At 40.3% G+C, this 429,197-nt stretch overlaps 1 protein-coding gene and 1 pseudogene across 2 annotated transcripts; one reads left to right on the forward strand and one right to left on the reverse strand.

Annotated features, from left to right (window-relative positions):
• Positions 1-102,601: 102,601 nt before the first annotated feature.
• ZFAND3 (zinc finger AN1-type containing 3) lies at positions 102,602-427,811 on the forward strand. 2 transcript variants are annotated; one of them, XM_072731513.1, is made up of 6 exons: positions 102,602-102,993; positions 204,690-204,730; positions 344,673-344,855; positions 367,185-367,250; positions 394,931-395,098; positions 425,422-427,811. In XM_072731513.1, exons 2-6 carry the CDS (start codon positions 204,703-204,705, stop codon positions 425,574-425,576), a joined length of 600 nt encoding a protein of 199 aa, XP_072587614.1. In that variant the 5' UTR covers positions 102,602-102,993; positions 204,690-204,702; the 3' UTR covers positions 425,577-427,811. The 2 variants fall into 2 exon arrangements, with proteins under 2 accessions (XP_072587614.1, XP_072587607.1); XM_072731506.1 differs by lacking the exon at positions 102,602-102,993 and adding an exon at positions 103,623-103,788.
• LOC112914153 (large ribosomal subunit protein eL43-like) lies at positions 193,654-197,178 on the reverse strand (annotated as a pseudogene).
• Positions 427,812-429,197: the final 1,386 nt, after the last annotated feature.

Raw genomic sequence — 429,197 nt, forward strand, 5'->3', positions numbered from 1 at the left:
AAGTTTGAGTCGTTTGAAAAATACTCGCGCTCTCGGCAAGGCCGGGGCTGCGGCGCGGGCGCCGCTCGCCGCCTCCGCCCGCCGTGCTGGGCTCCCGCCGTCTGGCCGCGGCCGCCGCGCTCCCGGCTCGCTGCTCTCCGGAGGGCCGGGCTGCGCCGCGCCCCAAGTTGGTCGTCCCCGCCCCCGCCCGGCGGCCTCGGCCGGCGGGGGCCCCCAGCGCCAGCGGGCGGGGCCGGGCCGGGCTCCGGGCGCGGCGGCCGCTGGGCTCGGGGCCGCGGGAGCGCTCGGCTCGCTCGGCAACTTGGGCTTCGCTGTGCTGCTTCCCCCTCGGAGCTTTTCATTCCGCGCTCCCCCGCCTCCCCCCGCCTCCCCCCTCCCCCCGCCTCCCGCCTCCCCCCGCCTCCCCCCCCCTCCTCCCTCCCTCCTCCCTCCTCCTCGCGTCTCCTCGTTCGGTCTCTCGCTCTCCCACCCTTTGTCGCTCGCTCTCCTGTTTGATTCCCCTCCAGTTAAAAAAAGGAGCCAATTAAAGGCAGCCCAGCTCGCCCGGCCCAGCCTCTGTCCAATTTCCTCGCCTCCCCCAGGACCAATTAGAGAAAACAAAACAGGGCTGGGGGAAGCGGACCGCCCGCTTCCTGCTCTCCGTCTCCCCGTCTCTCCCTCTTTCTTTCGGCCCCTCCCCCTCCTCTCCCTCTCTCCGCCGCCCCCCCCACCCCCGGCAGGAAAATGTCAGAAAGCAGAAATGGATCCATCTATCCCGAGGACAGTGGCGGAGGGACGTGGGCTTCGGCGCGGGCTCCGCAGCCGCGCGCTCGCCGCTCGCTCCCCGCCCGCCCTGCACGCCCAGACCGCGGCCGAGCCGGCGCACCGACTCCGGGACCCGCGGGGCCCGCACGGCCGCTCGCCCGGGACCGCAGCCTGCGGGCACCGCACACTTTGTGAATGTTTCGCACTTTCGGTGGTCGGAGCTAGAGCGGGGTCGGAGGGAAAGGCCACCGGGCGCGCGCCCTTGGGGGCCCTGCAGGCGCGGGAGCTGCGGGTCTGCAGGGCGGTCTGCGCGGCCCCGGAGTCCCCCCGCCCCCGGCCGAGCCCCCGGCCGAGCCCCCGGCCGAGCCCCCGCCCCCTTCCTGGCGGCCTCGGCCTCTCCCCGCGTAGGGCGTGGGGGCCACGGCCACCGCCGCTGCTGGGGCCGGGGCGGGGAGCGCGCGCTCCGAGCCTGCCCTTGCCTCGGCCCACAGGTTGCCAACAGGTTTGCCCGCAGGACCCGGCTGCCGGAGCCCCCCTGGGCCACCGCGTGCTCCCCGGCTCGCCCCGGCCTCGCCCCCATCCAGCCTCTCCGTAGGACCTCAGGCGCCCCCAAGCGCCCCAGGGGCGCACTCTCTTCCCGCAGCCCAGCCGCGGCCGGCTCCCGCTGCGGGGGCAGGCGCTCCGGGACTCCGCGACCTCGCCCCGGCCCCGGCCCCGGCCCCCGCCCCGGCCCCGGCCCCGGCCCCGGCCCCGGCCCTCGGAGCGGGGCTGGGAAGCGTGCGCCTCCCAGACGCCGGCGGGGAGGGGGCGCGGGCCTCCGCTGCGCCTCCGTGGCCGTGTCCCCACGCCGGTCCTGCTAATCTCACCTGCTCCACCTGTCGCCGTTATCTATCTCGGCTTGTGGGGACGGTATCAGGGCGGCCCGCGGGAGCGCGGACTACCGCAGCAGCTCACAAGCCAGATTATTAACCCTTCTTCCCTGAACTGTTCAGTTCATCTTGGCTGTGATGGTGGTTCCACGACTCTATGCGTTTGCCAAAACTCAGAGAACTTACACCAAAAAATACTTCATTTTTCAATATGTAAATTAAAACACAAATTTCAAAAATAATAACAATAAAATCCACCCCATCTCAGACCCTCTTTCTGCTAGGTTCTCTCCCCCCCCCCCCCACCCCCGTCCTCAAGGGACTGACTTCTCACGGGAAAACGAGCCGGGCAGCAGTGGGAGATGCTGGATGCTGGGAGAAATGCCAGGCCGCCGTGGGGGGTATGCCACCTTTCTGTCCATCCTGGGAAGTCTGAAAACATCAGAAGAATCTTATTCTCCAGCCCACTTCCAACTGATTAGCTCCTTCTTTATCCCCTCCCCCTTGGTCTCTCCACTTCCTTTCCTGTGGATCCAAGGCTGAATAAGGGGACCCGTCTTAGTGCTGGGCAGAATCTAGCAGGATCTAGCAGGACACTTGTTAAATGAATGGATGAATGATGCCCATCATAGGCCAGATACCACAGACCTAGGATACCCTCAATGCAGCCACCCTTTCTACTCCCCACCCCGCAACCGTTACCTGGAGGAAAAAAAACCATTTTCTGCTCCATTGGGCTACAGAGCTATCAGGCCTCTTCCCACCTACCTCCCCTACCCAGTCTAAACAGGAAGTGGCACCAATTGAGGGTGTGCTGATGACTATTTTCTTTTATTGTCATTTTTCCCTTGTTCAAAAATTCCTAGAAACCTTCACCACCTCCAGGAAGCTCTCATGGAGTGATCATGGTGATTCCTGCTCTCCTTGGCTTTGCCCATTCTGAGTTGAATGAGCATATATCCACGCCAGAGGAGACTGCCTTCCTATTTTCCAACCATCTGGTCCAAACCCCAAGACAGCAGTTAATTGCTCCTCTTTGGCCTTGGGATGTTTTACCGGGGGACAGGGAATCCCTACTGACCCAGCTGACAAACTCAGCTCTTGAGTTTGCCCTCTCTGAACACATATAGTGGCCTGAAGGACAGAGAAGACTCATGGTCAAGGAGAGACCAGGAGGAGGGGGGAGCAGGGCTGGGATTGAACATTTGCAGTAGCGAATTCACTTGTGAATTTTCTGCAGCTAATTGTATGCAGTGTAAGTATCCTGACAGCCAGTTGGTGTGTGCCTGTGAGTTCAGCCATCTCCTCCCCCAAGTGGGCCTGGCTTGCTGCCTCTGACAGAGCCCTGTATCTGACAAGAGAAGGCAACCAGTGGGCACCTGGGTGGCTCAGTGGTTGAACGTCTGCCTTTGATTCACATCATGATCCCAGGGTCCTGGGATCAAGCCCCGCATTGGGCTCCCTGCGTGGAGCCTGCTTCTCCCTCTGCCTGTATCTCTGCTTCTCTATGTGTGTCTCTCATGAATGAATGAATGAATGAATGAATGAATAAATAAATAAATAAATAAATCTTTTTTAAAAAGGTGGGGCCACCTTCGTGGCTCAGTGGTTGAGCATCTATCTGCCTTTGGCTCAGGTCGTGATCCTGGGGTCCTCAGATCGAGTCCCACATCGGGCTCCCCACAGGGAGCCTGCTTCTCCCTCTGCCTATGTCTCTGTCTCTCTCTGTGTGTCTTTCATGAATAAATAAATAAAATCTTTAAAAAGGGGGGGGGGGAGGCAACCAAGAGAAGGAAAAAGCACTAGACTTGGGAGCCATCAATCCAACCTTCCAGTTGTAACCTCCGTAAGCCTCGGATTCCCCAGCTATAAAGTGGGCAGATCCCTATCTCACAGAGTGGTTGTGAGATGTGAGTAATAACAGCTGATACCACAGGCCTTCATGTGGATAGCTATTTAATCCTCATAACAACTATGGGAGATAGGGCCATTATTCTCCTAGAATAACATAGAACGATTTAGTGACTTCACATAGCGGTTATGTGGCTTTGACCTAGGTAGCTTGGCCCTTCCACCTTGTTCTTTCCCACTGCTCTATACTGAAGGAATGAAAGGGCCTAGGTGCCTAGTAAATGTTTCACAAGAAGTGTTCCCTATTCTTGTCACACACAGAGAACAATTCACCGGGCCCCAAAATGGGCTTTTGAGGGGTGGCACATGAGCTCTCAACCACTGGACCTGAGGCCAGCTGAGGCTGGGCTTCCTGGAGGCTCAGTGGTCAGCACTGACTGCCAACTCCTGGGTTCCACCCGAGACACTCTAAGAAAAACACTATTCTTTTGCCCCAGAGAAAGCCCAGCCCTTGGGCTCCAGGATGTTTCTGGAACTAGCTGCTGATTGATGGGGTGTATGATGTTTGACACGCCAGGGAACCAGGAAACCCAGACCTTGGCCAAGCAGGGCAGCTTTTGTTGTGAGAGCTCCTTTCTAGAAATCTCCCCCATCTCCTCCTGCCTGAGGGAACTCAGAGCCTGGGAGAAGAGAGGAGAGGGAGTAAGAAGGAGAGAGAGAGAGACACAGAGAGAGGAAGTCTGCGGGAATGGTGCCGCCACTTGCAAGGGAAATTGTCTCTGAAAATCATACAATGGCAGATATCGATTCAATCTCAAGGCAAAACACTTTCTGGTCAGGTGGGGTGAAGGCTGGCTGGGGTGTGTGTGGGGAGGTGAAGACCGAGGAGAGTTATGACCCCGCTGAAAGACCAGTTTATTAATTCAGTCTCTAACAAATAGCCAATTAATGGTTCCAGCTGCTAATTAGTAAGCAGTTAACTCCTGTTATAAAATGTGCTGCTCCAGACTAGTGACAATGCAATCCCACAGTGACAGCCTTGGTGAGGAGGGGTCCCGGAGACTTCTGATGCCCAGGTTCTGTAGCAATCCCCCCCACACCCCTCCCCACCTTATTCCAAACTGCCAGCGGACCCTCAGTTCTGGAATGCAGGCTTCCTGTGAGCAGGGACCCTGGCTGGTCAGCATGTATTCACTTAACAAGTTATATCCTACTATGTGTCAGGCTCTACTTGAGCCACTGCCAAGTCATTGTGAGTAAAACAGCTAAGAACCTCTGCCCTCAGGGAGCTTATATTCTAGGGAAGAGACAGACTATGCAAATAAGGAAAATAGATCATTTTTTAGACAGCAAGGAAAATGCTAGACGAGGAGTAGGCAATGACAGAGCATCCAGACCAGATTCCATTCACCTTGGTGTCATGACCTTAAGGAAGACAGAGGTCAACTCATGCCAGTCTCTGTGGGGTGAGCACTGAAGGGAGAGGGGGCGGCAAGTGTAAAGGCCCTAGGATGATGAGGAGGACTTGATGCAACTGAAGAGGTGATGGGAGCATAGTAGATGCTGAGATCAGAGAGGTTGAGGGGATAGGTCGTTTGGGCCTTGGGGTCATTGCAGGAGGTTGGGTTTTACTCCGAGTAAATGGGAGCTATGGTAGGGTTTTGATCAGAAGAGGGAGAGAGGGGCACCTGGGTGCTTCAGTGGTTGAGCGTCCACCTTTGGCTCAGGTCATGATGCCAGGGTCCTGGTATTGGGTCCCGCATGGGCTTCCTGTGAGGAGCCTGGTTCTCCCTCTGCCTGTGTCTGTGCCTCTCTCTGTGTGTCTCTCACGAGTAAATAAATAAAATCTTAAAAAAAAAAAAAAAAGAAGAAGAAGAGGAAGAAGAGGGAGAGGATCTGACTTTAATTTAGCAGGCTCTGTTAAGGAACTGATTGAAGGGAGTGCCACAGTATCCCTAGCACCTGCTAGGCCCTTACTTAGTGGGTGATCAGTAAATGCCTAGCATATGAATTGGCACCTAAAAATGGATGGGGCTAGATTTGTGAGACATGGAAACATACTCATTTTTGAAAGTCCTATTTAAATGGATCCTCTTGTAAATTATTTTACAACCACCAAGGGTCCTCTCAACATTTCACCTTTCCAAGGAATTCCACACCCACTACCCTGCTTGATCCTTCAAATGTTCCTTTCAGTTATGACACCTCCTCCATTTTACAGATGTGAACACTGAGCCAAAGAGACATTTGCCAACTGGCTTAACAATTACTTATTGAAAATACCAGTCCTAGAACGATGATGGTGGAGATACAAGAGACAAGAGTCCCTCCCCCCGTCTGGCCACCTTTCCACAAGGGTGTCATGTCTCCCTTTGTGATCTTCCCTCTCCAGGCTCCAGATTCTCATTTTCACAATAAACAGATGTGCCTCACCGGGCTCTGAGATGGCTCCCAGCCCAGACTCCAAAGGCTTGTGAGCCCTGTCCGTGGCCTGTTATCTAGATGCCACCATTTCTCAAGTGAGGGTCACCTCAGCTGTCCCAAGCTCCCTTTGTCCACACTAATGTTGGAACAGGGGAGGTTTCGTTTAACTTTTTTGAGCTGATGGTTCATTGGATCAAAAGTAGTTTGGTTTTAACACCAGCTTGGAAAACACATGGTCTTCCCACTCTGCGTGGGTGTAAAGAGCACTGATTTACCCAGCTCTTCCCCACTGAGTGGGTCTGGGAAGGGGGTGAATGGGCTGGAAAAGTCAGATTCTCCTGGCTATTTATTAATTCAACAAATATTCATTGTGCCTTCACCATACTGGGTATTCTGCTGGAGACATCCAGCAAGTAAAGACAAGTCTTGCCCTCAGGGAGCCCCAGTCTGAGGGAGGAGATGCTACTATAGTTATGGATCCTGGTACAAAAATAGAGTCAGGCTATACATCTAGGAGCAGATACACTGTCATGGTAATAATCGCTATGTGGGTAAGGGCCAAGGGGATGGGGAACAAGGAAGACATCCTTCTGGTTACTCTGACTCCTTGGCTCTGACTCCAAGATTGTTTCCTCCTTTAAGCCTGGTAGCCTGCAGCCTTCCAAGTTTCAACCAAGCTCAAGGGAAGGAGGCTGGTGTTTTATTTGGGTATTTTCTCCTAATGCAAATGTCTCTCTGGGCTCCTGGGAACCAGGCCTGTTTGAAGGTAAGACTGTGAAGCTGGCATGTAGCAGTCAGCACCTGGAGGGAAGAAAACCCACCGTCTCAGGGACCAGGCCCCAGCCCAGCAACACACCCCTCTTCCCCACCTCAGTCCGCTAGTCTCCCGAGGGACACATCTGGCTAAGAGCTGGAGATGAGCAGCTGGAGATGAGCAGCTCTCCCAAGGCTCACCTGCTTGCTCTTGGGGATGTCACCCCGGGCCCCGGGCTCTGTTCCTACCTGTGCCGTGATCTCTAGGACAGGGTGGGGTGTCCTACTCCTACTGGGGCACTCCCAGCACCCGGGGCAAGGCTGAGCCCGCGGCAGCCACCTGATGTTTGCTCATTAAGACAGCCTGATTTGGTCGAGGCTAACTCAAACAAAAATAGGCTCCAGGCAAACCCCGAATTACCAGGCTAAGGGAAGCCCAAATTATCCAGACAATATGTAGATTAGGGACAAATATAAATAATAAGTATATAAGAAGAGGTACAGGCTGAGGGGAGGCATATTCTTAGGGAAGGAGAGTAGGCCAGGGAGGGGCAGGAGGTTTTGGGAAACCCTGTGCTAACACGGGGCAGGGGAAGGGACCCCTCACACCTGCCTCATTCTGGGATGCTCTCTAGGAGGCCGGGGTGTGAGTCAGGTGCGCCTCCTGAAGGCCCGGTTCTCGGCCCTGCCAGGCTGGAGGGGGCTCTGTCCTCGCATGTGCCCGCCCCCGCCCCGCCTCGGCCTCACCTTCTCCAGGGCAGCTCCCCGAAACAGCATCCACTGCTCCAGCTTGAAGAGTCAGGCAGGGACCTGCGGGGCCGCGGGGCCGGGGGGCAGGAGGGGGGCGAAGCTGAAGTCCTGTGAGGGAACCCGCCAGAGCTGGGCCCGAGGACAGAGCAGGGGTTTCTTCTTGCTTTCCTTCTGTTTAACTCCCCGCACCACCACCCCCCCCAGCAAATTCTTGTTCCTTTTGTCATCACCCTCTTTTTGATCCATGCAAAGGGTAAAAGCAGGAAATCTGGAGTGGAATGATCATAGGCGCACACACACACACACACACACACACACGCACACGCACGGACCAGACAGCTGCGCGGCACACACTCCAGGGGGCGCCATTTACACAGAATACGGCAGGAATGCGCCCACCTCCCACCCGGGTGTGCAAAGGGGTGGGCCTGCTGCAGCGCCCCCTGCTCGGAGCCAACCCCAGGATCAAGCTGGTGTCATCCCACCCTGTACCTCAATCCCCTCCTCTTCACATCCCCACCCACCTCTCCACCCCCCTCTGGCCCCTCACCCTCCAGGCCAAGCCAGGCCTAATGGCCCCACCCCCGCAGGACGCTGGGACCCCAGATGGTGTCCCGGGCCACCTGGCAGGCTCATTGTTCCGCACACAGGACGAGCCCTGGAGATTCGCTGTCTTTCTGATGAACCCTTGGCATTATCTGGCCCGCCTGGCTCTGCGCATGTTTGCTCTGAGTCCACCATCCAGGGCCAATGGCGGCCCCATCTGGCCCTGGGTGAGGCAGGGGGTACCCAAGGGACCCTCCCACTCAGCCCCACTTCTCACCCTTTTGGTCCTATAACCCAGGGCTTAACTGAAAGACTAGGTGTGTGATCACATAACAATAAATGCCCTTCTGACCATGAAGGAGGTAAGGAGCTTCATCATCTTCCTTTTGGAGATGGGGGATGAGGACTGAGGAACAGAGAGGTTTAGTCACTCCTCCAAGATCACACAGCTAGTAAGTGGTAAAACTGATGATCGAATTGGAGAGTCTGGCTCCAGAGCCTATAGAGTCCATACCCTTCACCATTCTTTGGTGCTGCCTCTGACACAGAAGGGGGGCCTACAGCTACCATCCTAGGGCTGCACCAACTGACACATAGCCACAAGCCACTAGTTGCTATTTGAGTTTAAATTAAGTAAAATTTAAAATTCAGTCACACTGGCCACTTTTCAAGGCCTTAATTGTCACGCAGGACCAGTGGCTACCCTACTGGACAATACAGAGCTAGAATACCTCCCTCATCATAGGAGTTTAATTGAGAGCAGTGCTTAGGAGTCCTTAACTTTAACCCCGGCTCTCCGGCTTACTAGCTGAGCAAGTGTGGGCAGGTCACTTAACGTCTCTGTGTCTGTTTCCTGGTGGGTCAAAGGGTGGTAAGAATAGTGCCGACTCCCCAGAGCTATTAGGGGGGTCGAATGAGAAAATGCATACAAAGTGCTCAGTCCAGTGCTTGGCACATAGTAGGTGTTCTAGAAATTCTGAGTTTTCATATTAGGAAGCATAGTTCGGTCCTTCATTTAACTAAGTAGGTAGCTAAGACCAGAGAAACTAAGCAACTGGCCCAAAGCCATGCAGTACATCAAATGTCAAAAGCTGGAGCTCCAGCTTTTCTTTTTCCTCTGCCACAGGGCCTAATGCTACCACTACAGCTGATAAAGGACTTCCACATTTGACCCTCCCTGAAACGCTGGGAGACAGTTAAATGGAGTTTTATCAGACCCCCCCCTCCGCCATTTTACAGATTAGGAAACTAAGACACAGAAAGGGTGAAGGAGCTTCTTCTGAGGTTGTGATGCCGTTGAGTAGCAGGGTAGGTACATGTTAGTACTGGTCACTGTTCTTTCCCCTGGTCCATTCTCCACCATCAGTGAAAATTAATGTGTGGGTGTTGCGGGGGGAGTGTTTGCGTGTGTGTTCTTCATTTGTTCACTGTGCAGAGTTCAGGGACCTGTTGTCCACTATAGATAGAATATAAATTGCATAAATAATATTAATATGGTCTCAGTTATGTAAAAAGCCATATACAGAATAAAGATGAGAAGATAGATAATGCCATTTTAATGATTATCGTGGGCGATTAGATTATGGTGATTTGCATTTCTGTCTTCATATGTTTCTATTTTTCCCCAATTTCCTACAAGCAGTATGTATTAGTTTTACAATTAGAAGTAAACAAATGTGATTTTCAAATATATTTTTTAAAAAATATTAAATTCCTCCAATGTTTCCCCTGTGGTCTCCTTGGCCCTCAAAACACTCAGGAGGCCTTCCCCGGGTTTGGCTTTGCCTGGCCAGGCCTGCCAGCAGACAGGAGGCCTGCATGTGCCTCTCATCCAGAGGCCCTCAGGTCCCTTTGCACTGGAGTGGGTTTGAATTTACTCAGCAACATCCACATGCAATAAATGTCATACTGTTTTATTTTTTCAAGTCAAATAAATCCCAATCCCAAGTCTCCAATTGCCAGAGTGCAGAGAAATCAGCCTTAGTTATGTTTGGGAGGGGGAAGCCTCAGGTCACAGAAGAATCTGGGACCCAGGAGAAGAGGCCTGAGGCCTTGTGGTTGCCATGGTAATTGACTCCTGTCACCTTGGCTCCTGAACCCTGGGCCAGGCCTCTCTGGACAGCCTCTGAGGTCTCCACAGCAGCCCTCTCAATGACTACAAGTGGGCCTGGAACCCCCCTGGGCCTCAGAGTTTATCATGCAGCTGCCACAAATATCCCCATCTGGCACACAGGCCAGAGAGACACAAGGCCCCAAACAAAGGCTCCCAAATCTCGGTCCTTCCCTGGCTGAGAGGCCTCTCTCCTTGCTCCCTCCTAGTCCAACCACTTTCCTCATTCCTTCTCCAATCCTCTCTCTCTTCAACCCTCCTCAGGATACCTCCACCTCCCAAATATAACTGGGGGGAGAGGGGGCAGGAATCCCTGCTGCTTTGACCACAAAACCCAAAGCTCTGGACTTAGACGCTGACCTCAGTTCCTTTCTTAGGATGGAGGAGGAGGAATGTCTGTCACTATTCCAAGTGAAGTGGGAAAAATACCAAATAATATCTCAGTATAGATCCTTCCTCTACAATTCATGCCTTGAGTGATGGCTTCTCAGCTCTTTCCTTGTGAGGTCAAATTGAGGCAGTCAAGCATTTATATGCCAAGGGATGTGGAATGGAGTCATGAAAGGCCCACCTCCCCATTCCTAGGACTCAGGTGGGGGAAGGGATGTCTGAAGGGGAAGCCCAGAAATTGGAGTCAGAGAGACTGAAGTGTTAGACCCAAAATTGGTGTTCATCAAATATCTTTTGTATGTGAGTCTAATCTTGGGCTCAGTCCTTCACATCTCGAAGCCTTACCATCTTTATCTGTAAAAAGGGCATCCATTCATTCAACTACTGTGTCATGATTACCACACACTGTTCCAGGCACAGAGGATATACCAGTGAACATGCCAACATCCCTGTCTACCATGTTAGTGGGTAGGATTGTTAAGGTTGTTATATCATATCAGGTCTAGTAGATGCTGTGGGTGCTCAGCCCGCATCCTCTCATATTCACTAACACTCTGACTTCTAAATGCAGCACCCAATTAGAGGGTGCCTTTGCTCAAGCCTTCTTTGCCTACCCACATAGCGACCAGAAGAGCCAGGGACTCCCAGCTCCCTGGGAGCAGCCCTCAGCTGGTGACTCACACAGCTGGTACATAAATACCCCGGTTCCCTCACCCCTCAGGCAGGATGCCTCTGAGGTGTGTGTCCCACACCAGCTCCCAGTTCCCCAGCAGGATTGGGCTCCAGTTCCCCACAGTCTCTGGATAAAAAAATGCAAGTTATTGGCTGCCTTCCCTTCCCTATTATCACTTCCCCATTCTCTCGTGGGTGTTTCCTCGTAACACCCAAAACTCCTTGCTCTCAGATACTTGTCTCGGGTCTGCTCTGGGGAAATCCAACTCAAGACATCAGATTATGGGTGGCGCTATTAGAACAAAATTAAAATGGTACAAGGGGATGGAGAACGAGGAATGGTATCACTTTAGGCAGGATAGTCGGGGAAGGTCCTTCTGAGGAGATGTTCAGTTCAATCAAGGACCTGAGGGAAGTCAGCGAGGGAAACGAGTAGGTATCTGGAGGCAAGGGTGTTCCAGGCAGAGGGAACAGCAAGTACAAAGGCCCTGAGGTGGAAACACCTGAGAGCACTGTGATGATGGTAACACCTGCCCAACCAGCTTGTGGAAAGGATTCCTTGAGGTAGTCTGTGTGAACTGGAAATCCCTGGACGCGGAGGAGCTATTAGGGCTTTTTAAATTCCCTTTCTAGAGCCCACGAGCTCTTTTCGGGGATGGCTCAGCTTCTGCCCTGCCTGAGTTGCTATGCTCTGCACCTCCCCCCTCTGTGCTCACCCAGCCTCTCTGGCCTGGAGCAGGGCTTGGTTTTTCCAATAACTCATTAGTGCAGCTTTTGTCATGATTGAAGAAACAAAAGACCCAACAAGAAAACTGCATTCAGCGACATTACAGATTATTTATGAGAAAATGCAAAGCAGCCTCAGCACTGGAGGAATCCCGGGGGAGGCAGGAAGGCCCTGGGGGGCGAGGGTGGACTGGGATGACTTGGATCTGCCTGGTGCTGGCCACTCATGCCCCTGCCTGACACAGACACATCTCTTCTCTCCTCCCACCTCCCACTGCCAAAGCCAGCCATGAGTCATCGTTGCCCCAGCCACTTGATTTAATTTCACCCACTCATCCAGCCCTCCAGCTATTCATTTATTTATGTATTCACTGTTTCATTCATTCATTTAGACGAGTATTGAGGGCCTACTATGTGCCAGGCACTAGCTGATGTCACATTTATGGAGCACAGACATGAGTCAGTAATTATATACCAGAACCAGCTCATCCCAGCTCACAGAGCTGATGGTATATATCTCTTCCCAACTTCACCTGCAGGGGTATTACGTTGGTAGCTTTAACATGGTGGCAGTATTTATACTACAGAAATTGGCAAGGGGTCCAGAGCAGGCCTTTCCCCCCAGAGACCTGGTTGTTAAACATTTACCAACACACCACTGTACCAGGCCTTGGTGTCTCGGGCCACATAGAGCTGAACCCCAAGAATCAATGGCCTAATTCAGAGAAGGACATTGACTAAGTTTTTTTTTTTCCTAGAGACTTATTTATTTATTTGAGAGACAGAGAAAGAGAGAGTGCAAGTGGAGGAGGAGCACAGGGAGAGAGACAGAGAGAGAATCTCAAGGCAGCCCCCTTCCCCTGCTGAGAGCAGAGCTGGACTGTGGGGCTCTCTCTCACAACCCTGAGATCATGACCTGAGCTAAAGTCAACAGTCGGGTGCTTAACCGACTGAGCCACCCAGGTGCCCTGACATTGACCAAGTTGTTGGTTTTTTTTAAGATTTTATTTATTTGAGAGTGAGAGAGCACACGAGGGAGAAAGACAATGAGTGTGGGGGAAGGGCAGAGAGAGAGGGAGAAACAGACTCCCTGCTGAGCAGGGAACCTAGTGCGGGGCTCAATCTGAGAACCCAGAGATCATGACTTGAGCCGAAGGCAGATGCTTAACCGACTGAGCCACCCAGGCGCCCCAACCAAGGTTTTTTTTTTTTAAGATTTTATTTATTTATTCATGAGAGACACACAGAGAGAGAGGCAGAGACAGGCAGAGGAAGAAGCAGGCTTCGAGGGAAACCCAATGCAGGACTCAATCCTGGACCCCAGGGTCATGCCCTGAGCCCAAGGCAGATGCTCAACCGCTGAGCCACCCAAGTGTCCCAAGGACAGAGAATTTAATTCTATTAGGTGAGACCTAAGAAGGCATTATATGTGGGGTGCACTTGAGCTGAGACTTTAGGGACAGATGAGATGTCAGCCTGAACGGAGGGTGTTCTGGGTGGTGGGAGCGGTTATAGCAAAGCTCTAGAGGAGCACCAGGCAGTGTGTTCACTCCACCCAGATAAAAGTGCCGCAGCAGGAGCTTGCTCCCACCCACTACCTTCCCAATCACAGAGCAAATGTGCTCTGCCTTCTGGAGTTAAAAATTGATGTTGTAAGTACTGGAACGTCCAGGAGAGACTGCTGGTTGGACAGTGGGTCCCGAGAGCCAAGGATGTGTCTCCTCCCTTCCCCTTCTCCCAACCTTCTCATCACCATTCCTTCTCAAGGAAAGTCCTGATCTATAGGGAAAATGTCTACAATGTGTGAAAGGGGCAGGCAAGAGGCCACCATCAACCCACCCTCAGCACCACCGACATCGCTACCACCAGTGTGAGCCATGGTGTGTAGGCACCAGGCTGGCCTCGCCATCACCCCTGCCCATCAATTTTCCTTGTGTGGCTCACTGGTGCTGTTAAGCAGCTCATACAGACATGCACGCATATGCTTGGCTTCCAGATATCAGGACAGACACCAAAGAAACCTACATGCTCCAAGTGTTCCAATGATCTCTACTGCATATAAGAGGAGGCTTCTCAAAGATTTCATATTTGCCACCTCTTTACTCAAGGAAATAGTTGAGACTTCCCCACATGTGCACACCCACAGATGTATATACACGTGCCAGTAGAAGCAAGTGGATATCTAGTATGCAGCCCCTGAGTGCCAAGCCATTGCACATGATCCAGCACGGGCAGGAGGGAAGCCACTGTCCATTTAGCCTCAACGATCCTGACCTGGTGAGCCAGTGGCAGCACACCTGACCCACATCTTCCCAGCCACTCTGCCAGCCTCACCCCTCTTGTTTGAGAGGAACCGAGAACTTCCCACCAGGTCAAGGCAGCCTCCCCCTCACCTTCCCTGATCTGTCACCAGCCCCCTCCAGGGAGGGGACATAGAGTGTGACAGTGCATTGCATGTGTAGAACACCTCTTTGTCCTCAGAATACTGACTTGTATGCTCTCACTTCATCCTGGCCACCCTGTGGGTGGGGTTAGTGTCTCCAGTCTGCAGATGAGGAAGCAGGCCGTGGGCAACACACGAGGTGAAGCTAGAACCAGAACCCAGGTGCTCTGATCCAGACGTTTCATCCACATAGCTATGCATTAAGTCCTAGATGCTGTGCCAAACCCCAGAGATTCAATCCTGAGCACCAAGAGCAATACTACTAAGTGCCAAAATAATAATAATAATAATAATAATAATAATAATAATAATGACTCAGTTTGATGGAGTACGTGTCCAACATGATCTAGACCTTCACCACATCCCCCTGAGAGGTACTACATTTACCCCCACCTTTCAGCCAAGGACACTCAGCATACCACCTGTGCTGAAGGAGTTCACCGTGAGCTCAGGGTCACTCAGGTCAGCCCAGGACCTCTACTCTTCCAGATGACTGAAGCTAAGGTTCTTGGGTGGGACGAAGGAGTATACTGGGAACATACTGTTTTAAAATGCTCTAGGGCAAAATAAATTAATAAAAATTAAAATAAAATAAAATAAAATAAAATAAAATAAAATAAAATAAAATAAAATAAAATGCTCTAGGGCTGGGCAGCCCGGGTGGCTCAGCGGTTTAGCGCTGCCTTTGGCCCAGGGCGTGATACTGGGGAACCAGGGATCGAGTCCCATGTCGGGCTCCCTGCATGGAGCCTGCTTCTCCCTCTGTCTGTGTCTCTGCCTCTCTTTCTCTCTCTCTGTCTCTCATGAATAAATAAATAAAGTCTTTAAAAAAATAAAATAAAAATAAAAACACTCCAGGGGTGAGCAGTGTGTACATTAGAGCACAGGCACCTGAGGGGTCCCAAGGGCACACTGAGGGTCTTTGGGGACAGCTTTAGCAGTATTCTCTGGGCCTCAGCTCTCAGGCCCTGCTTTTGTCCTTTTCACGCCTACCCTGCCCCTCCCCCCATGTGAGCTCCTCTGCTCCATGGCTCTGATCACCAAGCACAGGCTCTGATCACCACCCACACTCTGTGACAGACAGCAAGGTGTGAGGTCGGGCCAGTGCCCTAGAGTCAGGCTGCTGCTCCTTGCCTATGTGACCGGGGTGAGCTAACTCACCTCTCTGTGCCCCACCTCTTTGTAAACCAAGTCTAGTTATAGTGATAATACAGCAAATTCTTCCAGAGTGCTTACGTTCTGAGAGGCATTATTCTCAACACCTTACATGTATTAACTCACTTAATCTTTACCACATCCCTGTGAGGCTGGCTTTTAGCACAGGGCCTAGGGCACTGCGTGCACTTGGTAATTGTTAGCTGTTATGAGGTACATCATCAGCCCTGGGCTCCCTGAGGCTGCCCACCTCTGTGCTTAAAATTTAAAAGCTCCTGTGTTTATTGCAGTGAATGGCTCACCATTTCCCCCATGACCCAGGCAGATACCTGGGACCAAACCCTGAGCTCTAACTCTCCTCTTAGAATCCACATCCAAGTCCTGCAGGTTCTGCTTCCTCCACGTCTGTCATTTCCCTTCATCTCCATCCCTTCTGTCCATTTCCTCCTCCCACCACTGTGGCTTCTTCCATGTGACTCTGCTGATTTCTCACCTGGATTATGCAAAGGCTTCCTAGAGCTCCCTGCTTCCAGCCCACACACCCTGCAAACCATCTTCTTGCTCTGCCAGAGATTTCCCAATCATAAATCCAGTGCAAATCCCTTTGTTGCTCTCCATAGCTTCCAGGATCAAGTTCAGATTCTTCAGCTTAGCACATGGCACTCTGAAAGATCTGGGCCCTGCCTTTCTTCCCTCGGCTCCCCCCCCCCACACTGAAATATGGGCACTGCAGTCATGCCGGTTTATTCCTCTGGGCCTTTGGGCGTGCGTTTCCCATCCCCCTTTGTCTAACCACATCCCTCAGGATTCAGCTTAGGCTACATCTTTTCCCAGAAATCTTCCTGGAACTCCACTGATTGCATTTCCTCCTTGCTCCTAGGGTAATATCCTTGACCCATTGAGATTATAGTGACAAATTCTAGGGGCACCTGGATGGCTCAATCAGTTAAGCATCTGCCTGCAGCTCAGGTCATGATCTCATTGTCCTAGGATCAAGCCCCACAGGTTCCCTGCTCAGCAGGAAATCTGCTTCTCCCTCTCCCTCTGCCCCTCCCCCTACCCCTGCTCTCTCTCTCTCTCAAATAAATAAATAAAATTTTCCAAAAAAAATGACATTATTTGTGTGTTCTCCCACCAAACACAGATGTCACCTGGAGGCAGATGGCTAAAAGCACAGTCACTGCAGTCAAATGGCACCAGGTCCGCCATTTATTTATTAATTTCAGCTCCACCACTTAGTAGCTGTGTAATCTCGGACAAGTTACCCTCTCTGAGTCTGTTTCCTTGTGTCCAGTATGAGGTTAATTACAGTACTTGCCACATAAAATAGGTGTAAGGATTGAGATATAGTAGGAAAAGTGCTTAGCACAGTGTCTGGTACAATCCAAGTACTCAAAAAATGTTAGACATTAATTATGATACCTGGTACAAGGCGTAGTGGACAAATGAGCTCCACTGGCTTCTACTTAGGGGAAAGGCAGGCAAATAAGGTAAGGAGGTCCCAAATAAAGGAACAAACTTTAAATAATGTAGGCAGACAAGAAGAATGACAAATGCCCACTACAATCTACCTCTTGCCTGCCTGACATCAACATACACCTTCTTCCATTCTTAAACTTACCCACCATAGGACCTCCACCAATAACCTGCTTCTGTCTAACATAATGTAATTTATTCCTCACAAATGAAAACTTATCCTTTTCCCTAAAGGGAGACAACCCAAAATCACATTGGTAGTTCCACCAGGATAACTGGCATACCCATTCTTCTTCCAATTCCATCATGATCTCATCTTGATATTCTATAATCTATGCAACAAATTGTAATACAGCCATCAAAAACATCACTATATAAAAATAATAGGGGATGAGGATGGGAGAAAAAAGGAAATTTTATTAAAATAGATCAACATACCTGTCTCAAAGCAAGGAGAACAATGTGGGTGAATACTGTAGTTCTCATTCCTGCATCTAATCACAAGACCATAGCTGGTATTTGTCATTTTATCCCTTCTCCCATTTGCCTATCACAAGTACATCAGCTGGTCAGACTTCTTTACCTGGTAGGCCAATCTTACCCTCTGTTGGGAGAAAGCTGAGTCTTAGATGGCATTGCCTGTTTGTGTTGCTGTGGTCTTCCATTAACATTTACCACTTGACCTAGAAGTACTAAGAAATACCCCATCCACCTCCCTGCCCCATTGTTTCCCAGTGATAATTAGAGTTGCCCCAGCCAACACTGAAATCCCCCTTGTGCATAAGAAATAGAAGGGCCTGGTGATGAACTCAACTTCCAGTTCAGTGGAGTTATTTTGTCCCCCTGGTGGAAGCATTTCTGCCTTGGGTATTCTGACTTCTAAATCAGCAAAGCCTAGAGTCATGTGGTTGGAAGAAAAAAACTTGCAAATGGATCTTTAGGTAGAAAAGTGGGAGGGGTCTGGACTGGAGATGTGAATTTGGGTTCCATCATTACCTTGAAATGGGTTGCCCCAGAGAGCCTGAAGATGAAGACAAGAAGAGGGAGCTAAGAACAGATTCCTGGGGAACATTGCCTTGCAAGAGTTCAGTAGGAGAAACAGGGCACTGGGGAGCCATGCAGGGTCGAGTGGTCTTTCGAGTAGAATCCAACCCTCTCTTTAATGACCCTTCCAACCTCTAGGTAAAAGCATCCCATCCAGGGGTAGGCATGTCAAGACTTCATTCTCCTTGGATAGAGCTCACATCCCCTAAGTCACATGTAGACCCAGTGTTACAACATAATAATGTTTTCCCAGCATTTCTCAGAAATTCTTTCTTGAGTTCAAAATCCCAAGAAAAGTGAGTCAAGAAAACTGAAAAATGGAAAAAAAGTATTATAATTCCCCTGCAAGAATTAAAGCTTCATAATCAACAAAGAGATGTCATTGGTTTGTAGGGTCAACTGATGTCAAATTGAAAACAAAAGCTATAAACAGCCCTACTCCATGGAATTGAAGGTTAAGGTCAATATCTCTGGGAACTGGGACAGGAGCTCATAGGGGAGAAGCAGTCTTGCTTGTAGCTATTGCCATTATATCAACGTATGTTTGTGGTCCTTTGTACTGCCATGATGAGACAGTCTTACAAATTAAATAAATATTAAGAAGTTTATAGGCATATATACTTGATTCAAATCCTATTAGCAATATCCCAAGAAGTAAGTTTTGGAAGCAAAATAAGCCCTTAAATGGGCAATTTTGGTATGTAAAGTGCTGTTTGCCTTGCTTGAATCTGAATGTTACAGTCTTCAGATAGTAACCAGGCATGATCACTGACACTTGCCAGGGCTTGGATACTCACTATGGAAGAAATGTAAAGAGAAGAAAATAGGAATGTTGTAGAATTCTTGGACATGAAATCAGAAACTGGTCTAAAATCTGAATAAGCGGGGATCCCTGGGTGGCGCAGCGGTTTGGCGCCTGCCTCTGGCCCAGGGCGCGATCCTGGAGACCCGGGATCGAGTCCCACATCGGGCTCCCGGTGCATGGAGCCTGCTTCTCCCTCCGCCTGTGTCTCTGCCTCTCTCTCTCTCTATGACTATCATAAATAAATAAAAAATTAAAAAAAAATAAATAAATAAAATCTGAATAAGCAAAAGCAGTATCAATTTCAGTGGCAAAAAAAAAAAAAATCAAGACAAGCACACAATGAATTTTCATTGTTTAAAAAATAAAGAGAGAGGGGTGCCTGGGTGGCACAATCTGGTAGGCTACTGACTCGGTTTCAGCTCAGATGGTGATCTCAGGGTCTTGAGACCAAGCCCTGTGTGAGGGAGGCTCTGTACTCTGTGTAGAGTCTACTGAAGATTCTCTCCCTCCCTCTGTCCCACCCGCCTGTGCTCTCTTTCTCTAAAATAAATAAATAAATCCTTTTTTTTTTAAGGGCTTGTATGAAGCACCATGTGCCCTAACACCCAAACTGAAGACACTTTTGAACATTTGCTTGATGATTCAAACAATGTCAACAAAAAAAGGTTTTCTTTTTCTATATCTGGAATATTTGTTTCAAATAAAGATCAAGACTGTTGGGTAAATTAATGTTTAATGTGTTTAAAATTTTTCATTTAATATTTAATGAAAAAATTTTAATATTAAATCTTTCTGTTATCTTATAATTTTCATTTGTCATTAATTTTGTGTTCATATTTCTTTATTTGATGTTTTCTCTTATCAAATGTCTATTTCAGGTAGGGAGCAATTTTACATGCTGTTGAAATACATAATCTTGTCATAATAATGATAAACCATACATTTAACCTTATGTCTTTTTTAAAACAAAAGATCTCTAAAACTTTTAGCATAACCCTATTACAGAAAAATGATTCACTGTTTATTATTTATTATCACTCATTTAAAATATGTAAATACAATGTTATGGAAAATACAGAATAATTTATGATTTCAGGATTTTCCAAGAATTCTCAGGATTCCAATTTCTCATTGCCAAACACCCCCAAATTAGTAGCTGTCAGAAATCTGGAAACAAGGGCACCTAGGCGACTCCGTCGGTTAAGCATCCTACTCTTGGTTTCTGCTCAGGTCATGATCTCAGGGTCCTGGAATCGAGCCCTCTGTTAGGTTCCGCACTCAGCAGAGAGTCAGCTTCTCCCTCTCCCTCTGCTCCTTCCCCTGACTTGTGCTGTCTCTCTCCCTTTCTCTCTTTTATAAACAAACAGATAAATAAATAGATAAATAAATAAATAAATAAATAAATAAATAAATAAATAAATAAATAAAATCTTAAAAAAAAAAAGGAAAGAAATCTGGAAACACTATGCAGACATGTGGCATCACCCCTGGTTGGAGCCCTTGGGTATATCCAGCCACAGGGATACTGGAATAGGATGGAGAGGGCAATTTTGCCCCATACCAGTCCCAAGTAACTTCCATTTTATTGTAGGGTGAGTTCGTTCTTACTCTTTTTGCCTTTCCTCTTCATGTTGATTCGTGTCACTCCCCACCATACACCCAGATTTGACAACACTCATTTAATAAGAATCCATTTCTTTCTTCTTATTTATTTATTTGAAAGAAAGAGAGAGCAGGAGCAGGGCTGGGGAGGGGCGGAGGGAGAGAAAGAAGCAGATTTCCCGGTGAGGAGGGAGCCCAACTCGGGGCTCGATCCCAGGACCCTGAGATCACAACCTGAGCGGAAGGCAGACACCTACCCAACTGAGCCACCCAGGCGCCCCGTAAGAATCCATTTCTTGTGCTCCCCAAAACTCTTAAGCTCCGTGATACCATCTAATAACTATAACTGCATCTAATAACTCCTCCTGGAGAGGAGGTGCCTCTCTGCTGGAGGCAATAGGATCTAAGGCTGACACACTCTACCTTCATCCTGATTATCTCCTCAGGCTGGAGAGGGCTGATATTAGCAAAATGCCTGCCCCAAACATCTGGTACCTCTGGGCACAGTGTAATGATAGCTGTGATCAGTGTCACTGTTCTTGGTAATCTGTTGCTTTGGTGTCCCCGATGCAGTCCGCCTCCATGCACCATGGCTTTGTGTACTCCCCTCCCACACTGATTCTGCACCAACCTGAGACCTGCCTTAACCAATAGAACATGGCGGAAGGAATGTTGGCTCAGTCCCTGGCTAAAATTCCTTAAGAAAGCCTGTAGCCCTGGTTTGTGCTAGCTTGCAAGGGCTGATTGTTAAATTTTGAGGAATTTTATGAGTTGATCAACATCAAGTTGGTAGCTTGAAATTTGTCTTGCTGGTAGTATGGATATCACAGAAATTGGCAAATACTAAAAATCAAGGGCCTTCCCTCCATCATTCCCGTCCTTCCTTCCTTTTTCCTCCTTTTTTTTTTTCTGTAAAGCCAGTTACCAGCACACCACTGCCTGATGGCTTCCACTTTGATCTCTTCTGAGCCCTGAACCACACATAAGTTCAGTCACCTTTCAGGAAAGACCACTAGGTGGAAAAGCCCCATGGGAAGGAAAAGACCCTAGGACTACATGAAGGAGAACCAACGAAGCCAGATAAATGACCCAGTGAAGCCATTCCAACCAGCCTCCAGCCTTTTGAGCCCTCCTAGCTGAAGTGAAGTGTCCCACCTATGGATGAAGAGGCCTTAGACATTCCAGTCTTGGGATCAGAGATGAGTTGCCCCTGGCATAACCTGTCTGAATTTCTGATCCACAGAACTGTGATCAAATCAAAGATTTAAACCACTAAGTTTTGGGGTACTTTAGGATGCATCAATAGAAAGAACCACCATCAATCCTGAGGCAAGGGGCCAGATGGACCTGCGTCCCTTGTCACTGTCTCTTTATTAGCTGGCTTCTTATCTCTTTCCATATTATCTGGCTCCAGGAAGCACCCCAGCTCTCTATACCCCAAGGGGGGTTCCCTTTAGCCCTTGAGCCACTCCAATCCTCCAGGGATCCCAGAGGGCACCCCTGCTCACATCCCTCCCCCATCCCACTTAAGCAGACAGGGAGATGCAGAGTGAGGTTCTGCTAGGGAGGCCCATATGGAGCTGAGAGAAGAAAGGAGTCCCTTCCCCTCCCTGTTGACATTTGAAAAGGACAAAATTAGGAGGAAGGTAAATGTTACTGTTCTTTTCTCCCAGGGATGAGGGAAGAGAGAGGCTGACCTAGGGTTCTGATTGTTTCAGGTTTGGCGAGGGTGCTATGTTGGGCATGAGATCACTGTAGGATGAGGGGGGCATTGCTGGTGGGTTAGCATCCTGCTGTATTAATAATAGCATAGTGCTTGCCGTGTGCTAGGGACACCGATAAGGCTTTTATATATCTTGTCTCATTTAAACTTACAGTCCTACCTGGAGACTCCACGGTTACCTCTGTTTTCCCTCCAAGGAGACAGGGCCCGGAGAAGTCACCTGGTATGTTAAGTCTGCTCGGACTGCTGTGACTAAATTCCACAAACTGGGTGTTTTCAATGGCAGATATTTGTTTTCTCATAGTTTTAAAGTCTGGAAGCCCAGAATCAAGTCACTGGCGGGGTTGGTTCCTGGTGGGATCTCTCTCCTTGGCTTATATCATACCTTCTCTCTGTGTCCTCACCTGACCTTCCCTCTGTGCACACATGAAGAGAGAGAGAGAGAGAGAGAGAGAGAGAGAGAGGGAGAGGGAGAGGGAGAGAGATTATGAGAGAGAGAGAAAGAGAGAGAGAGAGAGATCTGGTGTCTCTTCATCTTCTTATAAGGACATCAGTCCTATCATATTAGGGCCCCACCCTATGGCCCCCTATAACCTCAATTACCTCCTTAAATGTTCTATTCCCAAGAATCAGGTTAAGAATTGTGTTCAAAAGCCAGTAAAAGGCCATGCTCAGCAGATTTGTGTGACCTAGACCAGGTGATACTGGCTAAGGGAAGACAGGACCAGTTTCAATGAAATCCTGGGTGCAGTTGGTGTCCTGGGGACCTGTTTCCTGTCTTCAAGGCTGGTGGGGCCACCTGCATATCCAGGACTGTGAGGCTGACCTGGACCAAGTATTTTGACCTGCTGGCCCTGGTTAGTAAGTGGGAAGGACTGATTCTAAAGTCAAGCCAGTGTACCCTTAATCCCTCTGGCTTCCATCTTGGCCTTCACACTGGTGCTCCACCCCCTTTCCCCAGCACGTGTGGGCAGGCTGGGCATCGCCGGGAGCCAGGTGCCTGCTGCACCCAGAGGCAATTTATGAACTGTGGGTATTTTGTCTGTTTACTTGAAAGCACAAAAATTTGTCACTTGTGTGGGTAATTTGCTGCTAATTACGAGCTTACAATCTGCAGATAGGAAAATCAGGGCCAACGTGCGCTTCTTGAGGAAGAGGAAAATTATCCCAAGTACTGTGTAATTATACACTTAGCGGGCACAGTGCTCCCAGCCCTCACCCTTCCCATGAAGGGCTGACAGTGCAGGGTGAGTTTGCACACATGCCCACTGAGGCTCCCCCCTGGGGAGGGGAGGCCTGCCTGCTGCCAAAGCCCTGAGACACCAGGCCGCTCAGCCTCATCCCTTCCCTCCTCTGCTGAACCCAGAACAGAGATGAGGAAAAAAACTGGGGTACCTCCCTCAGGGAGCATCTGGTCTGATGGAGAAGACACAGATCCTGTCCATAGGAGCACTGCTCTGACTGGGGGTACAGTAGGCCTGCCCTCCTCCAGCAACCCCTGATCTGACATCGGGCCAGATACCAGGTGAGAGCCATGGGTGAGCCCTGTGTCTGTCAGACAAGGACCCCCAAGTTTGGTGGGGAGGGAGTGCTCTTGCTTCAGGGAGCTCTCTGATGAGAAACGCATGGTTGGGAGACCCTAGTTTCATGGGGAGAGACACAAGCTCCTGCTTACAAAGGCCCCAATTCCTTTTTTTTTTTTTTTTTAAGTAGGCTCAGCATGGGGCCCAATGCAGGGCTTGAAATCACAACCCTGAGATCAAGACCTGAGCTGAGATCAAGAGTCGGATGCCAACCAACTGAGCCACCCAGGCGCCCCACAAGGGCTCCAATTCTGATAGAGGAGAAACAGCTGCTGCCCTCAGGAAGCACTTGGTCTGATGGGAGAGGCAAGCTCTTGCCTCGAGGAGTCCCTGGTCTGATGGTGGAGACAAATGCCTACTCTCCGAGTACAATTTGATGGGGAGACAGAGCCCCTGATTTACAGTTGTCTCTGAGCTTCTTTCTGTCCATCTCCATGAAAAAGGATCAATGTGACAGTGAGACTCAGGTTAGCACATTCATCACCCCACCCCACTCTGGAAGGTCTTTCCCAACCCCCAAAGCCTTGCTGTAGATACACTCCACACCCTCTCCTCCTAGACCCTCATACCTTTCAGATCTCTTCCAGCCATCCCTGGATGATGAGGCAGGTGATCCTAGAAACTCTCTCCTTTCTTCTCTTCTTGATCCCTTTTATTTGCTGCCCTAAATCATTCATGATTTTCAATAAAGGCCTCTGTGGTCCCCTCCCCTCCTCCTGCAGAAAATATTATTTAACAGAAAGGTGACAGTTATGTAATTTAGTCTTGGTCTCCATTATTGATGAACTTGACCATGAAATATTTAGGCTCCTCCATGTTCCACCATTCAGGGTCTGACAGTAACAGTGTCACATTCCAGTTTATCCTTGTGGAAAACGTGTCAATCAGAAACACCCTGCCTCACCCTCTAAGGCTGCATACCCCTGCTCAGCACAAACCCCAGCTCTCTCACTTCAGGGATCAACCTAGGAGCCCTTCTAGATAGGAAGGGTTGTTTTGTCCCCAGAGATCCCATCTCACCTTCCTGCCAGCAAAGTGGCCAGAGCCCATGGAGGAGCCTGTGAATTCAAGACAGCATGAAATAGAAGGGAAAGAGAGGGAGGGAGGGTAGGTGGGAGGAAAGCATCAGGTCTTCAGTATCTGTAAGCGCTGGCATTGTGTTAACTCGTTTAAAAATTTCTCCCACCAACTCCACAAGGTAGGTATTGTTATAATCCATTTGCATTTGAGGAAACAGGGGCTCTGAGAGGATAAGACGCTTTCCTAAGGCCACTCAGCTAGCCGGTGGTAGAGCTGAAATGGAACACTGATGGAGCTAGCAAGCCTCTGTTGTTTCTACCCCATGGTGGGAACAGATCCTGCCAGAAGACACAGCTTGGTCAACATAACACACTCATTCAGTGACTACCCGTCCCACGTTCTTTCTGTTCTGGATCTTATTTCTTAGCTGAGAATTCCAAGTGCAGTGAGAGGGAGGCAGGAGAGGAAAGAGAAGACAAAGTACTTGTCCTCAAAGAGGACAGGGTTCTAGCCTAATGGGGGAGACTGTATCCTTGAGGTGTCAATGTTACTGTTCTCCCGAGTGGGAATGAGCTGCAACTGGGGAAACTGAGGCCTGAGTATAATCTTCCTGCCCTGGATGCCGGAAGGAAGAACTTTGGGCCTTTTAACATGGCACAACCTTTCAGGCCGCTCTGTAACCAACCCCCTGGCCATGCTGAGCCCCTAAAAGTCATTGAGAAGATCTCCTTCCTCCTAGCTTTGCAGGTCCACCGTCTGTGTGTCTGTCCCTGGCTGCAGATGATTGATAAGCAGCTCTGGTGTGTGTGAAAATATGCATTAGGCTAATTGCATGCTAATTAAACAGATGAGGCCATTACGGCTGCTTGGGGCCCATCTGTGCTCTGGGCCATCCCAGGGTGGCTGGCAGGGCTGGGGTCTTCGAGATACTAAGGACCCCAGGCTGGCTGGGTGGGGTGGACAAGGTGACCCTCAGAGGGAGCTGAAATGTCAGGCTGAAGAGGACTGGCAAATGGAGTTTCCAGGCATCTGAATATAAGGAAGAGCTTTCTAACTATGAGTCACCAGCAGTTGACTAATGGTAATGAGCTCCCCGTTGTTGGAGCTAAGCAAGCAGATAAATGAGGATCCCTTCAGCATTTTGTAGAGAAAGGAGTGAATGAATTATGTCATTGCTTCCATTGCCAAGATTCTAGGTTCCTATGATACCGGACTAGCGGCTCTCAGCTTTCCTGCCACCCCCTCAGCCATCTCCTGCCCACACAGGGAACAGGGAGGAATCTGGAGATCTGCTTCTCCCCACCGAATGAGGACACATATGGGAGGTGCCCCGTGGGTCCCAGAGCTCAGGAAGGAGAGATGGGACCCCGTGAAGATGCCCCCGCGTCTCAGCCCCCTTCCTGCCCCTGCAGGAGAGAGGCTCCTGCGAGGGTCTGGGAACGAGCTCATTTCATTTCACCGTCTGGCGCCTCATGTGTAAATATTTCATATCCCCATTGAATATTTTGGGATGATTATGAATTCTTGATGTGATAAGAACCTTGGTATGTATGAGATGCAGTCAGCCGCCGGGAGGGGAGGCTCAGGGGAGGGCAAATCAGATCAATCATTACATACCGTGAGCCCACAACAAACCAGCCAGCACCCGCACACCTCACTTCTTGGCCACCATGTATGTGCCAACTGCACGCCGCCCAATCTCCCACATACCACAGACATGCCAGCCACACACCAGCACACACCTAACTACAGGTCACCACCCCAGCCACGCACCACGAATGCAACACCCACATGCCAAAGCATGTCACCCATAGTCCATGCAATGACCCTCTGGTCCTGGCAGTCATCGCTGTTGTCATCACTGCCTGCCAACCACGTGGTATGCCATCATTCCCAGAGGACCTCCAGTGCCTGCGTCCTGTAGGTCAGGGCAGGGATCATGACCTTGCAGTAACTACAGCACAGAGAGGGGAAACCATTATCCCAAGAGCTCAAACTACTCTTAGGCAGTAAGTTCTCATTTCCTTGTGTAACAAAAGCAAACTATCATGTGATAATTAAAATGTCTAGCCCGTTAAGGGTAAGGAAAAAGAGCAGGAGTGCCGATGAAACCAGACTGGCTGAGTGCTGCTAATACCAAAACTGAGCAAGGATGCATGGCAGCCTGTTAGAGTATTCTCTTTACCTGGGGATGTATTTGAAATTTTCCATGATAAAGCTTGTGTGTTTTTTTAAGTGCAGTCCACATCTTGACAGAGAGGAACTTTATTACAATTTTTAAAAGATTTTATTTATTTATCTGTGAGAGACACACACACAGAGAGGCAGAGACACAGGCAGAGGGAGAAGCAGGCTCCCTACAGGAAGCCTGATGTGGGACTCGATCCCAGGACCCTGGGATCGCGACCTGAGCCAAAGGCAGACGCTGAACCACTGAGCCACCCAGGCGCCCCACCTTCTTACAAATTTGAAGCATCTTGCTGGCTGCCTGTCCCAGGTGGGGCCCAACTCTGCTGTGAAAAGAGGAGGGACAAGTTTCATTTATTTCTCTTCTGTTCCCCCAGGAGACCCCCCCCTTTACTTTCACTAATCTTCATCCACTTCTGTCCCTCTGGGTTTCAGGGTGGGGAGGTTTGGGACAGGAAAGATATTCCTTGCCTGGTTCGGTGGAGTATTCTAGTGGAAGTTTCCTGGGGCTCAGCATGTGTACAAAGCTGCCTGTCCTCTAGTGGGAACCCGTTGCTGGGCTTTCTCATCCATCATTGTTCCCTGATGTGGGGGTGGCACTCTCCAGCTGTCATTTCATCTGCCCTCCATCTCAGGGCATCTGTTGGCCCACCCCTTTGAAAAGAATGTAAATCAATCCCAGTTGGCCCCCGGATGCTCCATGGGAAGTCCTCAGCATCTTTGGCTCTAACAAACACTGACTCATCATCAAAACAGGTAGCTAGGAGCAGCCCCTGATCCTTTAGATTTTCCAGGCACAATTCCTAAACCCAGTCACCATATCCTACACTCCACATATGGGAGATGAGGCTCAGTTGACTCCCTCAGCCTCCCCACCTCTCTGATGGCCTAGAGGTGAATAGTCAGCAGTGAGGGCCAGCTCTTGGCCACCTCCTTCATAGGTTCTGCTGGGGTAGTCTTGCACCCCAATTTGGATGGGGACTAGTTGGCACCCTGTAACTTGGGGCTTCAACTGAGACAGAAAGAGTGCCACTTAAGTTGGCATTATCCTATGATTACTGAGCAGGAAGTGATTCACGTCATTGGAGAGAGACAGGAAGTGCTCTAAGAGATCAAAGGAGGGAGATGGGTCTTCTGTACTTCCCCACTTGAAGTGTAGGTAGTGTTCCGATATGTCCGGATAAGAGAGGCAGAGAAGGGAGGCCCACCAGGAAGAAGAGCATAGAAAAGGCTCGGAGGTGGGAAATAGAGGAACATATGCCTGACACAGTATGCAGTTCAGTGATCTGCTATGCTTAGCACGCTGCTGCTATGCTAGCACAGAACAAGGGAAGGAGGATGAGGAGAGGCAAGGTGGGAACATGAGTGCTCTGGGTCTAATCACGGACAGCCTTGAATGCCAAGTGAAGGAGTGTGGATTTTACTAAGGAATGCCGTTGCTCTACCAAGGATCATCTTAGGTGGGCTCCCTGAAAGCAGAGACCAGGACAGGTAACTCAATGATGTGATTACTCAGGGAAAACTCTCAGGAGAAAGTGAGGAGCAGCGGTTACAGTAGGGGAAGGGGCTAAGCAAGAATGTGGTCTCCGCCCAATGTCTGACTTTTGCCTGATCCCCCCAGAAGCTCTGGAGGATGAATTATACCACAGACTTAACCATGCTTTGAGGCAAGGGGGTTGGCCTTTTGTACACTGAATCAGTCAGTCTTTGGCTGTGGGCTGTCCTTGATACTGAGGACATAACCTCCTAGAAAAAGATGGCTCCCATTGGCCCAGAGCAATTCTCCAAAGAAGGAACAGTTGTGAGTTATCAGTCAATGCTCACAGCAGCTGGAGGATGAGCACATCTGCCAAATAAAGGGGATTTGCTGGGCCATCAGCAGGGTTCCCTACAAAGGAGGTTTGTTTAGGTTTTTAGCTAGGGAGCAGTGGGATATCACATGATAGCTGTGCAATGGAATTAATATCCTGTGTAAGATGGATTGGAGGCATGGGGTCATGAGATCCAGAATGAGGGTCTAAACCAAGAAGGTGAGGAGGAGTGCCTGGGTGGCTCAGTTGGTTGATCATCTTACTCTTGATTTCAGCTCAGGTCATGATCTCAGGGTCATGGGATCAAGCCCTGTGTTGGGCTCTGTGCTTAGCGTGGAGTCTGTTTGTCCCTCTCCCTCTGCTCTTCTTCCACCCCTTTCTGTTTCTCTCTATATATCTCTCCCCCTCTAATAAACAAAATATTTTTAAAAAAACAACAACTAAGAAGGTAGGGGACAGAGGGAAGAGAGGGACAAGTGAGTGAGACTAAAGAATAGAAGTTGGCACTGATTTGCCACAGAGTGGATGAGGATGAAGCTCTGACTTCAAGTCTGGGGGAAGGACACCTGCCAGAAGCATAGGCGTGAGAAGGAAGGTGATCATCTCTGTTTGGAACGTGTTGAGTTTGAGGTGCCAGTAGATCGCTGTATTGGTTTCCTAGGGCCGCTGTAACAAATTAACACAAACTTGGATAACCTAGAACAACAGAAATGTATTCTCTCACAGTTCTGGAGGCTAGAAGTTCAAAATTTAGGTGTAGCAGGGCCATATTCCCTCCATATGCTCTAAGAAAAAGAAGAGATCCCCCTTGCCAATTCCTAGATTCTGAGGTTTACCAGCAATCCTTGGTGTTCCTTGGCTTGGAGACATATCACTCCAACCTCTGTCTCTTTTGACACATGGTGTTCTCCCTGCATCTGTGTCCACATTTCTCTCTTCTTAGGACACATCTGTCATTGGATTTAGGTCTTATGTTTTTTTTAATATGATTTTATTTATTTATTCATGAGAGACACACAGAGAGAGGCAGAGACATAGGCAGAGGGAGAAGCAGGCTCTCTGGGGGGAGAGCCTGATGCGGGACTCCATCCCAGGACCCCAGGATCATGACTTAAGCTGAAGGCAGACACTCAACCACTGAGCCATCCAGGCACCACTTAGGGTGCTCTGAGCTCTCTTAGGGCCTATCTTAATCTAGTAATGATTACATCTGCCAAACATACAATTTCCAAATAAAAACATATTCAACAGACAAAGGGAAATAGCGGTTTCCAGCTCTCACTGATCTCCGAGTCACCTCACCACACCTTGTCTACTCTCTCGGTGCCTCCACCACTTGCATAACCAATGCCCTGTGTTAAGTTCCTCCTGTCTGAAACATCTGGAGTGGCTTCTGTTTTCCTGTTTGGACTCTCAGAGCCAGTCCTCTAGAGCCACCATGCTAGGGGAGGACAAAGGAGCCTTTTCACTCCAAAGCTCTCTCTATTTCTCTTCGGGCTCCCCTCCCATTACAGTTCATCCATCAGGCAGTCACTTCTCAGTTAGTGACTATTTGTTGAGTCCCTTCCATGTACAGGTTTATGATTCGTATGGGTCATGGTGCCCTGAGGCACCTCAGTGATCTCACAGAGGCACAGTGGGACATTTTAATTTTTCTTTCTTTTTTTTTTTAAAGATTTTATTTATTTATTCACAGAGACACACAGAGAGAGGCAGAGACACAGACAGAGGGAGAAGCAGGCTCCATGCAGGAAGTCCGACACAGACTCGATCCCTGGTCTCCAGGATCATACCCCGGGCTGCAGGCGGCACTAAACCGCTGCGCCACCGGGGCTGCCCACATTTTAAATTTTCGAAGATAACACAGCAACATCCGTTGTACACCATGCAGGCCTCTAGCTTGAGGTGGTTCACATTCACACCAAGTATTAGTTTGTGTTGCATTCCTTTTGGTGATGTTGCAGAGATAGATTTTCACCCACGTAAAAATCAACATAGAATGGGAAATCAGGATGAAGGTGTTGGCATCTGCTCTGATTCCAAGGTTTGAGAAGTTGTGCAGTGTCCAACAGCTGCACACTTCTTACAAGTAAATAAGTGCAGTTAAGAATAAAATAAACTGGGCAGCCCAGATAGCTCAATGGTTTAGCGCTGCCTTCAGCCCAGAGCCTGATCCTAGAGACCCAGAGTCAAGTCCCACGTCAGGCTCCCTGCATGGAGCCTGCTTCTCCCTCTGCCTGTGTCTCTGCCTCTCTCTCTCTCTGTGTGTCTCTCATGAATAAATAAATAAAATCCTTAAAAAAAGAATAAAATAAGCTATTTTTTCTTTTAATCTATGTGTATTATTTTTTGCAAATGACTACTATGTTGTTAGAACACAAATATTTAAGTTGTTTGGATATAACTACTGAATAAATGGAAACGTTAGTGTTTCTTTCAATCGAGGGACATCATGAGAAAAAAATGAAGACACTAAGGATACTGTGAACCAAGAAAATTCAAGAATCTCAAGAACAAGGATAGCCACAGTAGACAGACGACAAGGTCCCTGCCCCCAAGGATCTCATAGTTTAGAGGTGAAGGCAGATATATTAGTGAAGGCAGTCATCTTTTGCTGCGTAACAAATTACCACAAACTTAGAAGCTTAAAACAATACACATTCCTTACTTCACAGTTTCTGTGGACCCAGAGTCCAGCATGGCTTCTCTGTGTCCTCTACTCATAGTCCCACGAGGCTACATCAGGGCATCAGCTGGGCTGCATTCTCAGCAGAGGTTTGACTGGAGAAAGATCTAATTTCAAGTTCAAACCATAATAATATCCATGTAGAGGTGGAACTCCAGGTGACTTGCTTCTTTGAGTCCAACAGAAGTCCCTGACTTCAAGGAGGTCCCCCAGTCCCTTTTTAAGAAGACTTAACCTGATTAAGTAAGGCCAACCTAGAATAATCTCCTTTTTTATTAACCACAAATCAATGGATTTGGGACTGTGAAACCCTGTTGCCCTTGACATAGTCTATTGATTAGAAACAAATCACAGGTCCCACCTACACTCAAGAGGTGTGACTCAGGGAGAAGTCATCCTGGGGTGTGTCTGTCACAGCAGGAATTAAAGAGTTAAAAGGTGATGGTTGTTACAAAAGGAAAGGCGCCAGGTGCTATGAGATATAGAACCCAGTCTGGATGAGGTAGGGATAGTCTCATGAGGCAGTGATGCTTGTGCTGAAACCTGAAGTTCAAACAGGAATTATATAGGCCATCATAATTGGAGGCAGAATGCTCCAGGAAGATAAAATGGCATGTGCAAAGGTCCTGGGGGCAGAGAAAGCTGGATGAGTTAAAATAACTTAAAGACTAGTATGACTCAGGCAGCCTGGGTGGCCCAGTGGTTTAGCGCCACTTTCAGCCCAGGGCCTGATCCTGGGGACCCAGGATGGAGTCCCGCGTCAGGCTCCCTGCATGGAGACTGCTTCTTCCTCTGCCTGTGTCTCTGCCTCTCTCTCTCTCTCTCTCTCTCTCTCTCTGAGTCTCTCATGAATAAATAAATAAAATCTTAAAAAAAAAAAAAAAGACTAGTATGATTGGCACACAGAGAGATGGGAGAAGATTTGGAGTGGACATAAATGCTTCCCAACCCCAGCTCCTAGTTTCTTCACAGCCACCAAGCAGCCAGTTGTTGCTGAAGTTAATACGAGCACCAATAAACCACAGCCACCCAAAAAACCTGAACAGCAGTTACCTCTGCAAGGGCTATTACTAGGGAGGAGCACAAGGGTGCCTTTAGAGGTGCCAGGAATGTTATAGCTCTTGCTCTGAGTGATGGTTGCATGAGTGTGTACATTTGTCAAAGGTCATTGACTTAGATTTAAGATTAGGGCACTTGAAGGTATACAAATTATACCTCAGTAAAGTGCCATTATGTAAAAGCAAACAAACTACAGCCACAGGGTTGGTCCACCAACGCACCAGCTCCAGGAGGCTACAATCCTGACAACAGCCAAGCGCTTCCAAAACCATGCCGTGGGTCCCCAGGGAGGAAGGACCCAAGATGCTCAAGGGCTCAGTCTGGTCAACACGCACTCAAGTACCTGGTCTGCCACACCTGTGACTGGCCAGGAGGAGGCGCAGGGTTGTAGAAGCCACTTCCCCTGCCTCCAGGGACTCACAGTCTAGGAGGGAAGATCAACTCCAGAACTGACTGCAATAGACAGCAGAGAGAATTTCTGGTAACTGCTATAGGCAAGGGCCCAGGAAGAAGTGGTTAATTCCATTTGGGGCTCATAGAAGCACTTGAAGGGAGAGGCATTTAAATGGGTCTTTGTCTGGGGCACCTGGGTGACTCAGTTGGTTAAGTGGTTGACTCTTGATTTCAGCTCAGGTCATGATCTCAGGGTTCTGAGATCGAGCCCCATGTCAGGCTCTGCACTGGGTGTGAAGTCTGATTAATATTCTCTCTCTCCAACTCCCCTTGCCCCTCCCCCCACCAGCTCTCTCTGTCTAAAAATAAAATAAATAAATGGGTCTCTGTCAGGTGGTATCAGAGTTTTCTAATTGTTTCCCGGTATCCTCTTTTCTTTTCTTCCATAGTATATTGTAAGACCTTAGGTCAGATTTTTAGGTACACAATTCAAAATAGACAAATTTTCCCACCCTCCCTTGCGGCTTGCTAATAGGATATAAGTGGAAAAACACTGTGGTACCTCTGGTAGCCTTCTTTTAAAGCAGTTACACGTGCCCTTTGTAGAGGTTGCTTTTAGGTGACAGGTTTGAGCAATGGAATGCTAATTGAGCCAGAAGGGCCCACAGTGACCACAGACCACCGCCACTGACCAGCAAGCTGAATGCAAACAGCCTCATGAAGTGACCCACCTTGAAAGCTATAGGCCATAACTAACCAGTGGGCTACTCACAAAATAGGGGAAACTCCATATGTCCCCACACTGTCACTCTACCCTGTAACTGTGGCCCCACCACCACCACCACCTCAGAGAAGGCAGTCTCACCTCTGCCATCCTGCGCACTGCTCCCTTACAAAATATTCAACAAATTTCTATTTTGTTCTGTGTTGGGTGATTTCTTTTACCACCTGTACTGCTGACCCCCACCCGATCAGATTCCTATGCAACTTTTGCCCAATTTGCTACATAGAACACAGAGGTGATGGCTGGAGTTCTGGCTGTTGCCTTGGATCATGAGAATGGGAACCACACCCGAGGGATGACAAACCAGTAACTAGAATGAGTCTAGATCCCTGAGGACTTCATGAAGCAAAGCTCCATCTGCATTTCTACATAAAAGAGAAATAACATCTATCTTTAGTCACTATCATGGAGTCTATTATTTGCAGCTGTACTTGATGCTCACTAATAAAATGAGTAGGAATGGGATAGGTAGAAATCAAGGATGGGGCAAGGAAGAGTGAGGGACAAATGTGTGAAAGTGCTTAGTGTATTCTTGAAAGTTGCCACACCCAGGGCGATGCTTAGGCAGAGGGTTCATGGTGAGGGAAGTGAACACAGGGAGACTCAGTGGAAGGAGTTGGTTGGGACCAATTCCAGTGAGTTCACAGGTGCCTTCCCGAGTAGTCTGGACTTTTTATTCGGGTTAGGGTTTGAAGGGTGGATGAGAGACAGAACACGATGAAAGGCAAAGAGTCCTTGTGAGAGGGCCAGGGGGCTGGCTGGTGGGGATAGAGAGGAGGAGGGAGAAAGAAGAGAGAATCAGGATAGAAGCCCCTGGACCCACATGATTATAGTGGGAGCTGGATGTGACTCCCAAGTTTCTGGATAAAGGGACTGAAAGGGCCAGTTGAGGGTTTATGGATTGCAGAAGGATAATCTAATTTGCAGAAGAATATTATGACAAATTGATAAAGACAAATTGAATTTGAGGTTCCGGCAGGAGAGCCTAGTGGAAGTGTCCAGTACACACAAGGGGAACTGCTGGCTGGTGTCCTTGGAGAAAGATCAGGACAAGGAATAGGGATTTATTTGGGACGCTTGCTTGGTGGCAACACAGAAGTTGAAGACAAGAGAATCAAAGAGATCACACAAGGGAGGCAGGTGGTACCAAAATTAAATTCTGCTGGGGATGGAGTCCCAGGCGGGCTGCCTGTATTTAATGGGGGGGGGGGGGCGGGGATAGAGGGAGGAGTGAGCAAAGGAGAAGGGGAAAGAGGGGCCGTTAAAGATGTAGGAGAAGTGAATGAATTCAGTGTCAGCAAAATGGAAGGAGTGAGAGGTTCAAGAAGGAAGTAGATGGAGACACCTGGGTGGCTTAGGAGTTGATCGTCTGCCTCCGGCTCAGAACATGATCTTGGAGTTTCAAGATCAAGTCCCACATCGGGCTCCCTGCATGGAGCCTGCTTCGCCCTCTGCCTGTGTCTCTGCCTCTCTCTGTGTCTCTCATGAATAAATAAATAAAATCTTTAAAAAAAAAAAAAAAGGAAGGAGATGGATACAAAATGTCAATGTCATGCAAAGGGAGGAGCTCACAGGTAGGGCTGGGGAGAGGGCCACAGCCTCCCCTTCAGAAATAGACACCCCGGGATCCCTGGGTGGCGCAGCCGCTTAGCGCCTGCCTTTGGCTCAGGGCGCGATCCTGGAGACCCGGGATCGAATCCCACATCAGGCTCCCGGTGCATGGAGCCTGCTTCTCCCTCTGCCTGTGTCTCTGCCTCTCTCTCTCTCTGTGACTATCATAAATAAATAAAAATTAAAAAAAAAAAAAAAAAGAAATAGACACCCCGTCCCATACTTTATCCCCGAAGCTTATTTACCTTCACTCTCGTCCAAGCTCTGCCATTGGCAGCCATCCAAGCATGGAAAACACCTTGATTCTTTCAACACAAAGTTCATTTTAAAAAGCTTTTGTGTAGTTTTTTGTTTTGTTTTGTTTTGTTTTTTAATGCAGCCAGTCATACAGTCTTACCTATTTGACAGAGTAACATTTCTGTATCCACTTACTATTTCTCACCTGACAAAAGCTTCTCAGGGACAGGTGTTCCTTGACAATGTGCACGCTGGACAGTGCATTTGCAAGTCAGGAGTGTGCGTCCGAGAGTGTGCACGCACACATGCATGTGCACACACATGGACTTCCACACGCTCAGTGTCAGGGCCCCGTCAGGCCAGGCCTGAGATCTGATTGGGGCGGCAACACGTCACCATGTGACAGCTGTGTGTCTTGTAGATTATTGCTTAGCGCAGTGTGTTCCAACCAGGTCGTGGGCTCCTAATGGACAGGAATAATGACTTCCACCTCCTCTTTCCCGTATCCCTCACTCTCCAGTGGTGCACTGGGCACAAACACAGCGGTACACTACCCCCAGCCCCCCTGCACAGAGAGTACTCAAGCGACTGCCCAGACTTCTCCTGACTGGATGCCATGAACCCCTCTTCTGTGAGAATTTGAACTAGTCCCCCAGTGCCCCTGACTCTTCAAGCTGCTAAGAGGAGACCTGGAGAGAGGCATGTACTTGATGCGCCAAAGGGAACACCCAGAGGCCATAGCTCAGCCGTAAGGCCACAGCGTCCGTCCCCTGCGATCACTAACTCAATTGCCATTTGCAGCGCCTCAGGTGACTCACGTGCACAGGAAGTGTGGACGACAATCACGCCAGCCTCTCCTGCCCCGAACCCCAAGAGCTGTCTGAGCAACCCCTGCACAGCCCCTGGAGACTCTCACACCCCTGACCCTGTCCGTTGCATCTCCTCTAAACCTTACAGATTTAGATAAGATTTTAACACTTCCTGGCTTCTACATAGTAATAACCAGTATCTATGGAGCGCATGTGTGTCCTAAGACCTGCACATGCACAATCTCATTAAATCCTTCAACAACCCTGTGAGGACCATGCTCTTCCTACCTGCATCTCATTTTCCGGGTGACGTGATATGTCTGGCACTGGTTTGAAAATACTCAAACAAGCGCAAGAATGGAGGCTGGGAGAGATGAAACAAGATTAGAAAAACATTAATAAATTGTAGAAACTGGGTGGTGAGTACATAGGAGCTCATTATGACAATTCTGTGTATGCTTGAAATTTTCCGTAATAAAAAGTAAAATTATATATATATATATAATAAAAGTAAAATTATAAAATAAACTTATAAAATTATAAAAATAAAGAAACAGGACTGGCACATAGTATGTGCTCATTAAGTGTTTTTTGTCATCTCATAAGGATGAAATAAGATCACGTATGTGAAGCTACTATAATTCCTGTACTCCAGGGTCGGGTGGTTGCCTTTTACTGCTGCTGCTGTTACTACCACTACTACTACCACTGCCACCACTGAGGGCGGACCCCTCCTTCTGCCCTATTGCCCTGCCCTTTGCCAACAGCTTCCTCCTCCTGGACCAGCCTCCCGTCCTAGTCTCCACCCACTAGCTCCCTTCCGGGATGCGCCCCAGTACCCTGCCACCTGCCCTTGAAATGACCGCGTGGCTGGATGGTGTGAGTGAGGACGTGTTCCCCATCTCCCTGTGTGTCCGGGAGCTCCAGACAGCAGGTGCAATGGGGGCCCTCAGAGCATCTCTCCCCCATCCCGCAAGCATCTTTGCAGCCAGACGCTGTGGGAACCATGGCCCTCACCACCTCTGCCCGACACCCACCCTGGGGCCTGGGGTGCTGCTGAGCTGTGGTGCTAACGGGAGACAGTGAGCCTAGGAAGCAGCCAGAGTGGCCTTGACCACTCAGGGCCCCGGGTGGTGGGGGAGGCCCGGAGGCAGAGAGACTGGGGGCAGGACCACATGGCCAGGACAGTGCTTGCCCCAGAGATTAGGCCGGGCCACACGGCACGGGCTGGGGGCTCCCCTGGGGGCCCCTCCCAACATCCCAGACGCCCACAGCAGAGGGCGGCCTCCGCAGGCTCTAATTTTAACCCCAAGGAAGGTGCCAATCGTTCATTTTCAAAGCTGTTTCAAAGTGACTCTGATAAGCAAATTGCTGGCAGCCCTGGTGGGTGATTATTCCTGCATTAATCAGGAGGAAATTATGCCAGTTACTGATTAACTAATTATAGCAATCAGATCGGCTGGGAGAACAGGGCAGGAAGGGGAGGCCAAGGTAAACACAACCTGTGAAAGGTGAAGGAGGCAATTTGGGGAGGGGGCAGAGGGCAGAGATGGGAGGTCTTCCTCCTGTCTCTCCTGGCCCAAACCACTCACCCCAGCTGGGTGCCCCTGGGGCCAGAGCTGGGTGCCCTGGCTGATGGTGGGAGGCAAGGTCCAGGCTCTGGGATTACTGCCTACTGGGGCAAGAGGAATCATTCCCTACTGCGGGATGAACCAGGTCCCCGACCCTTTAGGAGACCCCTTTCTGGGAAAGGAGGCTGAGATTCCTACACCTAGCCCACCCCCACCTGGCCAGGGTGAGTCAGGACCTGGCCATTAAGACATCGGCTGAGAACAGGGAAACAAGTGACAGAAGAGGTGAGCATGGCAGCCAGGGCTTCAGAACACTGACCCCAGAAGTCACCTGGTCAGCCTGGTAAAAGGTCATCTATCTGCCTCTGCCCACTGGCTTGTCTCCCCCAGCCAGAAAGGAGAAAGAACCCTGATCGCCCTCCCAGCCTTCAGCCACACAGCCCACCATCCGCTTGGGAAGGCTTGTGGTAGATCCTTCCAGAATCCTCTGCGCTCATCACCTGACCTCCTGCCTCCCAAATGCTTCTGTTCATGTTTGTGCATGTGGGACACAGTTAGGGCCTGGTTCAGGTTGTCTGACTGCCACTTGGCTCAGTGCAGAAGGTATTACCAAATGAGATGCAGATTATGGACATTAAGAAGCCAGAGGACAAGGAGGGGCAGCTGTTCTTCTTTCCATGGCCTCTAACTGTGGGAAGAGGATAAATGGCTTGTGCTTTCTGACCACACAGGACTTGGGAGGAGCTGTGGGGTCCCCAGGGAGGCCACTGCTAGCTTCTGAGTGTGTGTGTGTGTTGGAGTCCAGTGTCCAGTTAGGGTGATTTATAAGCTGGATTTATAGGGTTCCCATTATTAGGCTAGAATCTTGCTCCTCTGCATGGGAAGCCTGTCTGTGTTCCCTATGCAGAGTTCAGGATGATTTCTCTTCCTGGGGTGGCAGGACTCAGGGAACGGGTGCCAAAGGATGGGTGGGCGGGAGGATGGCTGCCCAGCCAGAAGCTGTACAGGCAGGCTGCCAAAGCACGTATTGACTGGCAATGGGGTCATGGGGTAAGGGCCTCTCCCATCATTTGGCACCTGTTCTTTTCAGGGTCCTAGAAAACTACATCTGCCCATGTCCCTCTCCAACCCCACAAGGGTGATTCAAGGTCCTGCAGACAGAGGAAGTCCCTTCTGATCAATGAGAATGAGCCAGCAGCAAAGACACTGCCCAGATGGTGAGCTCCTAGAGGAGCCACAGAAGAACATGCTGGGGAAAGGGGATATCGCTTAAGGGACACCAAACTTCTGTCCTCCTCCTTCTCCCCTTGTTCCTCCAGCTTCCACATCAGGGCTGGTGAGAGAATGGGCTGGGACTCGCCCGACCTGTCCTGGACTGGGCCACGGGGCTGGACGAAGGATTTGAGCAGCATTGACTCCACCTGAGTGGAGGAGAGTTAGGATGGAAGAGAAAAAGATCCCAGGCCCAGCCATCTGATAGTCAATAATTACTACCATTTATCGAGTGCCTACTGGGATGTCTGGGTGGCTCAGTGGTTGAGCATCTGCCTTCGGCTCAGGTTGTGAACCCGGGGTCCTGGGATGGAGTCCCGCATGGGGCTCCCCCACAGGGAGCTTGCTTCTCCCTCTGCCTATGTTTCTGCCTCTTTCTGTGTCTCTCATGAATAAATAAATAACATATTTTTTTAAAAAGAGTCTTTATTGAGTGCCTACTGTATGCTGACCCATATCATGAGCTCTGATTTACAGATGGGGAAACACCAGAAAGCTAAGTAATTTACCCAAGTATTATTCCTTGAACCCAGGCCTGCCTGGCTCCTTGTGCCACTTCACAATACTGTCACCCACTCCTGTAAAATGGAGAATGATGGTACTGACCTCACAGGTTGATGTGAGCATGAAATGAGATGTTGCTTGCAGGCAGTATCTGGCACATTCACTGAACACCTATAATGAAACAATTACTATCATAAGTGCTGGTGGATATAAGCACATGAATGTTCCAGGCCTACCCCTGCCCTTGAGGAGCTCCTGATCTACTGGGGAATGCATCTGGTGGATGCAGAAGAGATGAATCACCAGATGGCACAGCAGCAGAGGTACAAGGAGAGGGGTGATCACCCAGGGCAAAGAAGGAAGATTTCTCCCAGGAAATGACTTTTGAGCGGCATCTGTAAAGATAAAGTGAGGAGCAGAAAGGGCATTTTAGGAAGAGGAACCAGAATATACTGAGTCATGGAGGCAGGAAGTTTGCAGGGAAAAGTGAATGGTTCATAACAAAAAAGTGCGGCCATAGCAAGGTGTACAGGAGAGGGAAGAAACTGCAAAGTGTGGCCCAGCAAAATCTGAGGGGGCTTTGAATGCCATGCTAAGAGATTATACTAGAATAAGCAGCAATCCGGGGGTTTTTATTTTAAGATTTTATTTATTCACGAGAGACACAGAGAGGCAGAGACATAGGCAGAGGGAGAAGCAGCCTCCCTGCAGGGAGCCCGATGTGGGACTCGATCCTAGAACTCCGGGATCACTCCCTGAGCCAAAGGCAGATGCTCAACCACTGAGCCACCCAGGTGTCCCCAATCAGAGAGGGTTTTTAAGAAATATGTTATTGGAGTTCTTTATTACGAAAGCAACAAAGTAATACCTTTTTAAAAAAGATTTTATTTATTTATTCAAGAGAGAGAGAGAGAGCATGAGGAGGAGATAGAGAGGGACAAGCAGATCTGCACTGAGCACAGAGCCAACGTGGGGCTTGATCCCATGACCCTGAGATCATGACCTGAGCAGAAAATTAAAAGTCAGACGTTTAACCGACTGGACCACTCAGGTGCCCCAATACATTTTTAATAATAATTTAGATAGATGAAGCATTAAGTGTAGGCTATAAAAAATTGATATTTGACTCTTCCCAAACCTCTTCCCTAAAGTGATCAATATGAAGTTTCCTTCTCCAGGGCAAAGGCAATTAGTTGTCCCCTGTATCTATACTCTTTTTTCCTAAGACGTTCAGCTGAGTAGTTGGCCCCTGGGAATAAAGACTATATTTCCCAGCCTCCCTTGCATCTAAGTGTAGCTATGGGACTAGGTTCTGGTGAATGGCATGTAGCCAGAATTAATGTATGTGACTTTAAAGAACTGACCTTTTAAGCAAAGAAGACATGCTACTCTTGGTGCCTTCTTCCTTCCTGGTGGTTAGGATGTTGAAGCTAAAGCAGCCATCCCGGGCCATGGATGGCCTTGGGAATGGAAGCCAGTCGTGGTGGATAGAAGAAACCTGGAGGACTTCCTGGAGTAGAGCTACCACACCAGCCCTGAACCACTTACCTCTAGAACTTTCAGTGAGAGAGAAGTAAACTTTATGTTGTTTTAAAAAGCTATTGTTTTGTGGTCTTTATGTTTCTGTTTTTCACAACTTAACCTGACCCTAATCTGACCTCTCCAAGTGCTTTAATTTACCTAACCCCCAATTACAAGTATATACAAATTTTTAAAAATGAAATCCAAATACACATTTTATTCCACAACTTGATTTTCTCATGTGTGACTTTCCAAGTCAACCATTAAGCTTCCCTCCTTTTTAACAGTTGCATGATATTCCAAAATTGGACCACGGTTTAGCCAACCATTCTCCTATTAATGGACATTCATTTTTCTAGGGTTTGGTTTTTTGTTTGTTTGTTTGTTTGTTTGTTTGTTTTTGTTTTTGCTATTACCAACAACATTGGATATCATATACAAGATTCTTGTGGCCTGTTTTTTTCTGTTGGATTAACTCCTCAACAATAGGCTTGGTGCAGAGACTGTCCACCGAGACCAAACCTGCTCCTGAATCCTGAGCCATGAACGCAATAGGAGGCCTTATTTAGATGACTTCATAGGCTAATAAGGAGCTCTTCTTTTCCCCCTGCTGCTCCTGTTCCTTCTCCTCTCTCTTAGAGGTTCTCCTTTGATCAATATACAAGTGGCTGTACTCCACAGGCAGAGAGAAGACTTGGCCACCTCCAGGAGTTGGCCACTCAGAGACCCTAAGAGACAGAAGCTCCTGGAAGCAGGTCACTTCTCCAAAGCAAGTCCTAAGGGGCCCTGGTCCTCTGAGGAGGGAGTGAAGGAGCCCTGAGACATAGGACAAGGAGTTCAGAAAAGAATACTTGGGATCCACAGACAAAACCTTAAGCAGAACCCCAAAAGACCAAAGCTCAAGGTTCCTGGCTCCTTCCATCATCACATGCTGTGCAATCTTGGGCTAGCCTCCCACTTCCCTCAGCCTCTGCATCCTCACTTTAGATGGGGGCACCATTTACTGTATCTTTAGCTCAGGGTAGGCCTTGTATGGATCTTCCTAGCACAGGGCTGTCTCCCATGCCACCCCCAGCCCACCCCCCACCACCTTGCTCTCCTACTGTCCTCTCTTTCATGTGGCCCAGAAGAGGGGGAGTGGTGTCCTCTCCCTCAGTTTCCTTCCAATTCAGGTTTGAGGCTGTCATCTCTGTTCCCTGGGCAGGTAGCAGGGATACACTGCTCCTCCAGAAAAATAGCTGCAAGTACAGTGAAAGGAGCCCCCGGTAGAGCTCAGGCATGCTGTCAGGGGGCGATTTAGGACGATTGCTTTCCGCCCAGCACATTGTTTCACTGCAGCAAATATTTCCTCAGCACTGCTACAAGACGTCCATTTGGGAAACCACAGCGGGCCTGCAGGCCCTGCTCTCAGCCAGAAAAGAGGTGGGCGGGCCCTGCTGATGACCGGAGTAAATCTGAGCTCACAATTAAAATCTCTTTAGAGATTGCAGCCAAGTGACTGATGGATAGGACCCCGGGTTCCATCCGTCCCCCACTATGCTCCTCCGCCAAGACAGATATCGACAGGGCATCATAAATAGCTTCAGATATCCAGGGCCTGGGAGGCTGGCGGGAGGCGTGGTGGAGCAATTCAAGGAAAGGGCTGAACTGGGGGCTCTGCTCTGCAGGGTCCGAGTTGGGGAGTCTGTGCAAATCATCTTGGATGGGTAGAACAGGTATTTTTGGAAGCTGAGGCCCAGGCCATGCAACGCCAGACTTTCTGGACTCGAACATCCTTTGCTCATGTTCACACTTAGCAGCCGACCAGCATGCCCTTGCCTTCCCCCAACACGGATGGTAGCCCGACTGCACCACCATCCTCATCACTTCAGTGTACACCAGTCTGACAGCCTGACCCCCTATCCCCAGAACCCACCTCCTTTGCTAGAAGGCTCCCTCTGACCACCAGAGCTTGATTTGCGGTCTATGCAGCAGGCTGAGAGTGTGGGAAAAGTGATTTCCTAGGGTGGCCCTCACCAATGATTGGTGGGAGGCAACGGGAGTATAAATACTCCAGCCCCCTCACCACTCAGTTGCCACCTCTCTGTGATGTGCTCTACACAGTCTCCCAGAGCCTCCCAGAAGGAGCGTGCCCCCCCCACGCCCACCGCGGTGACCTGCTCCATGAGGTGCCTGTATGGACTCCTCCCCTTCCTTCCAGGGCTCCCTTCCTCACTCCTCTACTTGGGATTCCCCCACTTAGCTACCTTTACTCTTTCCCTTGTCTTCAGGTCTGCTTCTGGGAGAGTCCAAATCAAGACATCTCCTCATCTTTGAATTCTCAGCCCAGCTTGCTCCCCGCCCAGGAAGGATGCCTCTCCCACTCCCTGTGTGTGCCGCATCCAACCCTAGTACACACTGTCACGGCACCTGTCAGTGCCCAAACCAGTTTCCCCAGCTAGAGACAGGAGTCACCTGTGGGCAGGAACATGGCTTTGTACCAGCTGTATGGCTACTGGGGCCTACTCAGTACACAGATGGGGCCCACTAGCTGTTTAATGAGTAATTAACTGAATGAATAAGCCAGTGAGTGTATTAAGTGTTCTTGTCAATTAAGGGAATGGCGATGAGGAACCTTTTCTTCCTGTGAAAAAAGAAATAAGCCAGGAAGAGTCGCATGAACAAAGGGCAGCTTCCCTGAGCTCTGTTTTGTTTGAAGCAAGGACCATAAAGCATTTTATCGATCTGCCTTGTAAATTAAGAACAGGAAACGTACAGCCATTCAATAAATAAAACATAATAAAAACACTTCAGTTCCAAAGTATGGCTAATTAGGGGAGACAAACAGAGAGAACAAAGAGGGAACGGGAAGGGGAAATGAAAGACAGGCCCCAGAAGCTGGGCCGGGTCAGAGACGGTGAGACAGAGACCGCAAGACAGAGACAGCGCAAAATTCCCCCCGGTGGCGGCCACGCAGGGAGGAGTCCGCAGTGAGGTCGCTCGGCAGCTGGGGACACCCCAGAGGCTGGGCCAGAAGAAAGGCAGCTCTCTGCCACGTTTGGGGGCAGCGAATAAAGCTGCCCAGTTCAGACCTGGAAGGACAGTGCTCTTTCCTCTGAGTCCTTGAAAGGAGAACTCTTGGGGCAGGTCAACACCAAACAGGATATGAGATTGATTCTTCATGGTTAGAGATGAGGCGAGGCTGGAACGCAGAAAGCCAGTCATGGGTGGCTGGACAGCTCCATTAGGTACTCTAATGCCTAAGGCAGACTAAGCACCTCCTGCCTGCCAGGCTCTATGGGCTCAGTGCTCTGTGTGCACACATGTATTTATTTATTTTAAAGATCCACGAGAGACACAGAAAGGCAGAGACCCAGGCGAAGGGAGAAGCAGGCTCCACGCAGGGAGCCCGATGCGGGATTCGATCCCAGGTCTCCAGGATCACACCCTGGATTCAAGGCAGGTGCTCAACCTCTGAACCACCCAAGCGTCCCGCATACGTGTATTTAAATGCTGTAACAACTCTCATGAGACAGGGACTGTTATTATCCCTATTTCACAGATTGGAAAACTGAGGCTCAGAGACATTGAGTAACTCACCAGATGTGTCACACAGAAAGGAAGTGATAGAATAGGCAAAATCTAACACCACGTCATCTGACTCCAGAACCTGTGCCTGAAACCCTGCTGCCGCACTGAAGGGAGCGTAAAGGCCGCACAGGGAATGGAGACGGCAGGTGTAGAGGGCACATGGAGAGACAAGTCTCTTACATACTGTGGCCTCTGAGACATCCAGCCCTACCCCCACTTCTTTCTCTATGACCATTTTGTATTTTTTTCTAACCTGTAATAAGTTTAATTTGCCTACTGGGCCACAGAGGATCTAAAAAGCAAGGAAAGATGGGAGAAGGGAGGTTTACATTTTGCCCGAAGGCTTGACATTTGCCAGTTTGAGGCTGTTGGAGGGAATGTGGGCTGGGAATCTAGAAAGATGAGGACAGCAGCTTCTATGGGTGCCATCCTTCTGTGTCATTTCCTGCCAGTTCATGTGTGCAACCAGGATGCTTACACCTGCCCAAAACAAGGTCATCGAGGACCTCCCCACCCCAGAACCTTGGACTTGACTTTTATGAGCTCATACTTTCCCCCAGCATCACTCACATCCATGCAAATTTTCTCAGCCCTTCAGATCCTACTCTGGTTCTTTGGGGTGTACAGGCTGGAGTATCCCCCTTTCCTCTTCTTCTGTATTTCTGTCTAGCCCAGAACTAGTTGGTCTCGTGCCCAGGAGATCAAGGCTCAGGGCAGAAGGCCAAGAGCTCAAGATACTGCTGTCCTCTTAGGAAAGAAGTCAGGGAAGGACCTCCTATACCCAGTGAACCCCTATGGACCTAATATATTCCAATCGAAAGAGAACACTTCTTTTTTTTTAAGATTTTATTTATTTATTCATGAGAGACAGAGAGAGAGAGGGGGAGAGGCAGAGACACAGGCAGAGGGAGAAGCAGGCTCCACGCAGGGAGCCCGATGTGGGACTCCATCCCGGGACTCCAGGATCACACCCCAGGCTGAAGGCAGCGCTAAACCACTGAGCCACCCTGACTGCCCCAAAAAGAACACTTCTAAATTGAAGAAGGGAATATAAGAAATTAAAAAGTTGGAAAAGATTTTATTATTATGTGTCTTAATCCCCAACCCCAAAATAACATCAGCCAAAAGTGAAAAACCCCTTACCTGCGCCTGCTTTGGCCCATTGTCCCCCACCCCCCATGTGAGCTCCAACCTCAGCCTTCACCCAAGCTTGGTCCCACCTTTCATTCCTGGCCCAGACCAAGCCAAGCTTCTTCTGAGGTTCCCCGAGGAACCTCACTGACTTCCCCAGTGAATTTTAATTGCCTGACAAAAGTAATACCAATATTTATAAGGAAACAAACACAGATACCATAAATAAATATATTACTGACTCATTGAATTAATTAGTGTTTAATTACTTGAAATTACCATCAGTTACTATCAATTACTTAAACAACAAATGCATTCTTTCTTCATTACAGATGGCAATTCCCAGGGTGAAATCCAGGGATCTTAGGCCCCATCAGATCTCACCTGGCCCTTCCCACAGTACTTCCTTCTTTTATTCATGCATTCACTTCTTCATCACACATTAATGAACTTTTTTGATATGCCAAGCTTGGTTCTAGGCATTGAGGATACAACAGAGGGCAAAAACAGGCAAAATCCCTGTCCTCGTGGATCTTACAATCCAATGGGTAAAGATAAACAAACACAAATTATATGGTTTTAGAAGGTGATAAGTGGGATACAGAAAAAGAAGCAGAAAGAGGGATGGAGTGTGGGAAGTGGAGAGGTGGGGGTGATATTTAAGTAGTGCAGTCAGGAGCGATGACCTGACCATCTTCCCTTTGCCTCTCCAGATCCACTCTTCACCCTCTTTACCCTTCAGCCAGTTCTATGACCCTGGAGGCTGACCCACATGGACCTCATCACCCTGCTCCCTGGCTTCTATTAAGTATGGCCAATGGGAACTCCCACAGGAAATCAGAAGTTGGAGAGTCCACAGGCTGGTTGTCTCCTTCCCATTCAACTGCTCCACTCAGTCGTCTGGCCTTGGGACAGGGTCAGCTCCTCACTGTGAATAGCCTAGGGCCCTTGCCCCATCCTTGCAGTTTCTAGACCCCCTGCCCACATCTCTGTAAGCCCTCCTCGAAGGATCTGAATTTGAATGTGCCATCTGTTTCCTGCAGGGACCTGACAGATAGTGATGGCTTCATTGATGAGGTGACATTCGAACAGAGGTCTGAAGGAGATGAAGGAACAAGCTGTGGGGATATCTGGGAGGAAGTTTTTCCAGGCACAGGGAACAGGTGAGTACAAAAGCCAGACACAGGACTGGGCTTGGCATCTTTGTGGCTGTTGCAGAGTGAGTGAGGAGAGAATAATAGAGACAAGGTCAGCGAGAAGGCAGGAGGCCAGGTCAGGTAGGATAGGCATCTAAGACTTTGGCTTTTATTCTGAGTGAATAGGAACCCACTGCAACATTTGAAGCAGAGAAATGACTTGGTCAGCTACACATTTAGAAGGGCCACTTTGGTGGCTATGTTGAGAATAGGCTATGGTGGAAGGGGACACCACTTAGGCGAGTATCATAGTCAGCCAGGCAAGATACCAGTGGTGGCTTGGACACGGTTGGGAGTAGAGGAGGTGGTGAGAAACAGCCACAGTCTTGACACATCTTGAGTAGAGCCAACAAGATTTGCTAATGGATTGGAGTGAGTTTCTGGCCCAAGCAACTGAAAGGATTCACAGGGATGGAGAAGGCATTGGGAGAAGCAGGTTTTGGGGGGAAGATCCAGAGCTTAAGTTGGGACATGTTTAGGATGTGCTCAGCCTAAAATATTGGAGCACAGTGTCCTAGTTGCTGGGAAGCAGCTTGCCACCCCCACCCCAAGCACAGGCAGCTCCTGTCTCAGTCCCCAAGCTGGCCAAAGACATCCCCACGACCCCGTCCTGTCCCCTCTATCCCCTTCCCTATTGCTGGCTCTCCTTTCCTTCTGACTGAAATCCCAAAGCTGCCTGAACTCCCCTCTCTCCCTGGCCCAGCCCCTCATGCTCTCCATTCAGTGGCAGAGTGCCCAGGTATGGTTGCCTTCTGGGGCACAGGCAGGGAAGGAATGAAGGAACTTAGGAGAAGATTCCTGCCCACTACAGTGGAGGAGGAGGGAGCTTATTTTCCTCTCCCCGCACCTTAGGAAGCTTGTGCCAAAAAATAAATGTGGATCGAGAATAACCCCAATCTCAGTTGGGTCAGAGCAATCAAAATGTAATTGGGTTTGTGAATAACTAATGTTTACACTGATGTTGTCCTAATAGGACGTTGAGACCTGGAGATATGACTGCTGCCTCTGCTTAGTGAGGAACTTGGGTTTTCACAGAAACTGGGTCAGGCAGCAGAGGGTAGAGAGGGAAGCCACTGTCCTGGACTAGGTGGCCAGGATGGGGAGGTCCAGGAGATGCTCTGGGCAGGCACAAGGAGCCCATCATTTGGAGAACTGAGTGTTTAGGAGAGCAGTTTCACCCTGGAATAATCATAATTATGATAATCATTTAATGTGCCATGTGTCGAGCATCTATGGTGGGCCAGACACTTTGTTATCCCTAGAGCATCCCTACAGTTATTACCTACAGTGAGGTGAATTTTACTATCCCCTCTTTACAGATAAGGCTACTGAGGCACAGGAAAGCATCATACGGGCTCTGGGCCTCTCATGTGGTCAGTGATACAGCGAATTCAAGGTCAAGTCGGTCTAGAGCTAAGCTCCTCTCATGATCTCACTCTGTCTGTCTCCATAGAACCAGGGAAGCCAAACAAGGACTACTTCCTCCAGGAGCCATGGAGGTCCCTTATGGCAGCCAAAGTCAGGAGCAGAGGTAGAAGCAGCCATACAAGTTCTGATTACCTTGTTTCTCTGAGCCAAACTAAAGTGGGTAATGAAGCCCGGCTGGTAATTACCTTCCTGTTGGTGATAATGTCAGCGATGGTGGTGATGGTGACACTGTCTGCCGCAGCATGAGGGTGATGTCACCGGTGATGATGTTAGTCTTATGTCTTATGGGTGGCAGCAGTGCCTGGGGTGGTGGGAGGGGCGATACCATGAGTGGGTGTTGGGGTGCTTAGTGATCCTGTTCGTGCCGGCTTAGCTGTGGCAGAACGAGTGGTGTCTGTCACTGTGGTCCCGGAGATGCTGCTGGAGCCCTCCTAGGAAGCTGGACTCGGGTTGGCATTGTTGCTAGCGCCTTGCCCCACCCCCCACCAGAAGCCCCTCGGCCCCCTCCCGCCCTCAGTGAAGGGGACAGGGCTCAGGGCCTCCTGTAGAACTGGCTTTATTGCGTTCCCTGTTCTGGACAGTGTAAGCAATGTCCCTGCTTCTCCAGACGGACAAATGTGATAAATAACCAGGGAGGACAAGTGGGAGGAGGCGGCCAAGCCACCAGAAGTAATAAGTCTCTGTCCACCCGTGTGGCAGGCTCATTACAGAAAGCTCTAGGGCTATACCCACTGCCTGGCCCAGGGCTCAGAAGAGCCCTCATTGTGGACTCCCAGCCCTGATGGCTCTGCAGCACAGCACTCCTGGTGTGCCTCACCCTTGCAGCCTCTCTCTCTGCACACCAGGCCTAGCACATTCAATCCACCCCACAGCTGCATCCAGAGGCTCAGGCCTCTCTTCCCCCAACCCCAAAAATCCAGGAAGGCATTTGATGAGGGTTTTCTAAATGTCTTTGGAGATAGGATAGACAAATATGAGCTGGGTGGCAGACCAGTTAGATGCATTCGATTGCAACATACCCATAAAGACCTGGGTTCAAATTCAGCACTGGTATTTAGGGGGCACGTGACTTTGGCTATTCACTTAACCTCTCCTCATCTATAAAACAGAGATGGTAATGTGCACTTTGCTTCTTTAGAATGAAAATCTGAGAGGATATATGTAAACTCCTTGTTTTAATAATAATAGTTAATATTTATGTGCCTTCTATGAGCCTGGTACAGGTCTTTACATAAATTACCTCATTTAATTCACACATTGATGCTGTGTGGTTAGGTACTAGCCTATCCCTCTTTGATAGATAAGGACACTGAAGCACAAAGACGCTACTTAATTTGTCTAATGACACATTGCTAGTGATTGGTAGAACTGGTATTGGAACCCAAGTGGTCTGAGGTCAGCACCTCTTTACCATCAGATTGCCAACTTCGCATGCATCAGGCACTCAATCATGCATATTCATGGAGCAGCTCCTATTTTAAGCCAGACTCATGGAGTCCTCCCAACTCTAAGATATACATAACATTTGCATGGAATACTACATTTGATAAACTAATTTCTCCTTTTTTAAAAAGATTTTTATTTATTCATTTATTTATTTATTTTAGAGACAGAGTGTGTGCGAGCAGGAGGGGCAGAGGAAGAGAATCTCAAGCAGACTCTATGCTGAGTGTGGCCCCGTGCTGGGCTCGATCTCACAACCCTGAGATTTCTACCCACACAGAAAACAAGAGTCAAATGCTGAACCAACTGTGCCACCCAGGTGCCCCAATAAACGCTTTCTCATTTAACCCCAGAAAACCCTGTGAAATGGGTATTATCTATATTTCCTTGAGGAGAGAATAGATTCCCCCAAAAAGCTAAGTGACTTATCCAAGATAGCACATTCAGAAGCAGCAAAGCTAGTGTCCACACTTGGGGTTTCTGACAAGGACCCCCAAAGTCGCCCCAGCAAGACTATTGGGGTGGCCCCTTCTGCCCTGTTCCTGTCCACACATGTGGTTTCTGGATCGTCTCATCCCCCACACAGCCTCACCACTTTTCAAGAGCAACACTAGAAACAATGACAACAGGAATCAATGGCCCCTCAGCGTGTGGCTCCTCACATCACCTAAAGGGACAACTCTTCCCTCGCAGTTGTCTCCGTGGATCAAATACAATCATCTGCAAAAATAATTAGCTGAAGTTAAGAGCAGAGTCAGTGCATATCCAGAATATAAAAAAGAAACGACTACAAATCAGTAAGAAAAAGGCAGACAACCCAATAGAAAAATGAGCAAACTATTTATACAGACACATCACAAAAGAGGCCATCCAAATGGCCAATAAGCACAAGAGAAGGTGCTCCACATCATTAGGCATTAGGGAAATGCAAATGCAAGGAGATACTGCATCACACCCACAGAAGGGATAAAATTAAAAAGATCGACAAACCAAATGTTGGTGGGAATGTTCATATATTTCTAGTGGGAGTATGAAATGATACAACTACTTTCCCAAACTGTTTGGCAAAATCTATAAAATGCATACATCATGACCCAGAGATTCTGCTCCTAGGGATAGATTTAAAATACGAGTGCATATGTGCACTAAATTATAAATAACAGAGTGTTCATAGCAGTGCTATTCATAATCACCTCAACTGGAAACAACCCTATTCATCAGCAGTAGAATGGATTAGTAAATTGTGCCGTATGTGTGTAATGGAATATTACGCATCCATGAGAATGAGCATCTACAACTATGCACGATATGGGTGAGTGTTGTGGGTGATACTGGGTAAAAGAAACCAGACACAAAAGCATCTGTCCTCTGTGATTCATTTACACAAAGTCAAAAAGGAGAGAAGCTAAATCTAGGATGTGAGAAGTTATGAGGGGGTTACTCTTGGCAGGGGACAGTGACTAGGAAGATTGAGGGGGTCTTGGGGGGCCAGTATTGTTCCATTTCTTCAATTGGGGGCTGTACATTTATGATCTGGGGCTGTTGCTAAATGCATGCTTCAGCAAAAAGTTGTGTGTTTGTGGGGTTTTTAAGCGTGGTATCTGTGGCCGGAGAGCAGAATGCACTCTTCTTTTCTTGATGGAATTGCCAGACTGACAGAGAGGAAACTGTGTCAGACACAGTGTCTGGGCTTCACTGAGGAATATGACAAGGCATCTTACGGTGTCCTTATGAACGAGATGGACAAATACGGCTGGGTGATCGTGTAATTAGGTGAATTGAACCACTGTCGCCAAAGGGTGCTGACTAAGGAATATGTGTCCACCTGGAGGGAAACTTCTCATGCCCTGGGGCTCTGTCCTTGTCCTGGGCAGTCGAACCCTGTTACCTAGGACTGCAATGAAGACATAACAGACAGGCTTATCACACTCAGGGACAACATGAAAGCCGGGAGGGAGAGAGAACAGCTCATGATAGAAGCAAGATCCAAAATGATTTTGGCAGAATGGCCAAGTGAAGCAAATCTAATAAGATGAAATTGAGTCAAAAAAAAAAAAAAAAGTTGAAATTGAGTCAAGGATCTGCACAAGGCATTGTATCTCAGACTCAAAGCTAACTTCGTGGGAACAAGATGGGGCAAGGGATCATAACTTTACAGCCACAGCTCTGTGAATTCAGGGTATAAATTCCCCTAGAACAGGGACCCTCCTTTTGTGTCCCAGGATCCCCAGGCCCACCTCAGGCCCTGGCACAAGACAAAGCACTCAGAAATAGTTGCTAAGTTAATCCTTTACTGGAGGGTGGAGCAGTGCCTGGTTGTGACACCCTGGCCCCAAGGTCATACGAGGGAACCAAAGGATGTGCAAACCTGGATGTCCTGCTCTGGCAGGTGGCCTCAGCAGCCTACCACTTGGTTCTGAACCCTTTTAAAGTGATGGAGACAAACGAATACTGGTTCAGATAAGAAGTTGGGACCTGTACTTGAGGAACCTTTGAAGGCACTGGCCATATTTAACCAGCAAAAGAGAAGTCTAGGGGTGGAAGGAGGAGGGATAATGATCAGAGTCCTCAAAAACCTGCTGGGCTTCCCTTCCCTTGGGGCCTCCTAGCCCACAGACACAGATGAATTCACCATGGAGCTGATACAGCTTCTGCCTCAAGGCCCCTCACTTGAAATAGGCCCCTTCCAAGATTCTCAGAGTTGACAAAAACGTTCACATGGTCACACAGCTTTGTAAAATCTGCAAACACAGATATTTTAATCCTAACCAGTTAAGATCCCCTTCTCTTTCCACTTTGACTTGCCCTTCATCACACTATCCCTCATGTTGAATGGTGCCAGAGTGGCCGTGGCATCTATGGGATGGAGTTCAGGGGAAACTAGGGAAGGGACCCATTTGGGTTAGGTTTAGTGGATATGTTTAGCTGATTCACAGTCACCTCCATGTTATAGCTGCATTATTGCTGGCTGTCCTGGTGCAGGGATGACATTCAGGAGTACTCCTACCATCCGTTCAGCAATGGGATGCAACAGAGCAGAGTCAGAGGGCCAGAATCCATGTGAATATGCCTCGTAAGCCTGACACTAGAACTGTGTGGCTTGTGGGGAAGAAATAAAGTGTGAGATGTAGGAAGCCAAAACCAGAACACCAAACAAAGCCAAACCCCTCAGGGTGGTTCTGTGCAAGATGTCACTAATTCCCTATGGCCCTAAGGCCTGGAACAGAAACCAAAGGGCAGAGGTGTGGGCTGCATACAACTAGAGAGTTTCTGCGCAAAGAAGAACAGATCTCTTACTCTGTGCATGTCTGCATCTTCTCAGGATCCAGCACTTTGTGGCATTACTACTTTTGTCTCAAGTGTGGATGGAGTGAGCACCTTGTCACCAGAAGATGTTAAGAAATGGGCTAGTAACCACCTACCAAGGATGTTGAAGGAGGGCGTTCAAGAACCAAATGGGGGGCACCTGGGTGACTCAGTGGTTGAGCATCCCAGGGTCCTGGGATCGAGTCCTGCATCAGGCTCCATGCGGGGAGCCTGCTTCTCCCTCTGCCTGTGTCTCTGTCTCTCTCTGTGTCTCTCATGAATAAATAAATAAAAGCTAAAAAAAAAAAAATAACCAAATGGAAAGGCTTGCCTTCTCTGACCTCGAGTGTCCAAAGTTCCAGCCAGTTCATTCAGGGGGCCAATGCCTGGCTAGTACTTTCAAAGGACAAGCATTGATTGTGCAGTGACTCTTCACTCCTTGGAACATCTCAAAGCAAAATTTTGAAAGATTTATTTTTTGACAGTTATAGTAAAACACACATAATAGAAAATTTACCATTTTAACCCTTTCTAAGTGTATAATTCAATAGTGTTAGGTATAGTCACATTATTCTAACAACCCTAGAACTTCCCCCTTAACAACTTCTAGCTTTGGAGCGAGTGAGGGGCTGGTGTATCTTCAAGCTGAGGGACCACCCATTACCACTCCCATCTTGGTGGTACTCCCAGGAGTCACAGGCCCCCACCGTTCCTGTCCTTGCTCCTGTGGCCACACCCCTCCGGGCTTCCTACAGTTCCCTGCAGGGGACAGCTGTGATCATGGCCGAGAGAGCCCTGGCGCTTACCCAGATAGGGCGGGGGGACTGTTACTACACATACACCGAGCTCCTGGCCATCTCGCGGCGCTTCAAGCAGAACCCCAATGAGCTCATGATTACCTGGATCCTGCGGGTGTATGACCAGGGAGGCCCAGCCCTGTCCCTGAATTCTGGAGAGCTGGCCCTGCTGGGTGACCTGACCAGCGATGCCATCTTCAACTACCACTGTAAGACCCTGCGAGGTGGCTGCAAGGCACTGCTCACCTGGCTGCTGCTGGCCTGGCGCCAGTGCTGGGAATCCTTCCTGCACTTCGAGGCCACCGAGCTGCCCTTCCGCCCCTGGACCACCATGGAGGAGGGCATCCAGCTGGTGAGGGAGCTGGGCATGCTTGACTGGATCTACCGTGAGCCACCGTCACCTCCTGCAGCAGATCAGGGGCCCAGGCCTGCGCCCGAGGATGTTCCCTTCACACAGGGCCTCCAGCGGCGCCTGCTGACAGCCGCACCCTCTGAGCTGCGGCTCTCACTGGTCAGCCTGCTGGTCAAGGGCATGACGGTGCTGGAGGCGGTGATGGAGATCCAGACCATCGCCGATGTGGGCCTGCTCTGGCGCCAGAGCCAGCCAGGCCGAGCCAAGCTCATGTTGGGGCCCAACCCAACACGCAAAGATCTCATGGGCTGGCTGCTGAGCCATGGCGTGCCCAAGGAGAGGGTGGACAAGCAGCCCACCAAGGTCCTCCTGGAGCTGTACATTAAAGAGGCCAAGCGCAGCCGCAGCCACCCTGCCTACATGCTGGGGGAGGAGCAGCCCCCACCACCCCCCTACTCAGACCAGGCCTGTGGGGAGGAACCACCTGTGCCCATGCATCATGACTAGGCCTCCCAGGCCTGGTCTTCCAGATGGTTCAATTCCAGGGGAGACACAGTCTGAGCCAGTGCCTCCCAAGCACCCGCAGCATGGACTGAGGACTGGCCCATCTGCCTGTTCTCCAGCTTCCCTGGGGCAAACCGCCCCATTACTGTATCAGAAGAAAGGAAATGTTCTTGCCTCCTGGCCACCTTACAGGTGTCTCCAGCCAGAGCATTGGAGGCCAGCAAGCTAGCTGGTGGCCCTGGGTGCCTTATTTCCCCAGGGCACAACCTGCTCACCTGCTCTGTTGAGGTCTGGTACATTTCAATTTCAGCCTGATTAATTGGCACATAGGGTGGGCACCCAGCCCTCTGCCACACAGGCCCCCAAAGCACTACAGGCCAAGTGGGGAGACCCCACAGCCCATGACATGAAAGCACCTTGAAATTTGCACCCTTAAGGTATTTTTAAATGCAGTGTTTTTATCTAATAATTTAAGCATATGCAACACTTTGGTTTTAACGGATGCTTTGTTCTCTTGGAATGACGTTTCTCTTAAGACTTTTTTTTTCCGATTCCTTTCCCTTTTAAAGTGGGCTTTTGCTGTTTGCCCACCTGGAGAGGGGGCAGTCAGCCCCATCTGATTTCTCTAAGTGGATGTGTGACCTCTGACCAGCCAGTGTCTGTCACAACTGGGTTAAAAGTGTCAGCACCAAGAATCAGGTTCATGACAGATGGCCACCATGGCAGGCCATGCTAGGCACATTGCACTAATTAAAAAGCGTGAGCATTAATAAAATAAATAAAAATAAAAAAAAAAACAACTTCTAGAACTTCCTCATCTATAACCGAATCTCAACAACCACCCTTTCCCTCTGCCAACCACTGTTTACTTCCTGTCACTATGAATTTGACTGCTCCTGATTCCTCATATAAATGAAGTCATAGAGTGTTTTGTTTTTTGCAACTATTCAGGGCTTTTATTTTTGCATTACCTAAAATGAGGCACCATTTACAAATAGTAAACTGCATAAATCTTGAGCATAAAGCTCAGGAACTTTTGACCTAGACAGACATGGGTGTTACCACCATCCAAATCAAGATATGGCCCATCTAGAGCCACGGAAGGCGACTGAGAACCCCATCCCACTCCCATCTCCACCCCCCGCAAGGCAACCACTATTCTGACTTCTGCCAAAGTTGTTTATAGTAGGGATGCCTGGGTGGCTCAGTGGTTGAGTGTCTGCCTTCGGCTCAGGTCGTGATCCCAGGGTCCTGGGATGGAGTCCCGCATCAGGCTCCATGCGGGGAGCCTGCTTCTCCCTCCCTCCTCCAAGGAGCCTTCTTCTCTCCTTCTTCCTGTGTCTCTACCTCTCTCTCTCTGTGTCTCTCATGAATAAATAAATAAATAAAATCTTTAAAAAAAATAACAGGTTATTCTGAACCATGGTTTTCTCAGCTATAAAGTGGGGATGCTAATATCTACAACACAGGATGCTTTGGAATGGGATCAAATAAAATAGCTTACGAGAGCAAGCCCAGAATAGACTCAGTATGTGCTGGTTGACTATGAGTGGCCTCCTCTTATAGTGGTGCCATGGAAGGATGATGCAGGAAGGGTACTGTTCCTTGAGTATAATGGGGGATCCCCAGTTATAGAGGACTCTGAGGACAAAGGTCTATGGGGGGATGATGGGGAGTAGCACCACTGCCGGGAAACTCTGGTCAAACCAGCTGAGTTACCAGCCATAGATCCTGGCCCACACACCCACAAGGAGACCCACACGTGCCTTGCTGGTCTAGCCACATGAGACTCTAAGTCCCATGAACAATGGGATGGTGACTGCATTGTTCACCATGTACGCTATAGTTCAATGTTCTCCAAAGTAAGCAGGCATCAGAATTACCAGGTGACTGATGAAAACAGAGTTTTCTAGGTTCTATCCCAAGTTTCTGATTTAGGGTCTCTAGTACCAGGCTTGACAATGTTCATTTCCCATAGTGCTGACACTGTTGGTCTAGAGCCCACACTCTGAGAGCCACTGGTATGGTAGAACCTGATTCCTTGCCTATATCCCCTGTCCTAAGGCAGGCACACCATCTCTCAGCTATTGGGAACAGTGGCTGCTCAGGGCTTCCAGCTGTCCCCTTGCGGGAGTATCACCCTCTGCCGATGGGAAGCACCTTGTTTTCTGGAGGTCACCCATCCCCTATAGTCAGTCCATGGCCAGTGACCGATTGATGAGGGGGTAAAACGGCTGGCCCTCCTCTCAAAGAGGGAGACAATATTGTGGTATGGCCTATGCTCCAGAGCCTCCCACACATCAGGCCAAGGTTAGACGTTAGCAGAGATCCTTGCACAGCTCCTGCTACAGACAAAATAATTGTGTCCCCCTCAAAAATTCTTATGTTAAAGCCCTAATTCCCAATCTAATGGTATTTGGAAGTAGAACTTTTGAGAGCTAATTAGGTTTGGATTAGTTCATGAGAGTGGGACTTTCATAATAGGATTTGGGCCTTTATAAGAAGAGGAAGAGAGAGACATTTCTCTCTCCAGGAGCGTGCACAGAAGAAAGGCCATGTCAATACACAGTGAGAAGGCGGGACACCTGCAAGCCAGGAAGACAGTTCTAATCAGATACCAAATCTGTCAGCACCTGATCTTGGACTTCTCAGCCTCCAGAAGTCCAAGAAGTCCAGAATTGTGTGAAATACATCTCTGCTGTTTAAGCCACGAGTCTTGTGGTATTCTGTTTTAGCAGCTCCGGCAAATGAAGACAGCCTCCTCCTCTACAAGGTGTTCCTGAAAAGCAAGCACTCCTTAATGAACCACGTGTGTCTGAATCCTTGGCTCAGGCTCTGCTTTCAGACCTGCTTAACATAATTCATTGAATGACTGAACAAGTATGAGACATACCAGGCTTGTGAAGATGACTCCCTGCCCCCACCACCCCAACCCTCTCAGACTGCAGGGACCCAGGGTCCATGTGGCTGAGGTTGGCAGGGCCTCCCAGGCTTTAACCCAGTTGGAGTTGCTGCAGTCTCTGCGAGATGCTGCCGATGACTGCCTTGGGCTTCTGGATGGATTAATTAATTACCGCCAGCACCAGCAAGAGAAAGCAGCCAGCCTGACAGCTCCAGGCTGCTGGCAGGCCTGCAGGGCCCCTCCCAGGCCCTCTTGGCAGGTGAGGTCTTCATTTCCCAGTACTTGGCAGAGTCAGGAGTGGGGGAATGGGTAGGACTGAATGCAGTGGGGGGCATAGTTAGGAGAAAGAGGTCACAGAGGAGAAAGGCTGGAACATTGGCATTTCTTAGGCAACACCTCCTCCCCCCACCCACCCCAGCCAGGGTCTCTGTGGAGAAGTAATCCTGCTGTCCAGATAGTGGAACTGACATCTTGAGAGGCACAGAGATTTGCCTAAAGTCACTTGGGAGTGGGGAGGCCCATAGGCCCTCTGCCTCCCAACCTGACTTTTGGCCAACTTTGGAGTGTGCGTGGTAAGGGTAGAGGGACAGAATTTTTGGTAACTTCTCTCCCTCTTCTCCTCCTGCTATTAACCCTCCCTATCAGCAGATGCCTTCCCAGCCTGAGACAGACCAGGGAGAGGAGAGTTCCGAGTCCTGAGAAATGTCCTGTGTATACTCCAGGAAGGGGCTGGGAATGCTGAGGTGCCCATGCCCACCTACGAGTTTCACTGCGGTTTCCCTCCCTCCACCCCATCATCTCCCACCCTGTGGCCTGGACTGAGCTGATAGTTGTGGGACTGATAGGAATGACAGCTGCACTCATGATTAATCCCTAGAACTACTCTTGGAGGAAAGGTGAATAGGGAGTGGGGGTGGCAGGGGAAGCCAAACTGGGGGGCATCACTCTTCAGCTAAATGGGAGGGCCCCCAAGGCCAGCTCTGGGTGTGATGTTTCTAGGGGGCCTTCTGGGGTTTTCTTTGTTGCCCTGCACACAACTCTGCTACAGTAACAAGTCTGACATTGGTGTTCATTAGGCACGCTAAGGGGCTGTCCCTTAAAGGGGAAAGGAGAATTCACCTCTCTGTGCCTCAGATTTTCCATCTCTAAAGTGGGAACAGCAAGGATGCTGATCTCAGCTGTGGTTGGGAAGACCTACTGTGTGAACACATGCGGAGCAGTTAGAACAGTGCTGGGCACGCAGGAAGTACTGTCAGTGTAGCTATTACCAAACTTCATCAAATCTAAGCTGTCATGGTTCGGACGCACCATGATTTCATGTACCTCTAAGAAAAATAAAACACTGCTGAAAATAACTAAAATTCACTGCTTGAAAGGCTTATCCTAATTTCATAAACGTTAAAGTTGGCGGGGGGAAGTGTTTTTAAGAAAGATGAAGTACAGCATTATTCTCATCCTTATCACTCCCTAACTGAGGCACTTAGCCACCCCCCAACACCAGCTGTGCACCAGGTGCTAAAGAAACATTTGTTGAGTGAATGAATGACTGGACAGCAACACGAGTATGAGGAAGGCAGGGGGCCCAGCACCTCTGGGAAGGCCCCACTCACCATCTTTCTCCCCCACAGGCTCCCAACTCCTCCCTGTGGAGTTGGGCCTTACCCAAGGCCCTTTGAGCATCTGCCCATCCCCCTTCGTCCCAATCAGATGACCAAACGCCTTGCTTGACATGCTCCCAACCAGTTAATTGGGTAGGCCGGCCAATGGCCCCTCACCCAACACCCACATAACCTGGCCCAAATAAAGCACACCTTCTCTGTTGGACCCTCAAAAGTGACCATTCACAGGAAAGTGCAATTAAAAGGACTTCCTGGGGACACCTGGGTGGCTCAGGGGTTGAGCATCTGCCTTCAGCTCAAGGTGTGATCCCCGAGTCCCGGGATCAAGTCCCATGTCCGGCTCCCAGCAGGGAAGCCTGTTTCTCCCTCTGCCTGTGCCTCTGCCTCTGTCTGTGTCTCTCATGAATAAGTAAATAAAATCTCGAAGAAAAAAATGGATTTCTTGGCTCCTGGGTAATGCTGGGGCCACAGAGAAATGCTGGAGAGGAGGGGAGCACAGGAGGAAGGGAAACAGTGTCTCTCTCTCTCCCCCTTTTCTTCTCCTCAACTCTCTAAAAGGAGATTCAAATCCTAGCTGGCATCAGCAGCATGACGTTGGCCATGTTACTGAACTTCTCAGAGGCTCAGTTTTCCTATCTGTAAAATGGGGTATAACAATAGTAGTTCCTTGCTGCCCTTGGTGAGGGGGCCAAAGAAAACAATGCATGGTGAGGGGGTGTCTGGCCCAGCGCCTCCCTTCTCTTCCTCTAACTTCCCCTTACTCCTCAACTTCCTCACTTGCTCCTTCCTCTCTCATCCTACCCCACCCTAACCCTGCCCTAATACCTGCTCAATGCCAAGGCAGATTCCTTTTCCTTCACCCCCTTAGATACACTTTAAATCCTGCAGGGAGGGAGGGGGCGCCCACGGCTGGTAGAAGTCTGGAGCTGGGGGCAGAAGGGAGCATCCTCACACTGGGAATCTGCACTCTGGCTATTCCCACAAAGATTTAATCTGTGTCTTAATGGGCTGCAGTCTCCTCCGTAAAAGCCCTGAAGTGCCTTTTTATTTTTTAAAAAAATAAAAGTTGCTGATTGTGTCTGGTGCTTCCTGGGGCATGGCAAGGGAAAAGGGAGAGGGGAAGAGAAGAGGAAGAGGTGGCGGGCCTTTGGGACTGTCAGATCCTGCTTCTCCCTCGGTTCCTATCTCCAGGACCAACATGGCCTGGTGGGTGGTGAGGAGGTGGCTACCCCTGGCTGATCTGGAGAAAGCAGCTGTGGCCTGAAATACTGGACCCCGCCCCGCCCCGTGTCCCTGGATCCCATTCTCCTGGGAAAACAGAGATCATTGGAATGCAGCCATTCAACTCAATTTTACCAAGAGCTCCCACTGAGAAGAACTCCTCCACTGTGTCCCCTGGGGCTTTGGGGGAGCAGGAGAGGAATGTGAAGAGGAAAGGCTTCACCAACTTCACCAACACTGAGTTGGCCTCTACTGGAGAAAGGCAACCGGCAGCCCTTTCTGCTTCCCTCTCCCCTCCCTCCACCCCACACAGCACCTGCTCAGCATCCCCTTCAAAGCTCACCACAGAGCCCTGAGCTAAGACCTTGGCCTCCACCACCACTGCATCTCTAGCTCCTCCCAGGATCCCTCTTTTTTTTTTTTTTTTTTTTAAAGATTTTATTTATTCATGAGAGAGACACACACAGAGAGAGGCAGAGACACAGGCAGAGGGAGAAGCAGGCTCCATGCGCGGAGCCTGACGTGGGACTAGATCCCAGGACTCCAGCATCACGCCCTGGGCTGAAGGCAGGCACTAAACCACTGAGCCATCCAGGGATCCTCCCAGGATCCTGCCAGGATCCTTCTTACTGCTCTTTGTGTCTTCCTAACTGAAAGATCCCTATGTCCCCCAATATTGAAAGTGGAGACTGCCACGGAGCCCAGAGTAGTGTGTTTGTGAGAAACACCAATTTGCAGAACTCCCAAACAATGACTCTCAGTATCAAGATCTCTCCTTCCAGGGACACCTGGGTGGCTCAGTGGTTGAGCGTCTCTGCCTTTGGTTCAGGTCATGATCCTGGGCCGGGATCGAGTCCCACATCAGGGTCCCTGCATGGAGCCTGCTTCTCCCTCTGCCTGTGTCTCTACCTCTCTTTCTGTGTCTCTCATGAATAAATAAAATCCAAAAACAAAAACTTCTGATGATGATTTAAAAAAAAAAACCTCTTCTTCCAACAGATAATGTTCTGAGCCCAGGTGGCCCAGGTGGTTAGTTCCAATAGGGATAACAGATGCATATCTGAGCAATCAGTTCAGTGCTGATCAAGATTACTTGTAACACTGCACATAAAAGTGAAAACAGGGGGATCCCTGGGTGGTGCAGTGGTTTGGCGCCTGCCTTTGGCCCAGGCTGCGATCCTGGAGACTCGGGATCGAGTCCCACATCGGGCTCCCGGTGCATGGAGCCTGCTTCTCCCTCTGCCTGTGTCTCTGCCTCTCTCTCTCTCTCTCTCTCTCTGTGACTATCATAAATAAATAAAAAAAAATTAAAAAGTGAAAACAGTAAAGTTCCCAGTTTTCCTTCTGTTGAGGCTTTTAATGTCTTATCTCACCATGCTCTCCTCACTCCACTGGGCATAGAAGATTGTGCCTATTAGCCAAATGGGGAAATTGAGGCAGGGGGCTATAAACCAAGGACCAGGTTATATACCCCAGGAATTAGATATTCAACCAAGCCAAGGTGAGTCATCATTAAGTTCCACTTCTCCTGCCCTAATCTTCTATCATTTTTTTCTATGTCTCCAGCCCAGTTTTAGGATCTTTTAAGTGGAGAGTTGTCTTAGAAGTTGTCTTGCCAAATACCCATCCCCCCCCTTCACTGTGGTTCTCTGGAGATACTTTGAACCATTGATAACAAATGTAGACGCCTACAGGAGGAAGCCAGGTGGGAAACATAAATGTGCAAAACAGACCAGGTGTAGCACTGCAGGGAATAGTGAGGCCTATGGCCTTCTTTCTAGTAATCAAACTCAAACAATTAAAATTAAGAATATAAATCTTCTGATTAAACAAAGTGAGTGCACACATTTATTTCTGCTCCTTTCAAAAACGTCGCTAAATGATGATTAAAGATTTTTTTTAAAGATTTATTTGTTTTACAAAGAGAGAGAGTGTGTGTGAGCTTGGGGGGTGGGCAGAGGCAGAGGGAGAGGGAGAGATTCTCAAGCAGTCTCCCCACTGAGCACAGAGTCTCACTCAAGTGGATCCCATGACCCTGAGATCATGACCTAAGCCGAAATCAAGAGTCAGACACTCAAGGGACACCTGGGTGGCTCAGCAGTTGAGCATCTGCCTTTGGCTCAGTGCCTGATCCCTTAATCTGGGATCAAGTGCTGCATTGGGCTCCTTGTGGGGAGCCTGCTTTTCCCTCTGCCTATGTCTCTGCCTCCCTCTCTCTCTGTCTCTCATGAATAAATAAATAAAATATTTAAAAAAAAAAGAATTGGACATTCAACCTACCAAGCCACCCAAGCACCCCTTAAATATCTTTTTACAGCAAAAAAATAAATAAATAAAAATAAAAATAAAATCACAAAAAGAAAATGGAAGAATTGATAGCAGATGAGAGGTATCATTGAAATTTTGGAAGTCAGAAAGCTGACAAACAGGTGGTAATGGATTTTTACTATAAAAAGCAGCGTGTGAAGCCCACAAGCTAAAGGAATTATGCCAACAAGCCAGACAATTCACATTATGGGAAGGCTGGAGGACCAGGTACTAATGAAGACAGGAATGAAGAGGAAGGCTGAAAACTGGAAGACTAATTTTAAAAGTCTCTAGTAGGAACAGTTAGGCCCTCAGGTCTCCTTCAGACTTACCAGGTACCCTATCCCCAACTCAGCGGAAGCCTAGAGCTTTATTCACAGGAGATGTTGAACCAAAGGGCCTCTGGTCTCAGGGATAACAGGCCAGCTGGAAGTAAGGTGCTATATAAGTTTCCTAGGGCTGCCATGACAAATGATCACAAATGGGTGGCTTGAAACAACAGAAATTTATTCTCTCACAGTTCTAGAGGTCTGAAGAATGAAATCAAGGTGTCAGCAGGGCTGTGCTCCCTCCAAAGGCTCTAGGGCAGCATCCTCCCTTGTCCCTTCTAACTTCCAGTGGATCCAAGGGTTCCTTGGCTTATGACTACATAACTCCAAACTCTGCTTCTATCCTTACATGGATATCTCCTCTTCTCTGTGTGCCTTTTCTCTGGATGTCACTTATAGGACATCTATCATTGAATGTAGAGCCCACCTTGTTACTCCAGAATAACCTCCTCCCAAGATCCCTAGCTTAATTACATCTAAAAAGATCCTCTTTCCAAGTATGTTCACATTGACGGGTTCAGGGAATTACAAGATGGACATCTTTTAGGGGGCCAAACAACTCACTGTAGGTTGTTTTACTGGGAGAGATGATAAGTGAAAGTCTGGACTCCAACTCTGTTCTCCTGCTCAGTTCTAAGCATGCTTAGAATCTCCTCCCTGGAGAAACCAACTATCTCAAGAGAAAAGTGTATGTATGCTGACAGTGGGCATCTGCCAATGAAAGAGCTACGTCTCCACTGGATCACCTACCCATGAGGCTCACTGGTTGACAGCCTTTCCCACAGATCTGTCAAATGATTTCCTAGTAACTCACTTTTAAGTATAAACAGATAGCTGGGATCACTACAGGTGTGCAAAAAGTCTTCAATTTGAAAGATGAAGACCAAACAGAAAAAAGGAAAAAAAGGAAAAAAAGGAAATCTGACAAAGTGGAAATCATGCAGGAAGCAGATGAAAACTTTCAAACTAAAAAGCAATATAAAAATTATTTCCAAAGAAGGCCGCCTGGGTGGCTCAGTGGGTTAAGTACCTGACTCTTGATTTCAGCTCAGTTCATGATTTCAGGGTCATGAGATTGAGCCCACGTCAGGCTCTGCATTCAGCAGGAAGTCTGCTTGAGATTCTTTCTCTCTGCCTCTCCCCCTGCTTGTGTTCTCTCTCCCTCTCCCTCTCTCTCCCTTGCTCTCTCTAAAATAAATAAATCTTTTAAAAAAAGATTTCCAGAGAGATGAGAATATGTTGTATTTATGTAATAAAAATAAAATACTATAAAAGGAATCATTCAGAAAGCATGTTTTCTTAAAAATGAAAAATAATTGAGGCAGCTGGGTGGCTCAGTTGGTTAAGTGCCTCCAGCTCAGGCCCTGATCTCAGGGTCCTGGAAGCAGGGAGCTTGCTTCTCCCTTTCCCACTGCCCCTCCCCCCACTTGTATTCTCTCACCCGCTCACTCTCTCTCTTAAATCAATATGATCTCTTAAAAAATGAAAAAAATGTAAAAAGATAGCTTCTTAACTTCAATATAAAAGTGTAGAAATAAATTTATGGAACTCTCCCACAAAGTACAACAAAAAGACAAAGAGTGGGAAAATAGGAGAGAAAAACTAAGAACACTCAAAGATCAGTTGAGGAGATCCAACATATGTCTTATAAAAGTATCAGAAAAAGAAAAACAGAAAATATAGAAGGAAGAAAATAAGGAAAGAAGTAATACAAGATAAATTCCCAGTACTAAGAGACATGCTTGAGATCATCCAGAACTGTGAACAAAAAAAGGACCTCTATAAAGCCATATAATTATAAAATTTCAAAACACTAGTGATAAAAAAAGAAACCCTAAAAGTGTCTAGAGATTAAAAAAAAAATAGGTCACCTGCAAAGAGAAAAGAATCAGAATGGACTCAGATTCTTCAAGCATAGTAGTAGAAGCTAGAAAGCAATGAATCAAACACATTCTAAATTTGAGGGACATGGCTTTCTATCTAGAATTCCATACCCAGCAAAACTACGAACCAACGTGATGAGAGAATAAAGACATTTCAGACATTCAAGATTGGAATATGTGTATCTATATATCCCTGCCAGGAGCCTAGAGTCTCCTGATCCTGTTTATTTAAAATGTTAATTTTGGCTCATTATTATATTGGTTTCCTATTGCTGCTGTACCAGATTACTGCAAGTGTGGTGACTCAAGACAATACAAATTTATTATTTTACATGACTGTAAGGACAGAGTCTGACATCAAGCTCACTGAGCAAAAACCCAGGTGTCAACAGGACTTCATTCACTTCTGGAGACTCAAAGGAAAAATCTACATTCTTGCTTTTCCCAGCCTTTATAGGCTGCCTGCATTCTGTGGCTCCTAGCCCCATTCCATCTTCAAAGCCAGAGTATCTTCATCATTTCACAGTACATCACATCATGTCACTCTAACTCTGCTCTTGCCTTTATATTTTCTTCCCTGATTCAGGCTCTTTTGCTTTTTTCTTCTACTTTTGAGGACCCTTGTGATGACAGTGGTCCCATCTGGACACCCCAGGTTCATCTCCCTAACTTAAGGTCAGGTAATTAATAATAGGAATTCCAACTGCAGCCCTAATTCTCCTTTACCATATAACTTAACCCATTCACAGGTTCTGGGGATTAAGACACAGACCTTGAGGGGTGGGGTGCATTATTCTTCCTACGACAATCATGGATTTTGTTTTGCATTAAATTGGATTTTTTTTTAAGATTTTATTTATTTATTCATGAGAGACACAGAGAGAGGCAGAGACATAGGCAGAGGGAGAAGCAGGCTCCCTGTGAGGAGCCCGATGAGGGACTCGATCTCAGGACCTCAGGATCATGACCTGAGCCAAAGGCAGGCACTCAACCACTGAGCTACTCAGGCATCCTTAACTTTGATTTTTTTAAATATTGCATGAAAATGTTATTTCTCTTAATTACTGGGCTGGGTTTTTGGGGTTGTTTTTGTATTTTGTTTTTGGTTTGGGGGATTTTTTTGTGTGTATGCTCCTTAAATTTGTTCCTGAGCTGAGTATCCTAATCCAGGCTCTATCTATTTTTCCTTCTTTGCCCACTCCTTCCAGCCTCAGGCCAAGCTCAATGAAACATCTTGGGCCTCAGGCTGCCCAAACTCCAGACACATTCTGCAGGCCCTTTCTCAGCTATACATTTCTCTGCTCCAATTTGAAAGGTAGGTGCTCAGTTGCCAAGTCAGAGAAGGGAGAAAGAAGAAGCTGTTCAGTTCCTCCCCGGGCCCCAGGGAGGAGCCAGGACCCCACTTCTACACACCTGATCCCCCCTCAGGGCTGCAGAGATAGCCAGCCTTACAGCCTGGCAGCAAGCAGGGCAGATGGAGGCTAGAGGTGGGGGGAGTGGATAGGAGAGATGAAAGAGGATCCTGACACTCCCTGAAGGTCAGGGGCAGCCAGTGGTGTCTGGGCCACCGCAGGGGTGGGGGGGCAGTGCTGGAAAGCTGATGCTGCCCGCACACTGGAGAGGCCCCTGGGAGGCAGAGATCTGATCCTCAGCCATTCCAGCAATGTCACAAAGGACGCCGCTGGGTGGGGGTTTGGAACAGAAGAGGAGGAAAAGACTGGGAAATGGGGGTCTCCATACCAGAGAAGGGGGGCAGAGGGAGAGGGGAGTGGCAGGAGACAGGGTGCCCTCTGGGTGTTCCCTCCATGCTGCCCTCAGAGGCATGGGTTACTGGCAGCTGTGGATTTTCTAGTGGAGTGAGAGGATGGAGCAGGTCCTATTCCCACTCCAACCATCACCACCAAGCCTGGCTCCACCCTCTGAACCCATTAAATGAGAACCAGATGTAGGGATCCCTGGGTGGCTCAGCGGTTTGGCACCTGCCTTTGGCCCCGGGGGCTCGATCCTGGATTCCTGGGATCGAATCCCACCCACGTCGGGCTCCCGGCAGGGAGCCTGCTTCTCTCTCCTGTGTCTCTGCCTCTCTCTCTCTCTCTATGTCTATCATAAATAAATAAATAAATCTTTAAAAAAAAAAAAAAAAAAAGAGAACCAGATGCAAATGAAGGGGCTGAGTCATAAGGGCATTGAAGTTGGTAAGTTTTCTACCAAGAGCACTGAGGGAAGGTCACAGATAACTAGCACGTGGAGAGAGGTAGGCAGGAGGTGGGGATATTCAGAGAATCAGGCACAGAAAGGAGACAGAGACTGAGTGGCTAGAGGGGAAGGGGCTGAGTGGGGGAGGGGAATTTGCACCGCCTGAAAGGGTTGGAGGGTAGGGGGAGTTGGAGCCTGGCATGGGCCCCTCAGGACTGGGGACTGCCCTGGGCTCTGGAGAGGGTGGGGCAGGTTGCAACTTGAACAGGACTTTCTCTGAGCCTCCAGCTGCCTGAACCCCTCACTTCTGGGCGGTGATGGGGAGAGGGGCCGGCTGGGAGGGTGCCAGAGCGGCTGGCAAGCCGAGGGGTCAGAAGTCCTGGTTGTGGTGACAGAGGTCACAGTGCCTGGCCCTCCCCTGGGGCTAATCAGAGGCTTTGAGCACAGAACTGTCAACTTATTACTCAAAGGACCCAAGCTGTTGACCCACAGCTAATCACTAATGGTTTGCATATTTTGCATATCATTTGCATTCTCCTGGGGGTCTCTGGAAACCTCTGCAATCACTCCCTAGAGGCCCCTGCCCCTGTCTCGCAGGTCCCCTCCTGTGTCCCCCAGGCCCATTTTCCTGCTCTGCTGCCTCATCTGAGATCAGAAAGCACAGGTCACGGGTGGGGGCATCTCTAAACACTATGGGCACAGCAGGGGCTGCAGGGTCAGCTGGGAGCAGCTGGGGGCACCTTGAAAGGGGGTGACCAAGACCTGTCTGGTGATTAATCCTCCTGCTAATGGAGGCTTCACTGTCACTGGGGCTTTTAAGGAAACTCAGGGAAGCCCTTTAGTGCCATCAGAGCCGTCTCTGAGGTCCTCAGCGAGCTCATTAGCGGCCCTCCACCTCCTAATTAGCAGCCCCTCCCCTGAATGGCTGCAGGAGGGGAAGAAAGCTTTGTGGGCCCTTTAAGGCCCAAGGACCTGGGCAGAGCTGCAGCAGCCTCCACTGCTCCCCCACCCAGGACCACTCACCTAATTCTCCAAAACGGAGCACAGCCGCCCCTGCCTCACTCCCAAAGCACACCTGCAGCTGGAAGGAATTTGTACTCATCCAGGCCATCCTAGACAAGGAAAGCAGGGTCCAGAGAGGCCCCCAGAGGCCACTCAGGCCATGGGAGAAAGCCACCTTGGAGTCAACTGTCCCAGCACTGTCCCCACAGCATCCCCAGCCTCCTGTCTCCTCTGCTTCCTCCCCGCCCTGCCCAGCATTAGGGAAGGCAGCCCCTTCTCTAAGGGCTTTAGAAGGCAGGCAGGCCACTGACCTGGTTAGGACCTATCCCTGCCCAAAGGCCAAATGTTACAATCCCTGGGAATTTCCTATCAGCCCCAAACATTGGGGTTCTCCAATATTTGGGGCAAGAGCAAATGAGGTGACCCAGTTCACTTTCAGAAGTATCTGTAAAGCTCCCCATTACCTGATGCAAGGCAGTTTACAGCAAGGCAGGCCTCTCTAGGGGGAAAATCATGTGCAGAGAGTGGCAGTCATAATTCCCTGACAGAGGCTGCCCAGAAGGAAGGATTGAGCACAGGAAAGACTTCACATTCTATTTATTCCACAAATAGGAGCATCCACCCTGAGCCAGATCCTCTGCTGGGTGTGAGAAGACTCAGAAGTAAGAGAGACATATCTTTACTCTCAGGCCAAATGAATGAATGATTTGGAGCAAATCTTTTAAAATTATTCTGTGACTCAGTTTCCCCAGGTGTAAAATGAAAACTATTCCTTTTTTTTTTTTTTTAATGAAAACCATTCCTGATGCTCTAGGAAGCCTGAAAGGCCATAGAGAATTGGATCTCAGGAAGCAATTTTTTTTTTAAGATTTTATTTATTTATTCATGAGAGACACAGGCAGGCTCCTCGCAGGGAGCCTGATGTGGGACTTGATCCCAGGACTCCAGGATCACACCCTGGGCCGAAGGTAGGTGCTAAACCGCTGAGCCACCCAGGGATCCCCTCAGGAAGCAGTTATGGATGACGGTAGAAATGATAGTAAAAGTAACGCAATATCTGCCATGTGAATGCTCGATTAACGGTCATCAACATTATGATTATTTTGTTGTGGTGGTTGCTATTGAGAAGGCTTTCTGACCTCAGAATCCTGGCTGGCAATTATATACTGCAACCTCCTTTCCCAGCTCCCAACAGATTACAGATAGAGGAAATGGCATTTATTAAGCACCTACTGTGTACCAGGTGCTACATTGGTCTCTTTGCATGTGTTATCTCATTTGATCCTTGTGATCATCTAACAGGACAGTCAACAGTTCACATCTTCCCTCTCTCTCTTTTTGGAGATGAGGAAATTGGGGCTCAGAGAAGCTAAGTGCCTTGCTAAAAGATTCTGCACCCACAATTCCAATGTATGAGTAGAATGGTGGCAGGGTTGAGGCAGGGGAGGAGGGTGGCACATTCCTTACACACCACAAAGCAATTCTCCATGACACCAACTGGATACCTACAGTTCAACTCAATTCTGACACAATCTACCTGGAGACAGCAGCAGACCCCACAGGTTAAAGGCTCTGTCCCATAAGACTGCCCCCTATGCCTTAGCCCCCCACTTCAGATGCCAATCACAAGACAAAGTTGTTAGCTATGCTTTTGGCCAGTTGGCTATAGACTGGAGGTTCCCACAACCCCCTCTTTGGGTTTGATTAATTTGATAGAGTGGCTCACAGAACTCAGGAAACCTGTTTAAATCTCTCAATTACACATTTATTACAAAGAATACTCAAAGATATGAATTGACAGGCAGATGAAGAGACACATATGAACAAAGGAACTTCTGTCCTTTGGGACCCACCATGGTGGCATGTGGGAGTTCTTGAACCTCCCCTTTTTGGGGTTTTTATGGAGTCTCCATTATATAGGCACGATTAATTAAATGATTGATTTGACTTCTAGCCCTTCTCTCCACCCGGGGAAATCAGGAGGTGGGACTGGAAAGTTCTGACCTTTTATTCAGGTTGAGTCCCCTGGCAACCAACCCCTGTCCTTCAAAGATTTCCAAAAGTCACCCCATTAACATAAACACAGGTGTGGTGGAAAGGGGCTTGTTACAAGACCCCCACATCACCTTTGTGGCTCTGAAACTATTTCGAGCACTGAGGACAAGAATCTAAACATTATGACAAGAGATGCTCTTATTACTCAGGGAAATCCAAGCATTTTGGGAGCTGTGAGCCAGAAATCATGGACAAAGACAAAACATATTTCTTCCAAATCACAATATCGCACTTGCCTGAGGTAACACTGCTCTCAATGTGCAGAGAATAACAGATACAAGAATGTTTATGGAGCTTTATTCATAATAGCCAAAACCTAAAACAACCCAGAAATCTGTCAAGGGAAGAATGGTTGAGGGGCACCTGGGTGGCCAGTCGGCTGTGTCAGACCCTCAGATTGTGATCTCGGGGTCGTGAGTTCAAGCCCTGCGTGGTTGGGCCCCACGCTCCACAGGGAGTAGTCTGCTTATGATTTTTCTGTTCCTCTCCTTCTGCCCCTCCCACTTGTGTTCTCTTTCGCTCTCTCCAGAATAAATAAAACATTTAAAAAGAGAGAGAGAAGAATGGTTGAATGAGCCGTCATACAATGGAGTACCCGATAGCAATGAAAACCAGTGAGTTACTTCTACAAACAACAACTTGGATGAATCTCCCAGACATAATGCTGAGCAAAAGAAACCAGGTACAAAGGGGTATGTGCTGTATGGGTTCTATTTACATGAAGTTCACTAACAAGGAAACCTAATCTGATAGATATCAGAGTGATAGTTACCTCCCGGCGGTAGGGGGTAGGGTGGGCATAGACTGGGACTGTGGCTCAGGGGATGTTTGGGGTGCTGGAACTGTTTTCTGTTGAGATCTAAGTGATTGATGGTTACAAGAGTATGTGTATGTATATAACAACTCTACAAACTCCACTGTAAAGGTTTCCCTCCACAAAAAGAAAAAAGAAAATGAATAAATAAGTAAGTAAATAAATGTGTAATATGTTATCATTTACAAAGAGGCGGGGCTAAGATTGGGTAGCCAAGAAAACTCTGGCATTGCATCCTGGCAGGGAGCAGGGACGGAGAGGCAGACCCTGACCTTCTCTCCCTTGCTTTGGAGGGAGAGGCCCTGAGCCTCGGCTGAGAGGGAGGCCTGTTCGCATCCTGCGCTCCTCTCCTCCCCTCGGGGAAGGCGCTGGCCAGGACCGGGCACAGGGGCACCCCTCCTCTAGGCCTCCAGTGGGGGTGACTTGGGTGGGATCACATTCTCAGTCTGTCAGGGAGGAGGCAGGGTCCTGCTGGGAGCCTGGCCGGCTGGGGAAGACGTTTCTGTGCATTTTGATGGGTCATGAAGAGCATCCCCCCTGAGTGCCGGATGATATGCCGGCGCATGTCCCAGCTGGGGGGACGCGGGACCGGGAGGCTGGCGCACCCGCGCGTCTCCCCAGGGGGTCCCGACGCAGCCCTCCCGCAGAGGCAGGGGGCAGGGCGGGAGGGCAAGCCCGGCAAGCCCGCGGCCTGGCACCCCAACACCCACGCCGACGTCTTTCCTCAGCTCGCCTGGGATCTCGGGGCGCACCTCTGCTCCCGCTCCCCTGGCCCGGTCGGGCGGCTCCGGCTCCCAGCCCTCGCCCCGCCGCCCCCCTGCGCCCCGCGCCCCGCCCGCTCCCCGGGCGGTGGCTCCTGTCCCGCCCAAGGTAAATAATGGAAATCAATTTGTCAGCCGGCACACGCAGCCCAGCCGGCGCAGCGGGGCCGAGGAGCAGAGCAGGTGAGATAACGGTTCTCCCTAAGGAACCCTCTGCTTATCCCTGGAGGCTGGTGGGCTGACCGCGGCGCGCAGGAGCCCGTCCCACGCGCTCCCCAAACCGCTCTCTGGAAGGCAAAGCCGGGACAGGCGCTCGCTAGGTTAACGAGTCACCCTTTGGGTTTGGGGACAGGATTTCTCATCAGGAGCACTCCCTTCCCCTTCGGGGACACCTGGGTGGCTCAGTGGTTGAGAGTCTGCCTTTGGCTCGGGTCGCGACCCCAGGGTCCTGGGATCGAGTCCTGCATCGGGCTCCCTGCGAGGAGGCTGCTTCTCCCTCTGCCTGTGTCTCTGCCTCTCTCTCTCTCTCTCTGTATCTCTCATGAATAAATAAATAAAATCTTAAAAAAAAGGGGGGGGGGGAGCACTCACCCAGGCCCCTGATTCTCTCCTGGGCCCAGACACCCCTCAGAGGGAATACTCTCCACCAGGTCAGGGGGAAGCAGGTGTGGAGAGGAAGCCACTGCCCAACAGGGGAAAAAAACGTAACATTCTAGAACACACCAGGCACTCTGCTTAGACATGCAACTCAGGAGCACACATTGAATCCTCGCAGCCACCCTAGAAACGAAGTCCCATGATTATTCCCATTTGCCCAGAAAACTAAGAACATAAGCAACTTGTCCGGTATCTGAGAGAAGAATTGCCAGCACCCCAAGGCAGATATGCAAACTTCCTCATCCCAGCAGGAGGCTGGAGGGGAGCCATGGGTGGGGGGATTTGAGGACTGCACCCATCAGTCATGGCAGGAAACACAGAGCACACTTAAAGGTTTAATTGAAGGCATAAATGAAGGAACTATTTGTGGAAGTGTGGGCAGCTTTAAAGAAATGAGTAAGACGTGCTGAAGCACCCAGGCCTGGTGGAGAAAAACCGAAGGGGGATGGGAGGGAAGGGGAGGGAAGGGGCAAGAGCTGTAGCTACAGAGAACTGGCAGCCCGGTGGAGAAATGCAGCCTGGACCCGAACTGCCTGGCAAAAGGAGGGAGGGGGGTCCCCTAAATACCCTGGCCTTTCTCTTGTACTGCTCTCAGATCACTGCTAGTGTCTCCATTCTGCCCTGCCCATGTAGAAGCCAGAGAGCAGAGACCAGAAGATGCAGATATAGAGGTCTGCTTTCTGGGGCACAAAGCAAAGTGAATCTGAAGGGAAGCAAATAACCCAGTCCCAGATGGGAAGTTCTCTTGGGGCAGGGCGGGTAAGGGGGATAGATTTCTGAGAAAGGGCCAATCAGATCCAATAGAGAATGGGGATCGTAGAGGGGAGAGGAAGGGAGCCCCAGACAAGGGGAGGTACTAAGTTTGGGCATCCTTAGGCTTAGACATCAGCTGGGGAACCAGAGAAACCCCCATAGAACTGGGAACACTCAAGAAATGGCTGAAAAACTAGCCAGGAGAGAGTGAGTGGTTCCCTGGAGAATGGGAGTCTGCCTGCAAGTGTGGAGGAGGGAGAAGGAGTAGGAGCTAGCTGAGTGATTACCAGGCTCCAGGCACTGACATGCTTGCAAAGGGATGAGGGAGGGCAGAGCTGGGTGGCGGAGGGGGCACCCAGTGTGCATCAGAGCATCCAGGTAGGAAAAGGTGTGGGGAGTGGAGGAGGGGGATGGTGTCTTCTAATCCACTGCCCCTCCCTGTGTTTTGGAGATGAAGGAATGTGGGCAGAAAAGCCTGTGATTGCCCTATGTCCACATGGTGATGCTGATGCTGAGCCAGTGAGCATGTGAGGCCTCAGGCCCGAAGGATAGATACCCAGCTGGCCTCCCCGCTATTCCTGTGGTCCCTCATTTTATCCATCCTCCCTCCACACAGCAGCCACCGGGATCTCTCCAAAACACAGGCAGGATCACCTCAGTCACTCTTTTTTTTTTTTTTTTTTCCTCAGTCACTCTTGAATCCCTTCCATGCTCCCCACTGCACGGCTCAAGTCCAAAGCCCTTTGCTCCTCCATGGCTGACAAGGCGAGCCCCCTCCCTGACCTCACCAGTGTCTTTCCCACCTCACCCCCATATAGAATCATGAAGTGCCCAGATTGTCTTCCCCCATACACACATTGTCCCCTCAGCTTAAAATTATCTTCCCTCCCTGCTGGTATCCCATCTGGCTAATGTCCACTTGGCCTCACTATAGACATCACTTCCTTCCGTAGCCTTTTCTGCCACTCCCTTGGCTTTCTATTTTAAAACATAGTTCCTCCATTACAAAACTTCTTATGCAACAAAAGTACTTGCCTATGTTCTTATCCTCAACTCACCTTGACTATAAACCCCATGAGGGCAGAAACCTTTGGACTGACTTGTGCACTGTTATAAGACACTGCCTAGTGAGGTACCCAGCACTGAGTAGGTGCTTTGGATATATGTTACAATCCACACAAGATAATAGTATACAGCTGTATAAAAATGAGGAAAACGTGACAGGTACTCATGTAGAACCACCTCCAAGATACCTATGAAGAGTTCAGGACAGCGTATGTTTGTGTAAAGCATAGGAAAATAGAATATATGTGCATCTATGGGTCTATACATATCTTCAGAAGGAGACTCAAGAAATGGATGAAGTGGGTTGTCCCTGAGAACTAGGTGGTTGGGGGTAGGGGTGGAACATGTTTGTGGCTTTGAGATTTGGGGACCTATTCATTAAAAATAAAATTAAAACAAACTGGGAAATATCCGATAATTAAATGGATGGCCCAGAAGCCCTGGAGTGTGGAATGTGGAATGCTCAGACCAAGCCCTGGGTTTGGTTGGAGCAACTTGCCACTGCCAGCCACTCTTCCAGATGTCCAGATCCTGGGCCCGCTGCCAGTCACCTGGTGAGGGTACCCTGGTTGTGCCAGGTGCCATCTTAGATCCAGAGGGGTTGGTGCAGACAGGAAGCAGATGAATGGGTGAAGAGGATCTAAGAGGGATTTCTCAGGAGTTCAGGGGACAGGCAAGGAGGTCAGGTTGGAGTGAGTCTCTTTGCTCCCTGACCTCCTTTAGCCTCTCCATTTCCAATGAGGACAGAGAAAAGGGTGGGGAATAAACTCTAATAGGAAGGATGGATGGGTGCCTGGGTGGTTTAGTTGGTTGAACGTCTTCCTTCGTCTCAAGTCATGATCCCAGGGTCCTGGGATAAAGCCCCACTTTGGGTTCCCTGCTCATCAAGGAGCCTGCTTCTTCCTCTCTCCTCTGCCATTGCCCCATTTGTGTTCTCTGGTTCTCTCTCTCTCTCTGTCAAATAAATAAAATCTTAAAAAAGAAAAAAAAGGCAGGATGGAAGTTAGAGGGCAGAGAGAACTTGCTGGAAGGAAAGACTGAGCTGTTTCTCTGTCCTGCTGGGCTGGCTGGAGGGCAGGCGTTGTGTCTCTTCACCCTTTCCCAGGCAGCAGATGGACCATAGATGTTGCTTCCCCACAAACGGGGTCAACCAGTTACCACCTCCTCCCTCCACTGTTCACCAACAGAGCAGCCCCATCCTTTTCTCTGCACAGGGCTGCCTCCCAGGCCTGGTGTCTCCTGCCCTGGCTTCCACTCTCAGCTCTCCCAGGCCAACAAACACACACATCCTCTGAAAGCAAAAACCCGTATAATGAATTGAACGGAAAGGGTTCTGAACCACCACAGGTAGCAGGCAGAGGCCTAGAAGGAGGGTCGCGGGAAAGAGGGTGTCACAAAGACAGAAAAGCAGGAAAGCTTCCAGCTCTCTTCTCCCTCAGTGTGGGATGAAAGGAAAGTCAGAGCTGTCCGAGTACTCCCCCCACAGGGGCCCAGTCACCACATACTGCTCCTCCTCACACATAGGTGCCCAGGCCAAGGGGCCACAGCCCATCCTTCTCTGAGAGACGCCCTGGAGCAGGTATCCCCAGACTCCAGCATCCTACTCCGGCCCCTGGGCGCCCTCATTGGGATGGGAGATGCTGGGCTTCTGGCCAACTGCCCACTAACTCACCGGGAGACCTTCCACAGGCAGCTCGATTCTCAGGGCTTCTTTCCTCAGCAGTAAAATCCAATAAACCTTGGAGGTTTGAACAAGGTAAAGCGCCTACAAGCGCTTTGAACACTGTCTCTTCTTTAACAGAAGATGGCAGATCTTTATTTGGATTTGCTGATTGTTAATGCTGTTTGTTTTGCACGGTGTGTCAGGAGAGAACCCCAGGATACAACCCCACAAACCGGGGATAATATTCCTTCAAGGTGATTTAGGAGATGGCTAAGGGAAGGAGGTGCTCATCTGCTCCTAGAACAACAGGCAAGAGACTGAGTGGGTGCCTGTCCTGCCCTCTCACCTGGGAGAGTGGAGAGCCCCAGATTCTCCCCACCTGCTTAGGCACCCCCCACCTCCCCCTTGGGCAAAGCTTCCATTTATCCATTCTGCTTCAGGTGGCCATTAGGAGCAGTGAGTACTGAGGGAATTCCGGGGAGTGGTGGGTAAACATTACAATTATTATTTTAATTGAGATATAACATCTATGCAGCAAAGTATATGAATCTTAAGAGTGCGGCTCAATGAAGATTTTTTAAAAAGAATTTTAAATGTATATATTTGACAGAGAGAGAAAGCGAGAGAGTCAGAGCACAAGCCAGGGGAGGGGCAGAGGGAGAGGGAGGAGCAGGCCCTCCGCTGAGCAGGGAGCCCAATGCAGGGCTCAGGGCTTGATCCCAGGACCCTGGGATCATGACTGGAACCAAAGACAGATGTTTAACCAACTGATCCATCCAGGCGCCCCTCAATGAATCTTTACATATGTATATGTATATAACCACTGCCTACATCAAAATATAGAATATTTCCACATTTCCAGAACTTTGGGAGGTATATGCCCCTTCCGAGGCAACAGCCCTCCAAAGGTAGCCACTAATGTGATTTCTACTGCCACAAGTTGGGGATCCCTGGGTGGCGCAGCGGTTTGGCGCCTGCCTTTGGCCCAGGGCGCGATCCTGGAGACCCGGGATCGAATCCCACATCAGGCTCCCGGCGCATGGAGCCTGCTTCTCCCTCTGCCTCTCTCTCTTTCTCTCTGTATGACTATCATAAATAAATAAAATTAAAAAAAAAAATTCTACTGCCACAAGTTAATTTTGCCTCTTATTGAACTTTATATAAGTTGAATCATACAGTACATGATGTTTTTGCACCTGGCTTCTTTCACTCAACATTATATCTGTGAGATCCATCCATGTTGTTGCATGTGGTCATCGGAATTCTTTTTCATTACTGAGCAGTATTTTATTGCATGAATGTAAATATACATGATATCTAAATAATCATAATCCATTCAACTTCACATTAGTGGATATTTATGTTGCTTTCAGTTGTTGGCTATTATGAATGAAGCTGCTCTGAACATGCTTGTGGTTGTCTTTTGATGAATCCATTAACATTATTTTGAGACACACACTTGACTTTTAAAATAAGTAACAACATACCACTTTCCACTTCTTCCCACTGAGCTGTGCCATGCTGGGATGAGATTATCAGAGCTCTGCATGTGGATGTGTCTGTGAGAGGAGAGGGCAGCCACCTGGACAGACCCAACAAGCCTCCAACCACAGCCGTGAATCTTCACGCCACCCCTGGCGCAGCTGAGCCCCTGGCCAAGGTCCATACCCATTACCTAAGGGCAAGAATAGCAGAAAAGGTTCTTAAAACCTGCTTGCGTGTGTCTAGCATGGGTTTTACGGGACAGATACTATTTCACAGATGAGGATACAGAGATCTGGGGAGGCTGAATGACCTGGGTTCTAATGTTGGCTCTGCCAACCGCTAACTGTGTGGCTGTGGATGGGTTTATTTAAGTTCTCTGAGCCTCCATTTTCTCACCTAGAAAAATAGGAATAATAATATTTACCTCATAGGGTTGTCAAGTGAATTAAATAGCAGATGTAAATCACCTCTCATAGTACTTGGCATTTATAATAATGATTTTTTTCTTGTTTACTTTCTGCTCAAGGTCACACAGCATGTAAGCAGGAAAAAAATGAGAATCAGAGCTCTTAAAGGGAAGGGAGAGGAGTGGAAAAGAACATTTTCGAATGCCAAATTAGAGACCTTGGTCATGCTTTGTGTCTCTGTATTCTCAGGACCCAGCATAATACCTAGCATACTATTGGCCCTCAATAAATGCTTATTGCGTCACTGAACAGAGGAGCAAACAAATAGACCCACGCATTCACATGAATATTGCTTTTAAGCCTTGTTTTAGACGGGTTACCAACCGGGATTTATTGGAATGGAGAAATTGGCTGAATGGGACCACAGGGTTGTCCCTGGCAGACTTTCACCTCAGCCAGGAAGGGTTTCTTGGCCCACTAGATAAGGCTGGGTTAGAGAATATATGTCAGGAAGCAGGGAGAAGGGGGCTGTAGAGAAGAGGAAGAGGCACTGGGAGAAGGGAAACCGTACGGACAGTGAATGGACATGTTTCACCGGGACATGTTAGGTATGGAGGCTTTGGGGGACTCAGCGTACAGGTGTCTGGGGCAAGAGGTCAGCCAGGGCGCCTGGGAGATAAAGTTGCCGGCTTTGCCCTCTAGAAGCCTGGGGCCGGGGATCCCTGGGTGGCGCAGCGGTTTGGCGCCTGCCTTTGGCCCAGGGCGCGATCCTGGAGACCCGGGATCAGATCCCACATCAGGCTCCCGGTGCATGGAGCCTGCTTCTCCCTCTGCCTGTGTCTCTGCCTCTCTCTCTATCTCTCTGTGACTATCATAAATAAATAAAAATTAAAAAAAAAAATTTAGAAGCCTGGGGCCGGGCAAGCAGGTTTGCAAAGAATGTGCAGCAAGGCCCGGCAAGACAGTCAGGGATTCCTGCCCCCACCTCACGGAGGTGGGGAATGTTCTCTTGCTCATTCATCCTTTGGGATGACTCATGGCTGAGCTATCATGAGTGCAGAAGGTTCCGGGGAGGAGGGCTGCTGCCTCGCCCATCTGTGCACAGGCAGTCCTGGCAGCCTCGCAGCGCGAGTGTTCCCAGGCTGGCCACAGGGGGGCGAAAGGGAGCCAGGCCTGACGCTCCGGCCATCTGGGCGATTGTAGCTCCAGGAGGAGCACTGGACTGGGAGTCTGGGGCCTGGGTGCTAGTCCTTCCTGGGCCTCCTATATACTGGCCACCCTGGGCAAGTGACTTTCTCCCTCTGCACCTCAGTTAACTCCCTTTGCACCTCAGTGATGGTACCCTTCCTGCCTAAAACCAGGATGTCTCATTTGTTATTTGGGTTTATGCCTCAGGTTGCATAAGTCAGGGAAGTCTTCCTGGGTGATATATGTAGTTAATCATACCTCCAGTCTGATTCTCCGGAAAGACTAAGGGAAACTGCTTTCCTTGAGGTCATGTCTCACAAATCCATAGGGATGCAGAAAGGGAATGAGAAGAACGTGATGGCACCAGGCAGACTGTGCTAAATGCTTTGCTTTCAGCCTCTCTGTGCATCCTCACAACTACCCTTAAGGCTAGACTTAAAGATGATGGGCATCTTTTCTGATTTTTTGCTTTTGTGCTGAGCTACACGTTATATGCAATAAAGTACCCTAACCTTACATGCACATACAGCTTCATGGATCTCTACCTATGTATACTCCTGTGTAACCACCCAGATCAAGATGCAGAGCGTTCTTCTAGTGCCCCAAAAGGCTCCCACGTGCTTCATTCCAGTCAGTACCCACCAAAGGTAACCTTTATTCTGACTTCAAAATACTATTTTTGCCCATTACACAGATGAGGATGCTTGAGGCTCAGCAATACGAAGTGACTTGCCCTAGCTATTCGTGGCTAGAAATAGCACTACTGATGCTTTTGGAGCGATTGAGTGTGTGGAGAATTTGAACGAGGTTGCAAGTGCTAGAGCCTTGCGGCACCATTCAGCAGCTGTCCAGCCTGCTCCTACCTACCCTCCACATGGCAGCCAGTGTCAGGCAGGGAGCATCTTGGTTTCCACTGGCTGAGGCTGTGTCCTCCCTCCACCCCTCCTGTTCATCCGAGCTGGTGCCAGAGTGCCTCACCTTGACCAGAAGTCTCCCCCACCCCCCCCACCCCCCACCCCCTGCCCCAGGAAAACAGAACAAAGTCAATTCCAGAGGGCTTAAGCTTGCAAGCCTTTACTTAAGAAGTGATTGAGACTTCAAACTAGGAGTGAAATCCAGCAATTTCCTGTTAGTAGCTGGTGATCTCTCTTCATGGCCCAGCACTAGGCCACTTTGGGTGCTCGAGACTGTCATGAGGAAATCTTGCTTCTTCCGGGTCCTCTCTGGCACCCTGTCTGGGCTTAGGCTATAAGACTGTGGCCCTTGGAGCTATCACTCAGGAAGTGACCCCAGTCTTTCCAGGAGCCTTGTCTCAACCTCCTTCTCTGAGAAGATGCTCTGGCCAATAGCACCACAGGTATTTGCTAGTCCCTCACATGGAGGTTGTCCATCCCTGTAAGGACAACCCAGAACCTGTGTTTTAATGCACACATTTGTATTGATCTTGATCTCAGAACTCTCCTTATCACCAACCCCTAACAGGCTTCACTCCTTTAAAATTTTGTAATCACCTTGCCCTGTGCTCCTGATTATAGGAAAGAGCGTGATCTACCAAAAGGAACACTGGCCCCAGTGTTTATGGAAATGAGCTTGAGTTTTAGCTCTGGCAATTTCTCTGCTGTGTAACACCGGGTAGATTACTTATCCTTTCTGCTGCAAAGACTGCTAGTGTTGCCTCTCTTCTTCTACAGAAACAGAACTTCCAAATTTTAGCTTGGCACATAGCCACTCAGGAGACATTTCCCAGGTTCTCTTGTATCTAGGTGGTCATATGACTAAGTTCTAGATATAAGCAGATATGTCATGTGGCAGCCTGGGGAAGCTTCCTTCAAAATCAAGCGTCCTGGGGTAGCCCCAGTGGCGCAGCAGTTTAGCTCCACCTGCAGCCCAGGGCATGATCCTGGAGACCCTGGATCAAGTCCCACGTCAGGCCCTCTGCTTGGAGCCTGCTTCTCCCTCTGCCTGTGTCTTTGCCTCTCTTTCTCTCTGTCTCCATGAATAAATAAATAAAATCTTAAAAAAAAAACACAAAAACAAAATCAAGCGTCCTTTGCCCTCTTCTTCATATGTCTTTCATCTCTCTCCTACCTGGAACAAAGATGTGATGGCTGGAGCTCTAGCCACCATCTTGGGCCATGATAACTAGGGCTACGCTCTAGGAATGGTAGAGCAGTAAACTCTGAGGATTTGATGCAGCAGAGCTGCCTTACCAGCCTGGACAGCTCACCTCTGGACTTTCACATAAGCAAGAAGTAACCTCTCATGGGGTCTTTCTTACTTGCAACAGAACCTATTCCTAACTAGTATATCCTCTAAGCCTCAGATCCCTGACCTATAAAATGGAGATAACAATGCATGCCTTGAAGGCTACTCTGAGAAACATTAAGGAGGGTAACATACCAAAAGAACCTGGCGTGCATAGTAAATACTCATAAAATCTGCCCACATACCCCATCCCAATGTCTACATTCAGGTCAGAACTGAGCATCCCCCTTCACTTGGCACTGGAGATTTAGAAATAGAAGATACAGTCACTATCCTCAGGGACTCTCAGTCCATGGAAATCAGATAAGTAAAACAGACAGGGTTGCCAGTGCTCAGTTGGTGGAACTGTCATCAAAGCACAGAGGAGGAGTGCCAGAGAGAAGAGCAGGTTTAGTGCAGACCGAACGGAATGGATAGGGCCAGGGGAGGCTTTGCAGAGGAAGTGATGCTGGAGCCAAGTCTCAAAAGTGGAGGAGGAGTCAGCTGAGAGGGAAGGCATCCTGGTAGAGGACACCAAATGTGTGAAGGCATGGGGGCGTGGCTGTGTGAGCTGTACATGGAACTTCAGGAAGCCATTAGGACCGAAGCCCAAGTGGGAGGAAGCAGCTGCAAGATTTGAAGGCCTTGCCTGCCATAAACTATCTCTTTTTTGGCCACAGGAGCCAGAGTACCTGCTTGACCTTGATTAATGACAGGTGACTGAAGCAGGAGAGGGTGTGTGTGTGTGTGTGTGTGTGTGTGTGTGTGCGCGTTAGAGAGGGAACATATATACAAGCATACACATGCACAGAGAATAAGATTATATACGTATCTTAGAGTGTGTTTGTAGTTCTCTGGTTGCAAACAACAAAAACTAATCTAAGGAAGAAAGGGGAAATATATTAAAGGCAGAGGAATGTCTATGAAATCCATAGTTACCATCACAGCTGGGCCCTAATGTGCCAGATCTGTGCCCAAAAGGGGTCAGATTATAGGACTAGCCTGAAGTCAGGTCTGACTCAGACTCTCTAGGACTCTCTTTCTCTCTCCCATTTTTTTTTTTTTTAAAGATTTATTAGAGAGAGTACACTAGAGTGGGGGAGGAGCAGAATCCCTGAGAGAGAATCCCTAAGCAGACTCCATGCTGAGTGAGGAGTGCACCCCAAGGGGCTCCATCCCAGGACCCTGAGATCCTGACCTGGCCAAAATCAAGAGTTGGCTGTTTGATAGACTGGGCCAGCCAGGTGCCACTCTTTCTCCCAATTTCAGATGCCTAGGCAGAGCCTCCAATTGTTGAAGCACAGAGTGGGTGCCATCCCTGATCCGATCCCAGAGGCCAATGGACAGGGCCGTAGCAAACCACGCTGGCCCTGGAGACCATCCCTGTGAAAGGTTTGGGGAGTAATGAAGGCTTGGGTATCCAGCCCGCCCAGGATTGTGGGACATAAGAAAGAGGAGTCTCAGAATCCAAGATGAGATCAAGGTGTACACATTCCCAATTCAGTGTCTTATAACGTATAACAATGATGTCATAATACTAAAGAATAAGCAAATAATAATGTAATAGTATGAACCATGTCATACCAAGGACTTATTCTACTGCTGGGTGCTATTATAAACATTTTAAGTGTATTAACTCATTTATTTGTTTATTTGTTTGTTTGTTTAAGAGAGAGAGAGAGAGCTTGCACATGGGTGAGCCAGAGGAAGGTGGTGCAAGGAAGAGAGAGAGAGAGAGAATCTCAAGCAGACTCCCTACCCAGCACAGAGCCTGAAGCAGAGCTCCATCTCATGACCCTGAGATCATGACCTGAGCTTAAATCAAGAGTCAAAAGCTCAACTGACTGAGTCACCCAGGTGCCCCTTTAACTCATTTATTCTTCAAAACAGCCCCAGGGTAGGTATTATCACACTCACTTTACAGATGAGGACACTGAGGCTCAGAGTGCTTTATTTACTTAGTCAAGTTTACAAAACCAGACGCTGGAGGTTGAATCCAGGTGGCAAGGGGCCAGACCATGCTTTTGTAAGCATGGCCCTTTACTTCCCTACCCTGACAATGCTATGAAGATTCTTCTGTGTGTGCCGGCATGTGCATTTGAGCCTTGGCCCCCAACCCACATGCTTATGCACACACACACCCACACACACGGCATGACTTGACTTGGGTGTGTACCATTCTCTCTTTGGCTCCCAGCCCAGGCTCAATTACAGAAAAGTGCCTGGGATAAAATGCTTGGCCTGGCTGCTTGGAGTCTATATCAGTTCTCACATCAGTGCCAATTGTCCCTAGGCCAAATTGTCCCAAACCTTTATGCTTTCTCTTTTCTCCTCTGTCATCAAACCTGTTCCCATGGAAATATTTGGAACTCATTTTCACAAACATGCAAATGACTGAAAAGAACTTAAGATACTTACCCTAGACTTAATGGTCCTTTAAAAACCAATGCCATGCTCTTTCTCTAACATCATCCATGGCTCCCCATTTATTTCTGAACAAAACCCAAGCTCTAGCCTAGCATTCAAGCCCCTCCAGCATGGAGTCTGAAGCTTCTTTTCAGCCTTATCTTCCTTCATATCACCAGCTATACCATTATTGCTCCCTTTTTTATGAATGAGGAAACTAAGGCACAAGGAAGTAATAAACTCATTTCCTCTGGCTCCTCTGGGTCAGTGCAGGCCCCTATTGGTCTCCCCACCCCTTTTTTTTTAATTCATGAGAGACACAGAGAGAGGCAGAGACACAGGCAAAGGGAGAAGCAAGCTCCCTGAGGGGAGCCAGATGTGGGACTTGATCCCAGGACCCTGGGATCACGACCTGAGCCAAAGGCAGATGCTCAACCACTGAGCCACTCAGGCGTCCCCCTGTTGGTCCCATTTTGATTCTCTCCCCCCAACTTTTTGTTCCTTGGCCAACTTTTGAACATAGGCCTCTCCTTCTGCCTCCCAGTCCTGTCCTATCTTTCTGTTTCTGTCGGTCTCTTCTTCCCTCTTCTGTTTAGCGAACACTCGTGTGCACACACACTTCTCACTCCAATCACTCATCATCTATCAAAGTCGAAAGGGGGAACTGGCATTGTGACCCAACTGCTGTGCCATCAGCAAAGTGCTAATGCCTCATTCTGGAGGCAGCTGTTAGGGAGGAGGCTGGGGGTGTGAACACCTGGGGTTGGGTTGGGGGGAGACAGGGTCAAGGGCCGTGTCCTGGTGGGCACAACCTCCATGAATCCTATGTGTCCTGAATGGGCTTTAGAGTGATAGAGGCATGGATTTAAAGCTCAGCTCTCCAGGAAGGGTATGGAGGGTGACCTGGATTCCTTGCAGTCCACTTCTAATTTCTTGATAGGAAGCCATGGGGTCCATGAGATTCCCATGTATGCCAGGCCCAGGCCCTCATCCCTGAAGATGAGGCTCCATCCAGAGCTGGGAGGCAGAGACAGCCCAAGGAGGCTGTAGCCAGAGGGAGCAGACAGTCAGAGGCCAGGGCAACCCTGAGTTTCATCCAGAGAGGAACTCTGTAGAGGAGCTGGAGGGGCCAGAGCAACTGTGGTCCTTCCCACTGTGCTGTAAACCCACCGCTTTCCCCCTGTCCTCAAGAGGGCGATGCACAGGGTCTTCCAGCACGGAGTGATCAAGGCTGCTGTTCCGCACACCTGGCAGGGGCAGAGGCTATACTCAGAAGTCACTGCCATGCTGATGGACTGATGCAAAGATACACGCAGTGCTCACCCTTCAATCTGCCAGTGGATTCTCCATCATCTGCATCGGGGTCTCCATGGCAAGATTAGCAGGGAAAAAAGTCAAATAAGCCCAAAGACTCAGCACAAATGCATTTGGGTCCAGATCAGCACATTTTGATAAGTTAGTGAACCTAACAGCCATGAGTCAAATAAACAACCTATGAACATAAAGCTGGTCGATGGACGTTCCCCAGGTTATGAACGCACTTTTGGACTCTAGAAATCAGAAATTCTGCCAGGAACAGACTTTGGCAAGAGGTAGATAGAAATATAGCAAACACATAGACACAAATCAGATTATGATGGAATCCAAGGATGGGAGGTGGGATTTTAATTCTTTATGATAATGAATTTGCAGGGAGGTGGGAGCCTCTCCGGCTCCTGGACTTCCGGGCTCACTCTGTGTTGCAACTGTAAATCATTTTATTTGATTTTTTTCTGCGTAAGCTGGAATGCTCTGGTGAGACCTTCTTCAGGAGCTCACGAAAGCTTTAAGAGATTTATAAATAGAGTTAAAATCCCAGATTGTTTCCTCACAGTTTGGTTCTGTAAATTGAAATAGCTGAAGGGAGAAGTGGAAGGCCATGTTGGAGTGGAGACTCGCCTCCCCCAGCCCCTCTCCCAGAGCAAATTCATTGCTAATGCCTTTGCTATCAGAACTTCTGAATGCTGCAAGTTAATGCTTCTTTCCCTTCCTGGCTTTCTCCTGACCGAGGCCCAAGTGGGCAGTGCCCTGGGAGGGTCTTGGCCCAGCCTCCAACCTACCTGGGCGCTATGGCCTTGAGTAAAAGGAAGATAATGAAGAATTCTGATATCCCAGTCTGTAAAAAGTGCTGGGGGCCTGGTTCTATTGGAAAATTGCCTCCTTTTTGGACTTTCCTTCTTTTGGGAATCTTCTCTTGGCAAGAAATTTGTCCCTCCTTGGAGAATCCCAATCTATTGAGAACTCCTTCACCTGGGGGCATCCTTACCAATGGAGAAATCTTTCTGGGTTTCTGGTTGGGCCAGGTAAACTAGAGGACTAGTGTGGGAGAGGGTGGAGGGAGGCTTCTGGATGAAAGAGATCAGAGTTTCTCTGGTCCTGATCCCAGGGTCCTGGGATTGAGCCCTGCATGGGGCTCCCTGCTTGGCGAGGAGCCTGCTTCTTCCTCTCCCTCTGCAGCTCCCCGACTTGTTCTCTCTCACTCTCTCTCTGTCAAATAAAAAAAATAAAATCTTAAAAAAAAAAAAAGAAAGGAAAAAAGAAAAGAAAAGAAAAGAAAAGAAAAGAAAAAAGAAAAGAAAAGAAAGAAAAGAAAAGAAAAGAAAAGAAAAGAAAAGAAAAGAAAAGAAAAGAAAAGAAAAGAAAAGAAAAGAAACCATATTGGGAGATAGCGTGGGTGACACTGGCAAGAGTGAAGGACACATGTGTACCAGAGGACTTCGTAGTCCACTCCTCCATTAGACTACCCTCTTTCTCCGGTCCCCCACTCTCTTTTAGGAGAACTTCCCAGCTACAGGTGATGTTCCCCCACTGGAGACATTTGACAACGTCTGGTGACATTTCTAGCTAACACAACTGGGGGAGTGGATGCTAATAGCATCTAGTGGTGGACACTAGGGATTCTATTAAACATTCTACAATGCTGTCCCCCACAACAAAGATTTATCCAGCTCAGAATGATAATAACTTTGAGGCTGAGAAACCCTGTTCTGGGGCAACGGAGCCCTTTCCGTGGAAGGGTGAGTGGACCCAGAGATCAAGTCCTGGTGAAGGAGCCATCTGTGGCTCTTGGCTTGGTGGGCAAAGAAAAAGCCATTCTGCCCTGTTCTGAAGCTTCAAAAATTTGAGAGTGATGGGGGCAGTGTCTCCATCTATGGGGGCAGTATCTCCAGCAATTAGGTGGTCCAGGTTGGCTTGGTCTGAGATGGAAGAAGAAAGAGTAGAAGTGACACGATTCCATCCCACCCCACCCCACCCCGCCACATAGATCAATCGGGACAATGCCTCCTTGTCCTTCCAGAGCAGGAGTTGGGGGATGTGGGTGAGGGGGGCACAAAGCTGGCCACACTGCTATTGTCTGGGTTTCTTTCTCCACAGCTGATCTCAGGGGCAGCATTACTGCAGCCCATTACGGCCCTAACCAGAGACAAATACAGTAGCATTAATTTAATTTTATTTACATTTCAGAGTCATTTAGAGGGAATAAATTGAACCAAAGTTGATTGAAAGTGTCCTACAGGATAGGCCCTGAGCTTCCTCAGGCTGCCAGGCCTTGATGAATGATGGCAGCAGCTTTTGCCCAGAGCACCAGTCTCCCTGGGAGGCTCGGCAGGAAGCAAGAAGCAGTGAGGGGGCAGCTTGTTCCCAGAAGTGGCGGAAGGGGCCCAGCCCCTTTTCACATCATTCCCCTCCACCAAATCTTTAAACAATTTGTCCTATCTTCCCTCCAGTTTCCCTCATAGGCCTAGGATGCCTTCCTCCCGCAAATCCATCCTTTAATTCCATTCACTACACCTTGCATGAGTGCAGCCCTGACACGTTCTAAGTTCTGGGGATATAGAAATGGACAAGCCACCTTCATGGACTTTGGAGTCCAGGCTCAATATCCAGGTTCACTAATTAAGTGTTTTTTGAGCAGGACAACTTATTTAAATTCTCTGGTTCTCACTTTCTTCATCTTTATATTTTTCTTTTCTTTTCTTTTCTTTTTTTTTTTTTTGGATATTTTTCTTTTAAGACTTTTATTTGTTTACTTTGGAGAAAGCACAGAGGCAGAGGGAGAAGCAGGCTCCTCGCCAAGCAGGGAGCCCCATGCAGGGCTCAATCCCAGGACCCTGGGATCAGGACTAGAGCCAAAGGCAGAAGCTTAACCAACTGAGCCACCCACGTGTGCCCCTTCCCCCATTATAGTTCCTTAAAACATATTAACACTGTTCTAACATAAGTAAGGAATGACCATCCAACCTTTGCACTAAACACCAGAAACCCTGATCTCTTTCATCCAGAAGCCTCCCTCCACCCTCTCCCACACTAGTCCTCTAGTTTACCTGGCCCAACCAGAAACCCAGAAAGATTTCTCCATTGGTAAGGATGCCCCCAGGTGAAGGAGTTCTCAATAGATTGGGATTCTCCAAGGAGGGACAAATTTCTTGCCAAGAGAAGATTCCCAAAAGAAGGAAAGTCCAAAAAGGAGGCAATTTTCCAATAGAACCAGGCCCCCAGCACTTTTTACAGACTGGGCTATCTCCCCCTGAGCAGGCAGCCTGATATGGGGCTTGACCCCAGGACCCCAAGGGCCTCAGAGCACAACTTGAGCTGAAGGCAGATGCTCAACCAACTGAGCCTCCCCCACTCCTCAGTTTGTCTTTAAAATGAGACTACAGCAGGAAAAACAAAAGTGCTATTTTTAAAAAGCTGAGATTCTCTTCTGCCTCTTAAGTAGGTGGTTCTTTAATTTGGGAAGACACCTTGAGGAGTCTCGGTAGGTGATTTTGGTGGGAAAGAGGAGGTGCCCTGGGTTCAGCCTGGTTGGGGAGCCAGAGACTAATGGAAATGAATTGCTTTGCATAACGAAGTAGGGGGAGTAGGAGGCCCAGAAAGAGGGAAAGATAGAAAGGCCAGGAGGATCTGAAGCTGAGTGTGCAAGGTGGCTGCATGCCAGTCACTTTTATTAAAAACATGCTACTGGGCAGCCAGGGTGGCTCAGTTTAGCGCTGATTTCGGCCCAGGGTGTGATCCTGGAGATGCAGGATCGAGTCCCATGTCAGGCTCCGTGCATGCTTCTCCCTCTGCCTCTCTCTGTCTCTCATGAATAAATAAATAAAATATTTTTTTAAAAAATAAATTAAAATAAATAAATAAAAACATGGTACTCCTGTGTTATCAACTTGAGGTGGGAGCTGAATGCTGCCACCTTCATTCTCCCTTATATACCCAGGTGTATATACGTGCTCATGCTCATGTGTAAATTAAATTGCACATTTAAGTTTTGCACACTTTACTTGCTATATATGTTATATTTCCATAAAAACAAACAAAAGATAGGGAACAACAGGACTTTAGAAAATTTCAGAACTACGAGACCTTCAGCACAATCCCTGTACCCATCTGCCCTCATTCTCACCCTGCCCCTGGCAGCCACAAATTTACTTTCTGTCTCTATGGATTTGCCTTCTATGGGCATTTCATATTAATGGAGTTGTAAAATGTATGGACTTTTGCATCTTTCACCAAACATAATGTTTTTAAGGTTCATTCATGTTGGAGCATGCAACAGTGCTTCTTTCCTCTAACTGCTGAATAGAATTCCTATGTAGGGGTATACTGTTCATTAGTTAATGAATATTTGAGATGTTACCACTTTTGGGCTATTTTTTAATACACTTTTTGGCTATTATGAATAATGTTGCTATAAACATTTATCTTTCTGCAGCCATACGTATACTTTAATTTCTCTTGGTGGGTAGATACCTAGAAGTGGACTTTGTTGGGTTATACAGTAGACTTACGGTGAGTCTATTAAGAAACTGCCAAACTACTTTCCAGAGTGGCCATGCCATTTTGCATGCCTACCAGCCATACGCATGGGTATGGTTCTCCTACATCCTCACTGAGATTTGTTATCATCTGTCTTTTTGGTTATAGTCTTAGTGTATGTGAAGTTGTGTCACATTTTGGTTTTGATTTGCATTTCCCTAATGACTATTGGTGTCAAGCATTGTTCTACATGCTTGTTAGCTATTCAGATATCTTCTTTGGTGAAATGTGTATTTTAAATCTTTTTCCATTTTCGAACTAGATTAGTGGTCTTCTTCTTATTTTTTAAATATTTTATTTATTTATTTATTTGAGAGAGTGAGCAAGAACATGAGCAGGAAGAGGGAGAGGGAGAAGCAGACTCCTCCCGCTGAGAAGGGAGCCTGACACCAAGACCTTGGGATCATGACCTGAGCTGAAGGCAGATGCTTAATGGCTGAGCTACTCAGGTGCCTGTCTTTTGATTATTGAATTTCAAGAATTATTCCTATTTTCAGGATACCAATCCTTTGTTAAACGTATGATTTGCAAATATTTTCTACCAGTCTATGACTTGTCTTTTCATTTTTTTTAATGGTACCCTTTAAAGCACACATTTTTATGGACTTCTCTTAAATGGAACCAAAATAAACTGCTATTGTGGTTAGGCCACTGTCATTTGGATGTTAGGTTATAAGCAGAAAAATAACTGATGCAAGGCTCTTTCCCTTTTCTAGGCAAGATGTCCCATGGGCCATGCAGTGAGAACAGCATGCTACAGGAGCATGAAAGGGAAAATACAGAATTCTCAGGGACACTGGGGAATGAAGCTTCTTGGGGTAGTTGGCAGTCAAGTTAGGAGACATTTCTTCCTTTTTTTTTTTTTTTTAAGGTTTTATCTATTCATTCATGAGAGACACACAGAGAGAGGCAGAGACACAGGCAGAGGGAGAAGCAGGCTCCACGCAGGAAGCCCAATGTGGGACCCAATCCCAGGACTCCAGGATCACGCCCTGTGCTGAAGGTGGGTGCCAAACCGCTGAGTCACCCAGGGATCCTCCCTTCACCAGTTTTTAGAACAAAATCTATCAGTCTCTGTATTTTGTGCAAAAAATTTCAGGGGTAGACTCCAAATGCTTTCCTAGGGGAAGAACTCCCACTCACAGCACACAGCTTCGTAAGCCCTCCATTGAATCAGACTCTTCCTCAAAATTGCTCTCTGGCTTGGTTGCCAACCTGGAAACTTCTCCTTGCTGTCCTAAAGCCTGGCTCCCTTTCTAGGGGGCTCACTTTCTGGGATCTCTCCTACTTTGGTTGCAGAGCCCACAGTTAGCCCCAGGTGCCACTATTAACTTTGCACTTTCCCACCCATTACATCCAGGTCCTACTGCATGGGTAGTAAGTCAGTTTGTTCTGGCCACAGCTACCCAGAATGAGTGTGAGGGATCTTCCACTGGCCAATTCCTCTGATATTTGAGAGATCTCAGATTCTTGAGTATCTTTTCTTCTACATTCCAAATATACCTTTATTGAGTGCCAACCATGTGGCATGCTCTGTGCCAAGTGTTTTAACTCTGTCATGCCATTTAATCCTCATAGTAGTCATTGGTATCAGTAAGCCATTGCACAAGGGAGATAACCAAGACTCTGAAAGGATAAATGGCTCATCAGGTCCCACAGCTGATGGAGGATGAAGCCAGGTTAACCCAGGTCTGTCGGGCTTCAAAAGTTACCATCTTGTTCTGGCCACTACACATTGACCACCTTTGGATGCTTCTCTTCTGTCAGTCTTTAGACTCGGTACTGTTGGTAACTCCTCTAGACTCCTATCATTCCTTTGTCAGTGCCCTGCCCACCCCCCGCTCCCCCACCCCCGCCCCACTGGAGCATTAGCTTGAACAAGCCTCTAACTTCAATACCCATCCCCACTCCATAGCCTGGAAACTTCCTGAGATTGAGATTATATCTCAGATTACCTGATATTATATCTCAGAGTATCACCAGATTAGGAGGCCTCTACCACCACCATCACTAAAGGCAGGCTCTATGATGCTTCCTTTCTCTGAATCCCTCACCACCTTTGGCAAATTTATTTTTTGAACTTTTTTTGAGGCAAGACAATCATAAGGAAAAGAGCACAAGTCATATATCCACAGTTAATAAATTCACTCAAACTGAATGCATCTGTGTAGCCAGCACCAAAATCAAGAAATAGGATAGTATCCATCACTACCCCTTCAGGGGTCCCTCCAGGAACCCCCCCTTCCAGTCACTCCCTATGCCCGGCCCTGTAAGAGTGACCATTCTCCTCTCAACAGCAGAGGCTAGTTATGCCTGTTCCTGAATTTGATATAAATGGAATCGTGTAGTAGGTATTGTGTATCTGACTTCTGCTCAACATAAATTTTATATTAATTATTCCTATTGTTGTGTGTAGGAGTACTTTGTTCGTTCTCATTCCGGGAAAACTTGAGAGGAGATGGAAATTAAATATCATGCACTTTGGAATCAGAGACATGGTCTCAAATCCTGGCTCTACCACTTGAAAATAAGTCCCGGGGCAGCTCATTTAGACACAAGAACTTTGGTTTCTTCATCTAAAGGATAAGGAAGATATTTTTCTTGCATTGTAGCTGTAAGATTTATATTAACTACAATAACCAACATGTATAAAGCACCTACTACCGTTACTGGCATACAGAAGGTACTCAAAACAGTAGCATTATTATTTTTCCATGACTTATTTGCTAAATGCCCTTTGAGAAGGAAATAGAACCACAATGGTTTTGAACTCCCAATGTTCACATCCACACCTGTGCATACACATGTGCACACACACAGTTTCACACCTGTGTGTACCAGCTTGTACCTGTGTGTATATGCATACATTGCTATCAGCATGAGCAGTATGCAGATTTTTCATTCCAGCAGCTCTTTCAAGAAAGACACACCAGATGGGATTGGGTCTGCTACATGACTGAACAGCCTCCACATCAGAAAGTCATAATCACTGAATCCATCATGTGGTACAGCCCTGGTGAGGGCACGACTCCTCATCCTGCCCGATGGGCCATGGAGGAATGCATCCTCCTCCAGAGCAGAGAACAGACATGGACAGGCAGTTGCCAGGCAGTGAAGCCAAGAGAACAGATGGCAGCTGCACAGCCTCCTCCTAGGCCCACTCCCTGGCTGCTGCGGGAGAAGCCCAGGTGGCAAAGATCCTGTGGATACCTCCCTCTCTTCACCAGGCTATCCCCGCACTCTGCCTCTTAATGGGCTTTGGAGTAAAATAGACCACACTGCAAATAGACCACACGGGTGAGCCACCTGGCTCACCACCTACTAGCTGTGTAAAATCAGGCAGGATGAGTAGCCTCTCTGACTGCCCTGAACAGAACCCTAACCTTCTTTTTTTTTTTAATTTTTAAAGATTTTATTTATTTATTCATAGAGACAGAGAGAGGCAGAAGAGAAGCAGGCATCATACAGAGAGAGCCTGATGTGGGACTCGATCCAGGGTCTCCAGGATCACACCCTTGGCTGCAGGCGGCACTAAACCACTGTGCCACCAGGGCTGCCCGAACCCTAATCTTCTAATCCCAGTTGTAATCTTATCTCTGTTCCCTAGCTCCTAATTGAAAGGCATCTAGCCTTCCTCGATTAATCAAAGACTTTGGAAGAAATCCCTGTATAATTTTACCAAATATCATAATAAATCCCCCATCCAAACTGTCCCCAGCTACAGCAGACTCTGTAGATGACTCACCCATGTCCTCTGGACCTTAAGGCTTTCGAGTTAAGTGATCCCACTAATTTCCAATAGCCAGTCCTTTCACCTCTTTGCCTGAGGGCTTTCTCTGAAACCAGGGAAGTCTGCTCTGCCAGAAAAAGGTGGGTTGAAGGGATGTGAGCAGCTGTCAACTATGAACAAAAGTGGGTGTATAAATACCCAGTCCCCTGAGCCTTCAGCTGGGATTTGGGATTACTTCAAGGTCTGATTTTGCACAGTACTCATAGGACTGATTACTGAGCTCTGGTCACTCCCAGCTATAGCTGGCTTGACAACACACCCCTTTATTGCCCACACTGCCATCCCTAGAAGTGTTCTCTGTGCCCCCTGATCTCTGTCTCAGAGTCAAGTTTTGGTGGAGGATCCAGACTAAGACACCAGCCTTAGCCTTTCAGCCCTATCCTAGACAGCTAAGCCTCTTTCCTGACACAAGCATTTCCCTGAGCTACTAACTCTGCATACTCCGACTCCCTCACCTGATCCCTCCAACTCTGCCTCCTTCCCAAATGTCATCCTACATATGAATTCTAACCTTTGTTTCCCTAATCACTCCTACTTGGTTCTTCTCATTGGGTCAGTTCTCAAAGCCCAACCTGCCACATGCAGTTCCAGTCACTGAAAATTACCTAGGTGAACTTGAACAAGCAACTTGATGAGAAATTCAGGCCAGTCCCTGGGGGCTGACAGAGGTACAGGGCCACGGTCTCTGGTTGCTTTTCTACCTCTAGACAGAAAATTGGGAAGGCTGAGACATATGTCCTGGATGATTCACCCAGAGGAGCTCAGGGCTGGTTCAGGGGCTGACCTATGTCATTTGCCTCATAGATGTGCCTGCCCAAGATGAGATGGGGTTGGGCAGGTGGAGAACGTGGGGTTCTCTCACTTTTGCGCCCTCATCTCCTGTGATTTCCTATCTTTTCCACCCTTTCTCTCCTTATCTTCTTTTTTTAACCTATAAGTAGCAACTAGAGGCTTTAGGAAAAGTGCCATGTTGGCAATTCAAACATTAGCCAAGGTTAATTCACATAGTTCCCTTGGATTTTAGACTCTTCAAAGTCAAAAGCCTAGATATACCTGAGAAACAAAGAAATAATTTGCAGTCCACATGACAAAAGGTTAATATTCTTAATATTGACATTAATACCTTAACCTAAATAAGAAAAAATATTTGTAGAAAAACAGACCAAAGACATAAACAGATAATACAAATGGATAACAAACACAAAAATAAATCCAAATTCAAATTTTTTTTTCAAATTCAAATTTGAAAGTCATATATATATATATGAAAAAATAAAATAACTTGAACCTCATTAATAACCAAAAATGCAAATTAAAACATCCATTAGGTACTATTTTTTTACCTTTTACATTGGCAATGATTAAAAAAAGTAATGACATCCCAAGGCTACTGAGGTATGGGGAAATTAGCCTTCTTATTCACTGCTGAAGGGAGTATAAATTGGTACAACTTTTTCTGGAGGAAAATTTGGCCATACATAACAAATGTTAAATGGTATTGCAGTTCTTTTTCTAAAAAATTTATCTGAGACACTAAAAGGACAAACAAGCAAATGTTCACTGTAAAACTTTTTATAAATGCAGGGGGCACCTGGGTGGCTCAGGCAGTTAGGCATCTACCTTCTGCTCAGGTCATGATTGCAGTGATGTCAGGGTCCTGGGATCAACAAGAAGTCTGCTTCTCCTCCTTCTGCTCCTCCCCAACAATCCCCATACCCCACCTTGCTCTCACTCTCTTAAATAAATAAATAAATAAATAATCTTTAAACATTTTATTAAAGACATTATTAAGACATTCAGAAAAACTTTTTAAAAAGGATTTTATTTATTTGAGGGACAGAGAGAGAGTGCACAAGCAGGAAGAGGAGCAGGAGAGGGACAAGCAGACTCTATGTGGGGATCGATCCCATGACCCTTAGATCATGACCGAAGCTGAAACCAGAGTCAGAGGCCCACCAGACCAAGCCACCCAGATGTCCCTCAGAAAAGCTTAATTGGGACACCTAGGTGGCTTAGTGGCTGAGTGTCTGCCTTCAGCTCAGGTTCTGATCCCAGGCTCTGTTATCAAGTCCCACATTGAGCTCCCTGCAAGGAGCTTGCTTCTCCCTCTGCCCGTGTCTCTGCCTCTGTGTCTCTCAATGAATAAATAAATCTTAAAAAAAAAAACACATGAAACTTTTTAATTGCCTGCTTCCACCAGTAGAGGATAAGCACCCCTAGAGTAGGGAAACTTTATGTCTCATTCAGCACTGTATCCTTAATGCCTAAAACAGTGCCTAACACATAGTAGGTGCTCAGAAAGTATCTGCTGAATGAATAAATGAATGAATAAGATAAATGAATCAAAAAGAGATACATTAAATGGTGTATCCATATAATAGAGAGGTCAGCAACCATTAAAAATAAATGGATAATAATAATAGTGAATGTTTATTGAGCTTGCACTGTATGCCACATACTATGCTTAGATTGACTTCATGGATTATATAATTTAACCCTCACAGTACATTTAGGACATAGGTAGATACTATTATGCATACTCAGGACTTTTCTCACTGAAGTGTACTAAAACCTAACCCAAATTAGCTCAGGAAAAAAAAAAAAGGAATTTATTGGTCCATGTTACTGAAAAGTCCAGACAGTAGTTATGGCTTCAGGCTTGTTGGATTCAAGGACTCAAAATAATGCCTTGATGACTTAGTCTTTCTCTTTCCATCTCTTGTCTTTCTTCTATGTTGGCTTGATTTCCAGCCTGCCTCCACATGGTCACATGGTGAGTCCCTCAGTAGTTTTGGACATATATGTTCCTAAGGACACTTGATCTCAGAAGGTGAGGCTAGCGAGTTAGCTCACAGAGAGCCCTGGTGTTCCCAAAGCCAATATGAATTTCTGTGGCCAGAAGGATGGGGGCTCCCTAACTAAATCTATTATGCAGATATCTCTGAGAAGGCTTGAGAACAGAAGTAGGACCACCAAAGAGAAGCTGGGCAGATGAAAAGCATAGCTCACTACAGATGCCTCCTGTAACAGCTGAAGAAACTGAGGCACAAGCAGGCTAAGTAACTTCCCTAGAGTCTCAGAGCTGGTAGGTGGTAGAAACAGGTATCTTGACTTTGGAGCCCATGATTTTAGTGTGATGGGTTAATAGTATGTGCTAACTTGATTGGGCCATGGGAGTGCCCAGGTATGGAGTTAAACATTTTAGGTGTGTCTGGGAGGTTTTTTCTGGATGCAATTAACATTTGAATCCGTGGATTGAGTAAAGCAGATTTCCCTCCCAATGTGGGCTGGCCCTATTCAACTTGTTAAAGGCCTGAGTAGATCAAAAGGCTGAGAAGGAAGAATTTACTCTCTGCCTGATGGTCTTTAGTGGAACATCAATCTTCTTTTCAGACTCATACTGGAATTTCTACCATTGGCTCTCCTGGTTTTTAAGCCTCCAGACTGCAGATCTAGGGACTTCTCAGCCTCCATATTTGCATGGACCAATTCCTTACAATGAATTTTATATATATATATATATATATATATACACACACACATATATATGTATAAATATGTGTGTGTCCATGTATGTGTGTATATATATATATATGCATACATATAATGTAAATAAAGAAATTAAAATAAGCCTCATATATATGGTTATGCAGCTATGCAGCTGATCCTTGAAAAATGGGGGGGGGGGGTGTGGAGATTAGGAATGCTGACCTCTCCCTATAGTCAAAAATTTGCATTTAACTTTTGACTTCCCCAAAACTTAACTACTCATAGCTTACTATTGACTTACCAATAACATAAACAATTAACATGTATTTTGTATATCATATGCTGTGTCCTTAAAATAAAGTAAGCTGGAGAAAAGAAAATGCTGTTATGAAAATCGTAAGGAAGAGAAAATACATTTATAGTACTGTACTGCATAAAAAAAAAATCCTCATATAAATGGACCTGAATAGTTAAAACCTGTGTCATTCAGGGTCAACCATACTTTATAAAATACATATATATACATATGCTGTATACATATATACATATATGTATACATATACATATACACACATATATATACTATATATATATATATATATATAGTTTCATATATATCTTTTTTTTAAAATGTAGGCTCCATGCCCAGTACGCAGGGCTTGAATTATGGACCCTGAGCTCAAGACCTGAGCCAAGATCAAGACCTGAGCTGACACCAAGAGCTGAACACTTAACCAACTGAGCCACCCAGGTGCCCCTGCTTTCATATATATCTTAATAGAATATACATATATATCCTATATATCTCCAGAGAACCCTAATAATTTAGCTACAGACAATACTGCAAAGCCAAATGCATGGATGTGGAAGATGTCCATGACATATTTCTTTTTTTTTTTTTCATGACATATTTCTAAGTTAAAAATCAGCAGAATATACTCTGTGTTACGTGACCCATTTATATAACAGTATACAAATGAAAAGCCTGGAAGGCTATATAACAAACTGCTAACAAAGAGTCTCTCTAGGGAGTGGTATTAGGGAGGACTTTTGCTTTCTTATTATTTCAAATTTTTTTTTCCCCCACAAAGGTCAAGTATTTCTGGGAAAAACAGTATTTCCATTCTTGAAAAGAAATTTAAAAGTCAGTAAAATCAAATTTCACACCAAGATGGGTGTGAGCAGCAGGGAAATCAGCAATTGCTTCACGAACATGGGAACATGAGACGTGAAATGGCAGCATTCTCTCCTCCCCTCCCCTCTCCTCTCCATTGCACTCTTCATTTTATTTAATTTATTTTTAGTTTCCTGAGAAGGTCTGGAGATGGTATGCTTGGTTGCTCTTCTTTTCCCTTGGCTCTGAGAGTTTATCCATGCCAAGTGGACCGTAAGTGACTAAAAGAATCAACTGCACATCAGAAAACTGGAGGCCAGAAGTAACCTTAGGGGGGTCTAGTTCAGTGACTTAAAAAAATTCTGTTTTTTTTTTTTTTTCCTTTTGGAAAAGCAAGTGCAGAAAGAGAGCAGAAACCAGAATTCTTGCTCTCTGAGAACGTGGTTTGAAAGACACTCATCTAATCTAATCCTATCATTTTCAGAAAGATTTCAGATTTTCTGCTCTTGGCCAGCTATATCATACATTCCTAAGTCTATAGAGGTGACTTGGATTGCATCTTTTCTGGACTTTAAGAGGCTGAACAATTCCTGAATTAGGTAAACAGGACATGTTGTGACTGGGCAAAGTCACCGCCTTCTCTGCAGGTGAGAGATGCCCCATTTTCTCTTTCCTAGCAGCCCAAGGCCCTTTTTCTTTTTTAGGGTTACTAAACCTGGCTCCCATTCTCCCCAGGGGTCCAGAGTGTTGTATGATTCTCTGTTCCCAGGAGAGGGAACATAAGGAACATAAGAAAGAGGAACTGAGGAAAATAACTTAATGGCAAGGCAAGGAGGCTTTGTTAAACTCATAGAATTAGGGTTGGGATTAGGTCTGAAATTTAGGATTATCTTTTACAGATAATGTTAGGATTAGGATGAAGATGGAGGCTAGGGTTTGGATTGGACATTGGGACTAATACCAAGGTAGAATGAAGGATGATGATGGAAGGTTTGAACTGGGAGTTAAAGCTGTTGGGTAAGAATTAGAGTGTAAGTTGGACGACCATCAATGCTTTCTCTCAGGTCTCCACAAGTGTCTCCTTTTGGCCATCTCTTGCAGTGCTAAGGTCTTTGGACTCAGTATTACCAAGAAAGCAGCCCTTGAGAGCCCCTGCCTGTGAGTACCATAGCTCTTTCCCACACAACCTCACTTGCTCCTTCAAGAGCTCTGCCTGCTGAAGCATTAATGTTATCCTTTATTAGACCCACGTAGATGGCTCCTTTCAGGCCAATGGTGATTGCAAAGTACCCCCAAGAGTCACATCACAGGTTCATCTGGAATGTAATCGACGCTAGGAAATAGTCAAGACAATTATAACATAAGCACTTCTGTCAATTACCCTATACTTTGGTACCCTACTTTGATGATGCCCTGAAATGTTATGTCTTCTCTGAGCTTTCAGCCAACTAAGTGGGCATGTTCAGGAACTGGTTCAAGGACTCTTCTGATAGAAACCTTGGGAACTAAGAGTGAAAAGTTAGCCAAGGAAGCAAGAGGAAGTAAAGTAAATGAAGACTGGTTCTCATTTATACAACTCAGTGTGAGGAGAAGGTTCACAGTGAGTTTCAATGTCTTCTAGGGACGGTGAGAGTGATTAGACAATCTCCCAGGATAGTCCGAATAGGGTGTCAATTCATATATGGGGTTCACATTGATTTTTTTTTAATTCAACAAATATTTATTAATGTCTACCAAATGTGTCCCGGGCGTTGTATGTGGTGAGCAAACCAGACATGATCTTTGGAGAGAAAACACACAAATAAATATTTAATTATAAATCATGATAGGTTCTGCAAAGAAGAATAAAATGGGGCAACATAATTTTGGGGCTGGGGATCAAAGCAAGCTTATTTGAGGGAATGCCGTTTGATTTTTAGGCCTGAAATACTTTAAGTAGGAGTTAATTTGATGGAAAATTTTTGAACATGTCCACTGTTCTTTATACTTTTTGATTTCAGGCTGCAATTTACTCTTTTTTTGGTGTGTGGTAGACACCTTTTAGAATCTTTGCCAAGAACACAACTGACCTTCTTTGTGAACCAAAGGCTACAAGAATGAGCCTCTGGCAGTCATGTTTGCATTACAAAACAGAGACTTGACTGGCCCAAAGCAACTTTATCAAGAATAGACAACCTGACATAAATTTGACCAGTAAGGTTCTTCCCCCTGGTTACTGGGATTCATAGATAACTGATTAATTTCTGCTGGTTCTTGAAGTGAAGCCAGGGAAGCTTGAACAGTCACGTTCTACTGTGTTCCCCAAAAAGCAGTGAAAACACATCTGTAGAGTGACACAGAGACAGGAGAACATGTGACCAGAGAGAAAAAGAGATAATGAGAAACTAGGCTACTTGGCTTCTGTATTTTATTTTTATTTATTTATTTTTTATTTATGATAGTCACACAGAGAGAGAGAGAGAGGGAGAGACAGAAGCAGGCTCTATGCACCAGGAGCCCAACGTGGGATTCGATCCCGGGTCTCCAGGATCGCGCCCTGGGCCAAAGGCAGGCGCTAAACCGCTGCACCACCCAGAGATCCCGGCTTCTGTATTTTAGATCCCTCTTCCAGTCCTTCATGAGATCTATTTGCTCTCTGTGTCCTTGGGTTCTTTAAGATTATTTCCTTCAATAAATTACTAATTAATGATTTTTTGCATGAAGTTTCAGTGGTTTCTGTTCTTTGCAGATGAAAGAGGTTTGACTAAGAAAGACTTCTTATCAGATTAGCTCTTCCATTTAGCAAACGTGGGCTGAGTTGGCTTCCATCCCACAGAGACTTGTGGATCCCACAGGCACACAGATAATGCACAAACATAATGGTATATATAGAAATAAAATACCACTTGGTAATAAAATTAATCTAGGTAATAGCCTCCAAGGGTCTTGTATCCCCACTGGGTTGAGGGTACTCAGCAGCTATTTCTAAGAGCCAAACCTTTTGGAGCTAGGTTTTGTGATAAGAGACAAACATGTATATGTCTTGGTCCTACAACAGAGATTATGTGGGTAGAGGAAGGTGGGACCAATTTTGCCTTGTCAGAGGTACGGAAGGTACTGAAGAGAAAACATAGGCCCGAAGGGGCAGTAGGAGTGTGCTGGGCAAGAGAGGGAAAGAGCAGTGGGGCAGAGGGGAATATGGGGCACAAGGCCTTAGAAAACCTTGTGCACATATTGAGTACTTGGAAAATGCTTGTTAAAATGAATAACTGGCAGACAGACAGGTAGGCAAGCAGTCTGGAATTTGACAAACAATCACAGTTTATACTGCATCTTCCTTTTGGTTTTAGGATTTTCTTTTCCATATATAAAGGATCATCAAGATGCCAATAGAGAAAGAATCCCACTTAATCTTCATCTGTTAAACTCAAAGGCTGTAAGTCTTTCATGACTGTGGCAATTTTACGTCAGCTTAAGTGAAGATTTAAGGGCTGTGTGAGCCCAGCGGAAGCTAGGTGTGTTGTACGGTCTCATCCATTCTGTGGATTCTTGACAAAAATATTTATTGAAGGCTTGTAAAAAATCACAAAGTTGAAACTCAGTATTACGAAAACCAGCACTCTCATTTTGGGGTGTGCTGGCTGTAAATGACTTGACTTCTGCAATCAATTAGCAGCATCTCTAAGAGGATGCTAAGCTGTGATCTTTGCTCTTTAGAGGCCAAAGGAGGTGACACACACGTTAACGAGTCCACAGATCATGCACAAACATAACTGTAGCTATAGAAATAAAATAGTAACATTTGGTAATAACATTGATCTAGGTAATACCCCCTGTGAGGTCTCATATTCCCGCCGAGTTGGGGGTATACAGCAGCTTTTTCTAAGAGCCAGGAAAGCTTCCTGCAAGCAGCTGGCACCTAGACTTTGGCCCACAAGGGTCTCGGCTGTGGGTCGCCTCTCCAGGAGATTATGGTACAAGTTTCCCCCGCGTAGAGATTGGTCATTCACAATCTCCTGCTCACGAACGGCTGGAGCTCAGCATGGGTTCAAGATCAAAGACACGGAGTGCTAAACGCTTATTTTTTAGTGGCTCGAACTTCTTTTGGTTACATCAGTTTTCATCACGGATTCGGCCACAGCGCTCCCCCCAGAAACCAAACCCGTCCACTCTAGAAAAAGAGGCTTTCGGGCGCCCGGGGGGCTCAGCGGTTGAGCATCTGCCTTCGGCTCAGGGCGTGATCCCGGGGTCCTGGGATCCAGTCCCGCATCGGGCTCCCCGCAGGGAGCCTGCTGCTCCCTCTGCCTGGGTCTCTGCCTCTCTCTGTGTCTCATGATTAAATAAATGAACCTTTAAAAAAAAAAAAAAAAAGAGGCTTTCCCTGCCAAGGCACAGGTTGTGGACTCGCGTCTCCGAGGCTGGGGGCACCGACGAGAGGGGAGGGGCGCGGGACGGGACGGAGACGCTGCCCTCCCGCCCTTCCTGGGGCGGGGGAGGGGAGGAAGGGGGAGGGGGGGAGGAGGGACGTTTCCCAGAAGTTCCTTCCAGCCAAGAGGAGACCAGTTGTCTGGGTGGAACTGAAGAGTGGGTCGGGTGCCGGGCCACTGGGAAGAGAGAGACTCCTAGGGGACTGGCAGTTAGCGGAGAAGAGGCCCCGCAGCAGCCAGTTCCGGGCCCTCCCTGCAGGCGAGGACCCCCACGGCCCTGCAAAACGCGAGACCCACTTCCGGGTTTGGAAGCGCTCCCTCCTGGCCCCTCCCACACCCGGTTACGGGGTCTCCGGGCGCATGCGCAGCACTCGTCCGCCGCTCCGGGACCGGCCCGACTTACCCTAAACAACTAATCTGCTCCTCCCCCTCCCGCTTGGGCCGTACCATTCGTTTTTTTTGGGGGGGGAGGCAACGCGCCTCAGAGTAGTCAGAAGCCTGCTCCCCTTCTTCCGACGGGGAGAAGGTAAGTTCGCCTCAGATTTTAAAAGTTCCGAGAATACGGGAGCCTCAGAGGCCCGTCGCCGAGTGATAGCCCGACGCTCTCGGCTCAGCGCAGAGCCCAGTAGTCTTCCTTTGAGGAGCTGAACAAAGTGGCACGCCCGGATCCCAGCTGATCAGCTGCTGGGCTTTGGCGGCGGCTCCCCCGGGCGAGACCATTGTGACTCCTTGGGAGGGGTGCGTGAGGAGGGGAGGGGGCGGAGCGGCCATTGTCCGGTCAGCGCAGCCTCCGGGGGAGGGGAGAGTGACGGAGCGAGCGGGTCCCAGGGCTTCCCAGCGGCCGCTGCTACGCCAGAGCCGGCGGGGGCCTCAGGTGCGTCCCGGCGCCGCCGCACGGGACACCGCTCTGGCTGCGAGCGGCGGTGGGAGCCGCCGAGGGCGCCGGGTCTCCCCTGGTCCCCCGCACGCCCCTCCTCCTCGGCTCCCCTCCCTCTCCTCTCCGCGCCTCCCCCGGCCCCCCCGTCTCTGCAGGCCGAGTGGTGCGGCCCGCCTCCAGCTGACCGGCCTGGAATCCCGGCTCGGAGCCCCGGACTCGCGCCCGCCCGCGCGCCCGCTCCCTCCCCCTCCCCCCGCCCCGAGCCCCCCGCCGCCGCCGCCGCCGCCGCCGCCGCCGCCTCCTTCGAGCGGGGCCCGGGCCCAGCCGCCGCCGCCGCCGCCGCCGCCGCCGAGCTCCGCCGCCGCCGAGCACCATGGGAGACGCCGGGAGCGAGCGCAGCAAAGCGCCCAGCCTGCCGCCTCGCTGTCCCTGCGGCTTCTGGGGGTAAGTGTCCGGCCGGGTGGGGGCGGGGGCGGGGGCCGGGGCCGGGGGCGCGAGCGCGGGCGCGGGGGCTGCCGGCCAGGCCTCGGGGCGGCGGGAGGCCGGAACCCTGGGGGCTGGGCCCGAGCCGGGCCTGCTGGGAGGGGGCAGGGGCCGCGTCTCGGGGAGGGGCGCTGGGTGGGGAGCCGGAGGTGGGCAGAGGAGGCCCTGCCCGGGGTGCACTGCCACCCTCCGGGACCCTCCTGCCTGGGGTTTGGGCCCGCCGGGGCCGCCCGGGCCGCGGGGGAGGGGGGCAGGGCAGCAGGAAGGGATGAGGGGGCGGTGTTGGCACCTCCGGGTGGAGCTGGGGTGCCCCTCTCCCTTGGCATGTGGAGGCGGCCAGCCCTCCCTCCCCGCCTTGGTAGGAGTTGGTGCCCAGGCACCAGGAGGGTATTTCCTCTGACTTTTTCACCTCCTCCCCCTCCCGGTCCCCCAGAGGCTTGCATCATCACTTCCTAAATTATATCCCAGTGCCCTATTTGCTTTTAGGAAGCTGTTCACACGTCACCCATTAAAAAAAAAAAAAAATCCAGCCCGGAACCCAGGCTGGGGTAAAGTTATAAGATTGTGGAGGTCTCACCTTTATTTCAAACACGTTTTAGAAGATTTGTAAAATTTCCTTGTCAAACCCCCCCCAAAAAAACAAAAAATAAAACTCAAGGCAGCCTGGCTTGGGAACGTGAGAGCCAGTTTGCTCAATTGGCTCAGATTCCTCTCTCTCCCTCCTTTTTTTTTCTTTCTTTTTTTTTTTGATGATAAAAATATTCACATTGGCCAGCCTGCATTATTACTTAGCCATCTTGTGTTAGAGTGAAAAAATATGAGGTGGGAAATCAACTTTTCCACCACCTATAGTTATATTTTAAATTCTCCTCGTAGGGCTTGAGTTTCATGAATTACCGCCCCTCTTACCTAACAGGTGCCTCCATCTTACCTTACAATTCTAATTGTAAGGAAACCAGAGACTTTAAAGGAATTTTGTGATTGAGCCCCCTTTTTAAAAATTTTTTCCAAAGACCTAGTATATTTCAAGGTGCATATAGACAGTAAGGAAATGATTATTTCTGAGAACATCTTGGGAAAATGTATTGAACTATTTTATTTTTGCTACTTCTTAGATAGCCCAGGTACAGATTAATTAAGTCTGATTTTGGGGAGTGCAGAGAAAAATTAGAAAGTGGATCTTAATGTAGTTTTCTGTGGAATTTGCCCGATTCAAGGTGGTGACAAAGAAATAGATCGTCATTTTCTCATCTTTCTGCCTTTTCTTTCTCAGTAATTCCTGGTGGAAAGACGTTATCAAAAATAAGTTATGGTATTACCAAAAGTTCTGAACATGTGAAAATATTTTAGGTTTTATAGCCTTCCTAATAAGTGGACTGTCTGCTAAGCACTTTCAGGGACAGTCTCATTCCCACAGAATTTTAGATCCATTATCTCTATGGATGAGGAAGTTGAGGCTTAAGGGGGTGGATAACTTGCCCCTTGCTTACAGGGAGCTTAGGGTGGAGCTGGTGAGCTCTTCAGAGTGCTTAGTACCATCACGTTTATGACATCAATCTCCTGCTCTGGAAAAATCTGGAGTCACAAGCCTCTGATTGTAACTCATAAGAAGACATGTGGCTCAAAGAAAGTAGCTGCCAGTGGCAACTAATGCCCAGGATGTATCAGAGGCTTGTTTCCTGGCAACCTGTTTATGTCCTTGGGACTATTATCGTGAGTGGAACCCTTATTGAAAGACTTAGAGCAAGATGTAGAAACTAAGGAAACGGAATAGCCTTTTACTATTAGCTAGCAGAGTTCTGAATGATGCCAAGAAAGTTTGATACGTGCAGGGAGGCATAGTTAAATCCATACCATACTCGACCCATAAGCAATCAGGCCTGCTTCTTTGATGGTCTCAGTCAGGCCCTTTTTATGAACTGCAGTTTGCCTAATAGGAGTTGTGAGCACAAAACTAATATTTTTATGTTGAGAAGTGTTCTTCTTCTTCTTTTTTTAAATGTGTAACGCTTTAACCTTTTCAAAAGCAGTTTGTGGGTAGCTGTGTAATTTGCATTTTATACCAAAGTGTCACGATATTGCTGCCTAGTTTTATCATAACTGGCTTTGAGCATGTGTGTTCCTTAGTGTATGGGTCACTTCCATACTATGTTCATTAAGTAAACTTGAATATATTCAATAGATAATTGAGTGCCTGTGATATAATGGTGGGCAAGGGGGCACTGGCCCCATCTGGGGACAGAGGGCATATGGAAGTAAAGTGACAGAATATTGTGTGTTAGCATTGGTACAGGGTACTATGGGAGGGGCACTTAGCCTAGTTGACGTGGAGGTAGAGGAAAGTAGCCTGGAGGAAGTGGCACTAGCCTACACCTGCCGGAAGGATAGGAGAGAATGGAAATAGAAGAGTTTCTTTCAGGCGGAGGGAAGAGCATGGGTGAAGGCCTGGAAAAGAGAAAGAGCACTCTACATTTCAGGAACCAAAAATTCATTGGGGTGGATTGGTAGATTGTGAGGGGGGATCGGCTAGAGATGGTGAGAGCAATTGGTGATGGAGGGCTCTGTAGGTAAGGCCTAGGTCTTTGGACTTTTATCTTGAGTTCATTTACTAAGGAACTATGGAAGAACCTTGAGCAGATAGTGATGGGACTTTCTTTAATGTAGAAGATCGGATAGTGTTGAGAGTGGGTATGATTGTATCAGTGTGATGTTTTTTATGTTCATGTGGTGTTGCCAGAGGTACAGAAGTCTTGTCTGGAAGAGTAACCCAGAATAGGGATGATTATGTGTAGTAGCCAGGGAGAATGGAAAGACCTAGGTAGATGTGAAAGCAGTTCAGGAGCTATCTTTTGCCTTTTCTTTTGATGAAAATGAAGGTGAGTGTGTTACCTGAAAACTTTAGTCAGCATTGCAGTCTGTGGAAGCCGTAGGTCTCTAAAATCAGCTAGCCACGGTCCACACCCAGATCTTTGCAGAGGAGCCTCTCAGCAGAATGTTCTGGCATTATAGTAGACTAAAGGCAGTTCCTTAGGATTGCTCTTCTCTTTAATGACTTGGGCTGCTGGACTGGCTGCCTGGCATTGTCCAGTCAGGACACCAGGGGCTTGGTTAAATAGAACTGTGAGGTCTTGCTTGTTGGAATGTAATTAGAAAGTGGAATGACAGGAGCATACAGTGCAAATGTGAGAGTGCTTGAACAAGTAAAGTTTCTGCTTCTCCTCTCTCCTCCTCTTGGTTTATATTGTATAATTGTGTGCAGGTCATTAAGTTACTATTTTATAGAGACCATCTCTCCACTGGGAAATGTTGCTACCTTGGAAATTGTTGAAGATTTACCTCTTTATAAAAGTTGGAAGGTGTTTGCATGGTGTATACAATTTTTTTTTTTTTTTTATTTACTTATGATAGAGAGGGAGAGAGAGAGAGGCAGAGACACAGGCAGAGGGAGAAGCAGGCCCCATGCACCAGGAGCCCGGCGTGGGATTCGATCCCGGGTCTCCAGGATCGCGCCCTGGGCCAAAGGCAGGCGCCAAACCGCTGCGCCACCCAGGGATCCCTACAATGTTTTTATAGTTAATGATCATGAACAGTTTTTTTTTCTCAGATACGTACTTACAACTTTTAGTGAAATGGGAGCATTTTCTTGGCTCATTTTTAGGCATTCTGTAATCATGGGAAAAACATACTAGTTTGTAATAGTCAACTCTGGAGTAAAATAGTATTTAAGTTGAAATGTATTCATACACAAAAGCCCTTTAAACTACACAGATATTATTAGTTGAAGTTACATATTACATTATTTAGACATTTAAAATGTACTGATACATGTAAATTCACAGATATTTTCAAAAGTTGTTGAAAGAGCAGACAATATTCCAAAAAAGAGAGAAAGAAGACTAAGACACTAATATGCTGAATATATTGCGGGATAAATAAAAAAGGATAATTAGGGGAAAGATGGATTTCTTAAAAAAATCTATATTAAGTATAAAAATCCAATCATTGATATTTAGCTCTTATAATTGGAGACAATCTCTATTGTAATACATGGAAACTTTGGAAACTACTATTTCTTTATTTTTTAAAAAATATTTTATTTTTATTTATTCATGGGAGACACAGAGAGAGACACAGAAACATAAGCAGAGGGAGAAGCAGGCTTCCTGCAGGGAGCCCGAAATGGGACTCGATCTCGGGACCCCCTGGATCACACCCTGGGCTGAAGGCAGGCACTAAACTGCTGAGCCATCCAGGATCCCACTTTCATAAATAATTTTAAAGTATAGTTGACATAAATGTTTAGTCTCATATTTAGGGCATAATGGAGTATTTAAATATGGAATTTATTTGGTAAACTATTCATTGTTTTTGATAAAAAATAAGCTCTTGTGTCATAAATATTATATGGATACAGTTTTTTAGAGAAATAGATAATATCAAAGGTATTTTATCTTTGTGGTCTATTCTGTTGAAGCATTTTATTCACTAACTATATCTGCTAGATAAAAATAAATAAATTTTTAAAAATGGTGCTAGGCAGAGATCAAGAGTAATGTCACTAACTGTATTCCATTCCTAAAGATGTTACTAGTAGAAAGTTGAAAATATAAGATGATTTGTTTTATTCCATTTTACTTTTGGGAATCACAAAGTATTGACTAGTTAACTTAAATAGAATCACTATATATTTTTTTCCTCCCTCTGAGCCCAGGCCTTTGGAATTGATGTAGAACTCTGTTTCTGTCACTTTGTGAGTCATCTGGCTAGTGTGCTTGGCTCCGAACAGTGTGTGGCCCTGGATTCTTCGGTCTCAGACTCCCAATTAGAACATGTTGCCACACTTTAACCAACTTAACCTGGGCTTTCAAGTTCAAGTGAACACAGCATGAATTACTAGTTAATCAGTAGAATGTTTATTCCAGTGATGTCACTAATTATCCCTTGATTATAAAGTCCCCTTAAACAGTCCCTTAAAAACAGAACCGCTCATTTGTGCAGTTTTACTTTGCGTCTTTGAGTATTGTGCACACCTGAAGATGCGACATGATGTAATGAAGTATTCACCGTCTGTATGTTTATCTACTTGCCCCATTTTCCTGATTACATTTGGGTATTCAGAAAACATAAAATTTGTCCCATTGATGTGATGGAACACAGGGAGATAATTTTTAAAAAAGATTTTTCTTTGAGAGAGAGCATGTGAGCACAAACAGTTTTTGGGGGTGAGGAGGCAGAGGGAGAAGCAGACCCCCCTCTCCCCCACACTGAGCAGGGAGCAGGATGTAGGGCTCAATCCTAGGACTCTGGGATCATGACTTGAGCCAAAGGCAGATACTTAACGACTGAGCCACCTAGGCCCCATTTTCTTTCTTTTCTTCTTTCTTTCTTTTCTTTCTTTTCTTTCTTTTCTTTCTTTTCTTTCTTTTCTTTCTTTTCCTTCTTTTCTTTCTTCCTAAGAAACCATGGTCTTTGTTTTTATACTGGTTTGAGGCGATAGCTTTTTAGAGTCAGATCCAGTTAACATACAGGACATATAACTCTCTTGGTATTATTCTTTTCTCCCATTCACCCTGCTTCTGCCTAAAAAGGAGAACTCAGTACTGAAAAGTTTTGACTAAAAATCTCTTCTTAATCCTTAATGGTATTAAACTTAACATTAGTTTTCATCGACTAACCTTTATCTAGACACAGAAATCAGAGGGCTGTCTTTTTTTTTTTTTTTTTTTTTTTTTTAGATTTATTTATTTAGAGAGAACACAAGAGCTCCAGCAAGAGCATGAGTGGGAGGGGCAGAGGAAGAGGGAGAAAGAATTTCAAGCAGACTCTGCCCTGTGCCTGGAGGTGGAGCCCGGCACAGGGCCCTATCTCATGACCCTGAGATCCCAACCTGAGCTGAAAACAAGAGTTAGGACACTTGCTTAACTGCACCACTCAGGTGCCCTGGGCTAAGAATCTTTTGAAATGAGTAAAGTTATTGAAAAAAAAAAAAAAAAAACCGAGCATGTTAGATATTATTTACCAAGAACAGAGTACTAAGACTGTGAGAACTAATATAATTTGGATTTTTATTAGATCATAAAAGGGTTGTGTGTGTGCAAATTGATTCAGAGTTTCAGAATCTTGTAATCATAAATAAAGATTGAGGTTAAACATTCTTTTTTTCTTTTTGAAGGAAGGTAAAGCTTGGTATCTCAACAAAGCCATGCATAGGAGGTGACTGGTCACAACCCAATACTTGTATAATTTTAATGAAACTCTTGAAAAATTGTCTAGATTGAAGCTTGTTGGGTGTTGTGGGACTTGTGTCTGAGTGGTTTTGTAAAACACTCCAGCTGGGTGGGTGACACTAATATCACTCGGTTCTGCTAGAGACTCTGAGAACCAGACTGATCATGTTCTGGACTCGGTTTCTGTATAACAGGATTAGGTTGGTGAATGAGATATTTTAGAAGAAGAAATTTACTGTGTGTGTTAAATGCAGTAGAGACGTTAGCAACTTTGTTTTAAAAACCAAAATCTAAGAACATATTCTAGAATTGTGCTTGGCCGTATGGTAGCCACTAGCTACGTATAACAATTTAAATTCATACTAATTAAAATAAAACATTCATTTCTTCAGTTACGCTATCTACATGTTAAGTATTACTAGCTCAGTAGTTAACCTTTTGAGGAACACAGATATAGAATAGTTTATCCTCCCAGAAGGTTCTTCTGGACAGTGTTGACAGAAGAACACTGTTGAAGAACCTGTTGACCTGATAGACAACCAGGATTTTCAAGGCAATTTTTGTTGTTGAGATCTAATTGACATTCAAGCCTATTTTCTTATGAGTTCTTCAGACCCCTGTTTTCTTGTCTTTTGAAAATGAGAGACTTGTTTAATTTAGCTCTAAGTTTTTTTCCAGCTCTAACATTTTATTTCCATTGGGGGAAGCAATGCTGTTGTTAGTTCAGATTACTGGAACGTGTTCCTTTGATCAGTTTTGAGAATTAAGGTGTCACTACCAGTTAGTCCATAATTTCCATATATTATTTTTCATCTTACCTTTTTTTTTTTTTTTAAGATTTCATTCTTAGAGCAAGAGAGAGAGAGGCAGAGATACAGGCAGAGGGAGAAGCAGGCACCATGCAGGGAGCCTGATGTGGGACTGGATCCCAGGTCTCCAGGATCATACCCTGGGCTGCAGGCGGCACTAAACCGCTGCGCCACCAGGGCTGCCCAGTGAGAGACTTTTTGAAAGATATTCACCGTTGGACTATGACTTTTGTGGAGGAATAATATTTGTTTTTTACAAATGTAAGTCTCATATGGCAGCTTTTGGCATGTGATTGGGGGGGATATGTGCATTGGATTTTCCGATAAATTCAAGTTCCCGTGTACAGAGGAAAGTGGAATGTATTGGAATATCCAGCAGCAGTGGACAGAACAACTGTGATGCACCAGGCTGAGGGAATGGTACAAGGTGAATGAAAATGCCGTGTCATCCTTGAGACCAGGGTGCAGAGCTACAAACAGTGCTGGACATCTGAAGTTGTGGCTGCAGCTGTTGACCAGAGGAAGGAAGAATGCAGTAGGAAGGTGCAGTACTAGATTATTGCATTTATTCATTCAGCATACCAGATGTCTAGTATCATAGGCAGGTGTGATTAGGGCAGAAGAGTGTCCTGGGAGAGGTTATTGATGCAGCTTCCTATCACCGTGGCTGTGGGTGGTTGGTAGGAATGGGAGCAGACCACACCATACCATTTTGTGTTTTTAATTTGTAGACAGGCTCTATTTAGACTCACTGCCGCCTCAGTAATGACCTGGCAAAGAGTGAGGTTGGTGATGTACTTGGGACCTTTTGGGGAGTGCCTTTTCTCATTTCTTTTTGCTAAAGTGGAATGGTATGGAGTAACAGCTGTCTTGTCCATGTCTTGGACTCTTAACAGACTGGTAAGTTGAAGTGCATTTATAAACTTTTTTTTTTTTTAATTTTTTTATTTATTTATTTATGATAGTCACAGAGAGAGAGAGAGAGAGAGAGAGAGAGGCAGAGACACAGGCAGAGGGAGAAGCAGGCTCCATGCACCGGGAGCCTGACGTGGGATTCGATCCCGGGTCTCCAGGATCGCGCCCTGGGCCAAAGGCAGGCGCCAAACCGCTGCGCCACCCAGGGATCCCTTTTTCTTTAAACTTTTTTTTTTAATTTTTTTTTTTTTTTTTTTTGAAGTGCATTTATATAAATCACACTCAGCCACACTTCCTGGAAGGAGAAGTATTCTGACCATTCAAAAATATCACAAATACTCTTCCCACAGTCAGGTTCTTGTGCCAGACATTTGATTTTCTCTTGTGTGTCTATGTTGGTAGAATTTCTGAACACAGAATGAGGTGTCTATAGTTTATGGTAGCTGGAAGAATGGGGGCAAGAATTTGGAGAACATAGATTGGGTGGAGGGCTTTGCTGAGCATGTCTGTGCTTTCAAAGTCTGCCTATTTCAGGTCATTGTTTTTCAGTTTTCAACACTTTCTAGAGTACCTTATATAAATAGATGTGGTGGCAAGTTATGGCCTGAAACATGTTTTTTAAATGGAACGAATGAGATACAAAGTAGATTAAACAATACAGTCATTTTTTAGACTGGCCAGAAATATATTAACCAGCAAAAGATAATAAAAAATAAGCTGGAAATGGGAAAAGGTATAATATATTTCAGTGTAAATTGTTTCTAGATTTACGATTTCTAGGTTTTTGTGCTTGGGGAGACTTGGATGGTTGGTATTACTTCTTCAGTTGCCACTGAAATCCAGAAAACCAGGTTTTTCAAGTGTTTGTGTTTGCCTATGAAACTTTGTACGTGTATGTAAAATCTTCACAGTATATGGTTTTATGTAGTTTGCTTTTCCTTTTCTCTTTTAAAATAACAAAGCTGTGCTATTCACTTTTAAAAATAAAGGAGTGTTCTTGATGTTGATCTTAGAAATGTTTGCTTAGGGGAACTTTTGTTGATTGGGGCACATGCTTATGTAATCTTTGAGGCTTGTATTCCTTGTTTCTGTGGATAAGTCACTGTTAATTAGCTCTCTATGTCATCCATGTCACCTTCTCCCTATCCCCCCCCCCACCCCACTGCCAGTGAGAGGTGCTCAAACCATGCATTTTATTTGTAAGGCTAATCTTTTTTTTCAGTGCATACTGGGTAGGATCTAATTAAGGAATGGTTGCTGTGACATAAATGATACAATCTTGAGTAAAGGTATGGAGATTGCATGGTATATATGTGAATCTCTTGGATTCATGGATTAATTTAGAAAATGATAGGCATAGTAAAACGTGTTCTGTGGAAGTGTGTGTCTCTAAAGACTGCATTTTCTTACTCTTGATTTTAAACTGGATAGTGACTATGTATTCTAATCTCTTAGTTGAAAGCCCCTTAGATTTATATGAATAGTTTTCATTACTTACATTGTATGTTGTTTTGATTGGAGCTAGAGACTAGGAAGAATGGACTGTGTTGGTTTTGTGTTTAAATTTGGGGTGCAAAAAAGTCACCAGACAGATCTGTATCACGCTAGATTTGGGGGTGAGTTGGAAGAGGAAGGACACAGAAGGTGGTCAAGGGAAAGACGAGTGTGAGGGGGATGAAGAAAGGGAAATGTGGATGGAAGTGGAGTGATGGTAGTTAGGAGTGAAGATGCGTTGCGGTCACTAGTTTCTAGTCAAAATATGAGAGGTGGCTGCATCTGTAAAGAAACTAATGTGAACAGGTGGGGGCTGGGATTAAAGAAAACATGCTGTCTTCTCCTGAAGTGAAGGGTGTGAGTCCCCTAGGTTCTTGCAGGGTAGTGCAAAAGATCATAGGATACGAGCTGTGGTGCACATTATAAGCTAAAGTTTAGTGGAAATGTAGCAGCTCTCAGCAAATTGGTGTTCTATCTGTTAGAACCCCTTGGGCTCTTTCTAAGCTCAGAGACACCTTTTCAGCCAGTTGAAGGATGGTGCTTCATGGTGTCTCTTTGCAGCAGGCCTCAGAGACTCCCATCTACCTTCTTTCCTTTATTGGTATTGCTACATTCCGTGAGATGAATTTTTCTTCTCCCTTCGCAATCCCTGAGTCCGATAGAGAGTTCAGCAAAGTTTCACTCATCTTTACTTGCTGTTCACTAGCTTTACTTGCTGTTCTTGGAAAAACAACTCTCATAAGCCCTTCTCTTTTGAAAGATTTTGCAACTAACCCTTACTGGGAGGTTACGTTAAATGTTAAAGAATTTAATAATAGTGCTGCCTGGGGAATAAGACCTTTCTTGTTTGCTGAGTGGCTAATGAAAGGTCCCCTCTCATCCAATCCAGAGTCTTCCAATGAAATGCTAATCTCTTCTCTCCAGAAAACCAACTGAGTTTGGTGGCTAGGCATGGGCTTTGGAATCAGAATCCTGAATTAAAACCTGATTTTAGGTAGTTTACCTCCCTGTCTCTTTATCTTAAAAAAAAAAAACAAAACAAAAACTTAGAGTTGCTTTGAGGTTTAGTGAGCTCTAATGCCTGTCAAGTCGTTGGCACAGTGCCTAACCATGGTAAATTACATTTATTAAAGGCTAACTTCTCAGCCTTGAATGAAGGAACATTGGTGGTAGATTAATAGATGCAGAACTATCTTAACTGGGCAATTTGCATTAATGGCAGTCTACATAGCAGTTCCATATAGTTAGTTGATGAAGTTTCTGACTAGTCTTTGGCTAGTTTGCCTTTTTCAAAGGCTTGTCTCTTGTTAGTAAGCATTTGTTGAGGACTCTGTTGTGGTCTTGAGCTCTGTTAGACATGATATACCCTGCTCTGGCTTTTGCCCTAAGAAAGCTCATAGTCTAGAAGGGGAGGCATATCAATAAACTGGCTAAACACCATGAGGAAAGTGCTTTGGGGGATCATCACAGAGTGATGTGAGCACTAACAGGGCATCTCACTGAGACTGGGAGTGGAGGATGGCCAGGAGGGCTTCTATGAGGAGATGGTGCTTAAGCTAGGTATAAAAAGCAGGGGGAACAGCTTGTGCAAAGGCAGAGAGGAGTGAGAAAGCATAATGAATTTAGGGGATTGCAGATACAGCTCAGTATGTTAGCTGTAGTATATGGCAAGAGGCAAGATGAAACTGAGGGGATGAGGAGGGGCCAGTTATGAACATACTTGATTGCCATGCTGTTGAGTTGATTTTTATCCTAGATGCATTGGGACCATTTAAGGATTTTAAGGATGGATGACAGATGATATTTATGTTTCAAAAAATAACTGGCAGCAATGTGGAGGAGAATTGGAGGTTATAGGCATGGAAACAGAGTCTAGTTAGATCATTTAAAACCTTTTTTGGGGGCAGCCCCAGTGGCGCAGCGGTTTAGCGCCGCCTGCAGCCCAGCGTGTGATCCTGGAGACCCGGGATCGAGTCCCACATCGGGCTCCTTGCAGGGGTCTGCTTCTTCCTTTGCCCGTGTCTGTGTCTCTGCCTCTCTCTCTCTCTCTCTCTCTCTCTCTCTCTCTCTCTCTCTCTCTCTCTGTGTCTCTCATGAATAAGTAATAAAATCTTAAAAAAAAACAAAAACAAAAAACCTTTTTTGGGCCATGGATCCCTTTGACAATTTGATGAAGACCATAGACCTCTTCTCAGGATAATGCATAAAATAAAAATGCTTAGGATTATGAAGGAAACCACTTAGATCTTAATGCATTTGTAGTATAGACTGTAGGTTTTTTGGACCCAAGGTAGAGCAACTCTGAGTAAATCCTCTAGTAGGAAAGATAAGAATGAATATAAGCTGAAATATGGTATTTTGGTCTATTCAGGCTGTTAAAATACCACAGACTTGGGTGGCTTATAAACAGCAAAAATTTATTTTTCATAGTTCTGATGGCTGGAAATCCAAGATCAAGGCACTGACAGATTGTGATTCTGATGAGTCTGATGAGAGTCTTTCTCATTGATAATGCTATGTTCTCATTATAACCTCATGTGGTGGAAGGGATAAGGGATCTCTCCAGCCTGTTTTATAAGGGCACTAATCCCACTCATTAGGGCAGTGCTCTCCCATGTTCTAATCACCTCCAAAAGGCCTCAACTCCAAACAGCATCACACTGGGCATTAGGATTCAATGTGTGAATTTTGGGGGGACACAAACATTTCAAATGATAGCACTGGGTCAGTGAGGTCTGAAGAGGGAGCTTGAATATAAGAGCAGAGACAGATTGAATGGGGAGGTGGGAAGGCGGAATGGGGAAGAGAGGCAGTAAGATTTCTGACCTGTGCAACTGGGTGAAAGATGGTGTCAGCTGTATATATGGTGGGCATAGAAGTTCTACTTAGAAGCTGGCTAGGTTTTGAAAAGTTGTTTGTGAATGCATGTATTCCTAAATCAAAAGTAAAATTATAGATACGATGATTAATGTAATTTGTCAGTGATGCGCAGAGTTTTTGTCTTCTAGAAAAAAGTTTATACTTTGGAATTTCTTACGTTGAAGTGGTTCTGTCTGAAAGATGAGGGACTTGTGGGAAAGAGAAGATTAGTTTTAGATTGAACATGTTTTTTGGTGAATTAGATGGCATGTCAATATACTTTTATTGTACCTTTTTAAAATGTAAACTTTTTTTTTTTTAAAGATTTATTTATTTATTTATTCATAGAGACAGAGAGAGAGGCAGAGACACAGAGAGAGGGAGAAGCAGGCATCATACAGAGAGCCTGACGTGGGACTCGATCCAGGGTCTCCAGGATCACGCCCTGGGCTGCAGGTGGCGCTAAACCGCTGCGCCACCGGGGCTGCCCAAAATGTAAACTTTTTAATTGAAGTATAATACAGAGTGAAAATGTATACATCTTAAGTATTGAGTGAAATGAATTTTCACAAAATGAAAATTTATCATCATAGTATCATGCAGAATGGTTTCACTGTCCTAAAAATTCTCCATGCTATGCCTATTCATATCCCCACCCCCACACAATCACTGATATTTTTACTGTCTCCATAGTTTTGCCTTCTCCAGAATGTCGTATGGTTGGAATTCTACAGTATGTAGGCTTTTCAGATTGGCTTTTTTCACTTAGTAATATGCATTTAAGTTTACTCCATGAGTTTTCATGGCCTGATAATAGCTCACTTCTGTTTAGCACCAAATGATACTCCATTATTTGGATGTTCCACAGTTTGTTTATTCATTCACCTACTTAAGGACGTCTTGGTTGCTTCCAAATTTTAGCAATTATGAATAAGGCTGCCCTAAACATTCATGTTCAGGTTTTTGTGTGGATATACTTTTCAGCTTGGTAATAACCAAGGAATGTGATTGGATTATGATAAGACTGTATTTAGTTTTGTAAGAAACTACCATACTATTTTCCAAAGTGATTATACATTTTGCATTTCCACTAGCAGCAATGAATGTTTGTTTCTCCACGGGCTTACCAGCATTTGGTGGTGTCAGTGTTTTGAATTTTGGCCATTCTAATAGATATGTAGCGATATCTCATTTTAATGTGAAATTCCTTAATGACAAATGATGTTGAGCATCTTTTCAGATGATTATTTGTCATCTGTACATCTTCTTTGGTGAAGTGTCTAGGTCTTTTGCCTATTGTGTGTGATTTCTCATTGTGTTGTTTTTTTTTTTAATTTTTATTTATTTATGATAGTCACAGAGAGAGAGAGAGAGAGAGAGAGAGAGAGAGGCAGAGACACAGGCAGAGGGAGAAGCAGGCTCCATGCACCGGGAGCCTGACGTGGGATTCGATCCCAGGTCTCCAGGATCGCGCCCTGGGCCAAAGGCAGGCGCCAAACCGCTGCGCCACCCAGGGATCCCTCTCATTGTGTTTTAAGAGTTCTTTGTGTAATTGGGTAATGATCTGATTATCTGATACGTCTTTTGGAAAAATATTCTGCCAGTCTTTGACTTGTATTACCATTTTCTTATTTTGATGACTTTTTATGTATAACTTGATGATTCTTTTCACATGTATATAAATACATAACCACCACCTACCCATGTTGACAGATAATACATTTCCAATATCCCAGCAGGAGTCTCCTTGTTCCCTACCCCAGGTAATACCCCCAAACTTTTATGACTTTTATCAACATAGATTGGTTTTGCCTGCTTTTGAATTTTGCATGGGAATTATACAGTATTTCTCTTTTATATGTGACTTTTACTCCTCAGCATTATAAGATTCGTCTACATTTGTATAGAGAGGTAATGATTTTTCATTGGTTTGTGGTATTCTATTATGATAGCATAATTCATCCATTCTACTTTTTGGTGCATTTGGTGCTTTTTGGTTTGGGGATATTATGAATACTATGGCTATGAACATTTTTGCGTGTTTCTTTTAGTGGACCTAAGCACTCATTTCTCTTTGGTATATACCCAGCAGTAGAATTGTTGGGTTATAAAGTGTATGTATATATGTTAAGATTTAGTAGTTTTCTAGAGTGGGTTTATCAACTTACACTCCCGCTCAATATATGAGTTCTGGTTATTCTGTGTCTTTGTCACTACTTAATATTGACTGTCTTTCATTTTAGTTGTGTGTGCCTTGCGGTTTTAATTTGCATTTCCTTGATGACTAATGAAGTTGAGCAATTTTCTTTGTTGGCAGTTTGGCTAAACTTTGTTGTGAAGTTTTTGTTCAAACATTTTGTTTAGTTTTCTTTTGGGTTGTCTTTTCAAAACATTCATTTGTAGAGAAGTTCTTTATATATTCTGGATACAAGTCCTTTTTCAGATAGCATTTAAATTTTCCTATACAGTTTTACAGTATCTTTTAATTTTTTCTTTTTTAAATTACAAAAGGAAAGCATTCATATGATAGAAAATTCAAACAACACAGTGAAAGAGATATCTCCCTTCTATACCATACCCAGAGTTCAATCTAGTGATTGAATCATGGCTAAGTTTCTTGAGTTTCCTTCCAGAAGTTTTCTGTGCATATGCTGCATTTATACTTTTTTCTAACACAGGTATAGCATACTACAGCCTGTTTTGTACCTTGCTTTTTTTTTTTAACTGTATTTTAGAGTTCTTTTCAATAACTTGAAAAGATACTTATACATTTCTGTGTTTTTATTTTGTTTTATTTAAATTCACTTAAATTACATATAGTATATTATTAGTTTCAAAGGTAGAATTTAGTGATTCATCAGTTGTATATAACACCCAGTGCTCATTCTGAGTGCCCTCCTTAATGCTCATCACCCAGTTATGCCATTCCTTCCATGCCCCCCCCCCCTTGCAACCCTCAGGTTTTTCCTATGGTTAAGAGTCTCTCATGATTTGTCTCTCTGTTTTCGTCTTATTTTTCCTTCCTTCCTTCCTTCCAGATGTGTTCATCTGCTTTGTTTCTTGAATTACACATAGGAGTGAAATCATATGATACTTGTCTTTCTCTGACTGACTTCTTTCACTTAGCATAATACCCTCTAGTTCTATCCATGTTGTTGTGAATGACAAGATTTCATTCTTTTTGATGGATGAATAATATTCCAGTATGTGTGTGTGTGTGTGTGTGTGTGTGTGTGTGTACACCACATCTTTATCCATTCATCTGTTTTTTTTTTTAAAGATTTATATATTTATTTATGATAGACAGGGAGAGAGAGAGGGAGAGAGAGGCAGAGACACAGGAGGAGGGAGGAGCAGGCTCCATGCCGGGAGCCTGATGTGGGACTCGATCCCGGGACTCCAGGATTGCGCCCTGGGCCAAAGGCAGGCGCTAAACCGCTGAGCCACCCAGGGATCCCCCTCCATTCATCTGTTGATGGACATCTGGCATCTGGGTTCTTTCCATATTTTGGCTATTGTGGACATGGTTGCTGTAAACATTGGGGTGAATGTGTCCCTACGGGTCACTGTGTTTGTATCCTTTGGATAAATACCTAATAGTGCAATTGCTGGATTGTAGTGTAGCTCTATTTTTGACTTTTTGAGGAACCTCCTTACTTTCTTCAAGAGTAGCTGCACTCTACCTTCTTTTAAATGACAGCACAGTATTCCAGTAGGTGCATATACTAAATTTAATTTAATCAGGTTTTCTAGTTACTTCTTGATGGTGGTGGTTGTTTTATTACTGTTCTACAAAAATGGTGTCAGGTATATTGAATTATAGGGCTATGGACCATCTGATGGTGGAGTAAGTTAGATATCTGTATGTTATAAGGAAGGGTGAGCCACAGTTGTACCATTTAGGGTGACATGGATGCATAGATCAAAGCTGAAGCCAGTGGAGCAGGTAGGATTACACAGAAAGTACTGTTAGACCATTGGTTCCCTCTGGAGTAGAGATGGGATGTAAGAATCACTTTGGTAACCTTTTCTGAAAAACACATTAATGCTGCTTCCCCCAGTTACAATTTAGTGTGTCCACGGTGGGATCTGGGCAATTTATTCTTGCTTTTTTTTCTTCCATCCCTTGGCCAACTACCTCTGTGTGTAACTTTCCTTTTGAGATCCAGTTGTATTTGTGAGAAGATAGCTGAAGATGGAATCCTGTTAAACACAAATAGAATAAGAGGAGTTTAAGATGGAGATGGATGGACAGAGATGGGAGAAATCAGGTGTAGGTAGGGTCACCAAAACCAAGAGGGGATAGTTTACTGAGGAAGTGGCAGTAGGGTCATGCTGAAGGAGTGGTCAAGTAGGAGGATTGAGATTTCTCTGCCACTTAAAAGTACTAGAAAAATTTAAATAATGCTTTTTTAGACATGTACATCTCAGCAATGTTCTGGCTCAGTGTGGTACCAAAATACCTTTTGTGAAAAATCACCATAATTACATTTCATGACTACTGGAAATTAACTTCTGTTAATGATCCAAGAATCCGATAATCAGGCATTAAGAAACTTTCCTTGACTCTATAATTTTAGTTTCTGTTGATTCTTTTCCAGTAATAAATTAAGATTTTATATTAGATTTAAAAACAAACTTGAACTACCAGTTTAGATTTGAAGAGCTATTTTGTTCTTATAGTCTGTAGGTTCTGGTGGACAGGATCGTACTCACTTCATCTGTCTTGGTATTTTGCTTAATTTTATAGATTTAATCCTTTTGTGTAAGCTGTTATTCAGTTTGGACTTTTCAGCCCCATAAGTATTCAGATATCTTTTCCAGAGTTTTTCAATTGAGGGTGATGTATTTTTGAAATATGTCTATTTCTCTGAAAATGTACTAAATATTCATCCTATTTTCCTCACTCTTTTTTTCAAGGGGGTGTAGTTTAGGATGGAGTAAAAAGGAACCAATCATTTGGGAGGTGATGAAATTTATTTATTTAGTAGGTGCTATGCCCAATGTGGGGCTTGAACTCACAACCCTGAGATCAAGAGTCCCATACTCTAGTGACTGAGCTAGCCAGGCACTCCTGAAATAATAAATAAGTAAGTAAACAAGTAAATAAAAAAATAAATAAATCATTTCTTCCTCCCCTCTCTTTCCTTCCCCTCTTCCTCCCTCCCCCTTCCCTTCCTCCCTCCTTCTCCCTCCTTTCTTTCTGATTTTATTTATTTATTTGAGAGAAAGTGCACATACTCCAGAGAGAGAGTATGAATTGAATAGGAGCTAGGGAAGGGGCAGAAAAAGGAGAGGCAGACTGGCTGTGGAGCAGGGAGACCAATGTAATGGGGCTCTATCCCAGGACCCTGGGATAAGTGACCTGAGCCAAAGGCAAATGTGTAACAGACTGAGCCACTCAGGTGCCCCTGAAATTTATTTCTTAAAAATTAAGCTAATATATATTTAGAAAAAAATTGATGAGATATGAAGTGAGATGGAGGGGTAAGCTTCCTGGCTGATATTGATTTATACCATTTCATTCATAATTATGGGTTGTAGGTGTAAGTATGACACAAGAAGAAAGGACCTATTAGTCCCCACATAGTGTGATTGGAGAGGTAAGGTCAGATTGCATTTTTCATATGTTATGAACATAATATTTTGCTGCATGTTATTTTCTACAAACAGGCTTAGTTTATTTAACTATATGATTACTAGATTATGACTTAAGGAATTTTAAGCATTTGAACATTTAAACTGATGAAAGGAAAAAAAATAAACTGATGAAAGGTAGTTGGATCATTTGAATTTATAGATGAGCTTTTATTAAAGTACAGTCATGTATATCATTATGTTAATGGTAAATAGGTTTTTGTTAAATATGTGTTAATGATAAACATTTTAAACTTGTTTAAAATATATTACTACAATTCAGTAGTCTTAAGTGTACTGAAAACTTGCTGTTGATTCATTTTAAAATATGCCAGGTCAGGAGGGTGAGGGTGATGTTTTTTTGACTCCTTGGTGCTTATAGCACGGAAATAGAAAGGAGGGCCCGGGGCTGCAATGTGGGAAGGGCTGAATCTGCAAACAAGGACCACTTGCTGTATTTTAATCCAAAAAGATTAGAAAGTTGGTGCTTGGGCTCCTGGCTCAGAATTAGATCATCTTTGAAGTGCTAGTGCTGATACTTGTTTTAGCTAAAACCTTGGAATTGAAAATAATGGGATATGGTCTAAAGTACAACATGATTGAATGGAGAAAGTTTGAATTGCTTTGTTCCTCATCAGTTTTTTTTTCTTTTTGAAAAATTGGGACACAGTTCACACACCATTAAGTTCATTCCTTTAAAATGTACAATTTAGTGATTTTTAGTATACTCAAAAAGTTGTGCAACTGTCACTACCATCTACACTTGATCTTAGCCAATCCCAGGACTCTAGGATCATGCCCTGGACTGAAGGTAGATGCTCAATCACCAAGCCACCTAGGCATCCTGTGTCCGTTTCCTTCTACTTAGCATAATGTTTTCAAGGTTCACCTATGTTGTAGCATGTACTAGTGTTTAATTTCTTTTTATGGCTGAATAATATTCCGTTGTATGGATATTTTGTTCCATCCATCATATTTTGTTCATCTGTTCATTAGTCGATGCATATCTGGGTTGTTTCCATTTGTTGGCTATTAGGAATAACACTGAATACTTGTATACAAATTTTTGTTTGAATATATGTTTTTGGTCCTCTTGGATACATACCTAGGAAGGAGATTGCTGGGTCACATGGTAACTCCTTGTTTAACTTTTTGAGTAACTGCACCATTATAATTTCTGCCAGGAATATGTGAGAGTTCCAGTCTCTCTGCATCCTTGCCTAGCACTTGTTATTGCTCATCTTTTTTTTTTTTTTTTAAGATTTTATTTATTTATTCATAACAGACACACACAGAAAGAGAGAGAGAGAGAGAGAGAGAGAGAGAGGCAGAGACACAGGCAGAGAGAGAAGCAGGCTCCATACAGGGAACCCGACGTGGGACTTGATCCTGGGTCTCCAGAATCACGCCCTGGGCTCAAGGCGGTGCTAAACCACTGAGCCACCAGGGCTACCCTCATCTTTTTGATTATAGCCATCCTAGTGGGTATGAAGTAGTATCTCATGCTGCGTTTGATTTGCATTTGCTAATGATTAATAATGATCATTTTTTCATGTATCTATTGGTCATTTGTGTATGTTTTTTGGAGGAATGGCTATTCAGATCCTTGAATACGTTAAGTATTAAACGTTTAAGTTGGGTTATATGACTCGCACTAGGCAATGCCATTCCTGCATTACTAAATGACATCCATAGTTCCTAGCTCCTCTTAGGAAAACACAATTTGTGGCCTTCTGTTAAATACTTTGCAATTAAGCCTTGCTAGTGTTCTGAGCTTTCCAGTAATCATGACTTACTGCTCTTTCAGGGATTTCTTAGTCGCCACAATCATACAGTGATAATGTTTAAGCAATTATTTTGGGGCTCTGTTTTCATTAAATACTAACAGTGGTTGCAGTTTGGGAAAGAGGTTAGCTGAGGTTTGGTATCATCTTTGTAACATTTGCAAATTATACTATTTCCTGTTTGTGACCTAAAGATAAGTGTTTTCTATAAAATACAAACCAATGTGCCTAAAGAAACTTAATTATGGGAAGGTAATTCAGAATTTAATGTCACTGAATATCTAGAGTAAATGTTTAGATATATAAGTATCCTATTAACCTTAATAAAGTGAGGAAGTATCAAAGAAAAAAAATAAGTTGGGTTATATGTCCTTTTGAGTTGTAAAAGTTTTTTGTATATATATGTTCTGGATATCTAATCCCTTATTAGATACATGATTTGCAAATATTTTTTCCCATTCTGTAGATTTTTTTCTTGTTTTTTGGGATAGTGTCCTTTGAAGTACAAAAGTTTTTAATTTTTATGAAGTCCAGTTTACTTATTTTTTAAGATTTTATTTATTTATTTATTCATGAGAGACAGAGAGAGAGAGAGAGAGAGAGAGAGAGAGAGGGGCAGAAGGGGCAGAGACACAGACAGAGGGAGAAGCAGGCTCCATGCAGGGAGCCCGATGTGGGACTCGATCCCAGGACTCCAGGATCACGCCCTGAGCTGAAGGCAGGCACTATACCGCTTAGCCACTCAGGGATCCCCTGAAGTCCAGGTTATATGTTTGTTTTGGTTGCTTGTGTTTTTTGGTGTCATAGCTAAGAAATTGTTGCCTAATTCAAGATCATGAAGATTTATACCTGTTTTTCCCAAATGGCCTTAGTAGTTTTAGCTCTTCTCTTAATGATTAAATTGTTGATTCATTTTGGGGTCATTGTATATGGTGTGAGATGGGGTTTCAATTCATATTTTTGCATGTGGATATTTAGTTGTCCTCACACCGTTTGTTGAAAAAACTATTCTTTCCCTCAATGAATTATTTAGGCACCCTTGTTGGAAATCAGTTAAGTATAAGTTTATTACGGGATTCCCAAGTTTTATTCTTTTGATCTGTAATGCCTATCTTTATGCCAGACATAATGAGTACTTACTTTGTAGTAAGTCTTAAAATCAGGAAGTGTGAGTCCTCCAACTTTGTTCTTCTTTATCAAGGTTGTTTTGGCTATTTTGTGTCCTTTGCATTTCAATATGACTTTTATTTTTTAATTTTTAAATTTTTTTTCATTATGACTTCTAGGGTCAGCTTGTCACTTTTTGCAAAGAACCCAGCTAGGAATTTGATATTGGATTGCATTGTATCTGTAGGTTAATTATGGAGTGTTGCCATGTTTAACAATATTTAGTCGTCCTATCCTTGAACATTGGGATATCTTTCCATTTATGTCTTCAATTTTTTCAACAGTGTGTTATAGTTTTCCTGTACAAGTCTTGTACTTACGTTGTTTATAACCATTTTGTTTTGATGCTACTTTATTTGTAATTCTTTTTTTTAAAGATTTATTTAGAGATCCCTGGGTGGCGCAGCGGTTTGGCACCTGCCTTTGGCCCAGGGCGCGATCCTGGAGACCCGGGATCGAATCCCGCGTCAGGCTCCCGGTGCATGGAGCCTGCTTCTCCCTCTGCCTGTGTTTCTGCCTCTCTCTCTCTCTCTCTCTGTGACTATCATAAATAAATAAAAATTAAAAAAAAATAAAGATTTATTTATTTATGAGAGAGCATGAGTGAACATGTATGTGTACATGCAAAAAGGCTGGGTAGAGGGAGAGGGACATACAGATACATCCTAGCCTGAATTCATCACCTGAACCCATACCAAAAGTCATATCCTCAACTGATTGAGCCACCCAGGTGCTGCCTCAAGTGTAATTATTTTCCTATTTTTATTTTCAAATTGGTTATCCATAGTGTGTAGAGATACAGTTGATTTTTGTGTATCGATCTTATATCCTGCAACCTTGCTGAACTTACTAACTCCAGTGTTTTTTTAGTGAATTAGAGTTTTTCTACATACAAGATCATATGTAAATAGTGATAGTTTTACTTCTTTTCTAATCTAGATGCTTTTTATTTTTTATTCTTCTTGCTTATTTGTGATTAATTGGATCCTGGGACCACCAAATGAATAGAAATGACAAAAGCAGACATCCTTGTCTTGTCTTGAGATCTTAGGTGGAAAGCTTTCTGTCTTTAACCATTACATTAAGTAATGAAGTTAACTGTAGTAACAATGTTAGTTTTTGTAAATATTTTTATCAGGTTGAAGAAATTTATTTTTACTCTTAGTTTGTTGAGTTTTTTGTTTAGTTTTCATGAAGGGGTGGAGTTGGTCAAATGCCTTTTCTGTGTTGAGATTGTCATGTGGTTTTTGTTTTTTAATCTATCAATGTATGATCTATTACTTGTATTTTTCAGATGCTAAACCAACTTTGCATTCCTGGGATAAATGCCGCTTGGTTTTAGTGTATAATGCTTTTTGTTTGTTGCTGGATTTGGTTTGCTAGAATTTTATTTTATTTTATTTTATTTTTAAGATTTTATTCATTCATAGAGATGCAGAGAGAGAGAGAGAGGCAGAGACACAGGCAGAGGGAGAAGCAGGCTCCATGCAGAGAGCCCGACGTGGGACTCGATCCAGGGTTTCCAGGATCATGCCCTGGGCTGCAGTCGGTGCCAAACCGCTGTGCCACCGGGGCTGCCCTGCTAGAATTTTATTAAGGATTTTTGTGTCTATTTTGGTTTCTAGTTTTCTTTTGTGATGTCTTTGGTTTTGGTGTCAGGGTAATGCTGACCTCCTAGATTGAGTTTAGGATGTGTTCCCTCCTCTTGCATTTTGGGGAAAGAGTTTGTGAAGAATTGGTGTTAATTCTTTAAATATTTGATAATATTTATCAGTGAAACCATTTATATCTGGGCTTTTTTTGGGTGGGGGGAGTTTTTCAATTACTAACTTTCTGTTTCTCGAATATTTTTCTATATATCATTGCTTTCTGCTTAAACCTTCCTTCCTTCTGTTTGCTTTAGGTTTAGTTTGCTTTTTTTCTCATATGTTAAGGTATATTGATTTGAGGTTTTTATTCTTCTTAATATAGGCATTTTACATGTATAAATTTTCCTCTAAGCACTGGTTTAACTGGATCCTACAAGTGGTTTCTTCTTTGCTTGCCCTCCTCCCCCCCCCCCCTTTTTTGGTATTAGCTCAAATATGAGTTAGTACTGGAGGCATTAATAATTGTTACTATTTACCAGATGCCACTCATTTGATTTGTGTTATTTTCCTAATCCTCCTAGGAGCTGTGTGGTTGGCAAAACAGTGGTTTCCTCTTTTACATATAAGCAAACTGAGGCTTAGTGTTTTACACAAGTCAGTGGCGTGTATTCCTCTTCATGCTGCACTTTTATTCTAAACTACTTGGAAATGGTGGGGATTCCTTTAAATAGAAGATTAAATATATTTTCATAACATCCAGGCAGTAGTGTGGGGGGCTGATCCTCATTTTTTTTTTTCTGATCCTCATTTAATACTTGGAATGTTCTTCTGTTCACTCATGGAATGCCATACTTTTCCATTTAAACATTTGAGATTTAGATGCTCCCCACTCCCAAATGTTACAAGGACTTTGGTTGTGCTTGGCTTTGAAATGTGTTTTGTGGGAGTCCTACAGAATCAAGAAACCGCTTTAGATGATACTTCATTTTTAGATTCTGATGTGAAAGATAACTTGTATTCACATAAAGTTTAGCAAATTGTTAAATCTTGTCTGAGATGGGCCATTGCTATGTTGAAGAGCAAGTGTTTTAAATGGTTTCATGTTTTTAATTTTTCTGTATACTTGAATTGCTTGTGGAAAAAAGAAGAGCCTCTGTTGACCCATTGAAGAATTGGCCAAAGGATTAGCATGCACTTCATACTTCTTAACAAATGCCTGTTATAGGGTCATACAAAGGATACGTTTTTGTTAAAGTTATGCTGAGTCTGTTGAGTAGCTGTAGGGATTGAGGAGAAATGTATTTTCCAAACTACAATGAGGTTTTGATATAAAGCCTTAGGTGTTGCTAATGATCTTCATGGGAATCTATCTGATATGGGCAAGATAATAAAATTGATGGCAACTGCTTCGGCAGGGGTTTTTAAATTGCTTAGTAGTGTTACAAACCTTGAGTTTGTAAGAGGAATTTAGTAGTACTCCCACAAGTATGCCACTAAGACATTATATTATGCTTAACAGTGTCTGTGTCCTTTATATTTTTCTTTCTTTTTTTTTAAAGATTTTTTTTATTCATGATAGACACAGAGAAAGAGAGAGTCAGAGACACAGGCAGAGGGAGAAGCAGGCACCATGCAAGGAGCCCGACATGGGACTCGATCCCAGGTCTCCAGGATCATACCCCAGGTTGAAGGCAGGCACTAAACCGCTGAGCCACCTGGGCTGCCCTATATTCTTTGTGTAATGGAATATGGATGAGACAAAAAGTCCTGAGTATATTGGGAGTTGTAGTTCTTGACTCACACAGGTGTCCATATAAGTCAATACTAATCATTGTGGCTGAAGTGTTTATACTGGAAAGTTCTATTAAGTGATGTTATAACTCTTTGTTAGAAATCTTCTTAAATAATTTTTCCCTGATTTGTCCAGTAACACAGGTAGTTTCAAGAAGTCATTAGTAATGGCATGGAATCATAATATATTACATTTGGGAGTTCATTTTCTTTCTTTCTTTTTTTAATTTAAATTTTACTTAGTTAACATACAGTGTAATATTGATTACATTTGGGAGTTCATTTTCTTTTCTTTTTTTAATTCAAATTTTACTTAGTTAACATACAGTGTAATATTGATTACATTTGGGAGTTCATTTTCTTTCTTTTTTTAATTCAAATTTTACTTAGTTAACATACAGTGTAATATTGATTACATTTGGGAGTTCATTTCTCTTTTTTTTTTTAATTTAAATTTTACTTAGTTAACACACAGTGTAATATTGATTTCTGGAGTAGAATTCAGTGATTGATCACTTACATACAACACCCAGCGCCCATCAAACAAGTGCCCTTTTTAATACCCATCACCAATCCAGCCCCTACCCACCTCCCTCTATCAACCCTCAGTTTGTCTCTATCCTTAAGGGTCTCTTATGGGTTTGTTCCCCCCTACCCCCGCACCCATTCACATATGTTCATTGTTTTCTTTCTTAAATTCTACATGTGAGGGAGATCATATAATATTTGTTCTACTCTAATTTATTTCACTTAGCATAGTATACTCTGGCTCCATCCATGTCGTTGCAAATGGCAAGATTTCATTCTTTTTGTTGGTTGAGTAATATTCCACTGTATCATATACAAAGTCTTCTTTATCAATTCCAGTTGGGCATTTGTGCTCTCTCCATAGTTTGGCGGTTGTTGTTAATAGGACTTTATTTTTAGAATGCTTTCTTTTTCTTTTTTTTTAAAAAAGATTTTATTAAAAAAAATAAATAAAGATTTTATTTATTTATTCATGAGAGAGAGAGAGAGACAGGCAGGCAAAGACACAGGCAGAAGGAGAAGGCGGCTCCATGCAGGGAGCCTGACGTGGGACTCAATTTCGAGTCTCCAGGATCAGGCCCTGGGCTGAAGGCGGTGCTAACTGCTGAGCCACCTGGCTGCCCTAAAATGCTTTCATGTATGTTATCTCATTTAACCTAACAAACCTGTTATGGGCAGGACAGATGTTATTTTAATTTTATAGATGATAAAACAAGCTGGTTGCTTCAGACATGGCTGCCTTCACAGAGTTGGTGTTATTTTTTTTCTCAAATAAATAAATCCTTTATTATATAAACTGTGTACCACATTGTAATCTAGTGATCCAGAAAGTTAAGGACCTAAATCAATGATATTAGAGTTGGTGTTAATTTTTGCAACATTGCTGTACAGTGTATGGTCCTTTGCTTCCAAAGCAGAAACTCTTACTGAAGGATCCCTCAGACTTTGGGGGAGATGATTATGTCGACCAAACTCAGATTAGTTGTTTAGAAAAACCAGAGATAAAAGGAAGATTAATATTATAATACAGCACAGAACCAATTGGTTAAAAACTTTTTAGGTTATACTTTGTGACTATAATGCTTTATAGCATTTGCCTCATTGCATAGTGTCCCTTTGCAATTTTAAGATACTTGAGAAACCATCAGTTAGAAGATTGTTGGGTGATAGAAGAATCAGCACAGAGGGAATTGGGTGATCTTAAGTAAATATTTTATTTCAGTAACGAAAGAGTAATGGTAGTCCCTATTCTAAAGAGGAGACTCCAGATGAGTCTTAATTCTTTGAGTAATAGTTTAGTAGAAAGAGACTGTGTTTTCTAATTTTCTAATCTAATTTTCTTTTTTCTCCTATCTCCTAACATTTTGTGATTTTCATTTGTCATGAAAAACAGAAAACTTGAGTTGTGCAGATTGCATATCCATTACCTTCACCTATATTCTGTAACATTTTGCTTTATTACTTTCTATCCCTGTATTAATCCATCTTATATTTTTATTTTCCAAGTGAATTGTGGACATCAGTACATTTTATTTTCAAACACTTCGATAAGCATATTATTAACTAGTGTTTAATTTTAAAAAAATTTTTGAAGCACACTGTCATACAGTGGAAAATACAAATCTTAAGTATACTAATATGAATTTTTTAAAAAAGATTTTATTTATTTATTCATGAGAGACACAGAGAGTAGACAGACAGACACACACACACACACACACACACACACACACAGGCAGAGGGAGAAGCACACTCCATGCAGGGAGCGTGACGTGGGACTTGATCATGGGTCTCCAAGATCACGCCCTGGGCTGAAGGTGGTGCTAAACCGCTAAGCCACCCGGGCTTCCCACTAATATGAATTTTGACAAATGAATATACCTGTGTAACTTAAGCCTGTCAGGATATATACTATATTGTAACTATACTACTATACCATATTATATGTTGCTTAGACTTTAGAAAGTTCCCTCATGTCCCTTCCTAGTCAGTCTGTCCCCCCCCCCCCCCATCTTTTTTTCCTTCCCCAGGCAACTACTATTCTAATTTTTTTTCCCATTGTGAATTAGTTTTGCTTGTTTTTCAAGTCATGTAAATGGAATAATATGGTATGTACTACTTTTGCTAAGTGTAAACACTGTGTAGTGTTTGTGATATTTGTCAGTGTTGTATGTAGCAGTAGTTTGTTCTTATTGCGTACCTTTAAATAGTAGTCCATTGTGTGATTATACCACTGTCTTGTGTATTCTGTATATAGACACTCTAATTTGCCTTTCAAATAATAATGGTAATTCAAAAATCAATTACCTGGACATCATGGAAATAGATGGGAAAAGATTTTAAGTTTCTTAGATAACTTTATATTTCAGCCTTGCTTTTTCTAGTTCCTTTGATTTGATTTTAGGTATGATTTTGGAGATGCCTCATGAGCACTGCAGTTCCAAACCACCTCATCCATTATGTATTGATTTCTACTAGGAGATCACTGTGCCCTATTAAGGTGATTTTTTTTTTCTTTTAAAGCTAAATTGTGCCTTTTCTTACTTGTGATCCAGTTTCATAAAATTGTGCCCTTCTCCCTGAAGCTGAAGGCAGTACTGAGAACTAATATGAGAGATTTGTTTTGGGAACTATGTGGCCCACTGTATTCCTGTTCAGAGACCAGTATTAGCTTCATGAGTTGACGTTTGAGCTTATTTTTGCAATTAATCAGCATTTTCCTTGTTAAAAACCTTTATTGTTCCCCACTGTCATTGGTAAATGAGACTTCTTTTACTGTTCTTTTCTGGATCAGACATCCTCTGTTCTTTTAACATTTCCAAACCTCTGATGATTTTTCTACCATCAGTGTTTTACCCCTTCCCCCAAAAGTGATTGGAACATATACTAAAAATTAAAAGATATCTAACTAATACTTAATATAATATGATTATTTCTTAACTTTGCATGTCTTATGCTGCTTTAAAAGTAATTCCCTCTTCTCCATCTCCTGCTCTACAAGGTACTCTTTATTATTGATGTATTCAGCATGCGACACAAAGGGTGATTCTTTGGTTATTTTTCACTAATCTGTTTCATGTGTTATTTCTAAACTTACTAATCTGTACTTCTATTTTTCTATACCTAGTTTTTATAGAACTCCTATTTATCATTTCATTTCATTTTGTATCTTGATTTGTATATCTGTATTTTCCTGTGAGGGATGGAAACTAAATTGGAGTATTGGGATTTAGTAAAGAGAAAAACTTGAATCTGAGATCATAGGACTCTAGTAAATAATATTTTGGAATAAACATTAGCAGTTAAACTTGAACGTTTCTGCCCTTTTAGGAAATCTGTTCATAAACTGAGAGATGGGAAGGACTCTGGAAGTGCTTGTAGATAACATTGAGTTCTCAATACAAAACTAAACAAAACCCTGTAATATTTTCAGAATCTTGTAGTTTTCCGTGTGGTTTTTCCTTTCTACTTTGGTACTTAATGTTGATTACCAGAAGCAGAACAGAGTATTCTGAATTTCATCTTTTCCTTATCTGTCTCATAATGGAATTTTTTAGGAGGAAGAATTCGTCTAAAGAGAAGAGGCTAGAGATACGGCTAATTTATGAAAATGTAAAGATATTCAAGGGAGAAATTATTGTCTTTTCTGTCCTGCATCTTTGTGGGCACAGTTGGACACTGTGCTAACCCTGGGAGTGCTATACTATGCAGGTGTGAGGCTAGTGGGATGAAAAAGAGATACAAGGTAGAATGAAGGGTAGGCTGAACTCATTGTTAAAAATAGGTGCCCAAATAGGGACTGACACCATCCTTCATTCTCTGAAAGCATGGCTAAGAATGGCATTTGCTGTCATTCTTAATGTATCAAAAAGACATTTAAAAGTTTTTAGGGATACAGTGGTTTGCTTTTTTCCCCAAAAGAAATATCTTTTTAAAATTTAAAAAGTATTACATGCTTATTTCCAGCAGTTCAGAATTGTACAAAGCATAAAGTTCCCCTCCTCCACAATTACTACTTTCCAGAGATGCCTACTTCTTGATAGGTAACCTCCAGACCAGAGGGTTTTCTTTGGTGTAAAGAATAAATGCATCACTTTGGTATACTCAGGGAGTTTTATTTTATAACCTTTTCTTATGGAACCTGACATTTTTGGCAGTTTGCATCTCTTAGGAGGCATTAAGAACACTCACTGGTCTTCTTTTTTATGCTCTGATAATTGTCAATGTATTCTATCCCCCAAATTGCTTAAAGTCTTGAAAGCTGGTACTGTGATCTGCTGGCTGTTCTAGTTACCTGTTGCTTCTTAAGGAACCACTCCAAAACTTGGAGTCTTAAAAACAGTTTCGTATCATTTCTGACAGTTAGTTGACAGGCTCAGCTGGAAACATGGCAAGGCACATGTCGTGTTCTGTGGGTCAGAGCAGTTACAGAACCTGTCCAGATTGAAGGGGAGAGGAGAAGCAGTTTCAGGGCGTCTTTAATCTTCCCCTGGTGCAGTGGGAGTCTTGGGAGGGAAGGGTAACTGAATTACAGAACACCTTTCTTATCTTCTGGATTAAAATTCATCATGCCCAGGCAGAGTTCCAAGGTAAACATATTTTGTTTTAAAGGTTTTTAATGATGTAGGCAAGAAAATAAACTCTAGAAGAATAACAGGTTTCCTAGTCCTCCTCCTCCCAAGGAAGGAGAACTAACTTGTTACATTGTTTTTTCATACCCAGAACTGTGATAACTTACAGATTTAAGAAATTGGTATTTGAAGTAGGTTGATGAATTGCACCTGTCATCAGGAGAGCCGTGTATGTCAGTTTCCACTCCATGAGAGGCTTGCTAGGCCAGACTTGTCCCTTCCCCGGTAACTCAGTTCCCTCTAAACATACCCTTTTAGATGAAGTCCATAAAGTGCTTTGGGAAAAGATGAAATGGGTTGAAACCATTTGGATAGATGCAGCATGGTTCATGATTTTCTTAATTCTTTAGCTTAAAATTCTTTACTAGCTTCTCTTTTAAGATGCTTAACTTTTAGAAGTTTAAAAGAGTAAGGTTTTTTTTTTTTTTTTTTTTCCCCTGGTTAGATTTTAAAAGTGAAACTTTCCTTTTAGGAATTTGTTTTAGAACTTGAACTCTCTTGCAATCTGTGGTATGTGGAGTGTTCTCTCACCTTTTGCAATTTCTCTGATAGTATGTCTCCCATTACATACTCAGACCCTTATTAAATAAATTACCTGTGAAACTTTTGTACTTCCACAGGACATTCATGTTGGTTGTCAGTTTCTTTTACAGCACCGACTTCACTTGTACATGTCTTAGTTCTCTGTAAGCTGAGTGCTGTGCCCATCTCTGTCATCTTCATTTCCTCCACAGTGCCTCACCTTATGCTTTGCTTCAATTTGGTGGAATATACTCCTAGGTGCCCTAGGTGCACTATATTCCACCTATCAGGTATGAAAAAGTGGAAAATGATAATATGAAGAAGACTTATCAAGCACTTAATAATGGCAACTATTTCTTTAGCGCTGTACAGTGTATACACTCTTTCACCTGAGCTTGCTGGGGGTACACTACTGACTACCGTTGGAGGGTCGCACTTATTTCCTTTCCTGAACAGATGAGTTAAGAGTCTGGAACTTGCTTAAATATCTAGAAAGAGGTAGAGCTGTAGTTCAAATCTAGTATGTAAGTGTCTGAGGCAATCCTGAAATTTATATTTGTGATTTTTATTCAGGTAGGTTCTGCTTTCAGAAGCAACAGTATCTGAAGATACAAAATACATGGAAAGATGGTAATTGGATTCTTGATTTTACTATAAGAATTTCTTTACTATTTCTGGTGATAAAATTTGAAACATCTTGATTTATATTCATTGGCAATATATTGGATATGAAAATTCCTTTTTATATTTTTTTAATATTTTGAAGCTTAAAAATAGCTCGTGTAGCCTATTATGCAAGTTAACAAGTGCTAATAAAATCTCACTGGTTAGCTTTATACTAGACAGTATTTTGTTAGAGTACTGTAGACACAAAATGATTTGAGTGACTATTTTCTCAATTTTCTGTAGTATAATACATAATTAGTACCATTCTGGATGCATAGGAGAGAAGTTAATCTATTACACCCAAAGGATGCCTTAGGGAATAGATAAGCCTGTAAACTTCTGCTCAGAACAAGATCTAGCCAAAGTACTTAAGATTTTTTTTTAAATAAGAACGGTTTTACATTTTTAAATTCTTGAAAAAAGAGTATTTGTGTGAAAATTATTTGAAATTCAAATTTCAGGGACGCCTGGGTGGCTCAGTGGTTGAGCATCTACCTTTGACCCAGGTGCGATCCTGGAGACCCAGGATTGAGTCCCACGTCAGGCTCCCTGCGTGGAGCCTGCTTCTGCCTCTGCTTCTGCCTCTGCCTCTGTCTCTGCCTGTCTCTCTCTCTCTCTCTCTCTCTCTCTCTCTCTCTGTGTGTCTCTCATGAATAAGTAAATAAAATCTTAAAAAAAAATTCAAATTTCAGTGTCCTTAAATAGTTTCATTTGCAAACACAGCCACTCTCATTCATTTACTTAACTGTTGAGACAGCTGCTTTGGAGCTCCAGTGGCAGGATCCAGTAGTTTGTGACAGAGACCACATGGTCTGAAAAGCCTGAAATATTTACAGAAAAGATTTGCCAACTTCTGCCTTAGGGCTTTAGTATTTAATTCTCTCCTGTGGAACCTTGATTGAGAAAGGCTAAGACTTCCCAGGAGATACTTGTTAGACCACCGCAGTATTCGTTGTATTTGAGGGGACTGTGTATCACAACGGTTTGAGAATTTGATCCTTTCTTTGCTCTGGAATGATGTTCTTTGTCACTTGGCTTTGACAGTTGAAGCCTGAAATGGGCACCCAGGTTTTATTTTGTTCTAACGTGCTGAGTTTGACTAATCCATTGTATTTGACACTTTGAAAACCCCTTTTTTTAATGGCTTACATTGAGATTTGCTTTTGAGAAGCTACTAATTGGCATACCGAACTGGACAGATTGAGGCCAGGTAAAGCCTGTAGGTGCCTGTCAGGCAGCAGTGAAATTCAGAATCACTTGCTGTCAACACTAGGGAGTTTTATTACCATTTTCATTTTTGAGTAGATGAAGAATCACTGGATTCCTGGAGTCGCAGCTCTGAATGGGGAGACTGGATAGTCTGCCTCTGTGGAATATTCCCTTTGTCTCTGTGGCCTCATCATAAATTACTCTCTGCTAACCTCTTTCTGGCTTTCGTTAAAAATCCCTTCTCTGGTAAGTTTTTAATTAGCCAGTGCAGAAATAGAACTTCTTGGGTTGTCATAACTTAAACTAGCCATGGAACTTTTAAACTGGAGAGGGAGCTGTGTTGCTTAGAAAGTAATAGTTTTATCAATGAAGACTTGTTGAGAAAACGGGAGGTGTGTGTTTTCTGCCTTAATGCTGGTAGTTTTATATGCTATGAAGCTGAAGACAATTATAGATAGGAAGAAGAGAACTGTTGAAGAGAAAGCTGTCTTTTTCCTTTAAATTTGTAATCTTTACACCCATCGTGGGGCTAGAACTCACAGCCTAGAGATCTAGAGCCGCATGCTCTTCTAGCTGAGCCAGGCACCCCTGCAGAGCTGTCCTTTTAGAGTTGCTTTGTGCTATTTCTTTTTTCTTTTTGTCTCCCCACCTTACCTTCTCTGGGGCAGTGGGGTGATAAGTAATTTATAAAGACATATTTTCCTCAGATGATTTGCCTCATTTAATAGTTTGTGCTTGTGCCATTACTATTTTGATTTTTTTAAAAAAGATTTTATTTATTTGTTTATGAGAGACACACACAGGGAGGCAGAGACATAGGCAGAGGGAGAAGCAGGCTCCATGCGGGGAGCCCGATGTGGGACTCGATCCCGGGACCCCAGGATCACGCCCTGAGCTAAAGGCAGACACTCAACCCCTGAGCCACCCAGGCATCCCACTGTTTTGGTTTTTGTTTAAAACTTACTGTTTAAGATGGAAGAGAGTTGTAATAATAACAGGAGAATGTCCTGAAGGATGGTTTAGGGACTTATAACTTAATTTAAGTACCGTCTGGGAGACATTATGATGGTCCTGAGTGAGGAAAGAATGAGTGAGGCTTTGTGGGTTTGGCTACCCTCTTCCCTCCTTTCCCGTAGTCTTATCTAGGTGGTCTCTTTCTCTGTCATATCCCTTTCTCCCTGCTCCTTCTGTTTCCCCGTGCTGCTGCCACTTTGCCTGCTAAGGTACTTGTAAATTGGCTGTGTTGTATCTAGCCATGTTGTTGAGCAATGGGTCATTAGAACATTGCATTCACCCTGGGCACAACTTCAGGTAGGTTTTACTACCTCAGTAGGGGCTTGTTTCTACCCCTTGGGTAGCTTATCTAAAACGGAAGATAGATAGGAATAAAACATAGATGACTGAAACAGAGTCAATGATAGTTGAACATATAAGTGTTAACAGAAGAAAGATGGTTTTCTTTCAGTTGAAGATCTTTGGAGCCAGTCAGGAGAGGCTTTTTTTTTTGTAAGAGATTAAGTTTTCAGTCTGAGGAAGGATAGACTGAGATTAATAGATACTGTAAACTGGGATTAGGGGGGTACCTTGGGGCTCAGTCTTTTAAGTGTCCAGCTCTCTATTTCAGCTCAGGTTTTTTTTTTTTTTCTTTTAAATTCATGAGAGACACAGAGAGGCAGAGACATAGGCAGAGGGAGAAGCAGGTTCTCCTCACAGGGAGACCAATGTGAGATTTGACCTTGGAACTCTGGGATCACGCCCTGGGCCGAAGGCAGACGCTCAACTGCTGAGCCACCCAGGTGTCCCAATAAATAAAATCTTTAAAAAAAAAAAAATCCAGAAAACCAAAATCTAGCTCATTATCTTTTTCCTTGGAAATGAAGTTCTCTTACTGTTTTTCCAGTATTAATTATATCTACCCAGCTAGAAGCCTGTGTCATCTTTGGCTCTTTATACCCACTGTTTCCCACCTTTCATTCACCGCATTGGTTTCTAGCTGTTTTTTATATTTTCTCTCTTCCTCTTTGCCATGACTGCCACTGTAGTTCAGGCAGCCTCTGCCTCTTGCTTGGCCTCTTACCTCTAAATGGAGCTTCTTGCTACATTCCACCTTTTCCCTTCTCCGTTCTGTTCATTTGTGATCTTTGGAAGACAGACCTGTTCATGTCATTTACCTACTCAGTTTACACTCCTTGGTCTGGCTCCAAACTACATTATTTCATCTGATCTTTCACTTTTTTCCATACATACTCTCTTTGAGCCCACAAAGCTAATGTTCCCTACTTATAATGTTCTCTGAAGATCTTCCAAGTATTATAGTCATTGTGAATGGATTTCCTAATGACCCTAAATTTTAAAATAGAATTTAAATTATCTTTAATATTCTTGCTAAGAGGGCAAGGCAGTACATTAAAATAACTTTATCTGGGCACCTGGGTGTCTTAGTCGGTTGAGCATCTGCCTTTGGCTCAGGTTGTGATCCCGGAGTCCTGGGATCAAATCCTTCGTGGGTGTTCCTGCTCAGTGTGGAGCTTGCTTTTCCCTCTCCCATTCTCCCTGCCTGTTCTATCTCTCTGTCAAATAGATAAAGTTATTAATAAAATAAAATGGAATAAAAAATAACTTTATCTGTCCAAGAGTTAAAATTGGGGAGGGGGGAACTTGTTATTTATGAGGACAGATTTTAAGCTATTATGAAAAATTGGCTTTTTACAACACTCAGGTGCTTAGGGATCTGACCAGTTAATGTTTTAGTGTAATTGTACATTGTTTGGTGTGTTCCTTTGGTAGCTTAATATATTTTTTGTTTTGTTTGGGTTTTTTTGGTTAATGATTGATTCTGTAAAGCAGTATAGAAACAATAGATATTATAGCATATACAGTATATGTTGCAGGTAAAATGTCCAGTTTCAGCAAAAAAATTATTTTTGTGATGACTTCTAAAGAATCATTAGAAGCCATTCCAAACATAATTTAGGAAGATCACACAAACAACTTATGTAACACGCATCTTGGGGATTGGTTGTGACCTTAGCAAGTTACGTGACTCCCCTGGGACTCAGTTTCCTTACCTCATTAAGGGACTTGGAGTAGATAAGTGGGTATGGGAAGATTGAATTTGTCCCCTAGAGAATATATGACAATGTTGGAGATATTTTTAGTTGTCACCATTGATAGAAAGAGGTGTTAATGGGCATTCAGTTGTTAGAAGTCAAGGTCCTGCTAAATATCCTACAATGTACTGTATATTCTTCACAACAATGAATTACCTGGGAGTGGCTTTTTTTTTTTTTTTTTTTTGATCTGTTCAAATCTCAACTATACCTGTTTGCTTGAAGGCTTTTTTCTGCTTGGTCCCATATACCTCCCGATTAAAACCATGCCCCTTCTTTTTTCCCAGTGTGATGTCTTTATCACTTCATGCACATATCTTGCTTTCCCCAGACTCCTTGCCTTCTTTTCTTTCTTTCTAGAATACCTTCTGCCTCCTTCTCATATAATTATAATGTTTCTTAAGGCATAATTTTTGTTCCCTTAACATTTGGTGTTAATTTAAACTAAATAATCATAGTTCTTTAATCTCACAAGTTCTTTTTTTTTTTTTTTTTTTTATTTATGATAGTCACAGAGAGAGAGAGAGAGAGGCAGAGACATAGGCAGAGGGAGAAGCAGGCTCCATGCACCGGGAGCCTGACATGGGATTCGACCCCGGGTCTCCAGGATCGCGCCCTGGGCCAAAGGCAGGCGCCAAACCGCTGCGCCACCCAGGGATCCCAATCTCACAAGTTCTTATGTTTATTTCCTTAACTTTTAAGTTTCTCAAAGGTATCTATTCTCTGACTGTAAACTTTTTTGCTGTAAATATCATTGAGGGTTTTGGTACTTTTTGAAGCCTAGTGGGCTTAGAAAAGACTTGGGAGAAGTTGATGGTGATGGGTGCCCTTCTAGATCAGTAATATCTAAGTTAGTAATATCAATTTTGACATGGCCTGAATATTTCACCTTATTTATATGACTTACATTCACTTTTATTGATATGATTAGAAATGCTCCAGGTTAGAATTAAGGGGTTTAATATGAGTTGATTCATTCATTGAGTCTGTATATAAAACTTAAATGTGATCAGTTACATTGGTGGGATGGGCGGGAAAAGATTGTGGTAAGATTGGGGTAAGATTGTGTCATGGACACTGGGCTTGGGTGGAGTTCCATAATAGGTGGACACAAGGGGCAACATATGAGAGCCTGGGTGGGGGTGAGGGGGCGGGCACAAACTAGAGGGCATTCAGAAGATACCAAGAGAGAAGCTCTTTCTGCCTGTGGGTCTTGTCCCTGTACTTTAATAAAACTTTTTGCACCAAAAAAGAAAAAGACACCAAGACAACTTGCCTGCTTAAAAATTTTGCCAAGGGCTATTCCTGAGCTTCAGAAACGGAGTTGGACTTTTTAAACTTCTCATTCTTGCTATTGTATGGCTTGATCCTGGAATTTTAGAATCTAGTTCAATAATTCTTAAGACTAGAATTCAGTAATAGTATGACTAAATGATCTTTTTGGGTTAATGTGGGAAGTTTAACCATACTTAGAACATTGAGGGAAAATGAGGCCTGAGTTTCAAACAATTTAATTACAAACAGATTGTATTCTAAACGGGAACTGCTGGTATATTAAAATTTACTTACATAATATGGTTAAGTAAATTTGTCTTGTTTCCAAGTCGTAGTTCATGAGCAGTGTTAACAGCTATAAGAAGTAGGAAGAAAATACTGAAACCTTTAAGAATTTAAACTATTTTCTTAGGCACTTTAAAAAATAAGTTGATTGCATAAGAATTCTTGACTGCCAAAATAAATTATTGAGGGAAAGACTAATCTTATAATATCTATGGCATTTTTAAAGAAAGATTTTATTTACTTATTAATGAGAGACACAGAGAGAGGCAGAGACGGAGACGGAGGGAGAAGCAGGCTTCATGCAGGGAGCCTCATGTGAGACTGGATCCTGGGACTCCGGGATCACCCTGAGCTGAAGGCAGATGCTTAACCATTGAGCCACCCAGATGTCCCTCTGTTGCATTTCCTGATTACAGAAGTAACATGGTCAAGACAGAAAACTCAAACACATAAAGTAAGGCCTTTGTCTTAATTTTGTAGTGGGCTAGTCCATTGTTAGTCGCCAGGCAGAGAGAAAACAACAGATAAAACGTTTTCCAGGGGATCCCTGGGTGGTGGCTTAGCGGTTTAGCGCCTGCCTTTGGCCCAGGGTGTGATCCTGGAGTCCCGGGATCGAGTCCCAAATCGGGCTCCCTGCATGGAGCCTGCTTCTCCCTTTGCCTGTGTCTCTGCCTCTCTCTCTCTCTCTCTCTCTCTGTGTGTGTGTGTGTGTTTCTCATGAATAAATAAATAAAACCTTTAAAAAACAAAAGAAAAAAAAGTTTTCCTGATTATGCCGTATTTAGGGAGGCATGAGTTCAGGTAAGAAGCATATTCTTGATTTAGTCCTGTGTCTCTGCCTCTCTCCCTCTCTCTGTCTCTCTCATGAGTAAATAAATCTTTAAAAAACAAAAGAAAAAAACCAAACGTTTTCCTGATTATGCTGTCTTTAGGGAGGCATGAGTTCAGGTAAGAAGCATATTCTTGATTTAGTTTTAAAATGTAGTGGAGGATATATAAGACATGGTTATAAAATCTTAGGTACCTCTACTTTTTTGAGGTTCTTAGAGGAGGAAATGGAGGTCCCTAGGTTATGATAATGAAGTTTAAAGCCTAGAGAAACATTAATAGTGTTTAAAACATTTACTGGACTTTTTCTGTTTGCTAGGCTTCAAATGGTAGTACATGCCATTGTTTCCTTTCAGCCTTAATTGCTCTATCTATATTTTATAGATGAGGAAGCAGTCTCAGATTTAAGTTATTTGCCCAAGTTGGCACAGAGTTGTACCCAGGTGTCTTTCATTCCAGAACTTTCTTAATATATTCTCTTACTAGGGATACACCTGCTTTAAGGGTTAGGATTTGAAGAGAGGAGAGTGCAAGTTCACGAGCTGATTTTCTTAGTCAAATGAAAAGCAACACCTTTTCTTTCATTTTTGGGTGGCTGCAATGACTTAATGAATGTGAAATCTGGGTTCCTTTTAGAAATGAGACACGTGTAAAATGTTATGTAATATGAATGTACACAGTTAATGTATTTTGTAATTATTATTGCCTTACTCTTTGAGGAATAACTAGAAAGACTTTTCTTTCTGAATAAAAACTTTGTAAAATAATGACAGTGTTCATATCCAGGCACAATACTCCATTATAGTCTTCTGAACTCTTGAAATTGCACACAGAATGGTCCATAACCCTCTATCTTTTCCTTTCTTCCTCTTTTACAGGTAGTACTTTCCTGTGTAAACTTTGGTATTTGTTCCATTTCTCCCCCCCCCCCCGTTAATTCCCTTGTATGGCTCCACATGGAAGCATTCTTTTGGATCCATGTGACCCTTCTTTCTCTGCACTTGATATTCCATTTCTAGCTATGCCAGATATCTGCTGCTTTCAATATTCAACATATTTAATAGTTTTTTTCTTCTGCTTTAGATCACACTCAGAACTCCACCTGTTCAGTGAAGCAAGTGTTGCTTGCTTTCGCTTTCCTTTCTGTCATTTTAGTCAGGGACATCCTTGACCCTCATATGCACACTATTTGTACTTAGATTGTCTGCTCTGAATTCCTTAGGGCACAACGTGATTTTGTTCTTTTGATGGTTGTGCATTATGTTCACCCCTAATGCTTTTGTGCTTTGCCAGTAATGAAATATACATATTTTAAATTTCTTTATATGCAAAAATTTTGTAAGGATATATTTATTAATACGGTGAATATCTGAAATGCAACCCATGGTTATAACTGTCCTTTTTACATGTTTATACAACTGTATTAGAAAATCTAGAATAATGGAGTAATAAAAGTAGTCCATTTTTAAATGTCCTTCAAAATAATCTGATGAGGATAAGTACTGTGTTTGTTAACAAAATTGTTCACTTATTAAGGGTAAAACCCTGCTCGGTTTTTTGGAAATGTGTAAAAGAATAGTCATGATAAAAAATTTAGTTCCTGTATTGGGAGACAAATACTTTGTACAAGTGAATCTGAAGAACACTGTGGAAATAGTGTAAATAAATATTCAAACTATGTGAGAATAGAGGTCTTTAAAAAAAATTGTAGCTCAGCAACTTTCAAATAATGTTTAGCATGAGGTAAATTTCTGTGTTACAATAGTTTGGACTGAATCTCAAAAGTTCATTGAAATGATGTGAGATTTATAGAACAAACTATAAATACATTGAGTGGTCACGGAGTAATTTAATGTCATTTGGGTCAGTTGGAGAATCTTCTTGAAGGAGATGAGTTGTCAAGCAGCTCAGTATTATGGATTATTGTGATGAGAGAGAATTTTAGGTAATGGGAACGGTTTGTTCTCAACTTTAGCTGCCCCTCCCGCCAGAGGAGTGTAGGGTAGTGTTGATGTGGTTTGTGTAAACACGGCTGTCCAGTGACCAGGTCCATGTGTATGATGAGTGAACGTGTTGGTGTGTCTAAAGTAGATTGGTTGTGTTAGTTAGACTTTTTTTTTTAGGTTCCTACAGAAGAGCTACACCTTCGGATATGGGGCTTTATTAGGAGGGGTGTACCGTAGTACACACTTGTTTATGTGCATTAAGTCAGAACCTTAGTACTTCCGGGCTAGAGGATATGAAGTAATCCTCATGGAGAGCTTAGTATCACTAGGAGTACTGCCTAAACACTGGTAACCTGCCTTCTTTGTGCCCCAGTATATATAGGAGGGTCTGTTTGGATAGATTTGTCATCATTGCAGATATTTACCCCTGTTGGGTGAGGTTTGACCCCAGGTGTCCACTTACCTCATGGCTGCCTTAGGCTGGAATGCCAGTTCCTGATTTAGTCTGGCACAACTAGAGTAACAGGGTCATCTTTACACAGGCAACTTTATGCCTAAAGAACCTCTTGGGGCACTTTTGTTGGGGAGAGGGTGGTAGGTTGTAGATCCTGAGGGCTGTCAGGACTTCTCATAGGAGTACCAAGATGTGAGAGGAAGAGTTCGATTTGAGATGCACAAAGGTTTGAATGAGATTTGAAACAAAGCAAACCTTAGTATTAGTGCTTTGGAAGCTGTCCTTTGGGCAGCCCGGGTGGCTCAGTGGTTTAGTGCTGCCTTCAGCCCAGGGCCTGATCCTGGAGACCCGGGATCAAGTCCCACGTCAGGCTCCCTGCATGGAGCCTGCTTCTCCCTCTGCCTGTGTCTCTGCCTCTCTCTCTCTCTCTGTGTGTTTCTCATAAATAAATAACTAAAATCTTAAAAAAAAATTCTCTCTCTCTCCCTCTGCTCCTCCCCACCCTCTCTCTCCCTCTCTAATAAACAAATTAGTTGATCAATTAATTTAATAGAAAAATAAAAGTGGGCATTAAAAAAAAAAAAGAAAATCTGTCCTTCTGGCTAATGAAAGAGGAGGGAGTAGTCTTTTCTTAAATTTTAATTTGCAAATATATAATAAAAGCCTACATTCCCACTTAGATGACTGAAAAGTGAAGGCAATGATTATAAAACATATCCTGTTATATATTTGTTGATTTGAACTTTAATGTTACATATTGCTGTCCAAATTTTCTAATATTGTATATTATATACAATATTTTTATTATATATTATTTTTATAATGTATATTTATTATATGTAATATATTTATTGTATATTTGGCTATTTACCTTAGCATAATGCCCTCAGGGTCCATCCATGTTGTTGCAAATGACAAAATTTCCTTTTCTTAAGGCTGAATAATAATAATGCATTTTACATGTATGCCTTATCTTCTTTATCCATTTGTTCATTGATGGACATTTAGGTTGTTTCCATATTTTGACTATTGTGGATAATACTACAGTGAACATGGGATTGCAGGTACATCTTTGATAATCCTGTTTTTTCATTTCATTTGGATATATATCCAGAAATGGGATTCCTGGATCATAAGGTAGTTCTGTTTTTAGTTTTTGAGGAAAAACTAAAAACTCCATACTATTGTCAATAGTGGCTGCACCAATTAACATTCCCATCAGTAGTGCCTAAGGGTTCCATTTTCTCCATATCCTGGCCAAAACATATTATCTCTTGTCTTTTTGATGATAGCTATTCTAACAATTGTGAGGTGATACCTCATTGAGGTTTTGATTTGCATTTGCAGTTTTGCTTTGCAAATATTTTCTTCCAATTATAGTTTGCCTTTTCATTTTGTTAATGGTTTCTTTGTTGTGCAGCTTTTTGGTTTGATGTAGTCTTCTAGGTTGTCCAACTTGTTGGAATATAATTGTATTTATACCTATGGAAAAAATTTCTGTGCCTTTGGGAGCAAATGGGCCACATTTCCAGTACACACGTTCTAGTCCTTGTTTCACGAAGACCTGTTGGGATGCAGAGCTTTGACTTTGGAGCCAGAAAGCCCAGTTTAACATCTTGTTCCTATCGTTTGTTAGCTTTGTTATCTTGAATAAGGCAACCTCTCTGCATTTCAGTTCTCTTAACTTTAAAATGGGCATGTTAACCTGTTTTTCAGAAGGGTTGTGTTAAGGTTAAATATGATAATGTATACAGAAGTACTTTTTAAGTAGAGCAGAGAAAATTTGGCATTAGATTTAGGTTCTCTCCATTAGTTCCTTTTATTAAAGACTGACAGTCATGACTCACTTCTGTTTAATTTATCTGAGTATACTATGGTTTGGCAATTAGAATTTGCTATTGTTGATCTTCCTGTTATACCCACCGACTTCCATACCATTTGTAGCCATTCTTATCTGTAGTTGTCAATCAAGAATACTGCTACTGAAATTCTATCTCAGAAATACATGTAATTTCCAGGGCCTTAATTATTTTCTGATAAATCTGATTAAAAATGAGACTTGTTTACTGGGGAGGATCATGACAGCATCAGCTTGGAGACCAGCAGATGAGGCTTTGGGATGAACAATAGATGAAGACTGAATTGATGAGTGGGGTGCTGGGCCCATAGACCACTTTGTTCTTTAGTTTGGGTAATGGTTTAGAAAGTGGCAGCTTTTCTCCATTGTCACTTGAATTTTGATTAATATTGATTTTTCTGTCTGTCAAAGGGATGTATAAATTTAAGTTTTTTAAATGTATCTGTATTAAAAACTCAAAAAGAATAGTTTTGGGATGTCTAGGTGGCTCAGTTGGTTAAGCATTTGCCTTCAGTTAAGGTCATGATCCTGGGCTCCCTGTCCAGCAGGGAGACTGCTTCTCCCTCTGCCATTTCCCCTGCTTGTACTCTCTGACTCTCTTTCTGTCAAATAAATAATAAAATCTTAAAAAAAAAGTGACAGTTCTGTGGAGTATTTATATGATATAGAAATAATATTATAAAATATAGCTTATAAACATATTAGCTCCACTAATATTTAGGAGCTTAATTTAAAAAAATGCCTGAATTTCAAAAATTTTTTAGCCTTAAGTATTTTGTGATTTAGTGTAAATGAGCTTGAACTCCCCCTGCTGCTGACTCTTTAGAAATAGAACTGAATTAGAGAAAAGAACCCTAATTTTGAGCTGAGAATATCCGTCAAAATTTATATTTTCTGTAGAAGTGGGTAATGTTATAGGAGGTGTCATTTTGAGTAAGGAATTGATTGCATTATGCCTTTTCTTGTTTGTAACTTGTTTTCAGCGATATTTAATGCACTGAGGGTATTCATTTAGCTTTTTAATTTTTTTAAAGGTAAACTAGATTTTAGTTGTATCACGTATAATACATTACTCTTCCAGGTTCTTAAGAGCCACCTTGTGAGCTGCCTTTTTCACCCAGTCATTTTCCCTACAGAACAGCTTGTAATTTCTGTACCTTTATTTGGTCATTCACTCTTAGGACATTTATTTACTGAATGTTGTTTTAGTTTCTGTAAAGGACTGATGAGTGTTGAAGTAGATATGGAAGGATGGGGTGATACTCAATGAAGGTTTTGAGTTTCTTCTCTCGAGATCTGTACTAAATGGTAATGAAATATTAATGTCATTAATATTAATGGTAGTGAAATGGTAATATTAAATATTATATTTAACAAATGCCTTGTTAAAGAGCATGATGAATGTTATAGGTAGTAAATAGTTGGATATTAAAGCTGACAAAGTATGTTATAGATAAGGCAGGAGGCATCAAGAATGACTTGAAAAAGACTCAAGAAAAAAGACTGAAGAATGGAAGTGGTTTGGATAGGCAGAAGGGGAGAGGAGAAGGATAGGAATTCTAGGCAGAGGGGACATCATGACAAAAGGCATGAGTGGATAGTAGTGGTATTTAGGGTACAGTGAAAAAGCACTGTGTCAGGAACTTTACATACTTATTTGATTAAATCCTTATGTTAATTTTCTGGTATAGTGGGACTGTACATTTCAAAGACGAGTAAGATTTATAGAGATTAAAACTATTAGCCTTTACATTCACAAGTTAGGGAAGTTCTAGGGTTTTTATCTTGTGTATAAATGGAGGGGATGTCTTTGCTTCTCTGGCTGTAACTAAAGATCTCTTAGTGAGAGGGCCATAGAACATAAGTATTATACTGTGTGATTTTCAGCCTCCAACATTTATTTAGAAATGTTTCTTAATAGGCATTAGGTATGAGTAACTGGAGTTTTATTCTAATATTTCACTGTTTTAGAGTTTGTTAAAGCTTTATTGAAATATTGGTAGAGGGGATAGAAAACATGTTGTATATGTTCTGCTTCTGTACACCCTCTCTCCCCACCAGTGTCACTGGTAGAAATAGGATATTTGACCCATGGCGCTCTTATTGAGTCTGGAACTGGTTCCAGAGTAATTAAAAAAAAAAAAAATGCAGTCAGGGGACTGACATAAGAAAATTTTGTATGATTTTAATTTTATCCTTTAAATCTTTGATTTGTAATGATCTTATTTTGGGGTTGTTGTTGTAAAGTTTTTAGCTTTCACAGGTTTTTTCCATCAAGTTTAACCAAAATTATTTCTCAGACATATTTTCAAATGGGTAAGCCCTCACAGCTTTGATTATAATAACTGTCTAGTTAGAACTAGGCATTCATCCAACAATCCATTAGATTGATGACATACACTAAACTCACTGAAGGCAGGGGATTCTCTAGATGACCAAGGACTGAGTTAGAGGGTCTTAAACTTTCCCAGTTGATTAAAGATAAATACAAGGTTTGTGATGTTGATGAAACATATTTTGGGGATGCCTGGGTGGCTCAGTGGTTAAGCATCTGCCTTAGGCTCAGGGCATGATCTTAGAGTCCCAGGATCAAGTCCCACATCGGGCTCCCTGCATGGAGCCTGCTTCTCCCTCTGCCTATGTCTCTGCCTCTCTCTCTGTGTCTTGTGAATAAATAAAATAAAATCCTTAAAAAAGAAAAAAAAAAAAAAAGAAACCTACTTTGGTCAATTTTAAAATCAGTGACAATTTAAAAGTTCTTTTGAATTTAAATAAAAAAATTAATAGGGTTTTGCGTGATTTCTTTTTGCATTCACATATATAGACATTTGACTTTAATGGTATTACCAGACAATATTTTCCATAATAGTACATTTTCTGGGCATCTAAGATAAGCAAAATGATGGCTTCTTAATATGAGAACTGTTTAGTAGCTACATAATTCTTTCTATATGGGAAGGATCATAGATTTTCCTGCAAGTTTTTTTCTTATGGGACACGATGATGAGGAATGATTGAGAGAAGAGATATAGAAGATTGTCAAGTGTATCATGTCTTTGTTCAACAGCCCTTTAAGAAATTTAATTGAAATATAATTGACATATAAATTGTATTTGTTTTAGATGTGTGACATAATGATTTGATATATGTACATTGTGAAGTTATTACGACAATAAGTTTACCATCTATCACCACACACAGTTCCAATTTTTTTTGTGTTGACAACTTCTTTTTTTTAAGATTTTATTTATGTATTCATGAGAGGCCAAGAGAGACGCAGAAGCATAGGCCGAGGGAGAAGGAGGCTCCCTCTGAGGAGCCTCTTGTGGGACTCAATCCCAGGACCCCATGATCATTACTTGAGCCAAAGGCTGATGCTCAACCACTGAGCCACCCAGGAGCCCTTTGTGTTGACAACTTTTCAGCTCTACTTTCTTAGCAGCTTTCAAATACGCAATACACCATTGTTAACTATAGTCACCATGCTGTACTCTATATCTCCAGGACTTAGTGATCTTAAACTGGAAGTTTGTACCTTTTGTCCCCCTTCATCCATTTTCCCCATCCTCCCTACCCTCTGGCAACCACCAATCTGTTCTCTGTAGTTATGAATTGTTTTTTTTTTTTCTCTTCTTTAAATTCCACACATAGGTAACATCATATATAGTATTTAGCTTTCTCTGTGTGGCCTCTTTCAATTAGCATACTGCCTTCAAGGTCCATCTGTGTTGTCTTCTTTCTCAGGCTGAATAATAATAAATATTAAAAAAACACATTTTCTGTATCTGTTTATCCAATGATAGACACTTGAGTCATTTCCATGTCTTGGCCATTGGTAAGTAATGCTGCAGTGAACTTGGGGGTGCTGATTTCTTTTCAAGATAGTGATTTTGTTTCCTTCAGATAAATAGTCAGAAGTGGAATTGCTGATCTTATGGTAGTTTTATTTTTAATGTTCTGAGGACCCTCCATACTGTTTTCCAGAGTGGCTGCCCCAATTTACGTTTCTACCAACAGCACACAAGGGTTGACAGCCTTTTTTGTATAAAGACCAATTCAAGAAAATTACACACAGAGTTTTTTGTTTGTTTTTTAAGATTTTATTTATTTATTTATTTATTTATTTATTTATTTATTCATTCATTCATTCATTCATTCATTCATTCATTCATGAGACACACACAGAGGCAGAGACCCAGGCAGAGGGAGAAGCAGACTCCCTGCAGGGAGCCTGATGTGGGACCCGATCTCAGGACTCCAGAATTGTGAACTGAACCAAAGGCAGATGTTCAACCACTGAGACACCCAGGCATCCCCACATATATAGTTTTAATAAGGTTTACCAACATTTCACATATTTATAATTTTTTTCTCTCGAAAAGAGGAAGGAAAGGAGAGTATCTTAAGCAGGGCTCTATCTCACAACCCTGAGATCATGACCTAAGCGGAAATCAAGAGTTGGACGCTTACCTGACTGAGCTAGTGAGGTGACCTGAAATTATGCCTTTTAAAGTCAAGATAAAATAATACCTGTAATTGCAAATAAGCATTTTCTTAGCCTTGTTTTAACTAAGGATTTTTCCTTTTGCTGAACATTTAGAAGCTGCATATTTCACATGCATGTAATATTTATAATGCTGTATCTTTAAACAAATTTTATGTGAAATGTGACTATAGGTTGGAGATATGATTTGGGCAGTTTGAGTGGAGGAAGTAAATTGGCTTGCAGTTCAGCTGGGACACAAAGGATAATTTCCTAGAGTACATAGTGCTGAGGAAGCAAGAGGAAAAGATGCTACCATTGTGGGAATGTAGAGCTGGGTTGCATAGGACTGGGTCACAGAGAATGTGGTCCATAGACAGATTTGGGAGTAGAATAGCTGGTGCAGAGGTTTCTTCTTTGCTCACGTTATGAAACTGGGAGTGGGACTTTCATCTTTCAGTATTCCTGAATCTGGCTGATTTACTTCATTTCTGGTCTGTGTGCCTCAGCGTCACGTCTCTTGTGGCAACTTCTGTTTTAAGGTGGCACCTCCTAACTTTGTCCTTGAGATAGCAGCAGCTGTGCCAGCCCTAGGCTGATGGTGAGATGGTTGGTTGGAATCATTCAGCTAGAAGCAAACTTTACCAAAAAAAAAAAAAAGTGTGTGTCAGAAAATGATTGGTTGAGCTTAGCATTCTTTGAACATTTTAAATTTCTTCCTGTAATTAGACTCGAGGGTGATACTGTGAAGTTAGAAATTTTGCTCTCTTGTTTGCTTAACGTTGTACGTGATGTGGTACTTGAGGGAATTCTAAATTACCTTGTTAAGTCCCGTTTTTGCTTCAGTGATTAATAAGGAAATAATTAAATTTTAAAAAAGGGCTTCTTATTTTTAAAGATATCATCTAAACATTTTTGAATTCTTGGAATTAAAGAGAAGTTTGAAGTTAAACTATTGGCTTATCCATAAAGTAGTCATGAGAAAGCTGTTTATCTGAGATACTGTTGCATCTCCTTCGTGGTGTATTAACCAGTGGACTTTGAGTTTTCTGTGTCACTTGAAGAAAAGAGGTCCTTATTTTTACTTCAGTCACTGTAAATGTCAGTGAGAGATACCTTTGTGGTTATTGACTTTCAACAGTAGTAAGGTCAGATAAAAAATTCACCAAGCCTTTTAGGAACTTGTGTATAAAAGGCACTATGTTATCATGGAACGTAGGGGTTCCTGTATAAGAACTTGGGATGCTCATACTATAGACAACTGTATTTATGAAGAAGACTTACTTTATCTTGGTTGTTTAATGTTTTGTCTTGGATAAATGATGACTCAGAGTTAAATGTTCACCTTTAAGGAACATAGAAACACAAAAGAGGATGCATAGAAATGACTGGCCTATAGGCAAGGCAGCTGGTTGGCAAAGCTACTTTAAAGAAAAATCTTTTTTTTTTTTTTTTTTTGGTAGTTCTGTTAATAGATTATTTCAAGAGAGTTGATTTCCCTGTGTGCTTTGAAGCGAAGTGCATGTTATGCAGTAAAGAAGCAAATTCAACCTCATTGTGGAACTTGCTGGCTGTGAGTGTAGTACAGATGGAAAGGTGTTAAGACAGTAGCCATGTTTTCCTGCATGAAAAATTTATGAGTCAGAAACTAAGTGGCCATGTCACTCTGTTTTCTCTGTTAAGCTGCTCAATTAACAGGATTGACAGGTAGTGGATTGGAGATACAAATTTAAATAAGGCCTTGAATTATCTGTTTATCTGCTGCATTTTAGATCTGTAAAGGGAAAGACTACAGACCAGTGGTTGTGCTCTTTCCTGTTTGCTATATCCATTTTGAAGCAGGGGGATTTGACGTTGTTTTTAATGTGGGTTTTATAATTATTTATTCCACATTAGTGTTACTTGTCCTATTTTATTTTATCAACTAACGAAGTATAATCATTGAGTATTTTACTATTTGCTATAATTATCTAAACCAGTGGGATTGCTAGAAAACTTTAAGAATTGACACATCAGGGACCAGCAGCACTCAGTCTTTGACAAAGGATACCAAAGGTTCGTTTGTAGTAGAGACGAGTTGTTTATTGTGAAATGAGCCTGATGGTAAGAGACTGACTGCATACTCTAGTGGAAAAGTAGTTTAGGTCAAAGACTGGATTCTAGTACTGACTGACCGACCTAGGTATACAATTTAATATTTCTGATGCAGAGTTGGTCTTAAACGGATTGGAACAATACAATAGTTCCTACCTTTTTTCTTTCTTTTTTTTTTAAAACAAGGCCATTATGAGTACCAGTAAGACATGTCTTACTTACGCAAGTAGCACAGGTTAGTGCTGCTTGGAAGTTAAATATGTTAGTTGTAGATTTTTCTTAGATGACTTTGTTAGTTTGAAGAAATTTATTTTAAATTCTTAATTTGCTGTGAGTTTTTTCCTTCAAAAATATATGTTGACTTTTGGCAAATGATTTTTCTGCATCTATTGAAATGATAGGATTTTTCTTTTTTATTCTGTTAATATGGTAAAAAGATCTGGTCCCTGTCCTATAGGGAGTGATCATTGAATAGAGAGAAAAATAAAGAAATAATGGTGATATCTACATAATTGAGGGTTACAAAAGATGCACTGGGAATGTAGAGAGAATAATAAAATCAACCTGACAGAGTCAGGAAGGCTTTCAGAGGAACTCTGCTCAGGTAGAGATTTGGAATTTGTGAATTGGAAGGAAGGAGGGGAGTGCCGTATCTTAGGTGCAGGGCGTGCCCATTGTGTAGCAGGTTTATGGATTTCATATTGGAGGTTGGTAGTCAGAGATGTGGATGCTGTGCAAGGGTAGGGTTATGAAAGGATCTTTCTGTGCCATATTAAAGTTACTGTCTCTTATGTAGGTATGGGAAGCCACCAAAGAATTTGAGAAAATGAAGGACATTATTGGATTTTTGTAATGAAGAGATCTCTTCTTCAGTGATGTAGTATGACTGATGAGAAGTTATCAGCTTAATTTTAAAACAACCTTATATTCCTGGGATAAACCTTGTTAGGTGGTGACATATCATAATTTTCATATATAATTGGCTTTCATTTGTTAGCATATTCAAGATTTTTGCTTACCTGCTCATGAACAATGCTAGTCATTCTTTCTTTGTCAGGTTTTGCTTTGAGGATTATGTTGACCTCAAAGTGAGTTTGTAAATATTTTTTCTTTTTTCTAGAAAAGTTTGTATTTATCTGGCATTGGTTATTCCTTAAATGTTTGAGGGAATTAGCCAGTGAGACCATCTTGGCCTGAGATTTCATTTGATAAAGATTTCAATTTTTTAAATAGAGTTTGGGTTACTAGGATGTTTTAGTCTGTGTCATGTCAGTTTCTTACAATTGTATTTCTCATAGAATTTGTCCCTGTCATCAAGTTGTTGAATTTATTGGCATAAAATTGTTCATTATATTCATGTAACACATGTAGGATCTGTAGTGATACTGCCTGCTTTTGATATTGTTAATAGATATTTGTCAATTTTGTTAATCTTTTAAAAAACCCCAACTTTTTCCTTTATTCATTTTCTTTGTCTACTTTTCTGTTACGCTGATTTTTGCTCCTATTTTAATTTTTTAAAACTAATCTTTATGCCCAATGTGGGGCTTGAACTCATGACCCCAAGATCGAGTCGTATGCTCCGGGGGCACCTGGATGGGCTCAGTCAGTTAAGCATCTGGTGTTCAACTCCAGTCATGAGCTCAGTGTGCTGAGATCAAGCCCAGTGGTCAGTCTCCCTGCTCAGCGGGGAATCTGCTTCTCCCTCTCCCCTCTGCTCTCCTCCCCATGCTTGATCTCTCTCCAATAAATAAATAAAATCTTAAAAAAAAAAAAGGTCACATGTTCCACCCAGCTGAACCAGCTAGGTGCTCCTGCTCCTGTTTTTATTTCCTTCTTTCTAATCTGGGTTTTTTGTTTGTTTATTTATTTTGCTTTGTTCTTTTCCTAGCTTCTTGGGGGCAGACTCTTAGGACATTAGATACCTTTCTTTTCAAATATTGTCATTTAAAAGCATACATTTTTCTTTCAGTACTACTTTAGCTATATTCCACAAATTTGGGTATACTGTATTTTTATTTTGATTGAGTTCAAAGCTTTTTCTAATCTCATCTGTGATATTTTTCTTTATAGGTTATTTAGATGTGTGTTGGTCTTGATGAAAGGAATGTGTATTCTATAGTTGTTGAGTGTAGAGTTCTTGTGTCAGTTAGTTCAAGGTAATTGGTAAGTAGTGTTTTGGACCTTCTATATTATTGATTTTGTAAATCTAGTTTTATCATTTGCTAAGAGGAGTATTATAATCTTCAACTATGTGGATTTGTCTTTCTGTCATTGTAATTTTGGAAATTTTTGCTTTATGTTTTTTGAAGCCTTAACATTAGGCTTGTATACATTTATTATTGTTATTTTTCCTGATGTATTGAGTCTTTAATCATTATGAAATGTTCCTTTTTTCTCTCTAATAGAGTCTGCTTCCTCTGATATGAATATAGCCACTCTAGTCTTTTTATGCTTCTTACTGCTTGCTTGGCATGTCCTTTTGCATTTTTTATTTTCAACCTTTCTGATTCTTTAAAGTATGTCTCTTATAGAGAGTGTGCAGTTATTTATTTTTTAAAATTCATTCTGACAATGTCTGCCTTTTAACTGGAGTGCTTAATTTAGTCCATTAATATTTAATGTAATTATTGTTATGGTTGGATTTAGATCTATTATTTTATTATTTGTTCTGTTTATCCCAGCACTTTTTTGTTCCTTTCTTCATTGGTTTTCTGTTTATTTTTGGAAGGTAATTGAACTACTTTTTTTTTTTTAAAGATTTAAAAATTTTTTTTTAAGTTTATACTTAACTACTTTTTGTTGCAGAATATTATGCCACTGTATGATTATGCTATGTTTTATAATATATCAGTTGATTGTTTTGGATGTTTTCAGTAATGTTGTTATGAACATTTGTATACAAGTATTTTGTGGATGTATGTTTTCACTTCTTGTGCAGATATATGTAGGAATGGAATTGCTGGGTTATTAAAACAATTCTGTTCTTAACCTTTAGAGGAACTGCCATACAATTTTCCAAAGTAGCTGCATCATTTTCCATTTCAAACAGCAGTGTTTTTTTTTTTTTTTAATGTATTTTATTTATTTACGTTAGAGAAAGAGTGAGTGAGAGCATGCTTGTGTGCAAGTTGGGGGAGGGGCAGGGGGAGAGAGAGAGAGAATCTCAAGCAGACTTCATGCTAAGTGCGGAGCTGGATACCAGGACCCTGATATCACGCCTGAGCCTATATCAAGAGTTGGCAGCTTAACTGACTGAGCCACCGAGGCACCCCTCCAACCAGCAGAGTATGATGATTCCAGTTTCTCTACATCCTCACTAGCCCTTGTTACTATTTATCATTGTAATCGTAGCCATCCTGGTAGGTGTGTAATGGTATCTCACTATGGTTTTGATATGCATTAATGACGAATAATGTTGAATATCTTTTCAAATGCTTCTCGGCCACTTGTGTGTTCTAGTGTATATTTTTGTATTTTTAGGAATGTCTATTCAGATTTTTTATCCTATTTTATTATTATTATTTTTTATTAATTTATTTATTTTTGGTGCTGAAACCCAGGAACGACTTTATCCATTTTTATTTATTTATTTTTTAATTTTTAAATTATTTATTTATTTATTTATGATAGTCACAGAGAGAGAGAGAGAGAGAGAGGCAGAGACACAGGCAGAGGGAGAAGCAGGCTCCATGCACTGGGAGCCTGATGTGGGATTCGATCCCGGGTCTCCAGGATTGTGCCCTGGGCCAAAGGCAGGTGCTAAACTGCTGTGCCACCCAGGGATCCTGACTTTATCCATTTTTAAATTGAATTATTTGTCTTGTTATGGAGTTGTAAGAGTGTATATATATTCTGGATACTACAAGTCCCTTAGCAGATACATGATTTCTAAATATTTTATCTCAGACTGTGGGTTGTCTTTTTATTATATTGATGGTATATAGCATTAAAGTTTTAAATTTTAATGTAGTTGAATTTAACTTTTGTCATTTTTTTAAAAAAGATTTCATTTATTTATTCATGAGAGACACACAGAGAGAGAGAGAGAGAGGCAGAGACATAGGCAGAGGGAGAAGCAGGCTTCCCGGGTGGAGCCCAATATGGGACTCAATCCAGGACCCTGGTATCACGCCTTGAGCTGAAGGCAGATGCTCAACCACTGAGCCACCCAGAGGCCCCTTCATTTGTGGTTTTTTGATGTCATATCTAAGAACCCATTGCCTTATCCAAGGTCATAAGGATTTATACTTATATTTTCATTTTAAGAGTTTTATTGCCCTTTAATCTTCTGTATATGTAGGTCTATGATTAATTTTGTGAGGAGTGTGTGTGTGTGTGTGTAGGGGTGAGGGTCCAACTTTATTTTTTGTATATGAATATCCGCTTATCCCGGTGTCTTTTTGTTGAAAAGAGTACTCTTTCCCCATTGAATTGTCTTGATACTCTAGTCAGAGATTAATTGAACATGAATGAGCAGGTTTAGTTTTGGATTCTCCATTCTGTTCCATTGATTGTATATGTATCTGCTACTACCAAACTGTCTTAATTATTGTAGGTTTATGATATGTTTTGAAATCAGGAGGTGTGAATCACCCAGTTTTATTACTATTTTTTTTTCAAGATTGTTTTTGCTGTCTGAATCCCTTGAATCTCTAAATGAGTTTTAGGATCTGGGGTGCTTGGATGGCTTAGTTGGTTAAGGTGCTGTCCCTCCTTTAGTATTTCTTATTGTGTAGGTTTGCTGGTGATGAATTCTCTTAGCTTTTGTTTTGCTGAAAATATTTTTATCTTCATTCTTGAAGGATATTTTTGCTGAATATAGAATTCTGAGTTGCCAAGAGTGTTTTTTTTTTCTTTTTGCACTTAAAAAATGCCCTTCTCCTGTCTTTTGGCCTCCATTATTTTTTATAAGAAGCTACCAGTAATTCATATTGTTGTTTTCTTATACGTGATTTGTCATTTTTTTCTGGTGTTTTAATAATTTTCTTTTTATTTTTGGTTGTTGACAGTTTGTGTTGTGCTTAGTTATTTTCTGTTTGTCCTGCTTTTGGTTCACTAAGCTTCCAGAATCTGCACATTTCCATCTTATACTACATTTGAGAAATTTTCAGGCATTATTTCTTTTAAATTTTTTTCTGTTCCATCCTCTCTGACTTCTGATTATGGAACTCCAATTATTCTTACTAATACATTTAGATCTTTGATTTTGTACCACATAATTACATATTACTGTACAGTTTTCTGATTGTTGTTTTTCCTCTCTTGTTCAGATTGGATAATTGCCATTGATCTTCAAGTGTATTGACTCTGTTAGCAAGCCCTCTTGCTAAATTATAGACCCCAGAAGTTAAAACCAGAAATAGACAAAACTGTTTAACTCACACTCTAAGTAAAAACCATTTTGCTTATTTCTTACTGCACTTTTTTGAGGCACTGATGAAGATGTTTTGCAATGACTGAGAACATCCCACCTGTCAGACCAGAAAAGCCCTCATAGCAATAGAATGCCCAGAAGACCACATCCCATGTGTCCCCTTCCTTACCTGTGATATGCATATTGACCCGAGCCATGCTCTCTCACCCACCCTCCATCTGCTCTTTTACATGAAGCCCCTTGAACCTCTCCTGTAAACCTCTAGGTGTCCATTTTGTAGGCAGAGAAGTCAGTTGTTAAACCTTGGGCCTGTTACTTCCTTTTGCTGCCAGCATCCAAAATGGATTTCTCCTTTTCTCTTTTCGAAACCTTCCTCTCTTGCATTATAAACTTCTTGGAATGAGTTTATTTGGGTTTGTTCCACAGCATTGTTGGCAATTGGAGCCAGGAGCTATGCTATTAATTCCTCAAGTCCCCTCGGGATTCCCTGGGATAGAGCAGTTGCTGAGGCAGTGTGCTAGGGCTCACCTGTTTGTTTCCAGAGTTATCAACTGTGATAGGTCATTTGGTAACAACACTTCTGCCATTGGTAGTCTGCATTCAGTGGATTTTTTTTAAATAGATTTTATTTATTTCAGAGAGAGAGAGAGAGAAAAAGCAGGGTAAGGGGCAGAGGGAGAAGCAGACTCCCTCCTGAGTGAGGAGCACCAGGCAAGGCTTGGTCCCCAGGACTCCTGGGATCATGACCTGAACTGAAGGCAGATGCTTAACCTAAGCGATTGAGCCACCCAGGCACCCCTCAGTGGATGTTTTTGTTTTGGTATTATGTTTCTCAATCTAGAATTTCCATTTGGTTCTTTTTTTTTTGTAGTTTCTACTTCTCTGCTGATATTTCCATTTTCAGTCCTTGAGCATGGTTAGAAGCAGCAGCTTTTAAAATTCTTGTCTGTAAATACCGAGGAATTCTATCTCAGGTTGGAGGAGACTAACAATACGTGACAACTAAATGCAGTGTGGGATCTTGGATTAAAAGTTGGACCAGAAAAAGGGCATTAGTGGATTGATTGACAGAATTTACATAAAGTTTGTAAAAATAGTTAATAGTATTTTCTCATTAATTTCCTGGTTTCTCTAGCTCTATGAGAGTTATGTAAGATGTTAACAATAGAGAAATCTTGGTGAAGGTTAAAAATCCTCTTCTAGTAATAACATCCAGATTGTCTTGGTGTTGGTTTTCTTTTTCTTTTGGTTGTCTTTTCTGTGGGCCACATTTTCCTGTTTCTTTGAATGTTAGTAATTTGAAATTGCATCTTGGACATTACGTACAATTTATTATAAAGATTTTGGATCTCTTGTATACTTCCGAAGAATATTGATGTTTGTTTCAGTAGGATAGCCTCAAGCTCCAAATCATTTTTCCCTATGGTCAGCAGCTTAAATCTGAATTCAGTTTTTAGTCTTATCTGGGATGCTTGTCGTTACACATGCCTATTTCTGGGAATAGCTAGATATTTGGGGCCAAATTTACATGTAGACTTTGGACTTTCCCTTTGTGGCTGTTTTCTTTGATTTTATCCCTCAATTTCCATCTGGTGAGGTCAATTAGAACTCTGTCCTCTGGTTCTTCATGCCAGTAAGAGGGTGGTTTCTGTTCAAATTCTGTTACCTAATAGTGCTTAAATGGGCCTACTCTTCCTTTTTCCAGTAAATGCCCTATAGTGTCTTCTCTGCTTTGATTGCTTTCTCTTGTCTTCAGATAGTTACTTTTTAATTTTGTCCAGAGTTTACAGTTATCTTGGGACAGTTGGTCCAGAAAGAGCACATTACTTTCCATTTCCAGTAATCTTAGGAAGCAGCTCCTAGAAGTGGAACTTAATATTTTGTTTAACCATTTTACTGGAATATGATGTATCATACACACACACACACACACACACACAGTGCACGAGTTGTAACTCTATAGCTCAGGATGCTATTACAAATTGAATGTGACTTAGAGTGAGAAATCGAACATTACCAGCACCTCAGAAGCCCCTTTCATATCCTTAACCAATCTCTACTCCCAGCTGCTTCTCTAAAATAGTCTCCTGTCATCTCGTGCCATAGATGAATTTTGCCTGTTATTGAACTTTGTATAACTGATATTATTCATGTATCTTGCTTTTTGTCTAGTGTATATGCTTGTGAGATTATTTCGTGTTGTGTGTAGGAGTAGTTTGTTCATTCTTATTGCTGAAAAGCATTTCATTTTGTGAATTTATTATAATTCCTTTATCATTTCTTCTGTAAATGGGTATGGATTATTTCCATTTTGGGCCTATTGTAAAAAAAGTGCTGCTTGAACATTCTTCTACAAGTCTTTTGGTGTACATGTGTATGCACTTACATTGAGTATTTATTGAATAATTGAATTACTGGGTCTTAGGGTATGACCCTTTTGTTCAGCTGTCGTAAATAGTGCTAAATAATTGACCAAAGTAATGGGATCTATTTTTTTTTAAATGAACAAATATTAAGAGGCTTTACCTTTTAGGAAATGTAAATCCAAGAGTCATTGCAAAAAATTTATCATTCTTGCCATATGTTAGCCCCTCAGTGTTTGATTGACAAATTGGTACTTTGATAATAAAAGGTAAACACAGCCTTAAATCATATATGACACTTGTTTGTTTGCTCAGGCTTATTGAATTTTAGTGGAATCATATATATGGTTGTAAATTCTTGGATTTGTCATTGACAGCTATATCAGGTATTTTATCTAGTTTTATCAGTTATGTAAGTTCTGCTAACATTGGTGGGCTTATCAGGTTTATGATCCAGGAGTATATAAGTTGTTGGCCTTAGAATTGTTTGTTACAACTTATTTATGTTCTCTGTGGGTGGTATTTTATAATTTTTATGTTTATTATATTTTGTAGCTTAATGAGGCATTTATATTTAGCACTTGATGTACACACAGTAATATTGGAAAGTAGATATGACATAGCTCATTTTCAGAAGAAAAGCAGGGGTACTGAAGAACAGCTAAAAGAAAGTGGTAACAGAAAATATAAGAGATTGACCTTGGAGTTCATCTTCACCATGTGGTGTGATGCTTTGTGACAAAATAGTTATTCTCAAATTAGGAAACTTCTCTGTAAAAAGCTATACAGTAAATATTTTAGGGACTTCAGTTGCACGTACTCAGTTCTGCCATTGCAGCACAAAAGCAGTCATAGACAATACATGAATGAGTAATTATTATTACATAGTACAACACTGAAATGTGAATTCATATAATTTTAACATGTTACAAAATAGTATCTTTCTTTTTTCAAAATACTATCTTTTAATTTTTCTTTCTTTGACTTGAAAATGTAAAAACCACCTGCGTTGGTCTGCTAGGGCTGCTGTAAGAAAGTACCACAAATTTGAGTGGCTTAAATAACACATTTATTCTGTAGGCTAGAAGTCAGAAATTGGCAGGGTTAGTTCCTTCTTAGTAGAGAAGGGTCTATTCCCGCCTTTCTTATTGGCTTGTAGGTGGCTGTCTTTCTGTCTCTGCATTGTCTTCTTTGTGTATGTCTCTGTCCTTGTGTATAAATTTCCCAGTCATACTGGAATAGTCCCCACTGTCACTACCTCATTTGAACTTGGTTGCCTCTGTAAAAGACCCTGTATCCAAATTAGATCACATTCTGAGATATTAGGAATTGGGACTTCAGAATGTTTTTTTGTTTGGGGGTGGAGGGCACAGTTCAATGCATAATGTCATTCTTGGCTTTTGATCATTAAAAATCAGGTGTGGTAGCCTGGACTTGGCCAGCTGGTTGCACTTTGTTGCACTTGACTTATGTGACTGGGGCAGAGATGATAACCTGCAGGAATATTTACAGCCCCCAAAATTTGCTAGGTACATCTTTAGGTGACATGGCTAATCTTGTGGACTCTGTAGATTGATTAGAGGAACCATCATCAGTTTCATCTTTGAATATGGGGGACAGCAGTCTATACTGATTTACCAGACATATTTAGATTTCAGGTTCAAATAACAATTGCTGTATTTTTTATTTTAGAAAGAATAGACCTCTCTCCTCTCACCCCAGCCTCATTGGAGATGTTCCTGGGAGGTGGATTAGACTTATGATGTTTAATGTAGTAAGAACTGGCTTAGAATAGTATTTGAAATAGTTGTTCAGTGTTCTTTGAAGGTGCTTTTAAGGCTTTCATAAACATTTATTAAGAATTTTATTTTAGGGCACCTGGCTAGCTCAGTTGGGAGGAGCTTGTGACTCTTGATCTCCAGGTTGTGAGTTTGAGCCCCACTTTGGGTGTAGAGATTACTTAAAAATAATCTTTTAAAATAATTTCATTTTAAAAGTAAAGTCAATTTTAATATACCAGCACCTCCTAATGCATTAATTGCTGCTATTATAGTAAACCATTTTGTGCAGATCTTAAAATGGTTTTTTCTTTTTGCCATCTGTTTGAAGAGCATCCCAAGGCTCTGAGGTAACTTGTTTAAAAATCAGTCTGTTACTTAAGCAGTGTATATGTGTGAATCAGAATTTTCTCTCTTTTTTTTTTTTTTTTTAGATTTTTATTTATTTATTCCTGAGAGACACAGAGAGAGAGAGAGAGAGAGAGAGAGAGAGAGTTAGGCAGAGATACAGGCAGAGGGAGAAGCAGGCTCCTTGCAGGGAGCCTGGTGTGGGACTTGATCCTGGGTGTCCAGGATCACACCCTGGGCTGAAAGCGGCTCTAAACTGCTGAGCCACCTGGGCTGCCCCAACAATCAGAATTTTTTTGATTTCCATCTATATGTCAGTTCCTTTTTGTATATTTACTTTGCATGTATGATTCTTATTCATAACCCTTGATTTCAGTATATGTTAATTAAGTCAACCTTGTAATTTTTGGTAATTGACTTTATAATATGTGAAGGCTTTATATTTGAATTTTGAAAATATACTTACCATTGAACTCTTATTTTCAATTTATATTCATGTTATTTGTAAGGCTTCATTTGAGAGGAAGTTTTTTTACTTGAAATTTTGGGAAATTGCTCCTTTAGCATAGGTCAACTAATTGGAAGAGGTGAGAAGGAGATAAAGGATATTGGTTTTTTAAAAATTGTGTTTGGTATACTGATGGGTATGCACAGCAGAAATGAAATCAGTTCAAGTTACTGGTTATCTCAGTTTTGTTTATTTCCCTTGCAACTTTAAGAATCCTGGGTGTGCTTTGTTCTACCTTCAACTTCAGTAGATATACCATTCTTTATTATTTCTTGGTATAAGCTAAGTCGAGGTTACTAGTAGCTCCTGAAGAGGTGAAAGAACTTTTTGTTTATGTGTTGGTGGTAAAAGAGGGCATCTCTGTCAGCATTACAGCAAAACAAGTAAGTCTAGAAAGGGTTCAAAATAGACACTTCTTGACTGCTAATAATATATGGAAGAAAATGCAGAAAAGGAAGGGTCTTGTCCCTATTGTATATTAATAGCTATATTTTTGGAAAATATTCTGTGTGCAGCAGTTCTTATATTTGTTCATGTAGTTGAAATGATCTTTGGTTCTTTTGAGGATGTAATGAGATATAGTCAGTTTTAATCCTAGCAAGTCATACCAACCCCTAAAGGTCTGTAAAGAACACAACAGTCAGTTATGGTGATGTGTCTTAAATGTTGTTTAGTGTAGAGGCAGAGGGCATTTTGCAGTGTGGCGGAAAGAGCAGTGAACCTTTATGCACATATTTAGGCGAGGATATTATTTTGTGGAGCTGTATTGCTTTTGACTTGGAGTGAGATGGTCATTGCATTCTCTTTTTGTCTTGTTTCTGAGATTAAAATATATATACATATAAATTGGCTTATTAAAATTAGTTATTTTAGATGTTTAGTTATTTTTTTTTCTGTTTAGTTATTTTTTAATGCATATTATTAAATTCCTTTGCTTTGAAAGTATTCCTACTCCGTTGTGGAAACTCAAGAAATGTATTAATTAATTCTGGGCCTACAGCTATCATTTTCTTGAATGACACATGGATCCTAGGTTTTAATGTTTGTATATTTATGCAAGCACTTTATGCATGTAAAAGAGGACTGGAGAGTTCTGTATAAGTGTTCAGTAATATATTTTAAAGACTTTTTTAAAGTTTTTTTTAAAATTTATTTTTAGTAATTTCTATACACTGTGTGGAACTTGAACTCACCACCCTGAGTTCAAAAGTTCCATGCTTTTCCAACTGTGCCCTCTGGGTTTTCAGTGGGTCTAAATAAAGTGGTGGCTTTCATTATGTATCCTGAGGATGGGCAGATCATACTACTGCTCATTTGGAATCAGTTTTTCCTTTGGTATTTTCTTTTTTTTTTTTTCCTTTGGTATTTTCTTTATGTTTGTGAGGGGAAAAATTTCTCAGTATTCTCCTTTCTTATTCTGTAGATATTTAATATGGATCTCAGATTACCATGGAAATTCATTATTTCCTTGGTTTCTGGTTGTGTATATTTTCTTTGAAACTGGAGAAATAGAGAAAGCAACTTCAGGCTTTTAGGTTTGGGAATTAGTTTATTTTCTGAAAAGGATTTGTACTGATCTGATTAGTCAGATTTCTCAGAGTGGCAAGGAAGAGACACTTGATAATCACAGAGATGGAGTGAGAGGTATAAAGGGAAATTTGTTTCATTCACTGCATAGGTAGTACTCAGTCTCCAATTTTCCTGATGAGGTTCTTAAATAGCTAAGAAACTGTCTCACTTTTTGCTTCAGGACCACTAACTGTTCCAGATAACCCCTTCTTAGCACTTTCCACTAATCCTACAGGCAGGGTTTGATTGGATTGATTTAGCATTGTGCCTAGAGCAGGCATACTTGTTGGTCACAGTTGGGAGTTAGGAACTTCAGAGGGAAACCCATCATGCTCAGCCCATGTGTGGTTGACTGCCAGCCTGGGTTTCTTCATTCAAACCCCTGTGGCCTTTTTGTTTCTAACAAAGTATACCTTGGTGGAATTACAGGAGGAAGTGTGATAGGATGGCAAAGAGAGAACAGGTTGGGGCCACTTTGCTTAAATTTATCTTTGTGTGTGGTAGGATGTTTCATAGATCTTAGGTGGAGCAGAAGCCTGTTTTCTGCTAATTTTCATTCCAAATATAGAAGAGGCTTTTTTGGGGGAGATGCACGTTGGTTTTAGAAAGTGAGAGGATTGAATGGAACCACCTTTATTATCTTTGATACCCTCATAGATTTGCATATTAGGGATGGTGATTATCTTTGATACCCTCATAGATTTGCATATTAGGGATGGGTATAATTAACAAATATATAGGTATATCTATGTTCCAGAACCCAACCAAATAAATTAACTGTATAATCAAGGGTACTTAGGCATGTGGGTCCAAAGCTTTGTTTTGCCTGTCTTTAGTGAATATTTTAAGAGTATTCAAATAATGTATTCAAATGAATAAAGTGGATGAATGAACATGCTTTTTATCTTAATATGGATGATAATAAATTCATTATTGGTAGAACACATTATTTTGAATGGTATATAGATCCTTTAAGAATGTGAGTTTGGGTATGAAAAGCTAAAAAGCGTATAAAATCAGATATCTTTGATGTTTAATTCTTTTGAACTAAATATTGTATTATTTTTAGGGTAGCTGAAAGTTGTCAGTTTAGAACCTTTTGAGGGGCTTGTGGAACAGACTATGCATGGAGACAGACCATTAGTGCTAGTTGCCTGGCTGTATTTTAAGGATTAAAAGCAAAGTCTTTGCATGTGATGTTTTGTATATTGGACTTAAAAAAAATCCACAAGCTTTTAGAGGTTGTGAAGATATGGGTCATTTTTGTTCAGATAAGAGTAAGTTAAGTCAATAAAGCATTTACTAACATGAAATGTTTTTCTTTTCCTCTTTTTTGGTATTAAAAGAAAGGTGAATGGACAAAATAGCCATTAAAGTATTTAATTTAAAAAAATGCAGCAACAAAAACCACACACTCTGGCTGTCCATGTTACTTTAAGCTTCATGTTTCAAAACTATATTCACAGCTTTAGAAATAAACTCTATAGTAGCTGAATGGTATTAACTGGTGCTTTTCTTCTTTGCTTTATCTTATTGTGTCAGCAGGGATGCTGCAGCTATGCTTTTTGATCTAAAAACAACTTTATTGTGGACTGAAAAAGAAAAATGTTCTAATCTCCTGCTAAAATTTTACCTGACAGTGAGGTCAGTCAGACAATGGAATAACTTGCCAAAGGAGTTCAGTGAGAATCTTTTCACTAGAGATGTTCCTGAGTTGACTTGAATGAGCTACTTGCAATTGAAGATCAAGCTGGAAAAATTCTCCAAGATGAGATAGCTCCTCTGAACTAAACATTTTTAAAGGAATTAAAAAGTCTGTATTACAAGTTTTGAGAAAATATTGCCTAAAATCATTGATTCAGAATTTAGGTTTTCAGGTATATTTTCTTATTTTCTTTTTAAACATCTTCCACAAAGGATATATTTAATAATGTAAAGTGTTTTTATTTTTTTTAAAGCTGTATAGTTCTAGATCATAAATTAATGTTCTGTCATACATGTTTTGAAATGTTCGTTATTAGATACCCCACTGTTGTCTGCTAGCGCATCATAGAAGAGTCTATAAGGGAGGGTGGGGGTTATGATGGCTTTTATTTTATTTTTTTTTATGATGGCTTTTAAATTAAAGAGCTTGTGGGTGGTTGACCAGACTGTCAGGGCCATTATTAATTTCCTATAAAGTGATGCCAGAGATCTAGATTTGATTGCCTAGGCCAGTGAGAGAGAGGATTTCTGGTAGAGGGAGGCTGTTAGCTCTGGGGCAAGGCTAAATCTTTAATCCCTCCACAGGTTCCCTTTTCAATAATTAGAAAAGAAGACAGCCGGGCGGCTGGGGCTTTGTTGTTTTCAGATCTCCTTAGTTAAAAGGTACCTGCTATACAGGATTTTGAACATGGCAATAGACCACAAAGTGGTAAAAACAAGAATTTTAAGTCCTTGGAACCTTTATAGAGATTTTTGTTCTTAGCTGCTTAGGGTGTGAATAGAAAGATATGTTGAGAAAGCAAGATGGCAGGGATGGGGGTTGAGGCAGGAGCGAAGTTGAATTGAAGACTGTTTGTATTTAGAATTTCAACAAATGTACTTAAAAAAAATTACTCCTGAATGTTTGTATGTAGTTAAGAAGTACAAGAAGTTCAAAAAGATCCCCATATTATCACATGAGGACTACAGGTCACTGGGATACAAGGCTTAGGGAAGTGGTTTAAACCAGGACAGTTTTGTTCTTTTTACTTCCTAATAGCCAATTTAATTTCACTGGTGTTGCAGCAGAATGTCTCCAGTGTTGAATTTTCCAGTTCTGTAAAGAACGATCAGTGTAGAGATGGCTGTGACATTAGGGTGCTTTTCAGTGAGAAGGCAGTCAAGTGGTAAGGCCCTTGAGTATGGGATGGGGGTGGGGGCTTACTTTAGTGCCAGTGTTAAAAGAAATATTACTCTGTGTGTCTGTCATTAAAGTAATCCAACTGCTTTTTTTTTTTAATTTTTATTTATTTATGATAGTCACAGAGAGAGAGAGAGAGAGAGAGAGGGGCAGAGACGTGGGCAGAGACGTAGGCAGAGGGAGAAGCAGGCTCCATGCACCGGGAGCCCGATGTGGGATTCGATCCCGGGTCTCCAGGATCGCGCCCTGGGCCAAAGGCAGGTGCCAAACCGCTGCGCCACCCAGGGATCCCAATCCAACTGCTTCTGAATTAGAAAGGAACAACAGTGGCCTTGGGTTTAATAATGCTGAACTAAGTAAAAATGTTGAAAGTTGTTCAGACTAGCAGTAGTTTCTTTTTTCCTCTCTTACTTAGTATGGGTGGCCAGTAAGCACTTAACCTTAGGCTCTCCAGATTCTGTTTATTGGTGAGGTGGGAGGGGGTGGTGGTGGTAGACAATGATCAAACCAAAAGCATGATGAAGACTTTCCCTTTGCCCAAGGATGGGATGGATACTTGAAAAGGTCAGGACTCCCAGGCCTAGGGTTCCTCTGATGCCTGAATGAGCGTTGCAGTCCAAGGTATGTTTTCTAGTCTTAGGGGTTGGTCCCTGTTGCTCTACTTGTCCACTGGAGGAGGAATGTAGAAATGAGCGGGACTCCTGTGTAATCCAGAGACCCCAAACATTACTGGTCTGTACACTATCCCCATCCCCATTTGTTTAGAGTTTGGATCTTTATCCTCCATTTGACATTAGAGATGAGGGCCAGGACTACATCAGCCCAGTTCTTGGGCTGGACCTTATTCAATGATGAAGAACAGGAGAGGGGCCTGACTGGCTCAATTGGTAGAGCGTGCAGCCACAGGACTTGCCTGACCTTGGTTTCCTTATTTCTAAAACTAAGAGCATATCCACCCTACAGAATTAGTATGAGGGATAAGTGAAGAGTCTCAGTGCCTGGTTTGCAGTTGGTCTTCACATACGTTAATTCCTTTTTATGGTTTATAAATGTAGATCTGAAGACAGTTTTGAAGAATGCTTATATTGCCTCCAAATAACAGCTTTAGTGTTTGGAACAACTTCCTTGAGGCTACTTTTTGAAAAGATAGCACTTAATTAATTAAAAACAAGAAAAAGGAGTAAAAGTATATAATTCTGAGCAGAAGCAACTGAGCAAATGTTTTGCTTTTTTTTTTTTTTTTTTAAGGCTTAATTTTTTTAGAGCAGTTTTACGCTCAGCACACCTTTGGTCAGGAAAACCATTACCTTAAAAAAACTTAAGATGTCTCATTATATGTACATAGAATACCCATGTATGTGTTACAAGTAAGAATTCCATGTTATGGATGTTACAATCAAGAAGCTCTTGGTTGTACATCATGCTTCTGTTCTTTAATCTGGTGACTTAATCAATGAAAACTATAAAGTACAGGAGTGTTCTAATTAGTTAGAAAGTGTGGTGATATGGTGAAACAAGCTCCTTTTTAAAAAAATGTCATTCTAGGTATAAATTTTGTTCTTGGATTTGGAAGCGGTGAAATTGCAGAATAGTGGAAGTATTTCATAAAAGTACACATATGTAAGAATTTTATAGTAAATATGTAATCTTCATAAGTGTCTTCTTTACAATAAAAATAATTTGTACTTTGTTCCAACTAAAGCATTTGCTTTATATCAGGATTTAAAAAAATATATATCTTTTAAATATGTTCAGTAACCCTAATGTATATTATGAGAAAAGACATAATCAAATTGGGACTTCTGGTAGTGGGAATAAACTTGTGGTAAAAAGAAAAAAACTCACCTTAAATTGTATTTCCTGATGAAAGAATTTTATTTGTGGCATATTTCAAGTCCAAGGCAATTTAAATATAAAATTTTGAGTTTTGATTCTATTTAGATTGGAGGACTTTGGTGTAAGATGCAGGTTTTATAAGTATACCATATGTGCATTTTTTGCCCCCCCCCCCCCCAAATAGGGTTTACCTTGTTTAGTAGTTAAACTTTTAATCAGTGAGAGTGCATCTTATTAGGCAGTTAAGTTGTTAACTATACCCATAATTTCAGGACAAGCTCTTTTAGCTACTGATTACAGAATGTGGATTATTCCTTGAGAAATCGATGTATAGCCTTTTGAAAAATAAAGGGCATTTGCAGACGTTTGTAAAGTTATGCTATCTCAGGTGCAATTGGGCTTTTCATTGTGTTGAGATTTCTCTTTGTATGTCTCATCTATCATTTTTGACTGTCCTAAGAAGGCATTCATAGACTCCTTTTCCTAAGTACTTTCCTAATTTACTAAATAGAAAAACAAAACCCCGTGAGGTGGAACCATAAATTAGGTCTTTTCTTGTTACATCTTCCTAGTAATTACTAAGTCTATAGCTTTATATTTCTGGATATTGTGTTTAGAAGAAGAGTTTTAATAGATGGGTTAAAAAACAGTTTTGCATAATGCATTGCTTAATTTTATATAAAGCCAGCCTCACAAGTTTGAATGTCACATGGCTCAGTCTGATGCTGTAATGGATCAGCTCAACTGAGCTCTGAACTAGTTTAATGAAGTTAGGTAATGTTATATTCTAAAGAGAATTAATGTCTGAAATGTAGTTGTATAATTATGGCATCAGGAATGCATAATGATTTTATCATCTGTGCTTTATTCCTTTAGAGCTTAATTTTTTCATATCATTTGGATTGTATGTGCATTGAATTTTTTTACACATCTTCCCCTTTTCCATTTCCATAGTGTTCTGGGATCCTTAGAAATAAATGATTACACGAGAGACCAGAATGCCATCCTCCAAATGATACTCATTTCTATTTTTATTTAATTTCACCTGGTATGTTATTTGCAGAAAGGTTACCCTTAAAATGGGTGAGGCTGTGAGAGGACTTGCATATATTGCTTTCTCTTGGATGTTGCTGAGTCCCTGGATGTTTTTTGTTGCAAGTAACTTATTACCCAACTTTTTACCCAATTGGCTTAAACAAATGCTTTTCCACCATGTGGTGAAGGACCAGTTTTGTTGTTGTTGTTATTTTACTTTTAATTCATTGCAGAGTTTTATTTTGTAAAATACAGTAAAAATGTGGGAATATAAAATTGCTATAAAGTTTCTGAATGCCTGCAGTCAGGCATTATTGTTGTGGACTAGTAACACACACTTTGCAGACTAGCAGTAGTCCATGGGCCAACCTTTGAGTAGTTTGGGCTTAAACGGCACAGACATTTAGTATTTCACTTAACAAAAAGTCTGGAATCTCTGGTTCCAGGGTGGGTTCAACAGCTGTGCAGTTCCCTTCCATTTTGGTTATAAAATGACAACAGCAGCTCCAGCTATCCCCCTTCATATGAGGACATCTGAAGCAAAGAGGAAGGAGAAGGGGAAAAAAAGGAACTTCTTTTTTTGCTCTGTCTCCTGTACTATTAGGGAATAAAACTTTTCCTGATAACTCTTCTGCTACTCTGTATCTCCAGAAACCTCCCTTCATATTTCATTTGCCAGAGCTGAGTCATGTAGCCCCATTTGTGTCAGTTGTTGGCAGAGAGGAACAATGGATGCCATACTGGCAGACCAATCTTGATCTCTCCCCTAGTACTATGCTCAGGGTCACCAAAAGAAAATGGGGGTTTTGTAAGTGAAGAGGAAAGATTGGGTATGTAACCAACAGTATCTGCCTCACCAAGAAGAGAGGTCAGTCTGAGAAGCTCAGGCATTGAATTTAATAACTCTTTCCTGTGTTACAGTTAAGAAAGGCAAAGGAAGGTGAGAAGAAAATAATAAATGCCTTAGAAATCCATTGTCCTTGATATTGGACTATGGGCCCTTCTTAGTGAACCTGGAATTATTTACCACAGGGCATTACTCATATAAATAATACTTGCCTACTGGCTAGAGTATTTGATTCGAACCATCACTCAGTAACCAGCTAGACCTGAAAATAAAAAATGTATTCTTATTTGTTGATGTAACCTTTATTGTATAATACATATTTTTACTATTTCAAACCTATGGTTCATTTTTAGAAGCTACACAGTATATTTTAAGCAATGGTTTGATTTTTTTTCCTGATTCCTTTTGTAGCTCAGTTAGAAAAGTGAAATGATTTGGCATGTTAAGACATGTTCCATTCATCATCTTTAGGGTACTTTTCGCGATACTTCATTTGAGCAACTAAGCCTTGTAGTTTGTTATGTTACTGCTTGCATTTGGTACTCAGTTTTTAGTTTTAGATAGGATAAAAACAGGAATTTAGAAAGTATATGAAGCTGCTCATAGTAGCAAGAATCATTTTAGTTCCTTTTGTGTTCATATCCCAACTGACAACACATATAAGCATTGCTTTGCTGGAATCAGTGTGGAATTAGTAATTTTTTTTTTAAAGATTTTATTTATTTATTTGAGAGAGTGACAGAGCAAGCATGAACAAGGTGGTGGGGGCGATGGGCAGAGGGAGAGGGAGAAGCAGACTCCCCTCTGAGCAGGGAGCTGATTCAGGGCTTGATCCCAGGACCCTGAGATCATGACCTGAGCCGAAGGCAGATGCTTAACCACCTGAGCCACCCAGGCGCCCCGGAATTAGTAATTTTGAATAAGAACGTACACATGGACATTTATTAATCCTTTCCCTGTTAACAGCTAATGAATATGTGTTTTTTTGCTTTTAAGATAAATAACACCTCATTTGGAGTGCCTAACAGTGTTAACTGTTACTGAATTTGAGATATTTATATGTGTAACCTCTGATTGTTCATATTTGGACTTTTGGGCATCCATAGGGGAGGGGTCCAGGTTGAATGGAAGACCATGAGCTTCCAATGGTTTTTTTTTTTTTTTTTTTGACCGTATTATCCTTTACCAGTGTGGTGTAAAGAGGAATGCCCTTCTAAGACACAGTTGCCTTTTTTGTCCTACCTCATTGGTTGTTGTCCGGAATGAATTAGATTATGAATACCTTAAAAGATTTCACAAATACAATTGACATGTATTATTTTTTTTTAAATTTTTTATTTTTTATTATTTTTTATTTTTTATTTATGATAGTCACAGAGAGAGAGAGAGAGGCAGAGACACAGGCAGAGGGAGAAGCAGGCTCCATGCACCGGGAGCCCGATGTGGGATTCGATCCCGGGTCTCCAGGATCGCGCCCTGGGCCAAAGGCAGGCGCCGAACCGCTGCGCCACCCAGGGATCCCTTGACATGTATTATTATGACTAATAGTAAGTTTCAGGAAGTAATCAGATAATAGAAGTTACACAGAGCACAGTATCATGGCTGAATTAGTACTTTGAGATTAGTTCAATTTTTGCTGATTCACAAAGACATTGTTTTATCAGTTTACTTCCTTTTAAGATAAGAAGAGTCCTGGTATTCTTGGAGTTCTTCTTGATCCGAGAATTTGAGCATCAACGTATAGAATAGCAGAAGTTATTCTAAGTTCACTTTTTATTTTGAAACAGCTTAAACTTTCTTGATAGTTTCTCCCAGCTTAATATCTTAAAAGTAAACCCAAGAGTGATTTCAGCGCAAATGATGGAGACAGGCAATGCCAAACACTTGTCTCTACAGACACATTGAAAAACAAGCAAGAAATTGTCAGAACTAACTTTGTCAGAATTCTGGAAAACAGTTAAAGCGTTACAGCAACCAAACAAATGTTTGCTATGAGATGCTTTAGATCGTTTGCTATGTATGCTTTAGATCTCATTCCCTACCAGCTCATCTTTTCTCCTTCCCTGCAGTCCTCGGCACCCATGAATCTGCCTTTTCTACAGATTCTTCAGGAAACTCATTAGAAGGATTCATAGAAATGAATCACAGTATCTGTTCTTTTTGGGATGGGCTTCTTTAACCTAGTATACTGTTTACAAGGTTTGTCTGTGTTGTAGCATGCATGATGCTTACTTTCTTTTTATGGCCAGATACTCTGTTGTGTGATTATGCTACATTTTGTTTATCCACTTAGGAGTTGTTGGGTATTTCTGTTATTTCCACATAATAGAGAACTAAAATATATGAAGCAAAACTGACAGGAAGGGAGAAATAGACAACTCAACGATAATAATTGGAAAACTTTAAAACCTCACTTTCACTGATGTTTAGAACATTTAGAAAACAAGGAAACAGAAGACTTGAACAACACTATACACTAATTAGACCTACCTACCAGACATCTATAGACTACCTCACCAAATAGAATATACATAATTCTCAAGTGCACATGGGCTTCTCTAGCATAGAATTTATGCTAGGTGGTAAAACCCCAGTAAGTTTAAAAGGCTAGAAATAATATAAATATATATATTTTCTAGCATGTGGAATGATGTTAGAGGTCAATGGTAGGAAGAAATTTGGAAAATTCACCACCATATGGAAATTAACAGCATACTCTGAATAACCCATGGATCAAAGAGGAAATTAAAAAGGAAATCAGAAAATACTTTGAGATGAATGAAAATGAAGATACAACACGTCAAAATGTATGGGGTGCAGCTGAAATAGTGCTTACAGGGAAATTTATAGCTTGTAAATGCCTGTACTAAGAACAGAGACCTCAAGTCAGTACTTTAGTCTTCCCACTTAAGACAGTGGTAAAAGAAGAACAAACTAAACCTAAAGCAAACGGAAGGAAACAATAAAGATTAGAGCAGAAGTTAATGAAATAGATAATAGAAAATAGTAGAGAAAATCAATGAAACCAAAAGCTGGTTCTTTGAAAGGATCAGTAGAATTGATAAACATTTATCTAATGAAGAATTAAAGAAAAATTAAATAATGCCAATTCTTTACAAATCCTTTAAAAAAAAAAAAGAATAGGAAGGAGCACTTCCCAACTCTTTTTTTTATGAGGCCACTATTTTACCTAGATGTAAAACCAAAGATAATTATATTTCTTTGGAATGTGGATATAAAAATCAACTAAATACTAGTAACATGTAAAAAGAATTATATAACGATCAGGTGAGATTATGTCAGGAATGTAATACTATTTCAACATCTGAAATTAAGTAATGTATCAGTAGAATAAGAAACAATTACATGATCATCTCAGTAGAGTCAGAAAAAGCATTTGATAAAATCCAGCACCCTTTGATGATTAAAAATACTCAATAAGCTAGTGGAGGGGAACTTTCTCAACTTGATAAAAGGCAGCCAGGTATAATTTTTTAATGTTATTTAGTGGTTATTTTTATCCTATGGTAGTCTGCCGTAAAGTGGTACTATAAACTTCATGTATGGTGTAAGCACCTTCTGCTGTTCTACCTGTTCTACTGAACAGGTAACAGTTACTGTTACCCTGTGGAAACATGGTGAAGCACATATGTACTGTGCTAGAGGCATGGACATGCTTCCTCTGAGAGAATATCTTAAAATCTAATTTCAAGCATATTTATGGGATATATTTTTGAAGCTCCTGGGTGGCTTAGTTAAGTGGCCAATCTTGGGTTGAGCTCAGGTCATGATCTCAGGGTCCTGGGATCCTGGGATCCTTACTTCTCCATATGTTATAAAATTGATAGTATGTTGTTATTTGTGCTTTAAAATTTTTTTAAAAGAGGTATGTATAATTAAAAAAAAGTTTATTAAAAAAAAGTTTATTCACATAGTCATTGTTTCCGTGTTCTTTAGTCTTTTGTGTAGGTCCATATTTCCATTTGATGTCATTTTCTTACTCCTTGAAATACTGTAAAAAAAAATTTTTTTTTAAGATTTTACTTATTTATTCATGAGAGACACAGAGACCTAGGCAGAAGGTTTGTTGCGGGGAGTCTCATGTGGGACTTCATCCCAGGGCCCCGAAGCAGGCACTCAACCACGGAGCCACCCAGGCATCCCATCTTTAACATTTTTTTGAGTGTAGGTCTTCTGGTGTGGAATTCCTCCATTTTTTTTTTTTTTGTATGTCTGAAAAGATCTGTTTCTCTTTCATTTTAGAAATATATTTTTGTTAAATATTGAATTCTAGGTTGACAGTTTTTTCTTTTAGTGCTCTAGAGTTATTCCTTCACTGCCCTTTAGCTTGTATTGTTTCCAATGAGAAATCTGTTGTTTTTATCTTTCTCCTGGGTCTTTTTTCTGGTTACTTCTAAGTTTTTTATTTTTGTTTTTGTTTTTGTTTTTGTTTTTGTCATCACTGGTTTCAAGCAATTTTGTTACTATATACCTCAGTGTAGTTTTCTTTATATTATTTCAGTTTGGTTATTTGAGCTTTTTAGTTCAACAGGTTTATAGTTTTAATAAAATTTTAAAATGCTCCTGCTCTTCTTTCTTCAAATATATTTGTTTCCCTCCTATCCTTTCATAGACTCTAGTTATATGTATATTAGGCCTTTTGAAGTTTTCTTACTTGTATCTTGTTCTTTTCCTTTCTTCATTCTCCCCCCTTCTTTCTTTGTATTTATTATTGCTATGTCTTCAGGATTATTTATCTTTTCTTCTGCAGTGTCTACTCTGCTATAAAAGACCCAGTGTACTTTTCATCTCGAGACAGTGTAGTTTACTACATTCAATTTGATTCATCTTTGTATCTTCTAAGTCCCTACTTTTTTACTATAACAGAATATAGTTACAGTAATTGTTTTAATTTTTGTTTTTGTCATGACATGGGTCTTGAACTCATGACACTGAGATCAAGAGTTGAACACTCAACCAATGAGGCACCCAGGCGCCCCATAGAATGCAGTGTAATAATTGTTTTAATGTTGTCAGCTACTGATTCTATCATCTGTATCAATTCTGGATTGGTTTTGACTGCTTTAATTTTTCCTGTTTTGGGGTCATATTTTCCTGTTCTTTGCATGCTAATTGTAATTTTTGTTATATATCAGACACTATTAATTTTACCCGGTTGGATGATAAGGTAGTTTTTATTCTTATATTCTTTTTTTTAAAAAAGATTTTATTTATTTATTCATGAGAGAGACACACAGAGAGAGAGAGAGAGAGAGAGAGAGGCAGAGACACAGAGGGAGAAGCAGGCTCCATGCAAGGAGCCTGACATGAGGGACTTGATCCTGGGTCTCCAGGATCACTCCCTGGGCTGAAGGCAGGCGCTAAACTGCTGAGCCACTCAGCAGTTTACAATATTCTTACAAATATTCTTACAAATATTCTTGAGCTTTGCTTTGAATGCAGTTCAGTTTCTTTGAAAGTTTGATCCTTTCACATCTTTTAAACTGTTTTTTAGGCTGTACCAAATCAGCATTAAGGTTCACTTACTCCACTACTGATCCAAAGCTTTTCTAAGTACTCTATCCAATGTCCTAGGAATTACAAGGTTTCCATTCTGACTAATGGGAACAGAAAACACACCGTTCCAGGCTCCATGAGAGCAGTAGCTGTTGTTGCCACTAATCCTTTTGTGGTTCTTATCTCTTTCTCATGTGAACACGTGATGAACACACTGATAAATACTCAGCTAAATATTCACAGAGGACCCTCTGCAGACCTTCACAGTTCTCTTTGTAGCCGTCTTCTTTCTTGTTACTGCTCTGAAAACTCTAGCTGCCTTTGTCCTCTTAGGTTCTTGTGTCCTTGGCTGTGGCCTGAATATACTCTCCTTTCAGTAAAAAGGGGAAATCAGAAGCTCATTTTATTTGTTTACAGTCTCTGAGTGATTCGTGACCTTCATTTTCTGATGTGACTTTTCATTTCTGATGACCTTCATTTTCTTGAGAACCTTTGTTCCATATGTTTTATGTTTGTTTTTGTTGTTGAGGTAGGAGTATGGTAAATTTGGTTCTTGTTCCTCTGTCTTGGTCTTCACCTTTTTTCATTTCTTTTGTGTGAAATTATATATATATAATTACATATATATATATATACACACACGTACATATATAATGTGTGTATATATAGCAAATATATGTGTATATATGCACATATATATGTATATATATTCTGTGTGTATATATACATACATATATACACACACACAGAAAATTGTACACTACTGATATGAACTGTACACTATCTCAGTGAACTGTCACAAATTGAATTCTTGTGTAACCACTGCCCAGAACACAAAATAGATCATTGGTTGTATCCCAGAAACCTATTATGTACCCTCTCAAGTCTGACTTCTTACGGTCAGTGTTGGGAGATGTATTTACGTTGTGGGATGTAGTGTGTTTCATTCATTTTCATTCTGTATACTGTTCCACTGTAGGAACATGCCAGTGTATTTATCCATTCTATTGTTGAAGGACATTTGGGCTATTTACTATGAACATTTGTGTACATAGTATTGTATCTGAGCATTTGTTTCTCTTGGGTGTATAACTGGGAATGCTAAGCCTATGCTAAGATAGAGGTTTCTATATTGTCTGTTTTAATAAATGATGACAAACTACTTTTCAGAATTGTACATTTGAGTTCTGGTTGTTTCACTTTCTTGTTGACACTTGGTATTGTTCTTTTTTATGTATATTATTTAAGATTTTATTTATTCATGAGAGACACAGGGAGAGGGAATCAGAGACACAGGCAGAGGGAGAAGCAGGGCTCCCTGGGAGCCCAATGTGGGACTTGATCCTGGATTCCGGGATCATGCCCTGAACCGAAGGCATACACTTAACCGCTGAGTCATCCAGATGTCCCAGTTCTTTTTGATATTATTCTCTTGATAGTGTCATATTATATTATGGTTTTATTTTACATTTCCCTGATTACTGTGTTATTTTTGAAAAATTAAAAATATCCTCTTTGAAGTATTTGTTTAAGGTCTTATTAGCCCCTTTTTCTTTTGGCTTGTCAGTTTTACACGTTTTGTGTTTTGTTGTGTGTGCTATAGTTTTTCTTAATCTGTAGTTTGCTGTTTTTACTCTGTCAATGAAGAGCTGTTCTATGATGAAAGATAATTTTGATGTATTCCAGCATAGTGATTCTTTACGGCTAGTACTTTATGACTTATAAGAAATCTTTCTCTAGAGCATGTGAGGGCATTTTTCTTCTGTTACCATTTTTGAGCTCTGTTGTTTTGTCTTTCACACTTAGATCTGTAATCTACCTGGAACTAACTAGTTTATATGATGTGAGGTAGGGACCAAGATTCATTCTATTCCGTATAGATATTTAATGGGCCAACATCATTTGTTTACTGAAAAAAAAATCCTCTTTCTGTGACTGTTGTGCAGTAACGCCTTCCTTATAAAGGCAAATGTCCATGCATGTGGTCTTGTTCTGGATTTTCTATTCAGATATATTACTTTATTTGTCTATACTTGTTCACTCTTGATATCTGATAGAGTAAGTCTTCCAACTTTGTTTTTCCTCATGATTGATTTGGCTGTTTTGAGTCATTTGAATTTCCATATAGATTTTAGAATCAGGGCAGCCTGCGTGGCTCAGTGGTTTAGCACCTCCTTCAGCCCAGGGCCTGATCCTGGAGACCTGGGATTGAGTCCCTGCGTAGAGCCTGCTTCTCTCTGCCTCTCTCTGTTTCTCATGAATAAATAAATAAAATCTTAAAAAAATTTTTTTAGAATCATCTTGTTAATTTTCTTATAAAAATTGTTTGGAATTTTGGTTGCGATTACATTAGTAATTTTAGATTTGGGAAGAATGGTTTTTATTGCATCTTTCAACCATAAACATGGTATCTTCATTTATTTAGGTTTTCCTAAATTTTTGTCAACTATATTATAGCTTGCAGAATAGTATTTTTGTACATATTTTCTACTTATATAGTCATTTACTCTATGGATTAATTTATTTCTATCTTTTAAATTCTTATACCTTTTATTTCCCTCTTTTGCACTGACTGGACTGTCTTGTATATTTGAACAGATGTATAAATGTTGTGATAACAATTTTACTTGTATTCTGAAACAGTACGCTTTCAGTGTTTCACCATTGTTTGATAATTCCTTGCTGGTTTTATCTGAAGAATTTTTTTTTTTTAAATAAAGATTCCATCTGTTTATTCATGAGAGACACAGAGAGAGAGAGGGAGGCAGAGAGACACAGGCAGAGGGAGAGGCAGGCTCCATGCAGGGAGCCCGATGTGGGACTCGATCCCAGGTCCCCAGGATCAGGCCCTGGGCTGAAGGCGGCGCTAAACCACTGAGCCACCAGGGCTGCCCAAGAATTTTTTTATAGTACCCTTTTTCTGATTAAGAAAGATCACTTCTATTCTTAAATGAATTTTGAAAAATCATGGATGTGTGTCAATTTTTACCTAATTTTTCTTCATTTGCTGGGATGCTCTTTTTCTCTTCTATTTTCTTAATGTGGTATATTATATTGACATTTGGGTATTAAACCAACCTGAGGTTCCCAGAATAAACCCAGTTTATTGTGCTATAATGTTCTTTTGTTGCTTATTTTGGCTTACCAATTTTTGCTTACATTTATTGCATCCCTGTTCATGAATGAGGCTGCTCTGTTTATCTGTCTATCTATCATCTGTAATGCATTTGTTTGGTTTTTGGCATTAAGATTATGCTAGTGTCATCAAAGGAATAGACAAGTGTTTTTCTCTTTCCATTCTCTGCTGAGTGTTTATTACTGACTTATTAACTTGGCATAGATTGCCATACAGTAAAGCAATCTGGGTTTGAAGGTTTCTTTATTGGAAGAATTTAAATTATGGATTTATTTCTTTATTAGTTCCAGGATTTGGTTAGATTTTCTAGTTATTCTCAGTTTTGGTAAGTTCCCCCCCCCCCCCCAGAAATTTATCTACATTTCAAATGTATTGCCAGAATACTATTCATAATATATCATCTTTTAAAATTTAGGTATGACTTACCTGTGGTAAGGTAAAATGTTAAATTTACAAGTCAGTCAATTTTCACAGTCTGTGTTTGTATCTGTATATCATTGAAATCACCACCTAAATCCAGATAACATTTCTGGTGCCCCTGTAGACTCCCTGCCCTGTCCTAGGCAAAGCTACCTCTATAGGTATCCACTATTTAAATTTCTGTCATCATAGATTCAGTTTTACCTGCTTTATTTATTTATTTATTTATTTATTTATTTAGATTTTATTTATTTATTCATGAGAGAGAGGCAGAGGGAGAAGCAGGCTCCATGCAGGGAGCCTGACATGGGACTCGATCCCGGGTCCCCAGGATCAGGCCTTGGGCTCAAGGCAGCGCTAAACTGCTGAGCCACCGCGGACTGCCCAGTTTTACCTGTTTTATACATCAAAAAGTAGAATAAGTTCTTTGTTTCTAGTTTCTTTTCCTCAGAATTATGTCTGAAAGGTTCATCTTTGTGGTTGCTTATGGTAGCAGTTCTCATTCCATTCTGTGAAAATAGAATAGCTTATATATTTGTTCTCCTGTGGGTGGACATTTGAGTTATTCTCAATCTTTGTTATGAATTACACTGTTAATGAACATTGCTTCACATGTTTCTTGGTAGAAATCCAGTCTCAGTTCTTTTGGGTATATACATAGGGGAGAATTGGTGAGTCATAGATTATGTATGCTTAGCTCTTTCCATGGTTGACTGTACCAGTTTACCAGCAACAATGTATTAGAATTCCAGTGTTCTACACCTTTCTGAACATTTGGATCTTTACAGCCTTTTTAATTTTTGCCATTCTGTTGGTATTATATTGTGATTTTAATTTGCATTCTCTATTGTCTGATGTTGAGCAGTTCTACATTTGCTTATTGACCACATAGGTATCCACATTTTTAAAGTGCCTCTTCAGGTGTTTGTCCATTTTAAATCTGGATATCAGTTGTCTTACTGATTTATAGGAATTCTTTATATATTTTACACATGCATACAACACACACACACACACACACTTATGTATATGAACTGCAGCTCTCTTCTTCCAATCTGTGGTTTACTTTTCATTTTCTTAGTGTTTTGAAGAACAGAAGTTCTTAATTTTAATGAATTACAGTTTTTCATTGTTTTATGTGATAATTGCTTTTTTTGTTTAAGAAATTTTTGCCTACCTGTTTTTAAGAAATTTTTGTCTTTGTGTGTTTAAGAAATTTTTGCAGTGCCTGACTGGCTCAGTTGAAAGAGCATGGGACTCTGGATCTCAGAACTCTTTATTCATTTGTCCAATTTAGATGTATATTCGAATTTAAATTGTATATGTAAGGTAATAGTTGAAATAAGAGATTAATGAGATTGATCTAATTTTAGCTCTTATGCCTAATGATACCAGAGATGTCCATTATCTTTCCATATTTCAAGTAAGATTTCCTTATTCTGTAATTTCCCCCTCTATTTTGAAAAAACAGCATTCATATGGCAAAAATTCAAGCAGTTCCAAGTTATTTACAGTGAAAAGTAAATGTTTTTAACCCCAATTCAAGGTTCCATTACCCTGCAGCAATCTCTTACCAGGTATTTTTTGATGGGGGTTATCTTTCCATGTTATATTGTGCTTAACAGTTATACATTAATTTTCAAAATAATTAATTGTAATCCCCATACCCAGGTTAAGCTCAGACTCACAACCCTGAGATCAAGAGTCTCAAGCTCTACTGACTGAGCCAGTCAGGCACCCCAAATTTTATTTTTTTTTTAATTGAATAATAGTTTGGGTATACATCACAGGGATTTGACAGCTCTATACTTTATGCTCTAGACACCACAAGTGTGGCTACCATTGGTCACCATACAATGCTATTACAGTATCATAAAGTATATTCCCTATGCTATAACTTTCATCTCTGATTTATTCATTCCATAAACAGATATTTAAATAATATACATTTGGGTATGTACTGTATATACTGTTCAACTTCTTGTGATCTATATCTCCTAGATTATTCCATATTAGCATGAGTGGAATTACATCATTCTTTTGGATAGCTTAATATTATACTCCATAGATATAGCATACTTCTAGAGATATTCATGTTTTTGCCTCTCTTGTTTTAACTATTAACTATTATTTATTTAACTATTTGAAACAGTGTTGTAGAAAGTCTGTAATACATGTCTCTCTTCATATGTGTGAAGATTTCTTCCCATACTTATTTTTTTTAAAGATTTTATTCATTTTGCTTATTTGAGAGAGGGAGAGAGTACACACACACACACACACACACACACACACATACACACACGAGCAAGAGAAGGAGCAGAGGGAGAGAGAGCAAAAGAGGGAGAGAATCTCAGCAGACTCCATGCTGAGCAGAGCCTGTAGTGGGGCTCAGTCTCAGGACCCTGAGATCATGTTATGAGCTGAAACAAGAGTTAGATGCCCAACCAATTGAGTGACCCAGGCATCCCTCTTCCTATACTTATTAATGTTTTTATTTATAATGTACTTTATTCTGAAAAGAAATACGTAGCAAACTATCTTTTCAGTGTTCCTGAGATTGTACTTTACCATTTAAGATTTTACTTCCTTAGATAGACTTGCAGAGGACATCTCATTTTTGAGAAAATCTCAAGGGAAAGTAATCATAAAAGTGGTGTTTAAGTAGACTTCCTTTTATGTACAAAACCAGTGTAAAATTTATAATCTTAAAAAACGGGCAATATTGAATGTTTGCAACTTTAGATACTCTTAAGCTGACTTAGCTCCCTAAGCAGAGTTCACTGTGTGTTCTATAGTGTTTTTTTTTTTTTTGCTTTTTTGGAAAAGCATCTGTATTTTGTAAAGAATAGATAACTTGCTTGTTACTAGTATTTGTAATGATGAGGTTATTAATTCATTCAGCACATACTTGTCAGGATTTTATTATGTTCTACTCATTGTTCCATGCTCTGGAAATATATCTTTTATTCTTGTTGTGTGGTAGAAATTGGGCAAGAATAGAGTAATTAAGTATATAATAGTAAATAACAGATAATATTAGAAAAATAAAGCATACAGACAGGCTAGGGAATGCTGAAGTTTGGAGGACAGGGGATATATTTTAAAATAGGATACCTCTGGGAAGAATCTACAATAACCTGGTACTAGTGGCTGCTTCTAATAGGATCTGGGCATCTGGCAGACAGGGGTAGGAATGAGACATTTTCACTAATACTCTTTATTTAGTGCCTTTTGAATTTTTTATCATGTGATACATTTATAAGAATAATTTTTTTGAAAGAGGGTGCTATATTTTGTTAGAAATGAGGGGGGAGCAGGGAGCTACCCTCTTTTCCACAGTCCATTCTGGTCCTTTCTCTGTGGTGAGGACCTTCTTAGTAAAAAAATGACATGTGGTTCTTTAATTGTAATTCCTACTAATATATTAAGGAAAAGGACTTCCTGAGAAAGCAAGGGAATTTTGAGTGGCGAGTGGGTAGGAGATTAAAAGTTATCAAACTTTTATGGTAAAACTCATTGCTGTTATTTTTAAAAACTTTTGAGGTGTAATTGACATACACGAATTACAGGTATATAACATAGTGATTTGACATTTGTATGTTGTGAAATGCTCATGACAGTAAGTCTAGTTACCATCTGTCATGTTACAAAGTCAGTGTAATATTTTCTATTATAACCTGCGTACATTACGTTCTCATGACTTATAACTGGAATTTTGTGCTTCTTAATTTTCTTCACCCGTTTCATTAACCATTCACCTCTTCTGTGGCAACTACCAATTTGTTCTCTGTGTCTATGAGGCTGGGTTTTGTTTTGTTTTTGTTTTTTAGATTCACAAATAAGTGAATCATGTAGTTTTGTCTTTCTCTGTCTGACTTCAGTTAGCATAATATCCTAAAGGTCCTCCATGTTGTAACAAATGATAAGATTTCTTTTTTCATTCTTTTTACTAAATGGCTGAATAGTATCCCACTGTATATATGTACATCTTATCTTCTTTCTCCATTCATCCATCAGTGGATATTTAGGTTGTTTCCATGTCTTGGCTATTATAAATTATGCTGCGTTGAAGATACAGGTGCATTTATCTTTTTAGATTCGTGTTTTCATTTTGTTTGGATATATATCCAGTAGTGGAATTGCTGGATTGTACGGTAGGTCTCTCTTGGATTTTTTTGAGGAACCTCCATACAGTGTTTTCCATAGTGGCTCCACCAATTTATAGTCCTGCCACTAGTGTACAAGGGTTCCCTTTCCTCTACATCCTCACCAACACTTACTATCTTTTGTCTTTTTGATGATATCCATTCTGACAGATGTGAGGTGATACCTTGTGATTTTAATTTGTATTTTCCTGATGATTAGTGATATTGAACATCTTTTCATTTGCCTGTTAGCCATCTATATGTTTTCTTTGGAAAAATGTTTATTCAGATTCTCTGCCCATTTTTAAAAATGGAATTGTGTGTGTGTGTTTTAATTGTATGAGTACTTTATGTATTTTGGATATAAACTCCTTATAAAATACATGACTTGGAAACATTTCTCACCAGTCAGCAGGTTGCCTTTTCATTTTGTTGATGATGTCCTTGACTGTGTGAAGCTTTTTAGTTTGATATAGCCCCATTTGTTTATTTTAGCTTTTGTTTCCCTTGCCTTTGGAATTAGATTAAAAAAGAATTGCTGGTCCTGATGTCATGGAGCTTATGGCGATTTTTAAATTTACAACAAAGAAAGCAAGAATAAACAACAGGGAAAGGTCAGTCCTTTTGATAAATGGTATTAGGAAAATTGGACAGCCACTTGTAAAAGAATGAACTAGACCACTTCTTACACTCTATAAAAATTCACTCAAAATGCATTAAAGACTTGAATATAAGACCTGAAACCATAAAACTCCTGGAAGAAAATATAGGTGATAAAGCTCCTATGCTTTTATTTACAATCCTGCTTACTGCTTAATAAGGCTGTGTTTGTGTTTGTCTTTCAAACATGGAAATGAAATCATCAATGACTAACTGCCACTTGCTTCTGTTAAGCCTTTTAAAGAAACTTCAGTGCCTTGAAAAAGAGCAGTGAGGCTGGGTGAAGGTGTGATGGCCAACACCATTTGCTAGGTTGCTGCCTCCATTATTACATTGGAACCGGCCACTGCAGGCTTTCTTGAGGTTTCTCTTAAAATACCAAAAGGATTCACAGGTCCCTGGGTTAACTACCGGAGGGACCATCTAGCCGGGGCCACTAACAACACTTTGTGCAAAAGATAAAAGTAACTTAATTTTTTACCTAGATGTCAGATTCTGTCAATCCAGTTAACTTGTAACACTGGCATTACTGAGGGTTAATCTTCAGTATTCTATTGTTTTTCCTTGGTAAATAACTTTTTTTTGGCTTTAGTTTTTATATTTGTAAATTTGGCAGATTTGATTAATGCCTGGCAAAGGTAGAGGTGGGATTAATTTGGAATCTGAATATAAAATGTTATGAAAAGACTGTAACATCAGTAAAAATCATAATATTTTGTCTGTATCTTTTACTGTTTTTTTAGACCCTTCCCCCCTGGTCTAATGCATTCGTGTCCATATTTCCATTAGTGATAATCATATATTTGGATCCTGTTTATCTGCCATCTTACAAACATTATTTTGTGTTATTTTGTGTGGAAATGGTTTCATATTATATTAATAATTTGAGATTATAGTTGTCTTCAGTAATATAAAGTTGGAAAACTGGCAAAATATATTAAGCTGTATCAGTAGTAATTTAGGATGAATCTTTACACTTCTCTAAAATGTATACATTTTTAAAAGGTTGATCACTGATCTCCAGTTTTAGAGGTTCTTTATTTGTACGTAGTAAAAGTTTTTAAGCTTAGAAAACCATTTTTATAACTACTCTATTCATTGTGTAGAGTTGTGTCAAAATTATAATTAGTTGTATAATTGAATACCCTTGTAATTTAAAGTGTAAATATTGGAGCTTTCAAGGTAGATTCAATAACAAGAAACCAAAATACTGAAATAGTTGATTTCTTCTTTGTTTGAAACACGAAATATTAGCTTTTAGACTAATAGAAGAGTTACCAGAGATTGAATAAAATTGTTTATCACTAATGTACCGATCTTGTAATGTATCAATCCTCTAGGTTACCATAGTTGTTTTCTGTGCACTTTGTCATTCAGGGGATGATCCTTGTTTTCTGAATTTTCTAAGTTACCTTCAGAGTTTCTCTATCTACTGTATAAATCTTTCTTGCTACCTAGCTTTTACTTACAGCATTTATTCCTTTTAACTAGTAGGGCGGGAGAGAATTGAGTATGTAAAATTCACACTAGGTCAGTAGTAGCTATTATGTTTCTTGGAAGATAAAAGGTTTAACAATAGATGAGAATTTTAAAGTCACCCATTGATTTTAATATCAGTGGTAGTATATTCTAATAGTGTGAATAATTTAAGTAGATAGAATTGATGAAAACGTTTTTAAACTTGAAATTTGTTCATCAAAAATACGCTTGCTTTTTAAAAATAATTCCATAAATAAGTTGGAATCTATGTGCTCTGTACCTTCAAGTTGCTAGCTCCTATTACCAAACAATAGTCGCTTTGTGAGGTGTTGAAGTTTTGTTCTGTGGATATTCCCAAAGGGCTATATGAGGAAATTCTGAAATAAAGGGATAGATTAACTTAAAAAAAAAAAAAAAACTACTTGGCCTACTTGGAAGGGAATAAACAACTACAGGCTACAGTTTTTGCTTTTCTGGAATGCCAAATTTCAGCTCAGAGCAAATTCTTCAGCAGAGCAATAAACCTTTGAAAATTGCTTTATAATGGAAATGCTGACAGACCATTAACTATAGTGGTGCAAATGCACTGCTCTGACATACATAAGGTTTTCCCAAGTTGCTAAATACAGTAAACCATGTTGGGCAAGGTACATCCTTTGGTAGCCCATAAGGGTGTATACAGTTTGTTGTGTTATGCCACCTAATTATTAATGGAGAAGCTCAAACATAGCACCTTTGACATACAGGAAAAGTATCATTTTAAGAAGGAAAGAGTGGTTTAGGCTCTGCTGATGCTGCTAGGTCATTTTATGTTTGCCACACTGGAAAAGGCCCAGGGTAAATTTAACATGATGCATTTAATCACCATTCCAATTACAGTGCCACTGAAGCAGATCAATGTTTTCTTACTACCAATTCATTGGAACTTCTAGGTCATAAAGTATCATTATTAGGCATATTGGAAAGTCTCAGCCCAATGGAAATGGGGATTCTGGGATTTTTCCAATTGCTTTGAAATAGTAATGGAGGCTACGTGGATGTACATTTTCCCCATGTAAAATGAAAATTGGAATTTAAAGGGATTGATATGACAAAGTGAGAATCCTATAATGCCCTAGGGAAGGATGAAGCAGAATGTTCACATCTAAAAGTAAAATGAGGGAAATGATGGAAAGGGGTGGATACTTCCACAGCAGCCTGCTTAATGACAGATATCCCTTCTGATAGTGTTGTAAGAGTATGTCTTGTTCCTGGCTTGTTCATAGCACCTAGCACAGTGCCTGGCACATAATGTGGGTGTCAGCAAATTTTAATAGAATTTGTGTGCTTGTGTGTTTGAAAACATTTTGAGGCTAGATTGTCAGGCACCATGCTAAATTTTGTGTAAGGTTACTAATAAAATGTGTGTGTACAGACACATACTTACATAATAATACATGTATATACATACACAGCTAGAATTTATAAGATTCTTAAAGGCATTATAGGTACAATTTGATAGGCCAAATATCATGAATTAATGCAAAGATTCAAGTGTATTTTGGTTAGAGACATGCCTTTTTTTTTTTTTTTTTAAGATTTTATTTATTAATGAGACACAGGGGAGGGGGGCAGAGACACAGGCAGAGGGAGAAGCGGCTCCATGCTGGGAGCCTGATGTGGAACTCCATTCTGGGTCTCCAGGATCAGGCCCTGGGCTGAAGGCGGCGCTAAACCGCTGAGCCACCCGGGCTGCCGAGACATGCCCTTTGAAATGAAAATAATATAGTTAAAAGATTACTGTAGTAAGTCTGATAACTGTACTCTAAAATTTAAAATCTGAGTGCTAATTGGACTAGGCTTACTTGTTCTGTTTGCCTAAAAAAATTTTCTCAATTGGCTATGGCAGTTTCTTAAAAAAATTTTTTTTTAAAGATTTTATTTATTTATTCATGAGAGACACAGAGAGAGAGGCAGAGACACAGGCAGAGGGAGAAGTAGGCTCCTCGCAGGCAGCCCGATGTGAGACTCAATCCTGGAACCGGGATCATGCCCTGATCCAAAGGCAGACGCTCAACCGCTGAGCCATCCATGTGTCCCAGCTATGGTAACTTCTAAACCTTTCTGTTCATCTCAACGTTTTTTTTTTTTTTTTTTTTTAAGATTTTATTAATCATTTCTTTTTTTTTTATTTTAAATTTTTATTTATTTATGATAGTCACGGAGGGAGAGAGAGAGAGGCAGAGACATAGGCAGAGGAGAAGCAGGCTCCGTGTGGGGAGCCCATCGTTGGGACTTGATCTCGGGGATCATGCCCTGAGCCGAAGGCAGACGCTCAACTGCTGAGCCATCCAGGCATCCCTGTTCACGTCAACTTTAAAAAAAAACCCTTAGGCATCAACCAAGATTTTGATTCACTAAGTCTAGGGAGACTTTTTTTTTATTCCGTTACTTGGGTGTGTATGTACAGCTACTCCTCCTGCCCTACTTCGTGATTTACTTTGAAATGAGTGGTGACAATTCTCTTGGACTTTTTGGGTTCTCTGGAAAGAACCAGCATAGTAAGGAAAGAAATAGTTAGCATATGTCATATTGAAGGTCTTTTTAGGACTAGTGTTGACCCAGAGATCTCTGTCAAGAAAGTTTGAGGAAAGATATGATTTTCTTTTTTTTTTTCCCGTGACATACTCACAGTGTTGTATTATTGCAAGGTGCCTTAGAAATCATTTGGTCTCTTCGCTTCTTATATTTGAGTTAACCTTAAAAATGTTTGTGTTTGTACCTCTTACTTGTTGCCTTATTTCTTTGGGCCTTGGTTTCCTATACATAAATTGGGGATGGGGTGCCTGGGTGGCTAAGCATCTGCCTTTGGCTCAGGTCATGATCCCAGGGTCCTGGGATTTGGCCCTGAGGGGTCTCCCTCCTCAGAGGGGAGGCTGCTTCTCTGTCTCCCTCAGCTGCTTCCTCTGCTTGTTCTCTCCGTCTGTCTGTCTGTCTGTCTGTCTCTCTCTCTGTCAAATAAAATTTTTGAAGAGAAATAATTTGGGAATAACAATACCTACCTACTGTATAGGTTTTTAAGGATTAAAATGCACAAAAAAATGCCTAGCATGTATCTTACATGTAGTAGGTGCTCAGTAAATGTTAGATTTTAAGGCATACCTATTATATGCTCTAAAATATACATAAAAGCCAAAATAAGTAGAAAAATTATAATAAACTCAAGGTAAGTATTTGTGTGTGTGTGTGTGTGTGTGTATACATACATACACTCACAGGCAGTTTTTGTAAATTATGGTAAAAGACATAAAATCTACCATTTTAAACTATTTTGAAGTGTATAATTCAGTGGCATTTACTGTATTCACATTGTTGTGCAGTCATCACCACTTTCTAGTTTCAGAACATTTTCATCATCCCAAAAGGATGAAAGGGGGATCGGTATCCCTTCCTTAAATAGTCCGTCTCTATTCTCTGTACGCTCCCCAGACCCTGGCAATCACTAATGTTTCTGTCTTTGTGGATTTGCTTATTTTGTATACTTCATGCGAATGGAATTCTACAATTTGTGACCCCTTTGTGTCTGGTTTCTTTCATTTTGTATGTTTTTAAGGTCCCTTCTCTGGTGTAGCATGTATCAGTACTTCATTCCTTTTTATGGCTGGGTAGTAATCCATTGTATGCTTATATACCATAATTTGTTTAAGCATTCGTCAGTTGATGAACATTCGAGTTTTTTCCACCCTTTGGCTCTTATGACTAGTACTGCCACATACATGCATGTACAAATTTTTGTTTGAACACTTGTTTTCAGTTATTTGATTCATGTGGTAATTCTATACTTAATTTATTGAGGGAACTGCCAATCTATTTTCCAGGTAGATGTGCTCTCTTACATCCCACTAGCAATGTGTTGGCATACCCTGGCCAACACTATTTTTTATTATAGTCATCCAATTAGGTATGAAGTATATCTCATTTTACTTTAGATTTGCATTTTGCTGATAACTAAAGACATTAGACATCTTTTCAATGGGCTTGCTGGCCATTTGTATATCTTCTTTGGAGAAATGTCTTTTCAGGTCATTTGCCCATTTTTCAGTTGGGTTTTTTCTTTTTGTTGTTGAAAGCAGTATCTTTTAACTTTAAAATTAATGTGCCATCTTTAGGGGGCTTGTTTGGGAATATAAAATATATTTGAATATAACAGTAAAGGATTGGAGTTCTTTACTTTGAAGTAACATTTGAATGAATGTTTTATTTTTATCTATTTTTTGTAGAAATGTAACTCCCTTTAATTGTATAGTGTAGCCTCATGCCTTACTCCCTGCCTCTAGTCTGCACTAGCAGATAACCACATTTCTTCCTTTACAGATTATCATTCTTTTATATTGATTCTTTTTTAATTCATAAGATGTACCTTTCTCAACTTTTTTGTTAACAAGTTTATTGAAGTATAATTTACGTACCATAAAATGTACTCATTGTAACTATATAGTTTGATGATTTTTAGTAAATTTATAGTGTTGTACCACCATTACCAGATTCAGTTTTAGAACATTTATAGCACCTTGAAAAGTTTCCTCACCACTGTTTCTAGATTTGTCTTTTCTTGATATTTTTCACATAAATGTAGTCATAATATGTAGAAAGAAGATTAGCGTCTTTCACTGAGATTAATGTTTTCAAGGTTCATCATCCTTGTAGCATGTATCCATAGTGTGTTCCTTTTTATTGCTTAATCTATGGATATTGTCACATTTCATTTTTCCTTTCACCAGTTGATGGGTATTTGAATTGCTTCTAGTGGGCAGCCTGGGTGGCTCAGCGATTTAGCTCCGCCTTTGGCGTAGGGTGTGATCCTGGAGACCCAGGATCGAGTCCCACGTCGGGCTCCCTGCATGGAGCCTGCTTCTCCCTCTGCCTGTGTCTCTGCCTCTCTCTGTCTCTGTGTCTCTCATGAATAAATAAATAAAATCTTAAAAAAAAATGAATTGCTTCTAGTTTCTGGCTATTATGAATGATGATGAATGTTTATGTACAAGTCTTTGTGTGGACATCCTCCCTCAGCTTTTTACTTGGAAAAGTTTCAAGTCTACAGACAGGTTGAGATAATAAATACAATGTATATTATTTTTTTATAATGTATAATGAATGTTTATATATGCCTCACCTAGATTCACTGATTGTTAACATTTGCTACCCATGCTTTACCTCTTGTTATGAATACATCTTTTTGTATTTAGCAAGTAGTTTGTAGGAGGAAACTTTGAGACCATATATTGTCTTGTTTTTCAGTAACTTTTTACTTAATAGCTTTAGTATCATTGCTAAAAGTAGTTACTATATGAAGGAGGGTACATAGAATTCTTTTAAAAATAACTTTATTAGTGGTGTAGTTGAAAAGGCATTTTATGCTGTCTTTCTTAGGTTTCTATGCGTGGATAAATATATTCCAGATGTCTCCTTGATGAGTTATATTTGTACTTACAGTTTCAGAGAGAAATTTATTATAATAGCATGTAAGATGTGGAGATGGATTTTATGTTTTAGAAGTTGCTTTTGATATTTGATTGCAGTTTAGTAGTCAACAGAGCAAGATAGTAGAGAAATTAATGGAATCTAGTAAGAAGGGACACTTTATGAGTAAACATGTATCAACTAATTTACCAAAAGCCCCAAATATGTTTCTGAATATTAAGAATTTCATATATAGTTTACATTTTTTCTGCATGTTTGTTTTTTAAAGATTTTGGTAGAGTTGCTAGTTTTGTTCTCTGTGCATTCTGAAATTGCTAATATGCTGATTAATCATGGGTAGATTCTCAGAATGTTATATTTAAACCTGTAAATACTTTTCTTTCTTTTCCTGGGAAAGGAGAATATGGTATGTCAATAATCTCTGTAATTAATGTGAAACCATTGACTCTATCGTTGTGGTTTGTGGCTGGCTTGACCCACCACATGGCACATGTATACCAGTTGTCTCTTACTCTAGTAAGACTGATAGGTAAGTGAAAAAAAATGTATTAAAGCATGGAATGCTTAAAAAATAAATTAGACACTTTAGGTTAATTTAAAACACAGATGTATATATAATTTGTATTTTTTGCAGTAGGCTTAATACCTTTTTTATGGCTATATAAGTCACACAAATAATACATCATTTGTGATGGTTAAATATATTAGGAATATGGCCTCTAGGACTAGCCTTTCTGGGCTAGAAGCCTCATTTGCCTCTTACTGAAATGTGAACTTAGGCAAGTTACTTACAACTTCTCTGTGCCTCAGTTTTCCTATGTGCAAAATGCCAATAATAGCAGTGCGTTAATAGTTCTAAAACATATGCTAGCTTAAAATGGTTAACTCATTTAACCTTGTTGGTAACTAGCACATGGTACCTAAATAAGTATTTGTTAATTAATGTCCCAATTTGGTCTCATTAAGTGGAGTGAGACTATAAAGACTTTTGCGAAGCAACCTGAGATCACTAGGTTTTTATGATTTGTTCTTCAGTCTTTAAAGTTGTCTTGCCTATGCCTAATATGACAGCATTCTTTTTTTTTTTTTTAAGATTTTATTTATTTATTCATGAGAGACATAGAGAGAGGGGCAGAGACACAGGCAGAGAGAGAAGCAGGCCCCAGGCAGGGAGCCTGACGTGGGACTCCATCCCAGGACTCCAGGATCACGCCCTGGGCCGAAGGCAGGCGCTAAACAACTGAGCCACCCAGGGATCCCCAGCATTATTTTTTTAAAATAGCAACATGACTTTTATCTATTCAAAGTATTCAACATAGATTTCACAGAAATAGTACTTTCTTTTTGCACTTAAAGGTTTAGGTAGTCAGCTCTGATCACAGCAACAAGTAAACTCGGCATAGTTATTAGGCATAGGCAGATTTGGGAACAGAAAACAACTAGTTCTTCATGAGGCTTCAGCTTAACTGATAGGAGTGGAAATAAGCCACTGTATTGGATAAAAGCTCTGCTGATTGGGAGAGCATCTGACAAGCTGTGGGCATGTCTGTTTATGGAGGGTCTCCAGCATTAGTTAATAGAGCCAATTGAATGCAGTTGTGCAAAGGAAACTACTGTTGTATTCTTTGAAGAAGATGCTGCTGCTGCAGACTCACCATTTTTTTTTTTTTTTAAATTTATGATAGAGAGAGAGAGAGAGAGAGAGAGAGGCAGAGAGGCAGAGACATAGGCAGAGGGAGAAGCAGGCTCCATGCACCGGGAGCCCAACGTGGGATTCGATCCCGGGTCTCCAGGATCGTGCCCTGGGCCAAAGGCAGGCGCTAAACTGCTGTGCCACCCAGGGATCCCCCAGACTCACCATTTTAAGGTGCCTAGTGTAGCTTATCTGCTGTGGGTCTGTTTTCTGCCAGATGATATAGCCTTTCATAGTTTTCTTGTGTTGGTTAAGGTAGCTTTTAGGTCTATGAAAAGTAGCAGGCTCTGTGGCCTGGAAAGTAAATGGATCTATGGTTATTAAGCTCTTCTTAGACAGTTTACCATGACTCTGCACCAACCCTCAGTACTGGGGAGGGGGGCAATGCAATCTAAGTTGAATTCTATCAGATGTGTCCTGAGTTTTTTAATATTTTCACCAGAGTCTTAAATGGTGGCACACAGAAGATGCTCATTACGTTTATGAATGACATCAAGTTTGTGTGGGATAGGTGATTCAATAGACAACTGGATTAAAATTTAAAATATCTGAGATTTAAAAAACGTTGCTGAATATATATAATAGGTATTCAGCAGGGTCAAGGCAAGTTAATTTTCTTTTTAAAAATCAAAAAAAATTTTTTATTAAATAAATTAACCCATTTATTATAGGCTGCCAATGCAAATGGTGGAGCTTCTACTGGTCTTTCAACTCCTTCAGTCTTCTGCTGGCAGACTTTACTGTGATGGCAGAAGTGGTGTTGTATGTAGGTCCAGGTACCACCGGCTATGGTCTTCATGCAGGAGCCACAGTGCCAGATTCCCGCTGCTCTCCTTTTCATCTTGGTTTTGCCACAGAAGGAGCAGGTGTACTTGGCGTGCTCGCTAATCTCAATCTTCTTCACCATCTTCCTGAGGGAGGCCCCATAACAGGTCCCATGTTTACCCACGATTCCGACCTTCTTGGTGCGTTTGGCCGTGTTGCCGCCAACCAGGTCTGAGCCCAGAGAGGCGGCAAGATAATTTTCTTAAGGAAAGTAAATAGCTGTGGAAATTCAGTGTAGGAGTAGGATTGGGTTGGTAAAGTGGTAATACAAAGAATTCCAAAGTGATAAGAAAACCAGTTAAATAAGAGTCAGTGATGCCTTTTAACATTTAAAACCATTGAAAACAAGTCCTATAATTGGAATGGTTCTTAAAGAAATCACAGGCCATCCCTTTATGATATTTAGTATTAGACCATCACAGTGTATGCATTCAACAAAGATCTCAGAAAAATGTTCCAGAGTGAGAAAACTAGAAAGTTAGGAAATAGTCTCCATCAGAAGGTTTTAGTAGGTAGTTAACCTAGAAATGATGGAGAGTTTAGTAGTTATCTCATTAGATCATATATGATTATATTACTGTGTGATCTTAGACTCTTAAAATGTCATAGGTCACTGGTCTAAGTAACCCACTTTATTTTAATGAAGGGTAAGAACACCCAAATGTGAGGTCACACATTCAAGCCAGGCCTTTTCCTCCCAGGCCACTGCTCTTACTAGTACCCATGTAGCAGCCTGTGTTTTTACACTGATGACAAGATTATAAAGGTGTTTACAACAGTAGGAAGGTTATAAAGTAAGACATTAGAAATTCAGGGATACTTGAGGCAGTCTTGAGGCAGAAAAGAAGTACTGTTGAGTTTTCTTCTAACTCTGTGTTTTTGTGCTGGGGTTGATTACAATTACATGGGGAGTTTTCTTTTGTGGACTTTACTCAATTTTGTATTTTATTTTATTTTTAAAGATTTTGAGAGAGAGCGCAAGCGCATCTAAGCAGGGGCCAGAGACAGGGAGAAGCAGGCTTCTTGCTGTGCAGGGAGATGTTGCCCTATCCCAGGACCCCAGGATCATGACCTGAGCCAAAGGCAGATGTTTAACCAACTGAGCCACCCAGGTGCCCCTCAGTTTTGTATTTTATTTTATTTTTACTTACTTATTTTCTTTAAAGATTTTATTTATTTATTCATGAGAGACACGGAGACAGAGAGGCAGAGACACAGGCAGAGGGAGAAGCAGGCTTCATGGCAGGAGTCTGATGTGGGAGTCGCTCCCAGGACTCCAGGATCACGTCTTGGGCCAAAGGCAGGTGCTAAACCGCTGAGCCACGTAGGGATCCCCCAATTTTGTATTTTAAAGTGAGTGATTAAAAGAGCCAGGAAATGGAAATTTTGAACTTATTTCCTTTTCAATGAGCTTTGGACTGGGAATAAGGAGAGCGGTTTCTCTTCTGCTATCACCTTTCAGGCCTTATCACACAAGGTAGATGTGATCCTGACCTTTTCACCTACCTTGAGACTATCCTATTAGACTGATAAAGCACATAAAGTGTTTAGAATTTGAACAAATGAAAGGTGCTATTGAAGTATAAAACATGTTCATTTCTTAAGGTCAGTGACATTACCTGCACATTTAAATTTTTCTTATGTTTATATTGCGAGATACTGCTTTTTTCTCCTCCATCTTTAGTAGATATCAGGTTGGTACTTGGATCTTACCTAAATGATATGCACTGAAATGTTGCATCTTGAAGTGTCTTTTTTACTTGGATGTTTTCCAGATGCTAGAAGTACCTTGTGCTTTTCTTTTCTTTCTTGGCCTTACATTTAGCCTTGCTAGTCTGTTTAACCTTGTAGTTTGAATCCTTATAATTCTGTCATCTCCGAAGTTTATGTCTCATTTTCTGACAAAGAAAGATCTAATGCTTTAGGTTTACTTTTCATCTTTATTAAAAATTATCTTGCATTTGATCTGAGTTTCCATAAATATGGATAAGTGAATGCCTCTCCTTATAAGCCTAAATTATCTTTGTGATAAGCGTAGATAAATGTATGCCTCATCAGGATGAAGTAGAAGTATTTGCCACTTGGGTAGGACAGGTACATATATAATTCTTTAGTAGTTTTTATGTAATGATAGTTGTAAAGATGAAGAAAAATGCAAAGCTCAGTATTTTGCCTTAGAAGAAGTGGTTCTTGAGTTTAATTATTAACCCACTGCAGAAGTTTCATAGCCATTTAATTATGTTGACCAGTGTTCAGGAAAAAAACACCCTGACCTCCATAAATGTAATGTCCTTTCCCCCTCCTCATTTGGGTGCAGGAGCATGGCTAGCAAGGAGAAAAATAAGGTCAGGGAATATCTCAGGATATCTCTCTTCGTTTTTTTGTTCTTAGTTTAGTTCTTAGATTTTTGCTCCTATGCCAAACGGTTGGGGAAATACAAACTCACTGTTCATAGCAACATGAAGAATACCTTTGTAATGGACCAGTAGTAGTATCTAATGTGTAGAATTTAAAAAATTTATTTTTTGTACCAATACTTTATTGAGCTATAATTTATATATAGTAAAATGAACAATCTTAAATATATGATGTAATAAATTTTGATAAATGTATGCTGTGTATATACGTTAATCGTGATGATTTTCATCACTCCAGAAAGTGCCTTCCATTTCTGTAGAATTCTAAAAAACTATTTTTACAAAGTGGATGGGAATAGTTTAAGTGAGAAATGTAATAATCAACGTGTATGAAATTTCTTTAGGTAGCTGGATAGCAGTGAACTTAGTCTTTTTTAAAAAGATTTTTTCTCTACTACAAAAGTGAATTCTGCTGAGCATTAGTTTTATTCTAACATAGAGTTTGAATTTTGTAAAATTCATACATTTGCAAATGAAGAGACCCAGATATGAGGCAGTCCTCAGTTTTCTCAATAAGAAAAACAAGTGTTTTGGTCAGCCTTGAATATGGAAAATTTTAGAGTATAGGTGAAATAATTAAATATCTAATTAAGTTGTTTATACACGTATATTTTGAAACTATCTTTTTGAGATAATTGCAGTTTTATATGCAGTTTTTTAAAAAATAAGATTTTTATTCTTTATTCATTTTTCATTCATTTTATTCTTTATTCATTCGTATATCTTCACATGTATGTTTAAGGTCACAGGTTATATAAAATTATATATGTTTGTATACATTCTTAATATACATTTTGAAATACTAGTTTTTTCACACTCCCTTAACACAATTTACTCAAGCTTTCTACATCTTCATAGGTATCAGTGCCTTTAATGTTTACTAAAACCATGTTTAAAGTTATTGACCTCAGTTTTTCAGTTATTCACTTCCTTATACGTTATTTGAGGTAGAACACTTTAAAAATCGGTAAATGTTGCTCTCATTGGAAGTTTTATTTGAATCCACAAGAATCCATTCATAACACTAGGAGAATTGCCATCATTTTATTTTATTTTTATTTATTTATTTTTTAAATTGCTATCATTTTAATGTTATTTGTGATCTTCCTAACATTCCAAGGCTTTTATTGCATTGCTTTCTAAGTGATCTTCAAAAGTCTTTTTCAGTGTCAGCTACCTCTTGTAATTATGAGATCACACTTAATACTTAAGTACTAAATCTGTATTTAAAACTGTAGTTTTGCTCCTTTTAAAACTTGTTTGTTGTAATAACCTTGACAAAGCATCCAACGTCAGTGTTGTCTCGATGTCCTTACAGACTTAAGTGTTTCTGCCTGGTGATGAGAACTTCACTGTCACTCCCCTTTCACAGACTGGATAGATGCCCCTGGGAGTTTAATTCCATTGATATGGTCTTCCTCTTTTGAAATCCCACATGCCCTTTCCCTGGGCATGACTGCATGCCTGGGTTTTTCACTTTTAGGTTTCTTGGGAGCTTTTTCTTTCTCCTCTGTTGGTATTTAGTATAAAATTATTCATGCCAGCCTCGAAATTCCTTTTCTTTCTTCTTCCTCTCCTCTCCTCTCCCCTCGTCTCCCCTTGTCTCCCCTCATCTCCCCTCCCCTCGTCTCTCCTCTCTCATCTCTCTTTTTGTTTTGGACAGATAATTTTAGGGAAGAAATCCGTTCCTTATGTTTGGGCATATATACTAAGACAGCTGTAGCCACTGTATACCATTGTGTGTTAGAATTGGTAGTGACATTAGTTTCTCCTGTGTGGAAAAATTATTTGGTATTTTTATTTAGTTCCTTGTATTTTTTCCTCCTTTCCTGTGCTGGCTTTTACATGTTTTTATTTTGTCTTCCTTTTTACTAGATATTTAGATAGTGCTGGATTAAGCTCTTAGTAATGTGTGCAGGGCCACAGATGATAAGGTGACTTGTTTTTTATTTATATATTGTTTAGTGCAGGGACTTCAAACACAAAACTATAGGGTGTGTTGTGTCCTTGCTGTCCTTGAATTTGGGTGTAAAATGTTAAGACACTATCCCATTACAGTACCCCAACTGGAATCTAAGTTGTTAAATTGATATTATGTATTCAAGTAGTACAACCTATATTGCTACATTCTAGAAACTCATTCCCCTTATTAACAGTTCCATCTTTTCCTTTTTAATATTCCCTTAAAAAGAAAACTTTGCAGACATTGTCTGAATGATTTAGAGTGATATGTAACAGTTCAAACAGGCTGGATGCACTGTTGAAAACCTCCTTCATCATTGCCAGCTATGATGTCATCTGTTTAAACTGGACTTTTTCTTGTTTGCCTGGGGTGAGCAAAGAGTGATGGTTTAGTAGAACTGTTTCTTGGTTTCTAGCAGTTGTAGGAAGTTAGTTAGACTTTCTGGCTGTAAGTGTATGGGGTGGCACATAGATTGTTACTAGTCTTTAAACATCTAATCTTACTTCTAGGCAACTGGAATGGTTTTTAGAGTGGAGGAAGCATTGTTATTTAATTTTACCTTCTCTTTCTTCCTGTCCTTCTCCCTCCCTTGCCTTCCAACTTCTTCTTGCCTTTCTTCTCTTTCCCTCTCCTCCTCTCCTTCTTTTAGGTTATTAAAGAAGGAACTAGGAAATGTGACTAGTTGGTTCTAACAGATTAGTTCTCTTCATTAAGAAGGAAACCCCATTGGGGCACCTGGCTGGTTTAGTTGGTGGAGTGTGTGATTCTTGATTTCGGGATTGTGAGTTTGAGCCCCATGTTGGGTACAGGGATTACTTTAAAAAAAAAAAAGAAAAGAAAAGAAACTCCTTTGTAGCCTAAATTCTTTTAGGACTATATTTCCCTTTTGACTCTTAAATTTTTTCTGTGCCTTAGTTTATTCCTCATTGTTGGACTAAAAATATTTTTTAAAAAAAGATTTTATATTTATTCATGAGAGACACAGAGACAGAGAGGCAGAGACACAGGCAGAAGGAGATTCAGGCTCCATGCAGGGAGCCTGACATGGGACTCGATCCTGGGTCTCCAGGATCATGCCCTGGGCTGAAGGCGGCACTAAACCGCTGAGCCACCCGGGCTGCCCCCAAAAAGGTATTGTTAAGGAACACTGACATGGTAACATGTTTTCTTATTTCCACATTTATATTAAAATACTTTGTGGGTGGAACCTAGCATGTTTGTGTTTTCCTGGGTGGTAAGAGATAGTAGTGTTGTATGGATGGCAAGAAAACATTATAAATAAAATGTTTCTAGAGTTTTCAGAAATTAGGAATATTATTTTAATTTCCCAAGATAAATTACTTGGAAATCAATTTATTCTTCATTAAAAAGTTAATATCTTTCAAAATTGGGAAACTTTAATTTCAAAAGAAAACACATGATTAAAGTAAGATAGCCATTTCTCCCATCAAGCAAAATCTTGAAAGTAATAATAGTTAATGTTGGTGAGAGTTTATTGAAAAAAGTACTTTCAGATCCTTTTGATGACAGCATAAATTGTTAGAGATTATCTGGTAAGTAATTTGGCAGTACTTACCAAAATCATATTTTTTTTATCTAGTAATTCTCCTAAGAATCAGTTTTAATGAAAGTTATCCAAAGATTTATGTCTTCAAATGCTCATTATGGGAATATTTATAATAGGAAAAATCTGGGGCAAAGAATAAACATCCAACAGTAAACAAGTAACTAAATAAATTACAGTATTAGTATGTACTAGACTCTTAGAGAGCAACAAACATGTTTTTGAAGAATACTTACTGACATGGGAAATAGTAAATATAAAATAAATGAAATTTGCATTTTTAATATGAAATATTTATGCAAAGAAAATATGCTTATATGTCATAAAGCATAATAAAATACACACTTGTGAACATATCACACAACTTTACCAACACTGTTAAGTATAATAAATTCTTAATTATCTATATCTAGCCATAGGATAAGAAGGAATTATGTCAAAATGTTAACAATTCTCATTTTGGGGGGTTGGATTAACAGTAATCTTTGATTTTCACTTAAATGCTTATGTTCTTTTTCTAAATTTGTACAAGAGCCATGTGTTTTCAAAACTAGAAAATACCGTTAAACATTATTTATTGGAAAGAGAGAAAAATTGACGCTGGTTTCTTCCCAACTCCATTTCATTGGAAAGAAACTTCTGAAAGTGTCTGCCACCTGTTATCTCCTCAGTGACAAATCATGGCTGGGTACACAGGGTGGCATTATCTACCAGTTGTGGGTAATACAGTATGATAGAGCTCCTGAGAAATGATAGGCTGGCAGTTACAGGAGTTGTGGATGCCCTTTCTTCCCGATGGTGTTTGAATGACCTTTACAAAATACATTTTTAAAATCTACTTAGGTTTTCACATTTCATGTTTCAGGAGAAGGGGATTCATTTCTTTATTTAACAAATATTGGGTGCCTGTTGTGTACCGAACACGAGTGACCTAAAGGGTCATTTGCTAAAAGAAAACAAGAAAAGGGACTGATTTAAATTGGGGGGAGGGCAGATGAAGGCTTTGGAGGAGGGGGTTTGAATCCAGGATGTGAGTGACAAGAAAGAGCTATTTTTACTGTGATTTAAGGGTGGAGGAAACAGCATGGGCAAGAGCTCTACAGCACATTCTAAGAAAAGAAAAAAGGCCATTGTGGTTGGAATGTGGTAAATGAGGGGAGCAAAATGGTAAGAAGTGAAGAGAAGTGGAGGGAGGTAGGCAGAGTGAGACCATGAGGGCACTTCATAATTTTGGAAAGATGTTTGAATTTTGTTTTAAATGCAATAGGAGGGATCCCTGGGTGGCGCAGCGGTTTGGCGCCTGCCTTTGGCCCAGGGCGCGATCCTGGAGATCCGGGATCGAATCCCACGTCGGGCTCCCGGTGCATGGAGCCTCCTTCTCCCTCTGCCTGTGTCTCTGCCTCTCTCTCTCACTGTGTTCCTATCATAAATAAATAAAAATTAAAAAAAAAATAAATGCAATAGGAAATTTAGGTAGCATTAAGCAAGAAATAGCACAATTTAATTTAATTTATTTTATATTAAAAAATGTTTTTGAGAGAGGAATAAAGAGAACAAGTGAGCATAAGCAGGGGCAAGGGCAGAGGAAGAGAGGCAGAAGAAGGCAGGAGTAAAGAGTTTCAAGAGAGATGCATCTGGATGAATGCTGTTCAGTAGGGGAGGGAGTGAGAGGAGATCAGAGACCTAATTCTGTGTATTTGTTTTGTGAGGCTGCTGTAACAAACTACCACAAATTGGATTAAACCAACAGAGATATATTCTCTTAAATTCTGGAGGCTGAAAGTCCCTAATCTGTCAGGGCTGCTTTATTCTCTGTGGGGCTCCAGGGGAGAATCAGTTCCCAGCCTCTTCCACCTTCTACTAGCTGTCCCAGCATTCCTGGGTTTGTGACCATATTCCCACAGCCCTTTCCTCCATCTTGATACCACCTTTTCTTTTGTGCATCTCTCCAAACTCCCTTTGCCCTTTCTCAGAAACACTTATATCATTTAGGGCCAACTTCGATAATACAGGGTAAATTCACAATCTTTAATTTGTCTGCAAAGACCTTTTTTCTAGATAAGATAAATTCCAGGGATTAGGATTTGATCTCTTTGGGTGGCCATTATTTATCCTACTAATCCTCGGTTTTAGAAACCTGGTAGCCCTTGGAGATGTCAGAAAGAGCAGTTTCTTTGGAGCAATGGGACCTAAGAGAATCCTCTTTATCTTTCATGTTTGTTGTCAGAGAACTCTATTATCTGTTTCAAGACTGCAAGTTGATCACATTGCCTTTCTATGAGCAATCAGTAGTTGTATGCATGTTGTTAGCTTCAAGTTTTACATGTTGAACATGAGAAAGGAGAAAAGATCTCAAAACCCTCTGCCAGTTCTTTCAAGTTCTGTGTTACAGAACTATATGATCCAAGTTGGCATTACCAGTGGCCATTATTTCTATAGCCAAAGCCCAGCATATTTTAGATTTCATACATCTCTGTTTTGATTAATAATATCAGTAGCTGTATTATTTCTTTCATAACCTGACTGATGAGCATGTTGCTGGAAAAGTCCTCTTCAGAAAGTGGAATGGATGTCATTTAGTAAGATCTAAGTATAGTGGGTATTAAATTCTCTGACGAGAGAGAAGGGGATGCAGAGAAAAAGGCTGTTTTGCCTTTTTTTTTTTTTTTTTTTTTTTAACCAGCTTTGTGAAACACAGATGGTAAAACTGCACGCTTGGTGCTGAGCTGCCCTCATTGGCTCTCTGCACACTTTCCATGATTCTTGCTGGACAATGGGCAGCAGTGCAAGTGGTAAGCAAGTTATACCTCTTGCTCTCCATGTTACCACATGGACAAAAGATAGCAACCAATGTGGGAGACACTTGCTTACCTGGGGGGATTTCTAATAACAAAGAAATTCCTTCATCCTCAGTTCTCTTTCATTTGGAACTAAAATACCTGGCAACCTAAGGGTGCTTCCCTGTGTGTTCATGTGTATGTATATTTGGAAGGGAGGGCAGGGATTGGACTTCCTCCTGATGAAAAGATTTGCTTTCTAGGGAGCTTACCTGACAATCATTAAATCTCTACTTATGGGACCATTTTTCTAAATTACCAGAGTACTGACTTGGGGCTTATGTGTACCCTTCCGCTTCTGTATTGGGGGCAGAGGCCCTAGTTTGGCATGGTGAAAAGAACACAGGCTTTGGGGTTAGGCAGATTAGGTTCATCCATTTACTTGTTCTGTAATCTTTGGAAAGTTATATAACCTGGAAGCCTCTCTCTCCTCTTTTGGTAAAGTGAGGTTGAAGGCATCCTGGTATGCTTACCACATAGTAGGCATGTAATAAATGTTAGATTCCACAATTAATGACATCTTTTTGTCTCTTTATTCATTTTTATTCATTTATTGTTACTCAAAATTTCCTTACTGCTTTTGATGTCTTTATATTAAGCCGAGTCCTAAAGAAAGACCCACCTGTTAACATAGCTTCTCTTTTGGGAAAGGGAAGTAGTGGACCCCTGCCCTCTACCCCAGTTTTGTCACTGTATGACAATTACTTGCCCTGAGGTCTTGGGTTCCAGTACTTTGGAAAACAACCACAGCTATCAGGGAATACTTCCTGAGGGAGACTTTAATTGTAGAATTTACTAAGGAGGGCAGAAGAAAGTTGGCTTATTTTGTATAGGAACACCTCTGGGCAAAGACTAAAATATTGGGAGGGGAGTTGCTGATGAATGAGGCTGTAAATAGGTCAGCTTATCCAACATAGAGTATTCTAGGTTTGGGGAAGAAATCTTTATGAATGAGTCCACTTGGGAGAGAATCAGGAAGGGAAACAGCAATGAGAAGTACTTAATAGACAAGTTAATTGATTGCCCACCACGATGTGGCCTGGGCTGCTTTGTAGTGCCCTGTGCTGTGTTATGCTGTGAACAAGGCCTGGTCTTTGGCAGTAGCTCAAACCCAAGGTCATATATTTCCTCTGTAGTTCCCTAGCTCTGTGACCTTGGGCAAGCTGCTTGCCTGTCAAATGGAGATGAGACTGTCCTTGATTTCCGAAGATCACTCAATTTAATAACACCTAAGAGGAGGTGGTAGGAACATTTCCTCATTAATTTATTCATCATTTGTAACCAATTGTGATGTTTCCTGGTTGTAGAAATTTTAATGTGATTTTTCTAAAAGTGTATTTTTAAAGCAAAGCAATATGGTAATACCCATCTCACGGATAGGGGGAAAGTTATAAAATAATGTATGTTAAGTGTGCCTGTCAAAGTTAGTATTCAGTGAATTGTAGCTATTATTAACAGATGAAAGGACATGAAAAATAATTTGATTGGGAACATCTGAAGAAAGAATTTTAAACAACAGGGTCATAATGTGACGATCTGAAATAGGACTAGAATTAAGGGAAAGAAGAGAGAAAAATTCAAATAATGCTGTGGAGATAAGTTTGAGTGTGTATCTGAGTAGAAAGTTTTATTCCTTTACAGACAAAATTTTTGTTGTCTACAGTGATAATAGTACTTATGGTATATTTCCAGTGTGAACAGAATACGGTAATCATGTGGGACAAATGATTCCTGTGTCATCTTCTAGACATGTTAGAGTAATTCTGAACTTTTCTGCTACATAATTTCTGAATTTTGCAAATTCCAAAAAATAAAGCATTGGTTAACACACTGATAACAAAGCGTGTGTTTTTGTTGTTTTATTTGTTTTCATTTCCTTGTGGGAGAGGGTGGCTGGTTAGGGACTTAGCATTAGTTTATTAGTTCAGTTGCATGGCCAGGAGATTCTTGCTTACATTTCAAACATCTTTATGTTTTCATTAGAGTAATACTGAATTTTTAGCTCTTCTTTCTTTTTTTTCTTTTTTTTTGCCCCAGGTCCAGCAAGACTATGAACCTCTGTTCCAAATGCTTTGCTGGTAAGTGCAGAAAAAGGGTTCTTAAATTTTTCTCCTTTTGATTTTAAGACTATCCACATAGTTTGGCCTTCCTTTGTATTTATGCATGGGGTTTTGCTTTCTTTGCTTGTATGTGAAAGTAATTTCTCCTTACCAAGGTGCTTCGTATATTTGCCTAGGACTATTGAAACAGCCTTCCCTGAGTGAAATGAAATAGTCTGTGTACTTGAACCCAACAAACTTTGCATAGTGTACAGTTGTCAGCATAGAGTGGAACTGTAAAAACTTGTGTTGTAGTAGGGTAATACATGTTCATCTCTGATCTGGACTTGAAATATTAATGGTAAATATTCCTTTTACCAATGAGAATATAAGAGAAAGGATATTTTCATGTTGGAGTCAGGAAGAGAACCATGTTGAATTAGCCCTAGAATCCAGTCCCTTCTTAAAATCATCTTGGGTAAATCACTTAATCTCTTTGGACCTTTAGAGTCATTATCTGTAACATGAAGGGCTTGGGCTTGATGTCTGCTAACAGCCCAAAGGCTGATTGATTGACTCCTTAAATTATGACTCCTACATGAATTTAACCTTCATTTAAAAAAATAATTTTATATCTAATGATCTTCTATAAAATAACTAAGTCTGTACTGAGCTATGTTTAACCTTTTCTATTTGTCAAAGATAAAGCTGGACACTAAAGTGCTAAGAACAGATTTTAATCAGTAATATATAACAATATGAAGAGTTCACTTTGAACTGAACACAACTTTGATTTGTGCAAAGGTAAATGGGCGTTTTAAGTGGAGAATGAGGGAGTAAGGAGGGTTGCTAGCTTGGCTCATAGAGTCAGGGAAGTAAAAAAAAAATTTAAAGGTTTGTCAGTGTAAATAATGACTAGGTAGGTTGATTGTGTCTTTAAGCTGACTATCCTGGAAGTTTGGATTTAGTTCTCCTATTGAGACTGAGAAACTGAGGCCTTATCCTTCCTGATGGTTGCATCATCATGCATGCATTGCATGGCTTTCATGTCCTTGAGACAGGGACTCCTGAGATTTAGGAGATAAATATGCATTTCATAGGGACAGAGGAAGGATTTATAATTGCAAACCCTTTTTACTAAATGGTCTAAGATGGGGTGGTCAGAGGCCTGTAGACAGGTGTCTTACCTAGAAAACCTTAAATTCTTTTGACAGCCTTGAGCTTTCTCAGGCAGGCACTTTAAGAGGGGCTAGGGTCATCCTAGGGTTTTGGGGCCTTGAGTTGTTAGAAACTGTTAGTGTTTGTTTAAATATTTTAATGTTTGGGAAGTGGGTGGATGAAACCAATTGGGGTTAGAGTCTGTAGTTTTTATAGGCCAAGACTGAGTCCTACTCGAGAAGTCTCGAAGAGCCTGGTTAGAGATTGATCAAGGAGAGAATCTTTGTCCGTTTTCACTTTCTATTCATTATGTTATTTGGGCAAGAAAGTAATCATACTTAGGCTTTAGTTCTTTATATTTATGCCTAAACTAGGGGATAGGTGGGAGGGATTTTGGGGGGGTTGAGGAGGCTGGCAGTTTGTTAAAAGTTTGGAATTTCTCAAATACTTTAGATCTTTAAAAGGAAAAAAATATTGGTAAGTTTTATCCAACTTTTAACAATATCTCTGCCATTAAATGAATGTATTCTTTTTTGCTCTACATGTCTCAATTACAGATATGAAGAAATGCTTCCTTACTGGTGAGATTTTAAATTTTACAGAAAAGATGAAAGTAGCAATGAGACAAAACATGTATTAGATTGATGACTGTCTCCATATAGAGATAGCTTCCCCTTGTAATTCAGTAAAGTGTGGCTTTGGGAGAAGGTCAGGCACCTTTGAGAAAAGGGGCTCACATCAAATAGTCAAAGAACTGTATTTGTCCCTAACTAAATACAAAATTTAAAAAATTACCAGTGAAGATAGTTCAGCTATGGTCTTTGCATTTCTTTGTACTTGCAGTTGGATTTTTTTATATTTATAATTAATTATTGTCTCTCTGGTGATCTGTGTCCATTTACTCTTTACACAGCTTTGTCATTTTTGCTTTTTGCTTTTATTTATTTTTTATTTTTTATTTTTTAAATTTTTATTTATTTATGATAGGCACACAGTGAGAGAGAGAGAGAGAGACAGAGACACAGGCAGAGGGAGAAGCAGGCTCCATGCACTGGGAGCCCGATGTGGGATTCGATCCTAGGCCTCCAGGATCGCGCCCTGGGCCAAAGGCAGGCGCTAAACCACTGCTCCACCCAGGGATCCCGCTTTTTGCTTTTAAAAATATTAAGTATTTTCACGTGTGTAAAGAAAATACTCTTTTTTTCCTCTTTATTTTCATCCCCATATTTTTAATTTCCTCAACATCATTTGAAAGGAATGACTAGTAACATCCTGCTTGTGGAGGTGGCATTTGGAATTCTTTTTGAAATACAGAAGAAAAGTCATTGAACTTTACAGACATATTTGTGGATTTCATTCCTGTATGAAAATAGAGTATAGAAATACATTATTGCAGCAGAGGCATGAGATGTGTACAACAACACACAAAGATTATTTTAGCCAAAGCTGCTGTGATTTTAAGTACTCTTTTAAAGAATATACCATAAAGTATACAATATGCTTTTAAAAGATGGAATAATCACTTTAAAAACAACTGTTGTGTCCCATTAGGTTAGTTATTTTTCAAGATTGCTTTTCAGAATATATGTGGTAGAAAAATGAGTTGTAACTTGTTTATGTAAAATTGAAGTGAATATAAATATGTTTAAAACCTTGTTGCTTGTTGAGATAGTGGAGTATTAGGTGAGCAACTGTGGTTGCTAATTTATAGTTAATTTGATGACTGCCTCTGATGAAATATTCTGCCAAATGGTGAGCGGATGTCCCAATAACTACTATCACTTCAGATTATTATCCCTTTTCTTTATAAAACATTCCTGGGCAGTTTGAGATTAGAGAAAGGGAATCAGAAGGGAAAGGAAATGAGTATATGGGAAGTGAAAGTTGCTAAAAAACCTTGAATTATTAATTTTGCCGGTAAATGATACACAAAATAATAATGTTTCTCCATATTGTTAGAACAAGAAATGTCTGTATCAGCCATTTGCATGAACGTAGAAGAGTATCCAGCCTGGCTGGATTTGCTATTCTTAACAGCTTGCTGCTTAACCAAAATTCCTCTCTTTGAAATGGGAGGATATTGTTTTTATTTTTTGGCATTTTGAATCTGGTTTGGCCTGGCTGAAATCATTTTAGGCCATTTGGAGGTCCCCCACCACCCAGTTGTGCAGTATGCTACTTTTAACCTTAAAGCGCCTTTGACCTGAAGACCCTTATCATCCAAGATTTTCTTATGCGATAATCAGAAGGATATTTAAAGGAAGTATTCTGGGGAGGCACCAAAAAATGACTGACTCTAGTGTTAGGATTTGAGGTACAGTGGATTAAAGATGCTCTTCTGGATTCTTGTTATCTGAGGTTACTATGTAGTCTTAAAAAAAAAACAAAACAGGAAAAGTTAATTGTACTATAGTATATATTTCTCCATTACCATAAGTGTTTGCTATTTTCTACTTGTCAATCCCTCTTTTACATGTTTAGTATTTTCTTTCCTTGAATCATAATTCTCTGACTAAGGCTATCTGTAGAAACACTTTCAGTTTGGATAAGGAATATTCCCACCTTTGAGTTGATATATTATCCTTCCCATTTGAGAGTGTTAATTATTTTTATATTACCTCTAAAGAAAGGATATAATTTAACAGATTTGTAATTCATTTGAAATTATGGAAAGAATGTCTAAACAATTGAAAAGGATGGTATTTAAGCATTCTTGAATGTAAATTATCAATTCATCTTGCCACAAACCTTTCTAATTTTTTTTTTAACCTTTCTAATTTTTAAAGCTACATGAGCATCTTTTTTGGTCCACTTAGCTTTTCTACCCTTTTGATAATACCCTAAATAATATTCTTTCGTATTATCCTTTTCTTTTATTAAACATTTTTATATTTGTATGACTTTACTAAAAGAATCAGTAAATATCTATAATAGAAAGCCACAAAATTTCATGACATGGTATTTATAATTATGGTGAACAAACACTTTTAGCATTTTTTAAAAAAAGATGTATTTATTTATTTTAGAGAAAGAGCAAGCATGAGCTGGGGGGGAGGGGCAGAGGGAGATGGAAACTCCTCAGTCTCCCCACTGAGCTCCACCTGACATGGGGCTTGATCTCACCACCCATGAGATCATCACCTGAGCTGAAATGAAGAGGCAGGCGCTCAACTGACTGAGCCACCCAAGTGCCTCTTGATTGAGTTTTAAAAAATTGAGTAGGATAGAAAATAATCAGTGCAGTGCAAACGTTAAGGGCAAGTATTGTTTTTGTGAAACCTTTGTGTTACATATATAAATGAAAGTAATATATAATAGGTTGTGATGTAAGTATATATTACCAGGGTTATGGTTTAAAAACCACTTGTGGTTTGAAAACCACTGAATTGCAGAAATTTACTGGAAAGTCATTGAGTTATTCAGGAACCAATTTTCTTTGGAAAATAGGACATATTTCTTTTCTGTCTTTAGACAAAGGACTAACCAGTTGATTTTTTGCAACCTTTGTTTATCTGGAACTCTTGAATAGTTTGAATGTATGATTTTATGTGTCAAAGTATGAACTAATCTGATTATCTGCTGCTATGTTAAAAATACATATGAAAAGTCAAGCATAGCCTCTAAAGGGTAGTTGTCTTGCTTCTTAGGTAGAAATGATATTGGCTATGGTATTATTTTCTGTTTAATTGCAAACTCAATTTAGATACTAACTAGTCTTCGATATTTTGGGACATTTAGCATCTCATTGACAAAGACCTCTTGTATTACCATATCAGCAGTGCTTTTCACAGAATGGTTTTGCTAAATAAAAGTATGATTGAGAGAAACATCAAATGGAATGATCATAAGTGGAAAGGCAGAAATTTTTAAAGAACTGACTGAAGTAACTCCTTTAGCAGTGTGGCATTATATCTGCTGCCCTTAGACATACTTGCTGTAGGGGATAGAGGACTGTGGTGACTAGGAAGTTTCTATCATGTATACACCATTTTATACTTTATGAGGGAGTCTGAAGATATGTCTGAAGGGCCAGAAGGTTCTCTGAGTAACACTGATGATAGCTACTTATCAGAAGACAAACTTAACATGTGCTCAGTGTAAAAAGAACTAGTTGGTCCTGTATGTATTTAATGTTTAATACTTTTCAGTAATTTCCTTTAAAAACTGACACTAAAATGTTTATTATTTATAGACTGACAAAAGCACTTTATTGAGAAATCAAAGTAAGCAATTTATTTAAATTGTAGATGTGAATTGATTATACTGTTTCACTTAAGATGGCATAAATATGGAGAGATGATTATTTGCAGCACAAGAAATTTTTTTATTTGGTTAACATTAACATTACAGATTAGTTCTCTTGAAAGGGAATACTTTTAATAAAAAGCAGAAACAGACTTACAAATACAAAGAATAAACTGGTGGTTGCCAGAGTGGAGAGAGTAGGGGCAAAGGGGAGTGGGAGATACAGGCTTCCAGGTATGAGATGAATACAGGCTTCCAGGTATGAGATGAATAAATTATGAGGACGATGGGTACTGCATAGGGAATGTAGTCAATGATACTGTAATAGTGCTGTATGTTTGACAGATGGTAGCTACACTAGGGGTGACCACAGCGTAACATACAGATTTGTCCAATCACTGTGTTGTATTGTACACCTGAAACCAATATAACATTATGTGTCAGCTACACTTCTGTAAAAAAAAAAAAAAAAAAAAAAGAAAAGGAATACTTCAATGCATTTTTATGTTGTTTTATAGAAAGGGACAAGAATAGAAGAACTAAAGTATAAGAGATCTCTTGTCAGTTAAAGATGAATTAAAACTACAGACAAACGTTTCTTAAATTATGAGCTAATTATTTAAATATGGTGCAGTTATTTAATTTTCTGAAAATTAGTTTCAGTGTCACTTTTCAAATATATGTATTTCTTAGCGGGAAGATAGTTAAGCAAGTTTATCTTTGTTTTCATGGTTACGTGTGTCCTGTGTCTCATTATTGGTAAAGAATATTACAATAAATAAAATGATACATGTTCTATAAGAAGCACATTCTAATAGACTCTAGAGCTAGGTGTGTACTTAGTTTTGTAGGAATCTGTTTTCGGGTACCTATTCAAAAGAGTAATCTTAGGGGTGCCTGGGTAGCTCACTTGATTAAGCGTCTGCCTTTGGCTCAGGTCATGATCCAGGAGTGCCAGGGTGGAGCCCCACATCAGGCTCACTGCTCAGCAGGGAGTCTCCTTCTCCCTCTTTCTCTGCCCCTCCCCCTGCTCTTTCTCCTTTCTTTCTTTCTTTTTTTTTTTTTTTAATTTTTATTTATGATAGTCACACAGAGAGAGAGAGAGGCAGAGACACAGGCAGAGGGAGAAGCAGGCTCCATGCACCGGGAGCCCGATGTGGGATTCGATCCCGGGTCTCCAGGATCGCGCCCTGGGCCAAAGGCAGGCGCCAAACCGCTGCACCACCCAGGGATCCCTCTTTCTCCTTTCTCCCTCTCTCCCAAATAAATAAAATCTTTAAAAACAAAAAATAATCTTAGATGCTAGTTTCTGATACTTTGGAGAAAATATTGTTATAATTAATGTATTTCTGTTACTAGCTTTTGTCAGCCGGGAGAAAACGATTCTGTACAGTATTTTCATGTTCACTTTTATTATTTCTTGATATTATCATACTGTTTTCAATTCAAAATGGACCTTGGGGAGGCTGTTAAGTGTTTGAAAAGGCCAATATTCAAACAGGATTTTGTTTTTCTCATTGCTGCATACTTTGTGTCCATTGGAAAATTATCAAGCTTGTTCATTGCTGTCATATTTTCTGCCTAAATCAAAAATTATTGAATGATAGAGTTCCTTAATTTACGCTCTTAACATGCCATTAGTTTGGGATTTTTGTTTTCCCTTTCAAAAATAACAGGACATTAATTAAATGCTGATTGATAAGACTACAAAGCAGTATGTGTGGTATCCTGTTTTTAATTAGACACCACACATAATTTATTTTTATTTTTATTGAAGTATAGTTGATACAATGTTATGTTAGTTTCAGGTGTACAGTGAAGTGATTTACAAGTCTATAGGTTATGCTGCACTCACCACAAATAACTATCATCTCTCACATGCAGTATTATTACACCGTCACTGACTGTATTCCCAATGCAGTACCTTTTATCTCCATGACTTATTCCATACCCAAAAGCCTATATGTTCCACTTTCCTTCACTCATTTTGCTCATACTCCTACCTTTCCTCTGGCAACCACCAGTGTGTTCTCTGCATTTATGGCTCTGTTTCTGCTTTTTTGTTTGTTTATTTTGCTTTTTAGATTCCACATATAAATGAAATCATGCTGTTTTTGTGTTTCTCTGACCTTTTTTTTTTCTAAAGAAAATGTACAAAACTATATATGTATTCTTATATATATAACAACATGGCATATCTATGTACAAAATGGCTGGCACAGTTGAGGAAAACTGTACAAGGATGTTCCACATTTTCCCCTTCTCACATGGACTTAATTTATTTTTATTTTTTTTAAAGATTATTTATTTATTTATTCATCAGAGACACAGAGAGAGGCAGAGACATAGACAGAGGGAGAAGCAGGCTCCTCACAGGGAGCCTGATATGGGACTTAAATGCTGGACCCCGCAATCATGTTTTGAGCCAAAGGCATATGCTCAACCACTGAGCCACCCAGGTATCCCTCACATGGACTTTATTTTATTTATTTTTTTAAAATACATTCTTTTTTTAAAGATTCTATTTATTTATTCATGAGAGGCAGAGATAGAGAGGCAGAGACATAGGCTGAGGGAGAGGCAGGCTCCATGCAGGGAGCCTGATGTGGGACTCAATCCCAGAACTCCAGGATCACTCCCTGAGCCAAAGGCAGATGCCCAACCGCTGAGCGACTCAGGCGTCCCCCTCACGTGGACTTTAGATTAAGGAAGATAGCATGAGGAAATGGAGCAAGAAACATAATTCTATACAATTACAAGTGTCAGTGAAGGAGTCTGGGGACCAAGGGAATTCAAGGGTCCTGCTCTCTCCATTCCTTCCTCACCAACTTTCTCCTATCCAATCTAAGTGATAACCTGAAAAGTGAATGTCCAGTCAGGAAAGAAATATTCCTACCTGCCATCACCCTGTATGCATATCAGTAAGTTAATGGTTCTCATTGGGCCAGATGTTTTGTGTATTAGAATTTGTGAGGTGAGGGGCATCTGGCTGGCTCAGTGGTTGAGCATCTGCCTTCAGCTCAGGTTGTGATCCCATCTGGAGTTCTGGGATCAAATCCCAAGCAGGCTCCCTCCTTGAACAGTTAGTTGTCACTCTGGCCCTCTCTGTCCTAACTAGCAGTACGATTCAGGCCAAGCTAGTGACTGAAGGTACTGACCACCTGCACCTCTTTCCTCCACCTACTCACAAATTCACATTGCTGTTTCTCCCCATCCCATAGGAGTCAAAGTTACTGAGCTCTAGGAAGGCAGAGATTTCCCAATGCTCCTTATCCCCCCCCCCCCCCCCCAAGCTGCCTTTAAGGTGAATCATCCCCTAAGAAACTGCTGCTTTAGCCCTGCCATAGTACCAAGAACTGGAGGCTGGCTCAGTTTGTTCCTTTTCTTCTGGTCTCCTTAACAATACATCTGGCATTTGATTACATCTGAAATGGGGGGGGGGGGGGCGTACCACATGTGTGTGCCTGAGCATGTGTCTCAGGCCCGAAGCTTTTTAGCTGCGAAGGCCAGGAAAGTGGGCGGGGGCAAGATGCTTCCATAGAAGCTAGCTTCTTAGAACGTTTTTCTTGACCCTTAAGACCATGTTACTTACGAGGCCCTCTTGCCTGAATTTATAGCCCCCAAATCTCAACTTCCTCCTCCCCTATGTGGCCTTAAAATGGCTCTTGTCTGTAGGCTCACTGATAGGTCTACCTCACTTAGTTTTACAATGAATACCAGAGAGTTTTTTTCAGCTAGCAGTTATATAATTTTTTTTTTAATTTTTATTTATTTATGATAGTCACAGAGAGAGAGAGAGAGGCAGAGACACAGGCAGAGGGAGAAGCAGGCTCCATGCACCGGGAGCCTGACGTGGGATTCGATCCCGGGTCTCCAGGATCGCGCCCTGGGCCAAAGGCAGGCGCCAAACCGCTGCGCCACCCAGGGATCCCTATAATTTTTAAATTAGAATCAGTCTTACTTATATTCAGCTCTTTTACAGATGAAGAACTAGAAATCCATCCATAGAGGTTAAATGACTTGGCCAAGGTTACATATCAGTTCCGCTGAGACAGAGTGCAACTAGAACCCAGATATCTTGATTCCAAACCCAGTGTTCTGCTATCCCATGATACTTGTAGAAGCAACATGCTGGAAGAGAGAGAGGAGGTGCCCATTTTGTGTAAATGATGTTCTCCAATCTTTATTTAAGAGCCAGAGCAAACTATCAGAGACACTGAGTGTAGGAGGTTAAGTGGGCATTGTAATTTTAGGCAAGCAAATCAGTTTTTCTTGTTGAGGATTATCTAAGCTTGCCATAATGGAAACATGAAGCAATAGCAGCTTAAGGGAAAAAACACAGAGAAGCACAGAAAACAGATCTCATTCAATCTATCTAACCTTTCCCAAGTATGTCAATTTAGCCTTTGGATGTAAACCAACCATATAAGTCCCAAGACTTAGCCTAACCAGTTTGGGATATTTTCTTTCAAAAGGAGAAGTACCATCTCCCCAATTTCTCATACAAAAGATAAAAGCATTTGCAGCCTTATCCAATTCTAGTCTTATTTCTGGCCCCTACCTGGGCTTACAGTGAGGGTGTAGAAATCTCAATTTAACCAAAGAAATGAACTCAGAACCTCTTTTCAACCCACATCACCTTCTTAGCAGCCCTCAGAAGAATTAGAGTCATTTCTGGCTAGTAAGGTGAGAAGAGCTAACTAGATGTTCATTCTGTCTCTACCCTTGATACATAAAAGTCCAGTGGGTGAGCAAGGGGAGACCACTGCCCCACAACTTGCTGGGGGCAGATCCTGAGGGATGGGGATGTGATCACCAGTCACCAGATTCTTGTCTGGTCCTGCACTTGGGAGCTGCTTATTCTTTGGGCATGTTGTAGTGCTTTGCTTCAGAGTATTTTTGCCCTTTCTGGAGTCTGTTCATGAGGAAGTCAGAGCCTCCAGGCTTTTGTCTTAGGCTTGGATATTTGGCCTTTAGTTTTGTCTCATTGGCAATCTCAGGGAGAATGCCTTCTTTTCCCATGTACCCTGCTTCCTCACACTGGTCTCCTGCAGGATTCTCCTCTTCTTGTTTCTGGGACATGTTAGGACCAGGACTGTGGAGTGTAAAAAGCTTGGGAAGTCAACTAGAGAAGAGAAGGAGGAAGGGAAACGGGGACAGTCTGTGCTGCTTCTTTGGCTCCTGTCACTAGGATTACTTAGTCAAAATGACAGCCCTTGCCTCAGACTTACTTCACTTAGCACAGTGTACTTTAGGTCCACCCATGTTGTCACAGGTGGCAAGATCTTGTTCTTTTTTTATGGCTGCTTAATCTTCCATTGTATATGTATCACAACTTCTTTATCCATTCATCTATGGCCAGACATCTAGGTTGTTTATTGTAAATGTTGCAATAAAGATAGGGGTGCATATATATTTTTGAGTAGTTTAGTTTTCTTGGGTAAATACCCGTAACTACACATAATATATATGTATATAATTGCATGGGATAAAGCTCAAAGAAAGTAGTTGAAAAATTTAATTTTGGTAGTCTTAGTGTAGGAGTTTTTGGGGGGATTTTTTTTTTTAAGATTTTATTTATTTATTCATGAGAGACACACACAGAGAGGCAGAGACACAGGCAGAGGGAGAAGCAGGCTCCATGCAGGGAACCCGACATGGGACTCGATTCCGGGTCTCCAGGGTCACTCCCTGGGCTGAAGATGGTGCTAAACCGCTGAGCCACCCGGGCTGCCCTATTTGGGGGGATTTTAACTATTTTTAATTTTGTTTATCTGTTGGCTTAGACTTTTATTAATGTAATTACAAAAATATTTTTAGATGTTTCAGAAGAAAAGTGTGTTCTACTTAGACACATTTCAGAAGTGCAGAAGTGGTTAATTTCTCTCTGAAATGTGCAAAATCGAATTGGCTATAGCTTGCAACATGGGGAATCTAAATGTTGTCATCCAAGTTCAGTGATAGAACAATGCAGGGTATAGGGTGGAATGGTAGATAAATGAAAATGTAAATGTTTCTTTTCAAGGCGACTTGTTTTTCATGGTAATTTCCAGAATAGGGTAACAAATTCCTATTTCATAGCAACTTAATTAAAACATTTCCTTATGAATTTGCAACTCTTAAGCTGTTTGGAGTTGCACTCTAATCTCCTGTCTGCTTCCCTTCTGTGTTAGAAGTCAGAGTGTAAATGGCCTGATATACCAGTCACTTCTGGAAGGGAAGAAGAGTTGTAGGTTACAGTTGAATTTTGAGGATCTGCGGTAAGAGGAACAGAGTGAATCTGAACATTTTAAGCACTTCTTGTTATGCATGATTTCTTCTAGAAATTGTGGGAACTCTGTACCCATCACTAAAACAGTATAAAACAAACTACCCTCTCCAGTGAGTCATTTTATAGCATGGTGAAGTTGGAGTAAGATGTTAGAATTTGTATGCTTGTCATACCTTGACTTTTCAAATCACCTTTTCTAGAAGAATGGCAGCTGCTGCACTTAAAATGAAGCATTTGAATAGGGTGTTTCTGTCCTTATAATTCTGTTGACTTGCTACTATCATACACTCTGATTTCTTGAAAAACTGATAGTTTAAGAAAGATTTCTCCAGTATAACACACACATTGATCATGCATTGGTTAATGAGAGATATAGTTCAGCTCATTGAATTCTCTCAGCTAGTATGTGTCCTTTGGTGGATATCTGGTGTGGGTATCTGAAATTCAGGATATTACAGAAAATAATATAATAAACATTCACAAGCCAAACCAGAGTTGGCAAATATTAACATGTTTTCCTTTTGCTTTATAACATATTTTCTTTTTTAAAGATTTATTTATTTTTAGAGAGTGTGAATGTGGGGGTAAGGGACATAGGGAAAGAGAGAGAATCTCAAGCAGACCCTGAGATCATGACTTGAGCCAAAATCAAGAGGTTGGACACTCAACCCATTGAGCCACCCTGGTGCCCCCTTTTATAATATATTTTAAAAGGGAACTACATCTCTTAGTTTTCTTCTATCCCAAACATCCTTTTTCTACCTCACAAAGAATCACTATTCTTATTTTTGTATTTATACTTTTTAATATGAATATATATAAACGATATTATTCTGTTTTAAAAATGTATGTGATATTGCATTAGTCATTCTACAACTTGTATTTTTTAAATAATTTTTTTGAAATCTTGATACATGTTGCTCTAGGTCATTTTAACTGTTTATAATTTAGTATAATCAGTATCCTGACTTACCTGGAATAGTCTCAGTTTACAGTATTTATGACAGTGAAACTATTAACTGTGACAGTGAAACTGAATTGCTTGCCTAAAACTACAATGCCTACTTAACCTCCCATACTCAGTGAGGAGGTTTCTGACTTTGTACTTGTCAGTGTCCCAAGTGGTTGGTAAATTATTGATCGCCTCTATTAATACCATGCCCCAATTGATCTAGTTCCCTGTTGACAGAGACATAAGTTTCTTTCACTCTTTTTTATACCACAGTTGCAACCTTAAGTTTTCTCTATTTTTTAAACTTTTTTGAATATGTTAAGACTATTTCTGTGTTAAAGACCCTATTTTCTGTGGTATAACTTCCTTGCTCTCAAATGAAAGCAAGACAAAGGGCATCAGGTCCTTAACTGATTAGCAAAGCTGAACTCTCTGACAGCCCTTTATGACCTCTTAGTCCATGGCAGTTTGCGGTCTCACTAATAAGCATTCTTAAACTGTGTGGTTAATTATTATGCAAGTTAAATGAAGCAGTGTGTTGAAGATGATGTTGTCATGGAAATTATGTCGAAAATAATTGTTGCATTTTTAATAGGAAACAAAATTCTCAATGCTGTAAGTAGTAGACAGGTAGCTTCTTTTAAGCCTTGAGTAGAAAAATTGTCACCATGTGTCAGTTTTTGGGAGAAATGGAAGAAATGTAATAGTTACAGGATTTTTAGAATAGTTTGGCTCTGTCTTTTGGCTTTATTTCTGTCCATGTGTTGGTCTAAAACTATGTTCTTCGTAAGATGCACAGGGTTATCCATTGCATAGACAGAAAATGTTAGAATTTCTACTTACATACTTTTATCATATATATATATATTGCTAATTTTTGTGATATACATAATCTTATTGGTGTTTTGTTACGACAGCCCTCATTTCCACAGACTGGGTGGATTAAAACAGAAATTTATTCTCTTTCAGTTCTAGAGGCCAGAAGTATGAAATCAAGGTGTCAGAAGTCAGACATGTTTCCCTTTGGAGGCTCTGAGGGGAAATCCATTCCATGGTTCTCCTTGCTTCTGGTGCCTGCCAGCAATTCTTGGCATTCCTCTGCTTGTACATACATTAGTCCATTACTCTAGGGTCTGCCCTCATCTTGACATGGCTTTTTTTTTTCCTGTGTGTGTCTGACTTTTGGATTTAGTGCCCCTACTTATGTAGGATGATTTTATTTTGAAATTCGTTTTATTTTTATTTTTTTAAAAAGATTTTATTTATTCATGAAAGACACACACACAGAGAGAGAGAGAGAGAGAGAGAGGCAGAGAAATAGGCAGAGGAGAAGCAGGCTCCATGCAGGGAGCCCGATGTGGGACTTGATCCCGGGATCCCAGGATCATGCCCTGGGCTGAAGGCAGACGTTAAACTGCTGAGCCACCCAGGGATCCCCTGAAATTCATCTAAAAAAATTTATTTATTTATTTGTTTGTTTATTTGTTTATTTGAGAGAGAGAGAGAGAGAAAGAGAGAGAGAGAAGAACACTAGCAGGGGGAGGGGCCCAAGGAGAAGCAGACTCCTAGCTGAGCAGGGAGCCTGACTTGGGGCTCCATCCCAGGACCCCAGGATCATGACCTGAGGTGAAGGCCGATGCTTAACTGAGCCACCCAGATGCCCCTATTTTGAAATTCTTAATTAATTTGCAAAGGTCTTTTTAACAAATAAGATTATATATATATAGGTTTTAGAGAGATATATAATATTTTTTGGTGAGGGATATGAGGAGGGTGCATACCATTCAGTCTACTGCAGGAAATATAACTATTTAAAAAAAATAGACATGTAAGAGATATGTGCTCAAATTTTATACTGATGGTATACCTCTACCAAAAGAAGCTTGGAGAATCCCCTAGTTCTGAGATCTGCTTGGGTTAGATGTGTTTGGCCCCTTTGTGTAATAAGGCAACAACCCTTGATGACCTACAAAGCTCTGTAAGAGTTAACTGCTCCTATTGCCTGTGTTTCATATTCTTAGTAGATTATGCAAACTACATGATCAGGTAGGTTTATGGGCTTCTTCCTTTTTGGCTTGGCAGGAATATCAATAACTATCAGATAGACACAGGAAAGCACCATGAGACTATTTTTGTGCTTCAGTGATCTTGACTCCACTATGCCACAGATACTTAGAGTAATTCTTAATCTCAGTTTTTTTTGGCCTTGAATGAGAGGGTTAGGGTGAGGCTGCTTTTAACACTTTCTGGTTATAACCCCCATGCATTTAATTTTTAGTCCACAATAGGGGTGGTAGTAAAATGATAAGGCAGGCCATTAATTATATACCTAAAATATGAATTTTAACAATACAAAATACTATATCATTTAGAAGCCCCATTACTCAGCTGATTCTAGTGTGTAAAGTAGAACTTTCTGTATGTTAACAATCTTAATTATTAACAAAGGTTTGTTTTAAATTTCTTAAATTACTTTTAAACTAAAAACTGATAAGAAAGAAGAAGAAACTTTAATTCAAGGCTTCTGGTTTGAAGAAAAATAACAAAGGTACGTACGTATTAAAGGGGGAATGCTTTTAAAAAAAGATACTTAAAATGGAAGTAACACAAGGATTACTGTTGATGAAATAAAATGGAGAAAGGGCACGGACAGATAATGTTTCTAAGAAGTCAATAAAATCCTTAGATGAAGTCATTGCAATAATAAGATATCCGTAGCCCTTTTATATTATGAGGCCATTTTGCACATTATCTGATTTGATCCTTACAACTTTGGCGATTTTGTATCTCCATATTACAGATAAGAAACTGCTGTTAAATGGATAAAATAATTTTCCCGATTAAATTAATTTTAAAACAAGGAACTGAGATTTGATTTCAGGTATTTAGATGCGTTATAATCTTTTCCCACTGTTAAATTTTGTTCAGAGTGAAGGTGGTAGGTTTAGATGGGATTGTTCTGTAAAGGCCTTGTGAGGAAGTAGCAGTAGTATTGTTTTGCATTTGTATGTAGGTTAAGGGTATACACTTTTCCTGTTCTCTTTTCTTCTGGTTCAATTGCAGTTTGCCTCTAGATCTCCAGAGAAAATCAGAGAAACTGTGCTGGAAGCTTCACAGAGTATCTAATTTGGGAAAAGGTGTGCATATGTGGCGGGAAGGGCGGGGGGGAGGGTGGGGGTGAGGGGAGTTGTCTAATGCATTTTCTATTTTGGTGGTGAGATCTTCATTTTGTAACATCTTTCTTGTTCTTGTTCATATAACTTTTAGCTCATTAACCTTGGTCTCTGTGCTGCATAGTAAAGCACCATTTCTAATTTAGTCTCCTGTGTTTAGCTTCTCAGAAGATTTTTTAAGAAAATGTTTGGAGGTGTGGTTTAATTGCAGGGCTGTTTGCACATTGTCAGTGTGAAAGCAAAGATGAGTTTCATATTTAAATAGTGCAGCCTGCAGGTTTCATTTCTTAAACGTTCTTGGTATTCCCATTCTCTCATACATGTGTGCATAATGGTGTTGAAAAAAAAAAGTCTGGTTTTGTTGTATCCATAGTTATAGTTAGTAATTTGGTTGAGTTATGGGAAAGCCTGTCTTCTGCCTTGTGTATTTGCTCATTTGGAAACCTTGTATAGTTTATAGAGACACTAGTGATTTGTTCCCCAGCCTCCCTGTGGGTTTTGTTCCATATTACAATCTAATTCCACCTCCCTGTCCCATACTCCTGTGCTGTTAATTTGTACATTTCGATGCAGTTTGTTTCATCGTGTGTTTTTGTAATCCAAACTGAATGTAACGAGCTATGTGCTTTAGGGACCTGGCTTTGCCTTGCCAATTAGAAGAAAGTGGTTACTGAGAAAGAGTATGTTTTAAATAAAACATGGCACCTCTGAGTAGGACTGACACTCATTTGGGAGTAAAAGAGATGGTTTTAACTCTTTGACTAACAAAGAAGAGTCATTACTAAAGAGCAGCACTTTTTTAGGGTGAGTAAAAATTTACCTCCATAAAATAGTGGTTTTATAAAGTTTTCTCATAGACTAAACAAAATTTAAAAGTTTGTCATTCCATATCCACTTTTTTCTTCATCATCAAGACATGTGTTAGCAAGATTCTCTGAATTCCTCAGTAATTATCCAGTGCCTGCTGCAGTTTCTGGATTTTGAACTGTTCATGTTTAGGAAGGTGAGGTAAAACTGCAGCTATGTTAGCCTCTTTATTTTTCTAATACATGAAGCCAAGTTTTCAGTGTAGTAGAGAACTGCCAAAAGATACTTGAAAATGATGAGGAAAAGTATAAGATTTTGCCAAAGTGTGTGGATGTTAATAGAATTTTGAGCCACCAGTGACTTAAAACTATTTGGAATTTTAGTAGGACATCCAGATTTAAAGGACAGATGCCTTTGCATAGATATTCATAGGCTGACAGTTTACTTGTTACACAGGGAGACACCCTTCCTAGGTGGGCTTCAGTATTGTATTTATAGCTATACTACAGATAATAGACTTCTCTTTTTAGCTGATCAGTCCAATAAACTCTAGAACTCAACATTGGTACAATAAAGCATGAAGTTGCTTGTGTTTTCTTATTTTCTATAGGACTTACCTTGAAGAAAAAAATAGGACTTTGTCAATAGCTTTGTAATAAAGATACCAGGAAGAAAGTTATATAAAGACTTGGGAATGGCTTTAGAAACATTATAACATTTATTAAACATATATAAGCAAGAAAGAACAAGAGATACATTTCCATGAAACAAAGAGTTGGTGGGTGTGCCCTGTTGCAAACAAAAAGCTGTTGCTAGAGGAAGCTAATTTAATTGAACTAAATTAAACTCAAAGTACACATTTCTGTCACTGTCCAATGAAAGTCTTGAAATCTATATTGATGATTTGAGGAGACCGTCATGACAATATTACTAAATGCCCCATACCTTATTTTTGAAGATAAATACCCATAGTGATAATATTTTAAGCTTGAACTATTTTCTGAGTTAAGATAATTAAGGGTTAAATTTGCTCCTTTCTTCTCCTTAACACTTTTCTAACCAGTGGCCGAATAGGCCAAGACAGATAACTTTGAAAATCTTCAACATCTTCAAGGAATCCCTCAATTTGCCAGCTCTCCATAAAGTTGACTCATATGGTTTAAGATCCAGTAGCTATTAATTTCCATACTTGAATCAAAAATTAATGTCAGAAAGGCTCTCTCAAAAAAGTTTTTAAACACAGGTTCTAGGCTTCTAAAGGCAATCAAAAGCTAAATTAGATTGTTGATTTCTTTGTCAATTCGGTTATACAGTGTACATCATAAGTATTCTATAACACTTTTTTAGAAAGTCTAGTAAGTGTTAAATCCCACATTAATCATGTGATATGAGGAAATGGTGATCATAGAATGTCTCATTGGAAGGAATCTTAGAGCCTTTTCTGAAACACTGGTGTTTATTCCAAATGTCTGCTGAATTAGTGAGTTTCAAAGTAAAACGATGTGGTAAGGGTAAAGTGGCTTGTTTTTTTGTAAAGTGGCTTGTTTTTTTCATTTTTTATGTCTGTCTTCAACCTCAGTTCCCTTTCTCCTTCCAGTGTAACTATGCTTTGTTAGTAATCTTGACTATAGGTCTAGAAAAAAAAATCTATAACAAAGTGGCAATAACACTTTTATTTGTGGATACTTCTTAGACATTATATGCATTTTTTTGTTCTACTCTGTTAATTCATTTGCTCATTTAGTTTTGCAAAGTTACTTAAATTTCTTCACTGTTCAGTAGAGTTGATATAGTTGACAACCTTATGCACATGTATCTTCTAAGATATTGATTAGAGTTTTTTATTTTAAATATTTTCTCTGGGATCCCTGGGTGGTGCAGCGGTTTGGCGCCTTCCTTTGGCCCAGGGCGCGATCCTGGAGACCCGGGATCGAATCCCACATCGGGCTCCCGGTGCATGGAGCCTGCTTCTCCCTCTGTGTCTCTGCCTCTCTCTCTGTCTCTCTCTCTGTGACTATCATAAATAAATAAATTTAAAAAAGTAATAAAAAAATTTTTCTCAAAAGGCTTGTATTATATTTTATTCCCGTATAGCAATGAAAGAATCACCAAAATGTATTAAAATGTTTTCTACATCATTAGTGCCTTAAAGAAATTCCCCTGAATGTGACAAAACGTCCATATTATGGCCTTTTTTTTTTTTTTTTTTTTTGGTCAACCCAAGATAAAGTGTTTAATTTACTAAGACATATACTTTTTGGGAATGGACCTTTTTTATGGTGTCATTCTAACAAAGTGGTCTGGTTGTGTAAGAAATCATAAGCCAGACCAGATTTTCTCAAAATCCTTTTTTTTCTTTTAAAGATTTTATTTGTTAGAGAGAGAGAGCGTGCAAGTGCGTGCAAGCAGGGAGAGCATGAGGTAGAGGGAGAGGGAGAATGATGCAGGGCTCAATCCCAGGACCCTAGGATCATAATCTGAGCTGAAGGTAGAGGTACTTAATATTTTGTGTATTGAGACGCTTCATGAAACTATATAATATCTAGAAAAATAGCAAGTGAAGCAGATAATTTTGGACAATGGAAAATTTTCATTGAAATATCAACAGTCTCTTTGTTTGTTTGTTTATTTATTTATTTATTTATTTATTTATTTATTTATTTATAAGAGAGGCGCAGAGACACAGGAGGAGGGAGAAGCAGGCTCCATGCCGGGAGCCCGACGTGGGACCTGATCCTGGGACTCCAGGATCGTGCCCTGGGCCAAAGGCAGGCGCCAAACTGCTGAGCCACCCAGGGCTCCCCAACATAATCTTATTTTATTAGCAGTGGTAATCACTTACTCTTGGGCATGCCAAATGGTTTTTATAAAACAAAAATGTCTTGTCTAAAACACTTTTCAAAAAATACATTTGTCACATAAAATACCTGACTTTGTTTTAAGCAGACTTCTTTTCTTTTTCAGTGTTAATATTCTGAGCCTATGAAAACCACAGCTCTTGCTTAAGTGCTTGTCAGGTACCTGGACACTTGAAGCACTACTGCTTATTAGGCCTTGTTAGAATTTTGTGGATGACTCTAGTTGCATCATAAATCAAAATTCAGACAATCAGGCTCACCTTAATATCAGAGTAATGTTTTTGATATCTCAAAGGTCTGGTGTGCTCTGTCTGTTTAGTGGCTCCATTGAAAGACTGGGGCAATAAGTTTTAGATGGAAATAAATGCAGATATTCAGGGCAAGAGATTCAGAGTGAGAGAATGGAAGAGAATGTAAAGGTACACAACAAGCTTGTTTTTTAAAACTGCAACCAAGAGAACCTTTTCAAAGTATATTCTAAAGGTCAAGTTTCATGTATTTCCTATTTGAGCTCTGTGTGACTGAATGGAGGCTATTTTGCTTCTGATTTATAAGATATTTACCATGACTCAGTATTTTGTGAACACCTAATATTGTTAGTGATTTTGTCTTTTATGTGACCCTGCCCTTAAAATAGAAAACAAAGACCCAGTCTGCATCCTTCCTTATAGACCTTTGCTGTACAACACAAAAGAGCATCAACCTTAGAGGAAGAGTAATTGGATTTTTCACAAATGAAAGTAGAGTTTTTTTTCTCCTTCCTTTGGGTACATTATAAAGTACCAAGATATCCTTTTTTAGTAGTTTAAATTGTGACTTAATTCTTTTTGTTTTTTTGTGCCCTGATCATGGTTAAGGGAGAAGGAGACGACAATTTTTCTTTTTTAAAAGATTTTATTTATTTACTCATGAGAGACAGAGAGAGAGAGGGAGAGAGAGAGAGAGGCAGAGACACAGGCAGAGGGAGAGGCATGCTCCATGCAGGGAGCCCGATGTGGGACTTGATCCCGGGTCTCCAGAATCATGCCCTGGGCTGAAGGTGGCCCTAAACCACTGAGCCACCTGGGCTGCCCGACAATAATTTTTCTTAAATTGTATCTCTTAAATTCACTGGTGCTTTAATTTCTCACAGCATTATCAAAGGATTGGTTTTCACTGCTTTGGAAACTAGTTTTAAAAAGTTTTGCTTCAGGATCCCTGGGTGACGCAGCGGTTTGGCACCGGCCTTTGGCCCAGGGCACGATCCTGGAGACCCCGGATCGAATCCCACATCAGGTTCCCGGTGCATGGAGCCTGCCTTCTCCCTCTGCCTGTGTCTCTGCCTCTCTCTGTCTCTCTCTCTGTGACTATCATAAATAAATAAAAATTAAAAAAAAAATAAAAAGTTTTGCTTCAACATAGATAGACCTTGAGGACTGCAGCCATAATTGCTAAGTGAAATAAGCCAGCAACAAAGGGCAGTGAACTATGATACTACCTATTTAGAGTATCCAGAGTGATCAAATTAATAAAAACCGAAAGTATAATGGTGGTTGCCTGGCACTGGAGGGAAGAAAGAATGGAAGTCTGGAGATGGATGGTGGTGATAGTTGCTCAAAGATGTGAATGTACATAATGCCAGTGAACTGTTACTTAAAAATGGTTGAGAAGGTAAATTTAATGTTATGTGTATTTTACCACAATTAAAAGTAATGATTAAGAGTACAGGTCTTTTTTTTTTTTTTTTTTTTTTTAAAGAATACAGGTCTTAAAGAAGTGTTTATTTAATCTTGGATTTTGAGCAGTTCGACCTCCACATTTGCCAAGAATCAACTCCTCTATTCAGATTTCTTTTAAAAATCTGTTATTAACAGGAGATTGTTATTAACAGGATTAAGATTAAGTGTTATTAACAGGAGATTAAGATTCCTTCTTGTTCTGTGCAACCAGTAAGCTTGTCATCTTCAGTAGAGGAGAATAAAAACTAAAAATATGTATAGAAATAATTCAAAATGAGAACTGAAAACAATTTGTCCCCCCTCCCCCACTGTCTTTTGTTTGTTTAAATGATGCCATGACAGGTATTGTGTATATGATCATCAAAGAAAGTTGTAGTGGCTTGACTTTGAGCAAGCTATGTAACCTGGAATATCCGTTAGCTCATCTGTCTGACGGGGATCATTACATCTCCCTCACCAGGAATCAGATGAGATGACGTAGATGAAATGTCTTTGACAAGTATGTCTTTGTCCAAGTACTTGTGTCTATAGCTTAAATAGAACAGGACACGTAACAAAATGCTCCACTTCTCCCAGCTCCCTCCAGGTTTTCTCAGAAACAGCTCTTTCTTCAGTTTCTTCTAGATTTATACTCTGCATATTTATCCTCCTTTTTGATTTGTTATTTGAATGCATTTTTAAAAAAGATTTTAAAAATTTATTTATTCATGAGAGACAGAGAGAGAGAGAGAGAAAGAGAGAGAGAGAGGCAGAGACACAGGTAGAGGGAGAAGCAGGCTCCATGTGGGGATCCTGATATGGGACTTGATCCTGAGAGAGAGAGAGGCAGAGACACATGCAGAGGGAGAAGCAGGCTCCATGTGGGGATCATGATGTGGGACTTGATCCTGAGAGAGAGAGAGGCAGAGACACAGGCAGAGGGAGAAGCAGGCTCCATGTGGGGATCCTGATGTGGGACTTGATCCTGGGTCTCCAGGATCACATCCTGGGCCAAAGGCTGGCTGCTTGCTTGCTTGCTTATTTATTTATTTAACTTATAGTTATGATATGTAAAATGTTTGCTTTCTTATACTATCTGGTGCTGTCCTCTCCCCAGATATATTTATAGTGCAATTTTTGGTTAGTTTTTGAGCATTTACAATATTATGAGTATATAAATATTATGACCTATGGGGCGTTTTAGTATGTGAAGGTATTTCATATTTCCTTTTCTCTTTTCCTTCTTTGGGTATTTTTCAGGGATATTTCTGTTAATGTTACTGTACTGAGAAAATATATTTAGTATGATATCCCTCCTTTTATACTTAATAAGACTTCTTTCATGGCCCAGAATATTGTCTTTGTAAATGTTTTGTGCACCTGAAAAGATTGTGCATTGGCTGCTGTTGAGTGGTATGTTCTGTAAATGTCGGTTAGGACAAGTTGGTTGGTAGTGTTGTTTAAGTCCATGTCTTTGCTGATTTGGCACCTACTTCTGTCAGTTACTGGGAGGTTATTGAAAATCTGACTATAAATGTAGATTTTTTCTGTTGTTTTTCTTATAGTTCTGCATGTTTTGCTTCATGGGTCGAATCTCTGTTACTAGGTGCATTAGTGTTTAGGATTTTTTCATATTTTTGAATTGATTCCTTTATCGTTATGAAATGACTATCTGTATTCTAGGTGTAGTATTTGTTCTGAAACCTACTTTGAGATTAATTTAGCGACTTTCTTTAGGTCAGCATTAACATGGTATGTCTTTTTCCATTTGTTACTTTTAATCTATTTGTGTCTTTATATTTTAAATACTTTTCTTGTAGAAGCATACAATTGAGATCTTTTTTAAAAAAACAATTTAGGGCAGCCCCCGTGGTGCAGCGGTTTAGCACCACCTGCAGCCCAGGGTGTGATCCTGGAGACCCTGGATTGAGTCCCACGTCAGGCTCTCTGTATGATACCTGCTTCTCCCTCTGCCTGTGTCTCTGCCTCTCTGTCTCTGTCTCTATGAATAAATAAATAAAATCTTTTAAAAAAAATCAATTTACAGTCTCTAACTTTCAATTTGGAATGTTTAGGCCATTTATATTTGTTGTGATTATTGGTATGTTAGTTTAAATCTATCATTCAATCTATGAATTAAATATTTTGATACATGTTTCCTATTTATCCTAATCTTCTTTTCATGTGTTCTTTTGGATTAATTGAGCTTTTTTTTAATGATACCATCGTATCTTTTTTGTTGACTTATTTTTGTTAGTGTGTATCATACACATTTTAAACTCATAGTCTGTGTTTATGTGGTATAGTATATTACTTGGTATGTTTTATAAAAACCTTGTGATAGTGTGCTTTCATTTATTTCTTCCATACCTTTGTGCTATTGTCATATGTTTTACTTTTGCATTTTTTTTAGATTATTTATTTATTTATTCATGAGAGACACACACAGAGAGAGAGGCAAGACACAGGCAGAGGGAGAATCAGGCTCCATACAAGGAGCCTGATGTGGGACTTGATCCTGGGTCTCCAGGATCATGTCCTGGGCCGAAGGCGGTGCTAAACCACTGAGCCACCTGGGCTGCCCGTAGTTTTGCGTATTTTTATAACCTTTTCACTACATTGTTACTGTTTATGTTTCAGTCGCCAGTTGTTTTTTTAAACAGACTTGATTAAAAAAAATCTTATATGTTTACCAATGTGATAACTTACTACTGCCTTTGACATTCTTATACAGTCCATATTTCCATATAGTATCATTTTCATTCTGTCCAAAGGATGAACTTTAACATTTCTTACTGGTGATGAATTCTTTCAGGTTTTGGAACTTTGAAAAAAAATATTTATTTAGTCTTTGTTTTAAAGATATTTTCACTGAGTATAGAATTCTAGGTTGGCTTTTTTCTTTTAAAGTTTTTTTAAAGGTGTTATTCTACTGTCTTGTTAACTTGCATTGTTTTTAATGAAAATTCTGTGGTCCTCTGTATACTGTTGACCCTTGAACAACACATGTTTGAACTGCATGGGTTCACTTATATGCCACTTAAGAAAGAAAGATTTTATTTATTTATTCATGAGAGACCCACAGAGAGATTGAGAGAGACATAGGCAGGGGGAGAAGTAGGCTTCCTACAGGGAGCCTCATGTGGGACTTGATCACAAGACCCCAGGATCACAATCTCAGCCAAAGGCAGATGCTCAACCACTGAGTCACCCAGGTGCCCCTTATATGCCAGTTTTTTACATTGCAATATTGTAAATATATTTTCCTTAAAATTTTCTTAACATTTTCTTTTCTCTAGCTTATATCGTTTAAGAATATAGTACAAATAATGTGCAAGATGTGTTACACTTTATGCTATTAAGTCTTTTGGTTAATAGTAAGCTATTAGTAAAGTTTTTGAAGAGTAAAAAGTTATGCATGGATTTTTTTACTCTGTGTGGGGTTGGTATCTTAACCCCCATGTTGTTCAGTGGTAAAATGTCTAGCTTGTGAGAGTTTGAACTCTGGGGGGAAGTTACCAATTAGATTTGTGCAAAAAATAAGTAAAGTCCCAGATCTCATTGGTACTGTGGCAGTAGAGCAAAAGATAAATTCTGAATTATGCTGGGATAAAAGAATGCATGAGTTCTTGTTGAGATACATATGTAGAAAAAGAGTGAGAAATAAATGTGAATGGTAAATGCAACTAAACTGAATAGGAAAACTTTGTGTTCTCTGTGTGTGTGAAGGCAGGAATATTGATGAATTTGGTCTTGGACCAAATTTGAAGTAATGCAGGGACTGCATATGTTCTATCAGCAACTCAGAAATTGGAAATGTCTGAAAGATCTAAAGTCAATTTTGAGAAGCTGTCATATTAAGATGAAATTCTTGTATACAGCTGGTGTTCACTAAATATTTGAAAGACAAAATAGAATTGAAGCTTACTGTGTTTTGAGCTTGCAACTGGAGAGGTCTTTAAGGACACATATTGCAGCGCCCCACCCTCTAGAGTTTCTGGTTTTGTGGGCATGGGATGGGGCTGGAGTCATTTGCATGTCTGACAAATTCCCATGTCATTCTGCTGTTGCTCCTGGTGTGGAGATCACATTTTGACAACTACTACTAATTCAGGGGGGTGAATATAGAAAGCACAAAGGAATGCTTTGATTCTTAGGGGAGGAAGACGAAAAGAAGATGAATCACAGAGGTCACAGTAGTAGTGACCCTCAGTCACAGGATGACACTAGTGATATGGATTCTAGAAAAGAAAGACATATTTTAGGATTTCAGATTTGGTTAATAAGTGGCAGTAAGTGAGGGAGAGAGAAAAATGAATCACTGAGTAACGACTATCAAATGAATAGTGTTGCTATTTGTGGTCCTAGAGAGCAGTGTTTATTCTTTTGTAATCACAGACGTTTGAAGATTTGATGAAAATTGAGGATTCTTCTCTTAGACAGAGGTACATGTGCTCATAGTTTGGTACACATTTTTTAGCAGGTTCATAAATTTAATTGATAAAACCAGCATCCAAGTGAAGAATTCAGATTTAAAGTAGTCTCATTAAGAGTAGTAGGTGTGGATAAAACAGAAAGAATAGAGAGGTATGAGGTAGTAATTGTGGATATGTACAGTTAATCCTTCATGATTGTGAACATTGTTGGGAGTTGACTGATGATTGTGGAATTTCCCTTCATTGAAGTCCTTGATATAAACCTGTGGCAGTCTGCACAACTTTCTGAGTTCTCGGGATACTATGAAAGAAAATGTACTAATTTCAGACGAGATCGGGCGCGTTCAGGGTGGTATGGCCGTAGACAATGTACTAATTTCAAGAAAATGAAATGGCTCAAGGCTTTCGTGACTTCCTTTTCTGGCCATTTTTTCCCTTGCTGCTTTTCTGCTCTAAAGGGGTTGGAAAAATTGACTGGGATGATTCAGTCTTAACAGTCTTTCAGTCACATATTAAGCAAGTTTCCTGTCTTTTAAGGAAAACACAAATTATCTTTTTTTCCTGGAAGAATATGAATTATTTTAATGTCAGTCAATAATTCTAGTAGAAACATTTCACTGTTTTTATATCCTTGATCAAATGCTCTGGACTTAACATCAAAAAATTTTTCATTGATACCTGGGTGGCTCAGTCGGTTAAGTGTCTTACTCTTTTTTTTTTTTTTTTTTTAAAGATTGATTGATTGATTGATTCAGAGACAGCGAAAGAGAGGCAGAGAGAGAAGCAGTTTCCATGCAGGGAGCCCAACGTGGGACTCGATCCGGGGTCTCCAGGATCACACCCCGGGGCTGCAGGCGGCGCTAAACCGCTGCGCCACCCGGGCTGCCCAAGTGTCTTACTCTTGATTTGGCTCTGGTCATGATCTTGGGGTCATGAGATCGAGCCTCATTTCTGGCTTTACGCTGGCGTGGAACCTGTTTGAAATTTTCCCTCTCCCTCTGCCCTGCCCGCTTCCCCCAATGCCTGTGCTCACGCTCTTGAAAAAAAATCTGTCTTTTTCATTGATTTCTAACTCCTTTTGTTCATTGTGTGACTTTGGACAAAGGTCAAGAGCTCAAACTTCTTTTAGTTTCAGCTTGCTCTTTTGCTTGGTGAGGATGATGATAACCTGCCTTACAGGGATTTTTAAGGATCAAATAAATTTGTAAGGTACTTAGCGAACTAAAGTTCATAGACACTGGTCTTGGCAGTGGAGTTTTGGATGTGACACCAAAAGCACAGGCAATGAAAGCAAAAATAAGTTGGGACTATGAAACTAGAATGCCTTACAAAGTGGAGAAACCATCAATAAAATGGCAGTCTATAATGGAAGAAAATATTTGCAATTCATATATCTCTATGGTGCTAATATAAAAAATATGTAAGGAACTCATATAACTCAGTAGCAAAAAATCCAAATTTAAAAACGGGTGAACATTTTTCCTTAGAGAACATACAAATGGCCAACAGATACATGAAAAGATATTCAATATCACTAATCAACAGGTCAGTGCTAATCAAAATGACAATGAAATACCCACCTCATACCTGTCAGATTGGCTATTATCAAAACAACAAAATATAACAAGTCTTGGTGAAAATGTGCAAGAAAGGGAACCCTTGTACAGTGTTGGTGGGAATGTAAATTTGTACAGTTATGATGGAACATATTTAAGAAGTTCATCAAAAGTTATAAAATAGGACTATATGATTCAGCATTTCCACTACTGGATATATGAGCAAAAGACATAAATCAGTCTTAGATACCTGCACGCTCATGTTCATTGTAGTATTAGTCACTATAGCTAAGATATGGAAACAACCTAATGGTCTATCAGTGGGTGAACAGATTAAATAGTTTTGTCTCCCTCTCCTTCTCTCCTGCCTCGTGCATGCTTGTGCATACACTTGTGCACACATACACCATGGAATATTGTTCAGTCATAAAAAAAGAACATCTGTCCTTGTGACAACATGGATGAATCTAAAAGGACATTATGCTAAGTGAAATAAGCCAGACAGAATGCAAATACTGTATGATCTCACTTATATGTAGAGTATAAAAAGTTAAACTCACAGGAAGGGGGGAGTTGGGAGATGGAGGATATAGGAGTATTGGTCAAAGGGTACAAACTTTCAGTTATAAGAGGAATAAATTCTGGGGATCTAGTACAGCATGGTATCTACAGTTAATACTGTATTGTACATTTGAAATTTGTTGAGAGGAGATCTTAAATGTTCTTAACATATACAAAAAAATGGTAACTATGTGAGATATTTTTTAATTAGCTTGATTGTGATCATTTCACAATATATACATATTTCAAACCATCACATTGTTAATACCTTTAATATGTACATTTTTTTTTGTCAATTATACCTTAATAAAACTGAAAAAAAAAAAAACCCTAATATAATGAAAAAAGAGATGTTGCTTAGTTTCTATCTTAAGTACTACGGTAGAATTCTACCTTTAGTTGTTGTCTAGGAAATGGGATCTATTCTAGGAAATTTGTCTTTGCTCTCATTTGTTAGCTGCATTGCAGCCCTAGACTGAAATTATGAGGAAAGGCAGCATAAATTCTGGTAAATATTCCTAGTGGAGTAATTTATTCATATACCTTTGGAGAGAACCTGCATATGCTATGTATGTGACATATAGGATGTTTATATAGCCTGTGATTTGCTTCACTATATTTAGTCCAGAAATCTTGTACATAAATCAAATAGGAAGATTGGACTAGATCAATGTGATAGAAAACAGAATTACATTTTGATTTTTTTTTTTCTGGAGGGAAGAATTTATGATATTGCTATGGACAGAAAATTAGCCATAAAATATTGTTTTGTTATTTGCCTTTATTCTTTATTTTTGTCTCTTTGGATATATACATTTTCAAAATAAAAATTAGATTAAAAATTGTTTTAGATCTGCTCTAAGCCATTATATGTAAATGGGATTATTTTTATAATGCTAGACTGCTGTCATCACTAATTAATCCTTGAAGCTAAATATTTGTTTGCTCCAAGATGCTGAACCCTTGACTCGATGTTTATTTGTTTACTTAAAAACGTTTATTTTAGAGAGAAAACGAGAACATGTATATGAATGAGTGAGGGGAGAAGGGTCAGAGGGAGAGACTTTAAGCAGACTCCCCACTGAGTGTGGAGCACAGTTTCCGGCTTGAAATCAGGACCCTGAGATTTCACCCCGGGCCAAAAGAGTTGGACACTTAACCGACTGAATCATCCAGGTGCCCCAGATTTTTATTTAGGAAGAGATTAAACTGACATTGTTCTAACCATAAACTTTTGGGTAAGTGTACATCAGATCAGCTCTTTTTCCACACTTAAGACTTGATAAGCCTTACCTGGCTTTTCAAGACCCGCCTAGTTGGGCAAATGTACCTTATGTTTACATTGCTTATATTTTGCAAAGATAAGTTTCAATAGAGGTAGGTGTAAATTAGGGTAAAATTTCTTTCCTAAGTTTGCTTCATGTCTTTTCCAAGCTTTAAGACGATTAGCCGTAATTAATTGCATCTGCAAGGCGAAATCTGAGTCTTAGCTAAACTTATAAAAATGGTTAAAGGGCTAAAGGAGCTTAAACCTGCTGCAGGTTTTAGCATCCATTGTCTTCAGGTTCACTACCCATATATAGTATTGAGCAGATTACTGTCTGAAGAACTAAAGAGCTACATCTATGGTGAATAGAAATGGGATAGTGAATGCTGAGGTGTGGTATTCTCAGCAGCCCATTTCACTTTTGGATTTCTTTTAGATGCAGGGATTTTCTTCCTGCTGCAGTTTTAACCAAAGTAATGCAACATAACCTAACACAGCTCAGTGATCCATAAATCGGGCTTCAGTCTAGCTATGTGACATTAATGTGCAGCAACCGAAAATGTTTCAATGTTATTAGTGTAGTTTCTCCACAGTAGTGATGATTTCCTGCAAAGAAATTTAGCTTGACTTCATCAAGATAGAAATGTTGGTGAATTCTGTCCTGCTACTGTTACATACATAATGTATGTAAAAACAGTATTTTGTTTTTATCAGTAAAACAGATTTTTACTTTAAAAAATAGTTTTAAGCCGTTAACACAACTGTGTATTTTCTGTTGGATATGGTGGGATTTCATCTGTGTTGTTTTACCATGTCTGTTTGAATAATATAGATGCACATTATGGATAGAAATTACAGTGATTTCACAGAAATTGTGAAATATATAAATAGCTGAATATGTAGGAATTTGATGTGAATACTCTTGGAACTTACTAAAAGACCCTATCCTTGTGGTTCTTACTTTATATAAATGAGCACTTTCTTGAGCTACTTCCTGGTTTTATCTTTACTTTGAAAATCTTTTCATTAAATTGGGATAAATTTTACCTTCCAGACCCAGAATTAAATTGAAACCAAGTAAAGGTAAGTTCTTTAGGTTCTGATTTAAACTGTTTCCTTTTAAGGAGGAACTGTTAAATTCTGTTCTTCTGGGAACACTTAAAACCTGGGCCTCTGAAACTTGAAAAGAAGTGCTATATGGAAATAAATTATATTTATTCAAAAGATAATTTTCTTGAATATTTGCTGTTTATTGTTTTAGATTATGCACTGTAGGCAGAAGTGTGTATGTAGTCCCTACTCTCAAAGTCTAATTGAAATAGTGGAATAGCAGACGCTTGAAACTTATGGGAGATATGTACTGAAACCTTCAAGGTACCAGTGTAACATTATCTTTTTCTTAGCTATAGAATGTGGGTGATAATACCCTACCTTTACAAATTGTGAGAATTATTTTAGAGCCTGTGTTAAATAATCATCATTTCTGAGTAAGTTGATCACTTTCTTTTCCTACTTTGTATTATTTTCAATACCCTGGCTTAAGGAGTTAAGGACTTAAGTTCAGGTGTCAGATATACATACTGTGATATTTAAGCAAATTGTACCAAGTTGTACGCAGCACTTTAGTTTTCTTATCTGGAAAATGAGGTGTAGGGATAGGACTTAGCTTGCTGTGAGGATTTAATAAAGTATTGTGTAAGGCAAATAGTACCTGGTATGTAGTAAGTGCTTAATAAATGTCAGTTTACTGTGTATAAACTTAGGATATAAAAATCTCAGAAATACTATACAGACTGTGGTGAAAAACCAGTTATTTTCTTCAACCAATCCAGTGTTTTTGTAAAATACAAGTGAATTACTGGATTAAAAAATTCAACTATAAAGACAAAATAAGTTCTGTTTTTTTAAAGGTTTATTTTTTTATTGGAGAGAGAGGGAGTGAGGAGGAGAGGAGAGAGAGAATCTGAAGCAGACTATGCTCAGCGCAGAGCGTGATGCAGTGCCCCATCTCACAACTCTGAGATCACAACCTGAGCTAAAATCAAGAGTTGGATGCTTCACCCACTGAGCCTCCCATGCACTCCTGAAGTTTTCTAAATTCTTACCCTTAACATTTCTACTGATCTCATTGTAGGCCATTAATATTTTGTACAGAGTGTCACAGGTCCATGACTGTACTTTGAGTAGCACACTGTCTTTTTTTTTTTTTTTTTTTTTATGATAGTCACACACAGAGAGAGAGAGAGAGAGAGAGAGAGGCAGAGACACAGGCAGAGGGAGAAGCAGGCTCCATGCACCGGGAGCCCGACGTGGGATTCGATCCCGGGTCTCCAGGATCACGCCCTGGGCCAAAGGCAGGCGCTAAACCGCTGCGCCACCCAGGGATCCCTAGCACACTGTCTTAGTGTGTATGGAGTCTTATAGAAGGCAGAATATGTGTGCACCAGTGTGTAGGTGAGAAGTGAAGCAGAATCATTCTTATAACATTTAGTAGCTAGCAGTTCAAACCCATTTCTCGACCTGAACAGTATATGATGGACGTTTGAGGCTTCTGGAGTGCCTTCCTCTGATTGTTCCATCCCTTCCCAGATATTAGAATTGTTGCTCTTCTCCTTTCAGCTATGCAGTTCTCTAGTTGCTCTTAACTTTAGAGCTAGGAGAACTTTAGTCTCAGAAGGCCAGATAAGCATGCATAGTCTCAAATCAGCTCTACTAAGTGGATAAGAGTACGATACTGAATACTATTCCCTTGTGGGCTGAGGTGAAACAGTCATTGACAGTGACTTAAGGATCCCCTTAAAGATCTCCTTGAGGATTGAGTGCAACCTCAAACCAGACTGTGTGCTTGTGGACACATGGGGAACCATAGGTAGAGGAGCTTGGCATTTGTTTTCCTTCTGTGCAAAAGCAGTGACAGACCAAGTATTTTTTTGTACAGAATTGCAAACAGCAGGTTTTACAAATAGCAACTGTGGTTGACAACCGAAAGTCTACAAAATGCTAGATGCAGCCAGGATTGGAATTCTCTTCCAAGTATTTTAGAGGGAACCAAGCATTACCAGATTTTGTCTTCTGAGAAAGTATAAATTGTTAGTGAGCAGGTGCTAAGTGCCAGACACTGTACTGTGTTAAGGTATTTTATAAAGATATCTCAGTTCTCACCACAAATTACAAGATTCTCATTATTAAATGAGCAAACAAGGTTTACAAAGATCAAACAACTTGTCGAAAGCAGTTTAGTTTGTAAGTGGCAGAACTTGATTTTGAAACTAGATTTGCCAGACTCCTAAGTAAGTTTTCTTTATTTCACCTTAAGAGAAAATTACAAATAACTTTTTTTTTCTAGACCCATTTGAGGGTAGGTCGCTAACCTGAGACTCCATCACTTCCAAATATTTTAGTGTTTATTTCCTGAAAAGAACATTTTGATACATTTATACATTGCTATTATCTAGTCTTCAGACCGCATTCAAGTTTTCCGCTTATCCCAATGATGTCTTGTGTAGCATATATCCCTATAATTCTGTTTATTTCCTTCTGAAACAGTTTCCTCAGTTTTTTTTTTTTTTTTTAACTTTTGTGAACTTGGTACTTTTGGAGATTACAAGGCAGTTGTTTTGTATAATGTTTCTTGATTTGGTCCTATCTGTTGTTTTCTCTTGCTTTAGGTTATGGACTTTTGGAGGAATATCACCTAAGTGTGTGACCATTTCAGTTTGATCCATTACTAATGATTACCACTTTGATTGCTTTATTGAGGTGTTGTCTGTTGGGCTTCATTGCTATAAAGTTACTCTTCTCATTTTTATAATTAATAAATGTTTTGTAGAAAGGTGCTTTACAACTATGTAACTCTTCCATCCCTGTTACTTATTCATTAAATTTGTTATCTGTATGGACTCATAGTTCTTGTTTTATTCAATCAGTTATGACCTGTTACTACTGTTATGCATTTTGATGTCCAGATTGTCCCAGATTTGGCCAGTAAGAGCTCCTTCAGGTTGATTTCTGTGCCTTTTTGACACATTCCTTGACAAAATACTCTAGAGATTTTTCTTGCTTTCTGGCACAAGGTGTTCCAGGCTCATTTTGCACCTTTCTAGCTCCAATCCTGGAATTAGTCATTTCTCCAAGGAACTTTCATTATTTTAGTGGAAAATACTATTCAGAAGACAAGATCTGGGTCATTAGCATGCTTATTACTCTTGGAATGTTGTTGCTCCTATGTCGTCTTAGTGGATACATACACGTTTGCCTCTATATTTATTTATATCTTTAAGTATGTTGAGAATCATGAATTCATATAACTCTAATTCCAGTCTGATACCACAGGATTCATTCTCTTATTTTCTAATCTCCTTCTTTTATTGTGAAAAACTTGGCTTCCGTTGTCTTTAATACATATACTAAGTGACCAATATCTCTGTATCTTACCAGTCTCCCATCTCTATTGCTGCCTTTGGCCCTGAATGGATGCCCTGCTTTTCCTTCTTGGATTCTGACTCCCCATTCCAGAGAGTTCCCCACTTTCCATCTCCCCATGTAGGATACGATTTTCCTTTAGCTTGGGCTCCCAAGTGAATTTTCTTCATGACCATATTATACTATCTCAGTCCTCTTATTTTGGTGTTTTTGCTACTCTATATAAACTACAGCATTAAGAGTTCTCCAGAACAATTGTCCTGTTCATAGGAGAGCACCAACTAAAATGTCTGAGTGGGAGAAATTGAATGTGAGAGCTGAAAAATAACTTTTCCTGTGATCAGCCTCAGTTAGTAATTTGTATTCTGCAAATCGTCACAGAACTAGAATTGTTCCTTTGACAAGAAGTTGGACTTAATGGGTTGTCTCTAGAATTCTCATTAGAGATTAAAAAGAAAAACAAATTTTACTGTTATGCAGAGGATGTAGAATGAGGTAGGTTCCTGGGTGGGCAAGAGGGTTTAGAATGGGTAGGAAGAAAGAATCTTCTCTGAAGGGACTAATTGGGTTGGGCCTGACCATTGGCAGGATATTCTGTATTCACCAAGCCAGACAGAATGGAGACTTACTTGATTTGGGGTAAACTAGATGCAGAGACTCCTCCTTTGGAAGGGTGAAGGCTGACTGGCTGAGGATCAGTAGGAGGCATGAAGCTGGGCATGGGGTGACAGTTATATTTGGTCTGTGCTGTTCCATGGGAACAATAAGCAGGAAGGATGGCTAACAGTTACTGAGAGGGAGGTTTTAAATCTTTTAACAGTGAAAACTGGGACGGTGAATGACCAACATGGCATGCTACCCTAGAGTATGCTCATTCCCAGTACTGCATACTGTCTTATATTTTCTCATCAGACTAAAGTGACACGAAAATTTATTTTAACCTTGTTTTTACCCCCCAAAGGGTATCTAGTAATTTGGGGATATTGTGAAATCTTACCCTTAAAATATACTTAAAGGTATGTTTCAGAGCAGTTAAACAAAATGTATGGTTTTGGAGTTTTGTTTGTTTTTTAGCAAGAGAAAGGTGTATCAGTGAATCAAATATACTGTAGTGGTCAGAGTAATGAATAATGTGCTCAGAATAACTTAAGATGTAGGGGAAGTTGGTCTAGTAGTTCCTGAAATTTACTCTGATTAATTCATATTTTTTTCCTATCTCTTCTCTATCTGAATTCAGTAATTTCAAAGTTACTCCCTGGATGTCTGAGGAAAACTGTTTGATGGGAACCTTGGTTAGTAAGTTCTTGCTCAGTGTTTATCTTTAGGAAACCATCAAATTACTCTTAAGGTTATTGAATTGATTTAGTATCATTAAAGTGAGAGAAGTTAACAGGATTTATTAGAATGTAAAGTCATTTCCAGAAGGAAAAAACATAGGTCAGAAATTTTTTCAAAAAGCTTTCAGATTTTCCATGTTAAGAACATTTGAACATTTATGGATTGGGTAAAATGTATGTGGCAAGGATACCTGGGTGGGTCAGTGGTTGGATGTCTGTCTTCAGCTTCGGGTGTGGTCCCTGGGTCCTGGGATTGGGTCCCACATTGGGCTCCTTGCATGGAGCCTGCTTCTCCTGCTTCTGCCTGTGTCTCTGCCTCCCTCTCTGCCTCTCATGAATAAATGGATAAAATCTTAAAAAAAAATATGTGGCAATTCCTTGTACCATTGTTATAGTTTTATAATGTTATATAATTATTTGTTACATAATTTTTATAGTAAGAATTAAAAGTTAAAAAAAAAATTCTGCCAAGGTTCCAGCCAGTTTCTTCTGGTGTACTGAGAGGCCAGAGGAGCCATGCCAGTGACTTTGTTTATATTGAAAGAATTTGGTTCTGTGGCAGGTATTACCTAGTTCCCCAGTACTGAGGACAAGTGATGGAAGCAGGCTGGGTCTGAGGACCCAGAAGGGGTTCCACAGGTCCAGCCAAGAGGGTCCTTGGCTTTGCACAGGACGGAAATCAAATGTACAGATTTTGTTGAAAATAGCAGATAAAGACAATGTCTAGGAAACTCAAAGAAAATGGAAGATGAGTCTTACTTTTACTTGAGGTCTGGGATTTTTATTGAGGATAGTGGTCTGGTGTACGTGACCTTTCAGCCATCTAGGATTTGGTCAAATTTTGGTCAAAATTTGGGCGAGTGCTCAAGTGCCTGCCAGAAGCCATGTATGCCCTGGAGCCAAGGGTCTTGACCTACATCAAGGTGTCTTGAGTCAGTGGTCTTGAAAAACATTCATGATGACCTCACACTGACCATTCCTTAGATGTTATCTGTTATGCTGGAAGACTCCAAAGAAATCATTAGATTTTTTTTTTGAAGATTTTATATATTTATGAGACACACACACACACACACACACACACACACACACACACACACAGAGGCAGAGACACAGGCAGAGGGAGAAGCAGGCTCCATGCAGGGAGCCCAATGTGGGACTCGATCCCGGGTCTCTAGGATCACGCCCTGGGCTGAAGGTGGCGCTAAACCGTTGAGCCACCCTGGGATCCCCCAAATCATTAGCTTCTTGACCATTACGAGTTGGACCCATATTAAGGCATATGTAAGGTGGGGGTAGGGTGCAGATCCTAGCAAGAATAGTAGGGAAAGAAGCAAAGGGAAAAAATACCTTTTTCTTATACAGAGTTCCTTCAGTTTCTCTTATTTCACAGGACCCAAAAGGTCCAAGATCTTGATTCAGATATCAAGATGGTTGGAAATGGAAATGGCCAGTGATTAAAAAAATACTAACTTTGCCTTGGCCTAGCTAGGACTCTCATTCATTCTTCCTCAGGCTTTCTGTATTGAAAATTTAGACTGGTGATGTGGTTTGTGATTTTGATAAAGGTGTTTTGTTCACAGAGATCTGAATGGTGACACTTCCAGCCTGCATCAAGAATGCATTTTAGCTTTTATTTGAGTATAATTTTTAGTCTCTGCTCTTCTCACTATCAAATACTTAACATAAAACAGAGTACTTTTTCAGTCTTTGTTAGTGAAATCCAAGATGTAGGCCTTAAGTTCTGTGACTTTTTCTCAGCCATGATACAGCCTAGCCTTTAGTTATTGTCATTAACAAGGCATCCTTGTTGTATACACTCAAGTATGTTTTGTAAATGAAAGAGATGTTGTTCTGTGTATCTGTGTGAGAATGAGTCCTGGGTTGACCAGGTATCTTACTTAATTGAATAGAGATTAATTTGCTTTAATTAAAATTTAATTAATTAATTAATTTGCTTTTGATACTTGTCTTTTTGCCTTCTGAGTAACATGATAAACATGTTCTAAAATTGTTGCTAATGGCTGGGTGAAGTTTTTGGGCACACTTCCTTGTGTTGCCAAGCTCTTCTAAAATGACTAAATCTATTTCTTATTCATTCTATTCAGCAGCCTCACACTTATTTCTAAGATTTACTTTAGATTTCCTCTTAAATGAACAATGTTTGCTTTCCATATTTCCATTATTTTCCCTCCAATTTAATAGGAGAAATGATGGTTTCGTATTGCATTTGTATCACATTCCTCTAGCTGATGTTTCTTCTCCTTATTAAATAGTTGCTTTCCCAAATGATTTTTGGGTGAGTGGTGGGGGAAGGAAAAAAATGGAAGACCAAAGTCATGTCATTTGAGGTTTTCTGCTGCTTGTTTCCTCTAGGATAAACAACCTCTCTTCTGTTTTTTAATCTGTTAGCAATTTACTAGGTTTGGTAGGACCTAGCTGTCACACCTTGCTCAGTATAGCACTTCTTCCTGTCTTTCTTTTTCTTTTCTTTCTTTTCTTTTTTCTTTTTTTCCCCTTCCTTCCTCCCTCCCTCCTTCTTTTCTTCCTTCCTCCGCCCCCCTTCCCTCTTCTCCCTCTCTCTGATGCACATAAACCCCACTCTTTGACCATCAGTTCATCAGTTTGTCAGCCAGAGTCTTTGCTTGCTTCTGTAAGGCTTCAGAAATAATTGATGATTTTTCTGCCCATGACAATTTATATCCCTAGTTGTCTGATGCACATGAAATATGTTGTTGTAATAACACATGTGGCTGCCATCCATTTCTTGGACTCTTGCAGGTATATGGAATTGTGAGGATGTTCATTTTGAAGATCCATAAAGAGTTAGGACTTACAAAGTACGATTTGAAATATCGTAATAACTGTTAGTGTCACAACAGCTGTTATTTTATTCAAATGAGATTTTAGTATTAGTGGCTGGATAGTTGGGACCAGGTGCTGTGTTTGTGCCCTCCCTTCCCTTTGTAAGATTTTTTGGTTTTATTAAGTTATATATGATTTTGGGGCAAGATTTTATTTTGACAGACGTGACTTAAGTAAAAGAGGTAGGTGAGTGATAGGTAATATTCATCTCCACTAACTGTAGTTTTGTTAGCAGTCAGCTGGAAGACAGGTGCTATGAAGTCAGTATTGTATGGCTTCACTGAAGGTTCCACTTAAATGAAAATGGACCTGAATTATTCATGCAATTTACCAACACTAATATCCATTAATAAAGTAATTGTTTATTTTGAAAAATCTTTACACTTACTGAGTTTTGTTGGCACTTCACTTCTCTGAGTTTGCTGATTTGTTGTCATGATTTTCTTTCTTGTCAGCCTTCAAATGTTCCAAAAGGGACAGAACAACTTTGAGTACTATAGATTATTATTATAATTTTTAGTATTTTTATTTATTTATGAGAGACAAACATAGGCAGAGGGAAAAGCAGGCTCCCTGCGGGGAGCCCAATGTGGGACTCAATCCCAGGACCCCCATATCACGCCCTGAGCCAAAGGCAGATGCTCAACCACTAAGCCACCCAGACACCCTGAGTGCTATAGATTATCGATGGCACTTTGCAAGTAGTTAAATATACCCTAGGTAAAGAAAACTGTAGAATTAAAAACAAAACAAAACAAAACTTGGGCTGCATTTTAGGTGAATGGTATCTAAACCTACTTTCACTCCGTGGGTGACTTCAATATCTGGACTTTAAAAAGCAAGGATTCATAAAATTGTATTTTTTAATGAAAATACCATTTTTGTAAAAATGAACCTCATTTATTAGTAAAGAAGAGCTTATGAAGAGCTTATGAAAAAGAGCTATTATGTTACTCTAAACTTGGTCACTCTGGAGTAGCATTGTTCAACAAAAATTTCTGTGGGGTGGAAATATTCTATATCTGTGTTATCCAGTATGATAGCCACTTGTGGTTGTTGAGGACTTGAAATGTGGCTAGTGTGACTAAGGAAATGCATTTTCTATTTTATTCAATTTAAGTAGTCACACGTGACAGCACATTTCTTTGTTGATATACCTTGCTTGCATTAGCACAGTTCTGAAACATATGTAGAATCTGTAGCCCAACCTAGAGGTTTTGAAAGAAAGTGATTCCATTGGGATTTTCTTGAAGCTGAAGACCTGAATACCTCTTGGAATCACTATTCTTGATTTTTCCATGACATAAATTATGGAGTGTCTTGAACTATTCCCAGTTTTTACATTGGGGAAGTTCTGAAATGTTCTTTCTCATCCAGTTGTAGTGGATGTAGTGTAATAAACCTGAGAGTTTATTATCTACTATCTGTAGAAAAATAATCAACTTTTACTTTACTCAAAACTGCTGGACTTGGTAGTGGAAATAGCAGCTTTTGCCTTTTCATAACAAATAACCTTCATTACTTATTTTCTTTGAAAAATTTTCCACCTGCAAGTGTTCTTTGCTTTAAAAGTTCTTATATATAGGTAAATTTGGGAGTGATTGCTTGTATTAAAAAGTATTCTTGGGCAGTCCGGGTGGCTCAGCGGTTTAGCACCACCTTCAGCCCAGGGCCTGATCCTGGAGACCTGGGATCGAGTCCCACGTCGGGCTCCCTGCGTGGAGCCTGCTTCTCCCTCTGCCTGTGTCTCTGCCTCTCTCTCTCTCTGTCATGAATAATTAAATAAAATCTTAAAAAAAAAAAAAAAAGTATTCTTGCTTTTCTAGGTAGTCTTTTACAGGTTCACCTATTTAGCACCTCTTAAATTTACCATTTGACTTTAACTTATTTAGGTCATCAACTGAAGATCAGTTGGAAGTAAACCTATGTTAATCAATGGGAAAGTAGATTGAATATATAAAAGATTATTAATTTTTGCTCATATGTTTGATGAAGTGAAGGATACTTGCCTCAAGAATCTGACCAGTTAGCTATGAGCTAGTGAGCTGTCTCCTCACATTTCCCATCTACTTCATTATAAACTACCTCAGTTTCCTTGCTTGTACTGTAGCAACAAGAAATCTGTTTTTGTGAAGATTAAGTAATGAAAAGAAGGAACTGTTTTCTGGGTGTTGTATGCAAGTGATGACCCACTGAATTCTACATCTGAAACTAATATTACACTGTATGTTAACTAACTGGAATTTAAATAAAAACTTGAGAAAAAGAAAAGAACAGTTTCAAGTTCTCTCTGTCAGTCAGAGAAGTGGTTCTTCGCAAGCACTGGGGAAGGCTAATTTGGCATTTTCATAAAGTCTCACCCAAAGCAGCCTTACTCTAAGCTTACCCCACATTAATCCACTGCTGATAAATATATTGGCTGTAGGAAGATCAGCTTGCTGGAATAACTTCCTAAAAACATTTCATTAAGAATAAAAGCACTCCCACTTGTAATGCAGAAACTAGAGGGAAATTTTGAGGGACATTATTTTAGTTTGAGAACTGCTTTTATTTAGTAGCATTGTAATTGCTGAAATAAAAAAAAGTGGGGGCGTTTGGGTGGCTCAGTAGGTTAAGCATTTGCCTTTAGCTCAGGTGATGATCTCAGGGCCTGGGATTGAGCACTGTATTAAGCTCCCTGCTCACCAGGGAGTCGGCTTCTCCCTTTTTCTGCGTACCCCCCACCATGCTCGAGCGCACTGTCTCTGTCCCAAATAAATACATATATAAAATCTTTTTAAAAAAAGTATTAGTGGAGACAGGAGAGTGGTCTGAATTAGCTTATGTGGCTTAGTATATACCTGTGAAACCATCAGCACAATTTATGTAGTGAATACATCTGTCCACCCACAAGTGAGTTTTCTCTTGCCATTAGGAATCTCTTCCTCCCATCCCTACCTCATCTCAGGCAACTACTGATAGGATTTCTGTCACAATAGATTGGCTTGCATAAATGGAATCATATGATACATACTCTTTTGGGGAGGGGATCTGGCTTCTTTCAGCATAGTTTTTTGAGATTTATCTGTAGTGGTGTCTCTATCAACAGTTCTTTCCTTTCAGTTTGCTAAATAGTATTCTTTGTGTGGATATGTTATAAGTTGGTTATCCATTTATGTGTGGGTGGGCTTTTTTTTTTAAATAGATTTTCACTATTAAAATCTGTAAACATTCATGTACAAGTCTTTATATGGACATTTATTCCTTATATTTCTTTTCTTATGGGCAAATTCCTAGGAGTAAAATAGGTCATATGTAGGTGTGTGTTTAACTTGTTAAGAAACTGCCAAACTCTTCCAATGATTGATTATACCATTTAATACTCTTAGCAGCAGTTTATGGGGGGTACTAATTCTTTTGTATCCTCCTCACCACTTGATATGGTCAGTCTTTAGTTTTAACCATTCTAATCGGTTTATTTTGGTATTTTATTGTGCTTATAATTTCCATTGCTCTCATGACATTTTGCATATCTTTTCATGTGTTTATTTGCTACCCATGTATCTTTGGTTGAACTCTAGAAAATTTTGCTCATTTTTAAATTGGGTTGTTCATGAGTTTTGAGAATTCTTTATATATTCTGGATAGAAGTCCTTTTCTTTTCAAAATAATGTATGTATGTATGTATGTATGTATCTATCTATCTATCTATCTATGATAGATATATAGAGAGAGGCAGAGACACAGGAGGAGGGAGAAGCAGGCTCCATGCCGGGAGCCCGATGCGGGACTTGATCCCGGGCTCCAGTATCGCGCCCCGGGCCAAAGGCAGGCACTAAACTGCTGAACCACCCAGGGATCCCCAAGAGTCCTTTTCTTAAATGCTTTGTAAAGATTTTCTCCTGCTGTGAGGGTTGTAGTTTCATTTTTTAAAGTGATTTTTGAAGAGCAGATGTTTTAAATGTCAGTGAATTTCAGTTTATTCATTTGTTCTGTTATAGATGTTGCTTTTATTTTTTTTTTAATTTTTTAAAAATTTTTATTTATTTATGATAGTCACAGAGAGAGAGAGAGAGAGAGAGAGGCAGAGACACAGGCAGAGGGAGAAACAGGCTCCATGCACCGGGAGCCCGATGTGGGATTCGATCCGGGTCTCCAGGATCGCGCCCTGGGTCAAAGGCAGGCGCCAAACCGCTGCGCCACCCAGGGATCCCCTAGATGTTGCTTTTAAATATTTTTTCTGTATTCAAGAAATTTTATAGTTTTATGTTTTATATTTAGATCTGTGTTTATTTTGTGTTAATATTTATTTATGGTATGAGGTATAGATCCAAATTGTTCTCCACCCTCTGTCCCCCCCCCCCCTTTCCTTTTTCTACTTCATTGCCTTTGGGTCTTTGTCAAAAATCAGTTGTTTATTAATATGTGTGGAGTGTTTTTGTTTTTGTTTTTTGACTCTATATTCTATTGCATTGACCTATCTTTATCTTTATGCCAGTACCACTTTTGGGAAGAATTGACATTTTAACAATCTTAAGTCTTTTTATCTTAAGTCCTTTTATGTTTCTCTCCATTCATTGAAGTTATTACTTTCTCCCAATAATATTCTATAATTCCTATGTATAGGTCATGCAAATCTCTTAGCAACTTTATCCTTAAGCAGTTATATTTTTGATGTTATTATAAATAATATTTAAAGTTTTTACTATTTTTGATTGTTTATACATTGATTTTTGTATCCTGTCAGCTTGGCAAACTATTTAACATATTAGCTTTATTGTTGATTCCATTGGGTTTTCTACATAAACTTAATTATATTTTTTGTGAATGAAGGGAGTTTACTTCTTTGTCTCCAATCTGGATTCTTTCATTTATTTTTCTTGCTTGATTGCACTGGCTAGACGTTCCAGTACAGTGTTGAAGTGGTGGGAGTGGATATCTGCTCTAAGAGGAAGAGTGTACAGTCTTTCACCATGAAGTATATATGAAGTTAGCTTTAAGTTTAAAAAAAATTTTTTTTAAAGATTTTATTTATTCATTTGAGGGAGAGAGAGTGAGCAAGTGAGAGAGACGGGGGAAGAGAGAGAGAAAGAGAGAGAGAACAAGTGCAAGGGAAGGAGGGTGAGGGAGAAGCAACTCTGTGCTGAGCAGGGAGCCAGATGTGGGCCTCACCCTGGGATCATGACCCGGGTCAAAGGCAGACACCCAATGGACTGAGCTACCCCTTGTGCCCCTGCTGTAGGTTTTTAAAATAGATGCTCTTGATTAGGTTGAGCAAGTTCTCCTTTGTTTCTAGTTTGCCAAGAGTTTTTATCAAGAATAAATGTTGGGTTTTGTAAAATGCTTTTTTCTGTGCCTATTGAGATGATCATCTGGTTTTTCTCTTTTAGTTTAGTTTTGTGGGGGTTAATCTAGTGAATTAATTACACTGATTGGTTCAAGTTTAGTCCTGCATTTTTGAGATAAGCCTTGCTTCATCATGTATTACCTTTTAGTGCATAATGTGGATTCATTTTGATGAAATCTTATTTAGAATTTTTACATCTATATTAATAATGTATTTTAGTCTGTAGTTTTCTACTGTAGACTGTAGTTTACTACAGTCTGGTTTTGTTATCAGAGCAAATTCTGATCTCAAAGACTGAGTTGGAATATATCCCTTTTGCTTCAATTGTCTAAGTTTGTTTAGAATTGGAATTATTTCTTGCTTAAATGTTTGGTATTTACCATTGGAGCCATTTATGCCTGGAATTTTCTCTGTGGAGGATTTTCAACTACTAGTTACTTTTAATAAAAATACAGGGCTGTTTATATTATCTGTTTCTTTCTCAGTGAACCTTAGTAGGCTTGTCTCCTTTAATGTTTTTGTCCATTTCGTGCAACTTATATTTATGGTATAAAGTTGTATATCATATTCCATTGTGTTTTTAATATTTGTAACAACTGATGACACTTACTTGTTTTTGATATTGGAAATTGGTATCTTCTCACTCTATCTTAATCAGTTTCTGATTAGAGGTTTATCAATTTATCGATTGTCTCGAAAGACCAGATTTTGGTTTCATTTGTATTCTCTTTTTTTCTGTTTTCTTTCTTTTTTTAAAGATTTTATTTATGTGTTCATGAGAGAGAGAGAGAGAGAGAGAGAGAGAGAGAGTCAGAGACATAGACTTTTGTCGTTATTACTTCCTTTCTTCTGCATATTGAGTTTAATTTGTTCTTCATTTTCTAGTTTTGTAAGATAGAAGCTGAGTTTATTGATTTAAGATCTTCTTTGGTAATAAAGATTTTCACAGCTATAAATTTCCATGTAATTATTGCTTCAGGGGTAGCAATACAGATTCTGCTCTGTTGTTTTAATGTTCTTATCTGCTGATTTTAAACATCTGTGTTACTTCTGGGTTGGTTGAATGCTTAGTCTTTTCAGGCTGCTATAACAAAATAACACAGACTGGGGTGGTTTATAAGCAAGACATTTATTTCTCACAGTTCTAGAGGGTAGAAGTCTAAGATCAGGGTGCCAGTTTGGTCAAATGAGGGCTCTCTTCTGAATCATAGATACCTCACTGTACCCTTCACTTGGTGGAAGGGGCTAGTTAGCTCTGTGGTATCTCTTTTATGGAGCACTATTCCCATTCATGAGAGCCCTACTCTCATGACCTCATCTCCTCTCAAAGGCCTTTCCTAATACCATCACCTTTAGGGGTTAGGATTTCAACATACGGGGGCGCCTGGGTGGCTCATTCAGTTAGGATCCCAGAGTCAGGATCCTGGGGTCTTGGAATTGAGCTGCTCATCGGGCTTGCTGCTCATCGGGCTTCCTGCTTAGCAGGGAGTCTGCTTCTCTGTCTCTCTTCTGTCTCTCTCTCTCAAGTGAATAAATCTTAAAAAAAAAAAAAAAAAAAAAGATTTCAAGGTATGAATGACCATAGCAGTTGTGAATGATTGGTTTTTTTCTTATTATGGATGGCGTTTTCCTACTTCTTTGTGTACCTGATAGTTGTTGGATGCCAGATACTGTGAGTTTTACCTTGTTGGATGCTGTATATTTTTGTTTACCTGTAAACCTTTTTTTTAAGGTTTTTATTTATTTGAGAGAAAAAGCACAAGAAGGGGAGAGGGGCAGGAGAAGCAGGCTCCCCACTGAGCAGGGGGTGGGGAGAAAGGCCTGATGAGGGGCTCCATCCCAGGCCCTCAGGATCTTGACCTGAGCTGAAGGCAGATGCTCAACCAACTGAGCCACCCAGGTGTCTCTACCTATAAATCTTCTCGAGCTTTGTTCTGAGATGCAGTTAAGTTATTTGGAAACAGTTTGATCTTTTGGAGTTGTGCTTTTAGAAGATATATATATATTTTGGTATGGATTTGAAGTCATGCTCAGCCTAGGATTAATTGTTTTCCCTTTGCAAGGCAAGATCTTTTTGAGTACTTTACCCATTGCCCTAAATTTTGAGTTTTCTTCATCTAACCTTTGGGAACAAGCACTATTATCAGCATTCTGTGCATAAAGGTACTATTCCTCCTAATCCTTTTGGATAAATCTTTCCTTGGCCTTGGACAGTTTTTTTAAATATACATTTACTGATCTGTATGTTTATTCTGTTCTTTGAACTCTAGCTGCATTGGTCTCTGCAGAGTCTCAGCTAATTTGCTTAGTTCAGAACATCTGCCAGGCAGGACTAGCTATACAATTTGCAGGGCCCAGTGTAAAATGAAAATGTAGGCCATTCAGAAATGTTTTTGAATTTCAAAATGGCAACCGCAGAGCATTAAAGCTTACACGGGTTCTTTCTGAGCTTCAACTGCACAGGTTGTAAAACCTATGAAGCCAGGGCTAGCAACCATGAGGTTTTATCCCACTTTCCTTTCCCTGTTCCATTTCTCCTTTTGCTTCCCATCTCTTAGGAATCATTGTTGTCCTTTTTTGTCAGATGTTGAGTTTTGGAAACTATAGTCTCATGTATTTTTCTGGGTGGGTTTTTGTTTTTGTGGTTTTTAGGCAAGAGGATAAGTTCATTTCCTGTTAGTCTATCTTGGTTCTGGAAGCAGAAGTTATTTTTGGTGTAAAGGTCTGCTTTTTGCTTGTTTGTTAATTCATTTAAGGACCTGGTAGCTTCTTTTTTGTTATACTAGGTTTCCCATGTTTCGTCTGTTGGCTTGGCATCTTTAGATAGCTGTTTTGGGTAAAAATTTTCTTGTATCATTGGCTGATCTGTTTTCTACTCTTAATTCCTTGGCTAGAGGGTCTTGAAGTGGAAGCAAATTTCCTGGTAACCATCAACTCATTTTCTGAATTGTACTACTTGATTTCAAGCAAACGTTAGCTTCCTGCTTGAAATCACTCTGCCCTTATTTTTCCTCTATGTTGTATTTAAATGCAAGCTGCAGATGGGTGAGGACAATTTTCTTTACTCCCATCTCCTACAGAATGCATCCCCTTGTAGTGAAATTTGATCGGCATATATGCAGTAAGGTATTAACAGCCTTTCAGATATGCCCTGCCCTATTAGCAAGAATATACAGTGATACAAAAATGAATTTGTCAAGAGTTTTATGGCTCCATGATCTATTGTACAATATTAATCCTGCTGCAGTGTTATTAAGTCATTTTTCATCTCCCCTCAAATTAATGTTGACGTTCTATTACTGGATTTGTTCTTGTCCCCAGATTAAAACATAAAGGAAAAAAAATCTTCTCTGCTACAATATTAAAATTAATTGTAGGGTAAGCAGTATCTTGCTTGGTGAAGTAGAATCCTTCTGGAAAAATTATAACATGAATTTATTTCTGTGCTTTCTACTTGTTCTCGTATACACACACAAAAAAAGCACAATTGGAATACACGTTTAAGGGCACAAGGAGAACAGACAAAGGGAAGAGGGCAAATTTAAAGTACATAAGGTTTTCCAAAAAGAAAAATAACAAAAGCAGGGTCTTAAAGGGAACACCATCTGGGGGAACCACATCTAGAGGGTGCTTCCATCCTAAAGGCTGGTAGAAATGCTGGTGGTATTATGTATAGATAGAGGAATTTGGGCTGACTTGGGGTTTTATATTACGTTCATAGGAATAACATGTTTCTTCTGAGAAATTAGGGGTAATTAAGAATCTTATGATAGGGTCAACACTTAAAAGGGTAGTGCCATAATTAGGAGTCAGAAATAAGAGAGCTGTTATTACTTAAAACTTAAGACTAAGTGATGCTTTTCAGTGTGTATGTCTGTGCTTAAATCATTTTTTGTCCATATGGGAGCAGATGTGAGTCTCATGTCTCTGACCTCTGTATAATGAGATCTCAGGGTATTTTAGTGACTTCTGGTCATGGTTACATAGGTGATTTGGAATGCTAATTGTTACAAGAGGATTTATTTATTTATTTATTTATTTATTTATTTATTTATTTCAGGAGGAATCCTAAAGTAATTATTTAAACCAAAGGGTAAACTTTAATTTACCTTAAAATGCTTACTTATATTTTTGAAAGGAAGAAGCAAGCTGAAATACTGTTACAGTATTTTAGTTTTGTAAAATAAAGATATATACAAAATATATATAACATATGCAATATAAGTTCCATATACCGTGTATTTAAATACAACATATAAAAAACATGAATATTTTTTTCTTTGTAGAAAGTCAGAGTCATGAGTTGTATAATAAAAATTTAGCCAATTATACATTTCTGTATCTGTAAATGATGTAAGCAGTGTAGCACCCTTTAAGAGAACAGGGGGTAGGAAGAGGACATTTGATATTTAATCTCTGTTAGATTGGAAAAATAAGCACTTTCTCATCTGGGAATAGTGGATATTCATATTTTTATTCTTAGATCATTTTTATGAAAAATATGCAGAAGCAAGAAAAATAATGAAAAGCTTTTAGGAATTTTATTTAGAATTTAAATGCAGCAGACTTCTTTATATCAAGTAAATTTAGCTGTGTAAACATAAAATGAGAGAATATGATCACATGTACTTTTAGCAGAATGGGGTGATCTATATTCCTATTGCAAAATATCATGTGACAAAGTCCTTCTTAATAAATGACTAACTAAATGAGAATACCATATTTTCTTTTTAGTGTTAGAAGAACATTCTTAAAGTCTAGAGTGCTGCTGTTTGCATTCATCTGACTTGGTGTCTAATAATTTAGAACCATCTTCCTCTGTTAATTTTCTTTGCCCTCATGGGCAGAAAATGAAAAATTCTGAATTCTCAGGTATATTCATTAGAAGGTAAAAGCAGGCTATAGAGATGGTGTCTCCCAAGTTTTTTATTCTTGGAAGATGATGCAAATACTTTGCACAGTGCAATGAGAAAATGGAAGGAAATGATTTATTTCACTGTTACATCATCCTTCAATGTAGACAATTCTGTTTTCTCTTTTTCTTATTGTAGTCTTTTTTAAAGCATAGTGGATATAATTGATAATGATAAGTAATGATGAAATAACTTCCAGGATGATGAAATCACAAAATGTTTCAAGATAAGGGAAAATAAGATCACTAAACTTGCGTAATGTGTTAGATTTATAAAATGGATCCATTGGACCAATATGGTGATGTTAAGATAGAGCGTATAATTTCTTTCAGTGACTCTTAAGAAATAGAGGTTGATAAATCTCAATCCTTACAGTCAGAACAATTGAAAAAGAAACTGGAAACTAAATTGTATCTGATGAACCAAAGGTTAAGAGCTTTTAAGGGAGGCTATCTAGGTTTCCCATTGTACATATGAGAAGTTGAAGTAGATTCTCAGTGGTAGAACCATCCATGGGTTGGAATGGAGGATCAGACATACCCAATGCAATCTTAGTTTCCATGTTCCCCAGTTGATGTTGGAGAGCAAACTAAAAATTTGAACACCAGTCACCTTATAGTCTCTTCTTTAGTTCATGGTAGGATGTAGAAATTGAACTTTCTGGCAACCTTTAAATTGTATTTGATTACATAATTTGAACAGAGCAATGTTATCTCTGATACAGTGCTGATGGTGAGTTGTTGGCAGAAACTTTGGCTTAAAGAATGCTTTGCTTCAAACTTCTTTTGAAGCCTGATGGACTTCTACATCCCTGCATCCAGTTTTCCAGCATGACTCCAGTCTATGAGAGTGAGCTGTGCTTGTAGAGGTGAAGAGGGTCTAGCCTACACCTGTCTAACACAGTGAGCCAGTTGTAGTCGCTATTAGTGCATCTCCCTTTTGAGCCTGTGAAAGCCTGGGATTTAGTCTGTTAGCTTTCAGAGAGGATATATGTTGTATGTTCATGGGGTTGCTGCAGCGCTTGTACTTTTCTTTTAACATAGTTTCAATAGTTGAATGTGAAAATTATCTGAAAAAATTTAAAAGGGGTGTTTCATTAGTAATTGTTCCATTGTGTAAGACTTTTAGTAAGCTTAGTAAATAAAGATCTGTAAGCTAGTCAATGACTATTTATTGAGCACCAGGTATTTTAGAGACCCTGGAAGAATGTGATACTCAAGGGAGTCCTTTTGTGAAATACAATTCAAAAAATTTTTTGTGATGATACTCAGTTTAAGAAATAGTTCTTTGTTAAGAACTTAGATGAGGCCAGGAAGAGGGAAGGGGTACTTGGGAAGATACATAAATGTAACAGTCCTGCCCCTCCAAAACCTTGGAATTTATTTGAAATCCTTATCCTAACCCTGTAGTTTTCAAAATTAAAAAACAAAACAAAACAACAAATCAGTGAAGTTTAGGTTGGTATTACCATTTAGGTCATTAGAGGCACCAACAGAACAAAGCATAAACAATTATAGAAAAGAAAAAGGGAAACAAATAAAGGTGTGTTCAAATATATGAGAAGGGGATCCCTGGGTGGCTCAGCGGTTTGGTATCTGCCTTTGGCCCAGGACATGATCCTGGAGTCCTGGGATCGAGTCCCACGTTGGGCTCCCTGCGTGGAGCCTGTGTCCTCTGCCTCTCTCTGTGTATCTTTCATGAATAAATAAATAAAATCTTAAAAAATATATATATAGAAGAAGAGGTCAAGAGGACAGGAGAAGCAGATCTGTGTGAAATTGTGAAGCTATGTGAGATTTGCTTTGTATTCTTCTAGTCTCTTTTAACACCTAAATTATTTTATAATATAATCCAAAAAAATTCATCCAAAAAGTCTTTATTGAGTACTTGCTGTGCGCTAAAGTCATTGTTTAGTTATCCGTAGGCTGAAATTGATAACCCACTTTTTCAGGGGCATTTGTATTTTAACAGGAAACACAATGTAGATTGTAGATGTGTTCAGTTTGGCCTTCAGTGTTTGCTTGCTCTTTTCTTTTTTCTCTCTCTTTCTTTTATTTATTTATTAGAGAGAGAGGCAGAGACACAGGCAGAGGGAGAAGCAGGTTTCCTGTGCAGAGCCTGATGCAGGACTCGATCCCAGGACCCCGGGATCACAACCTGAACCAAAGGCAGATGCTCAACCACTGAGCCACCCAGGTGTCCCAGCCTCCAATGTTTTAAACCTAGGGGAGCTTTCACATAAATTTTGAATGTTTGGCTTCTCTTTACAAAATGTATTTTTCTTTTCTCTTTTTAATTTCTGTGTGACTTCAGTCTTCTGGAGTTGAGTAGTTGTTGCTTCTGTAGACTGAGAGGCATTCCTGAGTTTAATATACACTCAAAATTTGCTATTATTCTGAACCTAGCTCACTTTCCTCATTTATGTTACCTGTCCAGTTACTATAGACATTTGAGTTTATTTTTTTTAATTAATTAATTTATTTATGATAGTCATACAGAGAGAGAGAGAGAGGCAGAGACACAGGCAGAGGGAGAAGCAGGCTCCATGCACCGAGAGCCCGACGTGGGATTCGATCCTGGGTCTCCAGGATCGCGCCCTGGGCCAAAGGCAGGCGCCAAACCGCTGCGCCACCCAGGGATCCCTAGACATTTGAGTTTATAACCTGTGCCCTTAAATGACTGAACTTTGATGGGGATTCATCAGCTATTACCTATGAGAGGATGTAAACAGATTTGAGCATGGTGGCACTGGTTGAATGTCATTATAGGATAGGCACCAAAATCTCGCTTATAGTAAGTTGCTTTCAGTACCACCTGTGTGCATAAGAAGTGCCTCCTTTGGGAAGTGGAGACATAACCACCAATTTCTTTAAATACATATAGTGGCTAGCCTCCCGTTGCAGGTTTTTTTTTTTTTTTTATACCATTAGTGAATAAAAATAAATGTTTTGAGTTAGTAAAAACTCTTGAATCTTTTGTCCCAACTTTATACTGACCCATCTTTTTTTTTTTTTTTAAGCGTTTTGGCAAATCATTTACTTTTATGTTTTTAAATTATTATTATTAAAGGCTAATCATTATAGCAAGAGATGATAAATCTTTGAAGAAAGCAGGAATGTTATTTTTAACCATCCATACTTCCCCAGAAAGGTACTTTTCCCTTGTTATTTATTTCTTTATTATATGGGTAAAGGCAAACTTTATTTCATATTCACCATGTAATTAAGAAGCCTAAGTCAAAACTTTGTGCAAAAAGTTTTCAGAATGTTTACTAAATCTTCCAAGCATGGGGAACACAAAGATGATTAACATATGATCTCATTCAGATAAGCTATGACTTATCAGTTTTAAAACTTACTCCCGAATGTAGGCCAGTGATTTATCTTGGAGATCAGTGACCTTGGAAGAATTCCTGAAACATTAGACTAGGGTTTTACTTTGAATCAGATTATGTTACCTGCTGATAAAGTTTAAAATTTAACCCCAATTCTAGGAGATAATGTAAATATTCAGAATAAAGGTAGGGAGTCAGACGAGATAGGCAGCATATCTTCAATCAAGCACGGGAGAAATTAATTTCTGTGATATGAGGAGTCAGAGGTTACGGATGATGATGTTCAGAGAGATTAGTTTCTAGTTTTTGAAAAAATGGTTCAGAGTTTCGAATTTGTTCTAGAAGTCCTCCCAGTAACAGTATTTAGGATTCCTTTAATTGGTAACACTATTGCCAAGAAGCTTACAGTCAAATAGAAATTAAGAGGAAAAGCAGAATTCACTTATATGTAGATTTAAAATATCCTGGAATACCTTATTCTGAGAAAAATGAGGATACCTGTATTTGTCTGTTGTATTGGGACTATAAACCTAAACCTATATAACCTAAAAAAAATCATAAGCATTCTCAAGGCAGTAATTGTTTTCTCTCAAATAGTTCAGTCACCTGCGAAACTTTTGTAAACTCTAAATACTTTAGGCCTGCCTCATACTTACTAAACCTAATTATTTTTAAAGATTTTATTTATTCATGAGAGACACACCAGAGAGAGGCAGAGACCCAGGCAAAGAGAGAAGCAGGCTCCCTGTGGGGAGCCTGATTCAGGATTCGATTCCGGAACCCTGGGATTATCCCCTGAAGGCAGATGCTCAGCCACTGAGCCACACAGGTGCCCTCAATCTAACTCTTAACCCCTGTGTAAACACTACTGTCCTGGTGCAGAACTTCTGAAATCATTTACTTGCAATTTGTTGGATCAGAGTTAAGAGGATAGAAGAGAGGAGCAAGAGCCAGATAGGTTACCTGATTTCAGCTCTTCTCACTGGAAACTGCTGATCCTAAGTTATGATTTCCTTGGTCTCAACTGCTATTTTTTTTAAAAGAAAGTGTTACTACTGTTGGACATGCCTTCAAAATGAAACTTCTTTAAAATGTCTTTATTTATTTATTAAAGATTTTATTTATTTATTCACGAGAGACAGAGAGAGGCAGAGACACAGGCAGAGGGAGAAGTAGGCTCCATGCAGGGAGCCCGACATGGGACTCTATCCCGGGAATCCAGGATCATGCCCTGGGCTGAAGGCAGTCTCTAAACTGCTGAGCCACCCAGGGATCCCTAAAATGTCTATTAATAGATTTAGTATTTTCTGTAAAGAAATGCTGAGTTTCTCAGGCAAGTCTTAGAACTGTTATGATTACTTAAAAAAAATTTTTTTTTATTTTTTATTTTCCATTACCGCAACACGTTTTAAAAAGCTACTGGGGCACCTGGGTGGCTCAGTAGTTGAGCGTCTGCCTTTGGCTCAGATCCTGATCCCAGGGTCCTGGGATTGAGTCCCACATCGGGCTCCCTGTGGGGAGCCTGCTTCTCCCTCTGCCTGTGTCTCTGCCTCTCTCTCTCTGTCTCTCATAAATAAATAAAATCTTTGGGGGGGGGACCTACTGATTGCTAGGGTTATTGGAGTGGAGTGACAATACCTATATAAGTTAGGATTTTTTTTTTTTTTTTTGGTAAAATTTTTAGTGCTACATTAGAAGTAAAATCCAAATTTTGCCAATAAGTTGGGGAAAAGAAAGTAGCAAAGTTCCCATAGTAACGTTATCTTTGCCCTCACACAACTGTCTTATTATCCCATTGGACTGTGTGATTAATGCTTCTTACTGATAACTGTAGAGGCACATAGGATTCTTTCTGTATCACTGGATATGAACTTTAATGCTGCTTTCCCAGTAAGCTGTGTAAATATGTGGTCTCAATATGTATCTCCAGTTTGACCTTTATACATTTTCTTCCTGCCAAACTTTGTCCTTGGAGTGATATCTTGCTGCATCTGTTGCAAACTCTTTCCCATTCTCCTACTCACTGCCAGAAATGTCACTGATTTGAAATTTGTTTATTTTGTCATCTTGTCTCTCTGTTCCTGATATTCTGCATTATTTGTCCGAGTGTATTTCAAGATGTTGGCATTATCTCAGTACGGTTTCTAACTGTAAGCTTACTGGTGTTTTGTTTTGTTTCTGTTTTGTCCTACAAAATTAAAATATACTATTAAAAGCTTTTCTTAGATTCATGTCTCCATTGAAGCCAGCTGTTATTTGGAAACTAAATTTTGACATTGATTTGTTTTCATATTTCTTCTAATAACTCCTCTGTTGTTCTTGCTCATTTAAGGATGTGGCCTTAATGTAGATTGTTGGTTAGCTCTTCTTTCCTTCCCTCCCTTTCTCCAGCTTTTACTGAGTATGCTCTGCATGGAGGACTCTTGTAGGCTCCAGAAATAGAGCAATGAGAAGCTTTTAAAGTGTCTATCTAGTTTTATTCATTCTGCAGGTACTGAAAACTAATCTAGTGCTCAAATATACCAGAAAATGAAATTGGCAGTCTCTACATTTAAGGATCTTATATTCTTGTGGGAAGAACAACAAATATATAAGTATGTAGTATGTCAGATGGCTATGAGTGCTGTGGAAAAAATTAAGTACATGTATGTGTAGATTTCTTATTTATGTAGGGCAGTTAAATAGTTAAAAGACAGAGTTGTGTGGTTATCTGGAAATAGAGTATCCAGGCAACAGTGCTAGCTGATACAAAGCCCCTGAGGTTGGAGAGTGTTCAAGATGAGTTCTAGGAGCAGCAAAATGCTACTGTTGGCTATTATAGAGTGAACAACTAAGAGACTGGTAATAAGAGTAATAAAGAGACTTGAGTCATCAAGGCCTTTTTGTAGGCTTTAGTAAGAACTTAAGTAAACTAAATAAACTTAGTAAAAATACTTTGGATGAGATGGGAAGCAAGTGTAGAATATGGTTTGATCAAATCCAAGGAATGATGTGATCAGATAATTTTAAAGGGGTTACTTGGGTAAACATGGGGGCAGAGGAGGATGCAGAAAGTCCTTTTAGGAGATTATTACAGTAAATTAAGTTTGAGATCCCGATGATGTGGACCAGAGCTATGGTGTCAGGAGGAACTATTAGGATTTGGATGTATTTTGAAGGTAGATCTGACAATTTTTTGGTAGTCAAAGATGACTGTATAAGATATTTGATCTAAGCCAACTGGAAGAATGGAATTACTTTATAGTGAGATGAGATAAGAAGTCAGAGAAGCAGTACTGATGGGAAATGAATTGGGTTTTGGCATGTTAAGTTTGAGATGCTATTAGACTGGAAAAAGGCACCTAAATAATTTTGATAATTTTGATAATATTTGGAGTTAGGTGTGTGCTTGATTAAAAAACAAATGAAAAAATAGAGATATATTTAGATATAACCATGACTTTAACTCATATGTTTGCTTACAGTTCTTTCTTACATTTCACATATCTCTAATGCTGAGGATCACTTTTTTGCTGGAGAACATGCTCTGGTTTTGTTATCTATGTACAAATTTGACAGTCACATTGGAAAATGTTAGTGTTTTGCTCTTTTGGTATGAATGCTGTATGTCTGGGTAGAAAGTTCTAAATTCAAAATGATTTTCCCTCAGAAACTTTGTCTAATAGGAGTTCCAAAAAGGGAAGGCAGAAAAAAAAAATATGGGAGGAGGACAGCCTGGCTAGCTCAGCAGTTTGGCACTGCCTTCAGCCCCAGGTCTGATCCTGGAGACCCAGGATCGAGTCCCATGTCAGGCTTTCCTGTATGGAGCCTGCTTTTTCCCTCTGCCTGTGTCTCTGCCTCTCTCTGTGTCTCGAATAAATAAATAAAATCTTTTAAAAAAAAGATGGGAGGAGGGTCCAAATAATAATGAGAGTGTTAGCAACTGAAATCTTCAAAATCTGTGGACCCACACCAAATAATAAGATTACAACCTGATAAGATTTTATAACTCAAGAGACTAAAAAAATGCTTTTAAAAGAATTTTCACCCGAGGTGCCCTAGTTAAGGAGAGAATCCAATTGTCAGACTTCGTTAGCACTATTGGTTGTTATGAATCACTGGGGGATGCCTTCCAAGCAGTATATGAGATAACAGGATTGGAGTAAAATTTTAGATACAGTGGCCAGAGGTCACAGTAAAAAAAATCTGAAGGATGTCAGAGAGCTAGCCACATAGATATCTAGAAGAGGAGCATTCCAGGCAGAGGAACGTAAGTGCAGAGATCCAGAGGCAGAAGTTTTCTTGATGTTTAAGAACAGCAAGAGAATGCTGTGATGCCAGCAGAGAGAGCAAAGGGTGAGTAGTAGGAGATAAAGTCAAGGGGTCAGGGGTTCAGATCATATAAGGGCTTTTCTATCATGGTAAACACTTTAGCTTTTACTGAATGAGATGAAAATCCATTGAAGGGATGGGTTTTTTTTTTTTTTTTTCATTGAAGGGTTTTGAGTAGAGTGATGATATAATCTGCTGTGCTTTTAGCAGCTAGAGCTGTTCTTTTGTGTTAAGAAATGACTGGGGGACAAGGGCAAAGGCAGTTAGGAGGTTACTATAATAATCCAGGGGAGAGTTCACAATATCGTGGAACATAGTGATGACAGGACAGGTGATGAAAAGTAGTTGAATTTGTAATCTTTGTTGAAGGTGGAGTTGGTAGAGTTGCTGGCCGATCAGATGTGGGGAGGGTAAAAAGAGGGAGAAAGAAGAGACAACAGTGATCAAATCAAGTATGATGTTAAGATTTTTGATCTGAGCAATTCCTGAATGGATCACCACAAACTGATTATCAAATGATAATCAGTGGGAGCAAAAATATCAGAAGCTTACCTTTAGACATATTTTCAAACCCTTTGATTTTTGCCAGTCTGAAAAATGAAAAAATAAAAACCCACCTCATTTTAATTTGTATTTCTTTTACTATGAGTGAAACCGATTATTTGCATTTCCTTTATTGCAACCCATTTATTTTAATTAGTTAATTTAGAGAGACATTTTCCTCTTGAGTGGTTCTTTTTCTTTTGATTTGTAGGGATCCTTTTTATAAATTAAGGAATTAGTTCTTTGTGATATTTGTTGTAAAAATCTCCCTGTCCCAGTTGTTCTTTTTAATTTTAAACCTTGCTTCTGGTGGTTTTGTGCAATTCAGGATTTTTAAAAAGATATTATTGAATCAATCAGTTAAAAAAAAATAATGTCAGGGGTTCATACTTAGGTCTTTACCCTAATGTTATTAAAAAACTATATATTTTTTGTGAGTACTTTTGTGATTTTATCTGTGATCTCATCTTTAATCCATATGGATTTTTTAAAAGATTTTATTTATTTATTCATGAGAGACACAGAGAAAGAGAAAGAGAGTGAGAGAGAGAGAGAGAGAGAAAGGGGCAGGCAGCGACACAGGCAGAGGGAGAAGCAGGCTCATGCAGGGAGCCGGATGTGGGACTCTATCCAGGGTCTCCAGGTTCAGGAAATGGACTGAAGGCGGCGGTGCTAAACCGCTGAGCCACCCAGGCTGCCCCAGTCCATATGGATCTTAAATGAAATACTGCAGTAGATGAGGAGTTTGTTGAAGGGATGCTCTGGAAAGTCAGGATGCAACTGCAGAGTCTTAGTGCTTACTGGAGAGAGCAGGTTTCTAGAAGAGCTTCAACAAACGATATGATAACAAAGACTAGGCTTTATTCAGACTTCTCAAATTATACACCTTTGAGAGGATTTGATTGTTATCTATATAACCTAGGGAAAGGTTTCTCATAATTTTTGGTTGGATCAATTCAGCATCATCTGGAGGACTGGTTAAAATACAAACTGCTAAACTCCACCTCCAGAGTTTGATTCTCTGGGTGTGGTGAATAGTCCTAGAATTTCTGCTCTTAACAAGTTCTCAGATGACAATAATAGTCTTGGGACAGCACTTTGCGAACTGCTGGCCTGGGGGTTCTGGGGCTTAGGCTCTGGAAGTCGGAAGATTTGAGTTCAAATCCGTGTTGTGGCATTTATTAGTTCTGTGATTTGGGGCAGGTTTTTTGCTTGTTGGATTTTTGTCTCCCATTCTACCCCCTCAAGTTATATTTTCTTTTCCCTGAACCAGAGTATATATTTTTTAAAGGTGTTGTGTGAGGAATAAAAGAAATACTGTATTTAAAATAGCATATATTTGAAACATGGTAAGTGCCCATAATAAATATAAATTGCTATTCCTTTTAACAAGCTCTTTTTGTTCATAGTATCAGTGCTGTTTAAAAAGACTATATGGGGGATCCCTGGGTGGCTCAGCGGTTTAGCGCCTGCCTTTGGCCCAGGGTGCGATCCTGGAGTCCTGGGATCGAGTCCCACGTCGGGCTCCCGGCATGGAGCCTGCTTCTCCCTCCTCCTGTGTCTCTGGCTCTCTCTCTCTCTTTCTCTCTCTCTCTCTCTCTCTCTCATAAATAAATCTTTTAAAAAAATAAAAATAAAAAGACTATATGAGCAGCATGTAATTAAAAATTTCTAGTAGCCACATTAAAAAAGTAGACAAAACAAATTTAGAAAGGTAAAATTAACTTCAACCATTTTAACCCAAATATATGAAATTTTATTTTACTATATAATCAGTATAAAGTTATTAATAAGGTATTTTACATTCTTTTTTTCATAATAAGTTTTTGAAATTTGGCGTGTATTTTATACATACAGCACATCTTAGTTCAGAATAAGCAGATTTCAAGTGAATTATAACCAGATGTGACTAGTGACAACTGTTGTAGATAATGCCAGTCCAGTCACTCTTCTTCACCTTACATTCTTGGACATTTCTATTATGTCTAGCCTTGCTTCAGGTACTGATTCTTGGTGTAATTAGTTATAGACATATAAGTGAAACTTTTTTACTTACGCAGAAAGAATGACAATGGACATGGCAGGCATCCTTGAGCTGCATATAGGCTTTTCTGTTTCTTAAGAGATCAGCCAGGAACAAGGAGTTGATATTTCTGGGAGTCAGTTTCCATCAAGGATATTGTGCCATCTTAGAACCCCATGTTGTCTGAAAGATCTCTTGTCAGTTCTGCAAGCTTGAGTATTTCTAACCTCCAGAGGTTGTAAAGAATAGCTCTGATTCTTAAAAGTGTATATTCTTCATTTCTAGAACTTAGCCTTTTGATTCATGGGAGAGGCACTTCCCATCTGTGTGTCTGTGGAGGTTTTTTCTAGTGAAGGAGGATCCCCTTAGGACCTGTGATTAGTTTTTCATAGAGTAAATACACTTTCTGAAAGTGCCACTCTATCTATCTATCTATCTATCTATCTATCTATCTATCTATCTATCTATCTAATTTATCTATCTATCTTTTGCAAGGGTATACCATGTATATCTGATAGTTGCAATGTCACAATCTTAATTAGGGAAAAAATTTTTTTACATGCCCCTGTTTTGATGGATGGTAGCATATTTTAAAGGCATATGGTATACTTTTGTCTGCTGTAAGTATTCATTTAGCAGATATTTGCAAACCCACTGTGCGTTTGGTACAGTTTTCTTATTCATTATAGATCTTCTTTTGGAGTTCCATATTGTTCAAAAATTGTTCACAGTCTTTTCACTTTTACATATAGTAAGGAGTATAATGAAATCTTGCTAGGAAAAAGATTTCTGGTTATTAAACTTTTTATATTCAGCGTTCTTTTCACACTTAACCCATTTGAACATAAACAAATGAAATGTTAAGATTTTCTTGCCCATAGTGATAAATCATGTTTGATAAAACCTTTAAATTTATAAATGGGCAATATGATTTGCATTTTTTGAAAACATTTTACTACTACTGGTGACTGGCTTTCCTTAAATTGATTGGGGCTTTTCTTTTAACTTATGTAATAAGGTTTGGGAACTGTGTTTTTTCCTAGATGAGACTTTTAAATTCATTCACCCTTGAAGGGCTCTCTTCTGAATTTGTTTTTCTAGGCAGCTTTTACTGTACTTGGAAAAAGAATTTTATATCTGTCTTGCCCATCATGCATCAGCATTTAATTTATCATCTTTTGCTGCTGGGAGAAAAGTAATAATGATTTGGGTGTTATTTGGAGATACAGGCCAAAAGCACAGTACGTCAGGTGAATGAAAACATTGATGTCTTCACATCCATTTTTTTCTCCCACTGCCAACTTTATTGTTTAAAAATGTTCAAACCTACAGAAGAATTAAATGACTAGAACAATGAATATCTGTATCCTTCACTTAGACTAACCAGTTATTAATATTTTTTAACATTTGCTTTCCTTCTCTTCTTCTCCCACTATTTCTTTGCTGCTTTGCTGCCTGTGGGCTCAGACATCCTGACATTTCACCCCTAAATTCTTCAGCATGCACTTCTAAGATTAAGAATATTCTTCTGCATTACCACAATATCATTATCATTCCTAAGAAAAATTCAACAATTCCATAACATTCAATACACTGGCCCTACTTAAATTTCCCTAATTGTCCCCAAAATGTTTTTTATAGTGCTTAAAATTTTGTCTTTAATCTAGGATCCAGCCAAAGTTTAAGCATTTGATTATGTCTTATTGAATTGTATTATAGTATACAGTGGTTTCGGTACCATTTTTTGTTTCCTTGTTTTTCCTAACCCCCCCCCCCCCTTTTTTTCCCCAAAGAACTGAAACCTTGATCAATGTCTTAAGTTTAGACTATGTCCAACATTCTAAATTTATCTAATTAGTTTCCTGTGACTAAATACAGCTTAAACATTTTTTTTCCAAGAGTGATTTATAGATGACATGATGGGTTCCTTATTCTATCACATGAAGTTCCAAGGAGTACTAGTACTCTTGGTACTAGTAGTTGCTAAGTTTGATCACTTGGTGACCACTGGATTGCTTTCTTATATATACATGTTTTTCAGCCCATAATTATTTAAGTGATCTGTAGAATTCAAGCTCACTTTTGGAGTAATTATATGGTCAAGAATGTCTTAAACAAACAAACAAACAAACAAACAAACAAACAAGCAAGCAAACAGGGTGCCTGGGTGGCTCAGTAGTTGAGCATCTGCCTTTGGCTCAGGGGGTGATCCCAGAGTCCCAGAATTGAGTCCTGTGTTGGGCTTCTTGTATGGAGCCTGCTTCTCCCTCTGCCTATGTCTCCGCCTCTCTTTCTCTGTGTCTCTTATGAATAAAAAAACAAACAAAACCCCCAAAAACAAACAAACAAAAAAACAGTCTTAGATATTTATTATCCCTAAGACACACCTTTTTTTTTTGTCTCATTTTGTAAGTCTAAACATAATGAAACCGCAGAAATATAGCCTTTGCTAATTTCTGTTAACCTTTAAAAATGATTTTGTTTTAGGCTTTTTTTAAAAAAAAGATTTTATTTATTTGAGAGAGAAAGAGAGAGAGCACATGTGCACATGAGTAGGGGGAGGGTCATAGGGAGAAGCAGACTCCCCACTCAGCAAGGAGCTCTTTCCAGGCCTCAGTCCTAGGACCCTGGGATTATGACCTGAGTGGAAGTCCACCACTTAACCAACTCAGTAACCCAAGTGCCCTAAAAATTATTTTATTTTATCTTTTTAAAATTATTTTATTTTTAAGAAGACTATTTCTTTATCTAAATTATTGGTAACGTGACTTGTTTATTGTCCCTAGTAACAATCTATCAATTTTCTTTAAAAGCTCAGGAATTTTAAATTTAAAAAACTGTCTTGTGAAATATTTAATAGCTCATTTTCAAACCTAACCAAATTGAAATTGTTATGCAGTAATGATTGGCTTAGTCATATTTACATTATAGAGCATAATATAATTGTGTTCTGTTTTATTTAGCATGTAATTCTGAACTCTTTTGGGGCTGATTGTGATATTTTCATTTTTGCAAAAATATAGAAATCCTCTGTTAATGAATATCACCATTAAAGGTAAGTCATTATTGAACTACCACTTAAACAGAGTATGCCCCCGAACCAGTGAGATTTGATCCAACTTTTGACATTTGTACATAAACTCAACTAGAATTGTGTGTTTTGGGGATGCCTGGACAGCTCAGGCAGATAAGCATCAGACTCTTGATTTTTGGCTCAGGTCCTGATCTCAGGGTCTTGGGATCCGGTTCTGTGCTTGGGAGAGTCTGCTTGGGATTCTCTCTTTCCCTCTTCCCCCTGCTCATATATGCATTCTTGCTTGGACTCTCTCTCTCAATAAATAGTCTTAAAAAAAAATTGTGTACTTGTAGCTCACAGAACAAGTTTATAGAGTGTGTGTATGTGTATGTGTTGGCTTCCTTTAGAAAAAAAATGATAATTATATAACAATTATAATGTCATGATCCCAAAGATGGAGCAAAGAGGTTGTTAAAGTCAGTGGGACAGAGTACCTGGGTTGAGCACTGCCTTCAGCCCAGGGCGTGAACCTGGAGACTCGGGATCGAGTCCCATGTCCCCATGTCGGGCTCCCTGCAGGGAGCCTGCTTCTTCCTTTGCCTGTCTCTCTCTCTCTCTCTCTCTCTCTCTCTCATAAATAAATAAAATCTCCAAAAAAAAAAAACAAAAAAAAACAAAAGAAAGAAAAAAGTCGGTGGGAAAACAAATCCTAAAGTGTCTTCAGAGGACAGGCAGCTTATATTCTATAGTGGACCAGGGAAATGGGAAACACTTATTCTTTCTCTGATTTTATTTTTCTTACATTGCCTTCTACTTAGAATCTGTTAGATTAGGTGGACCACCTGGTGTCTGTCCCTGAGTGAGTGGGAATATTTATGAGCAGGCTGAAGCATTTTTTAAGTGTCCACTTCTTTGATAGAGAGACTGCTTATTCCAAGCTTAGACATTACTTTTCTCACAGAAATTGCCTGCCATCACCTTTCCAGCAGAATGACTAATTATGAGCTGGAGTCTTAACATTTTTCAGTGTTTTGACATTATGTGCTTGGTAGGGTGTAGGGTACTTCTTTACTTCTTCAGGGTGTCTCTATTTATCAAATACAATGTAGATGCCTTTATAATATTAAATTTGTGATTTGTAACTCTTAGCTTCCAATTTCCATCAGTAAAGCATAGCTACTTAGTTACAAATCAGGCTGGATTAAACAGTTTGTTATACCTCGTGGCTCACCAGAGTGATTTGAAACAAAGATTTATCAAGAGTATATGGCCAGATTTTTGGAGGTACTTTTCTGTGGCTTGTTAGCATTCGTTTTTAATAAGCACACTTCAGGCAGGTGTTCTGCAAGTAGACTGATATTCAGACAATAGGGCCAGCCCTGAAGTTTCTTATCTCAGGGGTGGGGGATGATCCTAATGAAGGTGTTCTAGAATGCTGGCTCTGGCTGATCCAGTGGTTCTGCCTTTGCTGCTGGCAGTGGTACAGCAGTTTAAAAACTCCTTTGAATGTGACAGTAAAATGAACGAGAGAGTAAAAGAGCAAGGGTAAAAAGGGAAAGGTAAGGTAATATTGAAGACACCTCATGGATACTAGTTCTAGTCAAAGAGAGAAAGGCAGCTGTTGACTCCTGTCAGATCTTACTGATCAGATTTTTTTCTCTTGTTTAGGGGGTTTACTTAGAAATTGATTTCTCTCAGATTTCTTAAGGTGAGAGAAACTTAGGTCTTGGGTATGTTTCATTGGCAATTAATAGGGGCAAGCATTTTAGAACTTAACTGTCTTCAAGCATTGCTGAATTCTTGTTCTGAATTGCCTTTAGCAACCCAGAGTATATACTAATGCAGTGAATGCTAGATAGTCACACTCGATTCCCTGTGCACATTTTTTCTGGGTTTCTTTTAATGGATAAAATTCTAGAATAAAATAGGAATTCCATTTTGGAAAATTGTATCGGGAATGTGCAGTGATAACTACCCCTTAACCAGATTGTTGCATCATTTAATGCTGTAGTGGTGAAAAAAATAAAGAATTCAGTTGATACTTACTGAATGTTGATTATATATGTTGTGTACTCTACCTGATGCTAGGGAGCTACAAAAATGAATAAAGCAGAGCCTTTTTCTTAAATTAAAATTTATTTGTTAAGGGGCACCTGGGCAGCTTCCTCGGTTAAGCTCCCAATTCTTGATTTGGGTTCAGGTCGTGACTCAGGGCTGTGTGATTGAGCCTCTGCACCCCACCCAAGCTCCCGCTCAGCCCTGGGTCAGCTTGTATTCTCCCTCTCCTCTTACCCCTCCTCCCACCCACTCATGCATGCATTCTCTCTCTAAAATAAATCCATAAGGTATATAAAATATTTACTTGGTAAAGGCCTTGTAATGAGTATAAAAAGTAAAACATACTTAAATGGGTAAAAATGTGTTTGAAATACCAGTAAGTCAGTAGGTAATTCTTTAGGAAGATACTAGCAAATAAATTATTCTAAGTAAAAAACATTTAAGCAATAGGGCTCTTATCTTACAGAAAAAAAATTTAAGAGATTTTTCAAAAGTTGTACCCTCATCAACACCAAATATGGGCTTAAGATTATATTGATAACTTTTCACAGTATTTCCAATATTATCTGATCGACACATATATGAATGGAATAATGACTTATCATTATGTATGATTTATCATACACTTTTTATACACTTTATTCCTTTTTGTTTGTTTTTAATCACAGAACGATGAAAGTCAATTTTATAAGAAGACCTTTTGAGATTAGTAACTGTCCCACAGTTCCAGAGCCAATGGCCAGTAGAGCCTGGGTTTAAGCATGGCAGTCAGTCACATGTTTTAGCTCCTAACTTGGGCTCAGTTAATCCCTTCAGCTCCCATTCTTGTTTTTGTTTTTTTCTTTTTCAGTATGATTTGGAAGAATCAGCAGGATTCAATATAGAGAAATACAGTAACTTTTTTCCCTCAAACTTGTAAGAGAAAAATTTAAAGGGAAAATGTGGCTAATTTCATTACCTAAGTCATTTTTCTATATATTTTCTTTCAGTTTCTCCATATATACATATTTTTGCAATGTGTAAATATATTTATGATGTTATATTTTACCGTTTCTTTGTCATTCTTTTGGATATTTTGTATACTTTATTTTTTCAAATTATTTTCAAATGTTACATATTATGCCACTGACCTAATTGATTCACATTTGCTCATCCATTTTCCTGCGTTGAGATTGTTCTCAACAATCTGGTTTTCGGGTTTTTATTATTATACATAATGTAGTAATGAACACTTTTCTGCATAGAATATTTTTCTTCTGTTGAAGTATTTTTATAGGAAAAATTCCCAGAATTGGGTCAGACACACTCTTGAACCTCATATATTAGTGTGTGCCTAATGATAGATATCTTTATGAAGTTAATTAGGTAGGGAGGAATAGATTTGTAGAATAAAATGTGTTATATTACTTATAAAGTCATTTTGCCTTATCCAGTCATTTTGCGTATAAGCAATATAAAAAAGTTGAGTTATTTGTATTATTTTCTTATTTCCACTGGGAAAAGTAAGAATTGCAGAGATATAGACATTATTAAATTAGAAGTGCTATAGTTTAGTCTTATTCTTGGCATAGTCTTTTCATTTTTACATTTTCAAGAGTATAACTGGTATGTGATTCCAAGCTCTGTCAGGAAAATAGGGGAAGAGAAGAAATGGCATAGCATTGATAGAAGAATATTCAAGAATGCCTATTAACTATGATTGACAGTGAGTTTATGTCATTCCTGCAAGACAGCTAGGAATTTAGCCAGCTCAGATACACAGTGGCAGAAGAAAAGAGGCTCAAATAAAAACATACAGGCAGTTGATATACCTAGAGAGCCCCAAGCTAGCTCCCAGCCAGTATTGGGAGAGGTAGCTGCTGAGGCAAGCTTGGGTGCCCTTGGAATCCTTTGTGATGTTTTGTGCTCTGGGTGAAGTGCTTTACTTCCCTCATTGAGGGCCAAGACCACTCTTTGATCCTTTGAATTTTAGTACAGTCCTTAGTGAATGTATACTCATCTGAGTTAAATTCATGGGTGAGTTTTGAAAAGAATGGCTAGCAGATAGGAAGTGAAAATTCTGCTAGATAACCTGAGGCTGTTTGGGCAGATACACCCAAGTTGATAGGAAGAGATTTCGGTGGATAGTTAACAGAATTAGAAGGTTCCTTAGGAAGAAGAATTAATGTCAATTCCAATACTGAAGCTTCTTATGTAATTAGTTAATTAATTTGAAATACCTTTTGACCCCCTTCAACTATTTCTCCTAAGCCCTGTCTTTGGCATCCACGAGTCTGTTCTCTGTATCTCTGAGCTTGCTTTGTTTTTGTTTTTAGAGTGCACACGTAAGAGAGATCAAATGGTATTGTCTTTCTCTGTTTGACTTATTTCACTTAGCATAATGCCCTCAAGGTCCATCCATGTTGTCACAAATGGCAAGATTTCATTCCCTTTTTATGCCTAAATACTATTCCATTTGCGTGTGTACACACATATACACCCCATATCATCTTTAACCATTCATCCATTGATGGATGGTTAGGTTGTTTCCATATCTTGGCTATTATAAATAATGCTGCAGTGAACATGGGGAGGTGTACATAATCTTTTTGAGTTAATGTTTTTGTTTTCTTCAGATAAATACCCAGAAGTGGATTACTGGTTCATGTGGTAGTTTTATTTTTAATTTTTTGAAGAACCTCCATACTGGTTTCCATAGTGGTTATACTATTTTCCATTCCAGTAACAGTGCAGAAGATTTCCCTTTTTTCTACGCACTTGCCAACACTTACTATTTCTTGACTTTTTAATGACAGCCATTGAAAAAAGTATGAGGTGATATCTCATTGTGGTTATAATTTGCATTTTCCAGGTGATTAGTGATATTGAGCATCTTTTCATGTTCCTATTGGTCACCTGTATGCCTTCTTTGAAAAAAATGTCTGTTCACATCTTCTGCTGATAATCAGCTGTCTTTTGCTATTGAGTTATAGGAATTCTTTATATGTTTTGGGTATTAGGCCCTTATCCAGTAGATGTATTATTTGTAGTTATTTTCTCCCATTCAGCTAGGTTGCCTTTCATTTTGTTGGTGATTTCCTTTGTTTGCTGTGTAGAAGCTTTTTATTTCATTTTTACTTTTTTTTTTTTTTTAAGATTTTTGTTTGAGAGAGTGAGTGAGTATGCCCATACAAGTAGGGGGAGTGGCAGAGGGAAAGAGAGCAGCAGGGAGCCTTATGCAGGCCTCACATGACCCAGCTGAAAGCAGATACGTAACCAAGAGAGCCATCCAGGCACCCCTCTGCAGAAGCATTTTAGTATGATATAGTCTTACTTGTTTATTTTTACTTTTATTGTTTTCACTTTTTTATTGTTGGTGGTGCTTTCACTTTTGGTGTAAGATTCAGAAATCATTGCCAAGACCTCTATGTGTTTTCTTCTTGTAGTTTTTTGGCTTCTCAACTTATGTTCAAGTCTTCAGCCCATTTTGAGTTAATTTTTGTGCATGGTGTAAGACACTGGTCAAGTTGATTTTGTAAAAATTAGCTGTCCAATTTTACCAATACCATTTGTGAAAGAGATTATCCTGTCCCCTTATGTTTTTGGTGCTTTTGTAGTAAATTAATTGAGCATATATGTTTGGGTTTATTTCTGAGCTATTTTACTTTATTGATCTGTGTCTGCCTTTTCATGCTAATACCATACTGTTTTGATTACTATAGCTTTTTGTAATGTAGTTTGAAATCCGAGAGTGTGATACCTCCAGCTTTTTTCTTTCTCAAGATTGCTTTGGTTATTCAGGGTTTTTGTGGTTTCATGAAAATTTTAGAATTATTTATTTTATTTCTTTGAAAAAATGCCATTGGAATTTAGATTGCTTTGAGTAGTTAAGGACATTTTAACAATATTGATGCTTCCAGTCCATGAACACAGAATATCTTTCCACTTATTTGTGTCATCTTAAACTCCCTTATTAATATCTTGTAGTTGTCACCTACAAGGAGGTCTTTCACTTCCTTGGTTAAATTTATTCCTAGGTATTATATTCCTTTTGATGAAATTATAAATGGTATTGTTTTCTTTTTCTCTTTGTGATGGTTTATTATTAGAATATAGAAATGGGGCAGCCTGGGTGGCTTAGTGGTTTAGCGCCGCCTTTGGCCTGGTGCGGGATCCTGGAGACCCAGGATCGAGTCCCGTGTCGGGCTCCTTGCATGGAGCCTGCTTCTCTCTTTCTGCCTCTCTCTCTGTCTCTCAATGAATAAATCTTAAAAAAAAAAAATGCAATCAGTTTTTTTGTGCATTGATTTTATATCCTGCAACTTGACTGAACTCATTTATCCTAATAGTTTTTTGGTTCTTTAGGGTTATATATATATATATTTATTTATTATTTATTATTATATTTGTTATTATATATTTATTATTATTATTTATATATATATATAATGTCATGTCATCTACAGATAGTGATGGTTTTGTTTTCTTCCTTCCCAATTTGTATGATTTTATTTCTTTTTCTTGCCTAATTGCTGTGGCCAGGACGTAAAAGACGATGTTGAACAACAGGGTTGGATATGGGGATACTTGTCTAGTTCTTGATCTTAGAGGAAAGGCTTTCAGCTTTTTACTGTTGAGTATAATGTTAGCTGTGGCTTGTCATAAATGACCTTTATTATGTTGAGGTATGATCCCTCTACACCCACTTTGTTGAGAATTTCTATCATCAAAAAACCTTCTTTGAAAACTTAAAACCATACCAAAACCTGCACATGAGTGTTAATAACAACTTTATCATAATCTTCAAACACTAGAAACAGCCAAGATATCTTTTAGTAGATGAATGAATAAACAAACCATGGTACATTTATACAATGGAGTATTATTCAGAGATAAAAAGAAATTAGCTCTCAAGCCATAAGAAAACATGGGTAAATCTTAACTGCCTCTTGCTGAGTGAAAGAAGCTGGTCTGAAAGCACTATGCTCTATGATTTCAATCATAGGATGTTCTGGAAAATGGAAAACTGAAGTGGGGGTACAGAGGTCAGTGGTTGCTGGGGTTTGAGAGGAGAGGAGGACTGACTCGGTGAAGCATGTGGGAAATGTAGGACAGTGAAATTATTCTGTATGATACTAGAATGGTGGTCACATTGTCCTATGCATTTATTAAAACACACAAAGCTTTACAGTACAGAGTGAACTTTTACATACAATTTAGAAATGCAAGATTGCATGTGTATCCTTTTGCAAGGGAGAATTTTTAATCTCCAAAATAAACTCTGAGCTTTTGTATGGGAAGCATTCTGATGCATCTTTATTCATTCTGCTTAATTATATCATACTCTCTTGACCTGGAGAGCATAGAATCAACTTCCAGGTTGAATAATATCCTTAGTCTTCTAAAATCAAAGTTCAGCTATTTTTGAATATAATATATTGCAAATTAAAAAAATTATTTAGGGGATTGGGAGATTCCAGGGTGGAAGACTAAGTGTGACAAAATAGACTTACTGTATTACAAATATAAGAAACAGTTTCATTGAAGGAGGTAGGAGAAAAACATGCTGACTTAAGTAGTTTTGGAAATAAGTGGAGTCTGCAAGACTAAAGGCAAAAGAGCTGCACATAAGTACTACACTCCAGTTGATAAAGTTGTTTTTCCCACAAGGTACAGGTTAACAATTCTGCTAACTGCTATACACGTATACTGAAATTGAATAGTAAAGTAAATAGTAGATGGTTGCTGGTTGAAGCCAGATTTCTTCTCATTTTTGGAGTTTGCAGATAAGTGAGGTGGTGGTGGTGGTTAGAATGATCTCGGTGCTCATGGGTTACATTTGGAGATATCAGTAAGAATTCGTGTAGCTTATTATAGATTGCATATAGAAATGCTTGTAGATATGTATACACACCGGCTCATATACACTTATATTTTCTTGTTCTGTTAGCTGAGAGGGCCTAAGAAGAAGTAATGACATCCTAGTAGTGACAAGCATACCTAGCACCCAGATCTTGGTTTTTAATATCATTCTCTGGTAACAGGAACCAGGGCTCTTGGAGCAACAGCATTCCAGAACTAAGGCAGGAAACATACAAGATAAGCGTGGAGCATATTGTAATGCCAGAAAGTAAAGGAGGTACTTAAAGAAAAAACAAAACCCAAAACATGCAATGATGGGACCAAATCAAAGGATCAGAAGAACTAATAACTGAAAGAGCTCCTAATAGCCAAAGCTCAAGCAGTTTGAGCAACAAAATAAATAATGTAGTAATAGATTATACCCCAAAGTATAAAACTCCATGAGTCTATACTGCTGCAATTAGTAGTTGATTAAATAAATAAAAGTGGCTGAAGAGACCAATTTACTGTACATAGATTTGAAATTATTTATGGTAGATTTTACTTCCTCAAGGAGGGTGAGCCTAAGTCTCCACCCCTTAAGTGTGAGCTGTGAGCAGTGACTTCCCAACAACACAATATGGAAAGACGGAAGGGGAGTAAAATGGAGAAACTTTACAGATATTCCCTCAGCCACATGATCAAGATTAACATCAACGGTGATAATTCTTGGTGATAGCATGTACCTTTATATATGATGTAATGAGAATGACACTCTATTTCTGTAGTCTTTGGCCCCCAAGCCCATAATCCCAGTCTAACAGAAAAACATCATACAAACCCAAACGGATGGACATTCTACAAAATACTTGATAAGTACTCTTCCTAAGTGTCAAGGTCATCAAAAGTATGCTGAGAAATTATTATTGTTTAGAGGGCCCTAAGGACACATGACAACCAAATGTAATGTGATTAAATGTAATATCATCCTGGATGGGGGTCCTAGAACAGGAAAAGAAATTAGTAAAAGTTAAGGAAATATATAAATGAGTATGGACTTAATACTGTATCAATAGTGGTTCATTAATTCTAACAGATATACCAAACTAGCATAAGATAAATGTAATGATAGGGGAAATTGGGCTCCATGTGTATAGAAACTTTCCATCTCTATACCATCTTAGCAATTTTTTATATATCTGGAAATGTTCTAAAAAATCTTATAAAATGTATTTGAGTGGCACACAGCTAGAATTGCTTATACTTTTCTCCGATGGAATTAAAAAAATTTTTTTAAATCAAATTCAGGTAACAAACCAAAAGGTTCCTGTGATGATCCTAGAGGTTCCATTATGAGAACTATGTTGATTCTCATATTTATTGCTTGTTAAGACCCAAGCAGCTTATTTTAATGAATTATAAACTTTTATTCTCATTCTGAAATTGATAAATAGAAACGGGTTTCACATGCCCATACAAGTTCATGAAAGAGTAAAAATTGCACAGACCTTGACTCTGTCTTGCTATTTTGTGCTTAATAATTCTTTATTTATATATATTGGTGGAAGTATTCATAAGTGAAAAATTGTAGATGCTGAATCTTCCTTTGATGCACTGAATAAAGCTAAAAGTTTGCTCTAATTACACTTGAAAGAGAACAGGAAGAATGCAGGGTAATTTAGAAATGCAAGATTGCGTGTGTATCCTTTTGCAAGGGAGAATTTTTAATCTCCAAAATAAACTCTGAGCTTTTGTATGGGAAGCGTTCTGATGCATCTTTATTTATTCTGCTTAATTGTATCATACTCTCTTGACCTGGAGAGGATAGAATCAACATCCAGGTTGAATAATATCCTTAGTCCTTTAAAATCAAAGTTCAGCTATTTTTGAAGCAGTTCACTGTTCCCATCTTCACAAGTCCATTTCTACTAGCCTCTGACCTGGAAGGTAGAGTGCCCTGAAACTGTAGCTAGGTCTGAAAACTGAAGGGCTTGTTTGATGCAAATGCATCTGGTGAGACTGTGTTGCTATAAACAATCTCCATCCTGGTGTTCTTTCCTGCTCAATTTATTTTGTTTCTGGGATATTTCCACAGAGCAGAGCAACATAAACTATACTGGAATCTTATCTTTTAGTGGGCTTTTGGCCAGAGGTGCTGAGCTCCACATTTAGAGAGTATAACATTACTTTGAGGCTTGTTATTAGCACTTGTTCTTTTTTTTTAGCCAGTAATTCATCCCATGGTCATAAGTAAATATCCTAAAATCGTATGATATAATACAAATTCGTGTAGTGAGATATCTGGAACCCTTTTTCAGAGCACAGAGAAACATGTATTTGTACATTTTCACAGCTCCCAACCATGTCTGTAGAGAAAGAGGAGTAAAAGTAAAAGGCAACTGGGTACCTGGGTGGCACAATGAGTTAAGCATCTCACCCTTGGTTTTGGCTCAGGTTATGATCTCAAGGTGCTGAGATCGAGCCCCACATCTGGCTCCATAATTGGTGCGGAGTGTGCTTGAGACTTTCTCTCCCTTTCCCTCTACCCCTTCCTCTCTCTTTCTCTGTGTCTCTCTCTCTAAAATAATAAATAAATCTTAAAAAAAAAGTGAAAGGTAACTTCTTGTGTCCAAATTAGTTGCCACACAAGTTGTGGCTTGTTGGCCTAAGTTCTTTTCTTTTAGTCTAAATATTGGTATATTATGTAAATGCAGAGTTTAATAATCATGTGCTGCCTTTATGCTTGATTCTCTGGTTATTATTTATGTTGTAGATTCCCAATTATTTGAAATATAGATAAAAATAGTTCCCAAATTCCATGAAACTAGAACTCAGGATTTTAGATTTGATTTAAAGTGACTAAAATTCTGCTGGGCTTCTGATATTTCTATTTTTAAATAGCTGATATACTGAAGGGAAAATAAAACTAATTCAGATCAATTGCTCAATGATAGTTTGGTTATTTTGACTGATAAGCTAGATTTTTAATATCCTTGAAGGTAAGAAACTATATAATATCCGACCCAGTGCTTAACAAGTAATACAGTGGTTTTTCAGGAAAAAGTACCCTTTCTTCCTTTATGATCAGGATCTTTGCTCTCTAATTATCAGATACAGAAAAATTTAACCAACTTATTGTATTACCTGGTGGATGTGTTTTTACCAGTGAAAATACAGTCACATGTGAACACTTTAAGTAAAGGCAGCCCTAAAAGTTTTGTTCAATTTATTTGTTATTATTATTATTTTTAGAGTTTTATTTATTAATGAGAGTCAGAGAGAGACAGACATAGGCAGAGGGAGAAGCAGGCTCACTGCAAGGAGCCTGATGTAGGAGCAGATCCCAAGACCCCAGGATCATGCCCTCAGCCAAAGGCATACCTCAACTGAGCCACCCAGGTATCCCAGTTTTGTTCAACTTAATGAGAGCCTGAGTTACAGAATACTCAGATCTGATTTTCTTTAAAATAACAAAATATAATACTGTAAGTGTTTATGTGCTCTATAAGCCTGTAGAATTACAAACTAGTCTTAGTTCAACAATAAACACTTGCCAATCTCAGTGAAGACATTCTGACCTCAAATATGATACCGTCAGGAAACTTTTAGAGTCTAGTTCTGAATTATACCACTGTATTTTAACTTAATTTATAATTATTAGAGCAATTAATGACACAAGTAAATATACATATACACTTTAAAAGTCATACAGAATCTTTTTTTTTTTTTTTTTAAGATTTCATTTATTTATTCATGAGACACAGAGAGGCAGAGACACAGGCAGAGGGAGAAGCAGGCTCCATACACGGAGCCTGATGTGGGACTCCATCCCAGGATCACGACCTGAGCCAAGGGCAGGTCATGCTCAACTGCCGAGCCACCCAGGCATCCCAAAGTCATGCAGAATCTTGACCTTCCTATCTATATCTCTTTTCCTTTTGCCTTCAGGGCACCCCTCAATCACTGTTTATTAATGTGGTTTTCTATAACCCAGCCACATCTTCTGTATTCTGAATGAAAACATTTTTTTTTAAAGATTGATTTTATTTATGAGAGACACAGAAAGAGAGGAAGAGAGCAGAGACATAGGCAGAAGGAGAAGCAGGCTCCATGCAAGGAGCCTGATGTGGGACTCCATCCTGGATTCTGGGATCATGCCCTGAGCCGAAGGCAGAAGCTCAAATGCTGAGCCCCCCAGGCATCCCTGAAAACTCTTAATTTAATTTTTCCTTGGGACTCTAATATTGTATGGCAACTAACTTTCTCTTCCTCTCAACTTTCCTTTTAATTTTGTTATATTAGACCATACGATGACTAGGGCTTATCATTCATCTTTCCAGGGTCAGGTTTTACAGTGGTCCCCTGGAGGAATTTTTGAATACTATATTCTTAAAAATTTCATAACATGTTGGGTGTAGAATATGGGAGAAGATTATGGCAGGGGCTTCAAAATAGTATCCTAGAACTTGAGTAATATTCAGTTTGGGTTCTTGTGGTTATATAAAAGTATTACAAAGTTGATTTCTGATAGCAGATACTTGGTAGGATCTTAGCAAAGGAAGAATCTGATTTCCAACACAGTAGCTATTAGCATCACATTGCCTGCCATAGAGATGTGATTGGTGTTCTTCCTCTGTGGGATTTCTTTCCTTTCCTTTCCTTTCTCTTTCCTTCTATTTATTTATTTGTTTTTGAGGTATTTGTTGGGGTTATTTTAAGACAGCAGTATCCTGTTAAAGGCAACATACTGTTATAGATGCAAAATCTTTATCTGTTTTTGACAATAGAAGCTACTCATTCACATGGAAGAGAACAATACTAAATGTAACAAATTTCTCATTTGTAATATTGATCCTTTAATTTCTAAATTAAATGATCTTTAATTTCTAAATTCAAATTTTTGAATATTTGAATGTGCATCTACAGATTCATAACTTTTTTTTTTTTTTAATGATAGTCACAGAGAGAGAGAGAGAGAGGCAGGCAGAGACACAGGCAGAGGAAGAAGCAGGCTCCATGCACCGGGAGCCAGACGCGGGATTCGATCCCGGGTCCCCAGGATCGCGCCCTGGGCCAAAGGCAGGCGCCAAACCGCTGCGCCACCCAGGGATCCCCAGATTCATAACTCTTAAGCTTGACTTTTTAGTCCAACATGTGATGTTACTGTAGAATAGGAATGATATGGAAAAAAAAAAAGATCCAGGGATAATTCTCAGTCTTTGCTTTTAATCCTTTAAAGTTAAAACTTTGGTCCCTTCCATTAAAATGTAGCTGTGAAACAGTTTAACATTCTTTGGTATGTCAGACTGGAAAACAGTGACAGTTCTTTTGGTTGGCTCAGTCAGTAATCAGCCAGGACTTACCTAAAGTCTATAAAACACAGGTCTCAAACTAGAAAATCATTGTAATCCCTTCTAACTCTGCAAGTTGGTTATTTTCTTGGCATCACAAATTAACAGCAGTATATGTGGATAGTGAAATGCTCAACTCTGGCAAGAAGAAATGGACAGTCTTTATCAAGGTAATCAGCTTTTGAAAGAGTAGTGGCTTTGAAGTTTTTATATGAGCAAGAATGAATATGAGAGTCTGCTCAGCAGATTTGTAGAATCTCTGATAAATTTCTTTAGTGTCATTTCAAATCCCAGGAGCTCCATGTGGGATAGTTTTATTTGGGGTTCTGTTATGGACATAGTCTGTGTATCTACTCTCACTGGACAGATCTGCCTAAGCATTTTTTGAAAAAGAATACTGAAGTCTCAAAGATGAGGTTTAATATCTTTACCAAAAGATGGCAGACATTGACAGATGGTTTCTAAGGATAATTCCTTGCAATCAAACCTTAATTTCTTTATAGTGCCAGTATATAAAATAAGTATCGGTATGTTATTATTACATTGCCAATAAGAAGTAGCAGTTGACTACCAAAAATAGACTTCTAAAGCACCAAACTTTTCTAGATCAGAATCCTGTAGCATGGTAGAACGAGCTCTTTTTTTTTTTTTAAGATTTTATTTATTTATTCATGAGAGAGACACAGAGAGTCAGAGACACAGGCAGAGGGAGAAGCAGGCTCCATGGAGGACTGGAGACTCCACGTGGAACTTGATCCCAGGACTCCAGGACCACACCCTGGGCCAAAGGCAGGCATTAAACCACTGAGCCACCCAGGCTGCCCCCCCCCCCTTTAAGATTTTATTTATTTGAGGGAGGAAGGGCAGAGGGTGGGGGGGAGAGAAAAGCAGACTCCTCAACTGAGCAGGGAGCCTGACTGACATGGACTCAATCCCAGGATCTAGAGATTATGACCTGAGCCAAAGGCAGAGATGTTTAACCCACTGAGTCACCCAGGCACCCCAGTAGTACGAGCTCTTAAACAAGACTGACAGGTCTCCATCCTTTTCTCAGTTTTGGGTTCTTGGGCAAGTTACATAACTGTTCTGAGAGGCAGTTTACTTATTTGTAGAATGATAATACTACCTGTTCCGTGTGTCATAGAATTCTTGTGAGAATAAAATAAAAGGTATATTAAAGCATTTTGAAAATAGTGTTTAAAGGATTCATGGCCATGACACTGTTTACAAGCCTGTAATTATGATTGGGAAGGGAAAAAAATCCAGTAGTTTAAAATTCTTTATGAAATCAGTTTCTACACACTTTTATATTAGAACTAATGAAACTAAGATCTGGCTCACATAGCTAGTAACTTGACAGTTCTCAGGACTCTAACTTATGTCTGCTGAACAATTCAGTTACTCTTTTCCTACACACTATACTCTAACCCCCCCCCCCCACTTTAGACTCAAAATTAGTCTTGCACTTCTCATGATCTTTCTCTTAAAGGAAGAGGTAAAACCTGGTTTTGCATCCTAATGTTCTTTTTAGACAAAAGCATTTGAGATTAATTCTGAAAGGATAATTATAACTAAGTTGCTGAAGTCAAAGGTGTATTCTAGATTTTAATAGGCAAGTACCAGTATGATTAAGTATGATCCTCTTTGGAATCCTGCTTGCAGTCGGTGGACATTTCTTAAGGCCAGAATCATTTTAGGGTTCTGTATAGAATGTAGTAAGAACTGTGGGATATTTTCACTGATTCTAAGTAAGTCATGATTCTTTATATTTTCAGCTATATAGTGGAATTATTTAAGAAGTAGAAAACACTGTTGACAGAAGCTGCCTTTCTCAAAACACCATTGAAATCAGAGTAATTTTGCTTCCTTTGCCAGTTATGACAAATAGCTTTCCATTTATAGAATGTCCTACAAGAATCTGAACATATTAAATCAAATAATCACTTTTCTTATAATGATGGATTTTTAAAAAATCTTAATTATTATCCAGTTATTACATTCTACATCATTAATAATGTGTGACTTGCCAAGAGCAGAATATTACAGCTGAAAAATCTTATTTTGATCAGATTTCTAGAACATTTTAAAAAATAGGATTCAGAATATTACTTGTGCTTTTATACTACTTTGCTATGTATGAGGTAGACTACTCGAGAGTTACCAATCTACATGAGACTAAACAATTCAGGGGGACATGAATTCATATGTGGACATTTGGCACATGTATTAAATCCATAAGTCTGGTCCTTTGGAATCCCTTTAAAAAGTTATTAATTAAGTAGTCACAGATGATTGAACCAGAAGAGTCTTCTCCATGGTCTGCTAAATGAACTCAGATGAAGGTGGAGCCAGCAACTCTCCCTGCATGGTGTAGCTCTGTGGCTCGCATTGAAGATGTGCAATATAGATTACTTTCACTTCACTTTTGCTGTAGCGTCAGCTTCAGTATGCATCAGATGCCCAGTATATGTCACACAGTATACAATTTCTATATCTCTATAGTCTTTTGTGGGGGAAAGAATTGGGGGAGAAACTGAGTTTAATGATCTTGATGGGTAATGTTTAATAACAGAATATATAAGTTAAGTTGACCAGCTGTTTTGTGTGTGTGTGTGTGTCTCTCTCTCTCTCTCTCTCTCTCTCTCTCTGTGTGTGTGTGTGTACATTTAATGTAGAAGAGTGTGGGGTGGTGAGAAATTTCACACTAATTTTATTTCACACTAAGTAATTCTAATTGTTTTTTATACAGAACATGTGAAATTTGCCTAAGAGGCTGGCTTTTCTAAGTTAAATGTAAATTTGGCTTTCTTCAGAAACTGCTGCTATGAGTGCTTTGTCCTCATTCAGTGTTATTAATGCAAAATAATCTGCTTGCACCTAGTTAAAACACAGCTTCTTTGCCTTATGAATAGCACAGATACAAAACTCATCCACGTATTTCTCTTCAGGAGGAAACAAAACTTTTCCATAGTACTGGTGTTTGCTCAGCCTACAGGGCAGAGAATGAGATTTTTTTGCTTTTGATTGATTTAAAAAAAAAAAAAAGATTTTATTTATTTATATGAGAGAGCGTGAACATGAGCAGGAGTAGGGTCAAGGGGAGAGGGAGTAGCAGATACCCTGCTGAGTCCAAACCCCAACATGGGGTACATATCTGGATATCTTACCATACTCCTGACTCCTGCCAAATCCAGACTTGAGTCAGCACAGCTCCATTGGTAAATAAAGCCACAACTTGGGAATTAGAGGGGAAGATTTAAAAAAAAAGGGCCACAAGTTAAAAAAAAAAAAAAAAAAGCCACAAGTGGTACTGATTGCTCCTGTGCACTAGTAAGCATGTGCACCTGCCCCTATCCACTCCTATTGAGAGTCTAGCATTCCTGCAGATAAACACACCCTGTTGAGAGTCTAGCATGCCCAGTCCCCAGAGAACAGAGGGGTATGGAGAAGGTATTGAATTTGGTGGTACTGAGACTTCAGATTGCATTAAGTCGTTAAAATAAAAAGCGAGAAGGGAAAGTGACTAATACAGGCTTGCCAACTTTTATTTTAATCAGTTGGATGTTTAGAATCACCAAAAGAAGTACAAATAAGTAAATTATAAGGAACATAAAATGTAACAGTGTAGATAGAATACATTTATCCTTTTGAAAAACTGATAACTGTTTTTACTCTCCTCATTTAAGTATGAAAAATTTCATCATCTGGCCCAGGATTTATGAATTTCTGATCAAGTGGTCATAATTAACTTGAACAATAATGTAACAGCTTAAAATGAAAAACTATAATGTTAGCCTGTTGCAGCTCAACGTTAATTCTTGCCTGATGGTAAGCATTGCTGCAGAATAGTATTTTTAATTAATTTCAGGTTCATCAACTAAAGAGGCTTATAGAAAATTTGAACGCAACTGAGAAAGCAATTCATAACAATCTCAGTAGATTCTCACAAAGATGAGTGGTATACATTGCTACATTGAATTAACTCAGATACAATTCTCATGAGATTGTAGTATGAATACCTTGAGATCTTGAAGATGATTTAGGGCCTTGCTATTCAAAGTTTAATCCTAGGACTAGCTACATTAGCATTACTTGGGAACCACTGAAAATGCAGAATTCAGGCTCTATCCCTGACCTGCTGACTCAGAATCTGCATTTTAACAAGATCCCCAGGTGATTCACATGTGTAGCAGAATTAGATACTGATTTAGGGCCTTTCTGAAAGCAGAGGTTTCAGTCAGGTAATTTTCACATGGCCTTTGCCTTATCTAATTAACGAGTGTTCCAAAATGAAGATTATTAGAAGAAATAGGTTATTTAGAATAGCAACTAAAGACCAGCCTAAGAATGTGGTAGACAGAGCCCTTAAGGTAAAAGACATAATTGCTTATCAGTTAGATATAAATTTATATAAAGGAATTAGAAACTGTTCTTAAGGTCTATCTTTTCAGGCTTGCTTTTGTACTTAGGAAAACCTAGGGAAAATAGCAAATAGAGGAACTTTTTTTTTTTTTTTTAAGATTTTACTTATTTGAGAGAGCAGAGAACACCAACAGGGAGGAGGAGGAGGAGGAGGAGGAGGAGGAGGAGGAGGAGGGATAGAGGGAGAGGGAGAAGCAGACTCTACTGAGCAGGGAGCCCAACTCAGAGCTTGATTCCAGGACTCAGATCATGTTCTGGGTGGAAGACAGAAGGTCAGTCAACTAAGCCATCCAGGTGCTCTCAAGAGGAACATTTCTTAAGCTGGAAGAGATTCACGTCACAATTTTTGGACTAAATTGTAACATGCAGTGGGATTTTGAAATAAATAGGAAAACAAAATTGGAAACAACGGCCTTTGACTTTCTACTCCAGCCCCACCAGTTTAGAGCTCTGTTTACACTGAACATTGTAAACATGAGGATTCCTCTCTATTTTGACTTCTGTAACAGTGTTACATTTCCCCCATTCTCCCTCTACTCCACTCCCATCCCAGATAGTTTGTTAGCTTAAATTTGAGCTTCTTGAGGACAGTCCTGAACTTCTTGAGAACTTTGTCTAATATTACTTACACAAAGACTGCTCACTTTTGAAGGCTAGTTTGAAGGGCATAGGTTTTTAGACACTGCTGTGTGTGATATGATCTGTAAAATTACAGTGCAATTTCTGGTAATAGATATTTGAATATATAACTATCCCTTTTATGCTAGAATGTGGGGTTCGGAGTTTTTAAGTACCCTGTAATTAAGAATTAATTACCTCGAAGGTTTTCCTTCGAGGATGCTTACCTGCAAGCATATTGTTCAAAGATTGCCTGTCTTACTCTTATACTAGAGTTTGGTTCTCTTGTGTTATCAGTAAGTAGTAAAGTACCTGAATTGCCTCCTGTAGAGGAATGGAATGATCGAAGGACCTGAGCAGAGGGAGTCTTCATTGTGTATCTTCTTGTTCTTTTGGATTTTAAGCCCTTTGACTATATTATTAATCAAATAAATGGTCACATAAAATTTCAATTTAAAGAAAAAAATTCTAGACTTCACTAAGATTGTGAGATTTCTGATGCCAGCCAGTTTTGTGTGGAAGGGGAGAAAAGACAAGGCTTATATGAAATCTTCACCAGGATAAATTCTTTTGGCCTCCCTTCCCACTAACACCCTACATTTTTGGTGGGGGATGTCTTCTCTTTCTCCTACAGCAAGTAACTTCCAAAACACTGCTGGATATAAGGTTATCAAAGAGCCAGTGTTTATCTCTCACCCTGTAGTCTTCAGTGTAAATATCCAAAAATAGTGATATTGGGAGAGACTAAGCCCTCTTCCAAATCTCTTTTATACATCTGTTAGTTTGCAGGAACCGGCCAAAATTACATTCAGAACTCTTACAGGACCCTGCCACAACCTACAGTATGTAGCCCCATACTGTTTTTTTTGTTGTTGTTGTTTTGTTTTTCCCCCAAAAGGGGTTGGTTTAGTTACTTTTGGAGGGTTTTTTCCCAAGAAATTCCTGGGCCAGATTAGATCTCCTCCTTCCAACTGTCTTCATACACCAACATAGACCTCTCTTTGCTTTATCTGGATACATTTTAAGGGAGCAGATATTATGACTGGTAGTTACCACTTCCTTTTAAGTTACAGTGTATGTAATCAGTCAGCAGAGTAACAAGAGTTAGAGTTACATTACTGTCTGTGAAATTTAAAGTTTGTGTCTTAAATATTTTGATCTTCCCGATGAAATGAGAATTTTGGTGGGGGTGGGGTGGGGCGGAGGTGAGGTTGTGGGAAAACAGTGTTTCCTTTGTTCTTTTTCTATCAGATAACTGGCCAGAAGGATACAGGCTGTTTGGGAACCCAAAGCCTCAGTACAGGGCTATAACTGGATTTTGAAAGTTTATATATAATACAATACATAACATCATTTTGATTAGATTAATTCAGGTTCAGTGGTATGCCTTTTACTTTCATCTGCAGCTGTTAGTCTTTTCATGCCTTTGTTAGAGCTTCAGTGGGAATGGAGTAATGACAGATTGTGAAAAACTAACTTTTCTGTTTTAGTTTGTTAACTTAGCTGAATTTTTCTCTAAATACTTTGTATGCAGAATATGAAAGATAGCTAGCGAATGCTTAATTGCAAGGTCACATTTGAAGATAGATATGTTCCCATAGGGCTATGCCTTACATATCTAATAGTTTGTGATTTTCTCAGAACCCTGAAGAGAATATGAGCTTATATTATAGCTGCATTCCAGTAAAATCTGCAACTTGATAGTGAAGCCTTCCTTTACCAATTGTGAGTGGTAGCACTAGGATATTAGGTGTGCCTATGATCATATTTGGCTATTTTATATTTCTTTTGGGGTGGATTGAAAAACCATTTTCTATATGTTTAAAGAATTGTATATGTATGCATATGATTACATGATTTTAAGAAATAACATTCTTTGTGCAATTCTAAGATAGGTGATGTATGCTGGTATGTAAAATCAGTACTGGATTAGAAATCTTTTCTAATCTTTACTCCATTTTTAGCTGATAACCTTGGGCAAACCACTTTTTCTGTGCTCAATTTCCTCCTGTAAAAAATAGGAAAGCAGCCAATCTGTTATTTAAAATTTCTTAATATTCTGTGATTATTCATCTAATTTTACATAGTTCAGGGAAGTTTTATAGATGAAGTAAATTGGCTCAGATGATTTAGTATGTGATTGAGAAAAAAGTAGATAATCATGAAAGGTTGGAAAGAGGAGAAGAGAAAAACACTAATGTTAGTAATAGTTGGTAGAAAAGCAGCAGATCGGGACACCTGGGCAGCTCAGTGGTTGAGCATCTGCCTTGGGCTCAGGGCATGATCGCGTGATCCCGGGGTTCCAGGATCAAGTCCCACATCGGGCTCCCCTCAGGGAGTCTGCTTCTCCCTCTACCTATGTCTCTGCTTTTCTCTCTATTCTCTCAAGAATAAAGAAATAAAATCCTTAAAAAAAAAACAAAAAAAACCAACAGATTTGTATTAGGGACAATGGATGTTCAGGACCAGCCCTGGAGTGCCTTTATCCTTTCAGAAAGCATCCTTCCTGCGGCTCACTGCCCCGACCCCGAGCCAATGCTTGCTCTCTCCTTTCTGCTCTTCCGTGTTCCTCTCCCACTAGTCATTGTGGCTCCTTCAGAGACCTGTCTTTCCCACCGATCATTAACTCATGCCTACATGCTGCATTAAAAATTTTCTGGTTCCGGGATGCCTGGGTGGCTCAGTGGTTGAGTCTCTTCCTTTGGCTCAGGGCGTGATCCTGGTCCAGGGATTGAGTCCCACATCGGGCTCCCTGTGGGGAGCCTGCATCCTCCCTCTGCCTGTGTCTCTGCCTCTCTCTCTGTGTTTCTCATGAATAAATAAAATCTTAACAAAAAAACTTTTTTTTTCTGGTTCCAGTGTGGCATTCTAAACTAACATGGTAAACTATGTGGATTTTTTTTTAAAGCAGCTTTATTGAGATACAATTCACATTCCATAAAATTTACTCATTTAAAGTTTACAGTTCAGTAGTTTTTAGTATATTCACGGAGCTGTGTAGCTATTACCATAATCTAATTTTGGAATATTTTCATCTTTCTGAAAATAAATTTTGTACCCATAGACTAAATTGATTTGATCATACTTAATGTGGATTTCTTAATCACATATTTTGTACTATAGTTGTGGACCTCCCAAACACCATTTTATAACTCAGAGAGTGACTCCAGTGGTAGAGATTTTAGACACTGTGATAAGAATGTAAGAAACAGGTTGTTTTGGTGCTTGCCATGCTTTGCTTCTCTACCTAGTAATTAGGGCAGGCCCTAAAGATGGAATGAATGGGTTACCCCATTCATATTTTATTAAGGGTTAAGATGCAGAGTTTTGGGAAAGCTGGGCTTATTTCTTGAGGGTTCTGTGGCTGGCCAGTAGCAATCACTGTGTACCAGTGATAAGGAGGCATATTCCAGACTTACTGTGGTAAGCAGTAGTTGACTGAATGCCTCTCCATGTTGTGAATAGTAACCACCACCTATAACATGGATGTTTTGCATGTGTAGATCTTTACATGTAGGAATCTGTTCTTTAAAGATCCAAAGGAGAATTATTCTCCTATATGAATGTCTTCATTTTGATCATCTCATCTCTTTTCATTTTTCTTCTAACTCATTAAGTCTTGACCTATTATTAAGTATTAGAATCAGTTTATTTTGTAGGTATTTTATTTTTAAGTGAGAGAGAGAGCAAGGGAGGGGCAGAGGGAGAGGGAGAGAGAGAATTTCAAGCAGACTCTACACCCAGTGTGGAGCCTGATGCAGGGCTTGATCTCACAACCCTGAGCTGAAATCTAGAGTCAGATGCTCAGCTGACTGAGTCACCCAGACGCCCCTGTTCTGTAGGTTTTTAAGTGAAATTTTAAATCAGATTTTTTGAGGTATAATTTTTTTAGTAAAATAAATGATTTTAAGAGTATAATTGGATGAGTTTTGACTTACGTATACAGTTGTGTAATCATCACCACAGTCATGGTATATGGAGCATTTCCATCACCCCAGAGTTTGTTCATACCTTCTTTTAGTCATCATTTTCCTTCACCCCTGATCCCTGACAACCACTGACCTGCTTTCTGTAACTATCATTTTTTCTTTTCTAAAAAATTAGTGTCCGTGGAAGTGTATAATATTTAGTCTTTTGTGTCTGGCTTCTTTAACTTAACATAGTGTTTTGGGGACTTATTTATGTTGTTGCATATTTTGGTAGTTTTTTCCTTTTCATTGCTTTCCGTTTTTTAAGTTGATGGACATTTAGTTGGCTTCCAGTTTAACTCAATATTGAGTTAAAGTTATATGAACATTTGAGTATAGGTCTTTGTATTGACATAGGCTTTCATTTGAATAAATCCAAAGAGTGGCATTTCTGGATTATATGTATGATAAAGTATAGCAAGTGTATGCTTATCTATATAAGGAACTGCCAAATTGATTTCCAAGATGGCTGTACCATTTTGCATTCCCACCAGTAATATGAGAGTTCCAGTTGCTCCATGTCCTTGTCAACACTTCATATTGTCAATCTTTTCTGAGTTTAGCCATTTCAGTGAATGGATAGTAATATCTTATTATGATTTGAATTTGTATTTCCTTAAGGCTTGTTTTTAATGGTTGTTTTTAATGTTTGTGGTTACCTGTGTTAAAAGCTCCAAATAGGAATAAGTTTTGTGGAGGTGGTTGTTTCTTTTTCAATTTTTGTTGGTATTTTGCTTTGTAACCTTTATGTTCTCAGAACATAATTTGATTCTCCACAATCAGCAGCAAATTTATTTATATTAATTGGCTTCCTAGTTGTCTAGAAATTGGTTGTACTTAAAATGTGATCATAAAGTAAATATATTCGGTTTCTACACAGGAAATGATTGTATCATTAAGGTAATTATTGGTGATGGTACCTTATCAATTAGGATTCTGGGGAAATAAAACCTAATGTAAACCTTCAAAATGGTTTTTCCTCAGCTAATGAAAGGGTTCATAGCTATATTTCAGAAGTCTTTTTTTTTTTTTTTTTTTTTTTTTGGTGAAGCCGTAATATGAAAATTTTAAATACAACAGGTACACTCATTGACATTTGATAGTTGGGATGTATATAAAAGCACTATATATAGATATAGTACTTTGAGGCAAATTCTGTAGAAGTATTCAGAATTGAGATTTTAGCCTAATATACTTCAGTACATCAAATGGTGAGGGTTCAGGCAAGTAGGAAATGGAATTCTGCTGCATGCTGTGTAATGTAAATATTCCCCAACCCTGTTGGAGAAATTGCATCTTGTTCCCAAGAAGTAGAGGGAGACATTTGGTGAAATATCTGACCAGCCAAACTTGATATCCTGTTAATGCTTAATTTCCCTGAGAGAGTTTCTCTTTCTCTTTGAAACTAATTTTTAATCTTTATGTAACACAGTGTTAGGGTTCAGAAATCTTAACTTGAACAAAGTATGGGAAGTTGATGGATACATCAGACTTGGCCACCCTCTAGTGGTTGTTATGGCCATATTGCAACTTCAACCCTCTCTTTTCCTGTACATCAGGAAGGATAAGGACTGAAGGGCTTATTGTTTCTAAAGAATTCTTTTTCATATTACAGAATGAAATATCTGGACTGACAGCTTTAGTAAGGATTTACTTAAAATACTAGCATTGGTTATCTGGGTAGTATGATTGTGGATGAGTTTATTTTTATAATTACACTTTTTGGTATTTTCTGAATTTTATTCATGTAGTGTTTTGTTTAAATGAATAAACAAAATAAGGGAGACTCAGAGGTGAGAAATCTCCCCTTACTGGGATCACCTCTATGTGCTAAATGCTGTTAAATACATTATCCCTAATCATTAAAATACAGAGTTGGGTTACCTTGATTCCTGTATACTTGGTTTATGTTCTATGACCTATATTTCATTCAACCCTTTTTGGGGTTTTAATGGAACACTGATCATTCTCTAACAATTTTGTGAAACAGTTCTTATTGATGCTGTTCCTCAAAAATGCTCTTTTACTTCAGTCTTGCTCAGTAAAGTCCTCTTTATCCTTTAATGGCTATCTCAAGTGTAACTTACCTTCTGTACAACTCACCATTTCTGTGAACCATCCCGTCAAGTAAATATATTGTGTTCCTCCTCATCTTAAAATATTTAAATATAGTACCTATTACTTTCTGCTGTAGTTATTATTTGTGTTACCTATTTCCTGGCTTTGCCTTTTTATATCCTATAGGCCCAGAACAGTACATAGAAAGCACACCATACGTAATTGCCTAAAAAACCCCTTATGTTGAGAGCTTCCGCCTACCTCAGTTGGCACTTTGATTGTATTTACTGGTTTATTGTCATGAGTTGCTTTGAACTGTAACATGTTTTCCTAGAACCAGTATTTCAAGTGGTGCGTAGATACCTAGTCCCTAAAACTGATTTCAAAACTTTAAGGCACATTTTAAAAACTCCTAGAGTTTTTTAAAAGCCCAGCATCTACATCACACCTAATGCCAATTAAATCAAAGTATTTGATGGGATCCAGGCATCAGTATTTTTTTGTTGTTGTTAAAGATTCCCACATGATACTAATATCAAGTAAAATTTATGAACCATTGCCCTATTTAACCTATAATACATAGGAGCTAAAGTTAAAATTCCTTCCATTTTAAAACATTGTTTTTTAATTTGAAAATACATTTCCCAAGCCAAGTGCAAAGATTTTTGATGGCTTAAGACCTATAAATAATACCCAGATATTTTTATATCCAGTTTTAATATCCAGATATTTATTGTAAAGTAGGTATTCAGTTTATTCTGTGTGTGTGTGTGTGTGTGTGTGTTCTTAAATTTTATTTATTTATTCATGATAGAGAGAGAGAGAGAGAGAGAGAGAGGCAGAGACATAGGCAGAGGGAGAAGCGGGCCCCATGCAGGGAGCCCGACATGGGACTCGATCCCAGGACTCCAGGATCACACCCTGGGCTGAAGGCAGGCGCTAAACTGCTGAGCCACCCAGGGATCCCCTATTCAGCTTATTCTCAAGTGACTCCAAAAATATTCAAAAATGAATGATAAACCAAATTGGACAAAAGGTAAACAATTGGTGAATCTCGTAAAGGTTATAAGGAGTTCCTGGTATTAGTCATGTAACTTTTCTGTAGACGTTTATAAAACTTCATAAAACTAAGCTCTATAAAAAAAGAAAGGTTTACTCAGATCAGTAATTGGTAGAGAGATTTTTGTTTTTCATTTTTAAAAACACTGGGGTGTACAGAGTACATCTGGCTTCAGTCATCTCTTTTCATTCATTTTGTCATTTATCTGAAATCCCCTTCCTGGGGCCCTATTTTCTAAAGGGAGAAAGCATTTCCTTTTATTCTCTAGGATATGGAGAAGATGGTATCTAATTAAATATCAATCCACTTCTCTTTGTCTCTTTTTTCTGCTTCATAGGCACAAAATTCTCTTATAGGGTGCCTCAAGATGCTGCAGGTATAATTTTGCAAGTTCAGAAAATAATTTTTAAGGTCTTCTAAACACAAAGCAATTTGTTGATTGCTGTCTTTGATTCATTAATTCATCTGTCCATTCATTCATTCATATATGACATTATATGCCATTGTTCTCCCACAATGGCATTTGATTGTATTTTGAATTACATTTTTAGTTGGGAAATACCTTTGATTGTTTAACCTGCTTTTTACTAGTAAATGACTAGATGGATGGATGAAAACTTATACTTTTATTTAAGGCCTCAGGGGAGGAGGAGTATATATTTTACTTTTTCTCTTACTTTTTTTTTTTTTTAAAGATTTTATTTATTCATAAGAGACACACAGAGAGAGGCAGAGGCACAGGCAGAGGGAGAAGCAGACTCCATGCAGGGAGCCCGACTTGGAATTTGATCCTGGGTCTCCAGGATCTGGCCCTGGGCCGAAGGCGGCGCCAAACCTCTGAGCATCCGGGGCTGCCCACTTTTTCTCTTATTATGTGGAATTCAACATTGAATATTTACCTTTAGGAAAAACTTTACATCCATTTTCTATTACATTTGTGCCCTTGACAATTATTTAAGTGTGCTGTTGTCCTTTTTAAATTTTTTTTAAAAAATGTGGCTAGTAACTATGCAAACATCCTCAGTCTCATACTAATCAGGGGAACACAAAGTTTTCTGAAAATGAGATAATTTCACACCTATCATATTGGCAGAAATGTAAATGTTTGGCAATACCAAGTGTTGGTAAGGAGGATGTGTGGGTTTTGCTATTGGTAGAAATATGAATTGAATATTACTTTCATGAGGAATTTGGCAAGATTTAGTAATGGTAGCATTCCTCTTGGCCTGGCATTTCTACTTCTAAGTCTGTTACCTGGAAATGCTGTAATGTTTGTGTGAAGGAGACAGGTACAGTAAGTTTTTTGTATTAGTGGAAAAATGAGAAACAAGAACTGCCCAGCATTAGGTGTATAGATTGATTGAGGTTTGTTCATATACTTGAACACTGCATCTGTCTCTATGGAAGATACTTAAAAAATGAGTAGAAAAGCAAGTTTCTAAATGTATACTTATGACACTATTATATAAAGTCTAAAACATGCAAAAATCATGCTTTTAGGGTTTTTATTTGTAGAAATAATATAAAGACATGGAATGCAAATCTTGAACCAAATTTAGGATAGTGGTTACCTCTTAGAGAAGGGAATGCGATTGGGGAAGGATTACACAGAGACTCTCAATCTGACCTGCAGTGTTTTATTTCTTCTTTAAGACCATAAGGCAAATATAGTGAAATGTTAAGATGAGACAAAACTAGGTAGTTCATCAGCTTATTGTCTATAACTTTTTGTAGATTTATAACATTCATAGTAGTACCATGAATGCAGTCATCAGTAGTAATGGAGAACAGCAGACCACCCCTTGAAAGTAATCCTGAAGGGGCTAAAGCCAGCAGTCCAGAATTTAGGTTTTGGAGTCAAGTATATCTGGGTTGGAATCCCAGTTTATCCACTTAGCTGTTTTGACTTTGGGCTTTAGTATGATCATCTGTGAAGTGTAGCAACCAAATTTACCTCCTAGGGATGGGTTGTGAGATTTAAAAAATAAGATAAAATAATAAAATAATAAAATAAAATATAAAAAAATAAATAATAAATTAAAAATAAAATAATAAAATAAAATAAAATAAAATGTAGGTGACTGGTAGTAACTGTTACTCAGTATCTGATAGTTAATTAGCCTCTAGCCACCTACATTAAGTAAATCTAGTTTCAAGGAGCCATTCTTCAGTAGAGAGTCATGGCGATGTGGGGAAAATGTGTTACATACACAACATTACTTGTTTTCTCTATGACTAGTGTAATTAAAAGTTTCTAGAATACACAATTTATGTCAAAACCTAGATACCACATTAAAGTTATATTTCTGTACCGAGTCCTACCTACAAACTTAATTAGGAATGGTCATCAAGGTTAATTTTGTTACTGTGCTTTCCTCTTTGGTAACCTTGCATTTTAAAAAGGAAAAGTTCCCTAAAGATAGGTCAGTTACTTGTAATTTTTCAACAACTGAAATTTCCATCCTTATTGATTTTGTTTAGCAAAAATTATAAGAAAACTAGGCATGATTATATTAAAAACAGATACAGGTATAACACATGAAAATATTTAATGGGTCAAAAAATCCTTTTTGTCAAGGATATTGTTGTTTTTAAAAAAAATTAAGGGGCGTCTAGGTGGTGCAATCAGTTAAGTGTCCAACTCTTGGTTTTGGCTCAGGTTGTGATCTCTTAGGGTCTTGAGATAGAGTCTTGCATTGGGCTACATGCTTAGCATGGAGTCTTTTTGGGATTCTCTCTGCCATCCTGCTGTGCTCAATCTCTCTATCAAATAAATAAATAAATCTCAATTAAAAAAATAGGATTACTGTTACCATAGTTTTAAACAGTCTTTTGAGAACTGGCTTTAGGGATCTTTAGAAACACTGTATTCGTAAGTCAAACTCAGACATCTGATGGGGGCAGCGGTCATTCTTTACTGTGTGTAGAAGAGAAGGAGAAAGGAGATAAACTTTACTTGGATTTTTAAAAAGTTTTATTCATGAGAGAGAGAGGCAGGCAGAGACACAGGCAGAGGGAGAAGCAGGTTCCATGCAGGGAGCGCGATGTGGGACTCGATCCTGGGACTCCATGATCATACCCTGGACCAAAGGCAGGCGCTAAACTGCTGAGCCACCCAGGGATCCCCTCTTGTTTTGTTTTAAGCTGTCTTAAACTTTCCTAACCTGGCATTGCTTGCTTTCACAATCATCAAATTGAGGATTTGTGTGTACACTAATACCTGAGAAGGTTTCATTTTTAAAAGACTCCTAGTGCAAGGATTATAGGCATTTTAAAGTTATGGGTGTATGAGCAGATGCCCAAAGCCACAGCAAATTGGGGCAGGGCCTTTTGAGTCCAGCCATATGGTGGAAATGGATCAGCTTACTCACCCAACTTCTCCCAGTACATTGATCACTTCTAGAAACACTTTCCCAAAAGTAACTCACAATTCACAGAGAGGCAGGAAGCTTTTTGGTAAGCACCTAAGAACCCCTGTGGGGGAGATCTGGACAGGGGACTGGTTGGCATTCAGTTAGAAACATTGTCTTTGCATTCCACAATGACTTCAGCTGGTATTTGAAGCTAGTTATTAGTGTGCCCAGTGAGCCGTGCATTCCTGAGGTAGGTCAGTGTTTCTGAAATACAGTCTGAAAGCTGGATCTGCTTAATTCCACTAAACTACTGCTCATATTTTTTCAGAAGGCACTTTAGCAGAGCCTGTCTTTTCATTTTGTGAATACTAAACTGCAAAGTAAATGATGCCTGCAAAGTATATACACATTTTAGAATTTCTGTATTTGATACTTGAAAAGTTGAGTGGGGGAAGACATGGTGTTATTTGTGGCTCACCAAAAAGGAGGGATACTCCTATACTCATAAAAAGGAACCATACATTTCTAGATGTATGTTTGTCTGACTTCCAGGAAACTTCCTTCATCTTTTACTTTTCTAGCCAAAGATAGGGTGGGCCTGTTTGTTTTTTCCATCTGTGCTGTTTCTTTATGGAAATAGGTGTTAACTGAGTATATTTCCTCAGATGACAGAAAGTAACAGTCATGTCAGCATTCTTGGATCCCTCATTTTGAATTTTGTTGTCTCCCTTACCCCAGGTCTCTATCCCTTTATTCTCAAAAGTGTGCATTTCTGGGATGCCTGAGTGGCTCAGTGGTTGAGTATCCGACTTCCGCTCAGGGTGTGATCCCAAGTCCTGGGATTGAGTCCTGCTTTGGGCTCCCTGCAGGGAGCCTGCTTCTCCCTCTGCCCATGTCTCTGCTTCTGTGTGTCTCTTATGAATGAATGAATGAATTGATTAATTAATTAATTTTTAAAGTGCATTTCCTAGTTTCCTGAAAAACTAATTATAATTATCTCCATCCTCATTCTCCTCTTTCACAGAGTTTTAGGGTCAGCTCCCTTTAATAGTTCTTAGCCAGTTATCTTAATAGAATATGAATTTGCCATGTTTATATGTGGCTTTCAAAATAAGATGGGTTAGGTAATGTCACCTGTAACCTATCTCCTAAATAATTAAAGCATAGTCTGTAAGGTGGTTCTTAGCCTAGTCATCCATAATCTTCATTGTAAAAGACATCATTTATCCTTTAGTATCTCCTCATGAGTAAATGAAGAAAACATTTTAGTTTGCATTTTGAAATAAGATAGAGTTTTAAAATGTTATATCTTGCTAAGTGAAATAAGACAGAGAAAAATAAATAATGTATAATATCACTTATATGTGGAATCTAAAAAAGCCAAACTCAGACACAGAATAGGGTGGTGGTTACTAGAGACTGGAGTATGGGGGAAATGGAGAGATATTCGTCAAAGGGAACAAACTTCTGGCTCTAAGATTAACAAGTTCTGGGGATCTAATGTACAGCATGGTGATTAAATCTAACAATAATGTATTATATACTTAAATGTTGCTAAGAGAGTACACCTTTTTTTTTTTTTTTTTAAGATTTTATTAATTTATTCATGAGACACACAGGGAGAGAGAGAGAGGGCAGAGGGAGAGGCAGACTCCATGCAGGGAGCCTGACTTGGGACTCGATCCTGGGTCTCCAGGATCACACCCTGGGCTGAAGGTGGCGCTAAACCGCTAAGCCACCCGGGCTGCCCCAGGAGTACATCTTTTTTAAATGTTTTTTAAAATGTAAATATTAATTTATTTTTTGAATAGAAATTCTTGTTTCTTTTTAATATCTTTATGATTTGGCTTTTTATATTTAAATAGCCTTATGCTTGTCAATGAAAGACCTCTCAAACATTAACATCGAAACACTATCTTTGGTTTTCTCGTCGTGGTTTCTGGCCTGTGTGGCATAGGCTGTAGATCAAGAGAGACTAATGGTCAAGTCATAGCTCCATTACCAAACTGCTCTGTGAAGTGAGAAGATTCATGTGTCTAAGTCTCTGTTTTTCTCATATGTCGAATAAAGATAATTGTACCTACCTCTAGGGTAATTGTGAAAACTGGAAGGTAATGTATAATATGCTTAGAGCAGTTTATAATCTTACACATACTAGCTTTCTTTCTCTGATCTGAATGTCACAGTGCTGGGGGCGGGGGCGGCGATTAAAAAGGTAGAATCTGTTGATGATAACATTTCAGATTATCTCATAAAATACTATGCTTTAGTAACACTTTGATTACCACCAAAAAAAATCTCTGATATATTCTGTCCGTTGCATCATTTATAATTCGTAGCATTTGTTTTCCAAAGAGGGAATAATTGCAGGATTGTATGTTTTGTTTTTTAAAGATTTATTTGTTTATTCATGAGAGACGCAAACAGAAAGGCAGAGACATAGGCAGAGGGGAGAAGCAGACTCCCTGCAGGGAGCCCGATGTGGGACTCAATCCTGGGACCCCGGGATCAGGCCCTGAGCCAAAGGCAGCTGATCAGCCACACGTCCAGGCAGGATCATATGTTAAAGCAAGGAAACTACAAAGTAGCGTGTGAAAAAAAATTGTTTATGCTTTTTTCATAAGAGTTTAGAAAACACATCTTCTTATTTTACCCCTTTCCCCATTATACAGTCTCATATTGTCCAGATTGCTGTGGGTCTTCTCACCAAATGAGTTTTGTATCTCTAAGTTAATTTTCTGCCAGAATCACTTCAGGCTGATGACTGTGGTGTTTGTGTATCCATTAAGCACACTGCCAGGATACGTCCACTACTTTCCATCTCTCCCATTAAACGGCTGTCAGCAGGTTTACAGAGCTACTCCCTTGTTTTGCATTAATTGTAGGAAGAGCTACAGGATGCAATATAGAAGGGTCCATAAAGGAGTTACATAGAGCTGGTTTAGGTATTGCAGAAGTTACACATAAACCTGGTACATCAGTTTAGTCCCAATTTATTAGTGTTTTATACTTAATGAATAAAATGAATAAAAAAGATAAGGAAGTGAGTTTCAGTTTTTAAATTCTGTTTCTTGGTTAACCTTTTCCTTATTTCATTCAGCAACCCCTAGCAGTAGAATTCAACAGTTCTGAACAGGCACATATTGGAGGAGTCTTGGATAAGAAGCTCTCATTAAAGTTGTATATAGCACCCTGCTGAGCTTTACAATTGGTTTTGAAATGAAAATCTGTTAGATTAGAGCAAACATTATCCTAGCTGCAGTGATAAGTAATGTGGAGAAGATTAATGAATTGTCTGTGAAAGCCAGTGAGCATTAAGTCTGCTACTATGCCCTTTTCTAAAAGCTGGAGTGAGAGAGGTGGCAAGGAAGAAGGAGGGACCATGCTTTTCACAGCTCTATATACTTATTTTTATATGGATTAATGGTTCCCTAGCCCTTTCTCCCTTGGTAAAACCAAGGAGGCTTTAAATTTCAAGTGTAGCCCCAAGGACTAGAATTTTTCATTGACTGTAGAAGGTAGGGTAGAACCTGGAAAGAGGAGGAGTTAGAGGAAAACACTTCCCTTATAAATTTTAAAGTTCTCACCTCTCTTTTCCCTGGGTAAGTTGTGGTATTATGAATTCTCCTCTTGGGACAGATGTCTAAAGGTGAGTGGGTGAAAAATTAGTGGTGGTAGAGGTGTAATACATCGCCTCTTTACCCATTGGATGCATCATTAAAAGTAAAATTGAGTTAATACTTTAGATTCCAATTCAGAAGGGCTGCCCAAGACAGACCCTACTTCTTTCTTCAGTCGCAAGTATTTGTTTTCTGAGACGTTCAGTGTGAGGCTGAGAGAGTGGCACCAGGATCATTGTGAAATAGTATGTATGCTGGCAGAGAAAGACTGGCTTAGAGGAGTACTTAAGAAACTTTGAGTTTCTTAAACACAGATCTATAGATCAAAGCAAACTTATAATGGTCTTTTTTTTTTTTTTTTTAAACTTATAATGGTCTTAACACCATTTAGTCTTATGATTTGGAAATCAAGTATCTGGTATCAGGACCAAGGTTAGGTTTCCTTTGTTGTTGTTGTTGTTTGAATGTGGTATCCTGTAAACTGTTGGTATTCAAAATATGATCTCCAGGGCAGCCTGGGTGGCTCAGCGGTTTAGTGCCTGCCTTCCGCCTGTGGTGTGATCCTGGAGATCAGGGATCGAGTCCTGCATCGGGCTCCTTGTCTGGAGCCTGTTTCTCCCTCTTGCCTGTGTCTCTGCCTCTCTCTCTCTCTCTCTGTGTCTTTCATGAATGGATGAATAAAATCTTTAAAATATATATATATATATATATATATATATATATATATATATATATATATAATCTCCAGATCAGCAGCTTCCTCATCAGCTGGAAGCTTATAAGAAATGCAGAATCTCAGGCACTGCCCCAGTCCTACCATACTAAATCAGAATCTGCCTTTTAACAAGACCCTCAAGTTATTTGAATGTACATTAACCTTTGAGAAGCTCTGCTGTGAACCATAGCCTGATTTTCTAAAATCAGCATCTACTATGTTTTTCCTTTGTTCAAAGTAGGCAAGAAGCTTTAAAAAGAGAAAGAAATGCCTTTTATTTTATCAGCAGTAAGGCTGATTGTGATTTTAGTGTCATTTTGGTGCTGTGTTGTTTGGTGCTGTTTCTTCTGTATCTTCCTGGAGATGCTATGTATAAATGGAGTTATTTCTACCTAATCTCTGTAACAGGAATAAGTCAGCTCTTTGTTTTGCAGCTCTTTTAATAACAACAACAACCATTTATTGAGAGTTTGCTGTTACAAGCACTATACTCAGTTTATATAAAGTTCTCTGACTTAATCCTTACATTATAACATCCTCTCCTTCCCTATCTTTTTTTTTTTTTTTTTTTTTTTTGTAAATGAAGACAAAGGCCCAGAGAATTCTAATGTGTCTTGGTCAGGTCATACATTTCTTAAGTATTAAGGCTAAGGTTCATACCTTAATTTGTCAGAGACCTTAGCCCTTTAGCCACTGTGCTTTTCTGTCCCTGTCCCATTTGGTCAGAAATTATCTAAGAACAGATAGATAAATTGTGTAATTTTTACTGATTCAGACTATTTGGTGGGAATTATCATTCTTTTGATCTTAAAGGGCACAATACAAGTTGTGTTGAAATACCTGTAAACTGGAATTCAGGGGCTCAGGGTTCTAGTACATTTCTGCCACTTAACTCACAGCTCACTCAGTGACTCTTTGGTGGCCTTGTTTTTTTCCTGGTAAACTTAGGGAGCAGGTATATGTGTGGGGGGACAGCTTTATTTATTTTTTGGGGGGGGATATAGCTCTATTTATTTATTTTTTTGGGAGGATATAGCTTTAAAGACAAAGAATCTGTGTATCCCTTTCAAATAAGTAAAATTAAAAATTTTCTACTCGAATGTAATTATCCTTCTTGAGATTGTCAATTTGTAATGTACTGGGGGAAAAATATTTGGTAATACCTATCTAGCAAATCTGTAAGATTAGAAGGGACTTTTCGGAGGTGAGTGAGCCAAATGCTCTGAATTGAGGAAGATTTCATCTTTCTGGTAGTTTGTATTCAGAAAAACTCTCCAGAGAGGGAGCTCTGCATGTATGTATAAATGTATTTTAAGGTAGACAGTTCCCTTTTCACTGAATATTAGTTTGTCTGATTGAGGTATTACTGCAACAATGAAAACATTTTAATAAAAGCAGTGTGGAAGTTTTTGTATTTTAAAAGAAGAATCCAGAGTGTGCTGTCTCTAAGCTGCTTATAATCTGACTTTTTGGCGTAGGCAAGTAGGAAGCATTTCATTTTGGCAAGAGGAAAATATCCAAATGTAAGAGCAGTTTCATACACCCACATGAAAAATGTCATTACTTGTCTGGAAAAATCAGAAATTATTCAAGGAAAGAATAGCTTTTAAAAAACGTTTTCAAGTAATTTAAGTGGTATTTCTACTTGCTTATTCAGTTTGGTCTCTGATATTTTGTATCAGTGTTTTTTAAAGTGCTCTATTATTAGGAAATCATCAGATTAATGATATTGGCCCAATGTAGAAATCACTGTTTGTAATTAATATTCCGTTATTCAGCCTAGCAATTCTACTACTAAGTATATATACCTCAGAGAACTGAAAACAGGTATTCAAACAACTGAGTACATGTACATTCATCTTTATAGAGGCAGTATTCACAATAGCCAAGAGGTAGAAACTGCCCGCTTCCCTTACCATTAGATGAATAGATAAAACTGTGGCATAGCTATACAGTGAAGTATTATTTGGACATAGAAGAGAACCAAGGACACATGCATGCTGCAGTGAGGATGAACCTCAAAAACATTTATGCTAAGTGAAAAAAAACAGACATTAGAGATCACATGTTGTGTAAAGACAGGACTCAGATTGCTGGTTACCAGGGGCAGTAGGGAGGGGGATTAGAGAGCAACAGCTTAATATAGGACATGATGAAAATGTAACTGTGAATAGAATTGGTGGTCACAGAACATAAGTATACTAAATGCTACTGAATTGTCCACTTTAAAACAGTTAATTTTATGTAAATTTCACCTCAATAAAAACATATTATTCATTATTTCTTCTTTGGTTTTAATGTATCTGTGTTTATTCACATGTTACAGAATTGAGAGATGTTCTTTTCACATTTCAAAGTTGAGTTTAGTGTATTTTATTACATCGTTTTCCTATGGAAATAAATTTCGTTTTCTTTTTTTTTTTTTAATTTTTTTTTTTAATTATTTATGATAGAGAGAGAGAGAGAGAGGCAGAGACACAGGCAGAGGGAGAAGCAGGCTCCATGCACCGGGAGCCTGACGTGGGATTCGATCCCGGGTCTCCAGGATCGCGCCCCGGGCCAAAGGCAGGCGCCAAACCGCTGTGCCACCAGGGATCCCTAAATTTCGTTTTCTAACTCAGGTGTTAAGTTGCTGTAAACATGACTTTTTTTTTTTTTTAAGTTTTTCCGTCCCAGGAATTCACAAGTCACATACTTTAAGAAGTAGGCATTACTAAAGAGAGGCAGAGGTCTTCCTTTGATTATAACAGTACATTTTTTTCATTACTTAGGATGCCTTCACTTCATAATTAGAAGTGGTGCTTTATTTTCATTCCCTTTTTAGTAGGCAAAATATCCGAGTCATAGAAGAAAAAGGCCATATCATGCACATCGAATGAGGGAGAGAACTACTCTGAATATATTTTTTAAAATTTTAGACATTTATATTGCAATCAGATTGCTAAAAGTATACATGAAAATATCATTGCATTATTCTTGTGAAAACATTTTTTGTCTGTTTTCTTTTTATGAGATGCTTAATTATGCTGAATTTGTGATATTCATGACTATCAAACATTAGCCTTTAAAGAGAGGAGGAGTCTGACAGGGGTGCCTGGGTGGCTCATTCAGTTCCGCATCCAACTCTTGATTTCAGCTTAGGTTATGATTTCAGTGTTGTGAGATCAAGCCCTTTATCAGGCTCAAGAATGGGCATGGAGCCTGCTTAAGATCCGCCCCCCCCCCCAACTTGTGTGCTCAGGTGTGTGTATGCGCTCTCAAAAAAGGAGGAGTCTGGCATAACTTGATTGATTATTCGTCTTTTAGCCAGTCTTATCCCTACAGAGAATATTTATTCAGCCACATCATGTTATAATGTTACTGAGCTTTGAAAACACTATGGTACATGAAAGAAGTAAGTCACAGTAGAACATTTATTGTATGATTCCGTTTTTCTGAAATGTCTAGAGTAGGCAAATCTACAGAAATAGAAAGTATATTGGTGGTTGCTGGGGAGGCTGGAGGGAATTGGAAGGAGGGTGGTCACTGCTAGCAGATACTGAGTTTCATTTTGGGGCAATGAAAATGTCCTGAAATTGGTTGTGATGGTTGTACACGTCTGAATATACTTTGAGCCATTGAATTGTATTCTTTAATATATTGTGTGGTATGTGAATTTTATCTCAGTAAAACTATTACAAAAGAACTTATTATTTAAATTTATAAATTATTGACAAATCCTTTTCCAGATCCACTTCAAAATCCTGTTCTTCAAGGAAATCTCTTTCCCTAAACATTCATTAATCCAGTTTATACTGGATCATTTTATACTTGGTTCATTGTTTTTGTAACTGTTCTGTTTGAATTCTACTTCTCTAGTCCCAAGTCATAGAACAGTTTCTTTTTGCACCTTGTTTTAGCACTGTGATCAGTGCTTTGTTACCCACAGATGGCATCAGGAAATGCTTTATAACAATATAAGGACTTGGAGTATGCTTACTCAGCCATGAATGCACCACATTTTGGATTGTGTAAGCATTTATTATTTGTATTACTTTAGCATCTCTTTAGGTGAGCTTAAAATGCTTTTTAAAATCTGACAGTAGCAGGATCCCTGGGTGGCTCAGCGGTTGAGCATCTGCCTTCTGCTCAGAGCATGACCCCGGAATCCCAGGATCGAGTCCCACATTGGGCTCCCTGCATGGAGACTGCTTCTCCTTCTCGCCTATGTCTCTGCCTCTTTCTTTCTCTGTGCCTCTCATGAATAAATAAATAAAATATTCAAAAAAATAAAATCTGACAGTGGATACCTTCACTCTTTCACATGTGGTAGATATTACGGCTTTTTATACTTTGTTAAAATAATCTGATTTCATGTGTGTGTGTGTATAGTATAAAACAAGGCATTGCTTTCAAGGTATAGGTGTTGCATTTGGAAAGCAAATTTAATTTGTTCCTGCTTGCACATTAGTTTGTTTGCTAACAAGTTAGTTTGTTTGTTCTCTTATAGATGAAATTCCAGGTCCAAATTTTTGTATTGATTAATTTTTATTAAATAAGGAATGTATTTACTAACTTCCTACCTTTGGAACTAAGTAAATTCCTATCCCATTTCATACATATTTCCCTTAGTTCCCCGTCCAGAAAGAGAAACCTTCCAGAGCCCATAGGGCTGTAAGGACATGGGCTGTAGCGGTGGATAAAGAACAATGAGCACAAGCAAACTGGTGTTATGTGGATACAAACATTTGTTAATTTCTCAAACTAAGGGATAGTTAAGAGAACAAATTATAGTGATTTCCTTCCATGGCCTTTTACCTCCTGCTTTTAAAATATTTCTCCTAAATATAAATTCAGCAAACCTTTTAAAATGCTTCATTGTTTACAAGTAGCTGGTGCTCATTCAGTCCTCATTCAGAAACCCTATGCTGAAGTTTCATGGAATCTTTAAGGTTCTTCTCAAAAGAACCAGGGAGCTTTGAATAGCATATGGAGATACCTTTTTTCAAGGTTAACTTTTCCTTTTGAAAGTATATTTTAAAGCAGCAGCTTGCCCTTCTAAAGGTATCTCATTTTTTAAATAGAGCATTTTTAATAGAATATATTGTTTAGCTGCCTTGGAATTAAATCTATAAAATATTAATGAATGTACTAAGGCTTGAAAAACCCAGCGGTGTGTGTGTGTGTAACTTATCTAGCTTTCAGTAGCTCAGAGAGAGTAGCAAGGAATCAAAGCAAAATTTTGAAGAAAAACTGTTCTTCACGGCTGGCTGCCTTGGTAGATATAAAATATTAATATTTGTACAAAAAGCTGATGTTCTCAGCAGAGGCTTTGAAACCAATCTGGATATCTTAGGAGGGTGGAAGGTATGGGTAACCAGGAGACTGACTCAGCAGAACATCTCAGGGAGCCCAGTCCTCAGCCACAGCCCAAGATAGGAGCATAGCTGATGTCATCAGAGCTGCGCTGGCCAATGGAGCCTTGCTTTTGTTTTCTCTAAATTCGTGCAGGCCTCTTCTTGCAGGGACTGGGAAGACCCTGCTTTTCAGGTTTAAAGGTGGGTGAGGAGCATTCCCCAGGGTATTGTATGCTCTCCCCAAGTTGTCACACTGTTTAGAAGGGCATATTTGCTATCAGGGTGTTTGGAAACGTCTTCAGGTCCTTAATTTGTAGAGATGTGTAAAGCTGCCTTTTAGCCAGTATCCCAGAAATACCATTAAGCCCAGGAACAGATTGAATCTTTCTTTCCTTTTCTCTCTTCAATGGTTTGTGCTTCTTACTAAATATCAACAAATAATATAGCATACTTTTACAAGATACCAGTGTGTGTGAATAAGAAAACATAGGTCTGTAGCCTCCATTATAAATATTGGGTAGGGTTTGTAGGACCTAAATTTCTGTGTGGTTTATTATTAAGAGAGTTTTAGGTAAATATTGCACAATATTTTCTGTGCTGTCTTAGAATTAAAAAAAAAAATCTTTCTTCTACTTTATCTTAAAAAAATACGTCTCATCCCTGAGTAGCCTTAATAACTGCAATTTGAATATACAGTGGTCTATATACCATTCTTTATTGTCTGGTCAATATGTCCTTTTTCTAACTTAATTTCTTCAGACAACTGCAGATCTACTTGATTAGGTTTAGGAGGTGATGTCTCATTGTAAGTAAAGCTTGTCTGACCGAATATGGGACTATGGCAGTAAAGAATCTACTTACTGACCTCTCTCCTCAACTGTATGGCAACAAAATAGGGTCAAAGTTAATGTGCTGGAGAGTATATTCCAAATTGTAGCTTTTTACCTTGCTTTGAAGTGATACTGTGGGATCTTGGTCTGACTTCTGAAGTTTTATCAAGGATAGATTTCATATATTTTATGCAGAATTCTGTTATACAACATAACGAGGTGACCTGGCTTTTTCTTTTCTGTGTGAAGAAAGGATGGAGCAGAATAGCCCACTCTAATCAAGCTTCTCTTTTCTGCTGGTAAGGAATTATTTTAATGACCTCTGATTAGATGAGTTTTCAGTGAGGTTTACCTTGACTCTTATCACAGACGTGTTTCTCTTGACCATCTTGATGAAGCCTTACCTAATACCTAGTAGAGGAACTGGCAAGACAGTAGGATTCAAATCTTCCATCTTGGGCCTTCCCAGCTCTTTCAGTTTTATTTGATTTCCTGCCTTGAGAAAATTTGGGTTTATAGAAAAAGCCATTAAGGTTCCATTAGGCCTTTTTATTCATCTTCTTTAAACATAACAGTTTTTTTTTTTTTTAAAGATTTATTTATTTGGGAGAGTGAGTAGAAAGAGAGGAGAGAGGGAGTCTTAAGCAGATTCCAAGCTGAGTGTGGAGCCTGATAGAAAGCTCTATCTCACTACTCTGAGATCATGACCTGAGCCAAAAACAAGAGTTGGAATGCTTAACTGACTGAGCCACTCAGGCACCTCTAAGCAGTACAGTCTTTTTTTTTTTTTTAATGACTATTTTTTGCAATGTTTCCATCAAGATATATCCACAAACTATTGCATATTAGTGGCTCTCTTTCTCACTCCTGACCTAAGGTTGTCTAGCCTGACAATCATCCTATACACTATACAGATTTTCAGCCTCTGGATCTCAGAAAGGGTGGGGATTCTGACTTTGTCCTTTGCTTTTTACTTCTACTTTAACCAGTTCCTTTGTTACTGAATATCAGCAATTAAAACACTTTAAATATGTGACTGTAATAAAATGTCTTCCTAGTGATTTCTTACCTGATTCTTATTTATTTGGTAATACTTCTGAAACAGCACAGTACTTAGTTATCATTGGTTGTAATCTCCAGCAATGTGACTAAAGTAAGGACTCATATCTTGTTTACATAAACAATACCTACATACTACTTTTTAAAAAGGGCACCAGAATTGGTCATTCAGTTAATAAGCATCTGATTTTGGCTCAGGTCATGATCTTTGGGTCCTGGGATCAAGCCCTGTGTTGAACTCTGTGCTCAGCAGGGCATCTGCTTGCCCCTCCCCCAGCTCGTGCACATGCATACATTCTCTCTCTCTCTCTCTCTCTCTCTCTCTCTCTCTCTCTCAAATCTTAAAAAAAGACACCCCCCCTTTTAAAAAAAACAACCTTATAGATAAATAGGCAAACATTGGTCACTTTACAAAAGGAGATATTCAACTGGTCAGTAAACATATGAAACATAACTTTTTTTTAAACAAATTTTTTAAAGAGTTTATTTACTCATGAGAGAGAGAGACAGAGACAGAGACAGAGGGAGAAGCAGGCTCCCTGCTGGGAGCCCGATGTGGGACTTGATCCCAGGACCCCAGGATCACGCCCTGAGCCAAAGGCAGACGCTTAACTGCTGAGCCACGCAGGCGTCCCTGAAACATAACTTTTAATCACTCAGGAAGTCCACAGAAAGTGTGAAGTGTTGTTGAGGATATACAGCTACAAAAATCCTTCCATGTTTCCAGTAAGAGGGTGAATTGTCATATCTTTTTCTTGTACATAGGCTATAAACACACAATACTTCGCTATGTTTTTGCTTTAAGCAGTCGTCTATCTACTAGAACAAATACAATAAGGAAAACATTAAGATTGTTTTTAGTGTTCATCATTTCTATGTGAAGATCCAGATTTCTAGCTGGTATCAGATTCTTTCTGCCTGCAGAGCTTGCTTTAACATTTCTTGTCATATAAGTCTGCTGGCAATAAATCTTTAATCCTTTGTGTGTGTGTGTGTGTGTGTGTGTGTGTGAGAGAGAGAGAGAGAGAGAGAGAGAGAAGATCTTTGCTCACTCTTTATAAATATTTTAAATTCTATGTATTTTTAAAATATATTTTAGATATAATATATCTACACCCACATGTTTTTTGCAGCATTATTTACAATATCCAATGTATGGAAACAACCCAAGTATTCATCAGTAGATGAAGAAAATGTGGTTTGTATTTATACATAGAGGAATATTATATACAATGAAATATTATTCAGCCATAGAAAAGAAAGAAAGAATGCCTCTATTTGTGACAACATGGGTGGCCCTTGAGGGTGTTATACTAAGTGAAATAAGTCAGAGAAAGTCAAATATTGTATGGTTTTACGTATATGTAGAATCTTTAAAACAAAACAAGCTCATAGATATAGAAAAGAAATTGGTGGTTGTCAGAGGTAGGGATGAGGGATAGATGAAATGAGTGAACAAGGTCAAAACAGGTACAAACTCCAATTATAAATAAGTTATGGGGATATAAGGTAGAGCATGATGACTATAGTTAATACTGTATTGCATATTTGAAAGTTGCTAGGAGACTAGGTTTTAGGGCAGCCTGGGTGGCTCAGCAGTTTGGTGCCGCCTTCAGCCCAGGGTATGATCCTGGAGACCCGGGATCGAGTCCCATGTCAGCCTCCCTGCATGGAGCCTGCTTCTCCCTCTGCCTCTCTCTCTCTCTCTCTCTATCTGTGTTTGTGTGTGTGTCTCTCATGAATAAATAAATAAAATCTTAAAAAAACAAAAAGAGAATAGGTTTTAGAAGCTCTCATCACCAGGAAATAATTTTTTTTTGTTAAGTATGTATGGTGACATGTTAACTAGACTTACTATAGTGATCATTTCACAGTATAGTGAGTAATCATGTTGTACAACTGAAACTAATGTATGTCAGTTATACCTCATTTTTTTTAAAAGGTAGAGGAAAATGTAAGGAACTCATTTTCTAACCTTCCATGAGAAAAACTGTTGTAAATTCAATACTGAAAAAAGAAACTAATAAGAAAAAGACTGAAGAATATGACAACATAAACATTTGTGAATGCTTGAAGAGAAACTCGTGCCATAAAAATATTTCAAGAGTAAATGTCAAATTGGAAAGAAATACTAGCAACATATATGGCAAAGTTTTACTCTTGTTAATATATAATAAGCTTTCTCTACTGGAAATAAAAGTTCAAAAGAAACCTGGATAGGAATAGTTCAAAAAACATGCAATTTGCATAATATAAGAAAACATTCAGTATCATGAATAATAAAAGAAATTAGGTAATATTATTAATCACTATTGAATTAGTAGGTTTTGATTTGCAATGATGTAGTATTTATAAGAGTTTGTACTTACATATCACCCTTGAGAGAGTATTACATTCTTTCTAAGAAGTGATGGTTATCAAAATAATTTAAAAAAATAGCTGTTCACCTAGTAATTCCTTCTAAGTAATAATATTGTGAAAAAATAATCAGAGATTCTTACAAAGATTTTGGAATAAGGACATTCATTATAGCTTTATTTATAAAAATGGGGTGGGGAACCCAAAACATATTTTCTCTGGGTATAAAATTATTGGTTGACCATTTGTTTTCTCTTTAAAGCACTTTTGGTTGCTCTGTTTTCTTCTGGCTTTCAAAGTTTCAGATGTGAGGTCAGCTGTAATTCTTCTCTCTTTTCAGCAGGCCTTTTTTATTTAACTATCTTCAAGATTTTATCTTTATTCTGGTTTTCAACACTTTGAATAGGGTGTACCTAGGGTGTGTGGTAGTAATGGTGATAGTGAATTATCTTTATATTTTCAGACCTTATTGTATTGGGATTTGGTGTTAGTCATTTTGCATAATTTTTAGCCATGATTTTTTTCAAATATTTTTGCTTCATTTTCTCTCTTATTCTTCTAGTATTAGAATTACAGATAGTAAGACTGTTCAACTACCCCTTGGATACTCTGTTCTTTGTTTTTTGTGCTTTGTTTTCAATGTATTCAAATTCGTGTAATTTCTGTTTAGCTCTATCATGAAAACTCTGAATACAGAGACATTATACCAGTGCTTATCATAGTAAAACTGATTCTGTGGCAGCATAGAGATTGGGTGACAACTACTAAAACTACTGAAAACAGAAGTATTTGGAGAAAAGGACACATTTCATTGAAAGCGGCAATACGAAGACCAGCAGAAATAAATTCAGAAGGCAATGGGATGACATCTTGAGAAAGTCTATAAGAAAATAGTTGTTAAATTATAATTCGAACACAGGGAAAATATCTTTCAAAAATAAAAGAACACATTTTCATGAAAACAAAGACAAAGGGAGTCTGTCACTCATATATCCGCATTAAAAGAAATACTTAAAAGAGGAAAGGAAAGAAAACCTTCAGGCGAGATGGGGGAAATGCCAAGCAGAACAGATAGAGGAAGTGAATAGCAGGGGATGAAATAAAGTTGATTTCATTTAAATGTGACTGTGAAAACTAACTTCCAGTGTATCTAGAGTTTAAAATAGGTGTTGAACCGAAATGGATGACAACAATGATATAAAGGAAGAAGGGTAGGTAATAAAGGGAATAAAAACCTGCTAAAGTTCTAGTAGGATCTAAGATAAGGTGAAAATAATAATTTGATTAAGAATGTGATAGATTAAGAATGCAACCAAAGAGGAAAGCTGTCTCCCTTAAGGTTATATAACCAGGATAGAACTCAGGCCTTTCTATATCCAAGTTGCTGCTTTTGGGGCGGGGGGGGGGGGGGGGGGCTGTGTAATGCTTTTGTTTCTTCTCCAGTCTTGGTGCTACCACCTATTTGATTCCGTGTTTGTGCCCTTTTTCCTTAAAATGATACATAGTTACTCAGTAATCCTATACTTGGATTTTACTGCAGCTTTTATTCACTGCCTACCTCAGTACTTCCTAGTTTCAGGTTCATCTTCCTTAAGTACTACTCTTCTGTTCTTTGTGGATTTGTGTTTTATGCCTCAAACCTAAATTTACATTTAGTGACCCCACTCTTCTCAGCCCTACCTTTTCTTACTTGCCTTTCTGGAAATGACAAATTCCCCTTAGCATGTTCAGTCCTGTCCTCAGTTCAAGGCCTAGTTGTAAACCTTTCTCAATTCTGACATTTTCCCTTGGTGCATAGAGGAAGTGCTCAGATTTGGGAGTCCAGTAGATCTGATGAGTACTTGTATCCTGATTCTGCCACTTTCTACCTCTGTGACTGAGCAAATTTCTTAACCTCCATGAGCCTTGGTTTCTCTAACTGTAAATGAAGCTAATTATAACTACCTTAAAAAGTTGTTAATTCAGCTAACAGTTAATTGCCCAACAGAGTTTCTCCCTAGGCATTTTAATACATTTTAATCTATCTCCTTTGTTTTATATATATATATTTTTTTTTACATAACTGGAATTCTACTTAGTTTTCTTTACTGCATTTTTATGACCTATCTATGTTAATATGATGTTAAGAATTCTGTTGTAGATATTATTATATATCCAACATATTATATGATATATCAATATAAAAAGAAAATAATCTTTGGAAATGTTCATAATGGTGGTCTAATAATCCAGGCTACATGAACATGCTATACTTTAATCATTTTTTTCATTGAGTATATTTACTATTTGAGAGTTTCACCAATGGAAATAACGGGGCACCTGGGAAGCTCAGTGGTTGTGTCTGCCTTCAGCTCAGGTTGTGATCCCTGGGTTCTGGGCTTGAGTTTTGCATTGGGCTCCCCGCAGGGAACCAGCTTCTCCCTCTGCCTGTGTCTCTGCCTCTCTCTGTGTGTCTCTCATGAATAAATAAATAAATAAATAAATAAATAAATAAATAAATAAAATCTTAAAAAACAAACAACAAAACTTTGCAGAGAGCATCTTTGTCAAAGTCTTTGAGACCATTAGTGTCATTTGGACTATGCTCAGTGGTTGTGGAGGTATGATAGTAAGGGCTGTGAGAGCAAAGTTGTAGGGAGACATTGTACCTGGAACAAAACTCTCAGCATCCATTGCCTTTAAAATGTACTAAGAAACTACTGGGAAAGGCAGAATTCTGGATCTCTTTCAAAAGGTGTTTGATAAATACCTTGCATCTCTTTAAAAAGAATTAAAGACTACTGAAGAGAAGTTGCTTATCTAATAATTTTGGAGGAGAGTGATGACCAGGAGTCCATGGATGTTTGTTCAGCTCAATGGTACCTGCAAAGTAGGAGCGATGTTTTATCTTAGCTAGAGACTAGCAGATTTCATTGCTTATCATCAGCATTTGATTTGAAAGATGTGTTCTGAATTGATTTATTATTATTTATTCAAATCTAAGACTAGAAAATAAAGATCAGACCTGGTTTTGGGACTGAATTTACAATACAGAGCTCATGTTACTACTCTGTGTGGGACCCAAGTCTTGGTTTTCTTCTCAAAATGTGAATATAAAACCTGTTTATAGTTTGCTGGGAAAGACATACGTACTTTTGGTATAAAGCTAATGAGAAGCTTATTGAAAAGACCTGAAAGTGTGGTAGCTGAAAACTTTAAACACCTTAGCCAAAATGGCTACAAATAAACCCTTATCCAAGAGCTAGATTCCTGAGATCTATGTTTGAAATAACTTATTTAGTTCTAGCAGAAGATAGGTAAGGACTTAGCATGGCTTTAGTTTACTCTTCATAGAAACTAAATTTCATATAATATAGACTCTGATTAGAAAATATCAATCCGGGGGCACCTGGGTGGCCAGTTGGTTCAATGTCCAACTCTTGGTTTTGGCTCAGGTCCTGATCTCAAGCCCCTCATGAAGCTCCATGCTCAGCCCAGAGTCTGCTTGAGATTCTCTGTCCTTCTGGCCTCTCTTCCTTCTTCGTGCTCTCTCTCTCGTGCTCTCTTGCTCTCTTTCTCTAAAATAAATAAATCTTTTTTTTCTTTTAAAGAAAATACCAATCAAACTTTGCCAATTTTCATATTGCATGTTTTTTTTAAGGTGTGAATTTTGCTTTTTTGAGTGTAAATCAAATTGATATGTTTTTCTAGCTAGAGTTGATGTCATTGCACCAGCTGCCTATTTGATCTAGTTAATGGAACTTGTATTTATTGCAGTGTTCCCCTCCTTACCTCATTGTGAGACCAAGCTTGTCATTTGTAGGAGGCTCATGGGAATAGTATGCAGGCTGCTTTAACCAGGTAATTAGAACAGCATGTGGGTGACAGCCAGTAGTTTAAAGCAGTAATTCAGCTCTGTCTGGAATGATTATTTACCCTTCCATTTACTCACATTTCTCTGTACTGAATTTTACATGCCAATCCAGTTTTCCATGGTAATGTACTGTACTTATTACACAATTAGCAACTATGCCTTGAGTTGCAAGTTCTTTTGTTTTCTATTTTAGGGATAGTCGAGAAGTGGGTAAATTTTCATGTTCTCCCTAGAAGCCTTTCCAGGATAACTTAGTCAATCACAGGACATCTGTGTTATAATTCTCATGACATTCATCTAATGATATTTGGCAAAACAATTAAAATTAATAGCTTTAGATATTTAAGCAAGCAGAGTTAAAGCTTTTGTTTAAATACCCTAGTTCTAGATACTATTTGAAAATAAATTTTATTTCACAAATGGCTGAAAACTCTAGGAATTAAAAAATATAATCTAATGGAAGAATATTTTCTAGATGGTGCATTGGTTTTCTAACCTTCCATTCCCTTTGGGATCTGAAAAGACATTAATACTAATGTTCTCTTTTTAACTTCCACAGCTTTTTAAAACAGATTTGAGTTTACTGGTTATGTTTTACATTTAATTTCAGCCTTTGTGTGAACTCAGATGAGCCAAACTGCCTGCTGCAATGTAGTTTTTTTGGGGGGCAAGGGGGATGTGTATGAAGTAAATTAGTCCTTCCCCTATCTCTTTGTATGAAGTTTTACCTTCCTTGTCTCTACTCCAGCCCATGTGAGAAATGGAGATGTTAAAATACAAGAAAATAATCCAGATTAAGAAAGGGGAAAATCCATTGAAATTGGCCTCACAGACATTTACTAAATATACTTTGATGAAAGGCCACCCCACACATTATAATGGGATTTGCCACCTTTCTTTAGTTAATTTTATTAGAAAAAAATATTTTGCATTTCTTCTTGAAGAAGCCAGCAGAGGGAGCACATCCTGTGCCTGATGAGTTATCTTGAAAACCACACAGTGTTATTTTGAAGATTATTGACCAAGGTAATTAAAAATAAGATCATTTTTTTTTTCAGTGTGGGGCCAAAATTCACATTAAATAAAACCAGAAGAAAAAATTTAAGAGATTCTCTGTTAAAAGCTGATAATGGCTTTTCTTCCCAGAGACTTAAGGTATCCGGAAAACTATCAGTTCTAAAGAATGGTTCTCAAAATAGATTGAAGTTAGTAAGCACTTTAAAAAGTTGACCTAGGTAGTTGTTAAAAAAAAAAGAATTAAATTGAACAACCAATGAGAAAGGTCTTTTATTTACTGAGTTATTTTACAATTAAAAACATGTAATTTGATAAATACAATTGTTTTAATACTATTTCCTAAAAAGAATTAAAAAAAACATAAGGAACTGTGCTGAACTTGTGGATTTAATATTCAAACTGTTTTAGGCATAAAGATCAAATTAACAAGGCCGATTATAATTTAAGAGTCTTGTATTCCTCAAGGAAAATAACTGCAGGAGTAAAACTTCATATTTATTTCTAGACTGACTTGAAGTCAAGTCTTGTATGTTAAGCATGACCATGACTGATAGAAGGTTTGCTTCTCTTCACCAGTATTACCAAGTTAGTTTCTCACATCATGGAATTTTAACTCTCTGGGGACCATATGTATGAATGATTTAAGGAAATCGCTTGACAATAGTATACTTTTTTTGATGTATGTCCTGTTTGTTTCTACCCTTTATTAGCTATACAGCTAAAGACAAATGATTTAATCTCTGTGAGCCTCAGTCCTTCATCTCTATGAGCCCCTACTTCCTTAAAACAGGGTAAAGTCACTAGCCATTATGTTTGACAATCTGTGAATAAACAATTGCTTTTGAATAGGTGATGGTTTTGAATTGTTAAGAGTTGTTAATCCTTGTAGTATAAACATTACTTCTCTGATGTTATTATTACTGTGTGTACCTCTTCTGGAGGTTAAAGCAAGCAAGAATCTAAATCTTGAGAATCTTTTTGTTCTAGACATTTTTTTAGAGAAGTTTTTAGGTCCACAGGAAAATTGAATGGAAAGTACAGAGATTTCCCATATATCCTCCTGCCCTTGCCCATGTACAATCTCCCCATTATCGACATCCACCAGCAGAGTGTTATATTTGTTTCAGTTGTTGCACCTACGTTGATTGCATCATCATCACCTAAAGCCTATAAGGTTCATTCTTAGTGCTCTATATTCTTTGGGTTTGGACAAATATATAATAATATATATCCAGCAGTATCATAGCTCTGCTGCCCTAAAAATCCTCTGCCTATTCATTCCTCCTTCCCTGTAACCCCTGGCAATTACTCATCTTTTTTTTATAGTCACTGTAGCTTGGCCTTTTGCACAGTGCCATGTAGTTGAAATCATACCATGGATAGCCTTTTCAAAAACTTTATAACTTAGTAATATACATTTCAGTTTCCTCCATGTCTTTTCGTGGTTTTATAGCATTCTCTCTCTCTCTCTCTCTCAGCACTGAATAATATTCCATTTTCTGGATATACCACAGTTTATCCATGTACTTACTGAAGGGCATTTTGGTTGTTTCCATGTTTTGGCAATTATGAATAAAGCTCCTATAAAACACATCTGCGTAAGATTTTTGTGTGGACGTAAGTTTTCAGTTCCTTTGCTTGTAAATACCAGTTAAGAGCATGATTGCTGGATCATATGGTAAGAGTATGTTTAGTTTTGTAAGACACTACCAAATTGTCTCTGAGAGTGGCTGTGCCATTTTTGGATTCCCACCAGCAATGAATGAGTGTTCCTGTTGCTCTATATCTTCACCAGCATTTGACATTATTAGTGTTGTGAATTTGGCCATTCTAATAGATGTATAATGGTATCTTGTTTTTAATTTGCATTTCCCTGATGACATCATGTGGAACATCTTTTCATAAGCTTATTTGTCATCTATATATCCTGTTTTGTGAGATGTCTCTTAAAGCTTTGGTCCATTTTTTAATTGGATTGTGTCCTTACTATTGAGTTTTAAGAGTTCTTGTATATTTTGGTTAACAGTCCTTTATCAGATAAGTCTTTTGGAAATAGTTCCTCCCAGTCTACAGCTTGTCTTCTCATTCTCTTTATAGTGTCTTTTGAAGAGCAGAGATTTTTAATTTTAATGATGTTCAATTTATCAGTCTTTTGTGAGTTGTACTTTTGCTGTTAACACCTAAAAAGTCATTGGCAAATCTAAAGTCATCTAGATTTTTCTATCTTGAGAATCTTGAATTAGAAAGGAAAAAGAATGTTGTTTATGGGGTTAAGGATCAAAAGAGCTTTTATTTTTTATTTTTTTTATTTTTAAAAAAGATTTTATTTATTTTAGAGAGAACACACGTGCACGTGTACAGGGGAGGGGCTAAAGGAGAGGGAGAAAGTCTCAAGCAGACTCTGCACTGAGCGTGGAGCCTGATGCAGGACTTGTTCTCATGACCATGAGATCATGACCTGAACTGAAACCCAGAGTCAAACACTTAACTGGGCCACCCAGGTACCCCTTTTTGTTTGTTTTGTTTTGTTTTTAGCATTTATCACAGGAACAGCATGTTTATATGCAGATAGATGATAAGGAACTAGCACATAAAGGGAGTTGTGGGGTGGGGAGGAGGAGGCTAGTTGGCTTGAAGTGGCCCTCGTCTACCCAGTTGCATAAATCATTCTAGCAGAATTTGGCGGTCTAGATTAGGAGCAGATTGTGGAACTGATTCAGGGTAGGGTCTTGTTTGCTGGGCCTATAGAAAAATGACAAGATCTCAAGGGAATTAAAGGTTGGTAACAGTACAAATAATGGATCATAAGAAAATTTGGGTTGAGTTGGATAAGGATGTAAGTCTGGCAAGAAACTGATCACTTAAGAACTGTGAAGAATAGTAGGAATAAAGGAAAGGGGTACAGACTGTGGAAGGAAAGGAGATTGAAGTTAGAGTATGTGATGATAAGTTTCAAATTTTCTGAAATAGACCATTTGGGGTCAGGAGGGTCAGGTTATTGCCTTAGGAATGGTTAGTTGAAGTGGAATGGAGATAAATGTCATTAGAAACGAGGGGAAAGCTCTTGATGAATTCTGTGTTGGGGAGTTTGTCTACAAGATAAGGATTGAGGATAATAGTTTCAATGTATTAGGTACCATTCTGTATGCCTCACATGTATTAACAAAGTCAGATTGGACCCTAAATAAAACTTCACTAGCCCTAGAATTAGGCTGAATATAGGAGAATAGGAAATATTTCACTTCTCAGGAATATGCCATCTTGTGTTTTAAGAAATCATGAAGAACTATTAGGTGGAGATCAGGTTGTACGCAGACAAGAAGCATAAAAGTCCCTCTGCTGACTTTTATTTTATTTACTTATTTTTTAAAGATTTTATTTGTTTATTCATGAGAGACAGAGAGAAAGGCAGAGGGAGAAGCAGGCTCCACACAGGGAGCCCGACGCGGGACCTGATCCAGGTCTCCAGGATCACACCCCTGGGTCGAAGGCAGGTGCCAAACCTCCGAGCCACCCAGGGATCCCCTCTCCACTGACTTTTAGAACAAAAAGGAGGAACCATTACCCTTTTTGGGTGGTGTAGCCTTTCCTTATTTTATTTGATCTCTGTACAGTTAGGAAAATAAGCACCATTTGCAAATAGTGTAACTCTCCTGAGATTTGTAGCTCACAAATGAACCATAAAAGTGTATAAGAGAGACTCTGCCCAAGAAGTTTTAAATTTTAGATGATGTTTCATACTGCTTTCGAGAGTAATTTTCTTGTCCACCATACGAAATGCTAATTATTGGCAACTTTAAAAATCATGTTATTCCTCCTTTAAAAAAGAATAGAACATTCCTTGCTTGCTTGAGAAATTGCTTTAGCCACTTGCTCTTCCAATTTATTTTATTTTTATTCTTTGTTTCAGAAGAAGTTGAGTACTTAAATTCAGACACAGGTGTATCTTCTAAGAAAGTAATGATCCATAGTGAATACTAACAATTAGAATTTAAATTTGATTATTAAAGATAGTTTTTTGTTTACATACAATGGAATATAACTTGTGATGGATATTTTTTCTTAAGATTTTATTTATTTATTCATGAGAGAGACACAGAGAGAGGCAGAGTCATAGATGGAAGAGAGAAGCAGGCTCCCTGTGGGGAGCCTGATGCTGGACTCAATCCTAGGACCCTGGGATCACACCCTGAGCTGAAGGCAGGTGCTCAATGACTGAACCAGTCAGTCCCTGTGATGGATATTTCATAGATGATGTAAAGCAGAACCAATCTAAATAAATGTTTTCTATCTATGTGACCAGAAGCACTACATTCTTGGCAGGTTCTCTTCTGTTGTTTTTAATATAATCAAGTTTTTAATTGCGTGTTAAATGCATAGAGTTGTTGGTGAGTTGCCTTTCATCTGATTCATGCTATTAAATAGTCAGAATGAGTGGAAATTAAATTTTTACACCTCCTGAATCTGGTATAAAGTTGATTTCACATTGTCCTTTGGGGTTCATAAATATAGGTCAGCTTTTCTTTCTTCATGTTTTTTTTTGACACTTTGATGCATGGGGTTATGGAAATTTTATACATGCATTAAAGTTGTTCTTTTTCCTTGGTGAAGTACAACTGAGTTAAAGTATGTAACTCAAGAGTAGTAAGGATTAAAGTGCTTTGGAGAAGATATCTTCACATGTGACATCCTAAACCTTCATTATGTTTGTTTATCTTTCAGTCTCATTTTCAAAAACATAATTATAGCCAAAGCATTTTCCTCTGAACATCTTTTTAACAAAGAATTCTTTCTATCTGCTGTTCTAATTTTGCTTATTCAGGCTATGCCTTATGATTTCTAAGCAACCAAGATGATACATGGCTAGGTATGTATATCCAGCATTTAAGTGGTGATGTATTTTACCTTTGAAACCCTTAAATATATCCTCAAAAAGGGGGAACATGGTCCATTTTCTAATGTACCCACATTCTAAGTTTTCAATAATATTTATCTTTAGGCACAGATGAAACAATAAACTTATATTGCTTAATTAATATATGAGAGTTCCTCGTTAACATCATTGTAATTGTAAAGATTTCTCCATTTTATTTTTCTGTAACATAAACCATTATATGAAGTGTTGAGTCATTCAAGAACAGAACAAACACATACCACTAATCTAGGAAAGGTGAAGACTATCTATAATCTATCCGTATTTCAATTAATCTATCCATATTTCTGGAATAGCTGTATAAGAATGTTGGTGGACCCTCTCTCCCAGTGAAACAACAATCTAGCAAAAATTATTTTTTTAGAAAATTAAATTTCTGGATGTTGTCCTAAGGGTGCACAGTAAATGGAGAAACAGCTGAATCTTGTAAGAACAGCAAGAGCCTATGGCATCTGAGTCACAGCCTCATCCTGTCCACTACCTTTCATAGCTCCATGTTATAGAAGGTCTACTCCAGGCAAGTGTGGCTAAGGCAGGTACAGAGCTTTTTCTTCCTTCATCTGCAAGTCTGGGGATATAGTTTTCACCCTATGAGGTGAAACAGCTAGCATCTTTTATGTGCTTCCAACCTCAAATTGCAGAAGCATTGTTGTGGGCAGGAGTGGCTAAGAGCCCTGGGGCTTCCTTCTCCAATCCTGCTTCCATTCACTGGGCAAGGACTCCACTTCAGATGTAACAAGACAAAGGCGCTGGAACTCTGATTACCTTTGCCCCCCCCCTTTGCTCATAGGACAGTTTCTCTACTAGGGGCCTGCCAAGATGAACCAGGGTTTCACTCTGGGAGAAGTGAACTTCTCAACCTCGGCACCTGTGCAGTGGTATAGGTTCTATAATGGCAAAGTGGGGATGGGGTGGGGTAGGGTGAGGGGATAGATACTGACTTTATTTGGCACAAAGCCTAGAAAAGTTCATAACTAAGGGCATGGTTGGTGACAATGGCATAATTTAGAGGACAAAGGTAACTCTGATAGTAGTAGCAATAAACAAAAAGGCAAACCAGCCAGAAATTTAACAGGACCATGGAAAAAGTCACAAGAGCCCTCCTAGGATAACAGCTATTTCTTGGAAGTCTGGAAGGCTGTGCACATACACTAGGCTATATCCATTTAGGAGCAATTTGAACAGGGTGTGGGGTGGACCTGAAAGCATTCCTCAAGTCACACACAGATTTGTCAATGAAATGTGGTGTCTTCCTGGCTCAAGGGGCTTAAGAACAATCTGAACAAACACTGACTAAACAATAACTTAATCTAATCCAGAAGGGATACCTAGAAAGCCAGGCTTAAAAATGGAATCAACATTCCATATTCATTGCTGATAGAGTAAAAGACTGAGCATACCTAAAGCTGCACCACCCCCTGTGTCCTTAGTAGTGACCAGACAGAGAATTCCCATCCCCAGTTCCCCTCCCCAAGCTATATGCAGGACAAAAAACCATAAATTCCTTGAAAAGTGAAAGCAAAGCTCCAAGCCACACACATATTCAGCAGTTAAGGGTGAAAATCCAACTGGCTTTTGAGGCTCAGGCACAAACTTTGATCAGTAAGTGATCTATGTGGACCCAGGAGTGATCCCTAGAAATCTAGGCTAAAAGATAAAAACAAGGGAAAGTCTGAGCAGGATCATCAGAGTATATACACTGCAGGGTAAATGGGTTTCACAGAGTTAGCCCTCCCAAAGCACTTAAACAAATAATCACCCAACCCAATCAACCAAATAACCACCTAACCAAACAATAAGCCCCACAAAAATGGGGAGAGTACCTAATCAGAGTTGGTACAATATATAATCCCAAACACCCATTTAAAAGAAGTTTTCTTTAATTAAAAAATCAAGTTTTTGACAAAAAGTTACAAAACATGCAGAGAAGGGGAATGCCTGGGTGGCTCAGTTGGTTAGGCATCCAGCTCTTGATTTCGGCTCAGGTCATGATCTCAGCGTTGTGAGATCAAGCCTCATGTCAGGCTTCTTGCTGGATGTGGAGCCCGTTTGAGATTTTCTCTCTCCCTCCATGTCCTACTGCCCCCCCCATCCTGTCATCTCACTCCTATTCACATGCATGCTCTCTTAAAAAAAGTAGAGAAAACGGAAGTGTGACATTATACAAGAAAAAACAGATAATAAAAACTGTCTTTCAGGTGGCCCAGATGTTGGACTTAGAACAAAGACTTCAAATTATATTTTTAAATTATATAATTATAAATATGTTTAAAGGAAAGTGTAATTATAATGATTCATCAAATAGAGAATAGATAGAAATCATTAAAAAAACAAATAGAAATAGAGATTCAGAGATGCCTGAGTGGCTCAGTGGTTGAGCATATGCCTTTGGCTCAGGATGTGATCCCAGGCAGGGGTCCTGGGATTGAGTCCTGCATCAGGGTCCCCACAGGGAGTCTGCTTCTCCCTCGCCTATGTCTCTGCCTTTCTGTCTCTGTCTCTCATGAATAAATAAACAAAAGCTTCAAAAAAAATAGAGACTTCAGAAGCTAGGTTGATAAGCAAACTTTAATGTGTAATAGTAAATTTATGAATATATATATATATGTGTATTTTAAGATTCTGCCCATTTATTCATGAGAGGCAGAGAGAGAGAGAGAGAGGCAGAGACACAGACAGAGGGAAAAGCAGGCTTCATGCAGGGAGCCCAACATGGGACTCATCCAGGGTCTCCAGGATCACGCCCTGGGCTGAAGGTGGTGCTAAAACGCTGAGCCACCTGGGCTGCCCTATGAATATATTTTAAAAGACAAATTCTCTGATGAGATTTCTAGAAACTATAAAATCAGAGTTCATTTTTCATATAAGGTGTACTTTTCTCACATGGACGGTTTTTTCATTCAATTCTGCTTATTTGATAACATACCAAGTTACTTCAGAATTTGTGTAGAACACAATATAGGTTTTGCCCTAGAAGCAGGATCTCAATTCTAGTCATGTGATATCCTGCTAACTCAACATTGTTTTTTCTTTAAGCTTCTCAGCCTTTTAGGGAACAGAGAATAGGTATCTATCTTCCAAAGGCCATTTCTAGCTTCAAACCCCTTTACAGGATTGTAGAAGGTAGTGGGTAAGCATATGTAACATAAAATGCCAAGAAATGAATAGAAAATGTTCTTAGTGTTATATGAATGATTGCCAGGCTTTGGTATAGCACTCCTGTTGTGGTCTACATGATGTCTGATGCAGCTAGCTATATGGAGTTCAGCAGAATAGAATTTCTGTCCTGAGTAGCTGAGGGAACTTCACCTATCAGGATATCAGTAAACATCCGTTATTTGCCCCATTCTCATCTCAGATTTTTCAAATCATGAAGTATAACATTCTGATCAGGATAAGCATGGTTGGAATATTCTAGCTAGGCATATCCATAATGCAAGAATTCATTGTAAATAAGAGTTGAAAATCTTTCCCCCCGCCCCGTGTCCTGGTGTGTCAGACATTTTCATCCTTAAATAAATATAGTGACTTATATTTTCCTTTAAGCTGACCCAGTATTCACTTCTCTCCAGGAAAAATTTAGATTATGTCATAGTTCAAACTTTTTGTTCTCAAAGAAGTGATAGTGCCTGTTTAACAAGGATTATAACTGCCAACCCATCACTATTTTAGGGGTAAATGCTTCAATAATGCTTACTAATGAAAAGTTTCCTACCAGCCAGGTTGTCCATACATTTAGGTGATGATGACAATATGATTAATTGAAAGGCATCAGCTGGGAGGTATATGCTTTAATGTAGATAAAGGAAACAAGCTATCCATACCCAGAGCAGGGGCCTCAGTAGCACATCTGTTGGGAAGGAGCCACACAAGGGCCCTAGTCACTGCCAGTGCTCCTTAATTAGGATAAGGATTCTTTGGGTCCTTTAAGTTCACCTTTGCCATTCTCCTGAGGGACGGGTGTAAAGATTGTGCTCTCTTGTCCCTTCCCATCTATTCTGGAGACCAGCTAAGTATCTGCCTGTTGGCTAAGTGTAAATAATTGATAGTAACCCAGTGTATTCCTGATTGTGTACTGCAAAATTGAGTGAATCAAAGATTAATTTCCCAGACTGCACATCCTTAATCTTTTCTTGTAGGGAGTCACCTTTTCTTCACGTGATCGTAATACATGAAGGTGTTGTGTGGAAGGATGAGCTAATTAATACAAGTGGCAAATAACAGAGGGGATAGAGAGTTAAAAGCAGAGTGAAGGGCCACACTTGGCTCCTTTATGGTAGTCGACGTATGGAGAAGGGGGCTTTCCAGCGCTGCTATGTAGCCTAGCCAAACAGGACTTCAAGGATTAATCAACAGGTTCAAAATCTCTGGTTGCAGGCATCTCATCCTTTTTCTCTGCTATTGCTGTATTAAAGACCCTAAGAATAGAAGTAGCTCTGCTACAAAGCTCTTTTACTCTCTAGCCTATTGATAACACACTTTGTTTTCTCTTTGTTTCTCTGTATGGTAAAAGTAGAGGGGATATGTAGTATAGCCCTTTGCTTGCAGTCCAAATAGGAGATTCTGCTTAGCATGTTGGTCCATTAGCTCTTTATGAAAGGGCTCATGACTTTTTATTTCATAAAGATATGTTTTTTAAAGATTTTATTTATTTATTCATGAGAGACAGAGAAGACAGGCAGAGATACAGGCAGAGGGAGAAGCCGGCCCCATGCAGGGAGCCCAATGCGGGACTCGATCTGGGACTCCAGGATCACACCTGGGCTGAAGGCAGACCCTTAACCGCTGAGCCACCCAGGTGTCCCTGATACAGATATTTTTAAATGTGTGAACTTTAAATGAATCTTACCAACTAAAACTTGAGCAAATGTACCATATTAATTGGGTTTGGGAAGGATGTACAAGAGAAAGTATTTATAAAATGGGGTATTTTAAAATGGCAAGGTTTATCCTAGGCCTACAGAAAGCATTCTGAGCAGGGTCTCCAAAGATGTTCCTATAGGAAAAGTCGGATGAAAGTCATTTCCTCCTACTTATACTTTAATTTTTTAAAGAGAGAAAATAAAGTGTTTCTGGCATAATATAGTAGATTCAGAATTGTCACCTGTACCTTTTCAGTGTCAGGGGACCTTCGCAGTCGTTTGTCTTTGCCAAATGACATTAGTCTCAGATGTTTAGAGTCATTCAAGATGCAGAAGTTTGAAAGCAAGGCATACCAGAAAGTAGCTGAATCTATTACTGTATAATCAGTTTTTGGGGCATCACTATCTCTTTAAGCTGTTGGATTATACCCTTTTGAAAACTGCTTGGTTTGAAGCTCCTACTAACCATGATCTGGCTGTTTTTTTTGGTTTTGAGGTAGAAATAAGACCACAGATAATAAAGTGAACAGGTTTAGGGGTTTTGTTTTGCTTTTAATATAAAATTAGAGATAAAAATATAGATTAGATTTTTCAGTTTGGGATCAATAGGCTATATTGTCTGTTCCAAAATTTCACAAGTTTGAGAAACCCTGCTCTAAAGGAGTTTACTAGTTGTCTCTTAAGAGTTTTCTTGTATTTTTTTTAGTAAATAAAAAAGGTGTAGGGTCTTGTTTCTACAAGTTAGTATCTTATCCCACTTAAAATTTCCTTCCTTACCAAAGGACAATAATTCTTAGAAAACTAAAGATTATTTAGGAGGAAACAGAAGATCTAAGAGTATAGAGAATCTCAGAATTTTACCTGTCTTGCTTGGGTCAATGATTCTTAGCAACTTGAAGGTTAAAATTGTCCATAATCAGCTTTCAAACATATATGGAAGAGCTAATTGGCCACGCTTCTCTCTTTAACATTTTCTATATATATTTTTATTCTAGCTTTGTTAAGGATTTGTACAATTTTCCCAGGACTTGTCTCAGAAGTAGGGAGGAGGAAAGTATATTCATAAGATGAAGAGTATTTAGAAGTTAAAATGAAAAAATTAGATGCATGTGTGTCAGCATGAATATATGCCAAACTAACATTGAGGAAAAGGTCTTAACCATATGAGACATGCAGTGTAATACTATTTATGTAAATTTTTCATTTTTGGTGGGGGGGGCAGAGGGAGAGGAGAGAGAGAATCTCAAGAAGGCTCCATGCTCAGTGCAGATTCCAACATGTGGTTTGAGATCATAACCTGAACCAAAACCAAGAGACAGACATAACTGAGCCACCCAAGCACCCCACCATTTATGTAAAGTTTAAAAACCAATACTAATACTATATATTGCATGAATAATATAAGTGAATACATGATTCACTTTGGAATACATTCCAAATTCATGGTAATGGTTGGAAGCAGAATAGCACTAGGGTAGGGAATCACAACTTTACCAATAATACTTTTTTTTTTTTTTTTTTACCAATAATACTTTTTTAAAGTTTACACACACACAAAATGTAAATACAACAAATTATTAAAATTAGTAATTTAATTAAAATTCTAAAATTAAAATTCTAGGTGGTGAGAATGCAGGTATTTGTCATGTTTTCTATGTTTTAAATATTTTTTAAAAATATGTAGGTTTTTTAAAAGCCAATTATGACATAATTAATAGAAAATAATATTTTCCTTCTTAATTCTACCACTTGGATATTACCACTCCTAAATTATGTTGCATCTCTATTGACTTTTTGGGGAGAAGTGGATAAAAGAGCTAAAAAAGAAATATAAATTTTAATTGTTACATACAGGTAGCATACTAAATATACTATTTTATAAAAAGATTTTTCACTTTCCCCCCGACTCTGCCTGTTAGATACAAATCTGTTTCATCTCCTCTTAAAGGACATTTTGCTGGTTAACCCTGTTACAGAAGAGGTTGTAGTGGCTATTATATACATATCTTTAAAAATTCATTATATTTAGAATTTTATTCTAATTTTTATTTAGGTTTATTTTTTAAATTTTATTTATTTTTAAAGATTTTATTTATTTGAGAGAAAGAGTATACATGGGGGAGTCAGCAGAAGGCAAGGGAGAAGCAGGGAGCCTGACCCAGGACGCTGTCCCAGGACCCTGGGATCATGACCTGAGCCAAAGGCAGATACTTAACTGACTGAGCCACCCAGGTACTCCAATTTAAAATTTTTAAATTGTACATTCATATATCATAACAATTTTTCATCTTAATGAAGATCTTAACTACTTTTAAGTGTAAAGTTCAGTAATGTTAAGTACACTCACATTGTTGTGTAGCCAATTTCCAAAACTCTTTCACCTTGCAAAACGGAGACTCGATGCCTGTCAGACAGCTGTCCCATTTCCTCTTCTTCCCACTCTACCATCTGTCTCTGAATTCGACTACTCTAGGTACCTCATGTAAGTGGAATCATACAATATCTGTCTTTTTGTGACTGGCTGGTTTCATTTAACATAGTGTCAGAGTTCACCCACAGGTAGCATGTAACAGAATTCCCTTCCCTTTTAAGGCTGAATGATATTTTACCAGATATATATACCACATTTTGTTTGTCCATTCAATCATCAGTGGACACTTGCGCTGCTTCCCAAGTGCACACCTTTTAAATACTTTCAATTTTGATACAATTTCATATTTTCTTTATGCAGATTCAGCATTTGTTTACATTCTGCTTTGTTTATTTTGTCATTCTGTATAAGTATGTAGGGGGCCACACATGCGCACATCTTTTTCTGAACCATTTGAGCATAAGTTGGAGACATTGTGCTTTGTTATCCTTAAATACTTCAATATGTATTTCTTTAGGGACAAGGATATTCTTTTATATAACCAGCATTATCAAAATCAGGAAATCTAATATTGTTTTTTATTATCTAATCCATAGTCTGTATTCACATTTCATCACTTGTTTCAGTAATACCCTTAATAGCAAATTTTCCCCCTTCATCAGAGTCTAAATCATTGCATTTAGTTGTCATGTCTCTTCTTGGCTTCTTTAGGTTGGAATTGTCCCTCAGCCAGTTTTAGTTGACCTTGACCTTGGTGAGGCAGGAAGTCCATTATTTTGTCCCTTAATTTGTATTTTTCTGTTTTTTTCCCCCACAATTAGAGTCAAATTATGCATTTTTGAGAGAGATCTCACAAAAGTGATTGCTATATCCTCATTGCACCCTATCCAGAGGTATGTGATTAAGGTGGTGCTCCCAGATCTCTCTACTATAAAACTATTGTTTCCTTTCTAATTAATAAGGAATTTGTGGGGAGATGCTTTGAGACTATATAAATATCCTGTTCCTTATCAAAATTTCACCCACTAGTTTCAGCATCCATTGATGATTTTTATTAAACACTTTATTTCTTCTGTATTTATTAGCTTGCTTTCTTCTATAACAAAGAGTTTTTCCCTTCTCTTCCATTTTTAATTATATCAGTATAAACCCATGAATTCCAATTTTATTCAATAAGTAATAATTCATTACTATTCTTTTTTTTTAAATGCTCAGTTGTCCCAGTTTAGCCACTGTGAATACCTCCAAGTTGATTTTTGTGTTATTATTATTTTCTTAATACATACCTTTTTTTTGCACTAGTTTTTGTTTTCCAAATAAATTTATTTTCCTTAAATAAATTTTCTTAAAGCAGAATTGCTGGATTGAAAAGTATGCACATTTCAAATAAAATTGGGCTGAGGAAATCACACTTGTGGCCATTTTGAGGTTGGGGAAAGTACACTCATTTAAACCTTTGATATATGTTTTTTTGAGCTATTTTTTTAAGAAACATACAAAAAAGCATAATGAGTTTTTTGTCATTTCTAGTTTTCAGCTAAAAGAAACATCTGCAAGAAAGAGAGGCAGTGAATGGTTTATCTTTCAGTGCCAATCAGGACAACTTTTTGAATGACTGAACCAGAATTTAAGGGTCTATTTTAGAGTAGATGATTGACAATAAATAATTTATATTAAGTGACAAAACCTACTTCGGAAAGTAGTATGGATTAGCATCCATAGTGGTAGGTGCATTTCCCACAGGACATGATGGTTTCTGCTCTGTGCCTCACTTTCCTTGTTTATAAAATTAAGATGTATTAGATCATTGGTTTTGTAATTGTCTTTTTACTACATCCTACAATAAGTTCATTTTATGTTGTTATCCAGTATACACGTATGTACATGCATGATATGTGTATATATGTATATATATTTATGTGTATATATGTGTATGTACATACATATATACACACACAACAAAGTCAAAAGTTTTATAAAGTGGGGTGCCTGGATGGCTCAGTCTGTTAAGTGTCTGCCTTTGGCTCAGGTCATGATCTCAGGGTCCTGGAATCAAGCCCTGTGTTGGGCTCCTCACCAAGTGGGGAGTCTCCTTTTCCCTCTCTCTCTCCTCCTCCCCCCCCCCCCATTTATGCTCTCTTTTGCTTTCACACTCTTTATTTCTCCCAAATAAAATATTAAAAAAAAAGTTTTATGAAGCAAAATTTAACCTTACTTACCTGCAGTGCCCTCTGTTTCTGTTGTTTCTTTAAAATGCTGATAGTACCTTTGAAATTGTTTTTAGATTGAAAACCTGTAGATTATTTCTAAAAGCTCTTCAGCTTGAAAATCGCATGATTGTATTCTATGAAATTATTTTAAAGTGACAAGTTGAAAAATACAGATTTTGCTGGGCATAGTCATGAGAGTAGTTGTATAAATAGTTATAGTCAATTCAGCAAACACCAATCTAATAAAAATCTCGTCCAGGGTCTTTACTCTGTCTCTGCAATTAAAACCATTGCTAGTTTAAACTAGTTTTGTGAGTGAGAAAAAATAAATAAATAAATAAACTAGTTTTGTGGGGATCCCTGGGTGGCGCAGTGGTTTCACGCCTGCCTTTGGCCCAGGGCGCGATCCTGGAGACCCGGGATCGAATCCCACGTTGGGCTCCGGGTGCATGGAGCCTGCTTCTCCCTCTGCCTGTGTCTCTGCCTCTCTCTCTCTCTCTCTCTCTCTCTCTCTCTCTCTCTCTCTGTGACTATCATAAATAAATAAAAATTAAAAAAAAAATAAACTAGTTTTGCTCCTCTACTCCCTGTTAAACTGATCCTCTTCTAGTCTCTTCTTTTTTTGCATCCATAGCAATATACCACCATTAACCTTTGAACAATGTGGGTATTTGAGTGCCAGTCCCCCATGCATTCAAAATTATGCATGTAATTTTTTTATTAAGATTTTATTGATTCAAAAAAAAGATTTTATTGATTCATAGACACAAATAGAGAGGCAGAGACAGGGAGAAGCAGGCTCCTCACAGGGAGCCCAATGTAGGACTCGACCCCTGACACTCAACTGCTGAGCCACCCAGGTGTCCCTGCACATAATTATTGACTCCGGAAAAATTTAACTATTAACAGCCTGTTGTTGACTGGAAGTTTTATCAATAACAAATGGTTGATTAACACATATTTCGTTACATAGTGTATTCCTATGGTAAAGTAAGCTAGAGAAAAGAAAATATTATTAAAATCATAAGAGAAAATATATTGACTATACTATGTTTATCGAAAAAAAAATATGAGTGTAAGTGGACCTGTGCAGTTGAAACCTGTGTTATTCAAGGGTCACTGTAATTATTACCAATGCTGTATTTATTTCTATCCATGACTGAAATGGTTAAATGGAAAAGATTGATTAAAAACAATGACAAACATTGCTGGATTTGTATTTGGTTGAAAGTAAGGCCAGTCCTCTTAATGTTTAAAAGATTTGTGGAAAAATGTTATCTATGCAAATAAGTTGGTAACTGTAATGTTTACACCATCTGAGATGAATAAAATGGAAACAAAAGCTCATCCTTTGGCCATCTTGCAAAAGAATTCGAGCTCCTGAGCTCTAGAGCCACAGTTTACTCTTGGGTAGGCGTGCCAGCGTCTCTGATGCCTCAGCAAGAACTTGGCTGTAGAGAATGTAATTTTCCTTGTCACTCTCAGTTTTAGTTTTTAGGAAAAAAAGATGAATGGAATTTAACATCGATCAAGTTGATAAGCACAATATTAAAAGAGAAATTGGGAATGTGCTGCAGTCTTCCTTGATATGCTAGCCTTGCCCCTTGAGTTTATTCTACAGTGTTCTTCTCACAGAGAGCCAACTGAAATGGTAAATCAATTTCATGAAATGGGAGCTTTGGGGCTGGTTGTGTTGGGGAGATGTTTTTGCTCTTGATAAAGTACGTTTGAAGATGCAAAAATAATTACTCTTTTCAGAGCACATCTTTTTATGTTTTTATGATTTGTGCTGAGACAATTGAAGTGTAAACTGCAAGGAAAATTGTTGTACTGCTTTGGCAATGTTGTACCCAGCCTCCTATGCATCCACTGCTCATTTTTGTTTGTCCATTACTTTTCAGCTTCTCACCATTTTAGATATATTACTTAGATTTGGCATGTCTTGCCTTAAAATCTGTTCAGTTCTAGTAAGTTCATATTTCCTTTGCGTGCATTCTTTGCCCTGAAAGGTAAGATGGAAAAAAAAAAAAACATAACTATGATCTACTCTTAACACAAATTCTAATGTAATTCATGTAGAATTTTATTCCAAATTTGATATACTCACATATTTTCTAGTAATTTTCTTCCCTTTTGGTTTTATTAGTAGCCTTCATTTAAATGTAGATACAGACCTCAATATGTATTATTTACAAATGCTTATCTTTATGAAATAACCACATAAAAATGAGACTGTGAGATTTAGTTTTATTTATTGCTACTTCTTTCAAAAAATGGTAGTTTCATTAAAAAATAACATATAGAATACAATCAGTCTTTTCTTTTTAAATGAAGGACTCAGGATAAAGGGAACATTCAGATTGATTAGTAAGATGAAAACAAGAGGAATTTGTACACAAACTCACACTGTAAGCATCCATATTGATGAAGTTTTGGGATATAGGTGAGGTCCAGAGCCAATGACCAAGAAAGAATTCTTGTGATGTCTTTGGTGCAAAATGGTGGTTTTATTAAAGCATGGGGACAGGACCCATGGGCCTGTGAGGGGTGGCTGATTATATACCTGGGAGTTGGGAGAGGTTTGAAGATAGCGTAATCTCTAAGGAATTTTGGAAGCAAGGTTTCCAGGACCTTGAGGGGGCTAGCTATTGTTGGGAAAAGGTCACTTATTATTGTCTAATAAAACCTGAGTCATGAGACCCTTCAGATGTATATCGGTGGACCATGTGCTTGGGGCATGATTGCTAGCATGTATCTTGGGGGTTTGGAGATAAAGGAGATTTCTGAAGGAATTTTTATATGTTAAAGTAGACTTACAGGATCCTGGGGGTCTGGCTAAAATTGCATTTTGCCCTTAGCAAAGCATGAACATTGAGGCAGTTGAGTCTGTCAAGGAATGTCACTCTCCCTGTTTCAAGGACTTGTCAATGTGCTTTGTCCTCAGCTAGTCCTCTGTTCCCCTATCACAGATAACTGTTAAAGACAGAGTTTAGATTGAAATCTGAGCTTCCTAGGAGTCAGAACAGAAATGGAAATGCAAACCATTCAAAGATCACCATCCTATGAGCTCTAAAGTGGATTGTGAGAACAGTAGTGAACACTGTTCTCAATAGCAGCCCTTCAAAAAATACTGTTTTACATGGTTCTTAGAGCATCCCTTGTTAGAAGCTAAGGGCATTTTCTCTGAAAGATGAGTACCAGAAGTGACAGTTAAAATATATCTCATTTTCCTTTTTTTCATTGGTCAACAGTCCAATGAAATGGACTGTATGGATGGTAAACAGTCTCTCTTACTAATGCAACATCTAAGCCCAGTTAATTGCCTACATTAGAAGAAGTTATAAAAAACTCGATTTACAAGGCCTCTTGTTGGGGTACCTGCAAGAGTAAGGGGCAATTAGAGCCATATCTACATAGAACATCATCACTTAATTTGTTTAGTAGTAATATAACCTTAAAAGGAGGACCTTGCCTGTATTACATACCACTGAATGTTTGAAAGATAATTTTAAAATAGATAATCTGCTCCTCTTCCTCATCCTATTCAAAACACACTTACTCTAAACACTTGTAAGTGAAATAAAAAACCTATTCCCAAATGAAAAATAAATTTTTTTAAACCTGTCTTAAACAAATTCTCTGCAAAATCAGACTGGATTATTTAGCTAGTATAAGTTAGTTCCTAAGAAGGACTTTCTAATAACTTGTCTTTTCTGTTTGAAAAGGAGCTGTAAATATTTTCATCCATTTAGTAGCCTTTGTCCATTTGAAAATCAGGAAGCATGCCTAAGTTGGCAATCATTAATAAATATAATAAACATACCATGACCGTGTTAACCTAAACCTTGCAAAATTTTGAATTAGGATCACACTATCTTGTACTTCATAAAGGGTTTTCAGTTGCCTGGAAATCACAGTTTTTTCAGGTAAGACGTTATTTTCAATAAACTAGTATCAGCCGAGTACAGTTTTACTGCAATTTGTATCTCAGATTTTCATTAGGCAATACTAGAATTTAATACTGTCTAGGAGAAAGTTTACATTATTTCTTTAGCCCATGCTGTCCAGTAACCAGCAGCTGGGAAAATCAGAATTAGGACTATTGTACTAATCTATTATAAAATCAGTAGCAATGGTTATTATGTTTGAGACCTGACTTTTTTCAAACCCAGTCTGATTTATTTTAGGCCATTTTGGCCTGTTGATACTTTTCAGAACATAATGCTCTGTTTGCTGAGGGGATTAATGAGCCTGTATGCATACACAGTAATTATGCATATAATTTCATAAGATTAACCCAGAATTAAATTTTTTTCTGGGCACATGTATTATAAATTTCAGATTATATTATTGTTTTCATGTATTTACTGCTTCTTCTGGCGAGAGGATTAAACTTCCTTGTCCTCATCATCAGGCTTGGCCATGTGATACCTTTTAACAAATAAAATTTAAATGAAAAAATTCACTTGTGAACAGAAACTTTGTCAGGGTGTAGTGCCATCTCTATTTTCCCTCTGCCACAAGATCAGTAGTGTTCCAGTTAGAGCCACTCTTTCATTCTGGATTCCTGGAATGCAGACACAATTGAACAAAACCATCAAACTATTTTTGCTGTAAAGCCTCTAGATTTTCGGGTCCTTTGTTATGACAGCCAAAATTAGCCTACGCTGACTCACTATAAAAGAACCCTAGGTTAAGAATCTCTGTTCTAGACCTACTTTCATTCATTTGTTATTCATTTAAAAATTTATTCAGTACCTCTGTTTTATGAACGATACCTACATTCTTGCTATCCTCACAAAAATCCTGGAAGGCAGGTTTTTAACATTTTTGCAGATCAGGAAATAAGCATGGACTTTCTTATGAACACAGTTTCTGAGTAGCTTAGCCAAGATTCAAACATAGGTCTGATTCTCTTGTATCTCTGTACTTTCCTATTTGTTCTTTATATCAATTTAGCACATATCGGATGAATCATTTCTTTACCAATATGTGGAATTAATAATGCAGTATATAAACTTTTGTATAATAAATATTTTGTCTCTATTTATTTATTTATTTATTTATTTTTTAAATTTTGTCTCTATTTAAAGCAGGAATCTTAAACTGTTGATTTTCATGGCACAAATATATTATATTTAGAGGTTTTTATTTTTGTTTTTAAGTTTGAAATCACATGCCTTTAGGTGAGGCTTACATTTACCAGTTAGCCACAGTAACCACCCTCCCTACTAGTTTAGGTCAGTTGACTTTGTACATTTATAACTACCTAGTCCCTGAAAACTTCTTTGTAACTCCAAGATTGTTTATTTTAGTGTACATTGTTAATGAAAATAAGGTATAATTCCCATCTGGTCATTTATTACTGGCGTCAGAAAAAATATTTTTCATTGCCCATCTCACACTAGCAGATTTTTAAATTGTGTACAAAGAGGCAGAAAGGGATAATAAAAAATCAGAGTTAATTTGAGACTTTACCATGTGCCAGGGATTGTTCTAAAACTTTAATGTGTATTATCTAACATAATCCACACAATAATTACTTTATAAAGTAGATACAATTATTATTTGCAATTTATGGAAGAAAACTGAAGCAAGAGAAGTTAAATAACTTGCCCAAGGTGACAAGGCAGTTCAGAGGCTGAGCCCAGGAGGCTCCTGGGTAGCTTGTGATTTTGCCGCAGGTCATAATCTCCTGGGATGGGGCCCCATGTTGCCTTGGGCTCTGTGCTTGGCAGAGGGTCGGCTTGGAATTCTCTCTTCCTCTGTCTCCCCCAGCTTGGGCATGTGTGTATACTCACACTCTCTCTCTCAAATAAATATATCTTTTTAAAAAAAAAAAAAAAAAAAGAAAGAAAAAAAAAAAGAAGGCTGAGTCAGGGTTTGAACTTAGTCTGATTCCACACTCCTAACCACTATGACAGGGTGTATGGTAGATAACTGCATGAGCACTTTTCTTGGGAGTGGAGAAATCACTTAGATGTTTCACTGGTAACTTGTATGTGAAGGACAAGATTTTCTTTATATTCTATAGCTTTTTCATAACCAGCCATAATATTATTCATAAAGAACACTTATTCTATTAGTAAAGAGATAATTCTGAATCATACAAACATCATATATTCTTTTGCTACCCTAGTTTCATTGGATAAAAATTAGTTAGCCCTGATCTTTGGAACATGTGAAAATCATGATCTTTTCTGAGCATCCCCTGATATGTTTTAATACGTGTAATGAGAAAATGTTTAGTAAACCTATCACTTCATCCTTTAAAAAGTTTTAGCAGTTTAAAACAGTGTATAGTCTGTTACTGTTTGGAAAAGAGATTGACATTCTTAAAATACACCTTAGTACAATGTTTGAAAAATAATTATTTGTGTTGAACATTCTGCAGATTTTATCTTAAGGGAAAGCGTGTCTCAGAAATTACCACCACCACCCTGAGTTTAATTTCCTGAAGCAACTGTAGTGGTCAAGTTGGCAGTGGCACTTAAATCTGGGAAATAGATGGTATGTGACCTGGTATAAGATGGTGAGGCTGGGAACTGAGTGGAAATGAAGTATCAGGGGTGGGAATAGCTCACTAAAGGTAACAGGTGCTCTTCTGGGTGGAGGGAAGCAAGGACTAGAGGACCAAGTTGTAGGAATCATCAATGGCAGGATCATGAACACTATTCCTCTCCCACTTTGCAAAAAGGGACATGCTAGTGGGAGGTGGTTTGTTTGCTTGCTTACTTGCTTGTCTTTTCTCCTATTCTACATGGTGAAATGAAGGGCTGGTATTTTGAAGACTGTGGATACAATTATAAAAACAATCAGGAATCTTTAAAAAGGGGGTAACCTGACTTTTTGTAATTTATTCCCAAAATTTTTAAAAATTTTTATTTATTTATTTATTTGAGAGTGAGTGAGAGCACAAATTGGGAGGAGGGAGGAGTGGTGCAGAGGGAGAAGGAGAGAGAGAAGCAGACGCCCCACTGAACAGGGAACCTATGGGAGCTCCATCACAGGACCTGGAGGTTACAACCTGAGCCAGAAGCAGATGCTTTAATTGACTAAGCCACCCAGATGCATCCCCTGCCCCAAATGCTTTTCTAATTCTTTGTTCCATTGTTTTTTGAGTCTTATGGGCATTTGAAACCTTAAATGTGAGCTGAAAAAAATCTAGACTATAACCTCTCTAGCAGTTATTATGTTCATTCCATACCCATGCTATTGGAGTGTTTCAGGAAAGACAGTAAGAACTGATGGCCTGAGGAGAGGTCTTTAACTGGGACCAAGGATCAGCTATAAACAGGTCAGAGGTTATTGTTTTATTTTTAGGCTCTAATTTGCCTATTTTATTTTGTCAGCTTTTCTTAATATTTCCATGATTTGCCTAGCCCTATCTGTAATTTTGATGGTTGATATATATGTGTAGGTTGTTTATATACACACACACACACACACACACACACACACACACACACACATTGTCCAATGCTCATTTTGTTGGAACTAGATTAATGTCACAATATTTAGAAAAACTTCTCCCTGTGTTATCGATTTTTTAAAAAAATTTTGACACATTTTGTGGTTAGAGCAAAATGAAATAAATGTGTCTCTAGTGCATGTTATTGTAGTACTAATGGATTTTTAGTTATTTCCTGTTATGTTAACATGTTAATTTATGCCCTATAAATGAATAGGAGACACTCTTACTGGGAAAACTGTAGAGTCTGCACAATAAATGCTGTATAAGAAACAAGACTTTCTCCAAATAACTTTTTTCCTAGTTCACACTTCTGAGCAGTAGGCTGAATAGCTGCAAAGAATCTAGGTACTGTGTAATTTGTGATAAACCAGATTATAAAATAAGCTTAATTACAGATAAGAGTTTTCCTTGTAAGCCTTGGCAACTTCATATATTTCTTATTGACTGATTTTTGCAAAAAGTTCTTGAAGACATACTTTTGGGAGCCAATGCAATGTTATTTCTATTCTCAAATAAAGGCTTACAGCTCTTGTGGTCTGGATCCAAGCAAGTAGGACTTGAGAGACCTTTTGAGTCCAATCAAAACTAGTTACCTGTGGTGAGTAGTAAGGAAGAGAATTTTATATGTGCAAGGATAATTTGTAAAATGTAAATATCTGGTAATTGACAGGGTATTTAGTATTTTTATTGTATAAAGAAACATTCACTTCCTATAAATATATTTTATAGCAATTTAAAGTCCATTGGGGTTTGGGAGTACTAATGGTTTTAAACTTCGTATGTTCACTGGATCAAATAAGTTAGTATTCAACAAATCTATATTGTATATTATGTGGCAGACTTATTGTTTTTTTTGTTTGTTTTGGTTTTTTGCTTGGGGCTAGGGTATATAGTGAATAAGACATTCATTATTTTTCATCCAACAAATATGTATTAAGTTCCTCTGTGGATATACTCTCAGGGGCTTCCCTGAGGAGATGGTGCTTTGTTACAGTTCAAGGATGAGTAGGAGGTACCAAAACAAATAGCAAAACAAAGAAAAATAGTCATGTGCCATCATCAGGGTACTTCAGGTTGGGAGAAAGCATGGGGAATTTGAAAAACTAAATGGACCCTAGAATGAAGTAGGAAGAAGGAAAGGAAGGAGAAGAGAAGCAATGGCTTAGGGTGAGCCTTAAGAGGTAACCAAAAGCCAGTTGTTAGAGAGGCTACTAACTTGTAAACCATGTTTATGATTGGATTTTGTTTTTGTTTTGTTTTGTTTTTTTGAGATGCAGAAATAAGGGCAGGAGAATGTGAAGTCTGAGATGATTCCTAGGCTTCCATAGGTTTCTGGCTTCAGCTTCCAAGAGAATGTTGATATCATTCCCTGATTCAGGGAGAAGGGCAGAAGACAAGGTCTACTTTAATTTTTGTACCTCAAGTGTGGGTAGATTCATGGGAACACAGGATGGGAGTCATTTACCATCAGTAGGATATATGTGGTGGGTGTGTAATGTATATATTTTAAACTTACCTAAAAATATCAGTGAGTATCAAACCAGTATCAGTCTGTCTTTTCTGAGATTAGTGAAGACAGTCTGAGTTTTAAAGACAAGGGCTTATTATGAGAATGTAGGTGAAAATATGGTAAAATTTTGTTAGGGCTCATTATGAGAATGTAGGAGAAAATACGGTAAAATTTTGTTAAGCTTAAAGAGATTAGTAGTGAAAGGAAGTTTAAATGAACTTAGCCACATTGAATAGATCACAGTTTTCCCCATAAGATAGGATCCAAAATGAGTATATTTTAAGGTTTTTTAATAGTAATCAGTCTTTGGTTCTTGTAATTTTTGTTCAGACCAGTTTGTTTTTGCTGAGGCTTTTAACCCAGGTTAACATCCAACTAGTAGAGTTTTTATTAAGATTTTAATCAGAAAGCTAAAACTGGTGTATAAATTGGCTGACTACTGCTAATGGCTTTGTAGCTTTTAAAAATGAGGTATCTAAGGTTTATGATTGGGGTGGGGGTAGGAACATGTAGCTTTGAAAACCTAGCAATGGACTTGTGAATAGAAGTTCTAACCTATTTAGGGCATAAATTGGGGAAAGGGATGAAGAGGAGGAAAAAGAACCCTATTCTTTTATGGAAGGCCTTTATACAATGCATTACATGAACTAAACTTCTAAGATAATCGAATTGAGTTTTTATTTCTGACATTTCCATTTTAATTTAATTGGCTACTTATGAAACATAAAGCATTTAATGGTGTGAATTGCTAAAATAAATATTCTAGTGGGACATGGTGTTGTAACCTGTGATGTAGAGTCAGGTGGAATTGGAGACTGGGAATGTGAATGTGGGAACTGGAAAGGTAACCCCTGCAGGCTACAAACTGTTGCATTTTGGTAAGCTGGGCCATTGTTGCTTCAGTGATGCATGCTATAGTGGGAAGAGTGTGCTCATCAGACTCATGTAAACCTGGGTCTCAAAACCCTCACTCCAGCACTTTTTAAGGATGGGAGCAGATTGCCCATCCTTGCCATGCCCTGCTGTCCTCTGCTAAAGTGTAGGGATGACATCTGCTCACTTTATTTTGAATTTTAAATGAGGTAATGAACATAAGGCCTCTCTGGCAGAATGCCTTGCTCATAGTAGGCACTTAAATCTTAGTTCCTCTTTCACCTCCAGTTTTATTTTCTTTATACCCAGCTTTAGTGTCTATAATAATGATGTAGAAGCCTTATTAGTGGTCATATAAACTTAGCGAGTTAGAACAAATGCAGTTGAATTTCTCATTTTTACCAATTAATTATGAAAATAGAAATTCACAGGTACTTCATCTTTTGAAAATGCTAATCCAAGTGATGCTAGGAGTGCCCTTGAAGGCACACAAGAGTGTGAAAGGCTTAAAATGACAACAGATAAATAATTTTACACATTATCTAATGATGGGCTTTCTACAGGAAAACATTTGGCCACTTATTCATTCAGTTAACATTTATTGTGCACCGTTTTTATACTCGGCCTGTATATTGTGGGAGACTGACAAGTGCACAGATGATTCTTACACACCACAGTAGGTCTTATGCTATGGGAAATCACAGGGTATTGTGCCAAGAGAAATAGTATGTACCAAATGCTTTAAAAATGGATATCCTGGGGGCACCTGGATGGCTTAGTGGTTGAGCGTCTGTCTTTGGCTCAGGTCGTGATCCCGGGGTCCTGGGATCGAGTTCCACATCAGGCTCCCTGTGAGGAGCCCGCTTCTCCTTCTGCCTATGTCTCTGCCTCTCTCTCTGTGTCTCTCATGAATAGATAAATGAAATCTTTTTTTTTTTTTAATGTGTATCTTCTCTTACTCAGTTCTACTTCTAGCAGTATAACTTGAGGAAGTTCAATGGAATCTTGCTTATAACAGTGAAAAATTGGTAATTGCACAGACATAACAATAAATTGGTTAAATTGCTGTATTATAAATGGACATATTGCATACCTACAAATGATCACATATGTCTGTATGTGACAAAGAAAAAAATATTCGTGATATATTGCTAAGAGCAAAAAGTAGGTTATGAAGAGTGTTTACAAAAAGGAATTTATTTTCAAAGTAAGTTTAGTGAAATCCTTTCTAACAGTTTTTTGTAGTCTCTGCCTTGAAGAAATCATTCAAAAAGACATTGTCACAGTCTGGAAGTGGGGTGGGAGTTAAATGACCTAAGCATCTTGCCAAACCTATATTGTATATCTGAGAGATAAACACTTGGGCCATATACAAACCAGGTTAAATTTTGAGTAATGACTAGATAAGGTATAGTCCCAGTGAGGCTGCCCAGGTGAATGGGCTCGCCAGCAGAGCAGGGCAAGTTGGTTTTTTAAGGCTCTCAGTCTTTTGAGGTACACGTTATAGTAAGATTGGCTTGTGAGAAAAATCATTCTGAAAATAATAGAGAAAAACATGTCCAGTGAGCACGTGGGGATTTTACTGGCCATTTTGGCTCAGCTGGTACCATTACATCATTTTCTCTGTCTTGTGGCAACATCCCATTTCTAGATACTTCAGGTTCCAAGAGTACCTTTGTTAGGAAATTATTTTTCCCCTTAGCTGATAATAAGTTGCCAAGATCTTGGCTTCTGTTCACTTTCGCACAGCAGTCCCATTAATAAAATTCAAAGGTTTTTACTCAGGCTTTACAAATAACTTATTTTGAAAAGCTTATTTACATTTACCAAGTGGGCAACTTTGTATATACGATTAACTACCAATTTGCAATAATAATTATCCTTTTTTTTTTCTCATGGATGTTGAGAAGCTTGGAGATTTTTATTTTTCCCATTTATATGAGAACTTTTCAACAAGTACAGTTGTACATTACTTTGATCAGTTTTTGAGAGCCACATTTACATGACTTCATTTAATGCAGCCACAGTAAAGGCTGCATTAAATGAAGTGACTATTTCTGCACCTTTCCCTTACTGCTTTCCAGAATAAAGTGATGAGAGGCAGTTTCTTTGGCTGTTTTGTTCACATTTTTACATGTGATGTACATTTGCTCCCCTTTGACCTTGGAGTAGACTTCTGGGACTTTTTTTTCTTTATGTATATTTGTGTCCTGTCCACCCTCCTTCCCCTCACACCATCCATCAGAAGTTGGATACAAAATGATTCAGAAAGAAAGGAACAAGAGAGTAGGAACTATAAAGCAAATGTTAAGGCTAAAAGGAATAAGAAAATTCATGGCCCTTTCTATAAACTGGGAAAATGCATTTTATTTTTAATGGCTATCATTTGTTGAGTACCCATGTGCCAGATACTTTAAGTACCTTGTCTCATTTAATCCACATTATCATGAGAGGTAGAAATAATTCCCTTCTTTTGTTTTATAGACAAGGCCCCCAAAGATTAAGCAGTTTGCTTTTAGCCATATGTCCAGTAAAAAATCCAGTAAAAATAGCAAAGTTAGGATTTGAATTCAGGTCCAACTTTAAAGCTCTTTTTGGTGTATAAGTGTGTGTGTGTGTGTGTGTGTGTGTGTGTGTGTGTGTGTGTAAGTTTCTAATGTTGGCCTAAGAGTTAGAAAACTCTTAGGATTAACTCCATGAATTTCTGGTGAGTTGCATTAACTTTCATGGCTCTTGTTTTCTTTATCTGTAAGACGAAAAGATTGAGCTGGATCTTTAAAGTTAATTCTGACTATAAAATTCTGTATTTCTTGGACTCTGAATTCAAGCAGAGAGTGTGTAGAGCTTCTGCTAGTTCTTGTATGTGCAACCAGTTTGGTTTGTAATGGATACCATTAGTCTGATGTTTGTTTTTTTTTTTTCATCTCATCATCCTGTGGAGGTACAAAAAAAGTCATCATGAGAGTATGGGTTAAAAGAAGGTACTGTGCTTCAACTGAAAATTCATAAAAGAAAACTTAAAGAACAATACTTGAATATGAAAGAGCATGGCAAGCATGGGCTGGAAGTTTGTGGGGGTTGGACTTGGTTATTGTCTGTAAACACAATGTCATTTACCCTTAAATATTATTGTGCCTGAACGAGGGAGTTTATGTGTTTCCAGGCATTGGAGATTGTGCTAGATGGTATAATGATGATTCAGTTGCAGTTCTTTTAGGGCCTTGTAACATTTCCAGTTAAATGGTAGAGATGGTTTTAAGAGGGACACAATAATTATTGACAAAGGAACTAATGAGATGACATGACAAAAAAAAAGCATCACTACTACATTATTACAGTATTTTTATCCCATTTATATAGTACCTTTTCCTCTAAAGGTGCTGTACAAATAACATCGAGATAATAAGCCATTTTAAAATGTCAAAACACTAAAGAATGAGAAAGCTAGGAGAAATAAATACACAGAAAAGAAGTAATAGAGGCTTTACATCACTGAGCAGCACAAAGGTTACTGACTCTTTGGCTAAATCCATTGCACTCACCATTGGATCTGTAAATCAGTGGGAGCTTGACATAGAGGTCTTTTTCTTGAGCCAAACTAGTGCTCACTATTTTATATCCTCTGGTTGTGTTTGAAGACCATGGCTTTTGGTGTCAGATGGACCTGTGTTTAAATCCTGATCTTCCAACTTACTATTAACTTGGAACAAATTGCCTAAACTTTCACAGCCTCAGTTTCTTCATCAGTGAAGTGTGGAATGTGACTACATAATTATACTTCCTTTGTTAGGTTGTCTTGAGGAATGAAGTGAATGAGCTATACACATAAAACATGTAGTTCAGTGCCTGGCACATGGTAAGTGCAACATAAATAATAGCTCAGTGTATATGTAAAAGAGTGATTCTGGGGGTGCTTGGGTGGCTCAGTCAATTAAGCGTTTGCCTTCAGTTCAGGTCATGATACCAGGGTACTAGGATGAAGACCCACATCAGACTCCCTGCTCAGCTGCAAGTCTACTTCTCCCTGTCTCTCTGCCTCTCCACCTGCTTGTATTCTCTCTGTGTCTGTCTCTTTCAAATAAAATCTTAAAAAAAAAAAAAAATACACAGTGATTCTGATGAGGTGATAGAGCATAATAGCAGCTTCTCTGGTTTAAAAGTTAAATCAGTGTGGAGTTTCAGGATCTTCTTTTCCTTCTCTGAATTGAGAATAGTAAAGCATAATCTGTACTTTTTAGACTAGCATTAGATTTTTAAATGAAACATACAGAGACTGTACATATTTTAAAGTTTATGACTTAGAATTGAAGATCCCTGTTCCTCCCTGCCCCCAGCCCAACATAACCATTGTCCCGAATTTGGTGTATTGTTTCCACACATGTCATTATGTTGTAATTATGTATATATCCTTCCATAGCTTTTCTCACTCAGCATTGTTTTTGAGATGTTTTTGTTGTATATGTAATACTGTTCATTAATTTTAACTGCCATACAGCATTCCCTTATATGAATGAATTTTAATTCATTTTAATCTGTCGTGTCAGTGTACATTACCTATAATTTTAATATTTCTGGGTACCTGTCACCTTTACTCTTCTTCAACCTAAGAGGCAGCCACTAACCTTGATTGTATGTATTAATTATTTTTAATGGTTTAAACATACATATTCCTAAATAATATATTGAGTTTTGCCTTTTTTAAAGGTCTATATAGCTACAATCTTACTCACTTTTTAGTGACTTTTTCAGTGTTATGATTTGAGATTCATTCACGCTGATTTGTGTAAAAGTTGTCTTCACAGTACACATTATTTCATTATATGAATATAGTATTATTTATGGACCTTCAGATTGTGTCTGACTTTTTACTGTTGCAAACAGTATACAATTAACATTCTGTACATGTGTGTTGATATTCTCTCACAAATATTGATAAGTAGCAATTTCATTATCATTTATTTTCTAATTTCTGATTTGACCCATGAGTTTACTTTAAATTTTTTAAATTTATTTTTAAAATATTTTTAAAATTTCCAAATATATAGAGTTTTTTTGTTATCAATATTTAATTACCTTGCTCTGTGGTCAGCTGTTTTTATCTTACTAATTCTTTGGCATCTGTTAAGATTTTTGCTTTATAGGTTAAACTCTGGTCAAGATTTAGCCAGGTTTTAGTCAGTTTTTATAAGTACTCTGTGTATGTTTGAAAATAATTTATCTTATTATTGGGTAAATGAGTCTATACTAATTGAACTTCTCTAATTTTACTAATCATTTTGGCTGAGATAGGTATGTTAAAATCTTCCCATTATAATAGTAAATTTGTCAGTTTCCATTTACTATTAATAGTAAATGATTAATATGATCATTTTTGCTTTAATATTTTATGGCTTTATTTTTAGGTGCATGTAGGTTTAAAATTGTTTTATCTTCTTGGTAAATTCTTTGTTTTTAATTTAGTTTTTTTTTTTTTAAACTATTATACAATGATCCTCTTTCTTTCCAATAGAGCTTTTCACCTTAGTCTCCGTTTCCTGATCGTACTGAAACTATTACTGGCTGCCTTTTTTGTTTTTTGTGTTTTTTTTTTTTTAAGATTTATTTATTATTTGAGAGAGAGAGAGAGAGAGAGAGAGAGAGAGAGAGAGAGAGATGGAGGATAGGGGCAGAGAAAGAATTTCAAGCGGACTCTCCACTCAGCACAGAGCCTGAAATAGGGCTCAATCCCACAAACCTGACATCATGACCTGAGCTGAAATCAGGAGTCAGACATTTAACCAACTGAACCACCTAGATGCCCCACTGTTACTGATTTTTTAATTATATATCTTTGTTGGTATTTTTTTTTTAAGATTTTATTTGAGAGAGTGTGTAAATGAGAGAATGAGAGAGAGCATGAGCAAGGGGGAGGGGCAGAGGCAAAAGCAGACATCCCACTAAGCAGGGAACCCAGTGTGGGGCTCTATCCCAGGACTGTGAGATCGCGACCCGAGCTGAAGGCACATGCTTACCTGACTGAGCTACCCAGGCACCCCTGCTGGTATTTTTTAAATATACTTAAAAAACTTTATCTTCATGTTCATGTTTTTAGTATGTCTCATAAACTTCATAAAATGGGACCTCATTTATTGAATTGAACATTCTTTTTTAACTGCTGAGTTTAGTCAGATTACAATTATTACCATTACTAATATATCTGTACTTATTTCCTCAGTCTTATGTGTTTTCTCTTTACCCTGCTTTTTTCTGTGCTATTTTTTGTCTATCTTACCTGCCCTCTGTTGATCTGAATAACTTTTCTTTATTCCTTTTATCCTTCTACTGACCATCCTTAACATTTTAATTGTATTTGGTTTTGTAAAATCTGACATTAAATTGGTATGTATAAACTTAGTGATTCCAACACCCCAGTGTTTATAGAAGCAATGTCCACAATAGCTAAAATGTGGAAAGAGCACAGAAGCCCATTGACAGATGAGTGGATAAAGAAGATGTGGTGTATATATATACACACAATGGAATGAATGTATACACACACATAAACAGTAGAATACTCAGCCATCAAAAAGAATGAAACCTTGTATATGCAACAACATGGATGGAACTAGAAAGTATTATGCTAAGCAAAATAAGTCAATCAGAGAAAGATAAATATCATGATTTCATTCACCTGGAATGTAAGAAACAAAAGAGATGAACATGGGGAACTGAAAGAAAAATAAGTTGAAAACAGAGAGGGAGACAAACCATAAGAGACTGTTAACTATAGGGAACAAACAGAGGGTTGCAGAAGGGGAGATGGGGGGGTAACTGGGTGATGGGCATTAAGAAGGGCACTTGATGAATTTGAGCACTAGTTATATGCAACTGATGAATCACTGAATTCTACCTCTGAAACTAATAATATATGTTAATTAAATTGAATTTAAAGAAAAAATTGGTATGTCGTATTTCTGAACAATACAAGGACCATGGAAAGTTTTAATTCCAGTTACTCTTCACCAATGGAAGGTATATATGATATGTTTTTGACCAGTATTTTACTCATTTTTCTATCACTCAGAGTAGTCTTTATTATTGCTGCTATTACATTTAATTTTTAATTTTATACTTTTATTATTTTCTAATTTCCAAAGAAATTATGAACTCCCTAATTAAGCTGTTTATATTACTCTTTTCAGATTTTCAAAAGAAACAACCAGATGATGATTCCGCTCCAAGTACAAGTAACAGCCAATCAGATTTGTTTTCTGAAGAGACCACCAGTGACAACAACAATACCTCGATAACCACGCCAACTCTTAGTCCCAGCCAGCAGCCGCTCCCGACAGAATTGAATGTAACTTCACCAAGTAAAGAGGAGTGTAAGTGCCCAGATCTTTGAAGTGCTAGAGAAAGTAGCCCAAGAATCATACCATGAGCTTCTTCGTAATGCCTTGTCTCAGAAAAAAAAAAAAAAAAAGATAGCCGCTCTTCTAAATCAAGATTAAGTGCTGACATGTAGGCGCAAGTCAGCAAGTTAGGGAATAAATTTTAGCCATTCCATAAAGCTTAAGGTCCTCTTAAAAGATAGTTTTTTTCTGTTAACTGTCAAGGTATGAGATTTTGAACCAGTCTAGGGCAGTGGTTCTCAGTCCTGCTGCAAAATAGAATCCACTAGAGATTTTTTTTTTTTTTTTTAATTTCAATCTTCAGCACCATTCTCTGAGTCTAATTTTATTGACCTGGAGGGAGGCCCACGGATTTTTTTTTTTTTTTTTTTTAAACTCTGCAGAGGATTCTAATCAATGCTAATGATGAGAACCACTGGTCTAGAGAACTTACTCCTAATTCAGAAACCTTGGATTAAATCCTTACTTCTGTCACTCACTGGACCTTAAATGTTTTTAGGCAATTAACTAAGATAATAACACTATGTGCTTCATAGAACATAGGGTATTTGAAGAGAGGAGGAAACTGTTTCTCCTATTCTTCTCCAAGTCCTCAGTGATAGACTTCCATATCACATACATAATTATAATATTCTATTGTCCACTTAACTTTTTTAATAATGCTGTCGCCAACTTCTTTAGGGCACAACTACAACTATAATAGTGCTGAAAATTTTAGGCACATTTTAACATAGCAGTTTTTGCTTTTTAGAAACTTTAAATTAGGGACACCTGGGTGGCACAGCGGTTGAGCGTCTGCCTTCAGCTCAGGTTGTGATCCCAGGATCTGGGATCGAGTCCCACATCAGGCTCCTTACGGGGCACCTGCTTATCCCTCTGCCTGTGTCTCTGCCTCTCTCTCTGTGTCATAAATAAACAAACAAACAAAATCTTAAAAAAAACACTTTAAATTAATAGGCTGAAATTTGATGTTTCAGATTTAATGAACATCTAGAAATCCTTGGAATATGGTAGGTTAGAATGTTCTGCCTATAAATTTGGAAAGATTAGCAGAGAACAAATTAATTACCATAAATCAGTGTACTAGGTGACTTAGAGTCTGTGTCCTCAAAGAATTTACTTTTTAATGGGGGAAATTAAATATATTTGTTACAATATATCAGTGGTTCTCAATCAGCAGTGATTTTGCATGCTCCATGCTGCTAAACATTTTACACTGCATAGGATAGCCTTCCACAACAAGGAATTATCCAGCATGACATGTCGTAATGCCAGGGTTGAGAAACCCTGATACATGGTTATATGAACCCATTTTAATGATTCTTCTTATATATTAAAGACAATGACTGTTGAAGAGGGTGTTGCTTTACTGGAGAATGTTGTGTTGAAGACAGACACAAGGTGGTGAAAAGACATTCTAGATAGAGTAGAATGAGCTGTGGAGGAAAGCTACATGAAGTTCTGCACTTTAGGTCCTTTTATAGGGGACAGAACTGGAAAGGTAGATGATGGTTAAGTCAGAGAGGTTTAAATGCTCAGCTAAGATATTTAGATGTTAGACAGTAGTCATGCTTTTGAGCAAAGAAAGTAAAATTATTACAGTTCTTTTGGAGAAGTGACCTGGCAGTAATGAAAATGGGAAGGATTTACACTACAATAATATTGCAGAGAAGAATTTTTTAAATATTATAACCTATTAAATAGAGACCTAGGGGAAGGTATAGAAATCATTTAAGAGGAGGGAGAAAGAAAAGATGAAAATGGTAGTGATAATGTTGGGGTAATGGGTCTTGTTTTTAAAAATCTATTTGGGGTCATGTACTTATTGAGGAACAGATAAAAGGTATGATCTGTTGTCACAGAAAATACACACCATTCACTTATACTCAGTTTTGAATAAGATGTTTGTAAGCTCAGTATAGCCTTTAGGTGAAGAACTCCTGGTTTAAGGGAAAGATTGGCACTTGTCAGAATCTAATCTGATTGGATCTGTATATACCAGAATCTGGCCACAACAAACCAATCTGAGTAGCCAAGTTGTGTCTAAGACTGAGATAACAATAGCTACCATTTATGAGCACTTTGTGTGCAAGACATTGTTCTATATGTTTTGCATATTTTTCTCTTGGGTGCCTCATGATAACACAGTGCAGTAGATACTATTATTATCCCCATTTTAGAGCCAAGGTAGTAGGCACAAAGAGGTCAAGTAATTTGCCTGTGGTCACAAACTACTAGATATCAGAACCAGGATTCAAATTTAGGCATTTGGCCTCAGAAACCATGCTTTTAATCAGTGAATTCACAATGGGAAATCTAATTTCCACAGAGAATAGAAATTTTCATGTTGCCAAGATCAACACTTCCTCTCTCTGTAATTAAGGTATGTGGAAATTAAAATCATAACCAAAAGTTATTTTACTAATTCATCATGAAAATCCTGTAAGAGGAATTGGAAATAAAAATTATCCATAGGACTAAAACATTTTCTCTGGAGGCAGACCCTTGGGAAGACAACCCATACATAAGCAAATGGCAAAGTATGGACTCAACCAAGTGGACTCACCAAAGGAATTAAAATGAAGTGAATTTTTAATTGAGGTAGGCTGATTGTAAGGTGTGCTCTAAGGGAAGATCTTGAGCTCAATGCAAGATTCCATCTTAATACCTTTTTCTCCCTCCTCTGCCTGGACTTAGACCTGCCCTGCGCTTTGGAGCCCCTGGGACATACTTCTGTGTTTCCATAACTTGCCCATCTAGACCATTGTACATGGCTATGTTTTTTCTTTTGATAAATAAATACAGGTATTTATCAGGATGTCTACTACTACTATTAACTTCAGATCCATTCTTTCTCTGATGACCTCACTGCTTTAAACCATTGTGTGTTTATGTTAAGTTAAACTCTCTGAAACTAATCTTATTTCCTAATCCTTATAAGATTCACTATTGTAATCCTCAGATTTTCACAGATCTGAGGAATTGAGGTTTGCTAATTTGAGATATGATGATGACTTCCATGTTTGAATGGAGCAGTTTGAGTTGGAGCTCAGGAGAGGAAGTGCAGTTCATGCTCTTGAAAGATGATAGTTGAAGTCTTAACTGGTTAAATGAGATTGGCAAGTATGAGAGCAAGAAAAAGCAGTAAGAAAAGAACCTTGAGATTGAAATCAAAACAGAGGAAGCAACTAAAGAAATTGGAGAAAAGGAGAATGATAGTAGGCAAGGTCATAGAGGCCAAGGAATAAATTTCAGCTTATGATGTGCTCTTTCATAATAATAATGAAAATGTAAGCTCACATTTATGAAGTGTTTGCTATATTCTAAGCACTTTCCTAAGCTCTTTACATGTAGTAACATTTAATTTTCACAGGTTCTTATGAGGTAAATGCTTTGTTATCCTCATTTTTACAGATGAGGAAAAAAAAAGCATAGGGAGGTTCAGTGACTTCAGTCCAAAGTTCCAGAACTTCTGCTTCTAAGTATAGTTCATGTTCAACCCACTAATTTGCCTCCAAAGCCTATGCTTGCAATTACTATAGTATATTGCCTCATCATTGTTAAACTGCTGCAGAGACTATAAACTGACGAGACATTTGGATTTGATGATCATGAGATTGATTACCTAAATATAAGCTATTTAATATTCTGTTGCCCAAAAAAAATACTCTGTTGCAGTGGTTTGCATATTCATTTAGTGGTCTTTGCTGAGAGCCTACTATATGTTAGGCACTAAGTTCATTGCTGGGTACAGAAGTGCATGAGATTAGGTCTCTGCCCAAAAGGAGGTCACCTTCTCAAATATATATGCCTTTCCCTGAGATTCTGACTTGTTTTCCAAAACAGGTACTGAAGAATTCTGGGGTATAAGGAGGTGGCAGCCAGAGCAATGGTCAACAAGCATGTCATTTGCAAAAGCTTTCTCAGGCGGGTTTGCTACCTCGTTGCAGTGTTATCGAGGTTGAATACTGTGTGTGCCTGATTTGTGGATGACGTATATAGGGATGAGAAAAATAGGGAAGTCTGTTAAAGCATTAGGACAGTTGCGTTGTAAGTCAACATGCGATAATTATAGTGATTGCCAAGAAACAGTGAAGAGCCAGGTGAGAGTAGACAAGCCTGATCCATAGGCACCTGGCAAATTTCTTCAGCTCTGATATACCTAGTAGAAGCACGGTAGGGGAAGACGAGGCAGGGGATTGCTTACATTGATCTTTCAGCATCCTCAAGAGACCAGAATTTCATCTGTTGGTCCTTAATAGCTTCTTTATATAGAGGTATGGAGATGTAGAGTGTGGGAGTTGCTGGGAAATGGGCTTGGGATTGCAACTCCAAGTACTACATAATTTTGTTAACTATAGAGTAATTATGGATCTATTGTAATTGTGTAGAACTGGAAATGCTGTGTGTTCTTTAGGACTTGTGAAAAAAGTTTTACTTTTTCTGTAATAATCAAGAGGATGAGTATATCTGTTTTTTACTTCTCACTGTCAAATTGATATAAAAAAGAAAGGGATGGTCTGGGTACATCAATGCTATTTTGAAAAGACTGCAGGTAGAATAAGAACTACTACTGTCAAAAGTGTGTAAAGAAACAGGACATATTTTTATCAAAAAGAATTCTTAAAACACCTGACTGAAGGTCAAATAAAACAGATATCCAAAAACTCCAAAAATATTTTTTGTCTGAACACAGTTACCTACCTCTTCCTTTCCCATTGTGTCTACAGAAGAGTCTGTGGAACTTCAGCCATTAGAAACAATAAATCAGTCAATCAATCAATCAGTGTAAACAAAATTCAAATAGTGACCAAAGGACTTGTCATAGCATTTAAATGCTGTAATAATGGTAGCAGCTAGCAATAGAGTACTGGCACTGTTTGAAATACTTTATCTGGGGATCCCTGGGTGGCGCAGTGGTTTGGTGCCTGCCTTTGGCCCAGGGCGCGATCCTGGAGACCTGGGATCGAATCCCACGTCGGGCTCCGGGTGCATGGAGCCTGCTTCTCCCTCTGCCTGTGTCTCTGCCTCTCTCTCTCTCTCTGTGTGACTATCATAAATAAATAAACATTAAAAAATACTTTATCTGTATTAGCCTACTTTATCTTCATAATTGCCCTGTATGTTCAGATGGAGGCACACATGATTGTCATACCCAGGGTTGCAAAGCAGCCTGGCTTTTTGGCATCATACCATAGCTTCCTGTCTCTGTAGTGATTTAGAGTGTAAAGAATATTGCATGCAAATGTAAACTACCAGAAAAAGGAGAACAAAAATAACAAAAAAAAAAACCTAACTTTTTTCCCCCTTTTGTTGCTGTTCACTGTTCTCCCAATTTCCACAGTTTTCATAGAGGAGATAAACTTTGGTTTGTATTTACGTTTCTTGACCCAACTTGTAATGAGAGAAAGGATAATGTCAGATTGTAGATAGAACACTGGAACCAACTGTTCTTTTATTTTTAAATGAGGGACATACTGACTGGTCACTTTAAGTTAGAGTCTTATCAGATTGGACTTAAAACATGAAAAATGCCCTTTCTCGCTTCTGTAAATCAGCTTTCATATTACCCTGAACATCCTGACTTATGACACATTTGGGAGACTTCTGATGTGCATGCCCACCTAGGTTTTGTGCTTTGTGTTTTGTTTCTTCCCCCAGTTCCACTACACCATTGGGTAGAAATTGAGATGTTGCAGGAGAGTTGGCTGGTCTGGCAGGACCAGGAAAGGAAGAGAACTGACACTTAGTTGACATCCATACCTGCTACTAGGGAAGAGTAATGACAAGAAATGTGCTTGTTTTCACATATTCTCAGAATCTGATCTAGCATTTAGAGAGGGCCCACCTCATGTAGAATACTTCCCTAAGCTTTGTAGAGGCATATAGTAAATAAATAGTAGCCAACACATATATAAAACTATATAGTTTGCAAGAGGAATTGGCAAAATATAGCCCATGAGCCACATCCAGACCATCACTTGTTTTCCTATGGTCTACAAGCTAAAAATGATTTTAGACAATTGAAAAGTATTTTGTGACATTTAAAAATTTTATGAAATTTACATTTCAATGTTCATAAGGTTTTGTTGGAATACAGCTATGCTCATTCATTTATGTATTGTGTCTGTGGCTGCTGCAACAGCCAAATTGGGTAGTTGCTGCAGAGATGCAGTGGTTCTTTTCAGAAAAAGTTTGCTAATCTCTGTTTATCAAAGCACTTTAACAAACATTTTCCTGGGATCATCCTGACAGTGTGCAATGTAGGCATGGCAGATATTCTCCTTATTATTCTACAGATGAGAAAAAGGTTTGTAAGGTAATTTGTTTTGAGTCACATGACAGGACTAGCTCTCAGCTCTGGGCCATTTTCATCCATAATACTCAAGATTTTTCATATTTTTCTCGACTGCATCTACCCAAGAGATACTTTTGTTATACCCAAAAGAAAGGATACAGAAAAATTGAGAACCATACTAGCTGGAATGTTAATAAAGATTGTTAATGATTAAAGCTTCATTTCTAAGTGCTGGCTGGATTTTATTTTAATTATGACAGTGATTCCCAAAATAGAAATTCAAGAACATTCTTTATCTGTGATTAAATTAATTTGGTTGAATAAGGAGATTTTCATTGTTTCCTTGGAAACTGGTTCCTGGTGATACCCTGGCTCCCCCAGGCATTTAAAAAACAAAATAAAATACTACTGCATTTTCACAGATGTCCTTGCTAGACTGCCTTGGGTCTTTTAACATGCTTTGGGCTTCACTGGCTACTAAGTCTTCATTCCTGTCTGACAAGTCCTTATCTGTCCCCTGGAAAATTAATACCACAGCCACCAAGTAGCTAGACTGTTTGTTTTTACCACTTAAATTTCTAAAAATCTTTCAGTGAAACTAGTTTCCCCTTTTATGGACTATGCCTCCCTCAGAAGACTGGATTGATATACTGGGCAAAACAGGCTGGCTTATTCTAGTAGAACACTTAGAAAATATTACCTATTAAAAAAAATACTCTATGATTTCCTGCCAGGCTAGTTTTAAATGAAACATGGTGGGGAGATTTATTTACAATTCTCTCTCTATGTGTCTTTCTCTTCCCTTTTCTCTAATGAAGCTCAAAGCATCAGGCCATTTATCAGAGATAATTACACAACAGATGGAGCTTTTCTGATATATAATAGTCTCAAAGTGGAAGATTCTTTCCCATAATGAAGAATGCCCAAACTTTAAATGTCTCTTTTGATTTTAATTTAAAGGTATTGTTTTTCAGTGCATTTATTTATCCTGGAGCTGATTCTGTAAAGCATGCTGCTTTTATTAGAGCTGTGTACTAAAGAGATTGATACTGTGCAGTACGGTATATATGCAGTACAGCATATAATGTATAGTTATATGCTATATTGAATTGAATGGCTATAATTTACCAGTAATCAATATATGGGATCATTAAATTAATCACTGTCAAAAAGCAGAAGGACTTGAGCAGTTTAGCAGTATTTTCTTAAGGAAATTATTTATGTTCCATAATGTTAGCTGGGTTGAAACTAGTTGAGGCACTTACATATCATCTGGCCTTCAACTTGTAGTCAAAATAAAAACCAAAGTAAAGCAAAACTATGATTTTTAAATTACTCATTTGCTGGCTTTTTTTTTTTCCTTAAAAGAGTTTTAATCCTATTTTCTAAGTGTACGAGGAAAACAAAGACATACAGGCCTATATGAAATCAAAGATGAAGATACTTCTTTCATACCTCTATCCCTAAACCTCCATTAAATTCCCATTCTTTCCAGAGATAACCATGTTAATTCATTTTGAGTCATACTTTTTAAATGCAGTTCTGTATATGTTTGCATACATAAAGATTTTCTTCATTTTTATACAAATGAGAACATATTCCATGTACTGTTTGTAGTCTGCTCTTTTAATTTAACAGTATATATTTTTTAAAGCTTAATTTACTTATTTTAGAGAGAGCACGAATGGGAGGGGTGGAGGGAGAAGGAGAGAGAATCTTAAGCAGACTTTTTTGCACTGCATTTTCTGCACTGTTAAAGAGAGCCCGACTCGGGGCTCGATCTCAAAATGCTCAAATCAACCTGAGCCAAAACCAAAAGCCAGACACTTAACCAACTGCACCACCCAGGTATCCCAACAGTGCATTTTAGAAATATTTCCAGATTGACACATAAAGACCTTTGTAATTCTTTTTCAAATGCATAATATTTCTTCTTCTTTTTCTTCTTCTTCTTCTTCTTCTTCTTCTTCTTATTATTATTATTATTATTATTATTATCTCTTTTGAGGCTGTTTCTAATATTCCACTACTATATATCATGTGAAATAGACATTTTTGTACATGACTAATGGTACATGTACCATTAGGAGAAACAAGAAGTCACAGAAGAGTATATTTTAACTTTTGATGTACATGGCCAAATTAATTTCCAAAATGACATTACCATTTTATACCCCTAATAATAGTGTTTAAGGGATTTGCCATGCTTTTAGCAATCTTAGGTGTTCTGGGGGAAGGGAGGCAATAGGTAAAAGAAGGGCTCATTTTAACTTACATTCCCTTGACATCTCCTGGTAGTAAGATTGAGCACTGCTGCATATGTTTATCAACTGTTTGTCTCCAGTGGTTTGCCTATCTCTGTTCTTATTTATTTTTAAAGATTTTATTTATTTACTCATGAGAGAGACACACAGAGAGAGGTAGAGACATAGGCAGAAGGAGAAGCAGGCTCCCCGTGAGGAGCCTGATGCAGGACTCGATCTCAGGACCCCAGGAAGGCAGATGAACTGAAGGCAGATGCTCAACCACTGAGCCACCCAGGCGTCCCTCTTATTTATTTTTTAATTGTCTTTTTCTTACTGATTTGTAGGAACTCATAAGTCCTTGTTACATATTTTGCAAATGTTTTCTGCTGGTATGTCACTTGGCTTTTAATTTTGATTTGGGTGCCTTGTATTTTATTAGAAAATTTACAGAATTTTTAAAAGTCAAGTCTGTGGGTCTTTTGTCTTCTAGGTTTATATCTTTCTTAGAAGGCTTTCTCTACCACAGGGTTATAAAAGTATATTCTTATATACTTTAATACTTTTATAGTTTATCTTTTTCTATATTTAGCTCTTGAATCCATCTGGAATTTATTTTGTATATGATATGAGGAAAGTGATTTACCTTTATAATTTTTCTGAATGGAGAACCAATTATCTTAAAACCATTTATTAAACAGGCCTGGCTTGTGGGGTGCCTGGGTGGCTCAGTTGGTTACGCATCCAACTCTTGGTTTTGGCTCAGGTCATGATCTCACGGTTGTGAGATCGAGCCCCATGTTGGGCTCTGTGCTGAGCATGGAATCTGTTTGAGATTATTTCCCTCTCCCTGACCCTTCCCTTCTGTTCCTCCCCCTGCTGTAGTACATTCTCTCTCTAAAATAAATTTTTAAATCCTTTAAATAGGCCTGGTTTGAAATGCCATTATTATTGAATAAACATGTATCTGTTTGGGGGCTCTTTTATTTTGTTCCATTGGTCTACTTATATTTTCCTAAGACTGAAATATAGCTTTGTGGCATGTATTGGTATCTGATAGAGCTGGTCCCCCTTAGTTTATTTTTTTCCTAAATTTCATTAGCTGCTATTTTGTATTTTCTCTTCTTGATGAATTTATATTTAGCTTGTCAAACTATATTAATAGTTACAGTGTGATTTTGATTGGAATTATTGAATCCATAGATTGATTTGGGACATTTTAGTACACTATTGGGCCTTCTCATATAGGAATATTGTTTGCTTTCATGTATTCAAACTTTATATATTTTTTGAATAAACACCTCAATTTCTTTTTTCCCATCTTTCATTTTCTTCATGTAACTCTTGTACATTTGTTACCAGAATTTCTCCTTTTCAGCCGTATTTTTTTTCTTATTTTCATTTCTAACTCTAATGTGACTATTTCTAGTAGTATTTCACAAATACAGTATTTGTTATAGGGTTTTCTTTTGTAGATATTTATCAGTTTAGGAAAATTCTTCCATTTGTAGCTTGTTTATTTTGTTGTTTTTTTTTAAGTCAGAGGAATGTTGAATTTTATAAAATCCTTTTTAGCATCTGTGGAGGTGATCATTTGGATTTCTCCTTTAATATGTAATCTCTTAATTTGATGGACTTTCAGGGTTAAACAATCTTTGCATTCCTTGAATTAAACCCTACGAGTTCTTTTAGTATACTGCTGGCTTCAAAATGCTGATTTTATTTTAAATTTTACACGTTTTTAATAAGTGAGTTGTGTGTGTGTATATGTGTGTGTTTGTGTGTGTGTGTATATATATATATGTTTATATATGATAGGCATGCTATTCCTGTTTAGTTTTGGCATCAGTTACATTAATCTGATAGAAATCTTTTTATCTTTTCCTGTGCTGTAACACAAATTTTTGTCTTATGCTCTCACATTATATAACGTATCTATTCTTTGAAAGCTTGAAGAATTTACTCATAAAACTGATTGGCCTGATACTGGGCTATTCATATTTTCTACCTCATTTAATGTCAATTTTGAAATCAGTATTACTAAAAATGTCAGTTTCATCTAGAGTTCTGAATTTATTGGAATATATAACTTTCATTTATTAACTTTATATATTGTACCAAGTACACAAACTAAATCTTATTCTTAATTACCCTGATATTGGCCATAGTTCCTAATATGTTTTTGTTCATGATCCTCTAGTTAACTCAATAGAGAAATATTAAAGGTCTGGGAAGTTGTCACTGCCACCATTGTGTTTTTGTAGCATTTACAGCCATGTCTTGCCTCCAATCTTGTCCTAGTCCATAAATTTGTCAAATGAGTCTCCCATTCAAACCATGTTAGACAAGAAAGGAAAATCTTTAATGGCCTTATCATCACCTGTCTGGTCATTCAGATTCTTAATTGTGTATCACACATCCTCCCCTATAATCTGGACCTTTATTGTATCTGACCTGCTTACCCATTTCAGCAGTGATTCTCAGCTCTGAGCCAAGCTAGACCCTTATTTTCTCAGGAGACACTTTGGCACTTGTCTTACTATTTTCATTCATGTTCTTGGAAACTGTTTCAAACCTATTTTATCCAACTAATTGCTATATCCGAGGAATTTCTATACTTCTTACTATAACATTTAATCCCATATTGTTTTGGTTACCTCTTTGACCTAATAATATCATCTCCTTGTACCAGCTTAGAGAGTAAACCAACGATTTGCAGAGACTTTATTATATGTTGTTTTGCTGTTCCCCGGAGTGCCCAGTACAGTCCTTGGCAAACAGTACTCAGTGTAAATGCTTACTGATTTAAATACTTAGAAAGTTTTCTAACTCTCTTTTACTTTTGGAAACCTACTTCATGTGTTTTGGCACATTAAGGAGAGATTTGTTATTGCTTGAACCTGATTTGGAGCAACTTAATATTCGTTTATTATTTTCTGTGACTGTGCCATTCAGTATCCCCAAGATGAAACAACTCAAAAAGGCAGTTCCCCCACCAAAGTTTGAAATTCAGTTGCCTTGTTGTGGTAACAGTTAATCTCTTTTAACCACCAGAGATTTTGGAATAATGGGAAACAGGCCCCCCAACCCATCTCCTTCCCTCCCTCCCTTCTTTTTTTGACTGTGCAAATAGCTACTTGCTTGTTGTGAAATAATAGTTTTTGCTTATAGTATTTCTTTTGTCATCTGAATTTCCCCCTTTGGGATTCCCCTTTGTCAGACAGAAGACTAGCAGACTTTAAATACTCATGTTTAAGGCTCCCTTAAGAAGTCTGCAAATCTGAAAGGCTTGTTTCCCATAAAGATTTCCTCAGGCACCTAGGAAATTAGATTATAAAGTTACTGCTACTCAAGACTAGATTTTGAAGCAGTGTTATCACTGCCCCCATCTCTGCAAATGCAGATTTTGTTTTATGTTCTTATTAAATGAAGTGCTCTGTACTGCTGTGAAAATAAAGGTCACAGTGAATAACTACCTTTCATACAGCTTTAGCCCTTTGCAGTTGTCATATTTTTATTTTGTGTAGATACAGGTAATGGGTGACACTGTGCTGATTCTAAACTGAATCTAAGTCTTACTATGACAGAAGTATTGGCTGAAAAAAATCATATTATAATAGGGCCATCTATTTGAGTGTGTTAGAAGTAGTTATTTTAACCTTATATTTTAATTGTGTTTGTGAACTTCTCCTAAAATTCATAGCTTCCAGAGCCAAAGCGACTACATAAACTTCCATTTTTCTATTCACGTGTTCTGTCATTTCATAAACCATTTCACTTTTTAATCTGTCAAAAGGACAGTTTTTTAGATTTAATAAAAACCATAGGATGCCATCTTTGTAAGGAAGTTTTTAAATTCCAAAATAGTATAAAACCGCTTTACTACATAATTCAAATTGTGGCATTTTTAGCTATTATTTTTGCAAAGAGAGGTCCCATTGGCAAGACTTTCTAGTGTTTACTTCTGTAAAAAGAAATTTGAATGCAGGTTACCTTTCATTCAGCATCACTGGACACTTTGCCAGACGTGGCACAGCAACTTATGGGAGAGGCTCAGCCAAGAACCAGAGAGGAAGGGACCTGTGTTCAGAATTCTTTTTAAATGTCCACAGGGAAATACCTATGGCCTAAATAGAAGTCTTTTTCCATTTTCTGTGAAGCTTCTTATGAAGAACATGCACAAGTCACCTCTCTTTTAGAGGAAGGCATTGCAGCCTTTTGGTTGCTGAGACAGGCCAAGATTTATAAGAATGCTCTTGGTAGCTGATCTATGTCAAAAATAAAAGCTCTTCTAATGCTGAGTGGTTTCTCCATTAATGTGTTATGAGATTCATGCTCATGTTGATGGTGAAATGCAAATACAGAAATCTGTGTTGGGCGTTAGTTATGCCTGTAAATAGTCAGAACTGAAGCCTAAATTGAAGAAGTGACAGCTCCTGATTTCATATCCATATTAAATATGCTTTATCACGGAGAGAAACAAGTATCTAAAAATAGAAGTATTAGCCAGGTGATATTTTGACCCCTCAAAAAAGGAGTCTAATTTTGATCCCTAGGGTGGTAGTTTCTTGGAATTTCAGTGTTATTTGCTATTGGACTTTATCACATTTTGCAATCTTGATATTGGGTGTTTTGTTAGTTTCTTAATATATTGGAAGCTCTGTTTTGGTTATTAGGGTTCTGGGTGAGAGATCACATCTGAAAAACTGAAATCAAACACTTAACGGCTCAGAATCTTTTTTAATTCCTTGAAACATGTTTTTATTCTCTACATAAGTAGCAGAAACAGACTGTCCTAGGTTGAAATTATGACTGTAGAGTTGATTCCACTATGTCTTGCCTTTATTTACTTAAATATTTAACATTTCGTTGAGAATGTGCTGAGTGTCTTACTGATACTAATAGTAGTGCAAGGTCTCTGCCAGACCAGAATAAGCCAGTTGGCATACAAGAAAAGTATGGAGAAATTGGAAATTATATTAACCTTTATTAGGGTCATTGTTTTGTTCTATACCAGTGGTTCTCAAAGTATGGTCTGAGAACCTTTAGAGGTCTCAAAGACCCATTTGGAGTCCTTCCTTTTCCGGTTGTGTATCTGTGGAAGGGTGAATTTTATTGATAGCCCTCATTAAAAATTGAATGCACATGCAGATGTGAAAATTCAGAAGTCTGTTAAGACAGATAGCTTTCATAATTTTCAAAAAAATGCATGTTTTTTTTTAAGATTTTATTTATTTATTCATGATAGACATAGAAAGAGAGAGAGAGAGAGAGGAGAGAGAGGTAGAGACACAGGTAGAGACACAGGCAGAGGGAGAAGCAGGCTCCATGCTAGGAGCCTGACGTGGGACTCGATCCTGGGACTCCAGGATCGCGCCCTGGGCCAAAGGCAGGCACCAAACCGCTGAGCCACCCAGGGATCCCCAAATGCATGGTTTCTTTTTCTAAAGCAGTATGTTTTTATGTTGACCTGGAGTTATTTTTATGAATTTTAAATGAAGTTATATTTTTAAATTTTTTCAGCTTTAATTTTATTTTTTATATATTTTTTAGATTTTATTTATTTATTCATGACAGAGAGAGAGGCAGAGAGAGAAGCAGTTCAGCTTTAATTTTAGATCAGGTACACATCAATAGATATATCCCACATAAGCAGAAGGTCTTTAGTGTCCTTAATAATTTTTAAGTATAAAAAGATCCCAAAGGGGTGCCTGGGTGGCTCAGTTGGTTAAGCATCTGACTCTTGATTTTGGCTCAAGTCATGATCTCAGGGTTCTGAGATCGAATTCCATGTGGGGCTTGCCTCTGAGCATGGAGTCTGCTAATCCCTCTCTCTCTGCTCCCACCCCACCCCACTCCCTTGGTCTCTCTCTCTCCATCTCTAAAATAAATTAATAAAATCTTAAGAAAAGGGGGTGGGCCCCAAGACCAAAATTTTTGAGAACTGCTATGCTAGATTAACATGTAAATAAGGCAAAAGTCCATTATATTTATAATAGTTCCATATCCCTTCTGAATAGTTATGTATGTTCAGTAATTGCTTTTGGCCTGGATCATTTTCATTCAGCAGTAAAAACTATTTTTGAACACCAAACATACTAGATTACTAAAACAAGTACGACTTTGCTCTTGCCCTTGAGGCTTGTTCCATATAAGGCCATTGCTGGGTCATGAGAGACTATTTCTTCAACATACATCCCCTGCACCCAGTAGGATGTCCACTTTAACTCCTATAGAAGAGTCCATCGGTACTCAGGAAAACATTCCTGATTTCATTTTGCTTGTAGTGTTGTTCCCAGGGGAAGGTGGTGTGGGAGAATTTTAAATTTTATTTCTATTGAGCCAAATAGGCTAATAAGCATACTCACATACAAACATACACTAACATTTGCAGAGCTGCCCAACACTATAATTATTTTGGGGAGCAGGATAGAATGGTAATGAAATTTTGAGAAGCCCTTTATGAACAAAATAGATAGCTACCAATAGCAACTTCTGACTCACTTTGAAAATCCCCTTCTCATGAATTTAGCTCTAAATGATGTGAGAGAATACACAGTAAATTAGGATTAGAACTTCTGAGAGATTAACACTTAGATTCTGTAACAAGCTTTGTAAATGGTTTAATTTGGAGGTTTCATTTGGAGAAATGGGAGGGCTATTATCTGTGCTGAAGATTTTCTATAAACTTAGATTCTCACTCATTATATCTTTATGTATCCTTGTTTTTAATCGATGGTGCTTTTCAAACTCAATTATGTAGACAGATTAGGTGTGTTCTTTCTGATTAAAATAATTCATGAATTGTAGGTTTAAGGTGAGGTTGGAGGATCACCTTTTCTGAGGGAGATGACTTATTTTCTTGTGCTTTTTTATCTGCCCCTGATATTCATTTCTTACTGTTTGTTTCTTACCATTTACTACTTTAAGTCTCTCCATGTGTCTATTGTAGGCTTTTAAAGAAGGAATATTTTGCTAGTGAAGAAATATAGATTCTTTGAATATTTTTAAAAGACAGTTTTACATTCATAATATTGCCAAATCAGGAGACAAGTAGAGTTCATTTTACTAAGCCTGTTGTATAGGATTTTGGGGTTTTTGGAGGGCTTGGGTTTTACTTTTTTTTTTTTTTGAGTTGCCTCATCAAAAAATTATTGGTAAGATATTATAAATCTCTTGAGAGGGAGAATTGTAGCTTTTGAATCACCTTTTGAACACTGAGCCTAGAAAAGTGAGAATCCTGCACAGTAAACAATGTGCAGATTATGAGAGAGTGGAATTGACAAGCTGGTTAAAAAAAAAAAAAGGATGATGCATTTCTAATTAGCCCATAGCGTCTTTAGTTGGAAATTAATTAGATACTGTTATGTAAATGTCTTGTTAATTAAGTAAGAATATTGAAGTGTTATAAATCTGCAAAAGGAATGGCTATTTTTGTGTATTAATGTTTTGTAGATACCATGAAAGAGCTAAGAGTAGAATATTTGTTTGATTATTGAGGTTTTGGCAATTTTTAGCTGACTGACTCCTTGACAGTCCATTTTTCCTAATTGATGTACTTTACCACATGGTATAACTGCAGCCAATGAGGGCTATGGATCCAGGAGCCAAAAATAACCAGTCAGCACAGCTGTTTTAACAAAACCTTTCTGAGTAAATTGTTGATCTCTATTATTTTCAAGGTTAAGGAGAAATACTATTTTTCTGTATTTACTCAGCCTTAGATCTGGAGTGCCTAAGATGATTGCCATCCTAAATGCAGCTGCCTCCAAGCCTGTGTACTCTGTTTCCTCCCTGAGACATAGTCTCCAACCCCTAGTCTGTTGGGTTGACTACTACATGGGTAGGCTCTGAGGTATTTTTTTACATGCTCAGTAACTCTACAGGAGACTGACAGAAAATTCAAGAATTCTGCAACTTCAGCTTAAAATATGAGTCTTGATAATTAACTGAATACCTTTATTCACTTCTGGTTTTGCAGATTATAGTGAACTTAGTGTGTAGATTTGACCCCTGTCTTCATCTGTACAGGGCTGAAATTAGTACTGTTTCTCCAAGAAAATCCACTACCCTATTAGAAATGCTATAAAGAGTCCTTGTTGGGAATATAGCTGAAGAACTTTATTTCATGCCTTTCATGTGGAATTGCAAATGCAATCCATAGTGCTACATTATGTATCACACGTTTAATACAAGAAGAGAACATCCCTAGAAGACAAAATAGTGTATTCAGACTTCTGCTCACAAACCACAAACTTGCAAATTCCAGATTATAAATTGTTAAAACTTAGGAAAAAGTCTTTTGAATGTAATATCAAATGCAAAATTATAATCTGTCAATAAATATCTTCAGATAGTGAAGAAATTTGAAAAAATCAGATATTTAATATGCTTTAGCAAAAGAAAGCAAAAAGTACTCCTAGTGATTGGCTAAATGGTAGTTCAGGTTGGTTAATCCTGATACCATTTGGTTCAGAATCTCCAGAGACCCTGTCATTAAATAAAGAACTTTGTGTTGTTGTTGTTTTTTAATATTCAAAAACCCAAAAGTTGCCGCTACTGTAGGCTAGAGAGTAATGGTGTGAATCATTCTGAAAATGTAAAGAAATACATTTCTTTTCCTAACTGTGATCACACTGAACACATAACACAGATGCACATACACATAAATCACATTCGTTTATAAAACCCAATTATAAAGAGGCTTCCTCACCTTGCTCTTTAGTTATTAGCTCTGTCTACCCTGCTGCTTGGGAAGAAGAGGATATAGGGCCAAAAGTAGGAGCAGGGTTTACAGTGACTTATTGGACCATATGCCACCCTTCTCGGGCATTAGAAAGCTCAGTAAAGAAAAGTCCACTCCCTTCCTTGATGGAGCAGGTGCCCTGACTTTGATCCTTACTATCAACTCTCAAAATTATTTTGTTTGCTTTAACCACATGGCACCCATGTTGTATTTTTTGTTGTTGTCGTTGTTGTTGTGGACAAAAACTTGAAAAGGTTTCCTTTGAATGGTCTTAATTTTCTGTATTCATTTTACCAGAGTTGATTTGGAATTACAGATGGTCCCTGACCTAACAGTGGTTCAACTTAGGATCTTTATAATGGTGTGAAAGCCATATACGTTCGTAGAAACCATACTTGAATTTTGAATTGGGATCTTTTCCCGGGCTAACAGTATATGGCACGATATCCTCTCATGCTGGGCAGCAGCAGGGAGAACGGCTCCCAGTCAGCCTTACCTTCACAAGGGCAAACACACTTAGAACCATTCTGTACCCATACAACCGTTCTGTTTTTCATCTTTAGGACACTACTCAATAAATTACATGAGATATTCAAAATTAATTTAAAATAGTCTTTATGTTAGATGATCTTGCCCACCTGTAGGTTAATGCAGGTGTTCTGAGGAGACTTAGATAAGCTGGGCTAACTATAGTATTTGGTAGATTAGATGTATTAAGTGCATTTCTAACTTAAGATTTTCACCATATGATGGCTTTATCAGGACATAACTCCATTGTAAGTTGAGGAAGACCTATAATTGTGTACTGGTAGATATAATGTCCTATGACTACTCCTTTTGAGAGTATAGGAATTTTGTTTGACAGCACAATTAGTGTAGAATATATGTGCAATGCTCATATGCATCTGTTTTGGATTTTAAAGAGTTTCATAGGTTATAGTCTACCAGACCAAACTTAATTCCAAGCTCTCTGTTTATAATACTGTCCAATTATCAAAGCTGGGTTATATTATCACTGATACTTACTCATGCTGTCAGTTTGTTTTGGCTCAACTATGGTTCTATTTGTACTTTACTATAATGTAGTGAATACATTGGATTGGGTTGTTATTTTAACAAGCTCTCTGGAGAACATTTTCATGATGATGCATGTTGAGATATGCTAGGTAGCCTTAAAGTTTTTTTGCATATTTGCCAAAACCTATAGAAATTCATTCGTTAGAAATTTTAAAAAAGGACCAACTCTCAACCCACAGATTGAGGTAAAGATTACATTTGTGAATATGGAAGTGTTAAGTCATGAATCCCAGCTAAATTTCTTTAGGGATTTTGAATTGGCCAGTTTCTCCCTTCTCTCATAATTTTACTGGATGAATTATTTTATGTCCTTTGAAAAAAGCATTCTGGAAGTTATGCTGTTATTGAATCTTGTGTTCCGTGCAGTTCACCATTTAGTGGGTACTCAGTGATGTTGGCCAGATGTTGAGCTGGGAGTTAAAGAAAATGTTACCAGAGATTGGAACTGACTGGGCTGTTAATATTTACATTGTGTTTAGCTGGTTTTAAAATGTGCACTAAGATCACTTCCTATGCCCAGCCTCACCTATTGTTGCATCAAAATTTCCATAGTCTGGGTTTGGGAATCTCTATTTTGAGAATGCTCCTTTGAACTTTCTAGATTCTGGAAATATTCTAATGTTTTTATCTGATGGTTGCTACATAAGAGAGTGTGGGGGGGATCCCTGGGTGGCTCAGTGGTTTAGCGCTGCCTTTGGCTCGGGGCGTGATCCTGGAGACCCAGGATCCAGTCCCATGTCGGGCTCCCTTCATGGAGCCTGCTTCTCCCTCTGCCTGTGTCTCTGCCTGTGTCTCTGCCTCTCTCTCTCTCTTTCTCTCTCTCTCTCTCTCCCTCCCTCTGTGTGTGTGTCTCTCATGAATAAATAAATAAAACTTTAAAAAAAAAAGTGTGTTTGTGTGTGTATCTGTTAAAACCTTTCAGTGCGTGTGGTCTATATATACAATGGAATATTACTCAGCCATTAGAAACAACAAATACCCACCATTTGCTTCAAGGTGGATAGAACTGGAGGGTGTTATGCTGAGTGAAGTCAATCAGAGAAGGACATATGGTTTCATTCCTTGGGGGAATATAAAAAAATAGTGAAAGGGATTAAAGGGGTAAGGAGAGGGGATCCCTGGGTGGCGCCGCGGTTTAGCGCCTGCCTTTGGCCCAGGGCGCGATCCTGGAAACCCAGGATCGAATCCCACGTCGGGCTCCCGGTGCATGGAGCCTGCTTCTCCCTCTGCCTGTGTCTCTGCCTCTTTCTCTCTCTGTGTGTGACTATCATAAATAAATTAAAAATTAAAAAAAAAAAAAAAAGGGGGTAAGGAGAGGAAATGAGTGGGAAATATCAGAGAGGGTGATAGAACATGAGAGACTCCTAACTCTGGGAAATGAACAAGGGGTAGTGGAAGGGGAAGTGGGCGGGGGGATGGGGTGCCTGGGTGACAGGCACTGAGAGGGGCACTTGATGGGATGAGCACTGGATGTTATATGTTGGCAAATCGAACTCCAATAAAAAAATACAAAAAAAAAAAACCTTTCAGTGTGTCTTAAATAAGATTGACACACTTAATTCCAGTATTTAATTCTTACTGTAATGTTTCAATAAAAAAAAAAAGGTTTTTTTAAAAAAATGCACATTACTCTCCTGATTTCATCAAGCAGCTTCCAGTGGTTACTTAATAAACACTATTAATTGCTCACTGTTCACATAGTCATGACCCAAGAGTAGATGACATAGTGGGTCTTGGCTCCTGGAGCATAAAATCTGGTGATAGAAAAAGTGATATATAATATAAAGCTTTATAGTTTATAAAGTCTTTTTGTACAGATGATCTCATCAACACTGTGGCTTATAGGCAATTTACTATGCCTACTTTTCTGTTAAACTTATCCAGGATTACTCAGCAAGTAGGGAGTAGTTGCAGGACTTTAAGTCTTCTCTAACAGCCTTTAATTCCCCCAGAAATAAGAATGCTTCAGACAACAACAGCAAAAACCAAAATCAAAAACCTCACATGGAGGCAAAAGCTAAAGTGTTTTTATGAAGCTGTAGAAGCCATTGTCCAAAGGGTTCTGATATGGGATTTGTGTCAGATTTTCCTGCAGCTCATTGTCACTCCATGTTGCCTATTTTTCATGGCACAGTTGCCCATTTGGACTCTGGATTTTTGTATGTGAAGCTTTCTCTAATGATAATGATGTTTGTAGGAAAATTTTTCAACTTAAATACTCTCTTTGCCTAACTTTCAGTTTATTCTTTGTCTCATTTTCAAATTCTTGAGAAGTATTTCCAGGTGATACTGGCCAATGGTGAATATCATTCTTCTGATTACATTTAGCATTTATTATTTGTTCCATATTCTTTGGCAGGCACTTCGTCATTTCCCATTCAACTCTTTATTGCTGTCATGTATTGTTCTTTATGTACACAAATTTTGTCTTCCTAAAAAGATTTATAAACTCCCTTTGCAGGAGACTAACCCATGGAGTGGCACATAGTAGGATTTTCTAAGTGCTCTTTGGCGTTAACAATACACTTGCTTGGTTTTTCCTTCCTTTTCCTGTTGACTCTGTGTTTTCATCTACCCACTAAAGTTTGCTGCTGTTATGGCCTTGGTATATGGCTTTGGAAAGAGTGTACTAATGATTAACTTCTTAGGTGGGATCTCTAGGTCTCTAAACCAATGGATGTTGGTGACATAAACTCTGGAATAGGGCTCAGAGCTCTTTCATCCTCCCTTTCTTTTTAATGGGTAACTTCAGTGATAAGTTTTGTCATAGTTCGCATACAGCTATGCCAGGAAACCATGTTTTCCTTTGCTAGTCATCATCACCCAAGAAGCCTTTTCAAAATAATATAACATTTGCCTGTGTGTTGTGTTCCTTCATGATCATCATCACTGCCCCTCCTTGGGCATGTTGAGAACCATTGATATTTTGTTATACAGTAACTTCAGAAGGTAGGGCATGGTCCCCAACATTGGGAGGGTTGGTGTATGTATCAATATCAACTTAAGAATTTGTTGGTGGTCCTGATTCTGCAGCGTGAAATTACTGCTTTCCAAAACTTCACCCAGTAACTGACTGTATCTTGTGCATACTCTTGAATTATGCTTATCCACCAGATCTCTAGATCTCTGGGCTCACACACAAAGATTCCATAAAAGGCCTCTCTTCTTGTCATATTCTTATAGTTAAACTAACTGTTCTTCCTTGTTCAATAATGCTTTATTAGAATGATCCTTTTTTTTTTTTTTTTTTTGGTAAAGCAGTGTTTTGTTCCTTATGGAGTTCTCTCTCTCTCTCTCTCTCTCTCTCTTTTTTTTTTTTAAGATTTTATTTATTTATTCATGAGAACAGAGAGAGGCAGAGACACAGGCAGAGGGAGATGCAGGCTCCATGCAGGGAGCCTGACATGGGATTCGATCCTGCTTCTCCAGGATCACGCCCTGGGCTGAAGGTGGTGCTAAACCACTGAGCCGCCCGGGCTGCCCTGGAGTTCTCTTTAAAGAAGACTAGATTTGCAATAAATTCAAAAGTGGGGTAACCACTGAGATCACTTTCAGAGGGAGTACTCCTGCTTATTACTCTGGTGAAAAACTCATCTCCCCAAACTTATTGGTAATTTCCTTGCATCTGGGTTAGAATTCTAGTTAAAATTTTATCCTTAACTTATAAACAGTATGAAATTCCATTGTTTTTAATGAAAAGCACGTTATGATATAGAAAGAATATGGACCTATCGTCTAAATAGCTGGACTAAAATTAGGTCGTTAGAATTAACTACCACCACCACCATTACCACCACCATCTCCATCTTTGGAGATGCCCCTCTTCATGCATATTTTCAGGTTTATCCCTACCTTTGAGGTTTCTCTTTATCCAAGATAGCAACTTTGGGCATGTAGAAGATATGTCCTGACTGACGTGCCTGCCTTTCTTTTTCTAGGTGGGCCATGCACAGACACAGCTCATGTCTCGTTAATCACACCAACCAAAAGATCCTGTGGTACAGGTACGTACATCATTCTTACCTGGATTCATTCTTACCTGGATTCTTCACAGAAATTAGCTACTGGTTTTAACATGGTGTCTTTACCAGGGTACTCTCTAATGTCTTTTATCAGTTGTCCAATGAAGTATGTGCTAAGTATTGGGAGTGGAGGTGGAGTGAACAGGAGTCAGAGTTGTGCTCTTTGAGGTCAAATTGAGTTAATGCTAGCAGCTAGGTTCTAAAGCTAGAACCAAGAAAATGGACATTAAAATCTACCTGCTTCCTAATGTTTGAAGAATATTATTAAGGCATGAAACATACAGGTAATTGCCTTGTTTCTGGCATGTGTCTAATTTGTCTAAGCCTTGGACCTACTGTAAAAACATTATTTAAATAATGGAGCTGGGGGGTGAAAGAAGTTGTACATATAGATAATCAGTGTTTTAACTTGACAATTATAACATCCTAATAGTTTTAGAAAATTATTTTCTCCCATTCATCTTAAAGCCATGGTGTATGCTGAAATCTTTCCTTTTAGATGCATGGAATCCTCAAAACATCTTTGTGCATCTGTGACATTTTTATTAAACATGAAGTCATGGATCTTGTAGATTTCTAAAGAGCAGTCATAATGCTCACTGCTCCCTTAGTCCATAGCTTAATTTATTTTAAGCAATATTTGCCTTTTCTAATAATGCTGCCTGCTATTTAAAATATCTTAAAGATTATATTTGGAAGAGTCAAAGTAACTATGTTGTTTTTCTAAAAGGTCACAGTCAGTCTTTTACATAACTTAAAAAGTCCTTTTAACTCCCCAGTAGAAATAGCACAAACTATTTCTGTGTACAACGTTAAACTGAAGCCTCAGTCCCTTTAAATGCTCATAGTTTAAACCCGAAACAGGCCTGTCCTTGCACAGTTTCAGAGTAACGTCCAGATATGAACTCTAAGGAATTTAATTTTACTTTTCTATACCAGTTTTGAGACAGGGTGTTTATAAGATAGTCCTGGCATGCTCTCATCTGTCTTTGTGCCCAGTACCCAAGGTCCCCTGGGTAGTTCCTGGTTGAGATAGAAGAGAGCTGTGCCCTGAGGTAAGGGCCATCCTACACCCACTCCACCCAGAAGCTTGAAAACACTCAGAGCCCTTTGATTTCACATCCAACACTTCACATGCACAGTATGCTTCAGTCTTTCTTTTTTCCTTTCAGTCTTGGCTCACAGGGCAGAATTTACCACTGGCCCTACTAACATGTTGAAGTAGTCAAGCAATGGGCCTCAAGTACATTGGGTTATCCTGAGAGATTTAGAAAGGAGACTTATGTGCTCAGTGTAGACACTGAAACTAGTAGGAATTCTTCCTACTGAATATCATATACTTCTGTCCTTCATTTTCTGGGCATATCTCATTCCTCTCTTCTGCTCCCATACTATTTTATATATCTAAAAATAGTAACAGCATTTATTGCATGCTTACTGCATTACCAGGCACCATTCAGTATGTTTTATACACATGCTCATTTAATCTTCAGGATGGTTCTGCAAGATAATTCTTCTTCTTTTATAGATGACAAAAATGGGCTATTCAGAAAGTTAAGTAAATTTCCTGGGGTGGTAATATTGCTAGTAGATAATAGAGTCACAACTTGAACACAGATTTTTCATTCTTTTATTAAGCTTTTAAATTTAGTTCCAATATAGTTCACATACAATGTTATATTTGTTTCAGGTGTACAATATTTCAAGTGTTCAACAATTCTCTACTAACTCAGTGCTCACACTAAGTGCACTCTTAATCCCCATCACCTATTTCACCCATCCCCCTACCCATCCCCTCTGGTCACTATCAGTTTTTTGGACACAGATCTTTCAGATACTAAAGCCTGTGGTGTTTTCCACTACATAATACTACTGCTTATTTTATTTAATTACCTATACTTCCTGTCAGAGAGTGGAAAAAGAAAATCATTGGTGAAATGTGGAGAAAGAGAAACAAGATACTGAAACACCACATATTGTGAAGTAGTTTTAAAAATGTGAGTTCTAAAAAAAAAAAAAAGTGAGTTCTAAAAGCAGATTGGATGTCAGATTCTAGCCTAGCCACTTACAAAGTGTGATTTTGAGCAAATAAGTTAACATCTCAAATTTTATTCATCTCTAAACTGGAATGACAAATCTATCTCATAGGTTTGAGGTAAGAAATAATATACATAAAGCTCACATAATAGATGTTTAATAATAGTAGCTGCTATCATACTATAGTCATTAAAGATTATAGGTGGTGTTTATGTTGTTGATACCACATTAACATGTATTTTAGGCAGAAAGGAAAGTAAATTAGAAGTTAATGCATTGCCATATCTAGTTTCGTTAATTGATTTTATGTTGCTCACATTCTTTATTGCATGTCAGTACTAGGAGCTGAGGATAATATGCACATGATAAGGGAGACATTGAGCTCTCAGTCACACATTCCCAGGCCTCCTTTTAGGTGAATACATTCTTCTTAATTAGAAAGAGATTGAGAATTTCTGGCTTGGAAGGAAATTAATGCAATGCGCAGATCATCTCCTGAAAAGCCCGAAGGAAAGTTGAGATTTCTTAGCGTGGACATTAAATAAAGGCCATCAAGTTCAGCCTGCTGCACCACTCTTTTCAAGAAGCCTGCCTATGCCCCCTCAGACTCCTTGAGCTAGCCGTATGCTTACACAATAGCCCTGACTCTAGAGGACAGAGCCTTCTGATGTTCAGAGGTAAATTAAATGATTTTCTTTGAGAATCACAGGCTGACTGTTTCCATCTTTCTGTCCTGGCATGAGCAGGTTGCCCATGTGGGGATTCTGGGCATTTTTCCTATGTATCACCACCACCTACTTACTATTATGTTGCTGGAATGTCTTGTACTGTACTCTTTATGTCTGGGTCTTTAAGAGAAGGACTCTGTGCCTGTAACATATGCCCTGTAGTGCTTCTACCCCAGTGGGTACAGCAATAGTAGTTCTAAAGAACTCTCAGACATAGGCTTCAGGCATAGACGATCACTAAATAATTACCTTATAACCACACATTTCTTATGAGCCATACACCAACTCTTCCCAGCCAATCTATCCATACAAGTTTGGACCTAAAGCAGCCTCTAGCATAATAATGACATAATAGGGACAACCTAGGTGGGCTCAGTTGGTTAAGTGTCTGACTTGTGATTTTAGCTAAGATCATGATCTCAGGGTCATGAGATTGAGCCCTACTTTGGGCTCCGTGCTGGGCATATAGCCTGCTTCAGATTCTCCCTCTTCCTCTCCCACTCCTCCTTCCTCCTCCTCCTCTAAAAAATAAAAAATAAATGATGTTATATTAGAAAAAGGATACTTAGGCTGGAATACAGTGGTTCTTTAAGTCAATGATCTCTGAAGAACGACATACAATATAGATTGTGAGTTGTGGGGAGAAAATAGTAAAAGCTTTTCATCTCAGCCTTTTAACATTTCTATTTTCCAGATTCATTTCATAATTTTAAACCAGCAAGTACACATAGGAATATATATGTATATATTTTATGTATATACTATATATATAATTGTATATATATATATATACAGTTTTTTGGAAAATATTAAAGGTACATAGCTGAGTATGTTAGAAACATGTGTACACTCAAAAAAGGTTAGTGACCTCTTCAGTAAAGTGGTCATTTTCTTTTTAGTACTTTGACAATTAGTTATGAAGATTAGCATTAGACTCATTATTATATGGCTTTAATACGTTAAGGCCTGAATGTAAGCCTGCGTGGTTGCTTATGTCTCTTTTTTCAAGTGAGTACTTTTTGATCAGAAGGTATTGTAATCAGAGGGTGTAAAGTGGTTGGTCTGCAGCCATCAAAATGAGAGTGGGAACTCTTTTTAAGAAATTGCTTTGTTGAGAACTGTGAGTCTAAGAAGCAGATCCTGAAAAGAAGCAGTAGTGGCAAATGAAAGATCAGTTTGTATTTGTGAGCTAGGTGAGAAGGGCTTTTCTTTAGATGCTGGCTTTTAGCCACATAGCACTATTAACATTTAAACTCTTTGTAATCTTTAGATTGGGAAAAAAAAGAATGCACTGTGATCATTGTGGTATTTAAACAGAGAAAAATGAAGCACAGCTGTGGGTGGCTTTGTTGTGCAAAGAGTTGAAAAGTGCTGCCAAGTCCTAGGTTGCTTTTGGTTAGAATGTGAGAGTTAAAGCATTTCATACCTTCAGATTACTAGAGAGACCTTAAGTTTCTTCCAAGAGCTCAGAATGTCTTGTACATGTTCCCTTGTTAATTCTCACAACATTCTTGCCAAGAATGAATATATTGTGAAAGAAAAGAGTTCATTTTCCTTGGCAGCAGATCACCAGAAGATTTCCTTTTGTCCTTCATCTTTTCTATCAAGCTATACCTTAATCTGACCTATGGTCATCTCTTCGGACAATTTTATTTGGAAGGTATTTGGATATTTAGGTGAGTATCTATGGGAGGTCATACTTTTATATTTAAAGTGCCTTGTAGGACAAGAGGGAGGTTTGTTGCCTTTTCATAGGATTTCTTGTTTAAAGACTGGTAACTTTTTCTTTATAAGTTTTTACAGAGTTACAACTAAAGAAATAAGTTGTTTTGTGTTTCATTTACTGGAGCTGGCTATTGATGAACCTTAAATTTTAAGCTATAATCGACAGAACCATGTCCTCTCTGAAATTATTTTGGAAAACTAATACCTCTTCACTAGGATCCTAGAAAAGTAACTAACTCAAGGACCCTGATTCTTCTAAGTGGGGCCTTAACCAATTCTTTGCTCTAGGCCCTATATTGAATATATGAAGGGATAGACTTTTTAGCCTAGCAAAGGAAATTGTTCCTTTCTTTGTTCACCACTCTTTTGTGCCTTTGTCTTTCTTTTTAATTTTATATTCCCTTTATTTTTATAAAAGATTTTATTTATGGGAAGCCTGGGTGGCTCAGCAGTTTAGCGCCACGTTCAGCCCGGGGTGTGATCCTGGAGACCTGGGATCGAGTCCCTGCATGGAGCCTGCTTCTCCCTCTGCCTGTGTCTCTGCCTCTCTCTCTCTCTGTGTGTGTCTCTCATAAATAAATAAAATCTCTTTTAAAAATTTATGTATTTATTTATTTGAGAGAGAGAGAGAGAGAGACTGAGCAGAAGCAGGGGGAGGGGCAAAGCAGACCCCCTGCCCAGCAAGGAGCCCAACGCGGGGCTCCATCCCAGGACCCTGGAATCATGACCCAAGTCGGAGACAGATTCTCAACTGATGGAGCCAACCCAAGTGTCTCATAGTCCCTTTATTTCAGAAATTAAAATAAGGAAAAAGTCATAGGGAAGCTTACAGACTTGATACTATCAAACAGCCTTTTGGTTTACCATATCTATATTCACTTTTACTCTTCTTCCAGCAAGTATTTTGAATAAATAATACTTTTCTCTTATAGAAGTGAAAAATGATGGTTTTTAAATGCTGAGTATATGTTAAAAATGTGATTATAGTTAGTAGAATAGCAAGTAAAACAACCATTTGTGGGGCCATAAGGGAGCTGTAGTATTGCCTGAGATGAAAGCAGCTGGGACTAGAAACTGTCCCATTTAAACATCAAGGCAGGTTTTTTCAGAAAGTATCATCAGTTCCACTCTATTATAAGAAGCATATTAGTTCCATTTAACTATTTATCCTTTGTCTGCTTTCTTTTAAAACTTTCCTTTTTTCTTTATGCTTTTTTTCCATTCCTTTCCTTTCCTTTCCTTTCCTTTCCTTTCCTTTCCTTTCCTTTCCTTTCCTTTCCTTTCCTTTTTCCTTTTTCTTTTTGCTTTTCCTTTCTTTTTCCTTTCGAAAGCCCATGTTAATCCTTTGGGATTACCTGTTTTTCTTTTAGTGTGATGAACAGTGACATGAACTAGATACCCTTGTATTGTTCATTGTTTCCTTTTTACCCCCAAACCTCCTCTGACTCACTTCTCTCCGACAAGCTGCTTGTGATATTATTGTCTGTTCTTACAAAGACAAGGGAAGAAACCCCCTTTCACCTGGGAGTTAGGAGAAGATTGATGTGCTGAACACTTACATATCAGTGTTCAGAAGCCAGTTAAAGGGGAATGTTTCATTGTTGTTATATTACCAAGAGGTTTATTTAAGATCTTCTAAATTGGTTCAGAAGCTAAAGGGTGGTAGTGTTAAATCAGAGGTAGCCCCATAAATCTGAGAAATACCTACAGTTGTGTGTTTTATCTCCTGGTGCAGTCTAAATATTCATGGAAACATCTCAACCAGCTGTATGGGTCAATATTATATACTATTAGGTGACTCTTCGATATAAGATGCTGTGGAGCTTTAAAGAGATGTGGCTTTGGGTATGAATTCAAGTGTAATTCATTTCTCTGTTTCACTCTTTCTCCTTGGTCTTTCAGATATAGCTTTTCCCTCAGGTCTGCAGTATCAGCATTTGAGACAGAAAATTAGAAATTTGACCTACTTATGTAATATGCAAGTTCCCATCAGGAGACTATTAAGGAAGATATAAACCTTTCATTTTTTATTAGCATTTAATGTAACCATTGAAGAAAGATCAAAACAGTAAATCTGTCATGGCAAAGAAAAAAAGATTAAAAAAATGTTTTACCTTATGCACTCATCATCTTGGGTCCTAAAAAAGTTCATGTGATTTCTAGGGCAGAGGACAAAATGGATACCAAATATTTGGCAAGATTGCAAACATCTCTCTAGTCTAAAAGGTCTGCCTCCGTGTGTTTTACTATGGAAAACAAGCCACAGATTATCATGGTATGCCTTAATGGCTGTTTACTGATACTGGTGGTTTTTGGCAAGTAGGTGGATAACTGGAAAAGGAAATAACCTGCTACTTTCTTTTGCTTTGGTTTTCATCTGCCTGAGTTGTTGCTTATGTTAAAAAAGAACAGAATGAAGTTGCAAAGCACTGTAAAAACATATGATTTGATATAATTTGATAGTCAATTTGTAAATAATAGCACGTGACTTTAAAAGCACCTCACATGATATATAGATTCCAGAACAGGTTAGCAAGAGCTTACCTGCACCTGTAAATGAGAGTTTGATCCCATTGCCACCAGTTGCTGTGGTTGCATCATAGGCCAGCTAGACATGTAACATGTAAGTTTGCTGGACTTGAAGCCAGAGGCTTGTTTTAGAGGACTTGTTTGAATTTTGCTCATAAGAAGCAGTAGCATCTCCTCTGAAAAAAGACTGATCTCTTGAGTATCAAGCCAGAGTGCCAGTCTTGTCAAGAGGTATTTTTGTGCTTGGTGGATATAAATATACTCCAGTATTAAAAAGAAAAGAAAGTGTGATGAGATGTGCTGCTGTTTTGGATGTGTATATATGAGAAGCCTAGGCTTTGGTGCTGAGCTGCTTGTGGTCCACATGCTTTGTGCAAATTCAGTTTGCTCACATCCTTGAATATAGTTACAACTGGTGGGGAGGGGTGGTTTTGGTGGGGGTTTTTTTTGCATTTATGGTCATTTATTTTATCATAGCTTACACTCTTACCAAGGAGAAAAGCCTTGAACTTCTATTAGTTTAGCTGTTCTGTTGTTCCACTGGGGCAAAATGCCTAAGCCAACAGTATTTGAAAAGGGTATCAGGGAAATTTATTAATACCCCTCTCCTCCTTTTAAACTTTTGGATTTGGAGTGGGTAGATCTGGGGGTGGCTTTCAGGTGCTGCTTCATAGCACATGTGTGCCTGTTAGAGGGCAGCATGTTAGAACCTAGCTTTCCCGAAACAGTCTTACCAGAAGGAGCATGATAGAGCAGCCACAGAACTGCATTATAAATCATCCAAGCCTTGCTATGATACTGCCCATTAAGGAGACTTTTTTTTTTTCCACCCTACTCAGTTCCTGGCTGTACTAATAGAACAGAGCATCAAGCAAGGCTGTAAATAAAAGTTATTACCTAATAGGTGGGTACTGAAGTGGAACGGACGGAGCTGAGGCATGGAGGCCTTATTACTGCTCATCAGCAATTATAAACAGGATAAAGTGTCTGGGACTTGCGCTGATGCAGCGAGGCTAATAGAGGCTGGGAATGACACTAGCTGTGATAGGATGATGTATACTGATGGTTTTTTACTGCCTCATCGTGATGCTTGCTTCCAAGACAAGTCGTGTTATCCGTTTTCCTGCTTGCTCATCTATCTGAAGAGACAGTCCCATTGCCTGTTCTGCCAGCAGGTGGACTGGCATTTATTCCTCATGCCTGTGTCTGCTTCTAAGGCACTCCCCTTGTGAAGAGTCTTAAGTATTTCATAATCATGGCTGATTAAAGCTGTAATCTTATTGTATTGCCTGTTGTCATGGTTATATATCACACCTTCAGAAGTGGTTGCTTATGTGTAATATAGGACCAGCTGAGACACTGTAATCAGTCAGCCAGTCCAGTACTTTATTAAAAGACTACTGGGACAGAGTCCTGTAGTAAATTCTATAGGAACATACTAAAGAACTGATAAGAATGCATGTTGCCCCTGGCAGCTTATGCCATAAAGAGACAGAAAAAGTCTAGAAACATAAACATACAACTAATTCCAGCTTTAGAAAGCAAGAAACGTAGCTAATGTTTATCTTTTTAAGTGAGGACAGGGAGGGGATCCCTGGGTGGCACAGCGGTTTAGCACTTGCCTTTGGCCCAGGGCGCGATCCTGGAGACCCGGGATCGAATCCCACATCGGGCTCCCGGTGCATGGAGCCTGCTTCTCCCTCTGCCTATGTCTCTGCCTCTCTCTCTCTGTGTGTGTGACTATCATAAATAAATAAAAATTTTTTAAAAAGTGAGGACAGGGAGGATAAATTATGCTAATTATTACAAATAAATATAATACTAATGTAGCCTTTTTTTTTTAAGTATCTTCCTGATGAAATGCTTAAAATTTAGTTCCTTTGAGTCAGTAGGAATGATAAGGGGACCCTGGAATGTGGAGCCAAAGTCTAGCAGTAGGACTTTGCTTTCTAGTAAATGGAAAACTGCAAATAGGACTTGGCAATGCTTTTGTGTAGCAGATAAACACTTAATACTTGGGAAAATTGAGATATAGCTCTGTTCAACTTTGATCACTCAGCTTCACTAAATCATAGTAATTAGACCTTTGAGATAGGAGAAGTCTGTAGCACAGTCACAGAGGAATGCTTTGAAAAGGGCTTACCAGTTTGATCCAGGAGTTTCTGAGCATTTGGTAGTTGAGTTGTCATTTGTGTCTTTAAATGAATACACCCCTTTATGCATTACCTTCAAACTAACTTATCAGGAGACTTCCTGCTGTTGGAAAAATTGTGGTTTTTCTATGGAGTTCTTTGATGCCTTAAGTTATGCATAGGTGTGCCTCATTTTAAAGAAGCTTTAATATAGTCTCAGTATTACAAACCAGATGAACTAAGAATTAATGTTAAAGGAGAGTCCTTCAGTCTGTAAAATGTCATTGTGCTAATATGGATAGGTGTTTCCTTTTGCATATAAAGCAGTAATTTGACTTGCCAATTCCTGCTTATCCCATTTTTTTCAGAGTGTTTTGTGGATAATGGCCAGTGGAATAGGAGGAGAGAGATAAATTTGAGAAAAAATGTTTTAAAATAATAATAGGATTTAATGGCTGATTAGAGGTGGCTGAAGAAAGAATATGAAGTTGAAAAACTGGGGAACTGAGAGAAGAAAAATTATGGCTGATGGCAGGGGAAAGAATGGGAAGATAAACTGGTTGAAACTATTTTCAGTTTTTGATGAGCTAAATTTTAAGTTGTCGTAGACACTCCTTTAGAAAATTATAAATATAGGTCTAGTTTGGAAATCACTAATCACTAATCTAGAAGCAGTGATTAAGGGTATGAAAGTGGATAAGGGAATGAATACAGAACAACAAGGGGCTACTAAGGGCTCTACTTGGGGGGCTAGGAGAGAGAAAAAGAAACCAGGAAGTTAAGGAAGCTAAAGAAAGGAGGAAGTTATATACAGGATCATGAAAGAGGCAAGAGAATAAGGGCCAGGAGGTACAAGGACGGAGGAAATTGTTGCCTATGGCTATGAGAATATCATCAGGAAACCTGAAAAAAGTTCGTGTGACCTCTTTTGGTGGGAAACCAAAGCCTATGAGAGGTCACTAAAGAGGGACTTTATAACCAGGAAATAAGAGCAGGAGACAAAAGTCATTCAGTTAAGGAGTTAGATGAGACATTAAAAACCAGTAAGTAGTGGTAGTTGGAGGAGAAACGGAGTGAGACATTTGTTGACATAGAGGTGTTTAAGATAGGGAAATATTTTGCCCTTAAGATACAAAGGAAAGGATAGCCAGCCATCTCACCACTGGGTATTTTCCAAGCAATATAAGAACACTGATTCAAAGGGTCAGTAAAGGGATCCCTGGGTGGCGCAGCGGTTTGGCGCCTGCCTTTGGCCCAGGGCGCGATCCTGGAGACCCGGGATCGAATCCCACGTCGGGTTCCCGGTGCATGGAGCCTGCTTCTCCCTCTGCCTGTGTCTCTGCCTCTCTCTCTATCTCTCTGTGACTATCATAAATAAATAAAAATTAAAAAAAAAAAAAACAAAGGGTCAGTAAACCCCTATGTTTATTGCAGCATTGTTTACAATAGCCAAATATGGAAGCAACCGACATGTCCATTGATTGATGAATGGATAAAGATGTGTGTGTGTGTGTGTGTACACACACACACACATAATGAAATATTACTCATCCATAAAAAAGAAAGAAATCTTGTCGTTTGCAGTGGCATAGATGGAGCTACAGGGTCTAATGCTAAGTGAAATACATTAGAGGGAGTCACATGCTATATGATTTCGCTCGTACATGGGATTTAAGAAACAAAATGACCAAGCAAAAGGGGAAAAGTGTGAAAGAAAGAGAGAGACAAAGACAAACCAAGAAACAGACTCTTAACTCTAGAGAACAAACTAATGGTTACCAGAGGGGAGTGGGGGTGGTGATGGGGTTTAAGGAGTGTACTTGTCATGATGAACACGCGATATATGAAACTTTTGAATCACTATATTGTACACCTGAAACTAATATAACACTGTGTGTTAACTAACTGGAATTAAAATAAAAACTCAAAGACACAAAGGGAAAGATACATGGAAAGGGAAAAGAATAGAAAATATTACAGGAGAAATAGAAGAGATACACAAGCAAGATTATTTAGCGGTAGAAACCCAGAAGCATTAGTTGTCTCCAAAAGTATAATGAAAGAGATACAGATATAGATAAATAGATTTTTAGTGGACAGACAGCTTGGGTGTGTACTCTTATCGCCTAGATTTCCTAAGAACCACAATTTTGTCTTTAAAGCTACTCTTTCCTTTTGTCTTCTGCTGGTGACTAAATGATAAATCACAGTCCTGACTTTGTTTCAGAAAACCTTTAGTTCAAGAGGGCTAAACACTTTTTCTTACCCCTCCCCCAGACCCAACTGAAATAAAAGCACAAAAATCGCATGGAGACTGAACCCCCTAAAATAATTATAATCGTCTGTGTTTAACAAAACCAACAAAAGATTTTCATTTTTTCAAAAGATTTTAAACAAATTTCTAGACATTGTAATGGGAATGGTTTGAGGCTGAAACTTGGTGACTGCAGGGATGGCAGCCACTATGTGCAAAGAAAGTCATAAGAGAAGCAGGATGAGAAGCAGAGCAGAAAACAGGGAGCCACTGAAGATATATTTGTAGAATGAGGAAAGGTTAGAGGTTGGCCATTGAGAATGGTGGGCTCTACTAGCAGACTGTGTGGGTTCCCCTTCCAGTTTCCCCTTTCAGTCTGGCTGGAAAAATATATGGAATCAGAAACTGGTGATGAGGCCCCCAGGCCAAGCAGATTGGTAAAGTCAAGGGAAATGGAGAGAGCTGTTAGCGGCACTTGTTTGAATACATGAAGGCTGTGAATGACAGGAAGCCCAGAAAACTCATTCTTAAGAAAACTGGACTTTAGAACTGGGAAAATCAAACTTTTTTTGCTTTTTGTTTCTGGGCTTAGTTTTAAAAGTAAAAATTTTACTTTTGTGTGTATTGGTAGAAAGATATTTCATAAGCTTGACTTCCAAAAAACAAACAAAACTCATATCCTGAATTCTTCTCTAAGCTTTTATATTATAACTGAGAACTCCTCTTCTTTCTGGGGCAAATCACAATTTAGGAGCCACCAAAGGTTGATAGTTTTCTTGTGGTTAAAATCTTGATAAAAAGGCTGGTTATTGTGTTCAGACCAACAACATGAGAGAACGTTAGCCAATATAAATTCAGTTCTTTATTATTAAAAATCAGTTTAACCTTGGAAACATTTTTGTCATGGGGGGCTTCAAATTGTGATTAGCTATCTGAACAACCAAGTGCCTCTGTGGGCTCAGTTAACCAGCCTCCCACTACATATGTATAATTATTTTTAGTGCATACAGACTGCTATAAAAAAGCTTATTTGGCCTTATGCTCCCTGCCGCTCTGAATTCTCTGTTTCATTACCAGTATCCACCCACAGAGTTTCGGAAAGCCATTCCCAAATAGCAGAACCACAACTCTGAATTTTAAATAAACCTCATCTCTATTAGCTCAGTGGACAGGGTAATTAGTTACATGCTATGCGTTGCCCACATCCATCTACCCCATCAAAACTTATTAAAAATGTATACATATATAAGCAAGAAAATGGGGCATTTAACTCAGACTGAGTTAATTTTTCTGTTACTTTAGCATGGAATAAAGAAAGAGAATACAGAAGAGAGCCTTTTAAAATTTTTATCTTGAATGTGGGCCAGTATTTACTTGAAAAAATATATTGGGCACTGCTACCTTTTTTTTTTTTTTTTTTAAGAAAATGTTGAACAACTCTTTCCCAAAGATGTTATTATATTACAGCTTGAATTCTATGTCCAAATACACAGGATGGCTTTTAAAAGAAAGCTGGGCTGGGGAGGGAATTTGTGTGGCACTGATTTGAATGGGAGGTGTTAGCTGCAGCAAAATCTGTTTTTCTGCTTGGCATTAATTGGTGGTTCCTGTAACTGACAAGGACTCAGATCGGCTTTTTCTTTGGCCTCCTGTTGATAAATCCATTTCTAGAAGATTAAAATCACATCTTAAGGTCTTGGTCATCATCCTTCCTGGAAGAGCAGTTGCAGTAATTGATGGAATTAAAAATGGGCCCTTATTGGGAATGGAAAAACTATAGACTTAAGAAAGTGACATGTAAAAGTCTGTGACTAATCATTAAAGTGTACTTAAAGAGAAGTGTTGACTTCACTACAAACCGGGAGAAGCATGAGCGTAGACCTTACTGTTGATTACTTGCTACAGCCATCTTGTCATGCGCTTTCCCATCAGACCTAAGTAATGTCAACATTTCTGGGAAAGAATTCAGCAAGCACTATAGCCAATCATCTGCAAGTGTGGCTTCCATGGAATATAATTTTTTAAACATAATTTCAGGTTTACAGAAAAGTTATAAGAAGATTACATCAAATTCTCACTTTACTCCCCCGCACCACACCCTGTTCCTCAGATGTTAACATTTTACCATTTTGGTTTTTTCTATTACCTGCCTCCCCCCAACTCCCCTACCGACCTTGCGTGCATGCATGAGTGTGTGTGTGTATTTGTGTGTGTGTGTGAGAAATCCATCTCCCTAGCATAAGAAATCCATCTCCCTAGCCATTTCAGTAAGTGGCCTGTATAATACTAAAAATTTCAGTGTGTAATTCTTAAAGTCAAGGTATTATCTTAGATAGCCACAATACAGTTTGCAAAATTGTGAAGTAAACATTGATGTAACATATAGTTGATTTTCTGGTATGGGGGTTCACAGCATGGACATGGTAAATAATCATTCTTTTAATGAAGAGTGCTGATGAACTAAGTCCATTGAATTGAGGTTAAAATGTCAGACACTTGATCCTCTCATGTCTCAAATATGGGCTAACGACAAATTTCATAGTAATTTTATGCAGAATCCTTTGCCTCTGATTTTCCAGCTGTTTGTTTTACAAATGGGATTATTTCTCTTTCCTTCATAAGCATTTTTCTTAAGGCACGTCTCTTCAACCCTCTGCTTACTTGGTAGTACCTGCATCAGCCCTGATACAGCCCTCAGTAATGAATACCTAATTGTACTTATTCAGGAAAATCAATAAATAGGTAGACAGACAAAACTTTGGGCAAGCTTGATCATCACATGTTAAGTTCTAACTTTAGGTTCATTTAGCCTCATATGAAGAAGAGTAACAATAAGGCACGGAAGTCTTTATTCATAAAGCTGGAGGATTCACCCTGGGAATAATGAGTCAAAAGACTAGATTTTACGTGGAAGAAACTAAGCAATAGGTAGAGAGAGGAATTGAATTAAGCTAATGCTAAATTAGTAACAAAGATGGTTTAAAAACAACTCAGCTATTTAATTTTAGCATCTACTTAGTTATGCATTCAAGATAATTTTTTTAAATAGCAAAATATAAATGTTCAAACCATTTTTACCTTATATTAAAACTGGGCCACAGCCAACAAGATGACAGTCTCTCATCGCAAGATTACCATCATTAAGGACTTATCCCCCCCCCCCTTTTTTTTATTTATTTATGATAGTCACAGAGAGAGAGAGAGAGAGAGAGGCAGAGACATAGGCAGAGGGAGAAGCAGGCTCCATGCACCGGGAGCCCGACGTGGGATTCGATCCCGGGTCTCCAAGATCGTGCCCTGGGCCAAAGGCAGGCGCTAAACCGCTGTGCCACCCAGGGATCCCGACTTATTCCCTTTTACAGAGATACTCGTTGTTGTTGAGCACCAGTGGAGTATAAAATACAGTCCATTCTGCCCTGGCAGCCTTGTGTTATTAGCCAGATAGGCAAAACAGCTGGACATTAAGAACACTCATAGGGAGGGTAGTTGAGCTTCATAGGAGTGAGTTGATGAGTGTAGGAATATTTGTGTTTTTAACAAAAAAAAAAACCAAAAAACTGAATTAGTATCTCACTCTTCTTTACCCATTTTCCTGCCCTACCCGTATACTCAGTGTTGGTTTTTTGTTTGTTTGTTTTCATAAAGAACAGCTATTTTCATTCTTCCTGGCAAACTCATGACCAGATCAGGTTTAACACTTAGGCAAGTCATTCATGCTTTGGAGACCAAGTATGGGGTGGGGGGGATCCATTATTATTTTAAGACTTCTGGCCTGTTCCTTCCCTCTAGGCTTCTTCAGATACAATCATCAGTAGAAAGAAATGGCTGTAGTCACATGTACTGTCCAGTTGCTTAGAACAGTTGTTTACAGTTGACCCCTTAAAAAACACAGGGGTTAGGGGCACTCCCCCCACCACACACAGTTGAAAATCCACATATAACGTTTGAATCCCCAAAAACTTTACTAATAGCCTACTGTTGACCAGAAGAAGCCTTACCGATAACATAAACAGTCGGTTGATAACATATTTTGCATGTTACATGTATTACATAGTATATTTTTATGATAAAGCAAGCTAGAGAAAAAGAAAATTTCACTAACAAAAATCACAGTTCTGTGTATCCAAAAAAAAATCTGTGCATAAGTGGACCCTTTTAAATCTGTGTTAAGGGTCAACTGTAGTTTTATAAGGTATAATTTGAAAACCTCTAGGCTTCATGTAACTGCTAAGTAGAAGACTTAATCCATATTTTTAGGCAGTTTAATTTCTAAATGAGTGTTATAAGAAACAATGAAAATAGGAATGCCTATCTTACACATAGTTACAGAAAAATATAAATAATTCATGAATTCTCTCAAATTTTCCTTTCTTTCTATAAATGAAAATAAACTGTGTCTGATCTTAGTTTTCTGGAAATACTAGAAAAGATCATAGAACGGAAGTTCAAGACCAGCTTTACCACTTTGAGAGTCTTAAAATTTGGTCATGGACTAAGTGTTGTGGTCAAGGAACAGAAATTAGGAGCCTTAGGCATGTGACTTTTGAGGAAGTATACCTTTTGGGTTTCTTTTTTTTTTTTTTTTTAAGATTTTATTTATTTATTTATTCATTAGAGACACAGAGAGAGGCAGAGACATAGGCAGAGGAAGAAGCAGGCTCCCTATGGGGAGGCCAGTTCGAGACTCAATCCCAGGACCCTGGGATTATGACCTGAGCCAAAGGCAGACACTCAACCACTGAGCCACCCAGGCACCCCTCTCTTGGGTTGCTTAATCTTGCTTCTCTGTCTCATCTTAATAGTGTTACCTTATTCTATACTGATGCTATAAATGTTATATTTTTTAAAAATCAATGCATTGTAATGTTCATGTTGAACTCGCAAATACCTGAGCAGGTTATAAAAAGGAAAGATTATTCTATCGAGGGTAATTTGTCAGTTACAATGAGTAACTGAAAAAAGCTGTGGGGGAGAAGTAATTTGGTTTAGTTGGGTAGACAGGAGAGGTCTTGCTGATGGAGAAACTAAAACAAGGAAGTGGTATCAGACCACTAGCTACAAAGGAAAACTACTGGGTTGCTGGTGTGATAGGTTCTGCTGACCAAGCAGCACCTTTATAGGATGGAGCTCCTGGTGATACCCTGTAAGTAAATAGTGCAGTAGGAATGGCATTTAACCAACCAGGATGATAGCTCCAGTTTTTCAGATGAACACAGAGTGGTTTATGGGCTATCAACCCTCATCTGTGCCTTTTTAAAGAGACCTGGTATATGAACTGTAGGGAGCATAAAGGTAGTTGAGAAGAGGAAGCTTTGACTTCTGTCTGTGGGATTCATAAAAAGGCAAGAAAGCATGTTTTACTTTTTCTGACATTAAAAGAAATAAAATTTCTTATGAAAATAACTGGCTTTCCTTTTGCTATTGGGGAGAAAATACTTTTTTATATCATCCTATAATAATCAGCAAAGAAACTTTTTTGGACAGTTTCTAAAAATAACATGAGAGGAAATTAAAAATAAAGCTGATTTTATATAAATTAAGAGAACAGTCCACAGAAATTTAGAGTTTGCAGGAATGGGAAGCAAATGGTAGGAGGATTAAGTCTCATAACTCATATTCTAAGAGCAGAGGACAAGTAGGATTATCCAGAGAAATAGCACCATTTTATTTAGATAAGATTCTTTTTTTTTTTAACGATTTTATTTACTTATTCATAAAGACAGAGAGAGAGAGAGAGAGGCAGAGACACAGAGGGAGAGCAGGCTCCATGCAGGGAGCCCGACGTGGGACTCGATCAAGCGTCTCCAGGATCATGCCCAGGGCTGCAGGCAGCGCTAAACCGCGGAGCCACCGAGGCTGCCCCTAGATAAGATTCTAAGTAGAACAGAAAAGGGCATTTGTTTCCATTCCCATACTTGGCCTAGGAACTGCTCCCCTTCCACCATCCCTCTCCCCTCTGAGGCAGCTGGGTCTTTGTATACATAGGGGGTAGCAGAAACTAGTCTTTGTGGTAAGGTACTTTCATGGAAGAGCAGAAGCAGAGTCTTGAGTAATAACCATTGGAGACAGGATAGCAAAGTGGTTAAGAGCAAGGACTCTAGGCCACACACCTTGGGTTCAAATTCTAACTCTTCTTTTTACTAGCTTTGTGTAACCTTTGGCAGTTCACTTAATTTGTGCTTCAGTTTCCACATTTTATAAGATGGGTAATAATAGTACCCCCCCAAGCCTTGTTATAAAAGCTGAAAGAGTTAATAATACATGTACAGTAGTCTGCCCACAGCCTCCTTTCCACTGATTCCCTTTAAAACAGTTTTGGTTACCTGCAGTCAGCTGCAGTCTAGAACCAGACAATTCTACTTTTGACATATCAGCAGAAAGTTACTAGTAGTCTGAGGCTATGTCATAACATCTACATCATTCATCTCACTTTACTTCATCATGTAGGCATTTTCCGTGTCACATTATCACAAGAAGAAAAGGACAGTATAATTTTAAGAGAGCAAAGGAGACTACATAACTTCTCTTAGAGTATATTATTATAATTGTTTTATTATTAGTTATTGTTGTTAATCTCTTAATCTGCCTAATTTATAAATTAAACTTTATCATAGGTATATATGTATAGGGAAAAATGTCATATATATATAGGGTTTGGTACTATTCAGTTTCAGGCATCCACTGGGGGTCTTAGAATGTATCTCCTGCAGATAAGAGGGAACTTCTGTAAAAGCATTCAGAAGGTGCTGGTACAAAATATGTGCTTTGTGTTAGTATTTACTATTGCACTTATGACTGAAGCTTAACTTAAGGAATCTTTTCATCATGTCCACCCTACTGTGATGGTTGCCTTAAAAATGAGCTTGGACAAAAGGTTAGTATGATTGTTTGTATGTCCATACATTTGACCTTCTGGAAATGGCAATATTATAGAAGTGGAGGGCAGATTAGTGTTTGCTGAGGGTTGCCAGGGAGCAAGGGGGGAAAGAAGGAGGTAGGCCTGGCTATAAAAGGACAACCAGAGAGATCCTGTGATGTGTGATGGATATAGTTTGACTATATCCATATGCTATAGATAGCTTGACTGTATCAATATCCATGTCCTATTTGTGATACTGTACTAAAGTTTTGTAAGATGTTAACCATTGGAGAAAACTGAGTGAAGGAGACATGAGATTTCTTTGCATTATTTTTTATAATTACATGTGAACCAATATATCTTAAAACAATTAATGATAAAATAGGCTTGGAAGATTCCTGATAGAAATTGGCAATCAAAGCCCTGTATGTATCTGAGAGGACAGATACCAATCTTAAGGTTAATAAACATGATGGAAGGAAAAATTTGAATTAGTTGGGATTAAAGAGAGGGGAATGACAAACAACAGCTCTGTTTCCCTAAAAACCCATCACTGGTGGGTATTCGTTGCCAAGTGCCTTTGCTCCTGAGACTGTGAAAGGGTCTATAGTTGAATATGAATTTTGGTAAAGAGAAGAGGGTAGATGAACAAGTTATATGCAGAATGTATTGTGAAAAACAGGCCCTACAGAAGAAAATGTGGGGATGACAAAAGTAAGCCAAAAAAATCATCTGTCTGCACATATACAGTGTAATTCTTAAGTTCAAGGGGTACCTTTTCTGACCTTTTTCTGTTCTCTTCTACTTCTTAATCACCCACCAACAGATTATTTAGCACTTCCACATTTTGTGTTCATAGCATTCTGTTCATATATTAACGTGCCACTTACTCTCTGCTATACATTTATTTGTATATATATCTTTCCTTCTGGGTTGCGGTCTCCTTGAGGGAAGAGATCACTACCATAAGCAGATCTCATTTGCCAGTTCAAAGCCCAGTGCCTGGTACACCCTAGGCAAAAGTGGCTGTTGTTGTGGCTCTAAATGGTCATTAATCTAAAGGCGTAAATAAAGTAGATCAAGTAAACTGGAAATATTACTGTACTTAATGAGACTGATTATTTTTGCAAATGAATTTCCTGGGCTTTTGTTTTATGTTTTTTAATCTGATTTAAAATAACAATTGTAAAGAGTTGAGTGACTTAGCAGTGAAGAGATGTCTTATAGCAATAATTAGCAACAGTATAGTCAGTCAGGAGAGGAAGGGCAATCAAAAAAAGGCCACGAAGCCTTGGGAAAGAAACAATTGGAGAAATGATTTGTGACCTCTGGGACCAACTTTAGCTACAGAGAATGCCATCAGACTGTAAGAAAGCATGGGCTAAAACACTTGAAGCTAGCTCATCTCTTAATGTTTGCATAAGCATCCATTCCTTTCACTGGCATAGATGAACTATATCCTGATGTCCAGTATGTGGCAGGGATGATTACACAGTACTAGCCCTTCTTTACCTGCTCTCACTTGTGCCAGCCCTGCAACCATGGGGCTGTGTCAAGGTGCTTACTTAAAGTTTTATTTTTTGGTCCTGAATATGTAACAGAGGAGATGTACAATTAAAAATCTCCTTTCTTGGGGATCCCTGGGTGGCGCAGCGGTTTGGCGCCTGCCTTTGGCCCAGGGCACAATCCTGGAGACCCGGGATCGAGTCCCACATCGGGCTCCCGGTGCATGGAGCCTGCTTCTCCCTCTGCCTGTGTCTCTGCCTCTCTCTCTCTCTCTCTCTCTCTCTCTCTCTCTCTCTGTGTGTGACTATCATAAATAAAAAAAAAAAATTTAAAAATCTCCTTTCTTGTAAGTTAAATTGTGACATTAAAAAAACATAAATAGATAAAGAATATAGTATATGGTATATTTCACAGTAAAACTAACCAGGAATGTTCAAGCTAGGTCATGTGAAGACAGGAACAAATAAATTGAAAGACATAATGTCTTAGATTAAAAGAGACTTAGACATAAGATCCAAATGTAACACATGAAACTTGACTGGACATGCCTTTGAGAACAATGGGGGTATTTTAGATATGGATTGAATATTAGATGACATTGGGGGATTATTCTTAATTTTCTTAGGTGTAATATTTTGGTCATAGCAGGAAATGCCTTTATTGTATTAGATATGTGTGTATTAAGTATTTTGATGTGTGCAAATTATTTTCAGATGGTTTAGAGGGGAGCATAAATATGGAGAGGAGAGATAAAACAATGTAACAGATTAACAATTGTTGAATCTGAATAGACTGTGCACAGGTGTTTATTGTACTATTTGAATTTTTCCATGTGTATACAATTTTTCAAAATGAAAAGCTATGTGAGAGCTGAATACTTTCCTCCTGAAGTTGGAAACAAGGCAAACATGTCCTTTTCACTACTCCTATTTAGATTTTGCTAGAAGGCCTAGCCAGCACAATAGGCAAGAAAAATAAACAAGTCAGAGTAGAAAGAAGAGTTGAAGAACTCCTTCCTTTGGAACTGTTGGATTCTGATGCCATGATTTTATGTGATTGTTTTATGTAATGGAGAGCTGCTCTCCCCACAGCCTATTAACGTTTCCTACCTGATTCATTGATGAATTCATGATCACTTCTTTCTGGTGTCAAGATGTGCCACCAAAATCAGCTTCCAGCTTCCTCTCCAGCAGGAATCAGATGGGAAAATGGGCCTTGGGGAAGTGAGAAAACTGATTCTAGTCTTTAAAACATGCCTTTGGGACTTGTGGGTACTTCTCTCCCACATGGGTGCTAATTATCATGACTCATGATTTCCATGTTCTGCTGCTCTTTAAGCTGTCTTCTAACCAAAAAAGTCCCTACAGAAAGCAGCTTTTGCATTACTGTCATGACAATCAAAATCAAACCGTTAGATGATACAATTCCCCTCCAAGATTTCTGATGCCTTATGTCTTCTGAGCATATTGATAACAGAGAACCCAAAAGTTCAGATGTACTCCCACAATAGTCAGCTCTACTCATCAGCCACCTCAGGTCTCCAAGACTTGTATTCCCAGCAGGGAGGAAGCATCAGGAGGTTGGTTTTCTGTTTGAGGTTATGATAGTGAAGGAGACCACCCAAGGTATCTCTAATAGCAAAGGAGAGAGCCAGAGAAAGGGGGATAGGATTGGAGCTGGATGGAGAATAGGGGAATTAATGCTTAAGAATAGTATACTTCCTGGCAGTTTGAGAACAGCTGACCTTTAAAATGGTTATTATAAGACATAGCATCGTAGGTGTATTTCAAGCTAGATTGATCTCCACGTCACATATCAAGTATATATGAAGGTATTCTTCACAAAATTGTAATAATCAGCCCCTTCCAAAGACTTGAACTTCTTTCTTTGTCCATGTAATAGCTTTTTAACAGCATGTCATTCCAAAATTGTTCTAGGGCCATTAGGAAAGTAAGAAAGGGGTGGGGGGATGCCAGTTCAACAAAGTGGGGAAACAGTGTATAATGAGTAATGAGGAGTTTTTCTCTCCTGAAGTGTTTCAGGAGAGAGTGAATTTAATCTCTGCATACACAAAGCAAAGCAGAGAAACAGAGAGAAAGTACCTATAAGACAGATTTTGGGGTTCTCTTTTAAAATACATTTTTTCCAGTGAGAGTGTGGTGTTTTTCATGGACAGAGATTTTAGCAGCTTAAGCTCCTTTTAAATGGCTGAAGGAGAGACAGCAGTGATGTGTGAGGGTTCATTAATTATTGCTCTTACTGATGTTTGCACAGGCTGTTGGGATCATAAATGTCAATCTGTCAAGAGACTGTGATAGGTTCTAAAAAAACTGATTGAGTGCCTCAAAAGCTGTCATACAGACTGAGATTAAACAGATTCATCTTTCTTTCATACAAGTGAGGGAAGGTGTGGGTGAAGCGAATGAGGAAGGCTTCCCTCTCTTTGTTGCCACTTTGTTTCTCCCACTCTCTTATACTAATTGTGAGTGTTGGCTTATACAGAAGGCTAAGAGCCTGCCTGAGGTGTCAGAAGGCCACAGTCTTGGTTAGCAGCCCTGAGAGTATGCATGCTTCCAGCTGCACAGTGACGGGAGATTAAGAGAGATCGGGATTCAACTCTGACAGACCTGACACAATTTATTTGGAAAATTTCAGGAGAGAACATGAGTAATAAAGACAAGAACAGTGACAGTAAGGAACAAATGTGAATTTCTGTCAGAGACAAAACAGAATTTTAAAAGCAGTATCTCTGTTTGTTGTCTCTAGTCAAGCTTTCCAGTTAAACTGTGTTCCTAAATTAAAAGTCCTACCACTGCTTTCTGCGATTGGCTAGGAAGGTACAATTAGAAGAATTTCTCTCCTCAGAAGATTTATTTTTTAAAAATCTCTACTTGTTTCTCTGTCACAAATTAAACAGTAGTTACCTTCAAACTTAAGGAATTGATAGGTGTACTTGGTCTTAGGATTTTCCTTTCTCATGTAATCACATTATGATTCTTGATCAAACTTGCCTTTTGACTTAGAAGATCTGATGTGGGCAGCCCTGGTGGCGCAGCGGTTTAGCGCCGCCTGCAACCGGGGTGTGATCCTGGAGACCCGGGATCGAGTCCCACATCGAGCTTCCTGCACGGAGCCTGCTTCTCCCTCTGCCTGTGTCTCTGCCTCTCTCTCGCTCTCTCTGACTGAATAAATAAATAAATCTTAAAAAAAAAAAAAAAGAAGAAGAAGATCTGATGTATCTTTCTCATTCTATTAAACATAGGCAGAGGAAGAGGGGATTTGGTGAATACCGAGAACTGTGAACCCAGCATGGGAGTGTGGCAGCTCTTGCGTGGGTATATGCAGACTAGATTTATGTTCTCAAGAAAAAGCATACTGGAAAAAATGTGCTTTGTTGGCCATTTATGAAGGACTTTAATTAGAAGTCACTCTTAACTCCTGGGGTGGAGACAGTTTCTAGCTTGCTACTACAGCTCCTCCTGCTGCTAATGAGCATGCTCCTTGCAGGGACGCGTTTCTTCTGACAGTTAAAGCTGCATGTAAGAGTTATTTCTGTTCACCTTTCTCTCTGTTTAACCCTTACTGCCCAAGTTCAGACTATACAAGTAGCCTGTTGGGTGTTTTCTGTTATTGTTAAGGAAGTTAAAAATGCATCAGGGTGACAGGAATGATGTTTGTAGGCCAAAAGTAAGTGAGCAAATATGGACAGTAGATGAAGGTTCTTTTAGTGTTGACTGTGTTTGGATCTTTTCTTTCTGATAGTTCTTTTTAAATCCACATAAAATTTATAATTGCGTAGTTGAATTATTTAGTTCATTATTAAGCAATTAGAATCCCTGTCCTGGACATCTGTTTCTCTTATTTAGGTAACTCACTCTATGGCACAAAGTTTCATTAAGTAATTAGCAGAGGAGATGTAAATTTCTTATGCAGACATGATGATGATTGTGTAGACTATTTATTTCATTCGCTACTAATTAAAACACCAAGTTGAATTGTGAAAAAAATGTCAAAGAATGGTTTGCTTCACCAAAAGGTTATATATAATAGTCACCTTCCTGGGTGGCAGCATGTAGAAGGTGGTAAACAGTTTAGGGAGTTTTTCCCCCTCCCTCTTTGTGGCGGGGAGCATTAGAGGGCACAGGGATTCCTTTCCGTTTAATAGAGTGAAGATTAAATGGGCATGTATTTCAGAGCATAAAAGTTATGGATCTCTTAATGTCTAGGAACAGTTCCTTGATTCTAAAAAAAATAACACATTCTGACAAACTTTTCATCTGTGTTGGTTTAGAATCATTGAGGGCTGCTTCTCATGGTTCAGACTTTGTATACATGGATGCTTTGGTCTTAGACTTGTCTGGATACCTAGACATTGACTCTTCAAGGACTGACTAGGCTAGGGCTGAGTGGTCTTTTAGGAAGGCCACAGCAGTGCAGCTGTTGGCAGCATCAGAAAACTCCCTTAGGACCCACAATTTCTGGAATGTCCTCTACTTCCTGAGTACCAGAACAAATAACTGGGTAGTCTTTATATGAAATGTGCAATGGGGAAAGGGAATTTCAACATGAGATCAGGCAAACTGTTCCTTAGTTTTGTTATTGAATATCTATTGGTTAGACAGGGTAGGGAATTAGAGGAAAAGGCAGGCATCTTCTAACTTTGGGGGAGTGTCCCATCAAGTGGCTAGTTTGATAATGACCAATGATGATTATGATTATAAAAATATGAATTCTATTTCCTGATTTTAGGAATCCTACATTGAAAATATTTTATGTCCCTTGCTTGCTTATTTGAAAATAGCAATGGGGATCCCTGGGTGGCGCAGCGGTTTAGCGCCTGCCTTTGGCCCAGGGCGCGATCCTGGAGACCCGGGATCGAGTCCCACGTCGGGCTCCCGGTGCATGGAGCCTGCTTCTCCCTCTGCCTATGTCTCTGCCTTTCTCTCTCTCTCTCTCTCGCTGGGTGACTATCATAAAAAAAAAAAAAAAAAAATAGCAATGGATACCATTGCCATGCTAAAAGGAAAATGGTCTTCTCCTTGTAGCAAAGGTTTGCTTTAGAAATGGGGATGGAAAAAAAAAAAGAAATGGGGATGGATGCAGGCAGATAGCATGTTTGACAGTTCGGGACAGAGTCATGTGGAAAACAGCTTTGAAGGTGAACTCTGTATTTCTAGACGCATGCTCAGTTCTGTCAGCAGTGTAAATGAAAGAGGCGTAGGTCCGAGTGGTCCTTTTTTACATGAGGGGCATGCTGGCATCATGTCAAAGCCCTCTGGATTTTAACAATATTAATAATACAAAGGCTTCCTCCCCTTCCTGTATGGACTCCTCTCTATCTCTTTACCCACCCCATACCCCAGGGTTGGGAGATAATTTCTCCACATTTAGGACCTTGTCTCAGAACAGACAACATTTTTTTTGTTATGGCTCTTCCTCTAGAATTTTCTCTTCTTGTTACAAAAAAAAAAAAAAAAAGATATGTCTAAATAGAGTTATTCATACAAATTGAGCCATTGCTGGTTTGGGAAAAAGGACCTCCCCTGGAGAGCACTGTGGCTCATACAAGGTGAATTCCTTTTGGCTGGCTGCTTTGTAATGATTTACATTTAGATTGTTGCTTGTTGCTGTTGTAGGGGAATGAGCCCTGTCTGTGGCTACCTCAGTCATCACACCGATTGGGTTTGGACAGCTTCGCTCAGCAGAGCTGGGAAATAGGCTGAACTTGCTTTCAATTGTTTTCATCAAAGGCCTTGTTTAGTTGGTTTGTATTGGGGGAAAATGTCATGTAGGACTAGAGGAACTAAATGAAATGAAAAATGAAGTTTACAGTTGCTAAGAATGGTGCACACCTTCCATAAGCCAGTGTGCAGTGTGGGGGGCGGGGGTGGGGTGGGGCAGTGAGTGCTCTCTGGTGACATGCAGTGTCTTCACACAGAGGGCGGCTGGGGAGAGAGGTTCACAGCCTCTGCTGAAATACATCCAACAGTCTGCTGCTTCCCACTAGGGCCACTTTAAGTAGAAAATCAGAACTGCCTAGAAGATTCATTCATCTAAGAAATATTTATTGAGCTGTAGGCATTGTAGGCAGATTATGAACAAAACAGGTGAAACTTCCTGCCCTGCAGGAGTTTATATCCTCCGTGAGGATAATGTTAAAAGGTACAATGCTGTGGAGGAATAAAAGGCAGGAGTTGGAAGGAGGGGAAGTGCTAGGGAAGGGGAACAAGAGTGGTCTAGATAGGATGAGCCGAGAAGATGCTGTTGAAATGTAACTTTAAAACACTTTAAAGAGATGAGTTCCACGTAGATCTGGGTGAAGAATTCTAGACAACGGGAACTGATGAGTACAAAGGCCCTGAGGTAGGAGCCAGTCAGGAGACCAGTGTGGATGGAGTAAAGGGAGAGAGCAGCAGCAGATGAGGTAAGTGAGGAGGGCAAATCATGAAGGGCCTTGTGAGCACTGTAGTAAATATTTGAGCTTTTACTCTGGAAAGGGGAGCTGTTAAAGGGTTTTGAACAGGAAGGTGGAGTGATTCTAAGCTTGATTTTTGACAGAATCACTTGGCTTTGGAGAACAAGCAGAAGGGGCAGGGGGGGTGGGCAGGGAGACTGATTAAAAGGCTATTATACTAGGCTGGATGTGAGATGGTGATTATTCTGACCAGCGTGGTGGTGGTGGTGGCGGGTAAGAAGTAATGGGATCTGGATCTGTTTTGAAGAAAATCATTTAGGAGACCCTTCTAGAGAGGGTTTAGCACAACCCCCTTTGGAACCTTGGCAAGAGGTGCATCTTCAGTATGCAGTGGCAGCAAGTCCAAGAATACAGAGTCCCCAGGTGTTTTTTGTTTGTTTGTTTTGTTGTTGTTGTTGTTGTTTTTGAAGGCAAGAGTTATTTACAGCTTGCCTATGTCAGGAACTTTATCGCATTTTAGTTACTTTATTAAGGTTCTACAAAACACAAGTCGTCACACATTGCACCTCCTCTACCTGCCAGTTTGGCACCAATGTTAGGTTGTGGTACAGAGAGCTGCTTCTGGAACACTCCACAATAGAGGTCACGAGATAGCTTGCTTGTGAATAAGCAGGGATGTTCCTTCACTCTGAGTAAAGTTGAAATAATTTTCAACTTTGGAATCTGATTCTGGGATGCCTGGGTGGCTCAGCAGTTAAGCGTCTGCCCTAAGGGCAAGGTGTGATTCTGGAGTCTAGGGATCGAGTTCCACGTAGGGCTCCCGGCATGGAGCCTGCTTCTCCCTCTCCCCCTCTCTCTCTCTCTCTCTCTTTCTTTCTCGGTCTCTCATGAATAAATAAATAAAATCTTTAAAAAAATCTGATTCTGAAGTGTTTTGTTACATTAAGGAGTAGAAACATGAATATTTTTACTAGAACATATTATGGAACACCCTTCAGACACTGCTTTGGATACAGAATTGTGCTAAGCATGGTGATAAAAAGAAATATTAGACTTAATCCTTCTTCTAAAGAATTACAGTCTACTTGAGGACAAGCAAATATCTAAGAAGTGGTAAATAACCAGCACAAACAGTAAGCAGCTAGGGCCCAAAGAAGGGGTACAAAGGGAGGATCCTAGTTCCAGCGTGAATGGTCTCAAAGAAATAGCTCTTTGTAGAAACAGCAACATAGAACTGATTTTTGTTGAATCGCCCCACACTCCTTTCCCTTCTCAGGCCTCGCTCATTAGAAGTCTGCCCTGAAGGTGCGTGCTTGTCACAATCTGTGCGGTATAAACCAGGCCAGACAGAACTGTCTGTTGCTCACACAGGTCCAGTTCCTGGAAGAGGGCAGTAGAATGCCTGGCAGTACATTAATTAGCTGTGCTTGCCAGGCCAAGTACTAACCCTGACCCCCAAATGTGTTGTTTTGGTCAGATTCACAGTCTGAGAATGAGGCCTCGCCAGTGAAACGGGCACGACTACTGGAGAACACCGAACAACCTGAGGAAACCAGCCGATCGAAACAGAAGAGTCGACGTCGGTGCTTCCAGTGCCAAACCAAACTGGAGCTGGTGCAGCAGGAATTGGGATCATGCCGCTGCGGTAAGCATCTCCCCCAGTGGCATGACGGAGATTGTGTCCTTGACACCCTGGCATAGCTTTGGAGATTATTCCTCATAGGCTGAAGTCCTTCGTTCTTTTCCTGAGTGCCTCCCTGCAAGCAATGGGCTTGAAGCTTATGAATGCAAGAGTAGAGGAGTCTTCCTTCTAAATGCCCTTTATTTCTTCTCACACTTACAGAAAAACAAAAAACATCCCCATTTATCTTACATTTACTTCTTTAGAGTTGCATCGTCACTGCTCACTGCTTTCATCTTCTCCCCACTGCGTATTACTGTGGTTCCTACTCATTGATGACTTAGAAATTAACCAAACCAGTGAAATTCTGAGAGATGTACCATAAAATTCAGATATTAAGTTAATTTTGAATGAGCATCTTACTAGGTCTAATAAATGAAAACTCTTTCTCCCCCATATCCCTTTTAAATTAAAGTTTGATTGGAAAATTTTCTTTGAACCATAATTCATTGTCATTTAAACCCTTGAAATAAATAGCTTTAAAGTAACATTTTCTTCTATATTATCCAGTGTAATACTGGCTCTCAGAATTGCTGCACAGGGATGTATTTTTAAAAACTTTATGCCTACCCACGGTGGAACAAAACTTAGACCAATTCTTTCTCTCTCTTTGACCACTACATACATCATGTCACAAAGAAGCAAAATTATGTAGCTGCATTATTTAGGCTGACTTACAGTTTTCCTGTTTTTATTTCCTAATTTAAAGCTTAGTATTATAAAATTGTTCTGTGGGACAGAGGTTTCATCAGGCAGACCTGGAGGCCTGGCTCTCACCTCTGAGAAGCCTACATCCTTTGTCCTTAGGAGTGAGCTTTAGAAGCCTCCTTTTCCCCCTGGGACAGCCATAGATACCCTACAAGTACTATGCTGGCAGGTAGGACTAGATGGTTCGCTCAGCAATTAGAGAATTACAGTTACTCAGAGTCCCTCATCTTCTGAAGAGGCAGCTGTTGCTTCTCCTGTGCCTCAGTTATTTACTCTGTTGGAAATGAGAAGGAAAGGAGGATGTACTGGCTTCTCATGAAAACAAAGTGGGAACTCTTATCCTGTCAAGACCAGAAATCTGTTTGTTGCACACTCTGGTGTGTGGTACTCAACAAGATTGGAAGTGTATATTCAACTGCAAAAACAGACAGCAGCATGGGGAGTCCAGGTGTCACCAGACCAGTTTTAATTTTTTTTAGCTTGGCATTTAGTTATCCTGTTAATTGCTTGTATTAAAGTATAAAGAAGAGAGGTAGGATAAGAGGTGGGAGGAGAGGCTGTCAGCAACTTCAGTTGTGTTCATGGGTGTGGCATGGCCCAGGAGAGCCCAGAATCTTTTTTTTTTTTTTTTTTGCAATTAGCAAGAGGGTTTATTGGACGTTTGCGCAAACGGGCTCTCCACCTCCGAGGAGGAAGAGAGCCCCGATTAGCAATTACAGGTATCTTTTAAAGGCAAAAGGAAAAGAAAAAAACCGCTTAAAGACAAAAGAACCGCGGGAGTCGCATAGTATCCAGGTTGATTTCTCAGAAGGTCAACATGAACCTATTCAGGGACATTCCAATCAGGGTGTGGGGGGGAAATGGTTTTCTTATCACAAACAGAATGCTTTTTGTTGCTAAAACTTCAGGAAGGCACCTGGATGGGCTGCCTCTGGATTAGGGCTGGCCCTACTTACAAGGGGGGAGGTTTCTTCATTCCCTCCTCTTGTTTGGGCTGATTTTAATCTTAAAATCTTAGGGAACATTTATTTTTTTCAGTTTGGAGAAACAGCATTCCTCTCCCAGGGCCGCACACAATCCTCCCTCTTTCAGGAATAGTAAATCCAAGCCTCTCCTGTTTTGAAGTCCTACTTCTGAAAGTGAGGTGAGGGACTGTTCTAACTTAGAAACGGACTGCTCTAGTGCCCGTAGATCCTCATCTACAGCTGCCTGGAGTTCTATATAACATCGTGAGCCCTGGATCAGAGCAGCTGCGCCAGTACCCACCCCAGTAGCGACCCCTAGTCCCAACATAACGACTAGGGTTAGGGAGACAGGTTCGTGCTGAAAACGGGTGGGATGTCCGTCATACTGTTTCTAGAGTTTCAGCAGGGTGATAGAACACCCTGGGTATGATCTGCACCATGACACAGAAGTCATTTGAGCTATTTAGAACCTTATCTGACACACGGGGTGAGGACTTGTTGCATGCCCACCAAGTTCCCGGCTGGGGCTCCAGGTAAGAGTCAGTCCCTAAAATCGGGGCGGTAGTATTGCAGAGTTCCTGATAACCCCGGGTGAGTATAGTTAGCCTTGACAGTGATGTAATCCCAGGAGGAGGAGGGCCTCTCATCCTGTGTCTCCCTAGTCTCGCACCCCCAATTTTTACAATAGAAGTGTTCCCCTCCTCCACAGGTGGGATTTAGCCTGTGGTCTGTGGTACCCGGGACAGACATAAAAGGGAAGAGTGCTTAGCATGGCCCTTCTGTCAGGCATGCCACATCCTCCCCATGGGTCTAATCCCAGTCGCCCTGGAGAGAGCCCAGAATCTTATTCTTCAACTGTGTTTTGATCAACCTTGCCAGGTAATTTTAAACTTTTGGTGAAATAGGGAAGAAATTCTGGGGCATGGTGGCTAACCAGCTTTGCCTGTATTGAAGGGTTTGTCTCCTCTTTTTTTAGTCTGCAAATTCTTGCTTGGATCTTTGCACGAACTATTGGGGGAGGGGGGCGTTTCAGTATTCAGTCTGTTATCAGTGCTGTGAAGTGCACCTGCCAATCTGCCTGTTGCTATTATAACACATGCCCTTGGTTGTTCCTAAATTAGAATCATGGGATTTTCCTATATCTTACATTCTTGTTTCTTTCTTGAAAGTAACTGAATCCTGGGTATCACACAGGATTTGCCCTAGTGGATCAAGCAGTTGATCCATACAGTGTGTTGTCTTGCCCCTGGCTATGGCTGATACCCTTCTGTCCTTGTCAGGCAAGCAAGCAGCGAGAATTCACAGTTTAGCACTGAGCTCTTGTAACCAGGTATGCCAGTTGATGCTTCAGCTTTAATGCAAACCACCAAATTTCCTTTGGTCTTAAGCACTCAGCAGGAAAAAAAATCTAGAAATACATGTTAGATGATTTCACATGCTCCTAAGTGAAGCCTAATTGTCTCTGGTAAGTTCAGATTATCTACTGTGTTCTTCACCTCTTGGGCAAGAGGCTGGATTTCTAAAGTGCTTGTTGGATTTACCACAGAACACGCATTCTTTTTAGATGATCTAACATACAGTTCCTTGGCTTATGCCCAATTGTGATGGTCTACTTACAGAGAGATTTGATTTTAATGCTGGGAAAGAAAGCCCTGAGCTTTCTGCAGTCTCTCCGATGTATCCTTCCTAGAGAGACTGGGGAGGAATTCAGTTTGGCCCACAGAGTGTTACATTTAGGTGCCCAGAAAAATGACGGAGACTACAGCCACATTTTAAAAGATGAAGGACAGCAATGGGAACATACACCTCTGGGACTGTCTTTGACAGATAGCTCTTGTATTCCTCCTGCCTGTCTGCTCGGATCTCTCTAGGAAAGGGTGAGTTGTGTAGTATTTCTTTGAGAATGCATGGACTGTTGAAGAGATGTTGAACTGCCTGGAATGGTTTGGGGCATGGGGAGGGAGCCTCTGTAATTTACTACTGGAAGTGAATGCTCAGGAAGGTAGTTTGAACTCAAACAGAACACTTCTCCACTGCAGAAAATCTTTTTCTTAATACATATATTCACAATCTTTTTTCCATTCCCCTTCCACTCTGTACAGGTTATTAACTGCTGACAAGAAATTCACATCTCATAAATAATGCTTAAGAGCCATTGCTATATAAATTGAATGTGTTATGAATTGTGATGGGCCTTTTTGTAGCATTCGATGCCTGGAGCAGGAAGAACAGAGGATGTCATTTTCATTAATTTCTAATGAGGTGCCAATTAAAGACAGGGAAGATGCTCCAAAGGGAAGAGTGGCCAAGCTCCCCTGAATCCTCCGCCCCGGGGCTGTCATCCAAACACTGCCAGCAAGCCTTCTCTAGAAATTCCATTAAATTACAGTCTCATCGAGAGCACACACAGACACATTCAGCTTCTCTTTGATCTTCAAAAGAGCAATTTGTAAGGCGAGTTCTGAGCCTTCTCACATAGGGAACAGCCAAAGGTGATAGGAATTGTTAATTGCCAAGATACTCCATGAGCTTTCAATAAGGAGGTGAATTTTGAAGATGAATTCTCCTCTGCCTTGCTGTGATTAGATAACCTTTAAATCAACAATACCAAAGTAACACCCTTTTCCTGTGAAATCTTTCAGGGTGCCAATTAGAAAAGGCATGTGGTGAGGCTGGGGATGATATCTTGCATCCCACAGTATCTTCAACAGTTTTAACTTCTCAAGATAGAAAAAAATTGCATAAAAATGGATTTATTTGTTTCATTTTTTTACTCAGTAGGCAAATTGATCAGCTCATTCTCATTACAGGAGTCTTGTCTCTCCAAATGCCACCTAGAAGATGTTCTGAAATCTGGCCATCCTCATAAGCTCTGGGCCACATCACAGCCATGTGAATGCTGTGTTCTCTAAGTGAATCTTGCGTGATGCGCACAGCATTGCTTTGTAATCTCTGTGCCTTGCTTCCCAGAACCACAGAATCAATATTTAAATACTAGTCTAAGAGCTTGCATAAGTACCACCTGTTTTCAGTTGACTATGACTTAAACTGTAAGCTGATATGCTCCCTTTTGGGACAGCAGTGCTTTTACTAACCTGAGTAATGTGGCTTCCTTTCATGCTTTCAAAATAAATTTTATATTCACTTTAGAAACTCAAGAGTGATGCTTTAGCCCTTTAGAGTAGTTTGTCATCTCTAGGTGCCTCAGTAGTCATTTTCTGTGTTATCATTCACTGTCAAACTAAATTCCACAAGCATTTATTGAGATGTGACTATGCATGAAGCATTTTGCTAGTTTTTGTGGGGAATATAGGATCTAGAAATACATAATGTAGGAATTCATAGTCTAGGTCAATGGTTTTTCAAATTGGAGTGGGTGGCACTCTATGCATGGAAGATGTGGCAAAACAGATTCCTGCCCATTCACTACCACCAGAGGTTCTGATTCAGGAAGCCCGTGCCTGTTCAACAAATCCCTGAGTGGTGGTGATGCTGCTGGTTTGTGGAAGCAAGCTTTGAGAACTGCTCTAGGCAGTTCTCAATCCTGGAAAGCTTTTAAAAATACAGTGTCTGGGCCTCACTCTAATTGAGTAAGAAAAGATCACCAGCTATTGTTTTAGCTTTTTATTTGGAAATTTAAAGTGTTTTTCTGGACCATTTGAGAGTAAGTTGCAAACATTTTGGCCTTTTGTCTTTATAAACTTCAATGAATGTTCTTTTAAGAATAGGGATATTATTTTATAGCCACAGCACAGTTACCAACTTTAGTAAATGGATACTGATTCAGTACTTTAGTTAGATTTGCCTGCTACCCATATTCCAGTTTTATTAGTTGATCCAAAACTTTCATATAAAACATTGTTCCCTTTCAGGACTGAATCTGGTCCAGGATCAGGTGTTGTGTTTAGCTGTCACTCACATCTCTTTAGACTCTTTTTGCCTGCAACATTTTTATGGTCTTTCTTTGTTTTTATTAATATTGACCTTTTTGAAGACTACCTACACCCACTACCCCCTTTTTTAAAAATAATGCTTCTCACTTTGTGTTTGTGTTTGTCTGATGTTTCTTCATGATTAAATTCAGATTTATTCCTAGCCAGACTCTTACTAAGTGATGTTGTGTCCTTTCTCAGGATTTGACATTGAGAGGCACAGATGTCTATGATCCTCTCATTGTAGATGTTAATTTTAATTCACTCAACCTAATTAAAGTGTTGTCTAATTTCTCCACTCGATTGGTTATTATTTTTGACCATGCAACTAGTAAGCAGTCTGTGGGAAAACACGTTATGACCATGTCAATATCCTGCTCATCATCAAAAATGTCTCCTAGATTTAGCATCCATTGATGATTCTTCCCTGAACCAGTCTTTACTTATGGTGGTTGCAAAATGATGATTTTTCTAACTTCAAATCTCCTTTCTACATTTCTCATTTGATACTCAGTGTTTTTCTGTGAGAACCCTTCTCCCTCATGTATTTATCTATTATTATTATGGACTCAAGGGCTTTTATATTTTTTCAGCGGTTTGTAATTCATTACTATATTTAATTATTTTGGTAGTGCAATTGTCCCCAAAGTGTTTCCTTACTTTCTGGCATAATAAGATGTGTTCTGGGGGCACCTGGGTGGCATAGTTGATTAAGCATCTGACTTTTGATTTTGGCTCAGGTGATGATCGCAGGGTGGTAAGATTGAGCCCTGACTCTGCACTCAGTGCAGAGTCTGCTTAAGATTCTCCCTCTCTTTCTCTCTCTCTCTCTAAAATAAATAAATCTTAAAAAAAAAAAAAAAAAAGTGTTCTGGATACATCTGGTACTTACCTTGCCCACTGGTAGAATCAGTAAATTTTCTAGGGATCCCCAAGGTGATTTTAATATGCATTCAAAGTAAGGATTTACTGGGCCTCTGAGGAAGGCAGACACATGCATGAAACAGTTGGCATTCAGTGCAGCCTACCATAAGAGTTTTAACTGAGGTATAAGTTATGTGTTATAGGACGGTGGGGAGGGAGAGATTAATTCAAACTAGAAGACTCTGGGTAGGCTGCAATAATTGGGGCCTTAAAAGAAGAGTGGGATTTAGATGTGTGTGGAAAGAGAGAATTCCCAGACAAAGCTCGTGTTCCGAAGGTGACCGCTGTGTAGCTGGATTAGGGTTAAGTGAAGAGAGACTACTAGAAAGGGTAGGAATTCTAGGCTCCAGGCTGTTGGGTTTGGATGTTGGTTTGCAGTGAGGAGCTGTCAGTGGTTTTAAATATGGTCAACACAATCTAATTTTTACTTTTTTTTTTTTTTTTAATTAAGCACATAGGAAAGCCCAGGAGGCTGTTGAATCTTTTTTAGAGGAATGATCTAGAACAAATGTGAACTAAGTCAGTAACTGAAAAGGAGATGTGCCTGTGTCACAGCCATCTCTGTCACTGCAGGGGACCGCACAGTGAGTGAATAGTGATACCCTGTGGTCCAGAGTGGGGCAAGGAGCTGCAGTGACTATGAGGCATGTTGGTGACATGAAATTACTAGGCCAGTCCATTTCACCAGCACTGTAGATCACCACAGATAAGTCCATATATCTGTGCTTTTGCTTTAACTCTTATCCACAAGTGGTTTGAACCTCTTAAGAACATTTGGCATTCTATCCTTTGTCTCTAAAAGAAAATATGTCAGTGTATGTTTTTATAAGGCTTTATAAGTTCTAGCCTGGATCCATCAAAAAACCCCTGCTATCCAGGGAGACGCCTGAGATCTTTTATCTTGACCAAATTGGTTTGGCTGGTTCAGTATTATCATTACTGCCACTGAGTGGTGAGTCCATGCTCTGCCATGTGTTATAGAGAGATACGTGGTTACCAAGACCCCAGCCCTTTGGGATCCTGTTCTTATGCTGAATCTGGCAATGAGAGGCTAAAGTTTCTCCATTACTTATAAGACCACAGCTAGGTATGTGTTACCTATGTCTCAAGAGAAAGAAGTGTCCTGTCCATACTCCCAAAAACAAAAAAGCCCTTTGGTGGGAGTTACTGTATATGTGAGAGCTAAGGATAATTGGAAATCTTGAGGCAAATTCTGTGAAATTTTCTCCCTTTGCTGCCCTCTTCCCTTCATTCTCACTATACTTTTACCTGAACAGGAGTATGCTGTCTGAATTCCCCATTTAATCTTTAATGTATAAGAGTTCTAGTCTAAAACCAAACAGATTAGTCTCTCTGTTGCTCCTTTATAAATTGCACATTGAGATGCTAAAGCAAAACAAAACAGACCTTTTACTGAACTCTAACTCCATGTATTTAGCCTGTTTGTTGAGCACTGTCTCAGAGATCCAGCCTACCATATGTCCTTTGACAAGACTATAGAGAGAAATGAGAAACATGAAGAACTCTCCTCCCCCGCAAAGGAACATCAAAGACTGAGCTTTTAAAAGACACAATGTGCAGAGCATATCTGCTGAAGCCTGTGTCACATTCTCACCCTCTGACAGGTGAGCCAGGAGACCTTTATCCCATGGAGTGAAATATTTTCTGTCTGGATAGCAAATTTGCAACTACTTTTGTAGTCTAATGTTAGGGGCTATAACGGCACAATAATTTTATCAAAGCTATCTGGATAGGTTACCCTGCTTAGAATACTTCTTTTGGATCATTGCAAAAAGAAATGAATGATTGATGTCTTTTGTTTTAATTCCAAGAGTAAGTGGTTTTAGTTAATTCTTTGTCCAGCAAAGTGTGTGTGGTGTTCTTTTTAACAAAATTTTTGGGATAGAATGTGTGTACCATAATATTCACCTGTTTTAGAGTTCAGGGAGTTTTGTTAAATTTAGGTGGTACAGCCATCACCAAATTCAAATTTCAGAATGTTTTTAATCACCTTTGTGCCCCTTTCTAGTCAGAGCCCCTGCACTCCCCTTCCCAGCCCCCAGGCAACTATTGATGATCTGTTTTCTGTTGGTATAATTTTGCCTTTTCCAGAATTTTCATATCCGTGGATTCATACAGTATGATATACAGTCTTGTCTATCTACATAGTGTATTTTTTTTGTGTGTATTGTTTTTGAGATTGATCCACATTGTTACACATTAGTAGTTCATTCCTCTTTAATTTTAGATAGTATTTTATTGTATGGATATCATATTAAGTTTATCCATTTACCAGGGGACATATATTTAGATTCTTGACAGTTTGGGGATATTTTGAATGAAACTGCTATAAATATTCATGCAGAGGTTTTTATGTGGATATATGTTTTTAATTCCTCTTAGGTAGATATAGAAGTGGAATTGCCAGGTTGAATGACCACTGTATATTTTGCTTTTTAAGAAAATTCTATTGGCAGTGTACTAGGGCTCTAATTTACCCATAATTTGTCAGTATTTAATATTGTCCTTTTTTTTTTTTTAAACTTTAACTGTTCTAATGAGTGTGTGGTCCCATCTCGCTGTAGAATATTAATTTCCCATCAGGCATTTCCCAGATGACTAGTGATGTTAAGTATATTTTTTCATCAGTTTTTTTTGTCATTTGTATCTTCTTTTATGAAGAGTCTGTACTTCAAGTGTATTCACTTTTTTTTTTTTTTAAGAGAGAGAAAGTAGGAGGGGAGGAATAGAGAGGCTCCAAACTGAGTGTGAAGCCCGACACAGGGCTCCGTCTCGTGACCCTAAGATCCTGACCTGAGCTGAAATCAAGAGTCAGATGCTTAACCGACTAATCCCCCCCAGGCTCCCAGTATCATCACCATTCTTTTTTTAAAAGATTTTATTTATGTTTTCATGAGAGACACAGAGAGAGAGGCAGAGACGTAGGCAGAGGGAAGAGAAGCAAGCTGCATGCATTCTGAAGCAAGCTCCATTCGGAACTTGGTCCCGGAACTCTGGGATCACATCTTGAGTTGAAAACAGATGCTCAACCGCTGAGCCACCCAGGCATCCCTACCTTCATCATTTTAAAAATGCCATTTTTAATAATATTCCAGCCCATGAACCTATTTGAATCGTCTTTAGTTTCTCAGTAATATTTTGTATTTCTCAGTATACATTTGTTAAAATTATTCCGAAGTATTTTAATTTTTTGCTATTATCAACAGAATTTTTAAAATTTATTTTCAAATTATTCTTTGCTGTCACTTCAAAACAATTTTTGCATATGATTTTTTATTCTGCCACTTACTTATTTTAGATTCCTTAGGATTTTCTACATCCATGATCATGTCATTGCAAATAAAGGCCATTTAACTCCTTTTCAATCTTTGTCTATAATTTATTTTTCTTGTACTTTTGCACTGGGTAGGACCTCTCCCATAAATGAAAAATGTTGAGAGTGGATCTCCTTGCTTTTTCTCTTATTTAGGTAAAATTCCATCTTGTACAACTAAGTATAATTTAGCTGTATATATATTTTTAAGATTTTATTTATTTATTCATGAGAGAGAGAAAGGCAGAGACATAGGCATAGGGAGAAGCAGGCTCCCCATGGAGAGCCCAGTGCAGGACTCAGTCCCAGGATCCCGGGATTACAACCTGAGCCAAAGGCAGACACTCAACCACTGAGCCACCCAAGTGCCCCTAGCTGTAGATTTTTTAAGGTTTTGGGTGTTTTGTTTTGTTTTGTTTTGTTTTAAGTAATCTCTACACCTAGCATGGGGCTCAGACTCAACCCTGAGATCAAGAGTTACATGCTCTTCCAACTAAGCCAGCTAGGCACCCCATCTGCTATAGATTTTTGTAGCCGACCCCTACCGCTGCCCCTTACCCTGACAAATGGCTAATGATTTTAGCTGCTGATGCATTCTAGGAAGACAGGAAATGTTTAAATACATTCCCCCAAAATGGATGATATAATGTATGGTGAGCTTACGTGGCCTAAAAAAGATCAACAAAACTGTGTTTTAAAAGTTTCACATCCGGGCAGCCCAGGTGGCTCAGTGGGGGCAGCCTGGGTGGCTCAGTGGTTTAGCACCGCCTTCAGCCCAAGGCGTGATCCTGGAGACCCGGGATCGAGTCCCACATCAGGCTCCCTGCATGGAGCCTGCTTCTCCCTCTGCCTGTGTCTCTGCCTCTGTTTGTGTGTATGTGTGTGTGTATCTCATGAATAAATAAATAAAATCTTTTTAAAAAATAAATAAAATTTTCACATCCCATGAATTCATTTCTGTTTGCAGTTGAAGCATATTCCCTTTGCTTTCAGTTGTATGTAACATGTCTGTACATCTATAAGGGGGAAAGCCTATGACCTGAGAGTGTTCCTCTTTTCATCAAACTAGTGTCATAGCAGACATCTAAGATGCTATTCTGGGTTACTCTCACTTGAGGTAATATAAGCAAACCACTCTGAGAGATGCTTGGAAATGCTTTGCTTGAATTAAATGCTTTTGCCACAAGACACAATCACAGAAATTTGTGTGTAGATAGATACTAGCGTCACATACCACCAGGATTAGAAGGAGCTTTAGCAGTCATTTCATCCAACCCCACTTTTTTCTATGAACAAGGAAACTGAGGTCAGAAAGGTTGCCACTAGCCTTAGATCATACCTGTGTGCAAAATACTGGTATTTCATGCAGCCTTTAATGTAAAGCTCAGGGACTGAAGAGTGTCTGCCCAATGTGAGTGTCCCTCCCATCTCAGAGGTCTTGGGTCCTCCTAACTACATCTCCTCATCATGCATCTTGGATGTCTGCTTGTCTCCACAGAATTTCACTTGTGTCTAATGAAGTACCCAGAAGATTTCTTGGGTTTTTCTTCAAGTTAATACTCTTGTTTTTGCCTCCTCTTGTCTTGGCCTCCAACACCTTGCTCAGGACTCAGGACTCTTCTAAGGACGCTTTGCAGCAAAATGTCACCAAATTGGAACATTAGTAATAAAAATAAAGTAGTGTTTAGTCAAAATAATAGGATTAAATTTTTTTTTCCTTCAAATTGACAACAAATTGTTCCCAACGTTTCGCTAAAAAATGTCCTTTCCAGGGCTTTTAATGTATGTAAGCTAATTTGTGTTCATTACACTGTATGCAATTATATGCTACTAGACACTCCCAGTCTTCTGAATGGATTCTTACTATGATTTCCTCATGAGCAGAACTTCTTTGAAACATGTGAAACATGTGGGCCTTAGACCAGCTCTTCAGAGTCCCTGGATAGAAGGGGATGCTTGTAAAAGTGTAGTTGCTCAGGTAATTCTAATATATACCCCAGTGTTTGATATACTGTCTGTACACTTCATAGCTCTTTTTTTTTTCCATAGGAAATGCAAAGGTAATTTCAGATAGAGTATAATTACTGGATGTTTCAAGTAAGGTGATGCACATCATAGAGGTTTTATATCAGATTTAATCAACTCCATTCTTTTTTACTTAGAGATTTACATCTTCTGAGTGCTTAACATATGCCTTCTCTACTGATCTCCTTTCCCCTGCTTAGATTCTAAAATCCTCAGGGGTTAGGATCACATATTATTCTGTAGCTTCTCACTGCCCTTATTAAAGTATATGGTCTGTGGTAGTACCCAGACAGTATGTACTAATAATGTACAAGAAAAACTGGAAGTCACAGAAATGTGGTGTCCTGGTGAGCCTGCTGGTATCTTTAGGGAAAAGTCCGTTTTGTAGTAGTATTTGAAGACAGGCCCAAGCCAGTGAATGAGAGAATGTCTGGACCAGTCTCCATGTATATTCTTGAAGCCAGGGTACGTGTGCAACCTGAGGTCTTCCTAGTGGAATATTTGGCTGAAGGAATAAGGTATAGATGGGGAACTTTAGCATTTTTTTATTGTTACATTACTTTTATCTGCCTTGGATTTTTATTGGTAGGGGATGGAAAGCAGACAGCATATATATACTAAGAGGGTAGCATTGCTTGCTTGGTCTAATTAAAAATATTTGATAAGCTTATGGTTTAATTAAATACTCAGCTTTGGGGATGAGTGTGTTTGCATAAACAAAACCTGTGATTTATCTTGCACATGAATAAGATGAGTCCTTTGGAGGTCATAGAGATAAAGACCTACTGTATACAAACATACCAGTCTCTCATTCCTGCCTAACTTGTCACTGGCATAGAATATAAATACTTAAGTGACTTAGAAGTTACCCAGGGATCCCTGGGTGGCTCAGCAGTTTGGCGCCTACCTTCAGCCCAGGGCATAATCTGGAGTCCCGGGATTGAGTCTCACATCGGGCTCCCTGCATGGAGCCTGCTTCACCCTCCACCTGTGTCTCTGCCCCTCTCTCTCTCTGTCTCTCATGAATAAATAAATAAAATCTTAAAAAAAAAAATAAAGAAGTTACCCATCTGATGCCAGTCGAGCTCCCTGAACTGATACAGAAACCACGTCAGCAGTTCCCTGGCAGCTGATCCAGCTGCCATGCACATCTTCAGCCTTGAGGGAATACAACAGGTCTTATTATTGCCAGGCAGCTTAGATTGGCTAGGTGCTTCCTCTACGGAACTAAAACTAGCCTCCTTATAAAACATGTTGTTATTCCTCTTCACTCTGCCCTCCACAGTGACCTGTCACAAATCAGCTTCCTCCTCGGCAAGCCTCTTCTTCAGATATTTGGACACAGGGTCTTCGGCTTTCCAGCACCCCATTCCTCCAGTAGCAAGTTTGTTCACAGGGACTAAAGAACTAGTGTGGGGAAATCAGGGACTAGAGTGGGCTCACCATTTCCACGGTATTCCTCATCAGAGGCCCTCGCAAAATCTAGGTGTCTTTTTAAACAAAAACCCTTCTTTATCTGCTGATCTCCTGAGACTGCTGAAAAGTCTTCTCTCTTATGGAGTCCATAAAGAAATACTGCTGTACTTCTTAGATACTGAAATTGTCTATCCTTCCTTCCAGACCCTAAGCACTGGAGGACAGAGACCAATCATATAGTGTTTTTTGGTGGTTTCTACTGTAGAAGTGCAGTGATGCCTAGTAAATATTTGAGTTGAATGAGTGAACTCTGTACCATTGCAGTTGTGATCCTCTGAGCAAAGGAAAAAAGAACAGGGTTGTTTTTTTGTTTTTTGTTTTTTGTTTTTCCGCTTAAGATTTTATTTGGGAGAGAATGAGCATCAGCAAGGGCCGGGGGGGTGGGGGCGGCCGAGGGAGAGGGAGAAGCAGGTTCTCCACTGAGCTAGGAGCCTGACATGGGGCTCTGTCTTAGGACCCTGAGATCCTGACCTGAGCCAAAGGCAGAAGTTTAACCAGGCGCCCCAGAAAAGCCACCCAAGCGCCCCCAAAATAGAACGACTTTATTGAGTAAAGTGTAAACACTATTACACCGAATGCCTGCTCCTATGTTAAATCACTTGACCCTGATAAAAGCATTGTAAAATGGCACCACTCAAGCTTTGAGGCTGAATAACTCAGAAATAAAATATTAAGGGAGCATCTAGCATGTGAGCTTAGATTTGCTGAGCTCGCAGAATCCTGCACTGTTCATATCCCCCTGCTGGCCCATGGGTGTCCTAGGCAGTGAGGAGATACCTGCAGCATGAGTTATCTTTATTTTCAGCCATATAGATCTTAGCCCATTTGTTAAGCACTTCCTCAATTCAGAGATGCTTTTTATTGAACACTTATTGAACACATTGAAAATATATGCAACCTACTGTGTGAGAGCCTCTTGAGGTGGTGGTAATGAGTCATCCCAGTGCACTGTTTTCTGTTGTGCTCCATGCATCTCTTGTCACTCCATCTAGATTAGATGCCTCTGGAGGACAGGGTCCATAGTGTTGCCATCTTTTTTTCTCCCACTGTGCCTGGGTAATATGAGACACAGTGGCACTTAATTTTTATTGATGTGGACGTTCCATTTTTCTCCTGAGTGCTAATTCATGTCCTCATTTTCTTTGAAAACTTACCTCTTCCAGGATACCTTATGCAGTTGACCTCTCCTTGATGCCCCCGATTTATTGCACATAGCTGGGTTGTATTGATTTTATTTGCAGTTGATTTCTTGCTTTGCTTCTTGTGTCCTTGAGCAGTTTTCTTCTCTGTGCATCTCCAGCTGTTCTTAAAGGCATGCGTTTGTGACTTCTTTCTTTTCTTTTTCTTCCACCCGGCCCCTAGAATAGAGCTCTGTAAACAGTGTACAAATGACCAGTAAATACTTTTGACTCCTTGAGCCTGATAGCTTCTTTTCCATGCTGGACTGACAGCCCAACACTGGAGCCTGAATCCTTTATTTATTAGATGAGATTTCTATAGTACCTTTCCTCTGAAGAGATCAATATCAATGAAGTTTGTTTCTCCTTCTGGAAAGTGCTTTTACCTAAGCAAACCAAGGCTCTGATAAGATCACGTGATGGTCCTTATTCCTCAGCTGTTGGGCCCTTGAGATACAGACTTTAAGAAAAGCCTCACCACTTCAAATTTTGCTACCTTGTTGCTAGCAGTGAGCCTGAATAAGACTGTGACAAACAGCAACCCAAGCTCTGCAGCATTAGTTGATATTGTAGCCAATGTTATAAAAAGAGAATCTGCATTTGGGGGGCACTGCCATCATTTGGAAGGCAGATATGGAGAAGGCCATCTTAGTACTCAGTACATCTGTCCACTCACCAGAGCCCCATCAAAATGTTTGTGGGGGGGATCCCTGGGTGGCGCAGCGGTTTGGCGCCTGCCTTTGGCCCAGGGCGCGATCCTGGAGACCCGGGATCGAGTCCCATATCGGGCTCCCGGTGCATGGAGTCTGCTTCTCCCTCTGCCTGTGTCTCTGCCTCTCTCTCTCTCTCTCTCTCTCTCTCTCTCTCTGTGACTATCATAAATAAATAAATTTTTTTAAAAATGTGGGTTGTAGGCTCTCAGACAGTGCTTGGTGTCACCAGAACTGTTCAGTCTCTGAAACTCGGTGCCCTAAGGGAGAGCATCCCTGGACCAGGACCCATGAAGCACATGAGACCCAGAGACTCAAAACATGCAAGTGCTGGATAGGCAGGGAATAAGTACGGAGAGATGGTGCTGTCAAGCTGGTGGGAAGAAGACCTATCATACTGCAGATTTGAATAGTCAAGACTCTCTGTGAAGTATTGGAACAGAGTTCAGAGGCCAAAGACTGAAAAACGTGGATGAGTCAGCCCTATAGTTCATTGAAGAAGTGCCTAAAATAATTAGGTCAGCTGGCTTCTCTAGGAAATTGCTCACCTTTCCTTGTTTGAACAGACATGATTCCTATCCCTATTCAGAGTTAGGCAGAATTGAGGAGGAGATGAAGTCATCTCCTGTGTGTTTTCCAGACAGATGAGAGGTGCACACATAGAAGCTGCATGGTGTGGATACTTGCCACCACCCCAAAATTTGGTGTGCCCTTGAGCCTGCAATCCAGTAAATACCCTATGCTGTCAGAGCAGATGTCAGGGCAACCATAGTTACCGGGACACCTAGAGAAACAAAAAAGCAGGGAGAAATGTGTTGGAGAGAAAGAGGAAGAAAACAAAGTAGAGAAGGACTAGAAATGTAAGGAAATGGGAAGAGGGCAGAAATGGAGGTGTGGTGGGTGTGGTAGGTCCGCTGACATTTTTTCACGAGGTAGTGTGAGCTTGGGAGGGTGCCCCTGCTTATTTCTTCCTGAGATTTGAAGGATATTCTATTTCTCTGTTGTTGCCTGTGGAGTCAAGTGGTTGAGCCACCTGTACTGTCTGTCTGGCTTATTCTCAACCCACAACACGGTGCCTGGAGCATGGGTGGAAGGAGGGGATGACAAGGAGTGTCCCTCTTTGCTCTGGGTACCTCCTTGTACATGATCACGGGGCCTCACCAGCTGTTGTGTGTGCTAAAATGTGCAGTATCGTGGTGGATGAGGGGAGACAGCTGGCACTAGCCTGTGGGGAGTTCTGTCCTGTGGCTCTCTTCTATAGCAGACAGCCAGACCCACTTCATTCATTCATTCATTCATTCATTCATTTTTAAAGATTTTATTTATTTATTCATGAGAGACACACAGAGAGAGGCAGAGACACAGGCAGAGGGAGAAGCAGGCTCCGTGCAGGGAGCCCGACGTGGGACTCAATCCTGGGACTCCAGGATCACACCCTGGGCTGAAGGCAGGCTAAACCACTGAGCCACTCAGGGATCCCCAGCCCACTTCATTTAAATAGACAAGTTCTCCACAACAGTACAGTGGGACTGCAGAGGAAGGATGCCATGCAGCTGTTAGATGCTCTCCATGACCAAAATTTTCTAAATATCAATCAAGAAATTGCTTTGATACTGATGGGTTGTTCTTAGGCCATAAGGTGGGAGGTGGCAGGCAGTGGCTATTGCTCTTGAAGACCTTTCCTCTGTGTAATGGAGGCCTAATGTTCTGGCAGCCCACTCATGCCTTGAGGAGCAGAGCAGGTCTTTTCCTAACTGGATGATGTTGTCTAGCAGCAGGCCTCTGCACGCACTCAGATGGTCTTCTTCTTGAACCATGTCAGCCTGGTGGCCCCTGGGACATGGAAGCTCTGAGTCAGCACACGATGGGGTTTGTGCATCCTAGTGATTAAAACATAGGATGATATGTGCTCTTTAGAGGTGTGCACTGAAGTGTTACAGTTGCACCTGGGAAGAGGAAAGTTTCCAGATTTACAAATTAAAGGCCCAGGTTTATGTTAATATTCTTGTATCAATTAAACTGCTCTTCTTTTGAACTGGAGTGTTATCTGGATTAATTTTCCATGGAATCTGGAGTAACTGACCAGAATACTTGAGTAGAGTAGGAAATGAATATCCGGGAATTGGGGTGATGATACTCAGTTCTTCATTATCTATACTCAGCCTTCATTATCATTATCTATACTCAGTTTTGTGTTTTTTTGTTTGTTTGTTTAGGATTTTATTTCTTTATTCATGAGAGACACAGAGAGTGAGAGGGGCAGAGACATAGGCAGAGGGAGAAGCAGGCTTCCTGCGGGGAGCCCAATGCAGGACTCGATCCCAGGACCCTGGGATCACTACCTGAGTTGAAGGCAAGATGCTCAAGCACTGAGCCACCCAGGCATCCCTATACTCAGCTCATTTATGGTTGTGAGTGTTACAGCAAAGTTTTAATTCCAGGAGAGCATCTGATTGATGCCATCTTAGACATTTCTGGGTTGCGTTTCAGAGTGAGCTCAGAATATAGGCTCATAGTAATAATGGCCATAGAAAAGCATAATTAGGAAAGTAAACCTGCTCTACTGCAAACAATGGAATATATCCAAAGCCAGACAGCAGTAGGTTTTAGATTGTCCTCACTGTGCTACTGTTCACCCGGGTAATTGGAAATAGACTGTGTGATGGTGTTCCTCTCCAGAAGCGGGGGGGGGGCGGGGGGGGGCACACAGTACAGCATTAAACATTCTTTTATTGCTAGAAGTAATTTTCTTCTATTTTTAAAGAGTTGGATGTTGACTCTAAGTAATTATTTATTCAGTCTACCTACTTGAGTTCCAGAGGAGCAACAAGGAATAGAACTAACAAAGTCCCTGACTGCATGGTGCTTTTATTCTTTGGGAGAGAGATGCAGTAAACACGGGAACAGATAAATGAGATCCTTTGTGATGGGAGTAAGTACTGTGGTGTAATAGAATGACAGAGAAGGAGAAGGGCATTGGGAGGCACTGCAAGTAGGGGTGGGAGTCTAGCATCTGGAAGAGGTGAAAGCTGAACTGAGACAAAACCTGGGAGAGCCAGCCATTCACAGGTTAGGGGAAGAGTGTCCCAGATCAAGGGAGCAATAGCAACGTGGCCCTGAGGCAGAAACAACTTGGCAGATTGGGATGAGAGAGGTGGCCTGTGTGGTTGGAGCCCAGTGCGTGAGGAGAAGCAGGTGGGACCGGATGGGGGGATAGTAGGCCTTTGCAAAGAGTATCTTATTCTAAAAGTCGTGGGAAGGCATTGAAGGGTTTTAGGCGAAGGAATGGTGTGATCTGATTTACATTTTATATTACATTTCCATCCTTCTGGGAGATAAACATAAATGCTTGTGCATAGACTACCAAGAATACATAACAACTGGTAGTAGTGGTGTGGTTGCTTTGCCTCTGGGGAGGGTAACTGAGAGAATGGGAAGGGAGACATACTTTTTGCTGAATATTATTTTATGCAAATTCAATTTCTGTTATATTCATGTATTATCTATTCAAACAGGAATTAATTAACAAATATTTAAAAAGTACATCTCAAGTCAATTACCAAGAATGAAAAGAAAAATCATTCTAACGCTGTGAGAAAGAGCTTTGAGGACAGCAAAGGCAGAAGAGGGCAACTCATTGTGGGCTCTGACTAGCCACGGTGGAGGCTTTGGCTTCACAGCATCCCAGCCCTGCCAGCCTTTGTTCTATCCCATCTGCATGCTGTACTCATTCCTGCCCCAGGACTTTTGCGTGAGATGATGGAGAAAGCAGGGCAGATTCAGAACTTCATTTAAAGATAAACCCAACAAGACTACTAATAAAGTTGGTGTGAAGAGTAAGGGAATGAGGAATCAGGGAGGAGTCTTGGCTTTGGCTTGAGCAGCTGTATGGATATGGAATCATTCACAGAAGCAGGGAAGTTTAGGAGACTAGCCAATACGGGAGTCAAGAGGATTAAGAGTTCTGTTTTGAACATGTTACAGTTGAAATTCCTATTAACCAATCTAGTTGGGTATGTTTGTCAAGTGGTAAGTTGGATACAGGAGTTTAAGGGAAGAAATTGTGAGTGGAAATATAAATTCCAGGTGCATCAATATTTAGACTGCAATATTGAAATATTGAAAGTTTGGGTCTGGATGAGATTTACTTGAAGGAATATATGAAGGTTTAAGAGTACTGCTTTCTGTGGTGGTTTGAGAAAGGAAGCTAGTTAAGGATTCTAAGAAGCTACAACCAATGAGGTGGGAAGAAGATCTGGAATATCACAGAATATCACAGGAGCCAGGGCGGCGGTGGTATACTACAAGGGAGGGAGAGAAGACAGATACTGCTGAGAGATGAGGATGAGCAGATTGGATCTGGCCACCTGAGCTCTTGACTGGCTTTTCCTTTTCCTCAGAGGTTCAGAGAACATAGTCTGTAACTAATCTCTCCTCCATTCAATCAAAATATTGAGTGAACCACCCCCTGTTCTAGGCATTAAATTTCAGAAGCACGGCCCTTTCTTTCATGAAATCTAGTCAAGAAAACAAGTTAAATGAAAAAATTACACAAACTACCCCTACAATTATAATTGTGACCAGTGCTTCAAGAAAAAGTCCAGAATGCCATGAAAAGCATATAATGGGGCCCTAGTCTAGTCCAAAGGTCTAGAATGGTCTTCCTGAGTAAAAGCCATTGAAACTGAGGCCTCAAGAAGCAAGAATTTGATTAGGTCAGTGTATCTAGAACATAGAGTCCAGGGGGCGAGGCTGAATGACATGAGAGAGTTAAGGTGGTGAAATTGTCATTCTTAGGAAACCATTAAAGGGTTTAAGTAAGAATGAGATTATTAGAGATGGTTGTGTGGACTCACTGTGGCTGTTGAGAGCAGGATGGATTTGAAGTCAGCAATCACCCAGAGAAGGGTATTGTAGTAGCCTTGGCAAGAGATACTGGTGACTTTGACAGGGTGATGGCAGTAGAGATGGAAGGAAGGAGAAGGAATTTAAATTTTGGAACTAGGGGCGGCCCTGCTGGCACAACGGTTTAGCGCTGCCTGCAGCCCGGGGTGTGATCCTGGAGGCCCAGGATCGAGCCCTGCATGGGGCTCCCTGCGTGGAGCCGGCTTCTCCCTCTGCCTGTTTCTCGGCCTCTCTCTCTCTCTCTCTCTCTGTCTCTGTGTGTGTCTCTATGAATGAATGAATGAATGAATAAATAAATAAATAAATAAATAATAATAAATCTTTTAAAAAATTTTGGAACTAGGATCCACAGGACTCAGTAGTTGAATATGAAGAATGCAGAAGATGCCAGTGATAAACCAGGTTTCTGTCATGAGCCACTGGCAGCAGGGTGAGCCTGTTCTTTTAGAGTGGGGGACACTAAGGGAGAGGCAAGTTTGAGAAGAAGGAGTCAGTGTTCCATTTTGGGCATCTTAAGTCTAAGATATCCAAGACATCTGGTAGATAATTGGATCCAGAGGCATAGAGCTCCAGAGAGAGATCTGGGGCAGAGAGAGAAATTTCAGAGTTGTTTGCATGTATGGTTAGAGTTTTAAACCTTGGGGCAAGGGTGGGGTGAAACAAAAAGAGAGTCCAGCATGGGGGTAATTCTAATACTTAAAGGACAGTAGATGAGGAGCTACCAGTGCAAGAGAATGAAAACAAAGAAAGTAGTATGTGCCTGTGGGAGTAGTTAACCATTCCAGACACTATCAAGGAGAACTGGAAGGGCCCACTGGATTTAGCAATGAACAGGCTCCATTCGTGGCTTTTTTTTTTTTTTTTTTTTTTTTTATACCCAGACTGTAACCATATCTGAGCCCCCTCCCACCCCTCACCAAGTGAAAGGGAATTGGGCTGTGAGGTCAGCTCCTCCCAGCCAGGTAAGAAGTCTCTAGAATCCTGGGGTGGGATCTCCATTCGGTGGGGGTTTTAACAGACTATAGTCCCTAGTCTGTTTTCAAATCTGAACTCATGTCTACAACTAAAACATTCTTCTGCCACCGAATAAGCCTCTTGCCCTCCAGGGGAGGGTGTATTTAAATAAACTAACTTTAAAAATGGAGACTTAGGAAGCCAGCTTCTCTGCCCTCCCCTCTACATACACATCAAAGAGTGGACAGCACTTTAAGGCTTAAATTTTGTGAAAATAGAGGAGAGCATGCTTATACTCTTGAGGTCCTCAGAATGACCTTTTTGAGTTAATGTGAAAACAAGAGGCATGCAGAGAGACTTTCATTCTTAGAAGAAGCACAAACCAAATGCACGTGACACTGGCACCGTTTGGATTAAAAGTGTAATTGTTTTCCGAGTGTCTAGAGCCCGTTCCTTTCTCTCTTTCCTTCTTTCACTGCAGCTCCCAGCCCGACAGTCTGAGGGAAATAGACATGGGCTCTTCAGCACACAGTCAATACGTGAGCAAACTTGGAAACACACATGCTCTGCCTCTGCTTGTGAGAGAGGCTTGCGGAATTCACAGCCATACCTGTGGAGAAGCCCCCACAGGAGCAGAGTAGCTGTTCTGCACTGTCCTTGGAAAGTTTCCAGGTCCCTTTCATGGTGTCCCTAACCAGTGAGTGCTTTCTAGGCTGCCCCGTGTAGTCTTCATATATTTTAATCAAGTTTCTCTAAAATTTGCATCATCTTCAACAGAAATTCTTCACTGAGCTTATCACTTACTGTGCATTTATACTCTGTACAAAGAGGTTTGTGGAAAGGGGCAGAGGAAACTGCATCGCATGTTCAGAGGAAGATTTCACACTCATTCTCCTTTGTCAGTAGCAGTTTCTCCTAGGAGAAGGAACCAGAGAGCAGGCTGAGAGGGAGCAGGGAGGAGGAGGAAGGAGCAGGGAAGGGGACTCCCAGCCCTGAAGTCCAGTGCCTTAGTCTTACTGTGTAAGGTGAGGGGATGACAAAAGCTGGAAGAGCCATCCCAGCCGCAGCCAGCCTGCCTTGAGCTGGGGGCTTCACACACACTCGCTGTTTTAATGTCCAGAACCCCTTTTTATGGGAGGTACTGCTGAGGCTCTGGAAGGTTAAATGGCTAAGTCACCTCACACAACTGTCGGCAGTGCAGCTGGAACTTGAATCCAGTACTTTGGTCCCAAAGCACAGGCTCTTCATTGGGTTATCCAGGAAGAGAACTCAGGGTTACCCTGTTTATGGGACTTGCCATAGGTCTCCCCGAGGCCCATCTGGCATTTTTGTACTTTCCTGAGATCTCACCATGTGAGTTGGAAGGCCAACAGAGAAGAATGGGGAAAGTATTCCTTTCTTTTCCAAGTGTTGTTCTGGAGAGAGACACATGGCATTTACAACCTAAGGCCACCTGAAACTGTGACTTGCCCATGTAGCCTCAGGGATGACTCAACAGGCCAGAGTTCTCTGGCAAGCACACTGAGTTGCTCCTGTGTGCCCACGCTGGGCCCTTGATGGCTCTTGGGAGGACTGGTAGGGCCCTTACCCAGGTCTCCACTGCAGCTTTGGAGCTGGCTCCAATTGAGCAAGTGATCTTTTAAAGGACAAGGTAATGCTGAGAGAGAAAGCCAAACAAATGTTGAGTGTGCTGAGAGGAGGATAAAATCACCCAAGAACTAGAAGTTTCCTGCTAGTACCTTACATCCTCCAGAGACCCTGAGAGGCTGGGGCAGAGGGTGGGGAGGAAGCCGGGAGTACAGGCACCGCCTAGGGTTTTTCGGATCCTTAAAACTGCCCGAGATACCAAGAGGCAAATACTGCCTGCTCTCAGCTACTGAAATGAAATGATGTTTGAAAGAGCAGGTCATCATTCCTGTGGCAAAAACCGCCTTGAGCCATTTTCTATTAGTTTTTAAATGTATGTTCATCTGCAGGTAAAACAGCCAAGCAGACTGAGCCTTCAGCCAGTCCCCTTCTCTCTGTGCTGAGGCGTTGCAGGGCTTGCTTGGAGGAGGGTTCTCACAAGTTAGGGTGGATGGCCTAGGACCCTCTGTGGTTGTAGCTGCCCTGCCCCACTGCCCACCCCCGGTGGCAAAAAATACGACTAGGTTTTTCCTGGGGGGAGGCAGGAATGAACAGAAACAGGATTTGTCTGAATGTCAGGTAAAGGGAGGCTGCCTGAGTTCGGTGACAGGAGACACTACTGGGACAGGGTATGCATTCCCCCCAGAGAAGAGGAAAGAGGTCATTAGAGTTCTTGCAAGAATGGAGCTGTCTGGAGAGCAATAAAAGATACCAAGAGTGGTGAATGTTTTACACTTTTAAAATGACATGTGTGCAAACTGTGTCAGGAGCTTCATTATGCTGGACTGTGGCATGGTTTTCTCTCCGCTGCTGCTGACTGTTCTCTCAGAGCCATGTGCCAAGTATGCACAGCGCCTGAGGAGCTCATTGCACGAGGGCTCCCATATCTTTGCCTTCTGTCACACTGTGGCTAGTTCTAGCATTTAGCTTCCATCTAACTGGTATCTTAATTGATTTGGGGGAAAACAGATGATGGCTTCTGCTTTAGAATTGTCTCAGTACATTTTAATTGTTTTTATTAAATTGTTGAGTAGAATTAGGCTCTTCCAAATGGCAAGTTCTCTTTCCATCTGAAAGATCACCCTGCTTGGTGATCTGTGGCTTTGGTTCCAGCACCCTGGGCAGCTGACCCATTCTCTCCCCCAGCCCAGCTAAGCACTGTCTGCCAACTCAGCCAGGATATTCAGTTCTGTTTCTTGGAGTGGATGCTTTTCCTTCCACCATGCAAAGCCAGAGATGGTGGAGAATGTAAAGCAGACACATTTCATTCCTGAAATATCTCCAGCTGCTTTGCCCATACCGTGGGTCTGATGAAATAAAATACATTAAGATCCTTTAATACATTTCTGTGCTACAAATTCTGCCTTGGGCATTGGGTCAGTGGATATGGTGTAATCCGGGTTTTCTGCTGGTAGGAGTATAAATGGCTAATGCTTTCCAACAAGCTTTCCTGTAGCCACCTGCTGTTCCCAGCATGTACTTACAAATGAGCTATGAGGTCAGTTTGCTGTCCTGAGCTTTAGGAAACTTTTACCTTGCTAGAAAAAAAATGTGATTTCTTTTTTCTAACCAGCTTTCCTGGTCATTTCAGACACATGGGTCAGGCATATTTGTCACTTATTCTTTAAATAGACACATAGATCACAAGTGGTGCCTATCGATGAGTTGGGGATTGGATTGTCTGTTACCTAGGTTTTTTTAGGACGCTTTGGGAGGTCTTGGGTAGGTTCTATTTGCCTGAGCTCATGCTCCTGTGTAGGAGCAGTCTCTGATTTTCCTCCTAACTGGACACACCTATGTAGGCCTCACCACCACACTGCAGTCAGCACAGGCTGGGGAGCCGGTGGGCAGGCAGCATGCACACGTGCACTGCCACCCCAGGCTGCACACCGGTGGATCATTTTACAGTGCCTCAGTCCCCAAGGCTTGTCAGTATTTTTAGTTTCTTCTTGAACCTTTGGCAGTTTGAAATTCAAATGAACAAGAAAGTATAAAATATTTCTTATAAATGAGGTAAAAAATACCCAAACAGCGGGAGCTAAGGTCTGGCCTGCTCTTTGGTTTTACTAAAACTGCCACTGTGGATGAGCCTTCAAGGGCGGGGGGTGGGGAACGGGTTCTGCAAGAAAACAAATATTTAATTAATTAAAGGCCAAAAGTATCCAGAGCTCCCCAGCTTTGCCAACTTTAAGTAGTGCTTTCTACTCCAAGATAAAGCTGATAGGCAGCATTTCTGTCTGACAAGGATTGAATAAAAATGTCAAGGGCTCAGACTTTGTGGATTTTGGCATCACTTTCTTTATCTCCCTTGGGAAATTCCATGAAAAAAGTTCCAACCACTGCTTAATTCTTAGAGTTTGGAGGGAAGTGCTGAAGTGCTGGGAGGGGTGGAGTGTGGGGGTGATACAGGGCCTCAGCCAAGGGTAGGCACTGCGTTGCTTGCAGGATGTAAGGCTGCCTCCTTCCCCCACCCCTCCTCCACCCACCTTCCCCATCCCCCAGTACAGGAGCCATTTCCCCTGGCCTGTGAGTGGGGAGCAGTGGAAGGACAGAACTGGCAGGTGGGACAGTCACCTGGTGCAGCTACCCTCAGGGCCTTGCCGGCCAGCACTACCAAAAGGACACACACCCTTTCTCCTCAGGTCTTGGGTAAGGCTTCTTCCCAGGGTTCCTCTTGGGCAGTGATTGTTGTGGACTTCTGTAAACAAGTTAGGGAAACAGGAAACAGTGTTACAACTTTCACAGCACTTAGAACAAGGTGTTGGGTGTCATCTTTGATGATGGCATGTGTATAAATTGTTCTCAGTCCTGTGTGTTTAGTCTCAAAATACCTAAATCCCACCCTTTGTAAGCAGATGTGAGGTTTAACTGTGGATGAGGATACCAGAATGTATAGTATGACTCCCAGATGTTAGCTTTAAAAGCTGAATGGTGGGATCCCTGGGTGGCACAGTGGTTTGGCGTCTGCCTTTGGCCCAGGGCACAATCCTGGAGACCCGGGATCAAGTCCCATGTCGGGCTCCCGGTGCATGGAGCCTGTTTCTCCCTCTGCCTGTGTCTCTGCCTCTCTCTCTCTCTCTCTCTCTCTCTCTCTCTCTCTCTGTGTGTGTGTGTGACTATCATAAATAAATAAAAATTAAAAAAAAAAAAGCTGAATAGTCAGGTCAGAAATTTGGTCCCCACCAGATGAGCATTTTTAGAAACCTGCACTTCTATGTGAATCTTGGAGGAATGAGCCTCAGTTCTGTTTTGTGCTGGGAATGTTTTTTTCAGGGCCACTGGGTATTGGGCATCTTCAGGTTGATGTGGCATATGGCTCACTGATGCCACAGGCCCCAGGTCCACATCAGGAGGGCCGAGTCTGGAGGAGTGGTTTCCATTAACGTGCCTGTTGTCCCATGAGAATGCTCCTAAGCTTCTCTGTTGAGAGTGAGTGACCTGAATGCTGACTTCTGTATTTCTCATGCCATGTAAGGAAGAAACGCTTTCTGGACCGAGGGTTAGATAGCCACTAAATTATGTTTTCTTGGTTTATGCCATAATCCTGAGTCTCTGATAGTGACAAGAGTTAGGGAAGCTTCTGACATACCCCCATCTCTTGCTGTCCACAGCCACAGGCTTGGGCAGGGCCCAAGCCCTGGATAGGTCAGCCACTGTGGCCATCTAGGCAAGCATCCTCTTCTCTCCTGATGCTGCTTACTTCATTGGAGAATTTTTTTTTTTTTTTCAGAGTGAGAGCATAGCTGCTGGAGACATTCCAGCTCAGTTCACAGGGAGGGGCTGACTGGTATCACCTGCTGTGGTTGGCCTCCTGTCCCTCTTCCTACATGCAGGATGGCCTGTCTGATGGAGGGAGGGTAGGCCATGGAACAGAGTGCTCATAGAGGCTTCTTCACCCTCCTTTTTAAATCAAGGGCTCATCCCAAATTGCTCTTCACTGCCAAAAAAAAAAAAAAAGAGAGACACCCACCCACGTTCTTGAGTGTTTTGTGCAGATTTATTGAAAACAACTCCAGCTATCTTATATTATAGGAGCTCTGTCGCTTCCTCCTAGGCTAGCATGTCATCGAGAACCAGTAATTCGAGGCCCTAAGGAGCAGGGTGGCCAATCATGGAACGTGGCAAGGAAAGGGCTGAGGTTAAACCACATTTAGCAGACAGATCATATTTTCAAAACTTTTGCTTTGGGTGTTTTCCTTCTCTTTTTGGGGATCAGCATCCTTTTAATCATATTCTCCTATCCCTTGATCCCTCCTCCTCCCTCTAAAATACTATGTGGCATGTAGCTATTGTAGGCAAAAGTAAATTGAAATTATTTTTCAAACTACATGATGCTGGACTGTGGGGCCATAAGGAGATAGATGGATATAGATTATATGTATGCGAGTGAATGAATTCAGTTTTGATGTAAACTTTTTTAAATCAGGGAGAGAAGAATTGCGTGGTACCCCAGGTGATGATACCAATTCAATGCATTGTCATCCTTTCAGACACTGCCTTGGTTGACCCTCTCTGGAAAGGCCTCAGTCGGTTTCTAGTGCATGGTGTGGAGGATGGCCTGGTCCAGACAGAGGCTATAAATCCTCTTGCGCTTTAAAACAGTGTTCATCACTGAAATTAAGAACAGTCATCTTCCCTAGCAGCCTGAGCTCATTTCTCCATTTCCAGCTTGGTCTAAAGAATCCAATTAGAGAGTAAATGAAAGTTCATGACATTTGCAGTGGTTTCTGGAAACAGATCTGTGGGTACCAAGAAAAGAGGACAGAGATTGCGTCCCACCCACCAGTCATTCCCGCTCTCCCCTGTATCCAGAACAGCTCACTCCCCACCACTCACTTCATTTAGCTGATTGGCTGCTGTCAGTAGATAATGCCTACTCAGCATTTAGGACAAGTTCCAGCATATAACTTCCTTTTGGTGAGTGACCCTGACAAGAGAGGGGATTGAGCTTAATTTATTCCAGCTAAAACCTCAGTGCAACAATTTGGGCAGCTAGCCTTCCAGATTTTCCCCAGACGTTTCCCCAGTGAATTATAAAGCTTTACATTCTAATTGTTACACATACCACTCCAAGTGTAGCTGCTGTGGTTTTCACCTTTCAGAAATCACAGCTAGGTGTCAAGTTGTGTCTAACAGCGGACATACTCAGAACTCAGATGGAGAAATGAGATGTTGCTGGTGGCTGGAGAATCTCGGGTGGGTAGGGACTGCATCAGGCAGCTGCTGAGGTTGTCACAGCCTGTTTCCTTTTACCAAGGGAGCCTGGGGTTTTTAGACCCCCTGAGGTGGCTGCTCTCTAGCCAGGGGAAGGCAAGCTGAGCAAAGTTGGGGTGTGTAGTAAGGACAAGACCAGAGCCTCACCCCTCCACCCCAGTCGGCCTTTGACTAATGAGATGGTGGGCTGAGCCCGGGGCCTAGTTAATTTCAGAGGTAATCCATCTCCTGCTACTTTGATTCAGCCTGCATCATTCTTCAGAAGTGGAGAAGAGCCCCTGGGATCTTCTCCTACATCATCCCAGTATCTTGGGGGAAAAAAAAAAAAAAAAAAAAAGGAAGGGAAGGGGCAGCAGGGGTAATGCCGAAGTTAGAGAAGTATGTCAGGACTCGGTGACAGGAACATCTACATACACATCATGCCACCGTACTGCTGTTGCCCTGCCTCAAGCCCTTGACCTAGCAGCAGCTTCTCCCCTGCCAGGTAGGCTTTGCTCCCAAAAGACAGTTCTGTTTGTTAGATGGAGGATGCATGCTGAGCCTGTCCACATTTATGCTGGGAAGTCCTTTAGGACAAAGATAACTGCTATCCAATATCTTCAAGTAATGAACTTATCAGTAAATATGAGCTCATTAATCTTAACTTTGCTTTTGGACCAAGTGGGAACTCAGCTTCTCTGGAGACAAAAATTTCATCTCTGTTCTTTTCCTAAACCCAGTCCCAATTTAGAGTCAAACATATTGCCCTGCTCTGCCTGGGAAGCAGTTAATAATGTGTTTTTTTCTCACAGTGGGTAGTCCAGGCTCAACCTGGTCACTCAGACCCACAGGCCATTTGCATGTGCTCTGTACACAGCAAGAGCTCAAGACCTAGGAGCAGGGTTGTATCAGCTGAGGAATGTTCTCTAGATGAAGGGAATCTTACAAGTTTGGCTGTTGAACTGTTGCCTGTCCTGGCTACTCAGTCTTTGCTTCAGCTAATGTTGTTCTTCTAAAATCACTGCCTCCACCCTTCATGTCTGAAAAAAAAAAGAAATTTAGGATGTAGAGATTCATGCTTCACCATTTACAAGGGGTGGCTGTTCATTCACTCTAGGCAGTGGGATCTAGACATAAAAGAAGTCTCAAGGAAAAGTCTTTGAGAAGAGGTGTTGTTTGTGAGGAGAGCTTTGGCCTAGAAGGGCTGCTATGGGATGCCTGCCCATGCGCACAGAGAGAGGTGGACCTGGTCTGGCTAGGCCTGTGGGGCCTGGAAGTATGGCCACATAGGACAGCAGCATAAGCCGGCTCAGCCTAGATCTCTCCCTCCCCTCGTTGACCAGCAGACCTAGGAGACATTAGCTGTCTGTCCCCCACACACCTCCACACACCAGCCAGCAGTTCTAGGAATTGAGCAGAATGGGGAAGGAAAGGGTCACATCCTTGGCAGCTCTGTGTCTCCTTTGTCCCTGAGCTTCCCGCTGACTCCCCAAGGGCCCCTCCTCTTACCGTTTCCTCCCTGAGGAACTTCACCTATACCATTTCCTTGCTCTGTTGGCCTCTCCTCAGTCCTTTGTTCTGCCCCATGAGTGTCTCCCCTGACTCCTCTGTTCCAGAGAGAGAGGAGCAGCCTCCTGACTTCCAGGTGGAGTTATAAGTATCTGGGTCCTTTGAGATGACTGGCGATTAGAGCACAACATTTCTATTCTTTCCCGTATTTATATGTGATACCTCTTCCAGCACTGGAAATAATCTATTTTCCTTTGAGAGCCTCCACTCACTTGTGGGCTATGGTCTGATCACACCCACCGTCCCCCTGAGCCCTCACTGTTCAGGAAATAGAATGTAATTTAAGCCATAATCATTTCTGCTCCCTCTCTGCCTCCTAGGAGTGGTGGGTATCCTATGGTGTGTATTACAGTTTGCCCAAGCTGGGAAAGTGCTGAGTTGGCAGCTCTCTGCTCTCCTGCCTATTTGGTGGGGAGGGAGAGGGCTCAACGCACTCATCTCCCAGGGAAGGGGGCATGTCTCACCATAGCAGTGGGGTTCCACCTTCAGGGCTCAAGCAGGAGCAGCAGTGAATGCAGAGTCAGCTTCTGAGCGGCACCCTTGGACATTCTGAGGCCCTCAGGCTGACTCAAGGAGGAGCTGGGAGCTGCAAAGGTGTAGCCCCCTTTGTTGCAGGTGGCAACCGTGATCAACTCTCTTCAGCAGCAGGAGCACCTGCTATGACCACGGTCCACTCCTTGAGATGCCCCTCACATCCTCCAGATCAGAATGAGAGCTGGGCTTTGGGCATTTGGAGGCCACCTTAACGGTCTTAACATCGGTTTTCTCTGCTTCTCCCACCATTGCAGGTTATGTGTTCTGTATGTTACATCGCCTCCCCGAGCAGCATGACTGTACGTTTGACCACATGGGCCGAGGCCGAGAGGAAGCCATCATGAAAATGGTGAAACTGGACCGGAAAGTGGGGCGCTCCTGCCAGCGCATCGGGGAGGGGTGCTCCTGAAGGCCAGGCACGGCCGCCACATGACGCTGTTCTTAGTTCACTAATGTTAGCCTTATTTAGGACAAAGTCAGCCAGACACCTTGTACTGGGCACGCGTCAGACTACAGCCAGTCCGTTTCCTTTCTTTAGCCAGCCATCCTGGTACTGTAGTTTAGGGGTTGATGGTGGTTGAAATTGATTTCTGGCTGGTTACTAAGGTGCCTGCTAGCCATTGTATAAAATTAAAACATGAAGAATATTTTTTTTTGAGCATGGCTAGTGGATTTAAAACAACACATACCTGTCACTGCTGGAGTCAAACTTATAAAAAGCCTTAAGCGGAAAGTGTTCCAGATGGAGACTCTGAGTTAATAGAGGAGTAGAAGCTGGTGTTAAAGTTCCCATGACGCACATGGCTTTGCCAGAAACTCTGGTTAACGTTCGGCCTTTCACCTCTTCACTTATCCTTAGTCCCAGTAGCCAGGATCCCTGATGGCCCCGCGTGCCTTGGCCACAGGAGGCTGTTGAGATTGGCTGCGTGGCTGGGCTGGGCGGTGGCTTCGCCTTCCCACAGAGCTGGAAAATGGGGGTGGGGGGGGGCAGGTTCTTTAGGAAAATTTTTTTACCTGACTTGCTATGAAAAAACTCTCTCATCACACGAGAAGAGAAACGATAACCTCACTTTGAAAATTAGCTCCACTCAAGACTAGTCCATGTATGAGACCCATCTTTTCTACACAGGACCGAACGGTCAGGAGAAGCAACCAGGGGCGCACCTTGACCCCACTGGCTCTGGTTTGCCACTTGTCAAGTGCAGGGGTCTGGCAGTTGATCAAATAAGGCTAATTACAGCACAGCAGCTGCGGCTGGGATCTACAGACTGGCCTCTGCAGCTAGATTTCTATATCAGGAGTTTTTAAAAAGACATTTCCTAGCCAACGGGGATCAGCAGAAGGGCTGGGGAGCCCCTGGGAAGCTGTGGCCCGCAGCCTCTGCCCCCCCAGCGGGTGCCCGCCCAGCCCTCTGCGGGCCAAGAGGAGATCGCCGTGGCCCAGCCCCTTGGGTCTGAGCCGCTCTGCAGTCCAGGGACAGCCTCTACCACATAGCAGGTGTAGGGAGGGGAGGCCGCACCACACGTGCCACAGGGGCCGTGGGCTGGTCTGTCTAGAACAGTGATTCATGGCCATGGCCCAGCTCTGAGAGAGACGTTTGCTCTGGTGGTGGGGATGGGAGGGCATATTTCCCAGCCTGTGCCTCCTTGGTGCAGGCGGAGAGGAGTCCATAGCCGAAGCGGCTCAGGCCAGGTGGGGAGGGTGTATATGGGCCTGTTCACCCAAGGTAGGGATTCCTCACCCATCAGGTGGGGCGGGGAGGGTGGACAGGATTAAGATTCCCTTGAAAGCCTGAACAGGGTTGAGTGGGCCGGAGACCCCATCCGGTCCAGTCTGGTGCGAGTCGGAGGCTCCTGCAGAGGCAGTTCGGATCTGCCCACACACAGGCTACTGGAATAGTTTAACCCAGCAAACTTTCCCTTTTATATCGCCACAAACAGTTCGACTCTGTCTGCAGTTCACAGCTAAACACCTGCAACTACAAATGTTTTTTGATCCGGAATACTGAAATAGGAAATCATGCTCTTCCCAACCTCTTCCTCCCATCCTGCCCCCACCAGAGTGGAATCCGCTGCAAAATCTCCAGCCTTATTCTTGCTTCAGGACCCAGACCGGTGTCTTGCTCTAGGGCAGCCCAGGGCAGAGGGGCCAGGTCTGCCCGCGTTTACCACTGTTGTCAAGCCACGGCCCTCTGGCCAGTACACGGCCATCCTCAATGAGGCGGCCCGCCTAGGCCCCCCGCCAAGCTCTGATCCCGAAGAGGCCCCCCACGCGCCCTCCCAGCCCTCCTCAGGCCCCACCCTCTGCTTCGAGGCAGGGATGGGAAGTAGGCTCCCCGGGGAGCCCAGTGGCACACCGGGCTCGTAGCCCATGTTCACGTCCTGATGGTAGAGCTGGGGGTGGGGGGAGGGCTTGTTCCCCTGCAGTATCTGTTCTGTGAAGTTTGTTAAATGTAAGGAAAGCTTAAATTCTTGTATCTTTAAAAGAGAAGATCTTATTTAACCCTTTTGTGTTTTAGATTTACTTACACACATAGCCTAGAGCTCAGTTTTAGTTTTAACATTGTGAAAATATTAAAAGAATCTTGTAACTTTATTCTTTTTTCTCCTGCTGAAAAAAAAAAAATTAAACCAATCGTATGAAAGTTTGGGTTTCTCTGTCTTGCCAGTTCTCCTAAGTGCTACCTGTATAGCCAGGAAAATGGTAAAATGTCTCCCTGGCCAGAGTTGGAAGAGATGGGGGAGCAGTGGCTCTTGTGCACAGAGCCCCTCTCCATTCTCTGGGGTCACGTTCCAGGCCAGACAGCTGCTCCCCTGGTTTCTGTGGGGTGGTTGTGCCTTGGGAGGCCACAGGGCCTGGCCCTGGGTAAGGGTGTGTGCCCCAGGCCAGGCCTTTGCTGGCAGGGAGGAAGTTACACATGTGGGGGATGGGAAGAAATGGGCACCAGCCCTGAGGGAGGGCCCCTCTGCTTGTATGGTTTGGGTGTGTCTGGGGCCTGGGAGGGGCAGCATTTGGAGAGCCAGATGCCCCCAAGGGAAGATGAGCGTGATGTGTATCTGTGTGAACTCTGGTATAGAGGATGCATTTGATACGTCCTAAGGTGTTTAAAGACACTTGGGGGAAAAAATGGGGGGGGGGGGTGTGGTGGGGGAGTAGTAGCATCCCACCTTGTCACCTTTAGGGCAGAGTATTGACCACACAGTTGTCATTGAAGATGATGATGGAAAATCCTCAGAGGAAACGAGAAGGGCACGGTGGAGGCAAACAGGCAGATAGGCAAAGGAGCATAGGAGTCTGGTGGCCTTGGAACATGCCAGGCCCACAGTGCACCCCCTCATGCCTCCTGCTGATCTAGGAGGCTTGGTTTCTGCCAGCAGAAGTGGACAGCAAGAAGAGACAGGGTGGGAAGAAGCCGTGAGGAGCAGAAAGCCCGCTGGGGTGAGGGTGGGTCGGCAGGGCAGACCGAGAGCCCTCTTGCTCCAAAGGGGTGTACTGAGAGGAAGCACCACAGCAGGTGCCAGAGCAGTAGGGACACCCAGGAGAAGTTGCAGCAGCCTCACCAATGTATCTCCTTTGCAGCCATTCTCAGAGCTGCCCGAGGGCTCCGGGAAGAGAGAATAAGCAGAGGCAAATTGGAGGCCTGCAAACAGAGGAGTGCCGTGAAGGGTCTGCTCCCGGAGCCAGGTGTGATGCCTGGCCAGCGTCCGGCAGCGCTGAGTAGCTCCACACTCGATCCACGCCCTGTCCCGGGGGTTTGGGCAGGAGGCTGAGGTAGACAGAAAATTAAGCAAGACCATTTATTAATGCCACACAAACAGTATTAATTAAGAGGAACCATAGGCCTTATGTGACTCAGCTGTGATTATTATAAACAAACCTACATGCCTGGTGTACGTGCCTGGTGTGATGGGGCTACGTTCTTACTGTCCATAGTAGGAAGTGACAGTGTATAAAACTGAAAATTCCAAAGAGCAATATAAGCATGTCACCTAGAATGTGGAGGTAGATGCAGAAGAAAAAGCTAAAAGTT

This window comes from Vulpes vulpes, chromosome 1 (genome assembly GCF_048418805.1).
Source record: "Vulpes vulpes isolate BD-2025 chromosome 1, VulVul3, whole genome shotgun sequence".
NCBI lineage: Eukaryota > Metazoa > Chordata > Mammalia > Carnivora > Canidae > Vulpes > Vulpes vulpes.

Coding starts and splice junctions, on each gene's coding strand:
- ZFAND3 (XM_072731506.1), top strand. CDS start 103,718: ATGGGAGACGCCGGGAGCGAGCGCAGCAAAGCGCCCAGCCTGCCGCCT. Junction 204,731..344,672: donor CTGTTCCAAATGCTTTGCTG/GTAAGTGCAGAA, acceptor TACTCTTTTCAG/ATTTTCAAAAGAAACAACCA. Junction 344,856..367,184: donor TTCACCAAGTAAAGAGGAGT/GTAAGTGCCCAG, acceptor TTCTTTTTCTAG/GTGGGCCATGCACAGACACA.